This window comes from Panthera leo, chromosome A2 (genome assembly GCF_018350215.1).
Source record: "Panthera leo isolate Ple1 chromosome A2, P.leo_Ple1_pat1.1, whole genome shotgun sequence".
In the NCBI taxonomy this organism is placed as follows: Eukaryota; Metazoa; Chordata; class Mammalia; order Carnivora; family Felidae; genus Panthera; species Panthera leo.
Genome location: NC_056680.1, coordinates 123,363,212 through 123,939,927, shown reverse-complemented (window position 1 = coordinate 123,939,927; position 576,716 = coordinate 123,363,212). Strand labels below are relative to the sequence as shown.

Sequence of the window (576,716 nt, the reverse complement as noted above, 5' to 3'; positions counted from 1 at the left end):
TTTCTGACAATATGATGGAAGGTTTGCTTTCAGTTTTGTACTGTTTGAATATTTTTCATGTCCATGTATTGTTGTAAAAACAAACTTGCAAAATAGGAATTTCTCAAATTGGGGTTCTTCGGATCCCAGGAAATCCTTAAGTGCATTTTTTGTGGGCTTATTAGTTCTTTATGATATTGATTTATTAAATTTTTGATTAGGTGCAAATTTCATATAGTTTAAAATTTTTAAATGTGTATAAAAGTAAATCATGAAAAAGTATTTCCTGTATACATTTCTCCCTACTTTCACATCCATTCCCAGTGGTTCAAATGGTCATTTCAGAATTTCATTATTGTTTATACAAATTATTACAAATAGAGATTCTTTCTCTTTCCTTCCTTTTTTTAACACCCATTATATACATTGTATTCCACCTGGCTTTCTTTACCACATTTCTCATGGATATAGTTCTACATAGTGCAGAGAAAGCATCCTTATTTTCTTGTAATACTGTATAGTATGCTAAGTCATGACGATATAGTAATTTTAAGAGCAGCATCCAATATAGGAACACATCAGATCATGTAAATCTGGACTTGGTATGCATACTTTTAGATCTAGGTAAATATATCCACTATGTGCCCCTGCTTTTTCTTTTTTTCCCATGGAACAAATTCATACCCCTAGGGACCTGACAATTCTATTCTTACCTCTGACCCTCTTCTTTAGAGAATGGGAATTTGTCCAGATATATGGCTAGGATATTTTGTAGATACAAAGATTTTGCATAAATAAAGTAAAAAAAAAAAAACATGGCAGATTCATACACAATAAAGAAATACAGTAAAACCTTGGTTTGTGAGTGTAATTCATTACAAAAACATGCTTGTAATCCAAAGCACTTGTGTATCAAAGTGAATTTCAAAACCCATTGGCTCAGTTGTGATCATGTGACATTTCGCACCACGTACTACTTGTATTGCAAGACATCACTCATTTATCAAGTTAAAATTTATTAGAAATGTTTGCTTGTCTTGCAGAACACTTGCAGGACAAGTTACTTGCAATCCAAGGTTTTACTGTATTTGTTTTTAACTGCATGTTGAACTCTGAGCCAAAAGACAGTTCATGAAACAGTCTTAAAGATTGACCATGTAATAAAGCATATATAAACATCAATTAAGTCCTCAAAGTAGAAAGTAACAGACAATATTCTCTGATCACAATTCAACAAAACTAGAAACTAGGTGTTACTGAAATACAAAAAAGTCAAAACAAGTATTCCTGGAAATTTAAAAAACCTAGGAATCAAAATAATACACCTGGAAATCAAAAATACTTTTGTTTATAGTTTCGTTTGCTATGGTTACATTTCTAAGAAAATATAAATTAGTAAATTGACTCTAGAAGATACAGAAATAATCCTGAACAGACTAACTGCCACAGAAGAAATTAAAAGCATTATTGAGCTACATCTAAACAAAAAGCACCATGTTCAAGTAGTTTCACAATGGAATTCTACCTAACCATTAAGGAACTATTTTATTATCTCATCTCATCTTATCTTATCTTATCATCTTATCTTATCTTATCATCTTATCTTAGAGAGAGTGTGTGCAAGTGGGGGAGGGGGCAGCAGGTGAGAGAGAGAGAGAATCTTAAGCAGGCTCCATGCTCAACGAGGAGCCTGAAGTGGGGCTGGATCCCATGACCTTGGGGTCATGACCCGAGCCCAAATCAAGAGTTGGACACTCAACCGACTCAACCGACCCAGCTACCCCAAGGACCTTATCATTTAAAGCCATATAAAATATTCTAATCCAGAGCATTAATTTTTTTAAATGTTTTTATTTATTTTTGAAGGAGAGAGAGCATGAGCGGGGGGGGAACAGAGAGAGAGGGAGACACAGAATCCGAAGCAGGCTCCAGGCTCTGAGCTGTCAGCACAGAGCCTGACGCGGGGCTCGAACACACAAACTGTGAGATCATGACCTAGCTGAAGTCAGACGCTTAACCAACTGAGCCACCCAGGTGCCCCATCTAATCCAGAGCATTAAAAAAAAGTTTCTAAATTCTAAAGCATGTGTAAGTACTGTTTTAAAAATCCTATAAAGATAAAAATTACAAGCCAGTCACAATTATACATATCAATCTGAAAATCAGTAAGCAAAGTATTAGCTAAGGAAATGTAGTAGTATTTCAAAGGAATTAATAAAGCAAGACCAAGGAGATAAAATTTCAGAAAATTGATTAATATTAAATACTTGTTAATAACCAAAAGGGGGGAAATCTCTTTTTTTATAGCTGAATAATATTCCAGTGTGTGTGTGTGTGTGTGTGGCATTTTTATTCATTCATCAAACTAATACAACACTGTATGTTAACTATATTGGAATTAAAATTTTAAAAAACAAAAGGGAAAAATTACAATATATCCCTATTTTGAAAATGTATTTCATGTAATTCAACATCTTTTTTGAAGAATAATAATAATATAAATCATCCTTTGATTCCTCAGCACAGTCCTACGCCCTAACATTCTGAAGGGTATCCCTTCCCTAACCGCTTTTCATCGTCTCCAGTGTCAGCACTCTACCTCTCTATCCTGAGGTGCTTGGTCCACTGCTATAAGCTCATTCCTGGTTTTTGCGTATATCTTGACTCTGAAATCCACTGTTAGGTATCAGAGTAATTTTGTGAAATCTAAGTAAGAAAATTTTGCTCCCAGTTTAAAAATTCTTTGATGGTTTTCCTTTATGCTCAGCATAAAATTCATGCCCCCGAGAGCTCTAAGCCCCACATGATCTTCTTCCTGCCAGAGTTATCTTGAACCGCTTCCCCTCCCTGTGCTCCTGGCCATCAGGGCTGCCCTGATCTTCCTGGAACAGTTCGGGTTCGTTTCAGCTATAGTGCTTTTGTATTCACAGATAGTTCTTTTCCCTGGAATATTTTTTTATCAGTGGAGTTTCTACTCAAGTGTTGCTCTCTCACAAAATTTTCCTGCCTACTCTTTCAAAAAGCTTTCTTTTTTTGCCCAGAGTCCCCTCTCACACTACTGCACTGTTTCATTTTACTCATAGAACTGAAATTGTCCAAATTATTTGTTATATATCTTTCTCTTCCTAGTAGAAGGAAAGCTAAATGGAAACAGTGTCATTGCTTTGTTGCACTGAGGTCAAAACAATGGCCTACAACATCAGGGCTGGAGCCTGGGATCATACAGTTCTTTGGGCTGCTTTTCCTTGGGGCCCTCTTAGGACCCCTTCAGGGAGTGGCTGTCTATGTGGGAGGTAAGGCTTGTTGGGGCAAGTAATGAAGAAATGTGAGTAACAAAATTGTCAAACAATAATCCTGATTTCAAAAAACATGGTACTTAAAACGCAGTCTCCTAAAAATATTAAAAATAAATGCAAATTCTGGAGCTTGATAATTAGTAAATATTTTCAGAGTTTTTGAACAAGTATCTAAAACTTCAGCACAAAGACATTTCCATAGCAACAAAAGGTTTAATGAAGGAAAAAATTTTTAGTTAACAAGTATTTTATGCTTGCATATAATTTTTTCCTGCTCATCAAACCATCCTTTTATTATTTGTGCACAAAAATTCACACCACGTTTTCCTTCCCCACTTAACACTTTAAAAAAAAAATTCATTTATTTCTTTTCTTTGTTCCTTTACACAAATTGATGGACAGATGAAAGTGTCAGGAGAACAGGACTTAAGTGTTATGGGTCTCATTCTGAACCATTATTATCGGATCTGATCAATGATAGGATGGAGAAAGCATTTCCATAAATGCACTAAGCCAGCTACAGGGCGTGTGATATAGAAGCTGCACGTACTGGATGTACATATATCTGTATATTTACGTACATGTGTGTGGTGGGCATAAGCAACCATTGGCTTTTTCCTTCTTTTCAAATCTCCCTATTATAACCCGTGAAATTCCCTGGGATGTATTAAATAATGACAAAAATCACAACAACCACTCCTTATTGAACTGCATCAGGACATGCACTCTTCTGTCATTGCAACAATGACAGATGACATTGCAGCAATGTCATTGCTCCCCATGAAGGAGAGAAGAAATAAGTTAAATGATGCACTCAAGGTTACATAGCTGACATTGCTAAACTGGTAAGGCAAAAGAACCCATGTTGATCCCATAGCCATGGTGACTGCACTGAGTGGAGTGGCTTCAGGAAAGTATCTGCCAGTGATAGAAATGCAGAGGCTCTTGCTCTTCAAAACGCTTTTCCTGCTGACTTGCTGATACTTGGAATGTTTTTAATTGACTTTATTTTTTAGAGCAGTTTTAGGGTCACAAGAAAATTTAATAGAAAATGTAGAGAGTTCCCATGTATCTTTTATTTCCACATGCTCAGCTTCTCCCACTACCAACATCCCCACCAGAGGGGTACATTTGTTACAGTTGCTGAACTCACACTGATAACATCGTAATCATCCCAAGTCCACAGTTTTGTGGGTTTTGCATTCTATGGGTTCCAGCAAATGTTTAATGGCACAAGTATCCACCATTATAATATTATAATGAGCAGTTTCCCTGCTCCAAGAATACCTGTGCTCTGTCTAACTCATCCCTCTCTTCCTCTTAACCTCAGGCAACCACTGATATTTTTACTGTCTCCATTGTTTCGCCTTTTCAGAATGTTGGGTAATTAGGAGCATACCGTGTGTAGCCTTTCAAATAATCTTCTTTCACATAGTAATATGCATTTAAGGTCCACATGTATTTTCATGGCTTGATAGCTCATTTCTTTTTAGTGTTGAATAATATTTCATTGTCTGGATATACCTACCTTTGTTATCCATTCACCTACTAAAGGACATCCTGGTTGCTTCCGAGTTTTGCCAACTATGCATAAAGCTACTAAAGCAGCTGTGTGCAGGATTTTCTTTTCCTGAGTTTTCAAATCAGGAAATATCTTCTGCTCTTCAAAATACTTTTCCTACTCACTTTGCCGATGCTTAGAATTTCTCTAAGGAGTTACAGCAGTTTCAATTTTGTAATAATTAATGAGATTGACAGTGCAAAGGCTTCTGGCAGAAGTGATGCTCTGGATTCTTACTAAGGTAGACAGGACTACATCAAAAACTTTCCTGGGGCTCCTGGGTGGCTTGGTCGGTTAAGCGTCTGACTTCAGCTCAGGTCATGATCTCACTGTCCGTGAGTTCGAGCCCCGCGTCGGGCTCTGTACTGACAGCTCAGAGCCTGGAGCCTGTTTCAGATTCTGTGTCTCCCTCTCTCTCTGCCCCTCCCCTGTTCATGCTCTGTCTCTCTCTGTCTCAAAAATAAATAAAAAAAAAAAAGTTAAAAAAAATTAAAAAAAAAAACAAAAAACACTTTCCTGAGAGCAGGTGCTGGGGACAGCTCTATATCTAAAATAAGATTATAAAAGAAGTTTCCAGAAATTGCAAAAATGTAAAAAATGTGAAGAATGTGCGTCTACTGGAATTACACACACTTAACTCCTATATGCTGTTTGAGTTGTTGCTGTGGCCAGTTGTGTTTTTATCCCTCCCTTGGCCCATCCTTGGGACTCTGTATCTAGATGTCTTCGTTAGCAAACTTCACGATTCTTTTTTTTTTTTTTAATTTTTTGTAATTTTTATTTATTTTTGAGAGATATAGAGAGAGAGGGAGAACAAGTGGGAGGGGGTCGCAGAGAGAGAGGGAGACACAGAATCCGAAGCAGGCTCCAGGCTCCGAGCTGCCAGCACAGAGCCCGATGTGGGGCTCGAACCCACGAACTGTGAGATCATGACCTGAGCTGAAGTCAGAGGCTTAACCCACTGAACCACCCAGATGCTCCTAAACTTCACAATTCTTAAACCTCACTTCTGCCTCCCACACTCTCCCTGAACAAATGATGCATCGGAATTCTGTCTTGTGTTGACGTAAAGGTAGAGAATGCTCTCATCCACATTCCCTCATCTCAGGAAACACGACCCCTTCTTTACATTTAAGGAGGACATGTCAAGATGACTTTAAATCTTCTTATTTTAAAAAGGTTAGTGTGATATGTGTCTGAAAAGACAATAAATACAGCACCATTACTGCAGCTCAGTACCGCTCACTGAATGTTACTTGTTCTATTTCCTGATTGGGCGTCCAGTTTTTCGTTCTCTGGTATTTTTCAGCAGGAAAATTCCTTTATAATGGTGAACTTGATAGCACGCAGTTCAAGAGCAGAGGGCCCCAGTCACTGGACCACAGGTGGCAGTAAGGAAGCAGGTCTGAAAAGGACCAACGCCAAGAATGACCTTGTACCAGCCTGAAGCTCAGCCGCCCTCACTAGTTCAGTCACAAATGATGTTGCTTTTAATTGTTTGGGTTTGGCCATGGAAGATAAAATTCACCATGATGATAGGATATCAGGCTTGACATTTTCTTCTTTACCTCTTTTGTCATATCCCATTAGTGTTTCTTTCTAGCATCTTTTTTTTCGATTTATATATTAGCTACTCTGTAATTAGCATTTTGATGCTTTTCTTTCAGTAGGCAATCAAGTTCTTTTAGCCCATTTCCCATATTGTGATTGGGGATAGTCTTCATCGTGTCCACCGTGCAGGCTGCAAACTGTAGGCTGTGTCTACGGTTTCTCTGTTCCCTTCTCCCAGGAGTTTTAATTCAGGTAATCTGGGATTTTACATCCAGATTACCATTATTAACAATCATGCTAATTGTATTTATTATTTTTCAAAACAACTCTTTTTCTTTTCACTGTTATGAGGCTGCAAAACCATATTAAAACTGTTAAAAAAAGAACATGATTACCACTGGATCCTGGTCCAGATTGTGGTAGAAACAGGAAATGCTTGTTAACGTCATTGTTTGGGTCTGGTTGTTTTAAAGCAACATGTTATTCTTTAAATTATTTTTAAAGAAAGAAAATAAATTATGGTTCTTATAAAGGGAAAACATATTTACAATAATTATTTGGAGGTTAAGTCAGTTTTAAGTAGTTCCATTATTTCATATCTATGTTTTCATACCATATTTTCATTTTTCCTGAGTTAACTATTTTAATTTTTTTTAAGTGGCTCAGTTATTTTCTAGGTAATGTTTTCAGGAAGGGTATGAGTTCTTGCATATCTGAGAATACCTTAATGATTTCATTCATAAATTATAGCTTTGCTGAGTATAGAATTCTTACCTCTCAAAAGTTATTGCAAACCTTTCTCTTAAAATCTCATAGAAAAGTTCCATTTTCACTTAGTGTCCAGGGCAGTAAGGAAGAAATCTGGCTTTATCCTGTGAGTTTTTTCCCTTCTATAGATGGTTTTTTTCCTGCTGGAAAGGAAGACTTTTTAAGTGATTAGTATCATCAGCTATTTGAAAATCCATTTCCTGGCAAAGCTTCAAATTTTTCTTTAACTTAGGCAACTTTTATTCAATTATTTCTTTGATTTCGCTTTTCTTTGTGCTCAATTTCACCCCCTTGTGTTACATCTATTATGTGTTGGATGTTGGATCTCCTGGGTCAGTTTTCATAGTCTCTTGTCATTCTGCTCATCATTATATTCTTATCTTTGTGCTTTTCCTCTGAATTCTGGGACAATGTTTTTAGCTCTGTTTTTATCAGTTTCTCCATTTTCTTCGTGATCCAACTTGCTGGTGACTTCCTCCAAAGTATTTTTTTTTTAATGTGGCAGTGGGGTTTATTACCTGAAACAATGTTTTCCTGATATTGACTATTCCTTTCCTAACATCTTCCTGCAATATCATCTGAAATATCATTGAAAATATTAATTATAGAAGTTTATATGTGTTCCAATTCCTTACCTCTATTTCCTTTCTATTGAACGGCTAAATCTTTCTGTCTGGTGGTTTTTATTTGCTTATTCTTATATATAAGAGCAGAAAAGAAGTGTCACAGCCATGCTTAAGAATGTCCTTTGTGTCATGTACAACCTAAAAGTAGACTCCTTCTCCCATACCTTTTCTCTGTCTTCAAGAAAGCATGCTGGCCAGATAGAACTCCAGCGTGAGATCCATGGCTTTAAACCCTGGTACCTTTTTTTTTTTTTAATGTTTTATTTATCCTTGAGAGAGAGAGAGAGAGAGAGAGAGAGAGAAAGCACAAGCGGGGAGGGGCAGAGTGAGAGAGGGACACAGAATCGGAAACAGGGTCCAGTCTCTAAGCTGTCAGCACAGAGCCCCAATGCAGGGCTCGAACTCACAAGCCATGAGATCATGACCTTAGCTGAAGTTTGATGCTTTACTGACTGAGCCACCCAGGCGCCCCAACCCTGGTACACTTCTTAAATCCAGATCAGATTCTTTCCCTCTTACAGCCAATCTTGCCCCCCACCCATATCCCTTCTAGCTCAGAATACCGCTACATTCGTATATGGTAATATGCAAGGGCTTGCCATTCCCGTTTGCCATCTGCCTGCTCTCCAGAACTCCAAAACATAAATAGTACCCCTCCTGGGATCTAGAGATCTCAGTTATATTTTCTTGGTCACTTCGATGCACATGAGCTAGAAAGAAAAGCACAATAGAAGTGATTAAATTATCATCTTCAGTGGAAGTTCTCAGGGCTCCTTGACCTAGAGTGGCCTTATAATTAATTAGATATTTCACAAAATCTTAAGTTCTCTGTAACCAAATGGCATCATGCATGGGCCATTTTTCTGGGGTTCTACATTGGGATTATTTGAGCTGCTCTGAATCAGCCTCTAAGATGGCATGTTATCACTCTCCTGGCATCACCAGGTTTTATTTTTGTCCCTGTCCCTACCTGTTTGTCCATCAGTTTCCTGCTCCCAATTTAACAACAACTGCAATAAGAACTAGATTCCCTTGCTGACTTCCAAGCTGCTTGGAAAAGGTGCCAATCAGCTTTCTGCATGGACCCTTGTGTTATAATTAGTCCGGGGCTGTGTGCCATCGTAGATGTCACTGCTCACTGACTGCTTCCTCTTTAATGCTGTCATTATTCCCTGATAGACCATCCTGGACACACCGTCAGTCCCATTTGACATTTTTCTCTCCTGTTGAATCATCCTGTTAAAACTATTTGGAAACCTCATCCTTAAAGTAGACGTACTGCCCTCTCCCCCCATCCTAAACTACCCAAGTCTTTTAAGCAAAACCATTTCACTTTCTATTTTCTTCTCTCCCTTAGGGAAATTATGAGTCAGAAAAACCTGAGCTTGGAGAAAGAGGTTGGATGGGGAGGTGCCTTTCATCTTCTAGACAGAATAAGCTGTAGAAAAAGGGAAAGGGAAGGGACGATGTGGGGAGGGATAAAGCTGATGGATTTCCTGCTTTGAGAGAGCTGGGTTTTTGTGGTTTGGCATTATTATCTGATTAGACATGTGGGAGATTTTCAGATGATCAGACTTCTTATAATCAAATGCAAACAAAAGAACATTCCAGAGCCAAATTAAAATGCTGTTTTGGACCAAAAACTGTTTGGCTTATCTGTGTTGCAGTGCCCGGGTGCAAACTACCAGAACCATTGAGTCTGTACACAAAAGGGTTGGAAGGAAGCAAGGCATTTGACACTTACCGAGGGCTTTCTTCAGGCCACACCTTTAACATGATTCTTGACCCTACGTGGTAGGGTTTTCCTTACACAATTTACAGATGAAACCCAGAAGTGTTCAGTAATCTGTTTGAGGCCACAAAATTGGTTGGTGATGAAGGTAGGATCTGAATTTGTAATTTCCCAATTTTGTGAGTTTATATGATCGTCCTTCCATCCTGCTTCATTGCATTAGTGCAGAGGTCAGCAAACTAAAGTCCGTGGGCCGTGTTGGTCTGCTACTTGGGTTGCTGTAAACATAGCCACGTTCAATTCATTCTTGCCTGTGGCTGCTCTGTGCTATACAGGCAGAATGAGTAGTTGCAACAAAGACCGTATGATATGTAATGTCCAAAGGTCTGCTAACTTCTGTATTACTGCCCCTGTGCTGTGGTCCAATGCTTCTCAAATTTTCATTTGCACTTAAAACACCTCCAATCTCTGAGGGTGGGCTGAGATTCTGAGGCCAACATTGCTGCTTCCCAGGCCATACTTTGAGTAGAAAGGATGTAGTCAGTCATGGAACAACCTGAACATAACTGTCTGCTTTTCTCAGTTTCCCTGGGCTGGAAGCATAAAAACCCTCTGATCCCTCTCAGGTAAAAAAAGGTGTCAATTGTCTGACTTCTGCCTCATTCAGGGAAGACTCACAGTTAGCAGGAAAGAAGGCCTGGCCTAGTATCCATGGCCCCACCACTAACCCGCTAGATGCTCTTGAGGAAACCAGTGCAGTCTAGGTTTCCCCTTGGATTAAGGGTGGATTTAATCTCCTGGGTGCACACCTGTGGTTCTCGACCCCAGCTACCCATCAAGATACCTTTGAGAGCTTTGAAACATTCTGGTTCCCACTCTCAGAAAATCTGACTTAATTGGCCCAGAGCACTGACTCTTATTCTTCTTTTGACATGGAGAGCATTTAAAAATTCTAATGTGCAGGCCAAATTCAGACAAAATGTACAGTGATCAAAGTTAATGTCCCAATCATGAGACTAACTGAGATGCCGTGTGTCCTACTGGGATGCACCGAGAAGGACACAATATGACTGTGATGTTCCTGCCAAAAAAGGCATAACCTGAATTTAATCATGAGGAAACACAGTGAACTCAAGCTGAGAAATATTTTTAAAATGCACAATGTACTGTACTCTCTGAAAATCTCAGTGCATTTCATGAAAGACAAAAGAAAATGAAGAAACAGTTCAAGATTAAAGGAGATTAAGTAGATACGGTAGCTAGAAGCAACTACGACACTTGGCCAGGAAAAAAGAAAATGCTACAGAGGACATGACTGGGGAAAATTGGCAAAATTTGAGTATGTTCTGTGGATTAGATAATAATATTGCGTCCAGGTTGAATTTCTTGATATTGATAACTGTACTTCAATCATATAAGAGAATGTTCTGTAATTAGGAAATGTACGCTGTGCAGGTTAAAACTAAGGGGACATGATGCTTGCCACTTACTCTCAAATGGTTCAGGAAAAATTGTATATACATATATATCATAAGAGATAGAAAAGTGGGGTAGCAAATGTGGCAAAGGAACCCAGTGGTGCACCTGGGTAAAGGATCTATGACAATTCTTTTATGTATTCTTGCTTCTTAAATGTTTATTTTTTAAATTTATTTTTGAGACTGACAGAGAGAGAGAGAGAGAGAGCCAGCAGGGGAGGGGCAGAGGGACAGAGGGAGAGAGAGAATCCCAAGCAGACTCTGCACTGTCAGCACAGAGCCCAATGCGGGGTTCAAACTCACGAACTGTGAGATCATGACCTGAACCAAAGTCAGATGTTTAACCAACTGAGCCACCCAGGGGCCCCTGTGTATTTTTGCTTCTTGAAATTAAATCTGGATGAACCGCGTATGACAGTCCTTTGTACTGTCTTTGCAAGTTTTTGTAAGTTTACAATTGTTTCAAAAACAAAAGTTGAAAACATGCAAAATAAAACAAACTACTTTTTTTAGAAAAGAACTTGCATTGAGGATTGACCTACATGGAGGGCTATTAACTGTGAAAGTGGAAAGCCCAGCCATAAGGGAAGAGAGTGACCTGTGACTATGCACAGATGCTGCCTGAAGCCCCTTTCAGGGCTGTCCACGTTGGGTCCAGGCGAAGACCTCTGATACCCACACCCACACACGCAGGCCCAGGAGTATAGCTACTCGGGAAAAGGGGACAAGGACACGGAGGGAGGTCAGGTGATGCCCTATCACCCAGCACAGACAGAGGAAGAGGGGGCAGGAGGCAGAGTGCCACTTCCTGTGGATGGAAGGACTCTCCTTGCTCATTCCAATCCTGGTGCTTTCAGAAGAACACCACTCCCAAAGTCTCCCTGTTTCTTCCTAGGTTCTGGCACAAGGGGTGTCTGAATGGATGCCGTGTGCTGTGTGCAGAGCAGTGTAGGCGTCATAGTTGAGGTCCTTGACGTGAAAGCAGAAGGAAGAACATGCGGAGGAACTGGGGGGCTTTGCATGGTTTCCCTCCACCTTGGCAACCCCAGGGAGTGCAAATGTCAACAGTGGTATTCGTAAAGCATTGTGTATCTGAGCCCCTTCCTGTGGTCCTCTTCGTATCATCCTACCCTTGGAATTGGCTGCTTCTCACAGTCTGAGGACTTCTTGTCTCCTCTTCTCCTTTGTCTTGGTGATTTGGTCACAATATGGACAGTCATAGCACCGGGCCTGCCACCACTTCTGCCTGGCTGGTGACGGGGCCCTCCGCTCCTGCTCATGCATCCACGGCTGTGCATGGGTTCTGGATACCCATGCTCCTCACGCCACCAATGTGTTGACCTCAAAACGTCATCCCGCTTTGAATCTTATTCCCTACCTAACTTCCTCCCAGAGTTCACATTTTTGCCTCCTTGTCTTACCTTTTGCTTTCAGCCCCACACTTACTCCCTGGAAACTGATGGCTCTTAGAACTTCCCTAGCTGTTTTCAGATGAGAAAAACAAAGTACAGAGTGGCTCAGTAATTTATTGATGTCACACAATTTATTGATATAAACTCGTAAGTGAAGGAGTCAGGATGGGCTGCACCCCTGGCTGACTCCGGGTCTGTCTGCGTTTGTGCAAAACTCCTCTTCTTGAAGCAGAAGTTCTCTCTCCCACTTGTATTCAGAGGCATGATATACAAGAAAGGTATCTAATGGCCTCTCTTCTAATTCATGAATTAAGGACCCTGAGCTTGGGGCGCCTGGGTGGCTCAGTCGGTTAAGCGACCGACTTCGGTTTAGGTCATGATCTCACAGCTTATGAGTTCGGGCCCCGCGTTGGGCTCTGTGCTGACAGCTCAGAGCCTGGAGCCTGCTTCACATTCTGTCTCTTTCTCTTTCTGCCCTTCCCCTGCTCACACTCTGTCTCTCTCTCCTTCAAAAATAAATATTAAAAAAAAAAAAAAAAAGGACCCTGAGCCTGTTTGACAGAATTACTAAGGTGAGGTGAAGGTGCCAGGATTGAGATGCAGGCTGGGTGTGTTTTCTCCTCTTCATCGCAGCTGGCTATTCCTTCGGAGTGTACAGAAATAGAAGGAGTGGTGTGATTCCAATGAAAATATACCATCTGTACTATCAAGGCACTGTGAGATCATCTGGAAAGGAAACCCCGTAAAAAGTAGTATTCCAGTCTTTAAACAAAGTCTCCTCTTCCAGTAGATTCTGTTTCTCTTATGTCTGGACCCTGGGGTTCGGTTAAAAGTAGATCACCTGCAGAGAAATACAGAGATGGCAGAATGCAGCCTGTTGCTTTCAACCTAACCCCGTGGCAGCTGCCAGAAAGCTCTTTTCTAGCATATTTTTATTTCAGTGTCTGACATCTATTTCCAGTTGTGAGTGCTGAATGAACTCCTTTCAAAACCTGTGCTCCCCAAGTTGATCCTCGCTTTCAAAAGGCTGAACTTAATCTTCTACACATGGTCACCTCACCCCCTTCCTGAAGGAAATGCCCATGGCCACGGTGAGTCTGAAATTCTCACCCTCCTGCTCCTGGGATACCTTCTGATCCTTTTTTCTTTTCTTTTCTTTTTTTTTTTTTTTTTTTTTTTTTGTCTGAAGTTGCCCATTGTCTCAAGTGTTCACTCCATATGAACCAGTCTCTCAGAGATAAAGATGTTAAAGCCCAAGGACAGTACTAACTTGCTTGAGGTCAGACAGTGAGTAGGTGAAGGTGCCGGACTTAAGCTCAGGTGTCTTTGAACAGGATGGTTTCAAAGGACAGGCAGTCTGGTGAGTGCTGTCTCTGGTGACCAGCAGACGTGAGTTAAAGCCCCAGCCCCACTGTGGGACAGTAGATTAGATGTTTTATTTCCTTGGCTCTAAAGTGGGAATTATAATCCCTAATGTACAAGGTTGTAAGGGTGAAAGGAGATAATATGTAAAAGTGCCCGTCAGTACCAAGTTGCTCAAGAAATATAAATACCTGCCTCTACCCTTCAAAGATGCCTTGTAGAGGTCAGCCTTCCCTTCCCTTTGGTATGTTTGAGATTCTGCAAGAGCAAGAGGGGAGTCAGGGTCTTTATGTAGACACGTAGCTGTAATGAGCCTGAACACCCGGTTCATTTCCTAGAAACTAAAAAATAAATAAATGACAACTATACAGACAAAAAATGTTTGAAGGCCAGAAAGAAGTTTTAAAAGTTTTAAAAGTTAGTGTTTACCTCACTTAATTCAAAGCGAACAATAGAGTCCCACATCCTTTCACTGTATAGAAAAGGAAATAGATTTGAGGTTGAAAGTCTTACCCAAAACACAGTGCTAACTAACATCGGAAGTGAGACTAGAACCCACATCTCTTGATCTCCCGGCCACAAACTTCCAGGCACCACACACGCTGGAACGTATGATTGAGAAAATAATTTGCATTTTAAGAGAATTATTTTACCTCTGAGATAACCAAATTGGGGGCATAATGAGATCCTGTCCAATGGAATTTTATTATTTAACTCTCAGAGTAAGATTGTACATCTTTGCAAATGCTCTTGTCATCCCTTTATTCATTAATTTCCTGTGAGTCTTCATGAATTTGTTGCTGCACTTATTCAACAGAACACTTTTTTTTTTCCTAAAGACTTGCAAGTAACAAGCATATTTCACAGTTGATAGAAGCTAAAACTCCCACCAACTCTGCCAGCTTAGTTGCTATGGTGATAAATGGTTTAAGAAAGTCTCATTTATTTGAAATATATTTAGAAATAATTGAGCCCCTTGAGAGCAAAATGTCCTAAATTCTCTCTATGGTAGTGCTTGATATGTTTCCTTCAGGGAACCAATAGCTTTTGAAGGAAACTTCTCTTAATCATAGTGGCTCAGTCGCTTGTATATTGGCTCCATGCCTCCTTGATTGTGTTTTGGGCTGGCAGGACTTGTCCCAGGCTCAGCGAACATTCTCCCAGCTTGCACACCACCAGGGATTAAGATGTTAATCCTGGTGGAAGATTTTCTCTGTAGTGACTGTGGATTCGAATTTGATGTTAATTAGACAAAATGTGATGAGAGCAGAAATGAATGCCAGAAGCTTGAGAAAGCAGACTCAGAGAGAAATGTGGGGTAAGGACTTGTTACTTGGGCAGCAGAGAGGGGCTTGGGCAGTTTGTGTGGACATAATCTTCTGAACACTCTCCTATTGTAAAATAATCCTCACTCTTTTGAATTTCCTCAACTAGTGGCTGCTAAGGTCCCATTAACTATCATCATCATCATCATTATTACTATTATTATCATTGAGGAACATTAGGCCAATTTGACACCTATGGATAATCATTTATTGGGGACATTCCATGTTCCAGAACTCCACTTACGTGCATTAATTACTTTTAATCTTACAATAAACTTATCTGGAAAATACTATTTACATAGTTCATTTTACAGATGAGGAAGCTAAGATTTAAGCGGACAAGCAATTTGCCCAAGGTCACAGGCACTGGTATTCAGGCTGGAATCCAAATGTATGCCATCTGGGTGCCAATGCCCTGCACTGCCCGAACATGAGCTTAGGGGTTTGAGCCAATTTTTCCTAGTCCATATCTTTCTGAAACGAGCAGACTCTTGAATTCACAATCTTAGGAACTAGGATTCCCGTCTCTGTGATGAACAGAGGCAGTAGAAACCTTGATGCCTTGAGCCTGTCAGTGCTATTCCACGCAGGACATTTGGCACTTAGCCTCGCATGTGGCCCTCCATCTGACTTCATGGTAATGCACATCCTACTTTCTTTAGCCCCTCTTCCAGATTTTGGGAACAGCAAAGAATGACCGTCCTCATTGGGCATCAGCGCTGTGAACATAGCATGCTGGTTGACAGCATGTGTTCTGGAGTCAGGCTGCCAGAGTTCAAACCTCACTTTTGCCACTTCCTGGCTGTGTGAGACGTCTGTGTGCCTCTGTTTTCCAGTTGATGAAATTGGGGTGATAGTAATGCCCACCTTCAAGAGGATGGTCCCGAGGATTAAAGGATGTACATAAAGCTACTAGAATGTCAAGTCCACAAGGCCAGGCCATTTGGTTCATTTCCTGGTGTCTCCAGATCCAGCAAGCTATCATCATTCAATAGATACATATTGAATCAATACATGAAAACATTTAGGACGATGAGCCCACAATCAACATCAGCCTTCATTAGTATCAGAGTACCAGAACCTCATTTCTACAATAACTTTTAGATCTGCTGCCTCCTTACGTCATTTCCTTGAGTTTCCCCTTGGAGATCTCACACCTGACTGCTCAGGTCCAGGTTGTAGCCTCCACTTGTGTGTTTTTCCAGGCCACTGAGATTTGGGTTTTGTTGTGCCTGCGGTACTTCCTAGCCTATCTGGACAAGTTGCATCTGGGAACGCTGCTCGCTTCAGCCCTGGGTCCTTTCAGTGGGCTTATGTGCCCTCCTGGGTGCAAAAATAAGTCTGAACATTCTTTCCTTTTTCTCTCGCAGAGACGGATGCTAAATCCTTGCCAGAGAGTTCTTCCTCCTCTTATGTCTGGCCTGCCCTTTCCCCACAGGATTTAATAACTAGTTACATGGAAACCTTCTGTTTCCGGGACAAGTTTTCATTGATCCACCCTAGATGGTCTCTGAATTTACATATGGTTGAGGATAACAACTTTGTTTGTTTTCCCCTGAGCATAATTTAGGTCGTGAAACAAAGACAAAAACTGAAAGGTTTACTAGGAATTATAATCCCAGTGTTCTTTGAACATTTCCAATTCATACTGAAACATGGCCAGACCTTTTATGATTTGGCTTGAGAGAAGTGATAACTCTACATGATAACTGAAAGGAACTGAGGTACCTAATTGCCAGCACTAAAAGCTACCCATGTTTTCAAGAAGATGTCAATTATTTTTCCTGGCCAGGACTCTGTAGAAGAATTTTTCACACATGGAGCAGTTTGTGGTAACATCTGGTCTTCTGTTTAGTTGAAAAGGAAGCTTTCTGTAAACATTTCCCTATGGCTTTTTGTTGCCTGCCTCTTCCCAATCACAGCTAACCTTTCCCTTGCAGTTCATGTTCCTGTGTGTTTAACAAATTCACATAGAGAATCAGTTGGAAATTCATTTGTTTGTCACTTTATTTTCTTACTCGGTTTAAAGAAAGCTGTTTCTTCCAAGTCCTCCTGGAAGTTGATTCTGGATTTACCTCCACATTTAAGACAAAAATTCAAAATGCTGCCTTTAGCACAATGGTGATAACTGTGGTACTCTCTAGACCCTGGTGATGGGTCTGTGGTAATCCTGCCTCTAGCTCTGCCCCAGCCACATTCAGCCTAGCGTGACAGTCCAGGTGTGGCTATGAACGTGAGAAACCTTCCAGGGAAGGTGGCTCACAATGGTGGCCTCTTTCCTGCCTTCCTGTGCGCCACTGAACGGGCTCACACATCACTGCGGTGCCAAGGGGAAAACCATGGGACCGTATAGCAGAGGAAGGACAGGGTAATGGTCCCTCTCTTAGCTTTACCAAAGCTCTTCTGAAAGCCACAGAGTCCAGGGTCCCATGTCAACCTACAGAATCCCAACCTCCAGGGATGAGAGCAAGACTCTGTAACTGAAAAGATTCCGGGTGGTTCTGCACGGCAGGTTGGCCCTAGATGATGGACAGCGGGTTGTTGGAAATAGCACCAGACCTGGTGGTGAATTAGTTTCAAATTCTGATTCCAACACAGGAGCTGTGCATCTTTGGAAAAGTGATTCAAGTTCTCTGAATAACTTCTCCCGACATAATGCTGTCTATTCCTTAAGCTGTGAGAATCAAAGTTTTAAAATAAAACGTATTGACAGCAAGGAGTAGGGTGCCTGACACATTACAGCGGCACGATGATATAAATCTGAGTTTTTATTTACTCATTCATTCATTCAGCAACTTTATTGAACGCTAACAATAATCTCATCATCACCATCATCGTCAGTAGTAATAGTGGCAGATCGAATAGTGGTGCTGATTACTCTGTACTGAACACTGTTCTAAACGTTGATCTTAATCTTCATCCTGCCATTTCATTTTCTAGATGTGGAAACTAAGGCATGGAAGTGTTAAAAAACGTCGCTGAATTTCCACGGATAGTGAGTACTGAAGCTCTGGTGTAAGTATTTGGCCCTAAGGTGTGAGACCCTCCTGACTCCCATTGTGCTCAGCTCTGAGTGTGCTGCCCAGCGATAAACGAATCAGACATTGTCAGGAGGAAACCAACAGGAAGTTGGAATGGAGAATAAAGAGGTAGGGGAATGATACTGATGTAGGGAGGTAGGAGAAGCCATCCCCAAGGGAATGATAGGTAGACCAAGACCTGAAGGATGAGAGGGAGGGGCCAGGCTGCAAGGTTGGGAGGAGCATTTCAGGCCAAGGGCATGGCAGCGCACACCGAAGCCTTTGGGCTGGACAACACTCAACGCGTTTGGGGATCGGTGTGGCCGCACCTTAGTGCCCAAAGGGAAGAATGCCACAAACTGAGATTGAAGAGGTGGACAGAGGTCAGGACACGTAGAGGTCTTGCAGGCCAACGTAGGGAATGCAAATTTTATTTGGAATGCAATGAGAGGCTGAGTGGTTTTAAACCAATTTATGCTTTCGGAAGATCACTCTCCCTGCTGTTTGAAGACGGATTGGGTAAAAATGGGGCAAAAGAGAAAGCAATTATGATATTACAACAGTGGCCATTTGAAAGGTGATGGTGATTTATTCTAAGTGAAACAAAATTAGAAGTCTCCTTTTGAACATTTTAAATATGTGGTGATTGCAATAAATTCAAGAAGCAATATCAAGTGGACAAGTGGATATCTAAGAATAAAACTCCAAGAAGGGAATAAATGTAGAAGGCAAGAATGTACAGATAGTATTTACAGCCAGGGGTATGGATGTGGTCTCCTGTAGTGTAGGTCGAGAGAGAGGCTGAAAAAGATGTATTGAGACCTGGAAAGGCTTGAGATTCTCTGACGTTAGAAGGTTAGGCAAAGTTAAAGCCTCCAGGAAAAAAAGGCAGAAGAATCAGCCAAAGAGGTCTGAGGAAAATCGGGAACATGACTGAGAGAGTGAGAGAGAAGGTGTTAATGCCCTAGGAGTTGGCGCTTGTATGGTTCCTGCTGGGAGATGAAGGATGATGGGAACAAGAAAATGTGCATTTAATTTAAAGAGCCCAGTGATCTTGAAAATAGTAGTTTCAATATAATCTCAGATAAAATTCAGAATAGAGCTGGTGGAAGAATGAATGGAAGGAGATTGAAAGCTGGTATTCTAGGAATTTGGGGTATAAAAGGGATCAGAGTAATGGGACAATAGCCAGAGGGTATTGTGAAACTGAGATTTTTTTTTTCTTTAAAAAAATGTTTTTTTAATGTTTGTTTATTTTTGACACAGAGGGAGATAGAGCGCAAGTGGGGGAGGGGCAGAGAGAGAGGGAGACACAGAATCGGAAGCAGGCTCCAGTCTCTGAGCTGTCAGCACAGAGCCCGATGCGGGACTCGAACCCACGAACCATGAGATCATGACCTGAGCCAAAGACGCTTAACCAACTGAGCCACCCAGGCGCCTTATTTTTTTCTTTTTTTTTTTTTATTTCTTTCCTTCTTTGTTTCTAAGATGGGAAATACCAAAGCCTATTTGGATACTGGAGAGTATTGTCCAGTAGGGAGGTCAGCAGTATAAGGAAAAAGAGGGAGCAAAGGACATTTTAGAGTAGCAGGGTGAGAGGCTCCAGACCCTGAGTGTGAGTAGAGGAAGAGCTCTGATTCCCTAGAAGCTGTGAAGAGACTTGCTAGATATCTAGACCTGCTCATTGTACAAGGAGAAGATCTCCTTGAAAGACTTCATGTTTTTTTTTTGTTTTCAGTGAAAAAAGAGGTAAATTTTGCAAGCTGAAAATACAACAGGGAGAGAGAGGTTCAGAGGTTTGAAGAGAAAGAGATGTCAAATAGTCAGTGATGAATAAGCAAGAGGCAGATCAGCACGAACTGAGTAGGGCACTTAGTTAGGGCAGAAAGTCCATCTGGAGCTAGTAATCACCAAAGTGGAGAGGCGCCAGCCTGCCCCATGTGATTTTTCTCCCGTAATACTGGCCTCTTGGGGACAAGTTCAACAGAGATGTTTTTTTTTTAAGCTCATCCAGAGTTTTGGATTTGTAAAGGGAAGTGTGATGGGGGACGATGAGCAGGGAGTTCAGAGTAGTGTAATCGCACCTGGATATGAAGGAAAATGAGGAGAGGGGATTTTTTAGTAGAAGACAATGATTTGATAATAGACAAGAATAAACTGACAGTTATAAACAAGTCACGGGGATGTAAGGTACAGCATAGGGAATATTGTCAATAATATTGTAATAACTGCATGGTGACAGATGGTAACTGTACTTATCATGGGGATCATTTCATAATGTAGAAAAATATTGAGTCGCTATGATGTACACCTGAAACTAACAGGATATTGTATGCAAATTATGCTTCAGTAAAAAGAATTAATTTATTAAAAAGAGAATGGCTAAGAGGAATTGCTTTCATACTGTATAAATAGGTCATCCTATATTAAGTGAAAACATTTTGAGTATATATCCTTCATACATGCATGGGTATTTGCTTGTTTAACCCTTCTGTATACTTACTATGTTCTAATACTGAGCTAAGTGCTTTACAAATCTCAGCTCTCTTGAGTTTCTTAACTTTCATAGAAACTCCACAAAGTAGAAGCTGTTACTATATAATTTTACAAATAAGAAAACTAGGCACAGAATAGTTAGGTAGCTTTCTCAAGGCCACACTCTTAGTGAATGCCACGGGATTTGAATTCATGGAGTTGCTGCAGAGCTCATGCTCTTATTTATGTGCATAAGGTAATCTAAAGAATTATTCTGCTAGTACATCATGTCCATGATAAAACTTATGATAGAGGTCTTAATATTTTCTTTCCATAGTCCAATACATTTTCTTATGCATCTGCCGAGCTAAATATACTTTGGAGCCTGATATTAAGGATGTGGTGAAGACCGTGTGTCCTACGATTTGAACAACTGAGCCAGAGGCTACGGAATTATAGTTGGAAAGCAAGGTTAAACATTTATGATTTCAACAATGGCTTATTTTGTATAGATGACAGGTCCAGGGTGTGCCCTTAGAATTGTGTGGCTAAAGTGAAGCCACAGAAAGTTTTTTGTGATATGTAGGAAGGAGGGAGGAAAGGAATTAAGAAGTCAGGGGATTACCTGGGCCACCCACATTGGCCCTGAGGTCTCTGAGAACAAAAGAAGGTACTGAGATGGAAGATGAGACTGTACCTCATCTCTTAACATCTTTACAAGAGGAAGTGGGGGGGGGGGACAGCCAGGAAATCAACTGATGATAGCCATGAGGAGGGTGGAAGAATTATCCGCAATATGCAGACCCAACTGTTGAAATATGAATGATGGCTCATCCTTCAGGGAATTTTAGATGTTAGATGGTGGGGGGTTGGAGTGTTGACTATAAAGTAAAGGGGACTTTAATAGGCAGAAAGACTTAGGAATACTCAAGTTTGTAATCAAAAGACGTGAGCAGGAAGGCATCCCACATTTGTCTGCAGCCATCAAGGGAGGATTCACAGAAAAGTTAATACTTGATTTTGGGTTTTGGAAGAAAGACTGTCAGCCAGATAGACATGGGGAAGGAAGACATTAAAGATGGGAGGCTTGGCATGGGTAGACATTGAGGCAATAGAGAAAATGGTATGGATTCAATATTGCTTGAATAAATTATTAAGGCATGGAGGAAGTGGGAATTGATAAAGCTGAGGAAGTAAGGGTCAGATCAGGAAGAGAATTGTATATCATTTTAAGGAAGCTGAGATTGATGCTGGATCTGATAAGGACCTACAGAAATATTCTAAGTCGTAGTGTATCGTAGTCAGATTTGAATATGGAGGCAGTGTTGAGGTCTCATTGGATAGAGTTAGGCTGGAAGAAAGGAGATGAGCTAGGAAGAGCTGAAATAGTCCTGGAAAGATGAGACTGAAGGTCCAAAGTATGGACTAGGAATATAAGATGAGAAATTATAGTAATATGTAGGAGGAAAACATGGCAAAACTTATTGCTGGAGTAGCTGTGGGTGAGGAAGAGCAAGGAGCTCATGATAACTAGCATGGTCCAGGGCACCTGGATGATCTGGGTGCTGTTCACAAACACAGGAAACATAGGAGGACAGGCAAGATTGGAAAGTAATGGCTCCTGATGGGCAGGTGTGGAGTTTGGAGTGTCTAGAAGAATTCCTGGAGGTTATCTAAAAGGGTTGAAAGTCTTAAGGAAGAGAGTCGATCTTTTTCATTGGCTTTCCCAAAAGATTGAGGAAGATTCTATCCCTTCTAGATGCCACTAACAAATGTCCCCCTATGTCTTGTTGACTTGAATTGGACCACTTGTCCTTCCTGGATCAAACATGGTGTCTTGATATGGAATACAGTATTTAAAACACTGACTACGAAAAAAAGAAAGAAAAAAAGAAAACACTCCAGCCATCCCCTGAGCTGAGAGTGGATAGGTCTTCCCCATATGGCTGACTCTAGAGAACAAGCCAGTTTCCCAAAAGAAACACCATCAAATATTCACTACACAGACAGTCTGCCATTGTCAAGCACAGGAAAAAGTAATGAATGAATCTTTGCTTCAGTCCCCACGGAACACAGGGACCGTCGCAGCACAGATAAGGGATGCATACCTCTGTCTAGTGGGATTGAGAAAGTTTTGAAAGAAGATAACTACATATGAATTCAGTTCTTCAAGACTGTGAAAGAGTTTTCCAGACAGTGAAAGTTCCAGGACAAGAGGAGAGGGCATGCTGACACAGAAAAAAAATACGCAAAAATCCAGAGGCCCAGAGGGCATGGCCTGACTGGGCTTATCGGAGAATTTCCCTGTGATCCAGAGACCATCCTGTTTTGGCAGCAAATATTCTTATTTATTCTTCCTTTTTAAAAAAATATTTATTTATTTTTGAGAGACAGAGACAGAGCATGAGCAGGGGAGGGGCAGACAGAGAGGGAGACACAGAATCCGAAGCAGGCTCCAGGCTCTGAGCTGTCAGCACAGAGCCTGATGCAGGGCTTGAACTCACAGACCGTGAGATCATGACCTGAGCCAAAGGCATCTGACTGAGCCACCCAGGCGCCCCAAAAGATTCTTATTTCTCTGTAGAGAATTATATAGCATTGTCTTAATCCATTTAATCTAATTTTATTATAACTTTTAGTTTTCTTCCATCTAATTTTGACAGTGGAAAAGGGGAAGGGGTGTGTGTATTGCAATGTTATTGAACATAGCTGCCGTCATCATAGATTTTGCCCAGCATGGCTCATTTTGGGACACAAAGGGGTTATATGACAGCTGTTTGATACTAGCTTTGGGAACTTGAGAAAGTTACTTAACCTCTCTGCACCCCAATTTTCTCATCTAGGAAATGAAAGATAATAATACCTTTACTGCAGGCTCATTGTTAGATTTAAACACTATAACACATGCAAAATACCCTGCAGATAGTATCTCTCCACCCCATTTAGAAAAATTGTTATTATTATCATTATCGTTATTGGTATCGGGAACCACTGGAAAATAAACCCAGAGGAGCAATTTAAGGCCTTTTGAGGAAGTAGCTTGGAGTGACCAGCTTACAAGCAGATGAAACAGCAGGCAGCAGCCTTCAAAGCAGACTGAGTGCGCCGCCGGTCAGTCTCCTGGTTATAAAGGAGATAATCCATCCGTTGATTCCCGCAAGGACAAAAGTGCCATAGCCACGATAGACAGAAGTCAGAAAATTGCCTTCGTCAGTAGCATGAACTGCGTTTGGTGTATGGAACTAATAATAACTGAGTTCCTACTGTGTGCAGAACACTCACTCTAGGCATTTTTGTAAATGACCTCACTTAAGCCTCCAAATAACGCTGATTTTTAAACCTTAGGGATTGGTCTTTGTATAGACAAATTTATTATAGGTGAGGAATCCAAGCCCAGAATGCCCTAAGTCACACTGGCAGCAAGTGGCAGCCCTGGGATCATGCTTCTGAGTGTAAGCCCATGCTTTCCGTGGTATGAGTGAGCCTCTTCCACGGTCATTGTCCCAGTGCGTTTCCAGAGCAGCAACAGCAGCACTACCTGGGAACTTGTTCAAAATGCAGTTCTGGGGAGTTACCATAGATCTACTGAATTAGAAAGTAGGAGGTGGTCCAGCAATCTGTGTTTTAACAAGCCACCCAGAAACGGGTTGTAGTAAAGGTGGAGTCAGATTGTAATGGGACTATAGAAGAGGGCAGAGGAAGAATTAATAGGAGAAGTGGATTCTCAACTAGGTGAGCACAGCTGGCTAGGGAAAATACAGTTTGAACCTGGAACATCTAGGGCCAGAAAACAAAGAGACATTCAGAGAATTGTGGACATGTGTGAAAAGAATGTGGAAGTCAGATTGAATGAGCTCTCACTGGCCAAATCAGGAATAATTAGAATACCAAAACAAATAAAAATAATAAAGGGCTGAACCCCATTTAATAATAATTATAAAATAAGAAATCATAAATCCATGTAGATATAAATAAGTGAATAGATTAAAAGTTTGATGAAAATCTCAGAGTGTCTGACCTCAGAGATCCTTAATATCAAAAGGGGGAAAGAATAACATTCCCATGAAGAAGTCTGGCAGACGCAACCTTAAGCAAGGGACCAAAGTGAATGTAATTAGTAATAGGACAAATGGAAATGATTTGCTGCTTGATAGAATGCATTGAGAAGAACACAGCATTACTTCTGTGATGATCCTTCCAACATTGTAAAGCTTGAATGTAATCACAAGGCAACATTACTCAAACTTAAATTGAGGGAATCTACAAAATGACTGGCTTATAATGTCAATGTCAAAAAGAAAGGCAAGGAAAGGCCAAGAAACTTCTCCACATTGAAGGAGACAGAACAGAGAAGTGTGATTCTGGACTGGATCCTTCTTCTATAAAAACATCAGGGGTGCCTGGTGGCTCAGATGGTTAAGCAGCCCACTCTGGATTTCCGGTCAGGTCATGATCTCCTGATTGGTGAGATCGAACCTGCATAAGTCTCTCCACTGACAACAGGGGACCTGCTTGGGGTTCTCTCTCTCCCTCTCTCTGTGTCCCTCCCCTTCGCATGCATGTGCTCTTTCCCAAAATAAACAAACATTTAAAAAAACATTATTAGGACAATTGGCAAAACACAAATAGGGTCTGACGTTTAGATTGTGGTAGTATGTCAGTGTTAATTGTCCAATTTTTGTGGATATTTTGTGGTATATAAAAAATGCCCTTGTTTGTATGAACTACAAGCTAAAGATTCAGGGGTGGCAAGGTTTAATAATTAAGCCCTGGGGTTTGCCTTCATTATTGCCAGTGACGGATATTGTTGCAAAAATTTTTTAAGTACGTAAACATAATACAGTTCATTGTTATGTCAAAGAGATCACACGACAAATTAAAGACAAATTCCTAAGGTTTAAAAATGAGTTCTTGTGGCTTGGGATGAAATTTATAGAGGAATTGTTGTACTCAAACTAAAATTCAAAATGGTCTGTATCTCAAGTAATTTATATGGAGTGAAGACAAAGTGTTCTGGAAAACTGTGTCAGATGACTCAAAGAGTGGTTGTTTTTTTAATTTATTTTTGAGACAGAGAGAAACAGAGCACGAGCAGGTGAGGGGCAGAGACAGAGGGAGACACAGAATCCAAAGCAGGCTCCAGGCCCTGAGCTGTCAGCACAGAGCCCAACACAGGGCTCAAACTCACGAGTCATGAGATAATGATCTGAGCTGAAGTCAGACACCCAACTGACTGAGCCACCCAGGTGCCCCTCAAAAAGTGGTTGTAATGTGATACGGCCCTGGTGTTGAAGATGCAAAGTTTAAACGGAATCATTCTATAGAGTGCGAGAGCGAAAATAACTTTCTAAATTAATACGTGATTTTCTATAGTTACTTAACTATATATGCATATGTGTGCATAAGTGAGTTGATGGGCTAAAAATAATGAGACAATTAACCAGTTAATTACATTCTAAAAGTTTGTGTATGTAAAAAACCTAAAAACCAAAAACCCAGGAGGGAATCTTTCTATCAGAAAAAAAAAAAAAGCGGAAGTCACCTTCTAATGGATAATCATGCTATGTTTGTGAATATACAGTAATTTTAGAGCATTGTTTAAGATCTTGTAAGCTGACACTTGTGTTCGTTGATCTGAATAAGTACACAGTAATGTAATATTGTAATTACAACCAGAGAATACAAGATAACAGGAGACATCTGGGTGAAAATATAGGCTCTGTAGTCAAATGAGCCTGTATTTTAATCTCAGCTCAGACTCTTGCCAGCTCCTTTATATTGAGCAAGTTGCTTCAGTAACCCTGTTTCCTCATCTGCAAAATGGAGCTGATCATAGTCACTACCTACAGCTAAATGAGAAAGTACATGTAAAGCTCGAGGCGGAATCTTGGCACATCATAAACCCAAAGCATATAGTAGTTATTATTACTATTGGCTTAAACTTGCGGGGCAAAGTATTCTTTCTTTGCCCCTTTCTACAGTCTATCTTGTATACTGTAGTAGAGTAGTCCTGTATCCAAGGCACAAAAGAGGAGAAGATCAGGGTGTGAGAACCTATGGAATTGTCTGTCATAGTGCAGCAGACAACCTTCAATCTTGTGGTCAAAGAGATTCAGATGCATATCAGAAATGTTAGCTATGTGGACATAAATACAAATGTGATCTTTTCCCTTTCTTAATTTTTTTAAAAAGACATGGCACCTTAGAGAAAAATTATGGCATCGCGTGGTGAAATTTAGAACATAGTTAGTTATAATTTACATGACAACTGTAGCACAAAGAATGTGGGCAAAAATGGAACTGCACTGTTAAAAAGGAGAGAAGGAGAGGGGCCCTTGGGTGGCTCAGTTGGTTAAGCGTCCGACTTCAGTTCAGGTCACGATCTCGTGGTTCGTGGGTTCGAACCCCACCTTGGGCTCTGTGCTGACAGCTCAGAGCCTGGAGCCTGCTTCAGACTCTGTGTCTCCCTCTCTCTGCCCCACCCCCACTCACTCTCTGTCTTTCAAAAATAAACAAACATTGAAAGTTTTTTTAAAAACGAGGAGAGAAGGTGAGATTCCAATCCAAATCCTGGAGGTAACCTTCCCAGCTGTATGACCTGAAAAACACGAATTCACTTTTTTGAGCAACCATTTTGCTTGTTGGTACAGAGGGAATAATTACACAGGATTCTCAAGAACATTAAATATATGTGTCAGTGCCTAGTGGTTCTGGAGAAGAGTAAGCGCTCCATGCATCTGAGGCCTTCTTTCCTTTCTTTCTACATGTGACCTTGATTTAAGTAGAAAGCGCTTTTGACACCATATGAAAAGATGAGCTATTTCTTTTTTTTTTTTTATTTTTTTTTAAGTTTATTTATTTTTGAGAGAGAGAGTGTGGGAGGGACAGAGAGAGACGGAGACAGAGAATCCCAAGCAGGCTCTGCACCATCAGCACAGAGCCTGATGTGGGGCTTGAACTCACGAACTGTGAGATCATGACCTGAGCCGAAACCGAGTCAGACACCTAACCGAGTGAGCCACCCAGGCGCCCCAAGATGAGCTGTTTCAAAGTAGCTTTAAATTAAAAAATCTGAGACAGTCTATTATAATTCCCTGTATCTCAGCAACCCGTATCAAATGAATTATCATATTTTAATATCAGGGACAGAAAAAGGAGTGAGGTCTATTAATGTGTCTAATTAAGATACAAGGGTAAAGTGACAGTAGTTGTCAATAATTGAAGTCTTGATCATCATAATAGCGAATACTAATTGAGCACTTCGTATGTACCATTGTTACTTTACTTGTTACAATTCGGTGAATCACCACACTAACCTCCTAAAAAGAGTTGGAAATTTTGATGGAGAATATATAGCACAGCGTGAGTGTGGGCCACTGTGGAAGGCTGGCTGGACACATAGAAAGGCCTTTAAAAGGGAAATTACCTTCATAAATTAGTGAGTGTTGAGGACCTGGCCCTTAGCCACATAGGCTCATAAAAACACTCTCATATGTATCCCCAAGTTAATTGGATTCGGAAAAGCTGATTCAGGCTTAAGGGAGGAAAAAAAAAATAATTTACAAAAGTCTGATGAGCAAATCATAATCACAGTTTGCCCATTTGTGATAAGAAATAACTGTCAAACAAAATAGATATTTGTGTCAGCCTGACCAGTACATCCCCTCCCTGTAGGCAACTCTGTAGAAAAAAAAAAACAAATAAAACTGAGGAGGACTTGGTGAGTTAGGGTAGTTTGGCTGTTGATTAGCTATCAGACCATGTTAGTCCAACACATCAATTTCCAGAAGGGGCTAGTCCTTCCAGATGGACTTGGGGTCAGGCAGACATTCAGAGGATTTACTCTGCCAAAATTTCCTTCTGTAAATTTCTATTTGCTTCTGATTATTTGGATATAAAATTAATTGAAGTTAATTCTGTCTCTGGGAGTTCGAATGTTTTTATAATGCCTTTTCATGTTACTGTTCTAATGCAGGGGTGGGCAAACTATGGCCCACAGGCCAAATTCAGGCTGCCATCTGACTTTGTATTGCCAGAGAACTAAGAATCGTTTTTATTTATTTATTTATTTACTTGTTTATTTATTTATTTATTTGAGAGAGAGAGGGAGGGAGAGAGACAGAGCACAAGCAGGGGAGGGGCAGAGACAGAGAGGGAGATAGGCAATCTGAAGCAGGCTCCAGGCTCTGAGCTGTCATCATAGAGCTCGGACGTGGGGCTCAAACCCATGAATGGCAAGATCATGACCTGAGCCAGAGTTGAATGGATGCTTAACTGACCGAGCCACCCAGGCATCGCAGTTTTTACTTTTTTAAATGGTTGGAAACAACCCCAAAAGAATAATAATATTTTGTGACATGGGAAAATTATATGAAATTCACATTTCAGTGTCCATAAACAAAGTTTTATTGGAACACAACTATGCTCATTCATTTATGTCTTCGTCTGTGGTTGCTTTCATGCTAAAAGGGCAAAGTTGGGTAGCTGCAATGCGGACCTCATGGACTGCAAAGCTTAAAGAATGTACTATGATGCTTCACAGAAAAAGTTTGCTGGCCCCTTGTCTAATTCATTATATTGATTTTATTAATTGGCCTGTCAAAGAGTGATTTCATTTTTCTTCCATTCTTTACACTATGTAGCCCATTTCCACCCAACTTAGTTCAGGTTGCCTGATTTTATTGCTATAAAAACTTGATTAAATCTGGGGCTGGAATATAAAATTGATCATTATTTGATAACATGTCACTTACTGAGCAGTTATTATGTACTAGGAGCTTTGTATAATGCTCTTATTCAATCCCCAGAGTCACTCTGTGTGATAAATTTTATTACACCTATTTTTAAAGATGAGGAAACTGTGGCCAGAATGTGACTTTCCTCCAGCGCCCTCATGATTATTGCCAAAGCTGGGATTTGAGCCCAGGCTGCCTGACTCCAATACCTGTTTTTCTCTTCCCTATCACACTAGCATCTCACACTGATCAGCCAAAAAGGAAGGTAACAATCCATTTTCGGGCGGAAATACATTAAAAAATAAACTCAGGTTTTATTCACTGGTATGTTCAATACAATCTTGACAAGTTCATGACTAAACATTCTCTATATTAAGAGTGACCAGTTCAAATGTTGCAGCAGAGACTAGGCAGATAATGCAAATAGGTGAAATGGACCACATGTAGGAAAAATTGTGTTCTTTCTTTGTTTAGTTTTTAATCGTTTAGTTTCCTATTTTTATACAGACAAGGATATAAAGGCTATTATTTTTTTTTAAATAACCAATCATGGAGAATGGGAGATATAGGCTTCCAGTTATGGGATAAGTAAGTCACCAGAAGAAAAGGCACAGAATAGGGAATATAATTAATGGTGTTGTAACAACATTTTATGGTGCCAGATGGTAGCTATACTTGTGAGCACAGCATAGCAAGTAGAGTTGTCAAATCACTATGCTGTATACCTGAAACTAATGTAACATTGTGTGTCAACTGTACTTCAATAATAAGTAAATAAATGAATGAATAAATAAATTTAAAAAATTTTTTTAAAAAAGCAATAATGCAAGCACTAGGCTTGTGGTGACCTGTCTAAAGGAGACAGATGCTACTCAGAATCAACCAGCTGCTACTATGAGAGAATTTAGGACCAGAGCTTCCAGGGCTGTTTTTTAAAGGGAAATCACAGAACTGGATTGTCTTTCCCCCACTACATCATGAGAGTCTTTTTTTTTCTTAATTTTTTTTTTAACGTTTATTTATTTTTGAGACAGAGAGATACAGAGCATGAACGGGGGAGGGTCAGAGAGAGAGGGAGACACAGAATCCGAAGCAGTCTCCAGGCTCCCAGCGGTCACCACAGAGCCCGACGCGGGGCTCGAACTCATGGACCGCGAGATCATGACCTGAGCTGAAGTTGGACACTCAACCGACTGAGCCACCCAGGCGCCCCAAAGAGAGAGAGAGTCTTAAACACTATGCAGGCAAAAAAACCAAAAACCAAACAAAACAAGCAAAAAACAAACAAAAGAACCCCACAAAAACCCTCAAAACACAAAACCCCCCACAAAACCCCACCTATCTTCAGGTGGAATATGGTGGGCAGGCTGCCAGACTGCTCCGCTCCACTCCTCCAGTGCACCTCTGGGTTATATTCAGTAGCCAACCTCTGGGTTTATATAACTTTTGGGTTATAATTGGTAGCCAACCTGTCACTGGTATCCTTCAAACCTCATTGCTGTCAGTAGGGTAGTCTCCTTACCAGGATTTCTGCTCCTATCTCCATCTACGCGGGCAGGGGCTTTGTTCTCTCTAGAGGCATCTGAGAGTAGAGGCAATAAAAGTCATATACGAGGCTTTAATTATCCAAATGGCCCTTTTAGCACTAAGTTCCATCATAATGGTTGTATCTAACGGGCTTTTGATCTCCCACAGGGTACGGTCTCCTGATTAAAGGTCTTTTCTGCCTTTTAAAATTCCTCATCTGGCTTTGACGTTCTGTGCCAGCTAATTTGGCTGGCTTTCTCCACTCCCTTCTCAAGTCCGTGGGGAACACAGCAAGCCTGAGAAACAATGTGCTCGCTCTCATTTGTGTTCTCCCGTTTCTAGATGTCTGTGTTCCCATCAAGGGGTTGTTGCACCCTATACATAAAAGCCACTTACACTCCTGCCTTGTCTGAAAGCTTCTGAATAAACCCAAGTGTTTGTTTCCTCCTCTCAATTATTTAAAACTTTTTAACAAAAATAGTAAACCAGTTTGAGCTGGAACAAATCTATTTTTATAGCTACTGAATCAGCATTCAAAATATCTCTTGAACTGAACCTAAACCCGGCCAAAATTTCATTCTGTCTGAGACTCTGCCTCAAGCCATTTTTGAGAAAGGACCTTAAACGGAGTTTCCAGTAGCACCCCCACCTCTAATGTAGAAACTTCCAGGGAGGAGCTCAGAAGGTGCATAGTGTGAACCATGTGCCTATTCCGTGGACTTACCCAGGAAGATACTGTCCCCTGGGGAGTTAGAGAGTGGCCGGCCAGAGGAAGGAGATACCCTGTCACCAGGCAAAAAGGAGATGGGAAAGTAAGTGTAGCTGACAAAACCAGTAGTTTCGGCATTCGGTATATTTGCAGAGTAATGTGACAGTGTCAGTACAAATCCACCTGTTCTAATTCAAAAGCTTACTGCTTTGTCCATTATAATTCCCTCTCTCCACATAAAGATGAATTATTCAAAAGCTTACTGGACAGGAAGGTGGGAGTCTGGAGTGGTTTCAGGAAGAAATTTCACTTAAACTCTGTTAAAAGCGAACATGGTCAAGTCCAATCAGTGTTTTTTCCCCAGCTTTTTCTGGACTGACTCTATCCTTATAACTCCCAGATCTCCCTAACTTCCTTTCATTTCTTTCCCTGATATCACTAGTTTTTTCCCACATATCATCCACATTGGTTCATTATTGTCTGTCCCTCCATTAAACGATTCCTTCTTAGCTCATCCAAACTGATAGCTCTTGTTAATAATACACCAAGGAAATATAATTATGATACAAAAACAATAATAGGATTGTGTAATTAATTCATTTAACAAACAATTATTGTGAATTATAATGTGCAAAGCATTATGGTAAGCACTATGTGCAATTCATCACATAAACTCTGCCTCTGATAATTTTATAGTTCAGTAGAACAAACATACCTGGAGAGAAAATTATGACCAAATTAGATGTTGGGTAAAGATGTCAGATAGGTACAGATAAAGTACTACAGAAACAAGTTAAAAGGTTGTGGATTTTCTAAATGACCTTCCCTCACTGTGGATGTTTACTCCAAACTTAATTTTTGGATGAATCATGTCTTGCCAGGATAAGCATCCAACAACACAATATAAAAAAAGGATACCTCTTACTGATTCTGAACGCCTCCATTTTTCTAACTATAAAAGACACAATGTCTTCTCTAGAGATTGCCCAGCATGCAAGATGGAAAAAAACGTGTATTCGATGTGGCTTTAAAAAATACCCTGGTGCGAATTCTGGGTTTGCCACTGGATAGAATTATGACTAATGGAGCCGCTCACTGATTTTCTTACCTCACTCCTCCGAAAGCTAGCTCTATGATGAGGATAATAGCAGAGTTGTTGTGATTGAACAAGTCCAGCAGAAATGTTTCAAAATGTATAAAGCACTAGGAAATATTAATATAATATTAACTGTTATTAATATAACCAAAGGAAAAATTGGTTTAAACACAAATGAGGAAACAAAAATCTGAGCCTTAATCAGCAAAAAACTGCAAAACCGTGGGTGGGAGAGTCATCATTCTGCTCTATTTACAATGGCTTCGTTTAGATTTCCTTGCATCTAGCATCAGGACAATTTTGTGTTGCACATATAATTTTCCTTTCTTTGTCAGAGCTACATACAACAGTTACCCTTCTGAGGACACTCAGGGTACATGGTGATTCGTGCGTTTGTAAGCTATCCGTGAAGACTCATTTATCTCAGAAGCAGAGATACTTTTATGAAAGACATAGGATACAGTGACTAGGGTCTAAAAGAGGTAGTTGGTGGACAGTAACAGAAGTAGTGATAATAATAAGGCTTTGCCCATACACAGTTTTTTTTCTTAAAACCCCTGTTCTGACTACATAATACTTTGTTGGGATCCTGAGTAACTAAACAAGTCTAGTATATAATGTGTCCTATATATTGATCAATTGAGAGAGGGTAAAAAATAAGACAATAACTATCATAGTAGTCCGTGTATACTCAGTAACAGTTATGAGTAATTGCCACTATACTACCATCCAAAATCTTATCACAATTTATAGTTTAATATAAGTTACTAGTCTTTTACACCTGGAAATAGTATCAAGCATTCGTCAGGTTTATCCTATTTTGACTTCAGTCCTCCAAGCCAGAAAGCTATTTCTTCCTATTATTTTTTTAAGATGTTTATTTATTTATTTATTTATTTATTTATTTATTTATTTAGAGCAGCAGAGGAGGGACAGAGAGAGAGACACGAGAGAATCCCAAGCAGGCTCCACACTGTCAACGCAGAGCCCGATGCGGGGTTCGAACTCATGAACTGTTAGATCATGACCTGAGCCACAATCAGGTGTCAGATGCTCAACCGACTGAGCCAGGTGCCCCATCTTTTTCTATTCTTAACGTCCTAAAGGAAAAGAGAATTGTACGACTTCTCCCTCTGGCCTATTTCAATATTTAAAAAGAAACTTTCCCTTTATTCTTAATTTTACTTTTGGCCAGTTTCTTTTATCTTAGAATCATAACTGAAGAGAAGGAGTAATGGACTGCTATTATCTTTAAAATAACATGTAATACATCCAAAGATAACTAAATTATTCATCATTTTTATTCTTCATATTCTTCTTGACTCTTCTCCTAAGCTCATGATAAAACTCACTCTTGCTACGATTTATCCTCCTCTACTGTCTCAGCTCTGAACAGGTGTGTATAAACCTGGAGTCATACCCTGAAAACTCCCAATTCTCTTACTTCCCTAGTCTCAGCTGTACTCCTTTCCAAAGCACTCACAGCCTGGCTAGGTAGATATGGCACTTAGCATCATTTTGGGGTACATGTGTTACCAATTCTTTCCCATTTCACAAAAAACAGAATAATGGCGTTATTTCTGGTAGTAGTAGCATGGTTGGGTGGGAAGAGGGAGAGATTCTTTGTCTCCATAAAATGAGTATAGACTGGATAACATTAGTAAAGACAAAAAAAATTCAGATCACAGGAAAATGGCCAAAGCCAAGCAACAACTTGAAAAGATTTACTCAGGGGTAACTGATGCTTCATTGGTAAATAATGGTGACTTTTTTTTTTTTTTTTTGCAATAAGGGGTGGTCATTTCCACCCCTTCCACACTTGGGTAGTTAAAACCTATTACTTTACCCGACAGAAAAAGTAGATTTAGTTTGGATCTGGTTGCAGGGCAGCTTAAGAATTCAGGAAGAATACAGGAAGATGTTGGTAATGAGAGCCAAGAGATCTGTAGAAGAATGGATAATAAATGTTCCATGCATACCCGGAGGACAGGTAGACTACACATGTATATGTGAGACCCCAGGGGACCCAGCAAGCTTGGAGAGATGTGCAAACGTGCTCTGCCTTTGAACGTGTTTCTCACATTTAGGATAGCTAAAACTGAAAAGACCGATGATCTCACGTTTCGGCAAGTCATAGAGCAACGGGGAGCCAAATGCATCGTTAGTTGGCGTGTAAACCAGTGCAGCTACTTTGGAAACGTGTTGGCAGTTTCTTAAAAAGTCAAGTATAAACTTACTATGTGACCCAACAATCCCACTACCCGAGAGAAATGAAAACCTGTGTCTGCTGATCAACTATATACGAATGTTTATAGCAGCATTATTCATTACCCCAAACTGTAAAGAGCACACATGTCCACGAACTGCTGAGTGGATAAACAAAATGTGAGATATCCATAAAAAGAACTATTGCTCAGTGATAAAGAAAGAACTACTAAAAACTGCTGAAATGCCAACAAGAGAGATAAATCTAAGAAGCACCATGCTGAGGGAAAGAAGCCAGTCACAGAAGCCTACGTCGTGTATACGTCCGTTTGTATGATATTCTAGAAAAGGAGAAGCAATAGTGACCGGAGGCTGACTAGTGATCCCAGGAGGTCAGTGCTGGAGGCCTTGACTGACTGTCAAAGGGTGACAGGGGGCTTTGGGGAAGTTCTGGAAATGTTATTAAGCTTGATAATGCTGGTAGTTGCATGGCCCTATACATTTGCCAAAAGTCTTCAAACTGTGCATGTAAAATGGGTGAATTTTACTGTATGAAAACTATACTTCTATAAAGCTATAAAATATGGATTGAACATTATTTTCTTATTGCCTAATAATTTCTATTGGTGCAGGGAGATGTCTAGAGACCTCTAATTTTTGGTTTTAAGTACCCCTTTATAATTTCTTTTTTTAAAGTTTATTTACTTGTCTTAGAGAGAGAGGGAGAGAGCACTTGAAAGAGAGTGTGCACACAAGCAGGGGAAAGTCAGAGAGAGAAGGAGAGAGAGAGAGAGAGAGAACCCCAAGCAGGCTCCACACTGTCAGCACAGAGCACGATGTGGGGCTCAGTCTCATGAGAGTGAGATCGTGACCTGAGCTGAAATCAAGAGTCAGACGTTCAACCAACTGAGCCACCCAGTGCCCCCCCCTCTTTATAATTCTGTATTACTATTCATTTGGTTCTTTTCAGTTTCTCCTTATGCATCTCAAAATCCCTGTTTCAGTCTCTGAGCAAACCAGAACAATGCTTATACAGCACTGAATTAATACCTGCATCTCAGATATTTTATTTTACTAATATTATATATTGCAAATTTCATCTATTAAATAAAACCATTGTTGACATAATCTATTTATTATCTGCTATGAATCTGTAAACATTTTCTTCTGTATTATGCAAGCATTATCTACCTTATAAGATCTATGTGTAAAAAATGTCCTGTATTTCTATTGAAATACCTTTTTTTAAACCATCATGTTATATCATTTGGCTAGCTTTCTTTAATTCAGTTTTCCCAACTCCCAATGGAATACCTGTGGGAACTCAGGAAGTTATTATAATTTGTAACTACATCTAAGACTAAGGCTGACAGTCAACATATTGCCAGACCATAGGGAGCACTTCCATTAATTAAAAACATGTGAAACAGAAATGAGAATTAGAATATGAAAGAGACATTGGCATATGGTTGTCACCTAAGGGAAGGCAAACATTCTTGCCTGATGTATAAAATATAAAATTTCTCACCTGCTATCTTTGCCTGTGGGTCAGAAACCCAGACCTTTATTATCCAAAAATCAGATATCAACCTCTCTATTATAGTAAATTATTATTTTCAAGTACTGAGATGTGTTCCCATCTTCCCCCAGAATGTCTCTAGTCAGGTAGCTTCGGAGATTGCACCCCTCTGAAAACAATGAGTCAGATAATAATAGGTAAGCATGGTGATGTTTTGCTAGATTGTCCTCTGGAGAGAAATGCCGCAATGCATCTTGGGCATTAAAGATTTTTTGTACATCCTATCAATCGTTTATGTTTCCTAAGAAGAAATAAAGATGTTTTTTAATTGCAACTAATTAGGCAATAGGAAAGCCAAACCACAAAACTTGACGGTTGGCAAACACTAGATCCGGATTATCCTTTTCTCATTACTTGGAACACTTGGAAGTAATTGTATCATAGAGAATGATTCTATGAATAAAGCCAGCTTTAAAAAGCAGGGACATGAAGCCATTACAAAAGAAGAGATGAAATAAAGGCAGAAATTCAAAGGGAAATGGATGCTACAAAAAAAAAACCTAGACAAATCTAACACCTGAATTAAAAACCTCCATTAGAAGACAGAATTAGAAATTCAGAATCTTGAATAAGGGACATAAAGCTCAAATTAAAGAAGCTGTCTGATGATACAGAAAAAAAATACTCCCCCCCCCCAAAAAAAAGAAAAATGTTGAAGATCATAGTAATGGGAAGATAGCGAATGGAAATCCAACTTAAGAATTATGAATTTCTCGAGAAATAAATCACAACAATGGAATAGGAGCAGTAATCAGAAGATACAGCTGAAGAACACTTGGCTTGCATTGAAAATAAAGCTAAGCATACAGATGTTAAAAAGAAAATTACTAAAATCCATGTGTACCCCAGAAAACATTGACTTTGCGGATAAATATTCTAATGCATTTAAAAGATAAATTAATGGGGCGCCTGGGTGGCTCAGTCGGTTGAGCATCTGACTTCGGCTCAGGTCGTGATCTCACGGTTCGTGGGTTTGAGTCCCGCGTTGGGCTCTGTACTGACAGCTCAGAGCCTGGAGCCTGCTTCGGATTCTGTGTCTCCCTCTCTCTCTGCTCCTCCCCTGCTCACACTCTGTCTCTCTCTCAAAAATAAATAAAGATTAAAAAAATTTTTTTACGAATAAATTAAGGCGCTAATAATAAGATAACACTACACACCTATTAGCGTAGTGAAAATGCACAAAAACTGACAATGGCACAGTTTGGTGAGGATGCTGAGAAATAGGAACTCATTGCTGGTGGGAATGCTAAGCCGTACAGCTACTTTGGAGGACAGTTTGCCAGTTTCTTACAAAGCTGAACAGTCTTAACATAGAAACATATGATCCAGCAATTGCACTCCTAAGTATTTACCCAACGGATCTGAAAATTTATGTCCACACCAAAGCCTGCACATGAATGCTTATAGCAGGTATATACATAGTTGCCAAAAATATTGATTTATTACTGGTAATAAATATACCATATTAAATGCTAAATATGCCATACCAAGGTAAAACATCAATAAGGGTAACTAGGTACAGGATATATGGTCACACTAGTATATTTATAATTTTGCTATAAATCTCAAGTTGTCCTAAATAAAAGTTTTATTAAAAATTTATTCTTGAACTGACAAAATTTAATATTGATTTAAGATTTGGCTTTGTATAAAGAAATTAACAAAAAAAAAAAACAATGAAGCAAAATCAATGCAATTTTGAGGGGGAAAGATTGCAAATTTCACAGCAAATATGATGTTACTTCTGTAAAGCAATTATAATTTTTATTTAAATCTAAGAAAATATGTTCAAATTCATTTTTTCAAAGTGTTACTCAAACATATACTTTGGTTAATAGAATTAAGAATTAATGTTTATGTGCTGCTGAAGGGAGCACTTAAGAATTAATGTAAATAACTTAAAATTAGAAAAATATCTTTAGAAAGACCTGGAGAGGTTTTGTCATGTAAATTTATTCTTGAGACAAAGTAATTATTGTCAATATAATTATAAAACATGAAAAATGTGAAATATATTCTTGAGAGTATAAGAATGTAATTCAAATAATTCAATGTTAGAAATCTCTGCTTAAATACAAAACTGTAATCACAGAATCTTGTTATGTGTTAAGAGAGTTCTGATTAAAAGTAAATGTGTACTAATTGCCTTACCATCCATAACAGTGTTTGCATGGATGATACTTTCTTTGTGATATATATGTATTTTTTTAATGTTAATTTAAGTTTTGAGAGAGAGAGACAGACAGCATGAGCAGGGGAAGGCAGAGAGAGAGGGAGACACAGAATCTGAAGAAGGCTCCAGGCTCTGAGCTGTTAGCACAGAGCCTGACGTGGGGCTCGAACTCACAAGACTTGGAGCTATGAGATCATGACCTGAGCCGTAGTTGGCAGCTCAACGGACTGAGCCACCCAGGCGCTCCTCTTTGTGATATTTTTAATCATGAATACTAAACAATGGATTTTTGTTTAGGTAATCTACAAAAGTTATAACTTTCAAAACATTACTGGAAGAAAGAGTGACATTCCACATGGAAGACAAAAAGGAAAGAGAAAGAAAATTAAAACAGGGATATAAATTCACAGAAGCTGTAGTCAAACACATTTTGTGATAATAATTGTAAATAGGTAAAAATTCCCTAATTAAAGATATGTTTCTTAAAAAATATATAAGTACATACTGTCTATTTACCAAATACATGTATCACAAATGCACAAACATTTAAAAGAAAGAAGTGTTAAGCAACCTCAGATAAAAACCAAGGACAGCTAACGCAATGTTATACATCAATTTTATCTCAATTAAAAAACAAACCAACACAGACAGTAATGTCACTATCACTGAAAAGAGAATTCAAGGCAAATTTTACCAACAGACAGAGGTTAATATACAGAGACAAAGGGAAAGCATAGTAATTATTCATATTTACTCCTCGGGAAATATGTAAATTCATATTTACTCCTCAGGAAATATGTAAAACAGAATCTTAGAATGCAGGAAAATTGGGAAAAATAAATTCATCGGAGGAAACATTATCACATTATCACATCATTCATAGCTTTTGATTGATTAAGGCAGCAACCCGGAAAAAGAATGTTATTATTACTGTTGAGGTCTTGAATAGTGCTGGGTGCTAGGCACCAGGCTTTACTTTCGCTATCTCATTGAAATATCTGTGTGTATATATGATTAGTCCCTCTTTGGAAATGATGGTACTGAGACTCTGAGACCCTGAGTGACACACAAGCTTCCATAGCAAGGGAAAGGCAGGGCCTGGGTACAATTGTGGCCAGCTAGACTTCAGAGCCTGCACATGTGACTCCAACGCTCTGTGTGAATAATAAAAACAATAATGTAAGCATGTGTGTTCCTAACTTTGTGTCCTTCAAAAGAATTTCTGAATCTATGAGTAATTGTAAATTACATAAGGCTTTAATAATAAATAATTATTACAAATAGTAATAAATGAGAAACAACACCTAAATAATTAACAATAAGTACATTTGCATAACACAATGGAAAAAACATTCTTAGAGTTTATTCAAAATGAAGTAAATGAAATTAATCCACCAAGAATAAATATTTTTAGAAATATCCTAGAATTTGGAGGCAAATGTAAAATTAAAAAGAAAAACAGTGAGAACAAGTCATATCAAAAAAATACGATGTGGTCAATTTGTAGTTAAAAGTTAAATTCCTAGTTTTAAATGTTTCTGTTGATATTTAAAAAGAAGCAATATAAATCCATTAGCAATTTACTTCAACATATAAAATAATGATAAGATAATAGAAATGATAATTAATATATTGAAAAGTATAAAATCAGAATTTATAAACTTAAAGGTGGTTCATTAAAAAAGGACAACAAAAACAAAATTGACATAACTCTTTCAAGTACTGTATGTATAAGAAAAAGATCCTCAAATACAGCAAACTGGCAATGAGAAATTAACTACACAGGAGATTGAAAGCATTTATGTGTGCAATTATCAATGTTTTGGTAACATATTCACACAATTTTGATAAGATGTATTATTTTCTAAGAAAATGTGAATTTTAAAAATTGAGTGAACTAAAAAGCATGAAGATATCAAGAAGTGACAAAGGAATTTAAAACACTCTTTTTTAAAAAAAGGTATATCCAAATTTCCAAACTCTTATGTTAATGTATTTAATCTCCTCTGGAGCAAATATCATGAACTGTCCCATATAAAAATGATTAACTGTTTCAAATTCACTTAAAAAGAGACATAAAATTAATTTCAAATCCTGTCTGAAAAAGGGAAAACTATAAAGCTCTTTCATCTCTAAAAGAAAAAAAAAAAACCTTAAAATAATCACAGAAATATTTTAAAGGACTAGTCATGACTCAGTTGGCTTCATTCCAGAAATACAGGGAAGATGGAATACAGAAAACCTGCAAATTTCTCATGATTCACTCAAAAGATAAAACCATTTGATTGGTTGCATAAGGGCAAAAATATTTATAAACCAATTGAAAAAACCTTAAACTAGTGTCCAACAATCCTATTTAAAAATATGATACAAGTGATTCCATCGAGTCTAGAAACAGGACAAGGTTGAATCATCTCAGCATATTCATTCAATGTTGTTCTTGTATTTCCAGCCAAAAATATGTGAAAACAATCAGAAATAAGAGACATATGGTGGCAGAGACAAATTATCATCATTTGCAAGTTATATGATTATTTACCCCTCTAGAACCCCCAAACTCCCCCAAATCACGTTAAGTATGATTAGTTATAAATATAAAAATGGAAAATATTTATCATATTTTATGGAAAATGGAATGAAAATTATAATAAGAAAATCCGATTTACAGTAGCAATAATGTATTTAAAAGCTGGAAATAAATTTTAAAAGGAATATTCTAGACATATATAACTACAAAATTTACTAAGGGACATAAAAGGAAACTTGAATAAATGGAAAGACACATCTTGCTCTTGAGCACTGAAAACTCATTGATTATTTTTATGAGTTAATGTGTAGATTTAATGTTGGTTCATTCAGAATCTCAATAAGACTAAAATTGACCTACAAGTAATTGTTAATTTCAAAAAGTAATTAATTCAAAATACAGTCCAACATTTCTTACTTGTTTATATTTCTTTAAGTTTTGCTCTAAAATGTATTGCATTAATTCAGATTTTCAAACTGATTCTTAAGCTAGTTGTTTTGCTTGGTACTTAATTTCCTACTTGGAAACTTTCCGTGCTAGACTAAGCATAAATTACTAGAGAAAATCCAGGAACATTTAATTCTGGTCATCAGAAAGAGTCAGTAAGGGGGCATCTGGTTGGCTCAATCGGTTAATCCTCCAACTCTTGATTTCAATTCAGGTCATGATCTCACCGTTCATGGGATCAAGTCCCGGGTCAGGCTGCATGTTGACAGGGTGGAGCCTGCTTGGGATTCTCTCTCCTTCTCTATCTCTGCCTCTCCCCTGCTCACTCACATGCGCGCTCTCTCTCTCTCAAAATAAATAGTAAATAAACATTAAAAAAAAGGGGGTCAATAAGGTCATGTACAATGAAATGGGCACACAGGGGGAAAATGTCCAACTCCTGCCTCTATAGCTTGGCAAGTTATTTAATCTTTCCTGTCCTATAAACTGGGGATGATACCTACTAAACTGGATTCCTATGATAATTAAATTAGATGGCATCTACAAAATGTATTCCACAGAGTACAATATAGAATTCAGACTTGATAACTTTTAGTTTCTCCTCTCTTCCATTTCAATTTTCCTCTTCCCCTAGCCCAACCAGCAAGTTTCTTGCTCTCACTTCCTTTATTGTAGAGAAGCTGTAAGATCAGTGGCCCAATAGTAGTGGGAACAATAGCTTAGGCAATTTGAATTATGGATCCAAGAGGAAATACCCTGCAAAGAGTCGGGAGTCTAATTCTAAGTACCCACCACTTAGCTGAATATCTGGGTCTGAAGTATCTTATCTTTAAAGTAAAGGTAATACCAGTTATTTCTGTACAGTCAAGACATTCCACACCAGATGATCTTTTCAGTGTGTTTAAGATTTATGATGGGGGCGCCTGGGTGGCTCAGTCGGTTAAGCGGCCGACTTCGGCTCAGGTCATGATCTCGCTGTCCGTGAGTTTGAGCCCCGCGTCAGGCTCTGTGCTGACAGCTCAGAGCCTGGAGCCTGTTTCAGATTCTGTGTCTCCCTCTCTCTCTGACCCTCCCCCGTTGATGCTGTCTCCCCCATCTCAAAAATAAATAAACGTTAAAAAAAAAAAAAGATTTATGATGGCAGAAAGACGTGGTGATGACCTAGCTCTGCCCCTTTTTCTGGATTCCCATTGTTACTCTGTCATTGATTTGAATTGTTACTCTGTCATTGATTACCTTTGACCCAAGGTAAGACCTACCACAGTCCTTTGGAAAATTGCTCAAAGTCATGACTTCTCTGTCCTGCATAGTAGTCCTGCAGATTCCTTTTTTCCCATTCTGATTCTTTTCCTGACAGTCTCCAATCCTTGGAGACTCCTGAGAACTTGCATTGGATTTCATGAAATGTGATCAAATATCAAGGAAGTGTATAAAATAAAACTGGTTCTGTTCTAAGAAAAGCACAGAAGCTATCAACTTAAGTTCTCGGTGACAACCGGACACCTGTCTTAACTTACCTGTTTCCAATAGCAGCAGGTAACAAGATTCCTTACAGCTCCAAGACAACTGCTGAAAGCCAAATTTAGAAAGATAAGGCAGCTGCACATATATTGGGGGTAAAACAGTATTGAAAATGAACGAGAGCTTTGCTTAGCAAGAACTAATGCTCTATATTAGTTTGAAATGTGTTTTTCTTAGGTTCTAGTGGAGCCATTAATGGGGGAAAGGGATGAGGAGTCACCAGCTAAGTCAGAGAGCTAGAGCAAGGGGTGGGGCAGCTGGGCAGTTGCCGAGGTCAGTAGAATACACAGAACAATGAAACACTGCAGCACTGGACTGTCTTGGGAAAGTAATGAGGTGGAGCAAAATGACTTGAGCAGACCTCCTTTCGGGAAGATTACTGGGTGAGCTCTAAAGGAACATTTGATAGGCAGCTTGGGATGGGGACAAATGTATCCAGTTCCCAACTGGATGTCAAATAAGCAGCTCGTTGTTAACACGTTCAAAATAGAATATTGTCCTAACTAGCCTTGCTTCTGGTCTCTCCTGCCTTGAAAACTGACCCCCCATTTATTAAGCCCAGAATCTAGTCAATGTCCTTAATTCCTCCTGATGTTATTGGCCCATATCAAATTTGTCAGCAAATCCTTTTTCCTTTGTCTCCAAAGTTGGATCCAATGTAGTTGTGCACGTTCCATGGTCTCAATGCTTACCAGACTAACAATTTATTTTTTAATCTGCATCTGGAAAAGCCTTTTTGTCTTACGTACACACACACACACACACACACACACACACACACACACATTTTTTAAGCTCTTTGGAACTTACTGAAGTTTTCTTTGAAGTCTACTGATTATATGATCAATTTCACAAATAATTCATATGCAACTGAAAAGCTATATTAATATATACCTATACATCCCATATTGTTAAGTTTTTAGACCACCTCTATGCTCAGGAACGTTTTGTGTGTGATCTATCTGTGTCTGTGAGAAAACTGCTAGTTTACTGTTTTTGGTGTTTGTTCTCCTCTTTCCCCCATAGTTTCTGCTTTATGAAAATGGATGCTGTCACTGAATACATAGAAGTTAACAATTATTACATCTTTTTCAGAAACTGTAGCTGTTACCAGCCTAGTGTCCCTATTTATCTTATTTGATTCTCTTTAATTTGAATTTTACTTAGTCTGCTAGCCAGATTAGGACCTCTACTTTCTTTTCTTTTGAATGCTTCTGGTAAATTTGAACATCCTGTTGTTGTTTTTAAAAATTTTTTTAACATTTATTTATTTTTGAGAGAGAGAGAGGGAGAGAATGAGCGGGGGAAGGGCAGAGAGAGGGAGACAGCGACTCTGAAGCAGGCTTCAGGCTCTGAGCTGTCAGCACAGAGCCCAGTGTGGGGCTTGAACTCATGAACCATGAGATCATGACCTGGCCAAAGTTAGACGCTTAACTGACTGAGCCACCCAGGCGCCCCTAGACTTTATAATTAAAGGAGAATTTTGTTGAATATAAAAATCCTACTTCATATTTTTCTTTTGCTGAATACCTTAAACATGCTGCTCCATTGCTTTCTAAATTCAGAAGAAAGTTATCAGGGTATCATCCAAATCTGATTTTCTCTCCTTTATAAATAACATGGCTCTTCGTCTAGATTCTCATATTCTTTGCTTAAAGTCCTTTGATTTAAGTAGGATATGTCTCCCTGTTGAGTGTTCTGGGTTGTGTATCCAAAGTATATGATGTGCCCTTTGAATATGAAAATTCAATTTTTTATTTTAGGAAATGTTTCTTGAATTATGGTTGTTTAATATTTATTCTGTTCCAATTTCTTTGGTGTCTCCAGTTATATTAATATTTGAGCTCCTTTCCTTGACTTTTATATGTATCACTTGCCCTTAAATCCATTTAAACTCTTCTTTTTTAATAAAGTTTCTTTCGGGGTGCCTGGGTGGCTCAGTTAGTTAAGTGTCCCACTTTTGCTTTCAGCTCAGGTAGATGCTTAACTGACTGTTAATCTCACAGTTTGTGGGTTTGAGTCCTGCTTCGGCTCTGCACTGACAGCACAGAGCCTGCTTGGGATTCTCTGTCTTGCTCTCCACTCTTCCTCTGCTCATGCACATTCTCTCTCTCTCTCTCTCTCCCTCTCTATGTCAAAAATAAATAAATAGGGGCCCCTGGTGTCTCAGTCAGTTAAGCATCTGACTTCAGCTCAAGTCATGATTTCGCAGTTGATGAGTTCAAGCCCCACTCCAGGCTCTGTGCTGACAGCTCAGAGCCTGGAGCCTGCTTCAGATTCTATGCCTCCCTCTCTCTCTGTCCTGCCCCTGCTCGTGCGCTGTCTCTCTCCCTCTCTCAAAAATAAACAAAAACATTTTTAAAAATTAAAAATAAATAAACATTAAAAAGTAAATACATTTTCTTCTTTCTTTTTTTTTTAACCTTCTCCTTAACCTCCCATATTTCCCTTATTTTGTTTTCCATGGTGTCTAATCTTGCTTGTGTACCTTCTCATTTAGTCTTCATTTCAGAATTTTTCTTTTGAAGTCCTTCCCACAGAGCACTGGGTGGCTCAGTTGGGTAAACGCCTGTTTCTTGATTTCAGCTCAGGTCATGATCCCAAGGTCATGACATGGAGCCCCACATTGGGCTCTGTGCTGACAGCATGGGGCCTGCTTGGAATTCTCTCTGTCCCTCTGCTCCTCCCCTGCTCACTCGCCCATGCTATAAATAAATAAATAGCCCTTTCCTGTGTTATGTTAGCTCTCATTTTGTATCTTTTTGTTGCCTAATCATATATCATTTTGTTCATCTAGTTCTGAGTGCCATTTCTTAAAGCTTCAATCTTTTTCTAAAATTTCTTTTAACTTAGGTTGAAATATGGGTACGTTTTTTGTGTCCTTTTGGTCATGTTTCTGGAACATTCTCATCATCTGTCGGAATGCTATTCAGTACATTTTTATATATTTTTCTTTTTACAATTAATTCTGTATGGGGTTATGCCATATTCCTTCTTTGTTTTCATGTTTCAATGCGATAGGTTTCCTCCTGAGGGGAAAGGATGGGCCAAAGTGATTTCCCAGCTTCAAACTAGCAAGAAGGGCCAGTGCCTGATCTCAGTGTACCGCCAGCCTCCTCCCTCAGAGTTGGGTCTGGTTCAGGGGGTTTTCTGCCTCCATCGCTGAGTTCATGAGGGATCAAAAGCCTTACCTTCCAAGGTAGTGTTCTCACCTTTCGATAGGATAATTTTCCTGTTCAGTATTTCCTGGGATCTGCTTCCTCTGAGCCCCTTTTTCCCTGAGCCCTTTGTTGTTGTCTTTTGCTCAATTATTTTTTCATAGCTAGTTGCTTAAGGTGAGGCTTAGATTTTGGGGGGAGCAGGCTCAGATTGACAGCGCTGATCTATGTATATCTGCGTGCAGCTCTACCCTTTCCCACCCCATGTAGGCATGCCCCAGTTTTTTTCCTTTTAATGTTTGTTTGTTTGATTGATTGTTTATAGAGAGAGCTCATGACCATGAAATCATGGCCTGAGCCGAAATCAAGAGTCAACTGCTTAACCCACTGAGCCACCCAGGCACCCAGGCATTCCCAACTTTTGCCAGTTATTTTACTAAAGGTTAAGTCTAAGGGATTTTTTTCCCCTTGCTGTGCAAGGCACTCCATTTGGTTGGAGATGATCTTCAGTGATTGAAAGCTACATCTTCATCATGATTCCACTGCTCCAGTGGGATATTTCAAGACTTGAATGAGGTCCCTTCAACTTCTAGCTTCAAACTCTCCAAAGTTTCCCACCAGCCTCAAAATAGAGCCCCAGTTCTTTACTCCAGTCTACAAATTCTCACGTAATCAGGCTCCCACTAACCTCTCTCACTCCATTTCTAATCACTCCCCTTGCTCCCTACAGCCCAGAGCCACTAGCCTTCCTTCTGCTCCTCGGACACACCAGCTCATTCCCTGTTGAGGTCTGTTGCCTGGCACGACGTCACCTCCTTGGAGAGATCTGCCCGAACTCCAACCCAAAGCAGCCACCCAACCACCCTCCCTCTTACCGTGCTAGCTTAATGATCTTCCCATCCCATCTTGTGATCTGATACTATTCCTGTTCATACATCTGTTCACGTTCTGTGTCCTCCATTGGACTATACCCTCTGTGAGAGCAGAAATGCTCTGATTTGTTCACTGCTTTATCCTGATGCTTAGAACACTCCCCGGCACCAAGAAAGTCAGGAAGTATTTAATGACTGAAAAAGGGAGAAAACTGGTGGAATGGAGAGCTACAAAAAAGCGTAGTTATAGGAAGAGTATTTTGCTTTGGACTCAGAAAAATATGAATTTACACTGTACCTAAATCACCTATTTGCCTTATGAATGAAGACTTTATGAATCTCTCAATGAGTCAGATTCCTAAAATACAGAACAAGGAGGAAATATCATCTTTATCACATTATTTAGGAGAATATGAAATGAGATAACATAGAAAAGCATTTAGCAGAAGAATTGGTATAAAGAGAATTTCCCTGTTTTTTTCCCCTCTTCCCTCCTTCCCCTCCCCTTTCCCTAATTTTTCCTTCTCTTATTTATACAAATGCCAAGTTAACTAAGATGCACGTCTTTATGGCCATTCTCAAACATGGAATTTCTTCAAGAAGGCATCAGACTAAAACTTTTGGCACAAAGAATTCCTTGTGCTTGGTCAGGCATGTGTGGTTCTCCTGAACTCTGCACTTGGACAATGCTCCTGTATCTGTGTTTGACAATGCCTCTGCCTTCTGTAGTTCATAACTTCACTGGGATGGCTTTGATCCGGTTGTCATTTCAATCCTGGATAATTCCACTAGTGTGTGAAAAGGTTCATTCTGATGCATTGCTCTCTTACAAGTATAGGGAAAAAATCTCAGAGGTAAAAAGGCTTCTTTCTGAATCTCTTGAACCATTTCTCCCTTACACGTAAAATTCATCTCAGAGCAGTTCAGTTACAAGCAAATGCCCCCAAACATGTCATCAGTTACACATTCTTTAATTTGAAAGTTACTCCTTCATTATGCTGGAATAGCATGTGTGAAAATACCTTGCTAGAGGAGACTGAGAGCCTCAGGGCCATTAGAGAAAATGTTGCTGAGGCTGAGCTGCAGCGGTCTCAGGAACAAAAGTATGAAACAGAAGGTACTAGAAGACCAGGTTGCAGGTTGCCATTTCAGAACTAGTCCTATTTTTTTCCACTGATACTACCAAAAATACTCATTTGCATAGTTTAAAGGCAGAAGGGACTATTATGGGAGTTTTCTTGTGCCCTATTTTTATTTGCATTGCTGTTGCCTTCTCTAGGTTTTGAGCTGGGAATTTAGTTCCGTTGTCTTCTTTCGCTTTTATGGACAAATGTGTTTAGGGTAATGAATATTCATTTGATCACCCTTGTAAATGCTTATCATAGGTCCTAATATGTGGTGGTTTTCATTGTCATTTTTAAGAATTATGTAACTTCCGTTTCATCCGGGAGTTTTAAATAGGAAGTGCTAAAAATTCCTAGGTAGAAGGCATTTTCCCTTTGTTTCTGTTTGTTTCATTTTTTAAGTATATTCTAATTTTACTGCATTGTGACCAGAGTGTTGCTTACATTATTTATACTTTGTGGGAGTTATTGATACTTTCTTTGTTTCTCAATATTTGATCAGTTTTTGTGACTGTGCCATGAGCAGTTGAGAAAAAATGGGTAGTCTCTATTATTGTGGTGCAGGGTTTGATGTATATTCACACAATCTACTCAATTGATTATATTGTTCAGGTCTTCTATCTCATCAGTTATTTTTGTCCTCTTACTCTTATATTGAAAGAGGAATAGTAAAGTCACCTTTTATTAGCGTGTTTCTAAGTATGTGTCCTTGCACTTCCTGTGGTTTTATTTCATAAAGGTGGTTGTTCTCTTACTTACGCATAACTATTCTTGTGTTAACATTTTTGTAATGTTTATTTATTTTTGAGAGAGAGAGAGGGCGGGGGCAAGAGTTCGAGCCGGGGAGGGGCAGAGAAAGGGAGACAGAATCCAAAGCAGGCTCCAGGCTCTGAGTTGTCAGCCCAGAGCCTGACGCGGGGCTCAAACTCATGAACCTTGAGATCATGACCTGGGCTGAAGTCAGATGTTTAACCGACTGAGCCACCCAGGCACCCCAATATTCTTGTGTTAGATCTACATTATGGATTATAGCCATTAGCATTAAAAATTATCCTTCTTTGTCAGGTCATAGATTTTGGGCTTGAATGCTTTGATATTAGCATTGCTACCCTGCTCTTTCTCGATTTCCATTTGCCTGGTATTTGTGTGTCCATTACTTTATTTTGAGCTTTTCTGAATCATTTTGTTTCAAGTGTGTCTCTTGAAAGAGCAAAGAGCTAGGTTACATTTTGTGAACTGAATTGAAGTCATTTGTTGAATAGGTATTTTTTTCTGTTATGACCAATTTGTTTCATCTCAACTGTATCACAATGTTTTGATCATATGTATCTTGGTTTATTTTTATCCTTCTCTAAGAGATGTGTATTTCTTTGCATACACATACAATACATACATTTTCTTTTTTTATAAATAATATGTGATATATATTTGTGTGTATGTGTTGATATATATTTCCTATTTTTGGTAGTCAGGAAAATTTCTGTTTTTGTTCTAGTAATTGCCTTTGTAGCTATACCTTTTTAACTGCCCTTAACCCCCTTTTTCTCATTTGGCCTTTAGTATGTGGTGCATCAGAGTTTTTTTTGTTTTTGTTTTTGTTTTGTATTAGTTAATATTACCTATTTGCATATAACAATGAATTTTATCTATTTTCCTCTTTTCCTCTCCCAGCTGCTCCCATCCACATTGTTTCTGCTTTGTCACAATAAATAACATTTGTGTTTTATCCTTCCACCTCATCTCCACCTTTGCTTTATTCTTTTTAAAAAAAAATTTTTTTTAACGTTTATTTATTTTTGAGACAGAGAGAGACAGAGCATGAACGGGGGAGGGGCAGAGAGAAAGGGAGACACAGAATCGGAAGCAGGCTCCAGGCTCGGAGCCATCAGCCCAGAGCCCGACGTGGGGCTCGAACTCACGGACCACGAGATCGTGACCTGAGCTGAAGTCGGACGCTTAACCGACTGAGCCACCCAGGCGCCCCTGCTTTATTCTTTTAAAAAAATTTTTTTCAATATTTATTTTTGAGAGAGAGAGAGAGAGAGAGGGAGAAAGAGAGAGACAGAGTGTGAGTGGGGGAGGAGTAGAGAGAGAGAAGGAGACACAGAATCTGAAGCAGACTCCAGGTTCTAAGCTGTCAGCACAGAGCCTGACATGGGGCTCAAACCCACGAACTGTGAGATCATGACCTGAGCTGAAGGACACTTAATGGACAGAGCCACCCAGGTGCCCCCACCTTTGCTTTATTCTTAAATACACATGTGTATATTCTAAAATGCTCACTTCAGTCCTTTTGCTGAATTCTCCCCGGTCATCACTCTGTTGATGAAGTTCATCCCCTAGTAGATTTTTCAGGAAGATGTGATGGGCTCAGCATTCCCCGAGTTCTTGTATGTTAAAAACAGTTCACACATCTGTTGATGGGTGGCTTGGCTGTACATAAAACATTTCTGAGTTTTCTAAAAGTTGTGCTCCATTGTTACTGGATTTCCATGCTGATTTTGAAAGGAAATTGTTAGTCTAATTCATTTTGCCTTTGTAAACATTTTATCTTTTTGCTTGGAGACCTTAAGGAATTTATCTCTTTGAAATCTAATCGCTTTACTAGGCTATGTCTCAGAGTTCATCATTCTGGCTTAATCTTTCAGGTGCTCAGGGAGTCGTTTCAGTGTGTAGATTCAGATTTTTTTTTCTATTTCTGGAAAGTTTTTGTGAGTTATTATTTTAATTATTAACTCTGTTTCATTGTTTCTCTTCGTTACGTGTTCCAATAATATGAATATTATGGCTTCTCTGCCAGTCTTTCATTTCTATTACTTTCTCTTTGACTTTTAGTTTTTACTTCATTCTTTATGCCATTTTAATTTTTTGGTTGTTTTCCTACCTTTCTTCAATGCCCTTTATTAAAATTTCATTTGAGTCTATTTTCCCTTGGGCACCAGCACTTTATTCTTTCATTCATAAGAAGACTGTCTTTTTCTTCCACTTCTTTCCTGATTTCAGTCACCTCTTTTATATTTTTCCTTACATTGTGTCCATTCTGGGTTAGGTTTAGGATTTTTAATTCTAGGTGATTTTTTATCTCCTCAAATGCTTGAGTACATTAAATCCTATTTAGACTAATGTGTAAAGTTATATTCTGCCCCATCGTTGTTGCTTTTAGGATGTTTTCTTTACTTGACATATGTGACTTTTCATTTGTTTATTTTCTGCAATAGTTCTCTATGTGATTTTTCCTTCTTTTTGCTACTTTTTACAAGATTCTTGGTTAAATGGCCTCCATTTCTCTCAGCCTAGAAAAGCCCTGGTGTGTGCATTTGTTCTTGCTTGCTTGCTTGCTTGCTTTCTTTCCTTTTTTCTAGATTAAAAAAAACAACAACAAGAACATTTTTTAAAAAATATTTTTGAGAGAGAGAGAGAGAGCAGGGGAGGCGCAGAGGAAAAGGGAGAGAGAATCTCAAGGAAGCTCCATGCTTAGCGGGGAGCCCAATACAAGGCTCTATCTCACAAACCTGAGATCATGACCTGAGCCGAAATCAAGGGTCAGAGGCTTAACCAGCTGAGCCACCCAGGCACCCCCCCTCAAAGCCCTGGTGCTTTAGCGGACTGTTTTGTTGGTTTTATTGGTGGAAGAGGGGCTGAGAGTCTTCTGATTTTGTAGTTCCCTTTTGAATCGTAAGACCTTATCTTTCCCACATTTTCTTATTTCTCCTTCACTACCAAATTGCCAAAGGGAATATTTTGCCTTTGTTGCATCCCCACATGTATGCATATGAAGGCTGTCTTTTAAGTCATGCTTATCCTTTTGAATCACATTTGTCTTTAAATGGTATTTGCCCCTTTAAATTATAGGTGGCATCCGGCCATTCAAGTCACCTGTACTTAGGAATCTCTGCTCTGCAGTCTGTGCCTGGGAATACCTTTAGTACGTTCAGATTTAGGGTGGATGTGGCTGATTCAAATAACTCCCAGTCTTCTCTACTTGCCCTTTTCCTCTTCCTTACATTTTTCGAGATATGCCTTTGCTCTCCACAGTTTCCCAGTGGGACAAGAGAGGGATGCGGCAGCATGCGGGATGATGCTTAGGGATACATTGATGTTTCTCTTTTTTCTCACACTTTGCAGTGTTGGCATTCTCTGTCTTCAAATAATGCTGAGGATATGGTTGTGTTTAGTGGTTCCATGGGTTTTGAAGTTATTTAGTAGCATCGGAGGAGCAAATTTGGGGAGGCTGATTACTACACAGCTTCCATTGCCTTTAGGCAGAAGTTAGAACATGCATTGTCATAAACAGAATTTACTATAATGTAATCCAATACCAGTTATTTCCTCTGCAGTGAGTGTTTGTTTTTGTTAAGAAAACTTTGCTCATGCTAAAGTCGTGGAGATTTTTTTTTGTTTTATGTTTATAAAGATACTCTCTTATGCTTTATGTTATTCAGTAAACTTTGTTTTACCTTTCACGTTCTGAATGACAATCATCTGCAATTGATTCTCTCCTATGGTGTGAGCCATATTCCTTTCCTCCTCTTCTTCTCCTGTCCCTTTCACTCCCTTTATTGTTTTTATGTTAATATCCAAATAATTCAGCACCATTTTTTCCTCACTCCCCTGAAACTCTACCTTTGTCAAATATCAAGCGGCCATATGTGTTTAGGTATTTTTATAAATTTTCTTTTCTTTTCCATTGGTTCCATTTGTCTTTGTGTGTATCACCCTAAGAAGGTAGTACTCACTGATATGTTATGTCCCACTAATTCTTTATTCTGGGAGCAGGGGGAGAGCATGGTAAGAGAAAGCCAACCCCAAAATGTTGCTATGAATTTACCATTCATTTTTTTAAACTTCCCATTTGGAAATAATTTTAAAATAACAGAAAAAATTTAATAATAAATGTATAAAAGTAGTACAAAAACAAGTATACACCTCTTTACTCCTAAATACCCCAGAATGTATTTATTAGGAATAGAGATATACTCTTACATAATAACTAGAATATAGCTGTCAATTTCAGTAAATTTAACATAATGTTTTTATTTAATCTACAATTTGTATTATAATTTTGTCCATTGACCTGATTCTCCTTATAGGATTTGCCTTCCTCCAGTGCAGTATCCAGTCTAGGGCAGGTTTTTCTTTTAATTGTTATGAGTCTTTTTTTTTTAACGTTTATTAATTTTTGAGACAGAGAGAGACAGAGCATGAACGGGGGAGGGTCAGAGAGAGAGAGGGAGACACAGAATGGGAAGCAGGCTCCAGGCTCTGAGCTGTCAGCACAGAGCCCGATGTGGGGCTCGAACTCACGGACTGTGAGATCATGACCTGAGCCGAAGTTGGACACTTAGCCCACTGAGCCATCCAGGCGCCCTGTTATGTGTCTTTTAATGTGTCATACGTCTTTGTCATGCCTCCTTTAATCCGGAACAATAGCACAGCCTTTCCTTGTCTTTAATGACATCGACAGTTTGAAGATTACAACCTTCCTCCCTCTTTTTTCAAATAGGACTTTCCAGATGTTGGGTTCGGCTCATGTCTTTCATGATTATACTCAGGTTGCACACTCCCGGCCACAGTACCATGTAAGCGTTTCCTTATCAGGGTATCGTATCCAGAAGCACACAATACTGATCCGTCTTTCATTGGTGATTTAAATTTTGATCATCTGGTCAAGGAGTTGTCTTATTTCTCTCCTCTATAATTCTATGATCCCTCCACCACTTCGCAAATAGTAAGCAGCCTGAGGGTGATGCTGTAAGACCATGCAAATATACTGCTTCTCAGAAAAAATCTCCTCCTGGATTTATCTTCCATGGAGAGTTCTTGATTGATCAAATCTCTATTCTGATAGTTGAAAATGATGATTTTTCAGCCCCAGCACTGCCTTCACATTCGTCAGTTGGCACTCAGGATTCTACTGTGAGCAAGAGATCTCCCTTCTCCCCTCCTTTCTCCCCATTTATTTATTTAACTATCTATTTATAATCAACATGGGAAAACACATTCCTGGTTTTTTTTCCAATGGTTTATAATTAGTGTGCTTTATTATTTTGCTGCCCAAGTTGTTCTAGATTTGGCCAATGAGAATCCTTCAGCCTTGTGGCATGTCATGCCCACATCATTTTTATTTTAGTATTTACTTCCTGGCTGAATGTCTCAATCTCATCCTTATGACTGTCCTGGAAACAATAGTTCTGAGGAGGCCTAATTACTTTTAGTAAGAATGCTTCTTGGTTCTTTTAGAGGGTAGAGTTATTTTATATTCTGTATGTATGTGTACATACTTATATATGTACATACCTGTGCATATACACATACGTAATATTTATATTTGTATAGGGACTTTTACAAATATTACCTATCTACATACCAACAAATTCATGTGCACATACAAATGTATGTGCATATACATATTTTATACCTAATAAGTACAGTGATATTTCCAATTCCAAACCATTTCTGTAGAGTTTTTTTATCCCTCTATCCACTCCATATCTGTACTTCTTTCTTTCGCACTGAGAACCCTGGCTCCCAACAAATTTTTGTGGCTCCCAGCACATTTACTCACTTGCTTAATCCTATAATACATCTATAATATTTCATAATTGCTTCACTCGTTCGTATGCCTAGACAATAATAATAGCAATACACAAGCCCGCGAAGAAAGATTTCAGGATTTATTTGTACTTCTTACCCTTCACCTTCTTCTCTCATTTTGCCCAGACAGAGGGGGATATCTGTCTGTCTATGTATGTATATGTATGTATGTATGTATGTATCTATCTATCTATCTATCTATCTATTCTATCATCTATTATCTATCTATCATCTATCAGAATATATCTATATATCCATCTATACCTACCTGTCTATATCAGAATATGTCTATTCAGATATTATGATTATAAATTACCTGCATTAGTTCTTTTGGATTAATTCTTTTGTTTTTACTCTTCAGTGTGGTTATGATACTTTTTGATATTATTTTGAGAGGGAGAGAGAGAAAGGGAGAGAGAGTGCACGCATGCCCTAGTAGAGGAGAGGCAGAGGGAAATAAAATCCCAATCAGCCCCAATCCTCCATACAGCCTAATGCGGGACTTGATCTCACAGCCCTGAGATCATGACCTGAGCTGAGATCAAGAGTCGGATGCTTAACTGACTGAGCCAATGTCATAAGGGTGCCCTTATGATATTTACTTCAAATATAATTGGGTTCACATGTTTCAGGCTGCTTTCAGTTTTAAGAGCCCTTCTTCCCTGTTACTGTTGATTTAGTTTTATTATTTATTTGGCAGTGTAAAACATTCCCAAACGTTCACACTTCACAAGCTGTATCTTCGGAAAGGTGTCCCTCATTCTCCTATCACCTCCCTTCCATTCTCCTCATCCCTTTGTAGTAACCTGCTTCACTGTGTCCTGATTTAACTTTCATGCATTTCTTTTCATAAAGACAAAGAAATGTACATATGATTTCTTACTATTCCTTCTCTCTTCCACAAAAGGTAGCATATTATACGTTCTCTATAACATTTCACTGTTTTCATTTAAGGATACCATTTGGAAATCATTCTGTATTAGTTCATGGAGATCTCCGTCATTCTTTTATAGAGCCACATAGGACCCCACTGTGTATATGTACCTAAGTTTATGCAACCAATCTCCTGTTCTTGGACATTTATGTGGTTGACAGTATTTTTCAATTATAAATAATGCCACAATGAATAATCTTAAGCCTAGATATTTTTGATTGTTGGAAGTGTATCTTCCAGGTAAAATTCTAGAAGTGAAACTGATGAATTGAATGCTAAATTTTATTAGATATTGCCAAAATATAGCATTTTGCATTTCTGCCTGTATTGACAAACTGTTGAATATTTGCTTATCTAATGGATTGGAAAATGATTTCAGTGTATTTTTAAATCTTATTATGGGGGAAGTTGAAACTCTTTCCATGTATTTAAGGGCCGAAATTCATTTTTTGGACCATTTTTTTTCTGTAGAATTTTGTGGACTTTTTAAAATTCGTTTTTTAGAAGTTATTTATCAAAGAAGGATAATATGTCTTTATCTGTAGTATAGGCTGCAAATGTTTTATTCCAGTTTGTCATTTGTCTGAGTTTGTTGATGATACTTCCATCTTGCAGACCATTTTTGTTTTTATGTGGTCAAATTTAAACAATCGTTTCTTTATGTGTCTGTAATTTTAGTCATAATTAGAAAACCTTCCTTATACCCAAGATAGAGAGGGATTCATTTGTGTTTTCTTCTAATACTTGCATAGGTTTGTGGGGCTCATTCTTATTTTTTTTTAATTTTTTTTAACGTTTATTTATTTTTGAGACAGAGAGAGACAGAGCATGAACGGGGGAGGGTCAGAGAGAGAGAGGGAGACACAGAATCCGAAACAGGCTCCAGGCTCCGAGCTGTCAGCACAGAGCCTGACGTGGGGCTCGAACTCACAGACTGCGAGATCATGACCTGAGCCGAAGTCGGCCGCTTAACCGACTGAGCCACCCAGGCACCCCTTTGGGGCTCATGCTTAATTTAGATTTCTGCCCCATTTGGAGTTTGTCTGTATGTATATTTAATGGACCTAATTTTATCCTTTTTCAAATGGTTACTCATTTGCTCCACACCATTTTTTTTTTAAATGCCGAAGTCGCGTCAGAGAGCTTTTTCTGTAAAAAGCTAGACTGTAAATATTTTAGGCTTTGTGAACCCTGTGATCTCTGTTGATAGTGCTCAGTACAACTGCTCTAAGAATATGTAAATACAGGGGCGCCTGGGTGGCGCAGTCGGTTAAGCGTCCGACTTCGGCTCAGGTCATGATCTCGCAGTCTGTGAGTTCGAGCCCCGCGTCAGGCTCTGTGCTGACAGCTCGGAGCCTGGAGCCTGTTTCGAGCCCCGCGTCAGGCTCTGGGCTGATGGCTCGGAGCCTGGAGCCTGTTTCAGATTCTGTGTCTCCCTCTCTCTCTGCCCCTCCCCCGTTCATGCTCTGTCTCTCTCTGTCCCAAAAATAAATAAAAAACGTTGAAAAAAAAAAAAAAAACAGAATATGTAAATACAAGGGCATGGTTGTGTTCCAGTCAGAGGTCATTTACAAAGCCAAGCGGTGCATCTTTTCTGGCCTGTAAGCTGTAGTTTGCTGAACTCTTGTCTGTTTTATTGCGTTCGTTTGTCTGCCTATTCATGAACCAGGGTCATACTGTGTTCATTATAGAAGCTTTGTAGTATGTTTAAGGTCTGATGATGATCATCTCCACTCAGAGCCCTATCTATTCTTGAATTTATTTTTCTGTATAAAATTTAGCATCAGCCTGATAGGATATAAAAATTAAAAACTCATGGGAAAATGTATTAAAATTACATTAAATTTGAAATCAATTCAGTCTCAATTATGTGCCTTATCTGTTTCCTGTGCTTTGTTTCAGTTGCTTTTGGTACTTAGAGAAATATGTATTTTTAGTGTGAAGGTTCCCATTGAACAAATACTATTTACACCACACTGAATCTCCTTTTTTCTTTCTTATCCTCTTACTCTCTGATATTCTATTTCTAATAGTATCTGTTGACTCTATCTATGACCTATACATCAGTCAATGGTGTTATTCTATTTTCCTTGTTTTCCTCCCCTTCTCCTCACATTTAAAAATTTCTATTCTCCTTACTTTGTCAGAATTAATAATATTCACATATGATTCTTTAACCCATGTTCCATATTGTTTTAGTCCTAGCTGTACGATTTAAAATACATTAAATCCACATTGGCTCTCTTTTTACTGAATTTCTCCCCATCATCTTTTGTTTGAATGAAGATCGGACTTTATTTTTTTTTAAATTTTTTTAATGTTTATTTATTTTTGACCTAGAGAGAGACAGAGCATGAGTGGGGGAGGGGCAGAGAGAGAGGGAGACACAGAATCTGAAACAGGCTCCAGGCTCCAAGCTGTCAGCACAGATCCTGACGTGGGGCTCGAACTCAGGGACCGCGAGATCATGACCTGAGCTGAAGTCGGATGCTCAACCGACTGAGCCGCCCAGGCGCCCCAAATGAAGATCAGACTTTAATAAATTGCTCAAGAAGAGCACACATGTACTCACCAAGTGAGTGAAAGATATTATGAAAAAAAATTTTTTTCCAATTCCTATAAATGTAGCTCTTGTTTCCATTCTAAGGTAGAGAAGATGGTTAATTATTCCAAACTGTAATAGAGAAATAATATGGCGTTTTGGGAACCTTTGCTACATCTGTCTACATCAGCTTCCTGAATTACCCAGTCCTGCATGTCTGGTGGAGCTGGGACCATTCAGAATTCTATTCCTTGGAATATATTTAGCCTACATTACACAGTTAGTAAGCAAAGGCAAGCAAACCAACTTTTTTAGAATGTGAGCTGATCCGAGGGAAAAACTACAAAACTGTGTCTCAAATCCCAGACAAATATAATGCAACATATGAATGTCCTAGGTAGTGGTTCTCATATGTGGCAAAATAATGTTAGGCATGATGCAAAGTTCTGATAGTAATTTCCAATAATTTCCTTTTTGTTCACTCCTATGACCATCCATGAGAAGTCTCTGGAATAATGTGTCTTCTGCCAACAAGCCTGGCATAGCGTTGTTCACAGGAAACTCTTCCTTTTTATTAAAAAAAAAAAAATTAGGGGCACATGGGTAGTTCAATTGGTTAAGCATCTGACATCAGCTTAGATCATGATCTCACAGTTTGTGAGTTCAAACCCTGCATCGGGCTCTCTGCTGTCAGCATGGAGCCTTCTTTGGATCCTCTGTGCCCCTGTCTCTCTGCCCTTCTCCTGCTCTCTCTCTCTCTCTCTCTCCCTCTCTCAAAAATAAATAAACATTTAAAAAATTTTTAATGTTTGTTTATTTTTGAGAGAGACAGAGTATGAGCAAGGAGAGGGGCAGAGAGAGTTGGAGACCCAGAATCCGAAGCAGGTCCAGGCTCTGAGCTGTCAGCACAGAGCCCAACATGAGGCTCGAACCCACAACCGTGAGATCATGACCTGAGCCAAAGTTGGACGCTTAACCCACTGAGCCATCCACGCAACCCTCCACAGGAAACTTTTTACATGCTGGTTCTAGCCATGGATCATGGAGGATTCTTTCTGTTACATTCCATTCCTTGGGCTGTTATGAGACCAAAAGTAAAAGCCCTGAAGAAGCACAGCTTCTGAGAAAGAACCCGATATACAGAGCAGGGATAGTGTGCCTTAGAGACATGCAGTGAAAGGAAAAAAAGAACTAAGATGGGAAAGTGAAGGATCCTGGTAAAATGAAAGAGAAACAAGACACACAGACCATTCTTCCACCAACCTTCCCCATCCATTAAAGAAGCTGCATGGGAAAGAGGATAATAATCTCTCAGAACAGTATGATCTCAAATATTAAACATTATCCAAAATACAGGCAGGGATAGAACAAAAATTAAGATTTCAAATATACAGGAGTGCCTGGGTGGCTCAGTCAGTTAAGCATCTGACTTCAGCTCAGGTCATGATCTCACAGTCCATGAGTTCGAGCCCCGCGTCGGGCTCTGTGCTGACGGCTCAGAGCCTGGAGCTTGCTTCAGATTCTGGGTCTCCCTCTCTCTCTACCCCTCCCCCACTCATGCTCTGTCTCTCTCTCTCTCAAAAATAAATAAACATTACAAAAAAAAGATTTCAAATATACAAAACTACTGCAAAAAAGTCAGAAAATAGAAGTTTCTGCTGATGCAGAGACTCTTCACAAAAGCATTCATTCCCTATTCTCTTCTAATAATTATCTCCATCCCATATCCTTTTACTACCAGTCGCATCAGAAACCTTAACAACTCAGGTGTGTTTGAATGTGCCTTATAGATAATAAGCAGCACCTCCAGAATCTCTGTCCAATTCTATTAATAAAACATATGAGCGGTTCTCAGAAAGTAGCAAATTTTATGATAGGTTCCACACACTATCTAATCAAATTTTATTTTTTCCGGGTTTGAACAACCACTCTTTTCCTGCAGTTTTAATGAATGGAGCATTGCAGCCAAACCTTGCATTCTGCTGAAGATATCTTCAGAAGTAATTTGACTTTTGGGGGATAAGGCACTAGTTCTGAGGGCTCTCAGAAATAATTATGTTCGAATGGAATCTTGGGGCCTCCTTCCAGCCAAATCCTACCCACTAGAGAACCTACAAAGTAGGGCGGCCCAGTCAGTGTAGAGCAAACACCATCATCCATGAAGACCCAATAACTCCTAAAGTCTAGAGTTCTTTGGGAAACGTTCAAATGGTAACATCCAGGAACATAAAGGATAGCTCCTACGTTCTCCTAAATTCATGCCAAATACAGAACTTGGCACAAACTTGCAGGGAGACTTAGATCTGCACAGACTCAGAGTTCACATACCTAGTTAGTTATGCTGAGGAGCACAGTCTGTCCTCAAATCTCAGGCCCCAGCAGAATGGAGAGGGCCAGAAAAAGATGGCTGGCTGTCATCTTTTCAATGTCAAGAACCAGACCTCATGCAAGCGTAGTCAAATGGATGTTAGGGTCTCATTAATTTCGCCCATCAGGAAAGTCATTCCTACTCTGGCAAAAAGTGAGTACGGGGTATCTCGGGGGTTTAGAAGCATCACCTTTAACGTTCTCCATGAGAAGGTTGAGAAAAATCTCTGCTATAAAACAACATGAAAAAGAAGGGACAAGTATTTCCCACTAATTCATTCCTACTGGTTGCTCTGATGCGGACAAACACGAACACTGAGTGTTCAGAATCACACTTGCAAATTGGGCCTTCCTGAAATAAATCAATTGCTGAGTGGCATCACAGCAAACTCCAGGCCACCAGGAAAAAAACACAAAAAACAAAAAAGCGAAATATTCAGCTCTGCCATTGAGAATTCATGGGCTGCTTGAGAGACGGAAGATAACTTTATTTTTATTTTTTTCAGATGATCCCAAACTGCTTATTTCTTTTTCTAAATAGTGACTCTAAAGAGATTAAAAGTAGGTAGCTTCACACTACTCATAGCCTGACTTGAAATGCAACCAGGCCAAGATCCATCTTAAACAGATGGAATTGAACATTTAAACATTTGAATATTTAAAGACTGCCTTGCCCCACACTGGGAGCCCTGGGTATGTTACTGACATACTGATTTCCAATTCTGTTGAAGCTCCCTTTCCAGTGAAGAGTTTCAAGGGCTCTGGCAGAACGCTGGGGGGCAGTTGTTCTGGTTAGTGTTTGCTCATTTGTTGCCTTTCTCATGTGCCAGAATTGGCTGGAGAAGTGGAGCAAGGGCCCTCAGGATATGAGATGGAGTGGATTGCGGTGGGCTGTGGCTGGATTCTTTTTCTCTGCCCCTCCCCCCTTGCCCCGCCCCCCGCCCCCGCAATCCAGGCCAAAAAAAAAAAATGTCAATGAGTTCTCATGGCAACCAGATTTGGAAGAATCTGAAGTGGAGGGCTAAAACATGCCAAAACAAAGAAATAAAATCTGTCCACATAACAGGGTAATTCCAGAAAGAGTTGCCTGGGGGCTCAAATGAAATCTGATTCCCATCTTTAGTGAATTTCCATCTTGATTTTATCTTTACTATTTTACTCTGTTCCTGGATTTCCTCTAACAGCACCAAGACCCTGATAAGCTAAGAAAATTGGTCTTGATTCTTGCTTGTGAACCTTTGAGCTGGGGCTCAGACTTTTCTTGGTTGCCCACTTGTAAAGCACCTGACTCCCTTGGCAAAGCAAGTTACCCACATTGAAATTCAGAGCCAGGTTGACCCTGGCCGGCCTCTTTAAGACCTTTCAAGCATCTCTGCTCAGGGTGTTTCAAGTACTTGTACAGAAATAAAAGACCAGAGGATTTGATTCAGAAGTATGAGCTTTTAAGCTGCATTTCAGATTAGGAAAGCGTAGGTGGTAACTATGCAAATTTATCTGATTAAAAAATGTTCTATGAAAAATAAAGAACTTACTCATTTAAGACACCAATAATGTCAAACTTTCACCAGCTCTGCTTGCTAACTGGTTAATTAGCAGATATGGCCATCCACTGCAGGGTAAAACTCTTTTTCCTCTACTGCCATACACTTATATTTCTGCATCTCCGTCTCCTTTCCTTTAACATGGAAACATCATTGATACCTACTGCTATGGGCCACGTGTGTTCAATAAGTCTGGAATCTAATCACTAAATAAATATTTGTTGATAACTTACTGTCCATAAGACTGACCTTATGTAGGCAGCAGGGGATAGGGAAATGAGTAAAATCAATCTTTGCTATCCTATAGATGGATATCTCTCACCACCAAGATTTTCCTAGAAGATTTGTCATACTTTTGACTCAAAGATTCTGCAAATAAGTGTAACAGCAACACTCTCGTCCACCATCACAACATTCACCCCAGAGTTTCGGGAATGAGAAAAAGACCAGGTGGGACTCAAGGTTGAAGACCGTATTCCTTACGCTTAATTGATATCCTGAAAGGATCTGCTCCTTACTTTACTCCCTTGTTTTCTATCTTGCAAAATGAATTTCCTGTGACATTTGAAGTCTTCAATTAGGATTAAAGTTCTTTAGAGCAAACAAAAGAAAACTGACAAATCCTATAAGAACAAAACATTTTTTTTCCTCTCAAATTGGCTATCAGTGTCTTCACCCCAAAGTTCTGGTGAGTGGAAAGTGGAAAGACGGCTACGTGCAATAAGCTTTCGTTCTGAAACTACGCAATCCGGATAAAAGGAAGAAAATTCATCAGGGCCCAGAGAAGTTGCTATGGGAAACTGAGCTGGTCTTTAATGTGGTTCTCCTGTCTTGTATATGATTTAACTGTAGAGAGAAACAATGAGATTGGTTCCTTTTTTGCTCAAGTTATCTTGATAGCTTGTTTTGGCAAGAGATTGTCAAGCATTGGGAAATTGCAAAACTTATATTAATGTGTTGAAAAGCAAAATCTGCCACATCTCATATATATGTATGTGCAAGTGTCTGAGACGTGACCCTGAGAGCCTATGGGCTACGCAGCTCACCTTTGGGAGCTGTGCCTATATTTTATATGAACCAGAGCGGTGCAGACCCCTCCTGAAGGAGACTCAGAATCCTTTCCTTGACAACTTGGATGATGCTCTTTACAATCCTACCTTTCCACTTCAGTCACAGAGACTCACCACATTTTCTAGTGAGTGGCACAGTCTCTCTACCTACAGGTATGGGCTGAATGTGCCTCTCTCCCCTCAAAAAAACCCATATGCTAATGTCTAAACACCCAATACCTCAGGATATGACCGTCTTTGGATATAGGCTCTTTAAAGAGAGAGTTATATTAAAATAAGGCACAGAAGGGGGACGCCTGGGTGGCTCAGTCAGTTAAGCGTCCGACTTCGGATCGGGTCATGATCTCACGGTTTGTGAGTTTGAGCCCCGTATCGGGCTCTGGGATGACAGCTCAGAGCCTGGAACCTGCTTTAGAGTCTGTGTCTCCCAGTCTCTCTGCTCCTCCCCTGCTCATGCTCTGTCTCTCTCTCTCTCAAAAGTAAAATAAAATTTAAAAAAAAAATAAGGCATAGAAGGGAAAACCATGTAAAGATTCAGAGAGAAGGCCATTTATAAGTCAAGGAGTGAGGTCTCAGAAGAAACCAACCCTGCTGACACTTTGTTCTCAAACTTCTACCCTCCAGAAGAGTTGTTTAAGCCACTGAGTCTGTGGTGCTTTGTAATGGTAACTCCAGCAAACTAATATACCAGGCAAACAATAAACTCAATTTCTTATTGTTGTTTTATATTTTTCAGCTCTGTGGTTCTTCATATTGTGATTGACAAATGCTGTTATATACTACGCTACAGATATTATAAGAATATAAGACAGGCACTTAGGAAACATTTAGTAGAATTTTGAATAAATTAAAACCATGGGATAAAATATATGTACTAAAGCTTGATTTGTGGAAAAGTATTAATTTTATAGTGAAAAATAATAAACCAAAAGTAATTATTAATTAGAAACTGACAGACTAGCATGCTACGTGAAGGGAGAAGACTGAGTAAAGTAATAGTAAAAACCATAATTCTACAAGTAAGGCAAGTAACTCTTTTAATAGGGTTGAGAATAATAAACATTGCAACAAAGTTTCCTTTTTAAATTATTCTTATTTTTGGATTATAGCCTAACAAAACAATATTTTTCTTTTTTTAAAAATTTTTTTTTAACGTTTATTTCTGAGACAGAGAGAGACAGAGCATGAACAGGGGAGGGTCAGAGAGAGAGGGAGACAAAGAATCTGAAACAGGCTCCAGGCTCTGAGCTGTCAGCACAGAGCCTGACGTGGGGCTCGAACTCACAGACCGTGAGATCATGACCTGAGCCGAAGTCGGGCACTTAACCTACTGAGCCACCCAGGCGCCCCCAAAACAATATTTTTCAACATATGTATTGTGCTGTGGTGATTACACTTACAACCATGTGGGTATAGGGTGAATGTGAAAATTTGCTCGAAAGGAGAGAAAAAACTGAAATAATTATACCTTCTCAGAAACAAAATATGTAACATCATAAAAACACACAAAGTAGAAGTCTCTAACCTGGAAATCTTGAATGAGATTTGGTGATTTTATGAAAAATGTATGTATGTATGTGTGTATGTTTCTAAGGAAGGGGTCTAATCTTTTCTCAGTCTCTCAAATAATAGCCACTTCTTAAGAAGACGAAGAACTGTATACCTAAAGCATAATTCTGTTTGTTAAAAAAAAAAAAAAGGCCCCCAAATATTATCAAAGTTCAGTGACACCTTAGAATTGGAAAATCTGGGACTCACCAAATTCCATGGTGCACGAGCATTTGTTAAATATCCCGTCTATGGATTTGGATAGAGATGCGCTGTGGTGTCAGAGATGTGGAGTACGTGTTGCGTCCGTGTGTTTACAGGATAAATTCCGTATCTGTCTGCAATAACTGAAGTGTGGCCCCACCCCGTGTCTCCAGGAAGGTATCAAATAACAAAATCCCACAACTTTTAAAACCCCAAAACCCTGAGATATCCTCGCGTCCTATCATTGTGTTCTATAAAGGAGAAAAGGGGGATTCCAAAAATGGAAATGTTCACGGTGACTGCTGGAGTGAACAGACGTCTACTTCCTTGATGTCCAGCCAAGAGCCCGCCAGCTCATGTCATTAAAGGGCTGGGCATCCTCTTCCTGCCACCACAGAAAGAAGTGTTGTTTTTGCTATTTTACTAGCCTTCAAGGTGTCATAGATACCAGGTTTTATTCTGTAGTCGTGAAGGGTCCTCTTGACACGGAGTAAAGTGAAGTAGGACTTTCTTGTTTGCCGAACAGAATAGTGGGAGATTCAGTGGAGTAGAGGGTAAGTGGTTGTCAGCACAGGTTCTGGAGCCAGGACACCTGCCGGCAAGGCCCAGCTCTTGCCATTTGTGAGGTCACAAGCAAGCCTCTTAATTTCCTTGTGGAAACCTGTCCCTTGTCTGCAAAATGAGGATAAAAATAGTGTCTGTCTCCTAAGAGTTGTCCTGAGAATTATGTGAGTTCATAAACACGAGGCCTTTACAAGAGCACTCGACTCATAGGACGAATGGCTTACGCCAGGCTGAGCTCATTCTCTTCCCCTCCTTTCTTCTTGGGTGAGGTCTTCAATGAAGCCGATTTTGAAGAGAGAAAGAGACTTTTACAATGACTTTACAAGCTGAATTTCATTTGTCCCCTTCCATTAGTTCTGCCTCCTGCCCAACACTGTTCCACAACTACCACATGCTCAAGGGATTCAATGGAAGGACTTTTACTGGTTTGCTGTTTGTCCTGTGAGTTTTCTGAGCTTATGTCTCTTAGCAGTCTCACATTTTGACATATCATATGGCCCATGATAAGTCTGTCTGGTGTCTTCATACGCATTAGTTATTCTAAACTTCTTAGTTTTTATATACTAGATGGGAAGAAACATATACTCTTTACTTTTCTAGCTCTATCCTTTTTTTTTTTTTTAATCTTAGCAAAATATGTCATCAGACCCAAACAAAGGAAGGACAGTTACTGTGGATTGACCATCCAAAAGCCATTCCAATATTCCTTGCTTTCCTCTACAATCAAAGTGAAAATGAAAATACTCACATCCCCAACCTGCCAGGGGCTTATGGTGATGAATGCTCCATGTCTGGCCAATGAGATCTAAGATGAAGCCTGTGGATTAGATGTCTGAGGAACTTATCCTCTTCCCTTTATTTTTTCCTGAAATGAAATGATTTCTAGAAGTGAATCCATCGTCTTGTGGTATCGGCATAAAACCATGTGCTGAGGACAGCAGAGCAAGAAGATAGAAAAAAAAAAATTGAATTGATGTCATTGTTCAGCTACAGTATCAGCCCTGAATGCCTTACCCTTGGACTTCTGCTCTTAAATCAGACAAATAAAGCCATTATTCACATTTCATGCTGCTTCTAACCAAATACGATCCTAAATGATATAACAGACATTCTAACTTAATTAGTTGGGAATAAAAGGACCCAAAGACAACAATTATGCAAGATGTGTGCCCTCTTCAAGCCACACTGCTGTGAAAATCCTGGCAGAAATGGGAAAGACTGCAGATGAAAAGTTTTTGGAAAGTTATACAACTTTCTCATGATGAATATAGGGCACCTGAATAGTTATTAAGGGTATACTTCAATACAAGACACAGCAAAAAAAGCCCTGTGGGATGCTACATGTGTATGAGGAAAGTTTGAAGTCCAAAGCTGCTTATCCCATTACTCTGGAGTCTGCCTCTTTCCAAACCATGCAAAATTAGATACAGTTATATGCTCTTAGGGGACTATCTGCAAAACGGTTGCTTACAGCTCCTTCTTGGCATCATAGGAAGAAAAATCTTCACAATAACATTTTCCATTTATTTTAAAGTACAAAACATTCATTTATGGCCTACTATGTGCAGTGCATTGGGCTAAGGGCTGAGCATGCAAAGATGGAAAGACCTAGGACTACCTTGAGGATTCAATTTAACCATCATGTAGTTCTATATATCACTGTAATGGTAAGTAGGGAAATATATACACATGTATGTATCATATGTACATGTGTGTATATATCAAAAATTTTAGAAAGATACTATTTTATTAATTCGAGAGGAAAATGTTAATTAAATGTTAATTAAGCTCCTCTTCCCACCCCAGGACTGTATGTCTTCACCTCAACTCTTTATGGAAATCTTGGCCCTAATTTCACCAAAAGTCCCAAACTCTAACTTACACTGAATATATATATAATGCAGTAAGGAAGATATAATGACTATTGCTGGTGTGTAGAAAAGTATCAATATCTTCCGCATTATTTTGTAATCAGTCAAATTATAAAATGTTCTTATCAACTAATGTCTTTGTTTTGTTTTTTCCTTAGGTACTCCTAGTAAACCATTAAACCATCAGCAAAATTAAAATCAAAACAAAACAAAACAAAAAAAGCCCCCAAACCCGAACAACTTAAATTTGCTTTATTTTCAGATTTTTTTTTTCTATTTCTTTTTTCTTGTCTAATTTCTTTCATTGGGCATTGCTGATAAAATAGGATTAAATGACTGGGATGATAGTGTTATCCTTGTTGGATTCTTGCCCTTAAGGGGAATCCACTTGCAGAATCACTAAACAAACACACACACACACACACACACAAACAAATAAATAGGCTTAGTAACGGATGGATCTCTAACTTCAACAGATGCTAAGGAAGAGAGAAGAAGAAGAATGCAGGCCATATGGGTTTGAAATAGCTATAAATCCAAATTTCTTTGTCACTAAAAGGTAGGTGTAATTCAGCAGAGTTCAAGCAATTCTGTCAGAATTGCCCGTTTTAATCTTCTCCAGCAAATCTGAATTGGGTCTTAGAGGGACATGATGTGGTGTGCCTGCCCTTTCCTCAACAAAAGAAAACAAAAATCTTACTGTGGACTTTCTACACAATTTTGGATATGATGCCAGCACAGAGTGCCTATGACATATACAGCCCATGACTTATCCCCATATCTGATTTTTGATGCTAATAACACCTTGTCTCCAATAATGTTACTTGACTAGAGAAATCGGTAACCTTTAATTCCTGACTTTCATTGTTTTTGTTAAATTTTTTTTGTGTTTATTTTTGAGAGAGAAAGAGAGACAGTGTGTGAACGGGGGAGGACAGAGAGAGAGGGAGGCACAGACTTGGAAGCAGGCCCCGGGCTGTGAGCTGTCAGCACAGAGCCTGACCCAGGGCTCGAACTCACAAGCCGTGAGATCATGACCTGAGCCGAAGTCAGACACCTAACCGACTGAGCCACCCAGGTGCCCCCTTCATTGCTTTTGTTTAAGAATGTAGTTGATATGTTTTTTCTCTCTGATTTACAAGTTTCCTCTCAAGCAAGTTAGTAACTTATTACCTAGATACATATTAATGAGTTGTTGAGAAGGTGGAAGTTTTGAGGCAGATCAGTTTTTAATAGAAGGTACCATTTGTTTTTCAAGAAATATTTATTTATTTTAAAAGAGAGAGCAATTGAGAGAAAGGGCATGAGCGTGAGTGGGGGTGGGGCAGAGGGAGAGAGAATGAGAATCCCAAGCAGGCTCCACACTCAGTGCAGACCATGACCTGGGGCCTCCATCCTACGACCCCAGGATCATGACCTGGGACGAAATCAAGAGTCAGACACTCAACCAACTGAGCTACCCAGGCGCCCCAAGAGAAGATAGCATTTGTAAAGTGAATTAATTTATAATCTGCTCTACAATTTTATATTTTCACCTCTTTGGGTTACTTAACATGAGAGTATATTACCACAGCTGAAATCACTTGTACATAAACAGTTTAGTGGTGCTTCTTTATCATCCCACCAGGCTTCTAATTTATATGTTGAGTGCAATATATTCTAGTAAAATGAGTAATTGGAAATGCAGTTACGTGCATTACCTTGCCACTATAATTTTTTAAAATATTGTCAGCTTCCTGAAATGTCAGACAACGCCATTTAAATTCCAGTGTGCAATTTTTACCTTATCTATAGGAGTATCCTGAGACAGTAATTAGGTGGGACCAAAGTCATAATCATTATTTTCTCTAAGTAATGGGTAGTGTATAATACATATCACCTTTCCAAGATGTCAGAGAATTTTGCTTTTACTTTGATAACTGCAAAGTGCAATTAGAAAATCTGTCAAAATTATTTCATTACTTTTTGGAGAAGTCAAATTATCAAGGCATTTGGAAGGAGAAAAAATGAGGGTTATAAAGTGCTGGATACTTGATTATAAAACAGAGAGAGTCTACTACATTTAAATATTTTAAAAACTGCATTTCACACTAGGAACTCAAGTTCAGCCAACAGTTTTATGCATCAGTTCTTTGAAAAAAAATGGTTTGCCTAAAAACTAACAACTGACTTTCGAAATTGGATTGTGAAGAGCATTGTTATTCTTTGCTTTGGACCATAAACTAAAAACTGAGATTCATTTACTAGGAGAAAAGGTGAAATTATATATGTGTGTGTGTGTGTGTGTGTGTGTATATACATACATGTGTTTGTGTGTGTGTGTGTGTGTGTGTGTATTTGCCTTGCTGAGTAATTACATATATTATATATATTATATGTATATACATAATCAATATGTATATACTTATATAAATATATAAATAAGCATCTCACATATGCAGGGCCCTGTGCTAAGTGCTAGGGATACAATGTGAATGAGAACGACATGGTATCTGCTTTCATGGAGGGAGCCCAAAGATAAGCAAGTAAACATATAAACGAAATAATTTCAGCTTATTATAAAGGCTAATAAGAAATTAAACAGAGTGAGGATAGATATGGTGACCTACTTAGTTACCATGGTGTGAGGAAGACTTTCTGAAGAAGTGACATTTGTCCTGAGGGAGGAGAAGGGGTGTTGCAAGAATTTGTGTCCATCCCTGGACATCTGATTCAATGATCTGAGGATCTCATTGATCACTGATATCAGATGGTGGATCCTACATTACAAACATGGGTATAATAAAGAGTCCATCTTGAATATGTAACAACCCCAAAACAAGTATGAACGGTCACTAGAAAGTGAACTCAGATAAAATAGAGGGCAAGATATATGTCAACTGGTAGCATTAACTGTAGATAAAGAAATCCAAGTTGTTGGAAAATGTTATTTATCTGCATAACTGGACAGAAGAGAAAGATGCCAGGGTAGTGTTAGCCCTTGGCTCTTACCTCCTGGCTGTTCAGCAAGGCAATACAGGATGGTTACTTCCTATTACAGTTGAAATACCCAGTTACAACTTTCGTTTGTCTTTTGCTGGTTTTTGCAACTCTGCCTCCCCTCATTTTCATCCTGGTAGTTGCACTGTTTTCCTTTTAGGGAACCTTGTTTTCCCTGTGGTGTCCAATATTAGTAAGGTTGTAAATTACCATTCCTAGCCTGACCTTCCCAAACCAGGCTAAGGCTCTCATTCAGGGACTTTGAATCTTGAGCTGAGTGATAAAGGATGGAAAAATGATGTAGTTAGAATTCATTTATTCTAGCAGCAGCACAGGATTTGACTGTCGGTAATTCCTGGTCTGTGTGTAGCCAGAGAGTAGCCCTCGTTTCCATAAACTTCTAAGCCTGATTTTCTCTGTTCAAGATTTTGTCTGTTCTATTAACCATGGAAGATCCTGCCAATAAATTACTTTTTTGCTTAAATTATTAGAATTGGTTTCTATTGTCTGCAACCAAAATTCTAATTCTTATGCTTCCCGGAGGGAAGCTATGATATCATTCCAGAATGAAGTACAACCATAAAAATCAGGCAAATCAGGAAATTTTACACAATCCCTTACATTAAAAAATAATAATTAAAATGGAGGGGAAAAAACTTCTCTAGCAAGAGCATAATTCTGCATTTCAACAGTGATTTAAGAAAATAAAGACAGCATTTTCTATAATTATTAAAAGATGTAATAACACTAATTAAGCATTGATATGCATATCAACTTGAGACAAGGACATAATGAGACACAGAAGAGGAATTAAAAGGGAAGGTCCTGAAAACATCTTCAGAAACATGGTCTGACCCAGGGGAACAGGGGCTTCAGGAGAGAGGCAAACCTGAACACTTATGAATGGAACACATCACTGACTTCTTATCTCTAAAAACTGGCAGATTGGACTAATCAAAGAAGAGGGGTCTCAAGGAGGACTCCTGCCCTAGGCAGGTATACTACCAGGGAACCATGACCAGAAGAGACTTCAACACAGGGACAGATGCTTGCCAAGAAGACTTGATGGCATAGAAATAAAGCTTCCTATTCTGAGTATCAAGAGCCCAATATCCCCATCTAGTAAGTGAACCCATTGGTTGGAGACAGCGAGGAGCAAAATGGGTATTATAGGAATCAAATCAATGAAGGAGAAGACAAAAACAAACAAACAAACAAATGCTCCAACAGCATGGAAAGGACAAAGAGGTTTAAATGAGAATTGATCATAAACACTGAAGATGCTTTCAACAAAACAACCACCAGAAAATAAGAAAGTGATAAGAAATAAAAACACATGAAAATCCTTAACATACATGTGTTTAACAACAATGTCAAAATATGTGAGCCAAAAGCTGATAAAACTTCAAGGACAAATAGATGAACGCACTACTACAGTTGAAGATTTCATGTCCTTCTATTGGAAATGGACAGGCCCAAGAAGCAGAAAATCAGTAAACTTAACAACATCTTCAATCAAGTAGATATAATTGACATCTAGAGACTACTTCATCCAACAATAGCTGAATGCATATTCTTCTCTAAGCTCACATTTACGAAGATAGATCACATTCTGAGCCATAACACACATTTTAACAAATTTTAAAAGATAGAAATTACACAGTGTCTGCTCTTAGACCACAATGGACTTAAAGTAGAAATCAATATCAGAAAGATAACTGGAAAATCCCGAACTACTTGGATATTAAATAACACATTTATAAATAACACATTGGGTAAAGAAGAAATCTCAAGAGAAAATTTAAAACATTTTGAGCTAAACAAAAATTAAAACAACTTATCAAACTTTATGGGATATAATAAAAATAATTAATAAAGGGAAATTTATAGTGTTGAATATGTATATTAGAAAAGAAGAAAGATAAAAAAATCAACCATATAAAGTTCAACCTTAAGAAATTAGAAAAAGTAGATCAAATTAACTCCAAAGTAAGCAGAAGAAAATAAGTAATAAAAATTCAAACCACCACCAATGGCATTAAAAATAGGAAACCAAAAGTTGATTCTTTGAAAAAGATCAGTAAAATTGAGAAGTCTCTAGCAAGGCTAAATAAGAAGAAAAAAGAGATAAAACCCAGATCAATAAAATCAGAAATGAAATAGGTAATATTACTACATATCCTGTAGACTTTAAAAAGACAATCAAGGAATACTCTTAACAACTCTATGCCCGTGAATTTATTAATCTAGATGAAATGGACCAAATACTTGAAAGACACAATCTGCTAAAACTCACACAAGAATCATATAATCTGAATAAATCTACATCTATTAAAGAAATTGAATCCATAATTAATTACTTTCCAAAACAGAAAACACCACTGGTTGATTCTACTAGACATTTAAGGAAGAAATTATACTAATTATCTATGATCTCTACATGAAGATAGAAGCAGGGAGAGTACTTCTTAAGAGAGTACTCTAAAGAGTCCTTCTTTGAGGCCAGCATCACCCTAATACCAAAACTAGACAAAGACATTACAGGAAAATAAAACTACACAATAATATCTCTCATGAAATAGATGCAAAAATCCTTAATAAGATTAGATCCAACAATGGTGAAGAGAATTGTACACCACAACTAAATGGCATTCATTCTAAGTATGCAAGACTGGTTCAATATTCAAAAATCAATTAATGTAATCCACTACCTCAGGAAGACAAATTACATGATCATATCAACAGATGCAGAAAAGCATTTGACAAAATCAACATTAATTCATGATTAAAAAAAAACTCTGTAAATTACGAATAGAGAGGAACTTCTTCACCTTGATAAAGAATATCTACAAGAAACCTAATATCATACTTAATGATGAGAAACTGAAAGCTTTCCCACTCAACTCAAGAACAAGGCAAGGATATCTCCTCTCATCCTGATTTTAAACACTACTAGAAGTCCTAGCTAATACAATATGACAAGAAAAGGAAATAAAAGGTATACAGTTGAGAAGGAAGAAATAAAACTTTTTTCACAAATGACACTGTTGTCATATGGAAAACCCCAAAAAATCAACAAAAAACTCCTGGAACTAGTTCTCAGGTATAGCAAACTAGAAGGATAAAAGATTAATATAATAAGTTAATTTTCTTCCCATATGCCAGCAAAGAACAAATGGAATTTGACATTAGAAACATGATACCACTTATTATAGCACCAAAAAAAAAAAAAAGAAAAGAAAAATAAAAGAGAGCGAGAGAGAAAGACTCAAATATAAATCTAACAAAATATATATTATATAAGGAAAACTACAAAACTATGATGAAAGATATCAAAGAACTTAAAAGCTAGAGAAATAGCCCATGGTCACGGATAGGAAAACTCAATATTGTCAAGATATCAGCTCATCCCAAATGGATCTACAGTTTCAAAGCAATCCCAATAAAAATTCCAGTAAATTATTTTGTGGAAATTGACAAATTTGTTCCAAAGTATGTATAAAAAGACAAAACCTAGAATAGTCAACAGAATATTGAAGAAGAACAGTCAGAACAAACACTATGTATCTTCAAAACTTACTGAAAAGCTGTAGAAACCAAGACATGGTGGCACTGCAAAAGAATAGGCAAATATATCAATGGAACAAAATAGAAAGCCCAGAAATAGACCCACATAAATATAGTCAACTGATCTTTGACAAAGGAGCAAAAGCAATACAATGAAGGAAAGACAGTTGTTTAACAACCATTGCTGGAATAACTAGACACTCATATGCATAAGAAAATCTATGCACACACCTGACCCCTTCACACATTTTTTGCTGACAAATGAAAGAAAACTCTAAAAATAAAAGTGAGGCTTAAATTGAATACTAATTCTATTATCTGAAGTTCTTGGGCTAAATCCCGGAGATTATATTCTCTCAAGTTAAAGTGAAGTAGGTGGTGGAAGAAACAGAAAAAAATCTGCTACTAGGGCTATTCTGGGATTTTAGATTTTTCAGGAATTTTTTCTGTTGAAATTATCAGAGATTCATACAATTAATGTAGGAAAAACATCCTCATGGCCTAGGTGGGAAGTGATGAGAAGTGTGGCAAACTAGATCATATAAGACCATAAACACAAGTTCAATTTTTTTTAATGTTGATTTATTTTGACTGAGAGAGAGAGAGAGAGAGAGAGAGAGAGCTGGCACAGGTGCGTGAGTGGGAGTGGGGCAGAGAGAGAGGGGGACAGAGGATATGAAATGGGTTCTGCACTGACAGCAGACCCTGATGTGGGGCTCAAATTCACAGTGAGACGATGACCTGAGCTGAAGTCAAACGCTTAACCCACTGAGCCACCCAGGTGCCCCAACACAAATTCAATTTTTAAAAACAAATGTGCTGTAAGACACACCAAAAGACATTGATGAAAGAAATTGATGAAGACACAAAGAAATGGAAAGATGCTCCATGCTCATGGATCAGAAGAACTAATATTGTAAAAATGTCCATATTACCCAAAGCAATTTACAGATTCATTGCTATTCCTATGTCATTTTTCACAGAAATGGAACAAACAATCCTAAAATTTGTATGGAACCACAAATGAAATAAAAAAGCCAAAGCAATCTTGAAAAAGAACAACTAGGCTGGGGTCATCTTACTTATTGATTTCAAACTATATTACAAAACTCTAGCAATCAAAACAGTATGTTATTGGCATAAGAACAGATACATAGATCAATGGAACAAAATAGAGTCCAGAAATAAACTCACACCTGTATGGTCAGTTAAATTATGACAAAGGAGTCAAGAATGTACAATGGAAAAGGGACAGTGGAAAAACTGGACAGTCAGGTGCAAAACAATGAAACTGAACTCCTATATTATACCATACACAAAATAAACTCAAAATGGATTAAAGACTTGAATGTAAAGCCTGAAACCATAAACTCTTGGAAGAAAACATAGAGGGTAAGCTCCTTGACATTGGTCTTGGCAATGACTTTTTTTTTTTTTTTAACATTTGACAACAAAAGCAGGCAACAAATACAAAAATAAACACATGGTAGTATACATCAAATTAAAAAGGTTTTGCACAGCAAAGGAAACCACCAACAAAATGAAAAGTCAGCATGGCAAATGGGAGAAAATATTTGCAAATCATATATCTTACAAGGGGTTAATATCCAAAATGTGTGAAGAACTCATGCAACTCAATAGCAAACAATAAGAATAATAAGCAATCCAAAAACAAAAAAGAAGAAGAAGAAGAAGAAGAAGAAGAAGAAGAAGAAGAAGAAGCAATCCAGTTTAAAATGAGCAGAAGAGGAGTTCCTGGGTGACTGTCAGTTGAGCGCCCAACTATTAATTTTGGTTCAGGTCATGATCTCATGGTTCATGGGATTGAGCCCTGTGACCACTCCACGCTAACAACTGGGAGCCTGCTTGGGATTTTCTCTTATTCTCTCTCTCTCTCTCTCTCCGTGTCAAAATAAATAAACTTGAAAATTTCATTTTCCAAAAAAGCATACAAATGGCCAATAGGCACATGAAAAGCTGTTCAACATCACTAATCATCAAGCAAGGAAATGCAAAGACATCACCTCACATCTGTTTGAATGGCTATTATCAAAAAAGATAAAAAATAACAAGTCAGGGATGTGGAGAAAAGGGAACCCTTGTGCACTATTGATGGGAATGTCAATTGGTGCAGCCACTATAAGAAACAGTATAGACGTTCCTCGAAAACTGAAAAGTAGAACTTCCATATGATCCAGTAATACCACTTCTGGGTATATATCCAAAGGTAATGAAATTGCTATCTCAGAGAGATTTCTGCACCTCCACATTCACTACAGCATTATTTACAATAATCAAAACATGTAAACAACTTAAGTGTCTATTGACAGATGAATGGCTAAAGAAAATGTGGCATATATGTGTGTATATGTATATTCAGTCACATAGAAAAGAAGAAAATCCTGCCACTTGCACCAACGTGGAGGGACCTCGAGGGCATTATGTTAAGTGAAATAAGTCAGGCAAAAAAAGACAAATACTGCGTAATCTCACTTATATGTAGAAGTGAAAAAAAAAAAACCCTCATAGTAACAGAGATCAGATTGGTGGTTGCCAAGGGTAAGGGGGTAAGGGATGGGGGAAACAGGTAAAGGTGGTCAAAAGGTACAAACTTCCATTTATAAGATAAATAAGTTCTGGGGATATAATGTATAGCATAATGACTATAATTATCCACACAATATTCTATGTTTGGAAAGTTACTAAGAGAGCAGATCTTAGAAGTTCTCATCACAATAAAAAAAGTCATAACTATGTGAAGTGATGGATGTTAACTAACTTTATTGTGGTAATCACTTAACAATATATACATATATCAAATCAAGATGTTGTACATCTTAAACTAATATAGTGGCATTTGTCAATTATGTTTCAATAAACCGGGGAAAAAGGGAAAGGAAAAACAGGGGCACCTGGGCGACTTAGTCGGTTGAGTGTCCAAGTCTTGATTCTGGCTCAGGTCATGATCCCACAGTCATGGGATCAAGCCCCACATAGGGCTCCATGATTGTGGGCCTGCTTGGGATTCTCTCTATCCCTCTCTCTTTGCCCCTCCCCTGTGCTCTCTCTGTCTCTCAAAATAAGTAAATAAACATTTAAGAAAAAGGGAGAGAGAAACAAACAAGTGTGTTGGACATTGAAATTAAAAATATAATACTATTCACTATGATATCTAAAAAAAAGAAATACTTAGTGTAAATCTAATAAAGCATGTACAGGACTTACATACTAAAATTTATAAAATGTTAGTGAAAGAATTTTTTAAAAAAGCTAAATAAATGGAGAAATGGAAATGGCCATGGTTAGAAGACTCAATGTAGCAAAATTGCCTATTTCCCTCTAAGTGATACATAGGTTTAATGTCATTCGTATCCAAATCCCAACAAGTCTTTTTGTAGATATGGACAGTATTATTCTAAAATTTATATAGAATGACCAAAGGAGTAGAATAGCTTAACAATTTTTGAAAAAGAACAGAAGAGGAATTGGTCTACCTAATTCAAGACCTGCTATAGCTGGAATAATCAAGACAGCACGATGTTGACAAAAGAATGGACACATAGGTGAGCACAATAGAATAGAAAACTTAGAAAATATTTTCAATAGGCTTTTGACAAAGTTGCAACAGCAGTTCAGTGGAGGAATGATCATTGTTATTTTTATTTATTTTATTTGTTTCAAGGTTTCAGTTTATTTATTTTATTTTTGAAATTGTAGTCAGTTAGCATACAGTGCAATATTGGTTCGGTTTCAGGAGTAGAATTTAGTGATTCATCACTTCCATGCAATACCCAGTGCTCATCACAAGTGCTCTCCTTAGAGCTCATCACCCATTTAGACCATCTCCCACCCATCTCCCTCTGTCAACCCATTGCTTGTTCTCTATCATTAAGAGCCTCTTGTGGTTTGTTTCCCTTCTCTTGATTCTGCCCTTTATCATATGTTCATCTGTTTTGTTTTTTCAATTGCACATATGAGGGAGATCATATGCTGTTTGTCTTTCTCTGCCTGACTTATTTCACTCAGCACAATACATTCTAGCTCCATCCATGTCATTGCAAATGTAAGATTTTATTCTTTTTGATGCTTGAGTAATATTCCATTGTGTACATATACCACATCTCCTTTATCTATTCATCATTCAATGGACATTTGGGCTCTCTCCCTAGTTTGGCTATTGTTGATAATGCTGCTATAAACATTGGGGTGCGTGTGCCCCTCTGAATCTGTATTTTTGTATCCTTTTGGTAAATACATAATAGCCCAATTGCTGGATTGTAGGGTAGTTCTATTTTTAGTGTCCTGAGGAACCTCCATACTGTTCTCCAGAGAGGCTGCACCAGTTTGCATTCCCACCAGTAGTGCAAGAGGGTTCCCCTTTCTCTGCATCCTCATCAACACCTGTTGTTTCTTGTGTTGTTAAGGCTAGCCAAGGAATGATAATTTCTAAATAAATATTACGGAGCTGTTGGGACATCCTTAGGTGACAAATTTAGGTTCTATCTACAGCTCACACCTAATACAAAAATTAACTCAAAATGAATCACTGATTTAAGCGTAAAATGTAAAATTTTTATTTACAAATAGGATAAAATTTTTCATCATGACCTAGGGCTAGGCAAATAATTATTTGACTTGACACCAAAAGCATGATCCATCAGGGGAAAATCCGTAAATTAGGCTTTATTAATATTAACAACTTTCGCTCTGTGAAGTTCCCTGCTAAGAGGATAAAAAGATAAGTCACAGAGCGGGATAAAATATCTGCAAGCCATATATATGAGAAAGGACTAGTATTTAGAATTCTCAAACAACAGCAACAATATGAAAAACAGTCCCATTAGAAAATGGGCAAAAGGGGGCGCCTGGGTGGCTCAGTCGGTTAAGCGTCCGACTTCGGCTCAGGTCACGATCTCGCGGTCCATGAGTTTGAGCCCCGCGTCAGGCTCTGGGCAGATGGCTCAGAGCCTGGAGCCTATTTCCAATTCTGTGTCTCCCTCTCTCTCTGCCCCTCCCCCGTTCATGCTCTGTCTCTCTCTGTCTCAAAAATAAATAAACATTAAAAAAAAAATTTAAAAAAAGAAAATGGGCAAAAGACGTGAAAGGACATCTCAATGAAGAGGATGTGCAGATGGCACAGAAGCCCATGAAAAGATGTTCAATGTCATTAGCCATTAGGGAAATTCACATTAAAACCACAATGAGATATTGCTGAACGTCTACCAGAATAGATCAAATAAAAAATAATGACAGCATCAAATGCTGGCAAGGATGTGCAGAAATTAGATCACTCATGCATTGCTGATGAGAATGTAAAATGACACGACTACTATGGAAAATAGTTTGGCAGTTTCTTCGTAAACTAAACATGCAAGTACCATATGACCCCGTGATTGTACTACTGGGCATTTATCCCGGAGAAATAAATCTTATGTTCACCCAAAAACCTGTATACAAATGTTCATAACAGCTTTATTGATAATAGCCAGAAATTGGAAACAACCCAGATGTCCTTCAATGAGTGAATGGTTAATGAACTACGGGACTTCCATACCAAGGAGTACTTCTCAGCAATAAAAAAGGGACAAATTATTCATAAGCACAACCACTTGGATGAATCTCTGGAGAATTATGCTGAATTAAAACATGCCAGTCCTAATAGGTTATATACCCTTTAATATAATATTCTCAAAGTCACAAAATTATAGCAATGCAGATTAATAGTTCTGGGAGGTTAGGAAGGGAAGTTGCTGTAGTTACAAAGGGCAACACGAGGAATCGTTGCAGTGACAGAAATTTTCTATATCTTGACTGTGTCAGTGACGATATCCCTGTTGTGGTATTATACTTTTGGAATGTGTTACCATTGGGGGAATCTGGGTAAAAGTGTATTTAGGATTTCTCTCTATTACTTCTTACAAATGCATCTGGATCTATAATTATCTCAAAATAGTAAGTTGTATTAAAAAATAATTTACTGTGCTTACCTACTCTCAATCCAGCAATTCCCCCAAGTCTATACTTAAAAGAAATGAGAGGTAAATCAAACAAGAGACGTGTATAAGAATGTTCATAGCATCTTTTTTCATAAGGGCACCATTTGGAAACAATCTAAATGCCTATCAGCAGTAGGAGAGATAAATAAATTGTGATATATCCATACAAAATATTACACAACAATAAAATAAAAAGAACACACTATTTTTATATGTTCCGACATGGGTGAATCTCCCAGTCGTAATGATGAATTAAAGGAGCCAGACACAAAAGTGGACATGCTATATGAGTCCAATTTCATGAAGTTCAAGATCAGGCAAAAAACTGACAAAGAAAAATGTCAGATCAAAGGTTCCTGCCAAGGAGAGAAGTCTGGGTAGTGATGAAGCTGGTATACCTAAATGTCAAAATCCAAAAAATTGTGCCCTTAAGGTGTGCACCCTTCGCGCAAGCTATACCACAATAAAACAAGTTTAAAAGATGTCAAATATTTTTAAATAGAACAAACCGAAAATACTGTGCTAATCCAATAACACATCTCTGTAGCCTATGGTGTAACTATTTATAATCTGTGGTCTAGAAGAATTTTTCACCTCATTTTAGAACTACTATAAAACACAAAGACAGCTGGATATCAGGAATTAGACTAGAAACTGGGCCATCAGTCTTCCATCCAGCAGTAGAACCAAGGGCAGTATGCAAGTAGCACATAAGCAAACAGATGCTAGGGCTAAGAACAATTACCCTCTCTGCAGGAAGCTCCAAGAGGGGATAAGCCTCATAGACAAGCATGAGTAAATTAACCACAGAAAAATGGAGCTTACCAGCAAACAAACAAAAAACAAACAAACCAAAAGCAGTAAAAGGAAAAAGCAGAATTCATTCTAGAGACTTAAGAGAAAATCCCTCATGTGATTCCTCACTGGAACCAGAATGGGAATGGGGGAAAGTTTCACTTCCTCAATATTATCGAAAAACCTTGACTTCGGTGAAAGCACAGTCATATGAAAAGAGAGGTTAAAAAGCCACACACTAAGATTAAAATGCAATGAAGTATATAGAAAAAATGAGCTGGATCCTATAAAGAATTAATGGCAGAGAAGTAAATATGTAGCAGGAAGCCGTAAAAGCACCATTACAGCTAGTAGAGGGTAGAATTGATAGTGAGGACAAGGTAATCGTTGAAACAGAAGACAGCCGGAACTGTTCTCTAAGAATGCAGAAAGGACAAAGCAAGGAAAGTGGTAAGATCCCAAGTGGAAGACAAAACCAATGAAAGTAACAGCAGGCAACAAAAAACACAGATTCGATACAGACTTATAGGTGTTAATTCAGGATCTAACCAGGACATTGCAAAAGAAGCAATAAGCACATAATTGGACAAAATTCGTCAAGAAAAAGAACCTCCCCCCGCCAAAAATCCAATTCTGTTATATGCAAACAGAAAGTATTAAGCATGTACCAGACTAAACTGAAGAAAATAGATGCATGCCTAAATATATACTAGCCGAGTATTTGAATAAAATAGAGTAATTTTAGAGGCGCCTGGGTGGCTCAGTCGGTTGAGCATCCAACTTCAGCTCAGGTCATGATCTCACGGTTTGAGAGTTCGAGCCCCGCCATCAGGCTCTGTGCTGACAGACAGCTCAGAGCCTGGAGCCTGCTTCAGATTCTGTGTCCCCCTCTCTCTCTGCCCCGCCCCTGCTTGTGTTCTGTCTCTCTCTGTCTTTCAAAAATGAACAAACATAAAAAAATTTTTTTTAAAGGGAGTAATTTTAAAAACTCTTAGGAGCTTCCGGGCAGAAATTACAGGTTTTCTAAAAACAGAGCCAACCTCACTGGAAGACAATACTACAGCGGCTACAGAACTTTGAAGGAGAAAGGTTGTGTCTGAAGAAGTATTTACATAACTAAGTTTCTTTTTCTTACGTGAAGACAACAGGATAGTCTTAGCCATATGCAGGGATTTACCTTCAAAAAATATTCTTCAAAAGATGCCTCCACAGATAGAGGAAAAAAAAAAGAAAAGAAATCCAAAAAAAGGAACTTGTTGCAATCAGAAAACTGGGTGCCTGTCCTGTGAGGAAGTCAAGAGGCCAGCACCGGGCTTACCAGAAAACTCCATAGGAGTCAAGTCACCCCAAACCCATGGGCAGTTGATGGTCTGTGTCTATTTCACTTGAAAGTGGTGAGGATACATCAACCATGACTTAAAGATAGGGCTATAAAATAGATGATTTCATCACGAGTTACCACTTCTCATTACCATAATGACTCTACTGTTAAACAAAAAAAAAATAGCCCTTAGATAAAAACCCTCCCTTGGATTCAGAGATTAATTAAATGTGATTTATCAAAATGTCAAAAGCAAAATCTAATCCTATAAACTGGAATAAAACTTAAAATGTTAATCCATTTAAATGTAAGCAACTGAAATCAAAATAAGATTGTTTTCAGATTATTGCATATTTGTTTAGAAAAAAATCAAGAAATACAGATGTATAAGCAAAAGGAAATAATATTCTAACCAGAACTTCAACTCTCAAAGATCCTAATAGTTTCAATGTGGAAGTATTCTTCCAGATATTTGCCAGTGTGTATTAATATTCAAAAATAAATGTTTTAAAATTTATAGTTATACCTACAGACATGTAGACATGAATACAAAACCTACATTTGTTCTCTGACAATATAATGCAAACAACTTTCTATATCAGTACATATGCTTCAATAACATCACCTTTGTAACTATGGGAGGAAGTAACGGAGAGGATACGAGCTCTGACTGACTGACTGCAAGCTGGGCCCAGGCAATTGGGGAGATTGCCCTCTGCATCCAGACCAGTTTCAGATTGCACCAAAGAACTCCTGAGTGTACAAACCAACTGTAATAGAGTATTAACATTATGTATCTATAACATAATTACTTCGCTAAAACCAAAGTTCCCCCCCTTTACACTATTATAAACAATGCCATAATCAATAACTTTGCAACAGAATGCATGTCCCTGAAATAGACCTGATACACATTGATAAGAACTTCATATACAGTAAAAAGATTATCATAAGTCACTGAAGAAACAATTGTTTATTTTACAAGTGTGTGAAAAAATACCTACTTGGGGGAAAAAAAACTCTAAAGATTATCATTCTGCTCTGTAGACCAAACGTACTGCAGATACTTTAAATGATTAAAAATAATACAGATAGATAAAAATCAGCAGATACTACAGCCAAATATTTATGCAATCTCTGAATAGGAAATGCTTACTCCCACAATGTAAAAACTGGAAAATGTCACAAAAAAAAGTGCTCATTAATTTGACATAAACATTTAAAAAGCTGATGGCTTAAAATTTTAGCAAAATGTAAAAGGAGACAATAAGCACAATCCTATTTGTTACGTCTGGCCAATCCTCTTCATGTGCAAAGGACGTTTAAGAACCAGTAAAAAGATCTTAGTTTCCAGGTTCTCATAGGAAAATGGCTGCTTAAATTTTGACCTTTTCTCACATTCTTGAAAAATCAACATTGAGAACAAATAGAGTCATGCAGGGCCTGCTTCTACAGCATGACGAGGATGCTGAAACCACAGGTCAGTTGACGTTGAGGCTGGGAAATAAATCCAAAAACAGCACAGACTACTCCAGAGCACTCCCCTCAGTATCCAGTTGGACGGGGACTACATAGAAGGAGGTTGAACGTGTCATACGTATCAACCAGGCATCCACCAGAAGGAGACGGTCACACCTGGCTAGGAAAACGTTGCAAACAGACTTGAGATCTGGTGGCCCTGAACTCAGGCTAATGGGGAATTGTGATGAAGGACCTTGGAACATTCATGAGAGTAGATAAAGCACATAAGGATAAAATGTTGGCCATTGTTGAATCTAAACAATGGGTATATGACTGATCATTGTATTTGCTTATATGCCGAAAATCTGACCAATAATTTAAAAGAAACATTTATTTGAAATAAATTTTCAATATCCGTATGAATAAAAAATACTAATTAAAACAAAATTCTTTTTTTTTTTTTTTTTTTTTTTTTTTTTTTTTTTTTGCTAGCAGAGGTACTGGATTTACGAGTTCAAGGGTATTCAACTGTGTGCAGTTGACCCACTAGTGAGGTTGGGAGTATAAATTGATCAAACCTTGTTGGAAAGCAATTTAGTGAATTAGTAATACCTTTCTGAAAAAAAATTTAAATGAGTATTTCAAGAGATTTTTTTATTTTTTATTTTTTATTTTTTATTTATTTTTGAGACAGAGAGAGACAGAGCGTGAACAGGGGAGGGGCAGAGGGAGAGGGAGACACAGAATCCAAAACAGGCTCCAGGCTCTGAGTTGTCAGCACAGAGCCCGACGCGGGGCTCAAACTCACAGACCGTGAGATCATGACCTGAGCCGAAGTCGGACACTTAACCGACCGAGCCACCCAGGCGCCCCCAAGAGATTTTTAAAACAGCATGCCTTTGATCCTATAATTTCACCCAAGGTGAAAGCTATAATCATAGACCTGAAAAAAGACCAGTGTACGAAGATGTTCATCCCAGCGATATTTATGATAAATTTCTAGACATTCCTGATGTCCAAGAGTAAGAGAAAGATTTTTTAAATTATGATATTTTCCATAGAGTCCTTTTTATATGATTTCTGGCAATCAACGGCATGTTTTCAAATGGAGTTGACGATGTGACAAAATGCTACTGCTAAAGCATTGAATGAAAAAGAGCAAAATAGAAGGCTAAATATAAAAGATGTGTAGTTCATGTATCTGATCTGAACAGCGGTCTTCTAGGCATGATGGGCTTATGAGTAAATTTAATATAATTTCCTGTATACATAAAATAATCTACAGTAATCATATATTATCATTATAAGATTAAAATAAATATAATAAATATTTTAAAATACATCTCTCTTAATTTGCATGACTCTGCTTAATTGCTATAGTAAACTTCATATGAGTCCCACTCTGGCAATTAATCTTTTTGTTCTATTACAAATTCCTAAAGTTAAAGAGTCTCTTCAAGCATTGTTAAAGAGATATTTGTGCAAGAGAACCTGTTTGATAACTGCTATCAAGTTCCTTAAGCCCATGTGAGCATTGTATATATTATTATTACCTAAGAAAAAAACAGAACCTGCTTTTAAGGGGAACTCAGACTACATATCAAAATTCCTAAAAATGTGCAAACTCTAAGACTCAATAGTAGCACAGATAGGAGTTTTAAGAAACTGGAGTTAATTTTAAGAAAAAATGGATGCATGCATTTTTAGATGTATTTATAAACATTTTCCACATAGGATTTTTTAAGAGTATAAAAATAAAAACAACCTAAATTTTTATCAGTACGTAAGTAGTGAAATAATCTATGGTGATTATAAATGGTGTATTTATTTCATAAAATGAAATACTATACATCAATTTTAAATGATGATCTTAAAGGTTATTTATATAAACACAAGATACTCAGGCAGTCTATCAAATGAAAAGGCTCATTACAAAACGTATATGGTGTGAACCATATGTACTCATAGTTATTTACATAGAAAAAAATGGAAGAACATTTACCAAAATGTTAATAAAATTTATATATTGATATTTTCTTCATTTTCCATTTGCTTATCTGGAAATCCCACAATTCCTGTTGCAAACATGTATTGATAACAAGGAAGAACATAATTTGTTTTGTTTCTAAAAAAGTAAAAACAACATTGATAAGTTTCATTGGAACCTACTAGGGAATGAATATTCAGCAGGTGGACAGTAGGGGGTTTCGGGGAGGGCTATGGCAAGGTTGTTTTAAAGACCTTTGTATTTCTTTTCAAACTACCACCAGCTTCCCCTTCTTTCCTTCCTTTCCGGCCGGGGAGTTCTGCAGAATCTAGTTTGCTTCCAAGATGGGATGTTTGCACAAGGCTGAGTGACCCGTAGGTGAGAGAGGATGTTGCTGGGGCAAGATACCAAAATAAACACAAGGCAAAAGGGACTTGGGGTGCTGAATGCCAGAGTTTCTGATACTGAGTGCATTTACAGTGCTATGAAAGCTCGAAAACGTGGAAAGCTAACTCATGGACTGACATATTGATGAAACAAATCAGATGCAGATGATTCATGCATAATCAGAATTCTCTGGTTTTATTTATAAAATTTATCAGGCTACTGGCATTAGAAGCCTGTTTACAGTGTGCTAGGGCCCCTTCTCATGCTCTCTCCATGTGTGGGAGAGAAGTAACAGGGGCCAAGCTCACCTGCTAACTCATGTTCTTGGCACATTCTCTGGACCCCAAGGTGCTGTGATTATACTTAGAGGTGGTGGTAGCTCCTAATACTACAATTCCTCCCCTGTACCCCTTTTTCCACCCCAGGCTGGGCAAAAGCAGCAAAAGGGGCCCATCTGTGTTCATAACCAACCAATCAGAATTGACTCAGGGGGACAGCCAATTTGGTTTAGTCCCTTGAGGGATAAAGAGGAAAGAGCACATCTCTACACCTGGGATATTTTCGGAATTTGTTTTTCTCCCAAATTAACGTTTGTAGGCAAGGGGAAGGCAGAGAAAATAGGGAAATATATGGTTTGACTAGAACCCAGGAATCCAGAGTTCTTGGGTGACAGGCACTGGAGCAAAGATGCTTCTCACCTCCAAACATGCATACACATATCATGTATCTGTTTATATTTATTAAGGGCCTGAGAGAAGTCCCCAGGGAGAAGTAAAGAAAAAAAAAAAAGGTCAGGAACCCTATGAACGCATGGAGACCTACGCGGTAAATTACAGGGAGGGGAATAAGAAAGTGGGGATGGCCAGTTCTAGCAGAATCCAGGAGGGGATCTGGCCCATGGCAACCCTGGGAGAGAAGATACCGTAAGAAAAAGGGAGATTTATACTTTGTCCCATAGGTAGCACAATTGTCTGAGCAATGGGCTGGATTGGGGATCTAGATATGACATGCGGCCAGGCAGGTGCTGGAACTTATCCAATGCCAGCTTCCCTGGCTACCTGAGTGACTGCGGTACCTGGCTCTGTGTAGGTGAATAAAATGTATGACAATACTGGGCACTTGGGCAACTTCTCAGTGGGACCCAACTTGTATGAGAATAAAAAATGAGGAACCTTTGTCCTTTGCACTTGGAGAGGGAGGATCATTCTCTCACAGCACCATGGGAATTGAAATGATAGCAATGAATTTCCTTAATAATGTGTCCCAAGATGCCATGGCAGGTGGCGAATGGAGGTGAATAAGAACTGAGACCAGAGACAGACAGCAGTAGCCTCTCCTGCAGAATCCTGTTCAGAGGGACAAACCCCAGCTCCTGGCACAGAGATGTGAGCATCAAACATAGGGAAGCAGGCCTGGGGACTCTTAAAATATCTGGGAGGGGGGCGCCTGGGTGACTCAGTTGGGTAAGCGTCCGACTTCAGCTCAGGTCATGATCTCACAGTCTGTGAGTTCAAGCCCCGCATCAGGCTCTGTGCTGATGGCTCAGAGCCTGGAGCCTGCTTCAGATTCTGTGTCTCCCTTTCTCTCTCTGCCCCTCCCCTGCTCATGCTCTGTCTCAAAAATAAATAAAACCTTAAAAAATTAAAAAAATATATCTGGGAGGGAGAAATCTGTAAACAATTGCAAGACGAGTAGGTGGTTAGGAGAATCAAGAACACCTTATTTAATGTTATGAATACATTCTGTCATTTAAACCCAGGTTGGTGAAGCAAGACACATGCCAGTCACACTACAGAGATCAATGATCCCAACCTGTCTCCCCAAGTGATGTTGCAATTTGCATCATCAAATATATGTTCCCCAGGTTGAAAACTACCTCCAGCCCATGTCCTTAATATTTCCTTCAGATTATAATTGTAAAAACGTTGTAATGGGGAATAAGCATGAAAAACAGTGGGGAAATGAGAGAAGTTTGTGTGAGAATTATGCCAGATTAAAGATGGCAATAAACCTTTGTCTCTTTTCCCACCAAGTGGTGAGATCTGTTGAACCACTCCTTGACTTCACTGACCAAAACTGGACAGCCAAACTAATGCTACGTCAGTTCTGGAGCTAGCCTTGAAGAAAAGGCTAAAACTGCTTTCTAAGTCTTCAGAAGGTGAGTGGGCATGTATAAAACTCAACTACCCTACTGGAGAAATCGCCTAGAGGGCCCCGAAGCTACAGAGAGGCAGAGGTGAGCTAAGCTTTCAAGACACCCTCACCAAAACCCTTGCTGTGTGACTGAAGTCTCTTGACCCTTCCCGACCAGACCAGCTGAATATCACTGGAGCAGCCCCGTCATGACCATGTGAAACAAAAGAACAGCCCAGCAGAATTTTGACTGAATTCTTGACCCATGAAATTGTGAGCTGTAATATGAAGGGTTGTTGTCTTAAAGCCTACTAAGTTTGGGGAATTGTTACATAGCAATAATAACTAGCAAAGTAGTATAGGCTTCACATTCCACCTAGTTTACCCAAGTCTACCGAAGACCCTCCTCTTGCCCCCTGGGTTTTTCCTATGTGAATGCTCATTGTGTAGATTCTCCTGAAAGATAGAAGCTCCATTTCTTGGAGAATGCTATAGGGATGTCACCAGGAAGCCCAGGAACGGCTCCTTCAGTGGTAGACAAGGAAGGCCCTTAGTGGGGCTGCTTTACTGCCTTTCTCTTCTTAGAATGTTCCCTGAGATCTACTCAGTCTGCACTCACCATCTTCATATAGGAAGGTCCAACCTTGGTTTCTCAATGAGCAGCCCCTCATTTCGTAGCCTGTCTTAGTCAATTAGAAGAGATGAATCTATCGGATGAGACTGAACAGGTGAATCCCAAAAGCCTCAAGTGTCTGGATTGTTTTTGATGCCTATTATATCACTTTTTGCTCTGCTGAAAATAGCTAATATCTATGTAGGTCACTTTCTTACTCGTAAATTGGAAATAATAACATCTACCTTCCCAGTATCTCAGGATTATTGTGAGATTCAAATAAGATGATGTGGGTGGAAGCTCTTTGTAAACTTGAAAATGTTGTGCACTTGCAATTTGTTACCGTCATTATCATTACTATTCAGGAATTAGTAAATTATAGATAGTGTTGGGACATGTGGGCTTAGCATTGTGTGATCTTAAGCAATCCAGTTAACATCTCAGCAATTTTCTCATCCCTAAAATGAGTGTTTACTAAATAATATCTGAGGATCTTTCCAGCTCTCAAATACTATGGCGGTGATTTTTAAGAGCCCTTGTTCAGCACAGGCAAAGTTATGCAGGGTATTCAAAGACAAAGGTGAGCCTTTCCTCACTGACTAAAAATCTGTAATGTAGTTGTTAAGATCAATCAGGCTTAGAAAACAAATAATAATTCAAATGAACCTTTTTTTCTTATTTATTTATTTAGAGAGAGAGAGAGAGAAAGAGGGAGAGAGAGTGTGTGTGTGTGTGTATGTGTGTGTGTGTGTGTGTGTGTGTGTGAGCGAGCATGGGGGAGGTCCAGAGAGAGAGGGAGAAAGAAAGAATCCCAAGCAGGCCCCACACTGTCAGTATGGAGCCAGATGCAGGACTCAAACTTAGCAGGAACTCGGAGCAGGAACCCTGAGATCATGACCTGAGCCAAAATCAAGAGTTAGACACTCAACCCACTGAGCCACCCAGGTGCCCTTCAAGTGAACCTTTTAAATAAAGATTCCCCAGAATGTGAAAGTCCTTGATGGGAAATTTGCCAGCTACTAGAGCATAATGTGACAATATTTGCTATTTACCCATCCAGACGCACTCTCTGCTCTGGCAGGCTGACTTGTATGGACCACATCAATGTGCTCCCTTGCTTCATGGCATCTGATTGGGTTCTGCTAGTCTAGTGGCCCACCAAGAGATGGAAGGAGAGAAAAGCAAGAAGTCAAGGTATTTATTACCTCTGCTTCCTCTCTATGGGGTCATCTGGAGATGTCTGTTCCATTGGCCCAAGGGCACAGTGTCTCTCAAGTCTGCCCTCTCCACACGACACTATCCTTCCAAGTTATGTAGACTGCTCTCTGCCCTTGCCTCTTTGCCCTGGGGATGAAAACAGTTCATCTGTAACTAACCCTGGAAGACTTCACAATCCATTTATTGGGGTAGGCAGCCTCCAAGATGGTTCCCAGGGATTCTGTTTCCCAGTAATCACACCCTTGTATAATCCCCTCTTCTTAAATGTGGGCTGGATTTATTGACTCACTTCTACCAGAATACACAGGAGAGCTAAGATGACACTTTTGAGATGAAGTTATGAAAAGGCTATGAATTCTATCTTGGCCATTCTCACTTGAATCACATGCTTGGGGGAAGCCAACTGTTATGCCCCAGAACAGCCTTATGGCGTCACGACATGGAAGCAAGGCCTGTCCACAACTATGTGAGTTTGAAAGGATCCTGTTTGTCCCCAGTCAAGTTTTCAGATGAGACCACAGTACTAGCTAATAGCTTGACTGTAATCTCACAAGAGACCTTGAGCCACAGATAACTACCTAAACTGTGCCTGAGTTCCTGACCACAGAAACTATGAGGTAATAAATACTTGTTTTGAGCTTCTAGCTTGGGAGGCAATTTGTTATGCAGCAATAAATAACTAATGCACCTTGTAATTTCCCAACATACCGGCTATACCTTTGTAAACAGTCCTTTAATTGTCTTCTTCAAATTATCCTGATTTGACTATGCCAGATGTTTCCTGCTGGGATCATAAATAGAAATAATATTTCCAGGCAAATAAATAAATTAAATACTCTTTTCAGGTTTATTTCCCCTAAGACATGAAAAGAATAGATCATGTTTGAATATAGAAATTTCCCTGAGTCTTTGAGGCTTCTAGATCCCTTGAGAGAATTTGGATTTCTTTTCCAAGGGTGGTAGGTGGGGAAATTTGTGTTTTTAAGGATTTCAAAGAAAAGTAGCTCCTTAGCATTAAGATGAGCAAAGGAGATTACAACTTCTTTTCCATCCAGTCTAACAGACTTTGGACTAAATGGCTAGTGAGGGGGTGGGTTCTTCAAGGACTGGGCACTTGGTGTCCCAGACTTGGCTTCCTAAATAAGAGGAATGAGAATGTTCTTAATGGAAACCCATCCTCCTGCGTGGGACCTCACAAGCCTTGGCAGTCAGCCGAGAGACAATGAAAAGTCAGAGGGACAGTGGCATTATATGGTGGTGACAGTGATAACAAACAGGGATCTTTAATTCTTGGGTTTGGAAGTCAGACTGCCAAACCCCTCCCCTCATCTCCTGAACCCTCTCCAATGACACCGTGGACTACATAAGGTTTCGAGTTTTGTGTTCTTGACAGTCCAGGGAAGGCAGAAGTGAAGATCAAATCACTTCTTAGTTAAGGACACTTTCACAAAAAGTAACATTACTTGCACTTTGAAAACTGGGAAATAATTACTAACCTATTATAAAGAAAATAAATGTGATTACTGTAGAAAGTTAAATAGCGGAAGAAACTTCCCAGGTGCCTCCACCCAGGGAGGCTAAGCCTGAAATGTTATGGAAACACCAGGAGCATGACTCTTAGCAAACCTCACAGGGCAATCACATCCATTACATCAGCACATTTCTGTGTGTGGTCCAAGGCTAGGCTTTGAGTCAACTGCTCATCAAGAGGCTTAGTACATACTTGACAAATAAATGAATAAACAGAGGGAGGAATATATCTCCCAGGGCCGGACTGATATGTAAAACCACAGGGTCAGAGTATTAATTTAACATATACATATATATTTATGTATATACACACACATACATATTACAGAAGTAGGAACCCAAAGTTGTGAAAAGATTATTCTCTTCTGCAGATATTTTATATATGCCAAAATTGATAATTGTCCAGTGGCTTGGGGAGTACAAGAGTAGAAAAATACTGTTCAAATGAGCCAACTGTTTAGTGATCTCAGTTGAGAGAGCTCAGCACTTCTTTCTTTTTACAATGCTGGCCTTGACAATGGAATCAGAATATAATAAATCCTGCCTCTTGCTGGGTAGTGCTGGACTGGTCACTGCTCACATGTTCTCCATGCTTCTCCCTTTTCTACACTTCCATGGCTCACTTCTCCCCTCTATGATTGAGTCTTTCTTTCTTTAGAGATATTCACATCTGCATTCCATTATCCGCAATTCTGAAATACCAAAATCTCTGAAAAACAAAAGGTGTAGGAAGTTTAGGGAGAATATGACCTGAAATAACATGAAGCTATTTATAATCTTCATTTATGTTCCTAGTGTGAGACTCATACTTCCATTACACAAATATTGAAAATGTTCATGGTGCATTATGCTAAGGGTATTATATAACATGCGGTGTCTGTCTTGTATCACAAAAAACAATCTGAATTCTGAAGCAAATCCTGCCCCTAGGGTTTCAGATTTATTATAGCCTAATCTTCCAAGCTTGGGAAATATTTTGTTTCCTTAAGATGACTTTGCACTTAGCTGCTTTGATCCTTTATGTGTTGGTTTTGAGGTCTAACTCCCAGAGAATCATTTTTCTTCCCTTGTTTATCAGTTTCAGGGAACCCTTCGCTGTAACCCTTGTGAATTGACAATCATGGGCCTGTAATAGATCCGTGCAGAAGGAGAGATGGGGTGCTAGTAAGGAGGAGAACGAGGGGAAAGAACATCCTGAGGACTAGCTGAGATTTCAAGAATGAAGTCTGTTCTTGGATAAAGGGACACCAGGGTTCCAGGCAGAGATAACCACCCAGAGGCATGGAGAAGCACAGGATGCCTGGAGAACTGGGGGCAGCTGACTTATTGGTTGGGGCTGGGAGGAGATGACAAGTGGCTGTGTGACACCTGCCTTGGGAGGGTGGAGGAAAGTAATTCAAGGGTTTCTCACAGCAGACAGAGTCCTAATCCAAAAAGCCAAGCAGTCAGCAGCATGAAGAGAATAGATTAGAGGAGGTTGTGGAAGGAGCAGTGGCCAGGAAAGACTCTTGTATAGATCTAGGAGACAGTCTCAGAACTAAGGCCGTGGGGTGCAGAATGGAAAAAAGAGAAAGTTTAGAACATAGAATCAAAGGCTGTAATGTTCCATATCATGGTGGTGGTGGGGGGGGGGGGAGTTAAATCAAAATAGTTGACTGATGCTGGTGGCGCAAAGTTCACTAAGAAGAAAGTCAAGTTTGGACAGTCTTAACAGCTGATTGCTCCTTAGTTTGAAATGAGAAAAACTGGATTTTATCAGAGTGGCGAGAACCAACACACTCTGATGGGCAGTGCATGGAATCTGAGGTTGGTTGACCTGGGTTCTCATCATAACCTGGAGCAAAAAATTCTCTAAACCTTAGTTTCTTTACCTGAAATGCAGGGACAGTATCATCATCGTGACAGAATTTGTGGGAGAATGCATACAGTAAGTAAATGAGGTTATGCACGTAAAAATTTCTGCCATGTACAAAGTGTACAAATGACTACTAATTACCTCTGGATGAGGAAAGTTGGAGCAGAGAGGTTGAGGGTCTCCCCAAGGTTACAGAGCAGTGACAGACTAGGATTCCGATGAAACAGCTCTGTTCCCTCCCCAGTACTTCTGGAAAGAAGGCATTGTGGGCTTGGCCCAATATTATATAGAAGACAGAGAGAATATGCACTGCCTTATCCCCACTCTTCTGTTTTCTCTTAACATTATTTACCATTAGTAGTTCATTTCTTTGTCTTATGTAAGCTTTTGTCAACATGAGTCTTAAGTATAGAATTGACCACCAACCTTTAAATGTCAAAGAAATTTGGCAGAGGGACATACAATTAAAAGTCTGCTTGATGGGATAAACAGATGCATTTCATTCAGGGTGGTTTTTGTCTCATTTTCCTTAGGTAGTTAACTTGCTACAGACACTGAGAGGCAATTACTTGATTCAATAAATGGTTCCCACTCCAAGTTGTGGATGGCTATGTGTACAATTTACTTATTTTGGAGTTGGCCAGAAAATCCTAGTTTATGTCTCTAATTGGTTTCAGCTGTTTTGCGTGCCCTGTCAAGCTCATGGTACGTCCAGCGCATTTTTTTGTCAGTGTCAGGGCTCAAAAAATGGCTGACCCCAAGTCACTGCTGATGGCCTCACCCTGTCATTGACCAGCTGGATCTAAAAGGCCATTGCGTATTTGGCAAGCTGGTGTTCACTCTTTCACGCCTACAGAAAAGGCAATCTCATGATGTGAATGTTGGGCAAGCAGGGGTTACAATTCCGCTCTAACTACTTATTGTATTATCTTATCGATCTCTTAAAGATTGCTGACTTAACCTTCTGCAGTGTTAAAGATCTCACTTTGGAAATGTATAAAGAGGTCGGCTAGCTGGCACATAGTAGGTACTCAAACATCATTTGATGTTTCTTGCCTCAGACAGACGGAATGTAAGTGTTTCGGTTGTAAGGGCCCTAGAACTTTTACTCTGTTCCAATCCTCTTTCCCATCCCCCTCTGGGATCTTCTTCACATCCTCCTTCATTCTCAAGAACTAAGACTAGACTATTGTTCCTTCTCTGTAGGAGCAGAGCATAGCCTACATATGGCTCCCGATAGCCCTCTATGTCTAATAATGAACTGGAACCAGGACATTCTTAAGAACGAGTTCTGAAACCCCATATAATCCTCCTTGGATCATATTTTCGTACAAGTCATTCGTTTGGCTAAATTTATACTGAGACCACTTAGACAAAACATCTACTGATTGATTGATTTTGTTTCATTTGAAACCTAAAACAGGTCCGTACATTTGGTTCATATACTTGTTTTATACTTTTGGTATAAACACAAAGTAGCAGGGTTACTAGGCTGTGAGTTCCTTGTGTTAGGAACTCTCCTACCTAGCTTTGCACATACTATCTTAGCACAGGACTTAGCGTGAGTAGGTATGTAGGGAACATCTCTGATTTGTCTTATCTGACACTTTCCCTGTCCTCTGGCCGCATGGATGCAAGTGTGAGCGAGTGGAGCTCACAATTACCACTCACAAATGATATTTGGGGAAGCAGACATCTTGTAAAACAACCCTGACTGATGAGACCAGCAGCTAGCACACAAAAGCTTTCCCCTTGCTTATCTAGACCAATGATTCTGCGATACGTTTTATAGGTTTTCCCAAGGACTCATGCTATGAAGTGACCGGTCGTCCATTGGGTGGCCAACTTCTGATGCAGGCTTGTGTGAGATTTCCCTCCTTCCCCCGTCCCTTCCTCATCCCTTGCAATCAAATTCTCAGATAAAACTACTCATCCATCATAAACCTTCACCTCGGATTCTGCTTTGGGGAAGACCATGCTAAGACAGGCATTATTTAACGTATATTTTCTCAATCCAATTATTTGTGTTATTGCTAAAGTACAGTAAAAATTAGAACTTCAACAAGTAATGTTGTAAGTTTCATTGCCTGTTGAGGGTCGCCGTGTCAGTTTATAGCTTTTAAAATAAGAACTTTCCGTAGTAAAATGTTTATAGCCTGGGAAACATTTATTGCTGGCCAGCAATGGTCTGGTGATCAGAGCCAGTGAAATAGTGATTTGTGTCACATGTTTCTGGAAAACAAATTGAAGTCATTCTCTAAGCCAGATCCCAGTTTCAAGAAAAATTATATGGTATCATATACAAGTCCTGGTGGGGACATTATGACTTTCAAAGGCCATGCATTTTATTAAATGTATAACATGCCTATGTGAACTATTAATAGTGCTATTGACACATTCCAAATGTTGAGAAAAAAAAAGAAGAGGAAGACGATGGAAGCCTGTGGAGTGATATATTGTGGTTCCACTATCAAGTGGCAGTTTCTTTTGCTGAATCAAGTTCAAAATCAGAACACTTCTCTGCCTAGCAAGCAAACTAAGCCATTTCCAAGTGGCTATTAATAACTTGAGCAGTGGAGGAGGAGAAAAACAGGTCAAAATGTCATCTTGAGGCATCGTGGTTATCAATTGTTTAGGATCCTCTAGGGCAGAGTTTGTCACCCCCAACAATATTGATATTCTTGGCTGGATAATTTTTTGTTGTGAGGAGCCGTCCTGTGCACTGTATAGGATGCTTGCAGCATCTCTGGCCTTGGCTTACTAGATGCCAGTAGTGTCACCCACACCCAAGTTGTGACAACCAAAAATGTTTATCGACATCGTCCCCTGTGGGACAAAATCATCCCCAGCTGACAACCATCAGCTTAGGGCAATGCAGATGCTGATTGGCTGGTGTGATGGAATGCCTTACAACCCAGAACAGAGCACTCAAAATCTTTGAAGAAGTTCTTCTGAGACAGTTTGGGACAATGAAGTGATCAAACCAAAGTTTACCTATACCCAGCATTGTGGAGTAGGCAAAGATGAGTAGCCTAAAACAGTGATTCCCCAACTTTGGCAGTGACTGAGTCACCTGGAGAGCGTAGTAAAAGAGATTCCTGGGCCCCACCCCCAGGGAACATAATTCAGTAAGTCTCATATCTTGATGAACTTGATTCAGTGAGTCTAATAATTTGTGTTTCTCACATGTCCCAAGCAATGTTGCACGTCTGTAAACTACCCTTTAAATAGCCTTGGGCTGAAAGTTAGAAGATCTTGACTTTGGGCAATTCACTTATACCATGGAATATCCCATTTCCAGTAGAATAGGATAGATATGCAGACATAGAAGCAGTAAAGGGAAGAGGGAACAGGATAATAATGTATAAAGAAGACACTGGGGCAACTAGGGAGGTCAAGACATATTCGTGTTGAAAGCGATGCCATGTAGAGTCTCCCACTAGATGTGAACTTGTGAACTTCATGTCTTATTCATCTCTAATATGGTAGCAGACACATAGTAGGTGCTTACTTCAGATATTTCAATTATGGTGCTTGCACCCAAGAACACTCTTCAGCTAAAACAGCTCACCTGTACCATCCTGCTGAATGCACAGTCCGTTCTGAACATGAGATCTTCTCCACATCTTCCATTGCTGAGCAGACTAAAAGTGGTGCATATGACCAACAGCAGTGAACTCATTGGGTAGTCAGCATATTGAGGAGGCAGGAGCTGGGCCAATCGGGTTATCTCCTTTAGGAGTATGAACTTTAAAAAAAAATGAACCCAGTAAATGCCATCAGTATGGGAGCTAAATCTAATGTTCCTAAAAAACTGCGAGTCCAGACAACATGTAAGAAAAAGATACAAGGAGGCAGAACAATGAGTGATCCGCTTACATACATATATATTCACATGGAAATGGAGATAGGCTAGGCGGTTGTCCATAGATTCTCCATATCTTTACTTGGGAAACTCTTTTTTGTTTTTCCCATCATGACTCAAACATGCCCCAGGGAAGCAGTCTCCCACTCAGTCTAAGTTCCTCAACCCCCACAAGCCATTCTCCATCATAGTCTTCCTTTGTAATTTCTTCTGAGACTTATCACTGCTGTGGTGGTTAATGTTTTGTGTCAACTTGACTGGGCTAAGGGATGCTCAGATAGCTGGTAAAACATTACTTTGGGGTGCGTCTATAATAGTGTTTCCAGAAGAGGTTAACATTTGAGTTGGTATGCTGAGTAAAGAAGATGGCCCTCACCAGTGTGAGTGGACATCATCCAACTCACTAAGGGCCTGAATACAAGGGCGTACTCATGGATAAACCCCTGAGGGTGGGTAATGGGTTTATAGGTGTTCATATATATACTAAATCCATTTCTATTAACTGAGTCCCCACTTATGTGCACCATATGGGTAGGAAAATGACCCAAACTATTCCAATCACAGTCCCCAATTCCTCTGTTGCACCATTACTTGGACCAAGGGATGATCATGTGTGATGATTAGTTTTATGTGTCAACTTGACTAGCCTATGGTACTCAGTTATTAAATTGTATGTTAAATCTATATGTAGCTATAAAGGTATTTTGTAGACATGATGGATATCTAAAATCAGCTGACTTTAAGTAAAGGAGATTATAATGTAGGTGGGCCTCATTGAATCAGTCAAATCAGCCTTTAGAGCAAAACCCGGGGTTTTCCAAAGAAGAAATCCTCTCCCAACACTGCAATATTAACTCTTGCTTAAATTTCCAGTCTGCCAGCCTGCCCTACAAATCTTAGACTCGTCAGTACCCACAGTTGGGTGAGCCAATTCCTTAAAATAAAACTCTGGAGATACATGCACACACACACACACACACACACACACATGTATATGCATCCTGCTTGTTCTGTCTCTCTGAAGAACTATGACTAAGCTGCATCAATCAGCATCCTTCTCCAGGATTTTTAAAATCTTCTTTCGCCTCTGATGGCAAATCTTCAAGGATGTGGTAGAGCCCTGAGCAAACGCTCTAGGTAGGATCGTTCGGTTTGAAAACAATGAAACCCACACGGAGGGATGCAGAGGCCAGAGGTGGAGACTGAGATTCCTGGCAGACAGAGAGCATCGGAGCCCTGTTCCATGGGTTTCTGAGGTCAGCTGTAATCCCTTTCTTTCTGTAATTGGGTTGTGTGGGCAGCAAACCTTCTGGCTTAAGCTGGTTTGAAATGAGATTCTGTCACTTTCAAGCAAGTTTTTGTATTGGCAGGAAGTCAACGTTGGTTCCGGTTCTGTTTTTTTTTCTGCACGAGTCTCTTGAAACCTCTTGGTAGGAGGATCTTAAGTCTTTGCAGGTCATGAGGAGTGAGTGATGACTACACTTGTCCTGATATCCCATGCAGATAGACGATACAGGCACAAAGAAACATTGTTTTCATGCCTAAGCAAATCTCCGGATAAATTTATACTTCAACCTTACCTCCTTGTGATGCACTTTTCCATTTTCAATTTCTCTGCCTAACCAAGTCATGTTCATATTGGATGACCCCCCACTACTGTCACAGCTGATTGGAGCAAGGCTCAACCTCTTACCCAGAGAGGTATGTACCAGCTGGCCAGTGGCCAATCACTTACGAGGTCTGGCTCAGAAAGATGGGCTGGGTGAGTCAGATTCCATTCTTAGGAATTTAGATATAGACAATTTTGAACCTGAGACATAGGGCTAGATGGTAAATGAAACTTAATGATGTTGAGTTGGGGGCACAGCAATTCAAAATACGGTATGTAACACACAAGAAAGAAGAGCAGGGGAAGAAGATGCCAGTTGGTAGAGAGAGAAGCATTTAGCAGATGTGCAGGGAGAAGCAGGTGCCATGCAGTTGAGTGAGTTCCAGCCCTATTCTCATGAGGTGCAATGATGCTGAGCTTCCTGCCAAGTAAAATAAAGCTTTCTTTATCTGAGTTATTCTGAGATTACCCTCCGTCCCTTACAACCAAACAAGGCCACCTGGAACATGTTCACTGTGATTGGAAAGTGCTTATCATGGGAAGAGCCCCAGACTGCAACACTTTAACTGGAAACAGAACAGGAAATGCTTTTTAGATGGCAAGGCTTCTTAGTAAGAAACATCGACTTGCAAAATGTAAATTCCAATTCATCTGTTAACATTTACAGAGAACAAACATCACTCAGAGACCTTATTTCTTAATTAAATGAATTTATCCCTCTGTGAATACAGAACTGGTATTTTAGATAAATATAATATCTATGTATGTTATTATATAGTCCGTAAATTTCATTTTTGTGGGAGGAGGAAACTTGGGGAGGCAATGAGTATGAGTACAACCTTGATAGTGGTGATAGCTTCCAAGGTGTATACTTACCTAAAACCCATCAAATTTTCTGCAGTAAATACGTATGGCTTTTTATATGTCATAAAGTGGTTAAACAATCTGAAATTTGCTATTGTACATTTTTAAAAGGAAAAAAAGAACAGAAATAACCCCATTTTATTTATTTGTTTGTTTGTTTGTTTAAGATCTCCTTTTTTAAAAAGTAAGTTGTACGCCCAACGTGGGGCTTGAACTAATGATTCTGTGATCAAGACTTGCATGCTCTACCGACTATCAAGTGCCCCAATATTCCCATTTTTAAATGACAATAAAATTTAGAGGACAACAGAGATTGATACCCAACTATAACCAGATCTTTTAAAAGAAGAAAAACCAATGTGGCAAAAAAGGCAAAAATTGTCCTAGTCTTAGAGGAAAGTGAAAAGAATGTTGAAACATACTGAGAAAGTTAAAGAAAGTCATGCAAACCCTATAACAGCTTGTGCTGTCATTTTTTCCTTAAATGAAGAATGCCAGTTACAATGTCAGCCCAGAGACATAATCTGGGACTAATCAGAAATCAGCATTAATCTGCACAGCTTGGGAATGGCCTTCTCAACAGTTGCTCAGTATGTGAATGTCCATTTGTGCAAGATGAATGAGTGCAGGGCCATAATAAGGCCATGGCATTTGGTTATGATGATGGCCTCTGACGACCTAAGCAATCAATAAATTATAATTGAATTCAACTGACAGCAGGCAGCGTGTGACACAATTCATTCCTGCCATCTCATTCTAAATTCAAGCCTAGAACTGTGAATGCAGGAGCTGGAAAGCAGGAGTGAGGAATACCCTCCCCCCCTTCAGCTTCTCTTGTGGTTTCTAATCTGGAGGTCTTAAGGATCAGAGGTTTACAAAATTGCCACTAGATACTAATCTTCCCAGTGGACAGGTTTTCCTAGATGTTAGTAAGGATCAAGATTGGTAGTCAGCAAAAATTTTCCATGCATTCATTGGCTTCTTCTATAAACATTTTCTTGTTACTGAGCTGTGTGTGGGGAATTGCTACGCAGAGACTCATAGTCTCACGAAGGAGCGATCACATACAGATAATCTAGGACAACGGGCCGTAGCATTAGAAGTATGCTCACAGGGAATTTTCTACGTCAATTCCTAAGAGGGAATTTTCTACGTCAATTCCTAAGAGGGATTGTCAAAAACAACCTAAATGGGTCAAGGAAGTCTTCCCAAATTTGACGGGTAGTACCTAAGCCAAGTCTTAAGAATGAGCAGGCATTAGCCAGGCAAAGGGGGTGTGAGACATGCCAGGTTCAGGTACTAAATGAGTCAAGTGACAGAGGTAAGAGGTGGCATGTGCACACAAGAAAAAGTCATACCGCCTTTCAAAAGGCACAAGAGTGCTGGCTTGAAGTTAACGTCCAGGGTCAATTACCATTTTAAAAACTGAGCACCTAATATGTACTTGTGAATTGCTAGGGTTTCAAAATCGGATGAGGCATGAAGCTCACCCTCCATGATTCAGCAAGCTTATAAGTATAATTCTGTAGCAAAATAAATTAACATAAAATATAAAAGGCACCATCACAGAGATATGAAGAAGGGTCTGTGGAAGCCCCAAAGAAGAGGTGAAAACTAAGATTGGTACTGGTTGTTTAAGGAGATGACTTTTGACCTGGGTCTTGGCAAGTGAAGAATTTCTCAGGAGAAGTCCTGAATTCCAGGCACAGTGAAACTGGAAGACTCATTTTCTTGAAGGAGATAAAAAAGTGTGGAGCAGTGGATTCTTCAGGGGAGGCTTAGGGATCTTAGCAGAACCACAAACTGACACTTCAAAGACAACAAGGGAATTTGTATTGAAGTTATGTTTCCATAACACTACTTGCATGTGGATTTTATTTTGTGTGGCTTTCATAAAGGTGCAAATGGAGATTATGGGGGCAGTAAAATCTGCTCTATTCCCTCTCCATGACTTGGCTCACCGCAGAACTAGAGTACTCTAGAGTTCTGGAAGCATCCTCCCCCAAGATAGATAATTAGGGTACATGCCACTAAGGATCCTGGTCCCACATCCCCTCATCTGATATCACCACTGTTCCTGCTTCACCTTCCACGAAAAAGGTCTTGATAATAAATCCCTACTTAGATGGTAAGGTAAGAGCAGTAGGAACTAAATCCTAAATCCAACGATTTTCTTTTTCAAAGGACCCCAGGAAGTCAAGATGTTGTCATCACTCATGGAGTGCCAGTGCAGGGCATGCTGGGACACCTAAGGGTTTGTCTGGGCAACTTGCAACAAAGAGAGGAAATATGTGTATTTGTGGGCCAGCCAGGAAACCTGATAGGACTGGGACTTGTCCAGTGTCTGAAAATTTTGATGAGCTCAAGTATGACCCAGGAAATTCCTATTTGTGAGAAGAATCCTGTGCAGTGGGTGGTATAAGGCACAGAAAAGAGTCAGGCAGACAGCCAGATTGTGGTTCCAGGTATTCCTCCTACTTACAAGGCAGCAGTTTGTGAAAGAGGTGATGGGCTGCGGCAACTAGTCCTCAAGGAGAGGAAGGGGTTATGGAGAGCCACAGCAACATGGGGACCTTGCATACTTCTCTCTAAATTGTGGGACACGGTGCTAGTCTAAGTAGAGATCAAGAGTGCTTGTTAGAGAAACTGAGGCACAAGCCACATCCTGAGACATAGACTGGCATAGGGCAAGGAGAGAAGAGAAATTGGGATGATACGTATTAGTGACTTCAGGTATGCCCAGAGCCTGCCCATGCAAAACAGATCTCAGAGTTGACAGACTTCATGAACTTGTGGGCTGGAAGCTCTAACAGGATTTCTGTTCTGATTAGGACTATCTTTAGGGATAAGTGGGCCTGAGTCTGGGCATGCCCTGGTGGGAGTGGGCATATCCTGGAAGGGCTAGAAAGAGTCAGAGTAAAGGAGCAATGGTCTCAGACTACTAGCGAGGTACAACTATGCAAGAACAGCAGCAAGCAGGCCTTTCTCGGGAACAACCACTGCCTGGTAAATGGACTCTCTGAGGCACCAGGCAGGAATGTCTGGGGACATGGCACAGGAACACACAAGAAGGAAAAGTGCTAGGGTTGAACTACCATACGCACACAGATTCCTTAATTCCTTCTTAGTGATTCAGAGTGGATTTTCCAGCCTATAGATTAGTCACAGCCATTGTTTCTTCCTCTTTTGCTGCTTTTTTGCTCAGCCTCTGGGTACCGTTGCTTATCCAAATCACAAATGAAGGGAAAGAAGAGGTGAAATATTCTGAAATAGTTTGCATTTTCTATAAAGGTTGGAACAAAGAAGGGATGCTAATCCATATCTGAAATGACTTTTTTCTGGCATTGAACACACAAGCAGAATCACCCCATGAATGGCCCAAGGGTTCATGACTTATGAACGGTCATCGGCACTAGCATATCGGGTCAATCATTGGGGACCCGTGTGAGCAACTGGTGGGACTGAAATGCACTGAAGTGTTTGGTGTTGCCTGTTTTTGTGCAGCAAATCACCCCAAAACTTAGTGGCTTCAAACAACAGTAATTATTTATTATCTTACGGTTTCTATTTGTCAGGAACTCAGGAGCAGCTTGGCTTGGGAATTCTGGCTCAGAGTCCCTTTTAAAGTTGTAGTCAGAGGTCAGCTAGGACTGCAGTCACCTGAAGCCTTGAGGAAGGCTGGACGATCTGCTTCCTCCAGGGTGGCCCACCCTCATGGCTGACAAGTTGGTGCTGGCTGTTAGCGAGAAACCTTACTTCCTTCCCTCATGGCCCTCTCCACAGAGTTCTTACAATATGGCGACTGACTTCTCCCAGAATGAGCAATCCAAAAGACCGAGGTGGAAGACACAATGTCTTTTACAACTAGACTTGTCAGTCACATGCCATTACATCTATAGTAGTCTACTAGCCATATAGTCCAGCCTTGCTCTGGTGTGGGAGGGGACTACACAAGGGCATGAATCATCTCCCCAAGGAGTTGAGGATCATTGGAAGCTGGCTACCACAATTTCTGAGTATCCCATAACCTGTTACCTCCTGACCATACCTCTGATGTTGCACGTTCCCTTCGCCTAGAATTTTCTGCTGCTCTTTCTTCATGTTCAAGGGCCAGCACTGTTTCCTTTCTCTAAAAAAGCATTGCCCACACTCGCAGAGAGCCCTTCACACATACATCTATTTTAGAGCTTGTCTCTCTGTGGACCTGTGTGTCGGCTGATGGCAGATTAAGTACACTTGGGACTGGCATAGACCTGGCACTCAGTAATGCTGGATGAATGGATGAAGGAATGACATCACATCACATCAAAGGGCATCTGTGGTCTATAATTCTCAGTTGCCTCCTGACACTTCAGGGTAGCCCTTGATTGTCATTACAAACCAAATTCTCCCACATGGATAGTTGAGGGGAGTAGGAAGCACATGGCATGACTTGGCTCCATGCAGACTTTGCTACTTACAAGTTTCTTAATTGTAACATTCCAAGAGAGGCATGTGATCATAAAATTCAAAAGCTACCCAAATATTAGCTATTCTTAGATATTCTTAGCCTTGTCTCACCAAATGTTGTCAAGTAAGCCAAATAAGTAAGAGAAATTGTAAAGCAAGAAAACATCAACGAAATAAAGGAGTGGGGGTGGGGGCATGGCCACGAGACAAAAACACTCAAATGAAGTAGGGGTACCAAAGGCGGGGTACCAAAATTACCAAATTTGAAACAAATTATTTTCAACTTCGTTATTGTTCTTCAAACTATGCTTTATTCAATTAATTCATGAGGGGATCATAATGAATCTGCAACTTAAGAATTGCTTTTTAGATTTTTTTTTTCCCTCACAGTGTATGGTAATTTGGGTAGAACCTTGACGACAGTTTCCTGTTTAAACTCTCTAAGTGAAAAGGCCTTACTCAGCAAACAGTTGACAAAAATAAGTTTCAAGGTAATGAGACATGCTTGGGGGAAAACAAAGCAGAGAATTGACTGCGGCTGGGCCCAGCACCTGAGGACAGAGCAGCACTCAGTGACACTCGAACCAGAGTGCCCTGGTTCTCCACCTAGGTGCCGTCTTGGTAGTCAATCCATCGAACCCTGTGCTGAGAGATTCCTGCTCTTGGGGACTCTGGCTTTCCTAACCTGACAATGCCTGTGGAGTCATGATACAGAAAATCGCTTTAATGCAGGAGCAGCCACACTGAACTCCTTGGGCAAACTTCTTAGTGTCGTGGAGCCTCAATTTCCCTATCTGTAAAATGTAGATAATGCTATCTACTCCATAGGGTTGGCTACAGTAAACACTATCGATTTATTAACTATACCTAAAAAGGCAGCTCATTCAGTTGAGCATCCGATTTCGGCTCAGATCATGATCTCATGGTTTGTGAATTTGAGCCCCATGTCAGGCTCTGCGCTGACAGCGCGGAGCGTGCTTGGGATTCTCTTTCTCTCCTTCTCTCTCTGCCCCTCACTCTGCTCATGTTCTCTCTCTAAACAAACAAACAAACAAACAAACAAACATTTATAAATAAATAAACAAACAAACATAAATAAACTTAAAAAGACATACCCTTAACACTCCATGCCTTCCCTTTCTCTTCCTAGCTCACCATTCCCTCTCTCCTAACTCTGCTCTCCTACCTCGACTTCCTTACACTTGGATAGCATTTTCTAGTAATTATTTCCTTTAGGGAGCTTTTCCTGGTCCCCCCCCCTTTTCATGAGCAAGTTTGCTGTGCTACAATAATATTCTTAGCACTGGGTGCTATATATGAACATTCATGGTATAGGACTGTAGTTGCCCGTTCACTTAGCTGTATTTACCCATTAAAATATAGAGTCCAGAGGGCACAAATTACGCCAAACTTGCCCATCATTGGATTTCCAGCAGTGAACCTAGAACATGATCTATTTTAGGAACTCAATGAATGTGAAAAGAGGAAAAAACAAAAGCAAGAAGGAATGGGGGAAGGAAGAAAGGAAGGAAGGAAGGAAGGAAGGAAGGGAACACAAAGAGTTGATTCCAAGCCCTGTTTTCTAGAGACAGCAGTCCTTGGGAACTGTACCCCACACCAACATACCTGCGCTACCCAGATATTGTAGAAACAAAGGTATTAAGCCAAAGGAGAAAGCAGCAGAAATCATCAGCTGGAGATTTATCATGCCCTTAGGATGTACAGTCCTAACTAACAGAAGTAAACACCTCATGGAAGGAAAGAAAGAGTCATCATCACCAGAGTGAAACTCACATACCTACACAGTCCCAGCATGACTCTTGGATCTCTTGTACGGCTTCCTCTTCAGGTGTGTAGAGGGGACCTTGGAGTGTCCGGAAGCAGAATCAAAACAGACAATAAAAATCAATTGCTAATCTGGAAAATGTTATTAGTCTTCCATATGTAGTAGGACTGACAGCTCATAAACTCAGGTGTCCAAAAAAAAAAAAAAATACTGCATCTCCTTATTTTATAGAAGCCAGCCCAATTTTATTCTAGCACTTCCCTCATACCAGGCCTCTTGTTACTCTTGACCTGAGTAACAAGGTCTTGGTGCTAGGCACACTTGAGTTACACTGGAGACGCCAATTATCCCCATCTACTTGGACCATTTCTTCCTTTTGTTTATTTAAAAATTTAAAAAAATTTTATGTTTATTTATTTATTTTGAGAGTGAGAGGGAGGCAGAACACAAGTCGGGGAGGGGCAGAGAGAGAGGGAGAGAGAGAGAGAGAGAGAGAGAGAGAGAGAGAATCCCAAGCAGGCTCCACACTGTCAGCTCTGAGCCCCAAGCAGGCTCGATCTCACAACCACGAGATCATGACTTGAGCCAAAACAAAGAGTCAGACACTCAACTGACTGAGCCACCCAGGCGCCCCTGCTTGGACCCTTTCATAGCACCACTTGTGGCTTTATTTGCCAGGACACTGCACATAGTGTTCCTTTCTGGGGTCTTGGCTCCTTGTCAGGATATTTTGGGAAGCCAGGCTGATCGCCACTGTTCCAGGATGCCTGTACTCCATCTTTCTCTTCCCACAGCCAGGTCTTTGTGGACTGTGGGAGGGCACGCGTGAGCCCCTCTCTGCCTTCTACTTCTGCAGATCACTCTGCCTTTGCCACTAAATACCCTTGACCTCTTTATTTTTCCACAAAGCCCTAGACTCTTCATAAGTGCTTATGAAGTAAAAGCCAGTGGGGCGCCTGGGTGGCTCAGTTGGTTAAGCATCCGACTCTCTCTCTCTCTCTCTCTCTCTGCCCCTCCATGAATCACCCTGTCTCTGTCTCTCTCAAAATAAATAAATGAACTTAAAAAAAGAAAGAAAGAAAAAGCCAGGTACTCTGGCCAGTGACTCCTGCTTTCTGCTCTGCCACGTCCCTTAACTATGCCAATGGAGGACAGAGCAAACGGCTTGCACTAAGAAAAATGGCAATCACACAGTGAAGACAAAACCAATAAAACAAATGAATGCATGGAAATATTGTCCGTTCATACAAAGTCCCCAAAGCATGAGGTTAATGTGGGCCTTGACACCCTGTGGAGATAGAGCACGGGGAGAATCATGATTTCCAAAGACACCGTACATCATCTTCATCAGCTGCCTCTAGCCCACCTTTATATTCTAGGGCTAGACCCAACGAGGGGGCCAAGTAAGGTACCCACAATGGCTAAATTAACTCAGTGCCTCACATGCCTTTTTCCAGCAGGCAGCTGCCTTTCGGGAGCACCTGGCTGGGAAAATCTACTTCTTTATGCCAGCCGACCCCATGTGTTTAGGAGGGAGCAAAACTTTCAGCAGCATTGCATAGAAGATGCCGAGTGTTACCAACTTGAGAAATATAGTTAGTTATCGATCTCTGTCCTTTACCCAGAGCTGACTGAGGGATGTGTTTTCTTTTCACATCAATGTGCTAGACTGCTCTTGGTGTGAAAAGACAGCAGATGCTGATTCTATTGCCATCTGAGTGTGTAAATAGGCCTGCGGAGCCCGGGAGTGCTTTCTGGAAGGGGTAAGTGTGTGAACACGTGTGTACATGCACCCCCCCCACACACACATACATACAGACACAACCACTCACACACAGAATCACGCACACACTGTCACACACACATATATGCACACACGGTCACACACAGGCACAGACACAGACACAGACACCAGCACATGCAGTTTCACAGGGTTGGTGAAGGTCGAGGCCAGGATCAACCTTACCAAGTCTTGTTAAAATACTTAAAAGTGTATTTTTCTGGCTTCCCTCTCTATAAAATGGTTCCTACTTTTCAGGACCGTTTTCTTGTTTGCCTTATGTTGTTGGCTTTCTGAAGAAGGTAGCCCCAATAAAAAGCAATCTATTGCATCTTCATTATGGTTGATCACATCCATATGCTTAATTGTGTGGTTTCGTAGTACATGCTTGCATCTTTTATCCCCAGCATCAGCCCCAGACCTGGCCACAGTAGGTGCCTGAAATCAGAGGTGCTTTACCAACATCGTGATTTGCATTTAGAACTTCTGTCTTGGAGACCTCTAGTATTAGCCTAGAATTACGTCTGGTCTCATGTAGTAAACCTGTGTTTGGTTAATGTCTGCTAGGAGCTGGATCCTTTGCCTCAATGTCTTCTGCTCCTCACCAGGAAGTCATGAAATTGAAAACGTTTTCTTTAGGGAAGCTAAAAGACTTGCCCTGATCACCTGGCCAGCCGGCAACAGAGTTGGGATTCAAACACACATCCTCCTGACTCAGAGACTAGGTATCGCACCGGGTCTCCCCACGTGACCCCGTGTGTTCATGGACTTGAGAGCTGGAAGGTACCTAAAGGACATCCAACCTCTTCAACTTTTGGATAAGGAAGCCAAGGGCCAAAAACATTAATTGATTTACTCAGTGGAGTCCCACGGAGCATTACTGGGGAAGCCTGGGTCATGCTCTCGTACTTTTAACAAATAGTTCTCTCTCTCCTGTAGAGGGCAAGGAGCTCCACCAGACACCACGGTGCATACAACATGTGGAAGGCGGGCTCTGCTCTTGGGCAGTCATTAAAGAGTTAACAGAAAAAGAAAGAATCAACAGCAATAAAGCGCTGTCCCTGAATAAAGTGCCCTCCCAGGAATGGGAGGGAGGAGGGAGATGGCACAGAACGGCTTCTCATCGGAAGTTCATTTCAAGCTCAGTCTGAGAAGCAGAAGAAATGAGCTGGTCACCAAGGACTTTGTCTCGGTCACATTCAGGAATCTGCTCCCTCTTGTCAAGGCACAGGCTCAGTGGGCTCTCCTTTGCCATCAAGTCGCTGTTGGAAGAGCCCTGTTGTCCAGGGTTTACAGTCGGGTAAGAAATTCTTAAAGGCCGCCCGAAAGTGGCTGAAACATCCACTGATGAAGGGAGAAGTTTGTTAGGAGTCCATGCCAGGCAGCGACTGTCGAAACGCTCCCTTGAAAGGAGGTGGTTCCATTTGGTCACATTTAATTCTGGAAATAGCTCAAGGAAGAGGTTTACACAACAGGAATTTTCCTGTGGATTAAGTTGAATTGGTATAAATAACAGCATACCTGACATCTTGATTTAAAGCACAAATAAATTTCTGGCAAACATTTGTCTTGATCACGTGATGAACCATTTACTCACCAACGTGGGGCCTACTTCTATGGGTGACCATATTCCAGACAGGAGGAGTCAGGTTACCATCCTACCTGAAATAAGACTTCTCCTCACCCTCTAACTAATGTCCAGACCCCTTGGAAAGGACCCAGAGTCCGTGTTTGAATTTCCACCACCCCCTAGAGCCCTCCCCAGCATCTCTCCTACCTCTCTGCACTCCTACGCCGACAGGTGTTCTGCACAAAAATATCAAAATAGAGCCAGGAAGGAGGCATTGGTCATAGCTTTAAAAATACTGCTTTGTTTATTTCAGTAAATAATGTGCGGTGTATACCTGATCAGCTTTTTCTATTTTTAAGATAACTTCTGTAACTTTAGAGCAATTCTTCATGTTGCTGAAGAGAAGAGAAATCTGAAAGAATTTTAGATATTGATTTTTACAGACAAAGGAAAAATCCTGAATTGTTCCGTTCAGCACTTGGTGTTACCAAGTGCATGCTACCCAATGATCCTGCTCTACACCGAACACCACACAAGAATACCTGAGCCACAGACGGGCTAGATGTCACCAGCCCCATTCTCCTTTTTTTCCGGGCATGTAAAAGAAGCATATTTCCCAGTCTCTTTTGCAGTTAAAATATGCCCACGTGACTGGGTCTCAACAGCGGAACGCCGGAGGAAGCAACGTATGTGACTTGCAGATGAGGTCATGAGGCCCCTTTGCATGGTCCTCTTCTCTCCTTCTTTTTCTTTTACTGCAACTCCGGATAGGCTGAAGGAGCCTGAATCCCCACGTTACCATAAATAACTGCACAAGCCTCCAAGGTGAGTGCCATGCGTAAGAGAAGGCTTTACTATGTCATGAGACTTGAGAGTTTCTGTTACTGCAGCAGAGTCTAGTGTGCTAATTAGTACTTTGTCTTCTCTTGCCCCACCACACATGACACAGCAATGCTGGACTGTGGCTGCCACCGGGGATGGGATGGGTGTGGCCAGATCCCCTCCCTCAGGACTCACTTCCCTAGCTTTCAGGAACGGTACATATTAATTTGGAATGATTCTTTCTGTCTTGAAAGATCTGGAAAGGATGAGAGGTATTTTATCTTGTTTACTATATTGCCGTTACTTTCACTTATCTCGGGTCCACTTAGCAGAACTCAAAGTCTCAGTTTCTGGAGGGCAACCTTTCTTCCTACTATTGAAGAAAAGCTATGGGTGCCTGAGTAGCTCAAACATTTGACTCTTGATTGCGGCTCAGGTCATGATCTCCTGGTCAAGAGATGGAGCCCCCACATCGGGTTCCACGCTTTAGCGTGGAAACTGCTTGGGATTCTCTCTCTCTTCCTCTTTCTCTGCATGCTCTTCCTCTCTCTAAATAAGTAAATAAACGAACATTAAAAAAAAATAAAAGCTAAATGCACTGAAGTTATGCAATGGAGAAAGGGAGAGACAGAGTGCCTTTGAAAGATTCCCAGTGCGTGGAAGAGAATGGAAACAGTGATTTTCCCCAAAACCGGAGGCTGGGATTCCATCCCTGGCAGCAGATGGGGAGAGGGCTGCCACGGTAGCTGAGGAGGACTAATGTCCAGCACGTGTTCTCTTGGAGGTGAGGAGAATGCACAGCAATAGAGTTGATATTTTATGTCCTCTTAGTCTAGAATTTTAGAAGTTGCCAAGTGAGATTTTATTTATTTTTAAGGCAATAGTGTAATATTTCTTATATAAGAGAGCTTGTGGTTGAGGATTTACCCTTAATACATTCATACGTAAATCAAACTAGAGTGAACTTCTCTGAGGGTGAGAATATTTCTTTAACTGTGTGACTCTCTCTCTTTGTATCCTAGCTAGAGGTTTCTGAAATGAGCAACACTTTCTCAAAGGCTTGACAGCCCTCCTCCACTCCTTTTGTTCTCCTAGAAAAAAAACATTGAATATAAAATGCCGTTCCCCACATCTGGCATATTGTACTGACCTTGGGAACACACATCTGAGTATCTTACTTGGAGGTTTATTTACAGCCTGCCTTATAATTCAAGATAGATAATTCTTTACCCCCTTGCAGCTTGATGAGATGTATGAGATTTAGGCGTTTGGGTGGGTAACAATTGGTTTTGGATGAAGGAGACAAATAGATGTGCAGCATGTTCACAAGAGCCACCTGTCTTGGGAGCCCCCATGTCATCCGTTACTATCACCAGCTAGTGATATTGTGCCTACACACGTCATCAACACTTGAGAAAATGATGACAGCCCTAGCTGCTTATGGGACATGAGTACCTAGGATGGAGAATGAGTTAGCCCGAGTTGCAGATAATTCTGCATGATGGAAAGCCTAGCGTATTGCAATGTGGGGAGTTTGCCCCTTTAAGCTCTACGGAGCAGCCCATAAATTCACCCCTGTGATGCCATGATAATCAAAGGTGTCATGAGGTGAATAAAATGGGACCTCCCAAGGTTCTGTGAGGAAGACGAGCTTTGGCCTTCCCCATGTGGACTTCTCTGGCTCTGTTCCTTCTCCATCTTTCTCGGCCTGCTCTGCAAGATACTGAGCTCTGAGGGCTACCTCATAGGTTTCCATGCCCTCTGGCTTCTGATTGGGAAGAGACTTCTCACGGGAGGAGACACCAGCAGGGGATTGGGAGGAGACAGGGCTTGGGGGGTTTATGCTCTCTGCTCCTTCCCAGGTCACAGGTTGGCAGTGAGTACATTCCTCCACAGAAGGTGACAGCTCCTGTTGGTGACCCCTCCCTTCACTGTCACAACTCCTTCTGGGTTTTGATGACCTTTCCATTCCCTTGCCTAGTTACTGCTAAGAATAGTCATGGCTCCCAAATGTTAATGGGGCTTCTCTAACCCCACTCACAATTGTATACAGGGTCTCTTTTTTTTTTTTTTAATTTTTTTTAACATTTTTATTTATTTTTGAGACAGAGAGAGACAGAGCATGAACAGGGGAGAGGCAGAGGGAGAGGGAGACACAGAATCAGAAGCAGGCTCCAGGCTCCGAGCCATCAGCCCAGAGCCCGACGCGGGGCTCGAACTCATGGACCATGAGATCGTGACCTGAGCTGAAGTCGGACGCTTAACCGACTGAGCCACCCAGGCGTCCCGTGGGGTCTCTTCATTAAACTCTCAATTTACCCCCATTTTAGTGTACCAACACAATATGATATAACATATTATCCTTAGACCCCCCCCCCACAGGACTGTGTGCCTGCAAAGGTAGGTGGCGATGAAAAGGGAGATCTAGTAATTACAACAACCTTCCTTAGAAAATCCTGACTTTATATCATATCATGTCATATCCTATCACATTATAATATTAAATTATATTACATTAGCGAACCTCAACCTTCCAACAGAATTTGTCTGCTTTTATTTCCGAGGGTGTATATGTGCTTCGAAACTAATTTTTTAAGAGCATTGAACCACAGGTGAGTGTTTCTTCAAAGCTTAATGCGTTCTTCTGGGTTTCAACAACATTCCAGGCTGTTCCCTGCCCCAATTCAGCCAACCCTGTTACTCACCATGCGTTTCAGGCCTCCATGCAGTTTCTTCCTCAAACATCTCTTCCATCTGAGATCTCCACCTCCCCTCTGAATTCATCTGTTCAGCGAATTTGAATGTCTGCTAAATTGTGTCTTCAAAATGCTAGATCCCTCAAAAAAAAAAAAAAAAAAAAAAAAAAGACACACCAGAGCCTTTTCTAAAAAACCCACTCTCCTCTCTTTTAGGCTCCAGAACCCCTGCACTTTGTTCCGCTCGGATGACCTTCTACTCTTTACTCCGACTGTTGTTCTCATGCCTGTCTTTGCCATTATATTATGAGCTTCCTGAGGATGGCAAACCCATTTTGACCTTCCCCATCTCTTTAAGCACCACGTACATACATATCAAGCACATAATATATTCTTAGTTAATGTCTGAGGAATCAAAACGAACCACCGGGATAGCTTACCCCCCATCTGGCAAATGCCCCGAGAAACCGATATGATATGGAAGAATGGTTTGACAGGCTGGAATCTTTGTCAGATGTTCCAGACTTGAGAACCCAGGGGTTCTGGCCAATTTGAGCAATTTATACAGTGATAGTATAAACCCCATAAAGAGAGCATTTCAGAGAGAGCTAGAGCAGAGAGCTTGCCCAATCTGAGATGTCCCAATCGCAAAATACACTCTGTTCCCTCACCTCCTCTGCCCTGCTCTTCCCCAGAGCTCTAAATAACCAGCCTGGACAGCTTTTAGTAACTCTGGAAAATGTATGTAACTGCTGATAAAGTCTAGCCCAAACATCCCTCTCACACTGCGCTGACTCATTTGCCCAAAATATGCCTGACCAGTGAGGCAGAAATAATGATTCTTACTGGCTTTTAACTACCAGGCTCCCCAGCTCTATTTCCTTTAGTCCTAGGGGCACATTCTAATTTGGTACAGAAAAGAAAATGAGAAGTACGCCTGCCAGTTCCCATCCTAGAATGACTGAAGAAAGAAAATGTGTGCAGTTGTGTTAAAGGTCCATGTGTTTATATGAAAGTGTCATTCACAACCTCCACTCCCGCTTCACACCCAACCATCACTCCCATCGCCATAGAACTGTCTTAACCTAATTTCATCTTGGAGTTCTGCCATTGTCCTATAGTAAAAGAAATGAGAGTAAACATCACCGCAAGAAGGAGACAAAGAATAACATCTTTACAGAAACTTTCAGAAATCCCTTTCTGCTTCGCTATGGGGGTTTCTTAGGTCGACAAACAATGGATTTGATTTATTTTATGTTAGAAATACTGCAAAAGGTGTCATCCAAGCAGTGTTCCCCTTCTATACTGGATCCGAGAAAGGTTACAGCCAGTGTTTGCACTCCATTTACAAGAGTGTAGGTCTCCATGAGACATAGTTTTGTTTAACCCTCATTTCTGGTTCCATTTATATTCGTGTCCCTCTGGCCCTTTTCTTTGCCTTCTGCTTTTAGCTTGTCTTGGTATATCTTCTGTATCTTTGCAGGATGTCAAAATACTTTGTGGAAAAGGAAAGGGCATATCAAAAGTTTAAAGATCACTCTGAACTCAAGGTAGATAAGTCAAATCATCTAAACTTAAAGGCAATTACTCTCAAAGTGAGGGCCGAGATATAGGAACAAGTATTTTGCATCCTCGTACGCAGAGACCAGAGGAAGAAGGGAAGAATCAATCCACATACAGTCATCACACTCCCTCAATACACAAAATCATATCACCTCTGTTTTCTCTTACACATGACTGGTGTCCAGAAAGAACTGATATTCTTGACCCGCTGTTTGTAGAAATTAAGAAGGGGAACACAGGTGCGCATATTAGTTTGTGTAATAAGGGATACCTGTACAAGTATGTTGTAAGGGTTAGATGTTGGCACTGATTCGTGCATTGACATTAATTCTCAAATGAAAACAGGAATCCATTTAGTCTGTCTTGATACCTTATCATTTAGAGCTAAGCTATGCTATGCACCCTGTTTTGTATCTTAACAGAATAATTTGGAAAATCTAAGATCATAGAATGCTAAAGCTGAAAAGACCTCTATAGTAATCTATTCCAAGCATAAACATGTGTATGCGTTTTTATGTTTTCTAAACTTAGTTGCAAAATTAGCTTATACTTGATATAAGTATGTCAAATTGAAAAAAAAAATGTCAAACTGCCCTAATGTATAAGAAGCAGAATGTAAGTCTTATCACTTCTACTCATACTTCCCAGAATAAGCACCACTAATAGGAGCTTTTATTCATTCATTCATTCATTCATTCATTTATTCAAAAAATATTTATCAAGAATGAATTACATATTAAGCAAGAAAATCAAGACAGGCAGAAAAAAATAAATAGATATAGAAAATAACTTCAGTTAGTCACAAGTGCTGCAAAGAAAAGCAAAGTACAGTGGTCTGAAGTATAGTCCATGTAGAGTGACAAGTTCAGTCTTTTCAGACAGAATGTGAATGCATGGCAAAGGGAACAGCAGATCTAAGTCCAGCAAGCAGGAGTGTGCTAGGTATGTTCTAGAACAGCCAAGTGGACAATATAGCTAAGGCGTTCTGAAGAAGAGGAAGAATGTACAAGATGAGATTAGAAATGTCAATAGTAGGCAGATTTTATAAGTCCTGCAGACACTGTAAGGAGACTCGTTTCTTTTCCAAGTGTCAGGAGGAGAAACAATTGGCTGGTTTTAAATGGGAGAGTGCAACTTTAATAGCCAAAAAGTTCTTGTGTGGGGAAAGTGATCTAGGGGGATGCCCAAAGATTAATTTTCAAGGAGTCACCATCCAGAGGGAAGAATTACTCTATATGATGGTTTCTGTAGTATTTATGCTAATAACTGCTTCCTGTTGCCTTAAATCCTACAAGACTATTAATAACAATAAAAAATCACAAGCTGGCCTAGCAGACTCAGAAAGATCTACCTGATGTCATGCCAATACCTGAGTTCACAGAGTGGCCAAATGAGGCTCAGGGACAATGGTCAGCTGACAATACGCTCAGCAGACTCGCCTGTCTGCACCTGTTCTTTATGCAATAACTAATATCTATGTATGTTCTTTATAACAATTTTATTTTCAAATAGTTTAAGAGTCACAAGAAGTATCAAAAACAGTACAAAGAATTTTCACGTACCCTTCACTCAGCTTCTTCCAATGATAATATCTTACATCACCATAGGCCATGTCAAAACCAGGACTTTGGCATTGATCTAATGCTATCAGGTACAGACCTTATTTGGATGCCACGAGTTTTTACAGGCTCTCTTCTTACATTATTTACTTTGAGGGAATTTATAGTGCTATGAAATTTTATCCCATGTGTAGATCCTAGTAACCATCACCACAATCAGGATACAGACGGACTTATCGCCACAGAGAGACGGCCCCGTGTTAGTAGTTCATTGTATCCATTGTTGAAAGCCAGCTTGTGCTTTATGAATACTCAGAACCTGGACAGGAAGAATTCTTCTATTTGTGCTTCTTTATTTAACCTTTAGCTTATTATATTCTATACATCTACTTAATACCATGTTTCTAGACCTTTAAACATCACAATATATAAATATTTACACATTTCACAAATTATCTTAAATATTTAAACATTGATTTAAAGTGTAAGTAACAAAGTATTCCAAAACATTTCAATGAAATCTGGTCTAATTTGTCAACTTTTTAATTGATTCAATCACCTTGGATTTCAAAATATTTAGAAGTTTATTTTTATAGGTTTATTTACCCTAATACAAAAGCAATGATACTGTGATTGTGATTCACTTTTTCACTTTTTTCTATATTTATATTATACCTCCCCAAGGTTGTAGTGATTCTGCCAGACTCAAAAGAAAACACCATCTCCACAAATCTGGTAGGATGATGAGTTCTGGAGTATTAAATAACTAACTGATTCTTGGTCATAACATGAGATCTGGTCGTGTCTAGGATCTTTCAAACTAGAAGGGTGTTCATAAGACCCTCCACTTCTTTTTTTTTATGATCAATGCTCCCTTGCAAATGGAACTTTTCAAATTCATACCTTTAAACAAAACAAATCACACCTTCCTCCAAAAAAAAAGAGGAATGTTTCACTTTATTGCACCCTGGCCTACATGGCAAAACCCATTGTCTTCTGAAATTTATTCACAATTTTGATATAGTCCGTTAGCATTTTTGAAAATCTGGGTATAACTTTATCCGAATATTATTATAATTAAAAGCCTTATCCATGGTTTTGTGATTCAAGAGATGAGAACCTAGTCTGTGCAATCTACTTTCCCCTTGGGTCCATCAACTTGACGCATTCTTTGGAACTCTCTTTCCACCTGAGCTCTGCGTTCCCATCCTTCCTATCTTTAGTAAAATCCTTTCTTCTCCCAGAAATAACTTGTTTGCTCATAATTCCCAAAATGTACCTGTTCCTGCCTATACAGAGAAAAATTCAATATATACTTCATCTAAATAACTTACCCACCTGTATCAACTATCCCATATACATTACAATGAACACAAATAAGCATATACTGTTATAAGCACTATTTTTATTTTACAGCTATCTTTTAATACATCTTATTAAATGGAATCTGCTTTCATTCAGGCTTTTTGATGATGAACCTGCCACACCTCGGCAAATATGTGCCCTATAAGCAACACTAGGGCATTTTCTCATAGCATATTTGTGTTCTGGCCAAAACAAGATGTTCTACTCCCAACTTGATTTTTTTTTTTCAAGCCCAAGACATGGAGTTAGGCACTCGCCAAGGATCTTTGTTTCCTTTAGTGACAAATAGCATTAAAGACCAAATCTTGTTTATTTAACAAGGTACTATGGGTTCTGTATAACATCAGAGCATATAGATTTCAATCCTCTTGTTTTTAAATATGCTTACTTTCAGTAATTTATGATTATAATGAATTTTAAGATGTAGGAAAATGCCAATTAAACCTAAAATTTAACTGCTTAGAAAAAACTGTCAGTTACCATCTCTTTCTCTCTCTCTGCATATATGCAAATGGAGGCATACATTAAATTTTTTGAACAAAAAATGGAAAGTCAAGGAAAAAAATAGTTTAAGGGATTCAAATAAAAACCAGAGTCTTTATTAGTTGATGTACATCAGCGAGAACCTAAAACCAGGTTAATCCCCAGACCAAAGCATGACTAAAGTTCTACAGGAGAGGGAAAAGGTGGGGATATCTGTCCCTGTGGTGTGGCCTGGATTGCTTTCTTTTCTTTTCTTTTTTTTTAAATCTCTAACTCCTGCAAAAATTGTGGTTGCAAGAGGTAAAGAATGTTCTAGTTTCTCATGCTTTTTGCTCAGGATCACTGGTGCAATCCCATTCGAGCAACTGTCATAACAATTCTTTCAAGAGCTATTTTTGCAAGCTTTGTGGTTTGTCAAGTTTGGAGGTAGGGAAAGAAACACAAGGAAATAGTAGAAGGTAAAAAGAAGGAAAGGAGGCTAGGGTCAAAGCAAGGAAAACAGAGGTCTGTTGTATTTCATCTATAGAGTTCATCCTAAGTTATTCAATTATTAAATTAATTTTAACTGAATTTAATAGAAGACAAAGGGATGAGCAAAACTGAAACAATTAATAAACTTTATATCATTATTTCTTCACAACAGAAATATTTCCTGAAAGATCCCTAAAGCTAAGGGAATCTGCCTTTGTAAAAAGTGGTAAAAGTCAAAAAACCAAAATTTTCTATTTGGATTCATTTTGGAGAACACTGATTACATTCCCACTAAAGATGAGGAAATTAGCATTCTCACATCTCCTCCCACAGTCTTCCTGCCCACATTCATACCGCCATTACATCATTAATTCTCACAATAATGTCACCTAGGTCTATATGCAAGTGGATCCGAATTTTCACGAGCAGAGCTTTTACTGTGAGTTCTCCATTTTGGAATTTTTTATTTTTACTAATCCAGTAATAAAATAACATTGAGATTAAAAAAAAATTTTAATGTTTATTTATTTTTGAGAGAGAGAGAGAGAGAGAGAGTGTGTGATTGGGGAGGGGCTGAAAAGGAGGGTGACACAGAATCCCAAGTAGGCTCCAGGCTCTGAGCTGTCAGCACAGGGCCTGACTGGGGGCTCAAACTCACAAAAGGTGAGATCATGGCTTGAGCCAAAGTCGGCTGCTTAATCGACTGAGCCACCCAGGTGCCCCTAGAAATTTTTTTAATAAAGATTCACGAGTTCATTTTTGTTTTTGTTTTGTTTTTATCTAAAGTGTCATATAATTAATTATCATTTTATGTGGGAATAATATCCTAGAACCGTATAAGGCAAAACAAAATGGCACTCTAGAACATATTTGACCGGCAGAACTCTCTACAATGATGGAAATGTTCTATATCTGTGGCTATTGAGTCCTTAAAAACATGACCAGAATGAACAAAGAACTCAACTTTTCATTTAAAAAAATTTTTTTCAATTAGTTACATTTCAATGGCCGCACGTGGTTAGTTGCTACTGTAATGGACGGCCCAATTCTAAAAGATAATATACAAGACTATTTTCATGACCTGGGAGGGAAAAGATTTCTTAAACAAGACACAAAAAGCATGAAGCATAAAAAAAAAAGTTGATAATTTCTATTATATTAAAATTAAGAACATCTTTTTATGACAAGATACCATTAAAAGAGTAGAAAGGAAGCCACAGAACAGAAGGAATTTGCAACACCTTTCTGGGAAAGGGCTTCTATACAAAACATTGAGAGAATTTCTAAAATTCAGTCAGAAAAGCACAGACAAGGCAAAAGAGGCAAGGTACTTGAACTATAGGTGCTTGTTTATAAGGCTTATTCAAATGGCTCATAAATACATGAAAAGCTGCTGGACTTGGTCATCAGGAATATGAAAATGAAAGCTGTGCATACACCAGAATAGCTAAAGTTAAAGAGACTGACATTACTATGTGTGAGTGAGAATAAGGAGGAACTTGAACCCTTATACATCGCTGGTAAATTGGTAAAACTTTGGGAAAGGTTCTGGCATTATCTATGCAAGCTGAACATACATGTTCTCTTTGAGAAAGCATTTCCAGTCCTAGGTATAAAAAGGATAGGAATGTTTGAACATATACACAAAAAGACACATACAGGAATAATCACAGAATCATGATTCATAATGGCCCCAAACTAGAAACGCCTTGAATGTTAAGGGTAGAAGGAAAAATTGTGCATATTCATACCGTGAAATTTTGTGAAGCATTTTACAAATAGAATTATAATTACAGGAAATAACAAAGATAAATCTCACAAATATAATATTGAGCAAAACAAGGTAGACATAGGAGAGTGATCCCACCTTTGTGAAGTTCAAAGATGGGTGAAATTAAACTAGAGTATTAGACATCAGAATACTATTACCTTGGAATAGAAGGGAAGGGGTAGTAATTGGGGCTGCCATGAAATGTGCTTTTGAGATGTTACTAAAGTTTTATTTGTTGATCTGATGCTGATTACACAGATGTTTATCTCATACTTTTCTATGAAGAGTTACATTTAGGTTTTGAATACTTTTCACTATGTTTATTATTCTTCAATAAAAAATATTTTTAAGAAAGAGATCTTGAACCCCAGAGAACAATTAGAGAGTGACCATTTCTTAATTAAATGCTCTCATTCTTTAAATTGTTGGCCAACATTGGCATACATGCTTAAATAAATACAAAAATAAAATCTCATTTTTATTTGTTTTTAGTTAGTAGTGATTTTACTGGATATTTTTATTCACCTTCTGTGAAATGTTTATTCATAGCCTTTTCTCACTTTTTATTGGGTACTTCTCATTTTCATAATGATTTATGAGAACATTATCCAGAATGGATATTATCCATCTATCTGTCCATTAGGTTGGAAACATTCACATTGGTTTGTCATTTAATTTTGTTTAGAGTAAAATTTCACCATGCCAAGTTTTAAATTTTATTTCTATTAAGTTAATCTCATCATATCATTTCATTTTTTGGTTTCTGAGCTTTTTTGATTGCTTATAATAGATTCAGGGTGAAAGTGACTGATCAAGGGGGTGCATATCAGGAGATGTGTCCATTGGGCGGTATCTTCACAGACTATCTACCTCAGTGGACATCTTCGTCTTGGTTTTGGTCTTGTTCACAATAAGAACGTCTTGGGTTTTCCATAGATATTCGTTGTTGGTTTCTAGCTTTTATCAAGATAAGGAGGGATCTACCATACACAGAGGTTTATGAGAATGGATGCTTAATAGTGTCAAATGTAATTTGCAATTTATAAAGATGATCCCGTGGTTTTCTCCTTTAAAATATTTATGTAATGACTTCATTAATTGACACAATGCCTAACCTTGAACACTTCTTCCATGTCTGAGGTAAACCTTCTGTCAGTCTGTTTGGTCTGCTATAATGAAAGACCAGAGACTGGTATCTTCTATACTGAAGAAATTTATTTCCCCCAATTCTAGAGTCTGAATAGTCCAAGACCAAGGCACTGGCAAATTCAGCATCTAGTCAGGGCCTACTTTCTGGTTCCTAGATGGTGCCTCCCTGCTGTGGCCTCACATGGTGGAAGGAACTAGGGAGGTCTGTGGGGTCTCTTTTATAAGGGCATTAGTCTCTTTCAAAGACGTTCTACACTCAAGACCTATGCAGCTCCTGAAGTCCCACATTCTAATATCTTTGGGGGTTAGGATTTCCAAATAGGAATTTTAGGGGGATACGGCCATTCAGGCCATAGCGCTCCCCACCATGGTCAAAGCGCACCATTCTTCAATACGCTAGCAGATTCATTTGTTAGAATTTTATTGGAGAATTTTCCATTTATGGTCATGCATGAGACTGACATATAGTTTCTTTAATTTTGTAGCACATTTCCTAACTGCTTCATTTTATGAATAAAGGATATGAGACCAGAGAGGTGAAATGAATGAATGTCTCAAATTAGTAAGAGAACTTCTAGAAATAATGCCCTCTGACTCCAACTCAATGACTGTCCTACCATGTGATGCTGCCAGTGTCTCAAAATATTCTAGGATTATATGTTTGTTTGTTTGTTTGTTTGTTTTGGTGTTAGGACAGTCCCCAAATCTTTATAATCCTAGAAATTGAAGAAAGTGTCCAACATCATCCAGTTAACATTTATTAACTGTAAGTTATTCAAATAGTGTTTATGTGTAACTCATCTTCTGCCAGATCCCATTAGCCTCTGTGTATAAATGGATATAATTAACTCCCTTAATAATAGCTTTAATAGGAGCTTAAAGAGCTCCTTTCCCCCTGGTTATTAACTCACAGGGATTCCCAGGTCATGCGCCCTCTCTAGGTCTCATCCAATTAAACTACAGAGTTCCTAGATTGGTCTCACCCAAGTTTTTGGGGTGCTCTCCACTACCAGGTGGCCTGTTCTTTCTCCCATTCCGCCACACTCATGATTGCATCCAAGGCCAACTGAAGGATGGCACATCACATGAGCCTCTCAGGAAAGCTATGCCTATGCCAAGGATGCTATTTCTAGAATTACTCCAGCAGCAGTGTTGAAGTTCTAAAGCCTTTCTGTCATTCTGGCAGTACTGTTTGGGCCCACATACTGCACGTGTAATACCTTTGGAAAACTTATCCCGCCTACTCTCCAAAATCAGGGGAAGAGTCCAGGCTACCTGTGCCATCCCTTCAGGGAATGCTCCCCACCTCCAGCCTCACTCTGCTATAGCCTGCAGTCCCTGCAGGTCAGTGACTAGTCACCCATCCCACTTGTGGATCAGGTACTTTGGGGGCACACTGGAACCTAACCTTTGGCTCAGAATCGGTCCTCTACTACGAATGTGTTATATTTGTGTATATTTTTTCCCTAAGCTTTAGGAGCAAGGAGAGAAGGAAGTCCATGGAAATAAATTGATGCAAACCTAACACTGAGCATAAAGTAAGAGGCCCAACCATCTCCAAATGCTCCTAAGAACGCCTCTGTATGTAGAGAAGTAGGTAATTATCAGGTGATTTTGCTCCACAAATTACACAGATTCAGACTAACCCCCATGCTTTTAAGGAACTAGAGATATTTTGAAATCATCCAAAGGGTTATGAAGGTACACACCCTGAGGTTGTGTAAAGAAATACATCTAAACAAAACACCAGCAGAAACAGCACCAATCTGTAAGATTTAGCCTCAAGTCTTTGGCATAAGATTTTTATCTAAAGCCAAAGTAAAGAGAATGTGATGAAATTGATGATTGATTCGGCTAAAAATTTGAAGCAATTTTGTCTTAGAGTGTTTTAAATATCAAAAGTAGTTTTGACATCTTAAAATATCAAAAGAGAGCTAATGTTCCTTTAAGGAAACATTAGACTTATAACAACTTAGAGAAAAATTGCTTGGCAAAGAAGCTTTGAGAGTAGATTAGCTTATTAGACATTTGAAGCCATTAAAAAGAAACAATACTTTAAGGAGTGTGGCCCTTCCAAAAGATGGCTCAATCCTTGGAACTGCATGGAGACACTGGATGTAGACCAAAAAACACCAGAAACCGAATGATCAAGCAAGCTTTTCAGTAGAACTCTATACTCGAGAAGAGACTTATTGAGTAATTTCCAATAATTCAGTAACCGTTTTGAAAAGAAAAGAAAGCATTCGCACCTTTTACAAGACCGAAATAAACCCCCGGGTCTTTGCACGGCTGTTCCATCCACCTGGGTGCCCTCCCCCTGCTGGTCTGCCTAGCAAACTCCCACACGCCCTCCATAAGCATCTCACATTAACACTTCCTGTGTGGTTTCTTCCTAATTTCCTTAAAAAAAAAAAAAAAAACCCACACAGATATGTGTTATTCTCTACTCCCACTTCATATGGGCTACTGTCTTGTCACAAATACAGTACTGCCTTGTAATCATCTGCACTCCCCTAAGCAGAGTACTTCTTTTAACTTTAGCAACTCTGCAGCACCTCAACCAGCACCAGGCACAGAGTGGGCCCTCAGAGTCTCTGACGAACGAATGGCACGTCAATGTAGGGAATAACATTGTACACATTTAAATTCCAAGCGTGACTTCACAAAATGTTTGTGAGGAATAGGTTGTGAAAAAATAGATTGCAAACATGTCTGTACAATTAGATTACAGCTATAAAAGAACCATGGCTTTATAGACTCGAAAGTAAAACCATCAAAGTATGTGTTCATGTTAGAGCGATTAAAATATTTTCCCTTGTTGCGTTATCTTTCCAAATTTTGTTTTGTTTTGTTTTGAGGGTTTTTGTTTTGCTGTTTGTTTTTTTGAAAAAAAAATTTTTTTTAACGTTTATTTATTTTTGAGACAGAGAGAGACACAGCATGAACGGGGGAGGGGCAGAGAGAGAGGGAGACACAGAATTGGAAGCAAGCTCCAGGCTCTGAGGCATCAGCCCAGAGCCCAACGCAGGGCTCGAACTCGCGGAACGTGAGATCGTGACCTGAGCTGAAGTCGGACGCTTAACTGACTGAGCCACCCAGGAGCCCCAGCTGTTTGTTTTTTTGTAACAGCATGTCACCCATGGGTTTAACGTGACTGTCACAGGATGGTAGAAGAAGACTCTTCCTGTAATTGGTTTCAACTGAAGCATCAACACAATAAATATTAGATTCTAGTAATGGAGGCATAAACCTGTCCATCACTCTCAAACACAGAATTTATAAAGTTAATAAAATCTCTCAAATTTTGGATGGTTCAATGAGATCAAGGTATATAAAGCATTAGCGAAAAGCTTTGGAGAAGAGTTCAGTGAAACATTTTTTGTTTTCTTTTTGGACAGACCTGTTGCCTTGCTCTGCTTCCTCATACCCGTCTTTCGGGAGCAGGTGGGACTGTCAGAGGGCAAAAAATGGGCCATCTACTTAAAGGCCTGCAGGGCAGCAGCCCTTGGGCTAGATTGCCTCTAAGGTGTCCACTCAGAAAGTACTGAAATTATGTGCCCTGACATGAGGATACACAGAAAACTAGCTCCTGATTTACAAGTGAGCAAGTAAGGCCAAGTGTGGGATGTCGTCTGAGCCTGCCACAGAAATCTTGAGGAAAAGAGAAGGCCCAAACAGTTGCTTTGCTGAGGTTAGACTGGTCTCCCAGGGTTTAGAGAGGCAAGGGATACATGAGTTTCCCCACAGTGGAGACAGAAATGGTGGACATTAAGTTGGAATGGGATTGTTGAGGATCCTGTCCTACAGGGCCAACTGGGGGGGTAAGGAGAGAAGCTGGAGGGATGATGGGAGTTGGAGGGCGTAACACCAAGTGATTGAAGTCTGAGAAAGGAGTCTCACTTGGCAACACAGGTTAAATTTTCTTCTGCTTGAGTCAAAGAAACTGCAAGAGAGAGGGTCTGGACACAAAACCTCCAGAGAGTCCTCCAAAGCACTTTATGGGAGAAACAGAAGACGGCTTTCACCAGCTCTGGGGCCTGGCCCATAAAACATGATTTCTCCATCCTAGAGAGAATTGTCCTCTTCCTCCTCTAGGCCTTTCCCACTAGGGCCTTTCTGAGGAGTAATATAGGCAGTAGGAAGTCCAAGGCCATGCTCCCTGTTCTGAGAAGCAGGTCCACATTAGCGGAGGGAAGAAAATGTTATACTAAATTAATTTGGGCATTTTGGTGATTAAAAAGAGCTGAACTTCATATATTCTCAATGGAAGGTATTTGTCACTTAAAGTAAATGTTGCATTACCTCCTAAGAGTGAAGAGAAAGTCAGGAGTTTGCAGGAAAAAGCTTACCACAGGCAAAAGATTACCACCACGGGGTAACATTTTAAAGGATGGGGAGGGGGGAGGGGGCTAAAAATTAAACTGTGTTTTGATTCCAATGCACACATCGAGCTTGATATGCCAGTTGCATAAGGAATATCAGTTAGTCTCCTTTCTTTTTTTAAAATGTTTTGTTATTTATTTTGGGAGGAGAGAGACAGATACAGCATGATCAGGGGAGGGGTAGAAAGAGAGAGAGACACACAGAATCCAAAGCAGGCTCCAGGCTCTGAACTGTCAGCACAGAGCCCGACATGGGGCTCAGACTCATGAACCATGGGATCATGACCTGAGCCAAAGTCAGACGCTTAACCAACTGAGCCACCCAGGAACCCCAGTCAGTCTCCTTTCTTAATGCTCCAGTAAGTCATGAAAAGAAGTTGTCCAGGTCAAAAAGGTTATTTGGCTTTGATTTTTATTTCAAATGTTATTTAAACCCCCACGAGCCATGGAACATTCTACAATATTTCATATGCCTTTGGATGAGACAGCTTGGATCATTGAACATAAGGTGTGGAGGGAAACTCACAAGTCGTGTCTTATCCCTCACTTTACCGATAAGGAAATCCGTGGCATAGAGCATTTAAATGACTTGCCCCAACACCACTGCTAGTTAATAGCAAAGCAACTTCTGACACATCACACTTCCTTTCCTGATCTGCTCCCAAATTTCCACAGCCTGCTGTAGCTACACCCCCAGTCTGAAAGGAGTCTGAAAATAGAAAAGAAGTGGGCAATTTTCCTAACAATGCTAATCAGAAGTTACAGTCTCCACTAAAAGAGTGTCAGAGGGTCTCACAAAGCAAGCTTTTAGGGAATGTAGGAAGTTAATTACCTTTCTTTGTAATTCATTAGTCACCGTCCTTATAACCTGAGGCCGTTTGAAATACAACTTGTATTTAGTAGCATGGATTCGGAAGACTTTAGATATTAATATGTCCAAGAAAGCCTCTTTCATCTAGTTTATTAAATTTTCCTTTGACAGGCTTAAATGATTTTTAGAACTTATCTTCATGTTTTGGTAAAAACAACAAAACAGCTAGGATCACAGAGAAAGAATGTTTCTATTGGAATTAATGATTACTTAGTATATCTCCTTTGAATGAACGTGAAAATGGAGCTTACATATTTAAGTGGCTTCCTGAGATGAAATTGACTAGGCTTTCAAATCCAGGATTGAAGAAAGGATTGTTTGTCCCCAAATAACTCCCTTAGCAATCTGCTACAGCATCATTATATATACCCATTGCTTTAGGGTAAAACTTTATGTCATCTAAGAATTCTGGGAAAATGCAGATATGTTACCTGAAATGTGACATCAACATTTACCAGTATTCCTTAAAGAGATGGCATGATGAAGAGAAATGGCAAATAGGACAGAGACCTTTGGCTGGGGTTGGGTGGGGGTGGAGGAGATGAGAAATATTCTGGGCAGCAGATTGTCCCAGGACAGACAGATAAGGCATCCAGAGAAGGAACCAGAGAAAAGGGAACTAGAAAGAATGCATTGTTTCTTAATGTGCTCGATATAATTAATCATTAGGAAAATGCAAATCAAAATCACAATAAGATATCACTTCACACCCACTAGAATGGTTATAATAAAAAAGATGGGCAGTAGGTGTTGGTAAGAATGCGAAGAAAATGGAACTCTCACACATTGCTGAGGGGAATGCAAAATTGTGCAGCTGCACTCGAAAACATTTCAGCAGTTCCTAAAAGTTACAGAGCTACAATGAGGCCAGCATTTCCACTCCTAGCTATATATACCCAAGGTAATTGAAAACATATATGTGCACAAAAACTTGTACATGAACATTCATAGTAGAGTTATTTATAGTACCGATAAGTGGAAACCACCAATTGCTCATCAGTTGAAGATTAGTTAAACAAATGTGGTATATCCATACAGTGGAATATTACCTTGCCAAAAAAGGAATGAAGTACTCATTCATACTACATTATGGATGGACCTAGAAGTCATTATGGTTAAGTGAAAGAAACCAGTCACAAAAGATCACATGTTGTATGATTTCCTTTATATTAAGGACCCATAATAGGAAAATCCATAGACACAAAAAGTAGGTTAGTGGTTTCTAGGGACTGGGGGATGGAGGGATGGGGTAACAGGTAAAGGGCTTCTTTGGGCATGAAGAAAATATTCTAGAATTACATAGTAGTAATGTTTGCACAGTTTTGTAAATTAAAAGCAATTGAACTGTAGACTTTAAATTTTTTTAATGTTTATTTTTGAGAGAGAGAGAGAGAGAGAGAGAGAGAGAGCATGAGCAGGGGAGGGGCAGAGAAAGAGAGGGAGACACAGAATTGAAAGCAGGCTCCAGGCCCCGAGCTGTTAGCATGGAGCCCGACGCAGGGCTCGAACTCAAGAACCATGAGATCATGACTTGAGCCAAAGTCAGATGCTCAACCGACTGAGCCACCTAGGTGCCCCAAACTTTAGACTTTAAAGAGGTGCATTTTATGGTATTTTAATTATATCTCAACAAAAAAAATTATAGAGTTAAATGATGCAGAACAGAGAGGGGATGACTGCAGGGGCAAATTCCATGGACGACGGAGAGATCATGGATCTCAGGCAGAGGGTATTTCCTTAGAATTCAACCATTTTAACAAGGAGGCAGTGCAGAGTTTCAGAGGCAGGAGTATGGAAATCCTTTTCCAAATTATTCTATTTTCTCAATAGAATAAAACTGAAGTCATCATCTAAGAATGAGGTGGAAGAAGAAATTTGGGGAGGTTTGAGAAGGGAAGCGTGAATGGTACAGTATCCTTGGGAGAATGACAACATGACAGGAAAAGAGCCTACCTGAGGTTGGTGGTCATACATTTAAAGTGAAATATTTTATGTTTTTCATTCAGCCCACTGATGCAGGTGCAGAGCAGGTGGAGACTGAACCACACCTGGCATTTTCCAAGTGAACGTAATATACTCTTGAGATAGTGCACAAGAGTGAGTGTAATGAGCTATGGAATCTAAGTGGAGTAATGAGGGAAACGAGGATATGAGGACGTTAACCGAGAAAATGTGCTCAGGTTAATGGATTGAGTGCTTTGAAGGGTTGAAAAATGACGAAGGTGGGAGTAGTGGAAGAAGTGGGCTGGAAACTTAGGAAGTAGAGATTGTCAGAATTGGGATGATGGAAATTGAGATCATACAGTTGTTATTAAGGACAATGTCTAAGGTTTATCTTCAGATATGAGTGGTTGAGATAGGGTGGAGAACAAGACCATTAAACCATGGAATCAACAAGAGGTGATTTAAAGTATTGCCGAGGCATCAGGTGTCTCACCTTGGACGATGTGTGCTTGGAGTAGAAAGAGCTGCGCATGATTGAGCAGAAAGATGTCCATTGACGAACACAGATCTGGGGCTTAGCAAAGCAAGTCACTGAAGTTTGGACATCAAGGGATGTCAAGATGGTGGTAGGACAGTTCTGGTGATGTCCACTAGTTCTAAACTAGCCTAGTCTTCAGCCGTAGGAAGAGGTGCTAACGGACTGAGCAAAATGAGGTCAGCCAGAGCTGTAGAGTTGTAAAGATTTAGGTGTGTGTGTGGAGTCCTTACTCTTTCTAGAAGCAGGTTCTGACTATGCTTTCTTTCCTCCTACCCAGACACCACATTTCACCCATTCATTCCATTTCACATTGTTTTTATCTACTGTCATAGTTGGAATTGACACACTGGTTCAGCTGAAATGTTTTGAGATTTAAAAAATTAACTTCTGTAAACTGGAGAACAAACGTTGTCAGATTTAGGCCAAAGTTGTAGACCTGGTGGGCTTCCATGTCTCACATCTGGCACAGATGTGAGGACCCCGGCCACTAGTTCAGGAGCAATAAGGGAAGCCAAGAGATTCATTCTTTCTTTTAGCAAATAAAAGGGAATACTTTATAACATTCAAACTCTGATGAATCAAAACTAAGGACAAAGGGGGAGAGACAGAAAAAGAAAACATTTTGGAACATTCTTAAAATGCTCAGTCACCATAGAGCGTTTAATCACTAGGTTTAAATCAAGGTTTTCCCACGTCTGTCTGTGTGACCTTGGGCCATTTTCTTTATTACTTGGGGCTTCACTTTCCTTTTGAAATGTGTTGGAGTTCATAAGACAAATGTACTATTGGCTTTATACTTAAATATTTTATTATTTACAGTTTCATATTTTAAAAATAAGGCAGAGGGGTGCCTGGCTGGCTCAGTCAGTAGAGCATGCAGCTCTTGATCTTGGGGTTGTGAGTTTGAGCCCCATGTTGGGAGTAGAGATTACTTTTAAAAAATTAGAGAAAGATGAGCACTCCATTATTTTGCAAAGTAAATGTATTACATTGTTGCTCTCTTTGCAAATTAAATAATCTGCCTCCAAAATATAACTAAGTTCTCCAAATCTGAGTGCTGGTTTATTAGATCTTTATCTCATTAGCCACCTGTTCTTATCTCCTACATTAAGTTTTGGGATCCTTCACTCCAGCATTTGAGTGAACAAGAATGTGGTAGAAAAGGATGGCTTAAAAGGCAAAGGGAGGGATGTTTTGTACCTCAACAGAGTTCCTTTGTCTGGATATTTGGGGTAAACATTGGTAATGCTGTAGTGGGTTCAGGCTGTGTGGAGGCAGGGAATAAAACTAGATAATACTTTAAGATTCCTTGTTTTGATTTTGGAATAATGAGTAAGAATTTTCATTCATGCACATTATTTCTGCTGGGGTCTGTCATCTCCTTAAGAGCCTTTTTGTTGATGAATTGCACACATCATGTAGTGACATTCAATTTGCCACTGTTCTTCTGGATTCACAGGGGCAATGTCTTAAATGAGGTGTTTATTGTTGCCGTTTCAGGCACAGGAACATGGGAGGGGATGGAACTGTGTGCTCAGCCAGATGGACCGCTATCTAGTCAAATAGGACTGACTCTAACAGTCCATGTGAGGCTCATTTCCCCAGCTGGCTGAACATGGCAACCAGACCCTCAATAGGAAATTTGCTTCAGTGCTTCAAGCCATTCCTGGGAAAAGGTGGCTTATAAGTGTCCATTTGTGTGTTCAGTTAATATGTACGGATCTCCTAAATGGTGCCTAGTTATGGATACTTTTCCCAGTTAAGAGAAGGTAGTACCTGCATTATCAAATGGGCCAATATTTCCTATTCATTCGGTGCCTGGTATTTAGATAGCATCTTCCTTGAAAGAATTAAAATTTTCATGTATATCTCATTTACTCCTAAAGTCAATGTTTTCCAAGTTCTTGAATTGGCTAGTCCCTTAATGAGGCAAACTATCCAACAAGATCGCCATGCCAAGATTGCATATAAATTAATAAAAATAACCACTACAGAATATAATTTATTAAAAGAGCTTTGGTTGTCTTTTCTCTACTTTCTCCTCTTAATTCTTTTCACAGAGGTATCCAGGTCCTTTGGGATATCCCCATGTTAGGAATTTTGGTAGAGCTGAAAGCAAAGAGACTCGCAAGTAATGGTTTTTCCCAAACTTGTAAAAGCCAAAGCCCTTTGAGAAAATAACATTAAGTGTCCCAGAAGGAGAGTATAGTGATTGAAAGATTTTTATTTTTGTTTTTGTTTTTGTTTTCGTTTTGAGGGCAAGGAAAGAGAAGAAAAATCGCCCAAGGTTGAGGAGGAAAAGAGGCCCCTTCCCTCAAGTAGGCCTGGGATTTCTCCCTTGTAGGAGTCTCTCTGCAAGGATGGCTACATAGTCCATCTGCGAAGGCTGACCTCACCAATTTTGCCATAGACGATGCTGGGCTTGATGGAGTCATGTGGTGTCTCTGTAGTAACCGGTGGGGGCTATCTACCAAAGCAATGTTGTGGTGTCATGGGAAACACCAAGAACCTTGAATATTAGGAGGTAGTAGGAGGACATGGCAGTTGAATAATGGCAAAGTTGAATTTTGAGCACTTTCAGGGGTGGGTGGAGCTCAGATTCAGAATTGAAGTGATGCAAGGAATATACACAATGGAGTATTACTCAGCCAAAAAATAATGAAATCTTGCCATTCGCAACAACATGGATGGAGCTAGAGAGTATAATGTTAAGTGAAATAAGTCAGTCAGAGAAAGGCAAATACCATAGGACTGCACTCATATGTGGAATTTAAGAGACAAAACAAATGAACAAAGGAAGAAAAGACACCCCCCAAAACCGAGTCTTAACTATAGAGAACAAACTGGTTACCACAGGGGAGGTGGGTGAGGGGATGGGCAAAATAGGGTAAGAGGATTAAGAGTACACTTACCATGATGAGCACTAAGTAACATACAGAATTGCTGAATCCCTGTATTGTATACTCAAAACTAACAACACTGTATGTTAACTACACTGGAATTAAAATAAAATAAAATAAAATAAAATAAAATAAAATAAAATAAAATATAAATTTTCTTAAACTTAAACAAATGATATAAAGGAAAATTATGAAACACAATTTTCCTTACACATCTATATTTGTGGACTAGTATTCATTCCTACTACACTAACGTTGCACATAGTTTTGCAACTTTCAAAATTGTTTCCTTACCTTAATTACTTATGCCTTAGAATAAATATATGAATAAGCACTATTATCAGCCTTGCTTTATAGATCAGAGAACTGACATTCAGAGAAGTGGCACAATTTGCTCAAGAACACATGGCCAAATAGTGGCAAGGTCAAGAATCAAGGGTAGATACATCTGCCCCTAAATTTCATTTTTTTTTTCAATATGACATGCTGCCTTTCTAATAGGGAAACGAATACCATTCATTAGGTGCTCCTGAGGAGATTGCTGGAGTTATTTAAATATAACTGAGTTAATTTAATCCACATTTAATGATAACAAAATCAGACTTCCATCACAGGTTCTCAGGTTCCTTATGGGAGAAGTTTACTTGGAATTTTCCACCCAACTGCTTTGAGACCCAGGATCCTTCTCAGGCCCTGGGCATTCCTCTCTTCCTCAAGGAATCTGCCCACCCCACCTTGGTCTATCCCTTAGGGCTTCACCACTGTTATGCAGTGGGACATTCTCCCCAGGTTTCCCCTTCCATGCAGTCCCAAATACAAACACAGGGCTCTCTTCTTCCCTGAAGCTATGAGTAACTTACAGAGAAAGAGTCAGCTCATGACCACTTCTAACAGGAGGTTATTAAAAGCTTATAAATTTCTTACAGCAGTGGTCCCTGTTCTCTTAGCATGGCAATGTGACCTCTTAAACCTGAAATCTCCAGCTTTCATTTTGCTTCCTAGGCTGCAGATATTACCCAAGTAGAATAATAAGTGCCATCATTTCCTCACTGTTCTTTAGCCACTGCTTTGGCTTTATTTCCCACAATGTCCAACCTAGAATCTGTGGCTCATCATTTCCAACTTTATCCCATTCCTTCATTCTCCTTCCTTTTTATCTACCTAATAAAACACCAATCCTACCTGAACCCCACATCCTCCTTTCCCGTGTCTACACCAGAACAGCTGAACAAAACAGCTGAAAAAATTAGATACTATGGCTGCACGAAATCTTGCAGACTAGACAATTGGTTTCACCATAAATTCACGGCCCATATCTCACATGAGCCTTCAACAGTGCTGATCAATATGCTTCGTTTCTCCGGGCTTGGATTTTGTGAAAGAAAGAAAGAAAGAGAGAGAGAGAAAGAAAGAAAGAAAGAAAGAAAGAAAGAAAGAAAGAAAGAAAGAAAGAAAGAAAGGAAGGAAGAAAGAAAGGAAGAAAGAAAGAAGGAGAAAGAAAGAAAAAATGACTTCCTACCTTGTCCTCTTTGCTGAGGTGTTCCAGGTTCCCTTCTCCCCTCCTCTCTCAGATAACAGCCATGGTCCTTATTCATCCTACCAGGTGCTGGCCATGGTCCTTAATTCATCCTACCAGGTGCTGGCCATGGTCCTTAATTCATCCTACCAGGTGCCACATCAGAAGCACGGGCATCCATCTTCTCCTTTCCTTCGGCCCCAGTGGAGGAAATGGTTCCCTTCCTGCCGCAGGTGCATTCCCCAAGTTCATGCCCTCTGCCTCCTTCGGGCATCATCTTTTCACTCTCCTGCACCACCGGTGCCACCTACTAGGAATCATTCTTTTCACATAGAATTGTAATTATAATTAGTATCTCCCATCTTGTTAAACCCCATATTCTCCCTCCCGGCTCCCTCTGCCCTCAGAGGACATGCCATTGCTCGACCCCACAGCAAAACTTCCAAGGAAGTTGTCCATATGCACAATATTTCCGCTTCCCTGCTTCCCAGTTTCTGAAGTCCCACCCATGACCCTTCCATCAAAACTTGTCAAGGTCAACAGTTGCTTTCCTATTCCCCAAATTAGTGCCCAGTTTCTTCCCCTTATTTCTTTTATTCCCTCAACAGAGCTCCATCCCACAGATGACTCCCCTATTCTTAAAGCACTACTCTCTCCACTTCCTTTCCAGCACATTTCCTGAGGTTTCTTTATCTCACTGTCCCCAGTATTCTTGGTCTCTTCTTTCTTCTTCACTTGAATGAAATGTTGTCTTTCCTCCACGTTCTGTCTGGGGCTCTTCTTCTCTCACACTTTCTTCCCAGGTAATCTCAGCAATTCCCATACCTTTAAATATTAGTGATATTGAAATCCCCAAATAGTAGTTCAGCTTTGTTGAGCTCCGGGCACCAATATTGAACCAGTCTTTCCTGTTTAATTAAATGTCAAAAACCCTTACCACATCACTCAAGCCAGAAATCTGCAAATCAGCCTGTTTTCTCCCTTCACCTCTACTCCTTAGTCACAATCCATTAACAGGGCCTGCTTGCATCTCCAAAAGTGCAACTATCTTCTAATCTGCCTCTCATCTTATCTCCATTCTCACTATCTTCTCTCACCTAGACTTTTGCAAGCTGCATCCTGCTGTTCTCCTTTCTCCCAATCCTGTCTCATTGCAAAACGCTGTCCCATAGCAGCAAAAATAATCCTTTTAAAACATGAATCGGATCATCTGACCCCCATGTTCTCGGAACCCTCCAAAAGCTTCCCCTTTCACTAAAGGAAACCCAAACTTCTTATCATGCCCACAAGCTGCAGGTGATCTGACATCTCCTCTGACCCTGTCCTGTGTCCCTCACCTGCTTGCTTACCCTGTTTCAGTTACCCTGAATCTCTGTTAGGGCCTCTACACATGCTGTTCCTTCTGTCAGTAACTTCTTTCCCCAAACTCATCCCCCTGCCGTATTTTCTCAAAAGTCTTAGAGAAGACTTCCTTTTCACCCATCTAGAATGTTCTGAACCTCAGCTCCTTATTTACTTCCTTCTTTGGACTTATCACAATTAATAATTTTTTAGTTCTTTGTCCAATTACTTGCTTGTACTTGTTTACCTGTTTCCACAATAGACGATGGAAAATAGGTCAACTTTGGTATTGAGCTTATAAGGCATTCAAATCTTGTTCCAGATCCTACCATCTATTTTTTAAAAAAAATTTTTTTAAAGCCTTCATCCTATGTCATGAATATCATAGATGAGGAGGGAGAGATTTTAGTCATAGCAGACTGAGGTCCATTAAATCCAGATGGGCTGGCCCAACTGGACCAGACCAGATCATAGACTTTCAACTTGACTTCTTAAGCATGGGTCCTAGGGAGTTTTGTTATGTCAGATCAAGTGGATAGAAGTTACACTTCCTTTTTATGCAGAGTGATTGACACCTACTCCAAAACACACAAGTCTGTCATTTCTGACCATCTGTCATGTCTGACCATCAGTGTTATACCTTTTAGCATTCTTCATGACTACTTCGGGAGTCCAACCTTTCCCTGATCTGATTTTGTGGCTTAGACATTAGCCATTATGAAAATCAGAGTTAACGGAGTCTAGCCTAAAATAGTTCGTTGTGCCATATGGCCAATAAAAAGATTATGATAACTGATGCTTTTAAAATACACCTTGGCTTTGACTCTGTGTGGCCAATGAAATCATTTATTTTTTTTTCAAGGCCAAATACCTGTGCAGGCATTGGGGGAGTGTACTTCGTAACTGACTTCTCATTGAGTTATATCTAGGAGGGCTTTCTAGTCTTTTTAATTTGATTTGCATGCCTATAAAATTTCAAACTTTGGTAATGTGTGATTTAGAACAATGTAGGAGGCATACCTCTCCCATCCACAAAACTTATTTAGAATCATGGTACTTCCATACAAGACAATATACTCAGCAATAAAAAGAAACAATCTACTGATACATGCACCAACGTGGATGAATCTCATATACATCATATTAAGCAGAAAAAGCAAATTTCAAAAGGTCACATATTGAGTGATTGCATTTATATGGTATTCCGGAGAAGACAAAAGTTCAGGGATAGAAAGCAGATCAGGGCTTTGACAGGGCTGGGGGCATGGTGGTATTGACCACAAAGAGGCATGAAGGAATTCTCTGGGATAATTGAACTATTCCGTATCTTCATTAAGGTTGTGATTATAGAGCTGTATGCCTCCTATGGTACTTTTTATGTGTGGGCTTGGCTAAGCTATAGTATCCAGACATTGGGTCAAACACTAACTTAGGTGTTATTGTGAAGGTATTTTGTAGATATGGTTAACACCTACAACCATTTGACTTTAAGTAGAGGAGATTATCCCTGATAGTGTGGGTGGGCCTCATCCAATCAGTTGAAATGCCTTAGGAGCAGAACAGGGATTTTCCTGAGGAAGAAGAAACTCTGTCTCAAGACTGCAGCATTGGTTTCTGCCAAGATTTCCAGGCTGCTGGCCTTCTTCTGTGGACTTTGGACTTGTCAGCCCCCACAATCGTGTGAGCCAATGTCTTGAAATAAATTTCTCTATCCATCTCTCTCTCTCTCTCGATGTGATTTCCTACTGATTCTATTTCTCTTAAGGACCTAACTCGTACAATGTGTTTATCCAAATGCATAGAAATAGTCACCTAAATGATGTGTTCTATGTATGCAAATTATATCACAATGAATCTGGTTTTCAAAAAACTGATTCACAATATTTATCAGGATTCAGTTGGTAGGAGGTAAAGAGAAAGTGTACACGTACGGGTGTGCAAATGAACGTGCCTGTGTCCATGGGCACTTGCCATTCTGTGTTTTTCTGCAGAGGCTATGAGGAAGGCGGTTGCATTTGAAAAAAAGTCTTTAAACATGAAAGTGAAGTGATGAAAAGAAGAAGCCGTCTGTTTGTAGTCTGGGCTGATTAGGAGGTTGTTCTACAGCTAAAAGAGGCAGCACCAGTGCAACAGGGCACCAGTAGGTTTCTGTCCGTGTACTAATGAGTCCTAACACTTGGGAAAGGAAGTCAAATTAAAACGTAACTATGATTTGTTGAATACTCCCTATTCCCAGAGGCTGTGCCGAGCGGCTCAATGTGAACAAGGTGAATAAAATACGGTTAATGTCCTCAATGCGCTCACAGTCTAGTGGGGAACATAATTCCACAAATAACCATCACCCTGGACACAGAATGTTAAGAGACACCTGCCAGATAAAGAAAATTCCACAGGAGGAAAGGGGGCAGGGATATCATAGTTGAGCGAGAAAGTCAAAGAGGACTTGGCAAAGTTGCATGTTAGCTGGATCAGGAAACAGGAATAAGATTTCAAGAAGCAGAAAAGGGAGAGGGGGAAGAGGGTATCGGGGGAGGAAAGAACAGTACAAAGATGCATAAACGAAAGTGCAGATCTAGGAAAACATGGACTGCAGGAACTGGGAGCTCCAGCAGGGACAGGGAGAGTAAGTCCAATTTTGTTATTAATTCAATAAATACTTGAGGGCCTCCTATGGGCCAATTTGGCAAGAACACAAGGTATGCATATAAAAGAGTAAAAGACAAAACTGCAAAAGGGAAGGCTAAGGTGAAAACACTGGTTAGACAAACCTTTCGTTAGAAAAAGCTTTAAAATAGTCCACCTCTGTTTGAGAAATGAATAAACCCTCTATTCGAGAAATGATGTGAAACAGATCACCCTGTGCCTTAAGATCTAGTGAAGATTTGCTCAAGCCATCATTCCACACCTTATTAAATGTCCCATGTCTTTCTCGAGGGGTTTGCTAATTCCCGGGTGCTTAGTCATCTTCACTTCTGGCTCTGATTTTCCACCACCCTTGAATCCTTGTTTTCACATTGTGCCTTCCAGCTATTCTGCTATGTGTATTCCACCCCCCTCCCCCAGCCTTTCTCGTGTCCCCAAGAAGCGGGCTCCTGTAAGTTTCCACTCATTCCTGCATCATCAATCTCGCCCTCACTGCTGCCTTATTCCAACCATACTACAGACCCTTCATACTTGAAAACCCTTCACCTAATGTCTTGCTCCAGCTACCGGCTTATTCTGTGCTCCTCTCCGTGGAAAAATAATCAGTATTTGTCTGTCCTCGATGTCTCCACTTCCTTACATCCCTTCTTCCTATTTAACAGATGCATATAGTGTAAAGAAATTGTCGGGGCTGGTCTTCTCACTGGGGACCCCTGAGACGTCAGTATCGAATGCTCAGGTTTTTAGAGAACATGATAACCCCTCACATGGCCTAGTGTCTCTTATTCTAGAGTCTCTTTGGTCTTATTTTTTAGAAACAAAAAATTCCCCTTCTCCTATGGAATATGTTGGAGGAGGCTAGAATTGTCATCTGGCTGTGTGGAAAAGTGAAGAGGAACCTGCTGTCTACAGAATTTCAAGCCAGTCTGGCACCTCTGGGTGGAGGCACCTAGAGATTAAGAACAAGAAGCTGCTATCACCCATCCAACGAAGAAGCCAAGGTAAACAGCCTCTGAGGGTTTTTGCACATGTGATGCCTGAGCAGGAACTGAGGACTGCTGTCTACAAAGCTGCAAGCCCCCGCCAATGTCTCCAGCAAACGCAGGAGAAGGCATTTCTTCTCCCTGTCCCTCCCTTCCTATCTCTTCCTTGCCTCCCATGGACAGAATCTTCCCTTTGCTCCTCCAGTCCTTCCAATAAATGTGGAATAAATGCTCTGTATCAAAGTTTCCTTGCTTCAGTATCCTGGAGTGGTTTCCAATTTCCTGACTGGGTAGGGACATGCACATTCTTCCCTGCCCCAGTTACTCTGTAACCAGTACCACTGGGTGAGTCTTGGCAGGACTGAGCGCTCTCTGAAATGATCTTGCTTACTTTTGTTCACTTGTTTGTTGTCTCTCTTCCTCCCTCTGAAGGCGAGGACTGAGACGGGAGGAATCTTCTACTGCCAGCTTCACCCTTGTATCACCAGCACCTAGAATAAAATCTGCCTCATAGTAGATGTTCAAGAACTATTTGTGGAAAGAATGAATACACGTGAAAATGAGACTTGGGGACACCTGGGTGGCTCAGTCGGTTGAGCGTCCGACTTCGGCTCAGGTCATGATCTCACAGTTTGTGGGTTCGAGCCCCGCATCAGGCTCTGTGCTGACCTCTTGCTCAGAGCCTGGAGCCTGCTTCAGATTCTGTGTTTCCTTCTCTCTCTGCCCGTTCCCCGCTCATGCTTTGTCTCACTCTGTTTCTCAAAAATAAATAAATGTAAAAAAAAATTTTTTTTAAAAGAAAATGAGACTTGGACATTTTTTTGGTCCACACTTAAAAAATTATCAACAGAATTCTTTTGGACCTATGGACTTTACTGATGGTGTGGGAGAGACGGAGGAGGTTTGCAGCTTAGAGACCGTATCTTCTTTATGTCTTTCAGACACTGTGTTATTCACTCTCCATTCCCTCCTCTTCCAGCCCCCTCCACAGCACCTCCCTTCAGGGCACTACCCAAATTCATCCTGTGGAGGAACAGTCTCCTCTCCTCCCTGCCCCCCACATCCACACTCAGCTCAGGGCTTACCTTTGAATACCCACACTTATCAGTGCTCCTATTTTCCTAGAACTGTCCCCTATCAACCTCCCCTCTCTTCTGCAATGGAAAAGTAGCAGCAGACAGGGTTTGTTTCCCCCAACAATATACACTATACTTCTTTTCTTAGAAGGCAAAATACCTACCATTGGTTTCAGTTTAAAACATTTTAAAAAATTAGTTTATTGCTTTTAGGTAGATATTAAATTAGGAAGGTGTCCCCAGATATGGAGAATAGTGGCAGGTAAGGATGGTCGTCCCTCTTCTGAATCAAATAGTACATGTTAAGGGTAATAAAAGAAAATAAAGATCTATATAGCTGAGCTCCCTGGCTATTCTTTAACTGCATAGGCCCACTACAAATTCAAATTCAAGGAGGAGAAGGGTGGACACGTTAGATGACACTTAGGCCCTCCACCTTCCGGTTTAACAAAGAAAACTCTTCTGATTCAAATGATTTCCAAAGTCAGAAAAATGAAACTCAGCGAAGGTGTGTGTGTTTATGAGTGTTGCAAATCTTGATAGAAGACACACAATTCCAGACCTAATTTGAATGCACATCGCTGAGAAAATGCACGAACTTGAGAAGTAACCTTCAGACAAGGTCGGAGTCAGTAGCTCCTTCACCGCTGGGAACCAATCGCAGGACTGGCCATTGCCAAGGCGGCTCCGAGGCCCGGAGGCGGAGGCGTAAGTTGGCAGAGGTGATGGAGAGGGACGGAAGCTGGGAGAGAAAAATAGAAAAGAAAATAGGGATATTTGAATACCATCAGACGTCGCGTCAGGTACATTTTGCTGTCTTAGCTGTGTGAGTCAGCCTGGCCGCAAACAAGCTATAAAAGGCACCGGTAGGGCCGGCTGCAGAGTGCGTATTTTGGGTCCGCAGCCCTGCCCACGTTGGAGCTCCCGGTGCGGCAGCTGCGCTTTCCCTAAATAAGGCACGGGCTGCGGGCACCCCCAGGGTCCAGTTAGAGCCACTCATCTCTGAGCGCCCCCCTCTCCCCGCCTCGAGGGAGGGGTAGGGGGAGTCACTAGCTTATTTGCATACTAGTCCTTACTCCCGTCCTCAGCGCTTCGGAAAATGAGAGTTGAACGTTAAGTAGAAAATCTTGTTAATCAAACTCAAATGCCTCGCTCAGCCAAGGAAACGGAGTAAATGAGCTGCTGCGGTAATCAAGTTCCAATTCTTACCTAAAGCCAGGGGCAGGCCGCCCCAAGGAGTGGAGGTTATAAATGTGGGCGAGTCTCCCCCTAGTGGACGAACGGCATCACCTTTCCCTCGCAAGCCCGCCTCGTCCGGGTGAAACAAAAATTCACAAACATCCGGAAGAGAAGCAGCAAAGGAAGCAGCAAATGTGTTATTGTGACATACATTTCAGTCTTGATTTCCAAGGGGTTCTCTTCGGTGGGAAAACACAACTGAGTTGGAGTTTTTACACACCATTTGAGAATTTTTACCCTTCGCGTGCTAGTTATTCAACAGCTGGATTTGACTGCCTGCCTCACCATGAGGAAGGGTAAGCAGAGAGAATGCGCTTTTTTAGAATTGGTTTTGAAAGGCCTACGTCACTTCCAAGGGGGTGCTATATTCTGGGACAAGCCAAGGAGGTCTCTGGCGAATAAAGAGTGATTGGGGAAAGATGATCCTGCTGTCATGGACGGTATGAGTCCTGATGTCCTTGCCCCTTGTACAATGGTATGTCAGTAACCTCACCAGACTGACAGTCTGTCATGGGGCGTCCTTGTATGGGCCTCTTCTGCCAACTCTACCTCTGTTTGAACCAACAGCCATGCCCTCTACTCTTCCAAAAAGATAGACGAGGTGAGTCATCTATGTCCTTGACTGATCTTGACCAGCCCTTCCATAGTCTGCTCCAGCCATTCTTGACTTTCAGTAGGGAAACCTGAATCTACGGATGGCCCTCAAAAGAGTTTCTGGGATTCTAAATATATCTACAAGTGCACTTTTGTAAGTGTGTGTGTGTGGATGTGTTTGTCTTTTTGGATGAAAGCTTACACACTGGGAATTCATGAGATTTGTCACAGTATCTGTGACCTAAGAAACGTTATAAAACACTGATGAAAAATCTCACTTCACTGGAAATCTCACTCCACTAGCCACAGCAGCCATAGGGTACTTAAGCTGTAAGAGTCAGAATGTCTAAATTCAGATCCAACTGAGATTCATTAGGAAAGTAACTTTATCTCTCCAAGCCTCAGTTTCTGCATCTGTAAAATGGGAATGATAACCATAGCATTTAATCCACTGACTTAATGCAAAGATTAAATGATACAATGTATATAATGCTCTTAGCAACTTTCCTGACACATAATTGACTCAGTAAAGGTTGGACTTTATTACTCTGAGGAACCCCTTTAAACATGTGTAAAATGTTAGGTTCTTTAAAATCCCAGTGTGTGTATCATGCACTTCCCAACAATTTTATGATTTTTTGGATGAGGAAAAAGGGCTATGTTTGTGTCTTTTGTTAGGAAAATATGTAATTTCTTTAAAATAACCTAAGTATCCAGAGTGATGAACTAGGTCATAGAATTATATAGTGATATAATTTTAAAGTAAATGGAGATGTGGATTATCATCTAATCATATGTCCTTCAATGCTATTTTATAGATACAGTCATCAAGATGCATCTTGAAGAAGGACTTGTACAGGTCACTCCAATTTTGTGGCCACAATCCAGGACCTAATTCTGAGCTAGTTTTACCACAGTTCTCAGAGAACTTTTTAGCCTTTTTTTTCTCCCATTTCATGAGATTCTCAAAGGTCTATAAAAGAGAAGATTGAGAATGCCTGTCCTGTAGGAAACATCACCATCTATCAGAACTCTGTTCAAATCCCTGACTTCCTAGACCCTTTGGATCAAAACCAGTATTTTTTTCCCTCTGAGCATTGTGTATCACAGTCTCCTCACTGTTTATCTTACTTTTATGATGCATATCACATTATATTTCTCTTTTTGTCCCACTAGAGCATAAACTTCTTGAAGACAGGAGATATGACCTTGAATCTAATAGAATCTGACAAAATAATGTTTCACGAAGGAAAGGAGAGAAGGTACAAAGGTATTGAAGGGCACCTATTTCATTGATGAACTTGAACCTGAAAAACTCCAGAGGACCTAAGAAAGGCCCATCACTCATTGCTGACACTTTCTCCTGGAGTCATCTGGAAATAATAAGAACTATAATCAGCCTGTAATCACGGCCAATGGCACAGAAAGGTTAGAGCTGGGGTGTGAGAAAAAATCCAAGGCCCATTCACATCTTGGGGACAGGACTCTAGAAACTCAGAAGGGCAAAAGATGAGATCCAAGCCTGAAAATAGAATATATAGCAAGGATTGTTTCATAAGAGCATGGCAAAAGCCTGGCTTCTTGATCTAGACCCGCAAGTGAAAGAACAGAGCTGAAAAAATGCCAGGCTTGGTCCATACATCTGAGATTGGACAGGACCGGAGGAGGGGCTGAGATCTCCAGCTTTGAAGATGAGTAGCCATGTGGGAAGAAATCAGCTAGGATCCGATGCTCCCTGCTGTATCTTCTGCTGTTTCTCAGCCTTTCCTCTTGCTGCGCCTCAGATTCTACCACGATGGGAGAGGCATGGCCACACTTTCTGCCAGGACAACAATTGTCTTCTTGGAGTAAAGGCTGTTAACCTGAGCTTAAATCCTTCTTTGCCTCCCCTGAATGAATACACACATAAAAAGGGGCTGCAGAGCGCCGTGTGTCTGAATAGAGGATCTGTAGGTTTCATGAGCTTCTCGGAGAGGTCTGTGACTGAAAAGGAGCGAATAGTAGCTGCTCTAGTCTCTCCAGTCCTCACTGCTCCCCCAAGCCCTCCCAGAGCGATCTTATTCCTTTCAGACGTCTAAGAGTGACAATTTTTTTTTATCGACTCCCTGGACAGTCTTCCCTTTTGTCAGACCAGGAACTGCAGACACCGTGTCTCAGGGAAGATTCCCCAAAGTTGCTGCGCATCCAGTGTTCTGCGAAGAGGATGCTGGATGTCTGAAAAGGCAGTCTGCCAGAGAATCCTAAAGGAGCCTAAATCATCACTAACCCAAGAGAAACTCATGAAACACAGTGCAAACTTGTTGACCCCAAAGTGTTCCTTTGACACAACAGATAGAATAACTCACAGAAAGTTTGGGGTAATGTGCTGACTGATAGTCATTAGGAATGAATCGTAATTCATTCATCTTCAAATCAGCTTTTGATCTTGACAAAAGGCAAAAGCTACTTACTTCATTGTATCTTTAAATTATCTGGAGACCTGCTTTTCAATAGCTGGACAAAAGGGGTGATGTGTTTGTGTCTTTTTCACCAAAGAAACTCACATTCCAGAACAAAAGGACATTGTCAAGATTCCACTGCTCAGAGACAGAGAATTTACAGAGTGTTGGTTGAGGTTCCGGGGTTAATTAAGCACTGAAATTTATCAGAGAGTAGCATGAGATGGAAACATTTATTTTCTGTGGGATTTAGATCTATTCCAGCCTTTAGTAAATTGCAGATGTTACCACAGTGCCCAGGTCCCAAGAGTAAGAATAAAAGAGAGTAATCTAAATGCTACAGCGGATTCACTTACCCAAATGAGGAGCTTTTGAAACAGCATTTGGGTCTCCTCTGGTGTTAGATGCCCAAATCAGTAAGGTCACCCTTCCATCCACCGTCTCCTGAATAAAATCTGTGAAGAAGGAAGGTAAATGTCAGTGGAAATCAGGATGATTCATAGGGATTTGAGGAGAAACTGTGTCTCCAAGGATGCTGGTGTGGACAGTTGACATCTGTGAGAGACACGGCCGGGTGCCTGATGAAAGCCATCATCTCTTCTGTAGTACCACACAGCCGTTTTGTTCTGAGATGTTAAAGAACACAAAATTACATTGTCAAACTTTGTTCAAGCTAAGAATGATGGTAGGACACAATCCAGGCTGCTGAGACATAAGCAGAAGTTGGGAAATTTTTTCCAAAAGGTGCAGCTAATCTGTGCCTTTTGACCTCTGCTCTTCCTCTTCTTTCTTTCTGGAATGGAAACAAGATGCTGAAGGTGAAGGAGCTACCTGGCACTGACCAGGAGACACGCATGGAGACAAAATTCACAATGCTAGGAAAAAGGTAGACAGTGCTAGGGTCCTTGCTAGGGCCACAGAACCACCCTATCAACCCTGGACTTCTACTTCCAGTCTTTCTTTGTCATATAAGGCATTGTCTCCTACTTGCAACCAAATGCAGTCCCTACAAGACGCAGTGTCTCTACTGTCCTGATGCCTTGAGGCTCCAACCCCCCCCCCCCTGAAACTTAGATGCCAATCAGGAGTGAGAGAGAGAGACAGTGGGAGAGGGATGGAGAGATATGATGAAACTATGTTTTTTTCTCTCTCGATTATCAGATTGAATTAGACAACATTTCTGGACCTCAGTGAGAGGGAAGTTCAAAAAAACGAGTTAATTTTTATTTTAGAAAAAATTAAAGGATTTATTTTGCACATTTGCTTTATAACTTCTAAAATTCATACATGCTACAAAAGCGTAGCATAACAAAGAGCTTAACTACAATGCACATTTACAAACAGACCCTTACTGGTGGCATCTTCTTCCTAAGGCCCCAGCTGTCTGTCCCTCTTTGCTGTTTGGGGGCCCACTTTTCCTCTCTCTGCTAAGATCTTTCTACTATCTTCCTTTCTCTCCGTGTCCCAGGGTCTTGAAGCCCTGTCATGTCAGCTGCCCAGAGGAAACATTCAAAATTCCTATTAACTTATTTGGTAGCAACTTAGCCTCCTGTGTTGTATCACCTCCTATCTCTTCCATTTCATAGTGAACGAATTGGTAATACACTTTCCGTGACCAAATGAGCAGTCTCTGGGTTCTCCACTTTAGCTTTGCCTTGACAACTTCCCAAGACTCTGACTAAGTTTTTAGGCTGGGCTTAAGGTCAAAGTAGGAGGGCTTTCCTCCTCCCAACCGTGACTAGAAGCACAGAGCAGTGTGCAAGGGCAGGGCAGTCATGTGGAACCTTTATTCTCTTAACATTCCAAAGTAACTGCATGTAGGTTAGGGGTTTTGTCCCCTCTTTTATTTTTTTAACTTTTTAAAAAAGTTTATTTATTTATTTTGAGAGAGAGAGACAGAGACAGAGAAAGACAGAGAGGCGCAGAAAGAAAGGGAGAGCGAATCCCAAGCAGGCTCTACACTGTCAGCATAGAACCTGATGCAGGGCTCGAACTCAGGAACTGTGAGATCATGACCTGAGCTGAAACCAAGAGTTGGACCTTAACCAACTGAGCCACCCAGGCACCCCTATTTTCCCCTCTTTTAAAGTTTATTTATTTTGAGAGACAGAGAGTGTGAGTGAGGGAGGGGAAGAGAGAGAATCCCAAGCAGGCTCTGTGCTGTCAGTGCAGAGCCCGATGTGGGTCTCAATCTCATGAACCGTGAGATCATGGCCTGAATCAAGAGTCAGATGCTTAATCAAGCTAAAATCAAGAGTCAGATGCTTAATGCATCCAGGCGCCCCAAAGTTAGGGGTTTTCCCCCTCTTTTAATAGACGTATTCATCTAAACCCTGGCAGTGCTAGAGACCCAATAGTCAAGGATTAAACCACACTTTCAATGGTAAGAATAACACAGAACTAGCTATTTGAGCTCAACTCACTAACTCAGTGGCAAGAACCAGAAATCTCTTCTCTTTGGGAGCTTCCTGGGAACTGTAGCCCTTTCCCTGCCTCAGTTTCCATACTCTCAGTGGCTCCTGACTCAGGCATGAGCTAGCACTTCCCTGGGCGACACTCCAATCTCTCTTGTCTTCACAGCCAGAACTTCTCTTCCAGCTAAAGTTGCCAACTGCTTGACAGCCATCCTCACTGGACTGGAGTCAGCTGAATCCCACACTGAATCCCACTGAATCTCACTAGCCAGTCTTCAAGTGTCTCCTGGGCCATGTCCTCAAGAGGGGGGTGTGTTCCTTGATAAAGTGTCAGGGCAGAGCAGCCCCAGGGACTCTTCCACCTGCCTTCCCCCTAATACACACACACACACACACACACACACACACACACACTTGCTACTACTGTGAAGAGGAGGGGTGTCCAGCTCCAGGCTGATTACTGCCTCTCTTGGATCAGGTCACTGCCCTCTCTGCTTCTTCTCAGCAAGTATTGCCAAACCTCTGCACCCCCGTCTCCACTGGGAGGCAGTGCAATGAAATGGTTAAATCATGGGCTTAAAAGCTCATAAAATTGGCCTTACCTCCCAACTTGCTGCTTTTTAGCCAAGTGACTATGAAGAAGTTACTTAACCTTTCTGAGCCTCAGTCACCTCATCTTTAAAATGGGATTAATGATTATCCATGTGATTTTTAAAAAGATTATGTAAGATGATATGGGTGAAGTACTTAGTAATAGGGCTAATTCCTCATAGGTGTTGATAAATTGATGCTTCCAATGATGGATTTCTTCCTTTTGCAGTTAATGTGGAGGCTGGAAAGCCAGCACACAAACACACACACACACACACACACACACACACACACACACATACACGTGCCACTTGCTGGTCTCTCTTTAGTGGGGACTAGTCCCTCTCCAGCAAAGTAGGGTCTGAGTCTCCTTCTAGTCACCCCTCTCAGTCATTTTGTTCTTGGTTCCTCTCACCAGGATCTGACACAACATTTAAAAAAGAGAAGGTAAACTCTGGAATATGGAGGCTCGGTTCCCCCTAGTTAGGCTGGTGATGCTCTTTGGGGCAGAGTGAAGGCCAAGCAAACAGAGAAACCACTGGAACCAGACAGTTTGAAATAAGTCCTCTAAAAGAATTACAAAGAAAAGGCATGGGATTCAGACCAGAAAAAGGCGACCATGTGGATGGGTCACTTGAGATGGGCTTTGAAAGAAAGGATTTTCATGCGCAAAAGGTAGATGGGAAAGTCGGTGTGTGCAGAAAGGGAAGCAAAAGCAAAACATCAGAGTTTGGAAATTATGGAGCCTAGTCAGTGTGGCTAAATCAAGAGCTAAATTTCTGGTTTTTCAAAGTAAAGTTTGGCCTCTGTTGATGTCTGGCTAAGCTTTTGTCTTTTCTGCCCATTCATTACAATGGAGGCCAGGAAAAGATCCTTCTGCGAAAATGTAGACAAGTTGAAGAAAAACTGAAAAATCAGCCTGGTGGTCTTGCTGGGTTTCTCTATGGAATCTGTACTTCCTGTAAAGGAGAAGCCATTATAATGTTCCCATTTGACCCCATGTTGATATATACATGTGATCCTGCCTATACATATGTGTATGGTATGTGTGTCTTTATTAATATATATTATATATATTATTAATATATATTATATATATTATTAATTATATATTATTATATTATATATTAATATATATAATTATATATTATATGTATATATTATATATTAATATATATAACTATATTATATGTATATATTATATATAACATATATGTTATATATTATACATATGTATATTATACATATACATATATTGTACATGTATTATATGTACAAATATGTGACTGGAATTATATATGCCCATGTGTTTATCTCTGGTTGGTAAGATTGTGGGAAATTTAAGTAAAGATCCCTGTTTCCTAACTTTCTTTTTTCCCTCTTTTCTCACTTAACAAATATTCAGTGAGGTGAGCTTGTTTGGACAAGAAGCCCACGTATGAAATAAATGGAGCTTTAGAAAACAAAAACAAAATGCACCTTGTTCATGTTACTAGTTGGCTTGCAAATGTCAGGGAACTTGAGGAAACAGAAGTAACATTAGCTAAATAAGATTCTACCCATAGCAGAAAGATTTTATTAATAAGCCCCCCTCCAGGCTACGTTTTCAGAGCAGACCCATGAAATCTTTAAAAGCTTATTTTAGCAATCCCCCTGAGATTTCCCAGCAGCTCCAGAGGAGTAAGTTGAGAATAAAGATTTCAAGGGAATTGGCCTCTGCTCCTCTTCCTCTGCTCCCATCCCAGCCCCACTGCACGTCACCACTGACTCCTAGGTGACACAGAAGAGGAACTGAGTGAGCTGCTATCTAGTTGTCTGACATTTTTGCCCATCTCTGACTTAACCCACCTGAAGAACATGCACCTGCGGCTTGCAACTTTACTCAGATTATGAGAGCAGTTTTGCCCAAAGGTTATTCATTGTTCATATAGAAACAGAGACAGTGAGTTAGAGATGAGAACAGAAGGACACAAAGGGGACATACCACACATGGCCCTGAAGGTATTGGGAATGAGTTTAGCTTTATTCTAAATGTGGAAAGAATGCATTAGAGATTTGGAGCAAGGCAGTGCCATGATCTAGTTAAGAAGGTCCTCTTACTGCTTTGTAGAGAATTAACTGGTGTGAAATGGAAGCAGGAGGACGAGTTTAGGGAGTGGTCTAGGAAAAAGATGATGCGTTAAGCTCGCACACATACATGAATAAATATATACATATACATGCATATATACATATATACATACATACATAGAAATACATACATACATACATACATACATAGAAATATCTATAGACACATGTATTTCTGTTTACTTGAAATCAAATGGCTACTATACTATGCCCTTATGTAGTTCTATTTCTTGTAACAATTATTTTTCCATCTTCTCTGAAAAATTCTTTTTGACAGGCATATAGTGTTTCATTGAATGAATGTGGCATGGGTTATTGAACTAAATTTTTGGTGTTTGTTATTTCTTTCCAGTTCTTATTGTAACGGATTATACTTTCACTAATGTGTTTGCCAAAAGATTGTTGAGCATGTCTCTGGTTATTTCCGTCTCTGGTTATTTCCTTTTGTTTAAAGTTTATTTATTTATTTTGAGAGAAAGAGAGACAGAGAGAGAGGCAGAAGGGCAGAGAGAGAGGGAGAGAATCCCAAGCAGGCTCTGCAATGTCAGCACAGAGCCCAATGCAGGGCTCAGACCCACAAATTGAGAGATCATGACCTGAGCTGAAATCAAGAGTTGGATGCTCAACCGACTGAGCCACCCAGGTACCCCTCTGGTTATTTCTTTAGAGTTAATTATTGAAGTGCACTGGGTCAAAAGTTTTCTTTTGATGGGTTTTGACACAGAATGCCAAACTGCTCTCCACAATGGCTGCCCTAATTTATACCTACACCAGAAGTTTATGATAGTGCCCAACTTCATATACTCTCCCATATAATTTAAATTTGCCAAGTTAAGGGGCACCTGGGTGGCTCAGTCGGTTAAACGTCGGATCTCGTGGCTCAGGTCATGATCTCGTGGTTTATGAGCTGGAGCCCTGCATCAGGCTCTGTGTTGAAACCTCAGAGCCCGGAGCCTGCTACATATTCTGTGTCTCCCTCTCTCTGGCCCTCCCTTGCTCATGTTGTGTCTCTCTGTCTCTCTGAAAAATAATTAAACATTAAAAAAAATAATAAAATACTTGTGCCAAGTTAATGGACAGAAATCTTACAGTTATTTTTTTTTTAATTTTTTTTTTTTTACTCTTTATTTTTGAGAGACAGGGAGAGAGAGAGAGATACAGAGTGCGAATGGGGGAGGGGCGAGAGAGAGGGAGACAGAGAATCCGAAGCAGCCTCCAGGCTCTGAGCTGTCAGCACAGAGCCCGATGTGGGGCCTGAACCCATGAACCATGAGATCATGACCTGAGCTGAAGTCGGACGTTTAACTGACTGAGCCACCCAGATGCCCCTCTTGCAATTATTTTAAGTGGTATTTCTTTGATTATTAGTGAGGCTAAATATATAGTGTCCTTTTTAATTTATTTTTTCTGTGCATTGTCTTAAAGTAGAGCAGAGAGGGGCGCCTGGGTGGCTCAGTCAGTTGGGCGTCCCACTTCGGCTCAGGTCATGATCTCGTAGTCCATGAGTTCGAGCGCCACGTCGGGCTCTGTGCTGACAGCTCAGAGCCTGGAGCCTCCTTCGGATTCTGTGTCTCCCTCTCTCTCTGCTCCTCCCCTGCTCATGCCCTGTCTCTGTCTCAAAAATAAAATAAAAACATTAAAAAAAAAATAAAAAAAAAAAAAAAGTAGAGCAGAGAGTTAATCATGAGCGTTCCTTAAATTATGGACCTAAGACCATAAATCATGCACAAAAACTTGGGCCAGTCAGTAAATTCTCTGTGATTTATTGAGCTATTTCTTGCATCTATCTGACATCTAGGTTGCCTCATGCCATCTCACTTGCTGAGCAAGCCTGGAATGAATGTAAATAAAAAAAAAAAAATGCTTTGAAAGTTGGTTCAAGTTGCTATCTTGTATGTGAAACGTGGTGCTTAACAAATGATCCTACAACACTCTTGTGAATGCCATGCTGGTCTCGCTGTAAAATTAATTGAACAATTAGAGTTTGTGGCTCTCTAGTGAAGGAAGGAAACTCAAAGTTTCAGGCAAGCTGTGTGAGCCAGGAAGCAGCATCGCCAAGAGACATATTATAGAAAACGGCTCTCAAAGGCCATCCTTCATGACGGTACCAGGATTGCATGAATTCAGCCGTGGAGCCGTGCCGTCTGAAGCCTCACTTAAATGTAGCCGTGGCTTGCTACCTGTAGGAAGAAAGAAGTCATGCTCACTTTTTATTGGCAAAACATTAAAAATGTGAGAACTTCGAAAGGGCTTATAAGTTAGGGGATATAAAAGCGGAGAGACTGGTAGTAAAATAAGTGAACAATTTTGTGGTTTTCATTTCTGAGGTCTAGTCCTGAGCTTTTATTGACTCAGAAACAAATAGGTAAATCATTCACTGAAGTTCTAAGGCGCAGTCTGAATAGCTTTTGACTTTAATCCTCTACTGCCTAAATTGCAGCAGGAATGGGGTTGATGGGCATGTGTTTCTTTCAATAAATATGAAAAAGGTAGAAATCCCTTTTCTCATCTTGTTTTCTTTATTGAATCCTGTAACCTTGGAAATAAGACCGCTGGAATTAACGTAACTTTCATTTCTTTAAACGCTAGGGAATCATGGCTCTCAAGACCCTACCACACCCCTGGGTTAGGAGTCAGGATTAAATCTCAGCTGTTGACACTTCACACCAAATCACTGTATTCCCAAGGACATCATTCAAGCAACGTTACCCCTCAAACCATGTCATGGGAAAACACAGTATACCAGGATTTTTGATCTTTTTCTTCCTGGGGGAATGTAACACAGTCCTAGAAGGATGGAGCCTTTGAGCAGAAGAAGAAAAGAGGAAATAACATTTATTAAGCACCTTCCATGTACCAGGCCCTCTAGCTGTGCCTCATATGTTTTACTGCAGTTAATTCTCATAACAATCCTCTGAGATAGGTACAGATGCCCCCATTTTCCTAATGAGGAAACTGGGGATCAGAGTAGTTAAGGAGCAGGTCCGTGGCCCCACAGCCAGAAGTAAATTTAGATCTGTGTGACTTGAAAGCCTATGAACCTTCTACTGCCCATTGAACATTCTGGATTTCAGGATCTGGGGAAAACTCCCCCTTAACTCAGGATGGAAGATAGAGGAGAGCAGGAGAAACCGGTGTGCCCCAGCCCAGCCTGAAAGGCCTTGACGCACAATTTGGCTGCACCTCTGTCATGTGCAGGTGAGGACATGGAAGCCCGGGGACACAGGCCGAGTTTCCTAGAAGCAGGGACCAAAGTGAGGATTGGTGAAGGGATGCAGGCTGGCGGGGGGGGGGGGGGGGGGGGGGGGGGGGAGCAGAGATGTGGTTTGGGGCTCCCGGCTGACAGCCAGCACTAGCTGCCCGACTTGTGAGAGGCCGTTGTGGATGTCCCCAGCCCCAGAGCAGCCTCTGCCGCTGACATCATGTGGAGCAGAGACAGGGCATCCTCCCTGAGCCCTGCCCAAAGTCCTGCCCCTGAGAGTCATGGGCAATGTCATGGTTTTGTCTTCAGCCAGCCACTAAGTTTTGAGGTAGTTTTTTTTTTTTTTTTTTTTTTCTGCAATGATAGATTGCTAAAACATCTGCAAAGCCTGTATCTGATGGGGGGGAGAACATTCCCTAAAGCAAAGTCTAATTACTGTTTCCAACAAAGGGGAATGTTAACAAAGGGGATGTTAATCCCTTTATCTGTTTCAGCCATCCCAACCTCCAACCTGCCCTCTGATCACCACCAGTGTGTGCTCTGTATTTAGGAGTCTGGGTTTTTGTTGTTGTTTGTCTCTTTGTTTCTTCGTGTATCTGTTTTGTTTCTTATATTTCATGTACGAGTGATGTCATATTGTAGCTTTGTCTTTCTCTGTCTTACTTACTTCACCCAGCATTATATCCTCTATATTTGTGTGTCTGTGCACTCTGTGTGTCTGTGTGTGCCCAGCACGTCTCCATGGGAGTGTTCATATTCTATGTATATATCCATGTGTGTCGAGTGTTCCCAGAACTGTGCACCTGAGGGGCGGCAGTGGGGGGGCGGGGGTGGGTGGGAGGTATGTTGACTCTATGTCTCCCCCGTATGTCTGCGTAGCTGGTGTCCCTGGACTTGTCTCTGTGTGCATGGTGTGCCCTATGGACATCCTTGTGAGTCTATGTCACTATTTTCTGTGAGCCTCTGGACTCCTCTCTCTCTATTTCCGTTCTGAGGATGTTCCTCCCGTCCTGTGGTGTGTCCAAAACAAACAAACACACACACAAACAGATAAACAAAGAAGAAAAGGAAAGGAAAGAGAAAAGAAAAGAAAAGAAAAGAAAAGAAAAGAAAAGAAAAGAAGACATGTTACATAGTCTCTTAGAGACAAGACCTTGGACCTGCTCCTTAAAATCTGCAGCCTGATTCCCCTGAGAGCATATCTTACTACCTTTGGATTCTGTCAGGCATTTTCCCTGACATTCTACTTGTAGGAAGAGAGCATTGGCTAGGCCTGGCCAGGCTTGGAGGCCCATCCCTGACCTGGGAATGAGTATCAGACAGTCAAATGCTTGGATATAAGAAGCTGAATCTCAGGTGGTACAACATGCATCCTGTGTCCTGTGGAAGCATCCTGAGGGGATGCTGGGTTGTTACATCCTGCTTCTCTCAACCTTGACCTTTCCTACTCTTCTCCTTTCTGAGGCCTGCTTATGCGTTTCTTTTTAGACTCTAATTCTATCTTTCTGAGAATTCCTTTGGATGCTTGCAACCAGAGAGCCTTACCTAATACACAAATTTTGAGAGGAAGTAGCCTCGGAGCATAGTTCTAATTTAGCACAGGAGGAAACTGAGGCCACGGGAGGTCGAGGTTCAGTGCTCCAGGTGGGTAGCCAGAATCAGAGTCCAGGCTTTCTGATGTTCAGCCCAGTGCGTGTCCTCTATTCCAAAAGGGAAGCAAGTCTTGGGATGGAATTTTCATTTTGCAGATGGGGAGAATGAAGTCGAGCCCATATAGGGGGAGTGCCTCTATGGTCAGAAGAGACCCAGACCCTGAAGACGGGCAAGCCTCAACACTGCAGCTACTCAACGTCTAGTCTTCTCTAAAGAGACACTCCAACTCTGACCAAAAAATCTAAACTACTCGCCAAGGTAAGTAGTTACCTTATGTTTTGAATCATTAGTAAAGAAATACATTTGTCTCTCCCAATTCAATTCTAAAAACTAATGGGAATTTAGGTTGTAATAAATGAGTTAATTGGGAAAGTAATGTGCCTACTTAGTAGAAGGTCTCAGAAGCATGACAAAGGCCCTGGAGTACATTCATGAGATGCTCTTAAAACCCACATAACAAAAGGATTTACACTTTTAAACCATGAATTAAAAACTATGAATCTATTATTCATGAAATGACTTAACATTAGTCAAGCAATTTCTACTTTCTTTCTCTTTCTCATCCTTAAGTTACCGATGTGTTTCTCAATTTTCTCTGCTGAAAATCATTTTTTCTTTATGTCTCCTCTCTTTATTTGTCAAGAAGATATGTCCTTCAAACTAAAGACATATCTTATTTTCTACAACATCTGTTGATGTTGAATCTATCCACACTGCTTAGATGTTTATAGACTCTGGCTATATTAGTTTTTCATTTCTGAACTTTTACAGCACTCATATTCTGGCAATTAAGTACAGTTTCTTACTTTGCTACTTCCCACCTGTGCTTTCAGCTTCAAGATTACATTTTCATGGATGGTAATAAATCTTTTTCCATCTTTTACATGCCTCATTGTTCACACAGAGTTGTAAGACAAGAGATTTTTTTTTTCATTGATTCATTTCTTCAACAAATATTTATGGAGAATCTTCTAGGTCCTAGGAATGGTTCTCACCTTACTGCTCCCCACGTGAAGATGATGGCATTCTGGCTTCACAAAGTGAATGAATCAATCAGTGCCTCTCTCAAGTCTTTACTCATTCAAGTGTCCCACCACCAAAAAGGGGAATTAGCCAGCTAGGGCATTATGGAGCCTGAGGCATATCCAGGTGACACATTCTAAGAAGAAAATTCACAGAACTTGACAATAACAAGTTAAAATACTCAGGGTCTTTGAACATCAGAGAGGTTGAAAGATCCGGGCTAGGAATCTGAAGACATGAGCTTTGCTTCCAGTTCTGCTAAGACCAATTTTGTGACAGCAGTCTACTCAGCCACCCTGAACTTTGGTATCTGAAAAATTGGGAAGATGGACTAGACATGCTCTAAGTTTCTCTTCAGGTCTAATATTCTATGAACAAAGAGCAAGGTAAAGTTCCTCTGGTTGCTAACCAGAAACAACAGGATAAAATTAGGAACATTAAAATTAAGGGTAGTTGTGGGAGATAGTTCCCCTAGTTCCCCTTAGTAAGACCTTCAAGGAATATCGAGTTGTTCTCAAAGAGGAGAGTCCTCCCTGATTAAAGGAATTTAACAATAAATCCTGACAAATATCATGACACATACTGCCAGCGTCCTAAGAAAGCCTTTGGAAAAAGTAAAGAGAATAAAGGAAGGAAACAACGATAAATGGGCTTTTTTCTTTCTGGAATATCTATTACTGTATAAAAGAATTTTACTAGTCCCCAGAAATATACCATTCTTTGCTTCTTAAACAGAATCAAAAGAAATGAGATGATGGTAGACTAGATTTGCAAAGTGTTCAATTAGAGTGACAAATTTACAAATAAACCCTTTTTCTACACAGGACTGCAGCTCCAAGACATCAAGTATGTTTGCTATTTTGTACAGCACATCAGAATGTTAAGTTAACGAGACACAGGAGTGAATAATATGTCAACATAACGATAAGCCTGAGTGACAAAGTAATCGAATATGAGGAAAACATTTTTGGAGCAAAGTGGTAACAGCTGCAATAAGGCATGAGATAAATTGTGCAGGATCCATTTAGCTCAGGAGACCCAAGTGAGAGGGGAAAAAAAAAAAAGTAGCAGCCGGAGTTGAACACAAGCTTACATCGTGTCAATGTTCAAGGACTGAGGAAAACCCTCTAGACAGCGGAGGAAGCATACAAAGGAACCAAACTCAACTCAAGAAAGCAGAGCCTGTTTGAAGGCATGTAGATGATTTGGATCATCGAGGTATCACACAGAGAGAATTAATGAGTCAGAACAGAGTTGGAACATAAGATTTCCATAATGTTATTTTACTCCCTTTTCAAAATTCAGTGCTCTTCCTTGGAAAAATGTATGGTGCCCCCGAAGCGAGTCCCCATATAGCTTTGGAGGAGAACTTGAATGGATTCCAAAGAGGCAGAAGGCAGGAAAATTAAAAGTCGATGTCCAAAAACGTGGCCTCAAGTGTAGACAGCTGTGAAATAAAGCAGAGGTCCGAAAGCCTCCGACTGTAAGAAAATATATTCTCAAATGTACAAAGCTCTGTTAACATATAAGTGAGACAACGGGAACGTTACACCTTAATGGAATTGAATTCAAGTTTAAACAAATATCAAGGTGGTTAGGCTTTTAAAGTGAAGTCAGAAAATTCAAACAGATGACTCCCCTGGTAACAATATCTCAGACACCTTATCCATGCGTGTATTTCATGTCTGTTGGCTATGTTAACTTTTAGACTTCTCTATTTTTAAAATGGCCAGCCTGAATTGGGGTGAGAGCAGTAAATTTTAACAAAGATGTACAAATCACGTTGGGACCTGTGGTTGAATTGAAACAGCATACAAAAAATAAAATCTTGTGGAAAGATAGGACATTCTCCCTGTGCTCTCCTCTGATGGGGATATTTTAAAGTAGCATACGTTGAAACCAAAGATTCTTTTTTCCGTTTGAAACCGAAATTCTTAACATGAGCAAAGATAGATGGTGTGAGTCCAGGGGCATGAGTGGATAACCCAGTCATAGCATTGCTCTTATATATTCGACACAGCTCTTCTGTGATCCTGGACATATAGAAAAATGGGGCAGGCAAAAAAAAAAAAAAAAACAAAAAACAATAATAATAAAGTATCCTTACTGAAATACCTCATATTTGAGCTAGGTTTTGCATTTCACAAAGTTTTCTGTGGAAGATATTACCAACATTTTCCATACAAGTAAACTGAGGTCTGGAGAGATCTAATTTGACCAATACCACAGCAGCTAAGAAAGGAGACCTTCACGCAGGTCTTCTGACACCTAGTCTAGTGCCTTCCTTCTATCTTGATCCAATAGAGTCTGTGGTGGAGAAGGATTGGGACATTATTCAAGGGGTTTACTTACCAAAGTAGCCAGTTACTTGCTAGAGAGCCTATATAACCATAATTGAAGAAGGCTCTTTCCCTATTTCCAGAAATGTACTGAGACAGGCAGGGACGCAAAAAAGAATTGTCTCTGTGCTGCACCTAGGGGGCATTGCGCGGGTGGGAAAGGGGAAGGAGAACTAACACTTATTGGGCACGAACTGTGTGCCAGACACAGAGCTAAGGGCTTCGCATGCTATTTCTCTTAAACTCACCCTGAAGACTAGGTCTTGGAGGCCCCATTTTAGAGCCGAGAAGACTGAAGAGCAGAGAAGTCAAGGTATATTCCCAACATTACCTAGCTAGAAGGGAGTCCAGATGGGATTTGAAAAGATGTGGGTCTGATGTCAAAACCTCCAATGCCGTGTTGCCTCACAATGTGCGTGTCTGAGAGTTACGGGTTACAAAAGGCTTGCGCCTACCTAATGTGACTTGATCAGAAGCACAGGGCCCTCTGCTCAGAGTCGGGCTGCAGAGTTGGTAGTCAGGGCAGAGGCCCTCACCTTTCTCTCTCCCTTTAACCAGGGATGAGAGGAAAATCTTGTCTGGAGAGAAGGCTCTGGTGGACTCTCCTGAAACCAGGATCCGAGTGCCGATGTGGAAGAGAGAAGCAGATTGTGTCATTTAACGGACTCACCTGCCCCTTCAGGCCACAGCAGTACGATTGTACTTCATGCCGTGGTGTTTCTTGTGTAAGCAGCATCTGCTGGACACACATTTCAGAGTTTATTACAAACAGGAGGCTGGAACCTGAGGGAAAGAGAGAACATTCTTCAGTGTAGGGTGTACCATTCTCTTTTCGGACCATGAGAACTGCTGCACTGAGCCCAATGACAGAAGAGTATCCCAGGAGGCAGATGTTCACCAGTGCACAACTGGAGATTTATTTCCTCCTGGGTGGGGGGGTTGCCAGGGGAAACCATCACGTTGAGCTTTATGGCTCAGTAAAGAAATGTTAATTTACTCAATACCTCTGATTAGGCACAGATAGAAACTGCCTGTTCCCTCACTCCAAACTTCCCTACATCACCTACCCACATACTATATGGTGCCAATTAATGAAAAAAAAAAAAAAATGGAGAAATGAGTCAGTGATCTTCATAGATAAGATAAACAAATATATGTTTTTCTAAACTGTTAGGCTAATTAATACTAGCTACTGTTACAATCTCAGCCTTAGTGGCCTAACACAATAAAAACTTCTTTATTTATGTCACAAATAAAGACCCATAAGGCAGTAGCAAAGGGGGAAACTGCTTTCCTCCACTAGTCTGGTGTCAGAAGAGGCATGCTGAAGTAGAAGATTTAATAATTTAAATAAGATGCAGAGTTCCAAAACATAATGCCCAAGATACAATCAGAAATCACTTGTCACACTAAAAACAGGAAAAGACTCAATTTGAATGAGAAAAGACAATCAACACATAACACCAAGATCTCACAGATGTTAGAATTATCTCACCAGGATTTTCAAGCAGCCATCAAAAAAAAAAAAAAAAAAAAATGCTTTAGTAAGTAATTACAAACAGACTTGGGACAAATGAAAAAGAAAAAAATCTCAGCAAATAAATGGAAGATGTAAAAAAGAACCAACTGGAAAATTTAGAACCAAATTATACAATAACCGAAATGAAAAACTCAGTTGATGGGCTCAATAGTAGAATAAAAAGGACAGAGGAAAGAATCAGTGAACTGGAAGATAGAACAATAGAAATTACCCGTTCTGAATAACAGAGAATATACACCGAACCGAAAGGAATAGTCTTTGGATATAACACAAGATCCAACATTCACATCATAAGAATCTCAGATGTAGAGGAGAAAAAGGGCGGGGCTGAAAAAAATTCAAAGAAATCACAAGTAAAAATTTCCCATATTTGGCAAATTACACGAACCTAGATTCAAGAGCCCCAAAGAGAATACATTCAAAGAAATGTACACTAAGACCCATTTTAGTCAAACTTCTAAAAACCAAAGACAAAAAATCTTGAAAGCAGCGAGAGAGAAGCGACACCTTACCTACAAGGGAGAAACGATCGAAATGACAGCAGATGTCTATCAGAAATAACCAGCACCATAGTTTTTAAGTGCTGAAAGGAGAGAGCTATCAAGCCCAAATTCTATATCCAGGAAAAATATCCTCCAGGCTTGAAGGAGAAATCAAGACATTCTCAGATGAAGGAAAACTACGAGCATTTGTCACCTGCAGACTCACCCTAGAAAAATGGCTAAAGGAGGTTCTTGAAACAGACAGGAAATGTAAAAGAACAAACTTAGGAACATCAGGAAGGATTAAAGAATGAGAGAAAAAGTAAATATGGGTAAGTAGCTTGTGCTTTCTTTTTTCTCTTGAGTTTTCAAAATCGTGTGTGATGTTTGAAGAAAAATTTACAGCACTGTTAGATGTAATTGTCAATATATGTAGGAACTATTTAAGTCATTATATTAAAAGTGGCAAAGGACAAGGGGCGCCTGGGTGGCGCAGTCGGTTAAGCGTCCGACTTCAGCCAGGTCACGATCTCGCGGTCCGTGAGTTCGAGCCCCGCGTCAGGCTCTGGGCTGATGGCTGGGAGCCTGGAGCCTGTTTCCGATTCTGTGTCTCCCTCTCTCTCTGCCCGTCCCCCATTCATGCTTTATCTCTCTCTGTCCCAAAAATAAATTAAAAACGTTGAAAAAAAAAAAAGTGGCAAAGGACAAAAGAACTTAATGTAGGATAGGGGTTCGGTACTTTATATTAACTGGTAAAATGTCAACAGCAGTAGACTTTTGGTAAGTTATGTGTGTTTAATATAATATCGAGAGAAATGACTTAAAGTTTTATAGAAAGAGAGCACTAAAGTGCACTATAGATAAGTTAAAATAGAATTCTAAGGTTCAAGTAACTCACAGGAAGACAGGAAACAGAAAAAAAAAAAACACAGAGAAATAAAATGGCAGACCAAATGAGAGGCTATCAGAATCTTATTTCATATACAAAATCTGACGTTCCTTTGCCTGCTGAACCCGATCCTCTGCTTTAGTGATGGGCTCCTCTTGCCTGAGTAAGTAGCTAAACAAGAAGAAATCAATTTTCCTCATACTCCAACCCATACCCACTTTTCACTGTCCCCAGGTCATGAGTGAAGCAATAACTCAACATACTCCAGAGGTCATTACAAAATTAAGCTGAAGAAGAGAACACTTACATATGAAAGACTCAGGTTCTATATTTAAATAGGTTGGGTTACACAGGGGCATATATTTGTCAAAACTCCTGTGCATGCTGAACTATTTAGGGGGAGAGGCATCAAACCTGCAACATACTTGGAACACGTAAAAGAAAAAGAGTTTAAAGAAAGAGGGATGAGAAACAGATATGTGATAAAACACATATGATAAATGTTAATGGTAGAATCCAGATAATGGGTATACACGTGTTTACTGTAGAATTCTTTCATTGTTACTTTGTACTGGACAATTTCCAAAGTAAACTGTTAAAAACTTTAATAACTGCTAATTTTTTTAGGCAGAAATAAGAAATATTTATAGAAATCTTTTCTTTTTTTTAATTTTAATTTTAATTTTAATTTTAATTTTAATTTTAATTTTAATTTCCAGAGCAAGAAAGACAGAACACGAGCAGGAGAGGGCAGAGAGAGAGGGAGACAGAGAAACCGAAGTAGGCTCCAGGCTCTGGGCTTGTCTGCACAGAGCCTGATACAGGGCTCAAACTCACGAACCGTGCGACCATGACCTGAGCTGAAGTCAGATGCTCAACTGACTGAGCCACCCAGGCGCCCTATAGAAATCTTTTCTGAGGGTACTTATCAAAGGAAGAAGGAAATCAGTTTTAAAATCAAGCTGAAGCTTTTATCTTTTCAAATTAGTGTTTTCCTTTTCTTTGGGTAAATATCTAGTAATGGAATTATTGGATCATAGGGTATTTCTGGTTTTAATTTTTTGAGGAACCTCCATACTGTTTTCCACAGTGGCTGCTCCACACAATTAATAATAATGGCCCCTCATCCATTCCCGGATCTGGAGCTCCTTAAATGGAGTGGAGTTTTTACCTTTGAGAAGGGATATTGTAACCACAATCATTAAAAAAAAAAAAAAAAAAAAAAAAAAAGGAATCTACATTTAGCCTTCCTCAGAGACATTTGGGGGAGACTATTAAAATCAACTAATAGTTATGACTCTAGCCCACCTCCCTGGTAGGCAGACTGAGACCCAGATCTGCCTTGGGATATATTCCCTGTTCTTGAGTGCAGAGGTGGAAATAAAATCTTCAGCCGCAAGCAGAATTCCTACACTGATTCCCAGATCCTTGACAGAAGCTATTGAGGCAGGAAGGGCAAAGTAGGAAACCTGAAACTCTTCCTTCATGTTAAATAAATAAAAACCAATACTGCATCCCTGTGTGATTTAGAGTTACTGCCACTTTCAGTCTGAAAACTTGCAGGGGTGGTGACTTCCCTTGTATCTCTCGTTGTCTCAAGTTAAATGCATAGAACTTACACAGGTCTATGAAAGAGAGGGTTATCATAAAGTTGATCATGTGGGATGGCTCGATTATAGCCGAGAATTGGCACAAGAGATACAGCCCCAATACCTGGTATACAATTATTAAACTGACAAATGTTTTTTACTGCTTTCTGCTGAAGAGAAATAACCACAACAGTATGCTTTTACCTGACAAGGACTAGTACGTTTTGCCTCAGGGTTAATTCTCCTCTGTGGATGTGTGCCACAATTTATTTATGGGGAACTTTACCATTCCACTAACTCACAAGTCAATGATTACATTGGCCCAGTGCATACATAGGATCATGACAGAGTAATGCTTCTATCAGGAGACGCAGCAATGATTCCATTGAATTGGAACATGGCCATTTGGGGTTCTTCAAGCCACTAAGTTAAATAGACATAAAAGGAGGTCACAGTGTTGACTGTAATTATTGATCACAATTATCAAGGAAACATCGAGACATTTTTGGACACTATAGCTGGAGAGGAATATGGATGAAACCCAGACGATGTCCTCATATTACCATGCCTAATAGCAGAAGGTCATAGAAAACTACTGTGGTGCTATACAGGAAAGATGGCCAGGGGCTCACATCTCTCAGAAATGAAGGTGTAAAGAAGTGCCTGGGTGGCTCAGTTGACTAAAGTCCGGTCATGATCTCAAGGCTCAGGAGTTCAAGCCCCGCATCAGGCTCTGTGCGGACAGCTCAGAGCCTGGAGCCTGCTTTCAGATTCTGTATCTCCCTCTCTCTCTGCCCTCCCCTGCTCATGCTCTCTCTTTCTCTCTCTCTCTCAAAATTAAATAAAAAAAAAAAAAAAGAAATGAAGGTGTAAGTAAACTGGGTAGGAGAGCAAGAAAGTAACAATACTAGCCAGCTACAGCTCCATGATCTCTTGCCTAAAAGCATAGCCTGTACCAGAAATCCCTTCCTTATTTTCTCAAGTACATATATTTATATATTTTACCTAAATTCCATTTTGTTTCATTTCTTTCTCCCACTACGGGTTCTTGATGGTGAATTTTCCAATGTAGTTTATAGGTGTAGACTAACTGTGAAAGAAAATAGAGGAGTACAACGTGGAGATCCCAGACTTGGAACAGGATGCAACACTTGACATGACTTTAGTTGTCTCCTTTTGGGGCAGTTCTGAGTGCATTTTTTTCCCCTAAGCAGAATAGTTAGATGATAGCATTATTTTTGAAAAAGAAGAGGATACATATGGTTTGTGAGCTCATAAAGGGACTGAGTCATGGTAAGACACGGGTTCACTTCTCAATACACAGGAAGCTCCTTTTCCGTATTCCCTGGGAGTTAGAGAGGAGTTTAACCCAATCAGTGCTCCCAATCAAAAAACACTGGAATAGCTGAGAAATTGTTTACACCAGTGGTGATATTGAGAGGCCAACTGTCCAGTAACATCAAGTGTCCAGAGGTAACAACACAGAGTGGCCAAGTTCTAAAACAAAAATCAGATCATGCATGTTACCTTCTCCCCAAAACATTGTTTTAGGTAGCGTCAATATGGCCACCATTAACTTTATAGAAAGATGGACAAGAGAGGGGAAGAGAGAAAGGGAGAAAGAGAGATGAGGAAACAAAGCTGATTAAAATTTAGCCTAGGAGGGGCACCTGGGTCGGTTGGTTAAGCATCCGACTTCAGCTCAGGTCATGATCTCATGGTCCGTGAATTTGAGCCCCGCGTCGGGCTTTGTGCTGACGGCTCAGAGTCTGGAGCCTGCTTCGGATTCTGTGTCCCCTTCTCTCTCTGCCCCACCCCTGCTTGTGCTCTGTCTCTCTTTGTCTTTCAAAAAAACCGAATAAAACATTTAAAAAAATTATGCTAGGAAAAGATGTGGGTATTGGTGCTGGTACATGAGATTTACTGAAGCAAATAGATCGAAAGCCCACACAGTTTTTGAGGGACTTCTGTTGTCAAAGAAACCATGATTCTGGGCTTAACACCTTCTTTCACCCTTAAAATAATCTTTGGGAAACCAACCTTACAACAGCACAAAATGGGCTATGAAAGTCATACATCTTTCAAGAAAGGCCTGTTCTCCAATGCTCGCTTCAGGAGTGGTAGAGGAAAGCGTGTAACTAAACAAAACGAAACAAGACACGACACGAGACAAGACAAGACGAAACGAAAAACCCTGAGGGTGGTACCAGGTTCCGTGGTGTTCCTTTTATAGAGCAGAATGAAGGCTTAAATGAGAAACTTTGAAATTAGGTGGCCTTCCTGGTGCCAGCCCAGCAGGATCCCATCATTATTATGGACTGGTGCAAGACGAGTATCTTCTTTTTCTGAATGGGAGTTTTGTGCTACCCTTCTCATGCTCCGTTGTTGCTTGTGGAATGTGTGAGGGGCAAATGACTTATTCATAGATAACTGTTTCACTGGGTCATCTAGACCTATGGACAAGACTGTATATCACACAGAGATCGAAGTTGGATGTGGTGACAGGATGGGACTTTAGTTTCCTTCCTTGATGAGAAGGTTGAGTGTATTTTCATGTGGCAAGAACAGCGGGACAAATACCACCTTTGGTGAAAAGGACAAACCATGGCAGACTGGCTACCTGTTCTTCAACTTATAATCTATTTCGTTTACTTCTTAAACATACAACGAGTCTACCTCACAAGATTTCTTATAGTCAAGTGTATACAGGTGACTGAGTTCTCACCTATGAAATGTGAGCAGAAGTGATATGGGTTCCTTTCAAGCCTATCTCCCAGAAACCACCCATGGATCATTCCTGATGCCTTTGTCTGCTTGCTAGGTTCTCGTAAGTGAGCACGGTAAATTTTGAAACAGCAAGAGAGAGCCTGGGTCGCTGATTGCTGCTTGCCAATTACGAACATTCATTTCAAACTCTATGTAAGAAATCGACTTCTCTCATAATTTTGCATTGAGCCATTTTGTATTTTGCCACTTGTTCATTACCATGGTTGGATTTACCCTAGCTAGAAAATCTCTTCAGCATTAAATATAGAAGATTAAATCTAAAATATCGTAAACATATGGGTAATAACTCTACCAAAGAGATTTGTTTCTTTCACCAATATCTAGGCATCAGCAGGATGCTTAATCTAGGCAAATTTTATTCTCAATTTTCATACTCCCCATTTTAGCATTCAATATATATATATATATAAAATTTGCAGAGCTATTCTCAGTAATTGACAGAACAGTAGCCTCAAGTGGCATCTTTATGTCTAATCTGGGGTTTTCTTCAGGGAGATAGACCCTGCAGAGAACCACACCAATCATTGGCATAATGACTCAAGACAGCAGCATCTACATCTATTGCACATTCTCCCCCCAGAAATTTTTCTGGGCGTGAGTCCCACATGTTGATCTAGCAGAAAATTCAATCCACTTCCTCACTAAGACAGAGTAAAATCGCAAGAAGTACATTTTTCCCCCCACAAGGCAAAGGCGTATCAGCTTGTAAAAAGAAATGCTCGGATGTTCTTCCTCCATAAGGAATGCGCACTCCCAGAGCAGTGGGGATCTGGAGAGGGGAGGTCTCCAAGTCAGTTCATACTTCAGAGGAGAAGACCCACTGTCCAAGCCCATATTGTGTTCCCACTTCCTGGGCCCTTGCAGGGAGACAGGGCATCCACATGATATGAGGGTTTTGCTTGTCTCCATGAGGACTGCTTGAGTTAGGAACCGGTATGTATAAACCTGCCCTGAAGGAAATGGGGAATAAAGCTGCCCACTGAAAGAGATTTGAATTCTGAGCAGGGAAGCCCACACTGTCCTATCCCTGTTTCTGCTTTTGTGTATCTTGATCAACAGTAGGTCTGCTACTCCCTTTATGCCACTTAATGCCACACTGGAGGCCTCAGATGCTCTGTCCTCTGTGCCTACACTTCTTCCCCTGCACCACTCTGCACAGAACGCACCCAGTGGCCTTCTAACTCACGTTCCCTCTGTTTGCCCTATAAGGCTGTGGGCTTCTCAGGGCCAGGGGCTGAGTCATGCCCATCTTTGCTTATTCCGTACGTAGCTCAGGGCCTAGCATGCACTAAAGGATCAAAAGGTGGAAACCGTTTGTTGTCAGTCTGGACAACTGGAGCTTCCCAAATTACCTTAATAAATCTCCCCATTCTCATTTCGGGGCCCAGACATATGATTGCTGAAAAACCCAATTTAACTTAAAAGACTAGATTTTATGCACAAAGCACAATGGGAGATAGTATGAACTTGCTCAGTAGAGCAGCATTCCCATGGAAAGTCTCTTGTCTTCTTTCCATTGTCTCTCTCAGCTGTTCACTTGCTTGCGACCATCTTCATCTCTCACCAGCCCACAGATCTCAGAGCTCCCCATTCTTGCACCTCCGCCCCATACCCTGCTGCTGGAATGAATCACCCAAAGCCCATCTGATTCAGAAAGCATTCCATGCCTCTTGATTGGCTACAGATTTAAGTACAGACTCGAAGCCGGATACATTCTCAGGGCCTTTCGCAGCCACTGACTTTCAAAGATTTTCGAAAAAGCACACTTTCCCCCCACATTTTAACATCTCTGAAATCAGTTTGTGTCTTAACATGTCTGGCAGCCATGTGGTGGGAGTGATACGGTTGCCACCGCCTGAGAACACACATCAGAGTCTGCAGAAGAAGTGCCGGCAGTGTGGAGGAAGGCCCACAGACAACAGCAGAGCAGGCACTCCGTTAAGGCATACCTCGTTAGCAGCGCTCTCAGGGGGAACAGAGGACAATATTGTCCTGAATGCACACATGACGCAGAATTCTGGAAGTGGTAGGGCTTTAGCGATTCTTTTTTTTTTTTTTTTTTAATGTTTATTTATTTTTGAAGGAGAGAGAGAGTGTGAGTGGGGGGAGGGGCAGACACACACACACACACACACACACACACACACACACAGAATCTTCAGCAGGCTCCAGGCTCTGAGCTGTCAGCACAGAGCCTGACGCAGGGATCATGACCTGAGCCGAAGTCGGCCGCTCAACGGACTGAGGCACCCAGGTGCCCCGGGCTGCAGGCATTCTTAAGCCAGTTTATTCTGCTTTTTTGTTTTTCTGACTTCTGCATGAGAATAACATATGACGTCCAATTCTAAAAGAGCTCTTTCAATAAAATAAATATTTTATGGCACTGCTAGTTGGCTGGGTTTTTATCTTTCTGAAGGGAGCCTGAAATTGTAGTGCATCTTACGCTGGTTAGTATTTTTAGATTTGGTTAAAATGGAATATACCAATCTCACCATACTATTAGTTCCTCATCTCTCCTTCTGTTAACCTTTTATACAGAACCAATCCTCACCACTAGTGATCCCTGGATTACTACTCTTTTCTGGCTTTATTTAACCCATGTACTGTACTGGACTTTTGGTATCGCTAATCTCCACCTGTTGACATTTCAACCATTCTTCAAATGCCAGCTTAAATGTAACTGACTCTGAGAAGTCTTTCCTATATCACTCATTTACTCTGACCTCCTCCAGTCTCTAAAATCCTGCATTGCTTGTGCGTCTGTTACACTTCAGATACAACCCATTCTTTTGAAATCTTTCTAAGGTCTGGGCACAATGGTAGGCACTTGAGAATCTGTCGTCCCATTTAATCACCACAATAACTTTTGGAGGTACGAATTAGCCTCCACTCCTCAGTGTGTTTAACTGATACTTAGAGCCTTTGACTTATATTTTTACATATATCTAGTAGGTGATAAGCATGGGTCTTTTGGCTCAAATCTGGTCTACCACTGAACATCAGCTTCCCTTTCTCCAAAGCCTGCCCTCCCCATCTACATATTGAATACACTGTATTGAATTTAACTGAATGTGAAATGCAAAATACCATTAAAAACTGAATTTTCTTGATAATAATGTTCCAAGTTCACTTGAAAAACAGGCTGAAGCTTTTTAAAATTCACTTTGTCGTTATTAGGCTGGTATTCTTTGTTAAACCCCATTTGCTCAAGAAAAATTGAAATTATGTTTCATTGTAAGAAAAGAATCATTGAAGCTTAGCCTCAGAAATTGCATAATTATTTTTCTTCTCCCTTCTGTTATTTTCTTACATAATAATGCAGAACTCCTGAAAATCTGACAACAGCCAGTTTACATTCACAGTATTAATATATAAGAAGTAGAATTCTCCCTTGTGCTTGTGGAAGAGTCAGCTATGGAAACACATAAAAAGCATTTCCTGACAAGGAAGAAGAGAGGATGTGCCTTTTCCCAAGAGCAGAGCAGAAGCAAGAGCAGCCAGTACCATCCTGAGATCAAACAGACCTGAATCACAGTTCAGGAACTCCCTCATTCTGTCATCTTGGGCAAGTTCCTTAACCTTGTTGAACATCGATATCCTCATTCATAGAATGAGAACCAGTAAAAACTACATCATAGTGTCAGTTTAGTACCAATTGAAACAGGACCTAAATTAAAGGCATTATCCTCATCCTCATTATCATTATTATAGACGTTCTTGATGGAACATTGGGCCATACCTAGGAAGAATACTGTGACATCCTTCGATTTCTGTTGAAAACAAAAACAACCTCTTGCTGCTGTGTAGAGAGTAGATTACAACGGGTTGGGTTAGGCAATCAAACAACTGGTGGCAGTTTTCCAGAGAAGAGACTGTGGAGGCCTGTACCTGGATCATGGCAGTGAAGATGTTTCAAGTGTCTTCAGTGGAGATGGTTTTAGGAGCTAGAATCCATATAATATGCTTTTGGATTCATTGTGGAGGATGGAGAGGAGGAAGGGATCAAGAATAACCTCTACGGCTATAGCTTAAGCATCTGGGTAGATGGTAGTACCATTAATTGAGTTGGAGAAGACTAGGGGGAAGTGGGGAGGAGGTCAGGTTGGAGGGTGGGATTAAAATGAAAAATTTAGGGGCGCCTGGGTGGCTCAGTCAGTTGAGCATTCGACTGCAGCTCAGGGTGCGATCTCACAGTTCATGAGTCTGAGCCCCACAGTGGTCTGGGCTGCCTGCTGTCAATGCAGATCCCACTCCAGATCCCCTGTCCCCCCCCACCCCCACCCCTCCCCTCTCACATTCTCTCTCAAAAATACATATTTTTAAAAAACAATACATTTATTATGGAACAAAGTCCACTTTTATAAATCACTAGCATGGTTTTGAAAACCAGAATTCACATTTTTATTTTAATTTTGGTGACTTCTTTATCTCTGTCCACATCGAAAATATTGATCCAAGTAACAAGTGTTTTCTACTCCTCTTCCTTTGCCACATGGGTGACAGGAAATATTCTAGAGATCTTATCAGCTTGATTCCCTCCTAGAAACCTTTTGGATTTTCCTCCCTCTTGCAGCCATTCATTACCTCAGCAGTTTAAGTCAGCCATCATGCCTAAAGCTTGAAATTCTCCCCACAATTTCCCTTGCAGAAGCAATAATTCTGATCCAGGAACTCAGGTCCTCAGAATGGGTTGGCTCCTTCGTCCTTGAAGGCAGAGACTCCTTTTAAGGCCTGGAAAGTGTGATTGTATCACCTGTCATGTCAAAGCACTTCCGAACTTCATACCTTTCCCCACACCCTCTTAGAATCTCCCTCTCAACAATACCCACATTGTTTTATTTGACAAACTCTTTCCTGATTGATTTATGAACATAAATTCAATTGTTACCTTATGGTCACTGTAATCACAGTTGTAATTTCTATGCTGCCTTTGCATTTAGAGTAATCACCATTACAACCCGCATCTGAGTGTCTTAAGCTCCCCCTCCCTGAAATTGTCCAAGCAGAGTCAGTCTAGAGGACCATGATGGATGAGAGGTGGAATGGGATGACCTCAAAGTAAACCTCCTTTTCTCAAATTCTGTGTATTTTACATTTAATATTTTGCAGAAAACCCAAAGCACTTGCTGATCACATGGCTGTTCTCCTTTACTAAAGCTTTGTAGTACCAATCACGTTTTACTTGATCGTATTCAGCTAAAAAGCTGAATAAGCAGAAATGGTCTCCGATTTACTACCAAAGGAGCTATTGCTGTCATCTTTCATTTTCCATGCACTTATCTGACATTTACAGGGAGTGGCTTGTTTTAAATAAGCATCAGTTAAGGAGGTAAGGTGTTGCACTGGAAAAAGTGACAGTGTTAGATTATTTTCTTCATTCTGGCACCTACCTAGCTAACTGAATTTGAACAGGGCACCCCACATCTGTGAGTCTTAACACTGCTCATATGCAAGATAAAAGGGTTTAACTAGATCAGGGTTTCTCAACTTCTGCACCACTGACCTCTGGGGCTGGATAATCCTTTGTCGTGGGGGCTGTCCTTTTCATTGTAGGATGGTAAGCCGAGTCCCTGGCCTCTACTCACTGGATGTCACTAGCACCCTTTCTCCCTGGGTTTTGACAACCATAATGTCTCCAGACATTGGCAACTATCTTCTGGGGGAAGAAAACTGTTCCAGTTAAGAACCTCTGCACTAGGTGACTATAAGAGGAAAATATACTTAGAAAAAGAGATGTTGGGGTGCCTGGGTGGCTCAGTTGGTTGAGTGTCGAACTTTGGCTCAGGTCATGATCTCACAGTTTGTGGGTTTGAGCCTCACATTGGGCTCTGTGATGACAGCTCAGAGCCTGGAGCCTGCTTCAGATTCTGTGTCTCCTCTCTCTGCCACTCCCCTGCTCGTGCTCTGTCTCTCTCTCAAAAATAAATAAACATAAAAAAAAAAGGAAAAGAGTTGTTAAACAGGTAGTATCCTACCACCTCCATTAATGTCTGCTATAAAAGTTTTTTTTTTTTCTTTGTAACTTAAAGATAACCACTAGTGGAACTTTAAAGTGGGTGTGTCCTTTACAGATTTCTACAGAAAATAAAAGCAAATAAAACCCCACCACTTATTTAAAATAGATACTAAACAAAAGCAGACTATGCAGCAGCACAGAGGCATTAAAAAAGAATTCAGAGCATGTCATAAGACAATGTCAGATCAAACACACCAGTGATGACAGGAACTTAAATGGCTGAATACATCTGTCAAAAGACAAAGGTACTCAGATTGTTTTAAAAAATGAAATTGAGCTATGCACTGCCTAAAATAACAGATCTAAAACAAAATGTCTTAAAGACTTGAAGTTTAAAAAGAAAAGTATAGACAATGATTTATCGGGTAAGACTAAATAATAAAAAAATTGAAATGGCAAAATTAATTTTAAACAATCTAGAAATCAAAGCAAGAAAACTAAAATTTAACAACGAAGATTGTTTTGTATTAATAAAAGGAATAATTTAGGGTGAACATATACAATTAAATGAAAGGCATAAACTTTTATTCAACCAATAACAAAACATCAAAATATCTAAAGCAACACAATGACCTTTTATTACAAGGGAATCCAGGAAGTACTTTTTAACGATATCTACTTGGCATCCCATATAGCATTGAAATTCTATTAGTAAGGAAAATTAGGAGTATGGCTCTTGTGTTAATAGCTGACTGCCTTGCCCACTGCCTAGCAACTATTATTGGGGATAACGGTGGGCAGGTGGAAAACTTCTGCTGGCTTAAGGCAGTTTTCATGAACGTGATTTAAAATGTACCTATGTGGAAAGCAAGAAAATACAATTTCTACCTTTATAAAAGAAAACCTGGTTAAAAAAAGGAAGTATTTTCAGTAAATTTTGTTTGACCATTGTTAGTCAAATATTTCCTGTGAGCTGAAGTATTATTCATTCAGGAAAGCAAAAGCAGGCACATAGTTCTAGGCACCCAATGAATCATATTGAAATAAATTACATTGATCTTTTTTTTTAAATAGAAGTCCACTGTGTGGTTTCCTTATTAATTCAGGATAACATTACACTAGCATGAATGATTAATGTTATTTGATGAAGGCTGTCATCAGGCAAACTAGAATTACTTCCTTATAGTTCAGTTCCTTCATTTTAAAACATGACAGCAGAATGTGATAAGTACCTATTTTAACAAAACAACTCGTGCTTGACCAATAAAATATATTCAAATAAAAAATATACACCAAAAACTGAGACAAAAAAGAAAAAAGACAGCAGAATGTGATAAGTACCTATTTTAACAAAACAATTCATGCTTGACCAATAAAATATATTCAAATAAAAAATATACACCAAAAACTGAGACAAAAGACAAAAAACACAATAATGGTAAGAAAACTTAGCACAATATGATTCATGCTTGAGTGATAAAATACCCTAAAATCAAATAAGGATGCACAACTTTTGAATAATATAATCAAAATGATTAAATAAATTAATACTAAATTTGAGGAGGGTTATATAATCATTTCATTGACCTACAAAATAATCGTCTTGAAAGTAATTGTCTATCAAACTGAAAATAAGCCTCAATCCATTTCAAAAAGTTGTAAATGTATAAGCTATAATATTTGATGTCAAAATAGTAGAATGATAACGTAAAATAATGGGAAAAAAGGTAGAAAAAAAGCCTAAGGAACCATTTCATTTCATAAAAATGAAAAGTAAAATTACACCCTTTGGAAGATACTGAAAATAAGAATTTCACATTTAAAAATATACCTGATGCAGACTTGCAATCTTGACGATGACAGAGTTGCTGGTATGACAGTGAACAGCGATGAAAGTGGATGAAGTATGTGCTGTGACTCCTCTCGGGGGCTGGGTAGCAACCCACACAGGAAGCAACTGGTGTAGGAGAGAAGTACAGAGTTTAGTGCCATCCTGGGTTTCTCCCTGGGGCATTTTCCAAATGGCAGCGGAGGCAGTGCAGAGCCAGGTCTGGTTGGGGGAAAGGAACAATGATAGAGCCACTAAACTATGTGGGATTGTGGGTCAGGGTACCTGAGAGGAGGCAGCTGCTGAGGAGCCCCAGAAGTCTTGGAAGATTCCACCCTTGGCGGGATCTTAAACTGTGCAGCCACCAAGCAAGATTCAGGTGGCCTGCCAGAGGGCAGCCGCTGGTGGCCAAGGGATAACAGGCATTTCGGAGGTGGTACAGGGGCAAGGACGCTTTGGAGTTTTGACCACCCAGAAGGGAGACACCTTGGTCAACACCTTAGGCTTTCTACTGAGACTAAAAAGTTCACTGAACCTAAACATGAGTCAAATTATCCAAACTTATGTGCAGAGGAAAAATTAAAAAAAAAAAGCCAGAAAAGAACATCTGAGATCTAGGAGACAATTGCAGATGATCTCATGTATGTGTGATTGGAGACAAATACATATCCAAAGTGGATGCCTGGGTGGCTCGGTTGGTTAATCATCCAACTCTTGTCTTTGGCTCAGGTCATGATCTCACAGTTCATGAGTTACGACCCCACATCAAGCTTTGCGTTGATGGTTCAGAGCCTGCTTAGCATTATCTCTCTCCCCCTCTCTCTCTGCCCTGCCCCCACTGTCTCTCTTTCTCTTTCAAAATAAATACATAAACTTCAAAAAAAATAAATTTCTGAAGGGATACTGACTGAAGGTAGTCTAAAATGTATGAGATGTACCTAAGCCATATTCACAGGAAAATCAATAGCTTTATTCAGTTTAACAATCTTTAAGAAAAAAAAAAATAACTGAAAAGATTATAGCAGACATAGACAGGACCAAATAAGTTTTCCAAGTACTTTTTTACATTCTGCACCCTACCTGTGGTCACACTGGGGCCTAGTAGATACTTTTGGCCCATGAACAGTGAGCAGGTGAGGTTTCTGCTCAAGTCTGAGGCACTTAGGAGACTGTCTCCTTCATCTCTCTTCTGTTACTCCAGCAACCGTGGCAGCTAGCCAGATGGCATAACCACAGGGCGGAGGAAGGCCGGCCAAGTCTCACTGGACTTTCCATGTGTGACATATCTTTCACGTTCAACCCCCTGTATCATATAGCATTAAGCACTGAACTCCAAAAATTATATGAATACAGTCAGAAAAAACACTAGAACAGGAATCCGGGCAGTCTCATGGTACTGGAGACACTGAACGTGGAGGTGGGCTTGCTAGGGAGATGAGACCATTATAAATGTCCCAGAATTTTAGCTGAGACCCTCCCTACCACGCACTCCAAGAGCCGCTCCCTAGGAGTAAGGACAGATAGAAAATACATGTGCCTCCCAAAACTAAAGTCATGGCAATGGCTGCTTGCATTAAGGTGATTTGCCTGTATTCTATCAGCCTGCCAAAAGAATATTAAATCCACTCTAGAGGAAGATAAAATCTTCCAGAGCCCCATATTATTTTTCATGGATAATGTCTGACATTCAAATTAAGAAGCATGCCAGGAAACAGGACCAAATAACTACAAGGCAAGAGGAACAAAGACATGTAATGGAAACAGACCATAGGTGATCACAATATTGAAGTTATCAGACACGGATTTTAAAATACCCACAATTAATGTGTTCAAGAAGTAGATGATGAGATGAGTAATTTCTTCAGTGAACTAAAATATACAGAAAATCAAAATTGTAGAACCATAAATAAGGCAATACTAAAGAATTAAATAGATGAGTGTAACAGCAGACAAACCAGCAAAGAGGATTAAACAGCTGGATGTAGTCAATAGAAAGCATCTAGATTTTTAAAAAAGTGTAAAATTAAAAACGGCAAGACTCAAATAGAACATAATAAAAATACCTATATAAAAATACCCAGGGGACACCTGGGTGGCTCAGTCAGTTAAGTGTCAGACTCTTTTTTTTTTAATGTTTATTTATTTTTGAGACAGAGAGAGACAGAGCATGAACAGAGGAGGGTCAGAGAGAGGGAGACACAGAATCTGAAGCAGGCTCCAGGCTCTGAGCTGTCAGCACAGAACCCGACGCGGGGCTCAAACTCACAGACCGTGAGACCATGACCTGAGCTGAAGTCAGATGCCTAACCAACTGAACCACCTAGGTGCCTCTAAGTGTCAGACTCTTAATTTCAGCTCAGGTCATGATCTCATGGTTCATGGGTCCAAGATCCACGTCAGGCTCTGTGCTGGCAGCATGGAGCCTGCTTTGGACTCTCTCTCTCTCTCTCTCTCTCTCTGCACATTCCCCATTCATGCTCTCTCTCAAAAATAAAAATAAAACTTAAAAGAAAATGCCTACATTCTGCAATAGGGATCTAAGACGTGAAGAGAGAATGGAGCAGAAGAAATATGTGGGAAAAAAAAATTGTCCAAGGACAATCTGAAATTTATAAAAACTATAAAGCCACAGATTCAAGAATCTCCATAAACCAAAGCAGCATAAATACAAAGAAAAGCACCCCTAGGCACCTCATGATAACAAAGAAAAAATCTTAAAAGCTGACAGAGATAAAAGACACATGACCTTCTGAGAGAACCAATAAGACTGACACCTGAATGTTTAATAGGAGTGATGGAAGCCACTAGACAAGGGAATGTATTTTTACAGTGTAGATAGAAAACGCCTGTCAACTTATAATTCTATATCTAGCAAAAATGTCTTTCAGAAATAAAGTAAAACAAGTTTTTGATGAAAAAAAGCTAAGGAAATACATTCCAGCAAGACTAGATAGATGATAGATGATAGATAGATAGATAGATAGATAGATAGATAGTAAAGGGAGTTTCTGAGGAAGAAGAGAAATAATCCCAGATGGAAGCAAGAAAATGTAGGAAGAAATGAATAATATTAAAATGGGAGGAATGTGGGTATATTAAATGACTATTCCCTTTTTAGTAAGAATAATGTCTAATGAGGATTCCAATAAATGTAAAATAAAAGGAATCAGTAACAATAGCACAAAAAAAGTGGAAAAGGATATAAATAGACCAAAGTGTTGTGAGTCCTTGCATTACCTGAGAAGTAGTAAAGGTATTAATTGCAGGTATATTCTATTAAGTCAAGCATGCATTATAGGTAGCCACTAAGAGAAGAATGAAAGAATATATTACAATACAACTAATAGAAATAAAAATGGATTTAAAAGTACCAGACTGATACAAAAGAAGGCAAAAAAAAAGAACAAGAATAAAACAGGATACATATAAAACTGATAGTGAGTATATTTAAATCCAAATATGTCAGTTATTGCATTAAATGTAAATAGACTAAATTATCCAAATTAAAAAACTAAATACAGATATACCTTATATATCTGTATCACATATATCTATGTACATGTATATATATATATATATATATATATATATATATCTCACATATATATCAAATATGTATCTATATAAATATAAACATAGAGAGAAACAATAAACCTTATCTTATAAGATTATACCTTAAATATGAGAACACAAAAATGTTGAAAAGGATAGGAAAAAACACATGCAATCTCTAATATATATATTTTTAAAAGGCTGGCATAGCTTTACTAAGATCTGACAACAAAAATTTTAAGGCAAGAAATATTATTAGGGATGAAGGAGACATTTGTGATAATAAAAATTTCAATTCAACAAGATACAAAATAAAATAATTCAACAGGAAGATACAATGATATAAATTTGTGTGCAGCTATTAACATAGCCATCTTATATACCTGTGATAAAGAGCAAACTACTCCCATATGCAGCAACATGAATGAAGTTCTTAGACATCATACTGACAAAAGATCCACACATAAAAGAGTATACACTGTATAATCTCATTCGGATAATGTTTAGAAGCAGGCAAAACAGCTCTATGATGAGGCAAGTCTGACAGTGATTTCTTTCATGGGTCCAGAAGGCACCAACTAGGAAGGGGCTCAAAGGGGCTCGTAGGGTGCTGGCAGTGGTCTATATCCTGATCCTGGTGATGTATGGGTGAGATGGTTTTTCAAATACTCATGGAGATATACACTTGGGATTTCTGTACTTTACTAAGTATATGTTTCTATACTTTAAATTTAAAAAGAAAATCTATCTTCAAGAGATTCTAACATGCCCCAGGTTTGAGAATCGCAGAGCTCTGTGATACTTGACAGTTGGCTGATGTTTTTGCTTCTTCAAACCAACTGCTGTTTGTGAGGCCCCACCTCCCAACTAGACTAACTGCACCCTTGGCGACTCAGGGCACTGTGGACACTCCGAGTACCATGGGGCATAGCAATACTGATGGAGACCACCCACCTACACATAGATCCAGGATCCCACTCCTCTGACCCGTGGAGTTGTATAGCCAGCACTCCACTCATGAAATTCTTCCTCTAGAAAATACTAGAATATACCAAACACATACCCTATTTCATCAGTTTCTCTTAAATAAGCCTCAGCTGTTTCCTCCCACAAGTGGCAGAAACCTAGTGCTCTAAGACCTATATGTACTAACCCTCTACAACCTTTAACTTGCCCAAAGCTTCACAACTACAAATATCACTTTCTTCTCTCCCATCTACTACAACTCCTTTTCTTGCTCCTAATCACAGACCCCCACTCCTAATCACTCACGTCACTTTGAGAATGGGCAGACATGGCCTGATTTTAACACAAAGTGGTGGTAAGTCTCTACTTCTGACCACAGATACTATAGGACTCATTTGGGGAGCAAAATATTTTGGTTATTATATATAGAAATCTAGGAAAATGCTCCTTTGAGAACAATTTGATAATCAATGTGCTTATTTTGCAAATGTGGGAAGCATTGCAAACTATAATGCCTTGGACTGGTGCAGCGACTGGACATATCTGGCCAATCTACAAAGACATGCTTTCTCTTATTCATAAGCATATGATTCCAGCAGAACTGGACCAGCTTCTTACATTGATATGATTAATACACTTATGGATGCATGTGTTTGCCGAAGGTGCCACTGGGTTCTCTCTCCCTGTGCTTGAGAAGAGGGAAGTTTCCTGGAGAAAAATATGCTTTGTGTTTCTGCTCGGGTTTATTTATTTATTTATTTATTTATTTATTTATTTTACATTATGATAAATTGCACTGCGTTTTGGGAAAATGAAATGGTACATGTTAAAAATAAAAGAACAACAGAGTGGAGGAACACAATATGGGAAGCAGCTGGAGCATCTTAAGATAAAAGGGGAAAGTAGAAATGACAAAGGGTTTTTAAGAAGAATTAATTTCCTCTTCATCCTCTAAACAAACAAAAAATGTATTTGCTAGGATCCATTGGGAGAGATGAACGTTTGATAATGCTCATGTTTAAAGTGGTTTGGCATGATGGATAGATATCCAGTCTCCCCCACAAAAGAGCATTGTGTCCTCAGTAAATTACTTTGTCTTTCTGTGCTTCAGCTTCCAAATTTGCAAAAACAGGGGCACCCAGGTGGCTCAGTCAGTTAAGTGTCTGACTTTTGACTTCAGCTTAGGTCACGATCCCAGTTTATGAGTTTGAGCCCCACATTGGGCTCCATGCTGATGGTGGGGAGGCTGCTTGGGATTCTCTCTCTCCTCTTCTCTCTCTCTGCCCTCCCCTTCTCACTCACACACTCTCCCTCTCAAAAATAAATAAACAAAACTTTAAAAAAAAAAAGTAGTTTCCAAATTTGCCAACACCGAGTGGTAAGCATAGAAAAAACCCACACAGAGGACTTTCACGTGTCAGTCGATGTTCTAAGCAGTTTCCTCATTTAATTCTTACAGTGAAGTGAATGCCATTATCATGTCTATTTTATAGATGAGAAAACTGAGGCACAGAAGAGCTAACAGACAAGTGGATTCAAACCCAGGCTGTTTGCTCAGTGTCTGTGCTGTCTTAAGCATTAAATTCTACTGCTTCTATTTTAGGTTTGAGCATGTCCCTTCACTTAAAGTGTTCCTCTTGCCTCTTGGACTCCTAGTTGCCACTAGGATAAATTCCCAGCTTCACAACATGCAATAGATGACCTTTCTCAATGGAGCTTAATCCTAACCTCTACAATCTGCCCTCTCCTGAGCTCCTGGCCTCAGCACTTCACCCATGCGGCCACATATGTTCACCATGTGTTCCCTGAACATCACCTGTGCTCCTTCCTGCCTTGAGCTCTTCTCTTGCTCCTTCCTGTGCCTGCAAGACTCTTCCCACGCCAACCACTTCTGATCTGCTTTATGGACTCCTATGCATCCTTCAGGTCCCTGAAAAAGTATATTTCCTCTCAGGAATTTCCTTGACTTCCCTGGGTGCAGTTAAGTCACCCACTTTCTATATTCCCATACAACTGAATAAAAATGTTTTTTAAGTTTTATTTATTTATTTTGAGAGAGAGCGCAAGCAGGGGAGGGGAAGAGAGAGGGAGGTAGAAAGAATCCCAAGCAGGCTCTGCGCTCTCAGTTCAGAGCTTGACATGGGGCTCAAACTCATGAACCATGAGATTATGACCTGAGCAGAGATCAAGAATCAGACACTTAACAGACGGAGCCACTCAGGCACCCCTCCCATACAGCTCAATGTGCACTTCTTCTCTAGTGTCTGTCACTCAGCATGACATTATTTTATGCATGAATCTGTCTCTCCTGCCAGATAATGGCTTAGACATTGGATTATCTTCTCTACTTATCTAAGGAATCAGTGGTACTATCCAGAGCACTGTGTTGAGAAGGATTCTCAGGCCACATTTGAGCTCAACAGAAGAATGTTCAATGCAGACTTCAAAAGGGCAAGGGGCCTTACTTGATTTACACATTTTGATATCTCTAGTGCCTGGCTCAGTGTGAATACACAGTAGACACTCAATTGGTATTTATATGAATGAGTGTTATGTTAACCCTGTGTGTTACAGGAAGGGAGGTGAAAGTGGTGACATTCATGCCGTATGCTTTACAACCCTCTATGGTCTCTGAACTCCTCAAGGGCAGAGACCACATGTTATTTATCTTAGTATCTTTGGTGCCTCATTTAGTGCATTGAGGAAAATTTTATTGCTGTGTATATTCATGGTTGAGGGAAGTACCTTAAAGCTCAAAGAGGCCGTACTAAGGCAAGGCAGAGAAGGGGAAAACCAAGCCACTGACTCATTCTCTCCTCTGTTCTATAATGAGCCAAATGGAATACCACAGAAAGTATTTTCTGTGGCTAAAGGTGTGTCCCTGTATTGTGACATAGCAGCGATCTGCTGAGGGTTAGCAGAAAGAGGGAGATGGCAGCTACCAGAGGGGGATGGGAGGTTATGAGCCACACTCCACATTATTACTCTCATCTCCAGTCCTCAGGAGTATCTTCATCTCCCTCACCTGTTTACTGTTGCACTTCATGTCCTGCTGGGTCCAAGGTTCATCCCCCAAAAGACCCTCTCTAGGCCCTTTGGACATGAAGAATTGTTATTTGTTTAATTCTACTGTGAAAGTCCTTCCCCAAATTGTGACATGACATGGAGAGGAAGTTTAGTACTAAAAGTGATTACTATTTTTTTTTATAATGAACTAAAGCCAGTTGGGAAGTGTCCCGTCAACATGCCAACTTGACATTCACATGATTGTGTCTCCTGTATAAGGATATACTTACTATTTATCCACCAGCTGAACTTAGATTCCACTCTTTGGGAGGCACCAGAAAGTCTAAATAAAAAAGGCGGAAGATCCGAAGGGAGAGATGTCAAAGGGGTTCTGGACAATGAAAACACTTGAGCAGCACCAAGGGGCCAACTGCGTATTGCTGTATCCAAACTGTGCTGGTGGTGTAATCGGTAGAACAAACAAGCCTGTATGCTCTAAACAGGTTCTATTTTCAGACCTGCTCAAATAGCTCTTCTGAGAAGATGTGAACAAGAAATATTTGCTCTTCACAGAAAAAAAATGGAGTGTGACTTTTTTTGTTATAATTGACTTGAATCGGAATGAATTAACTTCAAAATAATTTGGTGGCATTTTTTGAGGTGTTCTGGAAATATTGGCAGTGTCATAAAACCCAAGATAGCTTGGGGAAGGTGAATGTTTCCTCTTTTCTGACCTTATTCTGGGGCTTGGAATGAACTCGCCAGGAGACCTAGAGCACAGCATGTTCAATAGAATTTTCTGCAATGATGGCAGTGTTCTACATCTGCATTATCCAATATGGTGGCCACTGGCCACATGTGGCTGCTGAGCATTTGAAATGTAGCTAGCGTGATCTTATTTTACTCTTTTCTTCAAAACGAGTTTTACAGTCTAACCAGGAGAATTTTCTTCTTTCCCCTTAACATACACATATATCTACAACTCCAAGCTTCAAGACCCTCAGGATTTTGGTATCACGAGCTATACCTGATCAAGAGAAGTCACAGAGCCCCACTTTTAATGATTTGCCCAGAATATCCTGAACCCCTGGCACATGCTATCTACCTCTTCGAGATCTAATGTAACCCAAAGATTTTTGCTAACCCTCACCACTTCACTGCTCTCTTGCTCAACCACTGATTTTGCCATCCCTCCTCCACCATGACCCCTCTCCCTTCCCTACCTTGGATCCCTAAAAGTAGCTCTGGAAATAATCTTACCCAAGCCCCTCATTTTATAGAAGGGGATACGGAGAAACAGAGAATAACTCACTTGCATCAATTCTCATAGGGAATTAACCCTCCCCATTAAAATCCTACCCCTTGATTCAAGGTTTATTTCTAGTACCCTGCTTTCCTGCAAGGCTTCCTCTGTTTTGTACCCATTGATAATTCTTTTCTGTGCATTTTTCTAGCATACTGCCAAAATCACCCATTTTGGAGCAAAGTCTTGCGTTGTTCTATTACTCTTTTCTTAACAAAAATGTAGAAGTCCAGAAAATAGAGACCATTTCAGCTGTCTTCCCACACAGTGCTGTGTATCAGAATATGTGCTTAATAATACTGTTGAAAGATAAAAATGACAGAGATCATCCTGACTCCTAAGAGAATAGCGTGTACCCAAAAGGGAAAAAGAATAATCACATCAATTCTCCACCTCTCACACAAACTCCTGTAGAAGAGAAATGTTGCTTAAATTTCCTTTGTGTTTAAATGGCCGCTTTTGATAGACTATGCCCAAGCACATATTTAAAAATTAAAATTATTTCCAACCTATGAGCCAGTCAATTCAATTTGGCAAGTATTTATTAAATTCAAAGACCTTTTACTACAGTTTAAAGGACAATACTTTCACACATGAAGGAGATTGAGATTAATATGGCAAAATGTAATTTAATTCAAATGCTTATTAAATGCCCACTACGAGCCAATGTGTAGCTCAGAGCTATTCAAGGTTGCAAAAGTTACTTTGGGCAGCAAAAGTTACTAAGGATCACTTTAGCAATATGGAGAGAATTAAAATAGACTTTATATGATGGTAGAAAATAACAAGGCTGATACTAGGAAGAGGAAGAAGACTTGCCTGTTATAGGAATTAGCTAAGCAATGGTGTTGATGAGGTACTGCATGTGATCTGCATAGACTTTGGCCAGAGTTGAGGGTATTTACTGAGAAAGGTGAGAATTTCACCGTTTTGGAAGTAGGGTCAACCAGCCCTGATGGGGACATGAGACTGGACTTGACTGCTCAGGTGACGGGGAAGCACACTAAATTTCTGAACTGCAGAGGGATATGTGGAAGCATTAGTGACATATGCACCAATTATGGCTGTTCAGTGGCAACAAAGAATAAGACATTGACCCATTTTAAGAATAACTGGCAGGCAGGAAACCATCAAAATCCTACAGGGGAACACAGGCAGCAACCTCTTTGACTCTGGTCATGGCAACTTCTTACCAGACACGTCTCCAGAGGCAAGGGAAACAAAAGCAAAAATGAACTCTTGGGACCTCATCAAAATAAAAACTTCTGCACAGCAAAGGAAACAAACAACAAAACTAAAAGGCAACCTATAGAATGGGAGAAGATATTTGCAAATGACATCTAATAAAGGATTCGTGTCCAAATCTGTAAAGAACTTATCAAACTTGATGCCCCCAAAATAAATAATCCAGTGAAGAAATGGGCAGAAGACATGAATAGACATTTTTGCAAAGAAGACATCCAGATGGCTAACAGACACATAAAAATATGCTCAACAACACTTATCATCAGAGAAATACAAATCAAAGCCATAATGAGGTACCACCTCACACTTGTCAGAATGGCTAAAATTAACAACACAAGAAACAACAGGTATCGGTGAGGATGCACATAAAGGGGAACCTCTTACACTGTCTGTGGGAATGCAAACTGGTGCAGCCGCTCTAGAAAATGTGTGGAGGTTCCTCAAAAACTTGGAAATAGAACTACCCGATGACCCAGCAATTTTACTACCAGGTATTTACCCAAAGGGTATAAAAATACTGATTCAAAGGGGCACATGCACCTCGATGTTAATAGCAGCACTATCAATAATCACCAAATTATGGAAAGAGCCCAAATGTCCATTGACTGATGAAAGGATAAAGATGCAACAACATGGATGGAGCTAGAGGTGAAATAAGTAAGTCAGAGAAAGACAAATACCATATGATTTCACTCATATGAGGCATTTAAGAAACAACAGATGAGCATAGGGGAAGGAAGAAAAAAAATAGAGGGAAACAAACCATAAGAGACTCAACGATAAAGAACACACTGAGGGTTGCTTGTAATGAGCACTGGGTGTTGCATGTAAGCTATGAATCACTGAATTCTACTCCAGTATTACACTATATATTACTCACTAGAATTGAAATAAAAACTGAAATAAAAAAAAGAATTATTGTCAGAATAATTTAAAGATATATTGTTTCATGGGTATAAAGAGTTTTAGGGGAGGAAAGAAAGATGATTCCAAGTTTTGGGGTCAGGAGAATGAAAGGGTGTTTCACTGATGAATAAGGATTAAGAGAGGAAGTGAGGAGTTCATGTAATAGGACATACTGAACGAGAAAGGATAGTGAACCTGCAGGCAGGGATGCTAAATCAATTTCAAAGTAGGGAATTAGAGATAAAATTAAGAATGGGGTTGGTTCCTCACAGTCCTTTTTGTCTTTCCTGTTTGTGTCTACACTGCTCCAGTTGAAATCAAAGAAGTCCCTGCCAACCTCTGCTGTTCCTCTTTACTATAGAACTCCAAGCAAAGGCCATTCTATCTTAGCCCATCACTATTGTGTGCCAACTCCTTAATCTGAGTCACCTTTCCAGATTCTTCCAAAAACCATGGAACAAAATTTAACATGAGAGAAAGAATAATGTGTGTTGTACCATCACCCGTCATACCCAACATTGTTTTTTTCTCCTACCATTGCCCCTGGACAGAGCTCAAAACCAAGTTCTCACCGAGCTAAGGGCAATTTTTCTGCTCAGCTAAGGGGACATGATATGGGAGACTATGTCTCTTGTCATAGTTCTCACCTATAAGCCCTACTGTCAGATTGGATGTACACAGCCATCTTCTCTGCCCTAAGACTCAAGGACTCCATTTATGAATAAAACCATAGGAAGCCTGTCTTCACCTCTTGTGTCATGTCAGGGTTCTATGTAGGACACCCTTCTTATTTACACACACACACACACACACACACACACACACACCCCTTAGAGCCCTCACTACACTAAGAGTAACAATAATCAGAGACTCTACTAAAGGCTAATACTTTCTTTCAGTAATAAGGACCATGTGTTTCAGGAGATGTAACTAGCAATTATACAGGATTATTTGACTAAAGCCAATTGCCTAATCTTATGTAAAACATATTCCATTTTCTTTGAAATCTCTGATATGACCTGGAAGTTAGTTTAGGATAATAAGTTTCAAAATAAGATGAAATCATAATTCCTTACCTCGTCGAGTCCAAAAATTCCTTGGTTAGGACTTCCAATTGTTTCCAGTCATTTATAAAAGGCAAAACATTGCTATGTTGATAATTCTGCTGAACATTTCTAGCTGGCCTTTATGAAAGGGAAAATGATGCTGGTTCCAACATAATAGTTGATAGCTCAATGGGTCCAGTGTTTTTGTTGTTGTTGTTGTTTTGACTGCCAGTAAAATAATAGCTTGGAAGGGAGCAAAGGAAAAATAAATTCAAACTGTAAGTTTTGAGAATATGTTGGACCATATCATCTTTCTGAGAGTATGACTGGCTTGGCTAATATCCTTTCAGGAAGTGCATCAACATGCAGCAGGAGTGAATTCTGATTTTTTTTTCTGACACAGTAAGAATTGTAAGAAATGGAAACACTGAAGATAAAAAGTATAATTCACTGATCGTCATTTGCTACCGATTGGAAATAGAGAGTTCTATCCTAAATTGTTCCAGCAATTTTTCATACCCACAGCATGTCTAGGTAAAAACAGCTGGCTCATGCTCAGAATGTAAATCACAGCCGGACTTTTAAGTGCTTATTTTAAAGGTCACAGCTTTAAAGCTATTTAGAGAAGCTGCAGTGAGAGGTAGAACGAAAAGGAGAGCCGGGATAGAAATAGGAATCAAGTGGACAGAAGAGAGTCTAGTGTGACCATCAGGGCACATACTGGCAAAACTCAAACAATGATTTGTAGAGCAGTTGTATTTCGAAAATTAAATGTAGATATTTTTGCCATTATTGGCAGGAGAGGGCCTGGGAGGTACTAACTTCATAGCTGCTTTGAATTGTGACATTTATATTCCTGTAAAGTCACTTTAATCACTGAGATCTCTGGAAGGTTCATTATACCCTCCTCAAATTTTACCAGGAAATATATTTGATTCTGATCTTGCCACCCTTATACATGGTATTCCCAACACGTACAAGGTCAAGTCAAACCCCTTTGCATAGCTTAGGAGATCATTCACCATCTGCTACTACTTTCCTAGTCTTCTCCTCGACTCCAACCCACTTCCATCATGTAAACCCTCCACACTGGGGCACCTGGGTGGCTCAGTCTGTTAAAGCGTCTGACTTTGGCTCAGGTCATCATCTTGTGGTTCGTGAGTTCAAGCCCCATGTTGGACTCTCTGCTGACAGCTAGGAGCCTGGAACCTGCTTCAGATTCTGTGTCACCCTCTCTCTCTGCTCCTGCCCCTCCCCACGCCCAAAGATGAATAAACATTAAAAAAAAATTTTTTTTAATTTAAATCTCCCACACCAACCATGTTAACATGCAATTCTGTTTCCCATGTGGGCATGTTCTCAAATGTGGTTTTCTCTGCCTGAATATGCCCTCCACCCTACAGTCAGGGTTCCAGTGTGATGCTCAGTCCTCCAACAATGACAATGGCAGGTCTCCCCCAATAGATTTCTTCAAGGTTCCTTTTGCATCCTTTAGCTGAGTGGAACAATTTCCCTCTGCCAGACCAACCCCAACACTGCACATAGGACTAGACTTAGACAAAGTCAGATCCTGGACCCCCAAACTGGGGGCTCTGGCATCTGTGGGGAGTTCTGATGCATCTGACCGCAGGCTGTAGTGTATAGAGATGAGAGAGGCTGCCTCTCAGAGAGAAGCAAAATGAAGCGGTCAGGCACACATTGCCACATGGCAGAGCAAGCTTACAGGGCAGGGAGGGAAAGAAGCATTCAGGCTTAATCCAGGAAAATAGAAGAGAAACAAAATGATCCCAGAGGCTAAAAGCGCAGTCAGAAGCAGCACTTCAAGAAACACCCTGTAGGGGCAGCTGGGTGGCTCAGTCAGTTAAGCATCCACCTCTTGATTTTGGCTCAGATCATGTTCTCATGGTTCATGAGTTTGAGCCCTGCATCTGGCCCTGCGCTGGCAGTGTGGATCTTGCTAAGGATTCTCTCTCTCTCCCTCTCTCTCTGCCTCTCTCTCTCTCTCAAAAAATAAATAAATAAGTAAACTTAAAAAAATTACTTTTTTTAAAAAAAGAAAAAGAAACACCCTGTAACTGTGGGTAGAAGTGAGTTCTGACTTAGTAACAGAAGGACAAACTATCTAGGTTTGAATGGATTGGATTAGAGATGCAAATCAGATTATCCATTAAGCAGCTATAATTTTAGTTCAAGTTCAGTGTCTCAACATGCACAGTGATTATCTTCTTTTACGTCCAGTTGACTTCCTAGAGCACATAGTTTCCAGTGATTATGATGCCTCTCTTGAAACGTATCTGGATGAAATCGCAAAGAAAAGTTGTTATGTGCTAACTTTTTCAAAAGGGAGTTTAACATTACATGTTATTATAACACTTAAGCTCCAAAAAGCTTGTTTCCTTAAATATTATGACACAGGCAACTTTTTTTTAATCCTAGGCTATAGAGAGAAACATTTTTGGAGTTAGGGTAGACCGGCCAACCCTCATATTAAAGATTAAAGGAAATGCAAGTTTAAAAAATGTAAGCATAAAGGAAATGTCAGTTAAGCCCGCCAGCTCATGCCAAAGGGGTGTTTTCCTTCTGGTGCTAGTTCAGTTCTCCAAGAAAGTAAAGGCGCTTTGTTTCAATATTCTGTTGCAACTTTGCCATCAGAAAAAGCGATCCTTGCTATCAGATCCATATGCCATGCATCTCACAGTTCTGAAGATATCTTAGATGAACATTTACAAGCTTCTACGTGGAGTCCTTGTAGAATGAAGTGATGGTCGTCCATGATTTGGTTTTGCTGAATGGTTAACACTTTGGTAGATGGAGTCACTCTGGCTGAATGCCACACCAGTTGTTTCAAGGAATGGCATCTTGAAGTGACCAAAGGTGCTCATCTTTCCCACAGTGCAATCATGGCATAGCGGCCCTCACATTGATCTGTGCGCATGAGTGGACCAGGGTTCGTATGGAGGATTAAAAATTTGACTGGATTGGGGAACATTCTATGTCTATTAGAATATTTTACTATCACTCCTTCAATTACTGGTTTGAAAAGTATTGTCCGTAAGTTGGATAAAAACAGGCCAGCTTGGTAATGTGGCAGATGAAACAGAATTTAGAAAGGAATTCAGTAAAGTCAACCCAGAACAATAGTAAATTTCAACTTTATTAGAAAACCACCATCCCTTCCCAAACACTCACATATGAGATATACTTCTGGAAAGACCTGGGCTTACTTAGAATTGAGAATAAAGGCAGACTAGGGGAATTATCCATGAATCTGGTAAACAAAATCTTAGAAACCAGATCTCATCTGATATCTAGGAGATCCGTTTCCTCAACTTCATAATCCAGGCAAAACTTAGGAACTTTGTAGATCCAAGTCCCTTATCTTTTTTGGTTTATAGATAATACTAGTGATCAAGAAGTTTAAATTTTAGGGGCACTTGGGTGGCTCAGTTGTTTAAGCATCTGACTCTTGATTGCGGTTAGGTCATGATCTCAAAGTTCATGGATTCAAAACCCACAGCCAGCTCGGTGCCAGCTCAGAGCCTGCTTGGGTTCTTTCTCCCTCTCCCTCTCTTTCACTGCCCCTCCCCTGCTCATGCCTCACTCTCTCTCTCTCTCTGTCAAAATAAATAAACTTTTTAAAAAAGTTTAAATTTTAACACATGCGTAATGAAGATTTTCTGTCCCCAGAATGTTGACATTCTGTTGAGCCTTTCTCTTCACTAACTTGTAAGACCTACTTCTGTAGGCCTAGTGTAATTTTTTCCCCCTTTTAAAGAACATTTCCTCTCTGCCGTCTAAACCATAAGCTAAGTAGTTTATTGGATGCCTCCTTCTCCCTCCAAGCTCTCGTGCCAGGTTGCTTCATGAGCAAAAGGGCAATCTGGTGTGTCTTAAGCTAATATTTAATTTAAGGAGCAAAAAGTCTTTAAGTATGATTTGGATATGCTTGACCACTGTAATACTTCCTTATCACCTTGAGAAGCAATCTGTCTGAAAATGATTCAGTAACCTGCTGCTGGTCTCTGTTGATTTTTTCCCAGCCTCTGACTTGGTATATCATGGGTGAAGCTACTCTGACCCAGGTTATTGATGTCTTCACTGAGCTTGTTCCTTAACAACAAGGTGATGGTCAGGGTTAGTGGAAACAGCTGTGACAGATTAACAATAATTCTTGGCAGTGAGAAACAGAGTTGCTTCTGGCCCTGGTTCTTTTTAACTTATATCTTAATTATTGGATTGCTTGTTTGTTTGTTTATTTATTTATTTAAATTCAAGTTAGTTAACATACAGAGTAGTATTGGTTTCAGGAGTAGAACCCAGTGATTCATCACTTATATAGAACACCCAGTGTTCATCTCAACAAGTGCCCTCCTTAATGCCCGTCACCCATTGAGCCCATCTCCCACTCACCTCCCTCCAGCAACCCTCTGTTTGTTATCTGCATTTAAAAGTCTCTTAGGATTTGCCTCCCTCACTGTTTTTATCTTATTTTTCCTTCCCTTCCCCTCTGTTCATCTGTTGTGTTTCTTAAATTCCACAGACATGAAGTCATATGATATTTGTCTTTCTCTGACTGACTTATTTTGCTTAGCATAATACCCTCTAGTTCCATCCACATTGTTGCAAATGACAAGATTTCATTCTTTTTCATTGCCTGAGTAATATTCCATTTTGCATTGTATATATACACCACATCTTCTTTATCCAGTCATCAGTTGATGGACATTTGGGCTCGTTCCATTATTTGACTTTGTTGGCAGCACTCTTATAAACATTGGGGTGCATGTGCCCCTTCAAACCAGCATTTTTGTATCCTTTGGATAAATACCTACCAGTGCAAGTTCTGGGTCATAGGTTAGTTCTTTTTCTAAGTTTTTTGAGGAAACTACATACTATTTTCCAGAGTGGTTGTACCAGTTTGCATTACCACCAACAGTGCAAAAGTGTCTCCTGTTCCCCTTTCTCTGCATCCTGGCCAACATCCAGTTTCCTGAGTTGTTACTTTTAGCCATTCTGACAGGTGTGAGATGGTACCTCATTGGGGTTTTGATTTGTATTTCTCTGATGATAAGTGATGTTGAGCATCTTTTTATGTGTCAGCCATCTGGATGTCTTCTTTGGAAAAATGTCTATCCATGTCTTCTGTCCATCTCTTCACTAGATTATTTGTTTTTTGGGTGTCGAGTTTGATAAGTTTTTTATAGATTTTATAGATTTTATCCAATATGTCATTTGGAAATATCTTCTCCCATGCTGTTGGTTGCCTTTTAGTTGTATTGACTGTTTCCTTCATTGTGCAAAAGCTTTTTATCTTGCTGAAGTCCCAATCGTTCATTTTCGTTTTTGTTTCCCTTGCCTCCATAGACATGTCTAGTAAGAAGTTGTTTCAGCCAAGGATCCTATTTTTAGTTGCAGTTGAGAATAGGTACATATTCTTTTATATTCTGAAGAACATATACATTCTTTTCTGTCTCCGATATTTTTATTATGATGACATACAAATGACACCCATATATAACTTGCGTTATTATCTGATTATGGTCAAAAAGAATGGCTTAGGATTCAAAATCATTAGGTTTGGCAGACATCCTCCAAGATTCAGTAGATCTATATTCATTTTTCTAATGGCAGGTTAAATTATTTACTTACACCCATAGCACCATTTTGCAGGTATTTACCCTGAAGGGTTTATCAGGAGACAATGCTTAACGTTCAACTTTAAATTTTATATGCAAAAGTTCCTGGCCAAGTGCCTGATGCTCAATAAATAGTCTCCCTCACAATGATAAAGATGACTATGATGATGAGTATGATGGAAGCCACAGTGATATCAACACCCTTTGGATGTTTCGTGTACTGCTCTCCAAAGAGTGAAAAACACATCCGATTAAAAGGTACAACGTGAAATATCAAAATTAACCCTCCCCCCTGAAATTAATGTATGTCTGTTATATGACACAATGTCATCTTACATTCCAGAGCCACCTAATAGAAATGGCCACTGTTCAGTTGGATTCATTTTCGAACAGAGTGATTGTATCATTCTCTACAATCAGTGTTTGACAGCAACTGAAGATGCATCTCCTTAGATGTTTTCTAGAGGGATCTAATTAAAAGAATGAGGTGTCTTTTTCAGCCAAGAACACAGAATGCCTGGCCTAGATCAGGATAGTAGGAGCAGCAGGAGACCACAGGCAGGTGGAATCACCTGATGAGAAGCTGGAGGGGAGCACTTGGTCCACCTCACTGAGGGCCACTCTCTCTGAGCAGCAGAGTGAGAAATGAAATCAATGGGGAGTGTGAGTTATAGAAATGGAAGCTCTCCCTCCACTATGGCCCGATAACAAGTCATAGAGATAACACAACTGAAGCAGCTTTATCAGTGCAATTTTTCATGAATTGAGTAATTAGCTTCATTGACCTGTCGCTGGATACAAGTTCCCCTTTTCTGGGCACTCTTGGAAATATCTAAATTATAAGATAAACTCTATTATCATAAAAATGTGAAGCTCGCCACTTTGTCAGGTCTTACCCTGACTCTGCCCATGCTGAGACTTGGCTTTGGGTGAAAAATGCTCTCATGATTCACCTGCAGCAAAACTGCCACCTCTCAGCCACCTTCCAGAAAGTCATGGGCAAGCTGTCTTTGTTGGCTGCCTGGGCTCCTCTCTCAGCCTCCAATTCCACACTGCCTAATCCTGGTGGGGCAGGAAAACTCAATCCTCCTCGATGCCCATCCCCCATGTTTTTTTCTTGCATATTCTCATCTTTCTTTCTTTTCACCCCACAAAAATATCTGTGGCTTGCTCTTCTCAGACAGTTCTTCAGATCACTCAAGGACTTCTCTGTATAATTCCGCATATCTGAATTGTCTACCTGAAGCATTTAAACAATTTCTTTTCTTAATGAATTCCCATATATCCAATATAAATTCTAGACACTACTACTTAAAGGTAGAAAGTGTTAAGAAACAAACATGTATGAAGCATTATTTTCTGTCAGGATTTCTCTGAGACAATATACCTTCAAGATTATAATGGGGATTAAATCAATGTTTGTGGTTTCTATTATTTCCATTTCACTCATTAGGAAAAAAGACAAAGTGGTGAAGCCACTAAGCGAGTACATAGAATGGATAAATGATGGTACACAGAATAAAACCCAAGTTAGTTTCATTCCCAACCCATGTTCTGGCAGTACAGCTGTGTTTCTGTCACGTTTATGAGCACATGCATCACCCTGGGTCTGGCTAAAATGCAGATTCTGATTCAGAAGGTCTGGGATGGGGCCTGGGATTTTGCGTGGGTGACAAGCTTTTAGGTAGGAAGAGGCTGTTGGTCTGCAGACCACAAGTTGAATAGCAAGGCTCTACAGTGCTTAGCTAAACTTTTTTCCCGGCAAAAAAGGCTGTCCTCAGGCCAATCCTGTCTAAACGTCACAAATCCCACCTTGGTGAGTCAAAATGAATGCATATTGACTTCATGGGAACACAGAAGATGCAGCATAGTATTTCCGAAAGTGTGCTCCTTAGAACATCTGCACAGAATTCCCTGGAGTGCTTGTTAAATGCAACTTTCGGGGCATGTCCTCAGCCCTAGTGGTCAAAATCATGGGAGGCAGCACCTGAGAAGCTGTTTTTATGACAAATTCTACAGACCCTTGTAATGCACCTTCAAAGTTGAGAAGAAGCAGAGTAGTGTAAGCACTGAAAGGGGAGTGACAGTCCCGGAGGCCGATTGAGCAAGACCTACAGACAAAGGAATTCAGATGACATCTCTCTGAAGGGAAAGGAAGCTCTTCCTCTGTGGTTAAAGTGGGATTAAAGCTGAAAGAGTGAGCCATAAGGTTTGAGAGTTGGAAGTGGGCCAACAGACTAGGGACTGACAAGCAGATCAGCTAGGAGATCTTAAGGAGATTATTCTCTGCTCCTTAGGAGGAAGGAGTCACATCATCTTTACCTGCCTGCATAAAAACTTGATAGATATTGAATATTGAATTGATACATGCTTGAGCTGCTCTCTTGGCAATGCCTGTTGAGCAGAAGAACAGAAATAAGCTCTTACTTGTAAAGCATTTCCACCATGTGTGTTAATACCCATGACATAATCTGCTCCATAAATTACCTCAGTGGGTGTATAAGGACAAGAAGTATTCATTCCCAGCTCACAAGTAAGCACACGGAGCCCCAGGGAGTGGTAGTGATGCTAGAGCCAAACTTCCAGTCTCCAACATAGTGACGGGACACTTCAACCAGTCCAAGAGCTCCCAGATTGGCTGTACATTAAAACCACCCAGGCCTACTGCGTCAGGGCCTTTAGGAGGGGACCTGGTAATCTGTATTTTTAAGAACAATTCTACAGGGATTCTTATGCAATCAGTCTATGGAACCATGGTTGGGAATCACTCAACTAGAATATGTGGTATGAGAAGAGCTTCCTATGACTCAAAGGGTCATATGAAAAGAGAAGAAGCAAAGGCATTGAGAACCTGCGACCCCTTTTAAAGATCAGAATGGTAGCAGGAACATTCTGGGGTCTTCCCTGCTTGGAATGATGAGCTTAGAAGTAAGATGTCATAACCGCTGCAAGTGGGAAACTTTAAGAGATTTTCTTTTTGAAAAGTTGGTCAAAAGAAAACATAGCTCAAGACCTAGATGGTTTTATTAGCAAGCCCTTCCAGACTAAGGGACAAGTGTACATTTCTATAACTATAAGATATGGAGAAAGTTCCAGTGCTGAGTTTAGGATGAGCCCTCGCTGCAGTCCTTACTAGTTATGTGGCTTTCTCCAAGTCAACTAACCTCGAGATGTTCAGCCACCTTCTCTCCAGAACATAAAAAAATGTGGGAAAAGATGAGAAAAGATGAGTGAAAGCACATAATATGCAATGGGTGCACTTTACATGTTAGTTGGAATTGAATCTGAGGTTCCTTAGATGGGTGGGCTGGAGGTAAGAGGCAAGAAGGAGGAGATTTCCTACGGCGGCTGGCAAGATCCAGTGTAGCTCAGACTCTAGGATCTAGCCCTTCTGTCAGCACATCTGGTCTTCCTAATTGACATATGGAGCATCAAACTGAGTAGTGTGATTGAGGAGAGTTCCTTGGGGATGCAGTGCCTGAAATGTTATCATTTTATCATTTAGAGATTGCTCCTTGAAACATCTATTCTTGTGCTTCTCTTTGGGAAGTGAAAAAGCCCTAATGGGCTGACTTCTAAATTTTAATCATCTATTCTTTTGACCAGAGGAGCCACAGGAACGTGTGTGGGGAGAATGGGTAGTTCGGGAGCACTGTGGAGAAAGGATGTGGTTAAGAGACAAAGGTGCCCAGGAGAGGGAGGCGAGGGGTGCTGAGGCCGAGTTCTACCAGCTTCACATTTTCCACACCATAGGTTTAGCAACATGGTGTGGTGAGATGAACTTCAGAAACCACTAAAGGGAGAGGTTTGCTACCAGAAGAAAATCTGTCTGAGTCTGGCATCACTCTCCACAGATGGAGCAGGTAGCCCATATGAATTAAGGGGAAACCTACATAATAGGAGGATCCTTAAGAAGGAGGTAGATACTCCTTATCAGGGTAGGGGGAATTTCTTTTAGTAGGACAAAAAACACCATTCATAGGAGACCAGTCTGTGTTGTCTCTTGAAGAAAACAAAATCTTCCTGTAGATTTTTATTTGCTGATAGATGACTCACCAGGAAAAGCAACACAAATATAAAAATATACACGAGTTTATTAATATTCATGGAAATGCACATCTGGTCACAATAAGAAACCATTTTATACCTATAATATTGGTAAAAATTAAATTCTGACAATGCCATACCTGGTAGGATTTGGAGCATAAAAAAACTAATCATTCTCAGAGAGAAAAAATTGGTATTATTAATTAGATAGTTTGACATTTTCTTATAAATTTGCAAATGTATATAGCCTAAATCCTAGAATTTCCACTCCAAATAAATACTTACATGTGTGCAAAAAGACACATGCAAAAGAACGATCATATAAAAGTTGTTTTTAAAAACATAACCAGAGCAATCCAAATATGATGGATAGAATAACATCAATTATTCAAACAATCCAAATATGATGGATAGATAAACAGCATGGACGAATCTTTGAAACATAATGTTGAGTTAAAAAAGTAAGTCACAGAACACTAAAGACTATTTGATACTATTTTTATAAAGTTCAAATATAAGAACAACTAAAAATTACATTGCTCAGGAATGCAACCAATATATAGGAACAACATTCAAAAAGCAAAGGGATGATAATGTCAAAGCAAAATCCAAGGTAATTGTTACCTAAGGAGAGGAGAGAGGGACTGGATAGGGGAAGTAATATATTCCATGGTATTATTAATGTTAGAGTTTTTTAATCAAAAAATAAGTTTACTTATCTAAAAATGTGTTACTGTTAATAATCAAAAGTAGAGAGTGGAGACCATTCTTTTTCATTTTATCATTGAATCAAAAACATGTATTTAGATTATACAAGTCATTACCAATCTAATTATGACTTGGCTGCAGTAATCCATAATGTTAGGTTTTTTTAATATGTAATATACTTCTAAGGAATAATCTATTATTTAGTTTATTTATTTTATGAGTAAGAGAGAGTGCACATGCATGCATGAAGCAGGGAAGGGCCAGAAAGAGAAGGAGAGAGAGAATCCCAAACAGGCTCTGTGTTGTCAGAGCAGAGCCTGACGCAGAACTCCATTTTGCGAACTGAGAGATCATGACCTGAGATGAAACCAAGAGTCAGATGCTCAACTGACTGAGCCACCCAGGTGCACCATAGTGTTAGTTTTTGATGTGGGTAGTGGGTCATCAAAATTTAAATCACGATTCAAACTCATATTAATATTACAAATATTCCTTTGTATGTTTCAAATAATTATAATGACAAATTCAGTAAGGTCACATTCATATTTATACGTGAATCCAGATAACTCAAAGTCTCTGCTTCATACCTGTTTTAATTCAATCTCTTAAAGCTATTCCCACCCTTAATGCATTTCTGGGAATCCCTCAGAGGTGTCTTATGTGCATCCAGAGATATATTGGCACTCACCTCTACTGTTTACAAGGCCAATAGCTTCTAATGTCCAAGGTGGGCTTCTGTCTCTATTAATGATCTCTGCTGATCTTCCCCAGTTGCCTCAGTTCTCACGGGGTCATGGAGGTTCAACAATCTCTTGAGAACAGAGGGGGAGAATGTAGTTTATTCATTGTTACTATGGTATTGTTTGACCTACTCAAACGTGTTGTGGAGTTTACCGAGCTAGATCTTCCATCTCGTATACAGGGCCCTTCCTTCTCCCATGTTGCCTCCTACCAGAGTGACTGAGCAGGTACCACTTTAGTGCCTTTGGCTCAGTGTACCTGCTCCCCTACCCTCAGCCTTCATCGGGGAACCTCTTGCTGTAATTGGCTCAACTTGCCACCTTCCCTCAGGCAAAGTGAATTCTCTTTCGGGAGCACAGGGGTCACTCCATGCCATCTGACTTCTGTTACCATTTCTTCCTGCCCCCACCAATCGCCCTAAACACAACATATACACAGAATTCAAACTTTATTTTTTAGCTATTCTCCTGTTCAACCTCCTATACAAGTCATGACAAGTTGGTGTGAGAGAGTAGATTACTTCAGCCAAATCCAAAACCCTTTTAGTCTGTGTCAATCCTTACCGGAAAAAAAAAGAAAAAGAAAGAAAGAAAGAAAGAAAGAAAGAAAGAAAGAAAGAAAGAAAGAAAGAAAGAAAAGAAAAGAAAAAAAGGAAAAAAGAAAGGAAAGAAAATTTTGTATCAGAACAGAAACTCAGAATTGCTCCTTCTAAATACAGGGGATGTCATGTAGGACTTAATGGAAAAAAAGATTGGCTTGACCAAAGAATTGGTAAACCCGAGATGTACCTTTCATAAAGGATAGTGTGTGTGGAGAGGAAGTGGATAGTACTTCCCACCGAACACTCTCAAATATGACCATCCTCAAAGTGGCAGGGGCTAGAGGTGAAGGCAGCCTACTGCACAGTTGATGAGAAGCAAAAGATAATAGTGTCTCTGGGGAAGGGTACGGAAGCTCGTACGGGAAGTAGCTAACTACAGCACTCACTCCCAGCTTATTTTTGGGGGTAGAGAGCATGCTTAATAAAACATGACAGCCCCTGTGGCCATGACATGCCCTGTGGGCATGCCAAGTAAAAAAAGGAACATTGCCCAAGGTAGCTTTGACTTGAAGATAAATTCTTCGATGTAACAGGGATCTTGCTAAGCTGTGCCTCTGCATCTCGTTCTCTTTTTAACCCCAAGAGACAATGCTATTTAAGTAGACAACATCTACAGAGTCTATTTAAAGGTCTGTCTAAAGTTTCCCTTCTCTCTTTGTCTGGACTTGCATTCTTTGATAAAGACTCTCTCCTATTTCTGAGTGAAATCCCCTCATTTCCCAGACCGGAAAAGCGATGCCTCACCCAATAAAGTTGAGCAAAGGAAGAGAAATCATCCAACATGATAAGACTTGTAAGTTAAAGGAAACATACGGATCAAGGCTGAGTGCCATTTCACAGTGGCCATGATTTCCTGTTGCATGAGCATCACTGACTGACAGTCCCAGGGGCTGCTTCTCCAGACCTATCCCATCATTCACACGGAGACAGCTCTTCCCATGGGCTACTCCAGCACTGATGCAGGGCCATTCGTGCCAGACAAGAGATTCTCTTAACAGGTGGCTTTGGCTAAAGAACTCACCATCTGCCTCACCTAAACTTTCTTAGAACTTTGCTTTAGTCGGAGAACCCGTTTCTCCTTCCTTCCCCTCCTGCACAGGTGTCAGACCTCTTGGTTGGAGCCATTTTCCACCTTCTCCTGTTCTTTCTCCTTTATCTTTCACAGGCATTTTCCCTAAATTTTTTTGAATATCTACATCTGTCTTAGAGTGCACTGAGTAGAGAACATGAACCCACACATGAAATAAAAAAAGATTACAAATTCATCACATTTTGAGGGAACCTGCATCAGGGTAAAAAGGCTAACCCGAGACTTGGCAAATCTGCATTCAGACCATACATACAACTGCTTAAAACATTTCTAATGGAGACAAGAAATGTTCTGAATACTAGAACCTATCAATCCAGCTAAAGTCTGGCTCACTCTTGTGGAACCTGGGGGGAAAGGATGGATATTAAATATATAGAGAATAGATCCAAGAGAGCCAATACATGTGCTATAAGAAACCTAGGGAGAAGATTAAGGCAATAAAAGAGAATTAATGATTAAAGAAATAAAAAGACATTCCCCTGAGACCCCGAGATTAAAGGGGTCACCTTCCTGCACCAGATTCTATCATTCAAGCAGCATAAGAAACAACAGAGTCACATTCTTAATTGCCTGAGGGGTCTAGAAAGAAGTGGTTCTAGAAAATTCTATCATGAATTCCAACCTCTACCAGTCATGTACTTCGTAAGCTTAGGAGCAAAGAACAAGATTCAAAGAAATGGATTAAATTATAGTTTCTGATTAATCATTCTAAGAGACTGGATACCAGCTGTAACTTATTTGGAAACCTAGTTCCAAAATGATCTGCTAGTGACATAGCATGAGCATCATGCTATCAAATCACAAGGAAACGGGTGGTCTTCATGTGATGTGCTTCATCTGTGTGGAAAACTGGAGATTGATTTTCTACAGATTATTTTAAAAAACCAGGTTATTATTTTTGTAAACTTTTTATCAAAACTCAAAGGAGATCCTCTTAGCTACCTCTATGATAAGTCTGTCAGTAGGACCGGAATATGTAACTGATTACTTAGAGAAAAGGCAAGGTGTTTGGTGGTGAAAATATTATCACCATAATTCACTCAGCTCTGCCCAACCACACGATATGTCTACATAGCTATTTGTGTCATCAAGGTTACATCCAAATCCCAGTTAGTAGAATCCCACTCTGACATTTCTTTTTGAAAACAATAAGATAGGATATACTCAGTATCATTTGCTTCCAGACGACAGATCTAGTTGTTAATCATTGGTGCCTTCACTGCTCATATCTTATACTCAAATTAAACTGATTGCTTTTGATGGACAGGAGAAACAGAAATCAGGGAACAGATTGCAATTTCAGGTTATCACGCTCTAGTTATTACCAATAGCTATGAATGCAAAAATTGTATTAAAACATGTGTGTCTCATTTCATGCACCACAGTCCCCATGATTGTTCTGTTAAAGGCTCTGGATTTTGATGTTAATAAATTAATGTAACCACTCTGTATCTATTTATAGAATATATTAAAACCCCATATTATTTGGTTTGTGGTATATGAAATTATTTTCCAGTGAATCAAATATCCTCATTAATAAATTCCATATAGGTACACTATATGGGCATTATCAATTTTCAGAGAATTAGAACAAAATTGATTCAACGCTAAAATAGTCCTGAAAAAAGTTAATACCGTAGATTTATATACTTGGTTCTACTATAAACTTTTAAAGTCCTGACTTATTTCATTTTAATAAATCTTTTAAAATAAATTTTTTGTTAATTTTTAATTTTTATAAAAATTTTATTAAATTTGAATATTTAAGAAAGGGAGGAAGAGAGTTAAAGGAACTTTTGATGATTTATTAAGATATGAGTACTAGCTACTTCTTTTTCATGGATACAATGGGAAGCAAAAACGAGTACTGAAATTATGGTAGAAGGAAATTCTCACCAGGAAGTGTCTCCATGACTGCCTGCCAGCCCAGAGGATTTCAGAGAAACACAGATGGCCCACTAAAGAAGGAAAAACTCGGGCTCTACCCCGATGGTATACCATAGAAGAGGTGACATCATTGCTATAGAAGTGATGGGAAAGAAGATATGATTTGGGTAAGTCCCACTAAATGAACCGTACAAATGTTCCAGTGGTCCCTCCTTCTGACATGGCAGTGCCTGGACTGTACTGGTTAAGAAATAATTTGAATATCACTCCTGGGTTTGAAGGGTATTGAGGCCATTGGCAAAACAAGACCAATGCAGCTTATTTACTGCATCATAGCTATGCCGGATGCTTTAAGCTGCAAGTAACAGCCAATTTAAGCGGGCTGAAATGAGGAAATGAAATGGTTTACGTAGTTATAAACTAGAAGAAGCCTGGCTCCAGGTCATTTGCCTGCTATCCCCTCTCCTCTGTCCTCATCTCTGTGTCCGCTACCTTCCAGGCTATCAGCAAGGTGGCTGTAGCAGTATTTTCCCTCTGTATGTCCACAGCATCATCCATAGGGAGAGGAACCATTTATCCCGAAGGCTCTGTCTAAATGTGACAAAACTTTTCTCAAAAAACTTGGATAACCTTCCACCAGAGTCTTTCTGACCTGTATTGGAGTCCCATACACATTCCTATAGCAATTCCATAGCCATTAATTGGCTCAGGCTGGGGTTTCTGAACTAATTCCTAGCAAAGACAATGGTGTAAAAACAATGTTTCTCATATTTACGTGTGCCCTAGAGTCTCCTGGAAGGTCTGGCCCTTCAAGTTTGTGATACAGTAGGTCTGGGGTGGAAACAGAATTTGTATTTCCAAAACTATAATTTTATTTATTTATTTATTTATTTTATATTTAAAAAAAAATTTTTTTTAACGTTTATTTATTTTTGAGACAGAGAGAGACAGAGCATGAGCAGGGGAGGGTCAGAGAGAGAGGGAGACACAGAATCTGAAATGGGCTCCAGGCTCTGAGCTGTCAGCACAGAGCCCGACCCGGGGCTTGAACTCATGGACCGTGAGACCATGACCTGAGCTGAAGTCAGCCGCTTAACCGACTGAGCCACCCAGGCGCCCCCAAAACTATAATTTTAGACAAAGCTTATTTTTTCCCCAGGTTATACTGATGCTTCTGGCCCCAGGATCACCATTTGAGAGACACTGGATTAGACCAATCAAGAATGCAGATTATGGTTCAGGAAAGGATTCTGCAGTTTTAACAAGCTCCCATGTGATGTTGATGTTGCTGGTCCGCAGGCCACTCATTGAGTAGCACAGCCTGGGAGGCCTCCTCACACCCTTTCATCCCAAGTCATGTCTCTTCCCCTTTCCAGAGTATACTCTCCCCTCCTCCAACCCTATGCCTAGAATCCTTTTGTAGGGTGAGCATTTCCTCCTCCTGAAGAATAAGGAAACAGCATACCTGACAATAACCAACAAAGGGTTACTAGACAACCCCAAGACCTATCTTTAGCAGGTACATCACCCTCTGGGGTTCAGGGGTAAGGGAAGCAAAGATACATCACTGTGGTGCTACGGTCCAGGCATCTCAGACCGAGGCAGCATCCTCCTGGCTGAAAGCTTGGTGTCAGGAAAACCAGTAAGACTTGATCTCAAAAGGTCAGTATAATCTTAAGTGAAATGAGGGAGAGCTTTTTCATTTCAATAGCATCCTTCTTGAAAAAGGCTCAATCACACTATAGTGAGCATTGCAATTTATTACAAAAATACCATGATATGAGTGATCTCTTTACTCCTAATGCACTAGTCCTGGTCTGGGAGGGGAACATGTCAGCTGGGAGTGATATAAAAATTCATCACTATTCTCTGCCTTCCCTTTTGTCTATTCTTTGCTTAAAATGTTTTATTTAGGAGCCACAGGAGACAGTAGAAATGAATCACCTCCAAGCCCTCTATGACGGCAATGAATTATACTCATGAGAAACGATCACGTCTAAGGCAGGCAGGAGGGCCAGCGCAGGTAATCACAGTGCAATTACAGCATTAGGCTGAATAGCACTGGGCCAGGCCAGATGATGTATGACTTTTCTGAAGGAGAACAGGGTAAGAGCACTTGGCAGCAATGGCTAAGGCTTCCTTCGATCACCAAACATCACACTGTATTTTCTCAAGAATGAGGTGAAGCACTTCCATAAGGCAACTTTGACCATGTGGCATGCTAAAGCAATCGCTTACTAAATGGAGCATGTCAAAGAAAGAGAAAAATAAACCGAGAGAAGACCTGGATATTGTACCCTTTGGACTATCTCCAGCAGTGCGAGAAGCCCCATGAGCGAGAGGAAATGGAGACAGAGGAAGTGGATGTTGGCTGATTACACGTATTGAGGAGAATGGCATTAAACATCTTGCCCTGGTAGCTGCTCTTCAAGAGTGAGCAGAGAGGTCAGATATCTGGGTCTATTGATTAAAATCCCAGCAAAGTAGGAAGGGCTGAGAAGTTGGCTAAGTGGAACCAAAGGAGAGCAGAAGGAGAATGGGGAAGAATGTGAGGGGAGTATGTGTGAGCTTTGATAGCTGAGATGGAATCCAGGGTGGGCCAGTCTCCACGGGCTGTGATGCTTAATGTTCAGTGGGAGGAGAGGGTGCATTTTATTTATTTAGTGACTGTAATCACTTCTGCATTCAGAGCGCTTAATCTCATGGAAAGTGGCTCCCTTATGAATGTCTCTATTGAATATGGAACACAAGGCTTTGGCATAGTCTGAGAGAAGAGGGTTAAGACAAAGCAAAGATAAATTGCTCTGCTTAATAATGAAATGGGAATCTTGGACATTTAATAGGAAATAGGGGCCTGGGGATTGAGAGAAGAGATAGGAGAAAGTTCTTATGGGGGAAGACAGAGAAGTCAGCAATGTGGTGAGAAGCCAGGTCCCATAAGGAGTGACATATCAAAAGGTTTCTGTGGGTTAGAGAATGGCTGATAAGATATTAGGAATAGTGACTCCTGACAATGCAATTATAAGCCTCCTGTTCTGTGATGTAATCTCTCTGATATCCCGAAATATTTTCAGCAGAAGTCAATTAGATACAACCTGTCTTGTATTAGTAATGGCTCGGGAAATTATTTTAAGTGTGCAGGGTCCATGTTTGGGCGAAGTCGGTGTATTCCTTACTTCAGCTGCAGATATATGAACTAATGGATTACCAAAAGGAAACAGGAACTCTCAGATGGAAGCAGAGGATTGATAAATATTTTCAAATTATTAGCTATATATAGCTCATTAGAGGCTTTAAAGAGCCTTTTGGTTTGTTTTGTTTTAAGTAAACAAGATTTGCAGTACTCCTGGAGATATGAATCGCCCTTATAATTTTGAGAGTCATTTGCTTAAGTAGTCAGAGAGACTGTTTATAGGTATCTCACTGAAATGACATACTGTGTTCGCATCTTGAAATAACGAGAATGGGGAAATAATTTTCAACCAGGCCCCAGCCTGGAAGATAGTCTTCGCTAAACCTTAGAAAACCATTTCCACTGCCTCAGCATGTGTGGAAAGGGAAGCGGTGCTGTCGAAGCACATCGTGGCAGACAGCGTCCTCGGAGAGACAGGAAGATTCTGGACCAGGAAGTACCATCTGCCAACAACCAGGACAGGTGTTCTGCAGAGGGCATCAGAGGAACCAGTGGCTTCACCCACTCCATTTCGAGAATGAATGAATGAACGAAAAGTCCATATGGTCAACTATGGAGATGATAGTGTGCAGTGACTAGGAAAAAGGACCTTGGGGGCAAGAGGAAAGATAGAAACCGACGAGATCTGAGGAGACAGAAGAACCAGGCAGAAGAGAGGATTTTGCAATTCTTGGTGGAGACTTAGAAATTTATATCAGAAGCTCCTATGTGTCATTTATAACGTGTTATGTGTAATTTTCCTTAAATTGTCTGTATAATGAATTATGTATACAGTTCTTATTCTAGTGCCAAAACACGGGTTCTGTCATTGCCAACAAGTAGCTTGTGCTGTTATCATAAATGATTGGGCTACAGAAGCCCTCCAGGTATTAATGTAAACAGACACCTTCCAGACACAGTCGCTTATACCCAATCCTCACCCATCCACATACACAGGTAGACACACTATTATAGAAGATTCTGGGACTCAAAATGAACATAAAAGTTAGAGAGCCTGTTTATTTTTGAATCTAAGCCAAAAGTACAAGGTCATCAACGCACACACACACACACACACACGCACGCGCGCAGAGAGAGAGAGAGAGAGAGAGAGAGGAAAAACAATTCCATATGAAAAAAATTGAGGGATAGAATGCTAGTTAAAAAAATCAAATCTGTTTTGTGGAAATTTCAGTGCCAGTTTGTTTTTCTTCTTAAAATGATCGCCTGCCTTCCTTCAGTGAGGAGAGATTGCATTGAGGAAATTACATTTTTAGAGAATCTGAACCTCCACATCCTAAAATTATCTAGGGAAAGTATTGCTGAGTCTATTTTATCAGGAAAGATAAAAGAAAAATATTCTAGGAAAAAAAAGAACAAAGGAAATAGATAAAATATAAGTGGCTAAGAAACACATAAAAAATGTTTAAGCTCTCTACGAAGCAAGAAATGCAAATGAATACAAAATACCATTTTTTCACATCTCAAATTGGCAAAGTTAAAAGAGAATGAAAATGCCTATTATTGGCAAAGGCATGGGAAAACTGGCTTTTTCTGGCACTCTGGTGGGAGTAGCACACGGACAGCCTTCTGGCAGGAGTGTTGGCCTGAGTATCAGGAGCCATAAAATGCACATAGACTTTGGCCCCATAATTTAACTTCCAGGAACGCTTCCCCAAAAAACAATGAGATAAGCAAATAAAAGATGTTCACTGCAATATTGTTCATGATGATTGATTTTTTGTTAAGTTCCAATAGTAAAAATTATTTCAAAATATGATTGCACACCAATACAATGAAATATAATTCAGCCACTTAAAATAAAGATGTGATTAAATAGACATTATCAACATGAAAAAAATGTTAACAATGTATTACCATGCAGACAAGCAGGTTATGAAAGAGTAGAAAGTTTTACACATACACACACGCACATACACATGAGGGAAGGAAACAAAGGAAGAATTTGCACCAAAGAGTTAAGAATCAATGCTTGTTATATGTGGAGGTGAGATTGTGGGGTGGGGTTTCTCCTTATGATTTATCTGTACTAATAAGTTTTCTATAATGAACATAAATTAATTATGTAATATTTGTAATAAAAAGAAAAAGAGTACATTCTTTCACTTCTGTCTAAGGGAGATTGGATTATTTTGTAACTAAATTAATGTTATTATTATTTGTGATTGTTTTTCCTAATAACAACACAACAAATAGGAATGTCTTTTTGTACGTGATCTGTATCTAAATGGGTCTCTAAAAGGCTAAAAACCCCTTTCATATTCATCTTCATAATAAATGTGTAGGAGGACTGAGGTCAGCTGTGTTATAAGTAGAGAAAATAAGACAGGCAGTGAAATTTTCTCTTGGGTTTAAGGAGGAATTAGAAATAGCTCTAAGAGGGCTTGCAGGGGGCTCAGTCAGTTAAGCACTGGACTTTGGCTCAGATCATGATCTCACGGTTCATGGTTTTGAACAGAGCTTGCTTGGGATTCTCCCACTCCCTCTCCCTCTCTCTCTCTAGTCCTCCCCCACTTTCACTTTCTCTCTCTCTCAAAATAAATAAATTAAAGAAGAAGAAGAAGAAGAAGAAGAAGAAGAAGAAGAAGCATCTCTGAGAAAAGAAATGAAAGACCCTAGGCTGTTGTTTTGAATAACAGTTGATTTCCCCATGGATGTCAGTGGTAATTGTGTCATCATTGCAGCCTGAACACAGTGTGTTATTTGTCACGCAAAAAAAGAATCCAAAAAAAGATGTTTTACAAGCATCTTCCTTGAGCTAGGAACACATACATGTATGGATGGCACTGACACTGGCATGTACCTCATGTTTCACACTGGATAGATGCTCAGGTTGTCCTCTGAGCCCAGCATGTCCTTAAGAAGAGATCATTCTCCTTCCACCAGGGTGAACCCCCCCCCCCCCCCCCCCCCCCCGCAGTAGGAAGGCTTTAGCAGCGCTTGGTGAGAAAAAGAACACAGAATGGGACATAATCAGGTTTCTCTCTTAACATCCCAGAGCCTTACCGCCTCCATAATGAAGAGAAGTTAACTGAGGAAGGGGAGAGAAAACCGGTGCATGTGATATGCACGATGCCAGGCTCCTGGTAGGGGCTGAGCAAGACTGGCCCTCTCTCCATAGACTCCTATACCATCTATACCATCCTATACCATCCTATACCAACATCTGCCACTTGTTCATTCCCCGCCCTGCAGGAGGATGTGGTCCCCTCAGCCACTGGTCACCCCCATAACTCTAAACCCGGATGGAGCTCAGCCAAGGAGCATGGGCCCTAAAGTCATGAGTGTTAAGCTTCAGGGATCTTCCTTACAGGGGCCCATTGGAGAGCTGGGAGTTTTGCTGAGAGCTGCAGAATGTTCTACATGGAGATGGGAAGACAGGTTAAAAGAAAAAGGGTTTCTGGATAAGTATCCCCAGTAAATTGCCTGGAAAGATCTCAAGGGGAAGTAACATGAATCTCCAAGGTCCCAGTAATCTGTTGTGATTTTTTACATTCTAAGTAAATATTTACTTTTATATCTAATTGCATGTTTGTATTTCTGTAGCTTTTAAGAGGCATCCCAAAATTGTGTAAACTCTAGTCCTCACAAAGCCTGGATCATCCCTGAGATCTTAGTTTACCTCTATTGCCATCCCCACCTTGGCCTCTGCCTGAAGTGACAGTGACATTTCTATCCCCAAGGCAGTCCACTCAAATACGAAACAGTTCTAAACAAATCCGTCAATGGAGTCTCTATAGCCTTAAAGTCCTGCTCCTAGGGCCCGTTTCTGCTCCCTGGAACCACACAGAATATGTACTAGCTCTGAAGTTGTTTGCCAGTCCTCACACCCAGTCTTTAGCCGTCTTTCATCTCTTTGCAACCCCCCAGCCTGCTGCAGTCTCTCTTCAGGTGGTGCCTGCACCTGAGCCCAGCACGAGAGGTGTGGGCTGACTCACCAGAGCACGGCAGGCGTGTTGTTACCACCTCCGTAATGCTGGGCACTCTAAAAGTAATCACCCTAAAAGGTCAAGTTTTTCCCCGAGGAAATAATGGTAATGAATTTTAGTGTGACATTTCCAGGGCCAAGACTGCCGCAGCCGACTCACTGCCTGTTGGTTGGAAAAGAGCTGTACCCACACGAACCCAATTCTGCCTGCTCTACGGAAGGTTGGGACTGATGTCAGGCACAGTCAGGTTCTAAACATGGAGGCACGGGGGGCAGCCTCTGCGTGGGACCTGTGTGCTCAGAAGGAGCCATCTTTGACGGCCTCCTTCAGGTTTGTCAGGGTCTGGTTTCCACACTGCCTTCTCTCATTCCTTCCGCTGTGGTCTTGACAATGGCTGTGACAGTGCATTACCTCAAGTTGTCGAAAGGACGCTTTTTCGATTATGTGCTCATAGGGAGAAGTTGCTTTCTCTGCTTTGGCTACCCACAGCCTCCACCCTCCCCCAGTTAAAGGAAGAATGAAACCGATCTGCCTCCTAAAAGAAGGTCTGAAACTGGAAGGGGCTGTCTTGATATCTTTGTCCCAGGATTTCCTGATAAATAAGGACCCTCTGCTGATGTAATGCAAAGTGTCGTTCCAGAAGCCAGTTCTGCAGTAGGGATAGCTTAACAGAACAGGCATGACACCAGACATGGCTGAGATGTAGTCAAGGTACCGATGCGTCCAGGCACCACTGATGGGCTCTCTGACTCTTCAGTTCACCTACATACACACACAAACACACACACATACACACCACCCCACACACCACACACTTGTACCATGGTGGCAGCCTGTGGTGAACTTTCCATCACGGTGCAGATTGTAAACTGAGGCACAGTCATAGAGCTAACACGGGATAAAATGAAAGTGGTGTCCCAATTGAAACGAGCCAATGCAGGCAGTTCAAGCAGTTTCTATATATACATTTTATTGCTGCATTTATCAAGTAGGAAAACCTTAAACAAGTGAAGATATTTCTGGCATTTTCACACCCTGTTTGCTCTGCCCTGTGAATGTAACTTGATTTTGTCTTATGTCAGCACCCACAAGTTAGAGCACTTCCCAAGCCAAGAGCCTCCATAGATCCAGCTCTCAGTTACTCAGAGCCTGTTAATGTCAGTGCAATGGATTTGCACCGTTTGTGATCTGCCATGACCTGTGAAAATTCAGATTAACTGGGAGAGGGATAACTGCTAACAACAGTAAAAGACTAAATTTCAGTTTTCGGAAACAAGCCAAAATTGATTAAATGGGCAGATTGGCTTTGACAGCTCGTAGTTTGAGTGTCATGAAATAAACAACACTGGTTAATATGTTCTGTCATGGAGGACCAAGCAGATGATATTTCATGTTTTTTAGAACTGACCGAGATTACAAAACATCACACTAGAACAACCACTAAACTAGCTACTTGCTCATTCCACCCAGAGCCTAACGAAGTCCAAGTGAACTGAACTTACTCTTCATTTTCTTTCATGCACCAACCCACCCATCCATCCAGTCACCTGCAAAACCAGTTTGTCAACCAAATGAGACAGTATAGAGGTATTTTCTTGTTTTGAGAATACAGTCATTTTGTCAAGGTCTGACACATACAACATGCTCCATAAATGCTTCTTTGGCCATTTGGTCTTCAGGGCTTCCATGATTCAAAAAGCATATTCATTCAACAAATTTTGTTTTCGTGCTTTCCACATGCCAAGATCTATTCCTATCACCCTCATACAACAATGAATAAGACAAAGTGCCTTCTTGTATCGATATAATGTTGGGGAGGTGAGGAAGGAAGAAGAGGTGGCATAAGGAAAGGAAGGGAGGAAGTTATCAGTCTGTGACCAATGTTATGCAGAGAATAACTAGGATGCTCTGGGAATAAAAAGCAACTAGCTTTGCTATTTTGATACGATGCTTAGAGCAGACGTCTCAAAGCAGATGACATTTAGTTGAAATCTAAATGAAGAGAAGGAGTCGTCTGTGGCCAGACCAGGGGGAAGCCTTCCATGTAGAGTTAACACTGAGAGTTAATGCTCTAGGGTAGGATTGAGCACTGAGTGTTCATGAAAAAGAAAGAGAAACAGTGTAGCTGAGATTCAGATTCATTTAGAGCAGTGCTGTCCACGGTAAATATAATGCAAGCCACCATACATAACTTAAAATTCTCTAGTGGCCATATATGTATTACAAAATAGGTGAAACTAATTTTAATAATAAATTTTACTTGATCCAATGTATCCAAAATGTTATCATTTCAATATGTAATCAATACAAAACGTATTGAGATATTTTCATGCCCTTTTTTTTCATTCAAAGCATTCAAAATCTGGTGTATATTTTACATGTACAGCACATGTCAGTGTGGACTAACCCTATTTCAAGGGCCCGATAGCCACATGAGGCCAATGGCTTCTGAATTTGACAGTTCAGTTTTAGAAGTTTGTAAGATAGGATAAAGAGCTTGGATTTTTACTCTAAGCCATTGGAGGGTTTGAGCAGGAGAGCGATATTATCTGATTTACATTTTTAAAAGGTCATTCTTTGTGGGCTGCTTGTGAAAAATGGATTATAGGGGGACTACAGGAGGAGAGAACCAGAAGTCAGAGCAGCAGCTGGGAAGCCACTGGGTTGGTGCAGCGAGGGAAATTGGTGGTTTAGACTGAAGTAAGAGGTGGGTAAGGAGATGGAGAGGCTGGATTTGGCCCATGCACGATATGCAGGGTAAAGGCTTGTGGGTCACAGTGTTGAAATCAATACTTCTATATATACATTGGACTCTGCCACACTTCGTAAATTACACAGACCTTCAAAATATTGTTCTACTATTAAATAATGCCATGAGGACTGTGCTAGTCTTTGCTGAGTGTAAGATCCCCAGTACCAGGTCAAATAATAATGATCCATGCCGAGAAAACAGAATTAAAGCACAGGATGACTTAACACTGAGCCTGGAGCAGTGAAAAGAAGAAAGTGTAGACTTCACTAGCACTGGCCTGTAAGTTTCCCTCTCAATTGCCTGCCTATCTGTGGCCTGCTGTAGAAGCCTAAATTTCTTAGGATCCTGCCCTTGCCCCATTTCAGCTCTGCACAAATCACTGCAAATATCTCCTACCTTTGTTTTTTGTTTTTTGGTTTGTTTTTTTTTTACTCTCTTCCAAAAGAGACACCAGGAAGTAAGTAGTCCAGCCTCTCATCCATCTCCAGTCTCAGCTTCTGCCCTTCCCAGTCCCTCAGCCAATGAACCTCAAAGTGAGACAGGGCCACAGAGGAGAAGGAAAAAGTGATCTGCTCAGAGAAACTTCTGAGCAATTGTGGAAACACACAAGTGGGGAGACAGCCAGAAAGCCAAGGCAGAAACAAGCAACCTACCTAAATAGTCCACAGAATTAAAGGTCCCGTGTTTACATAACACTCTACAATCTGCTATGTGCTTTCCTATATTTCCTTGATTTAGTCTTCAGGAAGACCCTGGAGGTAGGTGTTTTTTCGAACATTTTCAAGAAAGGAGCTGACTCATCTGAGCTCATACAACCTGGAGGAAATGGAACCGGGGGCTCCGAATCAATCCCTCAATCCCATTACACCCATGCCAAGGTAGGAATGAGTCTGTGTGGCCACTCTGGGGAGGCAGCCATGATCAGGCAGCTGTGCAACACACAGGGAAGTCATACACACCAGGGATCAGTCTTCCATACTGAGCATGGAAGTCATTTAGATCAGGCCACGTGCACGCCGGGCACCTTTTCCTCATTTGTGTCTTCTCGTATTTGAGTTTCAGACACTGCGTGTCAATAAGTGAAGGGCTGCTCTGAACTGAGGCTGTCAGTAGCATCTGGGATCAGCCCTAGAGTGGAGAATCTGGCCAGGGCAGGATGGAAAATGTTTTCCATCACAGTTTATTTAAATATTTCCAAATTAAGCTGACCAACCTTGAAATGCCTCGGAAAAGACAACCAAAACCCCTAACACCCTAAAAGAAAAAAAGCAGCTAAGATACATGAGCTATTTATTTCCTTTCAATTGTGGTTCTTGTCTAGATCTAAATAGAAAAACATTTTTAATACGGACTTGTTTCACCCTGTTTCCATCACAGAAGTACCATATGAAAACAAATTAACATCAGCCGATGCAGCATTTACTACTGGTAAGGCACACCTCTGAATGTTATACATTTAATCTTAGTAACAACTCTTAGAAGCAAGGCCCTACAATTATTCCCATTTTACTTATGAGGACAAAGAGAGAGGAAGAGAAGAGCAGGAAGTCGGTAACTGGCATTTATTGAGCACTTACTAAAGGTTCTCCACTGAAGGGAGTGTCTTGTACACTCTGAATTAACTCCTGAATCCTCCCACAATGCAAGGGGTCCTGCTATGCACATTCTACATGTGAATAAACTGACTCAGAGAGGCAAGCAACTTGCCAGAATTCATAGGACTCTATAATAGAAGCAGGATTCAAACCCAGGTCTTGCTAGTAAGTTCTGCTACTGCTGCCAGAGATCCTCGTGATTAGAGCGTCTCATATAAAACAATTCAGTGATGTGGAATTGAAGAAGACCATTATGTTCTGGTGCACGAACAGCATGACTCTTCCTTCATTGCCTTTTCATAATCTGGCTCACCGGTCTGTTCATTTGGCTGCTTAATAGGCATTTATTGAGTGTCTCCTGCACGCAGAGCACATGTACATCATTACCCTTGCTCTGTCTCTGAACATCTGCCCCCAGCATGGTCATGCCCAGTCTGGGATGATGCTATGCAATAAACCCAGGCCTGAACTGCTTTGCATAGCTGAAGAGAGAAGGGGGATATTTATTGACCAGAGACTATCCATCAGGCTCTGTGCTTGGCACTAGCTAGTAATCTAATACCACAATCCCAAGAAGTAGGTATTTGACACTCATTTTATTATAAAAGTGGACACCAAGGCTCAGATAATTTAAGTGACAGAGCTATAAAGCACCGAATCTTAGTAAAATGATATATATGCTACTTCCAATTGGCTACCCAGTGAAAATTAATGATTACAGCAAAAACAAACCCACAAAAAAACAAAAAACAAAAAAAAAATCAAAGACAACCTGAAGAGCACTAGGCTTCTTAGGGTCAAAGCTAGTTATGAAACCTCCCTGTCCACCCCTTCTCCCGCCACCCCCCCCCCAAAAAAAAGAAGGAAGGAAGGAAAATCATTTATCAACTATTGACTCAGGACTAGGACAAGATAGGTTGGACAAACAACTCAAATCATATTTTGAATATTTGGGGGTCAGCCAAACTCTCAGGATATTCTGCCAAGCTTATAAACTCATTCAAAAAAAAAAAGCCCATGTGAAATTGATGGGAAATAGGCTCCACATGTGTCTTGCTCATTAGCTTAAAGTTTAAAACAAATCTTTTCAAGAGCCACTGGTGACACAAGAAATCTTTTGAGAGAGGGCTCTCCAATGATCCTCACCCCAATATAAAACAGGAAGAAAATCTTTCTAAAGTTGATTGAGGAGGGCACCTTTTGGGATGAGCACTGGGTGTTGTATGGAAACCAATCTGACAATAAATTTCATATATTGAAAAAAAATAAATAAAGTTGATTTTCTGAAAAACAGGATATTGTATGTGGCAAATGCCATTACCCAGAGGTCTAAATGTGACTCCACCTGGAAATTATAGTTCTTGATTGGGGCTATGAAATGGGACATTTCCTAAACCTCATTCATTCATTTATTCACTCATTCATTCATTCATTCATTCATCTATTCATCAGATATTTTCAACTCCTGGTTTATACCAGCCATTGGGCGGGAAGCAGGAGATATTGTTGTGAATGATATATCCTCATAACAAAGCTGAGGTTTGAACTTTCCATTTATTCTGCCTTCACTTCCAAGAGCACATGGTTGGGGGCCATGTGGCAGCTGCTGTTATCTTCCAAATTCAAACAGAATATAAACCTTTTTTCCATTTCCAGACAGAACATTTTGCCTTCACATCCCCTCTATGAGACCATTTAGTCTGACATTTATTCATGCATCCATTTATTCACTCAGCCAACAATAATTAAAATGTGCCGAAGAGCAGTATACAGTAATGTATAATGTAAGCTCCACGGCCAGGCTGACTAGGCTTTTCTCCTTACTAGCTATGCAACCTCTCCAAGGCTCTATTTCCTCCCCTGTAAAATGGGGCTTCTAACAGGACCTGCTTCAAGAACTTGTTAGGAGGATTTAATCACACACAGGGCACCTGACACACTCAATAAAATGGTCATTGTTGGGGCGCCTGGGTGGCGCAGTCGGTTGGGCGTCCGACTTCAGCCAGGTCACGATCTCGCGGTCCGCGCGGGGCTCTGGGCTGATGGCTCGGAGCCTGGAGCCTGTTTCCGATTCTGTGTCTCCCTCTCTCTCTGCCCCTCCCCCGTTCATGCTCTGTCTCTCTCTGTCCCAAAAATAAAAAACGTTGAAAAAAAAAATTAAAAAAAAAAAAAAGGTCATTGTTGCTATCGTTGTTACTGTTATGTGCCATGACCATAATCAAACAAATCAGGCAAATCATAAAATCAGATGAAATCTACAAAGGGACCTTGCGGGGACAGACACCACACAAGCACCGAAACAGAAAGAAGTGCACCGTATCTGGCAAGTCTAATGTGTCCAGCAGCCTTGAAGCACTCCAGCTTGCAGCCACTTCATTTTTTGCCTGAGTGAACATTATACATAATTGATCACACTGCACAGCCCATACCTGAGAAAGCTGTTAGTTCAATAATTCACCTTGTCTGCTTGCATAACACAGACGTGACTCTCACAAGCTGGCCTGAGCAGCCATTAGTCAGGAGATGCAGTGCTTATGTGATGGTTCTAGAAGAAGTAGCCTGAGCATATCCCGGCACTGGGAGGTGAGAGATGACCCCTCCACATAGTGCTTTGGAAAAACAGGCCCACAGTGAATATCTAGGATGGACAGGTATCAGGGGCAGGAAATGAACTTCTTCCCCCAGGATGGGATGTGTGCTTTTTCAGTTTATAAGGATTAAACTTAGCAAATGATGTTGCCCAGAAGAATTGTTCCCTAAGGAAACTTGAAAGAGAATAACAATGTTCCAAGTAGGGTCAATTTACTCGTTTAAATGGTAAATAATCATGCAAATGTGGATGAATGAAATTATCACAGCTTTAAACTCTATCTTTGGGACAAATAGAATGGTAAGGAAAGAGGAGTGAAAACTGATACAGGAAACAGGAAATAATCACAGATAAACGACTTGAGTATCAGAGAAGAGTCTAGAAAACACGGGCCAGTATTCATGCCTCCCACATGCAGTCAGTATTCGTGGGCTTCTACATCATGTACTGTTGCAGAAGGCCATTCATTCATTCATCTAATAATTTATTTGTTGAATATTTTAAAGAGAAATTTTCCATATATATATATATGCATATATACACATGCATATATACATATATACATATATACACATGCATATATATACATACATGTGTGTATATATGTATATACATATGTATATACACACATATATGTATATGCATGTATATAAGTATACATATGTATATGGAGAATTTCTTTAAAATATTCAACAAATTATGTACATATATGTACATACATGTATATATGTATATGAAGAATTTCTCTTTAAAATATCCAACAAATAAATTATTAGATGAACAAATAACCCTCTGCAAAAGTGTACATATATAAATATACACATATAAATGTATATATGTGCATTTATGTATATGTGTATACATGTGTGTGTATACACACACACACACACATGAATGTATATATATTTGTGCAGTTACCAAAAAAGAAAAAAATTACGAGAGTAATAGACCTTCAACTGACAAAATTGACCCCCATGGAGCAGACCTAAACCCAACCTACAACCTGAAACCAAGCCCAGCTGAGCCCAGAAAAAACACCACAGAATCCTAGCTCACTCATAAACCTGTAAGTATGAAATAAATATTGCTTCTATGGGAGGGCTGGGGTTGTTACATAGCATTATTGCCACAAAACCTAACACAAGAAGTTAAACTCAGTTGATACTTGCACTCACATTCATAGTATGCAGAGAAGCGTGGAAAAGTCAAGAAATTTCCCTCACTCAGTGTTGCCCGAATATGGCCTGTATCAGCTGACAGAGTCACTCATATAAGTAGTCTGAAGTCCAGAAATCAGATGGCATTCCCATATGCTATAATCTAGGAAACGCTCAGTTATTTACAGGTGCTATCCACTTCCTTATTAATACTAATGCTGCCACTTACAAAGGGCTTGCTGCTAAGTCTTTTCATATATTACCTCACTGAATCCTCAAAAAACCAAAATGAGATCGTTATTAAGATTATTCTCATTTTAGGGGCACCGGGGCGGCTCTGTCGATTAAGCATCAGACCCTTGGTTTTGGCTCAGGTCATGATCTCGCGGTCCGTGGGTTTGAGCTCTGCGTCGGGCTCTGTGCTGGCAGCACGGAGTCTGCTTGGGATCCTCTCTCCTCTCCTTCTACCCCTCCCCCACTCAGGCTCACACAGAGAGGTTAAGAGAAGCATCCAAAACCACACAAGTGTAAATGGTGGAGCCAAGATTTAAATCCAGACGGTCAACTTCCAGAGTATATTAAACTGCCACTTTTGGAATCCATGGGGCTTGCAAAACTGTTCACACCTCCCTACTCCTCATCCAGCCCTATCCACAGATTGTTCTTCCACCCTCTGCTCCTTGTCAGGCCTCACTGATTCGGGATCCAGACAGGGGTTTGAGGAACCCACGTGTAAACTAACCCCGCGCATTGTCCTTAAGTAAACAAATCCTGTGATGACTCAGAGGTGGTCCTGCTGGAGGCAGGAAGGTGGGTTGTGGGCTAGGAACCTCCTTACAGCCATCTGGCTGTGGGCTATTTATTGGCTGGCTTCTTCCTTCCTTACTTCGGTGTGTTCTCACAGAAACCCCACAGTTGTTTTTTACCACAAACTTTCTCTTCCTTTCCAGGAAAGGCTACATTTCTTATTTTTTCTCTTTAGATACTCAATATCCCTTGCCCCCACTTTTCTCTTACTGCTCTTACAGCTTTGTGTATTTTTCTTTGGTTTACAGTCTTTGCTTTTACTGCCCTCAAAATTCCTCAAGGGCTTCTAAAGGCTTTTTATGTTTCTTCCATCTTCTCAGGATGCAGTGCAAGGCATATTTCATTCAGGTGGATCCAACATTGTACTTGGAAAAGAAACAATCCCTTCTGAGATTGTTTGGCCAAAGGAAAAAAAGAAAAGTAAAATTTCTGGATTACAAAGGCAATACATGCTCATTGTAGAAAAAGTTGGAAAATACAGGTAAGTAAAATAAATAGAAAAGCTACCCATAATTCTTCCCTCCTGAGATTACTGTTTTTGGTTAATATGCTAACGTTTTTGATCTATTTCCTGCCAGTCCCTTAAATACATTTTAACATAATCATGATTTTACAGTACATGAAATTTAGTAGCTTGCTTTCTCACTTAATATTATAATGGAAACATTTTTTTCCAAATCCCTAAAAATTATTAGAAGGGCACTTGCCAAAGCATGCCAAGGACCATTGGTCTCTAAAACTATCCCACATCCAAAAAGTATGGGGACCATGGTCAAACACATTTGAGAGACAATGTATGTGACATGGCCCCATCTTGGAGATGTGCGTAGAGTGGTTTGTTTAAATACCTGAAAGCCGTGCGGTCAGAAATCTGTTTCATTTTATTTACTCAGCTATTCCCAACGACATTTGAGCATGCATCCCATTTTTTGGAGGAACAACTGTTAAAGTCCCACAAAGCTAGTGTCTTTTGAGGCCAGATGGAGGCCTGATGAAGGTGCTGGGGATTGCTTATTGGGTCCCCCCGAACTTCTCTCTGGGAATCAAGTGGTGTTAAATACGTGGGCCCCAAAACTCTAAAAACAAGACATTTTTTATCAAGCTCTACAGGCAAACCTAGTCAAAGTTAAAAGAAGAGATTCAGGAGCATATGCTTTTCCAGATTCGGTTCACGTTCTTGAAGAAGCCAAATCAAACTAACTCATTCACGCATTTCAGCTCGTATCAGTTGGTCACACACACTGCCAGGCCTCTGGCAGGCCCCCTGGTTTCCTTTCTTTTGTTATTTTTCATACTTTGTTTTATTTTTTAGTTTTTACTTTTTCAATGTTTATTTTTTGAGAGAGAGGGAGAGAGAGACAGAGCGTGAGCAGGGGAGGGAGGGACAGAGAGAGAAGGAGACACAGAATCTGAAGCAGGCTCCAGGCTCCGAGCTCTGAGCTGTCAGCACAGAGCCCGAGACAGGGCTTGAACACAAGAACTGTGAGATTATGACCTGAGCTAACGTCAGATACTCACCCACCTGAGCCATCCAGGTGCCCCCTTAATCCTTTTTTTAAATGTTTATTTATTTTTGAGAGACAGAGAAAGAGAGCGCTGGCAGGGGAGGGGCAGAGAGAGCTCTCTCTCTCCAAAGCAGGCTCTGTGCTGACAGCAGAGAGACTGATGCAGGGGTCGAACCCATGAAACGTGACCATGACCTGAGCCAAAGTCGGACACTTAACAGACTGAGCCACTGGGTGCGTCTCTACTTGTTTACTTTCTCATTTCATTGTCCTCACACCCCTTTCACTACTTATCATTGTACCCATTTCACAGGCGAGTAAACTGAAGCTGAGCAAGTGTGAGAGACTGACTGCAGGACATGGGACTTCTGTCGGAGACCACACTCCCTGCAACATTGCAGCTGGCTCTGGCCAGTCTCTCTCAGCAGCCAGCAATGGGCACCCAAGCTTCCGATGTGGAATGAAAACTGGTGGTCTGGAGCCAAAAGCTTTCATCCTAAAACTATTAGCCATCTTCTCAGCCACTTTATTATGCCCCAGCCAGAATGGATATTTCTCTCTCTTATCATCTAGCAGCATCTTCCTCTGAATGCACCTCATGTTCCTGCATATTTGGATTATACGCTAAATCTCTCTTTCAATCTCATACATTAAAAGCACTTCACTTAATGTATTGAATTTCGGCTCTTTTGGTACATTGGAAGATGTTAGGAATGCAAAATCAGAAATCCATTTTAAGATAGAATACTGAGTGGTAGATCACAGACCATCTTCCCTTTAAAGGAGAGGAATTGGAAACAGAGTTGGCATGCTCTGTGGGTTTCATTAGGGAAAGATGAAGAAAAGCAAACTAGACTTCACTGAACTATTCCAAGTCAAAAGCCTTATATATATTATCTTACTTAATCTTTAAATCCATATATAAGACAGTTGTCATTAACCCATTGTACAGAAACTGAGAGTCACTGAAGAAACTACTTGTCTAGGTCCATGCATTTAGCAAGGAGTCCATCCAAGAGCTATACCAAGATCTTTCTGAATGTAAAGCCATATGGTGGCTGTCACATTCATCTACCACTTGCAAGAGAAATGACTCCAGATTCAGCCCCCGGCCAAAGAAAGTTTACTCGACCCCCAACCCTGGAGCATCTGGATTGATGGGTAGAGAAGCAAGGTAGGAATTGTATTACAAGGCCTGGGACAGTGCTGTGGGCTGGAGGGACTAGGCAAGTGTTCAGTTAGGACCAATGTCAAAGGAAGATCAGTAGACCTGAGACCTGGGATTCTTATGATCTCTGAGTACAGCATGGGACTGGCCTGCAGGGGCCCAAGCAAAACAAGCAAACTGGAAACAGAAGTGCTAAGGGAGATGAAAAAGCATGGGAAGAAATGCAATCAAATATTAAAGTCCCAAATAATCAGGTTAGAGAACCCATGTAGTAATGAGATAGTGGGGATAAATCAGAAGGAATGGATTCCTAGTCATGAGTTACGTAATTCAGTCTTGGAGTTTAAGACAGGCTAAAACTGAGGATGTTATTTTATTTATTTCTCCTAGCTTTTGTAGTTATTCGTTTGGTGCATTAATGAAAAACACATCCTTTAGCTATTTCACATATTAAGTTCCAGTTTCATTTACTTTAGTCCCCCCCCACACACACACATTTGATAACTATTAATGAATCCAGTATACAAGGCAACTCATAAAAATAACTGAGCTACAATTCATCACCTCCTCTTCTTTTGTGTCAGGGAAAAAAAGTCCTCATGGCAGGACCTGAGTTAGGACTGCTGCCCTCATGGCCAGGGGTTGGCCCGGTTATGACAGGGTTTACTATAGGAGAGATGTTGCTGGATAAGTCTCAGGTTGCCCTCTCTACCTCCCAGGACAGTTACAGCTTGTCCGGACCAATAAATTCTAGAATATGACCTCCCTCCACCTAGCCAGTGAGGGAGAGATAAACGAATAGTGAGACGAAGTGCATTCATCAACTCTGGAAAGGGACAAATTCTCTCTTGAATAGAGTTGTGCTCTGACATCTCCCCTGCCCTCAATCAAGCATGCTTATATCTTGTTAGTGCATGTGAGACAAACTGGAAGTCCCCCCCACCCCCCAGGCAGAGAGCACACCCTACCAGGGTCAGTGTGGCATTAAGTATCTGTTACTTTTGACCATTCATAGGTGTGCTGGCTGGAGAGAGGGGAGACTCAATGGGAAGCTTATGCTAAGAAAGATGGAAAGGTGGCATTCTAAGAATCAACTCCAGCAGACTGGAAGTATCCACCTGATGCGTGGTGTCAAGAAGGATTCTAAGGCTCGCTAGAAAAGAGTTGCTCCATTAGCCATGACCGCCATAAGTTCCAGAAGTTGGATAGGACACCACTTTAACCAGCTCGTGAACCCTCTGCTCTTCATAGATGTCTGGAATGTAGTACTGGTAGGACAAGCCCAGTGATGATCTGTTCATATGAGAGAAAGAGGACGTTTTGGAGAAAGATGCGTCCTTAATACTTTGAAAGTCACAGCCGACCTCATCCCAAAATGACCCCCTACGTGGCAGGAGAAAAACAAGCTGAAATAATGTCCCAATAGAGAATGGTGCTGAGCTGATGGAGAGAGCCATGTGCAAATTCCAGTGAGGGACTGCTCCCCAGCACAGACATGAGGGACAACGGGCTGTAGCCCAATGCCATGACACTCAGAGCAGCCTCTAGCCTGGTTCTCACTAGGCCACCTGAGTCCTCAGAAGAGAGAGCTATAAAGGAGAGCAGAGCCAAAGAATTTGGACACGAAAACACATAGGTAGTGCTGCTTTGTGTTTCAAGAGGGAGAACGGCACTCTTGGGGATAACAGAAGTTCTCACTCTCTCGGTATGGGACCTTTAGACCGGAAAAGAGAACTGGGTCTCCCAGAGCAGAGAAGAGAGAAGCATCAAAGTAGCAGTGATGCTGGTACCCAGACCTGCCAAGGCATTCGCAGATGGTCACCATGGCAACTGGTAGCCAGAAGGCCACAGGTGGAAGGTCACAGCGAGTGAGCTACCCTTAAGTCTCTCCTCTAAGCCAGAGAAATGGGCTTGGAGGAACTATAGCTTACTAGGATCTTCCTCCAGGAGCAAGTCATGGAATTGGCATCTGTGATTCCCGTTGGTGACTTTTTTTTGTTGTCCCCCAGGGCCAATGGCCTGGAAATCCCTGCTTCCCGATATCTCTGTCACCACAGCCCTGGAGGAGCACTGATGTGTTTTCTGTTCTGTCTGCCGCTCTGAGGCCAAGCCTGCAATCAGCCCGGACTTCTCCATTCTCCCCTAGATTTCTAGAAGGGCTTCTCATAGTTTTCTATTTCTCCCTTTCCCAAAACCCCTCGCCTGAGTTGCCTGACCAAGGGAGCCAATAAATCCCTCTTAAACTAGTGGGAGAAAGGAAAATACTTCAAAGAGCTGATTAGGAGCAAAGCAAATGTTTCTGTGGAAACATTTAATTCATTCCTGGCAAGCCAGGCCATCAGTTTGGAAAAACAGAGCTGCTGTGTGATCATCCAGCAACAAGAGCCGCGCTTTACTGTTCTCCCTCTGGAAGCCTATTCACTGGGCCACTGAAAAAAGAAAACAAGAACGAAAGAAAGGTAAAGCCGGCATTCTCTCTAGCAATCTGGAAGTAATGGCAAGCGTTGTGAGTAACTATTGTTAGCAGGACTCACACAGCGGGGGAGAGAGCCGGCTCCAGACTGGCCTGGGAGAACTCTGAGCATTGCCCCTTTTGGGTTCATCTCTGGGGCTCTTTCTTCTTATACACGAAAATGATCTCTTAACTACAGAGAACAAACAGAGGGGAGGTAGGGCGGGGGAGATGGGTGACGTAGGCAGAGGGGGTGAAGAAGGCGGAGGGGGTGAAGAGTACAGTTGTCAAGATGAGCACGGGGTATTATACGGAGTTGTTGAATCACTATATTGTACACTTGAAACTAATACAACACTGTGTTAACTACCCGGAAACTAAAATTAAAAAAGAAAGAAAGAAAATGATATTAGCTCTAAATGGAATACTGATAACTATTAGACCTCCTTGCCTCCCTGCCCACCACGAAGGGAAAGTGGAATTGATTTATTCACCACTCACGTGTCATTTCATTAAGAACTCACTGTCTGATGTTTGAAATACTAGCAAATACAACCACACACGGATCTGGGTGGATCTGGCGGCCTGAATCCGCTAAGGGACATTCAGTAGGCTTAACGGTATCAGCAGACGCGCAGCCTGAGGGCAACTCCTCACCTCCGAGGGAAGGCTCTGTGGAGGGATCAGAGTCCCCTTTCCTGTCAAGATCTGACCTACAGAATCAATCCAGCCCTCCAGCTGGCCACTACAAACTGAGGGGAGCGGCACATGACATGAAACACGTCCCTTCCAGGTCTCAGCCCCCACGTGAGCTTTGCATTGCCACCGCCACTGTGGCTTCATCTGACAAGGAATGAGTGACCAGGCCAAGGTCAGGCAGCCTGGTGGCGGCAGAATCCACGGCATTTCCCCAGACACCTGCCATGTCCAAACTGGCCCCGACTGAGACCACCAGCGCTCTCCAGCTCACCCTCCATTATCTAGCCCTCAGACTCCCCAGACTCTTGGCTTCTACTATGGTCGCCCTGGACTCCTGCCCCCAGCCAGGCCCCCTGCTTCCAAAAGAGACACACAAAATGCAGCGGTCACCCTCATTCTGACAGCTTGTCAACACAGAGGGGAGCAGAGAGAGGTAAAGGAAGCTACCGTGTGCAAACCCCTGGGGCCAAGAGCCATTGCACATACCAGCCGCAATATTGGCATAAATCACTTTAGGAGGAAGATATCTCTATGTATTTATTCCGTTATTCTTTTACTGCACTCCCAGGTTTGAGCCCCTGTCGTCAAAACCTGTGAAGGAAACGAGAACACAAAAATAAAAGATATGACCCTTTTCTGGAGGATTCAGCCTGGAAGAAGAGATGCACTGCCTAGCCCTAGACAAAGTTCCCTCCTTCTCCATGTCACAGCTCTGGAGACTGGGCCCCCACCCCCCTGCTCCCTCTCCAGAGCAGCCAGCTTCCAGTTTACCTGGGGAGGTCCCCTCCAGAGCGGGGCACTGGTGCAGAACACGGTGACCTCAGCCGAGCCCACCGGTGGCTACAAAAGCCAGGGTGTGGGCTTAATTGCTGATTCTACAGGGAAGCTTTGGGGGAAGAAAAGCGATATGAAAACAGCAATATGGAATTAACAGATGGTTAATTTCTCTAACCATCCTGGTCACTGGCTGGCGCTTCCCAACCTCTCCTGCGATAGCACGGGCAAGTCCCCCCACCGGCTGGTTTTCTGCGTGTTCAGGCTTTGCTTTCTGACCCTCATTACCTCCCCACCTCCACCTCCTGAAGGCAATTTGTCCTTTCCTCAGCTGTAGGCAGGGAAACTCCCGCTCCCAACCCAGGCTGCCAGCACCCTAGCCCAGGTCAGATCCTTAATTATAAGTAAACAAAGAGTGTGGAAGACGGTCAATTTGGTGAGGGTGAAAGGGAGACTTCAACTAGCCAGCGAGTAAATGGCAATGAGAGGAGGAGAGAGGAGGAGAAAGATACGAGAGAAAGGCAGCCAAGAAGAAAAGTGAGAGACTCCCAAAGAAAGCACTGCTATTTGGCCAGCTCGCCTGGAGCCAACCCTGCTGCCTCATCGCTTCCTTTCCCATAAAAGGTGTGGGAAGCACTATGTCCTGTTTCTGATTTCCTGTGAGATTGAGCTAATGAGAAAGAAGTGATGGAGGGTGGGGTGGGGTGGGGGGGCTAGTGAGAACACGTGAGGACAGAGGCCTTTTATCAAGGAGTCCGAAGGATAGAGCACTTGCCGTAAGTTAGATCCCATCAAAACAGCTTCGTGTGTGAATAACGCGTTTTCCTCACTAGTGGTTTTTGTCTGCGGTGATTAAGCCTCCACGTTCAATTCCAGATAACCCTCCCTAACCTGACATCCTCCATTCAGTCTACAGAGGGAGAAGTGGGGTTTGGGGAAGGGCTAGAGGGGACGGAAGAAGAACTGAACCAACACCACTACCTTTTCTGTGCATGGCTGCAGCTGTGATGACAATGGTGGGCTTGACCGATGGCCACAGTGGGCAGGAGCACCTTCCACACAGAGCCAGCACCTCCGAAGTCTGTTCTATGGGGGAATTTAGTCTCCAGATGAAAAGGCTTCAGCCCCCAGCTCCAAGGGAAGTTCAGTGACCCCATCATCCCACAACACGTACATAATCATGGCGATGTCAGGCAATTTCCCAGAGGGTGCCGGCTCGCTCAGGGTCTGCTTGCTGAGAATTCCAGCTCTAGCTTTGAAACTCAGCAGCTCCTCACTGTCCCAGCTCCCGCGCTGCTGCTCTCACTCTGCTGGGTCAGGCCCAGCCTTTCCTCCCCGGTTCACCTACACTCACGTGTTTGGTGGAGGCGTGAAGATAATACAAACTCGGCCACAGAGTATCTGTGGGTCGCTGGCCTCCTGCCTTCTTTTTACCATCCCTCTTTTTAGGACTTGTTTGATTGCCTTTAACTTCCAGGGCACAACTTACAAATTTCTGTATAACTTTGTATGTGGAATAAATGATGTCTTTGTTTTCTCATTTCTCCCCCATCTAGACCAGCTCAAGAACTTATTGTTTCATACTCATGAGGCCCTTTAAAGAGTTTTCCTAAATAAAAAAGACCATATTCCAAGAGATAAGAATGCCTGCCTTAGAGTTTAGGACAGCCATCTTGTTCCTACATTATTATCCAATTTGGATATTTTCTAATGACCTATTCTAGTTCACTCATCCTGTTTTCTGTCACGTCTATCTTTTTCTATCTTAGAGTTCACAATTTCAGACATTGATCTTCTTAAGCTCTAGAATGTTCATTTTAATTTTTGAAAATAATGTTCAATACTCTGGTAAAATTTTCAAATGTTTCTTTTTTGAATGTAGAGTCCCAAAGAAAGTTTATTCTCCCTTTTGCTGGAAAAGGGGAGGTGGTGCTGATCATCTTAATCCAGTCCTAGCTGAGATGAATCTGGGCTACTCTGCATGTTTTGTTAGGCTCGGTCTACTTCTGGTTCACCCTTGTTTCTTGTATACAGCTCTTCGGGGCTTTTAACTGAGTCGAGTGCGTTCATGCAAGTGAGTCTTAAACTCGACTGTTTTCTCAGCACAACGAGACTACTGTTCAAATGTTTTTTATCGTATCTCTAATTTTTCATTCTAGCCCCAAAGACCACAAAAAGGACCTCCCACTTCTCTGTCATCCATTTTTCTGTGTCTCTGCTTGAGGCCAGCTGGCTGTTCAGCCTCTGGTCCTTGCCCAGAATCAGGCAAATGGCCACAAGCAAAAAGCAGCAACAGATTTTCAGCTCACCTCTCTGCAGTTCTGAACTCTCTAGTCTCCACTTTTCAATCTTCATTGCTTCAACAGATCCCTACTGCCTTTAAACTAATTATTCTCGTATTTTATCCTGATTGTTTTATTTGTCCTTAGCAGAAAAACTGGTCTGCCCCCTAAACTTCCATTGTACTTATAAGCCACATTCCACTCATTTATTTTTAATTTTATTTTTCTTCCTATCCAGGTCACCTGAGTTTTCCCAAATTATTTAGCATATCAGGAATGTCCATCTATTTATTATCCAAATAATAATATGAGAAACCAGGCTACATGCCTGAAGATATATTGGCCTATTTTTTTGGCATTTTTTTTAATGTTTATTTATTTTTTTTGAGAGAGAGCTAGAGCGGGGAGGGGTGGGGGGGGGAACAGAGGATCAGAAGCAAGCTCTGCTCTGACAGCAGTGAGCCCAGTGTGGGGCTGGAACTCAGGAACCGTGAGATCATGACCTGAGCCGAAGTCGATGCCAAACTGGCTGAGCCACCCAGGCACCCCTATTGGCCTATTTTTGAATAGGAATGTTTACAATCAGTAGAGACTGTGGAAAATTTTCTCCAAACAAAAAAAACTCTGAACTTTTGAAATTATAGATTTCCTTGAAAATGTTAAAGTTAAGATGAAATTCTTAGGCGAAGATCTGGTTCCTTATATATTAGAGGATCCCTTCTCCTTATACGTCCATAGCTCTCTGCTCTGCCCCAACCATTTCTGTAAGTTGAAATCTTTGCTAGCATATGAAAATAGTGCAGAATTAATAAGGAAAGAAGGGTTTGCTACAAAAACATTATGTTTTCTTTATGCAGCAAACTTCAAGGGTCATATCATGTTTCCTTTACACACACTTTACAGATGAAAAGTGAAATTCAGAGAACTCAAGTCATTTGTCCAAGATCAAATAACTAGTAAATGATAGAGCAAATAAGGGGTCTAATTCTGATACCCTAGAAAACACATGCAAATCCAGAAAAAGTGACACAGCATCATCTCTGTACTGGTTTCCCCATGTGGTATTACAGGGGAAAGGTGAGGTTGATTGGTTTATTTAGTTCTTTCCTGGAACCATCTGTTTTCTCATTTCTCCCAAAACTGAAACATATCTAGATGCCTATAGCATTCCAAATGTAGATTTTACAGATGTCTTTTTCTCCCTAAATACAGCACAGATTGTAGGTCCTCCAAGGGTTCCATGAGAAAATAAATCCTCTTGCAACAGACACAGAGATGCAGCATCTTGTAAGTACGGAATAGTCATATCAGAAGGAAATGCATATTTATTGGGAAAATTTTTGGTTAGGTGGCCCATCTAACAACAATGAGCTCTGCAGTAACAGAGTAAGAAATGGAATCTGTACCATCCTGCTTCAGTCCCATGAGACTCCTGGAGAAAGAAGCTATGGAAGGGGAAAAAAAAAACCCAAAATACTTCTGTTCAGGTGGTGGTAGGCATAAAGTCTCTAATAGGAGAAGCCTCCAACAATGACCTTCCTTGACCATGGGATAGAAATTGATAATGTCCCCAGCAGCTTTCTTCAGAGGCAGTAGCCCACTTCTTGTCAGCGGTGGACACTAATTAATATCTCCCAATTACTGAGGAACAACATGTGCTGGCCACTATGCAAAGTAACTTGCATAAATTTTATACCAATCTTTCCAGTGGGATTAGCTAGCATGATTCCCATTACATAAGAAAACCAGGCTCAAAGGGAAGCTAGTTGGCCAAAGTCACATAGCTACTAAAGTCTAAATGAAGTCTGTGACTCCATAGCACATATTCTTTTCAATTCTTACATTCCGTCTTTCTACTTAGGCTTTTCATAATCCTTTGTACATAGGAGGAGGCTTATAACATGTGACCTGCTCATTTTTGAAATTGTCTAGGCATTGATGAGGTTTGTTTAAGCTGATGTTTGAAATCTGTGCAACTTCTGCTGTCTCTGCCACCTTAGGAAATTCACCTACGATTTCTTCTAATTTCTCAAGTAATTTGAAAAGCCACGTTCTCCTGGTTAAGTTTCAAAATAACTTGCTTGTGATAATCAAAGGCTTTCTTGCCTGGGATTTTTGGAACTACTCTATTTGACTGGTCTCATGGAGTAAATTCATCTGCGGGATACTACTTGGTGCCTCAGTGTTACAGAAATGAGCAAAACATAATCGTGGGCCTCATGGAGCTCCTGATTCATTAGTTATGGAAGTCCATTAATTAACCCGAAGAATGATAAATCTGTATTAGAGAAATTTGTTGGTGCAGTTGGGAGTAGAGAAAAAAAAATGGCACCAATGTCCAACTCAGGAAATACGAGAAGCCTTCCTTAAAGGAATGCTTTAGAATTTGTCTTCCATCCATCCTCAGGACTCAAACTGCTGATGTTAAACTTTCTTCACCATTTCGCTAATAGAAGAGAGCACTCTCTTTACCTCTCTGGCAAGAGCAGACCCGAATAACCAACTACTTGTCCATCTGTTGAGATATCAAAAGCCCCAGGAGAAATTCTCTCCCCTTAAATTTATAGCAGTGTAGCTTCATCTTTTCACCACTTGGGTTTTATTCCACACTAACACATAAACACCCTGAGAGAGATAAGAAATGATAACATCCTTCCCCCCTCCACAAATTGGCGATCAAGGTGAAGAATATGAGAAAGATCTGTGGTATGTTAAATACTAACAATAATAAGTTCAATTGGTCTTGAATTCCAATGCTTCCATTTAATTGTTGTATAATTCTAGGTTTGATATATCTCCGATCAGATTCTTACTTTCCTCATTGTAGACAAAGAAACACAGCTGCTCTATTTGATTCTTGATGAGGATCAGAGAAACAAAGGATATGAAAGGCTCTCTGCAGTTATCATTGGGCAGAAAGAGTAGACAGGATGTCTACTGGAGTCAAATCAGGGATGCCACTGAAAGCAAGATTTTATGCACAGGGGATCTTACAGCCCCCTTACCGCATTAGAGCGATGACAATAATGTCCTTTCTAGCATATCTGTATTTTTAAGGCAACCTATACTTCCCATGGCACCTGAGACCCCCATCCCATCCACAATCTGCAGCCAAGGGTTAATTAGACTAGGAATGAGATTTGACGCCAAAGTGGCAGAAGCAATCAAAAATATTTCTGGAATAATTAGATTCTGCTTTTAGAGATTTGAAAGAGAAATTCATAGATTCAGTAAGAAGAAACTGACTCCCTAATGTCAAGAGGTAGATTGAGGTCAAAGAAGGCTACATTGATCAGGGTCTCTGCAGAAAAACAGATGGTATGTTCAAATCAATTATTTTGAGGACAGTTTTTAAAATAGGCTATTTATAAATGTATGAGTCAGGGTAGGAAAACCATAAGGAATAATGCAATACCCTAGGTCTAGTCATTTCAGACACCATCACCAACGAAAGGTAAGAAAATGTAAGACAGGGACAGTCACTAGAATCTAGAGTTATATGAACACAGCCATGTGCCCTTCAGTTGGCAGACAAAAAGTTTACTGAGAAGTAAGTACCAGATCTTACTCTGTTTTTTCTCCCCAGTCTTTGGCCAGTCCTATATAATAGCCAAACCCATCTAAAGCCACCTAGAAAGGGAACCCTTTGGTATAGACTTCTGGAGGAAAAATAGGATGAGAAAGAATAAGAACTGATCTAGAAGGCAAATTGAGCATATGGCGGCCAGCACATAGACCTTAATGGACCATGTGCAAGACTACTTAAAAGTAGCCAAATGGCTAGGAATAGCTGAAGAGACCAGAGATGCAGAGATGCTCTGACACACCATGCATCTGATGAGAGAATAGCCTAAGTTCCTGCTTCCATATTATGTGCTTCCTGTACCCGGAAATCCCTATCTCCTTTTACTGGTTCTGACTGAAGCAATTCCTTAGTCAAGCACTGCTCACCAATGCTCTACTCCCTGTGGTAGGCCATTTCAGATATGGCTCCCAGTGATCTCTGCTCTTGTAATACCTTTCCTTGAGATGTGGGGTAGGCCTTAGTGATTTGCTTCTAACATAGAGAATATACAGCAAAACTGATGGGATGCCACTTTTGAACAAAGACTGGCTGGGAAGCATAGACTTCTATACTCATCAGGCTCTAACGAGATGCCTCACTCTCCTGCTTGGGTGGTGTTAGAGAAGGCTGAGTGGGGAACTAGGACTTTCCGACCCACCTGGTAGAAATAAGGAGAGCCCCTGCAGTGTCAGTGGAGGCCATGTGGGGAACAACAACAAGGTGCCCCCTCTCTGAGCCTGGTGGTATCAGCAGAGGTCTAGTGGGAGGCCTGAATCTCCACTCCTGCCAGCAGTAGCGATGAGCTGCCCCTGCACCCATGGTGTGAGTAGAGGCCAAGTGGAGACATGGCCTCCCCACTGGCAGGAACAAGAGAACTCTGCCGGTGCAGTGTCAGAGGAAGCCAGCTGTTAGGGACTGAATCGTGTCCCCCCTTCATTCATACCTTGAAACTCTAATGCCCTGTACCCACAAGGCCAACAGCTATTTTCCCTTGCTTCGTCTCTGACTCTGGCAACTCAGGGTCAGCTGGGGTGAGGATAGGGAAGTGGCAAGAGAATTACAGCAAAAGTGACAGAAATCCTGTTTTACATAACTAGTGCTATTTGTAGTATCCGTTCAGCTACTTTCAGTGCTTTCTTTCTTTACTTCTGCTTTGGGTAGAAGGCATGGCAAGTAGCCAAATTCTAGCTCTTTCTTGTGGAGCACATTAATGGCTCTGGTAGAGAATGAACCCTCCAATCCCATCCTAACAAGCAGTCTGCACTGCACACCTCCCTGGCTGACCTCTTACTGTGTCCCCTCAGCTCCTTCCCTGAAGCACTCGACCCCTGCAGACCCTGTGCCCTGGGTCCCACAGCTGGAAAATGGTCCACCAGGGCTTTCAGGGTACAGCATAGCCTCTGTCTTCTCTAACTAGAAGGGGCAATGACGAAGAGAGAGTATGTCTCTGATGTCCTCCTTTTCGATGCACTACATCTTCCCTCTCTAACATCCATGTTCCCATGTCCCATTGATCCAGACTCCCTACCCGTGCTTTGGTACCCCATGTAAGGGGATGGGTTCCCCAACTGTCTTCTGGTTCCGTGGCAGTGTCTGCTGATGGCTTAACCCTCCTCATCTTCCTCCCCCCCTCGGGTAATAAACAGGATGTTTGAACTCAGTAGAATATCTTCTTCTTGTGGTCCAGATTATCGGGGCTTCACGGTGGCTAAGGAAGTCATGCGAATCAAATGGACTTTTTAATTTGTGGCTCTGCCATTTATTAGCTACATATATTTGGGTGGGTCATTCCACCTCTCTAGCCCTCAATGTGCTTATCTGCCAGTGGGGAGGGCTCCCTCAGATGGATGGTGCACACGGCATGTCCCACAGAATGTTAATATCCCGTTAGAGGCTTTTAGATCACAGTCCTAGGTTCACAGCCATTGAAGTAGAAGTGTTCTCTGACAAACATAAAATGATTCATTCCTGTATATAGAATTTTCAGTTTACTCTGATAGGGACTTTGGCTTCTCTGTGATTCTCCTGGCACAGGGCTGCCAGAGAAAATACAATGGAGAGAAAGCCCGGGGCATCTAGGGATTCCTGGCTATCTGCTTTCTAAATGAATACACTTTCATCTGGTTCCATGTGAGAATTTTGTCCTCCTATGATCTATGTCAGTATTTAAATACATTTCTGTTTTAAACAACCTCAGACCTGTGGGAGCTTGTTCTAAAAGAAGTGTGATAAACTCCCCCATATCATATATATATATATATATATATATATATATATATATACAGTTAAAAAAATCAAACATCTCGCCTGCCAGGGATTTATCTCTTGAAAATGACAATAGGCTGCCTCAGACTTTAAAACATCTAATTTGTAAGTGATCTATTTTTATAAAGGGCAGAGAAGGGGTGGTGGTGGGGAGGTATACAATCTCATTAAAATTCTCACGACAATTTAATGAGGATGGATTGTCTTCATTTTACAGTCGATGAAACAGGGGTTCAGAAAGATTAAGCAACTTTTTCAAGGTCACACTGCATGTTAATAAGGAACCTGGAATATGAAGCTAGCTTTCCCTAACTGCAAATCCCATGCTCTTGGTGCTGGCTATAGGAACCCCACTGATGTCACTGGAAATACATAGGGGTGCTTTGAGTAGGAGAAAGAAAACAAAACGAAAAATGAGTCTTCCAAGTTCTAGAGATAGAAAAAGGATGGGCACAGCTAAGCAATGACAACAAAAACATAAGAGACGAGAACCTGAGGACAATCTCACAGGGAAGGCACACGGGTCATCTCGTATTCCCTCCCACCTCTACCCCCAAGCCCTCTGTGTGACGCAATGCACCTTGTACCGTCTCAGGAATGAAACATACAAATAGCTGTGGGAATAGCATTCTGGGAAAAGGAAACAGCAAGTGCAAAAGCCCGGAACTGGAAACCTGTCCAGCATTTGGAGACAGCAGAGAGGTCTATGGAGAGCAGAATTTCTGGAGCAGGACTAGAGGGGGAAAGGATAAGATAAGATGGGAAAGGGAGCAGTGAGCCAAAACATACAGGTTTTTGTAGATCCTAGGAAGGATTTGGGGTTTTATTCCAGCTGAGATGAGTAGCTGCTGGGTTTTGAAAGGAAACAAGCAATGCTCTGATAGAGCTTTTAAAGGTTTACTCTGGCTGCTGCTCTCGGGGTGCATTGGGTGGTGGGTGGGGGTGGGGAGAAGGGAAGCAAGGGTAGGAGAGGGAGCACCATCAGCAAACTCTTAAAATAATAAGAGAGGTTGACAGTTTGGACCAGGGCAGGAGCTGTGCGATGGGGAGAGATGGTCAGATTTGGGATGTATTTTAAAAGTAGGGTTGACAGAAGTTACTGATGAGTGAAATATGAGATACAGAGAGTGTGGAGTCAAGGACGGCTCCAAGCTATTGTTCCTTCTCAGAACCTTTCCACCTGCTTTTTTGTTCCAGCAGTTGCTATGGCAACTAACTGCAGTGGGCGTAGCCCGGCAGCACCTTGGCCTCACTGCACTTTGCATCTCCTGCCCTTTCTGCCCCAGGCATTCGGGCACCTGTGGAAGCCTGGAAGATCCAGGAAGTCCACACCACAAGGGCAACTTTTGGCCAGTGGTGATTTGGAACAGGTGGGTAATATGCACCCTCCTTAGAGAGAATCCACTGAAAGTAAGCCCCCAGGAGCCCACAGCAGTAACCAGCTCAGCCGTACTCCCTTGGACAGGATTTCCCTCTTTCCTTGTGACTCTTCCCAGTCCTTTACTATTGTTCCCTGGGTTCCCTTTCCAAAATAAAACTCCTCCAAGTAAGCCCTTGCCTGAGGCTTTGCGACTAGAAGCGTCCTCCATTTACTGAATTGTAGGGAACTGAAAGGAGAATATAGAGAGAAGAACGAATATAAAGAGTTTAGCTTTAGTTTGAGATGCCCGTTAGACTTACAAGTGGAGGTGGTGAGGAGGCAGCTGGCTGGCTTGAGCCTGGGATTGAGAACACAGTGTGCAGAAGAGACGAGGCTACTTGTTTGCAGTGGTCCTGTGTCGGGTGTAATGCCCCATGTTCACGGACTCCCCGCTATGACGAGTCTCCATCTCTCACTGTTCCCACGGTGGGTGACTCTGTTCCTGGCCCTGAAGGGCAGCTGAAGAAGACAACGAAGTGGGGCTCTGTGGAAGGAGCAGACAGTGGCATGTCCTGTCTTGTGATGACAGCTCCCCATGCTCTCTTAGGTCTAGCTCCAGCAGATACTGTGTCCTCATGGCAGATGAGCAGTCACATTAGAATGAAAGCTTGTCGGAAAAAGTCAGTGCAGCCGCCTCTGCAGAGGGACCTTGTCTGATGGGATTCTCTTCCCTCCATTAAGATCCCCCCTGAGCTTTCAGGGAAGGAGAAGACCAAGTGAGATGAGGGACAGTGGGAGGTGGTGGAGAGAATGATCAGCTGTGTTCCCTGGAGCACCTCTGACAGCCTGGCCCCGGTCCCCAGCCTGAGTCTGGCTTGCACAGACACTGCAGAGACAGGACTTGGCTTTTGTTTCACTTCCATTTAATTTGCCCAAATGAAAACTGCAATTACTGAGCAGTTATACATTCCCATGTGCTTCAGGGATGCTGTCCCTGACACATTTGCCACCCCCATTTGGAAAATTCACCCATAAAGGCATCACACTTGCTTGCATAGTGTGTGGAAATCTGCAATGTCATCCTTTGTGCAGGGGATAAAAATTCACCCCAGGGTACCAATTTTAATAAGGTTTAATTAGACCAATTTGTAGTAAGCTGAGGTTTCCACTTTGCAATTTGACAAGCAGCTTGAGCTGCTTCACTACATTTTTATGTTCAGGAATTTCTGGATCTCAAACAAAAGGTCGAATGGAACATAAAATTCTATCTGAAAGACTCCTAAAGGAGTAGTGAATTTCTGTCATCGTGTGTGTGTGTGTGTATATGTGTGTGTGTGTGTTTTAGAATGTCTTTACTGATGATTAAATGGTGATCTTGGGTAGCCATGGAGTCGAGCCCATCAATGAGGTCCAGGAGGGCAAATAAAACTGGTCCTCCTCTTGTGAAGACCTTGCTACTAGCTCATGGCCCTCTTTCCAACAGAGTACGTGAAAGGCTTTGCAGTTTCCAATATGGCCCAGAAATAATCACTCAAATTTACTTGGAGTTGGCTCAAGAGATCAGCCATCTTTCCTAGGGACGGCAAATAACTTTTATGTATTATTCTTGGATCAGAAAACTGATTGAACTACGTTATCTTTATGATCTGCAACAAAATTGTGTTTACTGAGTTGTACTGTGATGCCATATCCCTGGAATTTCATCCAGGATCCTTAGAAGGAAAAATTCTGCAAAATTCACTCATATTGCTGTAGGGAAATAATTGAGGCCACTGTTCATCAGAAGGGGGATGCGGGTCAGGACACAAAAATGGAGCAAATGGAATAATTCTTTCTTCGATGAATGTTTGACATCAGAATTTATAGATGTTCTGCATAAAAACGGAAGGAATGCTCTACAACCAAAATAAGTTTCAAAAAGGTCTCTAAGGCAAACAAAGCCAGTCCTCTATGGAGATAGTGTCTACACTGCATCTACACTGCTGGGGGCAACAGAATGTTCTCCTGCTCTCTAAATATCTTCCCTTCTGATCTGATATAGCACCTTAAATGCCTACATTAGAAATAGACTACTGCTTAAAGATGTTAAATGCCAGGGGACTGAAGATAAGGAAAATGGAAATATGGTACCTAACACTGATAATGGGTAAGACCTCAGAGCAGCTTAAATATATTTTCAAAAAATTGATTCCTGAGGGAACAGAACCAGGCCAGCTACATTTTTTAAAGTTTATTTTATTTTGAGAGAGAGAGAAAGACAGAGAGAGAGAGAGAGAGAGAAAATGAGCAGGGGTGGGGCAAAGACAGGGAGAGAGAGAATCTCAAGCAGGCTCCACACTGGCAGCACAGAGCCCAATGTGAGGCTCGAACCCACGAAACCCAAATCATGACCTGAGCCCAAACCAAGAGTCAGGCACTCAACTGACTGAGCCAGCCCAGGTGACCCTAGGTCAGCTACATTTTAAAAAAGTGCCAGGAAGGTATTGGAACATAAGATGCTGCCAGGAGGGCAGGCCAGTTTGGAATGGAGATCAGGGAGAAGGAGAGGGAAGCACGGGAAAACTCCATTTAGGGAGAGGAGGAGAGAAGTAAGATAAAGGGACAAAACTGAAAGGTGAGAGGAAGGAGCTCCTGTAGAAGGGAAGGGGACACAAGTCAATAGTGACGAGATAGTTTATTTGCATTCCTGGTAAAACCTCTCTGGAAGCCACACTGTTATCTGCTTCTTCCCAAGGAAGAATTGCCATTGGCCCTGCATGCTCTAGTCCAGCTTCTGGGACTTTGGCCAGAAACGCTGAGATCCCATGATCTGTGAGGAAAAACTTTCCTCTCTACCAGGGAAGAAGCATGAGCAGAAAGCAGGAGGCCAGTTCTACAGGCTCAGGGGACATCTGGCAGGAATGCCTTCCCAGACATGTACACACCTGTGCCCATGACCTATGGTGGCTTACCTGGGGCACCTGCTCACACCCAGGGTCCAAGCACCAGGTAGGCCCAGGCCTACAAAATCCCTGCCATCCAGCCAGCATATGCCATCAGAAGGGCCAGGCCCTCTTACCCCTTTTTGCTCCTACCCCTAACAGCCTAGCCATCTAGATGACAGATCACAGCTTTGAAGGAGCTCAGTGGAGGTTTTTAGACATGGGGACTCTGTTTGCCTGTGTCATAAAAGGCACATTCCCAGAGGTAATGTGGGTCAGGCTATGCAGTTCATAGGATGAGAATCTCAAAACTGGATTTTATTTCCTTCCATTTGTCTGAAGGCAACATTGATTAGGCTACCCCTGCATGGTTCCTGCATGCTGCAGCCCTTCTTGGGCTGTGCTGCAGAAAGGTACACATACACGGTTGTATCTGTTGCATGTTTGCAGTTTGCCTCACAGCCTCACCCTGTCTCCTACTGGTCTTCCCTCCCAGGAGAAAGGATTGTGCACTTGTACTTGGAAGAGCAGAAACAAATGAAGTCACATGCGTTAGTGATGAAAAGAGAATAAACGCTGTTATAGGAGAAAAATAATATGCGTATACATTATTTAGACAGATATTTCCATACATTTGCTGTCACAAAACAGACGTCCCAATGAACTAGTCATATGAACAGTAAATCATGGAACCAATTTCAAGGAAAACAAGTTTTACTTTGGAAAATTGCATTCAGAATGTATGCACTTGGAATCAACTAAATATGAAAATTTTAACGTTCAATAAATTATACTGGGTAGAACTTGAATCCATTGAAATATAAAATTCCCAAAATTTGAAAACAATTTTTATTTTACCCAAGTTATTTTAGCGCAAAATATTAAAATGTGTATACCATATTGCTCCTTGATATTTTTCCCCTCAGAGTAAAACTGAAGGAAATAAATAGCAAATTTAGAGAATCATCACGGAAAAAGCCTTCCCTCCCTTGCTGCCGTCTCTATTCCCAAACAGAAGGGTGAAGCCGATGGATCCACTCCGATCCTCAGGAACAGTTAGACACAGCAAACACCTCCCAGCTCCGCTGGACATTCTGGTTCCTCTGGGATGCTCCTCTGGCCGCTATCTTTATCTCCTTTAACCAAAGCAACCCTACCAATCTGTGACCCAAGCCAACGACAGAGCAAAGAAGGGCAAGACATTCATGCCATAAATGATGGGGGATCTCAACAGGCAAACCAAAACTGGTTTAGAGTCTAAATTCACCTGCCAGCACCTTTGAACGGGATGGCCTAATGTATTAACAGACCACTGGGAGGATTCTCCCCCATGCATCTCAGGGAATCACAAAATTAGCATAGCCGTGTGGATCCATCATGGAAATGAAATCGCTCAGGCTGGGCTGCTCTATGAAAACAGATATTCCCGGAATGTCGTCACAGGAAACAGAGTGGAGAATGCTTTTCAGCATGATCAAGCAGCCTGTCCTACGTCCTCCCTGAGGTTTTCGGGCTGGATAGGAGTGGCAGATGCTATGGATAAGCCTGCCTTTTAATCTTCTCTTTCTTCCCACTGCAATTTCCTATCACAGCCAGTTAGTTCCGAGAACAAGTGAGCAAGCAAGTTCCGTAGACTGAGTGCCCCTAGTCTGGCTGTTTCCAGGAGGGCAGTGGGAATCTGTACCGAGAATCCTTTGAACTGCCTTCTTCCAGAAGTGTGCAGGTGATCCAGCAGGAACACCTCACATCACAGGCTCCCAAAGCAGCCTGCACAGTGCAGGAAGGGATCTGGCCAAGCTTCCTGCTGCCTTCCTCGCCCCTTCATGCCTGCTTAAGCACCCGAGCCAGAAGGAGCTGTTCAGGATCCAATTCTTTAAATTACATGTCGGAACATGGTGAAAATGGCAATATAACAAATGGTATTTACACTCCCGGAGCCAAAGTGAAACTTTTTCATCACCACAAACATTTCCTAAAGCCCAAAATTTCACCGCTCAAAGAACCCCTCAGAAGAATTACTTAGTAAGCCAAATTCCAGTTGGAGGAAGCAGAGAAGTTTATGTCAGCTTTTAAGGCATAAGCTGGATTATGACATAACGTGGCTAAAACATGACAAGATCGTTCCAACCAGAACTCTAGGCGAGCTATGTTTTCCAGGCCTTTTACCCGTAGGTGTGACCAGACCTGCTGACACTAGGACTGTGACACTGGACCCTAAGCATCCTCTGTTCCTACCGTCAGCCAGCTCAGTAGAAGCCGTGGTTACTGCTTGGACCAGGTCTATAAAAGCAAGCAGTGCCTAGAGGGTCTGAAAGGCCCTCCTCACTATACAGTTCAACACGGAAGGTCAGATAGAACGGTCTCATTAGAAGCCTCTTCCCTCTTCTTTCCCTTTCTAGATGCTCAGAAGACACATCAAGGAAACTCAAACACGCCTAGGTACAGGAAGCAAAGAGGGCTTATAACAAAATGCCAACATTTCCTCAGTCTCTGCTCGTGCTCACCCCACCAGAAATCAAAGGAAGCTTGCAAAGTCTCTCAGAGCGTGTGAGCTACACCGGCACAGCTCAGAAGAGTTCTGTGAATTTGTTGAACCCCGGCAGGACCGAAAACCTGGTGTTCTCTGCACTCCCAGGCTGCCTGCTTATTTTTTTCCTTATCTGCGCCATGACTTGTGCCTTAAACTTCCAGACCACACCATCCCTGCCAACACACACACACACACACACACACACATGTGCACACATGCACTTTTTTGCATTCAGCCTAGGAAGGAATAAGTAGAGCCTAATTAGCCTAGCAATGCTTATTTGAGAAGTCACTTTCTCTAGCAAAACTTCCTTGACCTATACCCAAGCAGAAAACCCCAAATTGGGCTTTCCGAGGTTCCACGGCCAACTCTGTGCTCTTCTGGTTTACCACAAGTCACAGGTTCTAGACTGTAACTGTCTTAAGGACCATGTCTGCATCTGAATGCTCAGGATGTCTGTGGAAGTAAAGAAAACATTTTTTTTTACAATAGAAATTTCCATAAACCTGCCCCCTGCCAGTGTTCCTTACGTGACACACTAGCATAGTCACCACCCATCACTCAAGCCAGAAACTTGCCTAACTGCCATTCAGTCTGTGACACAGTTCTCTGCTTTTTCCTTCCTACCTCCGAGTTCTGGGGGTCTTTCACCTTTCACCTGGACTATCTCAGGGACCTCCCACCTGCTCTTTCCACTGCAAATCCCACCTCATTTCACCCGCTGAGACAAAGCTGTAGTCACGGAAGTGCCAGCTGCAAACAGCTCTGAATTTTTACCCCAACTTTTAAAAAATATTCATTTATTTATGTTGAGAAGGAGAGAGAGAGAGAGAGAGCAGGAGAGGGGAAGAGAGAGAGAGGGAGAGGGAGAATCTGAAGCAGGCTCTGTGCTGTCAGCACAGAGCCCGATGAGGGGCTCTATCTCACAAAGCATGAGATAAGGACCTGAGCCAAAACCAAGAGTCAGACGCTTAACCGACTGAGCCACCCAGGCGCCCCAGGCAAATGTTGTTTTCTGACTGCATTACGGCATAAAACATTTTGGGAATGGCTGCCCCATAAATAAAGCTCAGACTTCTTGGCATGTGTAGGAGGCCCTCCCTTCATGGTGCTTTACCTTTCTCTTCACACCACACTTCTTACAGCACAGCCTCAATGCTTTGCCTTCCCTGTACCTGGAACATGTTTCTCACTTTGCTTAGCCAGGCCCACTCTGAATTCCCCTTTAAGGCTCAAGTTTGTGTATAGATTTCCCAACCTCCTCCCCCACAGTGATGTTTTCGTAGCTGACTTTCTCAAAATTAATCTGAAAGGGAACCATAGTGAAAAATGGATCTCATGCAAATGTTTGTCATTCGATTGGTTTAGTGAAGCCCAATATAGCGACATGGCTCTAAAGCCCAAAAGGTCCCCTTAGAGGACTGAACGTCTGGATTATGAACGCAGGGTCAGCATAATCACCAGTATTGGATTCTTCTCCTTTTTTGCTCATTCTTGGCTGCTTGAACATTCTCAATTTTCAGAATTAAAATCCTGGTTTCTGAAAAGATTTTCACTTCAGGATTTAGAACCGGAGACGATCTTTGCTTGTTCCTGAGGGTTATGTTTGCAAGAGATAGCTAATTAAGATATCTTGGCACCTGTCCCCTAAGGCATTCTCTTTCTCCCAAGAGCTTTTCAGCTCACATCTTTAGCGTTTGTTAGATCCATATGGATGTGAGTGACAAAGAGCAGTCAGTGAACAGAAACTCAACAAGGAATGATTCCACACAGAGCTGTTGCAACCGTGAGGCTTGGCCTGATTTTGTTTATGTAAGAAAAATTTACTGACTACCTACCAGGTTATTTTTCTTAATTAGAGTAATGTATTCGTGGTGTTTTTGCACCATTATTCTCTAAATCTTTTATATGTCTGAAACATTTCATAACAAGAAAAAGTTTTCCCGTCAAAATGGTTTATCCATGTTCAACGAAAGCTGGGGAAGAGTCGACCACTGGGTTCTTCTCATTTCATTAGGAGATGCCCTTTACAAGCTGGTGGACAGGTGCTCAGGAAATACTCAACAGGTTAATGGGGGGAGACCTTCCACCTGAAGAGTTGACGATTCTCAACGTACCACCTTTTTAACGAATAATCGCTACTGTCAATGTCAAAGATTCATTTTTCTTTCCAGCTCAAAACTTTTAGTTCAGGGTCTTGAAACATTCCTATTTTCACAGGGAGTGAGGAAAGGACTTCCTTTTACTAAGCACCAACTACATGTAATTGGACTCATAATTGTGCCTGTTCTTCATCAAGGGCGTTGTCCCTCATCAAATTCAATATTCATAGCTAATAGCATCATTAAAATAGGGATTCTATGTATGTAGGCAGGGTGATACTAACCCATCTTTTAATTTTATATATGCCATGGAACCAACATGAATAGCTAGTTTAGGTATATACATTGAAGAGCGAAATACAACATTTTCATTTCAAAGTCTCTAACTCCATAGGAGTTAGCCTTTGAGAACCCATTGAAAGTACCCCATGTAAATAAGGTGGGGCTACTATCACCAAAGCGCTTGGTTAATCTCCATTATCATCAGCCGTTAGACAAAACCAATGCTCATCTATAGCCCATGGCCAAAACCAGAACATGGCAAACGGACCATTCAGCTCATTTCCCCATGCCCCCCATCAGACAGCTGCCTGCTTGAATTAGTAGGCCTGAATAACCCTCTGTCCTTTCCACCTTCTCTTTTTTCTAGGATTAGGAATGGAAAAAATGTACAAAGGTTAAACTAGTCATGGATAAAGTACATCACACACACTTGTAATGATGCCACCCAAACTGACAGAGTTGGTCCATGAAGAAGAGTCTTTATCTTATTTACCATAGTTAGGTGTAATTAAAAATGCTGGGATAGAGGCTATTAAGCATTACTGGACAAAGCCACTCAGTTTTTGGATGAATCATGAACAGTAACCATTCCCAATTTTCCCTTCTGCATCCTCTTTTACGGAGGGAAAACTCAGAGCAAACTGGAAAGGAATTTAAAGATGATCTAAAAGAATTAAAGATAATCTAAAAAGGAAGCAACCAGGAGAGGTCAACTGATTTGCCCCACACCTGCATTCAGTACAGGGGGAAAATACATAAGATTATAAATGTAAAAGTTTTGCAAACTCGAAGTGTCTCAGATGTCTCTGCAAGTAATTTCACCAGAGGCAGGATGCCTAGGTGTCCTGATTCTTAACCCTGCCTATATGCTACCCAGCCTCTGTGTGACAGATAAGCAAAAGTGTGGCCCCAAGTGCTTAAACAGTGTGGACAAGTTCAGAAACTATATTTGGAAACCAAGTCCCTTAAAAAAACTCCCTTTCCAAGTGCAGCTCTAAAGCAATGACCTGGATACCTTGGGTCCCAGATATTAAGATGTTTAGGACCCATGGAAAACAGTAATAACCACATTCTCTGGTGGTTCCAGAGAACACATTCCCAGCCAGTCAATATTATACTCTGTACTTATTCAGTTTACTCGAACAACTAAAGATGTCCCAGTAAAAAATCCAAATTAATATTTTAGCTGTCATGTATATAGGTAAAAGGAACACAAATGTTGTAACAGGCAATGGCAATATGCTGATTGTAAAAAATTTGGGGGTTTCTGGGGAGGAGCCAAGATGGCAGAACAGCATGGAAGTTTTTTGTGTGTCTCATGTCCATGAGACACAGCCAGACCAACACTAAACATCCTACACACCTAGAAAACTGGTTGGAGGATTAACACGACAATCTGCACAACCTGAACCACAGAATTCAGCAGGTACCATGGTGTGGAGAAGTGAACTTGGGGAGAGAAGCCAGCGGCAGGCAGGGAGCCGCTTTTGCAGGTGGAGAGAGGACGGAGACTGGGGTTGGGGGGAGGGAAGATTACAGGAAAAGCACCCCTCCAAAAGCAGCTGGAGAAAAAGTGGAAAATTGGAAATAGCCACAGGGACTAAACTAAAAAGGGAGAAAGGAGAAAGGAGAGGGTTTAAATTCCGTTAAGACTATAAACAAGGGGAGCGCAAAGTCTGCAACTCCTCAGCTCGATACCTGGCAGTGCTCTGGGGGGAAGGGCGAATCCCCAGGAACAGAATGGGGTCTGGGAGGCTCTCAGGACACACAGGGTAAAGCGGTTCCACTGCTGGAAGGACATTTGGTAGAGACTGTTGAAGGCACCTGGTCCCAGCAGACCCCAGAAGGCGGCCACAGTCGCTGGTGCTGGGGCAAGGTTGTTAAGGGTGAAGCCTGGTGCCAGATGTGTGGTGTGATTTTCCTGAAACGCTGCTGCTACACTGTCTCGCAAACTTTTTCTGGGGCGGGCTGGCACCTGGCCACAGTCTCGGGGCACCGGCAGCAGCAGGGTCCAGTGGGCATTCCTGGGTGCAGCCAATATTTGGCCATTGCTCAGTGAGACCCTCCCGTAGAGGGGCGGAACGGGTCAAAGCCGTAGTCCTTTGGAAGTAAGGGGCCTGGGAAACAGCCACATCTGAGATGAAACTCGGGAGAGAGGTACTGGGGCCTGGTCACAGAGAGTGAAAAAGCGGGGGTGGACGAGAGCTGAAGACAGAGGACGGGTACACGATTGCTGATCCCGGAGAACAGACTGGGTAGCTGGGTGGCGCCATTTTCACCGTTCCCGCGCATGCGCATATGCACCTACGAGTGCCGCAACAATCCACCCCAGTAGGCTAGCAGCGCCATCTAGTGGAAAGCGGAGCTGTTACACTGAGCCCCGCCCAACTGGGCCAACTTTGCTCTTCAAGAACACAAGTCTCACTGCCGGCTTAATTTATGGACTCTAAAGGGCTACATACTCTGACTTCTAGGGGAAAACGAAGCAATTTCAGTCCTACTTCAATCTGTTAGCAGGTTCATCTATTCAATTTTCTTTCTTTTTTTTTCTTTTTTCTTTTTCTCTTTTACAATTCTTTTTCTTGAATACAGAAAGAGAAAAATTTATTTTTATTTTCAATTTTTATTAAAAATATTTTTCTTTAATTTTTATTACTATATTTTTTACTTTTGTGTAAATTTTTCAAATTCTACTTTACTTCCATCATTTTATTTTAGTCTACTACGGTGTATTCACCTTTTCAAATTTTCAAACAGTTTCCCTTTTTTTCTTTTTCTTTTTGTCTCTTTTTTGTTTCTTTTCTTTTTCTTGAATGCAGAAAGAGAAAAACTTCATTTTTACCTTCAATTTCTATTAAAATATTTTTATTTATTTTTTATTATTATATTTTTTGGTTTTATGTAAATTTCTTCAAATTCTATTTTACTTCCATCGTTTTATTTTAGTCTACTACAGTGCATTCACTTTTTCACATTTTGAAACGATTTCTTTTTTCTTGTTTTTTTCTTTTTTATCTTTTTTCTCTTTTTCGTTTATTTTCTTTTTTCTTAAATACAGAAAAAGAAAAAAACATATTTTTAATTTTTATTAAAAATATTTTTCTTTATTTTTTTCTACTATATTCTTTTCTTTACTTTTGTGTATATTTTTCAAATTCTATTTTACCCCCATCATCTCATTTTAGTCTACTTCAGTGTGTTCATTTTTTCAAATTCTCAAATGATTTCCTCCCCCCCACTTTTTTTCTCTAATCTGTCAAACCACTTTCAATACCCAGACCAAAACACACATAGGATCTAGCATCATCTATTCGATTTGTGTGTGTGTGTTTCATTTTTCATTTTAATATTTTCATTTTAATTTAATTTCAGTTTTTCTACCTCATTAATTCCTTTTTCCCTTCAAAATGACAAAACGAAGGAATTCACCCCAAAACAAAGAGCACGAAGAAATGACAGCCAGGGATTTAACCAACATAGATGCAAGCAAGATGTCTGAACCAGAATTTAGAATCACGATAATAAGGATACTAGCTGGAGTCGAAAATAGATTAGAATCCCTTTCTGCAGAGATAAAAGAAGTAAAAAATAGCCAGAATGAAATTAAAAATGCTAGAACTGAGCTGCAATCATGGATGGACGCAGCGGTGGCAAGGATGGACGAGGCAGAACAGAGAATCAGCGATATAGAGGACAAACTTATAGAGAATACCGAAGCAGAAAAAAAGAGGGAGATTAAGGCAAAAGAGCATGATTTAAGAATTAGAGAAATCAGTGACTCATTAAAAAGGAACAATATCAGAATCATAGGGGTCCTGGAAGAGGAAGAGAGAGAAATAGGGGTAGAAGGGTTATGTGAGCAAATCATAGCAGAAAACTTTTCTAACCTGGGGAAAGACACAGACATCAAAATCCAGGAAGCACAGAGGACCCCCATTAGATTCAACCAAAACCGACCATCAACAAGGCATATCATAGTCAAATTCACAAAATACTCAGGCAAGGAGAGAATCATGAAAGCAGCAAGGGAAAAAAAGTCGCTAACCTACAAGAGAAGACATATCAGGCTTGCAGCAGAACTATCCACAAAAATTTGCCAGGCCAGAAAGGAGTGGCAGGATATATCCAGTGCGCTGAATCAGAAAAATATGCAGCCAAGAATTCTTTATTCAGCAAGGCTGTCATTCAAAATAGAAGGAGAGATAAAAAGTTTCCCAGACAAACAAAAATTAAAGGAGTTTGTGACCACTAAACCAGCCCTGCAAGAAATTTTAAGGGGGACTTTCTGAGGGGAGAAAAGATGAAATATATACATAAAAAAAATTGGGGGGTTTCCTATTGTCTATTATATCTAAATAAAGATGTTAAAAATTGGCCAATTTGAAGTTGATATAGCTTACTTATAAAATATAACACAGCACATCTTGAAAGAGAAAATGCATTGTTTTAAATATTGAGCCCTTTATTGACTACACTGTGGAACATAGTATCTTGAAATGAAACATTAGTGGGTTTTGTTTTGTTGACATTTTCATTTATTCAACTGAAAAAAAAAGTCAGGAAATTCATCTGATGACCAGTAGTAAACTACCTGTAAATTAGAGCAAATACAGAGACCAGTCTTTGTTTGGACTGATATTCAATCAACTGGTCAGAAAAGGCTTTCTTTTTGTAGAATCATGACGTATTAACAGTCACCAAATAGCACTGGGCTAGGAATTTCTAGAAATAATTAATGATTTTCATTTTACACATGGAATAGTCATAAAACATAGATGGCTTACATCAACTCATATTGGCCCATCCTTAATTGCTCTAAGATTCAGACAAATGGCTATTCTTTCATATGTTGTGCAAAACTTTCCCTAAATATCTGCTCATGCTCAATAAAACTGACATGTCACCCAAACATTCTTTAATCTCACTGCGACATATAAATGGACACATCCATCATACACACATGTATAATTAGGTGACTCAAGGAATATGCAAAGATGGCAAGAAACCATTCAATTCTTTGGTTATGCTCTACTGACAAATATATATTTCTTGGCAACTAGCCAATCGGTTTTGGAAATAATATTGGACCATGACCCAATAAAGTCTAACAACCTATCCCTTGCTTTACATGCATCATTAGGTCCTGTCACCAATCACCAGTCATCTCCCTAGGGCATACACTCCTTTCTTTGGAAGCATGAAATGCCCCTAGATAACTCTGCCCTTCTCCAGAGAAACACATTTTCCACTCAACTGCAAGTCTTGATTCAAAGCTAAAATTAATGCAGGCAGGCAATTTAGGTCTCTTAGAAAACTTCTTAGAAATGACAAATGTATGTGATGTTAAAGCCATCCAATATGTCTGCATGCTGCCTTATTAAATTACAAACACCTGGCTTATTTATACAATGTATCCAATGGCTTACAGATTAGGATCCTAGAAATAATACATGTCTTATAGCAAAAAATATACATATAATAATCCACCTATAGTTTATATAAATGATGAAATGTTTCTGAATATATCTATATATCTATATATGTACACATATATACTCTGTGTGTATTTGAAGAATCAGCACACAAATACCGCAGTCCTTCATTGGCTCTTCCACTTCAGTGTCAAAGACACCGGATTTCAAAGTCTTAGGAGCAGAACAAAGGTCACCGCTGAGGACAAAGAACTGGCTTGATGCACCTTCCCTTGTGAAGGACCAGGTTGGCAGGACAGTGGCAACCTGCGATGCACGGCTTATTGCATGGACCGATCTCATTCCAGTTGTCACAGGTCTTGGCACATCCCGGGCCACAGGTATCATACACAGCTCCATGCTTACACTGGGTGGCTGAGAAAAGGAGACATGGGTGAGATGTGGAGAAAGAGCCACGTAGATTCAACCTCGGCCCAATGCCATTCTGCAGGCTCATGTCACCCACTGCACTGGCTCGTCCAAATAGCAAACATCCAATGTTCCTCAAACACTCTGGGAATCACCTGCCCTTGAAAAAACAACATCAAAGATCCACCTTCTGGGCTAGTGATCTTCAAAGTAAAATAAAATGGAAAGCTTTTTATTCCCAGGGAAGACAAACTACCCATTAGTGACGCTACCGGGAAGTCTATGAGGTTATTTGGTTATTGAGAGCAGTATGAAAAATCAACTCCAAATTGTGCTTAGAGCTATCAAGTTGTGATAAATAGGAATATTTTGTGCAGCCCCATCAATATTCAAATACACAGAATTACACATACAGGAAAAAAAAAAAACCTACCAAGCTTACTGGAAATACACGACATATTTTAATCATAGTGATCAATTTGAGGCAAATTAAAGCAAGAGTGGGGTAAAACCAAATAGGGAAAAATGAGATGAGTGACTGGAGAGAGGGAAGTAGGTGGCTGTCTGGCCACAGAGAATACAAAAATGACGAGCTAGCCAAATCATAACCAATTTGCCATCTTTGTTTGCTTAGAGCTAGAATGATTCTGACAATATTCTAAGAGTTCCTGAAAACTCATGAATAGATTTGTCAGGAAAACAAACATTCTGGGAGTTGTATGACATACAAATTTTCCCATCTGAGTTATTTCCAGTGACAAAGAGGCCACCCTTTATCCTCATGAGTAGGAATGTTGACACGTGTAGGGATTTAGAAGAGGGACTTTCCAAGAATACCAATAACAATCTAACCTTCATTTGAAGTCGCTCCAAACAAATTTAATAACAATGGAAGAGTATCAGTTTAAACACCTCTATTATAGCTTATGCAGTTTGCAAAATAATACCTTGCAAAGATTGTAAAGAATGTAATTGTAAAACTGAAAAATAGGACTGGTTTTCAAGCAAGTGGGCCTTATATCGAATCTTTCAAATTATATAGAGTTATCACAGAACATTCATGTTTGACCATATCTAACTTACAATAAGGCTCCTCAAATACCCATTACACTAGTTAAACACAAATGAGAAAAGGGGTGCTGTGAAAAGAGTAGTCAATTATCACTCACAAGTTCTTCCATGTTATTAAAAAACTGAACTGTATGAAACACAGAATTTTGAGAGACATCTGAGTCAAACCTACTTTATAATACTTGGCTCTATAATTATCATTTTTCTGTATAGATTTTAATTTCCATATTAAGCTTTGGCATTTCTATCCCTGTCCTAGTTGCCTAAGCTGTTAAATAAACTAAACTAACTGTTACCAACCACCTGTTTTGAACAAAGCCACTATATACGATGCTTTCTTGTTAGAGATACACGACATGATATACCAATAGAGGGATGGGTTACGGGAAGCTATTGCCAGCCAATTATATTGAAACATCAAATATAGTCTTATTGGTTCTATGCCTGACTTACTTTCCCCTTTTTGAGGTGTTTTCTCAAAGGTAACTTCCTATCCAAAACAGTAGCCTCACATTCTCGATTCCTTTTCCATATTTTCTTCTTTATACATATCACTACCATTTCTATCATTTGTAACATGTTTATTCTGTCTTCCCTCACTAGAATATACACTCCTTCAGGGAAGAGTTTTCATTGAGTCTCCCACTGCATCTCTAGCTCCTAAAGGGCGTTAGGTATGGAAGCCAACAATACATACTTGCTGAAAAAAAACAAATGAGTTATGAAACAGATCTAACTACACCAGAGAGCGGATTGGACACTTTCCATTTGCCCCTCTAGACCTACTCTCTTTCTTTCTTGAACCTGCTCTATGTCTGTGCTCTGTGTTGATCTCTAGGGATGATTTCAACTGGTTCACTTTTGAATGGTGAACACTAGTTGGCAATTGGAGGAAAGGAGAAGAGTGAGGTCCAGTTGCTTATTTCCTTAGCCCTCTCCTTCTGGCATCACTGTGGGCCACTGCACCCCTCAAACAAATGCCACTGTTCCTAGTGAGTAGTTTTCATACTCTACAGAGCTCTCTCTGTCCCCACTTTCTGACAGTCAACCCCTCCCTTGCTTCCTTAGGCCCAGGAATGATAACAGCCTCTCTGTTATGACACAGGGTATGATATAATAAAAAATAAATATTTAGTCTTTGTCCCTGGTTCCTGGCACATAGTTCCTAAAGTCCATGGACTCTCTAGAGTATTAAGGGTCTATTGTATGCTAATGACATGACTGGTGGCTAGGGGACCCTAGATAGCTTCAGGATGCGACTGGTCACCAGAAAGACCAAGGCATGATTAGAGGGTTGGCACTTTCAGCCCCACCGCCCAATCTCCAGGAAGGGGAGAAGGGGCGGATGTTGAGTTAATCACCAGTGGCCAATGATTTCATCAATCGTGCCTGCATAATGAAACCCTTATAAAAACTCCTAAATGACTAACAACAAGGTTCAGAAAACTTCAGAGCTGAAGAACATATCAGAGTACTGGGAGGGTGGTGTACTTACTCCCCTGGGACCGAAACTCCTATGTCAGGACCCTTCTGTCCCTTGTTGTATGCACTTCTTCATCTATTCAATGGTATCCTTTATAATAAACCAGTAATAGTAAACAAAGTGTTTTCCAGAGGTTAGTGAAATAGTCTAGAAAATTGTTAAGTCTAAAAGGGAAGGGGGATAGTAAGAACACCTCCCTCCCCCTGCTTTGCAGCCAAGGCACACAGAAGTGAGGTTAACCTGAGGACCCACTACTTGCAACTGGCATCTGAAGCGAGGGCAGTCTTGTGACACTGAGCCCTTAAGCCTGTGCAGCCTTGTGCTAATTCTGTGTAGTGTCAGAATTGAATTGAATTGCAGGGCATCCAGTTGGTCTCTGAAACTTTGGAGAATTGGTTGATATGAGAAAAAAGCCCCACACATCTGGTATCAAAATATTGTGAGGAAGAACAGTTCATTTCCAGGGCCCTGGGCTTTTCTTTGTTATTTTCCTACATCCTACTTAATCCTTTATAAGACATCCATCTATTAAACTTACTTCAATTAGTAAGTTTGAGTGTGCCGTTTGTTTTCTACCTGGATCCCAAATGATACAGTAGATAAGCAAAAACTTAGTATTACTCATTAATGCTACATTCCCTAACATCACCTCTATAGTGTAACAGTATTAAGTTGCTTCGGCTTTTCATAATTTAATCATATTTCTTAGGCTACCAGGAACTGCCTGTAGCAAAGTCAGTCCTGAGACCTAAGCTCTGCCTTGATCTAGAGCCATCACCTAGCTTGGTGAATGTTACTACATCCACCCCAACTTCCCCTGTTCTAGACACTCCCCAACCTTTTCTCCCACCTCTCTTATCTGGGTGAGCTGTCCCTTGACTGTATTCACAGAGCACCCGCTGCCCACCTCCATTTCTGCGTTTGCAGCATGAGATTATAATCCTCTCTCCAGCTTAATCTAGGCTACGAGAGGGAAAGGCTATTTTGTTTCTCTATTTTCGGCAATAGTGTGGTGTTTAACGTGTAGTAGGTACTTAGAGGACCTGCATCGATATATGGATGAGTGAGTGGGTAGATCAACATAACTATTCCTTTAAATCTTGCTTGCTTTTTGGATAATCTTTTGGCTTTTGATAGATCCCTTCAAAGTTGTTGTTGTTGTTGTTGTTGTTGTTGTTGTTGTTTTGTTTTTTGCTTTTCAGTGGCTAACAGAATACCCTATACATTGTATATGCCTAATAATTTGGAAACATCCTAGCTGAATACCATATTCACACACAACTATATCCGAGTGTTGTTATGTTTCCATGGACCAATGGTGTTCAAAACTGAAAATCAGTTTCATCAGGGAACTTCCCGATACCTGACAACCCCCTTAAAAAACCTAGCCCAGGTTATTTTAATATGCAGTCAGAATTGAGAACTAATCCTATAAACAACCCCCACATTCATACTTCAGTCACAGTAGAGACTCATGTCTTTTTAGCAAATGAGAAGGCAACTATTTCCAAAGGGGAGGTAAGTGCACAATGGAAGCTCCTACTGTTTCCCATCATCTTGCACCTAAAACCCTACTGGAGCCCATCCTCAGCCTCAGAGTGCCCACCCTTCCTCATCGATGATTTTAGGTCATCTGCACAAGCACCCTTAACTCATCTCCCCACTGCCCCTGCTCCACATCTGCACCCATCCTTGATTGGCCATTCCTGTTTTCTGACCCATCTCCTCCAGGAACTTGCTCTATTCTTTGTCCTTCTCATTGAACATTAATCTCCGTTGGCTTTGCTTCCAAATATTACCAACATTTTCAGATCAACACTAATCTTTGACAAAAAAAAGATTTCTTATCAGACTTACTTTCTTCTTCCTTTTACCTCCAAACTTCATAAAAGACTTCAGTCATTATATCCAATTCCTCTGCAATTAATCAACATGGGTGATCTGTCTTTCTTTCTCACCTACCACTTTACTGAAGCAGTTCCCACCAACATTTTCAGTCATGACTATATCCACCGGCATCCCCACTCTCCTATAACCTCTCCACAAAATATTTGGCCTTATTGTCTACTTTATCTTTGGACATTGAATTCTCCAGGCTCTTCTGCTAACACTTGGAGAACACCTCTCTCTTGGGCTTCTTTGCCTACTCCCCTGGCATTACAAGTTCCAATGACCTCCAAGACTCTTCCCCTTACCTTACCTTGTCTTCTCTCTCTCTATCAGTTACTACAGTTTCATCTCTAATTTCTAGTTCTGATTCTCTTCCCAATCTATCTTATCATTTTCCAAGTCTTAATTCAAATGGCACCTCCTCCAAGTAGCTTCCTGGATCTCCCCCAGAATGTCCTTCCTCCCTCTGCACCCCACAGCACTTTTCACATTACAGTTATTTATTTGTTTTAATCCCCCATCTCCAGGGCAGCTGAAGTTCTTAATCAGAGAAGCTTATAAGAGTCCCCTGAGGATATTTTAAAAGATATTTCTCAGCCCCATTCCCTGAAGACTTTTGCTCTCATTCTGCATTGGGGCCCAAGTAGCTGTAGATTTTTAAATTCCAGGGGTCACTAGGACAATCATCCCCGGTGGAAGAGGGTGACCTGCCAAGGCCCAGGCTCCTGTGGGCAGAGTCCCTTCTACCATGACCCAAAGTTCTGGCACAGGACCAAGCACACAGGAGCAGCTTATTAAATGTTAGTGCCTGTTGGAGGATGACTTAATCTTAATGATGCTCCATCCATCATCTCATTTCCCAGTGTGGATTACATTTGGCTGGCCTTGAGTTCATTTTCCACTCAGCTGCTTCCAGAAAGCCTCTCTGAACTCACTTCACCCTCCAGATACTTTGTCTCCCTTGAAACCGTGCAAAGATCACTTGCAGTACGAAAACTTGATAGAATTTCCTCTTTCCTACCTATGTTCTTTCCTTTCCCCACATTTTCTCATAGACACAAGCTCTCCCATGTCTCATCCTCTCTCTGACCTCTCAATTCTTCCTTCTGGCTCTACCACTTAACTTCCTGATGCTCTGCTGTGACATTTCACCTTTGGCCAACTGAACACTGATTATTTCTCTCACGATCTACAGGGAGAAAGTAGAACGTAGAAAATGCAGAACCACTAGGGGGAAAAAGGTCTTTTCTCGTTGAACAAACACCATTGCCATTTCCATTTCAATTAATAAACATCTCCCGCGTATCTGCCACGTGGCTGGCATTCTCTTAGGCCAAGGAATCAAATGTGAATCAGGTATCATCTCTGACCTCCCATTACAGGAGCCTGGGTTTACCACCGAACAGGTAAAGGTGGCCCATAAACAGATTTAAAAAAAATTTTTTTTAATGTTTATTTATTTTTGAGACAGAGAAAGACAGAGCATGAATGGGGGAGGGTCAGAGAGAGGGAGACACAGAATCTGAAGCAGGCTCCAGGCTCTGAGCTGTCAGCACAGAGCCCGATGCAGGGCTCGAACTCACGGACTGTGAGATCATGACCTGAGCCGAAGTCGGATGCCCAACCAACTGAGCCACCCAGGCACCCCTAAACAGATTCTTAATAAAATGCAAGAGGCACTATATCAGATCATGAGAGCAAAGTACCATGGAGGAGTAAGAGAGAGACATCAACTTGAGGTTAAGGGGATGTCAGCATCTAGGAAGACCTCAGAGAACAGAGCCCACTTAGGTCTTAAAAGGTGAGTAGCAGCTGTCAGACAGACTGTGGTGGGAAGAGCTCCCCAGGCAGAGAGAGGGCAAGTGTGGGATGCGGGCAACAATAAACTGCCCGGCTCCATCAGGGGAAGGGGGTCTCAATTTGGTAGGTGGGAGCACGGAATTTGAGGAGGGAGAGATGGGGAGACAAAGGCAGACAAGTAGGCAGGGGCTGTGAATCTAGGCAAGGGGGAGTCTTGGAAGGGTTTTAGTTAAGGGATGCCATGATTAGATTTGCCTGCAAATTGATCATCAACTGTTATATGATCCTAGAAAGTGAATACTGACTCCGACCCTGTTTGACTCTTCTGTGAATTCAATGTTTTTTTCCATATATATAAAAGACAAAAGATATATTATTTTCAATCGATTAAGCATCTGGCTCTGGATTTCAGCTCAGGTCATGCTCTCGCGGTTGGTGGGTTTGAGCCCCATGTCAGGAGTACTAACAGCGTGGTCTGCTTGGGATTCTCTCTCTCCTTCTCTTTCTGCCCCCTCCCTCTCTTTCTAAAAACAAATAAATAAACTTAAAAAAAATAAAAAGATAAAAATAAAACCTAACTGTGACCAATTTGAACATATGCATTTAAAGAAGGATTCATCTGGTTAAATAATTTAAAAAAGAAAAACCAGCCAACTACCAAAGTGATTAGGGTTGGCATGCATTTGTTCTCTAGGGGACACACAAGCAGACACTGTGTAATGTGTACAAGCAGCATTATGTGTTACTTCATGTGGTAACTCAGAAAAGCGCTGGGTGTTAGCTTTATCAATAAATTCAATAAGCACGGCTCTGTGCCCTCTGGAACCCCGCTGCCTCCATATCCCCTACTGAGTGTTGAAGATCCCCGTACTGACTTTATCTCCTAATCCTTTACAGGAGGCACCCAGTTGGCCAAGGAGAAGCTCACTGTGTATAATTAAAGCCATTGCTACAGCAAAGGGCTAGAAGCACCTGGAATTTATAGAGACAAACAGAGGAAAACCTGCTCATAGAACCCAGCAGGCTATCTGATGTGCTATAGAAAGACACATGCCACTTCGAGTATCCCAGATGCTTTTCCACTTATAAAATGCATTACTGAAAGTGCACTGACAATTAGTGTGGGCTACAGGGAGATGTCAGGAAATCTGCTGAGAATGGCCAAGTAAGATGTGAGGGCAAGAGCATAACAAAGTTACGGTCAGAGACTACCAACTGACAACTATCAGTGATAAGGCACAAATGAATAGAAATCGGAAAGACCTACATAACAAATATTTGAGTAAATTAGTTGATGCTTATGTAAATACGCAAATAAATATATACTCATATTTGACTATATTTTTCCACAGTGCTCTTGCTGGTCTGTTTTCATAATGATTAACTACAGAGGCTGTGAGGCAAATTTACCTGGGTTTCATTCCCAACCTACTCATTTTCTAGCTCTGTGGCTTGCAGCAAATCACTTAAATATTCCAAGCCTCAATGTCCTTATCCGTAAAGTGTGGGTAATAGAATGCTACCGTATAGATTATAATGCAGAATTAACAACATAAAATGTCATAAAAGTGCTAGTGTAGTCCTTGGGGCAAAGGAAGTGCTTAGAAAATGGTGAATGTTAATATAAACGGTCATTATTAAACTTTTATTCTAGACCTTTACGATGGTCCTTTGCATAGCATATTATATTCAGTAATTCACATGCTAAGCTTGAGCTCCATCAGTCCTTTTTGCCACACGCAGTGGGCATACGCTTTGTGCTAGTAGTCATGATAGTGCTAAAATCCGGGCTACATTTGGAAATGTCACTTGCTCATTCAGAGTTTCTTGCCTGGCTGGCTTCTTATTGGTTCAACCTCCAAGCTTTTTACTCTGGAAAATTTCTCTTCTCTGTATTAAGTGCCCTTACGTGCTGTCATAAGTCGAAAAGATCTGGAAGCTAAAAATAAGTAAAGGGTACTCTTATAGTCTTCAATATTCCAGATCAATTGGAAATGAATCCACTGAAAGATGCTGCATGTCTCCATAAATTTATTTTTCATGTGCCAACTGTCAACCTGTGCAAGTTCATTGTGTGTGTGTGTGTGTGTGTGTGTGTGTATGTGTGTAAAGGTTCCCCTGCAACTGCACAGAGTTATACTTCACTCAGATGGCTCCATTAATTTTAAGTGGTAAATGAAATCTTTCGAGAGCCATATTCCTCGTCCATTAGAAAAGTAATTTTAGCTCCTGAGATTTGGTCCCTGAAATCAAGGGGAATGCGTAGTCCTCAAATGGTGCACTCAGACGGTGCTAAGTATAGCTGTGGGCTGGGAAGAGAGGACTCCTATATTCTGTATCTAATATAAGCCTTACCACAGCACCACCACAGCTAATGAAGTTTATAAGTTTCTGCAGAGCCCTAAATTACAGCAGGATGGATGGATGGGACGTGGCTCCGTATATCTTAGTCTTTTTCTGATAGATTCAAGGGAAGGAGGACTCAAAGGAGAGAAAGGGAGCTAGGAATATTCAAGGTGTACTAAAAGGACCTGGTCCCACAAAAACATCACTTTTACTATGCTACCCCACACTGATGCATTAGGTGAGAGGTAAGCCATTCCGTCTTACTTTTTAGGAGCCTCAACCACACCATGTTATTGAGATAGGGAACCTGAAGGACTCCATAAAAATCTATTTTTTGCTCCCTTTCCTTCTTCTATTCTTGCTAGGACCTGCACCCCTGTCCTGCACATGCCTTACTTTATGTCCTCCTTGTAAGGGATGAGGAATTAATGATTTCTTTGGAATCTTTCAACACAATAGATAATACCTAAGGAATGATAGGGTGAAGCCATCATGTTCATATTCCAAATCACTGGCATTAGACATCTTGAGGATGCCAAGGTCCCCTGGCTTCAGGGGATACATGACTTATGATGGACATCAGGACACTGTCCTTGTTCTGACCAGTTCCTGTATGCCCAAGAGGACATGTGCAGCAGACCACAATCATCAGTAAAAACTCCAGACCCCTAGCAAAGATGAGATTCATCTTCTACTTCCTTTCTGAGTCTCCCAGATGCTCTGTCTGTATCTGCTGTCTCTGTATCTTCAATAAACTCTGCTCTCACTTTCTGCTGGCTTGAGTTTGCTTTCCATCCTGTGTGAAGCCAAGGACCTTCTTGGCTGGCCCTGCAGGACCCCCCTCTGCATCCTCGGACCCAGTCCACCAGGATCACTGTGAGTTATTTTTATCAAATCAATACTCCTTTCAGAAGGGCAACATTGATAGACATTCTTGCTGTAGAAAGTGAACTCAGATACAAAGACTGGACTTGGGTTTGCAGAGAAGAGAGCAAATTCCAAAACGGAAGTTAGAAGTAGGTAAAAGGGCTTAGTGCTTTTCATGGACACAGACAAGTGATTTTGTCAAGGGGCAGCTTGGAGAAGTTTTAGTAACCCCCAAATACCTGTCATCCTACTCCCTCAAAGCCACCCAAGTAGGCATAAAAATTAACTCAGTGGTTTCAACTCTGGCTACAAGTCAGAATCACCTGAGAAGTTTTAAAAGCTATATAAGGCCAATTAAAACAGGATATCTGGGCATAGGTTTCTTGTTTATCTTGTAAACTCCCTGGTGACTCCAATGCCCAGCCAGACTGAGACTCACTGGTCTAAGTAAACAAGATGGCCACTCAATGAAAACACAGCCTCAAGGCAATCCTTCTTGACCTCTCTTCCAGCCAGGTGACCTCCACCAATATAGACATTCTAGAGTTAGCAGTGCCATGAACTGCCTTTTTTCTAATATCAGAGCTAAGGTTATTAGGATTAGTGTAGAATTAGTGCAACCCCCCTGTGTCTTCATTCCAGGCAAATCTGTCCCTTTTCAGAAAAATGTCTGCCAACCCTTGAAGTAAGTGACAAATACTCAGCCATCTCCTCTCCAGATCTAATTAGCAGCAGTAGCTTCTATGAGGTAGACACTCTTTCAGATGTTTCACATACATATCACTGGTGTGTATCACTCTGCGTCACAGATATTATTGTAAAATTCCAAAATATATTGGGAATCTCTTTTCTTCTCTCCTCATATACTGCCTCCATCTTAATCCAAGTCACCATTGTTTGTTCACCACCACACTCCTGCCTGGTCACCTGCTTTCAGTTTGCCCCGGCCAATCTATTCTCTACACAGTAGCCTGGACACAGGGTGATGTTTAGAAAGCAGAATGAGGCTTGCTCAAAGTCCATCAGTGGCTTCCACTACTCTTGGAATAAAGGCTACCACCCTCCCAAGACCTGCAAAGCCCTGCACGATCCAGCTCCTGCTTCTACTCCACCCCCATTTTATGCTTCTTTCCCCTGCCCACCATGCTTGAGCCACACTGACTCCCTTCCAGTTCGAGAGCATGCTATTTTATTCCTGCTTTATGGTCATAAAATATGTTTCTTCTGCATAGAATTCTTGCCCTAACTCCCTTCAATCCTTCAAGGCTCCTATCATCACTACGGAGAAGCCCTCCCTTGTCCCCATATAAATAGCTACCCATTCCCTCTCCATTTGTCTTTTGTTGCTCTGCCTTATTTGTTTCCTACATCACACTTAACATACTTAGCCAGTATTTTCTTGTAGAGTTACTATTTTCATCTGGTTCTCCTTTTGGACTGCCAGCACCTCAATGACAAGGGCTTCGTCTCTTAAGCTACCAGAGTACTCACTGTGTTCAGCACAATGCCCAGCACGTAGACACTTTGTAAGAAATAATTATTGAATGAACAAAGAAGTCCATTTTACAGATATCCAATAAGCTAATTAACTTGCCTGAGATCAAAGGACTATAACAAGTATTATAGAAATCTGTCTCTCAGAGGCAAAAGAATATTCTGCTAGGGTTTAACAATCTCTCCCTTTCTCACACAAACACACACACACACACACTTATCCTGAAGACCTTAAATGACTGTAATCATCATGAATATTCTTTGCGCCACATATAACCTTAGCCACAGCTGTGATTGTCCGTGTGCTAAGTACATCCAGCTGATAGCTTGAGGTTGAGAGGATTTTGCAACAGTGGAAATCCTTAAATTGTTCAAATGTGCTTGTCACAAAGCATTTCTCTTAAGTGCTTTCTATCCTGCCTAGTGGGAAGCCCTTGTGTTTTATCAAGTTGCAATCCAGTTGGACTATTGATGGAATTTCCCTTTGGCCAAGGGAGAATGTGGCCATTCGTATCAGAGAGTCTCTTTCATTGCTATTTTGGGGATTGTAGTGAACTTCTGATGGATGGATCCACCGGGAATTTCTCACCTGCACAGTTCTGCTGAGGCTCCCAGTGGACACTGATGCCTTCTCTCTGGCAGGCCCGGGTATATGCCAGAAATGACTCGCAGTAACAGTTTTTATGGACTGGACATTCACACATGTCTGTCACACAGGACCTAAGGAACCCAACAGAAAGAAATGAACATGTAAAAATATCAAATTATCAAACACCGTAAGCGTGACTTGCAGGAAAGGGTAGGTAAGTGGGATGTCAAACATTGATTGGCCATGAAAGTTTGCTAATTCACGTTGGAAATCTAAAAATGGCATAAAAGTTCTCCATGAAACCTTATTGGGTACCTCTGAAGAAGGTGATATTAGGTTCCCTTTCTTCTAGAGGATTGTCCAGTAGAACTTTCTGCAAAGACGGAAATGTGCTATAATCTCCACTGTCCAAAATAGACTCCATGACCCATATCTGGCTGTTGAGCACTTGGGATGTATCTAGCGTGTGTGAGGAACCAAATTTTTTATTTGATTTAATCTTAATTGACTGGGATGCAAATAATCAATATGTCTAGCGGTTGCCATGTTGGAAAGGCAGCTCTTAGACTACAGTCACCATTCAAAGTGCTGCCATTTTGTGAATAGCTCTAATACAAGAATAATAGTTTCTACTACAATATAACCAAAATAGTGCCCAGTATGATAAAAGTATAAGATCCCAGGGCTTTCTGAAGACATACAATTAAGATTCGCTTTGGCAATATCTTAGAATCTTAGTCTCTTGAGAAACACTGATGCTCATTCTTTAGAATGTGGGGTGACAAATTCCAAATAAAGCAAAACTTCCAGGCCTCGAATTAGACCGAAAGATAAAGAAGGTTGAGCCAAGGTCTTCATAGCTTAAGTTTAATTTTTTTTTAATGTTTATTTATTTTTGTGAGAGACAGAGATAGGGCATGAGTGGGGGAGGGGCAGAGAGAGAGGGAGACACAGAATTAGAAGCAGGTTCCAGGCTCTGAGCTGTGAGCACAGAGCCCGACGTGGGGCTCGAACTCACAGACCGTGAGGTCATGACCTGAGTTGAAGTCAGACGCCCAACTGACTGAGCCACCCAAGCGCCCCTAGCTTAAGTTCAAATGTGGAAATGATGGGCCAGGACATGAAGAGAACTGAAATAGGCTTCAACATAAACCAACAAATTTTCAAGCATGTTGACCGCAAAGACACAGTGATGACCTTACGTTGGTGTGTAGTATTATCGTTTACAAAATGCTTCCACATGCAGTCTGTCACTGAGTGCTACATAGGACAAAGCACAGTCCCTATTTTATAAGTAAACAGGTCATTTTACAAATGAATACATGGGCCCAAAGTCACGTTAAAAAGAGGCAAAAGGGTGGACTAAATTACATCCCCTGAGACTACTGCTCTTCCTGTTATTCCACAGGACCACCTTCATCTTCACCTTCCAGCAAGTTTACTCCCTAACAATTCTGACTTAACAGTAATGCAAGAAGCCCTCAAGATTAAGAACATGAAGCTACCCTTATTTTTTTCATAACCCTTGCCAGCAAAACCTCTTCCTTGCAGAACCAAATTCAAGGCTGAAAGCAAAAACAATTAATAATAATACTCAAGATTACAAACAGCACGGATGATCTTGAAAAGTGACCAGAATATGATAATCCACTGTGAATATGCCAGCATTTTCTCTTGGCATGGGACGTGTGTACACATCTGATTACAGAGAGCAGCCAGCTAGCTGTGTGTAAGGGCTGGAGCGCTGCCTGCTCCCAACAAGAATTAAATGGCAGAAACCATATTAAAGAATCAATAGACTCACCATCTCCCTGCAAAGATATTACAGCCCAACTCTCGAGGACACAGCCTTGGAAATATGAACTAACAGGGACAAAAGAGGAACAGAACTGAAACCTAAGGAGCCTTCTCCATGTCATCAAGTGAGAAATTATTTGGTGACTGATGACTTAAGACAGAAAATTATTTGATGACTGATACAGGACAGGAAAACAGATCTCTCTCTTCTCCGGAATAATCAAGACTGCGTATCTTCATACCTCCTCCCACGTGCATTACAGAAATCCCATGGAATCCTGCTCACTAGAAAACCCTTTCTGGTACCCGACACCACGCTGTGCCTTTAAATTTGTGCAGAGCCTCCAGGCTTCTGACAAGGGCAAACGAAAGCCTGTTCTTAAAACTACGACGGCCTCTAAATGTCTGACTATGAACCCTCCTGAACGCCACGATTGCGATTGCCTTTGTTGTTTTGATTTTTATTTCAGACCAACCCACACCCGTCACATTCCGGCGCAGACTTTACATTACGGCCACATTTGGGCTGCTGGTGCTGACCTCTCAGCCCACCTCTGCTTCACTCCCAGGACTTCTGTAGTCCACCCTCTTCCCTGGCCCATAGGGTGCGGGTCCCTTTCTCTGGCATGGCTCCCATTGATGTGACGGGGATAGAGTGGGCGCCGAGGGGGCCTGGTGGAATGACGGTCCTTGTGTGGGAAGAAGATGGTCTCCACACGAGGAAACGTGTCCCCCGATTTGAAAAAGCATCTAACGTCACTCTGTAAAATTGTGTGGACAGTAAACAAAATTTAATTTGGGTGAAGGAAGTGAATGTTTTCCTTCTTTTTTATTTCTACCGGGTGTCTTAGGAAGCTATTTATACAATTTAAAATAAATTGCGGGCAGCTACATCCAATTCATTGAGACTGTTGGGAGAAAATGAGGTAGGCACACATTTAATGTTGAAGCACACATTTACTAATCACTGCATATAAGTATTCCACCTCCACAATATGCCACTCACTACGCAGATGCAGTCAACAATGTATCTGCCCTTTAAAACTAAGGACGACTCGAGCTTATTCTATTACTTGGCACTCATGAGGAACAACATTTGAGGAAAAAGCATGTGTCAAAGCCACCCATCGCTTGAAATATTTCACATATATTTAAAGGCTTGAGAGATGTGTTTTGTCACGGAAGTTAAAACTACAAGATGTCTTTTTTTCACTTGTCAAGCTGATGAGTTTTATACACAAAATTGTACCCAGGGTTTGTGAAAGAATGGAGAAATAGATGGTCCCTACTCGGTGGGCAGAGTATGTAATTGTTAGCTCTCACATCGGGCATTTTGCCGTCGTCAGCTCTTACGCGGACTGTCTCATCTAGTCCACACGGCAATGGGACGTGAGGCAGGTCTTATTACTGGCCCACTTAACATCTGGGGAGACTGCAGCTTGGAGGTGTTGGCTTGCTCAAGGTCACACGGCTGATGACAGATCTGGAACTGCAAAACCAGGACTGTACTTCAGGGCCTTCTCATCTCAACACCCATAGTAATAACGACGACTGCATTAGAAGATCTTTCTAGGGGACAATTGGGCAATACTTATAAATAGCCCTAAGAAAGTTCCTCCCTTTGGCAGGGAAATTCCGCACCCAAGAAAATAGTAATGCATGTGGACAAAGATTCTACAGACGGGGGTTTTCATCATAATGCTATTTGAAATAAAAAAGAAGGCAGGAAGATGGCCTGTAATAAATTGCCTATATATTGCCTAAATTGCCTATAATAGAGGCCTAGTTAAATACATTTAGGTGACCTCTATATCCTGCAGACATTGCAATGATGTTCTGGAAATACATTTTAAGATATGAGGAAACACGGAGGAAATATTGAGCGAAAAAGAGCAAAACTGTGCTTCAGTATTGCGTGAAAACAAATAAGAAAACAAAAGTAACTGAAAACAGATATGGCCAAATGTTCACAGCGGTCTCTAAGTGGTAGAATTGTGGCTGTTTTTATTTTCTTCATATCCGAATTTTCTATAATAAACACATATCACTTTTCTAAAATGATAAATCAACAAAAAGAGTAACATGAGACATATTAATATTTCAATCAGAATTTACGGACTAGAGTGAGAAAATAAAGAATAAGGAATGGGAGGAAATTAAAATATCCTTTTGTAGGTCTTAGTTGCTGAATATTTCTCCAGCTAACATTTTCCAGTCTGTACTGGTCTGTGCCTCCGACTCAGGTGTTGATTCTATTCACCGTGTGTTATTCTCAGACTCCCACCTCACTGGTCTACTGACGCTATGGACTTGACATCCAGATGGATGGAACGGATAATGGGATAATTAGGTATGCTTCTGCTGGAAGGAATTTATTAAGAAGAAGGAACTTATTAAGAGAAGCAAGCATCCTCAAATGCACTTCAAATTTCAGGGTTGGGCAAAGCAATTGTTATTCAAGTGTTCAATTTGTGTTTATCACACTTAATAGTTCAGTATGAGAAAAAAATCTAATTTATGACACAGTGGAATTGAATTTTTATATGTTAATGGAAGATTGTTGCTCTTCCCCTAGTCCGTGTGCACCAATACTGCGCATTTATATTCATGTTATAGGATGTGTAGGAGAATTTTATCACTCTTAGTAGTTAGTAAGATTTATGGCTTTGGTTTCCCTGCTTTCATGGCATTATTCTGTCCCAGTTATGTTCTGTTCGATGTTGAGCTCCTGGTCAGGAAACACAGCTGCCCAGCGCTCCAGGGGGAAAACACAGGTTGCATTACAATAGAGCTTTTCCAGGAAAGCTCTACAGGTTATACAGAATAAAGGCCCGCCTATGCAAGCCCTTTAAAGCAGGCTTTCTGTCACAGGAGCTTATGAATGTATCTAGAAATGATGTTCTGATTTATCCACCCTGCTCCTGGCACCTTTCCTGACAGCAGAGAGGTACAGGCAGGATTCTTGTTCCTTGGGGCACACGTAGCTGTGCAACGCAGTGACATGGAGACAGGATGCCAAGGGGCACGGCAGGGTGCTCCCGAGCTGGTGCCGTGCCGGGCAGCACTTTGTCACACACCAGCTGCCCCCTTCTCTAATTATTTCATGTACGGTTGTCATGTCTCAATCAGACTCTTCAAAGGCCTCTCTTCACTGCGTCCAGCACAATACTGTCAGAACCCACCTGGGGTCAGTTCCCTCCCTGAAACCCAGCTTATCTAATTTACCTGCAGGGAAGCTTGCACCATCTTCTCCCCTCCATTAGGTCACAACCACTGCCTCGTGCAAAGCTCTAGAAAGAAGCCACTAGCCACACGGAGCTGTTTAAGTGGAAATTTACATTCACTACGAGGAAATAAAATTTTCAATTCACTTCCTTAGTCACGTTTCAAGTGTTCAATGGCCATGTGTGGCTAGTGGCCACCATGCTGGACGGTGCTGATCTACACAAGTTCCGTCATGGCAGAAGGTTCTAATGGATGGTGGTACCAGGAGTGCAGCTCCATCTGTGTTGGGAAACCATTCCTGCTCTCCTCAGAGAGGTTTGTAGATGTAGTGATATCAAGATCACTCACTCCTACTCTTACTGGGCACCTACAGAGAAAGTTCAAATTCAAGGTCACTGGCGATCTAGATCATCCCTTTTTCCTCCCCACCCATTCTTTTACCTGGGCATAGGGAATGTCTCATTAACCCTCAGGCTTCCTTCCACCTAGCCATTCCTGCCTTGAATGTGCTTCCTTCTCTTCCCCACTGGAAGAATCTGATGTCTATCCTTTAACATTCAGTTCAGCTGCTCCATGGCGCTTCCTGACTGGCCCAAGAAAAGTTAGCCCCTTCCTATTGGGTCCTATCCCCTCTACATCTTTATCCTAGCACATACCCTCTGAATCCTAATTACCACTTCCTCTGTGCGGGGGGGGGGGGGGGGGGGGGGGGGGGGGGGGGGGGGGGGGGGGGAGGGGGGGGGAGGGGGGGGGACTGTATCTCGTTCATCCAGCCAAACAGTGCTTTGAACAGGCAGCTCAGTAAATATGTGGTAAATCACCCAAAGAGTGAATAACAGTCTGATAACTTTTGCCCAGCTTCCACAGGGCCACAGTTGGACACTGATATTTGAAGAGCGTGAATTCCACCCTTGCCCCAATCCTCGGCCAGTGCCTAACCCAGCCCTCCACCTGGGGCTGCTCACCATAGCAACCTCTGAACTAAGCTGCTTCCACAGGAACCTTGCATTTTCATTTTCAACTTCTTACACTCCTCTGCTGTATCCCAGGGGATTTTCTTTTTAATTTAATGAATGGCAGAATAAAGAATTTGATCAGAGAAGTCTGCCTTCATGACACACTTTCAGAAAAGCATATATTCAATATCATAAGAACAACCTATAGCTCTTCGTGTTATTAAAAAGGCAAGCCTCCAATACTGCTAAAATCAAAACATCAAACATCTCTCTGCCTCCTAGCAACAGCAGACCGAGTAGTTTTCCCTCTGCTTTTTCTGGCATGAAGGCCACCCCTGTCAGAGAGAGGTAAGCGTGCATGCGTTGGCTACCCAGAGTTTTGAAAGACAGATAGATTAACCATTGGGAACTCTCCACACTGCTTCTGGGAGAACAGAAGGGCAAGCCAAGAGTTGCCACAGCCAGCACCATCTGGGAGCCAGAGGCAGAGCTTTGGCTCTCCCCTCTGCCACCGGGAAGGGTCTTTGGCTGTACTACGTTGTTCTATTTGGAAATCAGCCTTCCTGAGAACAACAGTAGAACATGGCTACATCTGGATGATCACTAGAAAACCACACTGGGGTCATATGGCTTTCCTTGCTCCATGTATCTAGGAAGTTCACAGAATCAGGGGAAAGCATCTCAGGTTGGTTAGTGCCTGGGCATCCCTGGGAAAAGGGGAAGGGAGAGAATTCAGGAAATAGTCCTGGCTGGGTGGACAGAAGTGTGTTTAACTACCAAGAGACTATCAATAGAGACTATTAATAAACCCACTTATACTTTAATCCTTGAAATTCTGCCCCGACCTCCCTAACCTGAATTGCATGGAAGTTACTAGAGGAGGTAGTCATACGAAGGCATAGCCATGCCACATTAGACCTAAGAAAATAACTTCATCCCTGGCTTTCTAGTGCCTACATCTGCTCTTCTCAATACTACATAGGCACCCTCAGCAATTCACATAAAAACAGCATTTTGACATAAAAAAATAGGGCCAAAAGATTTAACAGTGGGACACATGAGGTTGCTTTATTGAGGTGTTAATAAGCGTGGGGAAAACCTGCAAAGCCAGCTGGTAGGGAGTCTGTACTGCTCCTTCCAGATCCTCCCTGAGCCAGCCATAGTTTGACATCATGGTGGCTTAAATATTGGTGAGGATATCTGATATCAAATATTGGCTTAGCTATTGGCTCTATGGTTGCCTAGGTTTCCAGGATAGCACAGCAAGGCCAGGTATTTCTGGATGAGCTTATCTATTTTACAAACTCGATCTAAGGAGACGGGGCAGGAGAATCTGGGAGTCTACCTGTTTCTCTGGTTGTGGATACTGAACTTATCTGCAATCCAGCCTCATTAGGTCTCCCACACAGACCCACATACATTATACCTTTATTCCACTCCTAAGTGTGAAGAAGAATGAACTCATCGAGCCCTGTTTGTTCACACAGAGGCACAGACATGAACAGAGGGACACACCTTCAAACTCCAAATGATGTAAAGGGTATTCTGGGCCGGAAGTCAGTGCAATGGGATACTGAAGACTAATTCCATGGGGGTGGGTAAGGGTGTCTAGAAGTCTTTGCAGAGTAGGAGAGACATGGGAACTGGGTCGTGAAGGAAGTGTAGAATTTTGCTTCATTACAGAATGAGCAAAAGGGAATTTCAGGAAAAAGGAGGAGCCTGATTAAAAGCAGAGTTTCCAAATCACCAGATCTCAGATTTGATGCTCATGTGGTCCAACCTCGGATAGTAAAAAATGAGACAAGACAAAAAGCCCATGACAGTCACACAACCTGTTTCTGAAGACCACGTTTCCTCACACGGCAGCACAGCAGGTCTGTTGTTAAAACATTTCTTTCGGGGCGCCTGGGTGGCTCAGTCGGTTGAGCGTCCGACTTCGGCTCGGGTCACGATCTCGCGGTCCGTGGGTTGGAGCCCCGCGTCAGGCTCTGGGCTGATGGCTCAGAGCCTGGAGCCTGCTTCCGATTCTGTGTCTCCCTCTCTCTCTGCCCCTCCCCCATTCATGCTCTGTCTCTCTCTGTCTCAAAAATAAAATAAAAAAAAAAAACAAAAAACATTTCTTTCTTCTAGGGATCCAAATCCTCATAATTTCCAACCTTACTTGTAGGTGTGACACTCATAGGTGCCACACAGAATCAGTCAGCGTGCTTGTGCCCGTGATGACTTCTCAGTTATCTTCCTGAGCTCCCCCATCGGCCTTGGGCGTTTGCTCTTTCTGCCTTGACAAGAATAAAAATCCGACTACCAAAGTAACAGGGAAAAACCTACTGAACTGCTTTCATAATTATTCACAATGAACCCCTTTTCTTGATTGCCTGCACTCTGTTCTTGTCACATATACATTGCCTACTTATATGTATGTAGTTCCGGTTTAAAACCTAGGGACTCTACATTTTTTGCCTAATTTACACTCTCTAGATACTGAAAAATATTGATTGCTTTAACTCTCCAAGGTTATATTCCCCAGGAGGCAAAAGGTGCTACGTGCCTGGCAGATACTAGGGTGGCATAGGAGTTCCAGAAATGGTCCTCAGCCTTGGACACCTTTCTAAAGCTAGAGATTGCTTTGTGGCTAACACAGCAGGCACAGAGACTCCCTTTAAAGATAGCAATGCTTATGATTTTCCATAGATGCCAATTTTAACAGGAATCCCTTACACTTGCTCTGAGCAGAGACCAAACAATCATCGTGCATGTTCTGGAGCCTGAAATATTTCCTCCTTTGATAAAGCCATCTATAAGACCATCTGTGGAGAATATATTCCCCACGGCTCATAGTTAAGTTTTCTTGCACCTTATGGCTGGGGAAGGTGTGTGCACCATCCTGCTATTTGCTGGAGAGACTAACGTGGTTAGAAAACACTCCTCTTGGGAAAAAATGAGATATTTTTGCTAGAGTATGAAACACTGGCTCCACAGAGGGAAAAGATGACCATGATTAGCAAACATTTGCTAGGTTGTCACTCTCCCAGGGATAACTCATTACTTCAGTTTGGGCAAAGACGTCTAATAATCCAGCCAGGGAGAGAGGAAGCCTGGTCACTACCCCCCTCTAGTGGCTGAGAGTTAGAGTGCCAAGTAACCTTAATTCTTATTCCAACATTTGCTTCTTAACTCTACTTTTTTGAGGGGGAGGCTGACTGATAAAGCAGAACATAAAAATGGCTGCTCGTCAGAAAACCGATTACTTTTCTCTTAAACATGTTCAACTCATCACTGTCACGTTCACTGTAAAACAACCGTGAGGCTGGCTGGTGGACTAAATCCCCACATAATCTAAAAGTCTCTTGGTTTTCTGCCACAGAGGCTAGAAGAGCTGAGGCACTCCCTGCCAGAGGGCAGGTGAGGTGGAGCATTGGTGGGAAAAATCTCAGCTTTTGTACTTTTTGCAAAATCTCACTTTACTCATGCACTGGATCTAGCTTCACATACTCTGTTTTTGCAAAGACTCTCAAATACAAAAGAGCACCCGACCCTGCACCTAAGCAGGAGGTACCACATCTGAGGTGGTAACACAATCAGAGGCCAAAAGCGCAGCGTGTTGACAATGTTCAGCCATGTTCCTGCTTCTTAATTAGTAAAATGGTGGAATCACTGTAGTACTGGCATTCTAGGACTCTATCTAAATATGAACTTGCCCAGCCCTCAGCCAGCCTTAACACTAGGTGATATTCACACTTGGAAGATCTTCCAGAAAGAGAGATCGCTCTTTACCGAGAAAAATCTCCGGGCGCCTGAGTGGCTCGGTCTGTTGAGCGTCCAACTTTGGTTAGGGTCATGAGCCCACATTGGGCTCGCTGCTGTCAGCGCAGAGCCCACTTCAGATCCTCTGTACCCCCCCCCTTTACTCCTCCCCCACTCACGCTCTCTCACTGTCTCTCAAAAATAAAGAACATTAAAAACAAAAGAGAAAATAAAGTCTCAATATCTCTTCTGTGCGGCAAGCCCAACTCATTCTATTTCTACCCCCGACATAGACGCACATCACCTTTGAAATCGTTCCATTCAGCTTGACAAACACTGTCTGCCCTGTGCAAAAACACAGGCCGGGCTCGGTGGAAATGTAGAAGGAAAGAAGACCCTGCCTTCAGCTTGGGACTTTCACAGAGTCATGGGGAGGGCAGGGCGAGACTGGGCAAGGCCACAGGCCGCAGGACTAAGGAGGCTCAGTCTGGGGCTCCTGTGGGTGCGGGTCGGCACTCTAGGGGGAGCTCCTCCTTCAGCCATGCTCCCAGGGCACCCTGCTCATCTCTGGACCCTGGGGGAGAGGAAAGTGCTCCCACAGGACAGGCCATCAGGGAGTCCGCAGAGGGAGGCAGCAAGTGGCAGCAAAAAGCGCTCCGGAGTTCCCACACCTGTGGGAAACCCCGCCTGGGTTGCTTGGGGCACAGCCTTCTCCCTTTCTAGGCCGGTTTCCCCCGCATCATCGCTCAGAGTGTTCTCAAGAAAACAGACTGTCCGGTTGTGACAGAGGAGAGAGAAATTCATCCGCACAGCCGCATGCGGGCTAGCGGTGGGCGCCAGGCAGAAACCAGGGTCTCCAATCTTTGCCCCGCCGAAGCGCAAAGGGAGAAGGGTGCGTAAGTGGAGCTTTGTTTTTTTTCTCTCATTCCAGGGTGGCATCCCCCTCAGCGCCATCCTCGGGGACTCCCAGCCCCAGCAGTCCTCTGTGAAATCTTGCCATTGGTGGCCCAGCGTGCCGGGACAGGTCTGCGGGTCTAGACCACGGCTGCCTGCTGAGGGGTATGACTGGGAGCGCGCCGTCACAAGTTGGCAGTGAGGAAAATCCAAGGAAGTGAAGGCGCCCAGCATCTGGAGGCCACGCCCCAGCCATATGCAGCAGCCACCACCAGCCCAGATGCTTCAAAGGGGCCGATCCTTCCAGAGGCCTTGTTCACATTAGGCGGTGGAGGCTTGCCAAGTCCACAAACCCTCCACTACGTGCGTTAATAAAAGGGCAGAGTGGTGGCCACGCCCCCCAGAGGATGCATCGCTGCGGTGAACTTTTTCAGATGCTGGGTGCCTTTCATCAAGCATCTTCCTGCTTTGGGCTCCACGGCAAACCAGTATTCACATCCAATCACTGCGCTGGGATGGGGGTTTTTTGTGCTCCATACTCTGTGCAGCTTGGCTGTATAGGGAAAACTCAGTCCATAAGACCTAAGAGGAGTATTATTCTTGAGGGGCCCACCGCACCCTCATCAACGCGGGATGGCGCGTGGCCATTCTCAAATCATGGAAAAGAGATTCAGAAACCAGACATTCCCCAAACCCAAACCATAAACACCATGGGCCAACCACCTTCTTGCAGCTTCCCACCCTCTGCTAGAATGATAGCATCCTCATATAAGCCCCAGAGAGATGGAAAGTGAGGCCTGTTTCCTAGAAGCAACTGAGAATATTGCTTTGAAAGCCCCGGAATATTCATAGCCCTGAAAGTGGAAGAAGTCGGGTAAGGCAACATTTCCTCAGTGCCTGCTGTATGCCAGGTGTGTTGCTTATATAAGCACATATAATTTCGACTGCAAAATTTTTAATGGAAGGGGGAACTTAAACCCAGAGAGATCACAGAGTTTTTTTAAATGCCACACTGGTAGTAAGTGACAAAGCTAGGTCCATGTTCTTTTTCCTACAACACACTGCCTAATACAACACATGCTGTTTCCCCCACCCCTTCTCCTGGTTAGAACCTACTTCTCCTTCAATATGCAGGCCAATAGCTTTCTCAGGGAAGACTTCTGAGATCCCCAAACCAGTGGGGTTGCTATTAAACATTCTCATGGTGTTCTTGAGTGACCCGTGTCACAGCCTGCAACTATGTTCTTGTCTGATTTATCCCTCACTCCATCCACATCTCTATCCTCCCTCCAGGAAGGGCAGGTTTTATTTGCCATCTTTCACCAGCCCTGGTCAAGAGTTAAGGCTCAAAACCTGTTTTTCTGAGTGAATCATTTATAGATGTTTATACAGGCAAGGCAAGATAAAGTGAATTCTAAGATGACAATGAGAATGAGATGGTTAAATGGCCTGAAAAAGTTTCAAGGAGGAGTGAGCATCCCATGGATTTAAGTACAACCAACGGCCAAGGGGAAGAAGATCTGGAAACAGGCCACTGGATTAGGCAACTAAGAGGTCAGTGATGTTCTTAGTAGGAATAGTTTCATGGGGCAGAGACAAAAGTATTGAAGGAGGAAAATATATGAGACATTGAGTGAATACCATTCTTTCAGTAGGTTGGCAGTAAAGAGGAGGACATAAATGGGATGATAGAATGAAGGGAAGCCAGGGGCAGCTCTTGTGCATTTGTGTGTGTGTGTGTGTGTGTGTGTGTGTGTGTGTGTGTGTGTGTGTGTTAGGATCAAATAGACTTGAACATTTTGCACCGAGGAAAAAGAAGTCCAAGAGAAGATGTTGAAGTTAAAGAGATGGAGGGATTAGGTAACTGATAGAGTAATGTCACGAAGAAAATAGGTAAAGATGGGGTCAAGAATGTAGGAGAAATGTTGTCCTTCTCTTCAATTACAGTTGCTAGTAAATCCCTGAAAAAATTTCTGGAAAAAGTCTCACACACACACACACACACACACACACACACACACACACAAGTCCTTTGGCTTATACAAATCAGAGTGTGGTAAGGGGTAAAAAAAAAAAAATCAAGGCTACCTTCTAAATCAGCAGTTGGATAAAGATCAATAACCCAGTGCAAATACCTAGCAGAGAAGGGGGTAGAATTGAATGAAATTTTCAAATGGTGTTTCCAGGTGAGGAAGGACTACAGATGAGGGGCAAGATTCCCACCTCTGGAGAATAAGAGTTCCACTCTATCTCATCCATGACCTTGGAGACCCCTGGCAAATGAACTAAAATAAAACTAAGCCAGAAATTGAGTGCTGGAGAACTTGGTCCTTAGCTCCTGTGGAGAAAAACACAATACAGCAGGTTTCTTAAACCTTAATTTAATTATATAAAATTAGTGGTGGAACACTTTCCCCCAAGTCAGAGGACCTGACACTTAGACACCACTTTTTTTGTGGGGCTGGGGTGAGGCTTTTCTAGATGCTTTTCTTCCTAAATATTTTAATTTCTCATCTGAATAGTAAGTCTTAACAGCAGCCACTATGGCAATCTATCTTGGTAAAGGACAGTGAGTGCTCAGAAGTCCTACCAATAGGCTGGATGACTCATAAACAGTCACAGAGCCATAGAATCAAGAGTCTTAAAAGACCTTAGTGAACATCTACTTCCTGCAGGAATTCCTTTTATAACATCCCTGACAGATGGTCATACATCTGCATCATGTCGGTGATAATAGCTCAGTAGCTTTTTAGGAGTATCATTCCTGCGATAAACAATGAAGCCTTCTATCTCTCAGGAAGTTTTCTTATATATTAAAGGAAAACGTGTTCTGTAGCTTCCACCCATTTGTTCAGATTCTACCTTCTGTTACATTGTTCTATTCTATTCCAGCCTCCATATGATATCCTCCTCAAACACATTACCAAAAGTAAAAATGTTCCCCTTGAAAGTTAACTTTTGGGGAACTTCCAGCAATATGCCTATTAGGCCATTTTTTTACTTCCTGTGCTTTTATTTTCTTTACACCTAGCAGTTAAAGGGCATTCGAGTTAAGTATAAACCTCCTTTCCCTTTTATTTATTCTTTCAACAAATCTCTGCTGAGCAGGACATTGTGCTCACCTCCAAGTTAGAGGCCAAGATGAAAAAGATAGAGTTTCTACTCCAACTACACAATGTACTAAAATAAATTGTAATAAAAGGAGGAAATCAATGAGTGCTATAAAAAGCATTACAGTATTACCAGGGGAGTGCAAGGAGAGAGATTATTCTGGCAAGGAGGGTAGGGAGTGAGAAGCTAGAAAAGATTTCAAGGAGGAGGTTTCATTTGAGTTACATCTTAAAAGAAAGAGCTCGTTTTACCCAAAGAGGAAGGAAGAGCTTTTCAGAAAACTCGTTATTTAAGAAATAAGAAAAAAAGTAAGAAATACTTTTGTTTGCAATGCCACATGTGCCACTTAAAAATTCCTGATCATCAAGAGGAGGAACAAAAGTGTTAGGAAATTATCAGAAAGGTAGGTTGTGCTCATTTAATGGACTGCCTTGTATGCTATGCTATGCTATGAAGCATGAACCTTATTTGGAGATCAGGGGAGTCACTGACTGGTTTGAGCAGAAAAAGGATAGAATAGAAAACGTACCTCAGGAAAGTGAGCTGATGAAGTGACCCCTGGGGTCAAGCACCTATTGAGGATGACCCAACGACAGGTTACAAGAGCAAAAAAGACACAAGCAGGGATTTGGGGGGCAGAAGGTGATGGTGCCAGTAGAACCAGAGGGGAGACATAAAGCCCATGGGATAGGAGAAGGTATACCCCGTAGAATTTTTAAAGGGATCTCATGCCAGGCAAAAGGGAAGAGAAAGGGTCACATATGCCTCTGGAGATTTGAGCCTGGGTTTATAAAATCTGTCACCAAATAAAGAATGCAAGAGAAGAGACTGTCGGCAACAAGAGGAAAGAAAGACAAGGAGTTTGTAGTTAAACAACGCGGAATTTCCGGTAGAACATCTGGGCAGTGAAGGGGCGGTAAGTGGTTAGCAACTGGCTCTTGGGGAGTTGGGGAGAATAGAACCCCCGACGCATAGCCTCTTCCAATTTCTGTTGTGTAAATTCTCCCAGTGTATTTGCTTTCAGGCTCCCCACATGACTTCCCTGATCCCTAAGCATGGTGTTGGGAAGAGAGGCTAACAACTGCCTCTAGAGAGCCACTTCAAGCCAGCTCCAGCTGGCTACACCCGGTTAACAATGTGTAACAGGCGCTGGAGAGGGGAGATATACGTTGAGCCAAGAGGGTTCCTTATTTTTCAGTAAACAAAATGCGATTTTGTGTGTGTGAGACAAAGTTAACACCATGGCTACAGGCAGAGCATCCCTACTGATGTGTTCTAACGTCAGCCAAAAGTCCCAAATAAATTATCTCATTCTCCGTTACCAACGTTCATGTAAACACCATAAAAATGAGTGCTGACAGCAACCAATGAGTTTATGCTGGTTTTATTTTTCATAATATCCTAGAAAGATTCCTCCTTTAAGATTTATTATTGTTTTGCCTAGCATGAAATAGTAACTAAGTGTTTTGCTAAATCAATTTAAAGGTTGCTTTGTTTCACTGCCACCTTCACAAGTACCTCTGGGCCGTCTACTGTTTTATAATGGCTCATAATAATGCTGCTCAGTCAATCATAGGATGCAATTTGGCTTACAAAAAACTATAAACTATCTCTTTTAAGATTGTATAAAAATCTAGCAACAAGACTGATTAATACTGGGGCAGTCAGTAATGCTATGAAGTTGGTAAGGCATTGGAATAAGAAAGTTAAAAGGTGAGGAAAGTGGATAGCTCGTATTAACACAGTGATTCAAAGTCATGCACTGGGGAAGAAGATAGGGATGAGGGAAAATGAGTGGTCAAAAAAAGACTTTACTATGACTCAGCAGTGAAAAATTCTAATTTCTCCCCCATATCTTTCCAGTGATAGCACGGATATCTTCATATGCTTTCTTCCGGACACAGCAGCCACTCATGTGTTTTGTGCAAACACTTCTCATAATAATACTTAGGGGAACATAAACTCCTCATTCCTCACATAGCAGCCAAATGTTCTTTTTAAAATATAAAATAAATCACGTTGCTCCTCTAATCAAAAGTTACCACAGATGCCTTGTCACATTAAAAATATAATGAACAGGGGCGCCTGGGTGGCGCAGTCGGTTAAGCGTCCGACTTCAGCCAGGTCATGATCTCGCGGCCCGTGAGTTCGAGCCCCGCGTCAGGCTCTGGGCTGATGGCTCGGAGCCTGGAGCCTGTTTCCGATTCTGTGTCTCCCTCTCTCTCTGCCCCTCCCCCGTTCATGCTCTGTCTCTCTCTGTCCCAAAAATAAATAAAAAAAAAAAAACAAAACAAAAAAAAAAAAACGTTGGAAAAAAAAAAAAAATAAAAATATAATGAACATAAACCCTAATCGTGGTCCACATGCCCCTGACGATCTAAGCCCTTCCTGCTTTACATTTTCATCTCTGTCTTCCAGCCTTAGCTCACTACCTTTGGATGGGACTAGACTCCCTGCCATTCCTTAAACATGCCATGCTCAATGCTACCTTTGGCTGAAACGATCTTCCAATGTGCTGGAGGAGTGGCTTGCACCTTCTCAACTTTCAGAGCAATGACTACGTCCTCAGATGTCCCTTCTCTGATCATCAGTGTCTACAAAAATCCTCCATCTCCATTTCATCACCCTCTCACACATACTCTACTCTATCTCATTGATTATTAGTTTAGTTTTGTTTGCATTCCCCAATGAGGATGTAAGCTTTGTGAAGGCTCTTGTCTGTCTAATTTCCTGCTGACTCACCAGCTCCCAGCACAGTTGCTAGCATGTAGAAGGTGCTCAGTAAACATTTGTGGGATGAAGAATGCTCCCACTCACATTTAACTGGACATATTTTCATGAAAGAAAAACAAAAGAATGACTAGTCCTGTCTCCACCATCCTGTCCTCCATTATGTCTGAATATAATGCTCCCCTGCCATGAATGCCACATTAAAGTAACACAGCAGATTAAATAACTTAAATACGTGACTTGGGGTCTTGTATAGAAACACAACCGAGGTTATACGTGTTGACTTTTCTGTGACATACTAAGAGCAACTCACAGTACTTCCCAGGAAGCCTTGCAGTAAGGTGAGGTAAATGTAAGTATGAGTTCCCTTCAGTCACTCATTGCTCTAAATTGCATTTACGAAGCACCTACTACACAGAGGCATTGTGCCGATACACAGACAAGATGTCAAAATCTCCACCCTTAAAGACATAAAATAGAGAGAAACAGGTATAAAAAGAATTTTTATGCCATATGATCAGCTTTATAATAGAGATATTAAAGAAAGGACAAACAGCAGAGGGGAGAATGGTAAGTCCAGTTAAGAATGTGAGCTGTATATTGAGCAAACTTCATTGAAGGGGGACCAATAATGACCAGTGATCTCAGTTTTGCATAAGTTTGAAACACATACAGCCATTAAGTCCTGAAATGACAGTACCTACTTAGGGAATTACGTTTAATTTTATATGGCATGAGCGGTTGCATATACGCAAGGAAGGACCTATCAAAATACAACAAAGAGAGCACAGACAGTACAACTACAGACTATCTATTTACAAAAATAAGGGCAAAAAATACTGTATCATTAAACAGAACCCAACAGTACATTAGAAGAATAACATATTAAACCGAGTGGTGTTTGTTTTAGAAATGCAAGGTTGGTTTGATACCAAGATGTTTAATGATATAATTTTCACATTAATATATGAAACAAGAATAACTATGTATTCATGTTGACAGATGCAATACAACATATCATAAATTATACATTTATTCTGGGTTTGAAAACTTTACAAATATGGTAAAACTGAAACGAAAGAATGCTTCTTTAACACAATGAATGATGTCTACCTCAATGTAAGAAGTCAGAATTATTCTTAGTGATGAAACATTAGAGGTATGTCAGTAAATTCAAAAGCAAAGGCTGCTTTTCAATACTCTTATTAGGTAATGATATTCTAAAGTTATGCCTTCTAAAATTATACAAGAATGGGACACCTGGCTGGCTTAGTCGGGAGAGCATGTGACTTTTGATCTCAGGGCCATGAGTTCAAGCCCCACGTTGGTTGTAGAGATTACTTAAAAACAAAAATCTTTTTAAAAAAATAAAATCACACACAAAGACAAACAATAGACAAGATTTTAGAAAGGAAAGAGCAAAATTATACTTTGCATGCAAATTATGTGATTGTCTATAATTAGGAAACTTCAGAAAAAGAGAAGCTCTAAAAACTGTTTTACTAAATGCCAGCAGTAACTGCTTAGGAACTACACTCTACAAAAAGATCCAATTCACAATACCAACCAGTCAATGTAGAAGAAATGAGACTCAAAAAGTACAGAATCTATATAAAGCAAATAAAATATATAAACAAAAAGATTTCCTGGGATAATATAGTACACTTTATTTTTATTTTAAAAAGTTCTGCATTGTGTTAAGTATTAATGTGATACAAATCAAAATAATGAATTTGAAAAAATAATTTAAAATTCTTTTAATGTTTAGTTTTGAGAGAGAGAGAGAGAGTGAGAGAGAGAGAGAGAACAGGGGAGGGGAAGAGAGAGAGAGGAAGGGAGGGAGACACAGAATCCAAAGCAGGCTCCAGGCTCTGAGCTGTCAGCACAGAGCCCTATGCGGGGCTCGAACCCACGAGCTATGAGATCGTGACCTGAGCTGAAGTCAGAAGCTTAACCAACTAAGCCACCCAGGCGCCCTGTGAAAAAAATAATTTTTAAAAACCTCTTTGGCTGCTCAGTGGGGGCTAGGGTGTGGAGACAGGGTTAGTGTTCACTGCGGGAGAGGGATGCAGCTGAGGGAGGGGGTATAGAAACTGGAAACACAAAGAAATAATGATAATTTACACCAAGGTAACAATGGTTACTAATTCAACCAAGAAAATAGATTTTAGATATGTTTAAGAGCTTATATCAATATGATTCAGAAACTGATTGACTATTTGAGCATAAGAGTTAAAGAAGAGAGAAGAATCAATGACTTGTATGTTCAACAAATATTTGCTGAGTACCTTTTATGTGTCAGGCACTAAATTAGAGACCAGAAACCATGGATAATTAAATGAGAACACACATTCAATTCAGCATCCTCTTAGGAGGATGCATTAAAAGATATCATTTCAACACATAAGAAACCTACACGTATTTCTTTCACACAAAAATAAAATCCAATATGGAACTTTATTAGTGGAAATTATGAAGAAATGATGCCTTCAAATGAATAGTCAGAGGAGAATCTAAATGTGTTTAGTGAATGGAAAAGAAGAACATAGAACTGCAGGGAATGGTAGATGTAAAACTGAATCTGGCTCAGACTGAGCGAACTCAGAGAAGCCAGAATCATAATCCAAGAGGATTATAATACAGAATGAAATTCAGAAGTAGAAGAGGACTCAGGTCCCTGGAACACTGGTTCTCAAACCTCACTGCACCTTAAAATTGCCAGGGAACGTTAAGTCTCAGTGATGCCAGGGGTCTCAGGCTTCAGAGTTTCTGACTTCATTGGCTTTCGTGTGGCCAGGGTACCAGAAAACCCTAGAGTGACTCCCTTGTGCAGCTCTAACGGAGAAGCCCAGAATTGGATCCTCATCACTAGCTAGATCTTGGTTCATGGTCTAAATAGTTACTGTGAAGAAGGCCCTATTCTTCGGGGTCACAGATCCCCACTAGCCCCTAATTCTGCATAGGAATCTTCCAACATAGTCAATAAACTCACTTTTTTAAAATAGGGGAACTAAGATACAGATTTTTTACAATCTTCTACAAGCTAAATAGCTTCTCCAACCTTAAAAGTGCTAAAAGCACATTATAGTCTGTTGATTTTCTTCCATCTCTGTTGTATAAATAAAATTGGTGGGTCAAAATATAATCCTGCTCCCCCTAAAATTTCATCAAAATAATTTTTACTTAAATTTGGAAATACTGATTGGCATTGAGCTCTTATAACTTTATCCTTCTATGCCATAGTCTAGAAAGAAAGAATATGATATTAAAGAATGCACTATAAACACTGATTCCTGAGTTTCTATGCACTCTGAGAACATTATGTTTGCCCATTAACCTTTACACAAGAATCAGGTAATTGCAGAGGCAAATGTTATTTCAGAACTTTGAAGAAAATCATCCCTGTGTACATATCATAAACTCGGAGACAAACAAACACTCTGGGTCATTATTAGAAACATTCCAAAGAAAGAACTGTAATCTCTCTCAAAGTTCTGTACTCACAATGGGCTTTCAGTGGAAAGTCACTAAAAAAACAAAATTCTCAAAGGGAGGAAAGAGTTAAGGGCAAATAACAGGACTGCCTGAGATTTCTCATAGGAAGACTTTTCTCTTTAACAAAAGCATTTCTCCGTCTTTGCTCTGACTGGTGTCCACGTGCAGGAAAATTCACTAAGCAGCTAAAGGTCCAGATGAATTCGGTGCCCATGGTCCTTCCATCAAACCAGCAGCCTTGACCTCACATAGGGTCTCACCTGGGCTTTGTTAGAAATGCAGAATGTCAGTCCTACCCAAAACCTATGAAATCGAGCTCTGTGTTTTAACAAGATCCCAAGGGATTTGAACGTGCATTGAAATTTGAGAAGTATTGGTCTAGAAATGAGCTACAGAAAATGCAGTCAGAGGACAGCTTTGGCATCACCCAGAGTTGAGTAGAAATGCAAATTACTGGACTCCATTCCAGACCAACTCAATCAGATGCTGGGGGTGGGGGTGGGGGCTGGGGCCCAGGAATTGGCATCTGACCTACCCCTACAGGTAATTCTTCTGCACAGCCAGGTTTGTGAAGCAGTGGTCTGGGACAGGTTTTTGTTCCACCCACCCCTAACTCCAGAGCACTTACACTCTGAAAATGGATAGTTTGGGCTGAGTAGGAATTAAATGGAAAAGAAAGGGAAGGGGTTGCAGTTTCAGAAAGAATGGTACATCACCTATCATCTATGCCATAGCCTGAGATTGTCTCATCATCTGATGATGGACCTTGGGTTCTCCTTAGAAATTTCAGAATAAAATGATAAATCCAGGGGTTTCAAATCTCAATCTTAATTTTTTTCAGAGCCTACTTTTAATTCCTATTTTTTTTTTTTAATAAAAAGTTTGAAGGGGCACCTGTGTGGTTCAGTAGGTTAAGTGGCTCTGGTTTCAGCTCAGGTCATGATCTCACAGTTCATGAGTTCAAGCCCTGTGTTGGGCTCTGTGCTGATAGTGTGAGGCCTGCTTGGGATTCTCTTCCTCCCTCTGTCTCTGCCTCTCTCTGTCTCTCTGTCTCTGTCTCTCTCAAGAAACAAACTTTAAAGAGTTTGGGTCCTGTCCCACTTTTCCACCCCTGTCCCCAGTAAAGATGTCTGCAGAGTATTAAAAGCAAACCTTCACAACGATGGACAACTTCTGATGCGCACATCTCTGAAATACTATTATCATTGTTATTGGTAAGTTTAATTTTTCCCATATTTTCATGGTGATTTCATTGTATAGGAAAATGCAGCTGCATCCCTCAAGGAGTTCACTGTGTGCTTCATTTACTCCCTCCCTCTCTCAACAAACATGCATTGAGCATCTCCTATATGTGAGGCCGGGATAGGTCACAGGGCGAGGCAGACTTAGTCCCAACCCTTATGGGGCTTAGAGCTAGGCAGGGAACAGCTAAGTAATCAGACCCTTAGCATGTTAAGGGCTATGGTAAGAGCTACAAAGAACACTGTAGGATGAACCTTCCCTGACTCCCAATCCTGAACTAGGGGGCACTGAGGAGGAGGCTTAAACTCAGTCTGGGGAGTCAGGGATGGAGTTTCTGAGGCCAGCCGTTGGTGGCAAAAAGACTTTTCTTTTCTTTCAAAACGCTGATAATTGAGGCTTCATTTGTTCCTTCCAGTTCTGTTATATCCTTGCTACAAGAAGGCATTTGGCTTTCTGTAGATAAGCAAAGGAAGACTGCCATCTTTTCTAAGTGCAGGAAAAGTCCTTGTTCCATATTTCTTCAGTCCTCCACTGTGCTCTAGATTTCACACAGTGCACTGGGTTATATCATAGATTCTTAGTAAATGTGATTGTTATTTGACTGAAAAGTAAAAGAAGAAGACTTGCTTTCTTCTGAAGTCCTGTTATGATGCTCACTGAATGGCAATCAAGCTTAATTCAGAGTTGAGTCAGTGATAAGGGCAGATTTGTATTTTGTCCTTACAACTAAATGTTCTCCTAATGAAAGATGACTCTATGATTCTTTATTGTTTAATATTCATGACCAAAACACTTGGGAGCCAAGGAGAAAAGTGAGTAAGAATGCAAACAAAGAATAAACTTTAAGAGTAGAAGACCAAAAATCAAGTCACTCTTTAAATATAAATAAACTTGAGAAAAATGGGAGGAATTCAGTTGGAAATCATAAACATTAAGAACTCTTGTACAATAAAAAGTAAGGACACCAAAATATTGAAACTAAAATACCAAATACTAACTCCGTTTCCCTGGGCAAGTAACTCAAACTTTTGTTCATCATGAAATATTTCAAACAGAAAAGAACAGAGAGTAATACAGCAAGTAGCTATGTACCCAGTACTCAGAATTCAATAATGTTAACATTCTGCTGTATTTGTTTTAGGTTTTTAAAAGGAAGAAAACATTAGAATTATAGTGGAAATTCTTTGATCTCCTCTATCCCTAATTCCGTTCCCTTTCCTTCTTCTCAAGGCAAATGATTATTCTTTCTTTATAATAATTCTATATTTTTACTATATATAATTGTATCCATGAATAATATGTGGTATTCTTTTTAATTTTACACAAATGGTACCACACTGTATATCTCTCTTGGACTTGGTTTTTCTACACAATATTGTGTTCTGAAAAATTATGCATGTTGACACCACTAGATCTAGATCATTCAGTTTAATCACGGGCAGTAGAGATTTCCAATTTGCAGCTACTATTAAAAATACTTCAATAAGCATTCTTGTAAGCATGTATATAGATAGATAGATAGATAGACAGATTTGCTACCTGTATGTTATGTCAATCTTCGAAACACATTGAGACTTGTTGGAGTCTAATAAATGTCATTTGTTACAACATTTTTTACAACATTCCATGTATGCTCTAATAAATGTATATACTCCATTTCTTGAATGCAGAGTTCTGGATATGTTGATTAAATCACACTTAATTCCAATTGTTCAAATTTCTGCGTTCTTATCAACTTTTAATACACATTTATCGTGTGTTAAAATATTCCCTTATGATTAAGGAGCTCTTATATTCTCCTTGTCTGTTGGACAATTTTTGGTGGATGTATGAAGTCAATGTGATTGGAAATGGACAGGATCATGACTATAATATCTTCTTATCATATTGTTTCTAACATCGTATGTTCATTGTTTTCATGTTCAATTTTATTTTACCTCATATTATTGCTATAATAGCTTTCATTGGTACCGTTAGGATACATTTTTTCTACTTTCAATCTTTCTGTGCCATTCATTTACGTATTCCTCTTGAAAACCACATATATCATATATAACTACTTTTTTAGAAATGCAATTCTAGAGTCAATAATTTTATAAAAAATAATATTTATTTTTGAGAGAGAGAAAGAGAGTGAGAGACAGCGGGAGAAGGACAGAGAGAGAGGGAGACACAGAATCCGAAGCAGGCTCCTGGCTCTGAGCTGTCAACACAGAGCCCGATGCAGGGCTCAAACTCACAAACTGTGAGATCATGACCTGAGCCGAAGTTGGACACTTAACCAACTGAGCCACCCAGGCGCCCCTAGAGTCTGTAATTTTTAATAGGCAACTTTAATTCATTTACACTTATTCCAATTACTGATCTAGCTGGACTTTTGCTTCCATATTTTTATCTTTTCTATTTCTAATGTTTTTTCTTCTTTATTTCTCTATTTCCTACCTTCTTCTATTCTCTTTAGGACAATATAATCTTGCTACTGTGCTATCCAGCAATTCTATTATTGGTTGTTTACCTATAGAAATAATGAAGGTATCAGAAAGCATATGTACGTGAAGATGTTCCATGAAGCATTATCTATAATGTTGATCTAGAAACATCTGTCCAACAATAGAGAACATGATGAAATATTTTATAACCACTACAAATATTTTGAAGCTTCTGTAGCATAAGGAGAAAATGTTGAATGATGTTTTATTAGGAGGAAAAGCAGAATATAAAATCCCATATATCCCATGTGTACCACTACATTTCAACCATGTAGACATAATTTGGTGTTTGGCTGGAAGATGTTCAGCCCATCTGGTTTTTGAGCAGCACTGCTGTTCTCTGCTATGGGTGCTAGGTAGGTCCCCTGGCACATGTGATTTGAACATTGGATTTAGCCTGTGTCATACATCCCTTGCTGCTTTTAAGTGTTAGCAATCCTAGCCAGTGATGTGTATACTCATCTAGAAAATTTCCCTATACTCACTGTATTAGTCAGGGTTCTCCAGAGAAAGACTGAGAGAAATTTATGATATTTATTTTAAGGAATTGGCTCACAAGATTGTATAGGCTGGCAAGTTCAAAATCTGCAATGTAGGCTGCAAACTAGAGACACAAGGATACTGCAGTTCATGAAGGCAATTCTGCTAGAAGAATTCCCTCTTCCTTGAGGGAGGTCAGTCTTTTTCTATTAAGGCCTTCAACCGGTCAGATAAGGTCCACATACATTACAGCCGGTAATCTGCTTTACTCAAAGTCTACTGATTTAAATGTTAATCTGACCTATACTATGCCTTCATAGAGACATCTAGAATGTTTAATCAAATATCTGGGTACATTTGCCTAGCCAAATTGTCACATAAAATTAACCATCACACTCAGCTTGTTTGTGTTATACATTCATCTATCCAGCCAGCCAGCAAATTTTCACTGAATACCAAATATATGCCAGGCATTATCTTCCCACTTACCCAAGGTGGTCTTCCCCACTCATGACAATAAATCCCAGATCAACTGGTCACCCTCCCACCCACAGGGAATCTGCTCTGGAAATGCTCTTCCCCTTTGAGCAGGGAAGGTCTGTTAGAGAGAGAGAGAGAGAGAGAGACAGAGAGACAGAGAGACAGAGAGAGACAGAGAGATGCAAATATGAATAGCATTGCATAGAGATAATGGGATAATTTCTTTTAAATTACCTTTCGTAACTCTAAGTTTTATTTTGTTTTGTTTTAATAAGATAGGGTAAATGAATTCAAGGCCTTCTTAAGAAAAAAGAAAGTGGAAAAACCATAACAAAGAAATGCACTGAAGGTAGAAATTTCATTCTCAGGGATTTTCAGAGGCTTATGCTTAAATCTTTAACACAACGAATAAAAGTTCTGGAAAATGCTTTTTCATCCCCTTAGGATGGCCTGCATTTATTACATTAGCAGAGTGTCCTTTTAACTGGCCTTACAGCAACCTTTTTGATGCCAAATTGGCAGAACGTCTTCTATCTCAACCTTCTGGTTTTGGGTGAAAAATGATTTTTGAAGCAAGTTTGGCTTGTGCTGTGCAAAGACTTTTCAGAGACCCACAGCTTCCAAGGTATTAAATAACAGCTGACCAAAGTGAAAATTAAAAAATAATAGTAAACAGGGCAATAATAACACTTTAGAAAGCCTTTCTTCTAGTTATCATAAAGATCCTGGGGTTAATAGGATAATGATTTTATTGCTTCTCTTTAAAGAGACTGACTGTCAAAAGTGGTTGTCAACATAAGAGCTCACTTGTCTGTTTCTTATTACTTATGACTTTTTGACCCCACAGGGACCTGGATAAGATATGGTCTCTTTATATGAGGAGCCGAGATTAGTGCTTCTGAATCAAGAGACCCTTGAGACACCACGATATGAATATGTGCTTAGTACTTTTGACTCTGGTGGCCTTATTAAATTGGCTGTGACAAGGAGAAAGAACACAGTTTTAAATTCAGAATCACCTGAGTTTCTGAGGTGGCCTCCCATTGACGAATGAGGCAATTTGCCCTGAAGCTCTGACATTTTACTGTATCATAGATAACTCCCAAAAACTTAAGGGTAAATGAGATTCTGCTTGAGAGGATATGGATTTGCATTTATTGTCAGAGTCTGGCCCTCCTGCATTTAGTCATTATTGTCTGTGTAACAATAATAATACACATTAAGGAAAAATAATGACTTGAGAGTCCTAATTTACTTTGGAAGTTTATTAATGAATGATTGCTGGACTGGGGTAATATTTCTGCTACTCTTGTCAGGTTTCAAAAGTCTCTCCTAACTTCCACAATTTCGTAATTATGAAAAGTGACTAATTTAGAGAGACAAAGAAAATGAGCTATAGAGATCTAATACCTGACAAGTTTTCCTTCTTTGTAAATATAGGAAAGAGTCAATAAACTGAATAATGCAAGACACAATGCAGATGGAAAAACTATATTCCATTTTAGAAATCCCTACTCTACCCTCACCAGAAGGAACAAAGCATTCATCCATTCATCCATCCATCCATTTATCCTTCCTTCCTTCCTTCCTTCCTTCCTTCCTTCCTTCCTTCATCCACCCATCCATCCATCCATCTCTCCATCCAATATTTTGCTGTATACTACCACTGCCTACTACTAAGTAATGAGATTACGCCTGTGAATAAGACAGAAAGGTCACTATCCTCATGGAGTTTATATTCTGTCTCATTTTCATCTCATTCTTTCATCAACGGGAAATGATGGGAGCTTTTCATTTTTGTAACATAGGAACTAATGTCATCACATTAAAAGATGCTGAACATCAATAGTTGTCATGAAAATGCAAACCAAAACTACAATGAGATACCAATTCACACCCACTAGATTGGCTATCATCAATCAGTGAGATAATGACAAGTGTTGGCAAAGGTGTGGAGAAATCAGAACTCAAATTTACTGCTAGTGGGAATGAAAACTGGCAGTCACTCTGGAAAACAGAGGCAGGCAGTCTGGCAGTCCCTTCAATGATTAAACATAGAGTTACCATACAACCCAGCAATTTCACTCTGAAGAATTGAAAACAATTATTCAAATAAATACAAGACTGTTCATAGCAGTGCCATTCAGTACCATACAATATGGTACAAGAGCCAAAAAGTGGAAACAACCCAAATGTCCATCAACTAATGGATGGGTAAACAAAACGTGGTATAGTCGTACCATGGAATATTATTTGGCCGTACAAAGAACTAAAATACTGATACATACTACAACATGGATGTACCTTGAAACTATTATGTTAAGTAAAAGAAGCCAGTCACAAAAGGCCATGTATTGTGTGGTTCCATTCATACTAATGTCCATAAAGTATATAAGATTGCCTAGGAACAAGGGTGGGCTGAGACAATGTGGGAGGAGAGGGGTAGATAAAGCATACAGGGTTCATTTTTGAGGTAATATAAAATTTTTTTAAGTTTTTAAATTTATTTTGGTGTAGTAGGGGCAGAGAGAGAAAGAGAGAGAGAATACCCCAAGCAGGCCCCATGCTGTCAGCACAGAGCCTGATGTGGGGCTCGATCTCATGAACCGTGAGATCGACCCAGGCGACCCAGTAATAAAAATGTTTTAAAATCAACTACAGTGATGGTTGCATCTGTCTGTGGATATAATACAAACTGCTGAACTGTACATTTCAATAGGTGAATTGTATGTATATGAATCATAATAAAACTTTTTTAAAAGAAGAATATCATTGCCATTTTCTCAAGAGATTAGTCACTTTTCTCCTAAGGCAATCATCCTATTTCTATATATTTGTACGTGTTTATCTCTACTGTTCTTACTTGTATTAAAGTTATTTGTGCATATGCTTATTGTCCCTTGCTAGAATGCCAGCACCTGGAGGGTAGGACTTATATATGCTTCGTCTTTGTAATCTCAGAAGCACCTAGGATAAAGCCATTTACATGATAAGCACTTAATATAGTTGTGAGTGATCAAACCATTGATTAGTTCAAAATTAAGAATTATTTGATTAATTGATAATTGGATAATTTTTTAGAGACAGTACATGACAATCTTTCTCACTTATCACACTTGACTTCCGGCTTTTAGTATGACGGTGTGATGACCTGAATCGTGCCTGTGACCTCTGCAATCCGGCCTAGACCCATCTTTCTAGCTTCATCTCACTTACTCATCCTCTGCCTTCACCTTGATTCCTTTCAGTTCCTGAAATAGGCCCTGCTCCTTTAAACTTCAGGACCTTTGCACTGGAGTTCTCCTGCACTGCCCTCCCCTAATTCATGCCCACTCCTCTTTGGATGGCAGCTTAAGGCTCCCTTCGTCACAACACCTTTCCTACGGCCTTAGACCACACCTACGGCCTTCATGTTATAGTATCTCACACTGCTCTGACTTTTTCTTACATCACACTTCGCACTTACCACAGTCAGCAATAACATTTACTCGTGTGACCACATAATGTCTTTCTCCTTGCTAGGCTGTAAACTCCGTGAGGACAGAGAATCTGCCTCTTTTATTCGCTTACACATTCCCAAGCCTAGCACCCACTGGGCACGGGGGAAATAGTTCTGAATGAATTCATGAATCGGGTTCTTAATGGTCAATAGAGAGAAACAAAGCGCAGAAGAACCTCAGTGCTAATGTGAACAAGACTTCACAAACCAACAATGCACATAGTGAATCTGGTTTCAAGAGCAAAGATACAAAGGGACAAGGAGAATCCATGAATGGAGCTGCTGCACACACTCGGGGCCCAAAAGTCAAGTAGTGTGGCCCGTGGCTGGCTGAGTGTGCAGTAGCACAGTCGGAGAGGTAAATCCCTCGGGCTTTGGGCCCATGGGGGTGGGAGTGAACTCCCAGAGATGCTGGAAAAACATGTGCACATGTTGCTGCTTGCGGTGGAGCTTATAAGAGGAAGGGGGAAAAAACACATGGCCACATGAAGACAGCTGCCTAAAAATGGAAACCCAGGCTTATTGTGCAGGAATCATCTCGCCTAGATTAAAAACAGAAAGGCAATAAAAATGCCAATTGTGTCAATAAATGCTGTCAGTAAGAGAGAAGATGCGCCAACACTCATTCACGGAACAGCTGCACTGACAAACCATGAGAGGAATCCAACAGGAAAAGAGAGACAGTGACATTGCCCAGACTACATCCCAGCAGCAGGGAGGCACGGACAGAAAGAGGGAACCCACAGGTGAACCCTGGGTAATTATGCACCTCCCCAAGCAGTGTCCTGGGCCATTTTGGCAAGATGACTGGTTACCATGATACCAAAGGGTAACTGCAGGATACTTTCAACTGAGCTTCTTATTGGAAATCCATGAAATAATACAAGCAAAGCTCTCAGCATACTACCTGGAACATGGTAAGAAGTTACTAAATGTTAATTTTTTAAACTGTTACTATTATTAAATTCAAGGTTTGATATTTTCCTACACAACTTGTTCCAAAGCTCCATGGACAACATTCGCTCCTATGTACTGAAAGCATCGTTAAAAAAAACAAAAACAAAAACAAAAAAACGTATCCTGATCAAAATAAATTCCAGATGGATTAAAGATTTAAAAAGCAATAAATGAAACCATAAAAGTATTTAAAAATTTATGTATATTTTTATGCAATCTAAGAGCAAGTAAAACCCATATAAGCATAAATGCAAAGGGAAAACCCATAAACCACAAAGGAAAAAAAAATAGATAACATATGACTACTAAGAAAAGAAACACTTGCTTATGATATAAACTATCAGAATAACAAAATAAATGACTAAGGGGAAAAACTACAACATATTATAAAAGGTTAATACCTTTAACATCAAAAGAACTCCCCAAGACAAATACCATTAAAAATGAGAAATCAATTTTTACCTATCATTTTAAAAAGAAGTTTTTTCTTTGCTTTTGAATTTTTTAGAATTTATTGTTTCTTTATTGTATCTTTTCATGAGTTTATTTTTTTTCTTTCAAGTTTTTATTTTGTTTGTTTTAATTAAAATACTCTGTTAGCAAGGGTTCTGGCTCACATATTGCTAGATAAACCATGAAATTGTCTTAGTCTTTCTGAAGGCAGTTTAGAAATACACACACACACACACACACACACACTATATGTGTATATATACATATATATACATATATATATATATATGTATATATATATCTCAAAAACCTTAAAATTTTCCTGCTGTTTGACCAGAAATTCTGTTTCTGAAAATATATCCTAAAGAAGTAAGGATAAGCACAACTATTCAGCTGCAAGGTATGTTCACTGCAATGACTTTTAGAATCATTATAAAAAAACCCTTAATGTCCAACATTGGCAGAATGGAAAAATGAATTATGTTACATCTATATTTATATGAAATGATTTAATATTTATAATTCAACTAAAACTTTGCCTGGCATATAATAAACTTCACATAACTATTTAATAAATTAAAACAAAAATAAATGAAACACTATACAGGCATTTAAAATAATAGTATAGAAGCATATTTATTGATACATAAGGATATGAATACTATGTTGTTAGGTGAAAACAACAGGTTACGATGGCGTATACAACATGATTTGGCTGTTGTAAAATAAGTGTATATGTGAATACATACACATGTACACCTCCGAACAACATAAAACAGCTATCTTGGTGGAGTTATTTTTACTTTCTGCATGCTCTGTGTTTCCGAATTCTCCTGTGGCATTTATGAAATGTGTGCGATACATTTTCAAAGCATACTGTTTGCATTTTAACTTGCTAAAAGGGAAGGATTTTATAAATCTTGTAAACTTTCCCAAGTGTTTAAATGTAAAATTTGTACAAAAGTTTGTATAAATTCTATTAGAAAATAGTCATATCCATTTTTTAGCAACCATTTAGATAATACAAGATTTTTTTCTTCTAGGTTCATTTCAGAATTGACAGAAATTCCCCCAGACCATAATTTTGCCTTACGCTATTTTCTCCTCAGGGGGCTGAAAAGGGTGTTAACCTGTGGGCTTCACACAGATTACCAGGGAATTACTTATCATCATCCCATACCAGCTGAGATCCAAACCAAAGCCTTGAATCCAGATTTACTCCACCTTGTTATCCCCAAAGGAGATTTATTTCCAGCAGACCACCCAACTGTCTCCAAACGATTGTAACATTTGAGCCTCATCCAACCAATGAAGTCTTTACAATCCAATTAGATCAACAGTGAATTCGGTTTGATTGATTGTGCAGACAAACCATATTCATAAAAACGTAACTGGGGGACAAATTAAATTTGAACAAAGAGTTGACGCACAGCCACAGATAGGTAAAACCCCAGGTATAGCTCACCGGGACAAAAACCTCTGCTAATAATCTAGTACTGAAATATTATGCTACCAAGTCTCTGATTTCCCATTTAAAATTCTATGAAACAGCAGGAGAGTCCATAAAAGCTTAAGAAAAAAAATAATAAATAAAAAGCTGTCTCCCCTCAATAATTTTTCCAACGAGCTGTTAACAGGATCATGTCACTGAAAACTAATTTAGGCATTAATCTTTCTTATGGAAATCCCAGCACCTACTTTTCCTTGCCTTGCTCTCAAAGCAGGTTCGGCCAGTAGCTTTAAAGGAAAACCACTGAACCAGAAGGACTTTTTCCCTTGGACACGTTTTAAGAGCAAAAACAATCTTTATCTTTCCACATACATTCTGGAATCCTTGTTAGTCCCTCCTATACCTTTAACACAGAGTTTTACCATCATTTTTCACTACCCAAAGGATTAATATTGCTCTACTCTTAATTCTTCTACACTCTTTATCTGATTATTCAATCTGGGTGCATTCCTCACTTCAAACGATAAGTTTCAAAATTAAAAGACAACGAGAACTGGATTAGAAAGAAGAGCTTTGGAGTCTGAGGCCAGCACCTTTGGCTCCCAGAGGAAACTTCCTTCCCAGATGCAGCTCTTTCAGGGTCTCCATAGGACACAACTAAACCTTTCCACCCTAGATCCATTTGTACGCATTCTTCCAAATATCACAGGAACACACAGTATATAAAGTCTGAAAGCACATACAACAGTGATGAGGAAAGTGACAAACATACTACTTCTGTGATTTCCAGACCAGCAGGCCAGCTGTTGTTCTCATCACTACATCCTTTCCTGAACTCTCCGGAGGCTCTGCGATCTGGCACTAACCCTCAGCGCTACACTAATCACACTGAACAGGAAGCAAATGCTAACCTGTGCATCTCCTCTCCTGCTCGCCCTGCTGCCCCACACCCTCACTCCCAACAAATACAGACACTGAGGGGGTGTGGGGAGCAGGGCGGGGAAGGAGCAGGGAAATTGTTGGAACATGCCGGCCTGGGATTGGCAATTCGAAGTAATAAGACCTTGGTGCTTATAAAGCCAGGTGTCCTTTGCCCATGAGAAGACCAAAGATGATAAAAATGCAAACGACAGAGCAGAGCCAATGGAGAAACAGCCAGCAAAATCCACGGCACATGAGAGCCAGTGGAAACCTTGATACATGGTTCAAAATCAGGTCACTGCTTCAAAATCTCATCAGAAGCATGATTTCATTTGAAAGGCTTCTGGGGCAGTGGAGGGTTTTCCTGGGATGGCATTTTCCCTGTCACTGTATAGTGACTGTCAGCAGATTCTACATAACATTAAAAACCAGAAGGATACAAAGCAGCCCCTTCATTCTGCAAGTATGGCAAAGAAGCCAGAGCAAGTGGAGAGGAAATAATCCATTGGTATTGGTTAACCATGAGAAAGTCAAATTTTGAAAGAATCCTTTTAAGTGCCGACACACTCGGGATCGATTAGATTAAAGAAAATGAACTTCTAAAACTAGGTTGGCAGCAGGCATCTGGTATGGAGGAAGTTTTAATCTTGAGGCAGAAATCATAACCAGTCCAGTTTTGTCCCCGCCTCCCCCCGCCCTCCGCCCAGAGTTTGACCAGTACCCACATAACAGTAGGAACTCAATAAATGCTTACTGAGCTGACGTCTCTTTACTATTGTATGGATTATTCCAGTCAAGAAATCTGAAAAAGGATAACAAATTAATAGGACAGCTGTTGTATGACCTGGACAACTGAGTCAAAGTAGAAGTTTATACTCTGATTGCGAGGCTTAATTTTACAGATCAATTCCTCTAGACAGGAATACAGGGTACACAGATATTTGGTCAAACTTTATTCTGGGTGCTTCTGTGAGGGTGCTCTTGGAAGAGATAAACATTTAAATCTATATACTGAATAAATGAGACTATTCTCCCTAATGCCAGTGGGCCTATCCAATCGGCTGATGAACTGAATAGAACAAAAAGGCTGACTTTCCTTTGAGTAGGAGCGAATTCTTCCTGACTGCCTTCCAACTGGGACAGTGTGGTTTTCTGGTTTTTGCGTGTTTGTTTGTTTGTTTTTGCTGCATTTGAACTGGAACTGAAACATTGACCCTTCCTGGGTTCTTGTGAGCCTGCTGCTCCTTCGACTGGAACTACACCATTGTCTCCAGCTTGCCAAGTCACCCTGCAGACCTAGGGATTTGTTAGCCTTCATAAGCACGGGAGCCAACTCCTTGTAATCAATCTCTTTATATCTCCTGTTGATTCTGTTTCTCTGGAGAACCCTAACTAATACACCAATCCATTCAAAAAGCACAATCCAGGTTGAGGGGATATAAAATGGGTGATGGGGATTCAAGAGTACACTTATGATGATAAACACTGAGCAATGTATGGAATCATTGAATCACTATATTGTCCACTTGAAACTAACATAACACTGCATGTTAACTATACTGGAATTAAAATTAAAAACTTAATAAAGTTAAAAAAGTCATAATCCAACCCCTCCCATGACTGCCCATTATCTTGCAAGAAATATTTTAGGCTCAATCTAAGACTAAGGCCATCTGGTAACCCATATTGGGGTAAAAATTCAAACTAAATAATACTCTAGGGAGTATCCAATGATTAGGAACATTCAAAAATCCATGGGGCTTGTCAGCATCTTTTTCTTGTTCTAACCCAGGAATTTGGCATCAGGTAGAAACAACTCTTAACTTCATGTTTCCCATGTAAGTATCTAAAAATACAGACAAAAACAATGTAGTCAGGGAAGTACTCTCCTACTCTCCACTCACACTCAGGATCCCTGCTAAGTATTACAAGAAACCCTAAAACAGAGAATGTCTGCCCTTGAGAGAGGAGCAAACACACTATTTGCCACTCAACATATCATGTTGTTCTCTAGCATTCTGAAGATTGGTGACCAAGAGAAGACAGTGGAAGAAAATTAACATGGAAACCAAGGTCTCTGGTATGACCTCAGTGAGCAGGTCGGTTCCAAGCTCCAGTAATAAGCTGACTTCACCTTCAGGGAACCTTAAGGACAGTGTCCTCTGTTGGTTCTACATGCCTCCTTGGCTTATCCAGGGTTATGATTCAAGGCCATTTCTAATAAGCCAAGCTCATTTCATAACACCGGAACAGCCAAAAATGTACACCCTCCATGTAGGTCCAATCCGCCGTGTAGGTCCAAATTGATATTTGGAAAGATGAATGTTTTCCATTTACCTATCAAAATCACTTTTAATAATTAGACTTCAAGAATCAGCACAGCTCTCCCACTGATATTTTTATTTTTTTATTTTTTATTATTATTTTTTTTAAGTTTTATTTATTTTTGAGACAGGGAGAGACAGAGCATGAACAGGGGAGGGTCAGAGAGAGGGAGACACAGAATCCGAAACAGGCTCCAGGCTCCGCGCTGTCAGCACAGAGCCTGATGCGGGGCTCGAACCCACAGACCGCAAGATCATGACCTGAGCCGAAGTCGGCCGCCTAACCGACTGAGCCACCCAGGCGCCCCAACCCACTGATACTTTTAAATCTGTACAAAATCCTGCAGATCCAGGATCATAGTCTGAAAGGGGTTTTTGTTTGTTTCGTTTTGTGTTACTCCCTATCACTACACTGGTAAATGAATATACAACAATTTTTAAATTACAAACATTTGTTGAGTATTTACTACATCACAGCTTTGTACTAAGTACTTTAAATATATTATCTCATATAACAGTTACAAAAATCTTAGGAGGTAAATATTGTATTATGTGTACTTTACAGATGAGGAGTTCAAGGCCTAGAAAGTTTTAATGGCACAGAGTAATGGTGCACCCAGGATTTGAGCCCAAATAGTTAGACAATAAGCCCTCACTTTTACCTATTACACCAAAACTCAACACATCAAAGAACCAAAAGTATACAACCTCACATGTTGAGCATTGAACCTCATATGTCACACAGTTTCCACACAAAAAAAATAGGGCCTGATATGCCATGAAATGAAAAGGAGTCGCATTGGAAAAATAATCCTAAAACATCATGAGCTGCTCTACATTTATTTTTTAAAGACCAGAACACACAGGAGAGGAGAAAAACACCTGGACCAGAGTCGGTGTCATATTGCTATTTTACTTCCGAAAAAAACTCAACCTAAGTCCAAATTACATAACACTCCAAATGGCTTACTTAGTCAGTTGCCTCTGCTCCAATTTAATCTCTGGAGGATGTCAGATAGAGCCATGCTCAGAGGTTTGGCAGAAATTATAAAGTCTGAGAGAATTAGCATTCTAATGTCCAGAGGATACACTGACAAATTAGTTTGAGAATGCTGCATAGTTAATAAGTCATTCAAACTGACATGTCCCAATGGAGAATAAGATGCTGCACATTGAGTTGCCACATCTACTGCTTATATATGCTAAAAACAAAGAGTTCTATAAAGAAAAGATTTATTCTCATCATGATGAACCTCTCCTGCATCAAGTAACTACTGGGAGCCTCCAAGGCAAGGAACGTCATGCTAGAAGATGTGATATATAAATGTGATATAGTCCTCAACTTTGTGACACTTACACCCCCTGCTTGAGGAGTTGGGAAATGAGCTGAAGAAGTGACAGAGGATCTAAATTCCAACTCATGACCCAACAAGAAGCTAGGTAGTTTGGTTATTGATCGGCCAATCGATGTAGTCAATGCATGTAAGAATTCAGAAAAAAGAAAAAGCATGTGTCTTTGGTGGTCAGGAAATATTTTCAAAAGTCATGACATTTGGCTAGATATGGAAAGATGGGTAGGACTTGAAGGGATGAGAAAGTAGAATCAAGGCAAAATGCCTAAGAAAAAGGCAAGAGGCACAACAGAGCAGGGCACACTCAGAGCTGGTCAGTCTGGCTGGACCAGAGGGTTTGGAAAGTAAAAATTGACACCACAGAAATAGAAAGGATTATATGAGAATACTGTGAAAAACTGTATGCCAAACAGATTGGACAACCTAGAAGAAATGGATAAATTCCTAGAAGCATAAAATTTTCCAAAACTCAATCAGGAAGAAATAGAAAATCTGAATAGACTAGACTGTTCACTAGTAATAAAACTGGATTGGTAATCAAATACCTACCAATAAATAAAAGTCCAGGACCAGATGGATTCACAGGTGAATTCTACCAAGCATTTAAAAAAGAGTAAATATCTATTCTCCTCAACTAGCCCAAAAATTAGAAGATGAAGGAAAGCTTCCAAATACATTCAACAAGGCCAGAATTATCCTGATACCAAAACCAAAGACACCACACACACGAAAAGAAAACTACAAGCCAATATCTCCAATGAACACAGATGCAAAAATCCTGAACAAAACATTCCCAAACCACATTCAACAATACATGAAAAGGATCATGTATTGTATCATCCACAATCATGTACATCCACAACATGTATCATCTACAATCAAGTGGAATTTATTCTAGGGATACAAAGATGTTTCAATATTTGCAAATCAATCAATGTGACACACCACATCAACAAAATGGAGAATAAAAAATCATACGATCATCTCAATAGAAGTCAGAAAAAGCACTTGACAAAATTCAACATCCATTCATGATAAAAATCTCAATACATACTTCAACATAATAAAGGTCATATATGAGAAACCCACAGTTAACATCTTACTCAATGGTGAAAACTAAGAGCTTTTCTTCTAAGATCAGGAAAAAGACAAGAATGTCTACTCTTGCCACTTGTATTCAACAGAGTAAAGGTTTTATTTTTAAAAGTTTGTGGGGTAGAGACTGGAGCAATCCTTAAATGCCAAGCTAACGAGTTTGGACTTTGTCCATTAAGTAAGGGAACCACACTTAAGATCTTTGATGATGATACTGAAGAGGTCAAAGTAGCACCTGAGTGTGGAGCTCATCAGGTAGAGAGCTCTAGAGGAGGAAACAGAGTCTAGCAGAGGTCACAGGTTCAGGAGTCTGGGGCCGTGGTGCTGGCTCTTGGGAATGAGGTCCTCACACTGTGCCTGTGAGTGAGAAACTCAGAGGAAGAAGGACAGCGATGCTGGCTGTGCCCTATCTACACATGCTCTTTATGCCTAGATGCTTTGTGTTCATGTCTCACTGGGTTCTAACAACCACCCCAAGTATAGCTCTTATTCATCCCATTCCACAGACAAAAAAAGCTCAAGAAAGTTACCTAATCATAGAGCTGGTACATGGAAGAAGTGATATATACATAATTTCTTGGGATAAATCAGTAGAGGCGGTAACTGGTTGAAGAGGGTGTGAAAAGCAGGACAGAGTCAATTATGCCTATAAGGTTTCAAGCAGAAAAGACTAAAGGTCTTTCCTAATAAAAATATGAACCAAGAGCACATAAGAAAGGTAGGGTCCCCTTTCTAGGGTAGTTGTTTTCCCCATAAGTGTGTGAAGTACACCCCTACACAGAGGATTGCACTCTGTTTGTTCCCACCCAGGCTTGAAATAAGCCCCCTAGGTGGCATAAGCTTTGCATACATAGTCTTGTGGCACCTGTGGTTAGGTCCACATGAATATTATATTGATAAGAAGCAACAATACCTTCTGCGAGATGGACTTTGGGAGCTGGGACACTGAAGGCCTGAATATCAATCCAATGCTTATGTGTCCCTCACAGACTGGGCCACATTTGGAAAATAGGCCTGTGATCTGATTATCCCCATCTCCTTATCTGTTAAAGGGCAGCAATGAAAATTGTCTCGATGCTCCTTTGGTTCAGGAGCAATATTAGCTTGAATGAAACAGTGCCTCTGATCACATGGAAGATAGTTTATCTACTCACTTCAAGGCAAATGGACCCTTTGGAAAGGACACAGCCACCTTTCTTAAATAGGACTGTGAAGTAAGCCTGCACTTTGTACACTTAATTGTCTTAAACTCTGTAAGTCAAAAAGGGACTAACTTCATCCTCACTGAGGAATCTACATATCACAAATTATTTCATCTTCCACTGGAAAAATAACTTGACTCATGAGTCAAAGGTCAAACCATTCTCATCACTGGTGAGTCCAGACATCACTGATTAGCCCTCTGTGATGAACTTGGTTTCTAAGCATAAATATGATTGACTTTGACAGGTCCTCAGGTGCTTTTAGTTTTCTTCCAATGCCATCTAGAGGGAAGAAGAACGAAACCCAAATTGAACCTGTCTTCTTAGGCCTCTTTTAAGAAAGTCCAGATCAGGACAAGAAGGCGTGTATGACTCCAGGAGCACGCTCACAATCTGTTGCCAGCCTCTGCAGACGTACGGAATGTGTTCAGAATTCACACAACATGATGGCCCTGACAGCCCAATTATGCACAACACGCCTCAACTTGTAATTCATCTGTGAGATGAACTTCACAAAAGACAGCAGTTATGAGCAAAGATGACTAACTAACATACTCGTAAAAAGCTAAGGCATACTGCATCATTTGCCTCCCTCCACCTTGTAGAAGATGTACCTCCTACCTTCACAGAAAGTACACATTCCTAGTCAATCATTTCTACATAGGAGGCAATTTGTAATTAAGAAAAATCCAGAAGACAGATTGTTGAACAAAAGAAAGCAAATCAAGGTACATATATGAAGTAAGGGACATCTCTGGGGATCCCACAGCCCTGAGATTATGCACAAATCAGCTCTCTCCATTCCCCTTTCCAAGCTGAAAGGTGTTTCTGAACATGCCTTACTCCAATTTTTCAGGTTGGGAGATCCATGATGGGAACATCTCATGTTCTTCCTGCCACCCAGGCAATGGGTCAACTGAGGGAAGATAAGTTTGCAAGGGAAAGCCAGGGAACTAAGCATATCCAGGAGCAGAATGTGTCTGGGCTCATTTTGGGGCCTCTGCAACCACCACTGCACACACATAGCTCAACCCCAGACCATTTGGTTGGGTTGAATCATACTTCTCTTTCTAGAGATGGCTCTAGAAATTTCTAGACAAAAAGGGAAAGTGGTCCTGAGCTCAGGAAAGTGTAATCCATGTGTTCCTAAAGAAAAGGAGAGACTGTGTAAGAATATGAGAGGGGGGTGGGGAGGAAAGAGAAGAGAAGAGAAGAGAAGAGAAGAGAAGAGAAGAGAAGAGAAGAGAAGAAAGAGAGAGAAAGGAAAGGAAATTGCCTGACAAGCCCCAAGATTACAATGGCCCATAATCACCATCACTCAGTTAAAGCAGGAATTTCTCTTAAGTCCCTCTAGCATTATGCTGGGGTGTGGTGGGTGTGTGAGAGGAACATAAACACACATGACAAATGGCCTCTTTCCTCAAGAGCTTTTATCTCTTGAGGAAAGCTGTCCTATAGAGGAATAATGGTAATATATCCAAGGCCAAATGGAATTAGTGCATAAAATGGAACAACCAAAGCATGAGAGGCACAGGGGAAGGGGAATAAATTTTAGCTTTAGAAAATGCTTTTAGAAAGCATTTAAGCAGTCCTTAAACTGAGTTGGGACAGGGAGAGGTAGGGAAGGACAGTCCCAGCAAATGACAGGAAACAAAACCAAAGTCACACTCATGAGAAAGTATGAAGTGCACTCAGGGGTTGCCAGATTGGCTGGAATACAATGTAGGTAAAAATGAGCAAATCTAAAAACATAAGGAATCACCAGATGGCAAGGAGCCTCGACAACCACACTCAGGACCATGAACTTGACGGAATAAATGATAGAGTCACTAAGTGCTCCTGAGCACCAAGATAGGCTACGCTAGGTTTCACCGCTGGCCCCAGCACCACAGCTTCTGGATGAGTTTAGAGCCCCCTGGATGAGCCCGCCCCCTGGGAGACTGTCTGGTGTTCCAGGTTCATCTGTATTGTTAGAATCGCTCTCATGATTCATTCTCTTGAAGGTCCCAAGAGTTCTTCCATTTCAGCAGCCCTGCAGAACCGGAAACATGTTACCCCTCTGCGACACCTGTATTTTAATCAGAACTACTTTTTCATTTCTTCCTTTCTTTTGAAGGGAAGTTACTTAAAGAAAAAAAAATCAGTGTCCTTCCAAAACTTTTTTCCAAGCAAAATTCAACAGCAATCCCTTCTCCCTAATGCCTGGAAGAGGAATGGAAGAAATGGTAGAATTTCAAGTTTATGTGATGGTGGGTTATCACTCAGTGCTTACATTCAGAAGAAATAATCTTTTATTCAACTTTACTAAAAAACTGAGACAAGGGATCAAGAGGCACTGGCCAGAAGACAGATGGATAACGTCTCCCATCCTCTGTAGAATACCTAGATTCAAACCATACGGTCACAAGAAATGATTAGGGAAGGGAGCAAAAATGCCAGGTCCACTTAAAGCCCAGTGCTGGATTTTCAGTAGTTGGACCCTAACTGAATATGAGGGCACAGTTCATTCTCTCTATACCCATGTTTATTCTATCATATTTCAAATCCCTATTCCCAGAGGTGCTGCTCATGTCTCAGGGAAGTTTCTCTTCTTCCTCACAGTAAATACTTTGGGTAGCTCAGTCGCTTACGTGGCTGACTTCGGCTCAGGTCATGATCTCATGGTTCCTGAGTTCAAGCCCCGCATCAGGCTCTGCACTGACAGCTCAGAGCCTGGAGCCTGCTTCGGATTCTGTCTCCCCTCTCTCTGCCCTTCCTTTGCTCATACTCTCTGTCTCTCAAAAAATGAATAAATGTTAAAAACATATTAAAAAAAAAAAACCCAAGGCCCTTTCCACAGTCTGTAAAGCCTTATGTTTCTGCATTTTTTTCTCCCTCTGCCCCTCGCTCCTTCTGCCTCCAGTACAGTGGCCTTTTGTTATTCCTCAAAGTCTCCAAGCCCCTTGGACTCTGCCTGGAAAGCATTTTTCCTAAATTGGGGTAGGGCTCACTCCCTCTCTCCCTTCAGCTCTCAGCTCAAATGGTACCTTATCCAAGAGGCTTTTCCTCATCAACTTACAGGAAACTGCTTCCAGCCCCCAGCAGTGTTCTCCGTCCCCTTTCCTGCTCTGTGTTTCTCAGTAGAACATGAAATCACCTCATGTACTACACATGCATTTGCTTATTCTTGCCATCCTAACCACCCTTCCAGGTCATGAGAATAAAAACTTTGGGTCACAGCTGCATTCCCTGAGCCTAAGAAAGTCCCTGGTAGAGGTGTTCCTCACGACACGGTGGCAGGAATTGTGGTTAACAGGAACACAAGCAAGCTAGAGAGGGAGAAATGGAAACATCCATCTCCCCTCCACAGGTAAAAGAGGACCTTCAATTACGTTGGTGTCTCTCTCCCAGTCTCTGTGTGATAAGCCATTGATTAGTTTAAACCAGTGGTTCTCAAGGTGTGGTCCTCTGACCAGCAACATCAGCATCACCTAGGAACTTGTTAGAAACTCTCAGATCCCACCTCAGACCTGCTGAATCAGAAACTCTGGGTGTGGGGTCAGCAATCTGTGTTTGGACGGGTTCCCCAAGTGAGTCTGATGCCTGCCTAAGTTTGAGAACCACTTGTCTAAATGAGTCAACTCATGTGACTTTCCCAGTTATGGTGATTGATTGGTTTAGAAATGGGCACAAGACTCAAAACCAAGGAGGTTCATGAGACTTGCTGGGGTTTGAGGGAGAAAAGACTCACCCGTGTCTGCATAATTTGTCTGAAGCTCTAACCAAGAAGTATTTGGGGCGGGGGGCAGGGGGGCTATATTCCAACATAGACACACTGTGGCAGGAACTGGAGAAAGCACAATCCCCGGGAACCTCATTTAAACTCTGAATCAAGCCATGAGCGAAACTGAAAAATGCCCTGACTTTTCAGTCACACGAGTCAATTAATACTCATTTTTACAGATTAAACCCATTACTACTAAAGCTAGTTTAATTGGGGTTTTCTTTAAATGCAACTGAAATAAAAGATCTAATTCATACAAGGCGAGCGACAGTACATGCTACAGCTAAACTTAGGAAATAGAGGATGCCTTCAAAGTGCAAAGAAAAGTTATTCTGCCACTTTAACACCTGGACTCTTGCACTCTCCCTGAGCTGTGATTCTCCACCACCCGAGGGGTGCTCTGGGCCTGAGACTCATGTGGGAAGGGCCTTACCCAATGCTAAAATTGAGGGAAGGGAAAGCAAACGGGTGGCTAGATGGCCCAGCGAGGCAGGGAATGAGTTACTATTATCAAGATCTGAAGGACAGAGCCTGAGAATCAGGGAGCAGGCAGGAATGGGCCCAGTGGAGAGTGAAAGGCACAGCTGGGCAGATGGAGGAGCCGTGCTGGTGCCTGGGCTGCTTTTCACTGTAATCTTGTGGCTCAAGGTCTGGGAAGACCCTTTTAAGAACCAAGGGTGAAGCAAACACAAATGACCTTACGCCTCATAAATATGAGCTATTTCACTGATCAGTGTACAATTGCCTTGCCCTGTTTCAGCATCCCTAGTTGCTTCAAAAAGTCCTGTTAAGAGACTTTCCATCTGATGTAAATAATGAAGCACAAGGCCAGTAACTAATAGGGGACCAACTCACAAACAGGTGAAAGCTCTTTGCGGAAGTGTGACCCAACTGCGTGCCTTCAGCCCCTGTGACACACTAGAGTCAAATTACAACTGTCTCACAAAACAGTTACCTGGACTCCTTTTCTCTGCATAGGAAAAGAAATTGTTCTATTAAAATATAGATAATTATGGGGCGCCCCCCATAAGTGGGTTAAGCGTCCAGCTTTTGCTCAGGTCATGATCTCATGGTTTGTGGGTTCAAGCCCTGTGTCGGGCTCTGTGCTGACAGCTGGGAACCTGGAGCCTACTTCAGATTCTGTGTCTCTGTCTCTCTTTGCCCCTCCCCCACTCACGCTCTGTCTTCTCTCTGTATCTCTGAATAAACGTTAAAAAATGTTTAAACAAAATATAGATGATCAAAAGCTTCAATGTGTTATCAAGCCTTTAATGGAAGCCTTTGACAAAAATATTCAACAACACAGTACAGATTAGGTCCGGGCGGGAATGTTGAAAACCACACCAGCACTCATCAAGCTCCCAGCACTGCTGGTCCAAGGATAACAAAGAATAGCAAAGGTCTGAACCTCGTGCTGGTGTCTTACGGATTGTGCAGCGGCGGCGTGGACATGGCTTGGCATGCGTGTCTGTGCGTGTGTGCCCACATGTGCAGCAAGTGTGCCTTGATCACTCCAGATGTGCCCTGTGAAAGAACACGGTGTGCCCAAGCATATCATAACAAGTAATATAAAGCCCTGCCTGAGATATAACCAAGTCAGTGATACGGTCACCCATGAGGGTGAGGAGAAAACCCACTTGAAAGCTCCATGAGAAGGATTTACCTTCAGGGGAAATATGATTTGACATATAACATGAGTGAATCACACTGACAGGTGAGATTCTGTGTCCTGGGACCTTATTACGTTGAACACAGGAAGTACACAGAGCTCCTTGGGATGGGCACACAGGTAATTCAGGCTTGGCTACATCACTTTAGGGGCATATGAATATGGCACAAAACTCCCTAGTTAGGCCCCTCTCTTCTTGCCTCTGAGCTTGGTTCACTGCTCCCCATCCTTCTGATGTCAGCTCAAATATCATTTCCTGTGAAGAGGGAGTTCTCTGATCCATTGGCCTCCCTCTTCCCCTATACACACACCTACTGGGTCTGATCCTCCTGTAAAATCATCCTCTTATACACCAGTTTTCCTTTGAAACAGACACATATCACAGCACATTTATTTGTGAGGACACTAGATTACTGCCTGTCTCATTCACTAGACTATAAACCCCATGAAGACAGGGACCATGTCTATTTCACTCACCACTGTAATCCCAACACACAAACATCACCTGACATTTAACAGGGCTCAAGAAACATCAGTTAAACAGCTGAAGGGAAAGAAGGAGGGAGGAAAGAGGCAGGATTTTTAAACCCAGCGTCCACTGACCCCTACACAGATAATTCCCTGCTACATGCACAGGTGTGCATGCATTTTTCTGGAAAAAGGACCCTTAGCTTTCAACAGATTCTCAACAAGGACTGTGACTTCCCAGAAGTTAAGAATCCTACCAGTATCTCATCAATCTCAACATCTTAAGAAGTGAAACAAAAATCAATTTCTTTCTTTATAAATTACTTCTAAACAATCTTGAAAAGCAAAAGAAGAAAAAATATGAAAGAGAAATACTTTACGGGTGCAGAGCACCAGAACCAAGGATCTCTGTTCCATGATGAACTCCGCCGTTCACAGTGGTATCGGGCACTAGTGTGCCTTAGTGCTAGGATAATACCGTGGACCAGAAAAACATTTGAATAGAGAGGTTCCTGGGTGGCTCAGTTGGTTAAGCATCCGACTCTTGGTTTTGGCTCAGGTCATGATCTCAGGGTTCATGGGATTGAGCCCTGCATCAGGCTCTGTGCTGACAGTGCAGAGCCTGCTTGCGATTCTCTCTCTCCCTCTGTCTCTCTGCTCCTCTCCCACTTATGCATGCATGGTCTCTCTCAAAATAAATAAATAAATAAACAAATAAACAAACAGACTAACTAAAAAATTTTTTTTGAATAGGAAAACGGTCACCATTTTGAAATTCATATATTTCTCCTTAAAAGACCAATAGGATGAAATTGGTTTACTTAAAAGTCAGCCAACATAAACTGTAGCATAAGACTTCCAAAGCCTGAACAGATAATTTTGCTTAAAAGAAAATATTTTAAAAGAAAAAAAAAATGAAAATAAATTGCAGTATATGAAACATTTGCAAAATCCAAGTGTTTTTAGCTCCATTTAGAAAATGGAGAAAATTTAGGGCTGAGGATGAAGGTTACAAGGGGGAACTATTACCAGATTATGATGGTAATGGTCAAAAGCATAAGCTCTGGGTCAAACAGATTTGGTTTCAAATCCTGACTCTGCCTCTTTTTTGCATGGTGACCTTGGGTGATATTTTTAACTCCTTTAAACTCTAGCTCCTCATCCACACAAATGGAATACTACGGGCAGGCAAAGCCCTTAGAGGCCACTCGGCACATAGCAAGCACCCAAACATGTAAGCTCTTACTCCTCTGTTATTGTAGCATTATCCATTATTATTAACATTGTAATATATTACTAGGACTCGCAGAGTTTCTGGCACATAACGCATGTCAATCAATGCTAGCTAACACGGTCGTTGGTACCTCCTATTACCGAAGCCCATGGATTCATTATATAGTAATTCAGCCCTCTATTTCCAGTCAACTTCAGGATCTTACTCTTTTTATCCCCTCAAGTAAATACCAACCTCAGCTTTTCTACAGTCCTTATTTGCTATTAAGGCCAATAAACCCTAATGGTGGCCACAGAACTATGGGTCAGTATCTGCTTAATATCTTTCCTTCCCGCCTTTGATCACAAAGACAAAATGAAGACTCCAATTTCCTGGTTTCCTTTTCATATGGAAAAGCTTTCAGGGGCTCTGAAAGGTCTTCTGGCCCATATTCTTTGAGCAGCTCAAATGCATCCTACCTTCATGCTCACACATGGGCCATTTGCTTGTGATGCAATGAACAAACCAGCTTGTCTTCTCTCTCTTTTAAAACTCCAAACACTAGGTAAGACAGTAAAGATCATAAGGAATGGCTCTTTCATGTTAAAAGAATTATTAATTCCAGGATTGTCACCAGATTTCCCCATTTCCTTGCAAAGCATTTATTTCTCTATTCTCTGTGCCCATTGACCGGGCTCTTTAAAAGCCTAACGCCAGTAGAAAGGAAACAGATTTTTACAGATACATCCTGTCGGCCGTTCTGGCCGCACAATCCTGGCCCCTGTCTCCGGGTCTGTCTGAGTGCATGAGGGAAGAGAGGATTTGGGTAGCCCTGACTCTGCACAGGAATCCTGGGCTCTGATCCTGATCAACAACAAAGCTACACGGTGTTCAGTCCTCTCTCCCGCCTCACTGGCTGGGTCCTGGGTCATCTAAAAGTGACCCAGGTGGTTCCCTGCACCGGGCTCTCAGTGAAAAGGCATCTCAGCAACCAGGAGAACTTTGACTCTGGATTCTAATTCTGACGCACAAATAACCCAGCAGGGCAAATCCAGCCCTTCTGGTTGGCCTGGCCTTATGAACAAGGAGGCAGTAAGACCAGTACCCTTTCACTCACAAAAACAGACATAAAAAGATTTACTTTGGTGCTTGTACTTTGAACGACACACCAAGAAAATGCCACTGAGGTCCCATTACCGCTTTGGTCTAAGAGGGCATACACTTAGCTCCTAACCCCCTAAGCCATGGGTCCCTCTGCATTCTCATCTCTAACATTTGGAGATAGACTGTAGAGGACAAAACCAAAACCAAAACCAAAACCCACACATAAGCCCCGTGATCCAAAAAAAAAAAAAAAAAAAAAAAAAAAAAAAGATCATTGAGACAAAATCTCAGAGAATTGAGTCCCTTGAGGACCCATAAACACCTGGAAGCAATTCTTCTTGTAATTCTTCCACTTTGTGCAGAGGCTCTCCAGGTGTGGTCCCCCACCCGCAGCATCACCTGGGAACTTGTTAGAAATGCACATTCTGAGGCCCCACCCTAAACACACTGAATCAGCTCTCTAAATGATTCTGAAACTTGCTAAAGTTTGAGAGCATAGAATATACAACAGGTGCACAAAAACTAGGAAATAAATGAGTGAGGAATAAATGGAAAGCTTTGGCTCTACTGAACCACTGCTCCGAATAACCTGCTCCAGTTAATGTCTGAATGACACTACAGTATGCCCCTTCCATTGTCTGATGGATGGTGGGGCATACACTGTTATGATCTGGCTGAGGCCTTTGCCTCCGGGCCCACTGTCCACACCCCTCATTGTTTATGACACTGCACCATGGAATACCCTTCTCCTAGCTGCCTGGGCCAGGCTCTTGCTGGCCTCCACAGCTCGAACATGCAGTCTTCTATGGCTGGAACCTTTTCCTCTGTCCTTTTCCCCAATACATTCCTCCTCTTTTTGTGCAACTAAACCCTACATATGTTTTAGGAAGTCACCTCCTCCAGGCAGCCACCCCCTGGCAGATTCCCACAGCATCGTGTACATCTTCTTTCAAAAATGCATCCCTCCCTATGTACAGTCCTGTTTACTTGTCACCCTCACTCACTAGCCTGTTCTGCAAGTTCTGTGAGCCAGAGGACTGACTCATTTATCTCATTCACTGCCACATCTCCAGCACCTTGAACAGCGCCCACTGAATTATGTAATCAATCAATCGTGACTCTAAAATAATCCTTTTTACAATAGATAATATATATCTATTTTATTATTTATTGATTTCACTGACTCCTAGACATGAGTAATTGACCATAAGCCTAGAAAAGAGGACTGTGGATATATAAAACAATAATTCACCATTTTTTTCCCTTAACTAAACTCCCCCTTGGTCTTTTTTTTTTTTTAACCATATGCACACTTCTGAATTCTTTTCCCTGGTTGAACCATTTCCCCTCTGAAAGCCTGCGTGTGAATGCCTACGACTCCTTGTCTGTGCCAGGTAAGAAGAAAAATGAGATTGAATTGCAGATTTCCATGTAAATAAAGGAAAATGTGTAGAAGGATCCAGGAATGTAAAACGTTACCTCTTATTTTGTATTCACACGCTCTCCATTGATTTAAATTTTTGCCAGCTCGATTGGGAAATGGTCAAAGAGTCCCAGATGGCTGTCAAACTCAGTACAGCTCTGAGCTCTGGACCGAAGCCCTGTAGCTGCTCCCACAACATATGAGGGCCACCATGACACCTTGGAGAAGTCCACGGTGTTGCCAAGACACCAGCTAATTCTCAAGATGCTGCACCTGTCCCTGTGGTTTCACTGAGCCACAATGCTGTACTCATAATACATCAAAGTTCCAACAAATCTGTGTGGCCTGATGGAAGCCAGCCTACCCAGGGCCATCTCTGAGGACTCCCATATACAGGTTCTCTTGATTCTTAGTTCTGGCACCCAACTGCATACCCTGATTTTCTAAAGGACGATGTGAAACACCAGGGCTCAGGCCTGTCCTCACGTAAGCCACTATATCTTGCTGCTGATACGGCCAGCAGAAGTCAGCTCCTTGGTCATTCCATCTGGGCTTTACAAGGGGAACCTCATTCAGCCTCATAAGCAACCGTTGCTCTATTTCATGACGAAAAACATGGAAGTTCAGAGGTGTTAGATCCCTTGCCCATAATCACTTCACTTATTTCCCAACTTGTTCCAGAAAGGATTTAAATCACCTTACAAAACTACATGCAGAATGAAATAAAATGAAACTTAGTAAATGAGGAAAATGCACAAGGTAAAAATGAAACCAGGATTGTGATTAGTTTAAGAAATAAAATCCTCAACTGAAGTTCTGTACATTTGATTGAAATGGGTCACAAACTTGCTCTGAGCTGTCTGGTTACCACTGGCAAGAGGAAAAAAAAATACAGTCCATATCCCAAAGGACTTTTCTCATAAGAGAAAGCCTTGTGTCTTTTATCAGAACCTTTAAATACTTCATTTGCAAACAGTATTAACCAACAATATTTTCTACATCGAAACAACAGCAACAAAAGAAATGAAGAGAGGGAAATAGGGCCAGGGGAAGCCATAACAAGAAGACATGAGCTACTAGGAAGGTCTAAACCTCAAACAGAACTCAGGAACCCCCCTCCCAGGTCTCCTAGGAACGATGTAGCTAATACCCCAGTAAGAACCTTGAAGCGTCATGTGAAGGTTAAATTATGCTCAGATACTATTAAAGAAAGCAAAGAATATTGACATGAAAAAAGTCAGAATTTTGCATACATTTCTTCTTTTCCAGTACTCTGTATTCTTCTAAGAAAAACAAAACATGACACATGAACTCCTTCTATTGTTAATCTCTACCCTCATTAGGGATGAGTTCAATTTTTTAAGTTCACATCTAAATGCTCATCTAGGAGAATTAATTGTCCCTTCTTCCCCTCCCCTTCTGGGTCCATACTGTCAGTTGAAACCATGTGTGAAGCGCACATTGTGAAAACTTTAATGAATTCCCAACTGGCTTTTGGGTTTGTTTGCCTTGTTTTGTTTTAAGAAAAAGCATCCATTTCCATGCAAGATATGAAGAAGTTCTTCCGGCTGGGTCTAGAAATGATCACATAGAACAAAACCAAAACACGTCTTCAGGCTCTGGAGCCAGGCTGAATAGGTTATACTGAGGGCTAAGTACAAAACAGGTTTCTATTTCAGAGCAATGAAATCATATTAATAATAAAATTGCCATTGACTGAGCATTTGCCATATTCCAGGCCTGGAGAAAATATCCACGTGGAGTGCCTCCTGCAAGCCTCATAACAAACCCTCAGAGCAATCCGATAGGTCCTCTTACCGCCCTCTTCTACACATGGCACATCCGGGGCTTCAGCAGGCGAACTCACCTGCCCAACAGCACACAACTTGGGAATGGAGGAGCTCAGAAATTAATGCAGATTCCAAAGTCTGCCTGACAATCACAGGCATTTTGTACCATTTTATCCATCACTTATTAAAAAGCATTTCTTTGTTTATTCATTTTTTTTTCTATTTAATCGTTCAACATATATTTTTTCGAGTACCAGGAAATATAAATATTTCACACGCCTTCTTAGGTGTTGGGCATACGATAATGAGCAAAACATAGAGCTTCAAGGAGGCTACAGCTTAGTAGTGATAAGGTTTTTAAAAACACACTTAGAATACATTTTTCAAATCTGCAATGTTAAGGGAAGTACAGAACCACGTAGTGGAGACAGGGAACCCAGAACTGGTGGTGTCCCATCAAACTATATAAAATGGGAAAGTTTGAAATAGTTAAAAAAAAAAAAGAGTGCTCATATTGCACTTTCTGTCAATATTTAAAGAACAGTAAATCCAAAGACAAGTCCAAGTTGCTTTCTACATAGAGTAGCTGTCTATTACTGTGTAAAAAGGTTAGTGGCTTAAACAACAAATTACGTGGCTTAAAACAACACACATTTACTATCTCTAGATCAGGAGTCCAGGCAGGGACTCTGCTCAGGGTCTCACAAGTATGTGATCACGGTGTTGGCTGGGGTTGTTGTCTCCTCTGGACCTCAATGGACAAGGATGTGCTTCTGAGATCACAGGGCTGTTGGCAGCATACCCATTACTTTCTTGTATCTTCCTGACAAGTATGTGGTTTTTTTTAATTACTTAATTTATTTTTCATTGAAGTATAGTTGACATACAAAGTTATATTAGCTTCAGGTTATAGCATGGTGAATCAACATTTACAGACATTACAAAATGCTCACCGTGATAGGTCTAGTTATACCTATCACCACACAAAGCTATTACAATATTGTGGACTGTATTAACTATGCTGTACTTTTCATCCCCATGACTTATTTATTCCACTTCTGGATATTTGCCTAAAGAAAAACACACTAATTCAGAAAGATATATGAAGCATTATCTATAATAGCCAAGATATGGAAGCAACCTAAGTATCCGTCAATACATGGATGGTGGATAAGGAAGATTTGTACATATGCAATGCAATACCACTCAGCCATAAAAAAGAATGGGCTCTTGCTATTTGTGACAACATGGATGGAGCTAGAGGGTATTAGCAAAGTGAGTCAGACAAAGACAAATACTATATGATCGCACTTATATGTGGAATCTAAAAATCAAAACAAACCAACGAACAAAGCAGAACAGAAACAGACTTAGAGATATAGAGAACAAACTGGTGGTTGCCAGACTGGAGGCGGTTGGGGGGAAGGGAAGGGTGGAAGAGGTGGAGGGGATTAAGAGGTACAAATTCCCATCACTTTCTCAAAGTGTCAGCCGTGGCAGCCTCCTTTCAGGTCTTCAAACGGGCCACACCCTCCCAGCCCTGGGGCCTCTGCCCTTCCTCCTGCCTTGGCCGGCCTCCTCGCAGTCCTTTCCCATCTGCAGTGGATTCCACTCAAAGCGGAGCTCCTCATGCAGCCTCTTTGTGTGCACCTAATTCAGAGCTAGCCTCCCTGACTAACCAGCCTGTTTCCTCCATTACTCTTCTCACAGTTGGCAGTGACCTTGTTTCTTATTTATAGTTGTCTGCTCATGCTAGACTCCGGGTCCTCTGAAGGAAAAGTTTTTGTCTCTCTTGTTCCGTCCTGAATTGCCAACCTGCAATGGTACCCGGCACACAGCAGGTGCTCAGTTGAAAGTTGTAAAAGGAGCAAAGTAAATAATTAATGAAATCCTCTTCCACAGACTCGTGGCGGAGCAGGATATTTGAAAACTTGAATGGACAGTGAGAGACGTTGAGACCAGCCATGGACGTTCTTACCAGAGTTCCCAGACCACAACAGGGAAATGAAGAAAACACTATCCACGTCAGCTTCGCTCTCACGGATGGAAAATGCCTTACGCTCATAAATAATGAAAATGTAAGGAAGCTACACCAGACTGTCTCCTGCTTACTGAGAATAATCAAGGCATCCCCTAAGCAGCCAAGAGAGGTGCTACAAAGTAATTAGTGTTTGACCTGTGACAATGACACTCATTCAAATCTGTGTTCAAAAGCCTCATCTAATTGCATCCCAGAATGTAATTTTCTGAGGAGAAACACTGCAGGATTCTAGGAAGTTGATGCTGAAAATAAATTCAAAGCTAACATTAAAATCAAATCAAAATTAGATTTAACCTTGAGCCAGGCAGGTTGTATAGTGAAAAACTGACCTTGCCCCAAAGTCTGGCCCTGGTCTTTGGCTCCCCAGGGGTGTGAGGGAGTGATCCCCAGGCCCCTGGAATACCCTGCCTATCCGGAGTATTGTTTTCTACCTGGGGGCTTTGGACACCAGACACTCTAACAATGGGATTTATGGTGGGGGCTTTGGGCCATATCACAACAGTCCCAACCTCCAGAGGAACTGGGTATGAAAGGCATTAGCATGGCCTCCAGGAGGAGCTGGAGACCACGTCATCCATGTAGATAGCAGGTGGTAGTCCCAGGAAAATCTTGGGATACCAAAGGCTCAGGTGAACTTCCGTGATTGGAAGTACGCTGCAAAGAGTGAATATTGCCAGCACTGTGGCCAAGAGGAGTTAATGCCAGTCCGTGACTCCATAAGAGATAACAGCAGAGGCTCATGCTTAGCCCTTTCCTGGGCTCTGCCCTGTGTCTCTTCTGATCTTAATCTATATCCTTTCCCTATAATAAACTATAACCACTAGTGTAACAGCATTCGGTGAGTTATGTTAGTCCTTCCAGCAAATTATTGACCCTGAAGGTAATTTGGGAATGCCTCCAAACTGGTGGTGTCAGAAGGGAGGGTTGTCTTTGTAGTTGGCTGGCCATACAGTTGGCTCAAACTCTCCTCAAAGGGTAACCTACTTGCTAAGATAGGTCCCATTTTTCTTTGTTTCTTCTTTAAACCATAGTGTTCCTCTCTTCTTGATATGAAAATTTAAACAGGAGATGATTTTAGACTTGGATGCAATGATGTTCCAAGCAACCCTGTACCTTTCTAAGCATACTTATGTATTTTTCTTTCTGCTTTGGCCCCAAGAAAACTGGATTAACCTGGAGGGCCCTTCTGAGCTGAAATCCAGGCATCTAGAAGGCAGTTTAAAACCTTTCTTTTGGGTTATGCTGGTGGGGCAAACAGGAAATAATCTACCTGTGGCTGCCATGGAAAAGAATAAATGAAAGATGAAGGGAAAAACCACAATGAGGCTTTGATTCCAAAGTGGCAGAAGGCTCGGGGCCAGTGACAAGGTAGAAGGGGTGTGCCTCCTTGGTGAGAATACTGAGAATTCTCAGTACTGAGAATTCTGAGTGAGAATACTGCACAGGGTCAGTTGGCCATGGCAAGATCACCCCACTGGAGGTCAGTTGCTGTGCCTCCAGAGGAGGAGGCTAATTTGAGGTCCTAAGACCAACTGAAAGAGACCAACACAGAAGTGTCTGTGGATGAAAATACTGCGTAAGAAGATGGCAAGGCCAAATCCTAGCTGAGACACAGAAGAGGAGCTGGGAGGTCCAGGTGGCTTTTAGGTGAATTGTGAGTAGACACAGGTAGGTGCTAAGGTCCAGAGGCAGTCGCAGCAGTAGGCTCATGCAATAAGAAGCGTGGACAGTTCTTGGAGAATTGAAGGTAGACCAGAGGCGCTGCTTGCCCTGACTAGTCTACTCCCTGATAAGACCGAGATGCATGCACATTCTGACTATGGGTGTGTAGCTGCGTGTGGGGATAAAGACGTAAGATGGACGTGGAATTGAGGGTAGCAGAAGTCACAGTTAGTTCAGAGAGGATGAAAACAGGAGAGAGCTTGGAAGGGAGCTAAGAAACATTTCCTTCCAGGGGTGACTTCCAGGGGTGATGCTGGGTGAAATGCAAAAGGGTAGGAAAGATATTCCCCATTTCCCTGTGAACCTAAAATCCAATGCGGGGGAGACAATGGCAGTGCAATATAGTATAGGTGCTAAATAATGATGAGCACAATCAGCATATCTAAGAAACTAAAGAAAGAACATTTATAGCAGCCTGGATGAGACTTGAACTGTACCTTCAGCTGAAATCAATGTAGAAAATGAGGGCATCCCAGGCAAGGGAATAACATGGACCCAGAAGCAGGAATGTACATTGTATATTTAGGTACAGTGAAAGGAATAGCCTAGGGCAGAAGTTAAGAGTGAGAGCAAGAGCCAGAGAGCAAGAGGGCGAGAGAGAGAGCGAGAGAGTGCTAATAAGTAGGCAGCTAGTCTGACAGGTGGTACAACTCAGGTGTCTACTGCCACCTGGTGTCAGCATACCTTTTTGACAGATTCAGAGGGACTCCTCCTGAAAGATTAGTTTGCCAAAAGAAAAATAAAAAGAAAGGCCCATGTCACACTTAAAAATGAACATCTCATTTGCTTTAGGACTCTAGTTCTAACGGCAATTTGAGACAAGTTATTAAAAGATGTAAAGAGAAACGTTCTAAGCATGTTCTTCTTTGAAGCAAGGGAAGATTGATTTTAATTATAGAATAGTAGTGAGCTTTATATGACTTTCTCACACACACACACACACACACACACACGAAGTCTGTACTCCTTGCCTGATCTCTTCTCTTGTTTTATAATAAATGATTAGTTTCCTTTATAGGAAAACACAAAGTGGGTTCTCCACAGAGTCTGTGATCTTCTGGAAGGAAGCCACTGTCAGTCCCAGGACGCCAGTATATCCAACACCGTTGTGCTATCGAAGTTCTAATATCCTCTTGCTCTACCTCCCGCCCCCTACCTCCCGGTACCTCTGCAGGAAGGACACATCTGTGAATCCTCTGGCATTACTTCAATTCCTTACAGCTGTAAAAACCACTGCATGGAAAGAAAAGAACATTTCCTAGACTGGGAATCCCCAGACACTTTCCCATCCCGAACAAGTGAACAGAGCTTTTGCTCTGATGAATTATACCCCGTTAAGGAGAGCAGAGAGAGGAAAACAGCGCCGAGATGACTGTGGTCTACGAATGGGCTTTGTGGCAGTTCCCATTCATTCTTCTGACTTCTCTCCTGCCCTGACTTAAGAGCCCTGCTTTACTGGGAGGTTACACTTTCTTGTTACTATTTTATCCAGGATTGGGTCTGCATTAGGGAAAAAGCCCATTGCTGATGTTTCATACGCAGTGACTAGGTCTTCTCTTTCCCCAGTATGACCCACAGAGCCCAGCCCACCTCCTTGCCTCTCCCATCCCAAGGCTGCCAAAGTTTTTCTTCAGTGTGGCCCAAGGCAGCAGTGGGGAGCAGATTTGATATTGGCTGCTGAGGGTCTCCAGGGAGCCTTTGAGGTGGGGGATGGGGGGGGTGGGCATCTGCCTATTCCTCCTGGATGTCTCGGCTGGCATCCGGGACACGAATAGACAAGGCAACATGAGGCCGGGAAAGTAAGGTGAACAAGAGAAACGAGAAGAGAGGCTTGAAAATACTCGACATTTTCCCCTCGGGGAAGTCTCTGTGTGAATCCAAATAGAATTCAAATGACTTTCCATCAATTTTTCCACAGTACACTATCTCCCTAGCTTCTAGGAATTTCTCCATAACACACCAGTGAAGGAGAATGCAAAACATTATTAAAGGGAATTATCTAATTTAAGGACAAGTCAATTAGCAACTCTAGGACTTAAGACACATTAACAATGCAGCCAGCTAAAAATTTTATGTGATTCATAATTAAATTACCTTGCACCTAAACATATTTGATTAATGAATTAAACCAAATTATGCTGATCACAAAGATTAAATTAATATTTAATTAAATATCACATTTTTCTTTTTTTAAATATCACATTTTTATGCCAAATCAGCCCACGAGGGGTAGAATTGATTTGTGAATAAAAATTAGCAAAACCTAAAAAGTTTCCCAAAAGAGAAAAAAAATTTTTTTGGCTAATTTCTTACAAAGTTTTTCAATTTTTCAGATGATAGTTTACTATTTAAAATGTTGAATTGGATAAAAGACCAAAATAAAATAAAAATAAGAGTCTAAAATCCTAGACATCTCAAAAGTAAATTCTAATTCAGAAAAACTATAATTATTATTTTCACTTTATAAGAATATTTCTCATACTTATAATAGAATTTGCCCTGTGGAATTTATCATATAATAAAGAAAACCCCAAAAAGGTACCATTTCCTCAGAGAAATGTCTACTTTGTTCCCTTTCTTCTCCATTGTCACAAACACAGTGGTGCTTGGAAGGCTGCATTTGTATGCTATGTGACCTTATTCTTTGTCCTTGAGGGAAATACTCATATTTCTTTGGAGGGTGAGGGGGAAATACAAGGAGTCAAATTTATATACAATTTATGTATATGACTTTTCATGATATCAAGGCAAATCTCTTTAGTCCTGTAATGATTCAAAACTAAGGTCACAACCACAGTCATGACTGTGTTTTCAGGTTCATTTTAGAAATTCCACCAATGACATAAAATATATAAGCAAAAATTTACATGGGTGAGATATCATATGATTGCCATTTTCTTCTTTATTCATTTTAATATTATTTAAATGTCATACAATGAACCTATATTACTCTTAAAAGACAAAAATGCATTTTTATTTTTTAAATTTATTTTTAATGTTTATTTACTTTTGAGAGAGAGAGAGAAAGAGAGATTGATTGCGAGCCAGGGTGGAACAGACAGAGAAGCAGAAGCAGGCTGCAGGCTCTGAGCTGTCAGCACAGGCCTGATGTGGGGCTCGAAACTGCGAGCAGCGAGATTATGACCTGAGCTAAAGTGGGATGCTTAATTGAGCCACCCAGACTCCCCCAAAAACACGTTTATAAAAAGGATTTCAGGGGCACCTGGGTGGCTCATTCTGTTAAGCGTCCAACTCTTGGTTTCAGCACAGGTCATGATCTCATGGTTTCACGAGTTCAAGGCCCATGTCCAGCTCCGTGCTGACAGCATGAGCCTGCTTGGCTGTCTCCCTCTCTCTCTCTGCCTCTCCCCCACTTTTGCTGTCTCTGTCTCTCTCAAAATAAATTAATTAAACTTAAAAAAATTTTTTTTAAAAAAGATTGCAATGGAGTCTTCTCTTATACTATCTCATTTAGTGTCACCAATGAGAAAGAGTTGACTTTTAATTGTTCCAGGGATTTATCAGTGATAAGCTATCCAATTAGTTCTCCATGATGTAAGCAGGAGAAGATATCAGCAATCAGAGAGATAAGTAGCTAAACTGAGGACAAGATTCTCTAGGGAAAGAAAGGGACACAGGACAATAACACACGGTGCCAGTACTGGCTGTCTACCATGTACAACATGGCACTGCCCATTGACCTTGGTCCTTGGAGGAGAAGCCCCACCAGGCCATTACTGTCCTACCTATTCTATAGGTAAAGAATCTGAAACTCAGCTAGCCACCAGGGTCACACAGCTAGAACACCGCAGAGTTGAGATTAGGTCCAACTCGGCATCACTCAGCACATTCTCTGTCCATTGCTTCCTAAAGCCTCTCTGAGGTTTGGTCCTCATCGGAGATCCCATGGAACACAATTACCTTTCTATGTTGACCTTGTTTATCTTCTTTTTCCTGTCACATGTATCCTTGAAAGAAAGGAAGAAACCCGAAATCTATCCAACATTGGCCACCCTCACCCTCACTTGAAAATGCAGGAAGGCGCACCTCGTGGTTGGGGCACGAGATCATCAGCAGGATGCGTGACAGGCAGGTTGTCCAGCTCCACTCTACTGAGTTCCCCTGCCTCTTCCAGGAAAGAGTGGCTGGCCGCAGAGGGGTGCCCTGCCACTACACCATGCATGGCAGAACGTGAGCTCATCTCCCATCACATCTGGTGCTCCAAACCTCAGTACACAAAGATCCCGGGAGCATTCTCATAAACTCCCCAACTCTACACATCAAGCCCCTTCCACAAATAAGCAACCCCCACTATAGTGCTGTGGTGGCTGCAGCAACTTCCAAGGGCAGAAGGCAAACATTTGCCTGGCCACCTAACAATTTTGGTTCTCTCTGTTCATGACTATGCCATTTCTCATGACTTCTGCCAAGGTGTTAATCATATTTCTGTTTGCAGTCCAGGGATCATAATATGAAATAAATCACCAAAGGGAAAAGAAATAGAAATTTGCAAAAAGGGACTAATCTCTGCAGCCCTGCTCTTCAATTTTTGTTTTCAACACACTCCTTTGAAATGGGATAAAAATCAAAGGTGTAGACTATTGGGGACCTGGGAGAAGTACAGCCTTTCCTTTCTTTGTTATACAGAGAAGGGTCTAATCAAAATCTGCAACCGAGGCAGGGGAGCTTCCCAAAGAGTCATTATGGTTGCTCATCATTTAATTTAATTAATAGAAGAAATTACGGGAGCCATCAATTACATAGCATTTGGGCACATGCATTTACGTTATAATCACATTAAATCTGAATTACAACTCTTTCAGGTAGGTTCTTTTATTATCCCCACTTCACAGATAAGCAAACTAAGGTTTAGAGAGCTTAAATCATTGCTCAAGGTTGTAAAGCTGGGCTGTATTTTTAGCCCCAGAAGACCACAAAGTTCTTAATTGGTATGCCCTACTGCTTCCCCTCAGACTTTCAAGTGATGAGTATTTAGATTCCAAACAAAGCCTGGTTTCTCTGCCTAGCTCTTCAACTCACTCCGAAGTCTTACATTAAGATTTTTCAATTTAAAAAGCCATGCAGGGGCACCTGAGTGGCTCAGTTGGTTAAGTGTCTGACTCTTGATTTTGGCTCCAGTCATGACAGTTTGTGGGATCAAGCCCTGAGTTGGGAACATCTACTGTCAAGTGAGGAACCCACTTGGGATTTTCTCTGCCCTCCTCTGCTCACACACGTTCTCTCTATCGCTCTCTACTCCCCACCCCAAAATAAACAAATAAATAAACCTTCTTTAAAAAATGATCTTTCAATTTCAATAGACAAGGGTGGGGTCAGTCTAGGGGGTGGTACAGGAAAGAGGAAGAAGGGAACCCAGGGATTCAAATTATAACAGGAAAATGGCTTGAAAGAGCTAAACGTAGGAGTTGGACCCAAATGGTTTGGCAGACACAGCCATGTTTAGGGGTGTGTGATGACAGGGACAGTCCTTTTTCCACTCCACTTTGAGCTGTCTTTGTAGAACTTTATCTTTTATGTCCAAAGATCAAATAAAAAAAGATCACATTTAACGAGAACTAGGGGAAATAAACTGGTGGCAATTAAAGAGTAAAAATAACTTTTCTGTGGCTTCAGACCACAGGAGTTTTCTCATTTTAAGAGGCACAGGCAAATCACTTAAACAAGGCCTTTTGGGCTGTGTCTTCTCATGTTTCCTCCCACACCCATGGTGGTTAAAGTTATAGACAGTCATAGCTCTTGAACCCATGGAATTGTGTAATAAATGGAAGTACAACCAGGCCAGACTCATCAACTCACAAATTCAGCCTCGCAGCATGGAAGAAAAGGTTATAGAATCCATATTCTCAATGAGAGACCTCTCTTCTTCCATCTTCAAGCCTTCTTTCTGCTCTCCCCTAAATTTGGTTGTGAAGTCTGATAGTTGGCTAAGATCTAAGGAATCCTCATTTCACTGCCTTGTTTTCCACCTGCAGATGTTTGGGACTAGACCAGGAGGCAGACCTGAACTGTTCCTCGGGCCTCAAATGACCAAGCTCACTCAAACACCCAAGTCACCCAGAGTTGTTTGAGATTCCCATCTCTATCCTAAACCACTGTAGTTTAGACAGAATTTGGGAAGCACTCCTCAGTCTTAGAGTCAAGCTAACACCTAGAAAAATCACCAGCCTTCCAGTGAGCCTGCAGACACAAAAACAGAATGATCTATAGGAGACAGCTCTGAAATACTCCCTACAATTTCTTTATTTGGGACACAATGTGGTACTCAAAATAAGATCAGTCTCAACACAAGAAAGAAAAAGTGTTTATCCTGTGACTTGGGGTCCCTTGTTTTGTATGCCAGAAGATTTGATATACTCTGTTTCAAGATCAGGTCAATCCTTGGTCTGTAACCCAAACCATCCCCCAAAACACTGTACTTACCGGTAGAAAGTGGCATAGTCCACAGTTGAGTGGCAGGTCTGAAACTCCCAGGATTTGAGTTTCTGGCATTCTCGATGAGCTCGGAGCTTTACCTTCACTGTCCCTTGACACAGTTCAGGCACTGGTTTTTTTCGAGGTCTGTTGCAGAACTCATTGGATTCTACCCTCCAGGACTCAGCAAAGTCATCCACATCAAACTTGAAGTTTCCGTCTCCACCAATTAAATCATCACGCTTATGTCCATTGTAGTTGCCACAAAGACCACAGAGTTTGCCCTTGAGATGAGGGGCAGCCATGACTTCGACAAAACTGTCTCCATCCCAGGATATTTCCAAACCTGGAGTAAAAGGAGAGGAAAAGAGGATCAACCACTTCTAAACCCACCAATTATTCCCAAGTGCATATATGTAAGGACACAGTACATATGACTAACCTCTAACAAGGAACACTAAGTGTCTATCCAAATTCCTGTTACTGTTTAATCTCACCACACTAAATGTGGTATGACATTACATGAGTCACTTACTTTTTGGGGTTCAGAAGTTTTAAACTGTATAAAGTTTGTCCTAACCTGATACCTTATGTACCCTGGCTTGCCTTGCAGAGGACTCTTCATTGACCGTGGTCCTCTAAGGTTTATAGTTTTGCCCTTTCCTATAGTAATTGTGTTGGTCCAACTTGTGCTTTCATTTATCCAATGATAAGTGAAATGTAGAAATGTAAAGATAACAAAGATGATAGTTTTTAACGTAATCTTCTTTTTATCCAAAATTCCTCCATGCAATTATACCAAATGTCAAATGAAAATTTCCAAGTTATTTGTTATAGTGGAAGTATCGAGGTAATAAATATATAGCTTCTGAATAGATCCTATTCAAAGGAGAACACTTATATAAACACAAATGTTTGCCTCCTCTTTGTTTTACAGACATCCCTGAAACAAGGATGGCTGTTTAATCAATGTTTCCTAGGGTTGAGTTGTTGTGGAACCCTTCCAACCTTCATAGCCCCAAGCTGATCATAAACTTCAACATTTGAGAAGGCACTGGAGGCTACCAGGCCATGGGGGAAAGTTTCTCGTGTGCTAGATAGAATCAGCAGGACAGTACAATCTTGTTCACCAAGGTAATAATCTTCACTCCGGAAGGCAGAAAATATAGGCTTCTCTTAGTTTGCTGAACTGACCATCTAAAATATTGGAGGCTCTGTCTGTAAATATTCATGTTTTTTCAGATACGCTAGCCCAAGACTTCCAAGATCCATCAGCCGATGAAATGACCCCATTGAATAGAATTTCTATATCACATGTAGGACAGCCAGGTTATGTGGTCACACAGCACAGATCAGTCTGACTAAAAGGTCAAGAAGAAATGTTCTCATGTACCTCCTGATATTGTATGTGAAGACACTGTGCATTAGATAAAGTTGAGGACTTTTATGAAAAGCCTTTTGAGGTTCATTCCAGTGCAAATGACAAACTCTTCTTTCTGGTCAGAGTTTTTCTTTATGTTTCAGGTGTGCATTGGAAGCTTTTCTTACTCTTTTCCTGATATTACCCTGGCAGTGCCTGAGTTTCCCAGCAAATAGACAAAGTAGGTACCAGTTCTGTGACATGAACACCAGGAGAACATCTACAAAAAGCTGATATTCATTTCTGCCCTAGGACTTCTCCTTATTCACTGTCACTGTCTCCTAAGAGTGACAACCCAAAGAAAAAGTTTTTGTTTGTTTTTTTTTTAACAGAAAAAGTCTTCCCATGTATGTATTTTTAAGTCTTACCCTCTTGGGTTTCTAACAAAATCTAGTCTTTCATTTGGCCTTTTACTGAGCCTCTGGAAAAAGCAACATGACTTTCCTCTTAGAAGACCTTGCAAGACTAGGTTGGTGGACAAATGTCCAACAGATGCTCAGAAGTTGGGGGATAAGGCAGTGATGGGAAAGAGAAGGTCAGAGGAGGAGGGAATGGATGTCGTCTGGATATAAAATTGGCATAAGACAAAATCAGAGTGATGTCAGATTAGTAAGAAATGCCCAGAAGTAAGATTCTAAAGCCAATATTCCCTAAGTCAGAACATGATCCAAGAGGAGAGAAGGCTGGCCAAATAGCATTCCTGTGAGTAGGCCACACAACTGCCACAAGAAAGAGTTACAAATCCACGTTAGGGAGTTATTGACAGAATAAATCTGTGCTGTAAAACTAGGTTTCTCAAGAAATAAACAGGCCCATATGGAAATCACTGTATGGTACATGAAAGGAATGGAAGTGTTCTTAGTACAAGGCAAATGGTAGAGAAGACCTCTTGGTATGGAGAAGAAGTTGGATTCAGAAAATTAAATAGAGTTGGATAAAGAAGCAAGAAAGAAGGTCATAAGAAAGTCTCTCTTAGAGAGAGGCAAACCAAGAAACAGACTCTTAACTATAGAGAACAAACTGATGGTTACCAGAGGGGAGGTGGGTAGTGGGATGGGTTAAATGGGTGATGGGTATTAAGAAGGGCACTTGTTAAGAGCACCAGGTGTTGTATGTAAGTGATGAATCCCTAACTTCTACATATGAAACTAACATTACATTGTATGTTAACTAACTGGAATTTAAATAAAAGCCTGGAAAGGAAAAAATCTCTCTCAGGAGTAATTTGATGAAGAGAATAGAGTGATGGGGCAAGATGATCAGAGAAAGGACACACTGTGAGATTATCCACACACTGGACTGCCCTCCTCTGTGGATCTCTGTGACACAATGGTGTCATCTCCGACAACTACAATTCTCCTATAAAGTGATTTATATTTTTTCATACCCCATCATCGAATACATTATCTGGCACCTAGTGTGCACTCACTAAATGAATGAATTACCCTGTAAATTGATACATTTTGAGTTGAATCTGCAAAGCCAGAGAAATTGTGAATTTCATGCTAGTTAAGACACTGAAATAACAATTTTGAAAAAAAGACAAGCAAACTATAATATGATTTGTAATAAACTCTCTAAGGTATAGAAGAAACATGACCTCACAAGCCTGTAGCCAGGCAGCTGCCCAGCAAGAGAAATGAGGGAAGAAAATCAATTCCATACAGCATTCTAACTTTTAGAGCATAATTCCAAAGACTTTCCATGTTGCAAAATTTTCCAAACTGCAAATCTCTTTCCTAGACAGTAGGCAAATACTATTCTTCCAAATGCCACAATGGTTGAGAATTTATATCCAAAGGAGTTCCAACATCATTACTGACAATGATATAACAAATTTGAGAGTTTGGGCAACTGAGTTCGTGTGAAATCAACTCACAGTGGACAAGCCAGTCATTATGTTCTTTTCATGCAATGGATTGCCTGTCCGTTGCATGTCTGGGAAGATGCAGACCCACCGTTTTTAGCAAACTCTTCTCAAAACTCTTGACCTCTCAGTCATAAAACATGGTCCCAAAAGTAAGAGAATAATTTGTAATTCACTCTCTCTTCCTCCTCTTTCCTTTGTTATTATTATATTAAGAGGATTTTCACGGACCAATGCTAAGGGATGACTTACCCAACTACAGATGGCTTTGTCTACTGCTATATCATATACATATGTGTTTGCATGATTATTATTACCCTCTACGTGAGTAAAATCCATGCAAAGTAAATTACAATAGTGACAGGCAAAAAAAATGAGTAAGTTATAAATGAAGAAATTGCTCTTTCAAAAGACATTTTAAATAGGCATCTTACGAGATGAAAACATTGTGGAAGTGTTTGAGAGGCCGGGGTTAGTTCTTTCTACAGCTGGGATGAGTTTCCCAATTCCTCTGCACGGGAAACTGAGTAGAAATAACTGGCAGAGTCAGAAGGCCAAAGCCAAAGCACATGTCCCATCTGGAGGTGTAAGCAGCAGCCACATTCCTTCCACTGCATAAAGCGCCTTCCAATTATCCCTTCTCACCAGTGAATGTTTTACCAACTTGTTTTTCACCCTTCAAATGTATGAACAGTCTCCACACCACTGGTTTTGGGGTTGTGTTTTTTTGTTTTGTTCTGTTATGTTTTGTTTTTTGAGGGGGAGAAGTCATTGTTCTTTTATTTTCTTGCTGTTTTTGTTTTGCTTTGTTGTTGTTTTGTTTTTGTTTTGGGTTTTTTTTTGGTTCTTCTTTTTTTTTTTTTTTTTTGGTCATTATTGCTTTTGCTGTTGCCCAACTTAAAGACAGAGGAGGTACAAAATCTATAGACATACCATAGTAATGCTTAAATATGGATGGTTTTTCTGTTCAGATTTTATACCAAAGGAAAAAAAAGAAAAAATATATATATATATAGTCTCCAGGTTCATAAAGTGTAGAACTCTACCAAAAATAAAATAAAAAACCACACTCCCACGTGTTAATGCCTTCGGGTGGAGCTGACGTAACTCTCTCAGGTAGAGTTGATGAAGTGAACAGATGGCAGAAAGGAAATATTTTTAAATTATTCACTAAGTGCCAAGAGTTGGGGTAGGAGTGTGATGGGGGTGGGCAGTGCTTTCTCAAGCTACTAAACCAGCCCCGTGCCCTCTGTACCACCCCGGTTGTTATTAGGTAAGGCAGCTACAGCCTAATCCCACCAAGCCACACGGCCACCTGTGCTCCTCTGCCAAATGATTCCGTCATGAAGTGCGGAGTTCATAAAACACAGGGGCCAAGAGTCACTTCTCCCCACTTCCCAGCCTCCGAGCTGTAGGCTTGATATAAACTGTTATTTTGAAAAAAGTTCTCTTTGATCATATGAGGCTTACAAAATTACAAAAATAATCTATGGGAGAAGAACACTCCAAGGATATACTGTGATATTTTAAGTAGACAATCAATAGGTGATTAAAAAAAAAAAATATCCCTAAGGCGTAGTACAGACTGAGATTGGTCTTGGGAGAAGACTAGTATCTGGAAATGGAAGTGTTCCACTCATAGGATAATCTCAAAGCACGGTTAGTGCCCAGAGGAATACAGTTCTTCCCTAGGAAGCAGAAAGTTTATGCTACGGGTAATTATTCAGCTGGGTATTAAGGGCATCACATGACTTACTTGCATCATGGTAATAGAGATGGAAAGAAGAAAGGAAATTGTAAAACTGAGTTCAAGGCCAAGAAGAGTTAAAGTCACTAATCTAATTATGGTGTTTATGATCTATTATTATTTTCCTAGCAGCCTCATCCTTTCACTAATTTTTACAATGTGGAATCCTTACAAGAGTACACTTATTCCATACGGTATTGCCAGCTATGAGGGGAACAGTATCGAACCTCCTAGACTGTTAGCAATCTTCCAGTATCCAGGATCCCTTTGAAAATTGGGCTGTGGTTGACCAATAATTTCCATATCAGTAGAATCCATTGTGTTCAGCTGGCATGCAAACAGATAAGCAAGGTGCTTCTAATTAGTGCTGTATAATAATGAGCTATCTTGTGCACAATTTACAGGGAGCCACAAACTGTAGCCTTCGTTAAAAGAATGAGCTGAGGCCTATGTCTACAGAGTGACATGGCATTTGAATAAAACAACAGGTGTCTGAATTTTCTGAGGAGGACTAAGCCCTCTAAAATTGAATAAATAGATCTCTTCACACCTGCTACATTCAAAGTGAAGTTGGGAATCCTCCCTTTATAGAATGTTCCAATACATTAATATTTAAATTTTTCTCACTGCAACCATGTTATGCTCCCTAAATAAAAGCTCCCTAAGCTTCTCCTTGGCTTGCTGCCTTTGTTTAGCTAAGCTGGCATTCCATAAACTCAGATCAATTTGTCAAATGTATTTTGGCTTGAAGTGAAACAATTAACAAGGTTCTGAAGGACAGCAGAGAACAGACTCTATAGTGCTTCAGAAGTGCCTGCTCTATCAAATATTTCCCTTTTGGATCCATATTATCTAAAGGAACTGGAACATAATTGACGCTTTGACACTGTTAAATTCTCACAAACACAAAAAGCAAGAAACATACTGATTTCCTCAAGTATCCTGCTGACCGAAAGAGCATACACCAGGAGAACATGAAGTTCAATATCCAAAAATATGCATTAACCAAAGGTAGCATGGAAGGAACCATGATATAATTGAATGTGTAAATGAGCTGAATTCATTTTGGGGGCCGCTATTGAAGGACTGCGTTCTGCTTCTAAGATGCCTCGTTAGCTATGCCATCCCGCAGGCAAGAATTTGAGCCTTCACCGAGCCCCTGGAGTAACCTGCTAGCAACGATGAACAGTTTGGCCTTGGGGGGGATGTGTCTAACAGTGGAGTGGAATAGAGGGCCCAGTGGGTCTCAAGTAACATGGGATGCTGAGAAAGAGTAGTGGCAGCACCTCCGTGTACCCAAGCCTGGGGGACAGTGCTTTCAGAGCAACCTAAGCATCTTCCAGTGGAGCTCATGGTTCTAGACATCAACCCAGCAAGTACCTTCCCCACGGTCCAGAATGGACAGCACTGCTGGTCACACAGCCACGCACACTCCCATCTGCACACACACACATTTGTGGTTTCCTTTTGAGGATTCCCCGCCCCCCCCCCCCCCCCTCCTTGGACAGATGCTAACAAGAAAACTCTTCCTCACAGATGTGAAACTGCACATTATTGGCTGAGCTGGGAGAAACACTGACAGTTCCAAGCTGGACATCAATGTCCTAAAACTGCAACAAAACATGAGAAAGAAGTTATTTGGAGCGCACAAGTGCTATTTTCGGAACGAAGATGTCAGCAGATTACAAGGGTGGTGTGACTGGTGCCGGACTGCAAGGCTCCGCGGTTTGCAGATTTCTCCAGCTATTTTGTGGTATCTTCCAGGTCTCAGGCGGAAGCCCTGGTGAGCAGGGATGAGGCAACGCCTGCTGCAGAAACACTGAGGCGGCGTTGCTGTGCGGGTTCGTGAGGCAGAGGCGACAGCCAGAGGGACCCAGAAGCCCACCTGCTTTGGTCGTCACTTTCAAGAGGTAGCCATCCAGGTCGATGTGGAACTGCGGCGCCTGGCAGGGCAGCGCGATGCGCGAGCCGTTCCAGCGCACGGTCAAGTGCTGCTGGAGGCTGACGGTGCTGGAACCCAGCACCAGGTCCACAGACTTGGTCCAGGAGAAGGAGCGGGTCCTGCGCGCGTCGTTCTTCACCAGCACCTGAAAGGGCGAGGCAGGGGAGGAGCAGTCTTTTGTCAAAACGTACTGACACGTCCCCTGAAAGTTAAATGTCCGTCCGTCAAAAGTGTTGTAGTGGGGATCTCCGAATACCGTGCAAACGCCAGGCTCTGCGGATGAGTGAGAGACAAAAGCAGGTCATAAAGGATTCAAAGGATTCAAAGAGAAATCAGGGGTCCCTGCAATAAACCTGGAGGGAGCACCTGCCAGGCAAGGGAGGGTCTTAGCAGAGATGCACTAGTGGAAATCAACTTAAAAAAAAAAAAAGAACTGGTTGTTTTCAAAGTCTGTGCCAAACCTCACAGGGCATGCAATATTTCAGGTACTTTTATACGTGAAAGTTATTTATAACACTTCCAAGTTTTTAAACCATCTCTGTTTTGGAGCCTTGATATACTACTATGGTCTTAACATAAGCTATGGAGAAATAAAACTAAGATAATTTTGTGCACAGAACTGGCCTCACTGCATAACACATATAAACAAAACCTAAATAAATAAATAAATAAATAAATAAATGGCAGCAACATAAATGACAATAGAGCAAAGTAATAGTATTATTTCCATTTAACTGATTCAAAAACATGTGGAAACATCGTATTCTAAATGTCTTCATGGGTCTTCATTTCTTAGAGGTATTGTATTTCATTTTTTAGAGGTATTATATTCAACACCCATGTATTTACTAAGGACCAATAAATAGAATTGCCAAATAGATACATGTTTAAATACCACTAGGAAACAAAGTACTAATAAAATTAATAGTCCCTGTGTTTTTTACAAATATAAGGTTCGATATTTTGATCTGTGTATCAAAATCTAAAATTGGGGAAAAATAAATTGTAAAACCCATCATTTAGTAGATTTAGGAAATTCCAATGCATTCATCACTTCAAAATACCATTCATTCAAATATTTGTGAAACCCAGGTAAAGTTTTACACTTGGAGCATCTCAAAAAGTTTTAGAGAAAATTAAACATCGTTTCTTTTTCTTAAACAATATTTGGCATTGATTTGTTCTCCACGTAAAGATTTTTTATCTGTTTTCAGGGAGGCATGAACAACCAGGAAATGAGGAATTCATTTAGGTAAAGCAGCCAACATGATGAAAGAACTATAATCAAAAGATCAATTTCCAGTTAACACCAGCATAGGTCAAGAATATGAAACTATCCTAAAAGCAATTGCTCTGAATATGTAAGAGAATAATTAAAAGTCAATACAGAGGGAGGATGTGCCAACTGATCTGATAGGACCAATGGGATCCAAGGCAACCATGTGCTTTTAATTTCTAAAGTGTTTGGAGAGTAATGTTGTTTTGTATTATGATACATTATATCATTACATATGTCAATTACATTGGACTCCATATAAATCACATGTATTTGCAATTTGGTAAATTAACTGCCTGTTCTAAGTTAGCTTTCCTTGTCAATAACTCATAGAGGCTCAAAAAGATACAGATTTTTGTGTGTAGGATAGTTCCAATGAACAAATACTTCAAGGAATATATAAAAGGCACTACTTGGGGGAAGAGGGTGGAAGACCAGGGTGGGGAGAGAAGCTTTGAGAGCTCAGTGACAAAATTTTAATTTGCCCTCCATTTCTGTTCCTTTCTTGTCCTTAATCGTTTTTTCCTTGTGACTCCAACTCCACCCCCCACTTTCCTAATCCTATATCCACCCCCAACTAGTGTTCCCACCTATCTAACCAATCCATAATGCATGTTCCAGTCCTCTCTCCACACGATTGCTTTCAAAATTGTCCCATCACACATTTCCCTCACATTCTAACAAATGGAATCTCTCCCTGGCATGAAAATGCTGGGTTTTTTCATTGACAGGGGGCAAGGCAGTTCTTGGGACACCTTGCCACCAAGTGGCATCAGGAAAATTATAGTTCTGGGTTAATACTATCGTGTGCCACAAAAAGACTTGTCACATGACCACCAGATGCACCAAATTCAAGAGAAGGGCTTTTTCAGAGTTTTTAACACACCCAAGAAATCACCCAGAACCAATCAAGGCTTTTGAGCTTTCGAGCTTGAAACAGATGGATCTCAGCCTGGAGAGGCCAAGGCACTAATGGAGGAGCTGAAATATTCCAGAAGAAATCCTCTCTCAGCTGGGAGCAGGATGAGGAAATGCCTACACCACCTGCCCAGAGCCTGCAATTGGCAATCCTCTCCTTGCACCATGGACAATCCAGGGCTTCTGCTGGTTTTCTGACAACTGCAACCAAATTATTATTAATAAAACCAGTAAGAGCTAGCATTAACCAAGGAATCACTACCTCCCCTAGTGCTGTTCTACATGCCTATTGATCCCGGATACATTGTAAGAAAATGGATATTTAGATTGTCTCCTAACATTAAACAAACAGCTAAGCCCTTGGTAGTAAATCCATAACATGAACTATTATCTAGTCATTGAAAAAGTTTATGAATCATGTTCACGATTAAGGAAATACTTATGACATGTTAAGTGAAAAATAGGAAACAAATTTCTGTCTACAGGATCATCTTAACTGTGTTAAAATAAATACACACACACACACAGAGACTGTAAACTGTGGTTATTTCTGGGTGGCAGAACCATGAGTGATGCTCTTCCTTCCTTTCTTCCTTTTGCTTTTCTGTTTTTTGTTTTTGTTGTTATAATTTTGTTTTTAAAGTCAAAATGTGAGCGCTTGTACATAAGACCAGTTAAATGACTGAGCAAATCCTCAAAGAAACAACAGAAAATATATAGCCTATGGTGGCCCCAGGGAAGGCTGAGCTTACTCATAGCTGGGCAGAAAGCAATGAGGGACATCCAGGGGGACCAGGCAAGGGAAATCATGTGTGAACAAGGCTGTCAGGAAAGATATTTTTCAAGAGGCCCTAACTTGTGGAAGAGAGGGGTTTGGAGATCAGAATGATTTTTCTGTGTAACAGCAAGATAGAAGAGGCCAACAAAATTTCATGACGAGGAAGATGCTTGAGAATTATGTGTTGCATTTGGGGACATTTGTATCATGAGCTAAAATAATTTTGAAACTTGGGCCCTTTTTCCTGGCACCTCAAGGTCCCCATGCCAGATCCTGCAGGAGCAATGAGCATGTGCACTGGAGGATGGCTTAAAGTGCGAATCTCCAGGGACACACAAGCCACCTAGCTGGAAAGGACAAAAGCTAGACAAACATTTAAGGGACACAAATGAACATTGTAAGCTCATACCATTTTTTTTCCAGCAGACCCAGTGAAATGAGCTGCAGTCCAAAAAGTCCAGATGTCTGGTCACACTATTCTGGAAAGCTTGGAGTGATGGTTAGAGCTAGATAAATGGACCATTCTATAACTAACCTTGTTTGAATGTGTCTAAGAGGATGGAGAGAAAAATTCCAATTTACAAGTAGTGGTATGTTTTTTTCTAAGTCCTTTAAATAAAATCATCAAATGTCATTTTTGGTTTGGTTTGTTTTCCTCATATGTACACAATGTCTAAGCATAAAAAAACATTAGAAGTATATAAACCCAAATATTAAGAGTGGGTTTTTCTTCTCTTAAGTAATAGAATTATATGTGACATGTATTTTCCTCTTTCTTGTTTATGTGTATTTACATTATTATTTACATTACATTTCATTATTTACAATGACTAGGTATACTTTTGGAATAAGAATATTTGCCTTACAAAATTAAAAACACTGGATTAAAACACATTGCTTTGATGTTCCATGCTTTAATAAGATTGCAACGAGAATTAAGAGAGTCAGGCTGTTTCTAAAAACATAATTCCAATATTTTTCTCTTAACCTCATCAGGTATAGGTATTTCAGCCACTGGTATATTTATTCTAATGAAATGCCTTCCTTCTGAGAGCAGTGATTATTCTCAAAACATCAGTCAAATAAAATTAAGGGAAAATTATACAGAATGTTATAAAGAAAGTAAGAGAAATCAAACAGACTCTAAACCCCTCTCCCCAAAACACAACCAAACAAAAACAAAAGAGAAAGGAAGAAAAAAAGTATCATTCATGGTTCTGCGACCAAGAAATAACCACCGTTTACAATTGTGTGTGTGTATGTGTGTGTGTGCAGTGTGTATGTGTATTTTAACACAGTTAAGATTATCCTGTACATGAAATTTTATTTCCTCGTCACTTACCATGTCGTAAGATTTCCCCAGTCATTAAAATCACTTTGAAAACATAGAAAATGACTCTCATCCTCAGTCCTTTTCTCCTGCAAAGAGGAGGGTTTCCCCTACTCATGGCACCACAGCACCACACAGATCAGCACATTTCCAGAAGTGTCCTAACCCCAAGAAAGTCTATCAAATAAAAAACGGTTTTAAACGTTTCTCAACACAAATTGCAGGGAATCAGGCCCTGTGGGACTCTGGGTCCTTGGGTCATGCAGGGAACCCCAGGTGGGTAAGCTTCGTGATGATGTGCCAAATTTGGGTAAAGAACCGGGAAAGGGTGGGATTAGAAACACTGCCCTTAACACAAGCCCTGATGCTGTTGGTCTACGCTCCTCCTGAACATGACGTAAGCCTCTGACATAAAAAGGCTGTGAGTGCCCCAGCAGAAACTGAACTTCTGCATGCAGGAGGCTCTGGCCTCACGCACAGGTGTCCCTGACAGCTGTTGCCCTGCGCACTCCAGGGGCCAACAGATGCTCCAACAAGCGGCACCTGGATTCCTAGAAAATTTTGCATCTTTGTCTTCTTAACTAAAAATTTAATCTAACTTTACTGTGCGAATGGGGGCGAGGGTGAGCAGAAAGCCGGTAGTAGGTTTCTTTCTACAAATCTATAATTCACCAGACAGACTTACAAATCTATATAAGAAAAACTGATTTTCAAAAGTTGAATAGGCACCTGAAACTAATATATATATATATATATATATATATATATATATATACACACACACTATATATACATATATATACACTATATATATATATATATATACACTATATATACGTATATATACATATATGTATATACATGTATATATACATATACATACATATACATATATATACATACATATCTACATATATAATATATATATATGTAGATATGTATGTACATATATATACATACATATCTACATATATATATGTAGATATGTATGTATATATATGTATATACGTATATATAGTGTATATAGTATATATAGTGTACATATATATAGTATATATTATATATACCTATATATACACTATATATACATATATATATGTGTATATATATGTATACATATATAGAGGCATATATAGTGTATATATATATAGGAATATACAGTGTGTATATATATATATATATATATATACACACACACATATATTAAGTTGAGTAGGGATACCGTTAAGAATGTAAAGTTCTTTTCACATATTTTCCATACACTCACCAGTCTCAAACAGAAAATCAAAGAAAGCAGTCCATACCTTCAAGATCTAATCTGAAATACACCTAACCCCAAAGCCATGGCTGACTTTCTAGGGCCTCCTCAACGGAGCCCAGTGCTTCCTCTCACCTTCCCCCCTGCAGTAGCCTATGCCTGTCCCACACTTGGCAGTTCACAGTACATGGATCCTTCACTTCCTGGTTCAAATGCCAACTCCGCACAGTGCCTTCCCCAATGACGCAGCATCCCTCTAAGTCCCCCAAGCAAAACTGACCAATGGTTCAGATTATCTGGGACAGCCTTAACTTCAAATGCTCCATCCTACAGATGCATTATGTTTTTCAGTTTGAGGGTTAAAAATGTCACCACCAAATCCACTGCAGACTTATGATAAATCAATTTCTTCCATAACTTATAGTTAGAACGTACCCTTAACTCCCAAATCAGGTTTTAAACTCCTTACATGTAAGTTCTGTTCTCAGTGCCTGGCACACTTCCTCGTAAGTTGGAGGTATATACATACGTATTACATGGATTCATCTTGCATTACTCACAGCAATGCCTGCTATAATACAAGTTAGCTATCCATAAATATTTGTTGAATGAATGGGTTAATTAATTAAAGAATACATGCTAGTAGAAAAAGCTAAACTGCCCACACTGAACTTACTAAAATAGATGGGTAATGACTAACATACAGCAGGTTATCAACAGGATTTTTCTTAACCAGTTAACTAATTGGATCATTCATTAATGCTCTCAAAAAAAAGGAATTAAGGCTGCAGATGAAATTAAGGCTGCTAATCAGCTGACCTTGAGATGGAGAGATTATCCTGGATAATCCAGGCAGGATGAACATCATCACAAGCATCCTCAGAAGTGAAAGAGAAAGGCAGAAAAATGAGCGTCACAGTGACATAGCACAAGGTGGACTCAGCTTGCCATCGCTGGTTTTGAAGACAGAATAGGGTCTCGAGCCAAAAAGGTGTTAAAAGCCTCTAGGTGTTAAAAAAGATGAAAACAAACAAACAAACAAACAAACAAACAAACAGGTTCTCCACCAGAGCTTCCAGAAGAAACACAGCCCTGCTGATACCTCGATTCTGCCCATTCAGAACCACTTCAGATTCTGATCTTCAGAACAATATGTGTTGTCTCAAGCCACAAAGTCTGTGGTAATTTGTTATAGCAGCAATAGGAGACTGATACATTTGGTGATAGCTGAGGTGAGTAGTCTAAAGTGACTAGTTTATGCCAGGAACCATGCCAGACGCTTTCCACATTTTGGCTATCCCCTTTAATCCTCACTACTTCTCTGCACGCTGTATATTATTACCCTAATTTCTTAGCAATGCATTCAGAGACATTGCCATGTTGCCCGTGGTCACTCGGCCAAAAGCAGTAAAGACAGAGTCCAACCCAGCTCTGCAGCTCTGAGGCCAGTGCCTTCCTCATCACCACTTGATGCCTCCACTTATACCCTGTACACAGCATCCTGCTCAGTGGTCGTTAACTAGCTGGGATTACAAAGCTCTTTGGGGATCTGAAGAAATGTGTGAGACATTCTTCCTCCCAAATGCACAGAAACATATCCACTCAAATGTAGAGGTTCATGGACTCTCTGTCCCAAGAGTGATCAAGGAATCCATCACCTTTAGCTTAAGAACACTATCTAGAAGTTAATTATAAATGATATTATATGGTTCTCTTATTTGATATGTTTATATTTCATCTCCCCAACTACATTACACATTCCTAAACTCAGGGTCTGTACCAGCTTTTTATCCATTTCCTCCAGAGGGCCTTCCAGAATACTGGAAACTCACCAAACTTGTTAGAGAAGATTCAGTTTTGTCTCTCTTGCCATCCAAGCTCTGACCTTAATATGTCTGCTGTCTATAAACTAGAAATTATTATTTATCACTTGAGGGCTGTGCACCTGAGCTGAAAGAGGTGGGCTTCACATCGCTAAGTTAATCTCACTTTAGAGCTTTGCAAACATGAAATATGTTGCATTGAAGACAGTCCTGGGTTTGCATCCTAGTCTTGCCACTTAAAGACTACAAAATCATGCACAGACTACCTAGTATCACCTCAAGTTTGTTCACCTATAACGTGGTTCTAAAAACAATTACCTTGCAGATTGGTTATAAAGATAAAGACAGTATTGGAAAAGCGCTGAGAATGTAATAGATGCTCAAAGAGTAGTTACTATTAGTTTTATTATTATAAATAGTATGCAAATCCAGCAAGTCCATATCCACTGCTAGTGAAAATAGGGCTGGATAAGACTGCAGCATACATGTAAAACATACATGTTTTGTTGTTGAAAAGACAACGTGAGTTGAGTCCATCTATAAAAGACATATAAGCATACATGTAAAACATACATGTTTGTTGTTGAAAAGACAACGTGAGTTGAGTCCATCTATAAAAGACATATAAAGTGTAGATCTGGGGCTACAACAGAGTAAGCCTTCTAGGCCAAAAGAAGAATGTTAATCAAGTCACGGGGCAGCTTGCAGAAGAAGAGCAGGACACCAATCTGACCAGAGTGGGGAGTTACTTCGGGAGATGTGAGACACCCAAAACGTCTAAATAAATTGGCCTGAGATTTATTGCCAGCATGAAAAGTTTAAATGTATTCCAAAGAACCAACATTCCTTAATGTGTTTCCTATGAAACATCAATCCTGCCTGTGACTCTGCCAAAATAAGTAGAAATAAAAAAAATCTCGGCGGCTCAAATTAGTTCAGGAGGTACTCCATACTCTATCACCCTCCTGAAAGTTTACCCTGCACATTGGCATATAAAGGACCCTGCCAATTCTGCAGCAAAGAGACATATTTAAGTTTACTTGACCCAGCATTTTCATCATGTATTTAATCACAGAAGCTTGTTTTGAAATATTATTCATTACTCTTCCTCAGCACTAGTGTTTTATAAAACAAACTTTGGGAAACTGCGAGAGACAGTGAAGGAAGCCGGAGTTCTTGTGAAGGCCAGGGCCCTACAGAAAGGGCTGAAGGAGAAAAGACAGAGGTTAGTTGCAGTCAATAGGTTAAAGCTCTGGCCGCTATGGAAATGGGAAGGGAATTATTTATTAGAAAAACAACACAAAGAGACAATCAAGCAGATTTGATGACTTATTAGCAACGTGGGGGACAAAGGCCAAAACGATGAGAAATAACCTTAAGGCCCCAAATCTGTGCAGCTGGGTTAATGGGGGTGCCAGAATTCAGTCAACAGATAGGGGTTGGAATCAGCCGTTCATTTCTCCATCCAACTCCCAACCAACACAATTAGGAGAATCAATGGTAGCAACTGTTAATAAAATTCAAATGCAGTACTTTGGAAGAATGTGGTCTCCAAAAAAATTAGGAGCTGAGATCTACCCTATTAGCATCTTGTCAAGAAGTCGTGTGTGAAGGTCCTAAGAAATCAGAAACGTGAATGAGAGAGCAACTCCAGGAGGGGTACTGTGGAGGCAGAGCTGTGAGCTCACAGGATGAGAAGGTGAAAAATAAAAGGAGAAGAGATATGTGTTCTCAGGACAGATGTGGAAAGGCAGAGCAGAGGAGCGGAGCAGGGGCGAGGAGGCTGGGGGCGGAGAGTAGTAAGAAGGGATTGTGATCAGAAGAAAGAATGATAGTACTCATAAATAAAAACTTCACATCAAAGGGAACTACATAGTGCAGCTAGTGAGTCATTTCTCCAAACTCCCAGGGAAGGTTAGAACTCAAGTGTTGTAACCCAAGAGACTGGAGGTTAAGTGACCTCACAAATGTAGATACGTTTTTAAAAGGTGAGCAAATACAAGTGCTTTCAAACAGAAGCCGCTAGTCATGCAGAGAGAAAAGAAATTGGCAAACTTCATGTATGTTTGGAGGCAAACCTCTAAACGAATAAAAATGTAGTCAACAGAGAACATAGAATAGTTCTCATAAGTGTTGGCTTTGGAGTCCCATAGAGCAGCGTATCAGCTGTCCTCACCCTATTTATTTTTCAGACTCTTAGATCTCTCATTTGCAAAATGGAGCTTCTACTCCGTGGATCATTGTGAGGATCAGAGGACAGGATACACAGAGAATGTTCATCACAACACAGACTGACACAGACTTACACCCAATAAATCTTTACTGGCAATAGGACCAATTTTAGTGGCAAGAGATGTAGCAGTTTTTATTGTTCTTGTTTTGCTCTTAGTAGACGTGACCTCCAGAGAGGAATAAATCTGCCTCGGCTTTGCATACAGTAATGCGTAATTTATTATACAGTGTTTTCTGTAAAGTGAAATATTCATTTCAGAATCTAGGGTCTATATTGTTTGTTTGGTCACTTCACTGTATTTTCGGTACACCAGTGCTAAGGGGGTTTGGTCACCAGTTCTTTCAGTCAAAACCGGGTATATGCATCTTTTTCCAAAATTCAAGATGGCAGCCTTGACTAAATGTACCAGATGTCTAGTAATGAATTTATATATCTCTTTCTGTTCAAAACATATTCTTTCAGGGGCGCCTGGGTGGCTCAGTCGGTTGAGCGTCCGGCTTCGGCTCAGGTCATGATCTCACGGTTTGTGGGTTCGAGCCCTGTGTCAGGCTCTGTGCTGACAGCTCAGAGCCTGGAGCCTGCTTCGGATTCTGTGTGTTCCTCGCTCTCTGCCCCTCCCCTGCTCACACTCTGTCTCTCTCAAAAATAAACATTAAAAAAAAAAGAATATTTTCCTGGTGCACCTGGGTGGCTCAGTCGGTTGAGTGTCCGACTTCTGCTTAGGTCATGATCTCACAGTTCATGAGTTCGAGCCAGGTGGGGCTCTGTACTGACAGCTCAGAGCCTGGAGCCTGCTTCAGATTCTGTGTCTCCCTCTCTCTCTCTGCCTCTCCCCTGCTCATACTCTGTCTCTCTCTCTCAAAAATAAACATTAAAAAAATAAAAATAAAGAATATTTTCCTAAGCAAAGACCCAAGGAGGCCATATGTTATGTAAGAATGAATATTGGACCAGAAAGTTAACAACAACAACAACAAAACAGGTTCTCATTCAGCTCTTCTAGTTAATACTACCAAAGAGCCTCAGTTTCCTCACCTGGAAGGTGAAAAGGTTGACCCCATAATAAAGGTTCATTCATTTATACAATTCTTTGGTGCTGAAATGGTGATGAGTTTGAGTGACAGAGCAACTCTACTCTTTTTTCTTACTCCTGGTGGAAATTCTACACAGTTATTTCAAGTTTAAAACTATAGTATTTTAATACCGTAAGTATGAAAATTTGGAAAGGTCTTCACTTATCACTGAAAATACCTCAACCCTGAGTTGCCAGACGGGGGGGTGAGGGGTGGGGTGGAATCTGGAAAACTGAGTGGACATGGAAAACCAAGCCAGTATGATTTGTCAGTGGAGTACAGAGAACACCAACTATCACCACTCTGCACCCAAGCAGGCATGGAGGTGTCACCACGTAGATGAAAGCCTGGGCCCTGAAGTGGGCATTTCCTCCAGGGTAGGGTGGAGGGAAATGCTATTAAATTGGAAACTCCTCCTAACATCCTTCTCCAATTTCTAATCCTTAACCTTTATAAAGCCCTCTGGACCTTCTCTTCCTTTCCCAATTGCAACTGGTTGTTAAACTGTATAAAATGACAAATAAGGCAACGGTAGATATTCCAGCCTGGGCCTTGGGGCCGGATTTCACTATAGGAATTCAGGCTCCACACTTACCTTGGGCATACTTCTTAACCACTAAGCCTCAGTTCCTCAGCTTTAAAATGGAGCTGATAACATCACTTGACTATAAAATGGCTGTGAGTATCAAATAAAGAAGATCAAACGAGACAGCCCACGAAAGTGTTTAGACACAGCGGACACTAAATAAATATTAGCTGCTGCTGCTGCTGCTACTGCATTTCTTGCCATTATTATTTGATGATGATGATGACTGTTAACTAAACCATCAGAACTTACCAAGTACTTACGCCCTGTATGGACTACAACAGGTGGTAGATAAAAGATGACCCCTGATAACCTCAGGCTCCTCTTTCAGCTTTTCACCAACCCATGGCCAGAAATTGTAAAGTAACGGAGGGGGGTTCCGGAAGATGGCGGCGTAGGAGGACGCGGGGCTCACAGCGCGTCCTGCCGATCACTTAGATTCCACCTACACCTGCCTAAAGAACCCAGAAAACCGCCAGAGGATTAGCAGAACGGAGTCTCCGGAGCCAAGCGCAGACGAGAGGCCCACGGAAGAGGGTAGGAAGGGCGGCGAGGCGGTGCGCGCTCCACGGACTGGCGGGAGGGAGCCGGGGCGGAGGGGCGGCTCTCCGGCCAAGCAGAGCCCCCGAGTCTGGCTGGCAAAAGCGGAGGGGCCGGACGGACTGTGTTCCGACAGCAAGCGCGACTTAGCGTCTGGGAGGTCAGAAGTTAACAGCTCTGCTCGGAAAGCGGGAAGGCTGGAGGACAAAGGGAGGGAGAGCTGCTGAGCCCCCGGACGGCAGAGCTCAGCTTGGCGGGGAACAAAGGCGCTCACCAGCGCCATCTCCCCCGCCCATCCCCCAGCCAAAATCCCAAAGGGAACCAGTTCCTGCCAGGGAACTTGCTCGCTCCGCGCAAACACCCAACTCTGTGCTTCTGCGGAGCCAAACCTCCGGCAGCGGATCTGACTCCCTCCCGCTGCCACAGGGCTCCTCCTGAAGCGGATCACCTAAGGAGAAGTGAGCTAAGCCTGCCCCTCCAGCCCCCGTGCACCTTGCCTACCCACCCCAGCTAATACGCCAGATCCCCAGCAACACAAGCCTGGCAGTGTGCAAGTAGCCCAGACGGGACACGCCACCCCACAGTGAATCCCGCCCCTAGGAGAGGGGAAGAGAAGGCACACACCAGTCTGACTGTGGCCCCAGCAGTGGGCTGGGGGCAGACATCGGGTCGGACTGCGGCCCCGCCCACTAACTCCAGTTATACACCACAGCACAGGGGAAGTGCACTGCAGGTCCTCACCACGCCAGGGACTCTCCAAAATGACCAAACGGAAGAATTCCCCTCAGAAGAATCTCCAGGAAATAACAACAGCTAATGAACTGATCAAAAAGGATTTAAATAATATAACAGAAAGTGAATTTAGAATAATAGTCATAAAATTAATCGCTGGGCTTGAAAACAGTATACAGGACAGCAGAGAATCTCTTGCCACAAAGATCGAGGGACTAAGGAACAGTCACGAGGAGTTGAAAAACGCTTTAAACGAATTGCAAAACAAAATGGAATCCACGATGGCTCGGCTTGAAGAGGCAGAGGAGAGAATAGGTGAACTAGAAGATAAAGTTATGGAAAAAGAGGAAGCTGAGAGAAAGAGAGATAAAAAAATCCAGGAGTATGAGGGGAAAATTAGAGAACTAAGTGATACACTAAAAAAAAATAATATACGCATAATTGGGATCCCAGAGGAGGAAGAGAGAGGGAAGGGTGCTGAAGGGGTACTTGAACAAATTATAGCTGAGAACTTCCCTGAACTGGGGAAGGAAAAAGGCATTGAAATCCAAGAGGCACAGAGAACTCCCTTCAGACGTAACTTGAATCGATCTTCTGCACGACATATCATAGTGAAACTGGCAAAATACAAGGATAAAGAGAAAATTCTGAAAGCAGCAAGGGATAAACGTGCCCTCACATATAAAGGGAGACCTATAAGACTCGTGACTGATCTCTCCTTTGAAACTTGGCAGGCCAGAAAGGCTTGGCACGATATCTACAGTGTGCTAAACAGAAAAAATATGCAGCCGAGAATCCTTTATCCAGCAAGTCTGTCATTTAGAATAGAAGGAGAGATAAAGGTCTTCCCAAACAAACAAAAACTGAAGGAATTTGTCACCACGAAACCAGCCCTACAAGAGATCCTAAGGGGGATCCTGTGAGACAAAGTACCAGAGACATCACTACAAGCATAAAACATACAGACATCACAATGACTCTAAACCCATATCTTTCTATAATAACACTGAATGTAAATGGATTAAATGCGCCAACTAAAAGACATAGGGTATCAGAATGGATAAAAAAACAAGACCCATCTATTTGCTGTCTACAAGAGACTCATTTTAGATCTGAGGACACCTTTAGATTGAGAGTGAGGGGATGGAGAACTATTTATCATGCTCCTGGAAGCCAAAAGAAAGCTGGAGTAGCCATACTTATATCAGACAAACTAGACTTTAAATTAAAGGCTGTAACAAGAGATGAAGGAGGGCATTATATAATAATCACAGGGTCTATCCACCAGGAAGAGCTAACTATTATAAATGTCTATGCGCCAAATACCCGAGCCCCCAGATATATAAAACAATTACTCATAAACATAAGCAACCTTATTGATAAGAATGTGGTCATTGCAGGGGACTTTAACACCCCACTTACAGAAATGGATAGATCATCTAGACACACAGTCAATAAAGAAACAAGGGCCCTGAATGATACATTGGATCAGATGGACTTGACAGATATATTTAGAACTCTGCATCCCAAAGCAACAGAATATACTTTCTTCTCGAGTGCACATGGAACATTCTCCAAGATAGATCATATACTGGGTCACAAAACAGCCCTTCATAAGTTTACAAGAATTGAAATTATACCATGCATACTTTCAGACCACAATGCTATGAAGCTTGAAATCAACCACAGGAAAAAGTCTGGAAAACCTCCAAAAGCATGGAGATTAAAGAACACCCTACTAACGAATGAGTGGGTCAACCAGGCAATTAGAGAAGAAATTAAAACATATATGGAAACAAACGAAAAAGAAAATACAACAATCCAAACGCTTTGGGATGCAGCGAAGGCAGTCCTGAGAGGAAAATACATTGCAATCCAGGCCTATCTCAAGAAACAAGAAAAATCCCAAATACAAAATCTAACAGCACACCTAAAGGAAATAGAAGCAGAACAGCAAAGGCAGCCTAAACCCAGCAGAAGAAGAGAAATCATAAAGATCAGAGCAGAAATAAACAATATAGAATCTAAAAAAACTGTAGAGCAGATCAACGAAACCAAGAGTTGGTTTTTTGAAAAAATAAACAAAATTGACAAACCTCTAGCCAGGCTTCTCAAAAAGAAAAGGGAGATGACCCAAATAGATAAAATCATGAATGAAAATGGAATGATTACAACCAATCCCTCAGAGATACAAACAATTATCAGGGAATACTATGAAAAATTATATGCCAGCAAATTGGACAACCTGGAAGAAATGGACAAATTTCTAAACACCCACACTCTTCCAAAACTCAATCAGGAGGAAATAGAAAGCTTGAACAGACCCATAACCAGCGAAGAAATTGAATCGGTTATCAAAAATCTCCCAACCAATAAGAGTCCAGGACCAGATGGCTTCCCAGGGGAGTTCTACCAGACATTTAAAGCAGAGATAATACCTATCCTTCTCAAGCTATTCCAAGAAATAGAAAGGGAAGGAAAACTTCCAGACTCATTCTATGAAGCCAGTATTACTTTGATTCCTAAACCAGACAGAGACCCAGTAAAAAAAGAGAACTACAGGCCAATATCCCTGATGAATATGGATGCAAAAATTCTTAATAAGATACTAGCAAATCGAATTCAACAGCATATAAAAAGAATTATTCACCATGATCAAGTGGGATTCATTCCTGGGATGCAGGGCTGGTTCAACATTCGCAAATCGATCAACGTGATACATCACATTAACAAAAAAAAGAGAAGAACCATATGATCCTGTCAATCGATGCAGAAAAGGCCTTTGACAAAATCCAGCACCCTTTCTTAATAAAAACCCTTGAGAAAGTCGGGATAGAAGGAACATACTTAAAGATCATAAAGGCCATTTATGAAAAGCCCACAGCTAACATCATCCTCAACGGGGAAAAACTGAGAGCTTTTTCCCTGAGATCAGGAACACGACAGGGATGCCCACTGTCACCGCTGCTGTTTAATATAGTGCTGGAAGTTCTAGCATCAGCAATCAGACAACAAAAGGAAATCAAAGGCATCAAAATTGGCAAAGATGAAGTTAAGCTTTCGCTTTTTGCAGATGACATGATATTATACATGGAAAATCCGATAGACTCCACCAAAAGTCTGCTAGAACTGATACATGAATTCAGCAAAGTTGCAGGATACAAAATCAATGTGCAGAAATCAGTTGCATTCTTATACACTAACAATGAAGCAACAGAAAGACAAATGAAGAAACTGATCCCATTCACAATTGCACCAAGAAGCATAAAATACCTAGGAATAAATCTAACCAAAGATGTAAAAGATCTGTATGCTGAAAACTATAGAAAGCTTATGCAGGTAATTGAAGAAGATATAAAGAAATGGAAAGACATTCCCTGCTCATGGATTGGAAGAATAAATATTGTCAAAATGTCAATACTACCCAAAGCTATCTACACATTCAATGCAATCCCAATCAAAATTGCACCAGCATTCTTCTCGAAACTAGAACAAGCAATCCTAAAATTCATATGGAACCACAAAAGGCCCCGAATAGCCAAAGTAATTTTGAAGAAGAAGACCAAAGCAGGAGGCATCACAATCCCAGACTTTAGCCTCTACTACAAAGCTGTCATCATCAAGACAGCATGGTATTGGCATAAAAACAGACACATAGACCAATGGAATAGAATAGAAACCCCAGAACTAGACCCACAAACGTATGGCCAACTCATCTTTGACAAAGCAGGAAAGAACATCCAATGGAAAAAAGACAGTCTCTTTAACAAATGGTGCTGGGAGAACTGGACAGCAACATGCAGAAGGTTGAAACTAGACCACTTTCTCACACCATTCACAAAAATAAACTCAAAATGGATAAAGGACCTGAATGTGAGACAGGAAACCATCAAAACCTTAGAGGAGAAAGCAGGAAAAGACCTCTCTGACCTCAGCCGTAGCAATCTCTTACTCGGCACATCCCCAAAGGCAAGGGAATTAAAAGCAAAAGTGAATTACTGGGACCTTATGAAGATAAAAAGCTTCTGCACAGCAAAGGAAACAACCAACAAAACTAAAAGGCAACCAACGGAATGGGAAAAGATATTTGCAAATGACACATCGGACAAAGGGCTAGTATCCAAAATCTATAAAGAGCTCATCAAACTCCACACCCGAAAAACAAATAACCCAGTGAAGAAATGGGCAGAAAACATGAATAGACACTTCTCTAAAGAAGACATCCGGATGGCCAACAGGCACATGAAAAGATGTTCAACGTCGCTCCTTATCAGGGAAATACAAATCAAAACCACACTCAGATACCACCTCACGCCAGTCAGAGTGGCCAAAATGAAGAAATCAGGAGACTATAGATGCTGGAGAGGATGTGGAGAAACAGGAACCCTCTTGCACTGTTGGTGGGAATGCAAATTGGTGCAGCCGCTCTGGAAAGCAGTGTGGAGGTTCCTCAGAAAATTAAAAATAGACCTACCCTATGACCCAGCAATAGCACTGCTAGGAATTTATCCAAGGGATACAGGAGTACTGATGCATAGGGGCACCTGTACCCCAATGTTTATAGCAGCACTCTCAACAATAGCCAAATTATGGAAAGAGCCTAAATGTCCATCAACTGATGAATGGATAAAGAAACTGTGGTTTATATACACAATGGAATACTACGTGGCAATGAGAAAAAATGAAATATGGCCTTTTGTAGCAACATGGATGGAACTGGAGAGTGTGATGCTAAGTGAAATAAGCCATACAGAGAAAGACAGATACCATATGGTTTCACTCTTATGTGGATCCTGAGAAACATAACAGAAACCCATGGGGGAGGGGAAGGAAAAAAAAAAAAAAAAAAAAAAAAGAGGTTAGAGTGGGAGAGAGCCAAAGCATTAGAGACTGTTAAAAAACTGAGAACAAACTGAGGGTTGATGGGGGGTGGGAGGGAGGGCAGGGTGGGAGGGAGGACAGGGTGGGTGATGGGTATTGAGGAGGGCACCTTTTGGGATGAGCACTGGGTGTTGTATGGAAACCAATTTGACAGTAAATTTCATATATTAAAAAATTAAAAAAAAAAAAAAAAAAAAAAAAAAAAAAAGAAATTGTAAAGTAACGGTATCCCTTACAACAGAGCAGCAAAAAAAACCAGACAACAAACTGGTGTCCTCATGTCCCTTCCAACGCTGCTCCTGCTGGTGTGGGATTTCCTAGCCACCATGTGTGACACAGTTGGGTTTTATTTGCCACCTCTGTCTGCTGGTTGAGCCTCAGGAGTGGTGACAAACCCAACTCCAGATGCTCCGGCAGAAACTTCAGTGGCCACTTAGCTTAACACCTCCTTGGCAGGGTTAAAGTCAACACCCCAAATTCTTATTCTACAAGCATCTTGAGCTCTGGTTTCAAATTTCCTTGCTTTCCTGAGTTAAGGACAGACCCTTGGTGTTAAGGGACCTGGAGTTGCCTACAGTCTCAGGGGCCAGAAACCTTGCTCCAACACAGAATTACTAATTTGCAGAACCTCTGTCAGTGGAGATTTCTCATAAAGTGGGCCTCGAGGTCACAGTTTCGTTAAATTGTTGTTGCAGTCCCTCTCCTACAGCCACTCTTTAATTGGAGATACCTGTAGGCATACCCAGGGAGTTAAGTAAGGTGTGCCAAAACCAACCAGAGCAATTCCACAGCCCCTGTCCTGGGTGCACGCAGCAGGCAGGGCCCTCTCTGAGAGCAGGCACACTAATGCTGTGCACAGCTGGAAACTAACCCTGGGGGAGGGTTTAAAAAGTCACCTGGCAACTGTGAGCCTCCTTGCACCCTGAGTTGCTGAAATCTGATATTTCCTGTTACTTGTGGGACGTGTAGCTGAGGTTATGTCAATTAAACGCACATCTGTGCTCTGTATACCGTACCCGCCTTTGTGTTATGTAATCTTGAACTTTCCTTTTGAGTTGGGATTCTGATGGTTAGGGCTAATGTAGCTAGAGGCACAGTTTATTGAATCTATGGGGTCTGAGTTTGGGCATCCACATCTGGGCTGCCTTTCGTTGCCTCTGGTCTTGTAGATGGTTAAGAGATTTAATTCTCTCTCAGAGTCCATGTCTCTCTGTCTCTGTCTCTCCCTCCCTCTCTCCCTGTCTACATACGCGCGTGCACGCACACACACACACACACACACACACACACACAAACACACCCCTCTCTTATCAGTGAAAACTTTGCCACTAAGTATTATTTCCATGCCTGAAAACTGACATTCTGCCAGCAAAGAATTTATCCGATTCAAGTCTCGCCGTTGGGTGGTTAGGTCAAGCTTTCACCTACTACTTTGCCAACTCACAGTAAGATAGCATTTTACTTAAACCAAGTGCTACATGCACAACAGACAGTGGCCTTCTTGGCACCCAGTTCACAGTCCTGTGACGCCCAGCACAGGCAGAGTGGGATCCGCTCTAGGCTATAGCTCTTACTTTGGCAAGAAACAGCATTTGCATGAAAGCTTTATAAAGTTTATTTAGCTTACTTCAAATATTTTATTTTAAATAAATCACCCAAACCAGATTTAATTCTTTTCATTTGGACAAGGAGAGAGAACGTCCATGTTATTAAAAGACAACAATGCTTTTCATTCTTCCTTCAGGTCTGATTTTAATATGACTTTTTTTTTTTATTTTGATAGAATTATCATTGCCCTTTCAGATCAACCCCACAAAGACGGCTCTACTACGGGGAGTACAACAAGGTTTAGCCTAATTGTTGCTTTTTACCTAATGAATTGTAAATTACTACTTTCGCAGAGAAGCCTGTAAAAATGTTCTACACATTTACGTCAAGTTTCCTCTTTGCTATTCTTTTCAGGGGTCTGCAAGAGCCCCAAACACTACCAAGACAGACTAACCCAGTCAATAAGGCAGCAATTATGCGGGATTTTAGAAACAGACAATCCAGTGTCACCTGTGCCGGAAATAATGTGACACTCATTTAATGACAACAAATAATCAAAGTAAGTTTTAGACTATTTGAAGCCATATAATCAATCCTTTTCATTTGTGTAGGAAACTATATATGAATCTAAGTATTTATTCTTGCCTCCTTCCAAGAAGGATTGTGAATAGCTTATGGGCATACATACTAAATGATTCAAATCACATAAGGGGAGACATTTAAGACAAAGTAAGGAGTCACTTGTTACTCAAAAGCTGCATGCTATTAGAGGTGGGCTACAAATTTATTTCTAGCTTCCTAGCAACTAAAGCAAAGATGGTGACTTTTAACCAGTCAAGATTAATTATGCCTTTATAATTTTTTTGGAGGGCTAAACAATGAAAATATAAACACACTCAACTAAATCCAGAGGCTTCTAGTCTGCGTTTTTATACCAGGTTTGTTCTCCTACTTCATCTACTCATTGGGTGTTGAGAGTAAGTTACATGTACCACAGGTGTTCATGTCTGCATTCACCCTGCTGTTACCCTCGTTAAGAGTATCGATCATTCTCAACCATTTGCCCTGGGAAGGGGGTCACAAATGACCCCCAGGGGACGTTTGGCAATGTCTGGAGACACTGTTGATTGCCAAAATCTCCAGGAAAGAAGTGCTACTGGCCTCTAGTTCGTAGAGATCAGAGATGCTACCAAACAGCATACAATGTGCAGGACAAAGCCCACAACAAAGAATTACCTAGTCAAACTACATAGCACTGAGGTTGAAAATTGCAGCAACTAATGGGGTGTGTATGGTTGTGTGTGATTTTGTTCGAATAAGATAGAAATCAGTCACTTTTCTCGTTATAGAAAACACTAGACTTAGTTTGTACTTCGTTGGTCTTCTCTAGAAACCCATATGTAAGAAGAGCTTTTGTAAATGACAGATTAGGAAAAAATGAGCCCGAAGTTTGTTCTGGATCCTGGATATAATGCCAAAGGAATTTCAAAATAGAATATCTTTAGGCCACAGCTAAGGGACATCAGAATATGTCTACCCGAATGTGTTAGGAAAATCTGGGCACTGCTTAAAAAAATTGGAAGTCATCCCATCTCTTAACTCAATCTAAATAAATAAACCTTGCCAATAGAATGTGTTTTATAGCATCGGTGGAAGAACTGCTGGAGAGCAAGAGAGAGTAAACAGATGGAAAGGACACCAAAGGAAATTGAGAAATAGCCATCTGATGATATCACGTAGATTTGGACCAAGAACCACATGCCTGGGCTCTTCCCGCACTGACCTGCTGGATGCAGGTGCACAGGGTCAATGGTCTCCCTGGTGCCCCAACAGCTGGATGGTTTTGTCCTTTGCCAATTGCCTCTCTTAGTGACATAAGTTTTACAAATACAATAGTTAATATGACCTGTTAAAAACTTGGTATTATTTTGTCATGTCCATCCTTCTATTCTTTTTCTCATTTTTTTTCTGATAAACCACCATTAATATAGGTTTGGCAAGGCTAGTTCATAGTGGATAAACTAATAATGAAATGTAACTTTTTGTTCAACTATTCAATAATCATCACCTTCATTCTTGTAACATAAAGTCAGATAATTCAAGATTTGGGCTGTTTCTGCACAAGACTTGTCCTATGTTTTTATTAAACTGATAAGCAATGATCCTGCCTGACAGCACTGTGATTAGCAGATGTAATTTATCTGTGCTCACACAGATTGAAGAGCTTAGCTAGGAAATCTTAGGAGTTCCTCTGAACTTTGTCTGCTTCAATAAGGAAATGCTTTCTAGAGAAATGCAAACATCTTCACTGACATGGCTATAGAGGAAAACTTCACCAATTTAAATTCTACTCTGCTCATCTAGAAACGAAAGAAGCTGGAGGTAGCCTCCAGACCATCCATAAAGAAAGTTTCCTCACAGCGTTTCTGGGAGGTTGATTAAATGTAATAATTTATACACATTTTGAAATCAATTGGTGTGTTAGTCATAGCTAATTCTTCTTCCTGCACTAACTGTTGGGCTCTACTAAGGCATACTTGGCTGGCTTTCTTTGAGTTGTTTTATGTATGTCATTCTCTTTAAATAAAAATTATTTTACTAAATCTACAATTTCATTTTCATTAATTCAATCAACATTTTTATCTAGTGTATAATGTATAATTGTTTAATAGCTCTCTATCATAGATAGTGTGATAAATATACAATAAATATATTTATAATATATCACATATGTATCTATTGTCAAAAAAAAAAAAACAAAAAAAACGCCAGGATACCTTTTAGCTATGAACTCTGATTTTAAACATGTGGAATAAACAAACTTGTGCCCACATGAAAGCTGCTTTCAGCCATCATCTAAGCCCACTTCTCTAAGGTTAACTAGTTTATAAAATACTTTCTAATTGATTTCATGGATATTTTTAATCCTGCTTATACATTAAAACACTTTGACAGTGACATTATTAATACTCCCCTTTTGATGAAACACTTCAGAAAACTATCTGCCTACAGGAGAGTATAAGAAACTCATTTCAGAATTAAGACACACATAGACTATCTATCATATCAGATATCCCATGCATATCCCATGCAAATGAAAATGATAAGAAAGCTGGAGTAGTCATATTCATATCAGACAAAATAGACTTTAAAACAAAGACTGTGCCTGGGTGGCACAGTTGGTTAAGTGGCTGACTTCAGCTCAGGTCATGATCTCACAGTCCGTGAGTTCGAGCCCCGCATCAGGCTCTGTGCTGACAGCTCAGAGCCTGGAGGCTGCTTTGGATTCTGTGTCTCCCTCTCTCTCTCTCTGCTCCTCCCCTGTTGTGCTTTATCTCTCTCTGTCTCTCAAAACTAAATAAATGTTAAAAAAAATTAAAAAAAAAAAAGACTGTAATAAAAGGCAAAGAAGGGTATTTACATAAAAATAAAAGTGTCAATGCAGAGAGAAGATATAACATTTTTATGTTAATGTCATGTTTGTTTATATTAAATGATTTATTAAGTTTATATTAAATGTTATATCATAATATGTAACATTTAGAAATATATATGTACCCAACATAGGAGTACCAAGATATATAAGGCAAATATTAACAGAACTAAAGGGAAAAATTGAAAGAAATACCATAATGGAAGACTTTAATATCCCATTTTCATCAATGGATAGATCATTCTGACAAAAAATCCATAAAGAAACATCAGCCTTAAATAACACATTAAACCAGATGGACTTAATAGTTAGGTATTATACAGAACATTCCTTCCAAAACCAGCAGAATAGACATTCTTCTCAAGTACACATGGAACATTCTCCAGGACAGGGCACATGTTGAACCATAAAAGTCTCAATAAATTCAAGAAAATTGAAATCATATCAAGTATCTTTTCCAACCACAATGGTATGGAACTAGAAATTAATTACAAGAAAAAAAAAAGGGAAATACAAAAACATGAAGATTAAACAACATGCTACTTAGCAACCAATAAGTCATCAAAGAAATCAAAGGAAAAATCCAAAAATAACTAGACAAGTGAAAGCAGAAATGAAGCATACCAAAACCTATGCAATGCAACAAAAGTGGTTCTAAGAGGGAAGTTCACAGCAATACAGACCTATCTCAAGAAACAAGAAAAATCTCAAATAAACAATCTAATTTTATAACTAAAGGAACTGAAAAAAAGGACAAAGCCCAAAACTAGTAGAAGGAAGGAAATAATAATGATCACAGTGGAAATAAATGAAATCAAGACTAAAAAGACAATTAAAAAGAACAATGAAACTAAGAGCTGGTTCTTTGAAAAAATAAATAAAATTGACAAACCCTTAGCTAAACGAGCCAAGAAAAAAAAGAAAAGAGACTCAAAGAAATAAGATCATAAATGAAAGTGGAAAAGTTAAAATTGACCTCAGAGAAATATAAAGGATGATAGGAAACTACTATCAACAATTATATGACAACAAGCTGAATATCCTAGAAGAAATGGATAAATTCCTAGAAACATACAATCCTCTAAGACTAAATCATGAAGAAATATAAATTCTGAATAGATGAATTTTTTGTAAGGAAATTGAAACAATAATCAAAAATCTCCCCCAAAACAAAAATTCAGGACCAGAGAGCTTCATTGGTGAATTCTACCAAACGTTCAAAGATTCAATACCTATTCTTCTCAAAATTTTCCAAAAAATTGAAGAGGAGGAAAAGCTTCCAAACACATTTTTAAGGCTACCATTACCCTGATACCAAAACTAGATAAGGACACCACCCAAAAGGAAATTACAGGCCAATATCCTTGATAAACATAGATGCAAAAATCCTCAACAAAACATCGTCAAATCAAATCCAAAAACACATTAAAAGGATCATATACACAACCAAGTAGGATTTATTCCAGGGATGCAAGGATGTATTCAACAACCACAAATCAATCAATGTGATACATCACATTAACAAAATGAAGGATAAAAATAATATAATCTCAATAGATGCAAAAAAATCATTTGACAAAAGTCAACATCCATTTATGATAAAAACTCTCAGCAAAGTGTATATAGAGGGAATATACCTCAACATTAAGTCATATATGACAATCTTACAGCTAACATCATACTCAACCATGAAAAGCTAAAAGCTTTTCCTCTAAGATCAGGAACCAGATAAGAATGCCCCTCTCACCACGTAGTACTGGAAGGACTACCCAAAGCAATTAGGCCAGAAAAAGAAATAAAAATCATCCAAACCAGAAAGGAAAGAGAAAAACTATCATTATTTGCAGATGACATGATACTATATAGAGGAAACCGTAAAGAATCCACCAAAAAAAATTAGAACTAATGAATGAATGAAGTAAACTTTCAGGGTACAAACTCAGTATTCAGAAATCTGGGCATTTCTGCACACTAATAACAAAACATCACAAAGAGAATTTTTTAAAATTTTTCACTCACAATTGCATCAAAAAGAATAAAATATCCAGAAATAAATTTAACCAAGGAAATGAAAGACCTGTACACTGAAAACTATAAGACACTGATGAAAGAAATTGAAGGAGACACAAATAAAGGGAAAGATATTTCATATTCATGGATTAGAAGAATTAATATTGTTAAAATGCCCATACTACCTGAGGCAATCTACAGATTTAATGCAATCCCTATCAAAATGCGTGTCTTACACATCTAGAACAAATCATACTAAAATTTGTATGGAACCACAAAAGACCCCAAATAGCCAAAGCAATCTTGAGAAAGAAAAACAAAACTGCAGGTATCACACTCCCTGATTTCAAACTATACTACAAAGCTATAGTAATCATATTTTTTTGGTAAAAAAACAGACATGCAGATCAATGGAGTAGGACTGAGGGCCCAGAAACAAACCTATACATAAATGGACAATTAATGTATGACAGAGGAGCCAAGAACATAAGATGGAGAAAGGACAATCTCTTCAATAAATGACTATAGGAAAACCAAACAGCTACATGCAAAAGAATGAAACTAGACCTCTATCTTTACTATACACAAAAATTAACTCAACTGGGTGTTATGCTAAGTGAAATAAGCCATATAGAGAAAGACGGATACCATATGTTTTCACCCTTATGTGGATCCTGAGAAACTTAACAGAAACCCATGGGGGAGGGGAAGGGAAAAAAAATGAGGTTAGAGTGGGAGAGAGCCAAAGCATAAGAGACTCTTAAAAACTGAGAACAAACTGAGGGTTGATGGGGGGTGGGAGGGAGGAGAGGGTAGGTGATGGGCATTGAAGAGGGCATCGTTTGGGATGAGCACTGGATGTTGTATGGAAACTAATTGGACAATAAATTTCACATAATAAAAAAAAAAAATTAACTCAACTGGGTTTAAAGATTTCAATGTAGAACCTGAAACCTCAGAATTCCTAGAAGAAAATACAGGCAATAAACTCCTTGACATGTCTTAGGGACGTCTTTGTGAATCTGACTCCAAAAGCAAGGTAAACAGAAGCAAAAATAAACAAGTGGGACTACATCAAACTAAAAAGCTTCTGCACAATAAAGAAAACCATCTTCAAAATGAAAAGACAACTTACTGAATGATAGAAGATATTTGCATACCATAGAGCTGATAAAGGATTAATATTCAAACTATATTAGGAACTCATATAACTCAACAATGAAAAAACAAAGAACCCAATTTAAAAAATGGGCAAACGCTCTGAATAGACGTTTCTCCAAAGAAGACATCCAGATGGCCAACAGGCACTTGAAAAGATGTTCAACATCACTAATTGTTATGGAAATGAAAATCAAAACCACAATGAGATATCACCTAACAGCTGCTAGAGTGGCAATTATCAAAAAGACAAGAAATAACAAGTGTTAGAGAGGATGTGGAGAAAAAACAATCCTCGTACACTGTTTGTGGGAGTGTAAATTGGTGTAACCAGTGTGGAAAATAGTATAGAGATTCTTCAGAAAATTCTGCCATATGACCCAGCTATTCCACATCTGGGTATTTTTCTGAAGAATACAAAAATGCTAATTTGAAAATATATCTGCACCTCTATGTTCATTGCAGCATTATTTACAACAGCCAAGATATGCAAACAATCTAAGTGTCTACTAATACATGAATGGATAAAGGAGATGTGGTATATTTCTATAATGGAATATCATTCAGCCATCAAAAAGAATGAAATCTTGCATTTGTGACAACACAGATGGACCTTGGGGGTATTATGCTAAGTGAAATAAGTCAGATGAAGAAAGATAAATACCACGTGATTTCACTCATATGTATAATCGAAAGCAAAGAAACAAATAAAATTTTTTAAAAACCTCAGAGATACAGAGAACAGACTAGTGGTTACCAGAGGGGAAGGTGATGGGGGAAAGGTATGTGTATGAAGTGGATGAAGAAGGTCAATTCTGTGGTGATGGATGATAACTAGACTCGTGGTAATTACTTTGTAGTGTATTCAGATGTTGAATTATAAAGCTGCACACACGAAGCTAAAATAAATAAATAAATAAACAAATAAATAAATAGATAAAGTGCAAGCTGTCTCAGCGCCATATGAATTTGAAGAGGACTAAAATGGCAATTTGCTAGTCATATGTCTACATGTGGGGATAACACTGAACTTGTTGCTATGCTCTGAGTGATTAGTAGTGCAGTCTCAGTCAGCTTTCAGAATAAGCCATTTTGGGGAGAGAACCTTCAAGAACTCAGTTAAAAAGAACAGGATTGGGGTCCCTGGGTGGCTCAGTCAATTAAGCAGCTGACTCTTAATTTTAGTGCAGGTCACGATCTCACGGTTTATGGGATCAAGCCCTATGTTGGGCTCCATGCTGGCAGAGGAGAGAAACACTAGTCTGTTTTCTCCTTCTCTCTGCCCCTCCCCTGCTTACACAAGCGTGCACTCTGTCTCTCCCTCTGTCTCTCTCTCTCTCAAAATAAATAAATAAACATTAAAAAAAATAACAGGATGGCCAAACCATTGCCACTCTAAAGACCTCTTGTTTAACTCTGCCAATAGCAACACCAAACGTGCCAAGGTGAAATGGTAAAGAGGGTGGGGTTGGAGAGGGGGAAATAAGTGTGGCTGTTTGGCTTTATAATGATACAAGGAAAATCCCTCCTAGATTATGTATATTGTTTGTTTTACTGGATATCATCTTAACTGCTATGACTGCAGATGCTATTACTTAAAATGCATATTAAGTTATGTGGTCCTTCTTAAAACCTCATCAGACCATTTAATTTCTAAATTTCTATTAGCAACAAACTCTAATGGAACTATCTCAGTGGTGCTTCTGAGAGAGGATTCCAACTGATTTAAAGTCTGTAGAAAAGTGGGATGACCCCATCCCATACCTAGAGACACAAAATGTGCAAAAACTTATACCACCATTTTTCTTGCTGAATTATAAAAGGTGAAGCAAATATTAATAGCAATTTCCAAAGGAATAAACTTACTTTCAGTGCAAATAGGACAGCATCCTTTCCTGTTGAGAATTTTACCCTAATCAAGAGGAAAAAAACAAAAAACACAAGAGCTTAATGTTAAGAAACAGGGCACGCTGAAGACAAAACTTTTTAAAATACCAGTTCAACTAATGAAATCAGTCCGAGCTATATTTGAACTCAATGCTCAGATGGTGATGATGATAGTGAAAATGAACTTAGAAGTATCAGGTTCTAATGCCAGGCAAAGTCATTCAGAAAACTTTCCTGTTCTTATCCTCTGAGAAATACAATATCTAAAGGACTCACTGGTGTGATTTTTTTCACATGGAGGGAAGATGCAGACAGTCTGGATTACACCTTTTCACTTATATCCAGACTAGCCCTCTAGAGACCAAGCACACACATAAAAATGAGAATCGTCTATCAACCTCTCGATCCATGTAAGGCCTTCATTCTGTCTTTGCTTGTTGGAGGGGCCCAAACAATACATCATAACCCAAGCACAGGCCTATGGATATGGACAATATCTGTGCTGCAGATCAAATTCATTCAGGATTTCTTCTTTCATACAGTGGTATGCTATCCATGTTAAGTCACTGTTACCCAGTCAAAGCCAATGAAGCTGAGGGTTTTGAAATGCTGAGTAATTTTCCATTACCTTTCTGGAAATACAATGTAATCTCCTATATTCCGTTCTTTCTCATTTTTTTTAATGCATGACGTTAAAAAAAGGAAACATACTCTCAGGGCCGACATCAGAAAATGGCATTGTCTTATCTCTGACTCAATGAAGCTCAGAGACAAAAAGAAATGTGGTCAATTGCCACTACTGATCAATTGCATATAGAATAGATTTAGGTACTCAAAAAAAAAAATCATACTGACTTAAAAAATGCTGGTTGATAATTGAGGAACTAGAACATCATCTGATTCATTTTTGCAGCAGAGCCAGGCCTAAAATGGTACGTTAAAAGCTATGACAACTTTGCGACTTAAAACTTAGTCTCTCAGCTCACTCAGCTCTCCCTTGGTTTGGGGCATTAGGACCTATTTTCATTGCCTAAAGCTCTATTCATTTCTATTTGGCACAGAGGCCCCTTTTAGTTTCTTGTGACTGAAAAAAGCTGAGGACAAGATCAAATGAGGTCTGCTCTAGCCAAAATCAATGAGGTTGGCTCCCCCTGGAGTAGTGGCCTCGAGGGAGTACAGAACAATTTGAACCAAGGCCCTAGGGTGACTATATGAACCCCCACATCTGCACCTTGGCAGAAACTGCCATCTCCTTTCTCCTGGAACTGGGTGCGGCTGGTAATCTCACTGAATCATATAAGGAATAAATCAAGCACAAGCTATGAAGTCTAGGCCCCCAAGTTATATGTTGTAAAACTCTGGACATGTGACCTCACTGGTAAGAAGGGTCTAGTAACAGCACTCAACTCAGAGGGGTGGTCTCAACATTAACAGAGTAATGTCCTGTGACTATACAGAAAGTCTCAGTATGCATCAGTGATGATGAGATGGAAGTGTTATAATGACCCGTCCTCACTGGAACCCCCTACAGGCCTTCTCACAAAAGGCACTCCTTTGCCTCCGGGGAGGGCTTCAGGGGAGGATGGACAGGAAGTCCAACCATAAAACTCTTCAACAAGGCACCCACACTTCTGGAAAAAAAAAAAAGAGGAGCAGTAGCCAGGAAGAACAGAGCAGGGAATATAGTCTGCTTCTTTAAAAAAAAAAAAAAAAAAAAAAAAAAAATTAAATTTCCCCAGGCAATGCAAGGGAGGGGAAATAAGCATTTAACAGGGTTTCCACGGTAGAACTAAGTTATCTTCCAAAGTCCTATGCTGGCCCCTGAGGAGGGAAAGTGTAAACCGGAGGAAAGGCTGGAAAGATGCCTAGAAGCAGAAAGGTGGCCCCTGGGGCAGGAGCCAGGCCCAGACAAGCTTTGACAAGACCAGGAGGGGGAGGAAAGGTCTGCACTTGGAGAGCTGGATGCTCCTGGCTCAAATGAGGCCCCCACAGAGGAGATGCTAACAAGATGCCACGGACATAAAGAACGCTGACCTCCCCACAGCAAGAGGACAATGAAACCCATCAACCCTGCCACAAGTGGCAGGACTCAAGTAAAGCTGGAAACTCCACCATTGCCTGTTGGGGCTAGTTACTTGAGCCACCAGGTTGGCACAGCATCCTGTTTTTGTCTTGTAGAATAAGGAAGCCCATTATTACCAACATGTGCTGCAGGAGTTCATTAGCAGTGAGGGTTCCCCAAGGACTGGCATAAATGATGTGATCCCATTTTTCCCAATGAATATTTATAAGCAGACCATGTTCAAGTCTACTTATTGTATCTCCCTTTTTTTTTTCTTTTATGGGAGATTTTCAGTTTTATGTCTGAGGCTTTTTAAAGCAAGACTAATTAGGGTTTTTTCCCCCCTTTTTTTCTCTCCCCCCTTCATTCAGTTGTGCAATAGCAACAGCTGTTGTTTTTTTGTGCCTCATTTGGCACTCAAGTAAAAACAGCAACTTTTTGTTTATAATAATAACAGATGTGAATAAAATTAAAAGCTGTCTATAACAGAGAAGGGAGGACATGTCCTGAATATATGGATATATTTTTTCATTCACTGGAAGGTATTGAATAGGTTTGACATTTTCCCAAAATGCATAAAACCTTGAAAGGTTTCAAGTTGCCGAGGTGAACTCAATGAAGCTCAAGCCGTAGAAGATAATGATTGCTTTATTCAGCATGCTGGAACTGTGGGTTTCTGAAAAGAGATATTTCCATAGGGGCACTATTTCCATTTTGGGCTACAGTGGAGGCCAGGGTCAGAGAGGGAAAACATCAGTAAAGGGGTCGGGGGTGCTGCTAGGCCAGAGAAACCCCTTGGGGAGTTTATTAATAAACAACTACATACACTTTGAATGGCGAAGGGAAGAAATCTCTGAAGAGGAAAAAGAAAAGAGAAAAATATGGTGTTCAACAGAAAACCCTGCAAAAGGATCAAGAGAGCAGATCTAACAGGAGTTGGAGACATTAAAACAAAGAAGTGGGAGAAGTCAATGAGAAATAGGAGACTTGGGTCAAGTATAAGGTAGGAGCTATTTTCCTACAAGGCTAGAATTTGGGTGGGAAGTGCAAAAAAGAAGGAGAGAAATTTGCAAAGGGGGTTTGTGGCTATTGGGGGACCTAGAAGTATCAGGAAATCTAGATTCTGTGTTCAGAAGACGGCATGTGGCCATGCCACAGGTAGGACGTTTCCCAAGACCTGAAGGTAAAGAAAAAGTCAACCTGCATTCCAGACATACCTGCGGGCAGCTGCTGATGGGAACGCACTGCTTCTTTCGACACTCTGTCTTGCCTTTCACACAAGCACAGATGGTGCAATTAACAGAGGACCACATCTCTCCATCCTATGGGAGAGAGCACAAGATTCTGCTATCAGCTGGAGGCTGATGGGAGCTAATCCAACAGGCTGGGATTTCTCTGCCAAGGAGAGCATTTCTTACTCTGAGTGAGAGATCCATCATCAGACTAAATTACTCTGAGGTGTCTATCTACACCTACCCAATTTGAAGGTGTGTGTAGGTGTGTATGTGTGTGTGTGTGTGTGTGTGTGTGTGTGTGTGTGTGTATGTGTGTTCCCCCTCCAGGATATAAAAAGAATTCTTATGCATCTAACCAAACCATATTTGCATCGTGCTCCTCCTACACTGTTTACTTAGCTTCACCCTGGAAGACAAGCATGAGTTGAACATGATGCAGTAGCAAAGGTCTAATGTTCCTGTGTGATAGACCTGAAATGTTGAAGCTATTCCAGGCAGCAGAAGTTGAGATGTACAAAGGTGGTGAATTTATTCCCACATGTGACATGGTTCTGGACCACACAGGGTATGATCCATTCAAAGAACAGAGGCTAATTCACAGGACTCTCATTGCCCAGGCAGACACTTGATCAGCAAGCCATCCAAATATGTGGAGCCCAGATGGAATACTCTGAATACCATGCCCCTGCCTGTCTGATACTTTCCTCCCCAAAAGCTAGATAGCACCTTGGGACACATTTCCTAGCCCAGAAAGGGCTGTTTGAGGAATATTTTTGGCTCATTGAATCTATAATATGCAGTTGCCAAATACCCAGCCACAAGAAGCCCTGTATCTCTGGAGAACACACAGGGATGTGCATCCTAGCTTATGCAAGAGTAGATTACAGGCACAAGGGTTGGATGTGAAAACAAAACAAAGATTCCTTCCTGAGTTTGTAGATATAAGCAGAAAAATTTGTTAAAAACAGAGGAACTATCTCAGATTTTGATGATGACTCCTCTTCCTTTTCCTTCGCACATTTTGAAGCTATTTAAGGACTATTAGAACCTTTTATTTCTCGAGAAACAAAGACCTAACTGAATCTGTCCTAAAGGGCATCTGACGAGTCCAAATTCTCTGTGTGCACATTTCTAGGACTTGGCATTTCAAAGATGACTCTCTGTAAATTATTTTAGGCTTCATCACATAAAGGAACCTTTGTACAGGAGCCTTGAAAGCACTTTGCACACAATACCATCGTGAGAGGGTGTCTATTGCATCCAGGTGCTCTGGAAACACAAGAATGACTTTATGTAAAAAGGATACATGAGTGGCTCTGAAAGCCTGGTGTAAATACAACACACATGTGACCCCCTTCTTTTGGGCATGACACATCATGTCTTCTTACTGATTCCATAAGAATCAAGACTCTCCTTCCAACTCCATCAATGCGAAAGGAAATCTGGCCAAGTACAACATGAGGATCTCCCACATCTGACTTGATTCTGAGGGTCCCAGTCTCAAGAATGTCCTGAGATGATACCTCAGGTACAGAAAGACTCCCTCCACCCAAAAAACTAAATGGAAAGCAGTTTGGACAAAGATAACAATCTTCATCCTGACGTTTACATGGTCACTGCACAGCTATGCTGTCAGAAAACTACGGGTAGTATTTGATAAGTAGCAGATGGTCAGGAAACAACCGTGCTAGGTCAGTTGGGGCAAGGCTCTCTCACCTTTGCTCAATGGCTGTGCCAGCATGAACATCCTCACCTGAATATCTTCCAAGTGAGAAAATCTCTCTTTGAAAAAGCAGCTTTGTAAAAAGTTCCAAAAGTATTAAGCTATAGGACCATCAGGATCTTGGAAAGGGACACTGAGCATCTCTGACTGAATGAGATGTCCTCAGCATTTGGGCTCCCATAAGAGTACCATCCAGAGGTGGGTGGGGGTGGAGGGGTATCTTCAGCTCAATCCCCATCACTGGATGACCACATTTGGAAAAGGCAATAATGTTTTACAGGCTTAAAACACTTCGTAAAGCAAAAATAAAGCTGAAGAAAACCATTTTTTCAAACAGTTGCTTCTCTGCCCCATGTATACTTGATTTTAAAAATATGTATATATATTGCCATATAAATAATTACATTTGTGCATGCACAGACACACACACACACACACACACACACACACACACACACCCCATATGTGTCTACAAAATATGGAATACTCCAGTCTGCCTTTTATCTGGAGCTTTTTACATTTCAGTATAGTACAACAGTTCCCATGAGCTTGGCTTGTAACATACCCGGAAAACCTTGTTGCCAAACTTGCACACTTTGACATCTTCTGGAGGCACTCGCAGGAGGCACTCTTCACAACAGGTCTCCTCCCCTCTGACGCAGCCACCAGGGTGGGAGCATTTCTTCTTACATACTACAGTAGAGTCCTGGGGACCCAAAGGCAAACCAGAAATTAAAATGATTTCCATCTCTACCAACCATCTTACCTGGCCTTCCTTTAACAATCCACAACTAACCGCTTTAAAACATATTCTGGGGGCACCTGCATGGCTCAGTTGGTTAAGTGACTGACTCTTGATTTTGGCTCAGGTCATGATCTCACAGTTTGTGAGTTCGAGCCCCATGTCAGGCTCTGCCCTGAGCATAAAGACTACTTGATTCTCTTCACCCCCCCTTCCCCCAAAAAAGAAAACATATTCTGAAGAAATCATATTTTAACTTGTTGTAATAAATCTTTCATCTACTTCAAAATGTTATTTGCTGACTAAACATCCGGATGAGAAGGTGAAGAAGCTATGAATAGTCTGACATACCCTCACTACTTTCCAAGTGTTTATAATTTAACGTTCAAGAAGCTGATGATTCCACTCTGGCCAGCGTGTGGCAAGAAGGTCCAACTCACTATGGACCAACCAGTTTCCCTCTTCCTGCCCTTTTCCTCTTGCATGCTTTTCATTAACATGGCTCTCTTGGGTCTCCTCGAGGGCATTTGCCACCTTTGAGGAGTTTAGCAGAAAGGCATGATATCCAATCAAATAGCAAAAATTAAGAGCTAATGTTCCTCCTCAAGATAAAATTCCTTAGTGTGTTCCATGTCCACAGAAGAATTGAATGAGCTATGCCAAAACTGACCATTCTAGACTCTTCTATAAAATATGTAATCTTTTTTTTTAAAATATGTAATCTTAACCAGGTCGCTTAACCTCTGAAAATGATGAGTTTATATCTGTAACTTTAAGAGGTATGGCTTGATTTCTAGCCAACTAAATTGTGCCTGCCAATTCATTGAACAACATGTCGAAGAAAAGTTCAGAGCAGTTTAAGAAAAGTAAACTCTTCTAGTTCCCCATCCAACAAGATGCAATTTCACTGGAGTAGGTTATCAGCTACAATGAATGTTAAGAGCAAAATATTTATGAGACTTGGTGGCAGGCAGGGAGGGAGGAAAGCAGTGTCCCTGGTAGATGGACAATCCCTTCACAATGTAGAATTAGTATCAGACCAATGATAGGGAAATGAGACCAAGCCCTCTCCTTAGTTAGTACTGAGAGATAACTCATTCAAACAGGTTGTATAAATCAACGTATGTAACTTCTGCAGCTTCTATGTTAATCCTATAACTTCAACAGGTACTTCTGGTATTATCTCCTATACTCCTACTGACTTATCCATCTAAGATTAATATAACAATGTGATGATCCTTTTAAGAAAATGGCATTGGTTGTCTTTTATTTTTAAGGTTCTACCACATCAGATAAAGGATAGGACTCAGCATTGGACAAGACCAGGGGGGAATGCCAGTTCATCCATTAGGTATGTTATCTTGTGCAAATCCATCTCCGTGAGCCCCAGATTCCTCATCTTCAAAAACCTACTTCTCAGGTTTATTGTGCAGCTTAAATGAAATATTTAAAGTACTTGGCACAGTTTCTGGCACATAGAAATTATTATAGGTCAACTCATTAATTGGGGGGAAAAAAAGTCCTTTGCCAAACTGCACGTATTGATTTCTAGTTTGAAAAACAAGGACACATACTAGCTCTCAAGTAATGCATACTTCATGGTAGACTTCCCAGCTTTCATTACACACACACACACACACACACACACACACACACACACACACCACCCATTAGATCATATGCCTGGCACTAGTTTAAGCAATGAGAATATTGAGATGGATAGATGTGCTTCTGTCTACAAGGAGCTCACAGGGCAAAAGGAGAGAGAACCATGTGAACTATTTAATTGCAATATAATGTCATTAACAGAACTAGTAAAGGTATAGAGGTAGCAGAAAAGAGGGACAATTACCTACTTATGTGAGTCCCCTAGTCAGTCACTAGGGGAGGAGCTAACATCTGAGAGAGGCTGTTGTGCATGAAGAGGAGTTTGCTATTCAAACTGAAAGAAGATGAGGTCGCTCAAGGTAGAGGAATCATCAAATATGAAGGCACAAAGATTCTGTGTTTTAAAAATTGGTTTTAAAAATAAATCACTGCCATAAAGACTCTGTGTTCAGAGTACTATGAAATAATTTCCTGCACCTGTCATGGCACTGGGTGGAGATGCTGGAGAGGGAAGCTCCAAGCAGATAGAAAATAATAATGATTATCCAAAATGATTGTAGCCTGATTCTTGAAACATCCAATTTCCCAAAGATGACTGTGAACTCATTCTCTCTCTCTCTCTCTCTCTCTCTCTCTCTCACACACACACACACACACACACACACACACACAAATCTCTTGAAGGAACAGTATTAATTACACTTCTTTTCAGCACTGAGAAATACTGTCTGATCTCCTCTCAAAGAATCCATGAGACCCAGAACAGTGCAAGCATAACAAATTCCCATTCGTGGGACGTCTGGCTTTCCTGCAATCAAGAGAACTTGGGGATGTGATGTGTTTCATCAAAGGTTTAGCATCCTCAAGAGGAAGCTATAACCTGTGAAATTCCTGGAGAGGAAGAGAAGTCATGAGGATGAAGGCCAAGGCAAACAGAAGGAGTGGCTATAGGTTTAGCATAGGAAAATATAAACCATGGAAGAGAGGAAGGAGTCTCAGGAAAGTATTCTCAGGCTTAGGAAATACTCAGTGTTCAGTGCCAGGGAACAGACAGTTCAGCCCCTACTCGGCCACTTCCCTGAAGTAGTGCATGCTACTTAACAAAGCATGCCTCAAGTAATCAGGAACTTCTGAACTCCAATCCCAACTACTGACTCAGAGCTGACATTGAGCAAAACTCTCCTCCTTCCCTCTCTAGCCCTTTAGCTATTAAAGACAAAACAACAACCATCACCGCCAAAATGTATTCTTCTAAATTCATGTCACACAGATGTTTGCATTAACTCACTAATGAATGATTCTAAAATCTTCCATTAAGATGGTTCTCTTCTTGGTTTAAAAAAAAATCACTGTATAAGCACAGTCAATGAATGTGGGCCGTGTATTCCTTTAAAATTCTGGAGCTGCGGAATTCTTTCTTTACCAGTCATTAGGCCTCTGGTTGCCTTTTGAAAAAAGCAAGCAATGCTTTTCTTACTTTTCAAGTAAGAAATGGTACAATGAAAAACACATAAATACTCCCCTCTCAAACTACCAGGTTTATCTTTGTGATGAACTGTAAATCCTTGTCTTTCTTTTCTCTTGAATGTGATTAAAGTCATTTTTATTATGTGGTATGTTAAGGAGCTCATCTCGGATAGTTAGAACCAGAGAACGCTGCCAGAGACACTCTGTGTCTGATTTTAGAAAATACCTTAGGACAGTCCCTCAGACTTTAGTTCTCACCTCCAGAAGCTAACTTGTAGGTCCTGGGAAGGTAACAGTGAATTGTAATCTGGGTCCTATGTTTGAACGTCCTTACAACCTTAAGCATGATTTCAAGTAGTAAAATGGCATTGATAATGCCTCCTTCCAATAAATGACAGATCATTATGTTTGGCTATAAAGTTAACAGTAACGTCCCCAGTGCAATCATTGTCGGATCACAGCCCCTCAGAACCACCTTACCCGGCAGGTGCATGCAGTGCAGTTATCATAGAGAAATGAAGATCCGTTGTCATAAACATCACTGCGAAAGAGGCAGCTTCCAAATGGAAGGTCAAACACTTTCCTCTGACCTAGAGGGAAGCAACGGCATGGTTAATGCAAGACAGAAGCCAGGATTTCCCACTTTGTCATCAACAATTCTATCACAGGACTGTTAAACATTCTCACAAGACCAGGTAAATCTGGTGCACAAAAATAGTCCTCGGCCAGATGTTCCCTGGAGTAATTAATTTAGAAAGTTTTTATTATAAAGAGCTTGACTCCACACTGAATCTTGTAAGTTCAACAAATCTTTATTACCATCATAGTGAACCAAGATGACCAGATCTATTTGACCTGCCCTCGTGGAGTTCACAGTCTACCGGTGAGACAAACGCACAAAAATGATTTAAATACAACAATATGGTAAGTTCCAGAAAGAAGACAATCTGGGAACTGTGGGGACAGGGAGGACAGAGAAGACTTCTTGGAAGATGCAATGTCTCAACTGCATTTTAAAGAATAAGTAAAATTATCCAGGAAGTAGGTATTGGCAGGGAAGAGGCACAGGAAGTCAAGCTATTCCAAGAAGGACTAGAATGAGTGAAAAGGAGAACCAATGATATAGCATCTCAGCTGGAGAAATTACAAGTCCGTTGGTATAAAGGATGGCACTAACTCAAAATGCACATAGAGGCAGAATCCAACCCACATGTCAAGTGCCCAAGCTTTCACAGGCATCACACTTCTGTAGAATTAGCGTGATTTTCCCTGATATGAAGATTTGATTTATGATCAAAAGGTCCAAAAAGTAACCCCAAACAAAGAATGCAATCCAATTTCATCTTTTCTTTCAAATTGTGAGCTTCTACTCCCTGGAGCATATAAAAACATCCCTGACATGTTGCTTGAGTCAAGCAACATGTTAAGAAGATGAAGATTCATAATCACTCATTAGATTTACAACCACACTCTTTCTTCTTAAAATTTTTTATGTTTTATTTATTTTTTGGGGGAGAGAGAGAGAGAGAGAGCAGGGGAGGGACAGAGAGAGAGGGAAACACAGAATCCAAAGACAGGCTCCAGGCTCTGAACTAGCTGTCAGCACAGAGCCCGACATGGGGCTCGAACTCACGAACCGTGAGATCATGACCTGAGCTGAAATCGGACACTTAACTGACTGAGCCACCCAGGCACCTCCACATTCTTTCTTCTTATAAAAAGATTAAAAGCAAACTCTAGTTATCAGGAGGCCCAGTGAAATGCTGAAAATACCTACAGGCACATACTAAATGCCACTCTCAGAATTCAAATTGTTAGAATTACCATTAACAGGAATCACAAAAAATGTCATCTTCCTGTTACAGTCAACTTCAAGGCTAGGATACGGTATAGATGCAGAATTAAATTACTAGCTTGGTCCTTACTACCAGAAGTAAACTTGCTTGTCATCAAAAGATGACAGTGAGTTATAGTCTGGGTCCCACATATGGACTCCCTAGTGACCTTGAGTAGTTCTCCAGGCCTCACTTAGTTCACTTGTAAAATGGTAACAATAATGCCTCCTTGCAGTAACATACCACCCTCTCTGCCTAAAATGCTAATATAAAAAAAATAAAAATAAATAAATAAATAAATAAATAAATAAATAAATAAATAAATAAAATGCTAATATGAAAGTAGGCAACCAAAAACCCTTTCGTGGTTAGACAAAATCTAACTAAATGACTGTATTTGCTCCTAGCAAGTATTAATAATCCAACTAAGACAGGCATTCTTATGTGCACCCCCAGGTCCTGAGTTTCTTGAAGCTTGTGGAAGCTTGCAGACTAAATTAGAGGACTGCCTGCAAAACGCAAAATTCTGCCTTTCTCTAGATTTTCCTCTAGGCCCTGAGGTATCAGAAAGCTGTGTGCAGGCCATCTACTCAATTGTTTCAACTGAGCAATGTTTAAAGATGGGGATAACCTGGTTTGCCTTTTTCTTATCTTTCATCTACATGTGCTTCATGTACTTTATAAGTGACCTTAATTCCTTTTTGGCAAGAGGCAGGATATAGATACATAAATATAGTCAAGCTTCTTTCCCTACCAATGAAACTACATTTTATGGTTGAGCTCCACATTATTCCTCAGAGGACCTTTCACCTCTTAGAATGAACTGCTCCTTCCTGTGTTCCCATAGCTTGGAGCTTTTACTACATTTATAGTACCCAATATTGTGGCATAGATGGATGAATGAGTAGGTGAACAAACAGATGGATAGATTGGAGAACTGATGCACTAGTAGGTCACCAAATAAAAAGACTCTTCAATAATATCCCCCTGAAAAAAATATGACCAACTACTTACCTTATCACTCAAAGATAATTTTTACCTAAAAATATTGATGTAAAGTCTTTATCATAGAGCCTGGAATTCCCTAAACAACCCCAATAAGTGGCACATAATGAGTGTTATCGTTATTAGCGGTGGTAGGATTCAAATATGATCCTAGGCTGTGTCATTCTAAGAGGTGCATTGGGTGCTCAGTATACACAAACCTCTGATGAGTCTCTTCACTGAAAATGAAAAAAGAGAGCTAGAGAATGTTGCAATGCAAAAGGCTAAGGTATGTCATGTAAATGAATCCTGTCAAAGGAATATGTCATAGCAAATTGGTGTCCAACCAGCCAAAAGTCTGATTAGTCTAAGATTTCAGGATCTAGAAAGTATCCTAGTGTTTCCTTTTTTTTTTTCCTTTCTGTCTTTTGTTGTGTGGGTATATTTCTTTTTACCCCCGAGGAACACAAAATCTTACCGTAGTTCCAAAGTCATCATGGCCCCAAATTAAGATGAAACATTCAAAAGAGTGGTTCAGAGAAGTCCACATTCAGCTTAATTTAAGCCATTTCTACATTATTCCACTGGGGTTTAGTCTAACCAAAAACGGTCTCATTTGGGAGAATTAAGATTTTTAAGTTTCCTAAGACTTACTGTTCCTTTTGTAGTCTGTCTTATGACCACAAATGGACAGGAACGTCTGCATTCAATACAACAGCCATTCCTCATATGAGAAGCTTCTGAGTTGACTCAGCACATCCATAGTATGGGCTTCAAAGCAGTAATCAAGTCTACTTATCTTCAATGTCAGGCCCCAAATGCCACCTCTTCTGTAATGACTTTCCTGCTCAGATGGAATGCTGTGTCCACCATGACCAAAAGCATGACGATTTCAACAACAGTGAACTGGCTAACTCTATTCCAGGAGTACAAGCACACATTGGCAACCCAGGAAGCACACATATCAGTGGAAATGTCTTTAATCAGGCATGTATAAACAATTTTCTTTTGTTCTTTTAATTACTTCATAGTTACTTAAAAAGTATTACATGCATGCGTGTGTGTGTGTGTGTGTGTGTGTGTGTGTGTACATGCAGCAAGAAGGCAAACATTAGATGAAGGGTTGACAGGTGAATCCTGTAAAGAAAAGAAAACTGCCTTAGTTTAACAAGATACCTTTATTCAACAAGTTGGTTGTAGAAAGATAGACTTTAGACTATGGCTGTGATAAGCTGGGAATGAAAAATATCAATCAACAGGAGATTCTGGAATTGAGAAAAGCAAGCTATGAAAGAAAGGAGAGAAGATTCAGAAAAAAGGGTGTGGACAGTAGCTGATAGGACGCTGGAGCCCAGATACACAGTGACATTTTCCTAAAGGCATAATAGCTGAGACCTCTTAAGAACAAAGGGAGGATCCATTAAGGATCCATTTCATGTTGTTCACTGTGCTCCACTAAAAGGTAATCACCCTCATTGACCACAAACCTTCAGTAAAATCTACTACACAAGTGTTGATTCAGTAGCACCACAGAATGTGAAAAGACTGGAGGGGAATGTCCCTGCAAGTACAAAATGATGTTGAAGGAGGAGGAAGAGGAGGAGCAGGAGGAGGAGAGGGAGATGAGGTGGAGGTGGAAGAGGAAGAAAGGAGAGAGAGGAGGAGGGGGAGGAGGAGGAGGAGGAGGAGGAGGAGGAGGAGGAGGAGAAGGAGGAGGAGAAGGAGGAGGAGAAGGAGAATTAAGAGAAAAACAGCAGGAGGAGACCAAGCCAGGGGTGACTCGGAAATGTATTAGCCTCCTCAAAGATCCCTCAAGATTCTAGTGGGGTTGCTGGAGGATTTTAGTGGGAGATGCTCTATTGTATTCACACACTGGGTCAGGCTACTTTTCTTTGAATCTTAGTCTGACCTCAACCAACTCAAGAGTTTGAAGATCATGTGTAAGAAGCTGACATTCGGATTATAAACAAGACCTAAAGGATCTCTTGCCCTAGAGACTCTCCATCACAGGCTGTCTCTTTCAATTGGCAATGTATATGCCTCTCTCCACATCACCATGGAGGCTGGGCAGCAGCAGGTTAAAGCCTGGGCTTAGGAATCACAGGAACTCATATTCAGGTACCAACTCTGTAACTCACCAGCTGTGCCACCTTCTAGGAATCTACTCCCCTCTCCTGCAATAATACTAACCACAGCATGTATATTACATATCAGAATGATATACTTAGCACCTATACGGCACAGCTTCTTGAGAAAATTCAGTGAGAAAAAGCATGTAAAGTGATTTTCATAGTACCTAGGAAATAGCAAATGCTCAATAAAAAATAGCTCATTCTCCTTTCCTGTTGGCTACTTTTCATTGCTCCCTTCCAAACCTCTTGCTTTTGGTGTCATCCTCCTGCATAGTTTTGCCTCTAAAAGTAACACTAGTCTATATTCTTCCATGTGTTAATTTCATATGCCTTTAAAATACTAATCATTTCTACCAATTGTCATATGCCCAATGAAAGACAGTTTCTTCAATACTGCTCTCGCCATCAGGGGTTATCATCCCAAGTTGCCTGGTGAACCAGGTTTACAGATACGAGGAAGCACAAGAGAAAAGAAACACCTGTAGAGACCTCAGACAAGAAATAAACGCTGGGCACACCTTACATTCCTATAACCAGAAAAAGCAGTTATTTCTAATAAGCCATGAAACAGGACAACCTGAGAACCCCAACATAACAATGTGAATGAAGACTCTTAGCAGAAACTCCCAAGAATAAATTACATTGTTCTTTTATCTGAAAACAGTCACTCACCCAAACATTTGGGGCAGCACTGTCCTGGGGGAATGTGGCTAAGGTGTTGAGGACAGGAGAGAATGGGACAGACTTCTCTCACGCACTGTGTCCTGCCTCCCTGAAGAAAAGAGAGAGAGAAAAAAGCACATTTAGAAAAGTAAGTGCATTTATACTGTATAATCAAGATACCTGAAACAAACCTAGGGTCTTCCCTGGTATCGGGTCCTTGGGGTGACGGCTCAGGTCTGTGTAATTTCTCCCAACTATCCTTTTTCCTTTTATCTTCCCTGGAGGCCACATGAACTGTACCCTCGAAAAGACTGTCCCTGAAGAGATTATTACAGTATTACCTCTCCCCACCCACCCACCACCTTTCTTTACCTTTTTCCTTCTCAAGACTAGTCAACTATCTTCATTGGCTTGAGATTGGAGGCTTCCAGTACTAAAACTGGGAGAGTCTTAGGCAAACCAGGAAAAGTTGGCTTCCCTTTCCGACACCCAAGCAAGCAAAGGAGTCCTCTGGGCATTACTGAGGCTTTTCCTCCTCTTTCGGACCCTCATCTTTCTGTAGGTTCTGCAGACATCTTCCTCCAGGAATACTTCCTTTTCTGTAACTGCTTAAAGGTATTATTAGGATGGCTCTCGGAGGTTTAGATTTCATGAAGCAGCCAATCCGCTGAAAATGGATATGCTGCCAATATTCAGAAGAACCATTTCACTGAATTCACTCAGCTAACCAAACTTTTCTATCACAAGTAGAAGGCAAAAGATGATTGATATTGGAAGGAATGGCAGAGGCTTAGCAGCCTATGGGAGAAGTTCTAGAGCTTTCGAATTTTTCCCTGCCCCTCATTCTCCACCCTTCCTGTCCTCCTTTCTGATATCCATTCCTTCCTTCTTTATCCCAGCATGCCCCCCTTTCTCTAGCCATCAGTATCTCTCCCCTCTTTCTGTGCTTTCTTACAACTTGAAGATGCAACACGCCTACTCCCCCTCCTCGATGCCTCTGCCGAGGTGTCTGTTTTCCCAGCCTCAGCAACTTGTAATTGAATCTTCAGAAAGCTGGGGCAGGAAAAAAAAAAATAGTGCTTTCTAGTCAATTTACACCCAACACCTTTGTAAGGTTCATGTGAAAACTATCCTGTGCAAAATGAATTGCTACTAAATTTATGAATAATTTATTTTTTTCAGAAAATCAGAAGATTTGGTAAATAGATCACTAGACAAATGGAATTTCAATGGATTGGCTTCTCTGGGATTTGAGCTAGAAAGCAAAGGAGTAGACCCTCAGGTACCCGCTGTCTGAAACCGGTAATTTATATCTCAAGGGGCCTCAGGAAATGAGGAACTCACACTGTAAAGAAGGGAAAGATTCCCTGCGGCATTTCCTCACACCTTCTCCACCACTTTATGCAATAACACCAGACGTTAGCCGTCTGGATCAAATTCATGCCCATCCTAGCATACTGCTGCCATCCATTGTTTCTGCTTTCCCTTCCTGCTTTTGCCATTTTTATTATTACAGTTTATTTTTTGGTAGGGGTGGATGAAAAGGGTAGGACATGTTATGTCTTTTTAAATATTTATTATTTTTAAGCCACTTTAATGTCAGATTCTTCCCCAAACCAAGAGAGAACATACAAAAATACCACAAAAAGCTCTTCTGTTGTTTTTACATTATTTCCAGATCAGCAAGAATCACTAAAAATCTCCTAAGAATCCCTGGCTGTTTTCTGTGAGGTTCCCTCACTCAGCTCTGCGTAATCCTAAAGTCTGGCCTTTCCCCAGACTTCAGAAGCACATAACCTGAGTCTAGGTCAGACACCGAGGTCTGCCCCAGCTTATACATAAACCACAAAAGTTAAATCTAGAGGGAGGGCAGAATGCTTCCCTTAACTTTTAATTTCAAAAAAATTCATCTGCAAGCAACTTCCTAAAATCATGAAGCCTCGGGCCACATGAGGCTGCCTGTGTGTTGGCTTCTCTTAGGTGCACAGAGAACATATTCTTTTCATTGATAGTCTCTGTTCTTGTTGGATCAGCATCTATTTTCCAAGCATATTTTAAAGTTAAAATTTTTACGAAATGTTACATAATTGCATAGGAGTTAACTTGTCCAGCACTTCGGAAAGCTGGCAAAAGATTAGGTGGGCTCCAGTAATTTTTCGTACAATAAGGTCAAAGAGCGGATTTTGCATATATAATACAAATGCAGTTTGTGTTTCCCAAGAGCCCCTTAAAGTAACTCGAACTGCAATCTGGGTTTGCTGGTTTAGTCAAGTTTTATTTTGTTTGGGTTGCAGGATTGTGGCACAGCCCAAGTCCCAAGGCTGCATTCCAATTAATACCTCCAAAGAAAGTGCCAGGCTATTTCGGCTCACAACCTGCTTCTATGATTTCAACTCAGCAGGGAATCTGGTTAAACTATGAGATGTGGCTATGCTGTAAACTAAGAAAGTTAAAATAGCAGAAGTGAACATTTCTGTTTCTAAAAATGTACTAATTCCTACTGTAACCGCACTAACTCTGGCTCTGTCAGATTAGCACACTCTTTTTAACCGGCCTCCCTGCCTCAGCTCTCTTCCACGAACCCACCTGGAAAGTTCCATATGCCCAGGATTCATTTCCAACATCCATCCATCATTTCATTATTTGATCAAATAGTTGTTTAAGGCCTAGATACGCTGAGGATACAGCGGTGAATATAACATACAAAAATCACTCACCTTATGGAGCCTATGTTACCATTGCGCATGTCCCCATGCTAACGTGGAGGATGAGTTACCACTGCATTTGGGATAAAGTTCAGGCTAAAAGTCAATTGTAGAAGCAACTATAGCCTCACTAAAATCTGCTTCTTTTTCTCCTGACATAGACCAACACTACATTTCTCAGACTCCCTTGCAGTTAGGCCTTACGACTGACTACGTTCTGACCAACAGGAGGTGGATGGAAATAAATAACACGCTTCTAGGCCTGACCCATAAAGGTCTCTCACACTCAGTGCTCCACACTCTCGCTTTCTATCTCCGCTACATGGATAACCACCTGAATTGAGGGGATATCAATAACTTTGCACAGAATGGAAAGAGCTTGCTTCCCTGGGTCACCATGTGGAAGTCTATCCACTAAACACTCACAATGAACTATTAAATGAGCAAGAAATAAATTTAACTGCATTAAAATACTCAGATGTGGGGTGCCTGGGTGGTTCAGTCAGTTAAGTGTCCGACTCTTGGTTTTGGCTCAGGTTATGATCTCACAGTTCATGGGATCAAGACCCGTGTCGGGCTCTGTGCTGACAGCGCAGAGCCTGCTTGGGATTCTTTCTCCCCATCCCCTGCTCGCACACGTGCTCTCTCTTTCTCTCTCTCTCTCTCAAAATAAACAAACTTTAAAAAAATAAAATAAAATACTCAGATGCATTAGATCTTTATTACCACAGTTAGTCTAGTTGGTCAAGATACCCCATAACCTTCTCTCCCATCTCCTTTCCTCACAATATCAACCTGGAGAGGAGAGTCCATTATATATTTTTTATTGTCCCCAGGCACATCTGAGGCCTTCCATCTTCTTCATATGTACCTCTTTCCTTCTCTCCCCCCCATCATTGACCCCTATAAAAATCCTGCTTCATTCAAGGTCAATTTGGGGCCTCTTCTCCCCTGTGAAGCCTTCCACACCCCTTAATTTCCCAGTGACCCCCTCTATCTTTCCATATCTTTCCCTTTCTCATGTATATTCCTGTATTCTTGACACATACATAGAAGTTTAATCTGGCAAGATGACACTGGTTTTTCCTTCAACCTAGACTTTGGTGACAGCAAGGACCTTTGAGCCTAATATCCTTCAGGAACATGACGGGCTCAAGGAAATAACTCAGTAAAAATTTCTTAAATGAAAGGAAGAGCCACCACACATGATGGGCCCTAAGAATCTAAATGAATTTCTCAAATCGCTGTGAACTACAGGATGCTGATAAGCTGGTATAGTTTCAGGGCTGTCTGCGTCTACTTACCTTGTATCTCCTTGGGTTTTACACATTTTGGGTACTAACTAAATGTTTGTTGGTGCTGATATATCAAAAAGCAACACTCAACTTCACCTTCTAAGCTGGCAGGATTTCTAGGACCCCATGTGTTTTGTTAAGTGTTTGAAAATTTCTATATGGTTAAAATACACAGGGACTAATCACTATTCTCATCTGGTCAACAAGGAAAGGAACTCTGGGAACTTCCACAGTACTGGTGAGTTACGATTTCCACCATTTTTCTTTAATTTGTTCTTTACAGGTGGTCATTTGTTCTTTACGGGTGGTCATTCGGTCATATCCAAGTGCTTCTCCAAAAGTGGCTGTTTTTAAAAGAAAGACATGAAACTTGTCCCGAGTCTATTTTCTACCCCCTTATTTTTGTCTTAGCTGATTTAGTCAAGAACACAATTGCTTGGTGTCGAAGTTTACCCTAGAGTAGCAGTCTTGCTGCATAATAAAATCTATCTTCCTGAATATAGTAATGAATGCAAGATGATAAAACCACAGCCATATGCATGCAGGATTCTTCCCCCACCCCTGAGGACCATTGAGAACTGAGGGCTGGAAACCATACTGTAACGTGACATAGCACTCATCTCTTGAATAGCATGCAGAGTCGGCTCCCCAACAGGAGGTGGGAAGCAGAGTAGTACATTTCTAACCAGTTAGAACCAATCAATTATACTCAACCACATTCTAGAAGGATTTTTTTTCCCCCAACGTTCAATTGTTTGAAGAGAATGGAGTTCTCCATTGATTCTAGATGAAGGTGAGAACAGGGGAGAGAAGACCAAGAGGGGCTAGTATAGGGGAGAAATATACCTTGAGTGCAAAGAGATTATGTGTGACCCACAATTCTTATATCATAACAGTCAATGAATGGTACAAAGCTGATTTGTGAATAGAGTATCCACTCTGAATTGCAAATTGGGTCCAAAAACTTCACAAGAGGAAAAGGATGTCCTTATCCATGCTTCTTTTTGGCCTGCAAATTTATTTTGGTAAACTTTCAGAGCATGCCAGTTACTTCCATGGGTCTTGGTATTTAGCCTCCCCTGTTCTTGGCCAGTGTAGAACAGAAAAAAAATCAAAGCAAAGATGGGAGTAGGTAAGCTGTCCAGCTGAGAGAGCAGGAGTAGAGTGGACAATGGAAGAGAGAACACCCCAAATTGTAATGAGTGATGAGCCTACGTAGAGAAATGTATTTATAGATATGATACATACACAAGGACACATGTATATACATATACACATGCTATATTGACATATATGTATATACCACTACGGTATAATAACGTGTGTGTGTGTGTGTGTGTGTGTGTGTGTGTGTGTGTGTGTTTGTGAGAGTTACTCACTAGACCAGAGTTTTTCAAATTTGGCATTATTAACATTTGGGGTCAGAGAGGTCTCTGTTTTAGGGAGCCATCCTGTGTATTGTAAAATGTTTAACAGCATCCCTGGCCTCTATCCACTAGATGCCAGTATCACCCTTTGTCCCCTGGTTGTACCAAACAGAAATGTCTTCAGACATTGCCTAATGTCTCTGGAGGACAAAATCATTCCCAGTTAAAAACCACTGTACTAATAAACCAATGCTTTCTCAAGCCACAGCCCAGGAACCCGCATTTTTAATAACTTTCCCAGATGAATTAAATGCTGCTATCCAAGGCACTGCATTTTGCAAAATGTGTCACTCACATGAGCTTCTAGCAAGCAGCATTTAAGGCTTATTAACCTTGTGAGTTCCTCCAGCAGCTAGCACATATCCCAGCTTATAACTGTGCTCCGGACGTGTGTTCTGAGTGATAGAGCACATTTCTCAGGTGGGGGAGTTGTCTCTGGGACATGAGCCAGGCCCTACTTCACCTCGCTAGGGGCTGGGGGCCACTTTTACTCAGGCTTGTGAAGGAAGAGGGCAGCAGGAGGAGAAGGGAGGATGGAGTTGTGGTTGAGGTTGATGGGGCTGAATTCACCAAGTGGTTCTGTGCTGAGACCAATGCAGGCTTTATCATCGTAATCTGTGAGGACTCTGGAAACTGTCTACCCCAAGAATCTGAACATTGTGCTACACATGGGCTTATGTTTCCAAGTGATAAAGTACAACTTAACTTTGATTCTATACACACAGAGTCCAGAACACATCAGCAAAAGCTTGACCAAAGTACTTATTCTGACCCATAAAAATCTTGAGCAATCACCCTTGAAAAGTGCCCCCCCTGGACTGACAAAAATAAAACCCTTTTGTCTTTCATACCTATTCAAAGAACCATGACCTGATGCTCTGTCTTGAGAATCCAGCCTAAAACAAATTCCTTTTATTTTTTCCATCAATTAACGTCTCCAAGTCCAATTGTATTGTTGTTTATATTATTGCTCTGGTTTCCTATTGCTGCTATAATAAATTACCACATAAACTCAGTGGCTTAAAACCACACACATTTGCTATCTTACAGCTCTGGAAATCAGAAATCTGAAGTCAGTCTCCCTGGGCTAAAATCAAAGTGTCAGCAGGGCTGGATTCTTTCTGGAGACTCTAGGGAAGAATCTGTTTTCTTGTCTTTTCCAGCTTTCAGAGGCTGCCAGCCTTCCTTGGCTATTGGCCTCCTTTCTTCATCGTCAAAGGCATCAACAAAACATTCTCAAAATCTGTATGACTCTGACCCTTCTGCCTCTGTTCATAAAGACTCTTTTAAGAGGGTCCATCCAGATAATCTGGGATAATCTCCTATCAAAATCCTTAATTTAACCACATCTGCAAAGTCTCTTTTGCCATATAAGGTAACAGTCATAGGTTTTGGGGATTAGAATTTGGATGTCTTGGGGGTCAGGGGATCCATTATTCTGCCTACCACATATATGTTAAACAAATGACATTTAATTTCACTGTGCCATCCCAGATGTAATATTTCAGGCCTAATGTGACTACAAAACACTAAAATCACCCATTCTATCATCCTTTCCCTCCTTGAAGAAGCTAAATCCCTCCCCCACCCCACCTTTTTTTTATCAGAAAGAAAAAGATAGCTAAGAATCTCAATTTAAATCCTGGTCAGGGCGCCTGGGTGGCTCCATCGGTTAGGCGTCTGACTTCAGCTCAGATCATGATCTCACTGTTCGTGGGTTTAAATCCCACTTTGGGCTCTGTGCTGACAGCTCGGAGCCTGGAGCCTGCTTTGGATTCTATGTCTCCCTCTCTCTCTGCCCCTCTCCTGCTCACGTTCTGCCTGTCTGTCTCTGTCTCTAAAATAAATTAACATTAAACAACAACAACAACAACAACAACAACAACAACAAACCCCACATAAATCCTGGTCATATGGTTGCTGAACTGAGCAAGTTCACACCCTATTACTGTTTGTTCTTCCTACGCTCTTCCCTAGTTATTTCATTGTACCTTTCAGAAGGTGATACGCAACTCAGACAATCTGAATTTCACATCCTACGCACTCTCTCTTCATTGTTATAGGCGACTCATAAATGTCAATGGACATCTTCAGGAGCAACGTTTTAGGTGTTAATAATGTAGGAAAGCTTTCCTGTTGGCCAATAGGCCCCTTCAGGGTCAGCACGCTGGGTGAGCACTCATCCCCCAAGCTCAAGCTCCCACCACGCAGTATGTTGGCTGTTCACCCTCTGGCCTATACTGGTGGGCCCCGTAGGGACTTCATGTCCTCTGGTGGCCAGACAGATGACTCCCAGAGAGTTTGACTGCTCATCATATTCAAAGACGCTCACAGAAGAATGCCTGTACTGGCATCCTCACGGGTTTGCACGGCCCCACAGTGAGGTCTTAGCCTGCTGGCAGCATTATCAGGCCAGCTTCCAGCAGATGCAGAAACCAGCAGGTCCAACTGGGTTGTGGAGACAGTGCTGGGCTTAAGTGCACACAGAGGCAGAGCCAGAGTTTGCAATGGTGTAAAATAAATATTAGATTCTTAAATAACCAGGTGATATAAATACATTTACTACTGTTTCTCTAACTTCATTTTATTTTTTTTTAATTTTTTTTTTAAACGTTTGTTTATTTTTGAGACAGAGGGAGACAGAGCATGAACAGGGGAGGGTCAGAGAGAGAGAGGGAGACACAGAATCGGAAACAGGCTCCAGGCTCCGAACTGTCAGCACAGAGCCCGATGAGGGGTTTGAACTCACGAACCGCGAGATCATGACCAGAGCCGAAGTCAGACGCTTAACCGACTGAGCCACCCAGGTGCCCCTCTAACATCATTTTAAAAGGAAGTTTCCATATTGTGTTTGCTTAGGCCTCACATTTAAAGGTAAAATTTGCCTATATTCTTCGTTGAGTCCTCGTTCTTAACTCTGTCTTGTCACTCAGCTGAATGGCGGATTGTTGTTCTTGTTTTTGTGTTTTCATGTGCTTGCTTTGGAAAAGAAAATTTTGAAATCCTTCCTCCTCCCCATACCCCACTTCACACAGAGGCTGACACACACATTGCTGATAAGACTGGAACACCGTTTGAGGCGAATTCCAACTGGTTCTGGGCTTCCACAAACATCTTAGTGTATTGTCTATTTTAAAAGCAGGAAAATAAGACCACCCTATGGGACCACGCTCAGATGAAACCTCTAAAGAAATGCCCTGGGAAGGAAGGGATGGGGAAGGCCCTGTGAATCGGAAGAGGTTGGCCAGCAATAGTATGTTTGGTGTCTACAAGCAGGCGCTGAGGGATGGCTGGAAACATAAGTGATCTGCCCTGAGGAATATGAAAACCCTTCCCAGGGCTCACAGAGCAGAGCAGTAGGGGCTTACTGATAAGGTCTGAGAATCTGGTCCTGCGATGCTGGTGAGCAAGGGTGTCCTCCCTCTCTCAAACAATCAATAAAATAAGCAAATAAATCCACAAGAGAACACCCTCCTACTATTGCAGATTCCAAGGGACCTCCCAGACCACCCCAGTAGGATGCTTCTCAACTACCACCCAAAAAGAAAAAAAAAAGGAAAAGAAAGAAAATGAGCCCTTTTCCTTTTCTTGCCTTTTTTTTTTTTTAATCAAAGTTCAATCTTTCATCCTCATGTAAGTAGTCAAAGCCGTTACAAGCCTACTGCTGACACATCAAACGCTTTAGCTTCAGTCTGGCCTGCTTCCAGGAAGATGAAAAGAACAATCATTCAGAACTCACACCTCCCATGAGTTATGAGCCATTCCTGAAAGGAAGGAAATAACCCCATCGTGGAGGAGAAAGGGCATTTTTCATATTCCTCAGGTTGTCCACACCACAGCAAAACTGGAGATGCATGGAGGAAGAGGCCCCATGAGGGCTCGACAGGGGCAAGTCTCTACAAATACTGACCCCCAAGACAGAAAGCCAAGCGTCACTGAGGAACTGTTTCTCTGAAACCTTTCAGCTGACTTTTAAGTTTGGCTACCAAAAACAGTATATGTGCACCACCTGCCTTATATATTGTTTTATTTTATTTCCAATGTTTCGTTTGCATTTATCATTTGCCCCAAACTAGGCTGAGAGTTTTATCTTCCACAAGTGGCTCAGTCTTCCTAGCTCCACAGCAAGGCCACAGTAACATCACAAGTGTTTGGTTTTCACTTAAACACCTACTTGGAGGGTCATGAGCTAGAGCTGAAAGTCAATCAAATATGTGTGTGCTCTAGTAAGGTTTCCTGAGGAACAAAATTATCTGTTGTCTTGAAATGAATTAGTCCTAATTAAGGTCTATCTGGATCACCTCACTGTATTGACAAAATTATACTTAACAAGTCTTTGGGATAGTTCCTAAATATAGTACGCTTGAACACACTGCTAAAAAATAAGATTACACTTACACTTCATTTTCATTTCTGAATAGCAGTGGGCTAGTCATAGCATTTTGGCTTTCGTTTGCCCGTTCAGCAAACATTTGAGTTTCTGTGTGCTACATATAGTGGTCTTTAAATAAAAAATTTCAAAATCTTCATTCAATATACATTACCTTTTACAGGTCTCTATTTTGTATCAAGTGACAATTTCCTGAAATTCTAACAAAATCTAAAATGGTTAAGTAAAACATGAAGGAGTCCTATAAACACCCTGACCTCCATTAAGGGACACTGTCCAGGGAGACCAGAGATTTCTGGCACTATTCATTCAAACTAGGGGTGCCCCTGGGGATTGGTCTTCTCAACCAATTCAAAGTTTGTGTTCTGAGACAAACAGGCTACAACCCAATCTTGGCAAGCTCTTGGGACGATCATAATCTAGGCCAAAAATTATCAAAGGAAAAGAAGTATACAGGCTGTTGGAAACAGCTGTGGAAGGGGTGGGAGGAGGGTCCCAGTTTGAGCCAAAGCTAGCATTCTGACATGTCTGGGCAAGCCCAGTGAAAGGGAGAGGTTCATCTACTTAGCCTCTGGTGAGGGGAAAAAAAAAAAAATCCATCCTAAGGGAGGAAGAGATTAACACAACAGAATCATTGGTTCCAAAGCCTAATCATAGAAGCAAGGCATTATTGCAAATACAACTTGGCATCTGTCACTCAGTCATCCCAAGTCCAGTGTCATGGATGGCTGTGTTGGTCCTAGGGGAGAAAGATGATGGAAATAAAGCCTAAAAATCTGTGTCCTTGAAACCTCTGACATTCAAATACAGACCCCACTGATCTTGGATTCCTATAATTGAGTAAACCACATAGAAAAGAAGGTGTTCCTGGTCCTTCCCACTTCCCCTCCACACTGCTTTATCATCACAGGTCTCCAGGGTATTAGCAGCGATGTGCAATCAAAGCGAGTGGAAATAGTAGCCGTGCTAGGCTGAAAAGCAAAGCGCCTATGACATGGTGGCAGTGCTAAAAAGAGGAAACAATGGCAGACAGACCATGGTAGAAGATGGACTTTTATCCAGTCCAGGAAAATGAGATTTCCTGTATCATGAACTCTGACTTGCTAAGAAGACTGGCAATCAGTGTCCAACATTGGACAATATGAAACAGCACCTAATAGACAAGGCAGGGGTATATTCTCTGACAAATGGATTCATATGTTGGTCAGGTAGAAAGAAAAAGTGGCCTTTTACAGAAAGAATGAATTATATTAAATCAATCTTGAGGAATGACATCAGGCCAGGTTCAGAAGCATTATCTTGTAATCTTGGCCAGAACATGCTACAAAGAGGCCAGAAAAGGGAAGATACCTGAGTGAGGTAGCATCTGGATGGAAAGCTTGCCTGGCCATGTATAGCTCTGTAACTGTGACAATACCTCAGCAACCACAGGCATTTTTTTCAAGACAGATGGAGAACCAGGCCTGGACAGGTCAAATCCTTAACCTTACAGATAGGAATGGAAAAAAGCTCTATCCTACAGAAAGGACTGGGTTCAGGACTGGGTTTTTTAGGCCATAACTAGGACAGCAGTTCAAGTGCTTGTCAGAACTTCCCTAAATGCTTCAGTGAAAACCAAGGATAGTCTCCATAGTTCCTATGAAACTAAAGGAAGAAGAGTGGAAGGCCACCTTTGATTGGAAATCAAAGGAAAGCCAATCCACTTAAAATAGCTGCCAGGACTTTAGTGGTGAGTGGACCAGACACAAGCCCCTCAGAACATGCCCAGGGGCTCTCTCTAAAGACCAGTGTTGAAGAGGTAAATATGCGGGGGGCAGGGGGTGGGGGAAGGACTAGGACTCGGGGAGGCAATGGTTCAGAAATATCAAGCATTTTATTATACCAGGCCAACTGGAAGATGATGGCAATGTCTTGAAAACAGGCAGATTAAGTGAAAGCCTACTTACAGAAGATGAAATATCCAGCCCTTTTCTCACCAAGAAATCCAGTGTTCCCACTGGTCTAGGACAAAGAGGATGATCTACTGAGCCTTTTAAACCATCTGGCCTCAGATGGCCTCTAGGCTCGATTCTTGTTTGCTTTTTGGCAAACCCTCCCAAGCAGACTCTAACTTTGAAATCACAAGTGGCAATTCTCTAGGATCAATTCTGCCTGGAAAATGGTTGCCTTCAACATTTATTGCAACATTTTATCACAACAATAATAAGATATGCCAATGGTGGGGGAACTTGGGCAACCACAAGAAGGTAAGGATTCAAAATCCACAGTTCTCAACGGGTCTAATGGGTTTTACTTTTTTTTTTTTTTTTTAACATTTTTTTAATGTTTATTTATTTATTTATTTATTTATTGCATTTAAATAGAGAATTTATTCTTTATTTTTTTTAATATAGGAAATTTATTGTCAAATTGGTTTCCATACAACACCCAGTGCTCATCCCAAAAGATGCCCTCCTCAATGCCCATCACCCACTCTCCCCTCCCTCCCACTCCCCATTAACCCTCAGTTTGCTCTCAGCTTCCAAGAGTCTCTTATGCTTTGGCTCTCTCTCCCACTCTAACCTCTTTTTTTTTTTCCTTCCCCTCCCCCATGGGTTTCTGGATCCTGGGTTTTACTTTAAAAAGCAGAAGAGGGGGCACCTGGGTGGCTCAGTCAGTTAAACGTCTGACTTCAGCTCAGGTCATGATCTCACATGGGTTCCAGCACTGACAGCTCAGAGCCTGGAGCCTGACTCTGATTCTGTGTCTCCCTCTCTCGCGGCCCCTCCCCCACTCACACTCTGTCTCTCGAAAATAAATAAAACGTTAAAAAAAAAAAAAAAGCAGAAGAGTTCTCAAAACTTGGAAAATGTAAGGAGCAGTGCTAGCACCAGAATTGTTCATAGCAAAATTTTTAAATGACTCTATTCTCAAACATTCTTAATTCCAAAGGGTACATAGGAATGGAGGAGGGGACTCTCAGTTACACACATATTCCAATGTTATAAGCAAAAGACTGAAAATCTTTGTAAAGAGGCCATTTCTTTCATCTAACATTTATACATAAGGTATCTGCATTGAAATATGCTCAAAACTCCAAATATGGTCTAACATTAGAGCTGTAGAACAATCCCCATGAATGTGGAAATGATACTAAACTTCAGATAATGCTTTTTTTAAATGCTTATGAAAACCTAGTTCATGAAGACATGAGCAGCTCTGTGCCTTAAGCTCAGCACAAACCAGGAAAGTTTCCAGATTCTAAATCAAGAAGGAAAACTGGGAAACCACATGATTCAAAGAAACAAACCCCTGTAAGGGCTCCTTCTGACTCCAGTTCTAGCCTTTATTACTTTGTGCCGAAGTTACTTAACTTCCCTAAATTTCAATTTCTTCATCTGTAAATTAGTAAAACAACAGTACTCAGTGTCACAGAGTTCATGTAAAGCGTAGAATAAGATGATGGAGGAAAAGCTTTTAGGCCAGTGCCTGGTGCATAGTAAGTGCTCATTAAATGTTAGCTCTTACAAATGTTTAAAGTCAAATTAATTTTGAATCCCAGCCAGCTCCATAAATGAATAAATGAGTAGCCTTGGGCAATTTATTTAATCTGAGTCTTGGTTATTTTATTACTAAACAATGCCATTTTCCCCACAAGGCTGCTGTGAAAATTTTATGAGTGAATATGCTTCAAGTGCCCAGCACTTGTACTTGATCTATAAAAGTTACTGATAAAAATGGACCTTCAGCACCCTCACCCCCACCCTGCTTTCTTTAGGATCCTCCATTCAAAGTATGTTTCACTGGCCAAGAGAACAGGGCTGTGAAAGGTATAGGGCTGTGGTGGCTTTTCCTCTGAATTAGTTGGAGAACATTTGTGTTTTTCTTGGCACTAGGAACACATGGGGTAGTCTTTGGGGTGCACAGTAGTATATACATCGCCCATGTATTTGCATAAAGTTTCAAAGCACTTTCTTGATATATACAGTATGACAGCTGCTGTCACAATATATTTATATAAGTTCTACACAGATTTTATAAAATAAACTTGCAAATGTTTGTTTTCCTAAGGAGGGGTGTGTTTGGGGGGTTGATGGAGATAATCATTTCATCTCACTCTAGAAAGTAACACATGCTGGCACGCTCCCTTGCTGTATTGCCACAAGAAGGCTGGTGTTCCCTATGAAGACGTGAGGCAACCCCACAGATACAGTAGGTCACTCTATAACCACTTTTTTAAAAAAAATGCTTTTTCTGTAAAAAAAGAGCGTTAATGGGCACCATAGCCACAATCCATTTAAGGCCTAATGGGAATAATGAAATAGGTGGCTGTGACTTTCAGCACCCAGAATCCCTCAGGCAAACTGTCATAGCCCCAGCTGACTTTCCATCTTTCCATATGATGGAGTTGATGTGAAAGACAATGACAATTCCTTACCAACATATGCCAATGTTTATCTCCGCCTTCTTTCAGAGCACCAGAAGAATTGTCTGGATTGCACAAATCTTTCCCTCAAAGACATCAAGGTAATTTATAATCAAATTATCTTCTATAGCATCTCCTAAACTAGTACTTTGCGGAATCCTGTTTCATAAGAGGTTACTAGGGCTTCCATTACATGACTCCTATAAAGAAAGAGTAAGTTGTGCAAAACAAAGTTAAATAGCTTTCTTTATTGCAAGACTTTTCTTATTCTTCAATGCATATGGATATCCAACAGGGACATTATAGGATACGGTGTTTCTCAAACTTATTTGACCACAGAACCCTTTTATCATGGCATCTGTACATATTCCAGTACAATATAATGAGGAACACAATTCGGAAAACGCTAGTCAACTACAATTTACTACTATATACCTGCCCTAAGTATCTACAGCAACAGGGTCTTTGCTCTTCGGGCAAATTTCTTGGCAACAATTTTTGGTTAAACAAGTTCTTATATTGAGCAATCAATATTCTTTCACTGAGCAAGCATTTCCATCTCCTCAAAGCCTTCCCCTCCCATAAATACTACATTATATAATATACTCTTCAAATTCAACATTACATTTTGATAGATTCCTAAAACCATTTTAACAATGTTTTGCTTTATTTATTTATTTTTTTCATCTGAGGGATACTATCAATATAAGTTATCTCAGGATTCCTGTCAATTTTTTTCACGATTATCTTGATTTTTTTTTTTTCAGAACCTTTACACATTTTACTATAGAAGAAAAGAATTCTTGACTTCAACATGGCCTTTTTCCAATTCCATAAACCAGGTCACCCTACCAATATGTGGCATTTCTGGAATATTTATAAATACCATAGTATGAAAACTACCTCCCACATCCTCTGAAAACATAGCTGGCTACAAATTCCCCAGGCAGACTATGTGGGATATGTGGTTTCCATGCCTTTAAAAGAAGGTATTTGTAGGATATGCTAAGGAATATATCAACCAAGTCTTTCTCTAGTTTTTGGGAGCAGGGGGTTTTGTTTTGTTTCGGTTTTGGTTTTGGTTTGGTTTTTTGCCTAGCAAACTTGCCCCTCAATACCTGCCTCTAGGTGGCCTGTAAAAAGTGACATATTATAAACAAACAGAACTCTTATAGATTCCTCAGTAGGTGGTAATGGAAGAAAACAAACATCCAAGGGAAAGGCTGTTTACCTCTGTAACTCCCTTTAGATGAGACCACATGGGACTACAAGTGAGGCCCTGATAGCCCTGGGCTAGGTGAGGTCAAGTAGCTGTGCAAATGGAATTTAAAAAGGCAGGAGCTTTGGGGATCAGGCAAGGACACCAGACTGGGAGCAGCCAGAAGGATCAGTACCCTTCCCAGTGTCTCTCTTCCACTTGTGTCCGGTGTTTTCAAGAGGCAGGAATCAAAATAGTATGAATTTCAATCTCTAGCCCCTTATTTCCCTGATATTGAAATTAAAATAATATCAAAAAAACATTATTTTGTTAAATGTGAGAGGTTTGAAGCAGCTTCTCCATTAATATTTTTCATTTTTACTCATGACCTTCAATTTTGTCTCAACATGCATGGGTAATTTTATATCCACAGTTCAAGGACTATTTTTTATTAATTTATGCCTCCAGTGCCTATCATAATATATTTTTCTAATAAATAATTACAGTTTTTGTTGACAGACTGCAATACCATTGGGTAATCTACCTTTTCACTCAAAATCCTAGCAAGCAATTTTCATGATTTTTTCATAATTAACATTTTATTGCCCATTTAATATTTCATTATGTTGAGGATATTCTTTACGATGAACTCGTAAACACTGTACCAAATTCTAATTCTCTTTAGTTTAGAAAGGTCTCAGACAGAATCATTCAGGCTAGTCACCATATCCCCAGCTGGCTGTCCATCTTTCCATAAAAAGGAGTTAGCTAGATGTGAAAGACAATGAAATTTGTCCATAACTACACATTGACTCCTCTCTTCCCCTTCAGGTAGATGGAGCCCACGCGTGGTGTCTCCTCTCAGGTGGACAATGTGCATATCTGGGAGTCTCTAGATTGGAGTCCAGCAAAGATATCTTATGGGCATTTCTGGACAGACGCACAGGAATCAAAGGGCAATCGTAATGCTAAGAAAACTGGGAAAGGGGTAAAACATGACTTATATTTAAATTAGACATGGATTTCTAATCTGGGCTATATGTGGAAAGCCAACCTTAAACTAGTGGTTTTCAAAGTTTTGCTTTTCTGTTTTTTTGTTTCAGGTTTTTTTTTTTTTTTTTTTTTTTTTTATCTCAGTATCCCTTTACAGTCTTAAAAACTATGGATCCTATCAAAGAGTTGTTGTTTACGTGGGCTATGCCTATCTATCAATATTTATTGTATTAGAAATTAAAACTAAGAAGAGCACCTGGGTGGCTCAGTCAGTTGTGTCCAACTCTTGATTTCGGCTCAAGTCATGATCTCATGGTTTGTGAGATCGAGCCCCGCATTGGGCTCTGCACTGACAGTGAGGAGCCTATTTCGGATTCTCTCTCTCCCCTTCTGTCTTGCCCCTCCCCTGCTTATGTGCACTCATGCGCTTGTGCTCACTCTCTCTCTCTCTCTAAGTAAATAAATAAAAATTCAAAAAAAAAAAAAGAAATCAAACTGAGAAATTTCTAATGTTTATTCATTTTTGAGAGACAGAGAGGAGAGAGAGAGAGAGAGCACACGCGCATGAGTGGGAGGGGGCAGAGAGAGACAGAATTCAAAGCAGGCTCCAGGGTCTGAGTTGTTAGCAAAGAGCCAGATGCAGGGGGGCGGGGGGGGGGGGGGGCTCTTACTCATGAGCCATGAGATCACGACGTAAGCCAAAGTTGGAGGCTTAATTAAATGAGCCACCCAGACACCCCAAAACTGAGAAATTTTTAAAACTTGTTCATTTTAAAAGAACAAAAATCTATTGCATCAACATAGATAACACATTTTTATGAAAAATATCTATACCATTCAAAATAACACAAAACAATTAGTGAGGGAAGCAGCACTATTCTACGTTTTTGTAAATCTCTTTAAGGGCTTGCTTAACAAGATATTGAATTTTCCTACTTGCTTCTTTCAATTTATTGTAATGTGTTGTTTTGGGTGCAGTATATGAAGAAACTCCAGCCTTACACAGATTTGTAGTCAGAAAATAGAGGCGAATTTTCAGAGCCATTTCATATCATTGTGGATACTCTTTTTTGATGCTATACCAAAATTCAACAATCTTAAAAGTTGGTTGTAATGTGAAATTCAAAACCATACCTTATAGGTTAAGTGGAAATTTTCCCCACGCATGATTTTGTATCACTATGTATTGGTCATTTGGAAAATATTGATTTAGGTAGATCTCCCAAATGTTGGTACATTTCATTATCAGATATCAAAAAGAAATTACATTTATTAATACCATCTTTCATCTCTTCATAAAAGTCTTTAAATATTAGAAATATATCAAGTTCGCAGTGGCAAATACAAGGTTTCCAAAATTCTAATTTTCACATGAAAGCTCAAATTTTTATCACTGATTTTATCACTAGACTGCCATTTATTTTCTTTTAAGTGACACTCCTTTTTTTTAATTTTTGAGAAAATGTCTGCCAAATGCCTAGTCTGAATAATTTGCCTGCCCATCATTCTTTCAAGTAAAAATGGAATTCCCTGGAAAAAACATGCTGGCTCAGCTCCCAACTCAAATAAACACATAAGTGATTTTCCTTTAGATATCCACTGTATTTCAATATTCAGCAGTATTTTTTTCACACTTCTCATGTTAAAATTATGTGTATTCAAGAGTAAAACTTAATAAAAACAATTTTTTGTTTCGTCCAAAAAAATTTTAGGTAAAAATGGCTTATAAAAATTTTTTTTTTAACTAAGAGTACCTGATGGTGACCAATATAATGACCTCTGTGGTGCCACTGCCTTGATCCATGCTAAGGCTCTAGCACTTTTACCCGCTGTCAGTGTAAATGTGAACATAGCAAAAAAGGCAAAAAGTGTTTTAGTATTATGATAAAAATAGTTTTAAACTCATAAACCCTCTGAAACAGTCTTGAGGACTCCCAGGGGTCCATGGATTACACTTTGAGAACCGCTGACTCGAATGCCTTGACTTTCACATTCTTGAGGTCTACCTCCATGAAGTAATTCTTATAACCATGATAAACAAACCAAAGGATAGCAGCACACTTGGGTCACAGAAATGAACTCTATGGTCCCAGGGAAACACTGTACATCATCACTTACGTCGGCAAATTCACTTAGTGGACTGTAACGCCATATGGACTTCGGAACAACAAAGGGATAATCAACACCACCCACAGAGCCAGCCAGATATGGGCAATCAAAGCTTGAAAACACCAGTTTTGCTCCAGTAAAACTGTCAAGGATCCATATTAGTCATTTACACCCATATTTTCAGATATTCAATAGAAAAAAAAGAAAGCCTTTTGTGTGGGTAAAAAATGCAGTATAAACCCAGGAGGCAAGACTGAGAAAGAGCAGATGCTTGTGTCTCTAGAGTTTGTACTTTTCTCTAAAAACACATCTGTCATCAACTTCAACCTAGAAGACCAACAAAGTACTTTTATAAATAAACACAGTGGCCATTTTCATTTTAGTGACTCTGAATTCTTGGTATTCAATCTGATGGCTGTGAAACACCAGCTAACCCTCTTCCAGTATGCTTTGGGGAGGGTGTCTTCACAAGATGGTCACTGTCTTGAATAAACCAGAACCTGCAAGAATCAGATCTGATGTGCTATAGTCAACAACATGGCATTTTTAGCTACTTGTTTAGAATTTCCGTCTAAAGAAAGATATATGAGAAGTTTCCACATTCCTCCCATTTCAAAACCCAAGAAATCCTTGCATTAAGTTGACTCACAAAGAAGAAATAATCCAGTGGAGAACCTGTGATTCATAAAAATGATGGTGGTTGAAATGTTTCATTGCCTAATAAAGTCATCCTTTGACTCTACCTGGTCCTGTTTCCCTACCACTGCTCCAAATCTGTCTACCTAGAGCCATGACCCTGTCCCAGTTCCTACAGCAATCAGGGCAAAAGAAAGTAGGGGGTCAACCAGTCTCAATCCTCTACCTTCCCATCTCCCCAGAGGTACCTGATACTAGATTACTTTCTTTCTTGCTAGGCTGGGCCAAGAGCAATATTCTACTCCTAAACCCAATGTAGGGTATCTGGAATTGTTCCTGAAACTCCAGAAGTTCTTGAGCCTTTATCCTGACATCTCCTGGTCATGGGCTTCCCCTGCCCTCCCAAAATCCCTGGAGCTGGACAAGCTAACTAATAAACACTGTTTCAACTTCCAAACAAAGGTAAAATCCTAACAGGTAGGTCAGAAATATCCTGGCAGCTCTAACTCCAGAGCTTTTCCTTTTAGGAACTAACTACCCAGGAACACACTCTACGCTCCCCTGCTATGTCCTAAATCTGGTTCATAGACAAACATGCCTGTCACCTGAAATCAGTACTATTCTCCCCTCTGCCTTCACCCAAAGTGACTCATGCTTTATGGCTAAGCTTTTGCATGAGCCCCTTTTAAATCACTGAACACTTATTCTGCCTGCTATCCAGGACCTAGAGTTCTCTTTCTGCCTCTGAACCCCAGGATAAGGGGCATGAACTTCCTTCTTATGGGTACGATTTCCTAAAGAGGATCTGACCTTTGCCTCCCTGGATGCGTGAGCCCCAGGCATTCCCGATTCCCAGAAGGAGATACTGCCTCCTGGGATCCCCCGACCTCATCTCAGGCCCCAGGCACTAACTGTCTGAAGCTGGGCTGTGAAGGTTTTGCTACCCTGTGCCTGTCCCTCTGCCTGGTTGCACCTCGAGTTTTTGAGTCTATCCTCTGCCTCCTCCCCCCAGTTATCACATCTGAGAGCCACTATACTTCCTAGACACAAACACATGTTCAGAAATCAAAGAAAGCATTTCATAATATTGTTTCAAACATCATAAATCACTGAATTAAAAGGCCAAGTTAAGGTTTATGCTTTCATTGGCAAACCATTTTAGGGGGTACACTTTTTATGTTTAGGGGGAGCTAAGCCAGTTTCAATCTCACTTATAAACAGCAATTATGTAAATAAAATTTGTGTGGAGTCTACAGATCATTTTATCTATTCATTAAAACAGAACCCCTGAGTCATTGCTTATAAATTACTATGCCTTTATATCTTTCCCTAGTTCTAGAAATCCTGCATTTCCTAACCTTAGAGAAGAATCAAGAGTCAAACCCTCAGCTAGTTTCTCCAGATATCTTCTTTGAACACCTTCGTCAGAATTACAGGAGTCATTTGCTAAAAATGCATATTGTAGAAAAAGGAGGCCATCTTGAACCTACTTTATCAGAATCTGAGTGCAGAGCCTGGAGTTTTAATGAACACTTTCATATTTAGGATTTGTATTATTAGTGGTATTAATATGTCACATTCAGGATAATAGATGAATAAGGAGAGAAATATGCAAAAGAACAAAAATAATCCTCACCAACCACTGTAGTGGTTACTATATTTTACTTATATAGTATTAGTATTATATTTTTTTTATAGTATTATATAGTATTATATTTTTATATTATATTATATAATATATAATATATATATAGTAAATATATATAAATATATATATATAAATACTATATAGTATTTATAGTATTATATTTTTATATTATATTTTACTTATATAGTATAGTATTATATTACTATAAGTAATATTTTAATTGATGAATGAAAAATGAGGAGTACATGTATTTTATTCGAGAAAGACATCAGAAGAAACAGCTGAAAGCACTGGAATTTTTCACTTATGGGGTAAAGGATATAGGGCAGAAGCGGGGTACTATTGGTTTTGTTATTAACATCTAGAGACATTTTATTTGTTTTTGTTACTCACATATTACTTAAGTAATATGAAAATACATTACAAATGAATAAAATAAAATACTCTATCCTTCAGGCTTCTAATTCTTTCAGATTAGTATTTCCATCCTACTTCCATTAATCTGTGGTAGTAAAATGGGACTTCTTGAAAAAAAAAACACATAGGAATCAAGGATATTGCTGTTGTTGTTTTTTTCCCAATTTTGACTTACTTTGATAGGAGACAAAATGTATTCCAACATATTATTTTATTTTTTTAAATGTTTATTTTTGAGAGAGAGAGAGACAGACAGACAGAGCATGAGGTAGGGAGGGGCAGAGAGAGATGGAGACACAGAATCCAAAACAGGCTCCAGGCTCGAGCTGTCAGTATAGAGCCTGACGCTGGGCTTGAACTCATGAACTGTGAGATCATGACCTAAGCCAAAGTTGGACACTTAACCAACTGAGCCACCCAGGCGCCCCTCCCACATATTATTTTAACCATTAGTTTGGCTGTCTACTTCTTCAAATGATTAAAGAAATTTCACAGAAACTTTCGTCTCAGTAAAATGTGCAAAAACACCATTAAATTCCTACAAGTGGTCAAAAATGAATTTGAAACATAATAACTTAGACAACTTCAAATCTTCTGTGTGATTGCCACACAATTCCTACAACTATGTCCCAGCATTTAGGATAATTTGATGTTCTCTAGAAACTCCTGTAATTTTTCTTGACCCAATCTTCATGTCAAGTTTGTATAGCAGGGGTTGGGGTTCGTATGTTTAGGGTCTCGGGAGATTTGAGATTATTTAGAAGTCTCTTCAGGGATGTTGGAAGTTGGGAGGGATGCCCTCTGGACAAAGAAATATGGAGAGTCTGAGAACAGGGGAAACATTGGAGAAGGACAGCGAGCTAAGAGCAGTAGCAGATTCTAAGACTAACCTCCCTCCCCACCATGGCAGCAGTGCTGCCCTCTACCAGCAAAAGAACACATAAAGGTGCACAACCCACACACACATCAGATTTGTTTCCTACGCTGAGTTAAGTTCAAGTTTTTTCATCCCAGGTCCATCATACTTCATCAGTGTCAGCCAAGACTTACACTGAGGAAATGTTCTAACTGAAGAGTCTGGGTTCCCAACAACATATGAGGATGGGCCGTATGTGGCAAACTGTGACAACTATGGGCATTGGTGTAAACAGGATAAATTATTTATGTATCACTAAGTCAATATTTCTTTGGTGTCATTAGGGAAAATGTAAAGGCCTTTATACAACATGAAGGGGATTAACTGGATGCTTCCTCGGTGAAGCCACTTACTTGAAGAGACCTCTCTTGGGTAAAGTGCGGCCCAAGCTTCCTTAGGTTATACCTTCCCACTGTGGCTCCCCCCAAGTCTTAATTCATCTTACTGCTAGTTTTAAAGAGTGTTCCAAGTTGGCTCGAAGCCCCTCAGATCACATATCAACCCCTGTGACAAGAGATATATTACTGTTCATTTTTGACTTCCAAGGGGAAGCCCAAAAGGGTGATCAGTCACATTATCACCATAGACAGCATGAGACAACTACTGTATCTGAGACAAACTCTGGGCTATTACAGGGAAAAGGCAAGGGATGTTTGAGCATTTTGCCAGCATGATAGATCCTTTTCTGCCTCTTCTCCTGGCTTTTTTTTCCTTTTCTTTTTTGGCAAATGTTAAAGGGAATGGTCCACCCAGTCATAATCTTGTTAAGTAAAGCCAAATCTAAATTACCCTTGCAGGCTATTTCTTCTACCAGGCACAGCAGTAGATCTCAGAAAGTTGGCTATAACAAGACTCCATTATATGTCTTATAGACTCTTAAAAAAGATTTGAGTTAAACCCTGAGTTGAACTTTCTTGATCAAGAAAACTTTCATAAGGAAGTTCAGATTCTTCCTCAAATGCTTTGAAGTCCCCACTGCCTTATGGAATTTAAGAGTTATCTCTCTTAGAGGCCATGGAAACCTCAGGAAACCTCTCTTAGAGGTTGCCGGAGTAGCTCTCTTCATTGTGAATTCCCTAAACCTGGCACAGGACAGGGAGGGCAAAACATGGGACAGGGTCCCTGGAAGTACCCTCACAGAGCACACCCAGAAAAAAACGAGACAGGGACGGCAAATCCTACTGACTGGGAACATTTTCGATGATAAGTCCGTAGTATTTTCAAAATTAAAGCAGCTCCCTAAGTCCCTAATTGGGAAAGAATCTCTAAAAGGCCCATCATTGGATGACAGGGCCCTGGGAGTTTCAACATAGGTTGGATAGCTTTCATCACTGCCAAGATGACTCTATAAACCATGATTGATAAGCACCATGGAGCAGAATAATCATCAAATTTTTAAAAATTCAATAGCTCCTACTGCTCACTAGTATCCCATCATTGCCATCACACCTCAAGAGCAACAATATTCCACAAGAAAGTAAGTTCCTTGATGACAGGGACTCACCTCTTGGTCATTGCTACATTTCAAACTTCTGCACAGTGTTGGGTCCTTAATAACTAGTCAAAGGATGAATGAATGAATGAATGCTCCAAACACAAAGGATGAGTATAGCTTAGACAAACTGGTATTTTCTTGACATAACCGTGTCCACAGGAATAAAGTATTATTAACCCAACAAATACTTTTTTATGTTTCTTTTTTTAAAATTTTTTTTAATGTTCATGTATTTCTTGAGAGAGAGACAGAGTGTGAGTGGGGGAGGGGCAGAGAGAGAGGGAGACACAGAATCCAAAGCAGACTCCAAGCTGTCAGCACAGAGCCCGACGCAGGGCTCAAACTCACGAACTGCGAGATCATGTCCTGAGCCGAAGTCGGACACTTAACCAACTGAGCCACCCAGGCGCCCCACTCTTTTGTGTTTCTACTGCATCAGTACAAAAGAATGCTGATCTGGTGCCCTCAGTAAAGCATGAGAACATGAATGCAAGAGTCACAATTCAACAAATTCTTTGAAGATTTGCTTCACAGCCAGACTTTGGTTCCACTTCTAGCTCAGCCTCTCCTTAAGTGAGCATAGGTATATCTGCCTCATCTGAAAATGTAAGTACCTACCTCCAAAGACAGTTACAAAAACTAAGCAAAATATCACCTGAACATCATGCACAGTCCTTGACATATATAAAGTCCTGTAAATACTACTTCTCCTTAGGGTAATGACTATAGAGAAATTGTACATTTTGATTAGATTTCAATTCATTAAGTCAGATTAAACTCTTTTAACTGAGGGACCATCTAGAATTAAAAAAGAACATGCTCTTACAAAGTTGCACAAAGCAATTAGTCTCACTTAATTAGATAAAAGAAACCTTCATCACAATTGATAATTCAGTGTTGCCAAAGAATTCAGCGATAATAAACATCAGTGGCTGGAACTCATGTCTAGGAGCTAGTCATGCTAAAATACTTTTCCAAGAGTTTCAAAAAAATGTTTAAAATCCTCTTCCCATATTTCCACTAGCTTTGTCCAAATAAAGAGCCGTTTCTTCCACAAGTCTGTGATTCTACTGCAGCAAGGTTTGTGAAGCATATCTCACTCCACCAAATATGAGTATTTATAAAGCAATTAACAAACTGGAATGTAAAGGGCCAGTTAAACTAACCCTGCATTTGTCGTAAGTCTCTCTCTTTATACACACACACACACACACACACACACACACACACATATCTACAACATGTGTGTGTATATAATGTATATGTGTATGTGTATGTATATTTTTTTTCAAAGAAATGTGCTCTTCAGAGAGGAAGGATAATTTGATTTTCCTGTTTGGGAAAATGCACTTATAAAAGGTAAGATCCCACTGGAAGATCTATGCTGACTGCAAAATACACTGACAATCACTTTGTCCTCATTTTGCGCACTACTGACTGGCACTCTTGCCTACTGGGATGCAGCAGACACTTCTTTAAGGGATAATTCTGGGTAATTCAGTCCAGTCACCCTGCCCCTCAAGTTTTCTCCAAGGACTTCTCATTTTCTTTCTTTCTTTTTCTTTTCTTTTCTTTTTTTAGTTTATTTATTTTGAGAGTGAGAACACAAGCATGGGAGGGGCAGAGACAGAGAGAATCCCAAGCAGACTCCACACTGTCAGCACAGAGCCCGATGTGGGGTTTGAACTCACCAACCACGAGATCATGACCTGAGCCAAAACCAAGAGTCGGCTGCTTAATTGACTGAGCCACCCAGGTGCCCTCAAGGACTTCTCATTTTACTCTCACAGTTTATTTTCTCCAAGTATGGCTCACAAACCACATGCAACAGAGTAATGCAGACAGTTTGGGTAAACCACAGATTCCTGTAGAGTGCCCAGATCTTTGGAATCAAAATTCCTGGGGTAGGGCTCAGGAACCTTCATTTTAACAAGCACCTCATGTGATTCTTAAACAGACTAAAAGTTAAGCATTGCCTATCTGCATATGCTTCCAAAGGTGACTACTATCTATTCCCAGGGCCTCGACCATCAGACTAGTTGGAGACCCTGGCTGACTTCTATACCTGGACATCCAGTAGACAGAAAAAACTGAACACACTTGCCATCACCCACACTCCCCACCCTGCCTGCTTAAGCCATTGTCTATTCCACAGGGGGTAGTCTAATTAAGTTTTTCACTGCTTAAATCTTTCAGCGCCTCCTCTCTACTCTCAGGATAAAAGTCAATAAGAAAATCTCCAACTACTTCTCTCCCCCTCTTGCTTCCACTACTCACTACACTCATCCTAAACCATTTCTTAGATGTTTCATGGTTTCTCTGATCCCTGAGCCTTTGCACATGCTGGGCTTTCTGCTTCCTTTCCAAATTCGTCTTTCCTCTGACACACCCACATCCACGTTCATTTTCAAGATTTCAGCCTGCTGTTACTTTTTCTGAAAAACTTGAAGAAGAGCCCCTTTTCCTCCCCCTCCCCAAACTAAGGTCAGTTTCCCTCCTGTATAGACTCACTGGCACCTTCTACTAGTCTCTGAGCACCAATCACTCATGTGCAGAGATTCTGAGTACTTCATGCCATTTTATGCTCCTTACTATACATGGTTTATAATTGCTGGTTTATTTACTTTCATTCTTCACTACAACTCCATGACTCAGGAACTATTTATCTATCCTATCTGCAACTGTACCCCCATGTGAAGCACAAGGCCCGGCACACAGTAGAGCTCCACGTGTATTTGTGAAATGCATCGATGACCAAATGAGTGTTCCTTGCTGCCTAAACTCCCCTGAATATGAGAAGGATGCTTTTGTACCTGTGACATCACTCCAAGGAGGAGATTAAACTCAGCAACATCAGGCAGCTTTCCATGAAGGCTGCGTGAGCTCATTCTCCAAGGACTTTATTGAGGTTGAGAGTACAAATGACTAAGATCATAGGGAAGAAAAATTTTTTAACGCATCTTGGCTCCCAGAAGTAAAATCTGAGGGGGCTGCTGAGACAAGAGTCAGCCTTGGGTAGCAGAGCCCTTGATCTTGGTCCCCTGACCAGAGGAAGTCTCCCGGTCTGCTAACATTCCTTCTAATCCCAGCTGTCCATACCATGTGATTTATGAAAGACTCAAAACTCAAGTCTCCATGGTATACAAGCTGTTTGGAAGTTGGTTGGGAAAGTGATGCTCTTTTGCAGTTTTTCCAAAGTTATATTCTAGACCCAGTGACGCAGTCCTGCAGGCAACTTGTTTCCAAAACAGGACAACCCATTCCCCAAAGACCGACTCTTCTTGGAATAATGACATCAGATGTCAACCATATCATCCATCTGTAGAGCTACTGCTCCTCAGTCCTCCGATAACCTGCAGTTTTCTTTTCCTATTCTGAGCACTGATGAGGATTTTATAAGCCAATCAGGCACTGGGCTCCTTCCTGCTACTCTCATATCTTCACCCATCAGACCCCTTTCTGAGTCAAGGCAAGCAGCACATTTCAGTTCCAAGGGGAGACAAGGAATACAAGGCATAAAGCCACATGGTTTGTGTCTTTTTTCTTTTTCAGTTTTGTTTTGTGATTTTTACCTCCTGGGAATTTGTCTTTCATCTTCCAGATTTACAGGGAAAAAGTAAAACAACTTCCAAGGAAAAATTCCGCTGCAACATGACTTCTCTGTGGCATGAAACATCTCAGGAAGTATTTGCGATAAAGTCAAGGCAGACCTGCATCAAAAGGATCAGAAACTTGAAGGATTAAACAAGTGTGAGCCACATTTAGGATTGTAAAGGAAATACGGAACCCGTCTTGGTGTCCAGTTTCATCTCTAAACTTTTGCGAGGTGTGCAGAATCTTGCCAGGGCTAACGTGATGGTGAGACCCATACAGACCTTCTAAATGAGGATCTGAAGGTTATAAAACTGAGCCCACCTTCAATACTAGGACTCTGCTTGCTCAGGCTAGCTTTAAAAGGCTAGAGCCATCTAAAATTCTCAGTATGTGCTAAAGGTGAGATTTCCCTTTATATTTTAGGGCACCCAGAGTGGGAAGTGGTGGAAAGTGGCAGATTTCCATTTGGTCGCTAAGAGGGGAAATGTTCCCTTATATTCCCAGGTCTCTTCCTTGAAGTCAACCTGTTTTTCTGCAGCCCATAATGGAATCCTTCAAACTAATATTTCTGTGTTTTCTCTTACTGAGGAAGGTTGAATCGCAAACTAGGTACGGTTACTGGTTACTTAGAATTCGGTAAATGCAGCCCAGGACACGGTCAGTGGTTTTAGATCCCAGCACTAACAAGATAAGTAGTGGATTTCAAGCCACACTGAAGTGAATGCTCCCTTCCCCAGTACTCATTCATGACACAACTACTGGCCTGTGTTGACAAGTTCAAATATCTTCGGTGGAGGTACCCGGCAGAACAGACTGGTTCTCCCAGGAGAGAGAGCAACGTAGATAACAGTGAGGTTAAAATTTTAGAAATAATAAGAAAACATTGGGCATGCAAGCTTCTATGGCAACAGCAGCTGGCTAACCCTTTTGCTCAGTAATTCTCAAAGCCTGGTCGGCAGCCTCAGCATCACCTGGGAGCTCTTTGAAATGCAAATTATCAGACCTACTGAGGCCCCAGACTTACTGAATCTCTGCCTCTGGAGTGAGGCCTGGCGATTTGAGTCTTAACAAGCACTTCAGAAGATTAAATTTGAACATCACTGCTTCACCCAGCAGTCCCCAAATCTGGCTAGTGACTAGCATCACTAGGCAGCATTTTTTTTAATACACATATATTTTGCAGTATTTACCCAATTGCTTTTTACTAATATCAGTACTTAACAGTATTTCTTTTTAACATTAATGTATATAAAAGGCATTATTCTTAAATTTTGTGCCTAAGATTTTTATTGTAAATCCTGTTGTTACAGCTTTTTTCCTAAGACTTATTTCTATAAGTAGTCAACATTTTTTTCAATATGTGTGTAAAAGACAAAACTTATCCTAACATTTAATTGGCTGGCCACTATTTCTTTCACACTTGTATAAAGGGAGTTGTTGTGTCTTCTGAAAATTAAAGTTATTTCTTCACCTGAAAAATGAGACTTTTAAAAATTGAGTGAAATTCAGTTTCAGTAAAAAGAAGAAGTCATCCAAAATAGACCAATGCCTGGTCTAGTTGTAATGCCATGGTTTTGATAAGAACATTTCCCCATAAACATGGCTTCAATACTTTCCATGTTTAGGACTTAGATTGTGTGATAATTATCCTAACCCTAAAGCAGCTCACCACAGAACTACAGTCAAAGCCCTGGATATCATGTAGTTCAATTGTTTTATCTGTGAACCCAGTGTGTTTACAGCACCTATGCATCACACAGAGCTCTGAAAAGATTTTGCGATTTTGATATGCACCAGGCATTTCCCTTTCAGTCCCACTGTAAATATAATTGCTTATCACCTAGTGGTACATCCAAATAGTAGAATGCACAATGTAAATCTTTTTTTATGACAAGGCAGCATTTTAAAACTTTCTAGTCCCAAGTACTACTTCCTACCTACGGAACCAGAATTTCCCCAGCTTAAATGATCAGCCTGCAATTGAGGCCACTGACTCACTCACATTATTAACCAGCACAGTGAGCAAAAAACCTCTGGGGAACACCTGGTACTCCACTGGGAAGCTGCCAATTTTCCAACTCCTGCATTACCCAGTCTCTAGAAATTCTCACAAATCTCTTCTGCTTTAATATCAAGTTGATTTCTGATTTAAAATTACGTTGATTTCTCTTGTTTGTAATAAACAACAATATTAACTAATACAAACATTTTACCTAAAAATTCTGAATTTGCAATAAACATATTTTAAGTGATAACCTGCCTGTTGCTTGTCCTAAGAGCTGGAAGAATGCATTTGGCAGAATTTTAAGATGAACAAAGTGTTTTGTATAAGCAGGAAGTTACCCAGATAAAACTGGAAAATTGGGAACCGCAGAGGACAACACATTACAAAGAATTTAACATCCACTATACGCAAGTTGATAAAGACAACCCCATCACTTTAAACAAATTCAAGTTGCAGTACACATTCAGACTAATTCCACCCAGAAACTAGAAGAAATTGCAGATATGATCTTAAAATGTAGTCAGTGATCTAAGAATCATGGAGAGCTGAAAACAGTTTTAGAGATGGGACAGGACAAACACTGCCCTAATTTTGAAAGAGAAGGGAAAACTGAATTTTAGAAATTTCAGACCAGTTTAATAATGTGCTTTAAAAATGTTTCCGTATTGCATTAAACAGGTAGGTTTGAACATTCCAGAAAGTCAGTAAAGTGATCATGGGCACATGCAAAAATTATTCAAAAAACAATCACAGTGGAAAGCCCTCTCAGCTCTGTTTTATATAGTCACTGGGGATCACTGGGGATCAAAGGATATTTGAACCATGTTGTCTCTTTATTTTAGTGAGATAACTGGCAAACATCCCATTACCTTCCGGGAGAGAGGATAAAACAATGTGTGCAATGCCACCCCAAACAGAAGTTTTCATCTGTGCAGTAAATATGATCAGGGGATAGATTATGGCCCTGAGTTTTCTTTAAAATCTTTAAAACTACAGGACACCTGCGTTTCTCAGTTAAATGTCCAACTCTTGATTTCGGCTCAGGTTATGATCTCACAGTCCGTGGGATCGAGTCCTGCATCAGGCTGTGTGCTGACAGTGCAAAGCCTGCTTGGGATTCTCTCTCTCTCTCTCTCTCTCTCTCTCTCTCTCTCTCTCTCTCTCTGCTCCTCCTCTGCACATGCACTGTCATTTTGGGGGTTTAAGGGGGGGCAGGAGGAGAGGCTAGTTTTCTGATCTAATATCTAGATGAAATACCAAAGCCATTATTCCTCAAATATTACTGTACCTGCTCATTAAACATGTGTTATTTGCCAGAAGCACTGGGCCCAAGGTGGGACACACCCTCAGATCCCTCTGCTTGAGCCCCATCGCTGGGAGGATGGCCTAGGAGCTCTAGACTCAGAGCTCAGCTCCTATTCAGTCCCATGGGTTTAGAGGACTCCATCTTCAACCGAAGCCCTTTCTGGTCAGAATTAGCAGACAGTTGAGAAAAACCAATATTACTCTCATCAATCAAAGTCTTCATGTGCTCAAATGTGCATGTCCCCTTTTGAACTTTTTCGTTTCTGCTTCTTGCATCTTACAAAAGGAAAGTTGACGGTGCTGTCAGAGTAGCCACTGTTGAGGTGCTTTTATCCACAGGCATCTACAGGTAATTAGGGAGAGCGAGCATTCCTCACTCACTTCATATTCTCTACAGGTAAACTTCTCATAGGCGTGGATTTACTTCATTGACAACATTAGTCTTAGGAGGTATCACTTTTACCCCTCTTACTATGTAATAGGCCACTCTTCGAAGCACTTTTAATAAACCATTCAATCTTCTCCAACACTGTGAAGTATTATTATTATTGTCCTATTTTTCAGATGAGGAAACAAAGGGCACAGAGCAGTTAAGTAACTTGTCCAAGTTCACACAGCTCACTGGTGGTGAAATTTGAATTCAAACTCAGGTACTCTGACTCCAGAGTCCAGTTTTTTTTATCCTCCACGCATAATCAACTTCTGTGTATTTGTCCCTTAACCTGAATTTCGGTACACATTTAGATGACTCATCAGAGGACACCCAGTCATGATACACCGAGCACGAAATGAGAGGCTCTGTATTGATCACATAGGTATTCAATATTCTGCTTCCCTTCTAGGGAATAGGATATCACAGGGGATAGAAACGCTACTTCCTAGTGGGCCTATTACTGATAAGAAAGCAAAACGAACTTGTAAGCATCCCTTTAAAAAGAGGGAGGGGTGCCGGGGTGGCTCAGTCCATTAAGCCTCTGACTTCAGCTCAGGTCATGATCTCGTGGTTTGTGAGTTGGAGCCCCACATGGGGAGGGGTGCTCCACATTGCTTGGGATTCTTTCTCTCTTCCTCTCTCTCTCTCTGCCTATCCCCAACTTGTGCTCTCTCTCTCTCTCTCAAAATAAACAAACTTTAAAAGACAAATAAAAATTAAAAAGAGGGAAATACTGAAAATGTCAGTAATCTAAAGTTAGTGATAAATGAAAATGAATCATTCTATTCTTGCTAACATGTAAAATACACAGATATTCTCTCTATCGTGCTGACTGGACTCTTATTTAGTGAACATATAAACCATTTATAAAGAGGTTTCCTTACAACCTTCATTCCTCCATATTATTTCCAATAAGACCTTAATTTGCTCAACCAGAATTCTTATACTAGGTGTTTTCAGAGCCCACGTCTCCCCAGATGTGAGGAAATGCTGTGCTCCATGGTACTGGCCTCACAAAGTGACCACAGCGTGGCCAGGAGGCTCCACAGTCAACAGATGAATGGGTTACTTTCACTGGCCCAAGCTCATCACATCACAATGCTGCCTTCAAGGGCCACTGAAATGGGACCCAGGGCTGCCTCACACATTCACAGAGCACAGGACATCCCTCTTCACTTGGCTCCCTAAATATTAATGCCATCCTGTGCATTTCAGGAAGCTTCCCATCTGCTGCCCCTTCTCTGCAAATAGTGAACGTTCCTCCAGATGTCTGCTTGTCATCTGTCAAAAACACCTGGACTCTTCCAAAACCAGCTCTGCTTGGCTTTACTCTGTTTTTTTCAGTCTCTCTACTTGCCTTTCCCATATTCTCCCACATTCAGGAGAGGAAGAAGAAAAAAAGAAAACCCACACAATGTGCCTTTTTTATAGATGTGGTAATCCTCCTTTGATTTAATTTGTTAGCTTATTCACTCATTTCATCCACCCAACAAGTGTCAAATGAGTGCTAGTATTTGTCAGACATTGTCCTAGGCTTTCAATGACATGGGACAGCAGACACAGTCCAGATTCTCCTGGAGCTTGCAGAGTAATCTATGGACAATGAAATAACCCCATGAGACTATAATCAGATTCACTGGTATGTGCAATGAGGGGAAAGAGAGGGAACTATGAAGAGCCTCTAAGAGTTTTAAGCAGGAGAAAGACATGATCAAATTTTCATTTAAAAATTTTAATACCTAATAAAAGTTCATGGTAGCTGCTTTTGGCTCTAGGCAATGATTATCAGTGGCTGCTATATCTCTTAAAGGGAAGGTTGATGAGAAATTTTAAAATGAATAGATCAGGCTGACAACACCTGAATCCATACATCAAAGTTAACCTCACAAAAATGGGTACAATCAGACATTAGGTGCCTAATGGAAGTTCATGATATCAACTATGACATATTCTTTCTAGAAAATCGGACCAATGTCTGATCAATCCTCTAGATAGAACTACAAATTTCCAAAGGACAGAAGAACACTATAAATGACACTATGGGAATGCCATCAGAAAACCTAGAACCTGGGAAATTCCAGTACGCAAACAATTTGATTCATTTATAAATAAATTATAACAACAACAAAAAAAGAGGGAGATGGAAACTTTGAATTAAGAGAAACTTAAAAGACTTATAAGCCAATTGTAATATATGGACCTTGTCTGAATACAAACACACCAATTTTACAAAAAAAGTGAGAGAGAAATTTATATGCCAACTGAACATTGAAGTAAAATTAAGGAATTATTGGTAGCTTTTTAAAGGTGTGATCATGTATTGCTTTTTTTTTATATGAATCCTTATCTCTTAAAAATATATACTGAACTATGTACAGATGAAATAATCTTAAGTACAGAAGGTGCTTCAAAATACTCCAGTGTATATGAGGAAAGTAGTTGGAGGTCTAGATGGAATAAGATGGACCCTGCACTGATGGCCATTGACGGTACATAAGGGCTCACTATACTATTCTCTCTTCTTTTGAATATATTGATTTTTTATTATAAAACTTTTGAGAAAAGAATGTAAGATTTTGGTAATGCTTGCACAGTTCTAAATTTACTTTATAAATCATTGAATTGTACACTGAAACTACTGAATATTATGCTATGTACATTATATTTCAATATATTTGGGTTTTTAAATTGGTTTTTTTACATTTTTGAGAGAGAGAGAGCATGAGTGGGGTAGAGGGGCAGAGAGAGAGAGAGAGAGAGAGAGAGAGAGAGAGAGAGGGATAGAGAGAGAGAATCTTAAGCAGGCTTCATGTTCAGCATGGAGCCAGACACAGGGCTCGAACCCACGACCCTGGGATCATGACCTGAGCCAAAATCAAGTCAGATGCTCAATCAACTGAATCACCCAGGCACCCCTCAATAGAGTTGTTTTAAGAATCCAAAAGAAGAATTGAAAATACGAGATCTTCCTTTTAAAACAAAAAATAATAAAATAAAAATAGCAAAGATAAGGAGACTAGTTAGGAAGCCTTCAAAGGAGATCAACTGAGTGATGACAATAGCTTGAACTGGAATGGAAGCAGTGAAGATGGAGAGGAATAGATTCAAGAAATATTTACACTACAAACTCCACAGGGCTTGGTGGATGGTAGAAGGTGGGAAGAAGGAGAAGGTGCAGAGTGTAATTCCTAGGTGGCTGGCTCTCAAGTGGACCAAATGCTGTGCTACTTTGCCAAGGCAGGGAACTGCAGAGAAGCAGGGTTGGTGGGGGTGCTCACAAATTCTGTTATGGTACCCGAGGAATAACCAGCAGACATGAGCAGGGGCAACTGGAACCCAGGAGAGAGGCTCAATGCAGTGTTCAGCATGCGATTTCTAGGTCTTGGCTTCTTCTTGGCCATGTCTGTCTGCTATTGAGCCAGGTCTTCCAAGCTGAGACATTTGGGGATTCCAGAAGTCTGACAACCTAAAAAGATGGCAGTAAAAGACACTTCCCTTTCAGAAAGTTTGAGCTAATCATTTTTAAATATAGTTTAGAAACACTGATTGTAAATTTTTAATATTCATTCCATTTGAGACCTTCTTTAGAGGAGAGTTTAACCCAATTTGATTTATTCTTATGATTGGTTAGTTTTTATTTTCCTTCTCCCAGACTTTTGCTAAGCTTGTTGTTCATACTTCTTTGATCATTTTATTTGGTTGTGATCATTGTTATAGGAATACTTTATTGGTATAAAGTGGTGTTGGTATATTTTGTTTATTGGCATATTTTCTTTAATTTTATTTTTCTTTAGGGTTGGAGAAAACCTAGGGTCTTTCTGCATCTACAAGCATCTATAAGCATCTACAAGGGTGTAGAAGGAAGTGATGTCTGGTTGTGTGTGTGTGTGTGTGTGTGTGTGTGTCAGGTAAGAGAATGAGGAACAGGTGTTTCAGGACATCAGCTCTTTTTCTGGAAGACAGTTTAAACAAAGGAAAATTAAATATGTCATAAACTGAAAAGTAAGTCCATTTCTTTAAGCCCTATTTGCCTTATGATTAATGCCAGTTCCTTTGAGATACCAAATTAGATTTCTGCCCATGTCAATTTGCAGAGTTCTTGAGAGTTTATTCTTTGAGGTTTGGGGGCTATTTTTGTGACATATTGTAAGAGGCTGCATTGAGGACTACCATTTACATGGGATTTTAAAACTAAAATCCCACATGAAATCAAACTAAAATGAGAGGCATTTAGTCTCCACTGAACTTTTAGCCTTTGCCATCTTTTTAGCTTACAGAAGTTTCTCATTCCCAGTCCTCTTTTGTACAACATCTCAGTGCAGTTTGTATTGGAAAACTGACTTCTCTTACTTCTCTCTTATTAAGTTCCTATGCCCCTTACCAATTTCAACCTAATAATTTGCAGATTTCATTTGGCTTCATTTATTCCCATTGTTGCTATTTCGAGGCCCTCCCAATTGCTGCATGACATTCAACTCTGGATGCATTCTTGGGGTTTTTTTCCTTTCAATTAAATGCTTCCAGAAACAAAATTTCGGAAAATGGGTTCACCCTAGCTGACTCAGATCTGAAAGCCTTTCCAAAGAGATTTTTACAGGGAAGATATTACTGGCTTTAAACTTCAAGCAGTGAGTTCTGGGCTACATTTTGAACCTGGTTTTCATTTTTCATATCTCCAGCAATGTAAAATTCCCAGCAAACTAAAAGTCTTTTCTAAGAAGGGCCCAGATCTCTGGAATGTACTTGTTCTCTTTATCCAAAGGAATTTCAAGGTACAGTGTAAACTTGCTTTGCTTGCCCTGACCAATTGAAAGCAGCAAAGCTCTAATTTATATTCCGGTTTAAAAGATTTTCCTTTAATGGAAATTTTTACTCATCTTCCATAGAGTGGTATGAGGATGAGTGAGCTCAGTCTATTGTGAAACTTTGCATATGCAAAGTATGCCTTTTATTTCCTTCCAATGATACCTTCAGAGGCAGGGAAACAAGTTTCTAATAAATTCTTTTCCATTGTTTTTCTTATGTTTATTATTTATTTTTGAGTGAGAGAGACAGAGCAAATGGGGCCGGTGGCGGGGCAGGGATGGGGGGGAGTGAGACACAGAATCCGAAGCAGGCTCCAGGCTCTGAGCTGTCAGCACAGAGCCCGATGCAGGGCTTGAACTCAAGAACCCAGAGATCATGATCTGAACTGAAGTTGGACGCTTGACCGACTGAGCCACCCAGGTGGCCCAGGTTTCTAATAAATTCTTAAAGGTACAGCATCATTCCCTGTCCTTGCTACTTGAAGTGTGGACAAACCACATCCACTGCACATGGGATCTAGTTCAAAATGCAGACTAGGGCTTCACCCCAGACCTAATGAATCAGAATCTGCATTTTAACAAGATCCTTAAGTGATTCACATATACATTAAAGTCTGAGAAGCACTCCAACAAGATTCCAGGTGGTGTTGTTCCTGCTCTTGTCCTTGGACTACACTCTTGAGAAGCCAGAATCTAGGGAACAGAAGAAGAAAAAGTACAGTGGTACTATAGAAAAGAGATGGCCAGAATGAGTCTCCAGAAGCAGGATAGAAAGCTAGGCAATTGTGGACCCTGTTAGGTAAAGAATTTGAGGAAAGATGCTTTTTAGATGTCAGTAGAAGAAAAAGAAGTTCTGGAGGAAGAGAATAATAAAGACGGCCTTTCATACATACACATGCACACATGCATGTATCTATGTACATACGTGTGCATATATGTATAATTTCTAAATTTCATAACAATTTTGTAAGGTACACATTTTCAGCTTTTTAATAGAAAAGAATACTGAGGTTCATTGAGTTTAAGGAGCTTACCTAAAAATCACGTAAGAAGTCAATACTGTGCAGAGGTGTCTGGGTGGCTCAGTCATTTAAGTGTCCGACTTCAGCTCAGGTCATGGTCTCGCAGTCCATGAGTTCAAGCCCCACGTCAGGCTCTGTGCTGACAGCTCGGAGCCTGGAGCCTGCTGTGGATTCTGTGTCTCCCTCTCTCTGCCCCTCCCCCACTCATGCCTCTGTCTCTCTTTCTCTCTCAAGAGTAAATAAACATTTAAAAAAATTAAAGAAGTCAATACTGTGCATAAATTGAAAGCTAGATTTAGCCAACTTCAAAGCAATTCTCAGAAAAAAAAATATTCTCACTTTATTGTCTTCCCACAATCGAATGAATAAATGATTAATCATTTTATGTATTTATTTGTTTGTTTGTTTATGTTTATTTATTTTTCAGAGAGTAGGGAAGGGGCAGAGAGATGGGGACAGAGGATCTAAAGTGGGCTCTGTGCTGACAGCAGAGAGTCGGATGCAGGACTCAAACTTACTAACCTTGAGATCATGACCTGAGCGGGAGTCAGATACTTAATCCACTGAGCCACCTAGGGGCCCCTGATTAATCATTTCAATTTCTAACAGATAACCTTACTAGAATCAGTACCTGGTTCAAAAGAAGCATAAGACAAAAGCCCTGTTCTCAAAGAAAACATCACTTACTCAATATAAATTTAAAATTTTTAACCCAAATTTTACCAAAAGTTATACTTCAGAAAAAGAGACTCCCCTTAAAGTCAAGCAGTCACAAATCTTTCATATTTAGAAGGCATTTTCTAAATTACTTTGTCCTGAATATCAAATTACTATTTAGGGAAGACCCATTAGCCCGAATATACATCAGTCAATACCAGCTGAAAGGGGTCAACTAGTGGAATCTATAAAAAAGAAAAGAAATTTGACAAGGATATGATCACTATTCTTAAAGTAAAAGTTCACATTTTTTAAGCATAGAATATCCTCCTAAACAAAACTTGTCAAAATTCACATTAAAAAGTACTATAGCGTGTAGTCACATTGTGAAATTCATGACTATAACCCCAGCAGAGATGAACAAAAACAACGAATATCCCTAATGTTGTACTAGTGGATGCTTGTGACAACGCCATGCATGAGCTTAATAAGTATTGGATCTCAAGCAACTTAAATGAAGATGAAGGTGGTTGACTGTGGAAAACCATGACTGATGACTCAAAGAGTAGCCCTACTGATGTCAAAGGTCCGTGATGAAGATGCATGTAATTAGTATCAATAAAACTGTTCTCATAAAAACTGAGACTAGAGCAGCTATGTCCCTTAAATAACATTTATATAACAAGCAATTGTCAATATGTATGCATAGCTAAATTTGTAAGCTAAAATTGAAGGTAGACCTTTGACTATCCCATCTGCACCCCCCAAAAATATTTTTATTCAAGTGGACTCAAAAAATTTCTCTAGAATTTTCTCGTTGAAAAAATGGAGGTCAGCCTCCCTAACGCCATGGCATGTATAAGCACTTCTAGTATTCAGGAAACAGAGAGAGAAAATTACACAACAATGTGATAAGCGATAATAGTGAACTATGCACAAAATGCGAACAGAGGAAGGAGCAAGAAATGGGGGTGACCAGGGAAGGCTTCTCAGGAGATGACATCTGAGCTAAATTTCAAAGGTAAACAGAAAAGGAACTGAAGGGAAACACTACAAACATAAGAAACTGCATGTCCTGAGTCACAGACATGAGAAGACATGGCATGTGCCACGAAGTGTGTGATTTGTAAGACATGTGAGAGAGGGTGGATGTATAAACATATTTGCAGCTGGAAGTAACTGTTTAACCTACTGCCCCTGGGGCTAAGGTAGGAGACAGAAACCTGGTAGCTTATCAGAATTACCTGGAAGGTCACCTTCCTTCTAAGATTGGGTTATTTCAACAAAAATACTTGATGATCATTTTCCTGCTCTTGTGCCCAAGCAACCAGGCAACACAAAATCACAGTACAAGCCTAGAGAAGCGTGCAAAATAATGCTCTTAAAGAAAAATGCTTGGGGGAATTTCCAATTTTCTAAAAACAACGGAAATGAACTGAACAGATCAAAGAGGAAATGTGGAAATCTCAGCCTTAGTTTAGAGCAGCTTTTTCCATCACATTTATCTCTTGACAGGGCAACCAAAGATAATGACTGCTCTCACACATTCGTAAACTTTGTGTAGGGAGGCATACTTTTCCAGCCACAGGACACTTCTTTACTCTTTTATTGTATTTATTTTTTTACATTTCATTATATTCAGTGCTAATTGTTATTATATGGATAGTACTGATATTGTTAAATAGTCAGTTCTGCTACTTGCATTGGGAGGAGGCAATAATTGGAACACCTGTCTGGCATACAATGACCAATGTGGCCCTTACTAGAGCTAATGGAAAGTCTTCCCCAAAAGTAAATCCCCACTTCCAACAGAGCACCTTCATGAAGCACAGTTTGGGTACGTTCAGAAAAGCTATTTAATCTCCGTTTCCAGTCATTAAGAGTTCAGAGAGAATGAAGTCTACTCTCAGAGCATTAAATATCAAGCACATTCAACAATTTTGCTTTAATATAGAATTTCACTCCTATTACAACAGAATTGAATGGCTACTTCCTTATTAACATGATGCTATATCAACTCAAAAACCAAACCCCATGGGTAACAGAGAAACACTGGGGATATTGTCATTCAATTTAGGAACAAGACAAAGACATCCACTATCACCAGTATCATTTAACATTGTTCTTGAGATGCCAGTCAGCAATTGTACAAGAGAAGGATGGAAACACATAGACACTTTACAGAGGAAGTAAAAATTATTATTGTCAGTGACATGTTGGTTCATAGAGAAAGCCCAAGCATAGCTCCAAGAAACATATCAACTAGATGCTATTTAGAACTAAACAGACTATTTAAAAATTGATAAATAATTAGAAAATTCTGGAAAATTATGAAAAGATGAGTGACATAATATTAAGTAAAACAATCAGAATAATAAGAAAAAAAATGGGGAAAATATTATTTTTAATCTCAGAGACTGGGAAAGTCCTTCCTCATAGTGACACAAAATCCAAATTTTAATAAAGAAAAGCCCAATGAATTTAATGACATAAAAACCAAAATACTCTGTGTGAGAAAAATGTTACAGAATAGGCAACAAAAAAAATTATAAAATGTACTACATATCACAGACACAGGGCCAGTTTAATTTATAAAAGCCCTTAGACATCCATACAAACAATCAACAATCCAGTAGAGAAATACATCAGATACTTCACAAAAATGGACATATATATGCCTCGAGTGTCATTAATATCATTAATTATGTCATTAATTATAAGTTTGCTTGTTAAATGTCAGCACTTCCAAAATCTGAATGAGTCTTATAATCAATGGTTCTTTAAATGTGATGAACTGTACTACATACAAAAATATATTAAGCTGCACTCACAGGGAGAGAAAATCAAATTGAAACTACAATGAAAGGATATTTTTCACCAGTCACGTTGACAAAATAAAACAATGGAAATACTCTATTACCAAGGAATAGACCAACCCGCACTCTCACCCGCTGTCCATGGAGGTGAAAATCACTTGAACTTTCAGGGAGAACAGTGTGGCAGTGCCCAACAACTGAAATGTGCACTTTGATCCAGCAACTGTAGTTCTAGGACTTCAAAATGAAATATATACAAGTACGTATCAATTACATCACTGTTTATAAAATCAAAATATTGCAAAGAACATACGCTTGCATCCATAACTAAATTACCCTATGCCCATGAATAAATTATCCTCTACCTACAAATGGAATAATATGCAGCCATTTAAAATAATGAAGCAGTGCTTAAGTACATCGATTTGAAACAATATCCAACAGATGATTAAGTGGAAAGAGTAATGTAGAACACGATGTAATAAAATATTACCATTTGTAAGGATAATTAGGTAGATGTAAATGGAAATGAATATGTTTATGACTGCATATGCATAGGCTATTTGTGAAGAATACACAAAAACCTAGTGACTATGGTTACCTCTAGAGAATACTAAAGAGACTGAGTGATGGGGTGAGTGGGGAGACTTCATTCTCACATTTTATCATCTTGTACCTTAGAAAGGTACATGTGTATGTGAAACTTATTCAAACAATTAAAATGTTAATTTTAATACAATGTGTATAAAGTTTCTAACCTTTATATATTTGTATAAAGTTTTTAATTTTAAAAGCAGGGCATAGAAAGGTTTGTGTATCGCTGACACTCACAATCCCGTCATTTTACGGATAAGAAAATTCATCGATGATTAAACAACATGCCCAAGGTCTGTCCTGGCAGACTATCTCAATGTCCTTTCCAATGTTAAGGTTCTATGTTTTTATCTTATTTTATTATTGTTAAGGAATACAGTGAATTAGATATAGGAAGGGACAGTTTAATCACCATTCACTGAATTCTGACCTAATCTAGAAAAAAATTCTCAGAAAATCATATTAAAAAGGTACTTTGGCAGATAAAGGCTGGTCTACTCTTAAACAGTTGTAAGAGTAAAGATGCTCCCTAAATCTCCTTCCATCTGGCCTGTCCTCCATTTCTGAAACAAAGGAATAATCACATAAAACGTGAATTCGTTGCTTTGTGAATGTACCAGTTTGTACTAACAGTCAAACTAGAGCCACCAAGTTCATGAAGCTATCTCTCCAATTGCATCCCAAAGGGGAAGGAAAAAATTACAATATACGGGTGTCCTAGAAACATCACTATTTCCAAGTAATACACCAACACTCTCAGACAACTGGGAACTCCTGATGACTAAGTGATGTCCATCTGTCAAATCTACCCAATTGCTAGTTAAGCAGAATATGTCAGTGACCCTATCTAAAAAGTGCCTCTTGCCCCAAGCAGCAGTAGGGTCACCCAAAGACAACAGCACAGATTAGAAATCTTGATTTCAGGAGTACTCATCAATTTAGCTCTGGCTGTTTTTATCTGCTTTCTGGTTTTATCATTATTCTTTCTCTTTTCCTTGGCAAATGACAGAATTTGGTAAGGTCTCCTTTCCAGTGAAACCTAGCCAAAAATACATGATAATTTTAAGGATTCCTTCATGCACTGTAAAACCTAACTCTTTTTTTTAATTATTATTATTTTAATGTTTACTTTTGAGAGAGAGAGAAAGACAGAGCGTGAGTGGGGGAGGGGCAGAGAGAGAGAGCAGGAGACACAGAATCCAAAGGAGGCTCCAGGCTCCGCACTGTCAGCCCAGAGCCCGAAGTAGGGCTCGAAATCATGGACGGCGAGATCATGAACTCACAGACCACAAGATCATGACCTGAGCTGAAGTCGGACTGAGACATCCAGGAGCCCCTAAAACCTAACTCTTAATTAAGAAGACATAAACCAAAATCTCTCTCAGAATTTAAAAACGCATCATATTTTATCTATTTTTTTCCTAAGGCTTTTAAGGCAAAAATAGCATTATGTATATATCTTTAAATAGAGAGGAATACAATGATTACTTCAGAAAAAAATTATTGCTTTTATTTAGATTATACTTTGGCCATTATCCTACTTGTTATAGTAGCTTATTTAAATAAGAAAAAAATTGGAATTAGAACTCTGTAAATTTCTAACATCATAATAGAAAGATGATATATAATATCCAGAGTTGCTAAGCATGCAGGAAAACACACCTTTATATATATACTAAGAACTAAAATGTGAATTAAGAAAGTATCTGTGGAACACAAATGGGCAAAGCATAACAAGAAATGTAAGAATATTAATATCGTTTGGCTAGCAATCACATTTCTAAAAACATATTACCTTAGAGAAAACTTAAGGACACACACACAAAAAGATTTAACCTCAAGGGCTTTCCTAGTACTTAAATGAGTTGATAAAATGAATTGTAAAAGTAACATAAAATGATTCTGGACAGTTTACAAATTCTAGAATGGTAGAGTAAGGACTTGTGAAAATTCACTCCTCCATAAAGCAATAAGAACACCATCAAAAATTATCATATCATCACTTTCACAGCTCTAGAGAAGAAAGAAAGGCTTACAATAACCTGAGGAGCATTTATTAAGGAAAAAGAACTGAACTTCAATAAGAACAGCAGGTTTTATGGCATTTTAACTTACATTCATCTTGTCCCTCTCTACCCAGCTCTACAGTAGCCTTGAAAGGCAACAGCCTCACAACTACAGTAGCCTAGCAGCCACTAGGGAGAGATGAATGGGTTTGGAATTCCCCAAATATCCCCTCCCCAGAGCATCTGTCACTATGTCATATCACAAAGAGCTTACTGAAAAAATTCACTCTCAGAATTTGTCTAATTTATCTCCAACTTAGAGCTCACTCTATCGTATCCCCAAGGCATTTGTTTAAAATGATTAGTAGTAATTGTTTAACATAGTTGCTGCCTAAAGCAGCATTACCAGTTAGAGTTAACAAAACACTGACCAAAAAAACCTAAAAGGAAAAGTTGAGGAATGGTTATCTCGACAGGGTTTTGAAAAGATCCTACATAATCCTGAGAATCTAGAAAGCCACACACATGTGCAAGACAGTATGCATGCCCAGGAAACACCTGAGAAGGCCCAAATCTCTCACATCTGGCTGACCTTGAGGATTTGCACAATCAGGAAGTTAAGAACAGTATAGAATTATAAACGTCCTGCTAGAATATTGAAAGCATGCTCCAACACACACACAGAGCCCCTTGGCAAAGGTTGGGATACATATAGTCTCAAGACACACAAGGAAATCTCTATCCAATCATGAGCTGGCATAAAAGTAACTAAGCAGAGATTCAGTGGCCACCCATGACAAAGAATACAGACTTTACAGAATTAGTCCAACAAAGTCACCAAACAAACAAAAAACAACAATAAAGAACCACAAAAACAAACAGCAATGACAACAAACCCTGGAAGGGGAAGTCTGATTTTTCAGAGTTGTTAATGTTGCATTATTTAAAATGTCCAGTTTTCAGGGCGCCTGGGTGGCTTGGTCAGTTAAGCATCCGACTTCGGCTCAGGTCATGATCTCACTGCCCGTGAGTTCGAGCCCCGCATTGGGCTCTGTGCTGACCGCTCAGAGCCTGCAGCCTGTTTCAGATTCTGTGTCTCCCTCTCTCTCTCTGCCCCTCCCCTGTTCATGCTCTGTCTCTCTCTGTCTCAAAAATAAATAAACGTTGAAAAAAAAATTTTTTTTAAATAAATAAATAAAAAATAAAATGTCCAGTTTTCAACAACAACAAAAATTAGACATACAAAGAAGCAGGAAAATATGACCCATACACATATATACATAAAAAGCAGGTAATAGAAATCATCCTTGCTGAAGCTCAGAGGGTGTACTTATTAGACTTTAATTCAGGTATTATAAATATATTCAAAGAACCAAAAGAAGTCATGTCTAAAGAAAAAAAAAAGGAAAGTATAAGAATGATGCCTTATCAAGAGAGAATATAAAGAAAAATTGTTAAAAAGAAACAAATAGAGGGGCACCTGGGTGGCTCAATCGGTTAAAACATCCAACTTCAGCTCAGGCCATAATCTCACTGTTACCAAGTTCGAGCCCAGGGTTCAGCTCTGTGCTGTCAGCCCGTTTCAGATTCTGTGTCTCCCTCTCTCTCTCTCTGCCCCTCCCACACTTGTGCTCTCTTTCTCTCTCAAAAATAAATCAACATTAAAAATTTTTAAAAAAGAAACAGAAATACTGGAATTGAAAAGTGCAATAATTGGAATAAAAAATCATTACAGAGGCTCAAAGCAGATTTGAACTGTCAGAAGAAAGAATTAGGGAACTTGTAGATACATCGTTGCCATTATCCAGTCTGAAGAACAGAAAGAAAAAAGAATAAGGAAAACTAAGCAGAACCTCAGATATATGTATGACACCAGTAGGTGTCCTAAATATAAATAATGGGAGGAAAGAAGAGAGAGAAAGGGGCAGAAAGAATACATGAAAAAATAATGGCCAAAATTTCCCCAGATTTGATGAGAAACATTAATCTACCCATCCAAAAAGTTCAACAAACTCCAAATAGGAAAAACTTAAAAGAAATCCACAATCAAGCCTATGATAGTCAAATGATAGAGAGACAGAGGCAAAAAAGAGGATCTTCCTTCATTATAGCAAAATAAAAGTGACTTATCACTTACAAGGGATCATCAATAAAATAAACTGTTGACTTCCCACTGGAAACCACTGAAGCCAGAAGACATATTCCAAGTGGTGAAAAAGAACTGTCAACCAAAAATTCTACATACAGCAAAACTCTTGTTCAAAACAAAGAAAAAATCAAGGCATTCCCAAATAAATAAAAACTAAGAGAATTCATTGCTAGCAGAACTACTTTATAAGAACTACTGAAGGGAGTCCTTCAGGGTGAAATGGAAGGACATTAATCAAATCCACATGAAGGTATGAAGGTCACCATCAAAAGTAACTACACAGATAAATATAAGACAGTATGAATGTATATTTTTGTATATTTGTCTCTCACTCCTTTTATTCCTATAAGATTTAAAAGAAGCCATAGAAAACAATACTAATAAATTGTGTCAATAGCTTATAACTTATATAGGTGTAATTTGTATGACAGTAATAATAGAAAGGAAAAGGAAAATAGAGATATATTGGAACAAAGCTTTTATATACTATTGAAATTAAGTTGGTATTAATTTGAACTAGATATTTTAAAATTGAGATATTAATTATAATCCCCAGGCAAACCATTAAGAAAATGACTCTCTCTCACTCTTTTTCTCTCTATATATAATATTTATTATTAAAATATTATATATAATATATGATATATAAATGAAATATATATATAATTTAAAAATATGTATAATATATATAATAGCAGACTGAATATAGACTAAATAGTAGACTAAAACATATCTACTTAATTAAAAAAAGTAGCAATGGTGGAATTTAGAAACAAACACAAAAAGACACATTGAAAACAAATATTAAAAACAAGCAGATATAAGTTCTCTTATTAGAAGTTACATTAAATGTAAATGGACTATGACTCTGCCAATCAAAAGGCAGGGATTGGCAGAATGGATTCATAAAAAAGAGAGAAAAAAAGCATGATCCAACTATGCCCTATCTACCAGAGGCAATTTTTAGATTCAAAGACACAAATAGGTATAAGAGAAAAAGGCCGAAAAACATGTCCTTTGCAGCCAGTAACCAAAAAGAACAGAAGGGACTATATTAATAGACAAAAATTACTTTAAGATAAAAATTGTTACTAGAGATAATGGCCATTTTATAATGATAAGAAAGAACTTTATTAGGAATACATAACAATTACAAACATATATGCAGCTAACAAGAGGCTCAAAACACATGAAGCAAAAACTAAAAGAATTGAAAGATAAAATAGATCAATAAATAAAAATTGGAGACTTCAATACCTCACTTTCAATAATGGGTAAAACAACTAAGCAAATCAAGAAGGAAATAGAAGACTTGAACAACACTAGACCTAGAAGATACATACAGAACACACCAAAACAGCAGAATATATACTCTTCTCAAATATGCATGGAACTTTATCCAGGATACAACGTGTGTTAGGCCATAAAACAAGTCTCAATAGATTTAAAGAGATTGAAATCATAAAAAATATGTCCCCTAATCACAATGGAGTAAAATTAAAAATAAGTAACAGAAGGAAAATGTTGAAAATTTTAAAGTATATGGAACTTAACACACTCCTAACACCAAAAAGTCAAAGAAGAAACAAGAAAAATTAGAAAATACTTTGAGGTGAATGCAAATAAAAACACAACATACTAATCCTTAAGAGATGCAATTAAAATAGTACTTGGAGAAAAATATATTCCTATAAACACATACATTTAAAAAGATGAATGATCTTAAATCAATAACTTAACACTCCACCTTAAGAAATTGGAAAAAGAAGAAAAATTAAATTCAAAGTAATAAAAAGAAAGGAAATAATAAAGAGTTCAATGGAAATAAATAAAACAGAGAATAATCGAGCTCAACGAAACCAAAAGTAGGTTCTTTATAAAGCTCAATAAAATTGACAAACTAAATAGAGAAAATGAACAGGAAAAAAAAAGAAAGAATAGTCAAGTTACTAAAACCAAGAATGAAAGTTCATCACTACTGACCTTTCAAAGTAAAAAGGACTATAAGAGCATAATATGAACAAATGTATGCCAACAACCTAGATGTTCTATAATGAAATGGTCAAATTTCTAGTCATACACAAACTACTGAATCTGACTTTCAAAGATAAAACAAATCTGAATGGATCTATAACAAGTAAAGACATTGAACTAATAATCAAAAAACTTCCCATGAAGAAAAGACCAGGCCCAGATAGCTTCAGTGTTGAATTCTACCAAATGTTTGAAGAGAAATTAACACAAATCCTTTACAAAATTTTCAAAGACATAGGAGGGAATACTTCCCAATTCATTCTATAAAGCTATTATTATCCTGATCAAAAAACAAAAACATCATCACAAGAAAACTATAAACCAATATCCTTTATAAATATAGACACAAAAATCAACAAAATACTAGCAAATTGAACCCAACAATATATGAAAAATATTATACACCATGACCAAGTAAGATTTATTCTAGAAATGCAAGGTTAGTTTAACATATGAAAATTATGGAGCCCCTGGGTGGCTCAGTCAGTTAAGCCTCCAACTTCGGCTAAAGGCATGGTCTCACAGCTTGTGGGTTCAAGCCCCACAGTGGGCTCTGTGCTGACAGCTCAGAGCCTGGAGCCTGCTTTGGATTCTGTGTCTCCCTCTCTCTCTGCCCCTTCACTGCTTATGCTCTGTCTCTCTCTCTCTCTTCAAAAATAAACATTAAAATTTTTTTTAACATATGAAAATTAATCAATATAATACACCATTTTTATACAGCAAAGAACAGAAACCATGTGATCATCTCAATAAATGCATAAGATACATTTGAACAAAATCCAACACCTATTTATATTAAAAAAACTCAATGAACTAGAAATAGAGAGGAATTTCCTCAACCTGATAAAGGCATCTACAAAAACACCTACAGCTAACATCATATGAACAGTGAAATGGGTTAGCTGATAAAACAAAACAAAAACAAAAACAAAAACTTTACAACCACTTCCAGTTCTTTCTCCAACATTTAATTTTGAAAATTTTTAATTTTTTAATGTTTATTTACTTTTGTTTTTATTCTTTAATGTTTGTATTTATTTTTGAGACAGAGAGAGACAGAGCATGAGCAGGGGAGGGGCAGAGAGAGGGAGACACAGAATCCAAAGCAGGCTCCAGGCCCCGAGCTGTCAGCACAGAGCCTGATGCGGGGCTCGAACTCACAAACCACGAGATCATGACCTAATACAAAGTCAGATGCTTAACTGACTAAGCCACCCAGGCACCCTAATTTTGAAAAATTTTAAACTGTCAGAGAAGTTGCAAGAATAATGCAATAAACATCCATATGCCCTTCATCTAGAAATATCAGTTTTTAATATTTTGCAATACTTTTAGGGAAAGAGAGGGGGAGAGAGAGTTTTTTCTGAACTGTTTAAAATCATTTGTAAACATCCTACCCTTAATTAAGCATGTACTTCCTAAGGCTAGGAACACTTTCCTTTTTCCTTTATAACTACAATGTAACTGTCACATTCAACTAATCAATCAGTACTATCATCTAAAATACAGTCTATGTTCGAATCTTCCCAATTTTGCTAATAATTTCTATTGAGTATTTTCTTCAATCCAGGAGCTATAGTCCATGATCACATGTTGCTCTTAGTTGTCACGTCACTTTCCTCTAGTTTATCTTAGGACAGTTGCACAAATTTTTATTTTCCTTTACAACACACATTTTTTAAGAATCTGGGCCAGTACTGAATTTGGATTTGTCTGATTGTTTCCTCCTAGTAAGATTCTGGTTAAACATTTCTTGCTGGAGTACTACATATTTAATGTTTCAACCATTACTTAAGATGGCAGGTTTGTTTCTTTAGAATGATGGTGCTATTTCTCCATTTTTGTGCAAGCATTTTTTGTGGGCAAGATATCAAAAGAATGTTTACCCCAAATTCAGCTGCATCAGCAACTTCTCAAAAAGTAACAGAATAGCAAGCTCTAAAATGACCATAACTCAAAGGGTCAGTTTACAGTTCATAAAGGGATAAGCAATATGAAATCCATACACTTACCTGCATTACATTCATTCTTTAGTCTAGATACATCTCTGGATATTTCTTAATTATCAGCTCCTTTTTTTCACTGAACAGACAAGTGTCTATTAGTTGCAAACAGGCAGAGTTTGGGGTCTAATACACTAATACACTAGTGAGGCAATGGTGAGCCCTTTCTTGACCCCATTATTTAAAATCACTATCTACCCTACCCCAACAGCTTTCTCCACCTTCTCTGCTTTGCTTTTCTCCTTAGTACTTTTCATTCTTTGGAATACATACATTTAATTTTTTCTCCTGGTTGCTGCTTACCTTCCCCACTGGAATGTAAGCCTCATGAGAGTGGACATTTTTATCTTTCTAGTTAATGGTTGTATTCCCAGCATTAGAACAGTCAGGCTCTCAGTTCTAGTGGGTCCAAAGCAAAAACTGTTATTATGCGAATTAGTGAATGAATGAATGAATGAATGAATGGTTTTACTTCGGGCACTAAAATATGTCAAAGTCATAAAAGCATTAGGAAGTTGGGATATTTGAGCCACAGTACCCCTTTTCAAATAGAATTTGATCAAGCTGTCTTTAAACCCATCTCTTCTCTCATCAAACTGGTCAACATGTGAGTTTTTTCATAATTCATAGGTTTGTTACAGAAAAGAATTACAAATGGGTCATTTAGTAGATCAGAAAAAATGACCACAATTATAATCAACTTGTGACAGACAAATACAAAACTTTGAAGATACTGGGCACAAAGCTCTGGATATGATACCCTCCACCAGAGAGTTTGGGATGGTCTCCAACTCACAACCATGGTTACCTTTGAAATTCTGAGGAAGTTGGGGAAACCAAAGAGGTATTTAGAAGGAGAAAATAGAAAGTTAGAAAATAGAAAATGGAAAAAAGAAAAAAAGTTAGAAAATAGAAAATAGAAAAAAGAAAAAAAGGGATTGGAGAATAAAATGAGTTGAAGGAAAGGCTCTTCTCAAGAAAGGAGAAACTGATTTCAGAAAAATATTCTTTCTCTGAATGAATTCAAAAGTTCTTGTCAAACTATATATTTTGTAAACACTCAAATGGTATAAACCAGTAAGTACAGCAAAGCCTTTTGCACATTAAAAATTTGCAAGTACAAGAATTGTTACATAATAAAAATAAAGTTCTAGAACAAACCTTCCCATATTTGATGCTTTTTTACAGGGGGATGACATACCTTTATAAAGTCTGAGGTTGTTGGTTTTATTTTCGTTCATTCATTCTTCCTTCCTTCCTTCCTTCCTTCCTTCCTTCCTTCCTTCCTTCCTTAGGTTGTTGCTTTTAATCCAAAACTATCTTACCAAGCTTTAAACTAGCCACAGGACCTTAACTTAGAATTTTAAATTCTCGTTCACCAAATGGCATGTTCTCAGCACATGAAACCCACTGTGTTCCCAGTGCCCAGGAGGGTAAAGGGAAGTCAAAATTGGATTCATTGCCTAGAAACTTCAATCTTGAGTTTTGACTCTGAGACTGTTGACAAAGTTTTGCTTTCCTCTCTCGGAACATGTAAGAGAATGGTAAGAGGCCGCTCCACTACTAGAAAGAATAATTTAGTGTGAAATATATTTATGGCCATTGCCAATTTTATGTTCTGGGACTGCGAGCAGACAGGGAGAGAGGAAAGAGATGCTGAGAGCTCCTTGCTAACTTCATACTACAAGGCACAAAATCCTGAGAGCCTCTCGGACAGGGAGACTTCTCTCCTGCTGAGGCCTTCAAAACTTCAGCTTCTTGGAGAAAAAACAAGTAAGACAAAGGAAAGTTTTTCTGGCTTCTAAATTATACTGGCCTTTCCTCTCTGAAGAGCCAGGCCGCCGCTGTGCCAGATGCGGGCGTCTGGCAGGATCTCTGCAGCCAGAGGATCACATCACACTGTTTGGCTACACAAGCCCATGGTTAGTGCTGCTCCCCACACAGATCCAGCCAACAACAACAGCCCTTCTTACCATTCAGCCTTGACCCTATGCACATGCTCATGACATTCTCAAGGACTGTGCTGAAACTGAATGGGAGAGATTTGTTTGAAGATTTGTAAAGATAGAGGAGGTAATCCAACCTGACCCCATTAAATATTCAAGTTGAGAGTTCCTAAATTTTGAGAATTCCTAAGTATCTACTTCCAAAGAAGGAAAAGCATTTGAGAACTCTGCTTAAATTTGAATTTGAGTCTGTTCTGACATTCCAACAAGTTACCATTTAAAATTGAGCAGTGTCTGTGTTTGAGGGCACTAACCAGACTCTCACTGAGGTCTAGCTGACCTGGGCAACATCATAAAAATCTGTTAGTGGGCCTTCCAAACCAGAAAAAAGCCAATGCATAGATGATTTGATTGTGTTTTCCAAATTAAGAAAATTAAGCTATTTATCTTGGGCAGGGTGGTATTCAGAACTTTCAAATTTTAATCAACTGTTGGTAAATACTATGATTAGAATTCTTCATTCTTAGAAATGCCAAAGCCTTGGTATTGTTCATCCATTTATCCATTCAGCAAATATCTGTTGAGTGCCTACTATGTGCTAAGCTCTGTTGTAACTAGTAAGAATATATCAATGAACAAAACAGTGTCCCTGCCCTAACAGGGCTTATATTCTACCAGGGCAGGGGTCAAAAAGAGAGAGAGAGAGAGAGAGAGAGAGAGAGAGAGAGAGAGAGAATAACAGAGAAAAAAAAAAACCAAGGATATCAATGGCAATTAAAAAGCTATGGGAAAAAAATAAACAAGGTCAATTTGATAAGAAGGGTCAAATGGCAGAGGGAGTTGGTAGCAAAGTAGGGTCACCATTTGGATACCAATGGAGGATTCAGAGCAGAGGGAGGCAAACCCTTAGAAATGATTATTCTAGCGGATAACTAACTTCCATTTTATTTCGTCCTGATTTCTTAGCACAATGTCAACCTGGCAGACCAGAAACAGAATATCATGTGATGGGATTAGGCAGGAGGGAAGGTCCTGTTGAGTGTGAATGCGGGACCTTCTTGTGCACCTTCCATCATTGTTTAGACCTGTGCTCTCCAACATGGTAGCCACTCATCACAAGACTACTGATTACTTGAAATGTGGCTAGTCTGCAAGAAGAAGGGCTTTAGGTATGAAATACACCCCAGAAGTTGAAAATGTAGTATGAAAAAAGAAAAAAAAGAATGTAAAATATTCCATTAATATTTTTAGAATGCTTATGTATTGAAATGATAATATTTGGGATACAAGGGGTTAAAAACAGTATATTATTACATTTATGTCACCTGTTTCTCTCTGACTTCTTTCAACGTGGCTACTAGAAAACCAAAAATTGCAAATGTGGCTCACTCTCTATTTCCACTGGATAGAGCAGGGTTGGAATGTTGCTAGAACAGTGCTTAGACTTTCCCACGGTGTTAAGAAGATTCAGCAGCTCTTTAAATGAAGAGAAAAAAATGACTCAGACTGAAGAATACTGTCTCCTTCTGAGAAAAGAAAGGTACTGGTGCTTCAAGGCAGAGAGGCAGCATGTTCATGCCACCTTGTGTAGGAAGGACAATAATCTGACACCAAGAAGCTATCTGGTAGGTTTCTTCTCTGAACACCAATCCGGGAAACTCTGGTTTAAAATATTTAGCTATGATATGCAAACAAAAATCTAAATTCAAACAGGCTGCCACTGAAAGGACTATGACTAAAAATTATTCAGTCCTGCAGGAAAGGAAGGCATCTACTAAGTGCTGTTAGTAGGCAGGACACTATGTATCATCCCATGAAATCCTGAGACAGCCATCTGGGACATCTTTTATTTAAAAAAAAAAAAAAAAGATACGGGTTGGGGTGTTTGGGGCTCCAAAGCCCTAAATTTTCTTTGAAATCTTTGATTTTATTTCCTTAACAAGAAGCAAGAGAACCTTATCTTTTCCATTGTGCATAAAACTCTTCCTACATGGAATAGCTTTGTAGGTCCTGTTTGCTATGGCAACCATGTTTAGATGGAGGAAGAAGACATAAGGTTTCTGGCTATTTTTTGCCAAGAAATGGCCCCCTATTTTATGAATGAAGAAAGTGGGGCTCAGAAGTATATTCATTTGCTGAAAGAACAGAGCTAAATTAACCCCGCCCCACTAATTCCAAAGACTATGTCCTCCCACCAGGGCACACGGGCCAGATCCCAGGTGGAATATACCAAATTCACCTGTCATCTATCACGTGACTCTATTAATATTATGGTCATAGCTACTGCACCCTGTGGAAAACTCAAGCCTCTTCTGTACCAACATTTGGACAACACCTGGGATGAGGAAGCAACACTTAACATCTGCACAACTCTCCAGAAACAAACACAGCTGAAAAGGCCAGGTGACTCTCCTTAGAGAACCTCAACGCTCTTCCAGAAAATCCTCAACCCCATACCATTTGGTTTTATACTAATGTGGAAACATGTCGAGGCACTGAAATGCCTTTCCATCTCTGAGCGATGAATCTAGGGTTGTAAAATAAGCTACAACCTACACATTCAGCAACATAATGATAGAACCCAGCAACTGGAGTTCTATTCGTGGCTCTCACTCCCCACCTGTTGTACTGTCTTACCTTTGCGTTAGGGGGAAAAAGAAAAGCTTCCTCTACTTCTAATCATTGTTCTGCAAACAAAACCCACAAATACATTTCATGAGCAAAGACCTTCACAAGATCCAAAATGGATGAGATCCTCTTGCTCCTCATTCTAGATATGTTAGAGGCACCAGACATGTCTTGATATTTTAGAAAAGCTTTATGATTAAGAGCCAAAAATCTTTTTAGTTTTTTAATATAAGTTGTGGTATAGCTACAATAGGTAGACTTTTTGCATCTTTGAACATAATTTATAATAATATTAACTATTTTAGGGGCACCTGAGTGGCTCAGTTGGTTAAGCATCCGACTTCAACTCAGGTCATGATCTCACGGTTCATGGGTTCGAGGCCCATGTCAGGCTCTGTGCTGACAGCTCAGAGCCTTGAAGCCTGCTTCAGATTCTGTGTCTCCTTCTCTCTCTAACCCTCCCCGACTCATGCTCTCTCTCTCTCAAAAATAAACAATAAACATTAAGAAGTTGAAAAATAAAAATAATTGTATTAACTACTGATTTAATTGTGCATTTGTCAAAATTCATGGAATATGTATAAAAAGAGAACAAGTTTCACTATGAATAAATTAAAAATTAATGCATTAATTTTTTAAAAAAAGTAAATTCTAAAATGTAATGATGACCTATTATTATATTAGAAAAAATAATTCTATTAGCTGGTATTTAGAGTCCATCAAATAACTTACTTCCTTGGAAATTTAAGAGCTTTTTCTGAGTTGGGAAATTATAGAACTGAAAAGGTTCTAATAAGCCCTTCCCGCCAGAAGCAGGACAGGACCCCAGTTCTCCTCAGCCTGGCCAGTGACCTTTTGCCCACCACAATGCCCCCTAAGGGATACAGAACACATCTGCATGCTCTAAAACTATCCAGAACAATGTAGTAGCAAAGGAAAAACTTTTAAAAATACCAAAAACTTCACTGCACTTTTCCTAGTGCTTAGTCAAATGCTTTTACTTACTGATAGAAACTTAGAGTAAACATCCAGTTTGGTTATAAATGAAATCTTGCTTCAACATATGAAAATTTTTGCATTGGAAAAAATCCTTACAGCCTGATGTTTTTCTGGCATGTGTTCTGTTCTTTCAGTTAGCGGCCTTAGTTATTAAAGACAGCTGTGTCCATTGCTTATGAATATTATGGATGCTGAAAACCTAATAACAAAACCAAAAATTCTCAAGAGTCCCCTCCCTCTACTTTTCTTGAACTTGAAGCTGAAAAGAAACACATTTCCCACCAATGTCAAGAACTCTCACTCCTGTCATCTACCAATCACATTCATAAACTCAGATTGGTATGGGAAAAGAACCCTAAAGTCAACACAGCCCTACAACCAAAATGTGAAAGTATATTAAAGCTTGTTTTGTCAGATTAAAGCATGAAAAAAAGTAAGATGTGTATCAATATGAATGATGTGGTGAGAGTAATTCTTCATACTCATTTTGAAATTAAAAAGTAACTTTTCTATTATTGAATTTTTGTTCTTAAAACATGACCAAAGTATACTCCTTTGTAAGGAATAACTGCTTTTACTGATGTTTTGATTACATTACAAATTTATCTTTAATCAGACCGAAAATGAAACAGGTATGTTTTTTCCCCTCACTAAAGAGAATGTCATGGACAAACTATGGCCTTTGTTTTTGTTCATTATGAGTAGCAGTTTTTTGTGTGTGTTTAACTCCAGCAATATTCAGAGGTTTAAAAAGTCCCCACATAGGACATCTGGAATAGAATACTGTTAATCATGATCAGATTGTCTGATGCTGATGTGTATCATAGGGAACAGAAGAGGCCCTAGAACAAAACAGCAGTGCACAGAACTGTGCGATAGATAATATTTGACACTGGATATAACTTGGGTTGTTTATACATTTCATGGTGCTCCTTGTACAGAAGGTTCATCCAGATCCTGGAGGCCTGTCCCCTTTCCAAATAGCAAAATCTGCTTGATATTTCAAGCTGGACCTTCTAAACCACACTAAGTATTTAGGTGGGTTTACAAGGGATGATTCACTGCACTGACTCAGTGTAGGCTCAGGGATGAGCTTTAGAAGACAATGTTGGATGTGTTCAGGGGAAATATTCTTCTGCGTGGCTCCCTGCGATCCCAACACATTGCTGCTTACATTAAACAAGTGGTATCATTTAAAATTCCACTCAAAGGGAATGGTGGTAATTGAAGCCATTCACAGGACCACAAAAGCACTGCCACCCTCCAAATTGAACATTTGAATGACATTTAAAAGGTGCCAAAATGTGTAATCAATTCATTCAAAAGATAATTCCTGAATATCTCATGTGTACAGAACTCTGGGATGGTTATTCAAGGAGAGACCAAGATGGCAATGAAAGTGAGCTACACTACTTTATTAAAACAGGCTATCGTGCTGAGATACTGATGAGAATCAAAGCACAGCAGCTTAAGGATGTCTGGAAATGACAGGGAGAATGGAAGCAGAAGGGAAAGGAAAAGGGAAGGAAGAGCACAGGGAGGGGAGGGGGAGCCATAAAGCAGAAACAAGGAGCAGACCCATAGTACTAATTTTTTAAAAAATTAAGTTTTCGTGGTAATAACAAAAAAACAAAACAAAACAAAAGATCAAAACATCTGGAAATATTCTAAAGTATCACAACACGGATGTTTTATTCTATTTTGTTGACAAAATGGAGTATTTCTTTCTACTTTTATTAATAGATGTTTCCTTTCCCTTCCTCCCACACCACAGAGAGATACTTTCTGACACTTGCCCTCCCATGAGGCTGAGGCATCACCCTCACCCCTCCCTCTGAACACTGCCACTTGGAAGTCTCCTTGTCAGTTTTTGGAATGCCTGGGTGGCTCAGTCAGTTAAGTGTCTGACTCTTGATTTCAGCTCAGGTCGTGATCTCAGGGTCATGAGATCAAGCCCCACGTTGGACTTCACACCGGGCATGCAGCCTGCTTGGGATTCTCTCCCTCTCTCTCTCCCTCTCTCTCTGCACCTGCCCTCCTCTCTCTCTCTCTCTCTCTCTCTCTCTCTTTCTGTCTCTGTCTCTCTGTCTCTCTGTCTCTCTCTCAAAATAAATAAACTTAAAAATTAAAATAGAATAAAATAAAATACTTTAGATTGGATTCTCTTCCCTCTACAGATTTATCATAAACCCTTCAAGTCACTATGCTCAATGAAAGAAAAAAGTGAATATGTAGCTTATTGCCTTCAAGATTGAAACAAAGTCCCAAGTAGGAAGGTAGAAGGCTCTATATTGTATAACTCATTTCCAAGAGCATGGATACTCCAATCAGAAAGTGTAAGACCAGGCATTTAGTCAAATATTTACTGTTTCCTACATTCAAGACACTGCACTCAAAGGTGTAAGGCACGTTATGCTTGTCCACAAGAAACAAAATCTAAACCACAGAATGAGGGAAGGTAGGAAAGAATGGAAACAAGAGTCCCAGTGGAATAACAGCCTGAGAAGGGATCAGGAGGGATCTTTCACACTCTGAGCCACGAGACAAAGAGAAACCTGTGGGGAGACAGAGAGACTGCAGAGCTGTGGGTTAGGAAAGAGGCATTGTAGAAACTCAAAGAATAGCTTCACTTTAGCCTAGGAACAGGTACAGAAGATCACTGTCTCAAAATGAAGGGGTCAGAGGTGGAAAGAGAGGAGCTTAAACAAAGAAAAGTCTCAGATTAATTACATTTGAGAGGTAACAATGTAGACTCACATTTTGTTAATATATTTGGATCAAGATCGGAAGAGAAAAGATTGGAAGAACACACAGGATTTTTGGCAAGCTCTGCCAGTATCCAACATGCAACATACACACTAAGGTACAACTATACACACAGCATTTTTGTCTGTGCTTTTAAAAACACACCTTTTGCATAACAAGGAGGAGATGAATATCCTTCATACTTACATACATACATTCAATAGAACTTTAAGCACTCGGTACAAAAATGAGAAATAAAAACACAAGTTACAGAAAAAAATACAACAGACTTTGACATATGAATAATATTCAGTTTCAGAAGTAAAATGTCAATGAAAACAAGGTTTACAAATGAAAAAACACTCTTGGTGCAAGACACCTATGTGTTGAAGATTGAGGTGGAAATTAGGGCATCACTTACATGAGTTATTTTAGCAACACACACACACACACACACACACGCACACACACACAGAAGTGTTCGTATCCTTGACCCGTTAATTATACTTCTATGAATTTAGCCTAAGAAAACAATCAGAGAAACAAAGAAAGATTAGTTTTCAAAGATGTTTGTTGCTTACTCATAACCGTGAAAACTGAGAACAGCATTAGTTTTTTAATACCAAAAAAAATGACTAAATAATTCATAGTATACTGATAGAATATTATGTAGCTATTAAAAATATTTTTCAATTTTTGGTGACTTTTTAATGAGATGGAGATATGTTCACAATATAATGATAAATGAAAATAACCAAGATACAAGACTGCATATAGAATGTGATCCTATCTAGCTTTATAACTATATGTAAATATGGAGAAAAAAGGTTGGAAGGAAATGTATCAAATCCTATGAACAGTGATTATCTTTGAATTGTACAGTTGTTTCTATCTGTCTTGTCAGATAGAATCCCACCTGGAATTTTTATAATTATATAATTATATATAATATTATATTCTATACAAATTATATAATTTATATAGTTGGTACATATTATCATATAATATCATCTTATACTTTGTACACGAAAAATGCTGCAGGGTGGTTCAATTTGGGATGCATTTTTAATATACCCAAGTCAATAGATTATAATTGTCTGGAGATAAAAATGAAATCTTCTTCATCTTTGAGTGCTCAGTGCCTAATATACTAACACATAGCAGACAACCATCGTTAAATTAATAATGGTTGGCTGGCTGTAGAGATAAATGATGGATGAAAAGATGGAAGGAGGAATGGCTAAACAGGTGGGAAATTCTTCAGCATTTAGTAAAATCAATATCCTTCCTGGATTTTTAGGAGATAAAGGGGGCTCATCATTGTGACAGAACTTAAAGAGTATAAAAGGGAGAGGGGAAAAATTGACGGAATGATCTTTGCAAGGATACAATGGGATAAGATTTAACCAATCGAGCTCATTTTCTTACCAAACTCTACTCAAATATGTAAATGCATCTGCTTTTAGATGGATAGGAGAAAAGCAACTGCTCAAAAGCAATCATACAATTGCCCCTTCATTCTACCGAGAGGACAAATATCCACTCACAGAACCACTGAAACTCATGTCCAGGGGAACCCAACTCCTCTGTATTATCTCTAAAGAAGGCTCTCCCAATTGCTGCTTCAACTCTGTTGGTGACTACTGCAAGGGATAGATAGGCCCCATCAGATAAACATTTATTTCTATCTCTTCAGAAGCAGAGGCAGTGAGACTGGCTCTGTCCCAGCAACTATCACATGTTCTTTGTGTATTCATAATTTCTTGGCGAGGAAACACACTATAGATCACAGTGTCTCTGTTCTCCAACTGATGTGAGGGTAACAGATATGTGTTCTTCATCCACTCTGGCATCATGGTGACATATACTTAGGCTGAATGCCCAAGGCTGAAATCTGGTATGAGTTTAAACTTTCTTAGACTTGTGAACTTCTGAGAGAGAAGTGTAATTCACACTTTTATTGTGTTTGTACCTCTTGCACCAAAATTGCACCAAAAATGCTCACCTCACCATTATTTCTCTCTCAAAATGTCTGGTTGCTCTTCACTCCATAGATTCAAATGGCATTTCCCACTTCCAAATGCCTATAATCAGACATAATATCTCAAAATTACACTGATTGGTCAGGGGGAGGGAGGGTAGATGAGAGAGAAATGACATGTGGCTTTATAATCAAGCAGTTCAAGATTTCAATTCTTATTAGCTCTTTGATCTTAGGCAAGCTTTTAAACTCAGAATCTCAGTTTCTTCACCAAAAAAAAAAAAAAATGGGGCTAATACCTCCCTGGATTGCAAGACAATTTTGAAAATTAATGTGAAATCATTACATGTATCTGGCACAGGATACACACAGTAAAAGTAGCTTTTACTATCAATAATGCTCCTGTAAATAAATCATTTGCTATCTCTTTTCAAAGTATGTGTTTTCCTATAAATGTTCAACTGTCATCTAGAAAACCTGTCATGTTATGTAGAAAAATAACTTTATAGGCTGCTTCAGTTATAAATTATATAAAGAAATAAGCATAAGGAAGCTTAGAAGCCACAAAAAATAAAGACATATATAGGGACTAAAATCTAGGATTTGGACTGAAAACACATGAGGCAGGGCTAAAATAGGATTTCAAATATACAACAGTTATCCCCAGACTTTTTAACATCAAAAAAAGTAAGCTTCCTGTTGATGTCAGGAACTCCTTAAAAGTACTCAACTAGTAATACAGATAACTCAACGAGGCTCATGAACTCTTTAAGATCCCCCTTGGAGCCCTGGCCTCGCTGTTCCCACCAATTCTAGACTAGTATATCATATGAGTCTATCAGTATACCACTCCAAATCAAGACCTTACAGTGAAAAACCCACCTTAAACTAGATCCTGCCACCCAAAGCTCATAAATATCTCACCTTTGCCTTCTTCCTTCTAAAACATTATTTTAAACCTCTGTCAAGGTAATGACCAATAAACACAGTAAGCAAAAAACTTGGCTTTGCCTTACAAACAGGTTACTTTGGTGGCATTTTCAAGAAGCAAGAATTCGACACCCCCATGACAACAGTTGTACATTTATGGATTCTATCTAAAGAGAATGGCATTACAATAGACTTTCCAATAGAAGTCTTAGCGGACAGATTACAACTGCTCCGATTCATTCTAACATAAAACACCAGGATTCAGAACCTCATGATCTAGCCAAAAATAAGTACAGCACCAGCTACTTCTCTAAGCAAGTTGGAGGCCCCTCCTAGTGGTCAAGTGCTATCCACATCTTAAAGAAAAGACTCTTTTTTTCAACTGACTATTCAAAACCAGGAACTTTTTGTCCTCAGGGTGCTGGTACATACACAATGCAAAACAGAACATTCCAACAATTATACCAACACTTCAGACTACTTTTGAAAACTATTCTGAAGGTTTGGGGCCCACACTATTTAGATAAACTGCCCACATTAATCCAATTCACTCGATAATTGCTCAATTCTCCAATTTATTGCCCAGATGTAGCCAAATTTCTCCCTGTGGATAAGGAAGATATAATGACAGCCTGTGTCTAAAATGTGCCAAATTGCACATATTACAACAAGTAAGGGAGAGGCCCTGTGAGAAGTTTCAGGCACGGAGGGTCCCAAGTCCCCATGCAGGAGGAACAGCCGTGTGGATGGGAATATGTAACTTGGATTGCCGTGGCATCACGTGACCACAGAAATAATGAGATGTCTCAATGCTTCCTATTGTAGGGAAGTGCAATCCAAAGCCGAACACACTGGAACAGGGAGAGGTCAGACATGTCTCCCAGGGCAAGGTCAACTCTAAAAGTTGCGAATCATGCTCTCTTTTCAAAGCTCTGCCACAGCAAGTGGTCCTGACAGTTGGCAAGTGCTTCCTGCGGTTGCATCTTCCTGCTGCCATGAGTAGTAGGAATCTTTGAGGCTTAAAGTGCACGTTCCAGAGAAGACCTCTCCAGGGAAGTCATCTGCATTCCATACAAAGCAATTTATTATAAGTGCTACAGCAGCTGAACATAAATCCATCTTCCTTTCTGAGCTCATCTACTGTGATGTGCATCTCTCTATTCCCTGCTGAACTTGCAAAGACTAAACGTGCAGGGGGAAACTAAATTAGCAGAGTGGAGAGAGAGGCAATGGGGAAAGAAAGGAAAATCAAACTCAGCAGTCATTTGTTCATAAATTCAGCAATTACTATGTATGCCCATTACATATCAAGCACTAAGGATACAAACCATTTTTCCCTCATGGAGTCAAATACAATCGTCACAAACAAACAAATCTAATTATAAATCATTTTAAATGTTTGGGAAGTAAAGTATGGGCTGCCCTAAAAGGTTTAGCAACATGACCTGATCTCATCTTGAGAATCAGACCGAGTTTCCCTAAAAAGGAAATGTTTGGGCTTCCGAGTGCGGGATAAGTGGGTATTAGCTAAGCATGGGGGGTGATAAGGAGAAGAAAGGAGAGAAAAGGCAGCCCAGGTAAAGGCTATGAGATATTAGACCATGCTCCTCAAACTTTATTTGGCAAGTAAATCCTCCAGGGAGCTTATTAAACTCCAGATTTCAATTCAGTAGGTCTGGGGTAGGGCCTGGGCTTCTGCATTTTTAACAAGCTGTCAGGTAAGACCAACACTGCTGGTTGGGTCCACGCTTTGAGTCATGAGGATCCTGAAGATCTGCCCAGGGGCCAGAGCAGACAGAATGTGGGAGGGCCACAGATGAGGCCAGAGAGCTTGGGGAGAGGTCGGGCCAAGCCAGGCTGTGCAGAACATCTTAAGGAATTTGGTCTAAGAGGAACGGGAACCATGAAGATCTCCATTTTCTTTGTTCTCTCCAAATAACCTTCTTAGGAGTTTCACTTTCCCTGGGAGACAGCACTTTGCAATATCTAAAGTGTAAGTGAGAGCAAAGGTGTTTATGGACTTCATGGCTTCTAAGAGCCAATAAAGTACAGCTCCTTCATCACAGACAGCCCATTAACAACCCATGTTTATTAGTAAAAATCCTCTGAACTTAATACGCCTTTGTCAGCAAAAGTAATTGATCTTGGCCAGTTAATTTGGCTCGTTTTGCAGACTGAGGACTTGCCACTCTTTTAAGAGTATCCTACAACTCTGTGGGCTTTACTCCCTTCGGTAAGGAATTTCCAAGAACGCTGAGCCCATAGGGTTCTTAAAATAGTTTACTAAAAAAGAACACAAACATCTCTCATTGGCACCTTGGTCTTTAGTCTTACAAGTCTGAAGACATTGGGTTTTACAGAAATGTCTGTGCCAACTGCCACCATCCTGTTCCCTGAAAACTTGACCAAACAAAGGCAAACGGAACTGCATGCTGTCCAGTTAGGCAGGTAGTAAAAAATTCAAACTTAAACAAAAAAGAAACAGATGCATGCTTTAACCAATGCTCGGTATACTTTATAAACAATTCTGTGCTTGGTATACTTTAACCAATGCTTGGTATACTTTATAAACAATTCTTTGCTTCTGTGTTAGGAAAGAATCCTCCTCTTTCCATTTTAAAAGGAGCATAGGACCTGTTCACACTGAACACGTGCCATAGGGAATGCACTCCAGTATGACTCAGACAACTCTATAGAACAGCCAGAAGCACTCCAGTTTTCACCCCCCTGATTAGTACTAGGGCTCTGGAGAAGTAATTCTCTTGGCTCTCTTATTTATGTAATGGGTACATGGGGGTTATACAGTTTAACAAGGGATAGTAAAGCGCTGCATTTTTCTGTGAGTCACGATGATATTCACACCTAAAAATGTTAGATGCTCTGCTTCTGGAATGAGTAAGAGCAAGAGGTTGTGAAATCCTCCCCAGATATCGTCACGCATTAGCATGCTCTCAACTGTCTGGAATGCTGTATATACTGGAATGCCTGCCCTACATCGAGGATGTAAAATCATGCGCAAGGTATCTGTTTCATTATCTAAGGAATCCATCTCAATAAGATGAAATGTCTTTTCTGGTGGTCTGCCCCTGTCACCACATCACAAAAACACGGGTAGACCATTTTCACAAATTCGGAGAGTGAAACAAAAAAGGACCGAATGTAAAATGTAAGCCACATGGCACCACTTGGCTTATGTGATATCTCCTTGAGAGCGAGGAGCACCTCGGAGAGTTGGTAAGTCATCCGTCAGAGACGGAGTACACACGGGGGATGCCTCACACGTGCATGACTCTGTATGGGGTGCTCCCAGGCAGGCAGAACTCTAATGAGAACGGGATATCTACCTACAATAGATTCTCCTAGGCAAGAAGGCGCGGGTCAGCTCTGAAGGGCAGAATTGTCACTGGAAGAGAAGCGATTACTGGGTTTCAGTGTCCTACGTCATAAGACAGCAATAGAAAAGAAGAATACTAGTGACACTGAACACTCACAGTGCTCAGTGGCGAGGTTAGAAAGACATGCAGAAGCTACAACCTGCTACCTGGAAGTGTGTGTGTGTGTGTGTGGGTGTGTGTGTGTGTGTGCATGTGTGTGGGTGCGTGTGTGTGTATGTGTATGCACGCACATGTGAGAGAAGGAGGAAGGGAAAGACGGCAGGTGAGCTAGCCAGTGAGAGCCGTGAGCCTTAGGAACACAAATGAGAAAACTGCGGTTGCTACCATCTGGGGAATGAAGTGGTCACCGAGTTAGTTGCAGTGGGGTGGTGATAACCGACTTTGAAAGCTCAAGCACTCACCAGGTGAAGAAGGAAAAGAAAGGAGTTCCAGACCAGGCCAGCAGCATGAGCAAAGGAAAACACTGATGGTCCAGTGTTCTAAAGACATGTGCATGCATATATACATATGGGTATATGCATGTGTATGCACATATATACATACATATTCAGAGACATGAAAATATTAATGCATAGTTCATGTGTGTACATGTGCCATATACATATACAAATATGCCGTAGCTGACTATGTTGCTGCCCCACCTCCATCCTCTCACCCTTACCACATGAGTGTGCATGCCAGACTCCCAACGGCCAGCACCTGCGCTTCTTCCTCTCATTGCTAGAGGCCACTTTGTCACCTGAGTGGCAGGCTCATATTGGTACCCAATCAAGACCCCTCTGGAGTAGAAGGGAGTTGCTGTAAACATATCTCATGTTCTTCACCTCTCAGCAGGAAATTCTGAGGCATGAATCTCATACTGGCTTCCAAAATTTGCCCGGCAGGAGTGCACTCTGGTCGGGTACAAGGATACTTGCTTGGTTGGGTACAAGGATACTTGCTTGGTGACACCCCCTCGCCAGGGTGCCTCCCCTCCCTCCCCAGAGTCATCACTACACTCCTCTGCCAGTGTCCTCTCTAAGGAAATGACTTACATGTAAATCCTTATCTCAGGGCCTGTTTCTGGGGAATCCAAACTTGGACATGTAAATGTGTGTGTTTGCATTTATATTTATAAGCATGTTTACATAGATTTGTATAGTTATGTGGATATATACACTTGTAGATATAGACGTACACACATACAAATATATATGCACACAGATACCACATACATACCCCTGGGCCAGTCTGTACATTTGCAATGTTACTTCTAAAGCAAACATCTGTAGTCATCACTTTCAAGAACAGGGCCATTTGCTGCCAAGACATTATCTTTTTTTTTTCTTTTAGGGTACTACATCAAAAGGCAGCAAAGTGAAAGAATATTAAAAATGAGGTTATTTTAATAACAAGCTACAAAAAGACAAAGCTTACACCTCAAATTTTTGTGTCCACAAAAAGAAAAACTGCCCTCAGGGCCCTCCTCATATCCAAGCCTTCATACAAATGTCCAATCCCCAAGCAAGAGCTCCCTCCTCTCTTCTACTTATCTTATTAGCTTAAAAACTGACATTAGGAACATAAGAAAAAGCCATTCACTGCCCCTCATGTGTTAAGGGTGGCAACACAGAGAGCTAGAAAGAATACAGGATTAGGAAATTAGGAAATTAAAATACAGGAATAGAGAAAAGATACAGAATATATGTCTGGAGAAGACTCACTAGCAGGAAAGCTTTGGCAAGTAACATCTCTGGATTTTTATTTCTTCAACTGAAAATGGAAGCAGGACTTCCAGGCGCCTGAACTTGGCTCTCAGGTATGTTTTGTTCAGCATGCTTGTGTTTACAAACACAAGAGATCTGAATGCCTTGAGCACATTTGAGTTTGTGACCCCTGTACATATAATTCCTAAACTCATTCGCAGTTCCCAACATTGGATAACTTTGTGTGATTGTCACCAGTAAAACCGCAGCAGCCTTCCATCCTCCTGCCACCTGCTGAACTTCCTCTCCAAGGAGGCTTAGCTGCCTAACCTTGGCCCACCTTTATGGAAAAGACAATTCATACAGATGCAGATTTAAAATTTCCTACTGAAATGTGTCTTGTTTTTCTTCAATTTACCCAAAAGAATGAGACTAAATTTAAAAAAAAATTATCAGAAAACTTTACCAACATGGAAGAAATAAAATTAAGACATGGGCAGCAGTTAATGGCTTATTTACATAAAAATAACATAAAACTATTTAAACATAATTAGCAAGAGGAGAAAAACATGGCAGTTGAGTCTGAATATGCAAACTTCTGTTTATCAGGAAATTACTTTTGTATTTTTGTATATTATTATAGTATTATGGGTATTATATACCTCATATTACATACTTTTTATATACTCTTCTCTCTGCCTCCCTTCCTTTCTTTCCTTCTTTTCCCCCATACAAAAACCATCACTCCTGGTCATGTTTACCTTAATATGGACTGTCTAGGTTGTGTGTGCATGTCTGATGTAGGGAGAGGGAAAGACTTTAGAAAAGACATGCAGAGAAATGGCAAATGCTAAGACTATGATTTATGATGGTTCACATTTGATTCTACTTTGGTGAAATTAGGATACTGAAGTTCTCTATGTATGTTTTTTTTTAATATTCTGATATGCATACTATATGTTCTTCATTATAAAAGATTAAAAGTTTTAAAAATATATGGTTGTGCTAACTCCCTACTGTAAATAACCTGGAGCACTGCATAAGACTAGATTCCCCATCGTCACCATTACCATCATCACCACCAATGATCTTACTCCAAATTTAAAATACATTTATTAAAAAGATCCCTTTAAAATTATAGCATACGCCAAGTTTCTTCTTTCATTCCTAAGCACTCTGAAGCTATCCTCAGTATATGAATTCAAGTCAAAAATTCTTAGAAAGGCAAGTCTATGGCTTTGTCCCTACTCTGCTCTGAATCCACAGTTTAGTGGCCATTTCCTCCAATCCATCCCACCCCCTGCCAGTGAAAATGACCAAGCCTCAGATTAGGTTCTCTCACCCCACAGAATACACTGAAGCAAGCTGCACTTATCCCCATCTGCTTCCCATCTGACTACATTGAATAACTCTACAGCTGCCTCAGCCAGAAGCTTCTCTGCCCCAAAGAAGAGAGAACCCAAATCTTCCCAAAGAAGAAGGCAGTGGAGGGAAACCAGCCTCCCTCCCTCAGTCTTCATTCAAACCAGTGATTCTCAACCAGGTGTGATCTTCCTCTCCAGGAGACAATGTGACAACATCTGAAGACATTTCTGGTTATCATAACTGAGGGGTGTAAGTGCTATTGGCACCTAATGCGTCATAACCAGGGATGATGCTAAACACACTACGATGTACAAGACAGTCCATACCACAAAGAATTACCCACCCCAGAATTGCAAGAGTGCCAAGATTGAGAAACCTGCCCTAGAGCAGCAGACTTTTTCCTTGGGTCCACATCTGGAGGGAGAGGAGGAAAGACTGTAAAGAAACTCAAGGCTGTTCTTGGTGGATCTCACCCACAATGAACCAGAAGGGACACCCTTAGAACATCCAGGGCAGTACTTACAACACAGGAACACCTGGTACATTTGTTTCCTTCTGGCTGAAATTCCTCCCCTTCTCGGTACTGCACACCCTCAAACACACAACCTAGAAAGCAAAGAAAAGTTTAGAATTAGGGCATGAGCCTTTGCTCAGCTTGACACGATGCTTCTGTCCACTGCTCATCCATCTCCCTCATCTAGCTCCCACCTCCACCTCCACCTCTACCTGGCAGAGTATCCTCTTTAACCAGGGGACAAGATCGCTTCATAGTTTAAAAAAAAAAAAAAAAAAGTACAAAAGAGTGACAGGAGTCCAGAAACCTGAAGATGCTAGAAAGCGAATAAGATGATGGAAGCCAGGTCAGCCCAAGGGGGAGCACTGGATAGTGGCGAGCCCTACAAGTCTAAGGAACTCCCCATGACCACCCTGACCACAGCCAGGGGAACTAAACCCCAGAGGGGCTGGAAGAGGCAAACAGGAGAAGGCCAAGTGAGAGAAGTCCACAATGAGCCACACCCAGCAAATGACACAAATGACATGACCACTTGGTGAGTATCCAGGGAATATCCAGCCTCTGTCAGGCTCTTTGTATCCCTGATCTCATTCCATCTTCACAGTGAGTCTACAAAGTGGGGACTCTTGTAATTATCTCCATGGATGAGGGAAATATGGCTGAGAGAGAGGAAGTAATTCCCCCAGTAGGCAGGTGGCAGCGCTGATATTCAAACTCAGCTCTGACCTACCAGTTGCACCACACACAGGTTCGGGCACCAGGGCAGGAAGGGGAAAAGGCAGGGCAGGAGATGCCACACAGTTTTTCAGACCTACCCTATGTGATATTAAAAAGGCTTAGCCACTAAGTTTGGCTAAAACTAGGATGAAAAGCCCAGGAGGTGTCTCCAATTAAGAATGATCCTCAGGACACTGCTGTATTCTTTTTTTTTTTTTTTTTTTTTTAATGTTTATTCATTTTTGAAAGAGAAAGAGAGAGCAGGGGAGGAACAGAGAGAGAGGGAGACACAGAACCCGAAGCAGGCTCCAGGCTCTGAACTGTCAGCACAGAGCCAGACGCGGGGCTTGAACCCATGAACCATGGGATCATCATGACTTGAGCTGAAGTCAGATGCTTAACTGACTGAGCCACCCAGGTACCCAGGACACTGCCGTATTCTTAAGAAATCCCACAAACGACTTGAAACACAGGCTGACCAGTAACCCCTGTGCCAAACAGGCCATGAGAAGACTGTCAGCTTATGGCTGACACTTTCCTCAGGACTGTCTTCACAAGATGCTTTGCCAGAATAGCTGAGGTCACTTTCCACATGGTAGACAGTGTCGGAATGAACACAGTAGTGCCAATAATCAGCAAAGGGGGCTCTTGTGAGAGACTGACTCATGGCCCTGAGAGTATTTAAAGGCCTGCCACCTGAAGTCATCGACAGAACTCACCAAACTCTTGAAGCAGTTGGTTCTTGATAAAAGGAAACAAGTATTACCCATAACCACCTAATCTGGCTACAGGACCTATTCATTTTAAATCTAGATATGGAGCCCTTTGTTCAACTGAAAGACATGAAAACAAATGCTACTGAGTCTGAAGCTAAATCACTGAGGGAAACTGTGGTTTTAAAGTCTATTTGATACCCACACCCAGAGCTAGCACACAACCACCTCTTTGCTGTTCCTGCTGATGCAGAAAGACTCAGTAAACTTGGGTCCCTCCCAGAGGCTGTATCTCAGCATTGTTAATGATGGCAGGTGCCCAGTTGTCTCCTTTCAAAGCACGCTTCCAACAAAGGGTCTTCAATTCTTTCATGTGTTTGCACACTGGTTTTGTCACAGATTGCCAGACAGATCAACCATAACAATCTACATTTGACAACTTAAATAAAGGAATTTTAAATGAAAATTCTATGTAAACTGTTCCCATCACAACCCACCATCACTGAGTAAAGAGTCAGACAAAAGGAAAGAACCGACAACAAGAATGTCCTGAAATCTGTTTCAGGAAGAAGCCGACCGCAGACTGTACGTGTTTGTCATTATGCAGAATACCATTCTGTGATCAATGACAGATGTCAGTCCTTCTGAATTACCAAGGAGAATACCCCATGGCTTTCCTTGACTGTCCCTACCTAGACTTGGCTGAGTCCTCCCTCCCAAGACAAATGATAATACAGTCTGTATGTGGCCTCTTCTGAGTCTTCTGATTTACATCCCACAGGTTGGCCTTTGAAATTAAAGACAGAGAACAGAGTTGATTCTTGACCCCATCACCAAAGGCACACAGCCTGCCGAGGTGTCAGGGGGCCAGCGTGTGGCCCTGGCAAGCTAGCTTTTAAAGATTTGTCTCCCAGGGCATCTGGAACCAAGCAGAACAATTATTACGGTGTGCGTTTGGGGCGGAGGGGAGAAGTAGGCAGTGTAGTATAGTGGCCAAGAAAGAAAAGGGACCAGGCCCCAACTCTAACTCACAGGCCTTGGAGAGGTCCTTATTCTCACTAGATCTAATTTCTTCTTGTGCGAACTGCGGACATAACTCATCCCTCCCTGGACGGTCAGGAGGGCTTAGCACTGCAGTATGTGGAGGCACAGAGTTCAGGCTTTCCTTCTAGGGAACTCAACCAAAAGCCAAGCGAAAGAAGCAGTTGCTCAAATATGATAACTTCAACTGCTGGAATAAACTCACTCAGCTCTTTGTATACCCACATTTTCAAAGGCAGCCTAAAAACATGACGATCTCGTAACTGAGGAGGAATGTTACATACACTGAGTTGATTCTGTACCAATAAAGCAGCAGTCTCTTCAACACAACTGAATTCATATTTAAGAGCTACAATAAATTTTAAATCTACATGGCATATAAAATTTGCTCTGTTACCAGTCTTAAGCTTGCCGGTGTATAGGAATTATCTGGGAGGCCTGGATTCCGCCCTCAGAGATGCTGATGGAACTGGTCTGAAATGCAGCCAGGGCATCAAGATTTATTTTTTAAAGCTTCCAAGGTGATGTTAATGTGCAGTCTAGAGAACTACTGATCTAACTTAATAAGGCCCCTTTAGGCATTTAAGGGTATGGTTACATAATACAAAGCATCTAATGCATTCAGAGGCAAAAGGAACACAAGCTAACTGTTTGATAGATACAAAATGATTGGATTATGGAAAGAAATCTTTTACTTTCCACCAATTTTTGGCCTTCTTGTAAGCTCATCCAAGAATACAAGCTCCACAGAAATCCCAATGTGAAAAGGAAATCTGGCTCAAAAAAAGACTGTCCAGGGAACTCAGGAAGGTTAGAGGTAGTGGAGAGCAGCTGTCTTTACTGTCATTCAAAGATGAGAAAAAACTGGATTCTCTGATAGGGACTCAGGTCCAGGCTGATCTCAGACTGTATTTGGGTGGGGGAGGGGAAGCAGCTGCCCGCAGAGGGAGCAGGGCTCATGTTTGCAGAGCATCTCAGCATAGTACTGAGCCATTCCCCAGGAAGGTTTGCAGAACAGAAAGCCCCTTGGAAACTGGGTACTGGTTGTGAGTATCGCCTCCAGTGAGGAAAAGCACTGAGAGTAAAACCAAAACTCAGAACATCTGTCTGAGAGCATGGGCCAGGGGCTTAAAGGATCAGAAAAAAATCTCTCACCTCAAAATCCCTGGGCTTGTACCTAAGGGCAAGAAAAGATGCAGGAGGCCTTTGTAATCCTGTTCAGAAAAGTAAAAGGAAACACTCTAGCCACTGGAAGGGAAAGATCCTTTGCTGTCAGCTAGGCAGTGGGGCCCTCTAAAAAGACAGTGGATTCAACTCATTGCACCACACCGAAAATTGAGACCGGCAAAACCCTAAGCTAAATTCACTTAGGGACCCAGCTCTCAGTTTTCAGAAAACATCTGGTCACCTCATCACCAAGGCAAGCTCTAGCCAAGATACTGCAATATGAAGCAGTAAAAAGACATTTCTGGAAACAAGAGAAAGCCACAGCTTTTCCTTCCAAAGTAAGCGTTACCTGTGGCCCTGTGGAGTGGAAAGCAGGCCTCTGGAGCCTGGAGCACCCACGTGCCAAGACCTACAGCACATTGCATTCACGCTGGGCACACCAGAGAGTCCAACCGGACATTTCTGTGCAAAAGGAGTTTGCTCTCTAAACCCGTTATGTACACAGCCACAAAGTGAGGAAAGTTCCAGTCAGGAGGGGGAGAATCCTGCACTCTTGAGAGAGCTCACGGAGATTTCACAGTGATGTGCTCAGGGAGTCTAGCAGCCTTCCCTTCCTGAGAATGTTACCTGGACATGTGGGGCAGCACGTTCCCAGATGCTTGGAAGGGTTTTTACAATGAACAACACATCGCACCTCAGACTCTGTGACAACACCTTCCTGAAAAACAGAACGCCACAAACATGTCAGCCCAGAATTCCCATTGAGGAGCGATTCACTTTGGGCAAGTAACCCAGGGAATAGGGGAAGAGTCCAAACACAAGAGTGCAAAGGAAGGTGGGTGACAAGCCCAGAGGACATTGCACAAATGAGGTCACATCTCCCGGCTCACATCCCTGATGGTTTCGAACTCAGGGCACAAATCCTGTCTTGACCCTGCCCTCAGTCTTTCTCTTTGGCTCAAATTTCTTTCTTTTAAATCTAGTATTTAAGACCGTCCTACTGCCAGTCGGTAGTTGACAGAGTCTAGCGTTCATCCACAATTGTTTTAAGTTGTCAACACTTACTCTATTTTCTATAATTGTTATTCTACTTTAAGCCATTAATTATGAGGCACAGAGTATGAGCATAATACCCCAGCCTGGCATCTGGAGACCTAATTCTTTTTTTTTTTTAATTTTTTTTTAACATTTATTTATTTTTGAGACAGAGAGAGACAGAGCATGAACGGGGGAGGGTCAGAGAGAGGGAGACACAGAATCGGAAGCAGGCTCCAGGCTCTGAGCTGTCAGCACAGAGCCTGATGCAGGGCTCGAACCCACAGACTGTGAGATCATGACCTGAGCCGAAGTCGGCCGCTTAACCGACTGAGCCACCCAGGCGCCCCTGGAGACCTAATTCTTTACCACACTTCTAGAAATAACAAGGCCATCTTAGGAGTTTCACTCAGCCTCACATAGAAAGCCTGGCTCTCAAAAATCAAATGATGAGATTAGATAAAACTACTTTTTTAAAATAATTTTTTAATGTTTATTTATTTTTGTGTGTGTGTGAGAGAGAGAGAGAGTGGGGAAGGGGCAGAGAGAAAGGGAGACACAGAATCCGAAGCAGGCTCCAGGCTCTGAGCCGTCAGCACAGAGCCCAACACGGGGCTCAAACTCATGAACCACAAATCATGACCTGAGTTGAAGTCGCACACTTAACTGACTGAGCCATCCAGGCGCCCCAAGATACAACTACTTTAAAGTTCAAACTATATATGGAAAAATAGAGCCTTTAGATCTTAATGATGAAATCAAATGACTCACTTGCAAATGGATCTTGGGATTCTAGTATTTTAATGTCAATTGAAACATTTTTTACATTAATTTTCAGAGTTAGCCTTTGAAGAATCTTCTCCATATTCTCTGTCCATTTTATAAGTGGATTTTGTGTGTGTGTGTGTGTGTGTTTGATTTTGTTTTGCAGGGAGGGGTGGCACATGCTAAGAAAAAAAATTAACAATTTGACAACTGGATATTTTTCTTCATCCTGTCTGCTACCATATTATCTCAATCCAACAAGGAAAGTTATATCCTAAATATCTTCGTATCTGTCAGGCCTGAAGATTCCACTACCAGAGGAATTTATTGTGGTCTATATCACATTTGGAAAAGAAAAGAACAACAGTCAAAATATCACAGTATACCACATCAAAAAAGGATCTGTGCTTCAGTTATATAACTGAAGCAATACAAAAAGCTATGGCCCAAGATCAATTTCCCTTCAGTATCTGCAATCCAGATGGACGATTCAGATTTGTTCCCAGCGTGAATTTCCTGTCTGTGATCTTCAGATTTTTCTCTTTAGTAAGAAAGTAAAAGTGGAAAATAAAGGTAAAGTTTTCACCATCGGAACTCTTTTGGTAGGAGGATAGAAGAAAGAAGCTAGAATTCAGCTCAAATGGAAATAAACCAGGTAGTCAGACTACCTGTTACCTGCCTGGTACACCTATTGTGCCCAGTCCATACATCTACCATAAGTGTCTTTAACCACAGACTGACTTACTGCTCACGTTACTCTATGAGATGTACCATCCTCACTTCACAGGAGACAAGACTGAGAGGTTAGAGAAAGAAACACGTTATGTGAGTGGCAGAGCCTGTATTTTTTTTTCACTCACTACACTGCACTCTCTCCTCTGTTACTGATTTCATGCCCTGGGAAGGGAAGAGCTTAAGAGTTCGCAATTGTCTCATTGTGCAGAGAAGTGTCTTAAGTGAAGCCTCCCCTGAGGTACCAGTAAGTGGCTCTTTCCCGCACCCACAGGTGAGGTTTCATTCCCTAACAGAGGAAGAAAATAAGCAGGAGTGGGAAGGTGCCAGCTGAGCTTTTACAACTACCTTAGAGGGTTGCTTTTAGGACTATTGAATGAAATGATATTTTAAAACTGGCAAGTAGGACTCGGGCAAAGTTTTTCAAAAGGAGGAGAACGAATGGGGCGCCTGGGTGGCTCAGTTGGTTAAGCGTCTCACTTAGGCTCAGGTCGTGATCTCTCAGTTCGTGGGTTTGAGCCCCACGTCGGGCTCTGTGCTGACAGCTGGGAGCCTGGAGCCTGCTTCAGATTCTGCATTTCCTCTCTCTACCCCACCCCCCTCACTCTCTCTCTCTCTCTCTCTCTCTTTCTGTCTCTCTAAAAAATAAATAAACATTAAAAAAATTTTTTTTTAAAGAAGGAAAATGAAAAGGCAAAAGTTCATCTTTGGTAGATAACATCCCCTCTGGGCTCTATTCTGCAGTTCAGCCCTTCCTGACTCCCAGGGCTGTTAGTCCTTGAGATCTCTTCCAATAATAATGGGATATTCCTGCATCATTCTCTGTGGGCCTGATGAGTAGCCGGTGACCAAAGACGATAGGCACTAGGAGTCTCAGTGTCCACAACTGAAAATGGCTTCATGTGCTACTCGGTCTACAAACTATTTCCTCCCACAGAATAGTTTTCATTTAATTCAAACAAAGTCTTCATCCGAAAGTAGCAAACGTCACCACTGTTCCATGCAATTTGGGGATATTCAAGACTCTGGCTGTTGCATAAAAATGTTATACTATACTCCAAAAAACAGAGGGTTGTCTTGTTTCAATTCCATGCAAGCAGGACTTTCCAAGTGCCCCTCTGAAGGAGGGGAAATTTCATTGGTCAAGAAGCAGGGTGGGGTGGGTGGTGCAAATTTTAGAATGACTGTGGACTTTAGATATTATTACAACTCACTGCTCTCATCTCTTCGTTCCATGAAGCATGAATTTACAGCTCTCAGAGCAAAAATTCAACAAATATTTATTGATTCCATTAATCTGTTATTGGTATCTGTTCTGTCTCCTGCTCATTTTCACAAACAATTTAGATTTACTACACAAATGATATGAATATTTAGCCAAATAAATAACTGATGACCTTAGGAGAGAGTGTGCCCACTCTGGGTATATAGCAGCATGGCTACATAAAAGTCGGATTTCAATAAACTAAATGTCAATATACTTGAGATAAGATCCAAGAGTAATAGGCATTATTACACTAACCTTTCTTTCCCCTTTCAACGCAAGAGCGTATCCTGGGACAGTAAAAGGGGACTAGGGGTAAAATGATTTAACAACATCTTCTCTATAGAGAATTTTTAAATAATGCCGAAATTAGATGAGCATTTTTCTAAATTATTTCCTTAGAGATAAGAAAAGGAGTTTGAATGTTTAGATTCTTCATTTCTCCTTTCGTTTCTCTTGCTGTGTTGAAGCCCTATAACAACTAGAGTCATGTAGAATCAGCGCCCTTGGCAGAGAGCAGCCAGCACCAGCCACAGTGGGCTCCTTAGGAATTGAACTGGTGTTTCTCAAATTTGTCATGTTGAAATCATTGAGGTTAGAGTGTACTAATTGCTTTGATTTAATAAGCTTACAGATTGGCTCCCATTCAAAATGTTTCTAAATCAGAGAAGGAAAACATATATCCTCTAACAATACCTCTTTCTGCTAACAGGAATTCATGTTTTGCACAAAGTTGACTCACAGGAAGACATGAATTTTCCCCAAGGACATATACATCTTTCCGGAGATTTTCCAGGCACAATTTAACAATGGTGAACAATTCCACTGCATGTTTCTGGAAGCAAGTGCGATATAATATCTACTCTGTGTCTGTCTTGTTATGGTGAGCATCACAATAAATATGTATAAGGATACAGTTGTTTTTTTATTTGTTTCTCATTTCTGTTTCACTTTTTTTTTTTTTTTTTTTTTGGTTTCCTTCTGTGCTGTCTAAAAGGTGCTTCTGCGGAAGACTTTACTGATTCCTTTTCAGTGGAAAATAAAATAGACTTTACCTGGCACTGACGTAGAACACAGGGTTGTGCAGGACTCTGCCATCTGAAGGAGCTGTTATAGGTACTTCCTTCATAGGTGCAACCTAAACGTGAAACACAGAAGCAGGAAAAAGACCAAGAGTGAATATGTGTTTCCTTTTTCTTTGGAGCAAAAGAAGTTATGTCTTCTAAGCCAGGACTAGCAATAGCAGGAACCATCGTGTTCCTTGGCTATTTTCTCCAAAACACAACTAAGCCTTCTAAATATACACTTGGTTTTCACTTACATTAATTCTTTGACTACTAAGCAGATTAACCCCCAAGACTATGTTTTCAAATGGAAAAGCATGGATTGATGTACTCTCTTGGCCAAAATGCATGACCTCATGACTTTATGCTCACTGACGTAGGAGGAGCACCAGGGCTAAAATCACCACTGTGAAAGGGGATTTTTCATAAGGCTTAAATGAACACAAAATTGCTGAAGGTCAAGAGGGAAGGTTAAAACATGGTAGGAAATAAAAGGATATTAAAATACAGGAAATGATTATGAAATTTTATATGTATCTAAGACTCTTGGCAAGCTACTGTCTTCACCAGATGAAAACCTCCCATCTCTTGCCTCCCAGTTTAAGGGCTATGATTTCACATTTCACCTTGATCTTACTTTAAGTAGTGAACTAGATTAAGGAAATCTGAAACCATAAATTTATGGGTTATCACAAGTTAATTCACCAGCCAAAACAGAAGTCATGTTCATTCATTGGCAAAAACAAGTCAAAGGCCAGAGATCCTCAAAAGAGGAAACAAGCCATTTAGCTTAAGTCCCTGTAGAAAGAGCCAAAGAAATAATGGCACAAGGATCACAGCCTAGATCTTAATTTAGCTTGACCAAATATCGCCCTCCACCTTGTGTGGTACACTTTCAGGGAAGATGTTACTGCCTGTGTCACTAGTCACTGTATATTAGATTATGAGGAGCCCACCAGGCAAAGGGTCTTAGGAATTACAGTCTGACTGCTTAGCCCAAGGAGTACAGAAGCAGGAACACATACACGGGATAATGCAGAAATAAAAAGTCCTGCCTCTCTGTACCAATGACTGACTTCTGACAAGCCAATCAACCTCAATCCACATCAGTTTTTCTTGTCCAAGATACAGACAGAAGACTCATATCTCCTTCCCTGAATTCTTTTAGATACTGCTGTGGTAATGAAATGAAATAAAATAAAATAAAATATAAAAGCCCTCTTTACACACACAAAAAAGAATCCTAAAGTCCTGAAGAAAATTTCAAGAGACAATTTCATAACTTGGAACCATGATCTGAATTCTCAGAGAATTATGAATGATTGAAAAGAGCTCAGTAATACTCTTCTCTCTAGTTCCTACAAATCAAATTACTGAAGTACACAGCTGATTGGAAACATATTAGGGAAATGCTTTCACTATATATTTTTTAATTTCCTTTGCATGAAGTGTTACAGTGATAAAATGTTCAACCACAGGAACCCCTAGCACACTTACAAATACTTACGCCAAACCAAGAATGAATACAGTAAATTTTCAACAATGAAAACCAATATAAAACAATTTGGGCTAGCATAAATCTTACTGAACAAACACACTTACAATAGATGTTCCATGCGCATGTCTGATCCACTAACACAGACTCACTTGGATAATAAATAACTTGTTCCGAGAGATGGAGGCGGGGAAATCAGAGGACCAAATCCAATTCATGTTAAGTCCAAGTAAATATGAAACGCCTGCCAAGTCTGCCAGTGGAGTTTCCAAATATGTTATATATTTTCATCCTCTGGATTAAAAAAAAAAAAAAACTGAAAGAAAGGGCGATTTTCTGCTGCTAATAGAGCGAGCAAAGATCTTGCCTTTTTTACTCTGGAGGAGGAAGTACACTACAAAACCATATAGACCAGGCAGGAACTGCCAGCCAAGAGACTGTTCCTACACAATGCCAGGTCATGCGTGAAGGGTCCCAGGAGTGGGACAGGCCTCTCTGGATTATTCCACTCAATACGGGATAAAAGGTATTCAAACAAGTGGTCCTCAGTGCAGAGAACCTAGCAATGCTTTCTCCCTCAAGTAAGTGTCAGTTGGAAGGCTAGCTCCTCCACTGTAGTTTAACATACAAAGACCAAGGTCAAACTGTGAAGTGCTCATTGCTTCATGTTCACATGTCAGTCTACCACAGCTGAGTCCATGGAACAGATCTTCCCAAACATTGGATGAGTCTGAACAACAGAATAGACTCAAAACATTTGTGTTAATCTCTTTAGCAAGTACAGTCCATACCTTTTCCTTTTTCTACCTGCCTTCGCTAACATCAGCTAGTACGGAGACCCAGGACACCAAACATTCTAGCAGACTGCGTATCTAAGGACTTCCTGGGGTTAAAATACTTTTTAAATGGACATTTTCACCGCACTTTGGATTTCTGTTCTAAGATAAACATGTTATTTAATGCAAGACACTAACATGAGCTCTGTGAAGACTTACATATACAATCAAAGAGAACCTCATGCTTACCTCATGTTATCTCTTATTTTGTGTAAGGCAAATTTCTTTATAATAAATTATATTTGCCACCGATTTTATGCTAATAGGGAAGACAGGCAGTATCTTGCCCCTCTTTTTTTACTGAAACCCCACAGGAGGAATATACTAAATATCTCTTACTGGCCAGGGTAGAAAGAGAAGCAAAAATATATTTCCATCATACCTCAAGGCAGTGCTTCTCAAACTACCTCCAGTGAAAGACAGTTTGTCTTGGTTTTGTTCTTCCAATAAAAGCCCAATTTCTTGTATTATATGTAATAGGCATAAAATTACTCTGTCAAATTATAACAAACATTTACGGGGCACCTCGATGGCTCAGTTGGTTAAGTGTCCAACTCTTGATTTTGGCTCAGGTCATGATCTCACAGTCATGGGATTGAACTTGCGTGAGGCTCCACGCTGGGTGTGGAGAATTTAGGTCCTTTCACATCCAGTTCTAGATGGATGATATTATTCAGGCACTTTCTAATGCATAATATCCTTTGCATAATATCCTTTGCATTGAGATTGGAATTAAAGGACAGCAGATTCAGGAACTAAATGAAAGGGTGGGTAAATGGGGCAGAGGAAAGGTCAGGCAACCAGTAAAGTAGCTTTTCCTTTTTCTTTAAATACTTTCAAATCAACTTTTGACACGGGAATTTATAAATATTCATTAGTTTTCTTCTGGTGACAGAAAGCTTCTCAGATTCCACAAGCTTCGATGAAACTACCCATACTCCAGCAGGAGGAAATAGTTACTTTCTGATGAAACCACTACTATATATTGAGAACCAATAGTTCTCAACCTAGGGCAATTTTACCCTCTCCCCATCCCCCACCCAGGAAACGCTTAATAATGTTAGAAGATATTTTCAGTTGTCACAACTGGGAGATAAGAGTATTATGAGCATCTAGTGGGATGCTCTCAACACTCTACAATGCATGACAAAGGGTCAACCAACTCAAAATGTCAATTGTGCCAACACTGAGAAACCCTGATCAAAACCATCACATCCCCCAATAGTTCTTCTCTACAAAACGAAACTAAAACAAAAACAAACCTCAACTAGCTATATTCACTTATGTATGTAATTTTGGCTTTTTATATGTTAAATATTTTCAGGGTGGGGAAGAATTTCAGAGCATTTTTTTTTTTTAAACAAACATACTCTTATAGAGAAGCTTGGCCTGGTCAACTAGTCAATTCAGAAAACACACGGCAAATGGTAACAGGAAGTACACAAATAAATTGAATCCACAATTAAGCAATAAAATTCATTTTTCCAATTAGCTGTGACCTCTTTCAACAGTCACATTATCCCAAGGGAGACAGCATACCACACATTTTCATCATTGCTGTTAAAACAGCTGTTAAAAATCATCAGGGCCATAAAAAGTGGCGTTGGCCTTCTAATGAGCCTTACCTCCACCTGGTCTCACCCTAAAAGGGCTTAACCTTCTCAACTGTCAGGTAAACATTAGTCTAAGAGCATATAGTTGGATCTTACCATTACCAATAACAACCCCAAGCACCTCCCAACATAGCCCCAACCTGCCTTTCCGGCCCTTTCTTTTTCATTCTTGGAACTCCATCTAGGTCCCTGGGATTATCTACTCTCCTTAACCATAACAAACTTGAAGGCTTCTTCAAGCAAATTCAAGGTCTTCACCTTGGGCTACCTGCCTCCACCATTCCACTGAAACGTCACTCTCTCTGGCTGCGGCTGCCTACTAAGTACCCAATCCAAAGGACACTCTTTACCTTACAAGTAAGAATACCTTATGTCTTTACCTTACAGGATTCTCTGTGGTGTCTGGCCACCCTTCCTTTCTTCCACCCTTCTCCCCACCACCACAACACACACACCTTCTAGATGTTCTCTTCTAATTACCTATCCATTGTCTCCACTCCTACTTCAACTAAGCTTCAACTAAGCTGCTGGCTGTTTCTCCCCCCAGAATGCTAAAACAGGCTTGCTGGCTGTTTCTCATGGGCTACCGTGTGTGCTCTTTCAGACCTTGGTCTTATTCTCATTCATGCTTACACTCTATCAATGACTAATGGTTCATAGCCTGGCTGAGGTGTAGACTGATATCTATCCCCAACCTTTCTTCTCCAAACCAATTGGATAAGAGTATCTAGAAGGAGGAAGTGGGAGAGGATTTAAAACCTTTACTATAAAATTGAAACTTCTTAGCATATACAGCTGTCATGCCTGGTCTTGACTCACTTCTGCATTCTCTTATCTGCTACTCCCAATCTCTCCACACTGCAGACATGCTCCACTTAAAACACTCCAAATATGCCCAGAAGATCTCATCCTATGATTTTGCAAATGCTGGTCCCTTCTTAAAAAACCCAGATCTCATCCATTCCCTCCTTCTCCACCATCCCCACAAAGACACATAGGTTACCCAAGATCTCCTTCTTTGCCTGGCCAAATCCTTCAAGACTCAGCTCAAGGTCATAGCTTCTGGAAACCCTTCCTAGAAATTTCTCCACTAAAGGAGTGCTCCTGTGCTCTTTCCCCATGTGTAGGTGGCCTTTCAAATGTCTTTTCCAGGTCCCTGACAGTACTTTATGTGTATCAGTTACTTAAGAAGTGTCTAATTTCACTAGGAATACATAGTAAGCACTAAAGTGCAGCTATTCCTGCAAACCACAGGAAAAGAATTTTGAAAAGAGGACATTCCTTGGACTGCCTATCTTCTCTTATCAGGTTGACCAGTTCAATTCAGTATTCTACTTCCAGAAACAGCAAAGCTTTCCTGGAGCAACTCAGATGTCAAAATCTGTCTCTTCTAATACTGACTAACTCTACCACGCCCATGGACCAGGCAGCTAGGGCTGAACATAATGAAGGAAAGTCCTTCAGCATCCAGTACTTACCAAACCTTAGAAGTGAGAAGCTATCAACAGTTTCCAGGTCCCCTCTTCCCATGCTGTGCAAGCCTCCTCTTAAGTAAATTTTCAGGAAGGCGCCTTTCTTTCCCAATTCCACTCTGGTCCCCCAAATTTCTAGTCTATCCTTGTCTTTCACGGGGGGAGGGTTAGCAAACTGTAATACTTACTTAAAGCAACGTTGGGGTCTTTGAAGTCAGTTCATGCCACATGGTACAGGGAAGCAGAGCAGACAGTTCTGCCATTCTTTGCTGCTTCCGGGCCACCTGATAGGGTACCCCCACCCCTGGGACTTGGTCAATAAGCCCCAAATTACCCCAGTCGAATACAATTTTTTTAATGAACCACTTTTCAGACACTGTTCTCCAGAAACATATGGAAGTATAATCAAGAGGGATAAACATAAAATCTAACTAGCCATTCTAGGGCTTATATCGTGTCCTTAGGAGTTCATTTAAAACAGTCTTTTATTACTCTCCGAGGCTGTACCTACCATGAATCCTGCAGGCAATTTTGCTTATTTTTGGCTAATGGGAATTTTATAGTCAAACCATTTCCTCAATCCCAAGAGAAAGAATCAGCCCCATGAACTGAGTTCTTAAACAGTGGTGTGTGCCCCCCACAACATTCTTTTTCATGGCTTTTTTTGTTTTGTTTTCCAATTAGATATTAAATATATCATTGAAGTCAAATGATCAACAATAGAAAAAGAAATGGCAGAAAGCGATTTCACTTAATTTTTGATGGTTCTATGAATAAAATCCCAAATATGCAGAAATATCAGAGGAGTATAGACAATTTGCAAATTCAACTCACTTCACCAGTATAAAGGAACATAAAATTGCCACGTGACTTACTTGGATTTCTAATCTATGTGTTTATTGAAGACCATAAAGTGAGGAAATTGTGGCTTACAGAGCCAGTCTCGTAAGTTCATAAGATTATAATACATACAATATCTGGCATTGATATTAAGGTAATAAAACAGATTCTATGAGCCACAAATAAATTAGGATTCTATGCAATAAAATATGCTTTCAAACTTTTAGTATAATTAATACAATAAAGGAAATATGCAATGTATTAAGGTAGAAAAATGCTTGCAACAACTTTTTTATATGAGCCACATCACCCATCATTCCTGCATTTGATCTGTTCTTACCATAAACCCTCCTGAATATGGGAGTGCTTCTCCCTCTGGACTGAATCGGCATTGCAACAGCCACTCCATCCTCAGCACCCCATTGTCAAATAGCCAATACCCATTGCTTCTCAACAGGCATAGGAGAAAGAACTGGGTTGAGCTCATATGGAGCAAAAATGGAAAAAGAATAAAAACAGGAGAGACTGTCCTGTTAAGTCATCAGACTGGTTTTCTAACGTGGGCAGGGAAAATGTCACCAGAGGTCATTTCCAAAGTAGAGTTCCAAAAAATATTTTCAGAAATATCACATAAATAATCCTCCGACAAGAAAAAAGCAAAGAAGAGAGAAAATAAAAATCACTGCATAATTATTAAAGGTGAGGCACTGTACAGAGTTTTCACATGTGATTTCATTTTATCCTCATAAAAAGAACTGTAGGACAGAGAACATTTTACCCCTATTTTTTTTTTTTTAATGAGGAAATCAAGAAAGGCTAAATTACTTTCTCCAGGTCATACAGCCATTCTTTTTATCTCACTCCAAAATCCATGTTCCATTCATTATTTGGTTCCTGCCAGGCACACAGAGGAAGCTCAGAAAGTGGAAGCTTCAAAAGTAAAAATGGCATCCCTGGGGAATGTGACATGCTGCCTCCCAGTGATACTTCAACATCACATTCCAGTGATGTCTAAAGACCAAGATGATAAAGTAAAATGCAGGTTTTGTGGCTGAAGAGGCAAGACCTGACTTTGGGGGGTCTATGTTTAAACTCTGTTCTGAACGTCTTTCCCTTTGGTTATCAGTCATGCTATGCCATAGGCCTTTTGGAGCAATAAATAATAAGGGATCAAAAGATCAAATTCAAACATCTAAGTTTGGGTTCATGCATTTTTCAAAATAGGAACACGTTTCACACTTCGGGGTACACAGCAGCAATCTAAGAAAATAAAATTTATTTGACAACAGCCAAACAACCAACAATTTCATAGGGTAAATTATGGGGGTCACAGATAAAGAGTCATGAATGGGACCCTCAGTTTCCCCAAAGCAATTTCAAGGACATCAGAGAAATGTCTTAGACTAGCATGAAGAAGAAATGAGTTATATACAACATACATATGACATGCCATCTGTGTGATTAATGTATTGACCTGCACGATGTTTATACTTTGGGAAGCATATTACACAGATGTAACCTTTATGGTTGATTAGATAGGATGCATAGGGCTTACTGCAGAAAAATTGTCAGAAATATCTTATCACCCCCCCCCCCATTTTTCTTTTACTTTTTATTTTGGAAGAATTACAGATTCACAGAAAGATACAAAAAAAGTATTTTTTTCATGCACCTTTCACCCAGCCTCTCCCAGTGTTAATGTCTTGCATAACTATAGTAAAATATCAAAATCAGGAGTGGACATTGGTGGAGTCCACAGAGCTTATTCAAATTTTACTGGCTTTACTGGCTTTACATGCACTCAAGAGTGTGTATGTGTAGCTGCATGCATGTGTGTGTGTGTGTGTGTGTGTGTTTCTATGCAATTTTATTACATGTGTATCTTTGTGTAACCAATAAACATTCAAAGACATTCAAAACATTCACAGACAAGGCCCTCTCAGCCTATTCATTTATAACAACACTCACTCCACTAGCCTTTATCCCTAAGTTAGGACAACCATTAATCAGCTCTCCATCTGTATCATTTTGTTATTCAAGAATATTATGTATAAATGGAATCATATAATATGCCACCTTTTGAGACTGGCTCTTTTAGAAAAATTGTTTTGACATACATCCAAGTTTTTGCATGAATCGATAGCATCTTCCCTTTTTATTGCAGAGTAGTATTCCACAGTAAAAAAAAAAAAAAAAAAACAGTTTTTTGAACCACTGAAGAACATGTGGGTTGCATCCAGTTTTTGCCTATTATGATTAAAACTGCTGTGAACATTTGTGTATAGAGTTTTGAGGTCACACTGGTTTTCATCTGACTGGAATTGCCCAAAAGAACAATTGCTAGGTTATATGATTAAGTGTATGTTTATTTCTATAAACCATTATAATCATGTCCAGAGTAGCTGACTCATTTGATATTTTCACCAGCAACATGTGAGACATTTCTGACATCTTTACCAGCATTTGTTAATCATGCTATTTTTTTCTTTAGCCATTTTGATAGGTGAGTAGTAATATCTCACTGTGGTTTTGATTTGCATTTTCCTAATGGCCAATAGGATATTGGTATCTTCTTGTACTTTATTGCCATCTGTGTTGACATTTAAGTCAATGATCAATTTTGAGTTCATTGTTATATAACATATGAGGTTTAGATCATGTTTTTTTGGTTTGTTTTTTGTGTTTTTTTGCCTATGTATGTCTAATTCTTCCAGCACCACATGCTGAAAAGGTTAGTCTTCTTCCACTGAATTGCCCTAACACCTTTGTCAAAAGTCAGTTGTGCATTTTGTATGAGTCTGTTTCTGAGCTTTCCATTCTGTTCCATTGATGTATATGTCTACTCCTCAGCCAGTACCACGCTATCTTTACTACTACAGCTATATTAAAAGTCTTGAAATTGGGTAGGCTGATTTTTTCCCCTTTATTCTTATTTTACAAAATTATTTTGGTTATTCTAGGTCTTTTGCCTTTTTATATAAATTTTGGAACAAGCTTGTCTATGTCTGCAAAATACCCCTGTTGGGCATGCCCCTTTTTATACCATTTAAAAAATTATTTATATGGGAAAATCAGGCTTGATGCATACATCATCTAGGAGCCTCTCCCCTGCAGGATGAAGCCTGCCTGTGTTTGCTAAGTATACTTTCATAAAGCATTTGTCAAAGAGCAGTCCAAGGACTGAGTACATCCCTGGGGGGCCCGGGGAGGGTTGAGGGGGGGGCTGTAAGAATGCAGATTCCTACACCCATCTTTTTCTTCTTATCTGCCACCTCCTTCACCCGGGCTCTTTTCTAGAAGGTTTGAGCTGCCTTATTTGCTTGGGATGATTTTAGGACTGTGTGGCCAGCAGAAAAGGTGTCTGATTAAACAGCCTAAACTAGAGAGTCTTCTAGGAAGCTGTGTGTGGCCCCCCTTTGGTATCATGCCACAAAATCTGAGGCAGGTCTTCATTACATTTAAAACATGGATAGATAAGGCATTAAAGAGAAAAATTCACCTTCTCTGAAAACAGGACAGAATTGAAAACGACCTTCGCCTATTGGCAGAAGCTGTAGAAGAGATTGCCAAATATCTGACAAGAAAAGTAGTCATTGATGGGCATGATCATACTTGAAGAGGGATGAGGAGAATTTGCCACCAACAGATAAGCCTAAACCTCATCTAACATGGAGTTCAAGGAGACGTGCTTAATGGGAGCTCTGCGCTATCAATCATCTGTGCTTCCTGGACTTGAAACCATGGATTTCTGGATTTTAGCTTGTCAATAAAGCCTTATCCTTTAAAATGCATTTCTTGGGGTGCCTGGGTGGCTCAGTCGGTTGAGTGTCCGACTTTGGCTTGGGTCATGATCTCGCGGTCCGTGAGTTCGAGCCCTGCGTCGGGCTCTGTGCTGATAGCTTGGAGCCTGGAGCCTGTTTTGGATTCTGTGTCTCCCTCTCTCTCTGCCCCTCCCCCGCTCATGCTCTGTCTCTCTCACTCTCAAAAATTAATAAATGCTAAAAAAAATTTTTTAAATAAAATGCATTTCTTTTATTAGTGGCATTTGTTAAAAAGAAGAAAAAAGTGAACACCTAGCATGTAGTCAGTGGTGGGCTTCTCATGTTTAATAATCAGCTCTACACAAGAGAAAAACCCTGATTTTGCAGTGTGTTCCAATTTCCAAGGTGTAAATACTCACATCATGGTCTATTTCGAGTGACCAACACGATGTCACTGAGCAAACTCCAACACACCACTGTGTACAGAGCTATGTATTTTAACAGTGGAGGCTGTTGGGTCTGTGAAGCTTCTTCTCTTCCTAATAGCAGACCATGAACATTTAGCTAGAGTTTAGGACATTTCATGGGCGTCAAAGGTTATGCTGTTTATTCTATACACCTAGATAAATAACTTAAGAATACCAACAGTCACATATTTTCACTCATGACATTATATCTGGCCCTTCTTTTCCTAAACCTTCCCCTATCTACAAAGTCATAATTGAACCAGAAGAACATTAACTCCAGTGGCTCCCAGGCCTGTTGAACATCAGAACCACATGGGGGCTAATTAAGAATACAGATGCCCAGTGGAAAGAACCTAAATGTCCACTTTGCTGGATGAATGGATAAACAAAAGATGTTCTATGCACACAACGAATTATTATTCAGCCTCAAAAAGGAATGAAATTATGAAATATGCTACAACATGAAAACCTTGAAAATATTGTGTTAGGTGAAATAAGCCAGTCACAAAAGGACAAATACCGTATGATTCCACTTATACAAGTCACCTGGAATAGGCAAATTCATAGAGACTGAAAGCAAAATAGAGGTTACCAGGGGCTGGGAAGGGAGAATAGGAACTTATTGTTTAGTGGGTAAAGAGTTTCAGTTGGGGATGACGAAAAAATGTTTTTAAATGGATACTGGTAATGGTTGCATGACAATGTGCATACATTTAATGCGCTGAACTATACATTTTTAAATCGCAATTATATGTATTTTACCACAACAAAGAATACAGATGCCTGGGCCTCACTAACTGGAAACTAAGACTCACATGGTCTGGAGTAGGACTCAGGCATCTGAATATCTCACAATCGGCCCTGGCCATTCTGAGGCACATCCAGGTTCAGGACCCTTGTGTTTTACAGAAGAGGAAACCAAGGTCCAGAAAGGGGTGGCTTGGCAAAGTCAAGTAACTAGAAGTGGCAGAGTTAGTTAGATTCTGCATCTAATCATCTAATCCCAAGTCTAGTCCTCTTTTACTTCCTTCTTCAAATGATAGTTTCTATGACTATCTTCTAATCCACAGGCCCCAGAGCACAGAACTCCTTTGTCTAGATGCGTGAAAATATTACCCTGGCATTTGCGTTTAGCTCCTGAACATGGTGGGGATTCCAACTTGTTATCCTTGCATTCACAGCCTCATCAAGGTGGCCATACCACAGTCCTCAGAACCCAAAACATCAAAAACTCAAGTGCATTTTTAAATCTGATCCCTCTGTCTATCCCAGGAATGGCTGAGAGAATCCCCAGACAGTCTCAGGTAGGCACTGGGCTGCTTCATGGGGTAAACATCAGCTGGTCAATGCCCAAACATGTCTGCAGATAAACATCTTGAGCCCTTTAACCACCAAGCTACTGGAAGCATAATTAGCTGGCTATGGTAGAAATAAGCTCATCTGAGTGAAGGATGCACTCAAGTTCATGGACATACCAATGTACTTTGTTCACTTGCATTATCATCAATTCTGTTGAATATTAGCCTCTCTAGCAGACAGATTTCTAAGGCAAACACACATTAGCTCTCAAAATGAGATTCCTCTCAAAAACAAAACCTAGAAAGTACCAATTTTTTTCTGAAGATAAAGAGAGTAGTCCCTGATCAAAGCTCATTAAGAATGGTTATAATCGATGGAGTGCCTGGGTGGCTCAGTCGGTTAAGCGTCCGACTTCAGCTCAGGTCATGATCTTGGCAGTTTGTGAGTTTGAGCCCCGCATCGGGCTCTGTGCTGACAGCTCAGAGCCTGGAGCCTGCTTCCGATTCTGTGTCTCCCTCTGTCTCTGTCCCTCCCCTGCTCGTGCTCTGTGTCTCTCTGTCTCTCAATAATAAATAAACGTTAAAAAAAAATTTTTTTAAAAAGAATGGTTATAATCGCAGCATGGTGATCATTTTTAAAATAATAAATAGATGCATGTACATTCCTGCATCTTCATAAATAGATATATGTCACACATAAAGACATACTTTCAATTTTGCAGTTGCCAAACTTAAGCAAGAAATCAAAGAGAACCTAGACAGGCACTGGGGGCTTCTGCGTCAAATCATTTCTTTCCTGTAGTTTCTAATGATGCACCCCAACTTTCCATTCAGAACACCTAGCTTTATTTTTTTTTTTCTCCGTTCGATAGCTTCCATGAAACAATGCCATAAGAAGCCTCAAAGGAGATCAGAATGTTTTGATTCCAAGACATTTTCAGATGATAAGCATCACTGATTTCATTCCTATAGTGAAACATAAGACAGGAAAGGGGTGGGGGGAATCATCTTAAAGTACAGAGAGGTTTATGCTTCATGGCGGGCAAGTTACAAGCAGTCACAGAATAGTTTTAAGAGCAGCTGCAGAAAACTCAAAGCCAAATTAGAGGTGTGTTTTATATGATGTGATAAAAGAAAGCAGATAATCATATCAAAATGAAGGCAACTAGGAAATCTGAAGTCCTAACTGCATAATATTACTTGGTAACTTTGTACAATACAAGGAAAAGCTACCAAAAATTACATTGAGGTTATCACTAAGTCTGTTAATACTGAAATATACTACAGCCACCACCGCATAAAAAAACACAGAGGCGGTGGTGATTTTAAGGACTTTTTTTAACCTCTATGGAATTCCGTGAAGAAACAATAAAGTATCAGGATCGTGGGACTGGTTTATAAACATTCAGCCATTTTTCATTCCTGTTTATACATTGTTATTCTTTCCCTGTAATTCTTACTCAACTCTTTTTTAAGCTATGCAGAATCCAAAAAGGACGTAAGATGTATTAAGATGCACATGGCCGAGTAGCAATATACTAACTATGCAGTTGACATTATGAGTTACTAACTACGGAAGACTGAAATTTGGTCCAAATTTTCCTATCTTCCTCTCACTGCCCTTTTGCCAACATATAGGCAACCATGGTGTGCCAGGCACAGGCCTCACAGCCGAGAATACTACAGTTGCTACCTACACAAAGCCTCCAGTTGAGTGGGAGTTACAGAAAATAAAAATGCTAAATGACAATTGTGCCTAGTCTTAAGAAGGAGGGATTTTATGACAAGTAGCCATGGAGTCTAGGAAGTGATGCCTACAGTGAGAAAGGGTACATGTTAACTACATGACATCGAATGGAAAAGCAGCCCATGCACAGGAAACAGTATGTGCGAAGCCCCATGGCAGGAAGTGAGTACAGAACACAAGGGGAAATGAAAGAAAGTCTCCTATCTGGAGAAGTCCAAAACAAGAGAAGGATAGAGGACAGGCAAGAACCAGACCTTGCGGGCTTGGTGGCCACCAAACCGGAGAAGGAGAGAAAGTAGCCAAAAGTCAGCATTTGCTAGCATTTACAGTGTGCAGTGTGATCCATAACCTATCTCCTAGCTCTAAGCATCATTCTCCATAGATGCTTCTATTTGCCATGCATCCCAGAACTGCTCTCAGTATGGCTGGTAGACTTCGAAGATGAACCCCAAGATTTCCACTCCCTGACATATCCACCTTGTGTAATCCCCTGCCCTTGACAATGGGCATGACCTATGAATGTGATGAATAGCACTCCCATGAGTAGGCTATCTCACTTAGCAAAGGTAAAGAGATTTTGCAGAGGGGCACCTGGGTGGCTCAGTCAGTTAAGTGTCTGACTCTTGATTTCAGCTCAGGCCATAATCTCATGTGCTCTGTGCTGGGCATGGAGCCTGCTTAAGATTCTTTATCTCCCTCTCCCTCTGCCCCTCCCCCACTTGCACTCTCTCACTCTCTCAAAAACTAAATGAATGAATGAATGAATGAATGAATACATTTTACAGGTGTAATTAACATTCTTAATCGGTTTAACTTTGAGCTATTAAAAAGGGAGACTATCCTGAGTGAGCCTGACCTAATAGGTGAACCCTTTATAAAAAGGTCTATAGGTCAGAGAGATGCTCTCCTCCTGACCTTAAAGAAGCAAGCTATTCCACAGATGCAAGGAACTGAATTCTACTAACAAAAACATGAGCTTAGAAGATGACCTTGAGCCTCAGATGAGACCCCAGCCCTGGCTGACTTTAAATGCAGACCTGTGAGACCCAACTACACCATACCCAGAATCCTAACTCGTGGAAACTATGAGACAACAAAGAGTGTTATTTTAGGCCACTAAGTTTGTCATCGCTTGTTATGCACAAACAGAAAACTCATAGACTACGCATCAGCAGCTGAATGGAGAGAACATCTGTGTTTTAATACAGCTGTCAGGCCCACACCTGACTGAAGTACTTTACATTTTATACAACAGGGAGACCGGGGCCATCAGTCTCCTCCACCACAATGAAAACATCCTCAACTTGCCCATTTTAGAAGAGTGAAAACTGATACACCCAAGCCAGCAGCAAGCCTTGGAAATCTAATCTTCTAACTTAAAGGCAACCACAAACTCTTCACTTAAACTGCCTTCCAAAATCCTACAGAATTTAAAAAACAGAGGCCCTCAATAAAAATGGGTTGAGACAAATTTGAAAGCTGATCTCTGTTTCATGTTTTCTTACTAGTTTTAACAACTAAAACAGATTTTTGTAAAGTATGATTTTAATGTTAACAAGATTTTTTTAACGTATAAGGTTATTTTTGTTTAAATGGTTTATATTATGGGAAGCCAATCTATGAAATCTAACATTTTATGCATCTTTATTCAGTTAGAGAAAAAGAGGGGAAAAAAATAAACCCCTCTAGTTCTTTTGTTATGTTTTTTTTTTCCTTGTCTTTAAAAACCTATAAACAACCCCCACTCAAATTTCTGGGGCTAGTAGATATTTTTAGTTATACTTCATAAGTTAAAATATATATGCAGGCATTCCATTAATCTAACAACTTTCATCAAGAAACATATCAAAAATTCTCTTAAGCTCAAAATCATGGTAAAAATAAGCAGTGGCAACTGGAACTGAGTAGCTCAATGGTGGGATTACTTTCCGAGCACTGCAGATCCCCAAGATGTTTAACTGATAGGTTAGAGTCTCGCATTAAAACTGCTAGAAGTAAAGCTAGTGGAGACTTCCGTTTGGTTGAAAATTAAACACACATACACAGTTATTCAGAGGTTGGCTCCAGAAGGATCACCAAGAATCTGCTTGTCTCCAGTAAAGGATACCAGGTGGCTGAAGTCAAAAGTGGGAGAAAGTCTTTGACCATACATGCTTTGTGTAGTTTTAATTGTATGAATGCATTCTCTATTAAAAATATTTTATAAAAGCAGGTACACACATACTCATGAAAGACCAAACTCATCTAAGTTGTCCCCGTGGGACATTGCTGCAGTATAAACAGTCACAGATACTGAAGAAGAAAAAACGTTACATTAGGGATTCCCCAAAAATGTCGGTTAGTAAAAAAAAAGTCCCCACCTCCTAAGCCACGTGTTGTTTTCAATCACCTCCACAAAACTTCTCTACCCACATATTTCCCTTGAAATTGTGGGTTCACCCAAGCTATAAAAGCCCATGGAGAGAGAAGGGCTATGGCAAGGCAAATACTGAGGCTAGCATATCTCTCCTTTATTTCCAGAGCCCTTCTAATTCTCTAAGTCTCTCCTCCCTCCTTCTTATCTCATAGCCACGTGATACCAGGAAGAACAGAGCATTTGGAGTCAGTCCCCTCTCCCACCTCTCAGCGACTGTGGGATAGTCAAAAACATCACTTCATATCCCTAAGCAAAGTTTCCCCATCTGTTAAATCAGAATAATAATAACCACCCCCTCAGGGCTGAATATAACAATATCTATAAAAACCTGAAGATTGGAATTTGTCTTTTCTTCCAAAATATTCTGACTCTAGTTCACAGTATAGTTTAAATGACAACTAGAGCATTAACCTGAAGGCAGCTGGTTCCTTATTTGGGTGTGAAACCTGGGGCAAACTATATCTGGGTAAATCACATATAATATCTACTAAAGAATTTGATCATGTCTAAAAAAAAAAGGAAAACTGAGGTTGAGGAAAGAGCCACTCTTTTGTTTGGGCAACAATCAATGCACCCTTAGGATTGCCAAAAGAACTCTGGTTAAAAGCAAACAACTAGATTTGCACAAGGCTAACAGCCTTTCCATCTTAAACTGTTTAAACAATAGGACAATTTACTCTGTCAACATAGGGAGTGTGATTATTTTTAAATAAGCCTTTTTTAAAAGGTCCATTCCCATTCTATGGTATGTGACTGCCTCCCCACAAACAACCACAAGCAGTATGGTCATCTTCCAGGTCCCTCTCCAAACAACACTGAGAAGAGGCCCCTTATTCATGACCTTGAATTGTATAAAGACAACATATAGTTAATAACGTTCAATCTTTTACCATTATTCATAGTTCCCTTTTACTGGGTCAGTAAATAGTCTCTATAAATGAGCCCAATCCCCTTAAAATTCTCCGGGCAGGCTGTGCTTTCTTAATTTTTATTTATCAGAGTCCAGGATGATTGGCCTAATTTTAGAAATTAGCATGCAAATATTTACATTTTGCCTCTTTCCCTTCATTTCAGGAGACATCATAGGATAATTTTTACATCAAATATAAAAGTTAAACTGTTAAAAAACTCAACCCATGGGATCACAACCCATAGAAAAGTAAGACAAAGCATAGAGAAATCAAAGACAAGAGAAGACTGTGGAAAATAAATTCCACTTGACAACTATTTTCTTATATCTTTCATCAAAGTATTGCAGACAATTAATATTTCATGCTCTATATGAAGAAAGAGGATGGAATTTGACCCATAAGTGTTGGAAACACACCTTATTCATTTATGATCCACTAATAACAAGCATATATTCAGATAACAAATACATTATTGTTCATGAAAGAACCCGAAATTAAAGGGTGATTCTCAGTCCAAGTAAATACAGAAATACTGCCAAGACTGTCTGTTTGTCTCCCAATGACCTCATTTGTTTTCATCAAACAATATTGAGTTTTTTCAAATTAGATTAATCTTTGCCCTGTTGTTTTGGGCTATTTGGATAAAAATTTATAACCACTTTAACATAAAATAATCTCAGAAGTATACTGAAATACTTGCTTGAGAAGAACTATTTATAACTTACTTTTTTGTTTTAAAGAATATTTGGGCTTCATAATAGTTAAAAAAAAAATTGGTAAGCAATTTCATCTGATAAATACCCAGCATGTAGACCAGAAAATACTTGTTGAATGAATGAATGAATGAATGAAACATAAGCAATCTGATTGAAGCAAATAGGAACATAAATGCATGTATGCATATATACACATACCCATAACAATCTTTCTAAGAATTCTTTGGAAATAGGAGTTTTCATATTTCCGTCTTCAAGCACATCTACCCAACAACTTCATTTCAATATCAACATCTTTTTCAGAGTAAAATAAGTAGAAGTCGTAATAGGATTCTATTACATTTTCATCTGATCCTTCCTCCCTCCCTCAAACAATCAGCAAACAAAGAAAAACTTGTTCCAGATTTGTTTTAATACTCTAGGTCTAAAGGAAAGCCTAGAAACTGGTATTTTACCAAGTTCCCTAAATGATTATGCGTGGCAGACAATGTCTAAGAACTATATCATGTCTTTGTGTGTACCATGACCTTCACCTGGGAGCTTTCCCTTCAACAGCCCTCTTTGGATGGGATTAACTCCTTGTTCATAGAAGTGAGTTGCCCCTTCTGGAAAGCCTTCCTTGGAACACTCCCCAGTCCCTTACCCACAGGCTGTCTTCCGACCCTTTCCCTCTGCATTCTGGCTCCCCTTCCCTAGGAACTTCCCCTCTGGTGGGTATTTTTCTGCCCCTCCACAGAGCAAGCTCCTTGAGGACACAGACACCCTCTGGCTGAGCTTCGAGTCACTAACACCTTGGCAAAGAAATGATTTAACTTCTCTGGGCCCTTAGTTACCTCACATGTAAAGTGAAAAAGGTGGAAATTACCTCACTCTTGTAAGGACTAAGTGGTGAGCATAAACCCACTAACCTAGTATCCTGCACTGTGGGAAAACAAGTCCCTTCAGGGCTACTACTATGAAGATAAGAGAGAGAAAAGGCCTTAAAATCAATCAGACAATTCATACCTCACTACCCGCAGGGCTTCAAGGATACTAACTGGAAAGGCAAATGCCCACCACCCTCATGAGCATCTGAGTCACAGCTCTTGGGAGATACAAACGGGTTCCACTTTAATCACACCCGAAGGTGATCGGTGTATAGAAGATCATGTTTCCCTGAAGGAACAATGTCATCATGAATGTGTGTTCCTGATCAGCAGCCTGGCCTCAAACAAAGAATGGGAATAACTCGTAAAGATCCTTAAAGAATGGGCATGGTCATAAAGACCAAGATGCAATAAATATAAACATCTGTAATTATTTAAGGGAATGAAATTAGGCCCCACATAATCATAAATAAGCTATGAACACTGATTATAGAAGTGGCCCAAATATAGGACAGTACACATAGAATAAAATATAAGCATAGGGGTGCCTGGGTAGCTTTGTCAGTTAAGCGTCAGACTCTTGGTTTCAGCTCAGGTCATGATCTCAAGGTTCACGAGTTGGAGCCCCGTGTCAGGCTCTGTGCTGATAGCGTGGAGCCTGCTAGGGATTCTCTGTCTCCCTCTCTCTTTACCCTTCCCCAGCTTGCTTGCTCACTCTCTTTCAAAATAAATAAATAAATAAATAAATAAGAAATAAGAGGCAAGTAAAATATTTCCTCCTTTCTTTATGGAGTCTCTATTCTAAATCTAGTCAATTCAAAACTGCAGCTTGCCAACATATGGCAAAATTCTGTGAAAATAGTATCATTCAAGTCTTAACTTATTGACAACTGTCAGTGCTTTCTAGACTACATTGAAAAGCAGGAAAGCAACTGATGGCCCTCAACTAGGCTTTTTTTTTAATGTTTATTTATTATTGAGAGACAGAGAGAGACAGAGCATGAGCAAGGGAGGGGCAGAGAGAGGGGGAAACACAGAATCCAAAGCAGGCTCCAGGCTCTGAGCTGTCAGCACAGAGCCCAGCGTGGGACTTGAACTCACAAACCGCAAGATCATGACCTCAGCCGAAGTCAGATGCTTAACTGACTGAGCCACCCAGGCGCCCTCAACTAGGTTCTTTAAAAGGCACTTGCTACCATTTCTCACTGAACCACAGAAAGTCAAGGAAAATACCCCCTGTCCTATGGGGGAAGTTGAGAACAGGGAAGAAGTGGGATAAGAGTGCCCACATAGCAGTCTAAAAAGGGAATCGGCAAGATGGGCAGTGGTGAGTTTTTAAGGCGAAAGCGGCCGGTATGCCTAAATGTTGCCAGGTGTAACACTAACTCTCCCACGTTTCATCCATCACCTTTTAAAAAGGTCCTAAAAACTGTGAGCGGAATAGGAAAGGAGACTAGCCTTGCCTTTTTCGGAGGCCACTGAATTATATTCTTTTCAACTGAACATTTGCACACCTCTCCCCATGGCACATGGATTTCTTAAGAAACATACACACAAGGGCACAATAGTCACGACAAGCTGGTTCTCTTCTTAGCAAAAAACTGAAAGTCTAAACATCTATCAGTGGAGAGATGTTAAATAAATTACTGTACATGTATGCTATGGAATCCATAAACAGTTAAAAAGCATGAACTGGCATGGGAAAATTCCCAAGTCCTACTGTTGTTGAAATTTTTTTTTAAGTAAACTGTAAAAGATTATATACCACTTAATTCCATTTATGTAAAAATAAAACCACACATACAAAATTACATATATATGTACATATGTGTGAATAAATATGTAATAAACTAAAAAATATCTGAGAAAGATCCAATGAGTTGATAATGGTTATTATTTCTGAGAAGAGTGGATTTTTGTAGTCTGAATAGGACTTTTTTTTCCCTTTTGTTTAGTTTTTTTGGTATGATAATGTATTAATGCAAATTGAACTAAAGTCTAAATTATATAATTATGCTCAAAAGGGAAAGAGGAAGAGAGAAAAGTCCAAAGAGAAAACAGAAAGTCCCAACAATGATGGTAGGTGGTTAGTCAGTTCTTGAGGATCAAACTCCCCCTCATTTATTACACAATTGAACAACTGGGAAGGAGTTTTGATGTGCATTCACCAGCCCTTCAACATTTTAGTTACATTTTCTTGGTCATTAATCTATTTCACTTTATATCTGATACCATAACTGTAGTAATATAAAATTTCCAAATAAGAGGGGTACATAGAGTCAGAGAAACAAGATGGACTCACAGCTACAAAGGGCAAAGCAATTTTTTACCCCAAAGACGCACTGATTGAAGTAGATACCAACCAACACTCTACTAAACACGTGGTTTGCATTCCCTTATCCTCTTGTCCTTTCTTTATCTGGTACCAGTGGTTCTCAAGCTTCAGCCCCCATGAGACGCCCAGTGGAGACCTGGAAATGTAGAATCAGGGACCTGGGCCCAGGGACACAGCAGGCCTGCAAGCCTAATGGTGAGATCATAGACTGTGCCCCATCTCCATCATCATCTAGTCCGTAACCTTGGACTAGTCACTAAGCGTCTCAGTGGTACCATTTTTTTCATCTTCAAAATGGGGTTATGACAGTACCTGTGAGGATTTAATGCCTGGCTCTGAGTAAAGATTACCTAGAGTAGCTGCTGCTATTTGAATAAAAAGAAAGATGATCCCAGTTCCTATTATTATTGCAGGGCAAGGCCCAGGAATCTACATTTAACAGGTGATCCTGTAGTCCATTGCATTTTGAGAATCACTGCTTATACACACGATTCCTTCAGGTAAGAGAAAGGACAGACAAAAAACAATATTCAAGGGCAAGTCAAAGCAACTATCAAGCTTTCACTATTGCTTCACCCAGTTAGCAGTGCTAGATTTTGCCTTTCTGCATACCTGCTGGTAGAAAGGCTCTTCTAGAAGGGCTGTCTCTGCTGGGAAGCCTGGTAGACACACCCTCCACCTATCCCACCAGGTCAGACACATGCTGTGCTCATCTCTACAAGAGGCCTGACCTCACTGTGCCCTAATCTATCTGATGAGCAACTTCAGAATGAGCAGAAAGATGGTATCCTTGAACATAAATGCCCTTCAAAATACAGAGGAATGAAGTCCATCAGTTCTCTGCTGACCATGTGTTAACTGATCCAAAACCAGAGGCTCCATTTCTTTGCTAAGAACAACTAACTGCATATTATTCCCTGATCTGATCAAAATTATTTGACCCTGAGACAATATTGCCTAAACATCACTCTGCTCTGAAGTCAAGTATTATCGACAAAATTCTCATTAATATGATTCCTCACTGAATCACCCTCTTTGAATAAGAAAAGTCAAAACCCCCAGTGTTAGCATGGAGGACGCTGGTTCAAAGAGGACTTCGGAGAAACACAGCTAGTTTTCTGTTGTTATTATTGTTTCTCCCCCTGTGTGAACAAATGGTGCAGAAGGGTTAAGGAGAGGTCCATCCAGATTCCTTTGGATGCCAAATCCAGCGTGGTCTGTGGGTTCACACTGACTTCTCCCTACCCAGGTAATGCTCCTCTTGATTCTCTCTTTCCAGTCATTTTTATTTCACTGTGTGTGCTCTTTGGTTTCAGCTGTTTGTCTTTCTTTCACCTTCCACAGTGCTCCAATTTAAGATACAACCTCAATGCCCAGAAATGGAGAACGACCAAGGGAATGTTGATAACCTTCCCATAACAGAATCTCATGTACCCATCAAGGGCAATATTTCCAAGTTAGTTGCAAAGATTTTATGCCCTGATTTTAAGTGGAAATCTTTTTTTTAATAATGCAACATAAGTAGTAAGCTATTAGCTAAACACTTTTACACAGGGAGAAATATGGAAAGAAATATACTAAATATTAACAATTGTAACTTCTGGTGGCGGGGTTATCAGTAAATTTATTTTCTGCTTTCCTACACTTTAAACTATTTTTCAAAGCTTCTTCTATGAGCATATGTTACTATTCTGATCAGAAACACATAAATAAGCCAGTAGCTAAGAGCGAATACAATTGTTTCTCTTAAAATCCATGAGACAAATAGTGTGCGATGGAGTAGAAATAAAGAAAAATGAAGGGGGTGTCTCTAACATCAACCTCCAGAGCTTGAGAATTCTGATGCGTTCAAGAGTCTCTCTCATGAAGGATCACCTCAGAGCAGGTTGGGAATTTTGACCTCCCCCAAAAGGCTGACACTACTAACAGAAAGAGATCTCAGTATGCTGAATTCTCTAGTCTATTCTTGGGCCCAGTTTAATTTGAAGAACCTTATCTTCTTAAAGCTCAAAAAGAACATTCAAGAAATGGGTTTGTTTTGGGTATCTCTTTCCCTTGGGACCGTAGGATAATCAGAGGGAAAAATGACCATAAAGGAAACAGCAGGACAATCAGAAAAGACGGTCATACACTACAGCCACAGAAAGTTCCCTGCTGTACCACGGTTAATGGGGAAACAAACCCAAAGCCTTGGGCACGTTCCCTTGACACACGGTGCTTCCATCCTGTGGTATCTAACTGGCCTCTCATTGGCAAGGCAGCCTTATTAATCGCTGAAAGATGAAGACAGCAAATAAGCAGTTCAAAAAATAAAGAATGAATAGAGGAGCTTCTTTAAGGTGAAACAACAGTAACTTGGACACACACTGGCTCGCTAATGTGTTTTTCACTAGAATCGCTTTATCTGACCATCTGCTTGGGAGATTCCTAATAAATTACCATTTCAGGCCTCGCATTGATAGCTCTCAGAAGTCAAATGGGTAAAACATCTGACTCCCAACTTGTAAGAAGGCAATAGGTAAATGGTTGATGCAAAAGGCTCTGAAAAAATATCATCCCAGCCCACTCACCCCTGCTCCAAAAAGGCTTCAGAAGGTATATTTTTATAGTCCAGTTACCAAATATTTAAAGAGCACCTACTATACTGAAATTAACTGAGAAACGCTTACATGTCAGGCTGTGCTAAGCACTTTGAATGGACCTTCCCACTCAACTGCCTCCAACACAATTATTACCCCCATATATAGGAGGGAACTGGGGGAGAGATTCCATATCTTTACCTGCCTAAGTAGAGATGTTGGTGTATTCTTTTCTTGGGGCTACCATAATAAATTACCACAACCTTGGTGGCTTTAAACAACAGACATTTACTCTTTCACAGTTCTGGAGCCCAGGAGTCCAAAATCAGGGTGTTGGCAGGGCTGTGCTCCCTGTAAAGGCTTTGGGAAGAGCCCCTCCTTGCTTTCTCCTGCCTCCTAGTGTCTCCAGGTGCTCCTTGGCTTGTGGTGGCTTAACTCTAATCTCTCTCTGTTGGGTTTGATTTTGCTTTTTTAGTTTTTAACTTTTTAACTAAATAGTTTACTACAATAACTGTAGTTATTAACACACAATTGGGCATTAATTCTTGAAATGTGGATTTTACATAATAGTATGTTTTAAAAAGTTCACAGGATCTTTACTGAATATTGAGACTCATGGGTTGTCATTAAAAATGGCTGCAGACTGGGGCGCCTGGGTGGCTCAGTCGGTTGAGCGTCCGACTTCCGCCCAGGTCATGATCCCGCGGTTCGTGGGTTCGAGCCCCACATTAGGCTCTGTGCTGATGGATCAGAACCTGGAGCCTGCTTCAGATTCTGTGGGTCCTTCTCTCTCTGCCCCTCCCCCACTCTGTCTCTCTGTCTCCCAGAAATAAACATTTAAAAAAAAAAATGGCTTCAGAGAGTGGCTTGTGTGGCTTAGTTGGTTAAGCATCTGACTTTGGCTCAGGTCATGATCTCACAGTTTGTGGGTTCGAGCCCCACGTTGGGCTCTGTGCTGATAGCTCAGAACCTGGAGCCTGCTTCAGATTTTGTGCTTCCCTCTCTCTCTGCCCCTCCCCCACTCTCTCAAAAACAAATAAACATTTAAAAAAATTTAAAAAGACAAACACCTATCCCCCTCCCCAGAACAACTGAACGGGAGTCCCAGGGAACAGAGCGCAGGCGTTTATATCTGCCTTTCCCATAATATGGTTGTCTTCTCTGTGTATCTGCCTGTCTCCACTCCCTGGTCTAAAGACACTTGTCATATTGGACTTGGGGCCACCCTCAGCCAGTATGACCTTATCTTAACTAATTATACTTCCAAAGGTCCTATTTCCAAATAAGGTCACATACTGAGGTTCCTAGTGGACATGAACTTTGGTAAACACTCCACAGCCCGGGACTGCTGGACTCTGGCATAGCAGTGTAACTCCAGAGCCCACATCCTGAGCCATGATGCTCTCATTGCCTCTCAAGGGACCCCCTCTGTTAGGCACAAGGCGATGTCAGAGCATGACACGGCTCCCGTCCCCAAGGACTTACAAACGCAAACAAGGCGATGAAGGAGAAAAAGCACAGCCATGAAGAACCCATGTGGACTTCTGTGTGCCACAGAAACATAGACAATGTAGGCTGGGGGCCTTAAGCACAGGCAGCATGTGGACAGGTGGGGAGGAGAGACCTGAGCCAAGGCTAAGCGGCTACAGCAGGAACAGCATGTTCAAGAGAGAGTGCGTGCACTGGAGGGCCGTGGAAAACGAGGTTGGAGTAAGGATATGTTAGAAAGGCTTCCAAGGTGAGGGGAGCAACGTTGATTCATTTTTGAAGTTAAGAAAAAAATGAATAGGGATCAAAATGATAAAATTCGGGCTTACTCCTCTGGCAGAGGAAGGCAGGGTGAGCATGCAGCCAGGAGAAACCATTGAAACTTCTTGACAAAAGAAACAGTGCACATGTGAATACCAACATACATAGGCATCATGTCTGTAGCATCTCTGTCACACTTAAGCCACTCGCCTTCGAAAGGAAACCAAATATGCAGATGGCCACTCTTCTTTCTTCCCTCCATTAGAAGAGTCCCTATTACTACCAACCTCCCCAAACTCACACACATACACACACACTAGCTTCCCTCCCAACACCCACTTGCACCCCAGCCAAGAGCCGAGTGAAGAGGAAGGTGAGAAAAAGAGAAATAAAAATGCCCGAAGCGACGGCCAGAAGAGAAGGCGGCCAAGACATAAGTCACCTTTGCACCGCTCACAACAGGCTCCCCTCTGCTTGATGGCCAGGGCACAGTCTCTTGACAGCACTGGGCACTTCTCTCTCTTACAGGTCACTTCCTTGTTCTAGGCAAAAAGAGACAAGAGACATTTGAAAGCAACTCCAAACAGAATCCCCAGAAGCCTGACACAGGTTTTCCTAGCCTCCCTCTTCCTATCTTGCCTTCATCTTGGCAAGAACACTCACGAAAGCAAATAGGATTTCGCTCTCTCTGGAACAGAAATAGTCATCCAGAAACACAGAACTTTTGAGAAGGGCACACGAGAAGGGATGAAAAGTCCCTTCTTCAGAAACCAACGTAACCCAGATAACCGAACGCCGAGAGAAAAGTGTTCTCCCGCTCTGTTCTAAAGTTTCTCTTTAGTATACACTATAGGAACGATAATATTTGTGTAAATCATATTTTGCCCATTGGGCTACCTGGGCCAGGACTGCATCGTGAGAACAAAAATATTTGCACACAGCCGTCCAACAATCCTTAATAGTAGAGTGCATTAAAATGCAGCAATCTAAAGTTCCAACTCAAATAATGACAAAGTTGAGTATTGAATCAGCTCAGTTAGAGAAAAAATAATATTCCCCACGCCAAGCAGAGACACAGGCGTCAGTGTTTTATAGCCATGGGACAGCTGCATTATATTAGCACTTATGCTAATGAAGTGTGGTGAGCATTTGCATCTTCGGTTTTATCCTGAAAGGTTAGCTGTTAAAATGTCTCAGAGAAGACCCAAACGTGATGTATATGCCTGTTTATACACAGACTGGATACACGTGCACCAAGAATACAATGTCACAAACCTCAACAAGATTTGAGTTTCAGTAAATTTCTCCTATATGCTAGGCGCTATGGCTTTCATTCCTACTTAACTTCTGCGAGATAAGCATTATTCATATCCCCAGTTGATAAACAAGAAAACTGCTGCTCAGAGAAGGTATATATATATGACCTGAGGAATCCATTCTTCCCCCCCCCCCCTTTTTGGTGTCTGTTATGTGATAAGGTCCTTCACGGAGCTAACCTCATTTCCTCCCACAATCTGTGGTCCTCCTCCTTAGCTGCAAACCAGGACCCTTGTGTGGTTCTTAACAAAGATGGCACTGTCTCCCACCCCCTGAAGCTCCGAGCTGATTGATCTGAGGATGAGACCTGGGTGCTTCCCGAGCTTCCCAGGTAATTCCAACATGCAGCCACTCTACGGAGCACATTCTTGTTCCCAGTGAGGCTGAGATGGGTTCGGGAGCTGTCAGCAGTCCCTCAAGTGATGGTAGACCTATAATCTGAACCCAGGTGGCCCAGCTCCCAGCCCTCCAAAGCTCTTTCCCTCCCCCTCTCCTTCATAATGATGGCTGCATCAAGACTCACTGTAGGTCACAGCCCTTCAACTGATTCTCATAATTTTTCTCAAGTTACAAGCAAAATACATAGTATGGTCACAACTCAAATTTAAGAGGTATATTTTAAAATATTAATAGTGTCCCTCCACTACCACTGAAGTCATCATGAGCAATGATCAGGGATATACGCTGCCTGGCATCATTAACAGTGACTTCATTTGGCAAAGTGCAGTTCCCACAAGCCGCAGTTTGATACCGACCCCGCCCCCACCCCCACCCCAAGACTCTGGAAGTGAACACACTTTCTAAGCAGAACTTCCGTTAGCACGGCTTATGCAAACCTGGCTGCAGCTTTAGGGAAGGGCCACCCCCAAGTGCATCTCCTCTCTGGAGGGGAAAGTCCTCAGGCATGGGGAGTTCAAAGCTCTAAGGGCGGTCAGAGTGGGTATGAGACACAATTCAGGGTCTGATAAATAGGAAGACCCACACTTTCTTAAATATAGGAATCCTTTGCTAAATTAGAAACCTGGGAGCCAGTCAAAATCCATAACAGGATCCCAAGATTCATAATAAATAGCTTGTAATTACAGTCCAGCACAAAAGTCATTCCAACCAGATGGTTTGTAGCTGCACATCTGGAATTTTTTTGTTGTTCTCTCTCTCTCTCCCTCTCTCTCTCCCTCCCTCTCTCTCTCTCTCGCACACACACACACACCCCAAACCTAAACTTTAGCTCTACTTTTACTGCAGGATTTCCCCCCTTCTAATGACATTTGGAGTTTTTTCATATTCTACCAAGCCACCATATCTGATCATCTCCCTGGTGTCTGGTTGACAAGGATATGAAGCACATGCTTAGAATCGCAGGCCCTCGAAGAAAGCAAGAAAAACTACAGAGCATTGCTGGTCAGAGGCTGATTCCTCTGTCTCCTTAATTGAGTCCAGCAGCTACAGAGTAAATTTAAGCACAGGTTAATTAAGACCACTCGCTTTGCTGTCACTGATTTTGCGGCAAGACAAGAACGCTGGGCTGCAGCCGGCGGCTCTGGTGAGAAGCCGCACGCACGAAGCCACTCCTGCAGCAGCCCATCTCCGCTGGCTTCCTCATCCCCATGTGCGCCAAGTGTCCTCTGCCCTGATGCAAGGCCATGGCTCGTTTGGCTCACTTCTTCACTCAAGAAGCCTTTTCTGATGCTGATTCATACTTACCAAACACGTTCTGTGTACCGGGCTCTGTGCTAAGAATTTTATATGCATTATTTCACCCAAAAAAATCCACATCACCCCCATTTTACAGATGAGGAACCAAGGTTAAGAAACTTGCCCAGGGTCACATAAAAGTCAGATTTGGAATGCAAAGAGAGGTTTGTCTGACTCCAAAGGCAAACATTTAAGTGTTGCACTTTGCAACTTCCAGGCACTCAGGATACAGACAAGAACAAAACAATGTCCCGGCCCAGAAGCCCCAGGGGAGACTGGTGCCTTCCCAGTCGTTCCACACAAGTGAAGTGAGCTCTCTAACAGCAGCAGGATAACTCCACAGAGCTTTGTCATCACCAACCACGGGAAGGTGTACAAACACCAGCTGTTTTCTGGTAATGAGGACAATTCTAACCATTCTGGATATCTGATAGGTAGCTGTGCCTATATATCTCTGAAATCTAGACTGGCATCCCCAAACAGACTTCCCAGAGATTCCAGCTTGGGCTTGAATCTCTCCAAATCTAAGCAACAGACACAGTGGTAGAAAAGCACTGCAGGAAAATGTCAGAATGTTCTAAAAAACAGACCTCGCCAGTGTTTAAGAGTAATAAGCCTTATCACATTTTTCATGCTCTGTCTCTGTCTCCTGGTGTTTATCACTTTCTAGGGTCAGCCTGCCTGTGATTTACCTGTTGTCAAAGGTATCTGCATTATTGCCTCCTTTCCAAAAGACTGAATATATCAAAACCCCAAACATACCTCTGGAGGCACATGAAATGAAGTGCCAACATGCAAAAATAGAAGGGGGGGCATAGGGAGTAAAAAAGAAAAAGTCTACATGGCTGGCAACAAAGCTCTATAAGGATGTGAGCCAAACCACAGCTCCAGCCACAGCCAAGTTCAAACAGGATTCCCGCAGCCAGCTTGTTGTGTCTGAAGTCTGCCACTAGATGGTAGCACAGAGTTCCCTGGGCTTAGGAATTGGGACCATGAGACCCGGTAGTGGCTCCTGAACATTTTTCAGCGTCTGCTGTTGAGGGAAATGATCTCCCACTGCAGGGAAGTGGTAGTGGGGTTATAGAGAAGATAGCCGATCACCACTGGGAGATTTTCCTGTTTGCTTTCTGCAAGTAGAAAAAAAATGTTTTTTGAAATGCTTTTGTTCTCTTTCAAGCCAATGTCTTGATTTTTTTTTTTTCTCAGATTCTTCCGGGACCAATCCTATTATGAAATATGTAAAGTATTACCTGACCTTTCATTTATATTTTAAAAAATAATAATAAAATAGAAATCTGGAGAGGAAAACACAGCAGCTAATATGATGAGACCGATCAGGGAGAAAGGTCAACAGGCAGATACTCTATTTTTAGACTCTGAAACTGTACCTCCAATATCTTGAAATAAGAATAAAAACAAAAATATCCGGTGCCCCGCCTGCTGAGACTCTACAGCCATATTAGGAAGCTGGCAGACCACCTGAGTGTCTTCCTAGAAGATGGCATTATTTCCCTTCAGTCCTTGTCTCTTACAAAACCAAACCCTGCCCTTGGGGGCAAACAGCTGTCATTTGGCAAACTACCAAATTCTAAGTGCCAGACCCTTTTGCAGAAAATCAAGAAGGTTGTGAAGTTGCAATACTTTTCTCTGACCGGATGAACAACACTCAATACGTCAATGAAGTCCACAGGCCAGGGAGTATCATAGAGGAGATAAAGAGGTAACTGACAGTGGCTGTCTTTCTTCCATTAGAAGCCCTGAAGACTATCCCTTCCTCCTATGTATGTGCAACCCCCACCCCCCAACTCTGTCATTGAATCATGGCAGTCTTACTGGAGGAGGAGCTTCTAAGACTGTGTTGCCCTCCAGAATCCCCCTACCAAAATGCAAACGTCCATGGGAGTGGACCCATATTAACCCTGACTCATCTGTCCCCTTCATCAACAGCTACCGTCAGGGGACGGATGCCCAGCATGACAACTCTGACAAGTAAAGACACAGTGTAGTTCCAGAGCAACCAAACTGAAGACTTGATATGTGTGCCACGGTACGCGGTGCCGTTGGAGCGAGGAGTCATGCTACAAGCTTCCTCTCTGTTCTCCAGAAACCTACAGTGTTGGAGGAAACAAGACGTCACACGTTAGCAGATCACACCAAAACTGCAGTGCAGCTTCTGGGACCAAGCGGGAATGTCACCTTGACTCAAAAGCCATCGTGGGCGGTGAGCACAGATAGGACATTTTGACCCCGAATCAAATTATTTTTCTCTGTGAGAAAAATGGTGTTTTGTTTTGTTTTGTTTTGTTTTGTTTTTTCTCAATGGTGTTTCACTACTCGAGAGTCTCAAGATTGATCACAGAGGAATTTGTTTTTAGGATTACAAATATCTTGTGTCAAGTTTCCCAAGGAGGAAGGTGATCCGACATCAGCACATGTATTCTCCGTGGAATTTCTAGTCTCCCCATGCATGAAGTTAAAGAGGTCAACTTTTCCTTGAAGTCCCCCGTTGTAACCCAAATCCAGCCCCAAAAGAGCCGAAGGGAACTTTATGGTACCTTTGAACGCAGGTCACAATTTCTCCTAGGCGATATTATAAAACTTCTCATAAACAGAAGAATTATACTTCAAGTTTACATAGCACTTTTCTTCTAAAGCGCTCAGCAGACATTATTTCATTAATCCTCACAGGTTTCTTAAGATTTGCAGATGGGGGAATGGTACACAATGAAGTTAAGTGTCTCAGGTCCCTCAAAGAGCTAGCGAGCAGTGGACCTGGGAACACAACCTGGTTCCCAGGCCTGGATTAAGGGGCCAGCCAGGCAGGTTAGTTGCTAAGGCACAGCATTAAAATTTATGGGTGTATCATATTAGAATTAGGTTAGCTCCTACATGACTGTTGAGATTTTAGGAATAGATTAGTATGTAGCTGAGCTAGTCTGGAAATCTTCCGGAAAGAGGCCACCTGGGCCCAACACACAAGGTCTCCGGCCCTTTTATAAGGTAACCTGTCAAAGGCACCGTGCAAGGGCTGGACCGGGACTTGGGCAAACAGACTGGACTGCAGAATGGCATGGTTCTAGAATTCAGAGATACAGGCAAAGGCTGAAAGAAAAGACCCAGAGTGGGCAGGTTCCATTGCTTGTCAGTGGGTTTGACAAATGGGACATAAAATACAGTGATTCTCTGGAACATACGGTCAGGGGAAATCCTTTCCAAGGGAGCATGAGCGCTCATAGAGGAGCCAACACAAGCCTGTACCTGCTCCAGCCTGTCTCCTTCGGACAAAATCTGTTCTTGATCTCTGAGACAATAATCACCGGGCGGGTGGGGGGAACTGAGATAGTTCAGTGGTTGCCAGTGGCAATATTAAATTTGATTGATGATTTATTGTTTTAATTAAGCTTTTACTTGCTCGTCCTTTATTACTGATAGTACAATTGACTTCCCCATAATTCTTGCACAGAATGAGCTGGAAGAAAAAAAAGGGGTGGGGGAAATTTGGTCCACTACAAAGCTTTAGTTACAAGTATGAGTCTCTGAGCCATATCTCTCAGCTCAATGAAAATAGGAAGAAAAAAAAATGGAAAGAGAGAAAAAATTAACAAAACCATTTCAAAAGTGAGGAAAGGGCGATTAGTAAGGAAAATGACTCAAACTTCCCAGGCAAGAGAATGTTTCCCAAGATCTCTTCTTCCCCAATTGAGTGAGGTCAGTACAAGAGGTGGGAGGTGTCTGAGGTCAGTAGGAAAGGTGGCAGGTGTCGATGGCCCTTGCTTTTAATGTAAATTAGCATTTTCAGACCTTTCTGAACCCCCAACCTCCACCACTCTTTGCAAATTCCTTTAATAGCCAAAGCGAGAGAGCCGATCCATTGCTAACCGAACAATGAAGTGGCATATAGTTTTCCGGGCAGGGTGCTGAACTATTAAGAGTACCTGGCATTTATAGAAAATCTACTATTTGCCAGACTGTGCTGAGCATGTTTTGTGTATTATATCCTTTTTAACCTTTGCGACAAGTCTCAAGAAGGTACCAATTTACCCCTATTGTTTTCGATAAGAAAACTGAAGCACAGAGAGTTTTAAGGGCTTCCCTGGGTTTACACAGCTAGTCAGGGCACAGATTCAAAGCCAGGACTCACTGATAGCGGTGTTGGTGATTAAATCACAATGCTACACAATTTGGTTCAAAGGCTAAGATGAGCCATCTCTCCCTCAGAGCTAGGAATTTAAATGTTTGCCTTTGTTAAGCACTCCTCATTTTCAGACCATTATAAACCTTAGTGGTTTATGGTTTCATTTTGAACACATGAATAAAAATAGTGCATTTTAAGATAGACAGATTAAGTCTCTGGCTTAAAACTCAAAACAAGCCTCAATTTCTGAGAGCCTGGTCATTTGCAAAACAGATCAGAACCTGGATCCTTAGCCTCCGAGCCCTGTCATTGCTTCCTCAATTTTAGCAGGAGGGTGTCTCTCCGGGAGGCTGGTAGCACCCGGAGGCCACACTTTTGGAGTCTTAAGGTAAAAATCCCTTGCAAGAACATATTTTTGGAGACTTAATGTGCAAGCATCTTGCAAGGACAACACAATTCACTGCACTACATCTGGGAGTGTTATTCTTTCTTCCTCCTGTCTAGGCTCAGCGAGCCTTTCCCCTGGAGACCTGGACCCTGGCAAATGCGGCCTTCCCCGGCCCTGCGAACAGTGCAAACTCTGAACAAAGCTGCCCTTGAAACTCAGCCATTTAAAAGACTTTATGAAGCCCACCGGGGCCCCCCGATTATTTTGCAACAAGTCATATCCCATGAAGAAATTCACTTCTCTGCAACACAAAACAGAGGGAGATTAAAGAAAAAGGCAGGAGGGGTAAGGGGGGGCTGGAGAAAAGAAGTAAGGCCCCCTGCTGTTCTGTCTGGCCAGAATCGTGTCTTTTAGTACCCATATCCTCTACAAAGACGATGTTCTGATGATATATGGCCCTAATACATCACTAAGTGACAGTGCTCTCCTGATATTGTACCTTGAAAATATGACACGTGCCAGAAGAAGCAACGGGGGATTAATAAGGAGGCCTTTTATATTTAACTTACCTAACATTTCAATTCTTTTTTAATGGGCCTTCGTTTGTTGGAAGGGATTGTTTTGGGTTCTATGCTGTTTAAGGATTTAGGTCTGGTGGTATTGTTTTTTTTTCTTTTTTCTTTCTTTTTTTTTTTTCTCCTTTTCAAGAAACCCTCAGAACAAAGAAACGCAGGCCATTAGAATGTCCCGGCTACTCAAGCACAACTCTGATTTAAAACAGGGCAGTGTCAGACAGCTCCTCATTCTGTTTAATCATATTTTGAAATAGAACCAAAACATTAGAGATGGCAGAACACAAAAGAAATAACCACCAAATAAAAATAGTAGCCCAAAGAAAGTAGCACTGCCTGGTTTTTATTACACCGTACGTCTTATAAGCGAGGGTCTGCGGGTAGCACCACGTTCATGGAACTGTAATGGATGGGACACAAAGCAGCCGGTGACCTCGCACATCAGACCCTGCCACAGGCGCGGCTCTGACAACTCCAGCCCTCAGAAGCAGAAGGGAAAACCAGAAGATAGGCTGGTCCCCTTTTGCCAGGAGACGGGAGCCAAATATGTGAAGCGAGAGGAATAAATGTGGGCATCCTTCCTTAATTTTGCCCCAATTCTCAAGCCCGCTCCTCTCTCCTCCCCAGCCAACCAAAAGGGAATCAAACAGCTGGGACGTGGGATGGGGCCGGTGATACAGAGGAAATGTCTACAGATTCCGGACCAGGGGTGAGAGGGGGTGAAATCCTTCAAAGTAACGCAGCCTCCAGCACAAGCGGTCCAGCTGTCTCTCCCAGCACCTTTGATGATTTTACTTTGCTGTGCGCCCTTCAGCACATGAAGAATAATGAATCTGTTTCTTCCTCCACCCAAAAAGAAAACAAAGAAGAAAGGGGAGATGAAATTCTCTGAACATTTGTATGCATTTCTGGTGAGTTCTTTTACTCTCCAGTTGATGGGAGGCCAAGTCCAACCACCAGCGACATCTATGATGCTGAGGGCACAAACCGGGCTTCCTCCTCTCTGGGCAGTGGCGTGGAGGCTGCCCACTAGTTTGGCGGGAGTATTGGAGAGACTGAGGAGTGAAGGAGCTAAACATAATAATAAAGTTGGAGCACCTCCCACAGGAAAGGTTGCGATGTGACGTCCAGGAAGGATGCGTGGAGAGATGATCGTGGCAGTGCCTCTTCTGACCCACCACCATGTACAAACCAGGCTCTCTGGCTAGACAAAGAGGCTGAGAGGTCAACGGACCCTGTCAATTACGCACATAGAGGATTCTCTGCCAAGAATGCAAACGTCCAAAGCGTAGAGATGGAGTGTCTTAGATCCCATTGGTGTCCTGCCGGGATGGTGGGAGGTGGCAGACCACCTCCTCTTGGGGCCAGCCCTGAAAGGTGTCCCCCTCGTCAGCACATGCCACTTCCTACATCTTCCACAGTGGGTGGGACTCACCAGGTCCTCACATGTCCCTCATTCCTGTGGGTCAACAACGAGCCACGGAGCAGATTTTTCACAGAACAGAACAGAAGAGTTTTCTCAGGTTGCCCGTGAAAGCTTGTGCACTGTTGGGAGCTACAAAAATACCTGCTCTTGACAAGTAAATGGAGCTGACATCACAGGGAACACAGGCAGGGTGGAGGGGCTGCTCGCAGTCCATCTGTCATCTTGACAAAGTAACTTTCTGGTCACTAGTGAGACACTTTTAAAGACATCTGCACAATTGACCCTGACCACCAGCAATCACAGAGGCTTTCAAAGGGACCCCTGGGATGACAGGCTGTAGAGCTGATTCCTACTGTCCTGCCTCTGAATAACGATAAAGGCGGTGTGAGGCATTAGATGCTGGAAAGATCCCTGCTCCCGGATCGTCTTCCCATCCATACTGACTGCAGACAGTGTCCAGTTAGCCTGAGGAGCATCAGGCAGGAGAGCAAGGGGAAGCAGGGGCCCTCTAGCTGGCTGAAACTGGAAAAGCCAGCTCCAGACTTCCCATATGAAGGCAATTCTGTGAGCTAGGGTTGGTCTGACTCATTCACCAGGGCCATTAGCAGCATGTTCCCTTCACCAAGGCTTTCCCAAGGGCCACATGCAGATGTCAGAAAGCACTGAAGAAGCCACAGATTTATTTCATAGGTTTAGAATGTAATTTTAATCCACGAGCTTTCATTTTCAAACTCATCAAACAATCAACAAATGTAAATTTTGTATATAATACACATCAGATTAAGGTGTTACAGAGAAATGACTAGGTACCCACCAAACATTACATAAACTTGCTGCTAAAGGGATTCACAACATGTGCCCTTTTTACTGTTTGTTTTTATTTTTGAGAGAGAGAGAGAACAAACAGGGAGGGGCAGAGAGACAGAGAGACAGAGAGAGAGAGACAGAGACAGAGAATCCAAAGCAGGCTCCGTGCTGTCAGCACAGAGCCCGACGCAGGGCTTGAACTCACAAACCATGAGATCGTGACCTGACCCAAAGTTGGAAGCTTAACTGACTGAACCACCCAGGTGCCCCATGACCCATTTTTAAAAACAAAGGGCCAACCCTGATTACTACCCTTAATAGTTGATTTTTAAAAGAGTTTCACCATAAAACAGCTTGTTGAAGTCTTTAACATCTAAAATAAGATAAAACTGTCAACAGAAAACAAATGGCCTTTAGGAAATGTGACATCTTTGTTATAAACCTGGGTTTTTCTGTGGGTTAAACATTTGCACTGCAGAAGTCAAAACTATCTGACTAAAAATCTGTGAGTCTGGTTAATAAATATTTTTTGAGCCCCTGCTGTCGGCCAGGCACTGTGCCAGGTTTTGTTGGGAACAGAAAATATGAATCAGATACATCTTCTGCCCTAGAAGAGCTTACAGTCCAAGAGGGAGAGGGACCAGAGCATGAACACAGCAAAAGCACCTCGTATGTTGCAACACGAGTGGCCCATGGTGCTGTTCATGAGTTCAGAGGAGGGAAAGGTCAGTTTCAACCAAAGTCCACTGCCGCAATCTCCCTGAGATCATCCAACTCATCTTGGTTCCTTAGCTACTATGTGGGCCACTGAAGGAGACTAAAAAGTTTTGTTACACAGTTATCTCACTGAGACAGAATTTGACCGACATATGTCAGCACCTTGGGATGTGACAACCCACAAAAGGAATCTCCTTTGACGAGGACATCCCAGCACACTCCAACTTACGTGCAGCAACATGGCTCAGCATTGTGAGCCCTGGAACTGTCTGTTTTATGCATATCATGGGAAAATATTGTGTGCCACGTTATTCTTGCTCTAGGGAATTTTAAGATTTAACACACTTTGCTGGTCTTGCATCTATAAAATGTTTTAGGCAAAATGTAAAATACCAACATATTGAATTTTGATTTAAATACCGAAACTAATACTTACAATGCTACCAAGTATAAGCAGTAATATATATTTTAAAAAATAGTTTTCTATAGGAAAAATTTTGTTTTATAATTATCATTGCTTATTATATATATCTTACTCTGATTATGTTATTGTTCATGGGACACAACTTTCCATCTTTTGGTATATTTGTACAATTTTCTTCTATCAGATTTGATACACAATGTAATGTGAACTCTGAAAAAGGCAAGTTATCATACAGAAAAATCAGATTTACAGTAGAAATCAAATTTCATAATTTAATTTTGGTGGTTGGAATTAGCTAGATCTTCAAATTATTGAATCAAAAAATTAAACACAAATAGCAGATACTCATTTATCCGACAGATAAGCACTGTCCCGGGCCAGCACTGTCTCAGGCCCTGGGGGTACAGCATGAATGGCAGAGCCCACATCCTCACGGAGCTGATATTCTAATTGGGAGACATACAGGAAGCAAATATCTGCCTGATAATAGGCACTGACAAGGACTTTGGAAACAATGAAGCAGGACAAGGGCACAGAAGGACGATGTGTACTGAGGAGAGAAAGACCCTCGATAAGGGAACATTTTTACCAGAGACCAGAGTGAGGGGATGAGAATGCGTAATATATTGGATAAGTGTGTTCCAGAGAGAACAAATACCCTTGCTGAGGGGGTGCTGGGTATCACCTGTGCTGGGAGCCAAGGATGGCTCTGATGGGGAGGGAAGGCCAGAGGCGGCATCAGGAGCCAGATCATGTAGGGCCTCGCAAACCACAGTTATATTTCAGACTGTGTTGTGAGTGAGATGAGAACCACCAGAGGGTTTTTCATAAATAAGTGAAATAATTGGATATGTACTTTTAAATGGTCACTGGTTGATAATATATTGTCCAGAGGCAAAAATGATAGTGGAGGTAGTCAGAAATTCTCAGATATATTTTCAAGGATTTGCTGTCAAGATTTGCTAATAGACTGCACATAGGCTGTAAGAAAAAGAAGAATTAAAAACCCCAGGGCTGACGGCCTGAGAAAATGCAGCAATGTAGCAGACCCTGCTGGCTGGAAAAGACTGGATTTGGGGGACAGGTGGGAGAAAGATCTCTGTCTGGGCCATTTTAACTTGGAGATGTTTCCGGGACATCCATGTGCACATTTGGATAGGAGTCTGCACTTGAAGGGTGAGAGAGCTGGGACCATAAATGTGGGAACTTCCAGTGTATGGATGGGTTTTTAAGCCATGAATCTCTATGAAGTCACCAAGAAAAAAATGTAAACAGAGAAAGTATCTTGATTGGATCTTGGGGCCCTCCAATTTCTAATGTTTGAGAAGAGATGAAAGGCCCAGCAAAAACAAAAAAGGGCTAAGAAAGAATAGCCAAAGAAACAAAATTCTTATAAATCCCTCATACAAGTGCTAAGAGAATACTATACGCATAAGTGTTACTTACACACACACACACACACACACACACACACACACACCTGTACAAAATCACTGGCTCAGATGATCACATTAATCCAGTGACCACCAGAGGTCACCTTCTCTCAGCACCTGCCACCATGCCAGATACCTAGGGACCCAGAAACTTCAGGATGGAACTGTCTCTGTCAGTTGAGGCTCACAGAGATGTTGTCTTGGCCACTGCTGGGCGCTCCTTGCCCCTATTGCTAATAAACAGCATGCCTGCCAAGCTACATCGCTGAGGGAATAGATGCAGTTTAGGAAAATTCTGACTCTCTAGAAGACCCGAGAATGCCAGGGGAAAATTCTAGGACCAATATCCCCAACCAACAAGGCTCAGACCCACCAGAGCCTAGTAACCAAAGGCTAGTTGAGTATTAAGGAAGAGTGCGGGAGGCAGAGAATATTAACCCTTAGGAGTAATGGAAAGAAAAAGGGGGGAGTCCTTTATTTAGAATTTTCCTTCTTGGTTATACTAAGACCTAGAGCCAAAACCCTGGGATGAATAGAGTCCACAGTCAGACCCTGCTTTCAATTTCTGATCCCAACAAATGTGGCTCTAAGCTGAGAGGGTGATCTCATCTACGGCAGGGTAACTAGGATAGAGGGATCTAGGGAAGAGGCCTGCACTCACAGGCAGCCACTGGCCAAGAAACAGGGAAGCCAACACCCCACAACCACTTTGGGGCTCACTCTGGAAGTAAGCAAGAGGCAGAGAGGCCAGCGGAGAAGCTAGAGCTAAAGATATGTTGCAACTTTGGGATGTGTACTTCTCTCTGTCCTTTCAACAAAGAATTTCCTTCCCACATATTGGAAGGCTGTTAAAGTTCCCCTGGGCATTCTCTCCACCAGGCCAAATTGTATCAGCCCATCATCATGAGCGGAAAATATTTACTAAACCCCCACCTGGGCACTCGGCACTGCTCTAAGCTAGCCTTTTCGTTCTTCCTAGCTATCCTTTTCTTGACTCCTTAATCCTTATAGCAAATGGCCTACCTTCTGGCCTTCCACCTGCTCTTCCAACTCCACCAATGCCAGAGAGCTCCCCACTGGACACTCCATCCCTCAGATGTTTGGCCACCATGGTGTTGAGTGTAGGAGGAACAACCACCCCACTGTAATTTTGTTTGTACATTTCATTATCAGGCTGAAACCAAGAATTAGAAACTGAAACTGAGAAAAACAAGGCAGAAAACTTGAGGAGTGGTGACATCATGGAAATGCTGAGCTAATAACAGAGAGAGAAAATAATATGGTAAAAAATAATAAAGATGGAGATGATAAAGGTGAAACCCTGGAACAATGGAATGTCAGGCCAATTTAAAAAGAAAAAAATTTTTTAAGGATTCTCATTAAAAGTATGGGAAATAGTTTAGCAACGTGACCAGAATTAATGTGAAGGCAACATCTTGACTTTACATTCTCCCTGATTAAGGAAAGGAAAATGTGGGCAGAAATGGAGTGGCATAAAGAGAGAGAAAAGAACTAAAATTTCCCAGAATAGTTCTGTTCTGGATGAGGAAGGTACCTGCTGGATGGAAATTGTTAGCAGAAGGAAACAGCTTCTATTATGGAGGTTTGGGAAGGGAAGGGCTGGGGCGTCTCTAAACCCCACCTCACCTGGCCCTCAACTCTTTATCGATTGCCTGTTTCCTCCAGATGCTGCAGGATTCCAGCAAATCAGTCTGAAAAGCCTGGCTGTTTTGTCAAATTGCTACATCTAGTTGGCTCATGTTGAAGAAGCAACAAACATACGCCACATCAGCTTCATCGTGCAGCTGCTGCCCATCACAGAGAGACCACAGAAAACAGAGTGTGTCCCTGTGAGAATCCATCACACGAAAGGGCTGGCAGCAGCCCAGAGGGTCAGCCTGCCCCACCCAAAGGCGCCAGTCAGGGCTCTACCTAACTGGACCACAAGGACTGTTAAAAATCTAATCCTTGGGGAAGTTATTTGCTGGGTCTCACTCATCCCCTCGGGGTGCTTTCTCAACCCTTGTGGTCAGGAAACATTCTCTGATTGATAACTCTATGGAGTCTACCCGGGATGGCCCAGGATTCCCGTCCTTGAATCACAGTCCCAACTCTCGCTCATTTGCAGGGTGAGCTTTGTCTTGCTTCACTTTTCTGGGCCTTAATTATCTCACCTAGGAAATAGGTTTCTTGAGAAAACCTGCGCTACCTCAGAAATGAAGTCTGGCTTTGAGGAAAATGAAGATCAGGCTACCCCCCCCCCCAATTTATGAACACAGTATTTATTCATAAAACAGTTGTTAAGAGGTGCTATTCTAGATGCTTTGAGTGGGAGTGAGAAGTCAGACACTATTCCTGCCCTGAAGAAGCTTGAAGTCCAGCAGGAGAGACGGCCATGAAAAGAATTAATAAAACTTCAGGGTAGGCAGGAGTAAGGGTTATAATACAAGTGACCAACATAAGTCTTCAAAGAACAAATGACTCATTTTGATTGGGTGACAAAAGGAGGCTTAAGAGATGAAAGGACATGGGGTGCCTGGGTGGCTCAGTCAATAAAGCGTCCAACTTCGACTCAGGTCATGATCTCACAGTTCATGGGTTCGAGCCCCGCATCAGGCTCTGGGCTGACAGCTCAGAGCCTGGAGCCTGCTTTGGATTCTGTGTCTCCCCCTCTCTCTCTACCCCTCCCCTGCTCAGGTGCTCTCTCTCTCTCTTTCAAAAATAAAATAAAACATGAAAAAATTAAAAAAAAAAAGAGATGAAAGGACATGAAGAGAAAAAGAGGCACTTCAGCAAATACCATTAGCGTGCAAGATGACTGCGTGAAAGGCCCACAAAAATAATATTCTGTAAATGAGAGATGACCTATTGTTAAGCTTTGTACCAAAAAGAGAACTTCAATTGTACCTATCCCCTGTTTAACGTGTTGCTTCATTGGGGGATTTACCTATATTTATGTTTATATTTATACATCCTTCCCTTTCCGTTAACCTCAGCTGGGAAGAGTTTTTCAAAAATTGGCCCTTGCATAGAGTCACTGGAAGAGTTTATTAAAAATAGAGACTCTCTGGTCCCCACCAGACCCTCAGAATCTCTGGAGGATCTCTGAGTCTGCATTTTCAACAAGCTTCCTCGTGGTTCTTATGCATATTACAAACTGAGAGCCAAAGGCAAAATCCTTACCACTGACTTGTCAGTGTGAGATAAGACCAGTAGCCGTGTGGAAGTGGGGGGGGGGGGGGGGTGGCAGGAAGAGGGAAAGGCCACTAGCCATGGGAAATACAATCGTCTGTTCCTTGTCACCAGTGCCCCAAACTCCACTTGAAGGGCCTCGCCCACCTGCACATGACCATGGGTTCAATCCCACATTCACACCTCTCTTTTAGACTCTAGTAATAGAAAGTAGTCTGCAAACTAGATCCATTATCCAAATATTATACTAAATACATACATACATATTATGTGTGTGTGTGTGTGTGTGTGTGTGTGTATGTGTGTGTATAACCTACCACAGTCAAGGAATAATAATTTGTTCTGATTAATCAAATATTCCAACCAAGAGTTAATACCCATGGCTAGCAGAAGTTCATCAATTTTCAAAGAACTCCAGAGCAATATAAGACATCTAACTTCAAAACCATCTGGAACATAATTTAATTTTTTGTTCATTTTTTTTAAAAAGTGTTTTTCCAATCTCATAGTGCCTCAGGCCATTATTAACATAAATGTTCAATAAATATGTGCTGAGTTTAATGACCATCAATCATTTTCCTCCTTCAGAGAATACCATGTATTCCCTCTCACTGGTACTAAGGTAAATGAATACTGCTTCTCTTTCTACCCCTACCACATCAGAAGGGGTCTGAGGATGTACACAAGAGCCATTAATTCAGAGTTGGGGGTTCAGAGATTGAGAGGTGTTAGTTTCACTATACCATCACATTTTATGTTTAGTTTATGAACCCAGTATAAATTCACCCTTAATGTAAAGGCTGCGTTATTGAGATACATTGCAATAACCTGTCAGGGTAACTATCTCCAGTGAAAAAGCCTTAAGATGTTCAAAGTATATATTATGTTGAACCACAAAAATTGCTGTTTCTGAAGGTCAACACCAAGGATCAAAATTTTCATATGCTTCAATCAAACACCAAAATCTGAGAACCCTGTATGTCTGTAACTTGACCAAATAGTGTGTAAATTACTTTAAGCAAGTTTCTCTTTGCCCTTGTCCAGTGTATGCTTTATATAAAACAAATATATATATATATATATATATGTATGTATATACACACACACACATATATATATGTATACATATACATACATACATACACATACATATATATATATATATTTTTTTTTTTAATAAATCCCAACTATTCCCCTACATGTACACACACAAGCATTCACAACAAAAAGGAAGCCACTGCTCTCTGGTATATACATTCCCAGCACATCCCAGGAAGGAGGACGAAGGGCTACTTCCTCCAACAGAAACCACCCCTGGACTAATAAGACTGGGAAAAAATGGCACATTCTTGCCCCCATCCCAGCCATTCAGCTCTTCCCCAATTCCCTCTTAGGGGAAAAGGAATTTCCATCCCAGTGCTCACCTATGTGCTAATGGGACTGTGAGCCAACCTCTGGTGGGTCCCACTGGGCACGGAACCACCGTTTCACATGTGCTTGAAAACAGGAAATCACCACATCGCAATTGCAATTCCAACAGCCCCCATTCCCCCCAAGGAGCATAAACACAGGTACGCGGCCGCTCTCGAGTGGGAGAATATCTGATTAATCTTTCACGTCCTCTCATTCAGGAAAATAGTATCCCCACCGAGACCAAGAAACACTGCTATGTGAGATGTCTTGATGCTACTGCTTTTATACTATAAATCCACAAGGCAGGAGACAGCCAGCAGGCTGTGAGGGCCTCTAGGATTTGTGAATTTCTGAAAGGTAAAGGGATGGAATGAAGCAGTCAAATTCGGCACAGCAAGGCTTTCCCAGAGGCAGAAGCTTCAAGCACCACAGACCACAGACACAATGCAGGTGCATCTGACCCAAGAGGGAGCAACTGTCATATCTCCCCTCAAATAGTTCTGCTTAAGGAGAAAATGAAATAGAAAAGGAATTCCCCCCCACCCCCACTCCGGTTTTTTCCAGTAAGAAGCTCTAAGAATAAATACGAAAAAGAATGCAGATGTCATTACTTTGCTAAAAAGAAAGCAGTGAGGGGTTAAAGGAATCTTAATGCCATTGCCGGGGTCCACAGATTTCTCAAAGAGGAACCTAGGAAAGATAGGTTTTTAAAAAAAAAAGCAATGTTTACAGAGAAAGAGGAAAAGAATTAAGAAAAAGATGCCAAAAATGCCTCTCACCGAGGCCCAAAGAAATACAAGAACAGCTTTGGCCCTTCTGGTTTTCATGCCTTTTTTTCTGTGGTCCAGGCCCAGGCTCTCTCGGAATAGTTTCCTGAGGTCACCCCCAGATGAAAAGGACCAAGCAACACAACCAAAAAGGCCCACCGCACAGGCTTGAAAAATAAGACGCTCAGCCTAGGCCTGATGGCCTAGGCAGCCATGAGGAACCATCTAGCCAAAATCCATTTAGCTGACCAAGAATACAAGAGTTATTTGGGAAATGCCTGTTTTTTTAAGTCAAATGGAATGGCTGTTATCTCTATTATTTTTATTATTATCTCTATCATTCTCTTTGAAGTGTCTCTGGGGTACCATCACTCAGGCTGCAGGTCCTTTCCCAGAGTGATTTTATGGTTATTCCATCAAAGGGGGGCGTTTGGGGCACACACTCTGGTCAGTGAAGATGTCACTTGTCCCGCCCCCTCATTTTCTCTTGTTAAGTTACCTTAGTGAAACCTTCTAACTGCCATTCAGGTTACAGACCTACCTTTGAACTTCTCATTTGGCAGATCTGGGTTAGTACCACCCATTACCTAACATTTAAAAAAAGAAAAAAAAAAAAAAACAAAACCTCATTACACTACACAACATGTACGTACAATAAGGCCTTTGTCCTTAAAAGAAAAACATAATTTTCAACAGAGTCAGCTCCCAGAAGCCAAGGGAGCTAACATCCAAAACCCAATATAAACATTAGGGCTTGTGTCAGGGTTTCGGAGCTCCAGCCTCACTAAAAGGGGAGGAAATGACCCAGACCAGCAGCTACAAGGATGGGGGAAGCATTTTTCATTGTGACTTTTGAGAGCAGGAGTGAGATAATCCCAGATCCTTCCCTCTCACACCTCCTGTATTGTCACACACATTGCTGCCTTTGACAGCAGGATATTTCTATAAGAGAGAATGTTCCTTTTGTCACAAAGAAAAGCAGGTCTTAATGTCTATAGGACTCTAAATTTTCAAATGAGTACATTCTTTCAAAGGGAAAAGTGTGTTTTTGTAATGATTATTTAGGATGTCTTTTATAGAGAGGGCTGACCTTCTGTGACAAACTCTCTGGGAGAATCATGTTCTGGAACTTGGAGTTCCATTCTTGGGGGTGGGGGGGAACTAGCCCAAGTGTTAACAACCCAAACTATAAACAGGAAACTCCAGCCTGACTCCTACTTAAGTCCCAAGGTTGCGGACCTCTCGCTGAAGCTATGGGGCTTGCAGAGATGACTGGACAAGGTTCTTAGACTTGCAGACTTCATCTCCTAAGACATAAATTCACCCAGGTAACCGCACTACAACACAGAGCATGCTGTTGAAGAGAAGACAACACGCACGGTCCACGGCGTTGATGGGACCACTGGCTGCAAACTACAAAGCTGCATGGATTTGTAGGGCCCACGTGTCAAATCCAGTCATATCAGTGAATCTGGGATTAGCCTGTAAAGGATGAGGCCCCCCCACCACGGGCATGCATGAGTGACTGTGCTTGGTCAGAGTCACAGTCTCAATTGGAGGGGACTCAGGAGTGCCAGGCTCAGAGGGTCCACTCAGTAATTAAGTTTACATTTTTGCCTCCCACCTGCCACCTCCTGACTCAACGGCAAGTGCCGAAAAAGGACAACTAGGCCTCGCCGTGAAGGCCACATTGTGATTAGTTGTCTGTAGACGGGCACCAATCAAGGAGGTGAACTTTTGAAGATGAAAAACAGAGAAGCAACTCGTCTTCCTAAGCCCCGAATACAACCAGCATTTTCCATCTTTTATCAGAAAAGATAGCAGTCACCTCTATTGAAGTTCCACTGTCTACCTGACAGTCATTCACAGTAAACATATTACATAAGTGTAGACAAAAATTTAAATAAAGGGGCACCTGGGGTGCTCAGCTGGGTGAGCGTCCAACTTTTGATTTATTTCAGCTCAGGTCATGATCTCACAGTTGGGAGATGGAGCCTCGCGTCTTCAGGCCTGCACCGGGCATGGGGCCTGCTTAAGATTCTCTCTCTCCCTCTCCCTCTCTTTCAAAATAAATTAAGATTAAAAACTAAAAAAATGAAATAAAAACAGTCCACTTAATCGCTTCTTAAAAGCACTGCAGAGGGAGTGATTGCACAGCACTTAGATAGTGGCAGTATCATTTTGGAGGTGCTTACCATATTCCAAACCCTGTTTTAAGAACTTTACATGTTTTAGCCCACAGTTCTGACCAAGGCCCTATGATGAACACAAAGAGACACAGAAAATTAGGCAACTCACACAAAGTCTTACAAGCCAACAGTAGGAGTAGACTTAGGAATCCCTACACTATTGTTCCTTAAAAAATATACGCATTAAATCATCTGCTAAAAGCTGGTTTATGGCACACACTTCACTTTCTTCTATTCAGGTTCTTACCCTTAATAATTCCATTCATACTGTTATGCAAAAGCCTTTCACAAACATCAGTACGTCTAACCCACAGGTATCACCTCAGATAATGGCTCCAGTCAACAGATTCGGGCCTGCATTATTATTCCTCTTTAGAGATGAAGCTGCTGGGTACACAGACCATTGCAATTTGCCCAGAACTCACGACTGAGGCTCAGAGAGTACAAGTCACCTGTTTAGTGATGCACAGCTACCAGGTGGCCCCCGTGAGACTTGAACCCGGGATTTCAGACACCAGGGCCGCCACTCCACAGCTATACTTCAATGACAAAGCAGATATTGAAAATTTAGTGAAGAAAGAAAATATTTTTCCTGAAGACCTAGCTTAGGGATTAAATTATATCGTAATATTTTTAAAGCACCATTAACAGTTTAATAGAGCAAACTTGAAAGTTCATAATGGTAAGATTTTATATTAGCCAGGCTCTTTTATATTGTTGCTCTTATTCATTAAAAAAAAAAAGGAAAAAAAAGCCTCAGTGTGGTCTTGTCCATTTTGCCCTTAACTATAGAAACATTCCAAAGATGTTTGGAAAAGTATATTACTTTTATCCACGAAATTAGTTTTGTTTTGGTACCTTTTAAAATTTCTTGTGGCATTTAACACTTTTGCTAAGATCTTTCCAAATCAAAGTTTGGAAAATTTGTGATTTTTGCAGTAAATTTTCAGAATCGCTACAGCAATCTTAGCTTTGGATTTCTATCAAATGGGGTTCCACCAAATTCCATCTATGATGAATTCGATTCCATGTGAAATGTGCAACAGGTACCAGAGAGGTGCGCACCATCACTGACTGTTTCAAATAGTTCGATAAGATGATGAGAAAGGTCCTTCTTCGATATTCTCCTAGAATCTTCAGACTAACATTGCAAAATTTAATACCCCTGGTCTTTCTGTTCTTCAAACCTCTTCTGCCTTGGCCTGCACTTTGCTGGTTCTGCTCCTTCTTCTATAACTACTCAGTCTCTGCCATGGGTTTCTACACTTCTCTACCCTTCTCTTATTTTTTTTTTTAATATGAAATTTACTGTCAAATTGGTTTCCATACAACACCCAGTGCTCATCCCAACAGGTGCCCTCCTCAATGCCCATTACCCATCCTCCCCTCCCTCCCACTCCCCATCAACCCTCAGTTTGTTCTCAGTTTTTAAGAGTCTCTTATGTTTTGGCTCCCTCCCTCTCTAACCTTTTTTTTTTTTTTTTCCTTCCCTTCCCCCATGGTCTTCTTTTTTTTTTTTTTTTTTTAATTTTTTTTTTTTTTAACGTTTATTTATTTTTGAGACGGAGAGAGACAAAGCATGAACGGGGGAGGGTCAGAGAGAGAGGGAGACACAGAATCTGAAACAGGCTCCAGGCTCTGAGCAGTCAGCCCAGAGCCCGACGTGGGGCTCGAACTCACGGACCGTGAGATCGTGACCTGAGCCGAAGTCGGACACTTAACCGACTGAGCCACCCAGGAGCCCCCCCCATGGTCTTCTGTTAAGTTTCTCAGGATCCACATAAGAGTGAAAACATATGGTATCTGTCTTTCTCTGTATGACTTATTTCACTTAGCATAACACTCTCCAGTTCCATTGATGTTGCTACAAAGGCCATATTTCATTCTTTCTCATTGCCACGTAGTATTCCATTGTGTACATAAACCACAATTTCTTTATCATTCATCAATTGATGGGCGTTTAGGCTCTTTCCATAATTTGGCTATTGTTGAAAGTGCTGCTATAAACATTGGGGTACAAGTGCCCCTATGCATCAGCACTCTTGAATCCCTTGTCTACCCTTCTCTTAAATACAACCCTTCTTCTAATTACTCTTGTAGGCCCCTTTATGGAAAGCTCGGCGTAGACAAATAATTTATTACGAAAGTTTTGAAGTGTATTTCAATGTAGACAGGTACCAAATTGCTGTTCTCTGGTCCGGATTTCTCTTCTGAGCCTACTGGGCTTTTCTACTTGGAAAATCCATATCCAGGCCAACTCATCAGGTCTAAACTCACGACATGCACCCATGTCAGTAACCTCTTCTCTTCTACATGGTCTATGCCACTGACTAGAACTCTCAAAATTCCCTTTAATTCGCCCCACCCCCCACTTCTGTTTTACTGCCAAGTGCTAGCAACATGGGCTCTAAACTTCCTCTGCAAGTCTTAGGGTCTCAGCACACTCGTGCACTTTTTTTAAGGTGAGCTACCCAATTTTGATTATTGCCTGAAATTTGTGCTACCACTGACAGTATATACTATCATGGTAATATCTACCAGATGCAGTAATTTGCCAAATGGGTCAAGCAACAGGATAGAGCAAAAATGGAATTTTGAAAGTAAGCTCTGGGAAGCACACTATTCCATTCAGGTGACTGCACCCTGCTCTCAAGACAGTAAGTGATTAGCAAAGTGACTGCTACAGAGACACCATAGCATTTCATGCCACTTTAATGACACTGTATTTCATTACTGTCTTGCTGGGCGTGGCTTGGAGTCTTTTAATCCACATATTCTAGAACTGGAAGGTGGTTAAAGAAATTCAGAAGAACAAGCGACATTGGTTTACCCCAACATCTTCTTCCATTCTCACTGCCCCTTCTACTCCAGGCTGCTTGCTCTCGACTGACCACAACAGATCCCTAGAGTCTGCTGTCCAAACTCCAGCCTTGCCACACTGGAAACATCCCCACAAAAGCTCCTAGAGGCATTTATAAAAAACACATCTTACTGTGTCATGTGGCTGCACCAATATAGAAATCCCACCCCCCACCCCCCAATTACATGAGTGAAACCGATCTCCTTATTATTGCACTCAAGGTTCTCCCCTGGCTGGTTCCCACCAGACTTTCTAGCTTCAGCTTCTATCAGAGCTTCAGGCCCTCAGGACTCTGCCATTTCCACAATTCCCAGGCACACACTCCTCTGTGCCTTTCCTTCAACAATGCCTTGCCACAACAAACTTTCCTCTACCCATCGAGGTCCCAGATAGTCCAGTCAGATTTCAATTACAGCTGCCTCAGCTCGGGTTCATGTCTATTATAGTGCTTTTCTGTCACTCCTGTGGAACTTATTTATGCATGTGTCTTTCTCCCCCATTAGACTGTGGGCAAGGGTCTGTCCTATTGGTCTTTGCCTCCCCAAGGTGCCCAACCAACACAATGCTTCAAACACAGAAAAGGCTAAAAATAATAAAATAAAATGGAAGGGGAGAATGAAGTGTGGAGAGAAGGAAGAAAGAATAATATTATTGAAATTATAACCTGCTATCCCTAGTGCTTTGAATACTGTTTTATAGAATTAGAACTGGGAATCGAGAGGTCTTAAAATACACACTCAGCTCATTTGCTGATCTTAACTAAGTTCAACAAGCACACTTGACCTCCCGGTACCGTGAAAGGTGGTGTTATTCGTATTCTTTTTATCACAAAAGAGTCAATATACCATCAGCTGGACAGAAGTGCCACAGAAGAGGGTGCGAAAAAGTGATATCCTTTATTTGTTCAACAAATTTTTTATGAACGGACCTTTTTTTCCATTGTTTTGCCTTGCCTGGCTTTTCTGTCTGATTCTCCTGCCTTCGCCATAGCTGTACCCCAGTCTACAGAAGGGCTCCCCTTCTTCAGCATCATTTCCTAGACTTAAAACACAGTTTACTGTTGATGCGCAGTTGAAAGACCAGAGACCATGTTTAAAATGGGATGTGGACGAGATGGGAATGAGGTAGGGGAGCACACGACTAAATGGGCGGCAAAAACCCACTCAGGTCTGGAACGGGGTTGAGAGACTTCCACGAGGCGGGCCAGGAAAATCCCCATGTTGCCAGACCACTAGGCAGTTTTTCCAGAATTACAGCGCTCCTGAGTCCCAACTCTATCCCTCTGCCAATAAAAGTACAAGTGAAGGTGACCCCACAGGCATAGAGATGTAAATACTCTGCAGAAAAACGAGGCCCCTCTTCCATGGAAAGTTTTTTTAGTGTTTAATGGAGAGCAAGGGGAAAACTTATACCAGGGCTCACAGACCACTGGACCAATAAGGAAGCAGCCTAGATCGGCCCAGTCCAAGTCTGGAGGGATAGAAAACCCCACAAATGTTCCTGACTTAGCCCCGTTCATTCATAGCGATGGGTGGGCTTGGCATCATTATCCCCATGCTGCTTCTATTTTTTTTTTTTTCCCTTTTCTGATGAAACTTTGCATCCTACTCCATGTGAGGAAATAAGAATTTAAACAATAACGTCATCATCAACAACAACAACAATGAATCATTCTAGAGAGCTCGCTCGATGCCAAACCCAGGGCTAAGCCTTAAATGCTGTTGTTCACTTGATTCTCACAGCAGATCTCTGAGCTTGGTATTAACATTCATCCCACTCTCCAGATAAGGAAACCAAGCCTTGGAAATGTAAGATAGCCTTCCCACGTTTACCACCAGTTAGAGACAGAGCCTAGATTTGAACCCAGGCCCATCTGATGCCAGATTCAAAGCTCTTTGCCAAAATATGATGCAATGCCAGACAAAAAAGCTCACTGCATTGCAGGTCTTCCTTTGAAAGGGTCTTCCAAATTCCAGACCAAAATCACTTGAACCACCCCTGAAGAGAGCCTATGTCAGCTTCACAGAGGTTGAAATAACTCTTTGAAGCTCTTAGAAGTACTTAAAGATGTCTTTAAATAGTAAACAAAGAAAAAGTAAAAAAGTAGTAAGAGCAAATTGGTTTAGTGGAGACGAAATTGGCTTCACATCCCAGTTCTGACTCTTAGTAACTATGTAACCTCAGGACATTTGCTCTGCCTCTCTTAGCCTCAGTAAAGCATGGGTAGAAATAATTGCTTCAGAGGTAGTACTGGTGAACTTGCTAGCACAATGCTAGAAATAAGTTACTTCCCTTAAAACTGTTCTATTGAATACATTGTTCTATGGAAAGGCAATTGATCACAACACCTTCTAAACAGAAAACAAACAAACAAACAAATCCTGACCACTTCCTTAGTGATCGAAACACCTGTGATAAATGTGATACGAAACAATTTTCAAAAACTTATGCAAATCTATGTATATGTGCATATACTAAGGGCAGTATCTCTCTGAACTCATCTGGACTACTTCATATTTCCTTTCTCTCTTTCTCCCCACCCCCATCTCTCTGTCTCTCTCTCTGTCTCTCTGTCTCTCTCTCTCACACACACACACAATGAAATCCTGATGTAACATTATCTCTCTCATGCTCAACATGTGCCTAACACTTGCTCAGATAATAGATATCTCTTCTCTAGCCAGTTAATTTCAACAATAAAAAAAAACATGAGGATGTTATGGAGATAAGGCATCCCAGAGAACCAAAGATGCTGGTAGCTACTTCTTTGGTGACAGAGAACTTTTGTGATTAAAAGGTAGAAGACAGCAGACAAAGTCTCCCCTGTTCTCACCACTTGGTTGACTCTAAGACAGGTGGAGCCCGCTTCTTGTAACACCAAATTTCACGTTGCTTTTTATGAGCAGAGGGTCCATTTCTACATTGCACCTCCGGATTTAAAAGAGGAAATTTAAACCTCAGAATAATGTTTTTTGCTGAACAAAATGTATGCCAAACTAAGCTCTGACTGACTTCTGGTTTTCTGAGTCCCGGCCTCCAAAGTTTTCTCAGGTTTCCAGGACTGGGCCGAACTCACTGGCTGGTGCCATTTCCTTCTATGTGACACTTAGGTGGAAAAGGGACAAGAAGTAGGAGTGCCACCTCAAGTCACACTTGGTGGACGTGGCGATGCCCAAAAGATCCAGAGAATTGTTTTAGATTCATTATCTGAGCATGGCTGGCTCTTATCAGCTGTACTTCAGGAAAGGCACCAACGTGTTTTCCTAGGCATTCTGGGGGGAAAAAAAAAATTCCAGCAAGCAGGGGGAAAAAAATCATACAAAACAGCAGTGAGTCTGAGCCTTCCTTCCTCAGCCCCATAAAAGCCCGTTTTTTAAGGCGGAGGAAAGCCACGCTTTGCTTTCTGACTAAACAATGGAGCACTGGCATCTTTGATCTAAACTGCCTACCGGATTCCCTCAATTTCATGACAGTGGTCCAACTTTCACCTTCCCCTTGAATAGATGAACTGAAGCTTTTCTGACTCCTACACTTTAAAACTATATCCATCACCAGTAACAGACAGGTTATTCTTGGATCACAGCGGATTCTGGCAAGATGCTGGGCCGAAGCAGACGAGGATAAATGAGAATACGATTATTCAGTTCTGCTTGCCGTGGCCACCGTGCCCGCTGTCATCCTCAAAATTCCCACAGAAATGAGCTCATTCCACTTTAAAACATTTCGGAGCTTAAAGGTTTAAATCAGGCCAAGTTGATTTTGTGGGGTTTTTCAGGCTTTTACACTGTAATTACATACAGGACTTCATGCCACCTATTTCCTCCCAACTGTAACATTTTACGTCTTTTTTAAGCATACGTTGAGGTTAGCCTTTTTTTTTTTTCTACATGTTATGAAATAAGATATGAACTTGTGCTCAGCTTTAGGTACCTTTCTGCCAAAAGGCTGGACCAACACAAACTAAATATGACTATTTTCTTTATCCAAAGTACAGTTTTGACTATTACATACCCTCTTAATGTACATACATAAAACCGGCTCACAACTAAAGCTCCCTGCAGGTCAGCTGAAATCATAACGAGATTTTCCTTTCATATAATGTGATTAACAAATGTTAGCTAACTGAACTCCAAAAAGACTCAAAAGAAAAAAACAAAATAACTCAAGCAGCACCGAGAAGTAAAATGATTCAACAATCTTCGTATTTTTTCCTTGCTTTTTCACACCTTTAATTAAGCAAATAGCCTGTTCCACTTGATTATAGGTAGGTGCCCTAGAGGCAGATGAAACCGAGAGCGAATTCCAGCTCTATCTACTACAATATGAACTTCACAAGCTACAAGACTCTTTAGCCTCAGTTTCGTTGCCTGTAAAATGGGGGTAGTAAAAGGTCTCAAAGGACTTTTGTGATGGCTAAATTAAATAATGTGGGCTTAGGTAAGTGCCAGCAAATAAAGTGTTTCGTAAATGTTGCTGTTACTGATATTATCTATCTGCTAAAAATGGCTACCTTCCAACCTAAGTATACAATGCCAACCAGCCTCACTGCAGTCTGGGGTGCTTTGAAATCCAAGGACTGCAGTAGATCCCTCAGAAACTTACCAGAACATATACAAATAGAGAAGTGGCCATCCATCTATTCCTTCTCAATTTTATCAAGTCATTACAAATGTTTGGAAGCACCGACTATGACAGCTTGGGTCCCATAATCCTAAACCTCTGCAAAGGTCGGGAGAACGTATCACTGAACCTTTCAGTTCCTGAAGGAGCTCAAGACATTTTAGGAATAACAAGTGAATGGGATTGCCCGAGTTAGGACTTCACGTGTTTATAAAAGGATATCTAACAGCTCTCACTCAAGGCAGATACCTTCAAATGTTGAAGATATAAATGAACTTGCTATCCTTCGGAGCTTAATCAATACTTTTTAGAATAAATAATCATTCCCACTTGAATCCCAACTGAGGCTTCTTTTCTCTTCTGATTCATTCTTTTAGCTTCAAAACAGCAGGATTCTAACAACTCTCTTATTTTCAGTAAGGCTGTGCTCTCAAAGAAAAGCACTATTTTCCACCCTAACAAGAATACTGAAAAGGGGGATTGCTCTGTGTAGAATTTTTCATAATGTTATTCGGGAACAGTTTGCAAACTGTATATTTAAACTTTATAAGTAGTAACACTGCCAAAGAGAAAAACACTATTTTCACATGTGGAGCTCCGAGCACATTTAAATGTTATTCAGTAATGTCCCCTAAAATCTTAAGAGATTAAGATAAAATAATTTACTCCTTTTATACAGATAAGATCAGTGAAAAGGGAAGGTTATCACTCCCCCAACCCACCCTCCACCCCCCACTACATTTGTAAATATACAATGGAGACAAAATTTAAATGCAAAACTTCAACAGGTCATTTAGTGAAGGATCACTAACTGACACGGCAACTGGTAAAATCTAAAGAGCCCCTTTCCTGGCTCTCTTTTATTAAGGTAACAACATTTACCATCTCAGCAAATGTAATGTATTTTTACCTCTGTTTCTGTTGATTCCCTTAGTCTTCAGAACCTGATAATCATTTGATACAGACATTCACCTTCACTCATTTATCATTTTGCAACATTGACCTCATCCCTTGTCATGAGAAAGTTTGGGTAGTTTAAACCCAGATGGCTTGGCTTTCACCTAAATTGAGAAGAATCCCTTCTATGGTTCCATACAGCATGTTGATCTGTTAACTAGCAGTCATCTATCACTTTTGGGCTTTGCATTTGACTGCCTTAATGTGTTTCCAACAGGGTTTTGTGATGTGTAGTTCTTAACCAAGTTTTGCCAAAAGTGATTGGCATGTAAAACACTGTCCAGCAAATATGTTGCTCTTTGTGAGTCTACATCTCATCTCAGAAATTCGTGTTCATATAACTTAATCTCCCCCATGTGGTTACTCATTAGATCTTATCATTAAGTATTAAACCAAAATAAATGGAAACAAATTTTTTTTTTTTAGTCTATTAGCCACTGCCAGTGTTAACGAAGCAGCTGACAGCCAAGTGTCATTCTCTGTTAAGGATAGAATGTCCTTTGTGACTCATGCTCCCAGATCAGAAATATAAAGACTGTTCTGGAGATCTTAGGGTATCACAGGCAGAGAAATCCAAGATTACACCTCATCCTCATGTTTGTTCTCTGTGACTGTCACCTCTCTTTCCCCTTGTCAGGGATATCTTATCCCCGACTTTTACACTTAAACGTTATCTCATCTTCCCACTAAGACGACAGAATCAAGGCAGAAAGTGTGGGGGCACCTATGATTTGGTGGCAACAGCCATTCCGGGAACAGACAGTGCCAACGGTAATTTTATCACTGAGACGATGCCTCACAAAGCCCATCTTAATTTTATTTCTATAAGGATGATGTCAAAAATAAGAATCCCAAAGAAATTCAACTGAATTCAATTTGCCAGCTATGTGCAGTTTTGTAATGACTAAAAACCATTTTTAAGATCTGGTTATATTATTACATTTAATGGATTCACCTTGTCTAATGGAGCGATGGGCTTCACATTACCTGATCTCCATACTTACCAAGCAGACACACATTATACAAGGGTTGTCTGTGATGAATGGGATCTGGAGGACTTCACCTTCATTTTCACATTTCGCAACAGAACCTGAAGTGAAGGGGAAAATTCAATCTCACTGAATGGCATTATTGCAAACATTTAAATTTTTACACTAATCCTTTTTGAAGCAACTACCCAGATTCAGAAATCTCTAATGAGTTTTAAATTATCAAACTCAACAAAACCAAATCCCCCCAGAAATAATTATTTTAAATAATTTTATTTGAGGTTTAAAAAAAAAAAAGCCTGTCATATATAAACAGATTTTCTGCTCTCAGATGACTTAAGTACAAATCCAAGTATTTCACTGACTCTTTAATACTCCTCCTCCTTGATGAAGGTATTTCAACTAAACACATATCCCCATATAAGAAAAAAAAAAATTTCAAAGTGGACATTAAGGCAGAACAAAATTCAGGACTGTGGCAATGAACAGGCCTTTCTATGAATCTGCCTCATATAATCTTGAGTTTAAATCACTTTTTGAAACAATCTTCTTTCCTCCTCTCTTAGAAACGGACTCAATATTTTCTTTTCTGCACCAGGTGTCAGTAAAGTATGTCCTTCAGAATAGTAGCTGAGGTCTTCACCTGCCTGAAAGCATATCATTATTATATCCTGCTGATATTACCCTTTTAAAATATGACAGTTTCTTTAAATTCAAAGTCTGGAGTGCCAGTGTTTTAAAAAGCACTCCTTACACAGAAGCTATGTCGGAACCTTGTAGAGTGAGAAAGAAGGGTATGTGGAAAACGGCGCAAATGTTTTTCCTTGATACGTACATGAAGGGAAGGGATCAAAACAAGGGTTGAGGAAAACAATAAAAATAAAGAAATTTCTCAAATTCCAATAGAATTTCTCTTGATGTTAACAGCTTCTTAGTCCTCCACCCCTTAACCTACTCACTGCCTTCCCACCCCTTAACACGGCGGGCTTCGCTTCATCCCCACCGGCCAGCGAGTGGCAGGCGCCAAGGTGCTCGCTCCCCACCCTCCGGTCTCCCGGGCGAGACAGTGCCTCGGCTCCCAGGTACCAAGCCTGCGTCCGGGAGGGCCGGTCCCTCCCGCCCCCTCCCCTACCTGTCAAGAAGGAGGAAGCCAGAGACATGGGGACCCCCGAGCAATTGAGCAGCAGCAAGACGCAGCAGGTAATCCCGGGCGAGCGCCGGCAGGGACGCTCAGCCAGAGCCCTGACGCCGGAGAACCAGAGCATCGTCACCTGGAGGGAATCCCGGGCGACTGCAGGTCCCGCGCCGCCGCCTCTGCTCCGCTACCGCCGCTCGCAGTCAAAAAGGGCTCTCAGCCGGCGAGTCGGGAGACAGTCCGCGAAGGAGGGAGGCGGGCGCCCGGGAGGGGGGGCTCGGGGGGGGGGGGGGAAGCGAGGGGTGAGGGGCGCCAGGGAGGAGGGGTCCTGCGGCCAGCCTCCTCCAATGCGGTTTTTTTTTTTTTTTTTTTTTTTTTTTTTTAGGGAGTTGCTCACAGTGGCTTAGTCGTCGGCCCCCCTACGCCAGAGATGGGGCCGGGAGGAGGGGACGGCGGAGCAGCCGGAGATAGGCCGAGAGGAGAGGCTGCGCTGCCGACTGCGCACCACCGCTCCGCCGCCGCCGCCGCCGCCGCCGCCGCCGCCGCCGCCGCCAGGGCTGCAGCTACTGCCCCGGGCGCTGCCGCCGCAGCCGCGTCTTCCACTCCTGTACTCCCCACCTCCCGCCGGCCCCGCCGGCTCTCCGTCCGGCCGGCGCGCGCGCACGCTCCCGCGCCCAAGACGGGGGCGCACCGGCCGCCGCCCGGAACCCGCTGGGGGCGCCCGGGTGCAGGAACCCCGCGCCCCGGACACGTCTCAGCCGGGCGTCCAGCCCGCTCCCCAGCCCCTCCAGGGAGGCCGCCGGCCCAGGGTCGCGGATCCGAGCCGGGCAGGCGTGTCTCCACGGCCCGGCGCGCTTGGTACCTCCTCCCTTTCCCGGGGAAACCCTCCCTAAACGGGGAATGCCACACCGCTTCTGCTCACGCCCGGGTGCCCCAACCTTATGAGAGAGCAGATAATGGGGCGATAGGGGCGCCTCACCACCCTGCTGTCTCCCAGGTGCCCCAGCTTTGGGAAGGAGCGACAAACGGGGCGCAGGAGGGGCCCAGCAACTTTTCACTCCCGGCTTTGCTTCCCTCTGGCGGGGGCGCGGCAGTGGACTGCCGGGCTGAGCGGACACAGGGGTGAGGCACCTCCGACATCAGTGTTCAGTGCTTAAGTGTCTGCTCGTGGTGACATTAGGGAGGACAGAAGTTGAAACGACAGGCAAGGTCGATTAATAAAAGCACAGAGGCGAACGCTTTTCGCCCTTAAAAAAGAACAGTCGCTCCAAGACTCCTCCCTTCCAACCTCTGGCGCACAGGGGCGGGGAGGTGCCGTTTGACTAATCATTCATTCAGCCGCGAAAGAGGGAGGGACGCGCCGGGCGGCTTATCTCTGGCGGGGGGCGCCACCGGGGACTCCGCAGCTCGCAGCTCTGTCGCCGCCGCAGCCTCGCGGCGCCCTTCTTGCCTCTGCAGCCCTGGGTATCGGCGAGTCCGGCACGCCCCGCGGATACCTCCGCCGGAATCGCGGCCTTCTGCCCAAGCAGTAGCACCCAGCCTCTGCTCAAAGAGGGGTTGCAATGGAGAAGAATTTTTGTAACCAAATTGTGAAGGCGCGGGGTGGGATTTAGGGAACATTTAGCTTGGGCTGGAATCTGATAATCAGCTGTCTTCGGAGTTCACCGTGGGTTGCCGGCTTCCTCCCCCCAAGAATGGAAACCGGGTCCCGCGTGCCTATCCTCCCGGCAGACCCGCCTGGGAGGATCCCCAAGACAATCTTTGCCTAGCCAAGCACTTTTCTTAGCGGGACGCACTTAGTCTCCCGGCGAAGTGGGTTGTCTGCAGCCCCAGAAACCAAATCTTTGAAAATGAATTAGTCTGTTTGCTAATACATTTAGTCTAGTTCCATCTTATCCCCTCCGCGCTTGGGGCGGGAGTGAGGGGTGCTGTTTATGTGTTTTCATGTTTTAATGCAGCATTGCCCACGTCCCGTACATCAAGGAGCTGATTGGAGCACACTGCTCCGACAGGGAAAAAATAAGGGAAGGGAGAGCTGTCATTAGCCTAGCACGCTCCATTTCCCTCTCAAAACAGGTTTTTAGTAGAAAAGTTAAAAGAAAAGAAAGATGATGTGTGGCTCTTTTGGGGGTCCCCCCTCCCTCACCAAAAAACTGGCCGTGGCCAGGCAGCTTCTTGAAAATCAGAATGTGTTTAACGTATTTAACCATAAAGAGGGAAACTGTAAGAAACAAAAACCCTCCAAACCCAATCTTACCTCCCAATTCATAGTGACTGATTAAAAAATAAAATAAAAACTTTTATTACTAGATAAGCACAATCCGTTGAAACCACTATCTTCTCAATCTAAAAAGATTCTCTCTGCATGGGGTTTTTAGAAAAAGATGTTAATCACAACTTAACTAGGGAAACACAGAATAATGGGGAGACTGAGAGACCTTTTATCGCTGCAGACTTAAGCAGTAGATTTGGATAAACACACATTAAGGAACCAGAGGAAATTTGAAGAAGGCCTGTGAGTTGCTCTGATGTGCCTTCTCTGGCACCAGCCACACACCCTCAAAGGTTTGCATGACAAAATTCTTTATGATGGAATATAGGTGTGTGTGACCTTTGTCTAACAAGGGGCGAGGTGATTTGGGATGCATTGAAACCCTCTCTGTAGGTACAAATCCAAAAACCACCTGAAAAACATTTTCATCTGTCTGTAAGTTTACGAATGTGAAAGATGTACAGAAGCCTTTGGCAAACCCTACTCCCCAAAGCATCCGACTCCCCAGAGGACTTACCAGAATGTTCCTGCACACATTCATTGCTGCTGCTACTACCCCTTCAAGTGAAGGTCTATCAGCTGCCAGTTGGTCTCTATCTACACAAAGCTGAGATATTCCAGGGTCCAAAAAGAAAGAAAAGAAGGCCTCATTGAATGACACATAAATCTGCTTTCACAATTAAAACGAATGGTGGTACCACCCAAATCCCAAAATGCTCTTGAGGGAAATCGAAAGAAGACAATGAATGTTTGGCTTTGTTTATAGCATTTTTCAAGGAAAGGAGGTAATGGGGCTCAAAGACTATTGCTTAACTCATGACCCATTCCGTTCTCAGATAAAGTGCTGTCTCGTCCTCTTTACAATAAAATATATCACCTAATCTTACTAAAAGGAAATCAGGCCTGTGGTAGGAGAAATTCTCCTCATCTCTTGCAAAACTGTGATACTGAAGTTGCAGTGAAAAATCCAACTAATATATAATTTAGCCAAAGAGATGATGTGAACCAGCATCCTAAAAATAGAAACAAATAGATCCATCAAAAAGGCAGCAGGGCAAAGGAATAGTGATACCAACCACTAGGGAGGGCCGAAAGTATTCCATAAATGTGTGAAGGTTTTGCTTTATAAAAGACATCAGGCTACGCCTTTTAGACTTGATAAGGATAAGGGGTGGTGCTCCTAAGGAGTTTACCATCTAGTGAAGGAGATAAAGCATGTGTGTAAATGAAGGCAGTACAAGGTAGGAATGAATGTGGAAGTTTCCCCTTGTCTGCAGACTCTCAGTGGGTGCCTAAAACCACAGATGGTACTAAACCCTATATATACTATGTTTTTTCCTACACACACTATGATAAAGTTTAATTTACATTAGGCACAGTAAGAGATTAACCATAACTAATAATAAAATCAGACAATTATAACAGCATACTATCATAAAATTCTGTGAATATGCTCTCTCTCAATATCTTATGGTACTATATGCACCCTTCTTTTGCTGAAGCGGGCTGATAAAACACCTATGCCATGAGATGAAGCTAGGTGAATGACGCAGGCTTCATGACTTCAGTTAGGCAACTACTGACCATCTGATGATTCGTCAGGAGGGATCATCTGCTTCAGGATCTCAATTGACCACTGGCAACTGAACCTGCAGAGAGCGAAACCACAGATCAAGGGGCATGACTGTGTAAAAGGAGGCGATAACACGCCCTGCTGTGGAAGTTTAAAGAAAGAAGAAATTGAGCTTCCTGGAGGAAGTGGCACAGGAGCTGAGCCTTGAAAAAAGGGGAAGCTTTAGTAGGGGAAGCACAATCTGGCAAGAGAAGAGAGTAACAGCCAGGAGTCACGTGGTTGATAGAGAATGGGGAGCAGCCACCCAGTTGGCTCTATTTGTTGGTAGAGCAGGAGCTGTGGGAAACCTGGGAAATCATGAGGAATCTACCGGCAGCACTTAAGGAATCCACCCCTGATGAGCAGTATAAAGTTTACCATGGAGTAAGTGCCTAATTCTTCTTTAAAACAACCAGATGAAAAAAATAAGTAAATAAATAAAAACTAAATAAAATAAAACAACCAAACTACATTTCTGGAGAAAGGAAATTATTTCTGCATGTTCAGCAATCTGCACATGTAGTCATTATTAATCATATGGGAGAGCATCATTTCCACTACATCTTTTTGAAAGGGTTTGGATGATACAATGCATAATACACATGAATCCGTTTCTCAACCTTTTTAGCAATGGCTACATAATTCTGCTTGGAATGAAAGTACAAATGTTGCTTTTAACTATTTTTTTAAGCACTAGAGATCTTAGACATCATATAAACCAACTTCCTGCCCTTTCACTTTAAAAATGAGAATCTGAGAGCTGAGATAAATGACTTTCCCGAGGTCACACAGCTAGTTAATGGCATAGCCCATTTCAACAAAGTTCCTCTGGTTCTCAGACATGGTGCTTTCCATTACAAATGTTCTGCCTTCTTAAGTCATAGGAATTATAGGAAAACACCACTGGATGTTTTATATACAATGAAAATTAAAATTACAGAGTTGAGGCAATACTCAAAAATCTATTGAACTGAACTGGCAGCAAAGACACAAATTCTAAGACCATAAAAAGCAGACCACGACTTAGCTTAGCAGCTGTACAGTGAATATACTCTTAGATCACCAGACTAAAATGTTAAAGAACTAACTGTACTCTCTTCTGGGCTTTGCTACTGTTTTGCTTCGTTTCTGTTCCTTCAGGAAGGGGTGGGCACCATTGTAGCTGGTGAGAAGTCCTCCAGATTCTGCCAGAGGGCTCTCCTGTCATTCCAAGAAGTCAGAGTCTCTGAAATTACTTTTTTGTGGCCGGTGGGGAGAGTGGGGACAATGACAAAAGCATCCTTTCAGTGTCATTGTTCTATTTTACTTAAATGATCATTAAGATTGAACTGCTAAGTGATTAGCCTGATCTTTTCTCAATTAATCATTTTCTTCATTATTTGTAACCTTAAGGTTCTTTTCGTACGACTAAACTCACTAAAAGAGTTTATCCATTTCTAAAGCAGGGCATTTTGATAAAGATGATAGAACCGAGGCATTTTGAGACACAGCTGCTGTTATTTTGTTATCAAAATAACAAAATCACTTTTCTTTATTTTTAGGGTTTTTTAAAGTTTATTTATTTATTTTGAGAGAGACAGAGAGTGTGCGAGCGGGGGGGGGGGGGTGCGGAGAGAGAGGGAGAATCCCAAGTGAGCTGCCCAGCCAGCTACAGAGCCGACTCCTCAAGTCTTGAACTCTGGAAACTGAGCCAAAATCAAAAGTCAGACATTTAACCAATTGAGCTGCCTAGGCACCCCTTTTTTAATTTTTTAAATAATATCGTAGTACATAAACTCCCTGTTACTCCTCCCTGGCTCTCACCCACCTCCGACCTTACTCAATTCTTGCCTCCAGGATGATGGTACCTCATGAGTAATGAGATAAGGTTCACGTGTTTCACGTAGCATTTGTTCATTTAAATGTCCATGAGCCAACACACCTGTTTTGGAGTGTCATAGATTCTCCAGTTCTACAAGTACAACAAAAGTGGTTATTGTTCAAAGATGTTTTTTAATCTCCATCAATATCTAAAATATTTAATAAATAAGTCATTTTGATACTGGAGATTATAAACATCAGACATAAATTTGACTCCATCACTAGGAAGGCACCATGTTGCTCATTTATAGAGAATAACTTTGAGGAAGGGTCCTTTACCCCACATTCTATCTGGGAAGTCACTCCCCAAACCAACTTTGCCCAATCACCAGCTTCATGGGCACCATACCGCAGCCCTGTCTATCTGTCCGAAGTGGGGGATAGTTGAAGGAAGCACGACCCAACCCTAGGCACCAGAACAGTAAGCTAATGCCGTGCTCATTTTGTCCTAGATTGCATGAGCCCTCCTATAAGATTTTAAATCAGTCTCATTGAATTGTTCAAATCCGTTCAAACATCAACATAGCAGAGAATGTCACCATTGCCTCAGAACTGTTTTCTGAGATGATCTATAGACTCAGAGAAAAACTGTTCAACACTACCTACCTAACAATGTATACCACCAGGATGCTAGGTAACATGTACAGAGGCTGGCTGTCCTCCAGTATCCATTCTTCCTCAATACAGAGCCCCTAATCTGTGCAGTGCATGTACGGCTTATCAGCAATAAACACCACTTTCCTCAGCCTCTCACAGATAGTGACCCCATGAGGAACTTGTAGCCATAGGATAGAATGGAAAGCGTCTTTAGAGGAGGGACGTGCTCTTCCTCCTTCCCTTCCCTCCTCCTGATGGCTGGAGTATAAGCATAAATAATGCCACTGGAACTCCAGCAACCACCTTACCACCTTGTCCCGTGAAAAGAGCTTTAATGGGGGGGTGGGGGGGTGGGGGTGGGGGTGGGGGTGGAAGCTTTAAGGACAAAGAAGAGCAAGAAAGAAGACAGAAGACTGAACTCTGACAAGAACTGCAAAATGAGCCCTGGGCTGACTCCCTCTGACTCTCCTGAATCTGAGAGGAAAAGCAGAATCTGCCTTCTTAGTTTTCTATTTCCTTGTTACTTTCAACTACGCATAAAATCTTCTGAAATATTTAGAACTGAAGAAGAAGAAGAAGCACCCAACAAAAAGTCAACTGTATTCATTGATTAATCTATGATTTAAAGATTGAAGCACTTTCAGAGCCAAAGAACAGATCTAGGATGTCAATCACCTGTGGTGCCTGTTTACTTACGTCTAACGAGTTTCAGGAAATTCAGGGGGAACTTATTCTTTCTTTTAAAAAACAACTTTTAAATATTTATACTCATAGCAGCATTATTCACAATGGCCAAAAAGTAGAAGCACCCTAATTGCTCATCAACGGATGAATGGATAAGCAAAAATGTAACAGGTACATAAACTAGAATATTATTCAGCCTTAAAAAGGAAGGAAATTCTGACATGTGCTACAACATGGATGAACCTCCAGGTCATTATGCTAGGTGAAGTAAGCCTGTCACAAAGACTAGCACCATACATTCCCCTTCTAAGAAGTAGCTAGAGCAGTCAAATTTATAGAGACAGAGAGTTCACAGTGGTAATTGCCAGGGGCCGAGGGGAGTTGTTTAATGGGTGGCGTTTTGCAAGACGGGAAGAGTTCTGGAGATTAGTTACACAACAACGTGAATGCACATAACACTACTAAACTGTTCACTTAAAAATGGTTAAGATGGGGCACCTGGGGGGCTCAGTCAGTTAAGCACCTGACGCTTGGTTTCAGCTCGGGTCATGATGCCAGGGTTGTGAGATCGAGGCCCGTTGTTTTGCTCCTTGCTGAGCAGGGGAGCCTGCTTGGGATTCTCTCTTTCCCTCTCCCTCTGTCCCTCCCCACCTAGCGCAGGCTTGTGCACTCTCACTTTCTCCTCTCTTTCTCTCGCTCTCATTCAAAAAAAGAAAGAAAGAAAGAAAGAAAGAAAGAAAGAAAGAAAGAAAGAAAGAAAGAAACTGGTTAAATGGCAAATTTTATGCTATGTCTATTATACCACAATTAAAATGTTCAAGATAATTTTTTTAAAAGATAACTTTTATATTTTCTTCTTCATTACCAAATCAACATAATGGCAGGCCCCAAAAGTAGGAAATACAGATTATCAAAGAAAGAAAACATTGTCCTGTCTTATAATCTTATTAAAGTGACTGGCTTTGTGCTAAGCAGTTTACATATTACCTCATTCAGTTCACCCAACAAGCTTATGAGGCAGGTACTATTGTTAGCCCCATTTTACGTTTAAGTGCCATTAAGCACCAAAGGTCAAATAAATTGTTCAAGGTCATACAACAGGGAGTTGGTTGAGCTACAACCAGTATCCAGGCAGGCCAACTCTGGAGCCCTTGCTCTTACTAATTATGCTATTGTGGATGTTTTTGTCACTAAGTATTCTTTGGCTACATCATTTTAAGTAATGACATAATATTCTATTTTATGAAAGTACTATAATTCTCTTAAATCATTTTCCATCTAAGTTGTTCCCAGTTTTTTCCTACTATAAGAGATGCTTGAGTGAACATCCTCTTACTATTCATATTTATTTCCTTGAGGATAAATTTCATTAACTGGCAGACCAAAGGCATGTGCATTAAGACTTTTGAATCCTATTTTTACACATTCTTAATCAAGGATTCTTTTCCCCTTCGGTCTTAGAAATCAGCCAGACTGACGTGCTTCTGTAGGAGCATCAGGAGCTCTGAACTGTTTCTCAGTGTTATCTTAATAGATGTTTGTAGATGCAGAGGATATACAATTAATTTAAGGCTTGTTAAAAATAAAACACATCCCATTGACTTTCTAGACTCCATTGATTGCGTGGTGCAAATATTTATTTAAGGAAATCTTAAAACAAACAATAGTGACTTATTTAACAACTATCAGCTTCGAGGCACAATATCAAGTGCCTGTGAGCTGGAAGATAACGATCAGTTCCTCCCAGTTTTCTCCTCAATCCCTTCCTAAAAGCATCCTCTTTCAACTTGAATTTGCAGTGGCTTTTCCTTCCCCAAGCCATACTTTCCAGTACCTCCCGCCGGCAAGACAAGAATCATATTTAATGAACAGTTGCAGCATCTCTGAGAAGGCAACAAAATAAAAATTTCCAGTGCCCAAGATTTAATCCATCAAAACTATCCCATTAACTCGAGCTTAATTTATAGTAGTTTGCTACCCATGAGATTAGTTAGTGGTCATTACGGAATGAAGAAAATTAATTTCACTAATGTGGGAAGCATTCAAAGGGAATTCTTTGAAACTAATCCAGTGACTTAATATCTGGTCCTAGTTCTGCCACTTGACATTTGAATGATTTTGCAGCAAATTAATTAACTTTGTAAGGCTCAGTTTCTCCACCGAATATGTGGGTGAAATAGCATCACCTTGGCTTGCTCATCAGGATTGGGTATGAAATCATTTTATAAAGCGCTACATTAAAAAAAGGAACTGAAAACTAGAGATTTGGGATATGAAAGGACCCTCAGAAAGCATCTAATTCTACTCCATCATACAAACTCTTCCACTGAGGTTCAAATAAATAAAGTAACTTGCCCAAATCTATGCTGGACATGATTATTATTATTTATTTATTTATTTTTTTTTTTTCAGAAAAGCAAGGACCTTCTTTGGGAAATATTCTTCAAAATATATGGTTTTACTGAGGTCTGCTGAACTTTATTAGCCTCTTCTCCCCACCCTCCCCACACACCCTCCCTGCCAACAGGGAGATCATGTGGCCCAAACTGGGCCAATTATAACTTCTCATCCCTCTGACCACATTCATTGGTCAGGAACTGAAAACATGACCCCAGCTCTTCCAGATTTTTCAAACTTCAGCTGAGGTGAAAGTACCTTTTGTTCTCTGTTTGAAATCTGCCACATAGTTGGCCTTGAATAAATGTTGGCCAACATAGATGTTATTAACGATAATAATCTCAAAGTTAATATACCAATATCTAAGTACTACAGCACCTGCTATCATCAATGCCTGAACCTAAAGCACTAAAACTAAAGGTAGATAATTTGGGACATTAGAGAAAGATCTGCAGAGGAGGAAGGAGACTGGTCTTGCAGGACCCCTGAGATCCAGGACGGAGATACCAGGAACCTGCTTCCCCACTCTTAGTCTACCCTTATCTTCACAATCCACGTCAGTCTTTGCAAGCCTAGAAATCAGTCTTAAGGCTGTTCAAGGCAGTAAATCCACATTTATTGAAAACCTACTGTGTGGGTAACAGGTGCTCTGTTCCCATTGAAGTTATCATAGTTTCTTTCATTTTCTTCTCGTTCAAGTTGCCATAATTTCCACTACTCTGAGATGTTATATTCTGTAGAATATAGAGACATATAAAGCTGTCATTCATAGTTAGCTATTTAAAATTTTTTTAATGTTTATTTATTTTTGAGAGACAGAGAGAGACAGAGCATGAGCGGAAGAGGGGCAGAGAGAGAGGGAGACACAGAATCCGCAGCAGGCTCCAGGCTCCGAGCTGCCAGCACAGAGCCTGACGGGGGGCTTGAACCCACAAACCGTGAGGTCATGACCTGAGCTGAAGTTGGATGCTTACCTGACTGCAGCCACCCCTATATTTAGCTATCAAAATGTGTATACTTTATTTGTGTAGACAGGAGTAGGGGAGAACCCAACACCTTCACTGAATATTTTAACTGATGCGGGGGGGGGGGGGGGGGGGAATCAATTCCAGAGGATCTAGTTCCACTGCATTTCTCATTCCCGGTGAGGTTTATGATGGAAATAATTGCTGGGCATTAGCTATTGTACTACTGACAGATGCCATTAAATGGACCCCAGACAAAACAAACAAGTAAATGGCAGTCTATTTATGGGTCACTTTAGTCTCTACTGCTATAAATAGCTTGTCTTTGGGCCTTATAATAGGTCTTTGCTCTGTATCACATGTGAATGTGTTACTTTTTGCTACTCAACATCTGGACACTCTGATAAGCATAAGCATAAATGAATTCCCAGATGCGAATGATGTGAAAAGATGCTTTTTCATTTTGAAGTGTGTCATTGGGTCTCCTGCTCTACTCTTCCATGTAACGAATTCCCTAGATGACAGAAGAGTCAGTATAAAAACCTGAAAAAGTGGTAAGTGTAATTTTAACACGTTTTTCTTAAGTTAATATCATCATTACTTTCCCTTAGAGTTTGGAAAATAATTCTCCTGAAGCCTAAATTACTCTTTGATTGAAGGCAAAATTCCTTCAGGTTTTTCTTGCAGTAAACACTTTATAATCCAGCCTGGGTGAAGGAATAGAATATTCTGGTACATTCGGTGTTCTAGTTGATAAAATATTTTAGTTGAAATATATAGCATACCGATTCTCAAAGCATTGGGAAACAATAAAATGTAATTAATATGCCATGAAATAAATTTTTATTTTGATGATTCAAAGGAACTTCAAATCTTTAAATTCCTTGAAACTCAAAGTGTGGTTGCTGAACCAGCAGCATCTGTATCACCCGGGAGATAGTTAGAAATAATCGAATCTAAGACCCCATCCCAGATTTACTGAATTCGAATCTGCCTTTCAACAAGGTCCCCAGGTGAAAAGTGTATACACAAATGTTTGAGAAGCACTGTTAGTACCACAGGATGGTCAATTTAAATTTTTTTTTAACATTTATTTATTTTTGAGACAGAGAGACAGGGTGCTAGCGAGGGAGAGGCAGAGAGAGAGGGAGACACAGAATCTGAAGCAGGCTCCAGGCTCCGAGCTGTCAGCACAGCTCATGAACCATGAAATCATGACCTGAGCCAAAGTTGGACGCTCAACCAAATGAGCCACCCAGGTGCCCCGGGATGGTCAATTTAAACACCACCTTTGTAGCATAAATATAGCGTAAGCGTGCCCAAATTGTAATGAATTAATAGAGTTTTAGTTGGTAAAAGCAAGGCGCGGCACTTTGCTTTGTAGTTCACAATACTAATTCATTAAGTTTGGCTTGCATAGAAAGAACTTAATTTACAAATGGACAAAGATTTGGGCCCTGGTAATGAAGACCTGACTCACATAAGTGAACATTTCTGCTATAGCATCTTCATTTGAGGAGCCCAGATTTTCAAAACAATAGCTCAAGGTAAGCAGCATTTGTCGTGTGCAAACAGAAGCTCTTTGTGACTTGTTCCTGTTTGGTCAGCTCCATTGTCTATGCTTCTATACTTGGGAAAGATGGAAAGATAATTTGTGGGATAGTGTGTTATGAGACTGTGGAATGTGAGTGGCACAGATTCTGAACTATTGTGTATTTGATTTCCTAACATACTTTGAAATGGGGATAATAATGCTGATGCTATCTTTTATGTGGATTAAATGCAATAGCATATCCCAAGCCACTAAGTGCCCGGCACATGGTGCAGCCTCAGTGTGACATTTGTACATTTCTATGTGTGGAGTTTGTCATAGTTTATTTCTCATTAACCCCCTTTGAGAAATAAACAGTGTTTCAGAACTGTTTTATCTAGGGCAGAAGCATTTAAAACCTGTAAGAGGGAGGAGCTAATGATTGCTGGTGAGGCGGCTATGGATCCTGCGCGGAGACACAGCGCCCAGCCGCCCCGGAACCAAGGACTGAGCGCTTTGCCTCGAAGGCCCTGTAGGTGGCAGCACTGAGACTGCCGGAGTCCGCAGCCCAGCGCGTAGCGATTCCAGAAGCGCCAGCCTAGACCTAGTGAGTGGTTCAGCTGGGTCATCTGCCCAGACCCCGAAAGTGCAGAGTTTGCTCCCACGTATGGAGAAACTGTTCTTTCCACTACCTGTCAAGATTTCCTTTTCCGTTCTCTCTGGAGCAGCCTAACTTCTCTTTCTGTGTTTACATTTGATTGGCTTCTCTATTAGGTTGAGTCTAAACTTAACTCAGAAAATTGGCATTCCATTCTCTTTCTGACCGGTTCCTTTTGATTTAAAACCCAAATATTTTGGAGTGGTCTTTTGAGAGTGGCTTCTTCCTCCTGATCATCCTGAGGCACGCCTGCCCCCATCCCCACCCAGTTTTTGGCAAACCGTATATAAGAAATTGTAAACCGTATACAATAAACGTCATGCACCATTCTAGGCACGTTAGGTACCTTTGCTCATTCAATCCTTAAAGCCAGGCCACGAGAGAGGTAGTATCGTCAGTAACTTGCTCAAAGTCAGACTGCAAACCAGGGTTCAAACACAGGCATCCTGGTTCTTGAATTGGTGTTTTTAACATCACACTGAGCTGCCTCTTACCTAAAGATTGTAAAAGAAAATTTTCAAGCCATCAGGTAACTACCTGCAAATTGAAGAGATCTCAAAAAGGACATAAGTCTCTATTCTTCCGGAGAGTGCCCCAAATGCAGATAATAACTCTTCTGGCCCACAAATACACAAGCTAATGGGCTCGGCAATGGCTTAATTTGGGCTTTAACCAAGGCAGCAGGGAGATGAGAGAGGCCGGGTGTGGCAACAAAACAGTGAGTCCCATTCACAAGTGTTTGGAAAAACAAGAAGTTTCCTTTTCACAGGTCAGGAGTAAAGCCACACCCAGTCTGATTAATGTCAAGTCCTGACGTCGACTCTGTATCCTCAATCCCATCACACTGCTGCGGGGAGACCCTTTTCTTATTTTCCCAGGGAGATCTAAAATAGAGGTAGAGTGGAGTTCAATTCTTTTATGGTCTTTGGACTCCAACAGACCAGGGTTCCAATTTGTATTTCTGGGCTTACATGAGGATATGTAACTTCACTGATGGTAAATGCATTTCTTTGTAAAATGGATCTCTTGCTAGCACCTGCCCCAGAATAACACAGGATAATCCAGATGGAGCTGTTCACATGGTACCCAGATGCAGTGAGAGCTTCTCCTGGGCTTTTGCAGTAACAGTCTCAAGGACTTCTATTTCCAGCTTCTATCTGGTCAAAACAGAGACCCCACTCCCCTACCACCTGCCAGATCAATTGCTCTGATGTAGAGCATTATGGTGTCATTTCTGCATGTTGTTCACAGACCTTCACCAGCTCCCATGGCTCGGAAAAGAACATTTGAACTCTACACTGACTATCAGAGTTTACTGCATGTCCCTCTCCAGTTGCCGATACAACCAGTGTCCTTCACACAGCTTGGGCTTCAGCCAACTGAAGGACGGGCTGCACACCCGCTTGCCCCCACGGTTTTCCTCTTCCATCACTTCACTTTTCTGTTTCCTCTGCCTACTCCTGGGAGTCCTGTCCTGTCCAATACCATAGCCACTAGCCACACGTGGCTGTTTAAATTAATTAAAATTAAATTTGAAGTTCTCTCCTCAGTCACACTGGCCTCATTGCCAGGGCTCTGTAGCCACACACTTTAGACGGCACAGATTATAGCACATTTCCATCATTGCAGAAGGTTTCACGAGACCTTGCTAGCCTAGAGTGAATGTCTAAATCCTAACCATCCTTAGGGACCAACCCAAATGTCACTGACGCCACAAAGCCACTTATGTGCCTCCCCAGCTGCAAGTTATCCTTCCCAAAGCGGTAGAGATTCTGCTAGCCATGACTCACCCGGCTGACTGGTTACCACTGAGACAGCCAATGTCCCAGGCCACATGTCATTTCAGCTAAAGAGGCTCTTTGGTTTCTGAGCCACGTGTGGTAGACAGGTGGGCATGGGGGCTGGAAACACCAAGGGATAGGACATTTAATCTTGGTTTTACATAAGTTTGGAGCACCTGTTCCATCAGCAGTTTTAGGAAGTTTATATACACTATCTTATTCGACTCCTTCAACTGTCTCAAGCAGATAGCATTATCCCTAACCTACAGATGAGAAACCGAAGAACACTGTGGTTAAGAAAGTTGCCCAATGTATGGTATGCTTCATTTTTAGGGATGCTAGCATTTTAGGGATGCATATGCTCACTCCCAGGGAATAATCAAGGCAAATGCAGACTCCAGGTCTTTGTAACTCAAAGTTGGGGCTTGTTCCATACACAAGCAGCCTGCCCCCAAGCCTGTTGCAAGGTTGTCTTCATTGCTTTCAAGCTAATAAAATGATTACAGGCAGAGCTGAGGAAGAAGGGGTAAAAAGAGGGTGGATATTCCTGAACAAAGGAGAAGAGTATCAGGAGTAGAACTGTCCAAGCCTTTTTTTCATGTAAATGTGTTACCTCATTCTCATCTCATTTCTTAATTCTTTGAAGTCCCAGAAGAGGAAGATTAAGTCATAGTGTGTGTGTGTGTGTGTGTGTGTGTGTGTGTGCCTGTGCAGTCTTATTACAGGTATGCAGGGTACAGGAAAAGAAGTTAGGGGATGTGAAACAGTGAAAACAAAAAACAAAAAAAAAAATCTTTCAATATCTCTTCATTGATGTGTGAAAACAATTTACAGTATTACATAGAACCATAGGAAATTGCTACATTTGTTGAGTCAAAATGGTTGCATACTGGCATTTTCCTATGGTTCAACCTAATAATTTTTTATCAATTATCAATTAGTTTATCAATTTTACTCTCAATTGTTATCAATTAGAAACAATGGCTATTGAGGAGTCTAGCCCTGAATTTAGCTCAATCCAAGTATGAAAGCTTTGAAAAACCCTGTCAGACATATCTGGGGCACAGAAGTGGTTCCCTTTGCCTACAGCCCTCCAGAACTTGAAAACTGGGAAACCAGGCTGCTTTCTGAGCCTTCAACTCTATGGGAGCCATAAATCATCTAGAGATATAAAAATCCTCTCCAGGAGCCAGAGAGGTGGCCCCAGGTAGCTCCTAGCTGAGGACATTAACATATCTAAGGAAAGAATGTGGATATCAAAAGGGGAGTCTTGAGGGCGGGGCTTGGAAAAGGGGGACAGAAGCTAGCCCTGGCTTCCTGGCTTGCAGGGATATCTCTCCTAGTGGAGATGGAAGGACAACAATGCCATTAAGATAAGCCAGCTCAGCTCCCTTGTAACCCTGGCTTTCTTTGGGGATTTTTCTGGAGGGGAAGGAATTCCTTGTTGTCTGCTAGCCATCCCTAAAAATGCAGCAGTGTTGTTAAGGTGGCAGAGAAACAAGGCAATTCATACCCCAGTCTCTTCCTCTTCAATGGATGCCCTCTCTTCCAGTATCCTGCCCTGGACAATATTCTGAATCAGAAGGGTCAAAATGAAGGTTGGTCTTACTTGTATGAGAACCTGGTGTAGAACGAGAGAGAAAGTTAAATCCCCAGAATATTTATGTTAAGGGGAAGAATCTATGATTCCAAATGTGTTTGGCTAAATTCTTATGTCTGTGCCAGAGGCTAGTACCTTGTGACATTTCACTCCCTATTAAACTGATACCCACAGTTTAATGGACACATTTAAACAACCACCACAAGCCAAACTACCTTCAAATGTTAACAGCCCCTACCAAAGACAGAAATAAAAGTGAAGAAAAGTCTACCCTTGTAACTATGGTCACATGTCTTCCTACACAAATGGGTTACTTTGGACCCACCAGAAACAACTCACACTAAGATATAAGCGTACATACAATTTTTAAAATAGTGTATGATGTTTATTTTAGCTATCTTTACGAGAAGACTTTCAAGTCTTGTAAGAAAGATCTCCAGAGGTTCAAATCCATTTGCTTAGTGATAAATTGGCCTTGAAATGTGGAACTAATGTTTTTGCTCATTTCATTTAATAGTTTTTAAACCTTGTGGCCAAATCAGCTCATCTTTGGAAATTTCTAAAAGTCTAGAAATAATTTTGGAACTTAAGTAATACATTTCTGTTACTTTTTTTTTTAATTTCAACTGTGATGTTTGTAATTTGGTTTTTAAAAAAAAAAAATACTCACAGGAGGGCCTAGAAGCAGCCTCAATCAACTAACCCATATTCCTAGCCAAAGAACAGATCATTAAAAATATTTGAGAGGTTGAGATGGTCCTGTAATGAAACTACGCAAAAGGCTTCTTTTTGGTTTTTAAGAAAATGTGAATAAAAGAGGCCAGCAGTTTGTGTTTTTATTGGTTTTTGTTGTTGTTGTTTTTTAAATAATATCCAACCCCAAAAAATCCAAGTGAATGTTTAAAGTCTGGTTGATATTCAAAAATAACCTCTGAACCATATAGTCGTCTTTTGAAAGATGAAAAAATAAATCCCAAGGAAAGGATCTGACTTGGCCAGCAAGGCCTTGGTGAATTCTAGCAGGTGTCCTCCTCATTCACTAGTTACCTGATGGCACCTGGAGGCCTGGGGTCCTGTCTCCAGCCTGGACCATATCTCAGTCCCCACTGCCATTCTCTCTTCAGACCATCCCTCAGGCTGGTCCATATTTGCAACCCATTAAGCCAGAGATTGCTGCTGATGGTCAGACCACAGGATGACAGTGAAGATGGGCCAGAAATGACCCGCTCTCTTTCAGTGGCAGCAATTCCTGTTTGCCTCGCCCCAGGGCACTTCCAGCCTGACCTCAGCTTTTAGCACCGTCTTCACAGTAAGATTGTAACCTACTCAAAGGGTAGGGGTAACAATTTAGGTATCTTTCAATCTCCTTGCTCTAAAACTGAGGTTGTCATAAAATCTAGTACAAAACAAAAGGGATTATTTTGAAGCTTGAATGCCAGCGGACCTCAGGCAGAATGGACACCCTTAACTGCCCTAGCAGCATGGCAATTTAAATAGATACTAGTGTGGATAAAGTTCACTCAGTACACCTAAGGTTTGTTTCAATTGTTTGCAAAAAGATACAAGGTTGTAGAAAGTGAGCCGGGCCAGAATCATACTTGTGCAAGCTGTGCCCAGGAGGGCCCCACTCTTGGTTTAATGCTCTCCCGTTGATGTCTTGGAATTCTTAATAATTTCGAACAAGGGGCCATTCTGCATTTTTATTTTGCACTAGGCCCTGCCAATTGTATGGTTGGGCCAGAGAGTGAGATCCACACTTGATTCTTGGGGGCCTTCTAAATCAACACGCAGAAGACCTAGGTCTTAGTCCTACATCCTTTGACTTCAACCGGTTTTTCACTCAAGGTTTTTATCATCAGCATATTTCCCAACCAGATAAAGGCGGCACCTTAAACAAAACCACACTGATGATGCAGTAAATGCACGTAGTCGTCTTCATTCATATAAAATATCAGCAAGCAGCCACGTAATCTGTTTCTGTGGTCTGTGGTCACTTCAGTATGTAATGCCAGGCACTGTGTTTGACACTGGAGGTAGCAATTAGCAGGAGATCACAGTCTTTGCTTTCAATGGGCTTCTAGTTGAAACAGATAATAAATAAAATGACTAAGTCAATTACACATTAGAAAGGGACTGACTCTAGGAAAATAAAGCAAAAAGAAAAGGCAGTGGAGATGTTTTAAATAGGATGGTCGGGGAAGAACTCAAAAGAAGATGCTGCGTGAGCCACGCTTTGAAGGAGATAAAGGTTCAGGTCGTGCACTCATAGGCTGAGAAGCAGAAGGTGCAAAGACTCTAGGGCAGGTGTGCGCTGTTGGAGGAATAGCAAGAAGGGAGAGAGAGAGTGAGAAAGGAGGAGAAGATGAAGGCATTGAGTCACAGGAGCCTGATTTTACACAGATTTACAGATTGCGGACAAAAGTTTACTCTGAGCAGGAAGGGAAGTGATGGAAAAGTTTTGAGCCTAGAAGTGACAGGACAGGATGGAATAGGACTCTTCTGGCTCCTGTGTGGAAGGGCAAAAGGCAAGTAGGGTGAAACCAGGAGACCAGATAGGAGAGTATGGCAACCATGCAAAGAGAGATGCTCATGGCTTGGACCAGATGCCCGGCACTGGAGGTGATGAGAAGTGGCTGGATTTGAAATTTATTTGGAAGGTAGAGCTGACGGGATTTGCTGAAGGGTAACCACAAATAGTAACAATAACCATGACAAAAATATTAACAAGATCTTAGACCATATCCTTCAACAAGCCTAACTTCTGGCCAACTTGGCTACCAACGTGAACTCAGTCCATCTTCAAAATAACCCTGGGCAAGAATTATTATCTCCATTTTGCAGATGAGGAAATGGGACTCAGAGGACTTACGTAACTTGCTAAGGACACGATCTAGTAAGTAGAGCAGACGTTGATTTATGTCAGTCCAAAACCTTACCAGCACACTGTACTGGATAGATACTAGATTTCAGAGTCAACTCTGAAAAAAATAAAACAAAAAAGAGTGAGAAAAGTCGTATTTGGACTCTGAACTTTCTTCTCTGTTTATTAACCGAAAGGGTTGCTAATGGTGTGTTAGCACAGCAGTACCACAATGAATTTTGTGCTGGGAAAATGAGAGATCTCCTACCAGGCACTAATTGAAGAGAAATGAGCTCAACTCGTTCTTTGAAGAACTTTAACAACCATGGGATTATGCCAGTAGGGTAGCACCTGAGACAGAGAGATACCCACTAAGGTGGCTTCCTACCAGCCACTTTCACAAAAAGCCCATAGTTGCCCCTGGGGTTGTGAGCAATGGGAGGCATGGACTACATAAATGGCTCTCCAGTTGATGGGGGGCATTCACCCTGGGGCCCCAATGGACTGAAAGGTATCTGCCATCCAGATGGGGATGGAAGGGGTTGAGGAGCTGTCAACTAGAAGTGAATGATGGAAAGGGGGCTGGGAATGAGGCCTGGGAGCCTCCTTAGGAGAGGCAGTTGTAAAGTAGCTGGCTCATCTTCCCCGTTCTAACAGGGCCCTCATCAAAGAATGCGATCAGTTCACGTACTTGGAGGATTGCCATCATGTGTATCTACAGTTTATCAGAAATTAAGAGCTTGGTGTGGAAGACAAGGAAGCAGACATGGAACAGGTGCCTGGGTGGCTCAGTCAGTTAAGCATCCGACTCTTGATCTCAGTTCAGGTCGTGATCTCACTGTTTGTGGGATCGAGCCCCACATCAGGCTCTGCACTCCTCCCTCACATGCATGCATATGCTCTCTCTCGCTCTCTCTCAAAATAAATACACTTAAAAAAACGAAGGAGACATGGGCTGCTTCTAAAAATAAGTAATGAGAAGATGTTCTATTGCTGCACAACAATCCGCCCCAGAATTTGGTGGCATAAAACAATGACTTTATCATGCATATGGATTCCATGTATTGGGAATTGTGACAGGTTACAGTGGGCACAGCTTACCTTTGCTCCACAACATCTGGGGTCTTCCTAGGACTATACAAAGATTGGGGGGCAAGGTGATTTGCAAGTTGTAGACTAAAGTCATCTGGAAGGGTCTTCACTCATATATCTAGTACAAAATAATGGCTATTGGTTGGGACTTCACTTAGGACTGTTGGCCAGAACACATGACCTGGGCTCCCTCAGAGCATGGCAGCCGCCTGAGAGTCAGATTTCATGTATGGAAGTTCAAGCCTCCAAAGGTGAGTGTCCCAGCAACAAAGGTGGCAGCGGGGTTGCCTTTAATGACCCAGCCTCAAAATTCTTGCTGTCAATTTTCCTGCATTTTACTAGTTATAAGCAAATCCCAAGCCCACCCAGACCAAAGGGTAAAGGACAAATATCTAAGAATTTGTTTGCATGTTTAAAACCACCACAGAGGAGCTTTATATATCCTGGCATTTGGTAAGCCTGCACTTATCCCAAGATCTGGCAGGAGAGGGGAGGGTGCTATGACCTGCAGGGGTGTCTGTCTGCAGCAGGAAGTGCTTCCATCTGTTCTCTGCTCCTTCCGCACTGGCCGTTGCTCCCCCTTACTTATTCTCTGAAACCACATGGATTCTGCCCTACCTAACTTGGTGGCTTTGGGAGGATATTATTTTCCTAATGGTTCATCAGAATCTGCAAACTCACTCTTATATTCTCTTGCTCCTTGCCTTACCACAATGATTAGAATTTCAGGTGACCTGAGTTTGAGTCCTGACTCCAGAGATATTTAGTCATTTGACTTTGGACAAGAGGCATGACCTCACTGAGTCTCAGTTTCCTCACTGACAAAATGGAAGTTTTATAAGGATTAAAAGGGATGATGGTTGGCAGAGAATAACCACTCAAGAATCGTAAACTGACCCGGGCTTAAACTGCCAAACATAATTCTCTTTTTTGTTAACGATTTTCCTACTCCTTATACTTCACTCATGGTCTGTACCCCAGACCATATTCACATCCTGACCCCCACTTCTACTAGGTAGGTGGCCTCGGCTGTCCCTTGATCCCCTTAGCCTCAGTTTGTCATCTGTGTACAATGGATAATAATACAGACCTCGAGGGTATTTGGGTATACAAAGTGAAATTGTACATATAAAACCAGCTCCACAAGACCAGGCTCTTGTGAAGGCTAATTCCATTCCCTGTCCCATTTCACCCCCTACAGCACCCCCATTGTTTTTGACTTTGGTACCACTGTGCCTCACTGAAGTGGGCAAAGTTCACTCTTAAAGATTCAGAACTTTCTTCCCAACTCCATCTCATGAGCCTCTTTTATCAGTAATCTTTCTCAATTTCCCAGTCTCCCACTAGGAAAATTCAAATACCTGAATCTTTTGCAACGGGAGGTTGCTTAGAGATAGAATGACCTAGGGGATCCCGGAGAAGAAAGTCCACGGGACAACCCATATCACAGTGGGCTGCCTTGCCTGGAGGCCTGGGTAAATATGTTAACCAGGCCTGACTCCAGCCCCCTGGTGGGGAGGCTGACACCCGCCGGCTAAAGGGAAAATCCCTCTTGCTGGATGACTGTTACTCAATTCCCAGCCTTTGTACTGAAGGAGCAAGAAGGGCAATGTTACCAAAGCCCAGGGTTTTCTCATGCAGGACTAAACAGAGCATAGCATGACAGCAGCTGCCGGGGTGTGACTTCCTCCCAAGGGAAAAAAAAAAGCCTTAAAAATTTCTCCCCACCAAATGGGGTAGGCCTTAAGTGATCCCAGCCCTCCTAATAGTGTCTTTGCTCAAATACCCATCATAGCCACAAACATGGTCCCTGGCAGCCCAGCAGAAATCATTCCCCCAAGTAACTGTCAGTTTTCCTTCCTTTTTTTTTTTTTCAAATGGAAGAAGAAGTTATTTTCAATGAAAGGAATCTGAATGTTTACATTCCTTAGACCAAGAGAAAGGAACAGCCCCTAAGACAAGGCTGGCCAGAAAGTTATATGGGCATCCTCTTCCCTGTTTCTTCCTCCGCCTTCTTTTAGGAAACACTATTTGGTTGCAGGTGTCATCTTTTTTTTTTCCCCCACATTACTCCCTGTCTACATCAGTTCATTGACTTATGCCTTCAATGAGCATTTAATGAACATCTATTCAGTGCCTGGCTATGTACCTTGGTTACATAAAAATGAACTGAACAGGATCCAGCCTTCAAGATGGGCCTTGTGTGCTCTGGTAGGAGATGATGGGATGGCCAGATACAGGAGAACAAGTAAATGTCATCAGGTATTCCAGCAGCCACACGGGAGCATCAACAGCTTCTGGTGATGAATGAGCAATGGATGAATGGGTGTTTGATGTTTGCTGTGTGGGAAAGGAGCAAGAGAGTGTTTCAGCAAAGGGCGGCCTGTGCAAAGGCATGATGCAACCTGACCCTGTGAAGAACCACAGGTCATTAGGTGCAAGAAGGACTTAGCCGGAAATGTAGCTGAACTCACTGGCTAGGCTGGAACCTGCCATGCTATGGAATCTGGACTTTTCTCCAACTCTCAAGACAGCTGCTCTTCCAAATTAGAACACCTGGCCGGCAACTTGCTGACAGTCGCACCCAGGGACATGAACCTGGTGTTTCCTCAGTTTCCCCCATCTGCAAAACATAAAATGATTGCTTCTCCAAGTCTTTCCATGGCCAGGATGAGCTACACAGAGAGCATTATGTGGCTTCCAACTTTCTTCTGCTTTATTGGTTCAAGAGTGAAAACATTCATTTATTTTTATGGGACACATGGGCTCAGGGTTTTTATTATTATTATTAAAAATAAAATTCTTGAGAAAAATTCAAAACTTTGGTTTCACAGCTTCCTACAATATTAAGTTTGGATTCTGTGTCTCTCAGGCAAAGCCAGAAGGGACTAATCTATAGTGAATGACAATGAACCACATGGGTTTCTTCAAAACAAAACAAAGCAAAATGAATGTGTGCATTACTTCCCTCACCCCTTCCCTACGTGTTTCCCCAAAAGAAAGACTCACGATTTCACTTTCGTACTGTTCAAGAAGAGGACATCCAAGTAGTGAGCTGGCCACTGGTGGAATAAGTAAGGCTTAGAGCTGGTTGTTTCTGTCCGTGATCACCCAGGATGTCCAGTTTAACAAATGAGAAAATTCTGCTTAAACAGAGAAGAGAAGTGGGGCACCTGGGTGGCTCAGTTGGTTAAGCGGCCGACTTCGGCTCAGGTTATGATCTCACAGTTTGTGGGTTCGGGCCCCGCGTTGGGTTCTGTGCTGACAGCTAGCTCAGAGCCTGGAGTCTGTCTTTTTTTTTTTTAATTTTTTTTTTAACGTTTATTTATTTTTGAGACAGAGAGAGAGCATGAACAGGGGAGGGGCAGAGAGAGAGGGAGACACAGAATCCGAAACAGGCTCCAGGCTCCGAGCCGTCAGCACAGAGCCTGACGCAGGGCTCGAACTCCCAGACCACGAGATCATGACCTGAGCTGAAGTCGGACACTTAACCGACCGAGCCACCCAGGCTCCCCCTGGAGTCTGTCTTCGGATTCTGTGTCTCCCTCTCTCTCTCTCTGTCCCTCCCATGCTTTCTCTCACTCTCTCTCTCTCTCTCTCTCTTTCTCTCTCAAAAATAAATAAAACATAAAAAATTTAAAAAAAAAAGGAAGAGATGTCTCACCCTTTTTCTTTTTCGAGTATGGTTGACATGCAATGTTACATTAGTTTCAGGTGTACAAAGACAGTGATTGAGCAACTTTATAAGTGATGCTGTGTTCACCACAAATGTAGCTACCATCTGTCACCATACAACACTATTACAATATCTTTGACTCTGATTGTCCTTTCTTTCCAGCCTCAGATCTCCAATTGAGACCTGGTGTTTTCATGCTGAGGTAGACCTGTCTCTGAATGTACTCATGTGCTGGGCGGTGAGGGGTAGGAGCGGGGGTGACGATGCTGTGATGAGGTCAGCCCAAAGTGGTGGGAAGAAGAGTAGGCTTTGGAAAGAGGTGAGCTTGACTGAACAGTTAGGTAGCATAGAGCAGTGAGTCTTAAACTGGGGTTCAGGAAGCCCTTGCATCAGAAGTGCCCACACTGCTCGCTTAGAACGGACATTCCTTCAACCCCATTTCGGAGTTACTAAGTAGAATCTTTGGGAGTGAAGTCAAGAGCCACCATCTTTGATGGGGTTTCAGGTGAAGTTAAAGAATTACCAGGGAAGGGAGTCACACTAGTCAGACAAGGAGCCTTCCAACCCAGGCATTGCTACTCACTAGCATGTCACCCAGGGAAGCCTCAATTGTCCTATGTGATCGAGAATTATCTACCTGCATCAGTAGGATATGGTCAGCTGCAGTAAGCAGAATTCCCAGTAGTGTTTTCAGTAATAAAAGCATTTGATCCTCTCACATAACCAGAAGGCTAGAGCGGGTAATCCCAGAGTGGTCTGGTTCTGCAGCTTTGCACTCCCACCAGCCCTTCCTCCAAAGTTGCAAGATGGCATCAAAAACGCTCAAGCTTCCACACAAAGGGCACAAGAAGAAAGGAAAGAGTCGCTGCACTAAGCTCTTCCCACAAGGGTTTCTGTTAACGCTACCTTGGGAGACCTCACCACACATGTCACTGATCTGAACACAGTCAACCCCCTCTGCAAAGGACTGAAGCAAATGCTCCCAGGAGAACGGAAACTCAAGTCCATGGTAGGCTTCCGGTGGGGCTTTTAAAAAGGATTTCCCTGAGACCTGGACATCTTCCCTATCTGAATAACTTGACTCAGTGAGCAAGGAAGAAGAAGCCAGGCAAGACAGGGAAAGAGCTGCGTTTTTCCTCTTAGTCAAGAACCATGTAGCAAGGTTTGTGTTTTTGTTTTTTGTTTTGTTTTTGTTTTTGTTTTTTCCTTATGTCCTTTTGTGTAACTCAGCTGTAGCCACTAAATAGTCCATATGTCCTAGTCCAGGACCTTGACTTCCTATTCTATTTATATAGTCTTATATGTGCTGTCCTTACTATAAGGTGGTTCAAATCTTTGAACATGGATAAAAGTAGGTATACAGACACACACACACACACACACACACACACACACACCCTGAACAATATGGAGAATTCAGGAATAAAAGAGTATGTTCATTCTGCTGTAACTCCATGTAGAAACCTCCCTCACCTTGAATTATCCGTTGACTCTCCTTGTTCTTAAGAGCTTCCTAGATGGAGCTAACAAGAATGAAAATCAAAACAATTCAGGCTCAGGGCCTCACCCCAACCCATCTCCACCCAGAGAAGGGCCTAGAGCCGGCGCAGAAAGTAGGAGGAGATCAAGGTATTGGTCTAGTGGACAAACCAGAGAGAGAACTGTGAGCTCTCTTGGGGAGCCACAAGACTCTCACTATGTGATAACCAGTCTAGACTGTGTTCCAATGGCTGGGAGACACCCCCTCCCCCAAGTGCAGACTAATAAAGCAACCCGCCCTTTTGCCGTGGCTTCCCAGCTGCTGCCACCCTGGAGTTGTCAGGAAATTTGTGATAATTCTTTTTATCGATCATCTCTATTGATTTTGTCTAGGGTGAAAATATACTGCAGACACATTAAGTAGCTATTACAGGCAAATTGTCTCTTAATGAATTGTACCAACAGACAGGATTTTACATTTAACTCTGACTGGGTCTTTGACTTTCTAGGCACTGACTGATCGTAGAAGGACTAGATTCTAGTGGAGAATCCAAGCTGACAATTGACTGTGGTGATTTTTCTAGATACTGTGGAGGAGTGCTAAAACACACACAAGTGAAATTGCAGAATAGTATCTCATTAGGAGAGGAAGCAGATCATCATAAAAATCACAGGAACCCTGTGACGAGAATCAGTGTTGTGACTCAAAAGCATGTTAATGCCATTTTCCCAAAATTTACACATTGTTTTCAATTTGGTCTCTATATTTCAAAACTCCAGCAACATTTGAAAAGGCATCACTTTAGGTGACGCCTCTGTCTCATCCCACAACTTTTTTTTTCTTCATGTTTATTCATTAGAGAGAAAGCAAGAGAGCATGAGCAGGGGAGGAGCAGAGAGAGGGGGAGACACAGAATCCAAAGCAAGCTCCAGGCTCTGAGCTGTCAGCACAGAGCCCAATGCGAGGCTCAAACTCACAAATTGGAGATCATGACCTGAGCTAAGGTCGGATGTTTAACTGACTGAGCCACCCAGGCACCCCTCATTCCACATCTTAAAAGTAGATTGTTGCTTGTAAGAGGCTGGAATCAAACAAGATTTTGGGCCTTGTCAACGAGTGTGCTTCATCCTCCTTCATGCGTTTTTGTTCATTTGTCTTTATTTTCTCAAAAAAGAAAAAGAAAGACCGCATGTGTGTGCGTGTATGTGTGGATGCGTGCATGCCTGCATTTTGGCAAAACTGTATTCAGAAGAATGTTTGGAAGCTTAAATCTAATATGCTACGTGTTGGCCAGCAGCAAAAATTTCCAACTCTGTTATCACATCCCCAAAAGAGGGCTTGAATTAGAAATGTCACTTTGTGGTGGTGCTAACAGATACTCTAAGGATCCACTATTACCAGAAGCAAGCCTTTGACTATTATTATTTTATAATGTAACGGGCAAAAATCGCAGTAAAAATGCTATCTCTGATGGGAAAAAGCTTCTTTGCCAGACTCTTAAAAATTGTAATTTCAACAATTTGGCAAAAAAAAGGACATTTTTGACACAAATAAATTATGACTATAGGCAATGAATACAGAGGCCAATGTCCCAATTGTACTTGAATTTTGGTTTTGAAGGGAACAATCATTTAGGGATGGTTAGATGATAAAACTGCACTTTCCTTACACAATATACGGGAAATAGAGTATCTCTTCCAATCCTCACTGGCCAACACTCCAGAGTCCTTTTGGTGCAGATTCAAATGAGGGTTCCTCTCCAACTCAATAGAACCTAGGTTGCTGCTTAGATCCCACGCACTGAACCCTGACTAAGGTCACGTTTTAAGCTTACAGCTTCGGTCCTTCTGTTCTTCTGTCAGCAGAGGCTCTATTCCAAGGCTGTTTTGCTTCTTGGTTACAAGATGGTTGCCAACAGCAGTAAGTGTTCATATGCTTCCTCATTCACACCCAGCAGAAGAAAGAAGGAAAAAAGGAAATGATCTCTCCCATCCTGGATGTAAATCATTCCTATTTGCATGACTGGGTCACGTCAATCTTTTGCCCTCTTCTAAACAAATTCAGATGCCAGGGAAAGGCCATGGACTCCTTGGTTTATACAGGTCAGGACATTTCTCTGGAGCTGGAGATAATGTGGACCCCTAGACTAACTTGGGACTCTGTTCAGAAATGAGGAAGTAGATGTCAGGTGGGCAATGAAAGGTGTCTGCTACACAATCTTATTTAACATTTACTATGATCCTATGCCTTAAGGATGATTTTGATTCATGAAGAAATTGAGGCTTAGAGTTGTTAACAAATATGCCCAAGTTTATGCAGCTGATACGTAGTGAAGTCTGGGTTTGAACTCAAGCATATTAAATGGTGAAAGCCCTTAACCTCATCGCTTTACCACTTCCATTTAGTTGGAATGTTACAGGGCTATGATCCCAATATTTTCCTTTATAAATGTTTATCAGCATCTATACCACAGAAAATAGCATTTTCTATTAGTCATATGGGTAGCAAAGAAATCTAGGCAAACAGGGTATCAGCAATCAATTCAGTTGCCTATCGTCGCTTTTACTTATCTATTGCTCTACCTCAAATTTTCACGGTTGTTATGTTAAGGGGTAATTTTCGAAATATGGCGAACTCATCACCCTCATACAGATATAAAATGAACATGTGTTGGATTTTATGTAACTCATCAATTAAACGAGGGAAATAGTAAATGTTATAACTGATTCAAAAGAGAAGACAAAGAAACATAAATGTATATAGGGGAAAGGAATGTTGAAATGAAGATGAAAATGGAGATAACATTAAATTTGAGGGGGGGGGGCAGAAAGGAAGGCTGGGCCATCCACTGGACAGAATTCATTTGTATGTCTATAATAAGAATTATTTTGGATTGAGATCAGCTGTCAACAATTCACAGAATTCTTAAACTGCTCCCAAGGAACCAGAATCTGGTAACTTGAAAGAGTGTACTCCATACAATGTCGTTTTCCACCACAGCACATTTTTTCCCTGTAGCACAAACCCCGAGTTTCTCATAACTTAATCATTTGAACTGGACTCAGCTGGGCAGGGGGCTCTGCTGGGTTCACCTGAGGTCATTCCTGGTGCTGCCATCATCTGAAGGCTTGACCGAAGCTGGAGAACCCAGGCAGTTGCTGCTTGTTCTAAAATTTGTACCTGCAGGATTTTAATGTATGGTGGTAACTGAGTCATGACACAGGAAGACTAATACCACTGAAAGAAGATTTTCCCTACTTACATTTCGTAAGAGAAGGGGGCATGCCACACCACGCATGGCTACATGGGGAAGTTCGAAGTTTTAGTCAGGAGGCAAAAGCAGGGGCAAAAGACAAGTCTGTGCCAGAGCCTTTATTGAGGTTTAGGATTGTCGAGTTTGAATATTTTCGATAGGCTCTGGGGCCTGGGGTGCTGTCCCTAGCTGTCTGATAGCTGGCCCTGGGGTGATTTGGAGCAGGGGAAATACTGGCTTGGAGTGTGGGGGTGAGATAAGCAGGTAGATGGCAACTTGGCACTGAATCAAGCGATCTGCAAAGAAAACTCATGCTCCGGGCAAGCTGACCACCACCTCTAGGAGTCAGCTGGCCACGGGAGAGGCAGTGTCTCCCCAGGTCTGAAAGCCCCTGAGGTGTCAAAACATTACAAGATACAAAAAAGAAAAAAACATGATTGATACAGTGCTGCCATCCACTGAGTTTCCTCAGTTCTACTCCACATGGCCTCTCATTCTCCAGCAGGCACACTGGGCTTTCCTACATGGTGGCTGGCTCCAAGAGGGAAGGCAGATCTCTAGAAACCAAGGCTCAACAATGACGTGATGTCACTTCCACTGCATTCAATAGGTCAAAACAAGACACAAGGATAGCCCAGGCTCAAGAGTTGGGGAAAAAGAGTCCATTTTTTAATAGGAGCCACAAAAGGATTGCCGGCTATATTTAATCCACCCCCGGAAACCAATCATATCACTCACCAAATTATATTAAAATTGCTTGTTGATACATTCAACTCATACAATACAGAATAAGCTTTTTATGGGCATAACATACCTTATTTATCTTTGTATCCAAGGGCCTGAGATACAATAAACACCGTTTGTCCAAAGCTAACGGGTGGAAAGATCATTCAGACTGTTGGAATTAAATGAGCAAAGACAGAGAGGCAAGAAAGTACAAGAATGACTCACATTTAAGTTTTCCAATTTAATGTATGAAAGACGGTAGAAAACAAAAGTTATGAGAACCTTGTATTCAAGAAAAGGAGGTGGACTTAGTTTGGGGGGAAATAGGATGCCATGGAAGGTTTCCGAGTGAGAAAATAACGGTTACATTAGTTTTCTAAGTTTGCTCAAATTAACTTATGGATCTGCTGAGGGACCAGTTTAATCAGTTATTTGCCATAACAAAGAAAGATGCTAGAGGAGACACAGGGGCCACCTTACCATGCATGGGAGTCAGTCAGTTGTCTGATGCTTTAACCTCTTGGCACATCAGCACTGTCACAGAACTGCCCAAGTCAATTTGGTCATTCACAGTCATCCCTTTTGCTTTGGTCGATTTCTTTAGCCTCTATTAGAAAAAGGTGGGAACTACAGATCTCTCATATCCTCAGGAGCAGCACATTACAATGAAAGCAAGTCTCCCATCAAATTCTGCCTCATCCACAAGCAAATATTAACATGCAGCATAAAGAGGCCTTGGAATCCACTCTTGTAAGCTCAGAAAAGTATAAACTCCACACTTCAGACTCTTTGGCAAGTAGCTTACTAGAAGGTTTTACTTGAGACAAAGGCCACAATGTTCTAGCAATAGATCCTAGCTAACGTGAGTCAAATCAAGCCACATAATCCCTCCACGTGATGGCCAAATCCAGGGCTGAACAAGAATCCTAGGGCTAGGGTACTATTGAGAAGAGTATTGGGCTCTGCGCTTACCATATTCTTATGCCTCTTACATGCAAAGGCAGAGGTACTCTACACTATTTCTAGCCAATATATATATTTTGTACACCACTCCTTTTATAGATATATGTACATGTGTTTCTAATATTATGATATTTAACAAATGCTCTAGATTGCATTTGTAAATAGCTTTATTGAGGTATAATTCAATTGTAAGTATAATTAGATCAGCTAGTATAGATTAAAACAGGATCCTTGTAGTTCTTGTGTATTACTTATCTACTGCTGTATAACAGACTACCCCAAAACTTGATGGCTTAGAAGAACATTTGTGAGTTCCTAAGTTTTGGTTGGGTCAGGATTCCAGACAGAGTTCAGTGGGGGATTCTGCTTCAGGTCCTCTCACAAGATGCAGTCAAGGTGTTGGCTGGGTCTGTATCTACCTTATAGCTCTAACTAGGAAGGAGTAGCTCCCTCCAGTTCACTCAGGTTCTGGTTGGTAGGATTCAGTTCTTCGTGGGTTCTTGGACTGAGGGTCTCAGTTTCTGTGTCTGGGGGCCACTCTTAGTTCCTTGCCATGTGTACCTCTCCAACATGGCAGCTGTTACATCAAAGCCAGCAAGACAGAGAATGCTAGCAAAATGGAAGTCACAGCCTTTGCTAAGCTAATCTCACAAGTGATATCTCATCCTTTTTGCTGCATTCTCTTTGTTAAACCAAGTTGTTTGGTCTAGCCCACATTTAAGGGGAGAAGGTTGTATAAGAAGAGTACTGGGAAGCTGCCTACCACATCCTGTGTTAACTTCCTGGAGGCTTTCGATTAGAGTTTTTTGTTTTTAGACAGAGAGAGAGAGAGAGAGAGGAAGAAAACAAATGGGAGAGGGGCAGAGGGAGAAGGAGAGAGAGAATCCCAAGCATACTCCACACCTAGCACGGAGTCCCACGTGGGGCTCGATCTCACAACCTTGAGATCATGACCTGAGCTAAAATCAGGAGTCAGATGCCTAACTGACTGAGCCACCCATCACTCCTGATTAGACTTTTTCAAATGTTAACCAACCACCCCTGGTTAGATAGCTTCAATTAGTAAGTAGTAAGTAGTAGAGAAGGAAATTAACACAAGTACCACCTTAAAGTCCACGTTGCAATATTTTAAAATCAATTGTAAACAATATACCAAGCACTACCACCCTCTTTACCTGACACAAACCACATTTTTCCAGATTTTTACTGAAAATCATTTTATTTCTTCATATAAGTTCTCTATGATCACTGACCATTTTATTTAGCAGATCAGTTCTAGAGGCCTTAGGACTTAAGTTTGTCTGGAGGAAAGTCAGGGCAGGTTAAGATGCAGAAATAAATAGGTCCAAGTCTTAGAAAATTGGGATTTTTTAGTATTATAAAAGGTTTACACCAACAATGAACGGCAAAGCGAAGTTACCATACATTTATTGAAGTTACCAAAGTTGTGTCTGGGAGCAAACAGTTGTTATTCAGGCCATTATTTTGAAGAAAAAAAGCAAAAGTATGTTTGTCTATCTTGAGTAGAGAAGAAAAAAAGGGTAGCAGGATTATTTCTGCTGAAAATAGTCTACTTTTTCTTGGGTATTGAGAAATACAAACTATATATTTTGACAAGAAAGAAAATATACTTATTTGTGATGTAATTTTTAATTCCTGACATAGAATTGATAACTTCTGTTGTATGACTTTAATGCAATAAAATTATCTTTCTGCAGACAAGCTTTCAAGCAAACTTCTTACCAGCCTGTACTCTGAAGGGTGGTACAAGAGAAGATAATGAACTCCCACCCCTGCACCAGATTAGGTTTCTTGGAAACACAGGACATGTTGTTATCCATTGCTTTATTCAAATATGACTTGGATAGAAAATCATTCTTGGGGTGCACAAACCACAGAAGGCTTTTGGATGCAATACAGACTCCAAAAATTAAATGATTCCAACCTTGCAAAGTTTCAATTGGATTCATGTATTTATAAAAGCCATTTTTCTTCAGTTTGGTAATTGCAAAGGCAAATCAACAGTGGGCAGAGCGCAAACTTCTAAATGGTGTCATTAGGCGGCCAAACCTATAAAACGTCACATTATTAAGGCAATGTATAGGTCACTCAGTGTTATTGGTAAAATATTTTATTCTAACAACAATAACAAACTTGTAAAGTGGCTCAAATGAAAAGCAAAAGAAATCGTTCCCATCGGCTTTTGGAAGGAGAACAGTACTGCCATATAACCAGCAATAAGATGAAGATTTCTATTGTTTTTGATATAATTGATAGTATTTTGATTCACATCAGATTGGCTATTAAATAAAATTCATGTCCGTCTATCACATAAAAATACAACATTTTCTTCTGATAACCTCGCGAAGTCAAGGCATTCTCTGAGCATGAAGCTTGCTCGCTCTGATGAGAAACAATAAGATCTTTATGTGGCTATTCATTTTGTGGTATAAATAACTAGAATCCCAGATAAGAAAATTATATTTACAGCCTAACTTTATTATTTTAAAATTGTTGTTTTCCTCCTTAAACAAGTCAGCTGACTCTGGATTGCTGGAAACCCCTGCACATTTTATCATGACTGGGTCAGCAATATATTCTTGGCTTCAGAAACATTGATGTTGAAAATTGAACATCTGGCCTTCCCTTTCTATTTCCCTCCCCACCCCACTCCCCACTATTTCTCCCCCAAATAATCAGCATTCCATCCTTTGCCTCTCTGGCTTAAATGGCATTTAAAACTTGAATTAGGTGTATATTATTTTTATCTGTTTGGGGAGCCAATTGAATAGTATTTCCAGTTCTGAAAATCTCCTACCAGTGCCATTTCCCGTTATTCCTTTTTATAAACCACTGAAAAGCAAGGGCAAAGGTTATTCTGATGGGTGGAATTAACTGGTCACTAGTACAAGGAATTACATCCTTGTCCAAGGTCAGAACCCTTCCTCTTTCTTCCTGCCTGTCATTGATGTTCTTTAAGTAGACCTAATGAAATTTCTCCCATAATGATCTTCTAGCCTTGATGTTTTTGGAACCCTAGAACTAAATGCAAAATATAACATGTATGTGATATGTATGTTCCCTTTTTCTTGACTCTAATCATAGTTTCTCAAAATGATCTATACACCTAAGACTTTAAAAACCACACTTCTGGGGCACTTGCGTGGCTCAGTTGGTTAAGCATCCCACTCTCGATTTTGGTGCAGGTCATGATCTCACAATTTGTGGGTTTGAACCCCCCATCTGGCTCTGCACTCTCAGCGTGCTTTGGATTCTCTCTGCCTCTCTCTCTGCCCCCTCCCCACTCACATGCAGGTGCTTTCTCTCTCTCAAAATAAAGAAATAAACTTCAAAAAATAAAAACCACATTTCTAAACCAAGATTAGTCACTTACTCTAAAGAAGCATCCAAATGCCTTTCTTGGACCACTGCTGTTTTTTGTACGGTATGAGGGACACTGCTGAGTAGAGACTTGCCAGGTAAAAGATATAGAGCAGGCACACTGAGTGGTCCTACAGTGTTCCCAATGCATCTGAGACATGCAGTACATATTGGAGTGCGGAACATAACCACAATGACCCGAATTCCATTTGGACCCCCACACTCTATTCTTTATAAAAAAACAGATCATTCTATGGGGTGCCTGGGTGGCTCAGTCGATTAAGCATCAGGTCATTGGCTCAGGTCATGATCTCACAGTCTGTGAGTTCAAGCCCCATGTCAGGATCTGTGCTGACAGCTCGGAGCCTGGAGCCTGCTTCAGATTCTGTGTCTCCCTTTCTCTCTGTTCCTCCCCTGCTTGTGCTCTGTCTCTCAAAAATGAATAAACGTTAAAATTTTTTTTTAAAAAACCCAGATCATTCTTTTCTTTATTATGTTGTAAGAATCTTTGGTAATTCTTGCCTGTCCACTAGAAGATGTCTTTGAAGAGCAAGACTTAAGTTGTATATTTTTTCCTAACTCTCTAGCAATACGTTTTGCTGCAATGTTGAAAAATACCACACTTTCTGAGGCCTTTGTAGTACATGGTTAACTAAATGTTTTGAGAAGTGTGCTTTCTGTGGACTTTCCTAGAGTCACTGAGATGTGAATAGAACCCAGAAGAATTCATTTCTGCAGTTCCATTTTAAAATAAGGCTGAGAATGGAAACGATCACGTTTTAAGTGGAACCGAGCTTCAACTTTTAAGAGATGCTGTAGATTTTTGAGGGAATGAGGACACATATCTGGGACCCAGGATTCCCATGTGGTTTCCAGCTTCTAAAATTTATCTCATGTGTTTTAAGTGTTTGGTATAAATTTTATGAGACTTCACATTTCTATCCAATGTGTTAAGATTTAGATTAAGACCAAACTTATACACCTTTTTCTTACTTATGAGCAATGAAATGATGCAACAACAAAAAAGAGTGACTTTATTTACAGCATTGATGAAAAGGATTGGCAATGTGATAACCCTTACTTTAAAAATGTAATTTTTTTAACATTTCTAAACTAACTTTTAAAACAAACTGTCTTTTTTTCAAGGCAAGGTCCTTGGAACCACTTGGTGAGTATATATTGAATATTTCACTTTCTTTTTCCTGTGATACAGCAAGAAGTTCATCCAAATAGAACCATGCCTCCACCACATAAATCATTCAGAAGATCTGGTAACTTTCCATGTGATTCAGTTAAATCCTTTAAATCCCACAGGAGAATTTACTTGCTTTTGGCATATTTCACCATATTAGGAGGAAAACCAGTCTCCAGGGATATGGTGGTTAATGAGAATGGGCCAAAAGCAGATGTCCTAAACCCAGTTTTGTTAGCTTAGGCATTTTCAGATGGCGTTTCTCTTGGTCAAAAGTTCCTGAAGATGTTTCCTTTCCGGGTCTACTATACCCCCTAGACTCCCCACAATGCCTTTAAAAGGGTAGAACCTTTCCTTTCATAATTAAAGACAAGACAAATGCAGAGGAAAGTTAACATGTTGAACTAAATTCACTGGCACTGGGCTGAAAACCCAACTGTATCTAATATCAGAATTGATGGGCTTGAGGGCAGCAGAAAGAGATGAAGTGAAATGAGGAAGAGAAGTAATCAGCACTCTTGCTGGGAAGGAGGGAGGCTTTGGGAAGCAAACCAAGTCTTCCCACCTTTCCATTTTTCCTAGTCCCCGTCTACTTGTGCATTTTCTGAGCTGAGATGGAAAGCCACCTTCTGGAGGTGGTTGGTATTTTGTGGGTAATGCAAATCCTAAAACTGAATTTTAAGCCAGAAGCTTTCCCCCTCCATTTCTTTAAATTTCATTATGTAAACCTGAATCCACAATGCCCAAGAGAGACATGCCATGCTCGTAAGAAGACTACAGTGTGTTCAGTGGTGTTAAGATCATCACACACATTTTGTTCAGGAGACCTTTCCTTCACACCAGTGGAAGTGGAAGGGAGGAGGCAAAGTCAGGGACTGGATGCCATCCATTATAAATTGGATCGATGCCACAATGGAGGGAAGTATCTCCTCTGAAAGACTTGACATACACAAATCTACAAATCACTAACTGATGTAAATGTTTCTCAGTTTCAAGAATTCGAGAGTAAATTTTAAAAATCTTATTGGGGCTCTCTGCTGAAGGCCATGGCAAAGGCTGGTCTCTCCCATGATCAGATTGGCCATTGGTCATCCTTACCCTAGGGAAGTTTGAAGCATCTGTATTTCCAGACTGGAGGAGGGAAGACATAGGGTAAAGAAGGAAATAAAAAGTGTTCAGAGTGTGGCCTCTCACTCTGCCTTCATTTGTAATCTTAGCAGTTCCTGATAAGCTCTCCCACCTTTTTCTTATCCTGCCAGTTCCTGAAATTGAAAATTTCCCAGAGCAGACCTATGCAATTTATTGAATTTCTACATACATATTTGCTTTAAAATTCAATAGATCAGCTAGCAGAGAGAAGGAAGAAAACCTCTGCATTCAGCCTAACCTAAAAGGGGCATGTATGGATCACTGAGGGGTCTCCTGCTCCCCCTAAGTCTCACATTGGGGCTCATTCTTTCTTAAATCAAAAAACCCCCAGACTGGATCTTAAATAAAGTCTGTGTGCCCCAAATATCAAGTTAGATATAAGGTATATTTGTTGAGAAGGAGAGAAAAGGTAAAACAGAGGTATGAGAGTAGACACCAAGGCATGTCAAAGGGTGTACTATCAACTTTTCAACTGAGTGTAAGTCGGTGAAATATTCCAAGCCTGCAGCTGCGACCTGAGCCCATGGCTCCAAACTTGGACAGAATGGCTCCTTCCAAAGTCAGCACTTAAACTAGCCACCCCCACTGCAAGCCCAGCCCCAGATGTCGAAAGAACTGGATTAATCTAAGGTCTTTCTAGTCTCCCACTGAGCATACATATTTAAATTCTGGGACTCTAAGCCAAAATTCCCCAGTGGACCACCTTATCCTTCGTTAATTGAAAAAATAAACTGTTCTGTAGTAATGGAGAAGGGCCCTTTTTACACAAATGTCTTTGATGCTAAGGTTGCTGCAAGGATATGTGTCCCCATGAGGCCTGTGAATTTTAACACCAAATTCAAGGACCCCACAATACAAGGGGGCTACCAATAGTCAAGAACAGAAGTGTTTTCTGTAAAGGGAATGGATGGGTAATTACAGTCACTCTGATTCCAGTTTAGGGGAAACACACCAAGGGGTGGCTAGGGCATTGGGGAGTAATAGCCCTTCCATTCAACACAAAAGGCAGAGCTCAACACAGTGATGGTGTGACTGCCACCCAAACACCAAGCTACTGCTTCTCTCTTGAGGTGCTAACAGCCTATGACATTTTAGCTACTGATGCTGATCCTATGGAAGGAGCCCATAGTATGCTATTACCAACCTACTATTTTTCCATTTGCTTTATATATTGCCATCATGGGGGGGGGGAGGGTAGGAAATAAGAGTTTATCAATATTTCCTTTATGTTTACTTTGGTTGGGAAAGGAAGAAGCTAGTATTTAAAACCAGTTGCCTGGTTTTAAATAAGTATGATAACCTCCCTGGATGTTACTTTGTCCTCTGTGCAGAATTTTTTTCAAGAAGGTGAAGAACACATACCCTCAAGGTAAAAAGAAACACCCTTGTGTGTGGCAAAATAAGAAATGTGGTTATATACAATTGCCATGTGGATGGACCAACTCACCACTAGCCCACACCAATAAACTGAAAACCCACAGTCAAGCCTGTTGGTTAAAAAAACACATGTGCTCAAGTTAAATGGGCCTGGGTTCAATTCTTGACTTCTGCCACTTAGGTGGGTTATTGTCTTCAGTCAGATTCTTCCAAAACCAGACCCTAAGCCAAAGATTCAAATTCAAGTGGTTTATTATCAACAAAGAGCTCCCAGGGAAAAAACGGTAAAAGTTCGAGAGGGAGACCTCGGAAAAAGAAGCTAAACAAAGGTCTAATTTTACTTAAAGACCAGCATCAGCCTGATCCCTGCAAAAGATCTGCAGGGTAAATTACATCCAGAGTTTATCCAGAGGCAAAGGAAGATGAGCTTTCGTACTTGGGCGTCAGTCATCAGCTAGTAGCACTTGGACACAGGTTGGATGGCTGTGGTAGCCCATGGGCGATCCTCTGAAGAATTTTGCAGCTACAAGCCACTAGCAGCAAGATTCACCAAACTGAGGGACGGATGCACAGCACTAGTGGAAACTGAGAGGATTTGATGCGTGTACCAAGAGTGGCCACTGCTGGGACCGGGCAAACTTCTCACCTTCTCTGAGTCTATATCCTTTCCATGTAAAATGGCGACACTAGCAACTAACCTCAGAGAATCGTTGTGACCACGAAATGGTGACACCACATGCAGAATGCACAGATCTTGACACAGGCTAAGTGTTTGATTAAATATTACCCAGTCTCTCACTGGGCTGTCAACTCACAAGAGCAGGATAGCACCTCTTTCATTATTATTGTCTCCCCACTCACGAGAAAAGTGCCTTGTACATAGGAGGCACTCAATAAACATGCGTACAGCCTTAAGGTAAAAACAACACAGGGATGCATGAGACTTTGCCAAAGACAGAAAACTAAATTCCATTGGGATTAGACAGTAAGCTCATGGCAATTCAAAAATTCTATATCGACAACAGAAAGAAGCAGAGTTCTCATGTGGGGAAGGGTAAGTACATGATAAAAAGACTTACTAAAAAGACTTTTATTGGCAAAAATCAAAATCACTTTTTTCCCTGTTTCAGAATGGGCTGGGAGTAGAGAGGGTCTTCTGAGTTGCCTTCAATGCATTGCATTCACAAGTCTCAAACCAGTAGTCTGACTTCTTAGAAATGAAAAAAGGATTGCCTAGTTCAGCAGTTCTCAAGTTTTTCAGTTCCAGGACTTTACATTATTAAAGGTAATTGAGGACCCCAAAGAGCTTTAGTTTATGTGGGTTATAGCTGGCAATATTTATAGAATTAGAAACTGAAACTGAGAAAATGTTTAAATATTAGTTACCTAATTTAAAAATAATACATGTTAGCATAAATGATATTTTTATGAAAAACAACTATATTTTTCAAAACCAAAAAAAAAAAGAGAGAGAAAATGGTGGCATTGTTTTACGTATTTGCAAATTTCTTTAATGTCTGGTTCAATAAAGTTAGCTAGATTCTCTCTGCTTCTGTATTCAATACATTGGAGTATGTTGTTTCTGTTGGAGTCTTTAGACTGCATCTTTAAGAGGACCCTGACTGACCTCTTTCATAGGGCCACATTTCCAATCATCAATGACTCCTTTTAAAGCAATAGTTAGCCAGCAAGTCAATCTCATCCAGAAAGATTTTCTGTTATTTGGTCTGTGTCCAGGACCAAGTGGTTATGCAAGAGAATTTTATCACCTAGCCCTGCCTTACAATTCAACAACACGGACTATCTGGAAAAGGGAAAGAACAATTACCAGACAGCCCGCAACCAGCCGGAACACTACTGTGTGGGCCAGGGTGTTCTGCTGAGCATCTGTTCTGTGGTATATTAACAGCCATGGCATGAGAATAAGTTAGGGAAGCTCAGGGTTAAACCAAAGTCAACAGGTTTCTTTATTGCAGGGCTTTTCAAACTGGGAAGACAGTACATTGTGTTTCCCAAGTTTATTTAAGAATGAGACCCCTTGTCACCCAGCAGCTATCACTCAGGATGAAGAACACATTTTGAAAACACTAACATAAATTCTAATGGCAGAGATTGGGTTCGTGGGGACTCAAAAGCTCCTAGCCCAGTTGAAAAGCCACAGACTCGAAATAATTTCTAACAAGGGTTAAGGTACTTTTGTACCCTGAGGTTTCCTTCTCCAAAATTCCAGAACTTCATTAATCTAGAGTCCATTTCCAAGGTCTGGCTTAGTAACACGATAGACCGAACCAGACATGAAGTCTAAAGCTAGAGACTATCAGAGCGAAGTTCTTTCCTACACCCGGTACCTCTTCTCCCAGATACCTGCATGGCTTGCCGGCTTCCCTCAAGTTTTCTCAAATGGCATCTCCTGACTAGATCCCCCTCTTACTACCCAATTCAAAATTACAGTCCCACTTGCAAGCACTCCCTATGCCCCTATTCTGCTTTATTTTTTCCATATCACATCTCAAGTAACATACTGTATAATTTACTCATTTGTTTTATCACTATCTCTCTCTACTCCGAGGGCAGAAACTTTTGTCTCTTCTGTTCATGATTTAGTCTCTAGATTTGGTGTCCTAAATCTAGAACATTGTCCAGGACAATTCCTGGTGCCAAGTAGCCACTCCATGAATATTTGTTGAATGACTTAAGAAATGAATCAAGAAAGGCAAGATGTCGGGTTTTCACTTGAGGTTGTGGGATGTGTTTTATATTTCTTGATCTTGCTCTTCCGTTCTCAGCCTCTAGATCCCAGGATGCTAGGCAGTTACCACGATTACATTTTCATCCTTCAGTACTGCCCAACTCAAGCCCCTGACACCACTTTGGTATTTGGCGTGAAACAATAGTAGCAGCAGCTTCTGTGTTTCCAAGGCTCTCACTCTTAGTGACATCACACAACCATCCACAAAAAGGCCAACTTGCAGAAGTGTTAAGGAGAATGGGGAAAATATTATTTTCACTTCCATACGAATAAAAATGAGCGGATACAAACACAGAGATGCTGCTCTGAGATACAGCCATTGACCATCAAGAGACAGTAATGTAGTTTGCTTTATTCCCCTAATATACTCCATATTTAGCAGTATTTGCTAATTTTCCTCTATTATAAGCAACTTTTTAATGAAAATTATAGTATATAACTCTTTCATATTTAGTTTATATCTCTATGGAACATACTTAAAAGCATACATACTGAATCCCGCTGTAAACTTTATCCTGTGATTATTTTCATCAAGTCCAATTTCCCATGTTTAATTATTCAGATCTAAATTTTGAAAGCAGTTTTATTTTCCCATCAATTTTAATGTTACCATGTATATAGTTCAGCCATGAACATTTTATTTTATATTGAATATTTCTACAAATTCTTTATTTGGTGAACTTTTGTAGTTTTCAATATTATAAACAAGAGGTGACTTTTCAGGCACTGAATCATAACACATATAACACCTTATATTTTATATATTTTCCTTAGTAATATATATTATGAATTGAATAGCAGTCTGATAGTTTGTATTTATTTCTGGGCTAACCTATGATAAAATTGTAAGTAATTCTGACATATCAGAAGGTTGTTCCATTATGAAAATACATTCCTCATTTTCAAAAGTCTTCTTTCAACTTTGATGAATCACAATAGGTTGTATGGCATCATCGGCACATCCTTGGGTCAGAATGGTAGGGATAAAAACAATGGGGCAAAATGTTCTACTTTGGATCAGCAAAGGCCAAATGGAAGACATTACATTTCAGTTGGGCATTGAAGGATAATTAAGCTTTGCTGCCAGAGAGAAGGAATACAGATGGTCTTCGGGCAGCTGCTCTGCCCCATCGTTTTCACTCCACCATTGGAACAGGTGGAAGGTATGAGCTAACCCTTCCAGCCTACTTTGACTCCTGTTTATGAATCTGTTACCCTAATTGTGCAAACACTGATTAACCATCTTCTCATGCAGTCTTTCTCAGATGCAAGGCATCCTCTGGATCAAATGCCATTAAATCATTTTACTTCTTTGATCAAATTCTATACCACACATTTACACATTTTGAATATTTTTCCCATTTTCATTTTTGTCCTACTGAATTTTTTTTATCAGATTATATTCCTTATACATTTTAAGATCTTACGCAATACATCTTTAACTGAGGTACCGTTATATGCTGGGCAATGTTTTAAATGCTGGGAATACATAGTAAATGAGGCAGATATTAATTCCTGCATTCATGGAACTTAATACTGAATCATTAATCAGTACTTGTCTAGAAATAATTTCAGAGTAATAACCTATACTTTTGTAAACTTTCTTTTTGAAATCACTATTTCTAACAAGTTCAGTGTTTCTGGGTCCAATTTTGAGATTTAATTTATTTTTTAAGAAGACTTGATTCTTCTATCAGGTTTTTTTTTTTGTTTTTTTTTTGTAATCTGTGTCTTGCCATGTGCAATTTTAGCTGTTGACAGTTTTATTTCATGTCGATTATTTCTACCAAGTGTAATTTTTTTCCTGAGCCAATTTCTGCAGTATCCGACATGACCAACATATGACCCTTTAAGCAGGTTTTCAAGTATATTAAATTTTACCACTTGCATCTTTAGGCATTGTCAATTTATTTTGTGTTGATTATTTCTGCTGAGCCAAAAATCTCCCCAGCAACCTAGTAAAAAATGTCCTTTGGGTCAAATTTGTGGGATCAAAACTGCAAAATATTTTTGATTTTGGTGTGGTAAAAATTGTGATTTGTATTTTGGAAGAGATGCATGAGAAAAGTATGAAAAGTAGTACTTCTTATACTTTAGTATGCACACAAATCACCTGTGGTCTTGGTAAAATGCAGATTCTGATTCAGTGGCTCTGGGGCGGGGCCTGATACTCTGCTTTTCTAACAAGCTCTCAGATGAAACTAATACTGCTAATCTACAGAGTGAGTAGCAAGGCCATAGAATACATGCTTTGTGGTCCTGCATGCTGGGATTCAAGACCCTTGCTGTTCTCTAAATTTGAGGAACTTATTAAGCTCTGAGTCTGGTTTTAGTCATTGTTAAAAATATTCATTTATTTATTTATTTATTTATCTATCTATCTATTTAATGAGAGACAGTTTCTTTATTTTTTTTAATATTAGTTTAGAGAGAGTGCCAGTGGGGGACAGGGACAGAGGGAGAGAGGGAGAGAGAAAGAGAGAGAGAATCTCAAGCAGCCTCCATGCTCAGCATGGAGCCCAACGCAGGACTCAATCCCATGACCCCGGGATCATGACCTGAGCCGAAATCCAGAGTCACTCAACCAACTGAGCCACCCAGGCATGCCTGGTTTTAGTCATTTTTAAAATGGGATGATAGGGGAGCCTGGGTGGCTCAGTCGGTTAAGCGTCCGACTTCGGCTCAGGTCACGATCTCACGGTCTGCGAGTTCGAGCCCTGCGTCGGGCTCTGGGCTGATGGCTCAGTGCCTGGAGCCTGCTTCCGATTCTGTGTTTCCCTCTCTCTCTGCCCCTCCCCCGTTCATGCTGTGTCTCTCTCTGTCTCAAAAATAAATAAACGTTAAAAAAAAAATTAAAAAAAAAATTAAATGGATGATAATACCATTACCTACGTGAGAGGTTTGTTGTTAAGGTTAAATAAGATGATTCATGTAAAGTACTTAGCACAGAGCACTGGGGATTGTACGGAAACCAATTTGACAATAAATTTCATATTAAAAAAATAAATAAAGATAAAAAAATTTTTTAAAAACGTAAGACAAAAAAAGTACTTAGCACAGGGTTTCACACCTAGTAAATAATGGGTGGTAACCCCTTATTAACTGACAAGTAAAAGCACAAAGCAGGTTTTAGGAATGAATGGGAAGTACCCACACTCTGGGTACTCACAGTGTGGTCCTTGGAGACCAGCAACATCTGGGAACTTGATAGAGATGTGAAGTCTCAGACCACACCTCAGACCTACTGAATAAGCATCTGCATTTTTACAAGAATCCCTGGAGATTCGTGTGCATAATGTAGTTAGAGAAGCAAAGGCACTGAATTTAAAGGAAGGGACAGGATGCAAGCCTGGAAAGGTATCCCAAGGACTGTAAAGCACTTGGCTTTCCCCTTGAGGACTTTGAAACCTTATTTTTGCAAGGCTGTGGGGGTGAAAAATACCCTTCCTATCTACTCACCCACTCAACCCCACATTTCCATGTCAGGTACTATTAACCAATAAACTACTCTTTCCAGCTGAGCCTTTGTTAATCTTTGGATTCCTATTTACACAATGCCCTAGACAAGGCCTTATCAATGGATCTGGAAATGATGATTTGCCATCACTGCAAGGGACCATATGAAGCCATCAAAGAAGTTTAAAAAGGAAAAAAATGAGAATATATGTAAGGGTTTAGAAGAGTCCCTGGTACATGGTAAACACTCAATAAACAAGAGTCAAATAGTTCTACCTAGCCTAGCAATGTGCCAACATTTTCTCTAGACTGTGAGTAAATGAGAAAACTTAGGACACGGTATTCATATTTTTGGATGTTATAATGCCCTTTTATTGTGAAATGACAGGAAGAATAGAAAAGAATTTTTCTTTTAATTTCTGTATGGCAAAATTAAAATGTTAGCAACCCCATATGCCCTACGGCTTATTTTCTGCTTTCCTAAAGAATGACACCGTGAATACTCAGCAGTGATTATGTCCTGTACTTCTGGTCTGTGGGTATTTGGGTCACTTGGGCTGGCTGAAAAAGGCCTAAGCAGAGTGGAGCAACACTTCTTACTGTTCTCCCCCTACTCACCCCACAATGCCTGCCTTTGAAAAAGTGACGATGAGAGTATTTTCTTCTGCCAGTGGCATGCATTGTCCCTCTTACCGCATCACACCAGAGTCAACTCTGCACTCATAGAAACACTGTTGACCAGTACCGGGAGCCCGCAGCAAGTCCAGGGATGGGGGTGGAGAGCCACTATGGGGAGTAAAAAAGTGCAACTGTCCCCATGAGGCACAGTCTGCTGAGAGTTGAGTCTCTGTATCAGCAGCTCTCGGACAGAGGCTAAAATCGGTGGGAGTAGCCAGTGTCCAAGAGCCTGGAGATGAAGAGGGCTGCTTTGCACTAGGTGACCCGAGAGGACTTTCCCAATGTGAACATTAGCCTTTTGGACACCAGCGAAGTATTGGCTATGTTTCCTGGATGCTGCCCCACACCAGGATACCCTTAGCTCCCAGAGCCAACACTGGCTTTGACATGCCTGTGCTCCTGCTTCCAAGAGCTCAGCTCAGCTCGCTCAGCGATTCCGAGACCAAACTGTCCTAACGGGATGAAGAACCAAGGTCTATTGAGGTTTCAAGTTCCCCTTACTTAAAAACATTTTGTAGTCATTGTTTTTTTTTTTTTTTTTTTTTTTTTTTTAAGGTCAAACACAGGAATCTATGTGTTATAGTACACGAGGCACTCCTTCTTCATACACTCCCTGGTGCTATGTATGCAGTTGCACTGCTATCTGATTCCAGAAAATTAATATGCAAATGGAAGTAACAATCAGGCCATATAGTTAAATACAGTGTTCTGTGTAATTCCCTGACTGGTTTCTTATCGGCAGGGCAACCCAAGAGAGAAAAAGAGGAGGGGAACCAGAGCTCAGAGCTGCAACATGTTGGGCTGGTACAGGAACCCCATTTAATACCACACTGTGTCCCGTATTTCCAATGGGGAACTCTCCCTGACATCTTTTCGAATACCCAACTCACCCAAGCTCATCATTAATTCTCTTTCAACAGATTCTGCATAAAAACATCTCTCAAATAATGAAGGCTTTGGTTCTACTGGATTGCTTTGAAACAGCAGCCCTTAAAAACATGATTAAAAGTTTCCATTGAAGTTTATTATTAATGAATAAGGTTTTGTATTTATGCATATGAGGCCTTCTCCAGAGAAGGATTTCAAATTCCTTTCTAAATGAGGCCTGGGACAAACATAACCATCTCCCTTCATGAGTAGATACACTAGAGCCGGTCTATGTGGCCATTAGGGGCCATGACTTAAAATGTAAAGTATTTTAACCTCTTGTGAAAAGTTGAAAAAGAAAAAGGAAAAAATGGTGCTCACCATCTCCCAGCTGCCTTGTTGTATTAACCATGTCTTTTATTTTCTGTATTCTGATGCTTTGACCTCTGGGGCCTTACTGACCCTGGAGAGACTGCCCATCCCAGGGTTAGCTAATTCCTAGATAGGAACAACCCACCCATGAACACATTTTTCAAATGCACGCCAAGTATTCCGGAGCCCATACTCCAACCACCTCCTTTATCAGCCTCTCACACTCCAGGCCACAATACATCTGGTCACCTCAGGGCCAGGTACCAGACAACTAGGGACAGCTCCTCTGCCCTTCAGTCCACTGAAATTATTTAGTCTGGCCAATGTTAAATCTGCTCACCCTAACTTGCTTGTTCCTTCTCACAGAAACCACAATAAAAGCTCTTGTCTGAGGTTCTCTCTCTCCCTCTGCCTTCCAACTGATCAGTTCTTCTCCAAATGCCCCCCTGCCCCACCCCCACCCCCTATGTGGCAAACCCCTTCCTCTTGGGAACTGTGAGAAACTGTCTTTTCAATGACAATCTTCGTCCTGATCTGTTGACCTGACCATACCTCAAACTTTCTATGAATACACTTTATAACTATTATTAAACACTTATTTACATAATCTTGACATTCTAGACATCTTCTCTCACCAGGTGAGAACAGCATGTCTCTAGTTGTTTTGTTTCCCAGTTCTCCCAGAAGGCTCCCATAATCCTCTGTTTCCCCACCACCTTTTCCCTGTGCCCTATTTGCCAATCCCCACTCCACTGCAAGGGCAGCTCGTCTCAGAGCCACCACCCTCACTAGGCAACACTGTGACATTCAGACAACTTAAACCTTCAACACCTCCCAGGAATTCCTTGCCCCATTTTGGGAATCAACCTCTGAAGCTGCTCACTTCTGCTACTGCTTCCAAAAATGTGGAGTTTATTTCATTTTATCCTTAGCAGGGATTACAGAGATGTGGTTATATCTCTTCTTCCAGAAATTCCTTTGAGGTTTCTTAAATGACCTTCTCTCTATGGATGTTGAGAGTTCTTGGATGGGTAAAGAACACATTTCCCTCCCTCCTTCCTCCGATAATTCATTTCAATGGGGCCCTATTTCCCTGAGAAAGAGACCTTTGCCACCAGCATGAGTGAGCAAAGAGATCCATTTCCTTCTGGCCCCCATCCCCTTACTTTCAGGTCCTCCTTCAGGAGGGTTTGGCAACAATTTTCCACACAAAGAGGACCCACGTTCACATTCAATCTTACGAAGACCAAAGTAAGTCCTTCCAAAAGGTACACAGAGAGGAGAGATCTCACAGTTTGTAGAACTGAACCCTGAGTTGGGCTCTGCACTGACAGCATAGGCCTACTTGGTTGGGATTCTCTCTGTACCTCTCTCTCTCAAGCCCTCTGCCCCTCCCCCTGCTCACTCACTTACTCACTCACTCTCTCTCTCAAAATAGATAAATAAACTTTAAAAAAAAGGTGAAAAACCAACGCTCCAGAGTCAGAGTACTGGAGAAACTAGTGCACACTTATCCCTACATATATACATATACGTACAACTCACCCAAAAGGTAGGTCCATATCCTAACACCTGCTAAGTATGCAATTTTGAGCAATTTATTCTCTAGGCTTCAGTTTCCTTACCTGTAAAATGGTCATAATAGTGGCCCCTACCTTAAAGGATTAAATGAGATAACTTATATAATGCCCTTAACACATCGTCCGGTGCAAAGCAAATACTCAGGAAATGTCAACTCCTTTTATTGTCCTTGTACTTTCAGTTTAAATGACCCTTCCTCAGGAAAGCCTCGCCAGACCTGAGATTAAATCTGTCTCATATGTTCTCACAAATTCCCACTCAGCCCCCTCCTGTGTACGTACATAATACAAATTAAAGAGTATATGTATAATGTATTCATACATATATATCTTCAGTGTGTAGCACAGAGCTGTTCACATAACAGATGGTTAGTAAGGGTTTCTGAAGGAGCAAATAGGTAACTAGGAAAGGACCCCTGACCTCTAAAGTTATAAATAGTAATGGCAAATGTGGACAAATTCATACAGCATTAGACCCTTGCAAAATACTTCGTTCTTTCACAACACACCTCCACAAGTAGTTACCCAAAAAAGAGCCCAGCTTTGGTAAAGCTGCAAATCCTTCTAGAAGTACTGCTGTGTTCGGGTCACTGCCTGTCTCCAAAGTCTCCCTAGAGAAAACACAATAGCCCTTTTACTTTCTAATTAGCAGGGTCCCCTCCAGAACATTCTAGCACTTACAAGAAGCTTTCATTCACCATGATTTCCCCCTAAAGAAATTCTAGCTCCATACTATTCACTACTTTTCCTCATTAAACTGAGGGGAGAACTGGGGATGAGAACCTTATTGTTTCCCTGTCCTCAGAATAGAATATTTCTCCCGTGCTCTTTTGCCAAAAATGTAAGGTGTAAGAAAGGAACAAGAACTGATTATTGCCAAGATATCCATGGATAATACCACCCATCTAGGCCACACACTCTAGAACACAAGCAGAGGATTTGCTTTTCATTTCTTTACTATTCGATAAAGACAGATTTACAAGGATACGGTCTGGCTTCTATGGAACACTCCATTATTTGGAAATGTCACTGTAACAGTGGCCACCCTGTTTGAGTCATTAGGTCACCTAGAGGTCACCGAGAGGTGTAATTCCTTCTCCGGTGTACAGAGGAAGGCAGGGGTAGGGAGAAAGCAACGCCTGTGTTGGAGTCACAGGCGTAGGCGCCCTGGCCACAGACCGCCTCCCCACCTCACCTCCTGACACCAGACAGCTACAGATGGTAACCATTTTCATGTTTTCCCAGTTAGGTTTGGAACTGAACCAGTGTCAGCATTCTTAATTCTAAGAGCAGACACTCTTGAAAATCCCATTTCTCTGTAATGGGATTATTTGGGGTCAGCTTCTGTCATTTACTTCTTTCTGTGCTTCTTCCCAGCCTTGAGCTTGGTGCCCAGGCTTTCAGACCAGGAGCCATTCGGCACCCCTGTGCTGTGGCAGAGAACACAAATGTCATAGAAGGAGGAGGACAGGGTGTCTTGTTTTGCATTGTTAAAAATTACTTTTCTGATTTTAAAAGTCGTGAGTGAAAAATGAAGGCTTCCAAAAAAGTATAAAAGCAAAATAAAATTAGTCATTATCTTACCATTCAGGAAAAAAAAAAAAAAAACTATCACCATTTGATGCCATTCTTCCAGGCTTTGCAATGCAACATATACCATACATATTTTCTTTTGTTCTTTCTATATCCTTGCAAAACTGGATCATGTAAACACTGGATCTTGGTAAATCTCCAAAAGAACATTCCCCAGTTTATTAAGTGGTTTTAATCTTTACAGCAAAAGTGCAATGTTAAATGACAAAGGTGAGAACACAATCTGATGTAGGCTCTGCAGAAGGCAGAGCAAACAGGTACAGCCTGGCTTCTGAGCCCAGCAAACCTGTAATAAACCACTGGGGCCTCCAACTTACTAGCTCTGTGTCCTTGGGCAAATGATACAACCCCTTTAACCCACAGCTTCTTATCTAGGGCACAGAAAATGATTAGCGCATGCCCAGCAAACAGGTAAAGACACAAATAATGTTAGTACCTTTCTCCTTCTAATGACAATGTGGTGCCCAAAGAGACTTAAATCACTTCCTCTGGGTAAACATTCCTAAGAAACAAAGGTCAATTTACATGATAATTACTGATTATATCGGTCTCCTCTGGCTGCTAATACAAAATACCACAGGCTGTTAGCTTAAGCAACAGATATTAATTTCTCACTCTTCTGGGGGCTAGAAATCCAAGATCAAGATGCCAGCTGGTTCAGTTTCGGGTGAGAGCTCTCTTCCTGGCTTGGAGATGGCCACCCTCTTGCTGTGTCCTTCAGGGGGCAGGGCAGGAAGAGAGAAAGAGAGGGTAGGCTTTCTGTTGCCTCTTCCTATAATGACTCTAATCCTATCCGATCAGGGTCTTGCCTTTATGACCTCATTTAATTGAAGTTACTTCCTTATATGTTCTGTTTGGCCCTGTATAGGCCAAATACAGTCATGGGGGGGGGGGGGTGGTTAGGGCTTCCACATCTGAATTTGAGGACACAGTTCAGTCCATGGCACTGATAAATAACGTTAACAAAACATTAATTTATTCCTGTGGAGAAAATTAATTCTGTGCTTTTAGCCTACAGTTGAGTTGAACATACAGAGAAAGAAGAGGGCAAGATGAGCCATCCCCAGTATAATAAGAGAAGCACAGTGAATCTACTCCCTCAGGCAGATCAGCAGTTTCTTTGAGGCCTTCGTTAATGCCCAGAGAAAAGCACAGGTCACTTGTGCAGGCTCCAAGAGGAAGTGCTGAGGTGACTGCTCACTGCTTTGGAGGCTTGTGCTATTGGGAGTGGCTTCTAGTTTTACATCAGGAGAAGTTTCTGGTTTCAGGAGTCTTCCTTGCTTTACATGAAGAAGAGATAAAAAGGATATTAACTCCTTTTTGGAAAATTAACCGGCATCCCATCTGGCATCTCAGCTGTTGGAGGGATTTCCTAGTCTTGATGTAGCTAGTTGGTCAATGATGTAGCTGAGGAAGATTGACATTCATTCCAGTATGATGGATCTTGACTCATCTATTCCTGTGTCCCTCACTTCTATCCAGCCCTGTAAATGCTGGTCTGACCCTGTGCCTTCAAGCCAGCTTCTTCTGAAATTCAAACCTCTGAGGGGCCAGATGTATTCCACCTGCAGACTGTGAGGCAAGCTTTGGTTCTAGAATCCTATCCATCATTCCTCTTCATTTTCTACATTAAGAAGGCAGGGTTGTTCCCTGAGAAACTTCACTCTGAGAAATGCCTTTGTCTACTGAAGAGCTGAAGTATCTCATGTCGTGGAAACTATGCTCTAATTTCTCCGTGATTCCTGACCTCCAGATTTTGCAGACTAAGAAATGTATTCTGAAGGATTCTCAGAACTGTCAGTTGAGTACATTCTGCCATAAAAGAGGGGACATTTTAAATTTGGGAGAAGATATTCCTAAAATAAATAAGTCTTTCTCACAAAGGGCCTTCGCCAACCTTAAACTGGCATATGGTAAATTACTACAGTCATTTTGCCACAGATTATAAAATATTACCAAGATGGCACCAATCCATTGATTAGAATTTTGAAATGGCCTCTTAGTCTGTTCTTCCTTTTTCTCCTTTTTAGAGCTGGTTCTATTTTAAAGCTGGCTCTGCAGTAATCTTCTCACTGTGTCTTCCTCCTGTCCTTTTGTCTCTTTTACCCACAAATTTAGCTGACCCCACAGGATCCATGGGTGGTAGACAAACAATTGTGGTCAGAGTTGAAGGGCATGCCAGGTCTGGAGTGGGAAAACAATTCCTGCCTCTGTATAGAGGCACCTCAAGTCCTGCAAGCATCTGGACTGAAGTTATTGATGTGAAATAAATTTACTCTATCCACACTTGGAAGTTATATGAGATTCTAAGCTCTCTGAGGATAGGAATTAGTTGTCTTCCTTCTCTGTATCCTCTGGCATAACACAGTCTCCGGCCCAGAGTAGGGCTTTGATAGTTTCCTGTTGAATTTATGTATGTTGAATGATTATTCATTCATTCACCTTAATTATAATCATTTTTTCCTTCTGATCCCCGACCTCATTCAGCCAAAGAGATTTCAAAAGAACTGTGATTGAAAAATGAAAACCCTCATTTGGAAGAATACATGCATCCTTATGTTTATTGTAGCATTATTTACAATAATGAAGATATGGGAGCAACCTAGGCATCCATCGGTAGATGAATAAAGATGGTGTGGTATTATACTGTATAAAGTATATACACATATATATAATTTATGTGTAATGGAATATTACACAGCCACAAAAAGGATGGGATCTTGTCATCTGCAACCACACGGATGGACTTAGAGGGTATTACACTAAGTGAAGTAAGTCAGACTAAGAAAGACAAATACCACATGGTTCCACTCATATGTGGAATCTAAAAAACAAAACAAATGAATAGACAAACAAAAACCAGAATCAGACCTATAAATACAGAGAACAGTCTGAAGGTTGCTAAAGGGAGGAGGGTGGGGGATGGGCAAAATGAGTGAAAGGAAGCGGGAGATACAGACATCCAGTTGTGGGATGAATTAGTCACAGGAATAAAAGGCACAGCATAGGGAATATAGTCAGTGATAGTATAATAGTGTGGTACGGTGATAGGTGGTAACTGCATTTGCGGTGAACATAGCATAATGTACAGAGACGTTGAATCACTATGTTGTACACCTGGTGAAACCAATGTAACATTGGATCAACTGTACTCAAATCCAAAAAAACATTTTTTTAAATATTTTATTTAAAAAAAAAAACCACAGGAATTGTGATTGGGACCCATCCACCACCATCTCAGTTACATATTACTATATTTTATTCTCAGAAACAACATAATCCAAGAATGACAGGGCTTGGAATAGAAGGGAGCCAAATGCCATTAAGAGAGCAAATGCTGACCAATGTTTCTTCCTTTGCTGAGACTTCTTCCTCCTACTCTCTCCTTTGCAATGGACTGATTCATAAGACATAAATGCATGTTCATAATAACCTCCATCTGTGGACCGACTCATATCATTTTGTGAACTTCAGTATCTTGGCACTTTACACTTATTTTTAAAATATTTACTTAAATAAGCTCTATTTAGATCTTATTCAGCAAAAGAAACATGAAATAATTAAAATGTCAATAAAGCCAATGCAAAGATTCACACTAAGGGCCTCAAAAGAGACTGAGAATTTCAGAAATATAATAAATAAAATATAGAATGCTCTGGATTCCAGACGTCTCTATAACCAACATTCCCACTGACTCATATCCTGAAACAGGATCACCTCTTCACCTTCTTCAACCAAATCACTGAGCTGATACAATCCAGGAGAGTTTAAGAAATATTGCTTAAAGAGAGACATGAAAGAAAGGCTAACCTTTCCACCTGATTTTTCCTTATCACCAATGGAATACCTAAACAGTAATGGTATAGCAGTCCAACTCTTATTAACTCAAGCAGAAATAAGACATTTTGGAAAGAAATTGGGAGAAGTCTTAAGATCAAATGGATGCTGAAACTAGGTCTAGGCAATGGCAAGAACCAATGGAGCATGGAGAACCGGGTGAGAAGAGTCATGTGGCTGGGACCACCAAATACCCCTGCTGGCTCAGCAATGCAACTAACTTTGAAGTATTTTCTTCTCTATTGTGGTATTTACTGGATATTCAAAGTCCCAGCAATAGTTTCTGACTGGTCAAGCCCAAGTCATGTGCCTGGCCCTACGATCACATGCTTGGCCTTTAGGTCACATTCCTGGCCCTTGAACATGACAATGGGTAGTAGAGAGGAAGAATCTGGACTCCTAGATTCCATAACATGAGGCACAGTCTTAGAATTGCTCTCATGTTAACCCACTTTCAAAAGGGCATTCCCCGCAAGAATGGAAGGTTGGAATGCCAGTAGGAAGATCGGGGGTTTGGACATTAGAAGCCAAGAGACAAGAAATATCCACTAGAATTGCCCATGACAATAGGAGTGTACCTCTTCACTCTGAAACTGGCATGGTGTCAACTTAATTTAAAATTGTGTATGTATTTTAAAACTTCTCTCAAGTTGGGGAATCTCTTTCAAAGTATTTTCCCTAATAAAGTTAATCAAGAACATGCTAGATTCAAGCCTCCACTTCCTTTCTAAGATAATTTTTTTTAATCAAGTTAAGATGTCACACTCTTATTAACAAAAACATGTCACAGGCATATCTCTCACCTCATCCTCATTCTCCTCTGGTTTCTAACTGAGAAGGAGAAAATGTACCACACAGTGATGCTTCAAAAGGAAAAACACTCTGGCCATAAGGCAATAAGAAATCTTCCTTTGAGGATTAGAAGGAGAGGAAGGGGAGCTGCCAGAAGAGAAAAAGGAAAACAGGTGAAGGTAGAGATGGAAACTGGTTGGTATCCAGCTACTGTTGGGTACCTGCTATATGCCAGACACAGTATGTGCTTATCATATTATTATCTCCAAATCACAGACAACAGACATTCAAAAATTTAAACCACCAAATGAATAAACGTGATGCTGTATAGAGTTAAGGGGTCATGGTATCTGATGTGTCCAAGGGTCTACATGCTTGGCCAAACCTGGTCACCATGTCCCCAGCCAAATCTAGAGAACGTTGCATGCCTTGGCTTCTCTGCCCACAATTCTGCTACCTCTTAGGGCTTGTAGCCCTTCTCCAAATCCCAGAGCAACTGACTCGAAACTTAATAGGCTTTATTGTGGAATCCAGCAAACCACCAGAGCCACACTATTTTAGCCCACCTGAGTATCATTCAGCAACTGCAGGATGAACCATACCTGACAGGTCTGTCTTCTCTTTCCTGCCAGAAGTCCAGCTGAGCAATCTTGCCTCTGTGCTCACCCGGCATCCTGTGATCAGTCCTGTCGTATCACTAACCATAATATGTGATGTTGATTTGTCATGACCACGTAGCGTGCAGAACCCAGCCCAATGCTTCACATGTGGTAGGCACCCAATAAATGTTTGCCAGCAAAAAAATAAATAAAACAGCAATGATGCTCTTTGGACTTTGAGTATGGGATGCCTTAATATTGTATATGAACTACTTACCAATGAGAATATTCCACCCTGCCTAGTTCCACCTTCCTCAACACTTTGTGTTTCTAATATCTATAATGTATCACACCCATACATGCCCACAGGATAACAGAGCCACATCTCAACTATGTCCTGAAGTCAGTGACTTTTAGCACTATAGAAGCGGTAGTATACAGAACAATGACCAAAGGATGCAGCCGTATCCTTAACTGTTAATGGAATACTTAATCAGTTTGTTCTTCCTAGGGCAAGGAATTACAGACTCGTTGGGAGTTGAAACAAAGGTTGTTCTGTTTATCTCCTACTTAAACAGTAATTCAGTTAACTGGAACACCTCATTCTCTGAGTGTTCTTGTTAGTCAAGGCTTTACTGTCCTATTCTTGGGCAATTTTTCTCTTCTTACATCTGCTTCATTTGTATAATCAATATACTGCTTTTATGGAGAAAGTCTAATTATAATAACTTACATTTGTACATGGTTAAAAAGCATTTTCTGACAATAATCTGTAATAAAGGCAGGAAGGCATTAATGTCCCTATTTTATCTGTGATTAAACTGAGTCTTATATGGCTAAATATGCCTAGGTTCACTAGACAGGTAAAGAGTTCCCATCCATTCATTCAACAAATATTTTCTAAGCACCTACTGTGTGCTAAGTGCTGTGTGGGATCCTGGGATGCAATTGTAAGCCAGATGGACAGGTTCTCCTCTCTCCCAACACGTCTGGCTCCATGTCTTGCCATTTCCCTATCCCTTGCAGGATCTCCACCCCTTATCAAATAACTCCCCTGCAGGCCCCTAAAGAGTCTGCCCAACCACAGAAGAAAAACTGAACCTATAGATTTCTTCTAGGGGAAGATGGCTGGACACATCCATATGAATGGTTTAAGCATCTCTCAGCGTGGTGTGGCCAGGACTTCAGGCTCCTTACCTCTACCTTCAAGGGGGGACGGAGTTCAGGTCACCAGCCACACTGTACAGTCCATTGTGTCTAGCTATGAAGCCCTTGCTCTTTCTGATATCAGTGGGTCATTTGCCAGGCAATAAACAGACTTGAAAAATGCTGGAAGAGAAACAACTCTGGTGCTTAAATGTGGTACTTAGAATCAATATTGCCTCCTTGTCCATCTTTCAAGACTAACCCAAAATGTAGAAATGTCTATGATGTATAGTTATGTTTTCAGGGATGAGATTTGGTTCTTGGTCTACTGGAATGTAGAGAATAACAAAATGTGTTGAAAAGTAGTATTACTGTAACTTCCACTTTCTCTTTCATCCAACTCTATGGAATTTACACAACGTGCTAAACACAGTATGTCAAATCATTCAAATTCCCTCTTTCTTCCCAAGAGAAGCTTCTGGAACCATTTAATTTTTTTAAGTTTATTTATTTTGAGAGAGAGAGAGAGAGAGAGAGAGAGAGATCAAAAGCAGGACAGAATCCCAAGCAGGCTCCACACCATCAGTGCAGAGCCCAATGCGTTGCTTGAAACCACAAACCACGAAATCGTGACTTGAGCCAAGATCAAAAGTTGGACACTCAATCGACTGTGCCACCCAGGCACCCCTGGAGCCATTTTAGTAGGCAATGATATTTTATCAATAGTGCATCTTGGAAGGGTCCAGGGAAGACAGCTGCAAAAAACTGATGGGCCAAGGTTATAGGTAGTAGATAAGCAGCCCAAGCCAACTGCGTATCTTTCCTTCTGGCCCTCTAACAAGTGGACTTCTATGACTTTGGATCATAACTGAGACACCCTATTTCCAGATTTTGGATATGGCTGGCCCACAGCTGCCCCAGACAGTAGGTAAAACCTGTGGCCTCCCCAACCTGGGCAATAATCTCAATGCCCCTTTCAGACCACTCTTGATGTCCTTGCATTTGCTTTTATCCCATTTGTTCCTGGATTTCTAGCTCTATTACTTATGCTCTTATATCTACATGTGACACCTTTTGGTCAGCAACTCTCCAGCTTCCTGTTCTGAAGATTTAGGCTTCAAGTTCCTCCTCTCCCTAAGCCTATTCTTAGTTTCATTTAATTCTTAGTTGGGTTGTCCTTTATAGTCTGAAGAAAACAAACAAACAAACAAACAAACAAAACACCAGCTCTAGCCCTGGCCCCAACAAGTTCTCCTGGACAAATCATTCTTAATATCTTCCTTTACTTCTCTCTTCCTACTAGATCTTCTTCCTATCCTAAAACCTAAGCTAGTCTGTAGTTGCACCAAACCAAACAGTTGTAGGTAGAAATGATCAGCTTTAGGAAACAATGAAGCTAAATACAGCCCCCAATCATTGGAGTAGTATTTGGAGAACTGTTCACTAAAGTCAAGAGAACAGTGATTTCTGAACTTCACCACCCTGAACAGGACATCGCCACCACGGCTTGTGACTGCAGTGTGGCTCCACCACATGGTGCATGGAGGAGAGGTGAATGCAGTCAGCCAGGCTTTCTGCATTCCCTGCCCTAAACTGCCCATATGAAGACATCCAATAAACACAAACAGCTCAACCACCCCTCCAACAATCATGGCAAAGGAAGAGTCAACCAGCACAGGGGACTCTTTCAACTTGATTTTTAAAGATGCCACCCTGGCTGCAAAGGGAAGGATGGTTTGGAGAGGGGGAGCACAGAGGCATCATGCTGTCAGAAGGAGAACTGACTGGAGTGCCCAAATGGGGTAGTGGCATTGGTAATGGGAAAGATGGTAGCAATCAGGAGACCCTGCAAAAGCAGAATGGAAAGGGTCTCATGGGGAAAGAGAGAAGGAAACGTGAATCCCAAGTGTATAATTTGGGTTAACGTGTGAATGTTGAAGGCTTTAGCTCTGCTGGAGGTTTGGCACAATGGGTAATGAGTTTGTTTTGGGACATGTTACCTTCAACGCCCCGGAGGGCCCCCCACTGCAGACTTCTAAAGGTGAGTTTTGGACAGAAGGGCTTGGAAAATGTTTACATCACCAGAGATTCCTACTTGGAGTCAAAGCACAATTTGGTTATAAGTTGATAATATGGTATCAATACAAAGAAAACAATATCATATATTTTCCTGGCAAAGCAGTTCTCATACAAGAACTGCTATATGAGCTCATAAGAGCATGAGAAAGAGATTACAAAATAACGGACATCATAAGGTTTTAGGCAAAGAATATTTTGTTCCTTGTGAACTATAGAAAGGTGTGTATGTGTGTGTATGTGTGTGTATATGTATGTGTGTGTGTATATCTATCTGTCCACATGTAGCTTCAGGGCCAGGACTAGAAAAGGGCCCCCGAACCACAGTAGTCAAGATAGACAAGTATTTTAAATATTAAAATTAAAATTTTATATATTAATATTTATATATTAATTAAAATAATATTTATATATTGTCTTAAAATTAAAATAAAAATAATCCTTTAATGCAATATTTGAAAAATAAAAATTAATACAAAAATGCATAATAAACTAAATATCAAAATTTTAAAAGAATACAGGATCAGTTATAGTGCCATACCCTGCTGAACTATTTTGGAACCTGAGGCAAAGGAAAAATCAATAAAATTGACCCTGCTTCTACTTGTAGTTTTTTATATTCTGTTCATGATGGGGGTTTTTTTGCATTAATTTTGATTTTTAAAAATATTGCATGAAAATATTATTTATGTTGATGACTGTGTTTTTTGGTATTCCTTTAAGTTCTGTGCCCAGGGCAAGTATTTCTCTCACTTCACTTTAATCCTGATCGTGTGCGTCTGTGTGTGTGTGTGTGTGTGTGTGTGTGTGTGTGTGTGTGTGCGTGTGCACGCGTAAGGGAGAAATAGTGAGAACAGGAACATAAAGTCAAGTAGACTTTCACAGAAAATTTAAAAGACCCTCAGCATGTGCTGTCATTCTGCCCCAAGCAAAACATTTAATCTCAGATTTCATGCTGTCGTTGTGGCTGTCCAAGATACAGATATAGGGCTCAAGACCACATTTAAACACCAGCAGCCTGACACAATCATTTTTAAGCACATCAGTAGCGTAAAAGAGTCCATGGGCTACCTATTCTCAAATCTGTGCTGCCTGGAACCCAGAAAGGACCTGAACTTCCCTTCCCATATGGACCTTTCTTTTATGATCCTTAATTATGAGAGGCCACACAGAAACTGGGGGCAAATGACAGAGCAGGCTGGAATCAATGATTGGCGCTTCATTGGGTCCATCACAATAGAAAGGTTTCCCCATGTTGACATATCTTTTGCTGAACACAGGATGTAATACTTATAGCAGCTGGCAAGAGAGAGTCAGTCACCCAGATAATCTGAGTGAGAATGTGTGGAAACATATCCAACATGAACAAGGCTCCAGTCCTTCAAAGGTCAATGATAGCCCACAAGCAGTTATAGGAGGGAAAAGATGGCTGCTGCTACAGTGGACAGAGAGAAGGCAGCACATTCAGGCAAATATGGCAGAGCAGAAAGGTGCTAGACATAGAAAAGCAACTGGCTTGGAATCAGGGCTCTCCTCCCTGCCTCATGGCTCAGACTGAGATCTCCAGGTTTCAGAATGAGGGAGCATGAGGCTTGTTCCTAGTTGGCTGCCCTTGCCTGTATAACTCTGGGGTCAATCTAGCCTGACACTTATGTCTACACAATCTAATGTCACCAACAGATTGGATCACACTGACATAGGCCCACGTGGCAAAGAGACCATCGGTCCTCTTAACTTTATCCATTCTGAGTGGTATGTAGGCAAATGAAAGTGAGCCTTTGGCTTTCTAAAACCATTTGATATTTCCCAGATTTTGAAGTTCAATTCAGCTGAAATCTGAGCATCCACAATTTGGGGTATTGAGTTCAAAAAGGCTAGATGACTCATACGCCAGCAGAATCAACTATCAAGACTGTGATTTTCAATGAGATAATTAAAATGGTTTCTGAGACCGTCTACAGGTATGGCTTCTGCAACCTTTGGGGTGCCAAATAATGTTACATTTGCAAAGAGCCTCTCAGGCTGCCAAATGCCAAATTCACTTCAGGGTTCGACTTCTTAACACATTTATACTCCTTCAGAACGTGGAAATTCCTAAATATCTTTAATTTTGTTTAAATGCCACCTTATTTTATTTGGGTTGGGGGTCTTAAATTATTAGCTCTGCATGATTAGTTTTATTAAGAAAGACATGTCATGACTATGGAAAGGAGGTATTATAAGCCCTTCAACTGTCAGGTCATAATTTGAAAAGCAGCAAGGGATTTGCAAGAAAAAGAAGTGAAAAAGATCCAGATGAAATCAACCAGCCAGCATAAGACTGCCTAGAATAAACTTTAAAGTGCTTTCCCCTGTGCCATCTGAAATGGTTTGAGGAATGGGATTTCCATCCTTTCCCTCGAAATGCATAGCGGCCCTGTGGATCCAGTGTTTATATTTTTCCCTACCGGAATTTTCCTGAACAAAGCTTTATTCAGAATCGTCTAGGAATCTGTGCTAAATGAATGCAAGTCATTACTTCCTTAATACTTTCAGATCTGAATGTGTAGGGCTAAGTTGGGATCTTTTCCTTTATGTGGTCACTGGGCCTCGATCTTCTCTTTAGAGCACTTCTTTCGGTTTTCAATTACACATTCATTGTCTGGTTGTTTGGGCAATATCTGTCCCTCCCCTTGGACTGTAAGCTCAGTGGCTACAGGAAACCTATCCATTTCATTCACCACTTATATTAGTTTGCTAGTGTGGCTGTAACAAATTCACATAAGTTGAGTGGCTTAAACAACAGAAATATGTTAGCTCACAGTTCTGGGGCCTAAAAGTCTGAAATCAAGGTGTTCATTTGCAAGACTGGTTCCTTCTGAGGGCTGTGAGGGAAAGATCTGTTCCAGGTCTCTCTCCCTGGCTCATAGATGGCTGTCTCCATGTTCATGCGATATTCTAACTGTCCCTTCACCCCATCTTCCCTCTATACATATCTCTGTGTCCAAATTTCCCATTTTTATAAAGAGATAGTTCACACTGGAATGGAGCCCACCATAATGACCTTGCCTTGAGTTGATTACCTCTATAACAACTGTATCGCCAAATGATGTCACATTCTGAGGTACTTGGGGTCAACATTCCAACCTATAGTTGGGGACGCAATTTAACCTGTAACATCAGTGCATCTCCAGCATTTAGAGCAGTGAGTGGCACTGAGTGAGAGCTCAATAAACATTAGCAGCACGAATGAAATGCTCACCACTTTAGCTCAAGGCCATCCCAAAAGCTTGACCAATCTAAGAACCTGTTGCTATAGGCCATCTTGCTTGACTGAAAGAGTAAAGAGAGAGAACCTATTCACAGGATCAAAGACATTATTAGTTTCATACTTTCCTCAGCTCCTTAGTTATCCCTCAAAAAGACAACACTGGTGCTTTGCCATATTGAACTTTCCTGTTGCATTAACAAGCAAGACTTTCGGCAACAACATTATAATAAGGAAAACATATTACAAGGCCTGTTACATGTCAGTTTTGTTCATGTGAAAGTACATTTCACTAACAAAATTATCCATATTGTTTTAGTGTGATTCAACATTCTCTGAGCACTCACAATGGACCCATGGCCCACAAAAAGTACAGCGTTCCAGGGATTTATATTCAACTCAATTAAATTCAAACCAATAAACATTATATTGAATGAGAGCCACAAACAGAGAACAGAACTTCACATTTTGGAGATTGGGAAAAATGAAAAGATGAGGCTCCTTCCCTTAAATAGCTTATAATTGAATGGGAGATTGAGTTGCCTTCTCAGAACATTTGGTGACAAAGGAGGATATGCTCAAATACAGAGAAGAAGTATAAATGGAGCATTACGTGGTGAGGAGGTGAGGAGGATCAGAGAATATCTGGCAGGTGAAAGAAAGTTTTCATTCCACAAGCAGAAATAAAAGGGAAAGGATGATGCTTCTAAGGAAACAGCGTGAACAAAGGTAGAAACTTTGAGCCTGGCCTACGTACCACAGAGGATATAAAGATGAGTTAGAGCTTAGTAAAGAAATAAACTACTGTGAGAGATAAAGTAGAAAGCCAGAAGATGGGGAGACAATGGAGAAGGCTTAATAAGTAATTGGTAAGTATTTGAGATAGACCTTAAAAGAAAGTCGAATATTCAGAGAGGGATGGAAATGTGTCAGTCCAGTCTAAAAACACATTTTGACAACACATGGAGAACAAAAGCACAGAGAACATCTGGAAAACTACAAGAGCCCTTTTTCATTGTTTTCTAAATTTTTTAAATGATGGTTGTTTTGGGGTTTTTTGTTTTGTTTTTTTTCTGTTTTTTAATATTTTATTTATTTTTTGAGAGAGAGAGAGAGAGAGAGAGAGCACGAGCAGAGGAGGGGCAGAGAGAGAGAGAGAGAGGTTCAGAGGATACAAGTGGGTTCTGCACTGACAGGCTGACAGCAGTGAGCCTGATGTGAGCCTTGAACTCACAAACTGCAATATCATGACCTTAGCCAAAGTCAGACACTCAACTGACTGAGCCACCCAGGTGCCCCTCATTTCTTTTTTTAGCAGACTGCACGATGGAGAAAGCAGAAAGGTAAGTTGGAGCCCATCATACAGGGCCCTGGTGACCATACTGAGGATCCTGAACCAGATACTGTAAGAAAGAGAAGCCATGCGAATTGTTGAGTGAGGGCAGGCAGGCCTATGGTCAGAAGTTCCCTGGGCAGCAGTGTGTGTGATGGCCTGGAGCGGTCAAAAGGTGGGCACCTAGACTGCCCCAGGCCAATTCCTCTAGAATGTCACCCTCAGGTGGACGTGGATGCTTGTTTTGCTCACTGCTGCATTCTCGATGTCTTGACCAGTACCCAGTACATGGCAGGCATTCCGTTGATTTTGGATTTTGAGTAGGAGCTAGGAGAGAACTTTCCTATGTGATCATGAAGCTATGAAAACCTGAGTCCACATCTGTTGACATTCCTGGGTCCCACCTCATGGAAAAGTTGGTGTGCATACAGTTAGAGAACAGTGGAGAATCCTGAACCCATTTCCTATCTCTGCTCTCCTTGCATTAGATTATGAGAACCAGTTTCTGCCCAAGCTTGCTTGAGTTAGGTTTCGGTCACTTAACCAAAAGAGTGCCACCATCACTGTGCATAGCCCAGCCTCAGCTTAACCACCTACAGTGAGAGAGAGGTCTTGAAATCAGCCCCCTGACAGCTCCTGCACACTATCCTCTGGAGCTATGCAGAGATAGTTCGCTCACTACTGTACTTCTTAAAGGTGACTTTCATGGTTGGTGCTGTGTGTGTGTGTGTGTGTGTGTGTGTGTGTGTGTGTGTGGTCTTCTCTTTCACAGGTAAGAAGTGCCAGTTCTTCCCACTCCTTCTCTTTAGATTATCCAAATCCTGGCTCATCCTCTTCACATAATCTCCAGGATGTCAATGTCCCTTTTTAAAACCTAGTGCCCAGAAGTAAGCACATGCTCTCAGGAGTGGTCAGACTCTGAGACCCCTTGAGCACCATAACTCAATGGTGGTCACCACAACTCATTTTACACATCCTGAGCTTTATCCTAACACACTGTTGTCTCAGGCAGATTTAATGTGTTGGCTCAGAACAATCAGGTCTTTTGGTTTCCTCACCTGTAAATGGGTTGGGAAGGAGGGAACATCAACTTTTCTTGGAATTTCTTTCCCCTATGTCATGATATGATTCTAACTACATGACTGAGTCTTACACAATGATTGTTGTTCCCCTGGATGCAAGCCTTTCGTCCTCTTCCCTGGTAGCTAGAACAATCTCTTGAAGACTAGCAAGAGATGAACAACACCCAGGGAGCAGGAAATTCTGACCAGGGAACAAAAGTCCTTGGTAGATTCTGAAAATTCCTTGATATATACTAGACATCTTTTGAAATGGCTTCCACAGATCCCTCTTTGTGGTATTCGTGTCCTTGTGTAATTCCTTCCACATGAATGTGGCTGGACTGGTGGCTTCAAAATCTAACAAATGGAATACTCCAAAAGTTACTCCCAGAATTAGATTATAAAAGACAGCGACTTCCATCTTATCTGTCCTGTTTTGCTTTCTTACTTGTTGCTCCGGTAGAATTCAGTTTTCATGATGTGCACAGCCCTATAGAGACACCATTTGGCTAGGAGTAGGGGTGCCTTTCTTCCAAAATCCATCAAGGAACTGAGGCCCTCACTCCGACGGCCACATAAGTGAGCTTGGAGGTGGGTCCTGCTCCAGTCAAACCTTGAGAGGAATGCAGCCCTGGCCAACATCTCGATTGCAGCGTTACGAGCGACAGAGAGCTTGAGGACCCAGCTAAGCTGTGCCTGGACTCTAGACTCGCAGAAACATGAGACAATAAATGTCATTATGGGTGACTCATTCCATAGCAAGAAATAACTAATATACTTGGCATGTTTTGCTTAATAGGTAACACTACAAATTGTGTGATCCAGAATTTCACAGGAGAACTTTTTGCAGTTTATTTTGATAACTAGCTTAGGGAAGTAAGATGCTGAAAAGGAAAATGCTTTTTTCAGAAGAAGTGGCAGCCTCAAACCTCATCCTTGTTTACCCCCCACCTCTACTGATGTACCAACCACCCTGCTTGTTCACAATGTAATCTGTTCTTGAGTTTATCTTCTCAAAGTATCCTCTACTGTCTTCTAAGGATTCAAGTGCCTTTTCCATTTTCCCAAGCCTTAGAATTAAAGCCCTCGCAGGTCAAGACCATGTCAAATTCATTAATCATTCTACCTTCTGTTCTGGCAGCATCATATTTAATAGGTTTAAACACATGGCATGGCCCATATTCATTTTTTTCTGACCTATAAAGATGACCATTCCATATGGTTCAACTTAACACCTCTTTGATATTGTTTACTGCTCTGTGTTGTCATTCTTTTTCATGTTTCAATCTCCTCTTCTAGATGCTGGCAACTTTATGGCAAGAAACATTGATTTATTCATGTTTGAATCCCTGGCATCTGGCCCAGTAGATGCCACATGGAAGACACCAATAAAAATTCCAGAATTGAACTGTTGATTTGTTTACATTGTCTTGTAAAGCAATTAATTATTCATCAATTCGATAAATATTTCAAAGAACCTGTGTGTCAGGACTGGGCTAGGTGCCAAAGTGACAGAAATGAATCAGTCCCTGTCCCTGAAGTGTTCATCCTCTAATAGTAGAGAGATACATAAATAAACAGAAAATTACAATTCAATATGGAAAGAGCTTAAATAAAGGTATTAACAGTGATTAAAAAGTCACAAACAGAGCTAATTATATTTAGAGTAGAAAAGTGTCTTAAAGGAGGAAAATTCGGAGCTAGCAGAGAAGTGACTGACGGTGTAGTTCCCAGGCATGGCCAGAGGGCAGGAGAGTTAACAACACACAGGCTTCCCTCAACCAGAGGAAGACGATGCCCCAGGCTCCTATCCTTTGGGGGTCAATTCTGAAGAGTTTTCTATCTAGTTCCTCAGAGATCCCAGCATGATGAAACCTCTGAGATTACACTCTTTAATGTACTAAAAACCCTTTCATTGTATGCTTTAAGTGGGTGAATTCTATGGTATTCACTTAAGAATGTAAGAGAAAGAAGCTTCTCTTTATATGTTCCAATTATATCTCAATAAAGCTATTCACACACACCAAAAAACACCCGACTCTATATGGGTTTTCCCTGCTTCATACTCCTGCTTCCTAAGATCACTTCCCAAATAAACTACCTTCACCCAAGTCCTTGTTGAGTTCTGCTTTAAGCAGAACCGAAACTAAGACAGATCCCGTATAATTGCTCACTGAGTCACATTTTTAGTTACTCCACTGACATTCATTGAGGATGCTATAAAAACAGGCATATGGCAGTTCCTGCAGTTGGAGATATTGCCAGGACATAGGTTTGCCTTATCTCTTGATGTCTATCAGTTAAAGTCCCACATTAATGTCTCTCAGGTAGGGCTCCAGAACTTTGCCTGTTATGCCACTGAGGGGCTTTGCTTCAGCCACTAGGAAATATCATCCAATCTCTAGCTTGGCTAATGCAATTAAGTAGGACAGTATGGCCTGTAGATGTGAGTTCTATTTTTATCTTTAGTCTTGACATTGTATTCATATTTATTTCTTCCTCGATCCTGCTTTTTTTTTTCTTTTTAAGTAGGCTTCACACACAGCGTGGAGCCCAACTCACTACCCTGAGATCAAGACCTGAGCTGATATCAAGAATCAGATGCTTAACCAACTCAGCCACCCAAGTGTCCCTCAATCCCGATTTTTTAATTGTGTTTAATCATTTTAACATACATATTTCTTGTAATTAGCCTCAAATCTTTTATGGATAAATTGGGGTGTAGTTAAATTGAATAATGTCACTTCTGTCATACTCTTTAATGAACTGCTCAATTCTTCCAAAAAACCCCCCACAATTATAAACTTTTAAATTATAAGAGTAAGGCATATTTCTTGTGGATAACATGTTTCCTGTGGTGAATATGGAAAAGTAGAGGGGAAAAAAAGCCCTACCATAATCCCACCAGCCAGATATAAACCAAAACATATTACTGATTATGTACTTCTGGTATTTTTCTTATACGTATATTATTTACCAAAGTTATTTAATTAATTCATTTCATTCCCTGCTTTTTTCCACTTAACATTATATTGGGAGAATATTCCTCTTTCCATCACTAAAAAGTCTTTCAAAATGATGTTTGTGTCTTCAGAATATGTATGTCAAACTTTATTTAACTACCCTCTTTTACTGGGAATTTTATTATTTGCAAACTTTTCATTAAAATGGTGTGATGTAGGGGCACCTTGGTGGCTCAGCTGGTTAAGTGCCATTTTCTTGATTTCAGCTCAGGTCATGATCTTGTGGTTCCTGAGATGGAGCCCCCACATCGGGCTCTGTGCTGACAGTGCATAGATTCTCTCTCTCTCCCTCTGTCTCTGCCTCTCTCTAAATAAATAAACAAATATGTAAATAATAAAATAAACATTTTTTAAGAATAGCGTGATGAGGGGCGCCTGGGTGGCTCAGTCGGTTGGGCATCCGACTTCAGCTCAGGTCATGATCTCCAGGTCCATGAGTTGGAGCCCCATGTCGGGCTCTGTGCTGACTGCTCAGAGCCTGGAGGCTGCTTCCGATTCTGTGTCTCCCTCTCTGGTCCTTCCCCGCTCACACTCTGTCTCACTCTCTCTCTCAAAAATAAATAAACATTAAAAAAAAAAAACTTTTTTAAATAGTGTGATGAAAATCCTTGTATATATACCTCTATGTATAGTACTAATTATGTCCCTAAGATAAATTATTAAAAGACGCATTGCTGAGTGGCAGTGTACAAATACTTATCCAAAAACCCATAACAATCTACACTCTTATTGGCAATTTAGAAGTATGAACATTTCCAAACCCCTCACTAGTGCCGGGTGCTATCTTTTTAGAAAAACATTGGGGCGCCTGGGTGGCTCAGTCGGTTAAGTGTCTGACTTTGGCTCAGGTCATGATCTCTCAGTCTGTGAGTTCGAGCCCCGCGTCGGGCTCTGTGCTGACAGCTCAGAGCCTGAAGCCTGTTTCAGATTCTGTGTCTCCCTCTCTCTGACCCTCCCCCCTTCATGCTCTGTCTCTCTCCATCTCAAAAGTAAATAAACGTTAGAAAAAATTTTTTTAAAAACATCAACTTCATAACATACTGCTCAAAATTAAACAATCCAATTAAAGAGAGTGGACCCATCTGCCAATCACTTTCTCTTAAAACAATACCTCCCCATAAGTTCCTCAACTTCTTAAAAGCAAAAATATTTGATTGAATAACCATGTATTGACCATCTGCTTGTGTAAACAAGGTCCTCAATTCTCAGTTCCTTTAGGCTGTACCAGCTTGATGAAATTTCTTGGCTCATGTCATAAGTAAGACTTTTCCATGTGCTTGGGAAGCTCAGCATTACAAATACAGCCAATAAGAGGAAACCCCACAGCTACACATTTTGGTGCAATGCCACCATTTGTCAGACACTGTTATAGATAATGTCTTTGGAGATTTTAGAAGTGTGCACTGTGCCTGGCAGGTGGGACATATGGAAAGTTCCCCTGGAGTGTCAATTTTGAAATGAATTCCAATGACAAGGTCACCACTTCAGTTAGACTTTCCTCCCAGAATGGCAACTTTGCATAAGTTCCCATAGTCCATATATGGCTGCCACTCACGGAGGGTGAGATGGTGAGATGAAAACAAATCTCTTTCTTTGAGGTCTATGTCACTTGGAAAATAATTAACTTTAGCAGGTGGTTTTGACATCTTTGAAATCCTGGCTTTCAGGTGACCCATAAAAGGAAAATTTCAGTTGAAATAAGTTGCTTCAGAAAAAAAGAATTTTCCCCCAGACAAGGGCAATCAAGCAACTCATCAGGTGAGGCTTTATTTGGGAATCTAGAGCATATTCCAGTGTCAGCCATTCTTGGCCAAGAGGTAAGAGGTGATGGGATGGGGATGGCTTTTGAGCTGGATCCCATTGCCTTCCTTTTCTCAGAGATCTATCATGCTAGTCCATTTTATTCCCCTGTGTGTTCCAAACTTTGATCTCTTTTCTTAGGGGGACATGCAGACCAGGTCAGATTTGGTGCCTGGAAAATTGGAGGTGATGCTGTCTTACATAAGAGAGCAGGCATGGCCCACTCTGGCAGACATGGTATCCATTCCCATCTAATACCTGGAATCCCAGAATCCTCTTTCCTTGTGCCAGTACTGGTGCCCTCAGTCAGATTTCCCCTGCTTCTCATGCCACTGCACAAGCTCATGTGTGCACATACACACACACCCACACACAATGAGTCATATGCCCAGCAGGTCCTTTTTACATGCCCTTTTGCATAGGAACTTATTGTTTAGTTTTCCTGAAATTCAGTTCATTTTTCATTCCTAGTTTTTCTATGTGTTAGCGTCACTTTAATGGGGAGACTAAGGCGATTCAACAGATGCTTCACCATTCCTTTGTTTTGTGTATTATATCCCTTCAAAAATGAAGAAAATTTGCATTAATGTCTACCCATGATATAAATAAATGTTTTATATGTAGTAGAGTATAATGGCCATACTCTAAGTTAAATTATCCCATTTTAAAACTTTACTGGAAACATATTGATTTTCTTTAGAATCCCAAGAGAGAAAGATTGAGAAAATAAATATCTCCACCCTGCTACAAAGCATAAAAAAATAGCACATTTTGGCACAACTTGGGTTCAGAGAAAGGCCAAGAAAAAAAAAAAGTAAGCACAGAAACATACAGCCATAGATTTGTGTATCCTACCTTGTTCCTGAAAGGACTTACCATGGAGGAGAAGAAAACGCACCAAGATTATGGCAACTTCCATGTCAATTCACTGAGGTTAAAAGGAAAGACCCAAGCCTCTATTTGGATTTGGGTTCTTAGGACTTTATCTCAACCATCTTCCAAGATTGTGAGCAGAAGTTCAAGGAAACTTAACATGAAAGCAATCAAGTCAAGATTTTGTGGGTCAAAGCTAATATATTTTTTGCCTTGGGATTCACCATAGTGCAAAACAACTTCCCCTTGACTCCCCCAAGTTTTGCCCACCAAGGAGCACATGCTTCACTCTGGAGAGGAAGTCACATGTACTTTTTTTGTATGTTTTCCACATCACGAAACAATCAATTTGAGCTTTAGGTCAGGAGCCACAAACAGCCAACAAAATGGAGTAAGACTGTGAGTCAAGAGGAGTCATGAGTCAACAGCTGAAAGGCTGCCCCCATCCTGGGTTGATCCCGCCAGTAGGTGTTACTTTAGCCATTAATCCGGGGCGCTCCATGGATGGAGGATGGTCCCCTCCTGCCAAGAAACACACAACAAAACTCCAAACCAAACTGAAATCTGCCAATTCTGCAAGTCTCCTCTGAACACTGAGTTGGGCCGCTAAGACAGGATGCAGAGCTTGCCTGAGAGGGTTGACAGCAGCCCTGCCCAGCTGGAACAGCAATGGAGAGCCTCTTGGTCACCACTGCAAGTGACTTAACTTCATCATTCAAAGTGGCTTTTGGCATTAGGATTAGTATGATTTAATGCAATCACAACAATAACCATCCTCACCTACTGTCTGAGGCCACCAGAGCCCATCCAGCACTGTTTATTACCTTTGGCTTCATATACCATGATCAAGTTATTTTCAAGCATGCTTTTCCTGTCCTCTCTTGGTTTTACTTCTCTCTAAAGGAGCTTTACACCCTAGTTTAAAGACCCAAATTCCCCTTGTTTCCCCAATTAAAGCATGTGTTTTATGAATTCAAAGGACTTGGGAGCAAACGGAAACTTTTCTGCTGACCGCCTGTGACCAACATATTGAAAAGGAGTCCACCAGTCTGATTCCTGTGGTCCTTGAGTGTACATTATATGCAAAAGGTCCTCCTGGCCAGCAGGGGGCATTGCAATCTGTCACTGTTAGGACAATTGGCTTGTGGATTGTTCGTAAGTTGCTTTCTTGTTCATTGACTCAGACCTATACCTCTAACTTCTCCTTCCTCCCTTTCTCATTCTCTTTCTCCTCTTTCCTGGGGTTAGAGACTTTACTTTAAAAAGTAAAGATGTCCTCGGAGGTCATTTACACCAGGCATCAGCAAGCTTTTTCTGCAAAGGGCCAGACAGTAAATATTTTATGCTTAACAGGTTATACAGTCTTTTGCAACTACTCACCTCTGCTCTTGTAGCTAGAAAACTGGCTCAGACAATATGTAAACAAATGGGTATGGCTATGTTCTAATAAAACTTTATTCGTAAAAACTAGCAATAGGCAGGACCTACCCAAAGGCAGGACTCCTTATAATCTAATATCCTCATTTTCTTTTTCTTTCTTTCTTCTTTTCTTTTCATTTTTCTTTCCCTTTCCTTTCCTTTCCTTTCCTTTTCTTTCCTTTCCTTTCCTTTCCTTCGCTTCGCTTCTCTTTGCTTTAGGAAACAGAATCCCAGAAAGGGATTTGACTTGCACAAGGTCCCATGGCTAATAACAGATATGGAGGAGGAATCAGGGTTTCCAGACTCCCTTCATAGAGCTCTTTATCCTCTGTTTTTCTAGAGTGAAAGCTTATACCCAAAAGGCCTGAAAGAATCTCTTAGGTGCCTGTGACTGGCTAAGATCTATCAAACACCCACCAAATGAGAATACTTTATTACTTATTCACACAAAATGATATACAAACATGATGCTATAAATACTAGCTTCCTTGTTTCTGATCCCTGGGTTGGGTCACCCACTTATTTCATGGTAGAGAGAAGCAGTTCTGGGTCTAATTCCTGTACAGATCTGTTACCTTTCTTGTAGTTCATGAGCCCATATTACATCCTAAACTATGATCATCAATTTCTTATCTATTTCCCAAACTTTACCCCTAGTCACAAGAAGACAAGGTGAGAGAGAGCATATGGAAGTATGGGATAAATCCAACTCCTCACCACTGGAAAACAACTGAAAGAATATGCTCCTCTTTCAAACAGCTTTGATAATAAACTAATTTGCCCTATTATTAGATGAGTACCATTGTTTCGACATAGATAAAAATCTTTGAGAGGTATCATGATGAAGCAGAAATAATCTATGTTGTCAGATCCTTTTTGTGTTTTGTTGAGTTGTGTGTGTTGAACTAGTGGTCAGAGACAAAGTTTCCAGATGTGAACAATGGAAATAATGAAATTTTCCCTAGAGAGCTCTTACTCAGATTATGCATAGGGTGACCATGTAATTTATTGTCCAAACCAGGATACTTCTGAAAGTAAAGGGAGTTCCATTATTACTTATGCTAGAACCAATAAGCAAAATCAGGGATATGGTGTATGGCCACCCAAGTTATACAACATGGGTGCATGGCACAAAGATACTTGACAAAGCTTAGTTTTCTTTCTCTTCCTTTTTCTCAAGAATTCAAGCAATTCTACAGGAAGGCCCTTTTCTTTCGTTTCTAAATATACTCCAATTGTATTCCAATTGGTCATTCAAGCACTCTGATTGGACAGTGAGGCCCCCATTTACTAGCTCTAGGTAACACTTCCCTCCACCAGTCCTTTCCTAATACTACAGAACGCTAGAGCTGTGTGATTCCATGCACCCTGCCTTGCTCTCACTGCCCTTCCAACCTTTCTGTGATACCAACAGGGCTGGCAGGGTGGGGGTCGGTGGGGGGATGGCATTCACTATTCTGCCGAAAGCACAGATGGTAATTTGAAACAACATTCCTATTTGGGAAGGAGAAATGTTGTGCTGTGAATACGGCTTATGAAAGCATAAAGACTGAATGCCTTGGATGTGGCAAAGGGCCACGTGGGGGTTTCTGATCAGTTCAACCCATGTACACTACATGAACTTACTTAGAAATAATAAAGCCTCTATGCTCTCTCAGTCTTGTATTTGTCTTAAACTCAGGCCCACCAAATTGTGCCAAATTATGTGTTGTTCAACTTGCACTGCTCTGAGAACACTAAGCTCATTTTGCAAGTTAACTGTGCCGTATTTATAAGATTTCAGCATTTCAACCAGGAGTTATCGGCAGAGAAAGGGAAATAAACAGATAATTTTTTAAAAGTCAAAACTACAGTCGTTTTTCACGTCAAGCTTGCATCCAGTTTCAATTCGTTTGCATCCCTCTGTGACATTTACACACATGTACACGTAGGCAGACTCACGCTATACAGTACTCTGTGTATGAGAGCATATAAATAAAGAGATTAAGATAAACATCATGCATTGCATTTCTGAATTTTGCATCTATTTTAAGACAGGACATTTTGGATGAACTTTGCTTTCACTCCATAGAGTCTTTTTTTCTATATGAAAATGTAATTTATTCATTTCTATTTCAGGCTATTTTTTCCAGGCCAAGAAAATAATAATAACTTAGTAACCCTTTTGAAATGTTACATATCCAATACTTTTTAGAAGTTTCTTCCCCTTTTTCCTCCCCCTCTCCAATCTCCTCCAATACCAGGCACACACTGTTAGGAGTTAGGAGCGTAAGTTCAGATCCCAGTTCTTCCACTTCCTACAATGTGACGTTGATCAAGTTACTTGACCCCTCTGAGTTTCAGTTTCCTCATCTGAAAATGGGACTGGTGACAGTTCCCACTTCACAGAGTTTCTGTAAAGATTAAATACATGCAGAATACTTAGCAGTTTGGCAGGCACACGGCAAGCAGTCCAAAAAGGCTGGCTCTTACTCCTACCCCTGACAACTCAGCATAGTTACTTCCCCTCCCGTACAACCTCCCCCTTCTCTCCTTCGGTGATAGCTTGTGTTCAGGGCCTCTTTGCTGCACCCCTGGATTGTGGCAGTGGTCTCCTATCTAGTTTGCATGCCACCTGTCTCATCCTACCTGCCTATCTGTCCTGTGAACACCTACTGAATGTCTTTGTAAACCAGCATTTCATTCACATCTCTTCAAAAACACCTTTAAAGTCTCTCTCTTCCTACCAGATAAAACCCACCTCCCTCAAATGTGACAATTCAACATCTGACACAATCTGCTCTCATCTCCCTTTCCAACCTTACCTTGGACCCCAAATATGAATTACTAATTGCCTCCCATAACCCACCAAGAGCCACCCCCTTCTCTGCTGCATACCTTTCCTTCTCCAGGGGCCATCTTAATTTCCTTTCCTCTATAAAGTCTTGTCTACCTTCTCCATCACTACTGACCCATCCCTACAACAATAAACTCTGCTTACTATTGCCATAGCTCATTTGGCACTTAGTTATAAACTATAACTATGCTCTATGGTCAGTGGGCTTTTGGGGAGCAAAGACTATATTTTAGACTGTTCTAGATTTCTGCCACTTCCACATAGTAGATGCTCAATAAAAAGTTTGTTGAATGAATGAATAAATGGAGAGACATTAAAATACAGTAAAACCTTGGTTTGAGAGCATAATTCATTCCAGAAACATGCTTAGTATCCAGAGCACTTGTATATCAAAGCGAATTTCAAGAACCACTGGCTCAGTTGTGATCATGTGACATTTGGTGTCATATACTACTCGTATTGCAAGACATTACTCATCTGTCAGTTTAAAATTTATTATTTATTAGAAATGTTTCCTCGTCTTGCAGAACCCTCACAGAATAAGTTACTCACAATCCAAGGTTTTAATGTATAGGCTATAAGAGGTCAGCATTTTACAATCTAAGAATCACACTCAATGATAAAGACCAAAGGCCCTAATTTATTATTACTATACTAAACTTTTCTACCCTATAAATGCATAAAATGCTATCACTCATAGAAATGATGTTGAGATATATGATTGACATTCCTTTGGGCTATTTCTTGTGGATTAATATTTCAGAGAATTTGGTCAAATCCAAAATAAATGCAAAAAAAAAGCTATATTTAACTATCATATTAATCTCATTTCAGGGGCATAATCCTCTGAGATCTATCTACCTTCTACTAAATGTCCAGGGAACAAAGTCCATTAAAGATTATCTAACCTACATACACCAAGCCATCAAATATAATAAGTTAGAGATTCGAACAGATCTTTATTTTCTAAATATATACAAAATACCCCGAAGCCCCTTTTAAACCAATATTCGCTGCAAAGGCAAGATAATTTGCTCTGTGCATGGAGAAATTTGATAATGTTTCAACACTGCCCAAATGTCTGAGGCATATGCTACCCATCAGACCCCCCAAAATGGATAAATGCATCTGTTTTTACTCAGAGCCCCCTTTTACCTCTCTATGAAGTGAGCAAAACTGAAAAGTCACAAGGAATAAAAAGACGGTTGTAACATACACACACTAATCCCTTAATCCTCTTGCCAGCGCCCAGGGTATCAGGGCCAAGGACAGTAATGCCGATGCTAATACATGCTGTCTGCAGGAGCTGTCACCGCCGCCCGTGTCCCCAAGTTCTATGTGTCAATACCAGAGGGATTACAGAGAGACAAAGTACATAACTGAGTAACATTTGGGTCCAACATGGATCCAGTTTCCCTGTGTGTCAGTGAATGCTGAGGAGCCAGGAGCACAGCGATGACACCAGCTGAGCTCTCTGCAGGCAGCTGCGGGGGAAATTCGTGTTGCAACACAAAGTAATGGGCCCAAGAGCCCAGAGAGAACAATTCGGACCTGATCTCCAAAACAGCAGGGCTCGCTTAACTCCTACTTCACCAGACAAGTTCCCATACAGGTGAAATCTAACAGGAGGACATGTTGGCTTTTGAAACATCTGGGTGCTTGGAAACCAACATCAAAAACCACCTCCCCCAGAGGGAGCAACCACATAACTGTCTCAGCCTCCCACTGCTCTGTATGAAGAACAACCACTGGGGGGTTTAGTGAGGCTAAGGGGAGCAAAGGACACAAATGTCCCTGGTATGGCTCCTGCAACTCCTGGAGCTGGCTTGCAAGGTGAGAAAGCAGAACGCACTGCTTGGTGGCCCTTCCCTGACTGAGGGCTACACACCTCTCTCTCTGCTTGGGCTGGGAATGTCCAGGTCAGAGGAGGCACCACACTTGTCTTATCTTTATTTGAAAACCATCGTCTAGGGGCACCCGGGTGGCTCAGTCGGTTAAGTGTCTGACTTCGACTCAGGTCATGATCTTGCAGTTGTGAGTTCGAGCCCCGCGTTGGGCTCTCTGCTGTCAGCACAGAGCCAACTTTGGATCCTCTGTCTCCTCCCTCTCTGCCCCTCTCCCACTTGTGCGCAGTCTCTGTCTGTCTCTCTCTTAAAAATAAATACACATGTATACATAAATAAATGGCATCATCTAAGACACCAGTTCTGCCCTACCACATCTTCCTAAAAGTCTCCATTCCCATCCAGCTGGCATTTGGAGGCAAAATGGCAAAATGGATTGGGTCAAGAAGCCAGTGTTCCCGGGAGTCAAGGTTGATTATGGCTAGAAGAATGACAGGGAGGCAATGAAAGGAAAAACTCCTCTCATGCACCAGCTCTGTGATGTTAGGAGCTTCATCGGGCCTCTCGCCTCACCTGGAGAGTGGAGGTCATCATGTCTACCACTTTAGTCTAGTGAAGATGGAAGGAGATGATTTATGTAAACAGGACCTGGCATTGTTTCTAGAACTTTGTAGCCACTCGAAAATATGCTATTAACATCCTCTTTCTGAACACAGAGAATTCCCAGAACACGAAATGGGTAGGGACAGTGAGACCAGAGTGGCTGGTCCTAGACTCTACCAGATCCATGGAGTATAAGAAAAAGGCACTCAACCCCAAGGAGAGAAATATTCTAATACCTTCACAGTTGCTCTGACAAATAGGGGCTTCAGTTTCCACATCCTGCTGTAGGACATAATGTCACTTTAGCAGGATGTAGGAGGCCTTAGCCACAGTCCTTTGTGCCTCACGAGAGAATGGAAAACACAAAGGTTTGGGGGTTCTCAGCCTGTCATAGCAAGTGCTCAGTCAGATTTTCTGGATACTTTGTCTCTTACAAAACAGAAAAATGAGCTGGGAGGGCTGGGCACAGTGCATATCCAGCTTAGGGGAGGGACAAATAGATTAGGGGAAATTTCGTGTAGGTATTAACAAAATTGAGGCTTACTTTAGCCCAAAGTTTGCTTTCCATCACACTATTCCATTTTTAATGTGACAGAGAATACCACGTGTTACGTTTCTTACTAAATACATTGTTTATATTCCAAATCTCTGAGGACCAGTCTAGACGAGGAGTGGGTAAAAGGAAGGACTTGGGGCAAGCCCTGGTCCCCCTAAGTACTGGGAATAACAAGCCAGACATTCAGACTTCAGGGCCTCTGGTTCCCTAACTTGCCTGCTGGTCTTTGAAGATGGTCTTCCTTATGACCCCGATGAGGTTAAATGACACAGTGTCATGTAAAGAGAGACTGTGAGAAGCCAGCAACTAGAAATTAGATAAGAGTTCCAGATGGCCTTTGATCCTCTGCCAAGGTTCACACGAGCACCTGTGCTGGGCCAATTTTTGAGAGTTATTCTTGTTACCTTACAGAATCCAACACCAAAATGCCTGCTTGACTTCGTCTCTTCCTACTCTCCCCTGGCTTCACACAATCCAGAGCCAACTGGCCTCCGTGATATTCCTTGAAAATGCATGCATGTTCCAACCCCAGGGCCTTTGTACTTACTATTTCCTCTACTCAGAACACTCTTCCCCAGATACCTTCATGGCTTGTTCTTCACATCATTCGGGTTTCTGCTCCTATGTCAACTTCCTGGAAAGATCTTTCCCAATCACTGCATCTCAGATAGCACCATCAGACCTCACCTGCCCCCCACATCACTTTCACTCCTTAGCCTTTTACCCTACTTTGCTTTAATTCCCAGCAGTTATACATTCTTGTATGTTATATATTCATTTGTATTTGTTTATTGTCTGTCTCTCTCATCAATGTGTAAGCTCCACAAGAGCAGAGGCTTTTCTTGTTTTGTTTATTGCTGCGTCCTCAGTTACTACATGTGACTTACTAAGTGCTCAATAAATATCTGCTGAATAAGGAGAAGAATAGTATTCCTCATATCACAGGATGCTAGAGCGGTAAGGAGACTTATGAACTACATGCTTTCATCCTTTGTTTCACAGAGGAGGTGTCTGAGCCTGCTGAAGGGAAATCGCTTACCTGAGAGCCCACAGTTCCTAAATCTAAGACCATAGGAGACAGGAGAGGTGATCAGCATAAAAAAGCAAACATATCTAGTGTGGAGAAAAAGCAGTTCTGGCCAAAAAGAAAAAAATTGAAAAAAGAAAAAGAAAGGAAGAGAGAAGGAAGGGAAGGAGGAACAATAGCTACACATTTTACTGTCGAACAAGAGACTAGAATCCAAATATGTTTAGATAAACCTGAACTAATATTTTATATCTAAAAAGTACTTTGCAAATAATATCTCTTTTTCAAGCAGACAGTCTGCATATAGGAATGGCCCCTAAGAGGTCCATCTGTCCATTCATCGTTTCAGTGCCATGGGAATATCCTAACTGCTGAGGTTCATCTAAAAAGCAATTACTACTTGGGGTCAACTCTCCCACGTGCAGCGGAACTCCTCATTCTTTTTTTTTTTTTTAATTTTTAATTTTTAAGTGTTTATTTTTGAGAGAGAGAGAGAGAGAGAGAGAGAGAGAGAGAGAGAGAGAGAACAAACAGGGAAGGGGCAGAGAGAAAGGAGACCCAGAATTCGAAGCAGGCTCCAGGTTCTGAGCTGTCAGCACAGAGTCTGATGCGGGGCTTGAACTCATGAACTGTGAGATCCTGACCTGAGCTTAAGTGAGAAGCTTAACCAAACCACTCAGGCACCCCAGAACGCCTCATTATAGACAGAACAAGGGAAGGGGGAGGAAAGAGACATTGAACTAGGCGCTCTGCCAGGGGCTTTCAATGGTCTCAGTTAATTTTCATAACGTCCCTGCAACCACTTTCCAGATGAGAAAACTAAGTCTCAGAGAGTTAAATGAACAGCTCAAAATCCCACAACCAATCTGTGGCAAAGCCAGGACCCTTAACTTGGGTCAGTCAGTCCAACTCAAGAGCTCATGGCTTTTTCACTCTACTTGGCTATTCTCTCTAATTTGTAAAGAACTTCAGAGAAGAACCCCCCAGCCCCACTGTGTGTGTTTTCACTAGCTTTTTTACACCCACCCTGAGGCAAGGTTGAGTCACTGGTCTTTTTGAGGTTTCTCAGTTTTCACAGAAGGATCTGATTCTACCACCCAATCATTAGTCTGCAAAAGCATTCGGATTTGGCCACGCAGAACACACGCATCCATCAGTATCCCCAAAGCCACTTCTAAATAAACATACAATCCAAGTAAGAGCAAAGCACTTGCTGCATAACAGCAGCTTTGAAACTCCTGGCCTAGCACGAGGGTGTCCAATTATGCAGGTTTGCCTGGGACCAAGGTGCATCTGGGGATGTGGGATTTTCAGCCCCTAAACTGAGAAAGTTCTGGGCAAACTGGAAATAGTTGCTTACTCTACCCAGCATCCACACTGTCAACCAGACTGTCCCTCTTAAGCCTCCATCCCATGAAGAAATTCTGAGGCCACTATTTTCCTTATATAACATCACGCTGTCTTTTGCCCAACTTTTGATTGAAGCTCCATTGATAAAAAATGCCATTTGTAGAAAATGGATTAAAACATATGCATTTTATTCATTTTTAAATTTTAGCTTTTAATCCTGGATTCATTGGAGCTCTACAAATACGTACCAATAGATGAAATTTTTTAGTACTTTCACGTAATTCTTTTCAGTGGATGGGCTTTGGTGTTTTGCCCTTCTGTAATACTGAAGACACAATAACGATACTACTGAATTTAGCAGGGAGGAGGGGAGTGATGAGGACAATGGTCACTATATTGACACTACCCCAGTGTCATCCTTAATCTTCTAGAGAATTTATTTCAGATTTAAGTGCCAGGAAACTTTCTGTCTCCCTTGAGAAACTATATTTTATAAAAATTAGTATTATATACCTAATGTTGTTTCCCTTCTTATTTTGACCAGCAGGCAACTAATTGCCAAATTTGTTGTTCAGTATTAAAAATTGTGTAAGACTCTTCTGTCTACGTATTCACATTTTAACTTACCGCCTTTTCCAGATCTTAACTGTTTGTGTACCGTAACAAGATGATAGGTGAGAATAAGATCATTTGTATATTTCATTATAACTTTCAATTTCTCCTTACAAGTGAAGTGGGTATTATTTAGGGGATTTAAAGTTCATGTTGGAATCTGTCAGACAAAAGAGAACTTCTGGTTCAGCACTGGAATGGGAATTTAAGACAAGAGACAGCTGAACAAACATAGAAATGACTGGTTCACAATTTCCTAATTTATTTCAACATTTGTCAACACCTTCTATATATTACCTAGGAAAGGTGGAGAATACCCAACTGAAAGTTTCATGGCTCCCACCCCTAATTCACTCTATTCACATGATCTCGGGTAAAGTAGGAAACAGCCAACAGTAGGTCCTGTTGATCAACAGGTGACAAATAATGAGGCTTAGGACATGCAGTCTTATATTCTCAAGTTACCTAATGGTAGCCTGGTACAGGGCAGGTGATGGGTTTGGAATGGACTCTCAGCCCCAGTGTTTGTCACCAGTGTCACCTTGGTATGTCATCTAAACAGTTTGAGTCTCTATTTGCTCATTGGTAAAGAAGGAATAATAATATCCACCTTAGAGAGTTATTAGGAACACTAATTAAAATCACGCATATGAAAGCATCTCCCCCACCCCCACCCCCAGCCTCACCCCCCGGCACAGTGCTTGGCATAGAGTGAGACCTTAAAAAAAAAAAAAAGTCTTAGTTGTTACTACAGAAAAGTTAATCCTCAGACTGACAGGGTTCACACTGTCCCTGGCAGTGACTAGAGATTTTATCATAAACCTCTGGCAGCGTTGTCTAATATAACTTTGGCCACTTTTGCTCATTTGTTAAAGGATACTACGCAGGCCCAAAGCAGAGGCCCCACATTAAAGCGGTTATTATAGTGGGTCACTGGGGTTCTTTTTCCCCAGGCAACAATGAAACTGCATTAACAAGCATTCACCAGGGTAAACCATACGCGAGGAACATTAGAACTTTGCAAAAATAATAAACTCTTAAAGAGATACTCTGCTACCCAGGCCAGCCTTTGGTGATTCTTGTTTTTTGCAGATACCTCTCAGATTTTGTTAGCTAAGGACACGTCGCCTTGTTCTGTCCCTCTCACCTCCCTCTCCCTTCCTTCCTGTCTCCATTCATCATCCTCCCCTGACTGAATTCGATATTCTGTGAGCTTTCCCACCACATCACCCTCTCCAAATTTAGGTGCTGAAAGAGGCAGAATAAACAGAACTGGTTACAAAGTTAGCCCCATTCTTGAGATCACAGATTCCACCACCAGAAACAGAGAGACCAACAAGGAAGATCAATAAGGTCAAGGCTCCTGAATCACCATCTGGAAGCATCAAAATGCTTCTGAAATGCTCCAGGCTAGAGATTCAAAGAGGGAAGGGAGAGCGCCAGGAAGCAGAATGGCAGAGCACCTCCAAATAAGTTCGGTTCCAGGGTATGATTTGAATATGTGGAGCCTTCAAGCACAAATTCGCAGAGCTGACTCTTAAAGGTTGTTTGGGCCAGCCCTGATTTGGCAGATAAATCAATCTCAGAAAATTTTCACTAGCAGAGAAATGAAACCTGCCTGAGAGGCAGCCCACACCCCTTTTGTAATAACTATACAAACTGGCCTGAAGTTCCTCTTTCATATTGAAACGATCTCTGTATTTAATGAGCACCTGTTGCGGTGTTGTGCTTTTGGCAAAGGGGGTGCAGTGGGGAATTCTGAAACAAGAGACACATTCCCTGTCCTCGTGAAGCTTACAGTCTAGATGGGGAGACAGACATTACTCAAACCCGACTGATGGGCATGGGATAAGTACTCTGAAGGAAGGAGAAAGGATAGTTCCATGGCACTTAGGCTGTAGGGAAGGGGACAGGGGAGAGGG

General features: G+C 40.8%; 1 protein-coding gene and 2 long non-coding RNA genes across 4 annotated transcripts; 1 reads left to right on the top strand and 2 right to left on the bottom strand.

Moving 5' to 3' along the window:
- Positions 1–139,846: 139,846 nt before the first annotated feature.
- LOC122213522 lies at positions 139,847–143,699 on the bottom strand. The gene is made up of 2 exons (XR_006199556.1): positions 143,615–143,699; positions 139,847–140,073 (listed from the first exon to the last, which is right to left on the bottom strand). It is a non-coding gene; the product is annotated as an uncharacterized LOC122213522 (long non-coding RNA).
- Positions 143,700–230,723: 87,024 nt separating this feature from the next.
- Positions 230,724–236,401, top strand: LOC122213521. The gene is made up of 2 exons (XR_006199555.1): positions 230,724–230,862; positions 236,173–236,401. It is a non-coding gene; the product is annotated as an uncharacterized LOC122213521 (long non-coding RNA).
- A 6,710-nt stretch (positions 236,402–243,111) lies between these two features.
- BMPER (BMP binding endothelial regulator) lies at positions 243,112–496,570 on the bottom strand. 2 transcript variants are annotated; one of them, XM_042921845.1, is made up of 15 exons: positions 496,496–496,570; positions 495,240–495,325; positions 465,766–465,865; positions 440,214–440,296; positions 435,990–436,080; positions 431,734–431,816; positions 364,489–364,588; positions 359,346–359,455; positions 355,614–355,754; positions 353,308–353,412; positions 350,008–350,053; positions 322,508–322,837; positions 315,598–315,934; positions 256,068–256,198; positions 243,112–244,533 (listed from the first exon to the last, which is right to left on the bottom strand). In XM_042921845.1, exons 2-15 carry the CDS (start codon positions 495,252–495,254, stop codon positions 244,352–244,354), a joined length of 1,854 nt encoding a protein of 617 aa, XP_042777779.1. In that variant the 5' UTR covers positions 495,255–495,325; positions 496,496–496,570; the 3' UTR covers positions 243,112–244,351. The 2 variants fall into 2 exon arrangements, with proteins under 2 accessions (XP_042777779.1, XP_042777774.1); XM_042921840.1 differs by having other exon boundaries at positions 496,357–496,556.
- Between the last annotated feature and the right edge of the window lie 80,146 nt (positions 496,571–576,716).

Coding starts and splice junctions, on each gene's coding strand:
- BMPER (XM_042921840.1), bottom strand. CDS start 496,489: ATGCTCTGGTTCTCCGGCGTCAGGGCTCTGGCTGAGCGTCCCTGCCGG. Junction 440,297..465,765: donor CTGTTGTGAGCGGTGCAAAG/GTGACTTATGTC, acceptor TTTCACGTTTAG/GTTGCACCTATGAAGGAAGT. Junction 359,456..364,488: donor GTGCTGCCCCAAATGTTTGG/GTGAGTGACTGT, acceptor GCTTCCCTCTAG/GTCAGAGGAAAGTGTTTGAC.